Source organism: Scyliorhinus canicula, chromosome 10 (assembly GCF_902713615.1).
Source record: "Scyliorhinus canicula chromosome 10, sScyCan1.1, whole genome shotgun sequence".
Taxonomy (NCBI): domain Eukaryota; kingdom Metazoa; phylum Chordata; class Chondrichthyes; order Carcharhiniformes; family Scyliorhinidae; genus Scyliorhinus; species Scyliorhinus canicula.
This window is the reverse complement of record NC_052155.1, coordinates 95,642,351-96,219,066: the sequence shown is the minus strand read 5'-3', so window position 1 is coordinate 96,219,066 and position 576,716 is coordinate 95,642,351. Positions and strand designations below refer to the sequence as shown.

At 47.9% G+C, this 576,716-nt stretch overlaps 2 protein-coding genes and 1 pseudogene across 2 annotated transcripts in view; 1 reads left to right on the top strand and 2 right to left on the bottom strand.

Annotated features, from left to right (window-relative positions):
* Positions 1-149,115: 149,115 nt before the first annotated feature.
* xkr4 (XK related 4) lies at positions 149,116-509,185 on the bottom strand. The gene is made up of 3 exons (XM_038809374.1): positions 508,417-509,185; positions 259,726-259,925; positions 149,116-151,688 (listed from the first exon to the last, which is right to left on the bottom strand). The coding sequence occupies exons 1-3, from the start codon at positions 509,091-509,093 to the stop codon at positions 150,760-150,762; spliced, it is 1,806 nt and encodes a 601-aa protein (XP_038665302.1). The 5' UTR covers positions 509,094-509,185; the 3' UTR covers positions 149,116-150,759.
* Positions 317,595-317,799, top strand: LOC119972977 (annotated as a pseudogene).
* Positions 509,186-532,506: 23,321 nt separating the features above from the next.
* Positions 532,507-576,716, bottom strand: part of LOC119972132 — a 660,627-nt gene continuing 616,417 nt past the window's right edge. Inside the window, exons 57-61 of the mRNA XM_038808465.1 lie at positions 565,348-565,639; positions 565,170-565,248; positions 564,962-565,037; positions 534,990-535,036; positions 532,507-532,644 (exon numbers count right to left, since the gene is read on the bottom strand). Of these exons, the coding sequence (XP_038664393.1) occupies positions 532,637-532,644; positions 534,990-535,036; positions 564,962-565,037; positions 565,170-565,248; positions 565,348-565,639 (502 nt within the window). The 3' untranslated portion in view covers positions 532,507-532,636. The remainder of the gene's footprint in view (positions 532,645-534,989; positions 535,037-564,961; positions 565,038-565,169; positions 565,249-565,347; positions 565,640-576,716) is intronic.

Below are 576,716 nucleotides of genomic sequence, written 5' to 3'. Positions count from 1 at the left end.
TGCCATGATCATAGAATCACTGAGGAGTAGGAAACTTGTCTCTCCCAAAACCTGCATGACCTGCTGAGATAACCTGGAAAGGTAAGCACCAACTGGTCGACTGCAGAAGCCATCTAGCTGTTAAACTGAACCCTAAGGTGCAATTCCTTCAATGCAGAAAGAAGGAACTCAAGCAATGGGCCCAGAACGATATCTCACAGAGGCTGATTTGGAATTTCATCTTTAAGTTTTTTTAAATTTTTCAACTTTTCATCTTTATACCTATATTTTAGTTAATAACTTTATCCCCTCTATCTGAATAACTTTCAGCATTAGTTTTTGTAATAAACAAATATTTTATCTTGTTTAAGACTAAAGCTTGTCTGAAACAAGCTTGTCTTATTTTCTCATAAATTAAAGGGGAACCACATACACCATCATTGTTTTTGCTCATGAACTACTGTGAGGAAACACCTTTTACGTGGACCTGACACTACTCCATCTACATTGGAGGGGGATTCCTTGGTGATTGACAAGGTGGCACTTTTCAGCAACCCTGGCCAGCCCTCAACAAAGGTTAAGATACTGAACCAGACGTGTAACATTTTAAAGTTTTAAGACAAGGCAGCACTTTCATTTAGGAAGCAATATTTTAAAAAAGTTTTCTCTCTGTGTGGCAGTTTCCATGCCCTGTTCCATGGCTGTTTACATCTTTAAGGTAAAAGCAAATTACTGCGGATGCTGGAATCTGAAACTAAAGACAAAATGCTGGAAAATCTCAGCAGGTCTTGCAGCATCTGTAGGGAGAGAAAAGAGCTAACGTTTCGAGTCCAGATGGCCCTACGACAGGTATTTGCTTGCTCTTGCAGTTTCTTTCATTACCATTTGCTGCCTTGTGAGTGACTCTCTCCCTTGTTGGGGTTGCCCCTCTTCAATCTCAGGAAGATGATTGCTGGTCTGCTGCAGTTCCTTTGCACTCTGATGCTGCATCTTAGCTTTCTTCTGAATCTGCCTTTCCAGGCTTTCTTTCTTTTCTGTGTCATAAGACCATGAGACAAAGAAGCAGAATTAGGCCACTTGGCCCATCGGGTCTGCTCCGCTGTTCTATCATGACTGATATTTTTCTCATCCTCATTCTCCTGCTTTCTCCCTATAACCTCTGATCTCCTTATTTATCAAGAACCTATCTATCTCTGTCTTAAAGAAACTCAGTGATTTTGCCCCCACAGCCTTCTGTGGCAAAGAGTTCCACAGATTCACCACCCTCTAGCTGCAGAAATTCCTCCTCATCTCTGTTTTAACGGATCGTCCCTTTAGTCTAAGATTCTGCCATCTGGTTCTAGTTTTTCCTACAAGTGGAAACATCCTCTCTATATCTACTCCATCCAGGCCTCACGGTATCCTGTAAGTTTCAATAAGAGCCCCGCTCATCCTTCTAAACTCCAACAATTACAGACCCAGAGTTCTCAACCATTCTTCATACGACAATCTCTTCATTCCAGGGATCATTCTTGTGAACCTCCTCTGGATCCTTTCCAAGGCCAGCACATCCTTCCTTAGAAACGGGGCCCAAAACTGCTCACAATACTCCAAATGGGATCTGACCAGAGCCTAATACAGCCTCAGTAGTACATCCCTGCTCTTGTATTCTAGCCCTCTCAACATGAATGCTATCATCATCACTGATACCCCCTGCTTAGCGATGTTCCCATGCCAGGTGCTTCTTAGGCTTTTTTCCTTCATTAACTTTGTCAAGGCGTTCTGTTTTGCATTTACTTATATCAGCCATACCTGTGCTGTTGTTAGTGGATAGATATCGCATGGGTGTTGTTTAATGGAAACAGCATTTCCAATAGCTACATCTTGCTAAATTACTTTTGGGCATCGCAAGTTATCCCCTCACTCAGCTCTATGTGACTGTATTGACTCTTTCATGTCATTTTGATTTTCCTCTGGAAGATAACTCAATGAATTATCCCAATTTGTGAATAGTTCTTCATTGCACAATTTAATTTGAGGAATCTCAAATTCAGAATTATCTGAATTTATCTCTTCTCCCTGAGTTACAACATCCAACACTTCCTCCTTATTCTCCATCAAAATTATATTTTAGCTTTTTAACCTGGCACACTCTGAGTGTCTTTCTTCTGCCTGGCATTCTTATCAAATGATTTGCTTCACTCAATTTCCCTCTGTTCCAGTAAACCCACTAAATTGTGCTTTTAATGGTTCCTCAAATGTGGAAATGGGTATTTTCTTTTATTTTTTTAAATAAATTTAGATTAGCCAATTATTTTTTCCAATTAAGGGGCAATTTAGCGTGGCCAATCCACCTACTCTGCACATTTTTGGGTTGTGGGGGCGAAACCCATGCAGACACGGGGAGAACGTGCAAACTCCACACGGACAGTGACCCAGAGCCGGGATCGAACCTGGGATCTCAGCGCCGTGAGGCGGTTGTGCTAACCACTAGGCCACCGTGCTGCCCTAGGAAATGGGTATTAAAGGTGCTGGTTGGATTACCGCTTGAGGTTTCCCGATTACCTGACATGTATGGCAAAATTCAACTACATCCTGACGCAGTCCAGGCCAATAAACATTTCTTTGCCTTTTTGCTTGAACCTTCCTAAATGAACCCCTACTGGAATCTCGTGCACTACCCGCAAAACCTCCTTTCTAATACCGCTTGATGAACCTCTGCCCCTTTCTCCTCTGCTTGAATAGTTAAAGGTCTCCATTTTCTCATTACTACATTATTTCTCCTCTAATACAATTCTGGTATACATTCAGATTCAATTTCTGGATTGCTTTCCAGTATAACTTCTTTATCTCTTAATCTTTTTGTTGTAATTCAGCCAACTTGCCTGAACTGCAGACATCAGCTTCTTTCACCACCTGCTCTGGTGCTGCATTAACCATTTAATCAAGTATGGTTCCTAATAATTCATCCACCACCTGCTCTTTTGTCTTGGCTAACTATCTGAGCAAACAGGGTTCCTGACAATTCACTCTCAGCCTCCCTATCAGCACTCGTAAAGTTCTCTTCCTCCTGTCTCAGCCTATTATGTCTTTGTGATCGGGTTACCCCAAAATCAGGAATATATTTCTTGCAACATCTCTGTTGTTTGACTTTCCACTGGCTGTTCAACTACAGTAGGTTGCACTCCCACCTGTGATCCAGCTATATCATTACCCAGGATAAATTGAACCCCTAAAATGGTATATGTTCTATTGTTCCTACTAACACTTATCACTTCTCATTGGACTCTCTAACCTTATCTTAGTGGCACACAGTGGCACACTGAGGCTCTCACCAGTAATGGGACACATTACCACCATTTCTAGCAACACTTCTTCCAAACTGCATATCTTCTTATCTCTCAACATTAAAGATTAACTTTTTTCCTATCCCTTAAGATCTTAATTGCCTTACCTACTTCATTTTATACACACGAGTAAACTTTGCCCTCACAAAAGATCTGGCATCTGCATATCCCCCAGCCTCTGAGCTGGTTGTACATTCTGTGGCATCCCTTCCACTGAGGCAATGGTTTGCTCTGCCGCTTTAATAAACCCTACTGGCTTATCCATCAGCTTCTGAACAGTTTGTACACTCTGTGGCACCTCTTCCACTGGGAAACTTCCACTTTACTAAACCCTACTGGCTCATCCTGTTTTGCCGAGTCTGTCTTCCCAGCCCTTTTCGCAAGCCACCAACACTGCGACTACTTACATCCAGCTTTATTACAATGAATTTTAGTTTTCTTGTCCCTCTACCACTATGATTGGTTCCCCTTTTACTCGGAGGGACATCAACAATTACCACCTCCTCTGCATGGACCCTCTGTGAACTCCTTGTGTCCCCAGTTTGCATGGTAGCAGAGTGGTTAGCACTGTCGCTTCACAGCGCAGAAGGGGACCCGGGTTCGCAGCGCCACGGACCCGGTTTGGGTCCGTCTGTGCGGAGTCTGCACGTTTTCCCCTGTGTCTGCATGGGTTCCTCCGGGCGCTCCGGTTTCCTCTCACAAGTCCTGAAAGACGTGCTTGTAAGGTGAATTGGACATTCTGAATTCTCCCTCGGTGAACCCGAACAGGCGAAGGAGGGTGGCGATTGGGGAATTTTCACAGTAACGTCATTGTAGTGTTAATGTAAGCCTACTTGTGACAATAATAAAGATGATCATTATTCTATCCTTCGCAGTTTAAATTGATGTCGGACATTAAAATTTGCTTTATGAACAAATTCAAAATTGTCAGGCATGTCTGCGGCCGGTTCAGCTATTTTAACTCTCTGCCCTTCCACATGAGTTCTCACTACTGCGTGAAGTGAATCTTTGAATTCCTCCAAAATAATGATTTCCCTACTAAGCTTTTGATTAGCAAGCATTTCTTCTTCCTCTGGAACTTCCTCAACTCCGGCCTTTAACTTCAACCTTTTAAGTTATTGTTCTCTTTGCCGTGCCCGTTTCCGAAGTTCAAATTCTTTATTTTTTCCTTTGCTTCTGCCAATGCCAATTTCCTCTTCTGTCTCTTCTGCTAATTTTTTCTTTCCACCTCAAACTTCCCATTTCCCTGGAAAACCCCTCTCTCTTTCTTTTCTCTCCTGCTATTTTTTCCTTTCCATTTCTCTTGCCATTTCCATTTTCCTCAGTTTTTGCTGCATTTCCAATTCTCTATTTATAATTGCATTCAAACAATTTCTAATGGGTGAGATTGTGCTACTGGTAAGTTTACATATTCAGCTACGGCTTGTATTATCTCTGCTTTCTTTGCCCCATTTGGCTTGGCTAACTGCAGTTTCTCTACCAAACCCAAAGCCTTTTCTTTAGATTCCATTTTTAGATCCTCCCAAGTGATTTCCTCCAACCCCAGAACATCTGCTAAAATTGTAAGGGCACTGTCCATGTGGAGTTTGCACATTCTCTCCATGTCTGCCTGGATCTCACCTGCATAAACCCAAAGATGTGCCTGGTAGGCAGACTGGCCACACTAAAATTGCCCCTTAATTGGAAAAGATAATTGGATACTCTAATTTTTTTTTTAAACTGTAAGGGCCATTTCTAGTCACTCCCAATGAAATATTTTAAACCTGGAAAGAATGCAATCAATCCACACACACTCCCTGACTTTAAATTCAAAGATCCCAGGTGAGCCCCCAATTTGTTACGGACGTCTAGTCAGCCCTCAACAAAGGTTAAGATACTGAACCAGATGCGGAACATTGTCAAGTTTTAAGACTGTGCAGAAACGTTGGATTTGTTCCAGGTGTGATAAGAAATTGTTGTTGTTATTTTATAAACAAAACTTTATTTAAAAAAATGGAAAGAAAACAATATTTATAATTTCAAACTTCACAGGTTGAACACTAACCGATTATATGCAGTTTATTAACTTTAACACACACGGTTCTATTAAACAACACTTGGCATTAAAATGCAGCTCTCATTCCACTTACACATCCAGGCAAAGGCAGCACTTTCATTTTGGAAGCAATCTTTCATCTGTTAAGACATCTCTTTCCAAATCCTTTTTCAAAGCTTCCTCTCTCTCTGCAAGTTTTCATAACCTGTTCCATGGCTGCTTACATCGTTAAGCTAGCAGGCTTCATGACCTGATTGGCTGCTCCCCACAGCCTTCCGCTTCCAGGTTTCCTGACCTGTCTTCTTGGTTGCCCATCTGTTTCTGCCTTTGTTCCAAAAGGATTTCTCTCTCTCAGCTCCTCCTAGCCCTTCAAACAAATATTCTGCCTCGAGGTGGTCAAATGTGAATCTATTCTCATTATTTGGATGATCGCCCATTCTCATTTGCACAAATGGCCAGAGCTATGCCATTCATATGCAACTACCTTCCACCGATAGACCATTGGGTCATCAGACTCTGTTCTTGGGATAATGGTTGATCATATAGGAGTGTCCCGAAAGACAATGGGTAATGAGATTTCTCTCTCTTTCTCTAAGCTCAGCCCAGCCCTTCAAACAAAGCTTCTCCCTCGAGGTGGTCAATCGTCCATCTGTTCTTGTCATTTGGTTGATTCCTCATTCCCATTTACACAAAAGGCCAGAGCTATGCCATTCATATGCTACTACCTTCCATTGTTAGACCATTAGGTCATCAGACTCTGTTAAGCGGATAATGGCTGTTCATGCACGAGTGTCCCAAAAAATAATGGGTCTTTGGTGAATCACATAATGTATTCACTATTGAGTTTAAGTCTGAATGGGAGCACGTGACCCAGCCAAGTATGAGCATATCCCTTTGAATCAGGGCTAACAGCATTTTCCTTCAAACTGTTTAAAACTTTAAATTGTCTGCTTCATTTTTGGACCCCACTTCTGAACCCAAATTTGTAATATCTCCCTATCATGATAGGCACACACAATATACATCAGCAATGCAGAGATGCAGAGACCTGGTGATAGCATTAGAGAATACACTGTCACTCAGTACTTAACAGTCACTCAATGATTTGATGTCACAACTAACTGAAATGTCATGATACGCTTTATGTTGAGTTGGTACACTTTCCCATATCAGCACTAATTTGTATCTTTGAAATTTCACAAATCCTTCAAGTGTGAGGGAACAGCCGATGAAGGATTGGGCCAAGGAATCCTCAAAAAAGGGTAAGCAAACCAACTGCGGCAGCAATTTGGCCTGACCAAAATGTCGGACTGCAACAACCGTAGGTTCACACCAGCACTGACTGATGCCACCTTCAAAAGGTGGAGGCAGGACGGAGGGACACTGACAGTCAGGGACCTATACACGGACGGCAGGATCGCAACACTGGACGCACTGACAGAGAAATTTCGGCTAGCCAGGGGGAACAAGCTACGGTATCTGCAGCTTAAAAACTTCTTATGAAAGGAGACAAGGACGTACCCACAACCGCCACGACAGACACTGCTGGAAGACCTACTGGACGCAAGCATCCTAGATAAAGGGAACTGTAGCGACATGTATGACCGACTGGTAGAAAGGGCCGACACCGTACTGGACGCAACAAGAAGGAAATGGGAGGATGACCTGGGGATTGAGATAGGGTGGGGACTCTGGAGCGAAGCACTGCATAGGGTCAACTCCACCTCCACTTGCGCAAGGCTCAACCTGACGCAACTAAAAGTGGTACATAGAGCCCACTTAACAAGAACCCGTATGAGTAAGTTCTTCCTGGAGGTGGAGGACAGATGTGAACGGTGCCAAAGAGGCCCAGCCAACCACGCCCACATGTTGTGGTTTTGCCCCAGACTTGTGGAGTACTGGACAGCCTTCTTCGAGGCTATGTCCAAAGTGATGGGGGTGAGGGTGGAGCCATGCCCGATAGTGGCGGTCTTCAGGGTTTCAGACCAGCCAGATCTATTCCTGGGGAGGAGGGCGGACGCCCTTGCCTTTGCCTCCCTGATCGCCCGCCGTAGAATCCTGTTTGGCTGGCGGTCAGCGGCACCGCCCAGAGCTGCAGACTGGCTGTCCGACCTCTCGGAATCTCTCCAAATGGAGAAAATCAAATTCGCCATCCGAGTGTCAGACGACGGCTTCCACAGAACGTGGGAGCCATTCATGCAACTGTTGCGGGACCTGTTTGTGGCCAACGAACAAGTGGAAGAATAGCCAGGTGGCCAAGGATCAGGGGAAAATGGTCGGGAGTAGGGGGAAGGTAGCCGGGGAATGGAGGGGTGAGATAGAGTGGGAGGGAGGCGGGGGGGGGGGGGAATGGCCAAACCTGAGGAGGGAGGGGCGAACCACAGGGGGGGGGGGGCAGGGAAGCGGGAGCCGGAGGGAGGACACAGGATGCCAAAACGTGCGTGACATCTCCAGGAGCGGGGAACGAGGAAACTGGATATGGAGGACGGGAGGAGCGGCAGAAGTGGGGGTGAGCATGGGACGACAGTGAGACCCGTCCGGGAAGGGCGGGTGACAGCAACTCACAGCACAGCCAAATATCGCACACTGTGATTTTCTCCCCGGCACCCAAAGGTGTGCTTGCCCCCCCAGTCCCCCCCCCCCCCCCGCAGGCAGTCGCCTACTTATGTGGGGTGGGTAATTTTGCCAGATGTACAGAGATGCCGCTGTCGAGCTGGTGCACAATACCCCACCAGTTATTCCATTTCATATGTTAATGTATTTTTTTTAATGTTGGGTGTGACCTTCTCCTCTAAATGTGTGTATATATATATATATATATATACGTGTTTCTTATTCTGTGTACATAACAGTAATTATACCTTGTTCAAAAAAAAACAATAAAAACATTTATTAAAAAAAAGGGTAAGCACTCTAAAGATACACTGTTGCATGACTCATGCACACCCTCCACCAGCGCAGCTACATATACCTCAGTCGTGCGGTAGAGAGAGCTAGGGTTGTCACATGGTGAGGCGCACATCACATAAGAACAAGAGAAACAAGGACATTATTGGAGATTCCCTATCTAAGGGTGAAGGATACTCTGAGCTATGCTCTGCTTAATGTAGATGCTGAGCCTTGGGGGTTAGCCATGAAAAGGGAACTTGTGATGCAGTGATGGGAAATGTGTGTATGTGTCTGTTGGCATTTCCAGATAATGCACTTTCTTCGAGAGACATGAGAGGAGTTCATTCTCCAGCATGAATGCCATGATGTCTCAGATATTTAAGCTGTTGTCCAACTCCATGGACAGAGTGGCAGCTGCATGCAGAATTAGATATGGTTATCAACAAGTGCATGCTGACCTAAACCAATACAGAATGGAGTAATGCCTAACCTTACTGGAGCAACACCACATCGACATGCAGCCAAGTACTCTCAATTCACAGGAAAGTACAGCTGTGGCCCTCACAGGGTCCAAAGCCCAGAAGATATCTGGCACAGGCATGTCATCTGTCAAAGCACAGAAATGAGCAGCATGTCTCCAGCTCCACCGAAGATGCGATGTTCACACAAGGTAAGATTGAGAAGAAGTGGATGAGAAAAATTTAAATTACGCAAGGATGTTGTAGTCTCAATGTTCGGCAAAGAGAAAAAGTATGGAGGTGCCACGCACTTATGTTTCTTGCAAACACGATGCAAGGTTTATTCAGGAGATGTCGCTCATACAATACTAATATGGAGAACTAAAGCCTGTGCAACCACTCTGCTGATGTTACTACAGATTAGGTGACATTCCATCAGCAGGGATGTATTGCTTAAAGACCTAACAAAGGGGGATTCAATTGGCTATGTATAATAATGTAGTGATGTTATGCTGATATTTATTTTAATTAATAAAATATTTTGGGTGGAATCTAATGGACGCAAAGGGGGACCTTGACCCTGGCATGACCCATGCATTGCCTCTTTTGATAGGCCAATGGTGGGCCTTCCACTCTTGGGGTTCTTCATCCCTGTGAAGTCCCAATCGCCTGAGAGCTACTGGCCAATCAGAGGACAATAGCTTTTCTGTACTTGGTAGCGCTACCCACCTGAAGCCTTAATCGAGGAGGGGTCCATGTGCAGGTGAATGATGGTTGGTGGTTGGTAGGGGTGGGGGGGTCACAGGGTGGGGTCTGCAGGTGAGAGGAGGCACTAGCAGGGGCAGGTGTATGATATAGCAAATGGCTATGATAGAAACAAAGATTACCAGACTTTCATTGTGTTCTTGATTCAATACCTTAGTACTGGCTTGTTTTAAGTTTTGTGCAGGTTAGTTACACTTGTCATTCTCTAAACAATTGCTTTCATGCGTGTAAATTATCTTGGCATTTTCAGAAAAGGTCAAAGAATGAATAGCATTTAATAGTGGTGAGGCCAAACTGACCCATGAAATGATCAAATAAATCTCTGACCAAAAATGCAAGACAAAGTAGATGAACAAGTCAGAATCGGGGACAGTTTATTTTTCTGTTTTCTTGTTTAATGAGGAAGTATTGGCCTGAGCTTTGCACTCAACAGCGAATGATCAGCACTCGCTATTGCTCACATATTTTCTGTGGGCTTTAAACAGCAACATAGTATAATTGGAGAGGCAGTTCAGTGCGTCACTCTCGACAGGGAACAGCGTAGGTCATTTGGCTCTTCGGGTCTGTCTACCCACCATTCACTGACATTAAGGCTGGTCTGTCATCTAAATCCATATAATTGCCTTTACCCCATACTCCTTAATACTTTGTGCTAAAAAAAATCTATTAATCGCACATTCAAAATGAACAATTAATCTATCATTACTGCCATTTGCAGATCCAGGGCCAAAGAACATAAGCCACATCTTGTCACTTCAACCAATCCGATTGAAAAATTGTTTTTGAGACAGAATGCATGTAATTCCTTTGCGTTGCACCACTTCTAGTAATACTACAGAGGCCTACTGGAATACACTATGTGCACGGTCCCCTACTGTCTGTTTCCTGTGTGTCTCGCCGAGCGTTAACAAGGTGCAGGTGCATCCCCAGCTTTAATGGATGCTGTCCTGAGATTAGTAACATTTAAAAAAAAAAATTTTGAGTATCCAATTCTTTTTTTCCAATTAAGGGGCAATTTAGCGTGGCCAATCAATCTACCCTGCACATCTTTGCACATCACAGGGGTTGGTTTAGCACAGTGGGCTAAACAGCTGGCTTGTAATGCAGAACAAGGCCAGCAGTGCGGGCTCAATTCCCGTACCGGCCTCCTCGAACAGGCGCCGGAATGTGGCGACTAGAGGCTTTTCACAGTACCTTTATTGAAGCCTACTGTTGACAATGTGGTAGCCTGTGTAGAAGTATTATGGTACCTAGTAATGCTGGAACACCATTGGTAGATAATGGATGTTTGGTAGCTGTATGGTAGCTCCGCCCTGCAAGGCGGGGTATAAGAGCCCGTGCTGCCCCAGCAGCTTCCGTTCTGTACCTGAGCTGCTGGGAGAAACATCTAGCTTATTAAAGCCTTCAGTTATACTACAACCTCGCTTTAGTAGTCATTGATTGTGTATCAGACAATAAGCGATTATTATTTGGGTTTGTGGGGGTGCAACCCACACAGACACGGGAGAATGTGCAAACTCCATTGAGGTTGGCAACTTGAACAGGCTGTTGCAATGTCAGGATATCAATGTTTGTCCATGCATGTGAAGGCAGCAACTTTGTCAATCAGTCTTGAAAACACAAGTGGCTATGAAGGAAAATGAGCCCTGTCCTGGGACTATTTAAGCAGTGGTTGAACTCTTATTGAGTGGTTATATTTTAAACTGTTTCCTTTAATTCAAGGTAAAATGGAATAGTTTGGAGAGAGGGATGTGAGGGCCCAAGAAATCGATTTGGTAAAGTAGACCCACAACTGGTACTTCTATGCCAGGCAGAAGGGGCTATTGTGGGGTTAACCAACAAGCAGAGTGCTGGCGAGGATGCATTCTGGTTTGAATAACCAAGATTTGCGCAGCATAGTTGCCAGATATTGGATTGTAACGGGAATTCTATTTAGTTATGTTCAGAAGACTGAGTGAAGGAATATTCTTTTCAAGGACATTGAAAGATTCACCCTTTTTGGGCAGGAAGAAGAGATCCCTGGGTTAAAGCCAGAAGGAGTTTGCGATTTTAAGCACACGACTACGGGCGGGATTCTCCGCAATTGGCGTGATGGACCAACGCCGGCGCCAAGAACGGCGCGAACCACTCTGATGTCGGGCTACCCGGAACATAAGGAAACCTCCGACCCGGAAGGGCTAGCAGCGGCATGACGCCAATTGTGATGGCGTCACCCGCTACAGACCCGCGCGTCGTCGCAGCACAAAAGACACCACCGGCGGAGACCCAGCAAAATGGCCGCCCACAGGGCAACGGCGAGGTTCCAGGAGTGGGATATCGAGGCACTCCTGGATGCAGTGGAGCAGAGGAGGGAGGCCCGGACACGGCCGCACCACACGTCAGCCGGCGCCTATGGCAGAGGCCGTCAGCGCCGTGGCCAGTAACAGCCAGGACAGGCACACAGTGCCACAAGATGGTCAATGATCTAATCAGGGCAGCAGGGTGAATACCCTCCCACCCCCATTCTCTCTCCCCTCCCCCCTCCCCGCCCCCCCAACCAGGATGGGCAGCACAGCTGTAGCTGAAACCAACATAGCTGCATCCACCCATGCAGGCTGCATTGGCAGAGTGAGTGTGAACCTATGCCAATATACACACAACCGCTGGTCCATATGTCCGCCTAACACTGTTGCCCTTTATCTCTGTCACCCTCACCCTCCCCACAGGAGAAGTGCACTCATAACAACCGGGAGCGTGAGAGGACCGGAGGGGGTCCACCTGAATTGCGCCCCCTCACCGTTCATGAGGAGAGGGCCCTGGACCTTGCAGAGGGACCCGAGGACCGGGAGGTTGCGGAAGCAGAGGTCGGTGGCGCAGCACCAAGTGAAACCCCCCATTGCCTTCCCCCCTTTCCCCCATCCCCCTTCCCCCCATCCCCCCACCCCCCGTACCGTCAGGTATATGATACCTCCACCCAATGCCAGGGCACCCAAGAGCCAGGGATAGACCCGGAGTATCAGGCGTACCCCGCCCCCATCTAGTGCCAGTGCAGCGACGTCGGAGGGCCACACCCAGCGACAGGGAGGGCAGCCACACCAACAGTCGACCCAGGCCACTGACACACAGGACACAAGCACCCAGGAGACCTACATATAGGACACACCCACCCAGAACACTGACAAACAGGACACTGACACACAGGACACAGACAAACAGGACACTGACACACAGGACACTGACAAACAGGACACTGACACACAGGACACTGACAAACAGGACACTGACACACAGGACACTGACACACAGGACACCCACACACAGGACACCCACACGCAGGACACCCACACACAAGGGACGGACGGACAGGAAACACCACTCCAGGGGACCCCAGACTTCGGATCAGATGAGGAGCATGACACTACGCCACTGCTATCTCCCACACCCTCCACCATCGCAGAGACTCTCACCTCGGTTAGGCACTTTAGCCATCGCTACATGGTACATTCATTGGTGCGTACCACACTGTTGTACAGGTACAACAGGTGTAGGGAGGAGCAACCATGGGGCCGGAGAGTCGGAGGGCAGCCCGGTCCCAGCAACCATCTGCCGCCCATACGGGTCCTGGGTTCCTGGAGTTACCACACCCACACATAGACCCGACACAGTCACGGACTCAGGGACGAAGGAAGAGGGTGATGGCTGGCTTGCAGCAGCTGCAGACGCAGGTGGAGGCGTCCACCCGTGTCCAGGAGCAGGAAGTGGTGCCGGTCATGCATGCCACCCAGGCTGACACCACACAGGTGGCTTCCATGGTGGAGGCAATGGGTGCGACGGTGTCAGACATGGGGAGCAGTTTGCAAGGCCTGGGGCTTTCCGTGCAGGCGGCGTCTGTGGCCCTGAACATGGCTGCCCTCTCACAGGAAGCCATGAGCCAGAGCCAGCGGCAGATCGCAGAATCGCTCAATGCCGTGGCCCAGTCTCAGCAGGCCATGGCGCAGTCCCAGCAGGCCATGGCCCAGTCTCAACAGGCCATGGCCCAGTCTCAGCAGGCCATGGCGCAGTCTCAACAGGCCATGGCCCAGTCTCAACAGGCCATGGCCCAGTCTCAGCAGGCCATGGCCCAGTCTCAGCAGGCCATGACCCAGTCTCAGCAGGCAATGGCCCAGTCTCAACAGGCCATGGCCCAGTCTCAGCAGGCAATGGCCCAGTCTCAACAGGCCATAGCCCAGTCTCAGCAGGCCATGGCCCAGTCTCAGCAGGTAATGGCCCAGTCTCAGCAGGCCATGGCCCAGTCTCAACAGGCCATGGCCCAGTCTCAGCAGGCCATGACCCAGTCTCAGCAGGCAATGGCCCAGTCTCAACAGGCCATGGCCCAGTCTCAGCAGGCCATGACCCAGTCTCAACAGGCCGTGGCCCAGTCTCAACAGGCCATGGCCCAGTCTCAACAGGCCATGGCCCAGTCTCAGCAGGCCATGACCCAGTCTCAGCAGGCAATGGCCCAGTCTCAACAGGCCATGGCCCAGTCTCAGCAGGCAATGGCCCAGTCTCAACAGGCCATGGCCCAGTCTCAGCAGGCAATGGCCCAGTCTCAACAGGCCATCGCTGAGAGCATTGGCGCCATCGCCCAGCTGCTGGCTGGCGTCGCCCAGACACAGACAGGGATGGCCAACTCCCTGGAGCTCCATAGCAGCAAATCTGCAGACCCTTGTTGATACCAGGACAGGCCTCCGGGACTGGCAGTGCCAGGTGCCGGGGGGGTGTTGGGTGCTGGGTCCATTCGCACCCCCGACCCATGGAGCGACTCGGGGGCCATCGGGCACTCCGAGGGAGGAGGAGGTGCTGGGGCCCGTTCCCGGTCCCCCTGCAGGGGTGGTCCCAGAACACCACAACACCTCGGACACCAACCCCCCCCCTTCCGTTACAGGTGCATCTGGTGGGCAAAGAGCAGGACAGGCTGGCAGCCCACCATCCCAGTCACCTGAGCCGCAGCCTGGCCCATCCAGGCTGGGCCGCCCCACGTAACAGCCGCCAAAGAGATCCCTAGTCACAGGGCAGGCATCACAGGAGTCCACCTCCAGTTCTGCTGTACCGTCTGGGGAACCACCTTGATGTAGTCATGGGGCCCGTAAGGCCAAAAAATTAAACACTGAGTAAATTGGCACGGGTGCAGGGCACAGACTAGTTATAGGGGCTAGGGTAAATGTATGAACTGTTTGTCATTAAAATCACTTTCACACCTACAGAAGCTGCCTCTGTGCTCTGTCCGATGTGTGCGGGGGTGAAGTGTGAGGTGAGCGCCAGTGTGTGTGTGAGGGGTGATAGGACATCGCGGTCAGGTGAGTGCCCCCCCCCCCCCCATGGGTCGCCCTCGTCACCCCCCCCCCCCCCCCCCTCAGGCAGTCGACGGGACCGTGCGCTGTAGAGTCAAGGCTGCATGCAGGGACGGTCCAGGTGGAGGGTGTTACTATGGCCATGAGTCAGACATTGTCTAATGATGTAGAGCCCGGAGCTCATCACAGAGCGGGTTGTCATCATCCTCCATGACATGCAATAGACCCTCTTTCACTGGCATGCGTGTGAGCCCTGCCCCTCGTACCGCAGGTGGATGTGCAATGGAGGGGTGGTGTGCATACGGGTGATGCGGTGGTGGGTGGGGTGAGGGCGGTTGGAGGTGGGTGGGTGAGGGTGGTAGGCTGGTGCCATACTGTGCTACCGTGCCCATACTCGGCGATTCCTACACCCCCTAGTCTGTGAACCATGCGGCTCGCAACCTGTCCCGTGCCTGCTGGCCCGGCCGGTAACGGTGAGCAGCCTCCCATCCATGTCCAGCCCGTCTGTCCTGTACATTGCCCCCATCCTCCTCATCTGGGGAGCCCTGCCCTTCATCGTGTTGCTCCTCCCCCTCCCCTTCCTCTGCCTCCAGCACATCGCCGCTCTGCTGGGCTATGTTGTGCAGGACAGAGCAGACCACAACAATGCGGCTGACCCTCTCCGATGGGTACTGGAGGTCCAGGCACCTGAAGCGAATCTTCAGGAGCCCAAAGAACCTCTAGATCACACCGCTGGTCGTTGCATGGGCATCATTGTAGCGATTCTCCGCGTTGGTCTGTGGCCTCCGTATAGGCGTCATCAGCCACGACCGCAGCGGGTAACCTTGTCACCCAGCAACCAGATCCTCAGCTGGGGGAGGGGGTGCCCTCGAACATGGCGGGGATGAAGGATTGGGCCAATACGAACGAGTCATGCACACTACCCGGTTCTGGGCGCAGACGTGCAGGATCCTCATGCGATGGTCACAGACCACCTCAATGTTCATGGATTAGGTCCCCTTCCTGGTCGTGGTGGTCACATGGCGACGTGAATGCCATCGATAGCCCCCTATATCATAGGCATCCTGGCCACAGCAGCAAAGCCCGCTGCCCGGGCATCCTGGTGGGTGCGGTCCGCAGGGAACTGGATGTAGCGGTCCGCAATGTCATACAGGGCGTCTGTCACTGCACGGATGCATCGGTGCACCGATGCCTGGGAGATGCCGGACAGGTCCCCACTCGATGACTGGAACGACCCCATGGCGTAAACGTTCAGGGCCACCATAACCTTGACGGCCACCAGGAGAGGGTGTCCTCCCCCAATCCCACGCGGTGCCAGGTGTGCCATCAGGTGACAGATATAGGAGACGGTTTCCCGACTCATACTGAGTCTCCTCCTGCATGTCCGGTCTGTGAGATCCTGGTACGACAAGCGGTGCTGGTACACACGGGGCCTCATCATGCATCTCCGTCGCTATGGCACCATCACCTCCTCCTCCTCCTCTTCCTCCTCGTCCTGTCGGGCGGGCGGCCCTCCAGCCTGGGTCCCTCTGCGGCACGCTCCTCTACGGCAGCCTCCACCGCCTCCTGGGACGCTCCTCCTCCTGCTCCCCTCGGGGAAACATGTAGAAGAGCGGCTCACGCCACGGCGGCCAACATTGCTGGGTGGTGCCCAAACATAACGGTCTGTAGGGAGACTTCGGCCCATTCGGGCCGGAGATTTGGAGCAGCCCCGGGGCTCATTGCGTTGCTCCGAGTCTCGCCATTCTCCACGCCCTCCCCGGCACCACCCCTCCCCGGCAGCCCCCCTCCCCGGCATCCCCCTCCCCGGCATCTCCCTCCCCGGCACACCCTCCCCACCACCCCCCTCCCCGGCACCACCCCTCCCCGGCACCCCCCTCCCCGGCACTCCCTTCCCCGGCACTCCCCTCCCCGGCACCCCCCTCCCCGGCAATCCCTTCCACGGCAATCCCCTCCCCAGCACGCCCCCTCCCCGGCACTCCGATCCCTGGCATCCCGAGCCACGGCATCCCCCCCATCCCCTCCCCACCCCAATCCCAGCCCCCCCCCAACCCCGGCACCGACCCCGATCACCGGCACGTACCCTCCTATGGCCGTGCTGTCTCCTCTCTGGCGGCCGCCCCACGCCGCCCCCTACCTCTGCGCTCGCCGGCGTCAGCCAGCACGACTGGTTGACGCCGTTAAAAAGCTTGTTTGATTTACACCGGCGTGACCCCATTCGGGCCGGAGATTTGGAGCAGCCCATTGCGTTGCTCCGAGTCTCGCCATTCTGTGAGGCGCGTGGCGCGATTCCCATCAGCGCAATTTTTCGTCTGCCAGTGAATATGGCGGCCGGCGGGGGGTCGGAGAATCCCGCCCTACATTTCAGCTGAGAATGTGGTGTAATGTATAAAAGTGCAGTGGGGATTTTGGTTGTGTTGCGAAGTTAACATGAATAATTTTTCTGTAGTTTAGTGTATTAGTTGTCTACTGAGTAATGTTTAGTCGCTGTTGATTTTAGCTTATTTGTTACAATAAAAGTCTCAAAGTGTGAAATCGTGTCGTGCCCTTCTTTGTATTAGTCTCTGGGAAATTCAGATCTTTCTAAAAGTTATCAGTCTCTACAGGGATTGTAACAGTCCTACTCAACAAATTTCAGCTGAGATGTTTTTGACTAACTTTTGCTGAAGCAACAGTTTGTAGAAGCAGTGTGGTGAGTTGCTGGAGAAAGTCAGGAAAGAACAGTGACTTAGTGTATGGGGGCGGATGTTGCAGTAACAATTGCTCTGCAACATTAACAAAATATGAGAGAAGGATTCAGAGAGGGGAACCTCAGAGGAGGGAGGAGAAGGAGAGCTCTCCAGAGAAGGCCTGCCCTCAAAGGGTCTTCTGGGAGCAACATTCTAAGCCAGCAGTAGTGCTGAATGAGACTCCTTCTTCACACTGATTTCTTGTTAACATATCTTCTTTCCTTAATGTTGATGTGGGCGTGAAGCTCCAGTTTTAAAACTGAGTGATCCCACCAGCCGAGAATTGGGATTGTGTCCTGTTGGCATTCACCAAGATGGAATTCTCATACCTTTACTATGCTAAATTATGTATAGCGGAGAGCACGATGGCTCCTTGCTCATATTGGTCTCGGGCCACCATTTGAACAGGTGTCCTGATCCCAATGTCCAAAGACAGCCTCCCCCCCCCCACCCCTCCCCACAAGGCAAATGTTGATGCCCCCCATGCTGAAAAGGGGAACATCCTGAGAGGCATCCTTCCTGCACCACAGTAATAATGGGCCACTCCTCACATCACGCACGTATGAGGGTGACCCGACATCCCCCACCTGCAGCCCGGCCCCCTAAGTCATCTTCCCTTAGCCACCCGGCCATGCCCCTTCAGCCACCATCGTTCTCAAGGCCCCGTCCCTGGCATTGCCAACAGTGCACTGCACCCAGCACCATGGCACTGATACCCTGGAAGTCACACCTTATATTGACCTGTTGGACCATGATGGAGTCAACGAGTTAAATCCATTGCTTATGTGCTTCTGTCAGACTGCAGAGGGTGGGTACCCAATTGTCCAGGATGTTTTGGGGGGGGTTCCATGTCTGAACTGGCCATTCTAGCCATGGACGACCTGAAGATCACCCATAGGCAAGGTGATGTAATTTTTCTTTGTTCTTTGCGACAGTTTTAGATAGAGGATCTGGATCAGCGCAGACTTAGAGGGCCGAAGGGCCTGGTCCTGTGCTGTAATTTTTCTTTGTTCTTTGATCTCAGGTAACCCTCTGTTCAAAATTAGCAGCCTTGCTCCTGAACTGTTTAAACTTTGAAGTGGCCTTCTCACTTTGAACTGCTCTGCCTGACAGCCGATGAGCAGATTGACAATTCAATGAACATTCATAGAACATAGAACATTACAGCGCAGTACAGGCCCTTCGGCCCATGATGTTGCACCGTCCTGTGAAACCCTTCTAAAGTCCCTCTACACTATTCCCTTATCGTCCATATGCCTATCCAATGACCATTTGAATGCGTTTAGTGTTGGCGAGTCCACTACTGTTGCAGGCAGGGCGTTCCACGCCCTTACTACTCTCTGAGTAAAGAACCTACCTCTGACATCTGTCCTATATCTATCTCCCCTCAATTTAAAGCTATGTCCCCTCGTGCTGGACATCACCATCCGAGGAAAAAGGCTCTCGATGTCCACCCTATCTAATCTTCTGATCATCTTGTATGCCTCAATTTTTTTTTTTTTAAATAATTTTTATTGAAAGAGTTTTTCCATACAGACATTTACCCCTACTAATTTTTAACTTATTTACAACACAATCCCTCTAGGCAAATGTCCCTCCCTCGCCCGCCCTCTCGCGCGCACCAGCCCTCCCCCCCCCCCCCCCCAGGCCACCTTAACAAACAAGGCAGCCTACAGTTTCAGACATGAGCAGCGAGCAGACTTGCCCGCGTTACAGTCGTGCATGTCCCCCCACGACCCTTGCTGCCCCCCCCCTCCCCCCCCCCCCCCCCCCCCCCCCCCGGGTTGCTGCTGCCACGACCCCGAACGTCTATCTCTGATCTAAAAAGTCAAGGAAAGGTTGCCACCGCCTGGCGAATCCCTGTACCGACCCTCTCAGGGCAAATTTGATCCTTTCTAGCTGAATATAGCTAGCCATATCGTTAATCCAAGTTTCAACGCTTGGAGGCCTCGCGTCCTTCCATTGAATTAATATCCTTCGTCGAGCCACTAGGGACGCAAAGGCCAGTATTCCGGCCTCCCTAGCCTCCTGTACCCCCGGTTCTACCCCGACCCCAAAGATCGCAAGCCCCCATCCTGGTTTGACCCTGGACCCCACCACCTTCGACACCGTCCTTGCCACCCCCTTCCAGAACCCTTCCAGCACCGGACATGCCCAGAACATATGCACATGGTTCGCTGGGCTTCCCAGACATCTGACACACCTGTCCTCACCCCCAAAGAACCGGCTCATCCTTGTCCCCGTCATGTGAGCTCTATGCAGCACCTTAAATTGAATGAGGCTCAGTCTCGCACACGAGGAGGAAGAGTTGACCTTCTCCAGTGCATCCGCCCACGTCCCGTCTTCTATCTGCTCTCCCAGCTCCCCTTCCCACTTGGCTTTCAGCTCCTCCCCTGATGCTGCTTCCGCCTCCTGCATTATCTTGTAGATGTCTGATATCTTCCCCCCTCCGACCCAGACCCCCGAGAGCACCCTATCACTCGCCCCCTTACTGGGGAGCAGGGGAAACCCCTCCACCTGCCGCCTAGCAAATGCCTTCACTTGTAAATATCTGAACATGTTTCCCGGGGGGAGCTCAAACTTCTCCTCCAGCCCTCCCAGGCTCGCAAACCTCCCCTCTATAAACAGGTCCTTCAGCTGCCGTATGCCCACCCTATACCAGCTCTGAAATCCCCCGTCGATGTTCCCCGGGATGAATCTATGGTTCCCTCTTATTGGCGCCGCCAACAGACCTCCCATTTCCCCCCTATGTCGCCTCCACTGCCCCCATATCTTGAGGGTGGCCGCCACCACCGGGCTCGTGGTGTACCTCGTGGGGGGGAGCGGCCATGGTGCCGTTACTAGGGCCCCCAGGCTTGTGTTGCCACAGGACGCCCTCTCCATTCGTTTCCAAGCTGCCCCCTCCCCTTCCATCATCCACTTGCGCACCATTGACACATTTGCCGCCCAGTAGTACCCCGAGAGATTGGGCAGTGCCAGCCCTCCACTGTCCCTACTCCGCTCCAAAAAGACCCTCCTCACCCTTGGGGTGCCATGCGCCCACACGTAGCTCATGATGCTACTCGTCACCTTTTTGAAGAAGGCCCTAGGGAGGAAGATGGGCAAGCACTGAAATAAAAACAAGAACCTTGGGAGGACCGTCATTTTGATTGACTGCACCCTCCCCGCCAGCGACAGCGGTACCATGTCCCACCTCTTAAATTCCTCCTCCATCTGTTCCACCAGCCTGGAAAAGTTCAACTTGTGGAGGGTCCCCCAGTTCCTTGCCACCTGCACCCCTAAGTACCTAAAGCTCTTTCCTGCTCGCTTGAAGGGGAGTCTCCCAATACCCTCTCCCTGGTCCCCCGGGTGTATCACAAAAACCTCGCTTTTGCCCAAATTTAGTTTGTACCCCGAAAAGTCCCCAAACTCTGCTAATAGTTCCATTATCTCCGGCATTCCCCCTTCTGGGTCTGCCACGTACAGCAGTAGATCATCCGCATACAGCGATACTCGATGTTCCTCCCCTCCCCTAGTCAGTCCTCTCCACCCCCCTGAACCCCTCAGTGCCATCGCCAACGGTTCAATCGCCAGTGCGAAAAGTAGGGGGGATAGGGGACATCCCTGCCTGGTCCCTCGGTGGAGCCCGAAATACTCCGACCTCCTCCCGTTTGTCACTACACTCGCCGTCGGGGCCGAGTAGAGCAACTTCACCCACTTAATAAACCCTTCCCCAAACCCAAACCGTTCCAACGTCTCCCACAGGTACTCCCACTCCACCCTATCGAATGCCTTCTCCGCGTCCAGCGCTACCACTATCTCAGCCTCCCCCTCCACTGCCGGCATCATAATTACATTCAGCAATCTCCGCACGTTCGTGTTGAGCTGCCGCCCCTTCACGAACCCCGTCTGGTCCTCATGGATTACCCCTGGCACACAATCCTCTATTCTAGCTGCCAGGATCTTTGCCAGCAACTTGGCATCCACGTTCAGAAGCGAGATAGGCCTGTAGGACCCGCACTGCACGGGGTCTTTATCCCGCTTCAATATCAGGGAGATCAGAGCCTGCGACATTGTCGGGGGCAGAACCCCCCCCTCTCGCGCCTCATTAAAGGCTCGTACCAGTACCGGTCCCACCAAGTCCACATTTTTCTTATAGAATTCCACCGGGAACCCATCTGGCCCCGGCGCCTTCCCCGCTTGCATCTGACCTATTCCCTTGACTAGCTCCTCTAGCCCTATTGGCGCCCCCAGCCCTTCTACCAGCCCCTCCTGGACCCTTGGGAACCTCAATTTGTTTAGGAAGTCCTCCATTCCCCCTCTCCTCGTCGGCGGCTCAGACCGATACAACTCCTTGTAAAAATCCCTGAAGACCCCGTTCACTTCCTGCCCCTTCTGCACTACCTTCCCGCCCCTCTCCTTCACTCCCCCAATCTCCCTAGCCGCATCTCGTTTGCGAAGCTGGTGTGCCAGCATCCTGCTCGCCTTTTCCCCATACTCATAGACCGCGCCCTGTGCCCTTCTCCACTGCATCTCTGCCTTCCTGGTGGTCAGCAGGTCGAACTTGACCTGCAGGCTGCGCCGTTCTCCCAGCAGCCCCTCCTCTGGTGCCTCCGCATATCTCCTATCCACTTCCAATAGCTCCCCCACCAGCCTCTCCCTCTCCTGCCTCTCCTTTCTTTCTCTGTGCGCCCTTATGGAGATCAGCTCTCCCCTGATCACTGCCTTCAGGGCCTCCCAGACCATCCCCACCTGCACCTCACCCGTGTCATTCAAGTCCAGATAGCTCTCAATGCTCTTCCGGACCCTTTTACACACCTCGTCGTCCGCTAACAGCCCCACATCCAACCGCCACAGCGGGCGCTGGTCCCGCGCCTCCCCCATTTCCACATCCACCCAATGCGGTGCATGATCAGAGATCGCAATGGCCGAGTACTCAGCTTCCCGTACCCTCGGGATCAGCCCCCTGCTCAACACGAAGAAATCGATTCTGGAGTACACTCTATGGACGTGGGAGAAAAAGGAATACTCCCTCGCCCTCGGCCTACCAAACCTCCATGGGTCTACTCCTCCCATCTGCTCCATGTACCCCCTCAGCACTTCTGCCGCTGCCGGCCTCCTATTGGTCCTTGAGCTCGATCTGTCTAGCCCGTGGTCCAGCACTGTGTTAAAGTCCCCCCCCATGATCAAGCCCCCTGCCTCCAGTCCCGGAATGAGGCCCAATAGGCGCCTCATAAAACCCGCGTCATCCCAGTTCGGGGCATATACGTTGACCATCACCACTTTCTCCCCCTGCAGCTTACCCTTCACCATCACATACCTACCCTCCTTATCCGCCACCACCTCCTCCGCCACGAACGACACCCTCTTTCCCACCAGAATCGCCACCCCCCCGGTTCTTTGCGTCCAATCCAGAGTGGAACACCTGTCCCACCCACCCCCTTCTCAGGCGAACCTGGTCCACTACCTTCAAATGGGTCTCCTGTAACATTGCTACATCAGCCTTCAGTCCCTTCAGGTGTGAGAATACATTTGATCTCTTGACCGGCCCATTCAACCCCCTCACGTTCCAAGTGATCAGCCGGGTCGCGGGACGACCCGCCCCCTTCCCCTGCCGATTAGCCATGTCCTGTTCCCTGCTCGCCCCGGGTCGACCCTCCCCTTCTGACCCGCTCCCCATGGCGATGCCCCCCTCCCCCCACCTCTCCAGTCCTCCACTTCCCGTTTCTGGTCTTTTCAGCAGCAACCCGGTGTCCCTCCCTAACCCCCCTCCCCCCCCCCCCCCCCAGGCTAGGACCCCTCCTAGCCGCGATGTACCCTCCATCGTACTCCCGTAAGTCAGCTGGTTCACGCTGACCCGGCTGCTCCTGCCACACTCCGACTCCCCCCGGCTCGGGGGGGGGGGCCTCCCCCCCCTTGCCACTCCTCCCTGGCCCCGCTCCAGCGCGGGAAAGGTCGCCATTGCTAGCCACGCCCCGCACTCCTCCCCTCCCCCCTCCTCTGCCCCGCGCGCGGGAAAACAGAGGAAAGCCCGCGCTTTCGCCCTGCCACACCCCACCCCGCCATCTTCAGTTCCACCCCCGTCCCCGTCCATGCCTGTAAGAGAACCCCCCCTAGGGGCCCATATCCCCGATCTGCTCTCCCCCCCGTCCCACCTCCCCAACTTAACATTATAAATAACAGATAAATAACAAATAACAATGTACTTAACAGTCGCCCTCTACCAAACAGCATAAATAACCATAAATAACCATGAATAACCACAATAACAATAACTAAGGGAAGTTGGCAAAGGGGGAAAAACCATCAGAAGAAAAACCACAGCAAGAGTTCAAAATCCAAACAAAGAATTCAGCTGAAAGTACCCGAGCGGCTACGGCCGCCAACTATCCCCTGGGTCTAATTCGAGTCCAGTTTCTCTTCCTGTACAAAGGCCCACGCCTCCTCTGGGGACTCAAAATAGTGGTGTTGGTTCCTGTAGGTGACCCACAAGCGCGCTGGCTGCAGCATTCCGAACCTGATCTGTTTTGCATGTAGCACCGCCTTCGTCCGGTTGTACCGGGCCCGCCGCTTTGCCACCTCCGCACTCCAGTCCTGGTAGACCCTCACCGTCGAATTCTCCCACTTGCTGCTCCTTTCCCTCTTGGCCCACTCCAGCACTCTCTCACGGTCGCTGAGTCGCTGGAACCGCACCAGCACCGCCCTCGGGGGCTCATTTGCTCTTGGCCTCCTAGCCATGACCCTGTAGGCCTCTTCCAGCTCCAGGGGCGAAGGGACGGCCCCTGCCCCCATCAGGGAGCTCAGCATTTCTGCTACATATCCCGGGAGGTCTGACCCCTCCAGGCCTTCTGCCAGGCCCAAGATCCTCGGGTTCTTCCGCCTCATTCGGGTATCCAGCTCCTCAAAACGGCTCTGCCATTTCAGGTGGAGTGCCTCGTGCACCTCTACCTTTCCCACGAGGACCGTGGCCTCCTCCTCCCTCACAGTCATCTCCTGTTGCAGCTCCCGAATCGACGCCTCTTGGGTCGCCTGGGCTCCCATCAGCCTGGTGGTCGTCGCATTCATTGACTCCAAGAGCTCCATTTTCAGCTCCGTAAAGAAGCGCAGGAGAGCGGCCTGCTGCTCCTCCGCCCATTTCCTCCATTCCTCGGGTGCGCCACCGGCCGCCATTTTGGTCTTCTTCCCCCGCTTTTTTTTGGGAGCTGCTGTTGCTTTCTTTACCACCCCACTCCGGGTACCGACCATAAAGTTGGTCTGGTTCTCTTCAGGGAGCCTTCCCCCACCGGGATTTGTCCTTACAGCGCCGTTGGGGCCCTCCAATCGGCCCGAAAACACCTTTGTAGCAGGAGCAGCCAAACGTGCGACTTAGCTGGTCATAGCCGCAACCGGAAGTCGTATGCCTCAATTAAGTCACCTCTTAGCCTTCTTCTCTCTAACGAAAACAGCCTCAAGTCCTTCAGCCTTTCCTCATATGATTTTCCCTCCATACCAGGCAACATTCTTGTAAATCTCCTCTGTCCCCTTTCCAATGCTTCCACATCCTTCCTATAATGTGGCGACCAGAACTGCACACAATACTCCAAATGCGGCCGCACCAGAGTTTTGTACAACTGCACCATGACCTCATGGCTCCGAAACTCACTTCCTCTACCAATAAAAGCTAACACACCGTACGCCTTCTTAACAACCCTCTCAACCTGGGTGCAACTTTCAGGGATCTATGGAGATGGACACCGAGATCTCTCTGCTCGTCCACACTACCAAGAATCTTACCATTAGCCCAGTACTCTGCCTTCCTGTTATTCCTTCCAAAATGAATCACCTCACACTTTTCTGCATTAAACTCCATTTGCCACCTGTCAGCACAGCTCTGCAGCTTATCTATGTCCCTCTGTAACTTGTCCTTCTGCACTGTCCACAACTCCACCGACTTTAGTGTCATCTGCAAATTTACTCACCCATCCTTCTACGCCCTCCTCCAGGTCATTTATAAAAATGACAAACAGCAACGGTCCCAAAACAGATCCTTGTGGCACACCACTAGTAACTGGACACCAGTCAGAGCATTTCCCATCAACCACCACTCTTTGTTTTCTATCAGCTAGCCAATTTCTGATCCAAACTGCTAAATCACCCTGAATCCCATGCCTCTGTATTTTCTGCAATAGCCTACCATGGGGAACCTTATCAAACGCTTTACTGAAATCCATATACACCACATCAACTGCTTTACCCTCATCCACCTGTTTGGTCACCTTCTCGAAGAACTCAATGAGGTTTGTGAGGCACGACCTACCCTTCACAAAACCATGTTGACCATCTCTAATCAAATTATTTCTTTCCAGATGATTATACATCCTATCTCTTATAAACTTTTCAAGACTTTGCCCACAACAGAAGTAAGGCTCACTGGTCTATAGTTACCGGGGTTATCTCTACCCCCTTCTTGTACAAGGGGATAACATTTGCTATTCTTCAGTCCTCTGGCACTATTCCTGTAGACAACGATGACTTAAAGATCAAAGCCAAAGGCTCAGCAATCTCCTCCCTAGCTTCCCAGAGAATCCTGGGATAATCCCATCCGGCCCAGGGGACTTATCTATTTTCACATTTTCCAGAATCGCTAACACCTCCTCCTTATGAACCTCAAGCCCTTCTAATCTAGTAGCCTGTATCTCAGTATTCTCTTCGACAACTTTGTCTTTTTCCTCTGTGAATACTGACGAAAAATACTCATTTAGTACCTCTCCTATCTCCTCGGACTCAACGCACAACTTTCCACTACTGTCCTTGACTGGCCCGACTCTTACCTTAGTCATTCTTTTATTCCTGACATACCTATAGAAAGCTTTAGGGTTATCCTTGCTCCTACCTGCCAAAGGCTTCTCATGTCCTCGCTTGGCTCTTCTTAGATCTCTCTTTAGAGCCTTCCTAGCTAACTTGTAACTCTCAAGCGACCCAACTGAACCATCATGCCTCATCTTCACATAAGCCTCCTTCTTCCTCTTGACAGGTGTTTCAACTGCTTTAGTAACCCATGGTTCCCTCACTCGACCACTTCCTCCCTGTCTAACAGGTACATACTTATCAAGGACACGCAGTAGCTGTTCCTTGAACATGCTCCACATTTCCATTGTGTCCATCCCCTGCAGTTTTCCTCTCCAGGCGATGCATCCTAAGTCTTGCCTCATCGCATCATAATTGCCTTTCCCCCAGCAATAACTCTTGCCCTGCGGTTTATACCTATCCCTTTCCATCGCTAAAGTAAACGTAATCGAATTGTGGTCACTATCACCAAAATGCTCACCTACCTCCAAATCTAACACCTGTCCTGGTTCATTACCGAGTACCAAATCCAATACGGCCTCGCCTCTTGTTGGCCTATCTACATACTGCATCAGGAAACCCTCCTGCACACATTGGACAAAAACGGATCCATCTAAAGTACTCGAACTATAGTGTTTCCAGTCAATATTTGGAAAGTTAAAGCCCCCCATAACAACTACCCTGTTATTTTCGCTCCTATCCAGAATAATCTTTGCAAACCAGGAAGTCACAAGGACTGTCCTTTTCCTCACATCTGCTCCTTCAGCCCTATGCTTTTAAAACTGCTGCTTCTGACTTGCCTGAATCTTCCTATAAAGTCCCCAACTCTTGAAAAGCTTGGCAAATGACTGAGATACTTTGAAATGCTTTGTATTCATTCAATTTCATGAACAGTACCTTTAACTAGCCTTTGATTGGCAGCTGAATAACAATCTTTATTGCCATAAACAGGCTTACATTAACACTGTAATGAAGTTACTGTAAAAAGCCCCTAGTCGCCACATTCCGGTGCCAGTTGGGGTACACAGTGCGAGAATTCAGAAAGTCCCAATTACCAAAAAGCACCTCTTTCGGGACTTGTGGGAGGAAACCGGAACACCCGTTTAATGGTTTAAACACAGCAGGCGGGAGGTTTGTTTATTTATCTTTCCTTTCTATCTTGAATTCATCTGAAGTACCCTCAACTGATTGTAACCATAATGTTTATAACCACCCTTTTCCTGATTGACAGCTGCTAGCCACTTCAAAAACACCAAGTGCTTTCACTTCCTCTTTTCCGACCTCAGAAAGCACTTAGCATTGTTGAAATGGCCAATTGCTGCCAATCAGAACAAGGATGGTTATAAACATTGCAGGATCCCAATTGGGATTCCTAATTTTAGTGGACAGGGACAGAGTTCTGCACACAGTTCTGCAAAATATTTGAATCTTATGATGGTGTTCAATGCATATGTGTGTCATGACAGTTGGGGCTGTGGTAACTTTTTCTCTTTGATTGGTTAACCACTGGTATATCTGAGTACTAATTGACCTGATTCATTAAGTTGAGACATTGTGAAGGATTGCTAGTGCTTTCACTACCTAGTAAACCTAATGAGGCAAAAGCTTTTTATCCTCCAGCATGAGTGCAGTAATCCCTTTAGTGGAAGGACATCCACTAAGTGTAATTTGTGAGGTTGCCATAATTTGAAATTACTTTCATGCACTGCTACCTGAGCACTAAGTGTTGGGCAGATTCATTGGCACCAGACTACTCCTGGTTGCATGTGTGTCATCGATAATAGAATCTTTGTAAAATGGTATCAACTCACAAAGCACGCAACATGTTGTGAAGCCTTTCTTGATTTTGTGCAATCTTTTTATTGCCATTTCTCCATATTTATAAACAATTGTTTATATACATCACATTTTTCTTACTTTACTATATTGTACAGAGAGGTTCTGTATGACATTGTGTCTATCATACTGTAGCCACCGAAGCTGGCCATTCCCTCAATACAAAATGGAGGAACGCAAAGCTTGCAGGTTAAAATGGACAATGTTTACAGCACAAGCAGGCTGCACCAAACCAATGTGTATCCTGTCTGCTAAGAGAGCAGACAGCACCGAAACGAACATTCCGCATACTAATGAGGCTATCTCCGGGACAGTTAACATGGTAATGGAACGATCCCAGGGACAATGGACACAAATAGGGAAGTTGCAACATTGTATAGGATACCAGACACCCCGGCACCAGCGGGGTTCGAAGACAAAGCACCCGAAGGCCCGCCCAGTAGCCGAGGGACAGCCTCAGTATTGGGGGGATTCAAACAAGTCAATTGGGAAGAGACCCAATCGATCCCCAGCAGATCGAGGGTCCGCCCAAAAGGGCGCGAAGCCCTAGGACCTATAAAAGACAGGTCCCAAACTTAGTTTGTTCTTCTTGACCAGCCCTCCTCTCTTGACCAGCCCTCTCGACCAGCTTTTACCAAAGAAGACCTTGACCGAGAGAGAGGAGAGGTTTGGGACAGCAGCCACCAGCAAGTAAGTGTCTCACAACAATCGCTACCAGAGATAGACACTCCTGACCCCTTTTTAACCCGTACCAACCTGAAGTCTGCGGACTCCGTACAGAGCAAGAGGCCTTGTCCCCTGATCCGGCAGTTTATTTTAAGATAAGTATTGGTTTATCTAGTGGTAGGAATAGTTTAGTCATCTTAGCGTGTGCATGAGTAGATTATAATTGTATTATAATAAACTCATTTGTTTGAACTTACTAATTGGTGTATGGTTTTATTGCTTTGAACTTGACCTTGAAACTTGTGGCGGTATCTTAATGATACCTGGCGACTCCAGAGCTAAGTAACGAAACAGAGACAAATCGAGTGTTAAGCACACTCACCCAGAACGAGCAACAATATACATTTATACATTTTGCTGTCCTCTGGATCGGCCTATGGTCCCTCCCCACTCCCGCCCCCATTACTCCTCCCCTTTCTTCCTCTCCCGCCTCCCCACCCCCCTCCCCGCTTTGGCTTCAGCTGTGTTTTGCTTGTATTTTCAGGTAAAGAAAAGGGGGTTACCCCTCACACTCCTCCTGTCTTCTGTTGTGGTTTCCCCACCTTCTTTCTGTCCAGTACGGACAACGCCAGTGTCAACCGGCCTCCAGGCCCACGCATTCACCCCTTCCTCGGGGGCTAGAATGGCGGTGGAGTGCTGTGCACTGCTCCAGCGCCGAAAGCCAGCCCGCTACGGCCGGCGCAGGTCCGCACATGCACGCCACGGCTCGCACTGGTCTGCACATGCGCGCCACTGCTGTCTTCGCGCCAGCCCCCGGGAAATATGGCAGAGCCCTACAGGGGCCCGGAATCGAGGAATATAGCCACCCCCCCGGAATGAGCCCACCTGCCAATCGGTTGCCCCCGATCGCGGGCCTGGCCAGCGTAGAGAACCCCCTGGAGTCAACTCCCCACGCCCCCCCCCACCAGGACAGCCCCTCCAGCAAGAACGCCAAGGTCCCGCCAGGTAGGACCATACACAAACGACAATGGCGGGACTTGGTGGGCACTCGGCCTGCCGAGCACGGAGAATCGGCGAGGGGGGGGGTGTGCTTTCAACGGCCCCCAACTGGTGCCACGGCGACCTTGTCGGCGCGATTGGCACCGATTCTCTGGTCGCCGGAGATTCAACGGCCCGGCATCAGAGTAGCGTGACGGGATCCCCCCCCCGCCTCACCCCCCCCCCCCCCCCCCCCCCCCCCCACCCCCACCGATTCTCTGGCCCGGCGCAGGATCAGAGAATCCTGGCCTTTAAATTGATGTATAATCAAGAGTGCCTAACTTTTGGTTTGAAACATATATTACGGAGCTGAGCATAAAGTCTTGCCTGACACTTCCGGAAAGTATGGGGAAAATCCTGTCTGTTATGCTTGTTGTGGGTCTAAGTCCTTGGTTAGGATCATAGAATGCAGTAGTGCAGAAGGAGGCCATTCAGCCCATCGAGTCTGCACAGACCCTCTGAAAGAGCACCTTACCTAGGCCCACTCCCCTGCCTTATCCTCGTAACCTGATTACTCCACAAAACCTGCACATCTTTGGACGCTAAGGGGCAATTTTTAGCATGGCTAATCCACCTGACCTGCAAATCTTTGGATTGTTGGAGGAAACTGGAGCACCTGGAGGAAACCCATACAGACATGGGGAGAAACTGCAAACTCCACACAGACAGTCACCCAAGGTTGGTATTGAACCCAGGTCCCTGGCACTGTGAACCAGCAGTGATAACCACTGCGCCATCGTGCTGATTGATAGAAACTGGTGGAGACAAGGCTGTTGACAAACTTTAACCTTTATGTGTTCTAAAGAAAAATAATCATTTATGGGATGTGGGCATCGCCGAATATGCCAGCATTTCTTGCCCATCCCTAGTGACGTTCAGAAAGTGGTGATGAGTTGCCTTCTTGAACTGCTGCAATACCTGAGGTATAGGTACACCCTCAGTGCTGTTAGGGAAGAAGTTCCAGGATTTTGCCCCAGCGACAGTGAAGGAACAGCGATATATTTCCAAGTCCGGTTGGTGAGTGACTTGGAGGGGAATTTCCAGGTGGTGGGGTTCCCAAGTATCTGCTGCTCTTGCCCTTCTAGATAGTAATGATCATGGGTTTGGAAAGTGCTGCCTAAGCAACTTTGATGAGTTACTGCAGTGCAACTTGTAGATTGTATATGTGGCTGCCACTGTTCGTTGTTGGTGGAGGGCTTGAATGTTTGTGGAAGGGACAGCAATCAAGCAGGCTGCTTTGTCCTGGATGGTATTGAACTTGTTGAGTGTTGTTGAAGCTGCATTCATCCAGTCAAGTGGAGAGTATTTAATTACTTATGCCTTGTAGGTGGTGGACAGGCTTTGAGGGTCAGGAGGTGAGTTAATCACCGTAGGATTCGCGAATGGTGCTGAACATCGTGCAGTCATCTGTGAATATCCCCACTTCTGACCTTATGATGGGAGGTCATTGATGAAGCAGCTGAAGAAGATTGGGCCTAGGACACTACCCTGAGGAACTCCTGCAGTCATGTCCTGGAGTGGGGATGATTAACTGCCAACCATCACAACCATCTTCGTTTGTGCCAGGTATGAGTTCAACCAGCAGAGTTTTCTCCCTGATTCCTATTTCCTCCAGTTTAGGTAGGGCTCTTTGATGCCATACTCAGTCAAATGCTGCCTTGATGTCAAGAGCAGTCACTCTCACGTCAACTCAGGCATTCAGCTCTTTTGTCCATGTTTGAATCAAGGCTGTAATGAAGTCAGGAGTTGAGTGACCCTAGCGGAACCCAAACTGAGTATCCGTGAGTAGGTTATTGTTAAGTAAGTGATGCTTGATAGCACTGTTGATGGCTCCTTCCATCACTTTGCTGTTGGAGAATAGACTGATAGCGTGGTAATTGGATGGGTTGGATTTGTCCTATTTCTTGTGTAGAGGACAGATCTGGAAAAATTTCCACATTGCTGGGTAGATGTCAGTGTTGTAGCTGTATTGGAACAGCTTGGCTAAGGGTTTGGCAAGCGCTGGAACACAAGTCTTCAATACTGTTGCCGGAATATTGTCAGGGCCCATAGCCTTTGCAGAATCCAGTGCCTTCAGCCCTTTCTTGATATCATGTGGAGTGAATCATATTGGCTGAAGACTGACATCTATGGGGACCTCTGGAGGAGACGGAGATGGATTATCCACTCAGCACTTCAGGCTGAAGATTATTGCGAATGCCTCAGCCTTGTCTTTCGCACAAATGTGCTGTGCTCCTCCATCATTGAGGAGGGGGATATTTGTGGAGCATCCTCCTCCAGTGAGTTGTTTAATTGTCCACCACGATTCACGGCTGAATGGGGCAGGACTGCAGAGCTTAGATCTGACGCGTGACATTTTTTGGTATGCTTGATTTTTCTTCTGGCATGCTCTCCTGCCCTCTACATTGAACCCGGGTTAATCCCCTGGCTTGATGGTAATGGTAGAGTGGGGGAAATGAGGTTGCAGATTGTGGTTGAATACAATTCTGCTGTTGCTGATGGCCGACAGCGCCTCATGGATGCCCAGCCTTGAGCTGCTAGATCTGTTCAAAGCCCATTTAGTACATTGGTAGTGCCACACAACATGATGGAGGGAATTCTCAATGTGAAGACGAGAATTGTGTGGTGGTCACTTCTGCTAATACTGCCATGGACAGATGCATCTGCAGCAGGTAGGTTGGTCAGGATGTTTTTCCTTCTTGTTGGCTCTCTCACCACTTGCTGGAGTCCCAGCCCAGCATGTATGTCCTTTAGGACCCGGCCAGCTCAGTCTGTTGGTGGTTCTACCAAGCTACACTTGGTGATACACATTGAAGTCCCCCACCCAGATCATGTTCTGTGCCCTTGCCACCCTCTCAGTGCTTCCTCCGAGTTGTGTTCAACATGGAGGAGTATGGATTCATCAGCTGAAGGTGGCCGGTACGTGGTAATTAGCAGGAGGTTTCCTTGCCCATGTTAAACCTGAAGCCATGAAACAGGACATACTCTGGAATGGTGACAGTGGTGACTGGCATATTGTTGTAAGGTATGATTGAGTACAACTGAGTGGCTTGCTGGGCCATTTCAGAGGGCATTTAAGAGTCAACATATTGCTATGGGCCTGGAGCCACATGTAGGTCAGACAAGGTAAGGGTGGCCAATTTCCTTCCCTAAAAGACATTACTGAACCAAATAGGTTCTTACAACAATCAATAATAGTTTCATGGTCATCATTGGACTTTTAATTCCAGATATATTATTGAGTTTAAATCCCACCACCTGCCATGGAGGGATTCGAACCAGGTCCCCAGATCATTATCCTGCGTCTCTGGATTACTAGACCGGCGACAATACCACTATGCCACCGCTTCACTCTCACGAAGAGGCTTGGCTTGAGGCTTCATATGGTACTCTCTCTCAGCATTTTCTGTTTTCATGTGATGTTACGTCACTGATGATGTAGTCTGTCCATTAATATTAACCCTTTGCACTCCATGCTGCACTGCCTTTTTCAGATGAGATGTTAAACAGAGGCCCAGTCTGTCATCTCAGCTGCGCAGAAAATTACGTATGGCAATTTTCAAAGAAGAGCAGGGAATTCCCCAGATTTTCTGGTTATCATCGCATCTCTACGTGAGCTTGCTGTGCACAAATTGACTGTTGTGTTTTTCACATTAGGGGGGGGTGATTCTCCGAGCCCTGCGCCAGGCCGGAGAATCGCTGCAACCGCCCCACGAGCCCTGACGCCAGCGGGCGACTCGCTGAGGTGCGGAGAATCGGCGCAATTTGCACTGGCGCGTTTGGCGCAGCGCCGGCCACGGGCCGCTGGAATTGGCAGGGCCGCCGATTCTCTGGCCCGTATGGGCCGAGCGGCTTCCCCGATACAACAGATTCCCGCCGGCGCTGTTCACCCCTGGCAGGATGGCGCGGCCCAGCTGCGCATGCACAGGATTGAGCTGGGGCGCCGCGTAAGGAGGCTGGAGCAGCGTGAACTGCTCCAGCATTGTGCTGGCCCCCTGTAGGGCCAGAATAGGTCATGCCCGGGCCCTGTTCGCGCCGTCGTGAAACGTGACAACAGCGCAAACACTTGGCCTCAATATCGGAGAATCGCCCCCTATAACTGTGAATACACTTCAATAGGACTGAATTACCTGTATAGCGCTTTGGGTCAAGCTGAGTAAATGAAAATTGCTTATTAATGCAAGTCTTCATTTTATTTTTTGTTCATTTTATGAGCAATACCCTGCATATCGAAATCAAGACGAGTGCGACATAAAGTCCAGACAGTGAAGTCAACATTTCCTGGATTGTGTAACTGGTTTACTTCGAAATAGGAAGTGTTTGGTGTAGGTGGGCTGATGATGACACAATGTCCTGAAGCTTGTCTTGAATGTATCTTAAAAAATATAATCAGTAGAAAGCAAAACCATGGGAAAGCAAAAGGCTAAAAGTTGTGACTATCCATATCAAACAAGGCAGTCTGCCAGAAACTAAAAAAGCGTAGGACATCAAGGCTACAGGCATTTGGTAGTAAAAAAAAGTATAAAAGAGCCTATTGTTAAGAGATTGAAGGTCAAGGGAGTGAAATTGCTACTTGGTATGTCTGGGTACTGATGCATGGTTATCCGAAGATCATTAAGGTAGAGAGAAAACAAATGGAGGTTTGGTTGTGTGAGGTGATTTATACCAGAAAGCAATGAACTCCCCCAAGACATGCCACTCTGATTGATTGTGCATTTCAGTTGTGGAGGTTTCTTTGAAAATCAAGTGTACATATAAGGGTTGAGTTCTGGCTTTAATTCACATAATTTCAGTCTTTATCAAGTGTATATAAGTAAGAGATTTCTGTAAAAGTCAATAAGTCCTTCACAAACAGAGAGAAAGAGCAGAAGATTACAGCTGCACCTATATGTTTATTGAGCCAAATATAGGCAGCATTTACTCTAAGACATAAGCTGGCAGCGAATTCTCCGTTATAAGTGTTGACGCCGGGGTAGGATTCGTAGAACTCCACAACAGTAAAACTGCCGCTGCACCTGGACCGATTCATTGACTGTTAAGTGGCTGGCACTGGCGCCATGTGTAACACAATTGGTTAGAATGAGAAATGGTGCAGGATTCGTCAGGTTTGCGATTGATACTCAGGATGCTGACAAGCTGCAGCCACATATACACACTTCACACCCCACTCACACTCATCCCAGCCAACAAGGTGGCAGCAAGATGCACAGCCCCACGTTTTACGGATGCCAAGCTTGAGACCCTCCTGGATGCCATGGAGAGAGGCATGCCATCCTGTACCCCATTGATGCACGATCAATTACACAAAGACAAGAACAGAGAGTACTGTATTTAGCTTTCAAATTTATAGTAGAAATCTAGTGCAAGGAAACATATAGTTAACAGTCATTTAAAAAAAAAAATTTTTTTTAAATGTAATTCACAAATTAATTAACGCAATGTCAATTAGAGGGGTGCAGTGCTCTGACTGTGAGATGTGGAGGTCCGGGAGGCTTCCAGCATTCCGGATGGCTTCATCTGCAGAAAGTGCACCCAACTGGAGCTCCTCACAGACCGCATGGTTCGGTTGGAGCAGCAGTTGGATGCACTTAGGAGCATGCAGGTGGTGGAAAGCGTAATAGATAGCAGTTATATAAATGTGGTCACACCCAAAGTGCAGGCAGAGAAATGGGTGACCACCAGAAGGGGCAGGCAGTCAGTGCAGGAATCCCCTGTGGTTGTCCCTCTCTCGAACATTGTACCCTTTGGATACTGTCGGGGGGAATAGCCTATCAGGAGAAAACAGCAGCAGCCAGAGCAGTGGCACCACAGCTGGCTCTGATGTTCAGCAGGGAGGGTCAAAGTGCAGAAGCGCAATAGTCATAGGGGATTCTATAGTCAGGGGCACAGATATGCGCTTCTGTGGACGTGAAAGAGACTCCAGGATGGTATGTTGCCTCCCTGGTGCCAGGGTCCAGGATTTCTCCGAACAGGTAGCCGGCATCCTGAAGGGGGAGGGCAAACAGGCAGAGGTCGTTGTACATATTGGTACTAACGACATAGGCAGGAAGGGGCATGAGGTCCTGCAGCAGGAGTTCAGGGAGCTAGGCAGAAAGTTAATAGGACCTCTAGGGTTGTAATCTTGGGATTACTCCCTGTGCCACGTGCCAGTGAGGCTAGAAATAGGAAGATAGAGCAGCTAAACACGTGGCTAAACAGCTGGTGTAGGAGGGAGGGTTTCCATTATCTGGACCACTGGGAGCTCTTCGGGGTAGGTGTGAGCTGTATAAGAAGGATGGGTTGCATCTAAACTGGAGAGGCATAAATATCCTGGCCGCGAGGTTTGCTAGTATCACACGGGAGGGTTTAAGCTAGTATGGCAGGGGGGTGGGTACCGGAGCAATAGGTCAGAAGGTGAAAGCATTGAGGGAGAACTAGGGAATAGGGCCAGTATGGCTCTGAGGAAGAGCAGACAGGGAGATGTTGCTGAAAACAGCGGGTCTGGTGACCTGAAGTGCATATGTTTTAATGCAAGAAGTATTACGGGTAAGGCAGATGAACTTAGAGCTTGGATTAGTACTTGGAACTACGATGTTGTTGCCATTACAGAGACCCGGTTGAGGGAAGGACAGGATTGGCAGCTAAACGTTCCAGGATTTAGATGTTTCAGACAGGATAGAGGGGGAGGTAAAAGGGGTGGCGGAGTTGTGCTACTGGTTAGGGAGAATATCACAGTTGTACAACGGGAGGATACCTCAGAGGACAGCGAGGCTATATGGGTAGAGATCAGGAATAAGAAGGGTGCAGTCACATGTTGGGGATTTACTACAGTCCTCCCAACAGCCAGCGGGAGATAGAGGAGTAGATGGGTAGACAGATTTTGGAAACAAGTAAAAATAACAGGGTTGTTGTGATGGGAGACTTCAGCTTCCCCAATATTGACTGGGACTCACTTAGTGCTAGGGGCTGAGACGGGGCGGAGTTTGTAAGGAGCATCCAGGAGGGCTTCTTAAAACAATATGTAGACAGTCCAACTAGGGAAGGGGCTGTACTAGACCTGGTATTAGGGAATGAGCCTGGCCAGGTGGCAGACGTTTCAGTAGGGGAGCATTTCGGGAACAGTGACCACAATTCAGAAAGTTTTAAAGTGCTGGTGGACAAGGATAAGAGTGGTCCTAGGGTGAATGTGCTAAATTGGGGGAAGGCTAATTATAACAATATTAGATGGGAACTGAAGAACATAGATCGGGGGCGGATGTTTGAGCACAAATCAACATCTGACATGTGGGAGGCTTTCAACTGTCAGTTGAAAGGAATTAAGGACCGGCATGTTCCTGTGCGGAAGAAGGATAAATACGGCAAATTTCGGGAACCTTGGATAACAAGAGATATTGTAGGCCTTGTCAAAATAAAAAAGGAGGCATTTGTCAGGGCTAGAAGACTGGGAACAGACGTAGCCTGTGTGGAATATAAGGAAAGTAGGAAGGAACTTAAGCAAGGAGTCAGGAGGGCTTGAAGGGGTCCCAAAAAGTCATTGGCAAATAGGGTTGCAGCACCAGGTTAAAGTCCAACAGGTTTGTTTCAAACACGAGCTTTCGGAGCACTGCTCCTGAAGGTGCAGTGCTCCAAAAGCTCGTGTTTGAAACAAACCTGTTGGACTTTAACCTGATGTTGCAAGACTTCTCACTGTGCTCACCGCAGTCCAACGCCGGCAACTCCACACCATTGGCAAATAGGGTTAAGGAAAATCCCAAGGCTTTTTACACGCACATAAAAAGCAAGAGTGTAGCCATGGAAAAGGTTGGCCCACTGAAGGATAGGCAAGGAAATCTCTGTGTGGAGCCTGAGGAAATGGGTAAGGTACTAAATGAATACTTTGCATCAGTATTCACCAAAGGAAAGGAATTGGTGAATGTTGAGTCTGCAGAAGGGTGTGTAGATGGCCTGGGACACATTGAGATCCAAAACGACGAGGTGTTGGGTGTCTTGAAAAATATTAAGGTAGATAAGTCCCCAGGGCCTGATGGGATCTACCCCAGAATACTGAAGGAGGCTAGAGAGGAAATTGCTGAGGCCTTGACAGAAATCTTTGGATCCTCACTGTCTTCAGGTTATGTTCTGGAGGACTGGAGAATAGCCAATGTTGTTCCTTTGTTTAAGAAGGGTAGCAAAGATAATTCAGGGAACTACAGGCCGATGAGCCTTACGTCAGTGGTAGGGAAATTACTGGAGAGAATTCTTTGAGACAGGATCTACTCCCATTTGGAAGCAAATGGACGTATTAGTGAGAGGCAGCATGGTTTTGTGAACGGGAGGTCATGTCTCACTGACTTGATAGAGCTTTTCGAAGAGGTCACAAAGATGATTGATGCAGGTAGGGCAGTGGGTGTTGTCTATATGGACTTCAGTAAGGCCTTTGACAAGGTCACTCATGGTAAACTGGTACAAAAGGTGAAGTCACACGGGATCAGGGGTGAGCTGGCAAGATGGATACAGAACTGGCTAGGTCATAGAAGGCAGAGAGTAGCAATGGAAGGGTGCTTTTCTAATTGGAGGGCTGTGACTAGTGGTGTTCCGCAGCGATCAGTGCTGGGACTTTGCTGCTCGTAGTATATATAAATGATTTGGAGGAAAATGTAACTGGTCTGATTAGTAAGTTTGCAGACAACACAGAGGTTGGTGGAATTGTGGATAGCGATGAGGACTGTCAGAGGATACAGCAGGATTTAAATTGTTTGGAGACTTTGGCGGAGAGATGGCAGATGGAGTTTAATCCGGACAAATGTGAGGTGATGCATTTTGGAAGGTCTAATGCAGGTAGGGAATATACAATGAATGGTAGAACCCTCAGGAGTAATGAAAGTCAGAGAGATCCAAGTGTACAGGTTCACAGGTCACTGAAAGGGGCAACACAGGTGGAGAAGGTAGTCAAGAAGGCATACGGCATGCTTGCCTTCATTGGTTGGGGCATTGAGTGTAAGAATTGGCAAGTCATGTTGCAGCTGTATAGAACCTTTGTTAGACCACACTTGGAGTATAGTGTTCAATTCTGGTCGCCACACTACCAGAAGGATGTGGGTGCTTTAGTGGGGGTGCAGAAGAGATTTACCAGGATGTTGCCTGGGATGGAGGGCATTAGCTATGAGGAGCGGTTGAGTAAACTCGGTTTGTTCTTGCTGGAACTACGGAGGTTGAGGGGGGACCTGATAGAGATCTACAAAATTATGAGGTGCATAGGCAGAATGGCTATTCAGAGACTTTTCCCCAGGGTAGAAGGGTCAACTACGAGGGGACATAGGTTTAAGGTGAGAGGGGCAATGTTTAGTGGAGATGTACGAGGCAGGTTTTTTACACAGAGAGTAGTGGGTGCCTGGAACTCGCTGCCGGAGGAGGTGGTGGAAGCAGGGACGATAGTGACATTTAAGGTGCATCTTGACAAATACATGAATAGGATGGGAATAGAGGGATATGGACCCAGGAAGTGTAGAAAATTTTAGTTTCGATGGGCAGCATGGTCGGCACAGGCTTGGAGGGCCAAAGGGCCTGTTCCTGTGCTGTACTTTTCTTTGTTCTTTGTTCTTTGAGTGTTGGATGTAATCGAGGCTTTATTACACTAAGATGTTTGGCCTCCTACAGCAGCTGGCGAAATGGCTGCTGTATGGGGAGCACACATATTTCTACTCCGCCTACTGGGCGGAGCCAGCAGGCAAGGAACTACCCCCGTACCTGTAGTACAGGGCCTTACCATAAAGCACCTACATCAACATCCTCTATATACATCAGTGGTGACTACCATATTCACCCCCTGTTAAAAAATTGAGTCCGGCGGGGGTGGTGGAGAACTATATACAGAAAGATGTGTTTTAAAAGTTCAGGTAATATTACAAATTCAGGCGGTCCGGAGCCTTGATCTGTTGTTGAGAGCGCCCCAGTGTTGGCGGCGTCTCCGGCGTCGGTTTGGGTTTCGGTGACTCCGGGAGCATATCGAAATCCTCTTCATCCCTGGGTGTGAGCGGGTGGGGGGGGATTGTCCTGGAGCGGGGGCTGTGGTGGGGTGCGCCAGGGGAGGGGAGGGTGGCGCTGGGTCGGGGGTATATGTGTGTGTGTGGAACCAGCTGGTGCCAGGTCCCTGAGGGAGACTGTGTCTTGGCGGCCGTCGGGGCGTACTGTAGGTTGGCGTGAAGTAGCTGTACCCTCTCAACCAATGGGTCCGCCTTGTGGAGTCGAACGTGTCCACGGAGGAGAATGGGTCCTGGAGCTGCCAGCCATGTCGGGAGCGAAACTCCGGAGGTGGACTTCCTGGGGAAGGCAAAGAGACATTCATGGTGTGTTTCATTAGTCGCGGTGCACAGGAATGACCGAATGGAGTGAAGGGCGTCGGGGAGGACCTCCTGCCAGTGGGAGGCCGGAGATTTCTGGACCGTCGGGCCAGTTGAACGGCCTTCCAGACTGTCCCATACTCCCGCTCCACCTGCCGTTTCTCCGGTGGTTGTAGCTGGTCGTCCTGCTCGAGGCAATGCCCCTGTTGAGCAGGAACTGGCGCAGCTCATCGCTCATGAACGAGGATCCCCTGTCGCTGTGGACGTAGGCGGGGAAGCCGAACAGAGCGAAGATGGTGTTGAGGGCTTTGATGACGATGGCAGACGTCAAATCGGGGCATGGGATGGCGAAGGGGAATCTGGAGTATTCATCGACCACACTGAAAAAATACATGTTACGGTCAGTGGAAGGGAGGGGCCCTTTGAAATCCACGCTGAGGAGTTCAAAGGAGCGGGAGGCCTTCACCAGGTGCGCACGGTCCGGCCGGTAGAAGTGCGGCTTACACTCCGTGCAGACCTGGCAGTCTCTGGTGATTGCCCTGACTTCCTCGATGGAGTAGGGCAGGTTGCGGGCCTTGATGAAATGGTAAAAACATGTGACCCCCGGGTGACAGAGGTTGTTGTGCAGTGTCCGGAGTAGGTCCACCTGTGCGCTGGCACAGGCATCTCGGGATAGGGCATCAGGGGGCTCTTTGAGCTTACCGGGGCGATACAAAAATCTCATAATTGTAGGTGGAGAGCTCGATCCTCCACCTCACAATTTTATCATTTTTGATCTTGCCCCGCTGTGTGTTATTAAACATGAAGGCAACCGACCATTGGTTAGTGAGGAGAGTGAATCTCCTGCCTCCCAGGTAATGCCTCCAATGCCGCATAGCTTCAACGATGGCTTGGGCCTCTTTTCCGACTGAGAAATGCCGAATTTCGGAGGCATGCAGGCTGCGTGAAAAGAATGCCACGGGCCTGCCTGCCTGGTTGAGGGTGAAATGAAATGAAATGAAAATCGCTTATTGTCACGAGTAGGCTTCAATGAAGTTACTGTGAAAAGCCCCTAGTCGCCACATTCCGGCGCCTGTCCGGGGAGGCTGGTACGGGAATCGAACCGTGCTGCTGGCCTGCTTGGTCTGCTTTAAAAGCCAGCGATTTAGCCTGGTGAGCTAAACCAGCCCCTGGCGTCCAGAGCGACGTCTGATGCATCACTCTTGACTTGGAATGGTAACGTCTCGTCGACAGCGTGCATCGCGGCCGTGGCGATGTTGGACTTGATGTGGTTGAAGGCCTGGTGAGCCTCGGCCGTCAGGGGAAAAACAGTGGATCGAATGAGTGGGCGGGCCTTGTCCGCGTAGTTTGGGACCCACTGGGCGTAATAAGAAAAGAACCCCAGGCATCGTTTGAGGGCCTTGGGACAGTGGGGAAGGGGGAGTTCCATAAGGGGGCGTATGCGGCCGGGATCGGGCCCCAGAACTCCGTTCTGGACCACATAGCCGAGGATGGCTAAGCGGTTCATGCTGAACACGCACTTCTCCTTGTTGTCAGGTTGAGGAGAGTGGCGGTGTGGAGAAATTTGGCAAGGTTGGCGTCATGGTCCTGCTGATCGTGGCCACAGATGGTGACATTGTCCAGGTACGGGAAGGTGGCCCGCACTCCGTACCGATCAACCATTCAGTTCATCTCTCGTTGGAAGACCGAGATCCCGGTGGTGACGCCAAAGGGAACCCTAAGAAAGTGGTAAAGGCGGCCGTCTGCTTCGAACACAGTGTATGGGCTGTCAGCCTTGTGGATGGGGAGCTGGTGGTAGGCAGATTTCAGGTCCACAGTTGAGAAGACCTGGTACTGTACAATCTGATTGGCCATATCAGATATGCGTAGGAGGCGGTACGCGTCGAGCGCCATGTACCAATTGATGGTCTGACTGTAGTCAACGACCATCCTGTGTTTCTTCCCAGTTTTCACAACTACTACTTGGGCTCTCCAGGGGCTGTTGCTGGCCTCGTTGGTGCCTTCCCAAAGCTATCGCTGGACTTCGGACCTGATGAAGGACCTGTCCTGGGCGCTGTACCGTCTGCTCCTGGCGGCAACGGGTTTGCAATCCAGGGTTAGGTTTGCAAAAAGGGAAGGTTGGTCGACCTTTAGGGTTGCGAGGCCGCACACAGTAAGGGGTGATAGGTGTCATAATATCCACTCATGTGTATCAGGAGATGCAGACAGGCAGTGATTGACACACAGGATAACCAATGAACACACAACACAGAATAACCAGTCACCAGACAGGACACCAGCATTATAAAGCCCACAGGACATTAAGGCTCTCCCTCTCTCACAGGACATGGCTAGGGAGAAAGTTGCAGTGCACAGGCCAATGAACATCATCACCATGTGATAGAGAGCTAGTCTGGTCAAGCCAGTAGGAGGTTACCAGTTAGGTTAATAGAGTGTCAACCCACAGCAGATTATGTACAGCAATCAACAGGTTAAATAAAACAGTGTTGGACCATCTCCTGTGTCGGAAGCCTGTTTCTCGTTTTACTGCATCCAGTTGCAGTCGATATTAGACCAACACAGATAACACATCATGGTACCAGAGAGCTATTGACTCTAACGAACCTACCACGAATGAATCTGCAACGACCAGCACATAGCCTTCCAGCGGCATGGAAAAGATCCAACCTCCTCCACAACTCCGGATCTCTGGCAACCTCGTCGCCAATTGGAAAGTCTTCAAACAGAAGTTCCTCCTGTGTATCGAGGCTTCCGACCTCGAGGCAGCAGCGGATGCCCGAAAGATCGCGCTGTTCCTGTCGACTGCGGGGGACCACGCCATCCACATCTATAACTCGCTCACATTAGCTGATGGCAAACACAAGATGAAGTTCAAGACGGTTCTGCTGAAATTCGACAACCACTGCGACATTGAGGTGAATGAGAGCTTTGAACGGTACATCTTCCAACGGAGGCTTTAGGGTAAGGATGAACATTTTCAGTCCTTCTGGACCCATCTTTGCATTCTAGTTCAGTCATGTAATGATGACTCGACGGCTGATTCCATGATCCGGGATCAGATCGTTTTCGGGGTCCAGTCCGACTCCCTGCGGGAGTAGTTCCTCAAAATCAAACAGTTTACCCTTTCCGTCGGCATCGAAACGTGCGTTGACCATGAGCATGCCAGGAATCGTTACTCCCGCATCAGGGCGGCAGAAAATACAAAACTGGCCTCCCACGAGGCAGAAAGGGTGCAGGCCATAGCAGAAATGCAAGGCCTGAGCATCGAGGAGAGTGGCCGTTTCACGCTTTTTCCGGGTCCCTCCGCATGCGCGCGACGAGCGGATGGACGACGAGGCCGAAGACCCCGATGCCCATGTGCGAAGGTTGGCCGACTGCACTGCACATGTGCGATAGCACACGGAACGCGCTGACGTCAGCGTCATGACGTGTCAAAATTGTGGCTCCGCCCATTTAAAGCGGCAATGTCCAGCCAAAGGAAGGCGATGTCTACAGTGTGGAAAGCCTGGGCATTACGCGGCCTTATGCAGGTCCACTCCACCGACCAACAGCCAGCGATCCCAGCTGCAGCGCAGAAGTGTCCGCTCGGTACAACAAGACATGAAGGATTCGGATCCCGACAGCCCAACGGACCCCGATGCTGACTGCCTCGAGTCTCCACACCGGGTGGGCATAATCACCATGCGTGAGCTGGCCTCCACCGTGCCTGCAAACCGCCTTTCAATCCTGAGTGTGGATCCTGACGACGAGTGGTGTGCTGTCGTCATGGTCAACCAGTCTCGCATCCGAATTAAATTGGACACTGGCGCATCGGCAAACCTCATATCACAGTCGGACCTTGAAAGCATCCGAGACCAAGCTAGCATTCTTTCACCAGCCTGCCAGCTCCTTGACTACAATGGCAATGCCATAGCTGCCAGTGGATCGTGTCAGCTAGGTGTATCGCACAAGGCTATCAAAGCTACGTTACGATTCGAGATTGTCCGGCCTGACAAGGCATCCCTGCTCGGTGCTCGCGCATGCAAACTCCTAAACCTGGTCCAGCGGGTGCATGCCATGTCCTCGACACCGGCGACTGCCTTGCCCAATGTAAATCTGGAGATAGACGACATTCTCACGCAATACCACAATGTGTTTGATGGAATGGGCACGCTCCCATATCGTTACAAGATATTGCTCAAACCGAATGCCATCCCAGTCATCCATGCACCGCGCCGGGTGCCAGCTCCTCTCAAGGATCGTCTGAAAACACCGCTACGAGAGCTCCAAGACCAGGGTATCATCTCAAAGGTAACGGAACCAACAGACTGGGTCAGCTCTATGGTCTGCGTCAAGAAGCCCTCTGGTGAACTCCGCATTTGCATTGATCCCAAAGACCTGAATCGCAACATCATGCGTGAGGACTACCCAATCCCAAAGCATGAAGAGTTAACCTGTGAGAAGGCTCATGCCAAATTCTTTACCAAGCTGGACACCTCCCGTGGGTTCTGGCAGATACAGCTGGACAAGTCCAGTCGGAAGCTGTGCATGTTTAACACTACATTCGGCAGGTATTGCGACAACCGCCTGCCTTTTGGTATCATATCAGCTTCCAAAGTATTTCATCGCATTATGGAGTAAATGATGGAGGGCATCGAGGGGTTGCTAGTCTATCTGGACGACGGGATCATCTGGTCTACTACACCCGAGGATCACATCGCTCGCCTCGAACAAGTTTTCCAGAGGATACATGAAAACGGCCGCTAGCTCAACAGGGCAAAAGGTTCATTTGGTAGGTCCGCTATCAGGTTTCTGGGTGACCACATTTCACAGCAGGGTGTACAACCTGACGCTGACAAGGTGCTGGCAATCAATGTCATGAAGACCCCAGAGGATAAAAAGGCGGTCTTCCATTTCCTCGGTATGGTGAATTTTCTCGGGAAATTCATTCCCAACATGGCATCCCACACCACAGCCCTCAGGCATCTCGTAATAATGTCGACAGTGTTCCAGTGGCTTCCTGCCCATCAAGCGGAGTGGCTTGAGCTGAAGGCAAAGCTCACCACAGCCCCAGAACTGGCATTCTTTGACCCAACCAAGGATACCAAGATATCCACAGACGCAAGCCAGGACGACATTGGGGCGGTGCTCCTCCAGCGAGACGACTCCTCGTCCTGGGCTCCAGTGGCATATGGATCCAGGGCCATGACTCCGACCGAACTACGGTGTGCCCAGATCGAAAAGGAGTGCTTGGGTCTCCTGACAGGAATAGTCAAGTTTCATGACTACGTATACGGCCTGCCAAAGTTCACGGTGGAAACAGTCCACAGGCCTTTAGTCCACATAATCCAAAAGGATTTAAATGACATGACACCTCGGGTGCGGCAAATTCTTCTTCAGCTCCACCGATATGACTTCGAACTCATCTACACACCGGGTAAGGAGCTGATCGTTGCGGACGCCCTATCCCGATCCGTCACCATGCCATGTGAACAGGGCGACTTCATTCGCCACATTGAAGCACAGGGGAAGCTATGTGCCAGCAACCTCCCAGCCACTGATGAATGAGTTGTACAAATACGCGAAGAAACTGCCAAAGATCCCCTACTGCAGCACGTGATGAAGAACCTCATCCATGGCTGGCAAAAGGGGCAGTGCCCCCAGTTCTTCAACATTAAGGACGAGCTGACGGTTGTTGAGGGGATCCTTCTTAAACTAGATAGAATCGTCATTCCCCAAAGCATGCAAACCATGGTGCTCAGATAGATCCATGAGGGTCACCTGGGGGTCGAGAAATGTCGACGCAGAGCTCGGCAGGCAGTTTACTGACCTGGTATCAGCCAGGACATTGCCAACACATTCCTCAACTGCAGCGCCGGCCCTAGGGTTGCTGGCGCCCCGGGCAGGCTGAACTTCGGCGCCCTTGGGGGGGGGGGGGGGGCCGAGGGGGGGGGGGGGGGGGGGGCGGGGCGGAGGGGGGCGGGGCCGGGGGGGGGGCGAGGGGGGGGGCGGGGGGGGGCGGAACCGAGGGGGGGCGGGGCCGGGGGGGGCGGACCCGAGGGGGGGGGCCGGGGGGCGGACCCGAGGGGGGGGCGGACCCGAGGGGGGGGCGGACCCGAGGAGTGGGCGGGGAGGGCGGACCCGAGGGGGCGGGGCCGAGGGGGGGTGGGGGGGCGGACCCGAGGGGGGGGGGGCGGACCCGAGGAGGGGGCGGGGGGGGCGGACCCGAGGAAGGGGCGGGGGGGCGGACCCGAGGAGGGGGTGGGGGGGGCGGACCCGAGGAGGGGGCGGGGGGGGCGGACCCGAGGAGGGGGGGGGGCGGACCCGAGGAGGGGGCGGGGGCGACCGAGGGGGGGGGCGGGGGGAGCGGACCAAGCGGGGAGGCGGGGCCGCCCTGGGGAGGGCGGCAACCGCGCATGCGCTGGTTGGCACCGGCCCAACTGCGCATGCGCGGGACCCGAGTCTGGCGCCCCCTAGCACATGGCGCCCCGGGCGACTGCCCGAGTTGCCGGTGCCTTGAGCCGGCCCTGCTCAACTGCACAACATGCCAGACGTTTCAACCAGCTCAGCAACAGCACGAGATTGTAACCTTTCCGTGGTCCAAGGTGAGGATAGACCTCTTTCACGCCAATGGGCGTGATTATGTGCTCCTGGTTGACTACTTCTCCAGCTACCCGGAAGTGGTGAAATTGTCGGACCTCACGTCAAAGTCTGTCATCAAAGCTTGCAATGAGACGTTTGCTAGGCATGGGATACCACTCACGGTAATGAGTGACAATGGTCCATGTTTCTACAGCCAAGAGTGGTCCGACTTTGCATGATCCTACCATTTTGTCACATCACATCCAGTCCCCATTACCCGCAATCAAACGGGAAGGCTGAGAAAGGGGTCCACATTGTCAAGCGGTTGCTGTGCAAGGCTGCAGACTCAGCCTCGGATTTCAACCTGCCGCTATTGGCATACAGGGCAACCCCTCTGCCGACTGGTTTGTCTCCGGAGCAGTTGCTCATGAACCACAACCTGAGGACGACTGTTCCAGCCATCCATAGAACATAGAACAGTACAGCCCCTTCGGCCCTCGATGTTGTGCCGAGCAAATGATCACCCTACTCAAACCCACGTACCCACCCTATACCATCCCCCCCCCCCCCCCCTCCCCCTCCACCTTACTTTTTAGGACACTACGGGCAATTTAGCATGGCCAATCCACCTAACCCGCACATCTTTGGACTGTGGGAGGAAACCGGAGTACCCGGAGGAAACGCACGCACACACCGGGAGGACGTGCAGACTCCGCACAGACAGTGACCCAGCCGGGAACCGAACCTGGGACCCTGGAGCTGTGAAGCATTTATGCTAACCACCATGCTACCGATGTTCCAGACCGTGACCACCTCACGGTGCTGCAGAAGGTGCAGCGATCCAGGGGCCAGCAGAAGATCACGTATGATGCTCATGCCACGGATCTGCCTGCGCTGGCTCCAGACGATGTTGTTCGCGTTCAGCTGCCTAAGGGTGGTTGGTCAGCCCCAGCTGTTGTCGTTAGACAGGCTGCTCCCAGGTCTTTCGTTGTCCAAATGGCTGATGGCTCCATTTTATGGCGCAACAGGAGGGCGATGCATAAAGTTCCCTGCCCATCACCCAACCCCACTTTTCCGCATGTCATCATGCCTCCTCCAGACGTCTTGCACCACGAGGCCACCGATCTGGCAGCGGTCCCACCTGTCCACAAGGCCACCAAGATGGCAGCCATCCCGCCTGTCCAGGTGCTGGCGTCCCCCCTCCACCTCTGCGGCGATCGACAAGAATTCGTCGCCCACCACAAAGACTGAATCTATAGACTTAAATCTTGTAAATTTTGTTCAGTTTGCTCTGTATCTGCATGATAGACACCTTCCCATGTACATATGTTCATTCATTCCCACTTGTACATAGTTATGCATGCATATACAGCCATGTTTCAACATTTATTTTAAAAGGGGGAGATGTCATAATATCCACTCATGTATATCATGAGATGCAGACAGGCAGTGATTGACACACAGGATAACCAATGAACACACACAACACAGAACAACCAATAACCAGAAAGGACACCACCACTATAAAGCCCACAGGGCATTAAGTGCTCTCTTTCTCTCACAGGACACGGCCAGGGAGATAGTCGCAGTGCACAGGCCAATGAACATCATCACCATGTGATAGAGAGAGCTAGTCTGGTCAAGCCAGTCGAAGGTTATCAGTTAGGTTAATAGAGTGTCAAGCCACAGCAGATTATGTACAGCAATCAACAGGTTAAATAAAACAGTGTTGGACCATCTCCTGTGTCGGAAGCCTGTTTCTTGTTTTACTGCATCCAGTTGCAGTCGATGTCAGACCAACACAAATAACACATCATTAGGGGCCTGCCGAATTTCAATGTTCGGCTCTGGAGATTGCACTGGAAGTTCAGGCCGAGTAGCAGGGCAGCTCAGAGGTTGGGAAGGACGTAGAGGTGGAAGCCGCTGAACTCCATGCCTCGGACAGTGAAAGTGGCGATGCAATACCCCTGGATCGCTACGGAGTGGGACCCGGACGCCAGGGAGATTCTCTGGTTAGCGGGGTGTACTGCGAGGGAGCAGTGCCTTACCGTATCAGGGTTAATGAAGCACTCGGTGCTCCCGGAGTCCAGCAGGCAGGAGATCTCGTGCCCATCAACCTTCACGTTGGTAGAAGCAATTGCAAGGTTGTGTGGACATGACTGGTCAATCGTGACCGAGGCGAGACACGGCTGGTCATCGGCGGTTGCAGGTGACGAGCGGCCGGGTGAGGTGCCCAGGGGGCATGGGTCCTCGGTTGGGTAAGGTGGCGGCGCCCACTGGCCGCACGTGTCGTGGGGAAAATGAGATGGCAGTGCCCATTGGTCCTGGGGGGAACAAGATAGCGGCGCCCATGGGCCACACGCGTTGCGAGTCGAGCAAGATGGCAGTGCCCACTGGCCGTGCATGTGAGGTGCCGGAACAATAGCGGCGACTGAGCGGGCCTGGCACACCGCAGCGAAGTGTACCTTCTTGCCACAGGCCTTTCAGAGGGCGCTCCAGGCTGGGCAGCGCTGTCAGGGCTGTTTGGTCTACCCACAGAAGTAACATTTGGGTCCCCTGGGGTTGGTTGGCTGCCGCGCGGCACAGGCGTGGGGCTGGCTGAGGGCGGTCGCTGATTGGGTCCACGATGGGGAGGCCGTCTGCGGAGTCCACGATGCACAGGGGGGGTTGGGCCACGCGGTTGGGGGCGTAGGCCTGGATGTTGCTTGAAGCGACCGTAAGTGAGAGTGTTAGCTTTTTGGCTTCCGCAAGGTCGAGCGTGGCCCCTTCTCAGAGGCGCTGGCGGATGTAATCGTACCCTATGCCCGTAACAAATGCGTCTCTCATGAGCAAATTCGAGTGTTCCGTGGCTGAAACGGCCTGACAGTCACAGTCTCTAACTAAGGGAACCAGGGCATGCCAGAAATCTTCCACTGACTCACCAGGAAGTTGACGACGTGTGGAGAGGAGGTGCCTGGCATAGAGTATGTTAGTCCGCTGAGCGTAGTTTTCCTTCAGTAGCGTCATGGATTCTGCGTAGGTTGGAGCATCCTGCATAAGTGGAAAGACGTTGGAGCTCAGCCGTGTGTAAAGGATCTGGAGCTTCTGTGCTTCTGCCGCAGTCTGGCGCAGATCCGATGTGCGCTTCGAAACAGGATAGCCAATGTTCAAAGTCCTTTTTGGCGTTGTCTGCTTGAGGATGCAGCTGCAGCCGATCAGGCTCGATGCGGAGGTCCATCTCTGAAAACTCAGTGTAATAAATTGATGCATTATCAATTACACAGGGGCTGTTTAGCTCACTGGGCTAAATCGCTGGCTTTGAAAGCAGACCAAGGCAAGCCAGCAGCAGGGTTCGATTCCCGTAACAGCCCCCCCCCCCCGAACAGGCACCGGAATGTGGCGACTAGGGGCTTTTCACAGTAACTTCATTGAAGCCTACTCGTGATAATAAGTGACTTTCTTCTTTTCTTTCTTTCTTACACAAAGATGAGAGTAGGATGTAATCAAGGCTTTATTACACTAAGATGTGTGGCCTCCTACAGCAGCTGGTGAAATGGCTGCTGAATGGGGAGCATACAGGCAGGGAACTACCCCCGTACCTGTAGTACAGGGCCTCACCATAAAGCACCGACATCGACATCCTCTATATACAATATATACATCAGTAGTGACTACCACACCCGGCCTGGGAAGAAGGCTGTCAGCCATCACCATTCGCTGTGCCTGGGCGCAGGTGGCGGAGGCAGTGAGCACCATCCAGACTGGCATGCAGAGCAGGAAAAAAATGCACGACCTCCTCAGGGGGGCCAGGGTGAGTAGGCAGCACTGTGGCCTGGCACCAACCCCCATCCCACACACCCGTAAACCCCTCATCCCTCCGCTAAACCCCACCCTGCACCACTTGCAGGCACCCACACCGGCCACCATGGCCACTGAAGCCACCAGACACTCCATGCATCGGACTGTGCATTTTCTGTATCCTCGCCCATGAGAAGGCCACCCATAACCGCCAGGAGCGGGAGAAAACTGGAGAGGGACCGGCGGACCTGCAAAGCCCCACTGTGGCAGAGCAACGGGCCCTGGATGTTGTAGGTGGGCCAGAGGAAAGGGAAGTCTCCAAGGTGGAGATCAGCCCCTTGGTTGCAGTTCCCGGTACCACGTGTGTCAACCACCACCCTCACCACCCCAAACACCCCCACCACCCTCACCACCACCCCTAACGTCACCCCCACCCCTAACGTCACCCCCACACCACCCTCACCTACAAAACCCAGCCCCCAGGCCGCAGTCTAATCAAGCATCTTTTCTTGTGTCTTGCCGGATCTGCTATTGATGGGGCGGATCCATCTGGTGTGCCCCAGCCGCAGCCAGTACCACAACCAGAACCCGCCGTGTACCAAGCAGTGACGATGACACCGACATGGTGTTGACTCAAATGCCAGAAACCCAGGACTCCCCGAAGCTCAATTCCGATGTTGACACCAACATCCCGTCACAGCTGTCACGGGCGAAGATTTTGGCTATGGTTCCGTTCCCATCTCCACCACCCCCGGGATTCGATGGGGCCGTGTGATGGAATGACCAGCTCACATGCAAGAATCACCCAAATGGATGGTGGGAAGTGATACCTTGGGCAGGAGTCAGATGTTGTCATACGATGCGGAGCGCCGGAGCTCACCACAGAGTGGGTTGTCACCATCCTCCACCCCATGGACCAGACCTGCTGTAACTGCCAACCAACCCGTAGTGCGGCAGGTATGTATTATGGCTGGGGTTGCAGGCTGTGGTGGGTGGCCGGGGTGGGGGGGGGGTTACAGGTGGTATGGTGGAGTGGGGTGTCTGTGCCCCTGGCCAGTTCCCCCCTAATCGGTGAACCTGGAGGCAATCAGAGCGTCCTGTGCGTGTTGGCTCTGCCGCACACGTTGTGCGGACTCCCATGCCTGCCTGAGCCCCTTGTCCTGCCATATTTGCTATCTTCCGCAGCCTCCTCATCGGAGAAGGCAAGGCATTCATCCTCCTTCTCCAGCACGTGATGTTGTGGAGGATGCAGCAGCAGGTCCCCACGATGCAGGCGACCCTTTCAGCCCCATATTGGAGGACACTTCGAGTCTCAAGCTTGAGTCCCAGGTTAGCCACATGGACCCTGCTGACTATGGCAAGGTCTGCAAGACATAACGGGCTACAAGATGAAGGCATGTAAAATCGCCGGCTCTAACGCACCCCTCCCTGATGAGCTCAACGCATTCTATGCCTGCTTTGAGCAAGAGGTCAGCAAGAGTGCGCCCTCCACCCTGGAAGCCTCGGATGAACTTTATCTGAGGTCACCATTGCAGATGTCAGAGCAACCTTCTCGAAGGTCAACCCACGGAAAGCCACTGGCCCGGATGGGGTTCCCGGACGAGCACTCGGGTCTTGCGCGGATCAGCTGGCAGAGGTATTCGCAGACATCTTCAGCCTCTCTTTACAACAATATGAGGTCTGTTTCAAGAAGACGACCACCATTCCTGTACCAAAGAAAAGCCAAGCAGCATGCCTCAATGACTATCGTCCAGTGGTTCTGACATCCATCATCATGAAGTGCTTCGAAAGGTTACTCATGGCACAAATCAACTCAGCCTCCCGGATTGCCTTGATCCACTACAGTTCGCCTACCGCTGCAACAGGTCCACAGCAGACGCCATCTCCATGGCCCTGCACTCAACACTGGAACACCTCAATAACAAAGATACCTGTGTCAGACTCCTATTTATTGACTACCGCTCAGCTCCTAATACCATTATTCCTACAAAACGCATCTCCAAACTCCGAAGCCTGGGCCTCGGCTCCTCCCTCTGCGACTGGATCCTGAACTTCCTAACCCACAGACTACAATCAGTAAGGGTCGGCAACAACACCTCCTCCACAATCATCCTCAACACTGGTGCCCCACAAGGCTGTGTCTTCAGCCCCCTACTATACTCCTTATACACCTCTGACTGCGTGGCTAAATCCCCCTTCAACCCGATTTTCAAATTTGCTGATGACACCATTAGTGGGTCGGATTTCAAACAATGACAAAACTGAGTACAGGAATGAGATAGAGAATCTGGTGAACTGGTGCAACGACAATAATCTCTCCCTCAATGTCAACAAAACAAAGAGATTGTCATCGACTTCATGAAGCGTAGAGGAGAACATCTGTCTACATCAATGGGAACAAAGTAGAAAGTGCCGAGAGCTTCAAGTCTTTAGGTGTCCAGATTACCAACAACCTGTCCTGGTGCCCCCATGCTGACACTATCGTTAAGAAAGCCCACCAAACGACTCTACTTCCCCAGAAGACTAAGGAAATTTGGCACATCAGCTGCGACTCTCAGCAAGTTTTACAGATGCACCATAGAAAGTAATCTTTCTGGTTGTATCACAGCTTGGTATGGAGCCTGCTCTGCCCAAAACCACAGGAAACTACAAAAGATCGTGAATCACACAAACCAGCCGCCCATCTATTGACTCTGTCTACAATTCCCGCTGCCTCGGAAAGGTAACCAGCATAATTAAGGACCCTACGCACCCCGGACATACTCTCTTCCATCTTCTTCCGTCAGGAAAAAGATGCGAAGGTCACGTAACAACCGACTCAAGAACAGCTTCTTCCCTGTTGCCATCAGACTTTTGAATGGACCTACCTCGTATTAAGTTGATCTTTTCTCTACACCCTAGCTATGACTGTAACATTACATTCTGTAGTCTCTCCTTCCTTCCCTATGGACGGTATAGCATGCAAGAAACAATAGTTTTCACTGTATATTAATACATGCAACAATAATAAATCAAATCAAAAACCTCCAGAGCAGTCCAGGCACATGAAGCGCATCTTTAGGATGCCAAAGCACTGCTTGATCACTCCAATGGTTGCTGCATGGACGCTGCATGGACGTCGTTGTAGTGGGTCTCAGCATTGGTCTGCGGCCTCCAGATAGGCGTCATCAGACTGCAGCGGATAACTCCTGCCACCCTGGAGCCCACGCTCCAGCCGGGGGCGGCGGCGTCTCAAAGAAGCCGTGAATCATCTAGTGTGCCAGGATGAAGGCGTCATGCACAGTGCCCGGGTATTGGACACAGATGTGCATGATGCACAGTTGATGGTCACTTACCAGCTGCACGTTCATCGAGTGGAACTCCTTTCGGTTTGTGTAGAGCGGCCTGTCATCTGCAGGTGCTCATAGGGCAACATGCATCCCATCAATCACCTCCTGGACTAAGGGTATCTCGGCAATGGCAGTGGATCCTGCTGCTTGGGCATCCTCGTGGGCTCGGTCCAGATTGAAGTGGATGTATTGTGCCGACTGGGTATATATGACCTCCATGATGGTGCGGATGCACCTGTGCAGCGAGGTCTGTGAGGTCACGGACAGGTCCACACTCAACACCTGGAAGGACCCCGTGCTGTAAACATTCAGGGCAACCGTCACCTTGATGGCCGTCGGGAGCTCCCCTGAGGCTCCAGCTGCGCTATGATCTGGCAGATATGTCGCACTGTTCCCCTGCTCAGCCAGAGTCTTCGATGGCATGCCTGGTCTGGCACGTCATCAAATAACAGGCACTGCCAGTACATGCAAGGCCCCATGCGGCGCCTCCTTTGCACCTCCTCCTCCTCGGCCTGTTGGGTAGCCGGCTCTCCACCCTGGGTGGCTGCCTCCTGTTCCTCTGGGCAGGCTCCACTGTTGCAACTTCCTCCTCCTCCTCGAGCAGCGCCAGCTCATACAACTGTAGGGCATCTCCCAGGGCTGAGGCGACTAGGAGGAATGCAACCATTGCTGGTTGAATCCCACTATCCATTGTCTGTAGGGGGTGAATCGCCGACCTGTTAAGATGGTTGTATCTCCCCCTGTGCCTAACGAGGTCCAACGGGCTACACAGTGGCCCAGGTTGACACTGCGGGCTCTGCATCCCACATGCCCCAGACTCCTGGCCCCGTCGGTGCCCTGCACCCTGGGGGCCTCTGGCCATGGCACTCATCCCTGATACCAGGGGTACCGTCGGCTGGCACTGCTCTTGCCAGCGGTACGCTCCACGAACCCTGCCCGGCACCCCCGCAGTGGCTACAGTGGCTGTTGCCCTTGAGTGTGCCGCGTGATGGCCTACAGGCAGTTGGCGGCCATTTGGGTGGTAGGGGGTGTGGTGGAGGATGCGGTGCGGGGGTGGAAACTGGGGTGCGGTGGTGTCAGTGAGGGCCAGTGTCACTCTGCAGAACCAGGGGCCAAGATGGGTGGTCAGTGGGATGCGCAGGTAGCTGGCTGCCTTACAGGCCTTGGAAATGGCAGTCTATCGCCCCAGTCCCGTGGGGGGTCACCCCGGCCTGTTTCCCCATCAGCCCCACCCCACAAGACCTGGCAGGTTCCCCCCCCACCACCCCAGCCAGCCAGCCCAGCCAGTGTCCGACCCAGCAGCCCAGTCACGCCTCTCCGTGTCCCTCATGAGCCACGGTGGCGGTTTCACGATTTTTAAAAGCAAAAGTGAATTGTGCGTCAGGAATTCGGCCCATCGGAGGCAGAGAATCACACGGCCTTAGAGAATACTGGGTCAAACCCCCTAATGACATGCAAACGATATTTACTGTACGAGCGATCCAGAACACATTGGCGCCGGTGTTGAGGTGATGGAGAATTGCAATTTGGCATCAAATCGGCTCCGGGCATAAATGTAAAGTTAAAAGCTATATATGACATGCAGATCATTTATCAATATTGAACTATACAACTACAGTGAATAAAATTGAACATGATAAATTCTCTTGATAATATTTTTTTCCTTCAATTAGCTCTCAAGGGAAATCAGCTGTCCAGAACCTTTGAATCATTGTTTTTATTCCTTGCTCTCAATCACTGCCAAAAACAATTTCCTATCTGTCTGTCCTAGAAAAGTGGCCTCAACTCTTTGAATACAATTTGAAAAATGGAGGATCCACCTATTTAAAATAAAATTGTCATCATTTTACAAACCTGTTTGCTGCAGGTTACAGGTCCTCATATTTTAAACATTTTTTGAAGTAGTTGATGTTTCACAACAGAGAAAGTTGAGTTGCAAGAGTGAATCGGTAAAAGACATTAGAGGGCCAACAGTCTTTGGAACACTCTTCCCCAGAGAACGGTAGAGGCAGGGTCATGGAATATTTTTAAGGCAGAGGTAGATAGATTCTTGACTGACAAGGGATGCAAAGGTCATCAGGGTAGGTAAGAATGTAGAGCTAGGGCCACAATCAGATCAACCATAATCTTGTTGAATGGCAGAGCAGCCTCGATGGACCGCATGGCCTACTTCTGTTCCTAATTTATATGTGTATTCATAATAGAAATTGGTGTGTAACTTTTGGTTTCCATGTTACGTTTTAAGTTAGAATTTAGCATTTCCCTCTGGCGCTTACTTGAAGGACAGTTCAAACTATCGTTTGGGTTCATTTTCAAATTAGCTTCCAAACATGCTGTTAAGGTAACTTGAGTTTTATGAAAGGTGAAAATGGGACTGTACCTTCCACTAACTTTCTACCATTTTTAGGAGTCAGTAGTTTTACTACCTCAGGCTCCGAGGCATGCCTGTTGTTTTACTCTACAATTTAAATGGCACGATAAAATTCAGTTACAGAACTGGGGTTTGTGTTTGGCAATTATAGAAATAGATGTCAGGTGGACAGACAGGCCTGTCCATGAGATGTTTCCAGGGGGCAGCTGATGTGGCAAACAAAAATATAGTGGCCTCTGTGTTGCCTGTCAAACACATGAAAAAAACAGATTAAAGAGAATCTTGCACTCGCCTGAGGAGGCTCTGAGGAGGTCTGCATTCTTAGAGAACCTTCATAGGTAAGATCCAGTATCCTCCACTGCTGACTTCTGGTTGCCACAGCTCGACAGAAGGCTTTGCACCCATTGTTCTCACAACATCCAACTCAGAAAACAGTCAAAAAGCTGTTTCCCTCATTTGATTAGAATGCACCATTTGGGCGACAGTATACATGCACAGTATTTTGGGGGACAGTAGGGTCACGGAGAGGCAACAACAGAGTCCAGCACGTCCCCGATTTCTTCTCTACTTACAGCCATCCCAGATTCAACCACAACAATCATGCCAGTGGAAAGCATGAGCAATTAAATTTTATATGAGAAATTCCAATTATTTCCAAATCTTGTTATTTGTTTCCCGATCACAATATCTTGAAAGGTTCCTTGATGTTGGGCACCATCCAAATTGAACAGTTGGAGGAAAGACAAGCTAAGTGGAATGACAATAATGAAGGACAGAAACTTTGAGGGCTTGATTTTCATCATGGAGGTGGGTCTCGGGAGTTGAGAATTTTCCCGATCCTGCGATCCTTTCTCTGTTGGTCAGATGCATTGCCTGGAGATGGGCCTGCTGCCTCTGGAGATAGGCCTGAGGCACCAATGGAAGTAGGTGGATTGCAAGGTCACCAATTTCAAAGGCCTGCCTTCATTTACTGGGACGTTGGTCAAGTGGTATTCATGGATGTATTGGTAGAGCCTGCAACCCTCATACCATCCTCATCTCCCCACTCCCCTGCATTCCCCCTCATATCTCCTAAACCTCCTCCATGCCAATTCACTAAGTGTGCACTCGGTAGGTAATCAATGAGCTATATAATAATACTGGGAACTATTTGAGATGCTCATGAAATTAAATTAAACATCCGAAAATAACTTTGAAAACACCCTATCCCTGGACGGCACGGTGGCGCAGTGGTTAGGACTGCTGCCTCATGGTGCTGAGGATCCGCGGTTCGAACCCGGCCCCGGGTCACTGTCCGTGTTGAGTTTGCACATTCTCCCTGTGTCTGCGTGGGTCTCAGCACCACAACCCAAAGATGTGCCTTGTAGGTGAATTGGCAAAAAAAAAAGAATTGGGTACTCTAGATTAAAGAAAAAGAAGAAAAAAAATCACTGCCACTCTTACCTATTCATAAAGTTGTCAATCAAACAGAGGCAATGAATGTTCCATTTAAGAAACCTTTTGTTCTGTTTGGTGTACGAAGTCGAGCAAGGAATCCACAGAACAGCTTGTGACTTGTCCAAACCAAGACCTTCATTAAATCACACATGCTAAGATAACAATCTGATACAGTAAGAAGTCTTACAATACCAGGTTAAAGTCAACAGGTTAATTTGGAATCACTAGCTTTCGGAGCGTAGCTCCTTCATCACTCACCTGATGAATGTTTTATTTGTCAGTGGGATGAGCTGGGGCTCCCAGTCTTCTCTGTTTCCTCCTTGTTTTGATAATTGGTTTGCAAATTCTTTTGTGTTGGTGTTTAATCTTGGCGGCCCCTGGTTCGGTGCTGATCTGCACCCTGTGCTTGCAGGTCTACGGAGTCTCAGGTGGATTCTGTGGCACTGATGCGTCATTACTGGATTGTGGGACCACGCCCACTTCTGCAGCCTCAACTGCATGTTGGAGCGTCTCACGTTCTGGTGCATGGGTGGAGGTTAGATCTATGACAACAGGTGCTGCCCTTTGTTGGCTCACTGGAGCAAAGCTCACTGGCTCCTTATCACTGGAAATAACAATGCTGGCACTCTCTGGTCTTGACGATTCAGGCGTTGGGTCTTCATGGCCTTATTCGAGAATATATGAGTGATCTGTTGAGCTGCATAGCGAGAGAGTCATCAGCTCCTCCGCTGTCAAGCTCTTCAACATCAGAATTGCTATCATTGTATTCATGGTCAATGTCTTCCCACTCATCCTCAGTATCCTCGAGGATCATGGAGTTGACTACAGGATATTTTGTGGACTCAGCTCCACTTTTCCGCTCGAGCACCATACCCCTTTATTCCTTTATTCTTCAAAAAACTATCAATCTTTTTCTTGAAAATATTTAATGAAGGAACCTCAATTGCTTCACTGGGAGTGAATTCCATAGATTCACAGCCCTTCGGGTGACGAAGTTCCTCCTAAGGTCAGTCCTAAATCTACTTCCCCTTATTTTAAGGCTATGCCCCCTAGTTCTCCTTTCACCCGCCAGTGGAAACAACCTCCCCACATCTATCCTATCTATTCCCTTCATAATTTTATATGTTTCTATAAGATCCCCCCCGCATCCTTCTAAATTCCAACGAGTACAGTCTCAGTCTACTCAACCTCTCCTCGTCATCCAACCCGCTCAACTCTGGTATTAACCTAGTGAATCTCCTCTGCACACCCTCCAGCGCCAGTACATCCTTTCTCAGGTAAGGAGACCAAAACTGAACACAATACTCCAGGTGTGGCCTCACTAACACCTTATACAGTTGCAGCTTAACCTCCCTAGTATTAAACTCCATCCCTCTAGCAATGAAGGACAAAACTCCATTTGCCTTCTTAATCAGCTGTTGCACCTGTAAACCAACTTTTTGCGACTCATGCACATTCACCCAAAGTCTCTTTCTTTTTTGTTCCATATTACACCGGCAGTCCTGGCTGATCAGCGACTTTCAGCTGCACGTTCATCTTGTGCAAAGCAGACCGACTGAGGAGGTTGGCTCTTGTTTTAATGTCAAAGTCACATCATAATAATGGGTTATTTAGGAACACCATTGATTTACATCTGGTTTTGGTGGTTTCCGGAGAGTTCTAACTAGCTTCTTTTTCTTTTTTGAAATTGTGTAATCAGCTTTTTTGGTTTGACTCTTCTGTTCTTGGCTGTGATGAGATCTGATGAAGAACTGTTCGTCGGTATGTATCTCATCAACCACATTTACTGATCTTTTATGGACCATTGTAGTACGCGCAAAACATTGTTTTGCAAAATGCCCAATATGGCTGCACCTGGGACAGACTTTTCCAAAGGCCAGACATTGCCATGTGCCATGTCGAGTGCACTTTTGGCACCAGATGGTGGCTCCTGTCGGCCCATTAAAATGATTGCCTACACTGAGACAACATTTCTTCATGACATGTATCACAGCACTAATGGTGCTGGTGTCTTCCTCTGAGTTGGCGCCAAAATGCTTCAAGCAGAGTGTGCTGATTTGCTGTGCAGCTACCTCGCTCGCCTGGAAAATCTTTATTGCTTGTTCCAGTACCAAATCATCTTCCCGCTGCAACCGCTCATGAAGCTTATCATTTGATACACCAAAGGCAATTTGGTGAAAAGCAAATTACTGCGGATGCTGGAATCTGAAACGAAAGGAAAAATGCTGAAAATCTCAGCAAGTCTGGCAGCATCTGTAGGGAGAGAAAAGAGCTAACGTTTCGAGTCTGATTACTCTTTTCGTTAGCTCTTTTCCCTCCCTACAGATGCTGCCAGACTTGCTGAGATTTTCCAGCATTTTCCCTTTCGTTTCAGAATCCAGCATCCGCAGTAATTTGTTTTTATCGAGTGTTTAACTCACTGCCACCTCTCTTCCAGGAATGCCTACCCTGAAGAAGTACTGCTCTTCTCTCCGGCAGGATTTCCGTAAGTCCCTCCCTCACTATCCTACTTCTTTCCATTTCTCTCTTAGTGTTGGACAAGGTATTTACCAAGACTCGCTTCCACAGCCATATTTCCTTCCTCAGTGACTGCCACATCTTTTGTCCTCTCTGGGAACTGCCATTACTCTTTCCACTTGGTATCTGTGGCCATTAGCACCCGGTTTCCCTGGGTTTCTGTGGCTATGACTCATCTTTCATTCTCACTCCACAGTATAAATATTTCCCACTTTCTCTGTCTGTTAGGTTTGACAAAGAGTCATCGGACTCGAAACGTTAGCTCTTTTCTCTCCCTACAGATACTGCCAGATTTGCTGAGATTTTCCAGCATTTTCTCAAAGGCAATTTGGTCGCGGATCAGAGAGGATTTCAGGCGACTAAAGTTGCATGACTGGGCCTTCAGCCTCAAGTCAGTGACAAAACTGTCGAACGATTCACCAGGTTTATAGGTACGTGTACTGAACATGTATCTCTCAAATGTCACATTCTTTTTGGGGAAGCAATGTCGATCAAACTACCCATTGACTTCATTGTATCTCTTGCTATCTTCCTCATTGTCAAAAGCAAAAGTATTATATTTAGTTCAATTTCTTGTGGACCTGCTAGCATTAGCAACAACGCTATTCGCCTTTCGTCAGGCTGTGCCTGCAGGCTTAGGGTCGAAACATAGAGTTTGAACCGCGACTTGAAGAACCATCAGTTTTTGTCTCCATTACTGGATACTTGAAGCTGGTGGGGTGTTTTCAGTTCTTCCATCTTGCGCTTCAGCGTCTTCTAGTGCATTGAGTCGCCAAAGGCTGCAGTTCACCAGGCTGACCCTGCTGCCGAATTCATAACTTTGTCACCGCCCACATTATCTTCAAATCTTCAGCACTCTGGTACCACGTTGTGTTCAGTGTTCGATGTGTAGCAAGGAATCCATACAACAATTTGTGACTTGTCCAAACCAGGATCTTTATTAAACCACACATGGTAAGATAATGATCAGCCACAGAGCAAGTTATCTTGGAGTTTCTTTGCACTCCCCTGGAACTGCTCCTATGCACGACTATCCTCATGTATGTCTTATAACCATCTGCGGATCACCGGATCTGCCCACACTTATATCTGAGTGCCTTGTCACATGACAATTGTCTCATGATTGCATGGTGGGTCTGTACCACCACCTGCTGGTTGGAGGGTGCAACACCAGCTAACTACAACATTGCTTACATGCATATCACCACACCTTTAGCCCACTTCTCATCTCTTAATCTTGTCTAAAGAAACATACAGGCATTTTAAAAATACCTCAAAGAAAGATCAAGTCATTACAAGGTAATAACACTGTCAATCAAACTAAGTAAGAAGTCCCTTTGCAGTATATAACAAACCCTGCTGGGCTCATTCCATTAGTCATTCTTGGCGCTCAGTTGAGCATTTATAAGGAAGTCACTTGGCAACTGTATCAAAAAATGAATGTTGATCAGATAGCCAGGCATCCAAATGATTGTTGAATACCTGATTGTTTTTTTGGTTCCTAAATCCAAATGCGAGATCCCCTATGGCTCACGATTCCTCTGAGGAGCTGTGAACCATGTCTTGTGCAAAACCCAACCTGACACCACAAGTGGCTCGCATGGTCAGGAGTTGTGTATTCAGGCTTGCTACCAGCACCATTCGCCTGCATCATCAAAAATTACCAGCAAAGGTAATGGGGGTGGGAATCCTGGAATCGTGCCCTTCCCACCATTTGTAAAACCCTTCATCTCTGTTCCAGAGGCTTAAAAATCTGTCCAAAGGGAAATAAGGCATTTCCACAGTTCAGAGGTGTTGGAAATGAATGTCTGAACAGCATTAATATTCAGCATCAAAATATGTTTTGCACAATCACAATTGATGGCAAACGTAAACAAAAATGAAGAAAAGTTAAAATAAGTGAGAAAGCTCTATTGCAGCTTTAATATGTGTGTGATCACAGATCAACCATGATTGTATTGAATGGCGGAGCAGGCATGGTAGGTCATATGGTCTACTCCTATTGCTTGTGTTCTTCTGTTCTTCTGAGTAATTACTTAGTGTGCGTTCATGTGAACATACAAATATATGAATTAGAAGCAGGAGCAGGCCATTCAGACTCCCCTCTGCTCCACCATTTGATAAGACCATGGCTCATCTGACTGCTGTGTCACCTGTACTTTCCTGTTTAGCCCCATAATCTTGGACTCTCATGTAAATTGCTCCCTTCATTGCTCATCTTATCCAATGAATCCAACATTCCAGAATTCATTCATGCCAGAGAAAATACTCCTTTAAATGGATTGCAAGATTTGATTTGAGTGCCACAGATACCCGAGGTAGGCAGTCAACTGATCATAACTAATTTTAAGATAATTTATTAAGGTTATTAAGAAGCAACAGTTTAGATATGATGCATGAATTTATTAGACCGAAAAGGCATACAAACTATGACAGCTGTGTGTTGTTTACTGATCCCAGAGGACAAATGGACAGTTGGAGAATGATCTCTGTAGCTTGTGATAGCAGCATTCTGCTTATCTCCAGTTAGGGAACTGTTCCCTTGGTCCTCCTCCTCCTTTGACAAATGTCATGGGAATGTCCCTTTAAGAAAGGTTTTTGTCTTATCACATGGCTTCAGTGATGTCATTGTGTGGGTGGAGCTGAGCTGTGGCTGTGAGTTTTTCTTAGTTTTGCTTTCACATTTGACTGCTGTGGACTCAGGGTGAAGTACTGTTTTGTTCATGACTTTCATTATTTTCATTGACGTTGTTCCAGAAAAAACAAACATTGATTATAGCCAGCTGCTTGGTAATTTAAAAGATATAGTTTACTTTCCGGCTTAAACCTGCTGGTGAGACTGGGTCAGAATCCCAGGAAAAGCCAGTCTTATTCAAATGAGAATGCAGAGTGCTAGGCCATGTCCTTGAAAAGGGGTTTTTGGTTTAAGGGATTTTGTTTTTGAACTGGAACAGTTAAGGGGGAATTCATTAAGTGTTATACACAGATTACTGTAGCTGTGTGGTGCTCTTTGTAATTGATAATAATTCTTGCTGTGTGTTTATATAAATGTTAACTAAGTTCTTAGAATAATACTTATTTCCATTAAATTGTCTAGGAAGACTGTTGAATCACACTGAAGGGAAGGCTCTTGTGCTCATCCTAGCCAAATTCAACATAAAGGTTGTAAGTCAGGTGGACTTCATAATATACTTTGGAGTTTCTAAGCCCTGGCCCATAACAAAATTGAGGGTTCATGGGATAAAAGTCTATCATGATTGGGGTTGGCTTAGTGAATTTATAGACAGCGGGGGGTGAGCATATTTGTGTTTGCTTTTCAGATGTTATATTCGAGTTTAAAAAGGGAGTGTGTTGTGGACAATGGCTCTTTCAGAGGCTCCGCAGTTTTTGGGGTTGGAGAAGGTCACACGCTTTACCTTACAACAGAGACTAAAAAAGGCTTTTAGATTTGGCAACAACATTGCAGTTAATATTGCCTGACAAAATACGGAAAGAAGGGGTAACTGCGGAGCTAGCTGAGCATTTAAAATTGCCTGAGACACGATTAGAAGAATTGGAAATGGCAAGCGTTCAATTACAGATAAAGCGGCTTGAGCATGAAAAAGAATTAAAGCAGCTTGAATGCGAAATGAGGGAAAAAGAACGAATAGCCCTAGCAGAACAAAATGCAAGAGAAAGGGAGGTACAGATCAGGAAAAAAGAGAGAGGAGAAAGAGAGAGACTTTGAACTTCAGAAACTGGCCATGAAACGTGAATGCAGAGGTAAAGAGAAACATACAGTCTGAGGATAGTGATGAGGATAGTGAGAAAGAGCAAGAGCGTCATAGTCTCCTACCGTTCTTCACCCTACTTGAGATCAGCTTTTCAGCTTACATCTTGCTGAGGATAATTTCCTGGCCCTCTCTAAACACTTGCATAATTAAGTGGAACACAAGACGCCATCCTACCAGCTTATGAATGTCAATACGGAAGCCAAAACAAATGGCCGTGATATTTCCAGGGACTGCTGTGAATTGTTGCCTGGTTAGAAATTGCCTTTCCGGAGAGTGAAAATCAATTCTGTGTTAGCTAATCTCATGAGTGCTCTATACTGTACAGAAAACACTAGTTTATTAAAGGGCCTAATTTCTTACAGATATAATCAATACATTTCTCAACCCTTTGTTGCTCAAACATTTGAAATAGCATCTTTTACATCTTTCAGGATGTAAATGCAAATGGGACACATGAAAGGCCTATGGGTGCAATCTGATGTTATATTTTCAAATTAGCAAAATTAATATAATTTAATTAAGACATTAATTTAACACCCGATACAGGGTAGTCAAATGTTAAGATTTAAGCAAATCTCAAACCTGACCCCCAACGTGCGCAGAGGCAGAAAGGACAGTGGTGGAACAAGGTAGGGTGATCTAACCTGCTGCCAGAAGGGGCAAGGGGTGGGGGAGATGACATTCTAAGTATTTTAATGAGGCTCACACTCTCCTATTTAACTGCTAGGTTTCTCTGGCCTCAGGAAATCCAACAGCTGAAGGCAGGCGACGACATATTCCGAAAGTAAGTGAAAGGGATTCTCCGTCCAGCGACGCCAGAATTGCGATTAGTTGGAGAATCGAATGTCAGCCAAAGGTCGTGGCCAGTGCTGGGTACCCAAATGAATGCCATGATCCGATGCCTCAACAGCGGTGTGAATGCATTCCACGCCACAGGCTGCGAATTGTACAGTAAAGGCCATTGGCATATCAGTAACGGGCCCAACCCGGTATTCTCCAGGCCTCCTGTGAGGCTCCGCCTCCACCAGGCAGAAGTAGAGACGTGAGGTTCACTTGTGATATTTAAAATCAGGAACCAGGAGCCATGGCTGCAGAGGGTGAGAGAGCAGGTAAGACATGTTTTGGGGCCTCACGGTAGCATGGTGGTTAGCATCAATGCTTCACAGCTCCAGGGTCCCAGGTTCGATTCCCGGCTGGGTCACTGTCTGTGTGGAGTCTGCACGTCCTCCCTGTGTGTGCGTGGGTTTCCTCCGGGTGCTCCGGTTTCCTCCCACAGTCCAAAGATGTGCGGGTTAGGTGGATTGGCCACGCTAAATTGCCCGTAGTGTAAGGTTAATGGGGGGATTGTTGGGTTACGGGTATACAGGTTACGTGGGTTTAAGTAGGGTGATCATTGCTCGGCACAACATCGAGGGCCGAAGGGCCTGTTCTGTGCTGTACTGTTCTATGTTCTATGTTCTATGTTCCCAAAGGTGCTGTGGACTGTCCATCCTTTCACTGGGTGGGAGGGAATGGATCACCATTGCCGCGGCCGACAAGACAGCACCCCACTGACTGCTCACAGTGGCCCGTGGTTGCAAAGAGCATCACCGGTCATCCCCCTGTCCCCACAACTGGGCGCAACCCTGCTGCTGAGGCATCGCCTGGCCCACCCAAGGTGGACACCCAGAGTAGACCCCACAGGAATGCGGAGGACAGGGGTTGCAGAGTGCACCGCTGGCATGGGTTGCGCCAACCACGGGTGCCAGAGGCCCCCCCTGTTTCCAGGCGCCGAAGGGGTCATGGGTATGGTGCAGTGCAGAGGGAAAAGCGTCAGGGGAATGGCCAGGGGTGGGGCTGGAAATGGCGGGGGGGGGGGGGGGGGGGGGGGTGAAATGCAGGGACAGGAGCTGCAGTGCAGGCCGGGGCCACCATGTAGCATCTGCAGTGCAGGACCTGGTTGGGCACGGAGTACCCGCCATGCTAACATATCGCCTTTCACCCCCTGCAGAAAATGAATGTGCTATTCATCAGGAATGGTTGGAATCTGCCTCACCACCACAGTCCTGGTGGGCACAATGAGGCCATACGACTGGAGCTGCTTGGGGAGACCAGGCAGCAGTGAAGCCTGTCCCAGAGGAACAGAAGCCATCTGGTGAGGATGAATAGCCGGCTGCACAACAGGCCAAGGAAGAGGTGGGAAGGCGGCACTGCATCAGGTCTTGTGTGAACTGGCAGCGCCTGTCATTTGAGGACCTGCTGGATCGGGCGTGTTGTCAAAGACTCCAGCCGACCTGGAAGACCATACGGCATATCTGGTGCACCTGAAACCGCATGGGTATTGGGGAGGACACCCGTACCCAGTAGTCATCAAGATGATTGATGCCCTGAAATTGTATACCACGGGTCCTTCCAGGCATCGAGTAGGGACCTCTTTGGGATCTCATTGTCCTCGGTGCACAGGTGCATCAGTGTCGTAACAGCGGCCCTATATGCCCCGGCGGCACAATATATCAACCTGAATATGGACTGAGCTCACCAGGTTGCCCTGGCCGCGGGGTTCGCCACCATCACCGGGTTACCCCAGGTGCAGGAGGTGATTGATGGGACGCAAGTCCCTCAATGAGCACTGTGGCATGAGGCGGTCTACTTCATGAACCACAAGGGTTTCTACTTCATGAATGTGCAATTGGTCTGGGCCACGAGATGCACATCTTGCACTTCTGCGCTCGATGTCCAGGCAGCGTGCACAACACCTTCATTCTGGCACACCTTTGAAACGCTCTCCTGGGCGAGGGGTTGGCTCCTGAGCGACAGCAGTTATCCCGATGCAGTCCTGGCTGATTACGCCTACCCAGGGACCACAGACTAATGCAGAAACTTGCTACAGTAACACCCATGCCGTGACCAGGAGTGTAATCAAGCGGTGTATTCAGCTGCCTGAACTGCTCTGGCGGGGCCCTCCAGTATAGCTCAGGAGGGTCTCCATGATAGTCCTCTATACCAGGGCCCCACAAGGCTGCTTACTTAGCCTCCTACTATACTCCCTATACACACATGACTGTGTGGCAAAATCTGGCTCCAACTCCATCTACAAGTTTCCTAACGCTCTCTCTCGGTGAGTCCCCAGGCAGAAGTGGAGGTAGCCTGATGTGATCCCCACCCTGTGACCTGTAATCTCTTTGGCGGCCATCCATTCAAGCGACCGGGCCGATCTAACAATGTGGCAGGTGGTGTGGTGCCACCCTGTGCTGCCCGGTGTCCATCGGATGTGCCAGGGACAGGTTGGGGGGGGGGGGGGTTCCGAGGCACTGAAGTGTTCCAGCACCTCCCTGGGGGTGTTACCAGCAGGGTTGCCATTACCTTCTCCTCTCTTAGGGTGCCCGATGGCCCCACCATCTGCGACGCTGCCATTTCTAGAGGCCCGACCAGTGTCTCCATGTTCGTGGACATGGAGCACAAGGACGGGGCCATGTCCCTCACTCAGTGACTGTGCCAGGTACTCCTGTGTCTGGTTCAGGTCAGCCAGCACCAGGCCATTGCTCTTGATACTGTTATGGGAGCGGCTTTTTCAGAACCCCAAAATGTATCATGGAGTTCAACCAGCCTCTCCCTTTAATGTATTGTTGCTTTTGAAGCACACGACTTGGTCTCCAGGTGTGGTATTACAATTATGGACATGTGGGTTTTTAAACACAAAACAATGTTTATTCCATGAATTCAACTTAACCGTTTTAAATAAACATTAGGTCATTTACCACCCCTTACTTCAAAGATAACTCTGAACATAATACAACACTAAATAATCCCTCAAAATGTTCCTTCAAACCTCCAAAAGACTTAACACCTTCAAACAGAAACATATCAGGTTAAAGCCATTACTATTATGAGCTTAAATCACCCAAATTATTCAGAGATAGTCTTTCCTGGCAGAGATCACAGCAGATCCAGCTCACTGCAAACACAGACACACCCAAGCTTTTTTCCTCAAAACTGGCTTTTCCTTTCAAACAACTCATAGCAAACAAGCCAGGCACTTTTCAGCTGCTCTCTCTCAAACTGAAACTAAAAGCAGAAGTGAGCTCAGCACCCCCCACCCTCTGACATCACTTCAGTAATATGAGCTGCTCCATTTCTTAAAGGTACACTGCTTAAACATCCATTTCTTAAAGGTACTCTCACATGACACCTCTCCCCAAGAAAAAAAAATAAATCATCAACTTCAAGATGATTTTTCACTTTTGCACCATCCACTAAGAAATGTACACAATAAATATACCTTTTCGTTTAAAAAAAAAACAACACCCGCAAACAGGTATAATATAGTCCATTTTTCTTTGTTCTTCCTCCAACCGAAAACCGTCATGACTGATAGTCTCTTTGAACAACAAAGTCTCTGCACGATCCATCCATTCCTCTACTCCTCGCCATTTCTCTTTAGAAACAGATACTTTAGTTCAATCTGACCACAGAGTCCCTTGCAATTCTCCAATACGGGAGCATCGGTTATCACAGCTTTCAGGCAGTCACATGCCTGTTGAAAGTCCGCTGTCCATTGAAATTTTTAACGTATCTTTTGCAAGCCCATCAGTGGACTAATCAAGCCACAAAACTTTTGCACAAAGGTTCAATCAAATCCATTCATGCTAAGAAATCGCGTTATTTCCCTTCATCTTGAGGGTATCGGAAACTCCTCAAGGAAAGTGATTTGGGCTTCTCCAAATTCACTTTCGCCTAGGTTCATCACCAAACCCGCCTCCTGAAGTCGATCAAATAACTCCATACGATGTTTTAAATGTTCTTTCCACGTCTGGAAGTTGGAAATAAAAGCAGATTGTCCCACTTGCTCAATGCCATCCTTCAAACGTGGGATAGGGTAAGAGTCCGTTCTTGTAACTGCATTCACCTTTCGATAGTCCACACACAGCCATTGGGTACCGTCTGGTTTAGGTACCATCACTATGGATGAGCTCCATTGGCTGTAACCCACTTCAATTATGCTATTTTTTTTTTAGCATACTCTCAATCTCTCTGCTAACCTGTGCCAATTTTAAAGGATTAAGTCTATATGGATGTTGTTTGATAGGAACAGCATTTCCCACATCTACATCAGGTATAGCCATTTTAGTAGTTCCCAATTTATCTCTACAAACTTGCCCATGTGATATCAATAACTCTTTCAGGTCAGTTCGTTTTTCCTCTGGAAGGTAACTTAACAATTCATCCCAATTTTTAAGAACATCCTCATTTTCCAATTTAATTTGAGGTATGTCAAATTCACAGTCATCTGGATTTGGTTTGTCACTTTGAGTTAGAATCATTAAAACTTCCTTTTTCTCTCCTTCCCTTTCAAAGTACCTTTTAAGCATATTCACATGACACACTTGGTGAGTCTTCCTTCTATCTGGTGTTTTTACCACATAATTCGCCTCACTTAATTTCCTTTCAATCTGATACGGTCCACAAAACCTAGCCTTTAAAAGGCTCACCTTCCACTGGTAACAACACTAAAACTTTATCCCCACTGACAAAACTACGAACTTTGGATTTCTTGTCCGCTACCCGTTCATTCACATTTTGTGCAACTTTCAAATGTTGTCTAGCCAATTCACCTGCTCTATTTAATCATTCCCTAAAATTTGACACGTAATCCAATAGTGTAATTTCCGATTTCTCACCCACCAATTTTTCCTTAACCAATTTAAGTGGTCCTCTTACCTCATGACCAAAACTTAGTTCAAAAGGACTAAATTTGGTAGACTCATTTGGTGCATCCCTAATTGCAAACAGTACGAATGGAATTCCTTTATCCCAATCCTCTGGATAATCTTGACAATACACCCTCAACATTGTCTTTAATGTCTGATGCCACCTTTCTAACTCTCCCTGCAATTCTGGATGGTACGCAGTTGATTTAAACTGTTTTATTCCTAAGCTATCCATAACTTCTTTGAATAACTTTGAGGTAAAATTTGATCCTTGATCCGATTGAATTTCTGTGGACAGTCTATATCTAGTAAAGAATTTAAGTAACTCCTCCACAATCCTTTTAGCTGTAATATTATGTACTGGAATGGCCTCTGGAAACCTAGTAGACACATGGGCAGCACGGTAGCATTGTGGGCAGCACGGTAGCATTGTGGGCAGCACGGTAGCATTGTGGATAACGCAATTGCTTCACAGCTCCAGGGTCCCAGGTTTGATTCTGGCTTGGGTCACTGTCTGTGTGGAGTCTGCACGTTCTCCACGTGTCTGCGCGGGTTTCCTCCGGGTGCTCTGGTTTCCTCCCACAGTCCAAAGATGTGCAGGTTAGATGGATTGGCTGTGCTAAATTGCCCTTAGTGTCCAAAATTGCTCTTAGTGTTGGGTCGGATTACTGGGTTATGGGGATAGGGTTGTTGACCTTGGGTAGGGTGCTCTTTCCAAGGGCTGGTGCAGACTCGATGGGCCGAATGGCCTCCTTCTGCACTGTAAATTCTATGATAACTCTATGATAACATCCATTATAGTCAAAAGATATTGATTCACACTTTTTGTTTTAGGAAGCGGTCCTACACAATCAATTAGGACCCTCGTAAAAGGTTCCTCAAATTCTGGAATGGGTATTAAGGCCGCTGGTTTTATCACTGCTTGAGGTTTCCCTATCACTTGACATGTGTGACATGATTTAACTGTATCTTTATGTAGTCCAGGCCAATAAAAATGTTTCTGAATTTTAGCTTGGGTTTTCCTTATTCCCAAATGACCTCCCACTGGTATCTCATGTGCAACTCACAACATCTCCTTTCTATACCCTACCTACAATACTACTTGATGAACTTCTGCCCACTTTTCATCCACCTGCATAGCAACAGATCTCCATTTTTTCATCAAGACATCACTTTTACGGTAATAACACTCTGGTATACTCTCAGATTCCTCTTCCGTATATGCTTTCTGATATATCCGTTTTATTTCTACATCTTTCTGTTGTAACTCCGCCAATTTTCCTGAACTAAAAATATCCTCCAGTTGTTCTTGTTCTTTTCAACCATCTGATCAAAAATCGTTTCTGATAATTGCACTTCAGCTTCATCTTCACTCTTTGATTTCTCCTCTTGTCTTAACCTGTGACTTTGCGACCAGGTTACTACACAATCCGGAAAAATCCCAGGATATTGGTCCATCAACCCTTCAGTTGTCTGATTTTCCACTGGCTTATCAACCACAGTAGGCATCAGTCCCACCTGTGATACCAGCTATATCATTACCCAAGATAAACTATTCCTGGACAAGATAGTTGATCTATTACTCCTACTACCACTTCACCACTCTTCACTGGACTTTCCAACCTTACCTTATATAATGGAATAGAACATAGAACATTACAGCGCAGTACAGGCCCTTCGGCCCACGATGCTGCGCCGTCCTGTGAAACCCCTCTAAAGTCCCTCTACACTATTCCCTTATCGTCCATATGCCTATCCAATGACCATTTGAATGCGTTTAGTGTTGGCGAGTCCACTACTGTTGCAGGCAGGACATTCCACGCCCTTACTACTCTCTGAGTAAAGAACCCACCTCTGACATCTGTCCTATATCTATCTCCCCTCAATTTAAAGCTATGTCCCCTCGTGCTGGACATCACCATCCGAGGAAAAAGGCTCTCACTGTCCACCCTATCTAATCCTCTGATTATCTTGTATGCCTCAATTAAGTCACCTCTTGACCTTATTCTCTCTAACGAAAACAGCCTCAAGTCCTTCAGCCTTTCCTCATCTGATCATCCCTCCATACCAGGCAACATTCTTGTCAATCTCCTCTGTACCCTTTCCAATGCTTCCACATCCTTCCTATAATGTGGCGACCAGAACTGCACACAATACTCCAAATGTGGCCGCACCAGAGTTTTGTACAATGCAACATGACCTCGTGGCTCCGAAACTCAATTCCTCTACCAATAAAAGCTAACACACCGTACGCCTTCTTAACAACCCTCTCAACCTGGGTGGCAATTTTCAGGGATCTATGGACATGGACACCGAGATCTCTCTGATCGTCCACACTATCAAGAATCTTACCATTAGCCCAGTACTCTGCCTTTCTGTTATTCCTTCCAAAATGAATCACCTCACACTTTTCTGCATTAAACTCCATTTGCCACCTGTCAGCCCAGCTCTGCAGCTTATCTATGTCCCTCTGTAACTTGTAACATCCTTCTGCACTGTCCACAACTCCACCGACTTTAGTGTCATCTGCAAATTTACTCACCCATCCTTCTACGCCCTCCTCCAGGTCATTTATAAAAATGACAAACAGCAATGGCCCCAAAACAGATCCTTGTGGCACACCACTAGTAACTGGACACCAGTCAGAGCATTTCCCATCAACCACTACTCTTTGTCTTCTATCAACTAGCCAATTTCTGATCCAAACTGCTAAATCACCCTGAATCCCATGCCTCTGTATTTTCTGCAATAGCCTACCGTGGGGAATGTTATCAAACGCTTTACTGAAATCCATATACACCACATCAACTGCTTTACCCTCATCCACCTGTTTGGTCACCTTCTCGAAGAACTCAATGAGGTTTGTGAGGCACGACCTACCCTTCACAAAACCATGTTGACTATTTCTAATCAAATTATCCAGATGATTATACATCCTATCTCTTATAAACCTTTCCAAGACTTTTCCCACAACAGAAGTAAGGCTCACTGGCCTATAGTTACCGGGGTTATCTCTACTCCCCTTCTTGTACAAGGGGACAACATTTGCTATCCTTCAGTCCTCTGGCACTATTCCTGTAGACAAAGATGATTTAAAGATCAAAGCCAAAGGCTCAGCAATCTCCTCCCTAGCTTCCCAGAGAATCCTAGGATAAATCCCATCCGGCCCAGGGGACTTATCTATTTTCACATTTTCCAGAATCGCTAACACCTCCTCCTTATGAACCTCAAGCCCTTCTAATCTAGTAGCCTGTATCTCAGTATTCTCCTCGACAACTTTGTCTTTTTCCTGTGTGAATACTGACGAAAAATACTCATTTAGCCCCTCTCCTATCTCCTCGGACTCTACGCACAACTTCCCACTACTGTCCTTGACTGGCCGTACTCTTACCTTAGTCATTCTTTTATTCCTGACATACCTATAGAAAGCTTTAGGGTTATCCTTGATCCTACCTGCCAAAGACCTCTCATGTCCTCACTTGGCTCTTCTTAGCTCTCTCTTTAGAGACTTCCTAGCTAACTTGTAACTCTCAAGCGACCCAACTGAACCATCACGTCTCATCTTCACATAAGCCTCCTTCTTTCTCTTGACAAGTGATTCAACTGCTTTAGTAACCCATGGTTCCCTCACTCGACCACTTCCTCCCTGCCTATCAGGTACATACTTATCAAGGACACGCAGTAGCTGTTCCTTGAGCATGCTCCACATTTCCATTGTGTCCATCCCCTGCAGTTTTCCTCTCCAGGCGATGCATCCTAAGTCTTGCCTCATCGCATCTTAATTGCCTTTCCCCCAGCAATAACCCTTGCCCTGCGGTTTATACCTATCCCTTTCCATCGCTAAAGTAAACGTAATCGAATTGTGGTCACTATCACCAAAATGCTCACCTACCTCCAAATCTAACACCCTGAATTCCACATATCACCACCTTTTCTGGCAACATTCTTCCCAATCTACATAAGTCCTCATCTCTTACCATTAAAGATTGACGAGCCCCTGTATCTCTTAAAATTATGACTTCTTTACCTACTCCTCCTGATACACATGAGTAAACTTTACCCACACAAGTGAATTCTTTAAAACATCTGGCACCTTTTTAACAATTACTTCTTGAACAGGCTGTCCAATTGTTTGCACCTCCTTCGCTTGCCTTGGACTTTCCTTTACCACTCTAACAAATCCCACTGTCTTATCCTGTTTTACCACATCAGCCTTCCCAGTGCTTTTCTTCAACCACCAACACTGTGACTTTACATGGCCCAGTTTATTACAGTGAAAACATTTGAAAATTTTCATTTCTTTTCCACTCTCCTGGATTTATTTTTTAATCTGAGGTACACCCTCTTTATTGTCTCCCACGAGATCACCTTTACCTTTACCACTTGAGTATTTCTCATGTCCCCATTTTCTATCCCTCACCGGCTGAAACTGATGTCGGAAACCAATCTTTGATTTATGAACTAATTCATAATCATCTGCCATTTCTGCTGCTAATCTCGCAGTTTTAACCCTCTGTTCTCCCACATGAGTTCTCACTACATCAGGAATTGAATTTTTAAACTCCTCCAAAAGTATAATTTCTCTGAGAGCTTCTTACGTTTGTTCTATTTTCAAAGCCCTTATCCACCTATCAAAATTACTCTGTTTGAGCCTTTCAAACTCCATGTATGTTTGACCAACTTCTTTCCTTAAATTTCTAAACCTTTGTCTGTAAGCTTCAGGCACTAGCTCATATGCACTTAAGATGGATTTCTTCACCTCCTCATACGTTCCAGATACCTCCTCTGGTAGTGATGCAAACACTTCACAGGCTCTACCTACCAGCTTTGTTTGAATCAGTAATACCCACATGTCCTGTGCTACCTTCATAAATGAAATGAAAAAGGCTTCCACTTCCTTATCATCAAACTTTGGCAATGCTTGGACATATTTAAATAGATTCCCATCAAGCCTTCGACTATGACGCTCTTTCTCACTATCCTCATCACTATCATCCAACTGTACATTTCCCTTTATGTCTGCCAATTTTAATTGACTTTCATGTTTCATGGCCATTTTCTGAAGTTCAAACTCCCTCACTTTATCTTTTTCCCTGATCTGTATCTCCCTTTCTTTTTCTTTTTGTTCTTCTAGGGCTATTCTTTATTTTCTCCATTCTTCTCTCTCCTTTTCTTTTTCCTCTCCCTCTCTCTCTCTTTCTTTTTCCTCTCTCTCCCTTTCGTATTCAAGCCGCTTTAATTCTTTCTCATGTTCCATTTGTTTAATTGCAATTTAATTTTTGCCATTTCCAATGAGTCGGACTCTATCTCAGGCAACTTTAAATGCTTAAACACCACCATAATTACCTCATCTTTTCGCATTTTTTCAGGTAATGTTAACTGCAACGTTTTTGCCAAATCTAACAATCTGCTTTTCGTCTCCGTCTGTAAGGTACTGTGTGTGAACCCCCAAAAACTTCTGAGCCTCTGAAAGTGCCATTGTTCACAACACTATCCCCACTTAAACTAAAATACCACACCGGAAAAGCAACAATCCTTCACTGTCTTTAAGTTCACAAAAGCCAATCCAATAGATAGACTTTTATCCCCCTCGAGACTCCAATTGTTATGGGAGCGGCGTTTTCAGAAGCCCAAAATACATCATGGAGATCAACCAACCTCTCCCTTAATGTATTGTTGCTTTTGAAGCACACGGCTTGGTCTCCAGGTGTGGTATTACAATTAGGGACACATGGGTTTTTAAACACAAAACAATGTTTATTCCATGAATTCAACTTAACCGTTTTAAATAAACATTAGGTCATTTACCCCTTACTTCAAAGATAACTCTGAACATAATACAACACTAAATAATCCCTCAGAATGTTCCTTCAAACCTCCATAAGACTTAACACCTTTAAACAGAAACACATCAGTTTGAAGACATTACTATATGAGTTTAAATCACCCAAATGGTTCAGAGATAGTCTTTCCTGGCAGAGATCACTGGAGATCTAGCTCACTGCAAACACAGTCACACCCAAGCTCTTTTCCTCAAAACTGACTTTTCCTTTCAAATAGCTCACAGCAAACCAGCCAGGCACTTTTCAGCTGCTCTCTCTCAAACTGAAACTAAAAGCAGAAGTGAGCTCAGCTCCCCCCACCCTCTGACATCACTTCAGTAGTATGAGCTGCTCCATTTCTTAAAGGTACACTGCTTAAACATCCATTTCTTAAAGGTACTCTCACATGACAATACTTGCACCCATGGCCTATTGTGATTGTACCACGCTCTGCCGTGCCGCAGCAGTGTCTATGTAGCCCCGCTATTGCCAACACGGGTTGCGGCATCCTCTGGTACACCTGTTTGCAGACATGGGTGGTGAGAATAGAGGCTGCCCACAACATAGGCCCTGGTGCGAATCACTGATGGCGACAGGGATGCACCATCTCGAATGTCCTTGGGGGGTGGGGGCACATGTTGAGGGTGGTGCAGTAGTACAGTGACCATGTAAACTGATCGCATTTGATGGTCAAGGAAATCCTCATCTTGCTGACATTCTCTGTCTTTTCCCCTCCACCTGAAGAAACATGGATTTCAGGCTATCCAGAAAAGCTAGCTATCTACCTGGCTGCTGTTGCCCTTGAAGATGCATGCCGACGAGAGTGGCAGGACCAGCCCAGGGAGGACTCTGCATGAGTGGAGTTTTCCTCAGAAGAGTAAGGGTGAGGCTTTAGTGTCTTCCATTAGGCTGAGGAGGAGGTGCAAAGGAGGTGAGGTGCCGCATCAGGCCACATTTATATTGTTGCCGCCTGCCTTTGAGGAGCTGCAGGACTGTGTGTGCCATCGATGACTCTAGACTCACCAGTGAGACCGTGTGCCACCTTGAGGGGGCATGGAGGAAAACACCCACTCTCAATTTCGGTCAAGGTGACGGTCGTCCTGAACCTTTATGCCTCTCGCTCGTACCAGGGCTCACGCAGCGACCTGTGTGGGATCCCACAAACGCACACACACTGGTGCATCCAAGCTGTCACAGATTCCCTATGTGCCTTCAACCTGGGCTGAACAGGATGCTGGCGTGCTTCAGGTCCAAGGGACTATAGGTGCCACGCATGTCACCCTCAGAGCATTGGTTCAGCAAGGGCTGCCCTTCATCATTAGGAAATGCTTCCATTCCATGAATGTGCAGTTGGTGTGTGACCACCAGATACACATCCTGCACATCTGCGCTTGATATCCAGGAAGCGTGCACGCGCTTACATCCGCGGCGCACTTTTTCCCGACATCTTCGAGGCACTCCCTCAGGCTGGGGAGGGTTTGCTCATGGCGCCTGTGCAGAGGCCCCAGACTGAAGCAGAGAACCATTATAATGGTGCTCACTCTGCAACCAATAGTGTCATCGAGCAATGCATCGGTGAGCTCAAGTTATGCTTTCGATACCTGGACCGTTCTGGTGGCGATCTCCAATATAGTCCCCAGAGGGTTTCAAGAATCTTGGTGGCCTGTTGCATCCTTCATAACATTGCGCAACAGCAGGGTGGCGGTGCTGGAGGAGGAGGAAGGACAGCACACCTCATCCCACAAGGAGGATGGGGATGATTTTCACGAAGACCCGGGCATGGAGCCAGAGCACGCTCGGCATGCTTCCCAACGTGTGATCCAGGGCCGCCACACATGGGACTACCCAATCGTTCCTGATCTACCAACTAGGTGGCCAGACCACCGGAAGCTCTGCTACCCTGTCCCACCTCTTTCCACCCCCCCCACCCCCCGTTCAACCTACCCACACCCTCACCTACTTCAACCCCCCCTCATCTGAAATCCATCTTCCCCTGAGCCTCTCAATCCTTCCCTCTCCCTTCAGCCTTCACTCCACCTTCCCCCAAGCCTTCCAGTCGTCCCCACTACCACACCTCCCCCCTCCCCCTCCAAGGGTCATCCCAGCATCACTACAGGGTGTTGGCCGTGGGTTGGAGTCAGCAGGTCTTGTCCACGGGGCGGAGGGTGATGCCGACTCTCTGTGAGATGAGCTCTGGTGCTCCTCATTGTCTGATAAATTCTGACTCCTTTCTTTCAGATAACATACCACTGTCGGGCGGGATGATCACTGCATGTTCGTGATTACTTCTCACGGGTAAAAGTACGTTTGGGGTGGTGTTGCAATTGGTGGGACATGGTGAACACTTAGAACAGACGCATGGGGGAATGTCGTACAAGGTGGGCTCACACTGCTGCCCCCATGTCCTGCTACTTCTCGGTAAGGGTGAAACCATGTTGGAAGTTCATCTAACGTGGGTGCTCCCCCCCCCCCCCCCCCCAGCTACTGCATAACATCCAGCTCCAGCCCATCCATCACACCCGTGAGACAGAGGTAAGAGGCAGAATGGACTGCTAGTGCAAAAGTGTTTAGTGGCGACTGTTTACAACATATGTTCCCTTCCCCCTTACCATCTACTCTCGACTACTCCCATGTTAACGGAAGTGTCATCTATCTACCTAATTTTTCGTGGCCTACCGCTTTTTCTGGGTGTGCAACAAGCCAGCACATCAGAAGTGGAGGTCGCCTGCTGCTTGTCTCACCCTTAGCCCAGTGATGAACTTGGTGTTCATCCTCTGGAGGGCCTGGAACTGAATTAGCCTGACTTACATTTGGGTGCGGTGATGCTATGTCAGCATGTTCTGTCCGGTGGGAATGATTTGGAAGCTTGAGGTGTTCCAGCGCCTCCCCTGTGGGAGGCACCTGTATGGATCCCATCCCTTCCTCCTCCTTTGGGTGCTCGCTGGCTCCCGGGTTACTGCATGGGATGGAGGAGATGCCAAAGTGAGCTCCAGAGTTCCCATCATCACCTGGAATTGCCAGTTCTGGAGGCCACCCTCCTCTTAACCATGGTCTCGATGCCCTCAGCCATGGCGCATTGAGACTGGGACATGTCCCTCAGTGACTGATCCATGCCCCTCACTGCTTTGGACATATCCCTCTGCGATTGTGTCATGGCTCTCAGTGCCTCAAACATGTTCCTCTGTGCCTGGTTATGGTCTCTCAGCATCTGGCCAATGCTCTTGATGCCCTCAGCCATGACCCTTTGTGAATGGCCACGCTCCGGAGCATGAAAAAAAATCCTGGAGTGGTGCTTTGGACTGTTCTGAGGGTCTGGATTGGGGACAGAGACCCTGGATGCTCTGGCCTGGTCTGATGGGGATCCTGCTAGACAAAAGACATGAGGTGAGATCTTGGGAAGGACTGGTCTGTGGGAGAGAGGGAATCACTTGCTACAAAGATACCTGTGCTGCATTGGACTCTCACTTATTTGGCGCATGCCAAAATTCCATTGCAGCCACTGCCCTCTCCTTGGCCTCCCGTGTGAGTTGCTGGGCCCTTCCCTCTGAGGAGATGTGGATCCAAGAATCTGGGATGCCCCCTCCTGTCCTCTGGTATTCCTGATGTTTATGGGCCGCTTTATCCTTGGGGACACAGAAGACCATGGCGGAACCTGTGGCAGCTTGAGACCTTCTCCGTGTTGTCAGTAAATGATCAGATGGGCAACATGGTGGCGCAGTGGTTAGCACTGCTGTCTCACGGCACCAAGGTCCCAGGTTCATTCCCGGCTCTGGGTCACTGTCCGTATGGAGCTTGCACATTCTCCCCGTGTTTGCATGGGTTTTGCCCCCACAACCCAAAGATGTGCAGGATAGGTGGATTGGCCATGCTAAATTGCCCCTTAATTGGAAAAAAAATGAATTAGGCACTCTAAATTTATTAAAAAAAAATAAAAGTAAATGATCAGACACTTTGACCAGTATATTAGTAACATGTTTTACCCAGGTGAACAACGGATAAACACAGGTTCACAATTCAACCCAGATTTCTTAATAAACACAATAAAACAGTTATCCTCTCAAAAATACCCCAAATATAGTTTGCCCGAGATTCTAATACTACCCGTGCTGATGAACTGGATCGAGCTGCTGGTCTGATACTCTGGTCCTCAGTTGTCTTAGGGCTCTCGTCTGAAGGTGGGTCTCAAACTCCTCTTCCATCCGTTCTCTGGTCTGCGCTTGAGTCTTCCCCATTGTCTTTGCACCGAGTCTTCATAGGGGAGGATCTTCAGGTGTCCTATTCTTATCCCCCTTTTCACAACTTTCCAGATGTTTCTCTGGCTCTCAGCCAATGAAGTCACTGGGCGGGGGTCGCAACACCCAATGGAGTTGCCGATTACAACTCTGCAGGTATCCAGGAACTTACCCCCCAGGGGTCCATCCTCAGGTGTATGGTCTGCACATAACCTTATCCCATATGAAGTAGGGCAGGAAATCTAGGTACCAGAAAGTCTGGTTTCATCTGGGCAATTCACAATAATCTATCCATTTGAATGGGGCCATTTATCTTCCACTGTCCTGTTTACAGGGCAGGCCCAGACCTGTCCTGGTTGTCTCTGTCCAGTGTATTTGAGCTTGGCTTTTTGACTTCCCATCAGGCCTGTCTGTGGTTCTGACTGTGGTTTTAATTTAAAGTGTCCAATTCTCAATTTAATATGTGCAATTCTGTGTCGGGCCTAAAATTCAGGTCATTGGTCATTTTACCACACCTGGCCCCTGCCGGCGAGGGGCGTGAAACTGATTACCATAAATTTAAATGGAATTAACTGTGCTTAAACAGTTTTAATGCCATTGCTTCCGGGGGCATCAGATGTTCCCCCGCCACCGGCTTTTCAATTATGCCAAAGCTGATGCCTGTATTATTTTAGATTGTTGCCAACAAGACATCAATGTTAACAATGAAAACATACAACATTCATGTAAAAAGTGCTTTCCATGCATATATACACCTAAATGGGCCATTGCAATTGTGATTGACGGCAGTAAATTGGTAAAGGCCAATTGTGGGCCAGTTATCTTGATGACAGCCATTAGGTTTTTCTTGACGACAATGATGAGGTGTGTGTACGTGTGTCTTGCTCTAATACTTGATGAATACTGCTCTCCAGCAGGTCACTCTTGGAGCCATCAGTGATTCAGCTACTGCTACTAAGTGTGTTGGTACCCAACACACATGATGAAAAGTGGAAAAATGATGAGTGATTTGAAGAGTTCTTCGCTAAAGTCACAGATGCCTTTATTTGGACCTAATAATTTGTCATGACTTCCAGAGAAAGACATATTTCATTAAGGACCCTCTAAGGGAAGTAATATTCTGGCCTGAATTTTATGTTGGGGCATGCCCGAAGTTAACATGGGTGGAAACAGATGTCAAATCCACTCCCACCCAAGTTTGTGATGTTACAGCAATAATACGTTGGCTGGGTAATTAGCGGCTATCCACCATGAAACACATTCTGGGAAAGGCTGAGCATTGCTGGATTTGCGGGAGGTGTGCAGTTGCTGAGAAAAGGGAGCGTGCGGGCTGGTTCTTTCAATGTTCTCCCTCAGGGGGACAGCTACTGACCTGTAAATAATAAATATCAGTGTAAAAACTATGCCACTAGTGTCTGGGCAGCACAATTGTACGCGGGCTCCATGCAGATTTGTTAATTTTATTTGAGTCCTGACTTTCATCACGTCCTGGATCAAGTTTCCAGCTAAAAAGTAAAGGCCGCCTTGCCAACCAGCCCACCCACCAACCCTAAAGGCAGACGGGCAATATAAAACCACAGTCGATTGCTGTTTAATTAATTTAAGTTGGCTTCTTGATGTTGATGGGCGTGTTTCCGACTTGTACCCACGCCCGCCGACCAAAATATCACATGAGGGCACAATAACATCGGGACATGAGGCCGATGTCTTCTCACACAATTTTCCACACTCCCGGGTTGGGCGCGCACCTGCCTGAGCAACTCAAAATTCTGGCCCATAACCTGTCCAGATGAAGATGAAGAGTGACAGCTCATTCAACAAGCTGTACAGCAGTTTCCATATTATTAACCACAATATTATTAGCTATATTGTATAACTATTATTGTAAAGAAAACTCACTGAACCAATTTGTATATTTTTCCTTTTTCAGAATAAGGCAGCATTTAGTAAAAAGTGCTGCAGGCAACTGGAAGTAAAGTAACCACATAAGCATGCTAACCATGCTTGAAGAGGCAATTGTCAATGTATTAGTTTCGATGATCTCAGCATCCTTCCTGCTTTACAAAGCAGACCAGCAATCAGACAGCTGCATTGCCATAAAACTCAGTTGTTTGCTCTCTTTCTCATCCATGCTTCATATACCATCTTGTGACTACTTTAGATCATTGAATTTCTTTGTGAATGTGGCTGGGATGATTCTTCAGTTGGATACATTGTGTGCCCTGTGTGGAGGAGGCTATGGCTCCCTGCCTTCTGATACCACTGGAAAAAGAAAGAATTAATTTTATGAGTTCACATGCCCTGAAAGGCTTAAGGATTGAGTGTGTTGGCAGCTGTGGGATGCCGCAGTTACCATTTAAGTGCTACCAAAGGGCCTTCCCAGCAGATTCAGACTATTACACCTGCCTCAGCTTCAGTCATATCCTCTGAGGTCTTTGAAACAAATACATTGACAATTACCCTTTCAAGCATGGTTAGCATGCTTATCTGGTTATTTTATTGCCAGTTGCCTGCAGCTTTGTTTTACTAGATGCTACCTTATTCTGAAAAAGGAAAAAATATAGAAATTGGTTCAGTGAGTTCTCTTCACAATAATATTTGCACAATGTGGCGAATAATATTGTGGTTAATAATATGGAAACTGCTGCAGTGCTAGTTGAATGAGCTGTCACTCTTCATCAGGACAAGTTATGGTGCTACTTCCTATCAAGGAATCTTTATGAAGTATGTCTTTCATGGAAATCATGACAAACCATTAGGTCCAAATAAGGGAAACTGTGACCTCAGCTAAGAACACCCAATTTGTATCGCTCTTCAGGTCGTTCATCCTGTTTTGCACTTTCCTTCAAGTGTGTTGGGTAGCAGACATTGCACCCACCATGTCAGTTATATGTTGCTATGCCTTCATGAATTTTATGAGTTGGTATACTCTCGAACAGTATTGCCTCACAATAGCTCTTCCACGAAAATAAGGAGGCCAACATTAGGGAATCTATCATTAAGGAGCTTCCATACTCACTGAAGTCACACACTGGGCGGGGTGCGGCGCGCCCCCGGGATTCACCGTCTCGCCTACCAGCCAATGGGGTTTTCCATTGTGGGCAGCCCCACGACTTCGGGAAATCCCCGGGCTGCCAGCGCAATGGAGAATCCCGACAGCGGAGCAGATCAATAACAATTACAGGTAGAATTTCCTCCTCCCAATTCTAGTTTAGGTCAAATAATGTGTTGTTGAAAACTACCCAATTAGTAGGTACACAGAGCACAGGTCCAGATAGTAATGAGAATTTAGAATCCCTACTACAAAATCCCTAAACGTGGTCGCCCACCATTCTGAAGCTGAAAGCCTCCATAGCTGCAGTCTGAACATTAATTGAGAGCTTCCCAAACGGGTTCAAGACCTCTGGCAATATGGGCTCTGCCACATGTTTTCTTCGATTTGCTGTACATTGCACCGAGGTCAGCGGAGCAATTATTCACCCACAGCTTCACAGATTCTGCTGGTGGACTCCCCCGTACTCCTAGCGAGATTTCACAGGTTGTTTGAACCCCGGTGACTCCTGCAGATGATTCTGCTCAGCCAGCAATTTCCTTTTACAGGCAGGTCATCTGAAGCTGGAATCTCCGGATACTGTAGCAAAGGCATGAAATATCAGCCACATAAAGCAAACTGCAACTGTTGTTGCAGTGCCAGTTTTAAGAGGCACATTAAAAGCAAGCTGATTTCTCTGGCAAAATGTAATGAATGTAAGTTAATTATAAAGTAAATTGATTATTTCTCCAGCAAACTGTAATGAGGATGAGGATAGTTAAGTGATTTGACATGACACTGGTATCGACCTTGAATAAAGATTATCAGTTGGACTTCAGCAAATGATTTTCATGTGCTTGGCTCATTTCAAGGCAGCAGTAATATGGTAGAGAAGTGCCCGACTGCTATGTCTCTGGAGTGCCTAGATTCTCAGTTCAAACTGAGTAGACTTCAACTCTTACCTCAGTGGTAACAGGGTGAGTTTGCCAAAATCATATGGATAAATCACAGGTTTGATTTTTTAGCTAAATTTTTAACAGGAGCACCTTGTGATCTATTTATTTTCAGATAATGTACTCATGGTATATAACTGGAGAGGTAAACTTACTGGTATTTACAGTTGATCTGAAGATAAATATTTTGTCCTTTCATTCTTAGTAAGTAAACAGTAATTGTTTCACGACATACGCCAATGATAGGCTTTAGAATTGGGTATGCATCGAGCACAGCTTAATTAAACACACATCCAACACTTTGCAGCAGAAATTTTAAGCAATGTTTTTTTCATAGGCAAATGTTCAGCCAAACATTCTCGTCCCCCTGGGCTCACAGCACTTTGGGCGCGATTCTCCGCACCCGCGGAAAATCGCAAAGTCGGCCGTGAAAATGGCCGACTTTTGCGACGGCCCGACACGGCCCAGTTCCCGACGTATTCACGTCCGGGAAATGGGCTAGGAACGGGTCCGCGTCAATCAAGTGCGCGATGACGCCGGAACGCGACAACGACACGAACACGCCCACGTGACGCCACCCGACGCCGTAAAAAGGCTCGGGCGAGCACAGAAACTGTAGGCCAGGATGTTGGAGCTCAGGAGAGCAGCCCCGCGATTCTTGGAGGCTGACGTGGAGACGCTGCTCGAATCAATCAAGCAGAGGAGGGGCATCATCTGCCTGCGTAGAAGGCATCGCCACCCTGCCAGCGCGGAGCGCCAGGCCTGGCGTGAGGTGGCTGCTGCCGTCAGTGGGTGGGCAGACCCCTCGCTCTGCAGAGCAATGTCGGAAAAAGATGCACAACCTCACCAGGGCTACCAGGGTAAGTGCCAATAGGGTGCCCCCGGGTCACAACCATCCCTCTCCCCTTTACTTAATCACCCACCTTCCCCCCCCCCCCCCCCCCCCCCCCGGCACGGGGGGTGGAGGGGAATTGGGGCAGAGTGAGTTGAGGGTGGTTCACAAAGTAGTCACAGACCCTGCGCTCTGGCCCCCGTGGAGAGATGCAATGGTCTTATTACAACTTGACCCCCAAACTGTGCCAGTATCTGAACGGACTGCTGATACCTGCCGTATTGTAATGATCTACCTATGCCCCCTCCCCCAACAGGACAAGACCGCTCACAACACCCGTGAGCGGAACAAGACTGGAGGGGGTTCGCCCATCCTGCACCCCCTCACCACGTTTGAGCAGAGGGCACTGGACCTTGTTGGGGGATCTGCCACCCGGGAGATCGCGCAATGCGAGGTTGGCGGAGCTGCAACAAGTGAGACAACCCTGCATGACAAACACACCCCCTCCCCCATCCTCTGTCCCTTCACACACCCTGCCCACTGGGACACCTCCCCCATCCTCTGTCCCTTCACACACCCTGCCCACTGGAACACCTCCCCCATCCTCTGTCCCTTCACACACCCTGCCCACTGGAACACCTCCCCCATCCTCTGTCCCTTCACACACCCTGCCCACTGGAACACCTCCCCCATCCTCTGTCCCTTCACACACCCTGCCCACTGGAACACCTCCCCCATCCTCTGTATCCTTCACACACCCTGCCCACTGGAACACCTCCCCCATCCTCTGTCCCTTCACACCCTGCCCACTGGGACCGTCCAGCGCCCGGCCGAGCGTCTCTAAATAACCCGTTTCATTCTCTTCCCTAGGACGTGATGCCGAACGACCAGGGCCGTCTGCCTCCAGGCGGACACAGGCATCTGCCCCCACCTCACCCAGGGCCGCACGACAGAGGGTGCCCGATCAGCGGGGAGTCCCATCCTCCCCAACCGAATCTGTGGAGCAGGACGCCCAGAGTGCGGCGAGAGAGCAAGAGAGAGAAATGGCCCGCGAACGCCCTGGGGCCTGTCAGCGGGCCGATGACATAGAGGAGGCGTCAACCCAAGCCGACCTCGAGCTTGCGGCACAGCTATCTCCCACACCATCCACAATCCCAGAGACACTCACCCCGGTTGGCCTATTTAGTGATGAGGCTCCTGGGTCACAGTCTGGGTCGCACATTGTAGCTGAGCAGGTACAGCAGGTGGAGGTCGGAGCAGCCGAGAGCCCGGACTGGCGGAGGCCAGGCCAGGCCCAGCATCCAGCTGGCTCCCAGACGATTTCCGAGTTCCTGGAGTTTCTCAACCCACCCGCACAGCCGATGCATCAAGAAACCCAGGGACACAATGACGGGATGAGGGCTGTCTTCCAGACTCTGCAGACGCTGTTAGAGGAGTCGAACCGCGTCCACGAGCAGGGAGTGGTGCCGCTCATGGCAGCAACCCAGGCCGACACCGCACGGGTGGCATCCGCGGTTTCGGCCATGGGTCAGGTTATGCAAGGCGTTGGGCTTAATGTGCACGCGTCATCCTCGGCCCTGGACAGGGTTGCCCTCTCACAGGCAGCAATGCGCCAGAGCCAACACGACATTGCCGGCGCGCTGCGGGCCTTGGCCGAGTCTCAGCAGGTCATGGCCCAGTCGCAGCACGCCATGGCACAGCCACAGCAGTCGATGGCACAGTCCCAGCAGTCAGTCACGGAGAGCATCAACCGCCTGACACATGTGCTGGATGGTGTCGTGCACTCACAGGTTGAGATCGCACAGTCCCTGGCGGGAATGTCTAACTCCCTGGACTCCGTGTCTGCAAACCTTTGGATCCTGGTCGATACCGTTGCAGGCCTCCAGGACTGGCAGCGCCAGGTGTCGGTGGCGCGACGGGGCACCTCCCCGCTCGCACCTCTATCCCAAAGTGAGGCCCGGGACGTCCCGGAATTCTCTGGTGCATCAGGTGGGCAGCAGGCAGAGCAGGGTGGCACAATGTCACCCGAGACGCCCACAGAGCAGCCTGGCCCATCAAGGCCGGGTCGCCCCAGGAAACGCTTGCCAAAGGAGAAACGAGTCGAAGGGGGCGATTCTCAGCAGTCCTCCTCCACTCCTGCTGTATCATCTGGAGAATCACTCAGACGTAGTGGTAGGGCCCGTAAGGCAACAAAGAGAGACACTGAGTAAGTTGGCATGGGTGAAGGGCACAGTTTAGTTGTAGGGGCTAGGGCACCTGTAAATAATTGTTAATATTAAACGCACTGTTCCACCTTACTTGTAATACCGTGTGATTGTTCCACAGCCACAGGAATCGTGATGGTGGCCGAGTGTCGCTGGTGTTGACGAGTGGTGAAACTTCGGTGCCGGGTGTGCAGTCCCTGCCCCTCCCCGCACCCCCTCCCACAGCTAGCCCATGCGGGCACGTGATGGAGTGTCCGTGACGAACTCAGCGGCCACCAAGGTGGATGGTTCAGCTATTGCCATGGGTCAGACTCTCTCTAACGATTCTGAGCTCACAGCTCATCGCAGAGCGGGCTGTCATCATTCCACATGGTACTGATCACACCCGCTGACACAGCCATCAATGTTGTGCCGTACCGTCTGGACCCAGTGGTAAGGGTGATGTCGAAGTGGAGCAGTGTACACTGAGAGGGGGTGGGGGGGGGGGGATTGTGGTGGTGGCAGTTGTGTGTTGACCCTCTGAACGACTAGCGATGCAGGTGGTGGTTTGGTGTTCAGCGGGGACGTCGCATGCGACGCGTGAACCGTGCTGCCACCAAGGCGTCGCGTGCCCGCCGTCCTCGCCGGGTCCGTCGTGCCGCCTCCTGGACATCACCAGCACCTGGGTCGTGTCTGCGTGCTGCGCCCGCCACTCCGCCAGCCTCCTCCTCCTCCTCCCTCTTCTCCTCCTTCTCTGTGCTGGCACCACTGCCACTGGCTTCTCCCTCCGCCTCCTGCAGCAGGTCATCTCCCCTCTGCATCGCGATGTTGCGCAGCGCACTGTAGACCACAACAATGCGAGCGACCCTGTCGGGCTGGTACTGCAGGGCCCCTCCGGAGCGGTCCAGGCACCTGAATCTCATCTTCAGGAGGCCAAGGCAGCGCTCCACCACACCCCTGGTTGCTGCATGGGCCTTGTTGTATCGTGTTTCCGCATTGGTCTGAGGCCTCCGTATAGGTGTCATCAGCCAAGACCTCAGCGGATAACCCCTGTCGCCTAGCAACCAGCCCATCAGCCGGGGAGGACGTCCCTCAAACATCGCAGGGATGTACGACTGCGCCAGTATGTAGGAGTCATGCACACTCCCTGGGAACCTTGCACAGACGTTCATGAACGTCATGTGGGGTCGCATACCACCTGGATATTCATGGAGTATGTCCCCCTCCTGTTTGTGAACACCTCCCTGTCCCCTGCAGGCGGGCGCATGGGGACGTGAACACAATCGATTGCCCCCTGCGCCATCGGTATCCCGGCCACGCTGGCAAATCCACGAGCTTGTGAGTCTTGAGTTGCTCGGTCCTCAGGAAAGGTGATGTAGCGGTCCGCGATGGCATAGAGGGCATCGGTCACATCCCGGATGCACCTGTGGACCGATGACTGGGAGATCCCGGAGAGGTCCCCGCTCGGAGACTGGAAGGAGCCGGTCGCATAGAAGTTAAGAGCGACCGTCACCTTGATGGCAACCGGGATCGCATGTCCTCCCCCCGTTCCACGTGGGGCGAGGTGCGCCACGAAGTGACAGATATGTATCACTGTCTGCCTACTCAGCCGGAGTCTCCTCCTGCAGGTGATGTCCGTCACTGTTAGGAAAGAGATCCGGACACGGTACACCCTCGGCCTTGGTCGTCGCCTCTGGTGCTGTGGCTGCACCCTCACTCTCTCCTCCTCCCCCTCCTCCTCCTCCCCCCCCATGCTGCTCGACGACTGGCAACTCCTCGGCCCTTCCCTCTGCTGCTGCAGCTGTCCCTGCATCCACTGCGGGTTGTGGCTGTGGATGCTGCTGCATCTCCAAATGCAGTGCAGCGGCCCCAACCACTGCACAGAACATAGCCGTTCTGTTCGCAGACATCGTGCTAACCTACAGAAGGGTGGTAGGGGGCAGAGAAACGGGACATGTTAGACGGAGGTTAGTCGACACCTCGGCAGCCGCCTGCCACGGGATACCTGTGTGTCCCGGTGGCCTGGTCGCGCTGCTGACACGCGGGCAGCCTAACCCCTGGTCACTTTCTGCATCTAACGGGCAGTTAACTACGTCCTCTTCACCGGTGCATCAGTGGCCTGTGGCCGTAAGCCACAGGGCAACCAGCGGCCGTGTCCTCGTGACCGGCACGCCATGGCATGGTGGCAGACACTTTGTAACCGGGGTTGGACGAGTCACTCGCTCACTCTCTACCTAACCCCCCCCCACTCCCTCTCCCCCACTCCCCCCTCCGTCTCCCCCACTCCCCTCTCCGTCTCCCCCACTCCCCCCTCAGTCTCCCCCACTCCCCCCCTCAGTCTCCCCCACTCCCCCCTCCGTCTCCCCCACTTCCCCCTCCGTCTCCCACACTCCCCCCTCCGTCTCCCACCCCCCCCCCCCACCCCCGCTCTGGAACCCCTCCCGTTCTCGGGGATGCCTTCCCCGTTGTGGCCAGACTCCAGCAGTGCGCTGAGCGGTGCGCTGAACGGTGCGCTTACCTACTCGGAGCTCTCGTCAGCCAGCACGACTGGTTGACGAACTTGAAAAGCAGGTGTGTTGGCCGGCGTGAAAACATGGCGTGATGACGTCGGGACTTCGGCCCATCCGGGCCGGAGAATAGCAGGGGGCCAATAATTCGGGCTTCTGGTCGTGTTGGGGGTTCTTTCGAGGCCTTTGCCGGGAATGCCGACATGTAGTTTGTGCGGGGTTCGGAGAATAGCGGGAGGGTGTCGGACCGGCGTCGCCATGAAAATATGCGCGGCCCGCTATTCTCTGAACCGGCGTGAGAGCGGAGAATCGCGCCCTTTGTTCCTCCCTTCCAGGTAGAGTGATAAATATGACGTGTTTTGCTAAGTTAAACCTTGCTCTATCAAAGAAGTGAAGGCACTTCATATTTCATGCTTACTGTTGTTTTTGAGGATATTTTTCTGTGTGTTTTCCCTTCAATTTTGTGGTGTGCTAACTCCTTGTGGTGTGTGATTCGACAAGTGCTGTAGCACACACATGCCTTTGCCACCCTTTCATATATAAGCCTGGACAGTGAATATATTTGACAGGGAAGGGCATCACACCTGAGCATTTTAGCCAACATCTGCAAACAGTGCACATTCCAATGTACACAAGAAAGCTATCAGCAATGGGAACTTGGCTACCGTTTTTTTCCTTTGCTGACCTGAGGTGCAGAGATCAAATTTAATGCCGCAATTGCTGTACTATCTGAGATTAGCTAACTCAGCACAGGCTGGAAATCAAACCTGAACCTTTTGGCCTGGATAGTTTAGTGCGATGTAGAGTGGTTTCATATGTACTATGCTATTAGTGTGATCTTTATAGTATTTCTTGTGTTATTATAATGATCACAGCTGAATTACCGTTCCACTATCATCTTTTTACCTATCTATCAAGGTAAGTGTTAGGCCGCTCCAAGCTGCTATCGTAAATGTGCTGTCGACTGTAATTACTACAGAAAAGGAGTTTGTGATCTCTGCAGGGCTATTGGGGGAGGAGGGAAGGGAAACACAGGAAAAAGAAGAAAACCATTTTGTGAGCTGACCTGTGTTATTTTCACATTTTCAGCAGTCTGCTGAGCAGTGATATCGGTGAAAATGATCTCCACTTGATGGGGGAATTGTGTGTGGTGTGCGCAGTAGGATTTAAAAGCTGGGGAGAAGAAAACTGTGCACGTTCAAAATTAGTTATGCATTTTAACATCAAATCTTCATGGCCATTGACAAGAAAGTGATAAAAGAAAACAATGAGCCGTTGTAATTAATTAGAAATAGACTCCAATTTCTGACAATAAATCATTGCCCTCTTCATTATCGGGCACGATTCTTTCAAAAGGTTTCTCAGTATATGTCTCAAGCTTCCTGGCGCTCGGCTCAGCGAGACCGTCACCGCATAAAATGTCAACAGGTCCACTTAAGGAGGCCTCACGGGCTTAATGCCACAAATGACGGTATGGTAAAAACGTATGGTGGCACGTGGTTAGCACTGTTGCTTCACTGCGCAGGGACTTGGGTTAGATTCCCGGCTTGGGTCACTGTGCGGAGTCTGCACATTCTCCCCGTGTCTGCGTGGATTTCCTCCGGGTGCTCCAGTTTCTTCCCACAAAGTCCCGAAGGTCATGCTTGTTAGGTGATTTGGACATTCTGAATTCTCCCTCAGAGTCCTCGAACAGGCGGCAGAATGTGGAGGCCGGGGGTTTTCACAGTAACACTGCAGTGTTAATGTAAGCCTACTTGTGACAATAAAGATTATTATTATAAATGAAGGCTCGCTAGTCGATCCTCCGGGAGCACGCTCACCAGCTCCCCGCTAACAAAGTAGAGCGTAAACTGCTCTTGCACAGCCAACCTCACTCAGCTCGCAGCCATGGCGCCGAGACAACAGGCCCCACGATTCTGTGATTCAGATCTGGAGAGGCTTCTAGAGGTGGTCGAGGCAGGAGGGATGTCCTTTTCCATTGAGGGTCCCAGAAAGTCACCCACAGGGCAGTCAGTGCCACCTGAGAGGAAGTGGCAGCAGCTGCCAGCCCGGGCAGCATCCCTTGGAGGACCTGCAAAAAGGTCACCCATGCAGCCCACGCCACCACGTCCCCAAACCCCTCCCTGAAAACTTTCCCCCCCCCCCACCTCAAGCCCCCTTCCCAAACACCCGCCCCTCACAGAACCTTCCCCCCTCCCCCCATGCGCTGAACCATGCATGCGGCTAATGATGCCCTCTCTGTGTCCACGCAGGAGAAGTTGTCACACAACTGTCAGGAGAGGGCACAGACTGCCGGCGCAGTACTGGACATTAGAACCTCGCCCCCTTCGAGGAAAGGGCCCTGGAGGTTACGGGAATGGCCAAGGACAGAGCAGTCACCAATGGGGAGTTTGGCGCATGGTGCAGAGGTGAGGATCCACTGGGCCCCACCCCGATGTACTGTCACACGTGAGTTATTGCCAGACAGAATGACCCATCCCTCCCACATATCCATTCTACATAGCACCTCCAGCGCATGGAGCCAACCCATCCGGTGTAGCCCCCCCCACCTCCAATGAGAACCCCTCGGAGGAGAGCTCAAGGATATCACCATCGATGCATAACAGCTTTTATTTCTCCCCTCCCCAGTACAGAGACATGTACCTTGGTGGGCAACGTTAGTGGTCAGGCTTCTGAGACACATTCTGGTGAGCACCACACAGTTACAGATGCACATCAGTTGAAGGCAGGAACGCCCAAGTGAAACAACAGTTGGAGGTCTGCTGGATCCCAGGACTCAGCTGGGTCCCAGTCAGATGTTGAACCACTGGAACAGGTTTACCTGAAGCTGTTGCAGACGTTAGAGTGCGGCTGTGAAATTCAGAGGGAGATGTCAGCAACACTCCAGCAAGGCCCATAGCCAATTGGGGAAGTCCCAGATGCTACGGCCGCAGAGGATGGCACCGGAAATGAGTGGCACTGAGACCAATACTGCTAGGGTGGCATCCGCCGTGGAGAGCCTGGCGCACAACGTCAGCAGCATGAGTGGAGGTGTCAAAGGCATGGTGCAGTTGGAGACGGCCATGGCTGAGGGCCTTGGTAGACTGTCTGACTCGCTGGGGGACGTGACCAGTACCAGGTAGGCCTTGATGAGGTGCTGTGGAACATGTCCCAGTCTCAGATGGGTATAGCCGGAGGGGGGGGGGGGGGGGGGGGGGGGGGGGTCGTTGCAGAACTTGTCCCTGTCTCAGGTGGGCATTGCTGAGGCGCTACAGAGCATATCCCAGTCACTGAGGAGCATCGCTAAGGGTGTCGACACCATGGCACAGACATTCAGGAGCCATTAAGGCAGGGCCAGATGATGCAGGGGCAACCGGGGCTTAATCCACCTGCCCTTCCATCCGAGGTGAACCCCAAGGCCCTATGGGCACTGACCATGAGGAGGGGGTACTGGGTGCCAACCCGGACCAGTCCCATGGAGTTGTGAAGTGGTCATCAGCTCCCCCGACATACAGCCCACTGACAATGCCGCATCTTACAGTCAGCATCTGGGACAGGGCGTCACGGCTGTGCATGTGTTGCCGACAAGTGCACCAGGGCCCTCCGGCCCCAGAGGATATCCACCAGGGGCATCGAAGGCCACGGGCCATGGTAAGCAGCATGCTGCCTCCACTTCTGATGTGCATCCTAGAGAAACATCTAGATGCAACACTAGAGCAAGAGAGGCCAAACACATCAAGGATCACTGAGAGGGCACTGGGGTAGGGGGGGGAGGGGGTAGGTAGGGGGTAAGTGGGGGAGTGTGCCTTGGGGAGAGGGGGTGAGGGGGTGGTGGGGAGAGTGGGGTAGTGGTGGACACTTGTTTACATATATTTATTAAAATTTTCCAATTTTAACAAGTTAACAATTAGACATAAAAACACATAAATTTTACAGAGTGAAACATTTCTTATGTACAATTGACATGTACCCCTTCCATCGGCCCTCCCCCTTTCCATGCTCCCCCTCCCCTCTCTCCCCTCCCCGCTCGTTGATAGTCGGGCTCCATCTTGGTTCCATTTTTCGCCACAGGTGTTGCATTTTATATTGTTTCTTTCATTTTGTGGCTGTTGCTGTTACCCCTATGGCTTAGCTGGAGGGGGCTCCCTGCCTCTCCCCACCCCTCGCTCCTTTCCCTTGTCCCTTCCTGATACTTCCATGAGTTCCTGCCTTGCCGCCCCCCCCTCCCCCCTTGTTCCTATCTGTTCTGTGTAATCTTGTCTGTCTTCATTGATACCCCCACCCCCCTAATCACTATTGGCTTCAAACAGGTCTTGGAACAGGCTGATGAATGGCCTCCACACTTTGTGGAAGCCCTCGGATGGTGTATTTGATCTTCTCCAGGTGGAGAAATTTCGACAGGTCTGTCAGCCAGTCCGCAGCTGTGGGTGGTGCTGTTGATTGCCAACCGAGCAGGATTCTCTGGCGAGCGATTAAGGAAGATAAAGCCAGGTCATTGACCCTCTTCCCATATGAAGTTCTGGCTGGTCCGATACCCCGAAGACTGCCACTTTCGGGCAGGGCTCCACCCTCACCCCCACAACCTTGGATCACCTCGAAGAAGACTGTTCAGAACCCGATAAGTCTGGGGCAGGCCCAGAACATGTGGGCGTGGCTGACCGGGCCTCCCTGGCACCGTTCGCAATTATCCCCCAACTCCGGGAAGAACCTGGTCAGGTGTGCTCTGTGCACCACTTTGAACTGCATTAGGCTAAGCCTTGCGCAGGAGGAGCTGGAGTTGGTCCTACTCAGTGCTTCGCTCCATAGTCTCCAAACCACTTCTTCTGCCCCCAGTTCGTCATCCCATTTTCATCCGGCTTCGTCCAGCGATGGTGGTGGACACTTATGTGTGATACATTAAAAATACTTCTCCACAACCGCGCCTCTTTCACTTTCCTCCACAATGCGGACTGACCGTAAAACCCTTGCCCCATCTCCCCCACCATGGGGGTGCTGGACCCCCCCCCTCTCCCTGGGCACACTGCGTGCAGGTAATGGGTGTGACCGAGCACTCAGCAGACGGGCAGGGGTCAGACTATCGCATAGATTGAGGAGCACCAGGGCTCACCTCTCTGCAGGTTATCATCACCCCCCTGCCCTCGACAGTGACCCGCTGACTGTGCCAACAGAGTCCCAGCACCCTGGAGTGATGTAACAGACCCTCAGAGAGTGGCATGTGGGCCGCTACCTTGAGCTACTGCTGCCATCTCCAGCGCCTGGCCGCCCGGACTGCCAGCAGCACCACTCGGGCTAATTCCGCGGTGTCCAAAATATCATCCATGTCGTTCACTATCTGTAAGGAATTGGGAGAGGGTGTAAGACTGACAAACAGCGATGTATTCCTCCCGGGATCCTCCATGCCCCATTGATCCACCCCTCTCCCACACACAGGTCGTCCTGCCCAGGCACACCTGGCTGGAGCGGGGGCTTGCTCACCGGACCCTGGACTCTGTACCCCTGTCACCCACACATAACGTTACCTGGATTGGACCCTGGTCCCCTCCCCGTTGCACTCACCCATCCTCCAGCTGTGAAAATGTCGCCGGGCCCCCTTCTGTGTGTTCAGATGTTAGCTGCTGCGTCCATGGTGTTGCCTCCTACAGTGTTCAGCCCCAGTGTCCAGGTATCACAGTCTCATTGGGATGCTAGCTAATGACTCCCACATGCTAAATGGCACGCCCACCCACAGGAATCCATTTGGGATGTTTGAAGTGCTCATTTAATATTGATTGACAATTCCCTATTACCAATAGCTTCAGATGCATGGCCAGAGGCTTCCGCAGTCAGTGGGGTTTATGGGTGGTCGATGGGGTAGAGGCAGGAACTCAGCTTGCCAACGGAACAGAGCATTTACCCCCACTCCCCACCCCGCAGCTCCGATTTCTCTCCCCCACCCTCCATGGCGGACCACCTCAGCCGAGGGTGACGCCCCCTCTCCCCTCGAGCACAGGGCAGCAATCCCGGTGACCCCAGGCTTATGGGCGGCACAGTTGCACAGTTGTTAGCACTGTTGCTTCACAGCGTCAGGGTCCCAGGTTTGAATTACTGCTCATGCGAAGTCTGTACGTTTTCGCTGTGTCTGCGTGGGTTTCCACCGGGTGCTCTGGTTTCGTCCCAGAAATCCTAAATGACGTGCTTGTTAGGTGAATTGGACATTCTGAATTCTCCCTCAGTTTTCCTGAACAGGCGCCGGAACATTAACTTCATTGCAGTGTTAATGTAAGCCTACTTGTGACACAAATAAAAAGATTCTTATTATTAAATGTATGAGTCTGGAAATCGCTGCCCGAGTTGGTGGTGGAGGCAGACATCTTAAACCCTTTTAAAAAGTACCTGGATGTGCACCTTAAATGCTGTAAGATACATTGTGTGTGGATCGGGTGCAGGAAGGTGGGATTAGAAGGTGTACCTGGGTGTCCTATGGGCTGGCATGTACAAGATGGGCTGACTGGCCTCTTTCTGTGCTGTAACTTTTCTATGATTCTAAGTAAGCCCCAACATTTAAATGTAATAGACTCCAAGCTGCTTTAGTTGCATACATCCTATTTTCTAGTTAAACCTTAATTTTCCCAGAATTACATATTGGGTGGGGTTCTTTGTTGCCCGACGCCAATATCGTAATCAGCGTTCAGGCGAAGAATCCACTCTAATGCCCAAATCGGGGCCGGCTCCGGTCAGCCATGCTCTGCCCCATGGGAAGTGGTGTATTCACTTTGCGCACCACACGCCATTGCAACGGTGTTGGTGCGTCATCGGCAGGCCCTTCTACGATGCTCGGCCCCCGATGGTCCGAGTTCCCGACTGCACATTTGACGTGTGGTCTGAGCGCTCAGGAACCTGGCGTGACGGCTGCGGAACGTGTCCAGTGATGCCTCACCCGGCCGGTATCCATGCTGCTGACCAGGGGAGCTCCTGAAATGAAAATGAAATGAAAATCGCTTATTGTCATGAGTAGGCTTCAATGAAGTTACTGTGAAAAGCCCCTAGTCGCCACATTCCGGCGCCTGTCCGGGGAGGCTGGTACGGGAATCGAACCGTGCTGCTGGCCTGCTTGGTCTGCTTTAAAAGCCAGCGATTTAGCCTTGTGAGCTAAACCAGCCCCCTGCGAGGGCTGGGGGGACTGGTGGAGGGTGGCCAGGGGTTAGCCTTGGGGTCGTGGATGTTGTACGGCGCAACCGCTGCAGGTCTTCGCCGTGCGCAGCTAGGGATCCGGCCGTTTTTGGCACGGGAGTTTCACCCGGCACCACTGCTAGCCCCTCACCGGAATTGGTGAAGATTCGTTGCCGATTTTGGTGTGGTAAACGCCCGTGAATTCTCCGTTTGAGCCGGCACATAGCCGCTGAAATGGAGAATCCAGCCTTTTACCTCTTTGGGCTGCCTGGTAGCACAGTGGTTAGCACTGTTGCTGCACAGTGCTAGGTTCGATTCGCGGCTGGGTCACTGTCTGTGCGGAGTGTCTGTGTGGGTTTCCTGCGGGTGCTCCAGTTTCCTCTCACAAGTCCCAAAAGACGTAATGTTAGGTAATTTGGACATTCTGAATTCTCTCTCTGCGTACCCGGACAGACACCAGAATGTGGCGGCCAGGGGATTTTTGTTTCACAGTAACTTCATTGCAGTGTTAATGTAAGCCTACTTGTGACAATAATGATTATTATTATTATAACCGTGATGAGAGAATAAATTACATTTTGAAGAGTTTCAAAATGAATTTAGGCAGCACGGTAGCATTGTGGATAGCACAATCGCTTCACAGCTCCAGGGTCCCAGGCTCGATTCCGGCTTTGTTCACTGTCTGTGTGGAGTCTGCACATCCTCCCCGTGTGTGCGTGGGTTTCCTCCGGGTGCTCCGGTTTCCTCCCACAGTCCAAAGATGTGCAGGTTAGGGGGATTGGCCATGATAAATTGCCCTTAGTGTGTAAAATTGCCCTTAGTGTTGGGTGGGATTACTGGGTTATGGGGATAGGGTGGAGATGTTGACCTTGGGTAGGGTGCTCTTTCCAAGAGCCGGTGCAGACTCGATGGGCCGAATGGCCTCCTTCTGCACTGTAAATTCTATGAGTTTTGCTGTCCTTGCCACCTGCTAGAGGGTGGGAGTCGCCACACTAGAAAGAAATGCTAGTGAACAGAAGTGAAGTAGGGCGGGGAAGGTTGCAGGATTGGTGAGGGGCTCCAGTGGTTAGCCGCATGTTAACCAGGATGGAGGGAGGTGTCGGAGAGGGCGGCTGGAAGGGGGGGGGGGGGGGAGGGGGGAAGCGGGGTAGTAGTTGCGGAGGGTGAGTTTGGTCATGTATGGGGTGGGGGGCCATCTTGAATGGAGATGGATGGGCGGAGCCTAAGGGTGATGATGGTGGACTCTCATGGGGTGGGGAGGCAGAAGCCTCTGGTGAGAATCATGACACCCGGTCGCCCCAGACGACAGCTGCCAACGGGACCCAGGTAGCAGGGCAGGAATCACAGCAGGCCACCTCCACTCCTGATGTACCATCTGGGGATCCACGGATTCGTAACTTAGGGCTCATAAGGCCAGAAAGTTAGACATCAGTCAAGTTGGCACAGGCGGAGGGCTCAGTTTAGTGATAGGCGCTAGGGTATGTATCTGTAAATATGTTGTCACATTAAACACCTGTTCACACTGTTGCAACCTGCCTTGGTGCTCTGTCAGATGAGTGGGCTGGTCTGGTCAGAGAGGGGTCGTGTGGGTGGGATGCTGTGTCCATGCCCCTGGCCATTTCCCCCCCCCCCCCCCCCCCCCCCCAAAGTTGGTGAACCTGGAGAGGATCAGAGCGTCCCATGCCATTGGCCCAGGTGCACATGTCCTGTCCAACCTCACCCTCCGGCGCATCCTCCTCGTTGGTCGAGACCTGGTGTTCATCCTCCTCCTTCAGCATGTCACCCCTCTGCTGCGCGATGTTGTGGAGGACGCAGCAGGCCATCACGATGCTTGCGAGCCTCTCAGCATCATACTGGAGGGCCCCTCCAGAGCGGTCCAGGCACCTGAACTGCATCTTCAGGAGGCCGAAGCACGCTCGATCACACTCCTGGCCGTGACATGGGCGTCATTGTGCTGGTCTGTGGTCTCTGGATAAGCATCATCAGCCCCAACCGCAGAAAATACACCCCTGCCACCCGGGAGTCAACCCCCCAGCGGCCATGTCAGGAATCGTCTAGTGTGCGAGGGTGAAGGCGACATGTACACTGCCCGGATATTGGGCGCAGATCTGCATGATGTGCAGCTGATGGTCACATATCAGCTGCATGTTCAACGATTTGTGTAGAGCGGCCTGTCACCTGCAGGTCGTAGGGTGATATGCATCCTGTCGATCACCACCTGGACCCTAGGCAAATCGACAATGGTGGCAAACCCAATTGCTTGGGCATCCTGGTGGGCTCAGTCCACATTGAAACGGATGTATTGTGCCAACTGGGCATATAGGACCTCCATGATGGCGCAGATGCACCTGTGCACTGAGGTCTGAGAGATTCCAGACAGGTCCCCACTCGGCGCCTGGAAGGACCCCGCCATGTAAATGTCCAGGGTGCAGTCACCTTGACGGCCACCGGGAGCGGGTATCCTTCCCCATATCCCCAGGGTGCCAGGTGCGCCATGACCTGGCAGATATGTCACACTGTCTCCCTGAGTAGCCGGAGTCTTCGACGGCATGGCAGGTCCACGAATGACTGACGGTGCCGGTACACACGAGGCCTCTTGCGGCGCCTCTTTGCACCTCCTCCACCTCCTCAGCCTATTGGGCAGCCAGCTCTTCATCCTCAGCGGCTGCCTCCCGTTCCTCTGAGGCTGGCTCTGTTGCTCCTCCTCGAGCAATTCCAGCTCGTACAGTCACAGGGCATCCCCTAGGGCTGAGGTGACTAGCAGGAAGGCCACCATTGCTGGTTGGATTCCAATGTCCATTGTCCGCAGGGGGTGAAAGGCCGACATGTTAGCATGGTGCGCACTCCCCTTGCCCAACCAAGTCAACTGGGCTACATGGTGGCTCCAGTTGGCACTGCGGGCTCTGCACCCGTATGTCCCCCTCCACCCCCAGTGCCCGGTACCATGGGGGCCTCTGGCCCTGTCTCCCATCCCTGATGCCAGGGGTACCATCGGCTGGCACTGCACTTGCATTGGAATGGAAGCTGAGACATTGGCCAGCAGATGTTGTAACACAGTGTTCTTCAAAACTTTTTGCCTATGATCCATTTTTACCTACCAGCCGACCCACGCCGGCTAACCTTCGCGACCGACCATTTTCGCTTACCTCTAATGTGACAGGTGAGCCTGCTTGTTCCTCACAATCTCACTTGCTTTGTTATTCAAAGTTACATTTCTGACAATGACTTTAGCTGATGATTTAAGTTCTCACTACATCCTTTGAAAAAAATCAAGATGTTTGTCCGTGAACTTGCCATGCCTAATCTTCAAATGTCTTTGAAGGTTTGAGGGCTTTAAACTTTCATTTGCCAGTACTTACCTCATATAACACACAGAGGATTGCATCCTGATTTGCACTGGCACAATTAATAAAGCCATACCTCAAGAAATCATCTTTATACAGTTTTGTTCACAATTCCAGCTTCTTCGTAATGGTTTGTTAATCAGAGAACTTGGAGCTCACACCAGCACTGCTTTGTCCTGCCATGGAGTCTCTCGAGGAGCTCTCTCCAGCAGATTCAGTACTGTCGCTAGTCCTCTTTTCCTTATTGCAAACTAATCCATCTTCAGTTCTTCACACACTGGTGTTACTTGCTTGCTGGTAGCTACAACATGAAGGAAGCTTTCCTCCATGATTTTGCGGTCAAAGCACGGATCGCGTGATGTCAGTGTACGTACTTGCCATGTGGCCTGCTCTCTTCCCCATTTCTGGTGGGAAGATTCTGTCGTTTTTAAAAATAAATTTTGTCCTGGGACAGTGCGCTGATGTCAGTTGGAGATGGTACTGGGACAGCGCGCTGACATCAGAGTGTGCAGTCTGCCCAGTCTGGGCACCGGGCCTGTGCACTACTGGATCTGCCTGAGGGGACATGCATGCGGACGGCATTCTCTTCTTTTTTAAACAGCACATGGACTCCTACGTGTTTTATTTGTGAAGACTGATAACTTAGAACACACCATTATAGTGGCACGATTCCAGAGGTTTCAAACATTCACACAGATTTCACATGCTGGTGTTTAAATTCCACTTACCCTGCCCCAGAGGAGAACCACACATCATTCATTTTCTGTGACTGCTGCTAGTGTCTTGTTCTTGGATCTCAATTTGAAGAACAAATTGCTGCAATCCCTGTATATGTAGCTATCACATACTTCCTCCTCCCTGTGAGGGTGTAGGTATTGAAGTACTTGTGCAAATCAGTGAACTGGTGCTGACTGCCAGCATTGTGAGCCGCCATTCTCGCCCCTCACACAAACATCATTCGGCTGCTCACTGTGTCCTTCACAGGCCCCAAGCTCCAAAATTCCCCCCGCCGGAAGTACCGCCATCGGCTTCTCCTATTGGTCAGCGGAACACTGAGGCGCCAGATGTGACATTAGGAAAGCTAATCACCCATTGAATAATCTGGGTGCCAATCATATAGAGCAAGGCAAAATGCTCCTTGACCCTCCCGACATCTGCCCGCGACCCACGCGTGGGTCGTGACCCTGAGTTTGAAAAACCATGGTGTAACATGTTGGTTCCGCAAGTTAGTTAACGGTCTTTGTCATAACTTGCGTGCTGGAAATGGCAGGCTCCAAAATGTAAAACACACCCTGTCAAGATGAAGCTGCTTAGCTTGACAATGAGGGTTGGCTTTCTGACATGCCTGCCACTGTACCAAGCGTTTCATTTTGCTTGTGCATTCGGCCTTTCCCTGTATACCATCCCATCAAAGCTCTCATCTGAACTCTCTACAATAGAACCTGTGTACGAGCTCGCTGTCACCACACTATCCTTCCCCCTCTGCTCTGTCTGCTCTTGTGTCTGGTCACTCACTGCATGCACATCCAGCAATATATGCTAGTTTCTGAGCTGGTGGCCGCAAACAAGAGATTGAGTCAGTTTCTTCTTTAGCAGTTTCTTCTTTCTCTTGGGCGTTCTTGACCAAGTTCTAATTCTTGGGAATCTGAAAGGATAAAAGCACAAGGATAAGGTTGGAGTAAGGGAAGGGAATGGGAGGGAAAACAAGATTGGTGTGCTTCCAACTTCTGCAGTTTTAAATCAGAGGACATGCGATCAAGGGAAACTGGGATGTGGGAACGCAGAGTATGTGAGGACGTATGTTGATCCTCTGCCAGTGGCTATGGCCTCAGTTGTGGCTGCACCAATGATTGCCAGCACGACTCACTCTTCGGGGCGAGTGCATGCAATTGCCCTCGCCAGTTCGGTGTTGATGTCGCCAATTATTTGTCATATTGTCGTTCAAGAGAGAAGGAATTTGGGCAGCATGGTAGCACAGGGGTTAGCACTGTGGCTTCACAGCACCAGGGCCCCAGGTTCGAATCCCCGCTGGGTCACTGTCTGGGCGCAGTCTGCACGTTCTCCCCTGTCTGCGTGGGTTTCCTCCAGGTGCTCCGGTTTCCTCCCACAGTCCAAAGACGTGCAAGTTAGGGGATTGGACATGCTAAATTGCCCTTTGTGTCCAAAAAGGTTAGGAGGGGTTATTGGGTTACGGGGGTAGGGTGGGAGTAAAGGCTTAAAGGGGGTCGGTGCAGATTGATGGGCCGAATGGCCTCCTTCTGCACTGTATGTTCTATGTTGTATGAATGTGCCAGTTAATGCGATGTAATACGTTATGGTGATGTGCCAGCCATGGCTGAATAGCTGGCAGTGTGTACAAGCTGTGAATAAGAGGCTAGCAACAGTCCTACATATCTTTCTAATCTTGATTATTGTCACAACTAGGCTTACATTAACACTACAATGACAATCCCCTCGTCGCCACACTCCGGCCCCTGTTCGGGTACACTGAGGGAGAATTCAGAATGTCCAAATTATCTAACAGCACATCTTTCGGGACTTGTGGGAGGAAACCGGAGGAAACCCACGTAGACAGGGGAGAACGTGCAGATTCCGCACAGACGGTGACCCAAGTTAGGAATCGAACCCGGGTCCCTGTGCTACGAAGCAACAGTGCTAACCACTGTGCTACCATGTCGTCCTCATGAGGATTACGGGAGGCGATGAATGTTGGACATAGATTATGCTGAATTGAGATTGTTGGCAGATGAATGAAGGTGAAGGGGTGGTGAATAGAGCAGTAAATGCTTCATTTGTTAGAATATAGCAAGGAGATACATTAATAATTTTTTTTAAAAAGCAGATTTATTAAGATTTTACATTTTAACAAAATAATTCAACAAAGCCACGAGAATGATACAGCAAGCAAAAAAAGGCTCAGCATACATGGATACAGGTGGGACCATAACACCATAAGATATAGGAGCAGAATTAGGCCGTTTGGCCCATCGAGTCTGCTCGATCATGGCTGATATGTTACTCATCCCCATTCTCCTGCCTCCTCCCCATAACCCTTGATCTCCATATTAATCAAGAAATTTCCTTATTAATCAAGAACATCAGATTTGTGCTTGAGATGGTGTTATCTACATGGCTACAGATCAAGAGCTGGATGGTGAAATCAGACAGAATAGTTCTTTCTTAGAACATTAAAACGAAGGGCAGCATGGTAACACAGTGGATAGCACATTTGCTTCACAACTCCCTGGTCCCAGGTTCGATTCCCTGCTTGTGCCACTGTCTGTGTGGAGTCTGCACCGTCTCCCTTTGTCTGCCTGGGTTTCCTCTGGGTGCTCCGGTTTCCTTTCACAAGTCCCGCAAGACGGGCTGGATTCTCCGAGGCATTGCGCCAAAATTGCGCAACACAATTACAATCGGCTCCCACGCCGAAATTGGGTTTGACGCCGGTTTTGCACCCATTCCGGATTCTCCGGACCCCCCAACCCGACGAAATTGTGGCGCCTGCCGGGCGCCCCAGAGAATCGCTTCAAGTACCCTGATGACCGATTCTCTGGGGCCTCAGCGATTCTGCGGCCCTGTTGGGCTGGTATCCTGATGGCGTGGTTCTAGAAAAAAAATCATAATACCGGCGTGTTGGTTGAGACGGCTGCGAGAAGAGGTAGGAGTTGGCGTGTGTGTGGGGTGGGGGGAGGGTGGGGGGGAACTGCAGGCTCCCGTAATGGACATTGGCTGTGCTTTCGGGGGGGGGGGGGGACAGGCCGAGCAGTCGGGGCGCCCCCGACATGACACAGCGGTGCCCACGCAACGAGCGCCATTGCGGCAGCCATCTTGTTGGCCACCCACCCTGGCCGCTGGGTGAATGCAGGGTTAACGGCAGTATGGTGGGTGCTGCCCTCCTCCCCGGCCACCCCACTCAACTGGCAACACCCACCGGGGGAAACACCCAGGGCCACATGGACAGCAGCTCCCAGTGATGGCAGTGCCAAGAAACGGTGGCCCTGGCAGCAGGGACGGGTGACAGGAGTGGGGGCACCGATTGGGCGGGGGTAGGGAGCATGCGTGGCTGAGGCGCGTGGTGCCAACCAGGATGGCCATGTAGCTCATGGTACCTGGTTGTGCACGGGTGTATGTGCCATGGTGACATGTTTTTCCCTCAACCCCTGCAGATTATCACGTTTGGCCACCAACAAGTGATGTTAGCAACCGTGGCGTGTTAGCCCTGTCCGGCCCTGCATGCCGCCCTGTGGTAGTGTTGGAGGCGGTGCAGAGAGGAGACGGAGGCTGCAGCAGAGGTGTAGACCGCAGAGGGGCAGGTGGGCAATGGCGCCAACGCTCTCAGCAATGGCCTGCTGTGACTGGGCCACACTGAGGAACGACGTTGCAATCTGCAACTGCCTCTGGCACATGGTTGCCTGTGAGTGGGCAGCCCTGTCCTGGGCCACGGCCATCGTCTGCATGGAATGCCCCAGGCCTTGCAAAACCTGACCCCTGTCCGACACCGTCACCCCCGTTGCCTCCACCGCAGATGCAATCCATGATGACAGTGATGATTATACAATACCAATTAATATCCAAAGTTCATGAATTTATATGGTCAGGGCAGCACGGTGGCCTAGTGGTTAGCACAGGGGACATACGCACAGGGGACAGGCACACAGGGGATGAACACACAGGGGATGAACACACAGGGGATGAACACACAGGGGATGAACACACAGGGGACGAACACACAGGGGACGAACACACAGGGGACGAACACACAGGGGATGAGACGGATTTGCAGGTATCAATTATTGTTTATTTTAACCAGCTAGCTGGGTGACTCACTCTATTGGGAGAGCAGAGACTGACAGGATTGCTGGTAGGTTGGTGGCCTCATGATAGGGCACTTCCGGAGGAAGCATTGTGGGTGGCGGGGCATCACGGTCAGGTGGCGGGCGTGGAACTCTGCGCAGCGCCCGTCCGTTGCGTCATAGGAAGGAGCCATCAGCCATGCGGACACGGAATGATCTCGGGGCCACTTGCTTGACCACCACAGCTGTGGCTGACCAGCTGCCATCAGGCAACTGCACACGAACACGGTCAGTTAGGACCAGCTCGGGGAGATCCGTGGCATGAGTGTTGTATGCTGATTTCTGTCGGGCCCGAGACTGCTGCATCTTTTGTATGACCGTGAGGTGGTCAAGGTCTGGAACATGGATGGCTGGAACCATGGTTCGCAGAGTGCGATTCATGAGCATCTGCGCTGCAGACAACCCAGTGGACAGCGGGGTTGCCCTGTATGCCAGCAGCGCCAGGTTGAAGTAGAGCCTGAGTCTGCAGCCTTGCATAGTAATCTCTTGATGATATGGACCCCTTTTTCGGCCTTCCTGTTTGACTGCGGGTAGTGGGGGCTGGAGGTTACTTGACGGAAGTTGTAGGACTGTGCAAAATCAGACCATTCCTGGCTGTAAAAACAGGGACCGTTGTCACTCATCACCGTGAGTGGTATCCCATGCCTGGCAAACGTTTCGTTAATCATTGCCTTCGACGTGAGGTCAGACAGTTTTACCACTTCTGAGTAACTGGAGGACATAGTCACGCCCCTTGGCATGGGAAAGGTCGACACCGACTTTGGACCATGGGGAGGTCGCTATCTCATGTTGCTGCAGAGTTTCTTTAGGTTGAGCTGGCTGAAATGTCTGACATGTAGGGCAGTTGAGGACTGTATTGGCAACATCCTGGCTGATGCCCGGCCAATAGACTGCCTCCCGAGCTCTGTGTCGACATTTCTTGACCCCCAGGTGACCCTCATGGAGTTGGCCGAGCACCATAGCTCGCATGCTCTGCGGAATCACAATCCTATCGAGCTTCATGAGGATGCCGTCCACCACCGTCAGGCAGCGCCGGCCCTAGGGTTGCTGGCGCCCCGGGCAAGCTGAACTTCGGCGCCCTTGGGGGGGGGGGGGGGGCGAGAGGGGGGGCGGGGCAGGGGGGGCGGGGCGGACCCGAGGGGGGGGCTGGGCGGACCCGAGGGGGGGGGCGGGGCGGGCGGACCCGAGGGGGGGGGCGGCGGACCCGAGGGGGGGGCGGGGCGGGCGGACCCGGGAGGGGGCGGGGAGGGCGGACCCGAGGGGGGGGCGGGGCGGGCGGACCCGAGGGGGGGCGGGGCGGGCGGACCCGAGGGGGGGGGGGGCGGGGCGGGCGGACCCGGGGGGGGGCGGGGCGGGCGGACCCGAGGCGGGGGCGGGGCGGGCGGACCCGAGGGGGGGGGGGCGGGGGGACGGACCCGAGGCGGGGGGGTGAGCGGACCGAGCGGGCGAGCGGGGGGAGCGGACCGAGCGGGCGGACGGACCGAGGGGACGGACCGGGGGGGCGGACCGAGGGGACGGACCGGGGGGGGCCGCCCTGGGGGAGTGCGGCCACACTGGGGGAGTGCGGCCACCGCGCATGCGCTGGTTGGCGCCGGCCCAACTGCGCATGCGCGGGACCCGAGTCTGGCGCCCCCTAGCACATGGCGCCCCGGGCGACAGCCCGAGTTGCCGGTGCCTTGAGCCGGCCCTGCCGTCAGGTCATCCTTGACGTTGTAAAACTGGGACACTGTCCCTTCTGCCAGCCATTCGTAAGGTGCTGCATCACTCGCTGTAGCAGAGGATCCTTGGCCGTTTCCTCACGAATTTGGATGCCCCTCTCATCTGAGGCTGGAAGGTTGGAAGCACCTGCGCGTCGATTTGGCAGACAAAGTCAGTTTATTCACACGGTGTGGTGTTAGACCTGGAAAGGGCATCTGCAACAATGAGTTATTTGTCTGGCGTGTAGACAAGTTCAAAGTCATAGCGGCGTAGCTTGAGAAGGATTCGCTGTAACCGAGGCGTCATGTCATTTAAATCCTTCTGGATGATTTGGACTAGTGGCCTGTGGTCCGTCTCAACCGTGAATTTTGGCAGGCCATAGACATAGTTGTGAAACTTGTCGATTCCCATTAGGAGTCCCAGGCATTCCTTCTCAATCTGAGCATACTGTTGCTCAGTGGGCGTCATGGTTCTGGAGGCATACGCCACTGGAGCTCAGGACGAGGAGTCATCCCGTTGGAGCAGCACCGCCCCAATGCCATCCTGGCTTGCGTCAGTGGATATCTTTGTCTCCTTGGTTGGGTCGAAGAACGCCAGAACCGGGGTTGTGGTGAGCTTCGCCCTCAGCTCAAGCCATTCCTTTTCATGCGCGGGCAGCCACTGGAATTCCGTCGACTTTTTGATGAGATGGCAGAGGGCTGTGGTGTGGGACACCATGTTGGGAATGAACTTCCCGAGGAAGTTGACCATCCCTAGAAAGTGAAGGATCGCCTTCTTGTCTTCTGGGGTCTTCATGCATTGATCGCCGAAACCTTGTCAGCATCTGGCCACACGCCTTGCTGCAAAATGTGAATTTGATTTCTGATTGACCGAACGAGCACTTGGCCCTGTTGAGTTGGAGACCATGCTCTTGGATTCTGTGGAATACCTGCTTGAGGCGATCAATGTGTTCTTGAGGAATTGTGGACCACATTATGACATCGTCAACATACACTCGCACCCCCTCGATTCCCTCCATCATCTGTTCCATGATGCGGTGAAATACCTCTGAGGCAGAGATGATGCCAAAAGGCATCCGGTTGTAGCAGTAGCGACCGAACGGGGTATTGAATGTGCACAGCTTGCGACTGGATGCGTCCAGCTGTATTTGCCAGAACCCCTTGGATGCGTACAGCTTCGTAAAGAATTTGGCATGAGCCATCTCACTGGTAACTCTTCTCATTTTGGTATCGGGTAATGTACCCTCATGATGTTGCGGTTTAGATCCTTGGGGTCGATGCAGATTCGAAGCTCCCCTGATGGCTTCTTGACGCAGACCATGGAGCTGACCCAGTCCGTGGGTTCCGTGACCTTTGATATGATGCCCTAGTCCTGGAGGTCCTGTAATTGCTGCTTGAGGCGGTCTTTGAGGGGTGCCGGCACCCGACATGGTGCGTGAATTACAGGGGTGGCGTTTGGTTTGAGCAGGATTTTGTATTGGTATGGGAGAGTGCCCATTCCGTCGAACACGCTGTGGTACTGCGTGATGATGTCATCAATTTCAGCCTGGAAGTTTTCATCAGGTGAGGCTGTCGCCTACGACGATGACATGGTGTGGACTCGCTGAACCAGGTTCAGGAGTTTGCAGGCCCGAGCACCGAGCAGGGATGCTCTGTCAGGTCCTACGATCTCGAACCGCAGCATTGCTTTAATTGACTTATTGGACACTCCGAGTTGGCACGAGCCACTGGCAGCTATGGCATTGCCATTGTAGTTAAGGAGCTGGCAGGCCGGTGGAAGAATACTTGGTCTGACGCGGATGGTGTCGAGATCGGATTTCGAGATGAGGTTCGCCGAAGCGCCGGTGTCCAGTTTGAACCGGATGCGAGCCTTGTTAACTGTGAGGACAGCACACCACTCGTCATCGGGATCCATGCTGAGGATCAGGAGGTGCTTCACTATCTTGGAGAAAGGCAGCGCATACTTCATAATGATGCCCACCCGGTATGGGGATTTAAGGCACTCAGCATCAGGATCTGTTGGGCTGTCGGGATCGGAATCTGGCATGCCTTGCTGTATTGAACGGATGCTTCTGCGCCGTGGCTGGAATCGCTGGCTGCTGGGCAGTGGAACAGATTTACAAAGGGCTGCCTGGTGGCCAAGCTTGCCACACTGTAGACACCGTCGTGATTTTGCCGGACATTGCCGCTTTAAATGGGCGGAGCCACAATTCGGACACGTCATGACGCCAACTTCAGCGCGTTCCGTGCGCCATCGCGCATGTGCAGTGCGGTCGAACAACGTACACACCTACGCAGTTGGTCGTCGGTCGCGCCGTCCCCTCAGTCGTGGCACGCAGGCGCAGGGGCCCGGGAAAAGCGCGCAAAATGGCCACTCTCGACAATACTCAGGCCCTGCATTTGTGCGGTAGCCTGCACCCGTTTCGCCTCGTGGGAGGCTAGCTTTGCCGTTTCTGTCGCCCTGATGTGGGAGTACTGATTGTTAGCATGTTCGTGGAGAACGCACGTTTCGATGGTGATGGTGAGGGTCAGCTGCATGACTTTCAGGAGCTGCTGGTGAAGGGAGTCGGAGTGGACCCCGAAAACGATCTGATCCTGGATCATGGAATCAGTTGTCAAGTCATAGTTACATGACTGCGCGAGGATGCAGAGATGGGTCAAAAACGATTGAAAAGGTCCAGTCGGGGAACACTTCAGCAGTCAAGGGCATTCAGCCTCTGATCTCCGGGTAAGCGTTCTTCAAGACAGCCTTCAGGACACGCGACAACGCAGAATTGCCGAGCAAAAACTTATAGCTAAGTTCCGCACGCATGAGTGCGGCCTCAACCCGGGATCTTGGATTCATGTCGCATTACATCCACTCCCCACCATCCCGCCTGGACTTGCAAAATCCTACCAACTGTTCTGGCTTGAGACAATTCACACCTCTTTACCTTGTGATTATCCCTCTCTCTGGATCTGTAATGATTTGATTACCTGCAAATTCTCGCATTCCAAGCATTGTCCGGCATCGCTGACTTTGTCTATATAAATGTTTCTGGATCATACCTCTCCAGTCACCTGAAGAAGGAGCTGCGCTCCGAAAGCTCGTGTTTAAAACGCACCTGTTGGACTGTAACCTGGTGTTGTAAGACTTCTTACTGTGCTCACCCCAGTGCAACGCCGGCATCTCCACATCACAACTGTGGGTTGACACTGTACTGACTTGACTGGAGACCTGGTACTAGCCTAACCAGGCTTACTAGCTACCGCATGGTGTTTGCACTGGCTAGTTCATGAACTCTGACTGTCTCAGAGGCAGGATCCCGAGAGAGCAGGAAAACTGGTGCCCTCTGGATTTATAGTGGTAGTGTCCTGTCTGGTGATTGGCTGCTCTGTTCTGTGTGCTTACTGGTCATCCTGTGTGTCAATCACTGCCTGTCTGCACTCCATTATATACATAGATGCATATTATGACACGTCTGTCCCCTGTGCGTCTGTCCCTTGCGTGTCTGTTCCCTGGGTCGTGGTCTCCTGTGTGTTCGTCCCCTGAATGTTCGTCCCCTTGGTTTCTGTCCCCTGTGCGTCTGTCCCCTGTGTCAGTCCCCTGTGTGTCTATCCCGTGTCTGTCCCCTGTGTGTCTGTCCCCTGTGTGTCTGTCCCCTGTGCGTCTGTCCCGTGTCTGTCCACTGTGTCTGTCCCCTGTGCGTCTGTCCCTTGTGTGTCTGTCCCCTGTGTCTGTCCCCTGTGCGTCTGTCCCCTGTGTGTCTGTCCCCTGTGTCTGTCCCCTGTGTGTCTGTCCCCTGTGTGTCTGTCCCCAGTGTGTCTGTCCCCTGTACATCTATCCCCAGTGCGCCTGTCCCCAGTGTTTCTGTCTCCGTGTGTCTGTCCTGTGTGTCTGTCCTCTGCGTGTCTGCCCCCCGTGTGTCTGACCCCTGTGATTCTGTCCCCTGTCCGTCTGTCCCCTGTGTGGTCGTCCCCTGTCCGTTTGTCCCCTGTGTGGTCATCCCCTGTGTGGCCGTCCTCTGTTTGGTCATCCCCTGTGTCATGGTCTCCTGGCTCGTCTCGGGCAGAGGGCTGGTGTTCCGGCTGCTCTGCCCGTCGGTGCAATAGGTCATGGGGGCACTGGCTCTGGCAATGGCTGGGGCCCCGGATGGGCAGGATCCATCGCTGGCTGGTCGTGTAAGACACAAGACAGCATGTATGGTTAGACAGGCGGACGGGGGTGAGGCGTGAGGTGGTGAGGGCTGTTGGTGTGAGGGGTGTTAGGCTTGGGGGTGAGGGGAGGAGGGGTGAAGACCCGCAACCAGGCAGGGGGTCTCACTTGGTGGCACGCCTCCGACATCCGCCTCGGCGACCTCCCTGTCCTCCGGCCCACCGACAATCTCGAGTGCCCTCTGCTCAGGCACAGTGAGGGGATGCAGGTCTTTCGGTCTCCCAACGGTCTTCTCCCGCTCCTGCCGCTTATGTGTGGACTTGTCCTGGGGGGGGGGGTAAACACAAACAGCAACAGTGCTAGCCGGCCCGGTGCATGCAGCACAGGGGTTGGGTCTCTGATGACATTAGTGCACAGGGCATTCGGTCATTGCGACTGGCTTGGTTGGGTGCAGCATGTGGGTCAGGGTGGGGGTCCGACCGTCCCCCTGGGGGTGGGGGGTGTCATAATATACACACAAGTATATGATGGTGCACAGACAGGCATTGATTGACACACAGGATGACCAATGAACACATAGAACACAGCAGCCAATCACCAGACAGGACACGACCACTATAAAGCCAGAGGGCACTAGTTTTCCTGCTCTTTTGGGATGCAGCCTCTGAGACAGTCAGAGCCTGTGAGCAACAACTAGAACATACACCATGTGTTAGTAAGATAGTCTGGCCAGGTTAGCATCAGGTCTCCAGTCAAGTCAGCATAGTGTCAACCCACAGTTAAAGTATGTATGATAGTTAAGAGTTCAATAAAATCGAGTTGCATTTCTTCAAGTGTTGGAAGCCTGTCTCGCTCACTGCTGCAGTAAACGCAGTCCTCGCAGACCCAGCTTGCCCAACACATCACACACTTCCTGCTTTGCTACGAAGGGACAAGGGTTAATTGTGCAGTGCAATCCCTGTGCCAAATTATCAGCCTACATCCAATTTTACCCCCATGGTTACATTTCATGCTTTTCATGGACTTAATATAAAAATCAGCTGCCATAGGCGAGCTCCCTCGCTCCCTACAAACTGAAGCATGACCTGGTGCACAAAGTATTATAATGTCGCATTCCCGGACAAACAATGCACTCATTTATCATTATTTTCTCTGGATTTATGCTTGGTTTTCAACTGTATATCCACATCACTTCACAAGATGATTAATATCAGTCATGCCAGGCACTTTTATATTAAATTGAATTACTGAACACATTTCTTCACCGATAGACTTTTATCCAGAAGCAATAAATACAGCCAGTTTGTCAAAGTCAGCTCAAAGAGCATGGTAGATATGAACCAGTGCATTACAGACTGGTACAATATTGAAATGTTTAGGTGAGCAGAGAGACCATGGTGTCCATACACACAAATCCTTTAATATAGCAGGGTAAGCTGATAAAGTGCTTAAAAAAGCAAATGGGTTACTTGGGTTTATAAGCAAAGAGATCATGCCAGAATTTATTTATAAATCACTGGTTGGGCTCAGCTCGAGTATGTGGACAATTCTGAGCATTACACTTCATTATGACCTTCAGAAATGGTACAGAACTGCACAAGGCTCAGCCTCATGCAGTTCAAAGTGGTGCGCAGAGCATACCTGACCAGAACCCGAATGAGTAGGTTCTTCCAGATGGTGGAGGAGAGATGTGAATGGTGCCAGAGGGGCCCGGCCAATGACACCCACATGTTTTGGGCATGTCCCAAACTTGCCAAGTTCTGGACAGCCTTCTCAGAGGCAATGTCCAAGGTTGTGGGGGTGAGAGTGAAGCCATGCCCAAATGTGGCAACCTTCAGGGTATCCGACCAGCCAGAGCTACTCATGGGGAAGAGAGCCGACGCCCTAACTTTCGCTTCCCTAATCGCACTCCGGCTGGCAGTCAGCAGCACTTCCCACAGCTACAGACTGGCTCGCTGACCTTTTGGAATTTCTCCATCTGGAGAAGATAAAATACGCCATCCGAGGGTCGGAGGAAGGCTTCCTTACTGCATGGGGGCAGTTTGTCGGCCTGTTCCACCTCCGATAGGCCGGGTTCCCGACGGCGTGGGTTACTTAAACTTTTTTAAATTGTGAAACCGACGAGGCTCCTGCTGAGGGAGAGAGAGGGGGTACGGCCATAGTTTGCTGACAGTTGTGCCACTGGTCAGGGGGCTTCTGCCAGGGCCGGGGGGAATTGTGGGGGGGTGGCCAGGAGGTGGGCTGTGGGATCGGGGTGGGCAAGCACGAAACACCATTGCTGCAAGCGGCAAGGCAGCCATGCAGCTGCGCACACCACTAACAGCCCATTTTGAACCTAATGCCACGGGTCGTGTGGGTGACCCCTCAGGGTATCACCCTGCATGTCCTCTGGCCGGAGTTGACTATCAGCTCTTTGGGCATGCTCCAGCATAACCAGTGCCATTTTGTTGGCTGAGATGAGTGTGTGTTGGGAGTGTAATGTGTATGCTTGGCTGCAGCATGTCAGCCTCTCGAGTGTCGATCACGGGCTCGGTGAATCCCGCACCGTTTTCCATTGGAATCCATTGTGTTCCATGCGGCACCAGTGCCAGTCCCTCAATAGTAGCAGAATCGGTCCAGTTGCGGTACCCGTTTTTCTGTCATAAAAGTCCACGGATTCTGCGCTGGCGTCAACACCTAGTCAAAGAAACAGAGAATGCCGCCCCTGGTATAGTTGGGATGAATAGGTATCTTTCAGAAAGCTGGATGGAGAAATAGAAGCAAATGAAAATGAGGACAGTTTCAGGCAAGATGTGGTGGGGCTGACAAAGGATGCAATTGTAGGAGGTTCACAGGAATTGCCTGGATAGAGGGGTTAAAAATCTTCTTTATTTCATGGTTCTTAATGGTTTATGCGAAAATTTTTTATTCAGTTTCCAATTAACCCACAGTACAAAAATGGTCAAATTTTCTATAGTTCCTGAATAATGGCTCAGACATTCCAGGCAGTGTCGATGCTGCATGCATTGACACTGCCTATGAACATTTCTGTGACCTCATCTATTAGAAAATTTTCAGCTGGGAATTTTGATCCCGAGTGGCAGGTGGGTGTGAGTGGATGGGTGTGAGTGAGTGGGTGGGTGTGAGTGGATGGGTGTGAGTGGGTGGGTGTGAGTGGGTGGGTGTGAGTGGGTGGGTGTGAGTGGGTGGGTGTGAGTGGGTGGGTGTGAGTGGGTGGGTGTGTGAGTGGGTGGGTGTGAGTGGGTGTGTGTGGGTGGGTGGGTGGGTGTGAGTGGGTGTGTGTGGGTGGGTGTGAGTGGGTGGGTGTGAGTGAGTGGGTGGGTGTGAGTGGGTGGGTGGGTGTGAGTGGGTGGGTGGGTGTGAGTGAGTGGGTGGGTGTGATGAGTGGGTGGGTGTGATGAGTGGGTGGGTGTGAGTGGGTGAGTGTGAGTGAGTGGGTGGGTGTGAGTGTGTGTGTGTGGGTGGGTGGGTGTGAGTGGGTGGGTGGGTGTGATGAGTGGGTGGGTGTGATGAGTGGGTGGGTGTGATGAGTGGGTGGGTGTGAGTGGGTGGGTGGGTGTGATGAGTGGGTGGGTGTGATGAGTGGGTGGGTGTGAGTGGGTGAGTGTGAGTGAGTGGGTGGGTGTGAGTGTGTGTGTGTGGGTGGGTGGGTGTGAGTGGGTGGGTGGGTGTGAGTGAGTGGGTGGGTGTGATGAGTGGGTGGGTGTGAGTGGGTGTGTGTGCATGGGTGTGAGTGGGTGGGTGTGAGTGAGTGGGTGTGAGTGGGTGGGTAGGTGTGATGAGTGGGTGGGTGTGATGAGTGGGTGGGTGTGATGAGTGGGTGGGTGTGAGTGGGTGAGTGTGAGTGAGTGGGTGGGTGTGAGTGTGTGTGTGGGTGGGTGGGTGTGAGTGTGTGTGTGTGCATGGGTGTGAGTGGGTGGGTGTGATGAGTGGGTGGGTGTGATGAGTGGGTGGGTGTGAGTGGGTGGGTGTGAGTGAGTGGGTGGGTGTGAGTGTGTGTGTGTGGGTGGGTGGGTGTGAGTGGGTGGGTGTGAGTGGGTGGGTGGTTGTGTGTGCGTGGATGGATGTGAAGGTTATTTGCTGGGATGGTAGTCGGTTTGGATCAGGCTAGCCATTGAGGTTGTAGTCAGGTTGGGTTTGGGGGGAGCATAGTTGGGTGGGGGGCTTAGATAGGTCAGGTCGGAGGTGTAGTCAGGTCAGGTCGTGGTTCAGGTGGGAGGGTTGATTGTGGGGTAGTCAGGTACAGTGGGTTCTCCCTATGACTCCGTAGGTTTCCTTCTGGTGCTCCAGTTTCCTCCCATAGTCCAAAGATGTGCAGGTTAGGTGGATTAGCCTTGATCAATATGTGGGATTACAGGGATAGGAAGGGGATGGGCCAAGGTAGGGTGCTCTTTCAGAAGGTCAGTGCAGACAGAATGGGCCGAGTGACCTCCTTCTGCACTGGAGGGACTCCATGGATTCGAGAAGCAGAAAGCTCATGTCTTAAACTGGGTAACATCTGCAGTCTGTATATCCTTAAATAGTTATGTTTATACCATCAACTAATTCTTGTTCAGATATATCTATGTGTCTGCAATTGTTCCTTAGCCACTCTGAACCTACATATAACATGGGGTGGGATTCTCCCCTACCTGGCGGGGCGGGGGCTCCCGGTGCCGAGGAGTGGCTGCACCTTCAGGGGCTAGGCCCGCCCTGGAGTGGTTTGCGCCCTATCGGCCGGCAGGGAAGTGGCTTGGCGCCACGCCAACCGGCGCCGAAGGGCCTCCGCTGGCCGGCGCGAGTTGGCGCATGCACGGGAGCGCCAGCATGTGCTGGCGTCATCCCGGCGCATGTGCAGAGGGCTTCGTCTCCGTATCGGCCATGGCGGAGGACCACAGCAGCCGATGCGAAGGAATAGAGTGCCCCCACGGCACAGGCCCGCCCGCGGATTGGTGGGCCCCGATCGTGGGCCAGACCACTGTGGGGGCACCTCTCGGGGCCAGATTCCCCCATGTCACACCGAGAAACCCGGAGGCCGCCCGTGCCACCAGGTCCCGCCGGTCAGGACCCACTCACATTTACGCCGGCGGGATTGGCAAAAAACGGGTGGTCACTCGGCCCATCGCGGGCCGGAGAATCGCCGGTAGGGTTGTTGCCAGCGGCTGCTGACCGGCGCGGCACGATTCCCACCCCGCCAAATCTCAGACGCAGGAGAATTCGGCAGCCGGCGGGGGCGGGATTCAGGCCACCCCCTGGCAATTCTCCGACCCAGCGAAGGGTCGGAGAATCCTGGCCCTGAAGGCTGAGAGGCAGAGAAAAAAATCAACTGTTCAGCTCACTAGCACATGGTGGTCTGTGAAATCCCCGATCCAGCAGCAGCGTGACAGAACCTAGCAATATTTGAGGGAGCAGGACTAAACCTTGAAAAAAGCTCAGAATCTTCAAATGAACAGTGCAGTAGGCAAACAGCACTGGGAAAATTATATTTCTAGCGACCAAGAGTTTCCATACGTCCTACAGCCTGGGTTCAAGATTCGCACCATTACATGTGTCAACTGCGAGGCAACAATTAAAAAAAATTGCTTAACCACGATTACCCAATGGGAGGAAAGCAGTAAACTGAGCTTTATGGTAACTTCCAGCAGTTAGTCTAAAGGTTCTGCAAAGACTGAAAACTGAATACAGTATAATGCTGAGGAAAGACGCTAAACTTGTGTGTCTTTTCATACCGAGGTAGATACCATACCCACTCATGAAACAGATACAACTGCAACTTGACCTCCCCGTCAATAAGGTAGCAGGATGGTGCTCAGGAATGGTCCGAGATCTTAAATCAAATGGGTCCCTTCACATCTGTCTCCACCTGGCCCAACTCAAATCCCTATCAGACCATGGGAATTGTTGAATGGATATTATTATGTACTACCAAAAGTCCCTTTGGCTGCTTTTAATACAGTGCTAAGTTACAAATCGGGAATGTTGATTCACAGTGAGGAAATCAAATTGAAACGAAAAGTATAATGTATATAACAAAATGGATGCATTCAAAATGTTGAAAAAGGTGCAATTTATTTGATGCTTTTATAATGATTTTTCTACTTTTGTCATCTCCTAACTATTGTTCCACTGGTGCCAACATTTTAATGGTCAACTGCTTTCATATTGTAAGATGTGGACAATATATTAATTTAGAATTGTATACTAATTAGCACTAACATTTTGGGATCTCATACTCACCACACTTTAAATTGACTAGCTGAAGCTCTTGCCTGCTGAGAGAAAGGTAATTAAACAGTTAAAGACTATGCTGCTAGCAATTGCAGCTGTGAGACAGTTTAAAAACAATTCAAGACTATCAGTGTTGTGAAGAACTGTCTTGCTGATAAGAGTTAGCTTGTTTAGAATGTTCACAGCACCCCTTTGTTTTACAGACACAATCAAGGTCTCATAATAAATCTCAGCATGAATCCCTCCCTGTGGTTGTAAAGGTTAGTTCCAACACATAGATATTTCAATTAGAATGGTTCCCTAACTTTTTTTGTTTTTAATTTAATTATTTTCACAGAGTTATGAAGCAAATGTGCAAAGCGGACAGGGCAAGCCCTTAACCGATCTCGTTCCTTGTTCAAAAAACAATTCAAATTGCCATTGAATTTATGGTCCCCACGAAAGAGACATACGTGATCCAAGCTGACAACAACAGGCATTACAGCTGGGGCGAGATTCTCCCATCCCGCGGCAGTGTCCACACCGTCGTAAATGTCGTCGCGTTTTATGACGGCGTGAACGGGCCGCTGTCATAAGTAATTCTGGCCCCTAGTGGGGACCAACACAGCGCTGGAGTGGTTAACGCCGGAACTGTGCGCCACGGGATCCGTGCATGCACAGTGGCCTCCTTCAAAGCGCCGGCCCCGCGCAACATGGCGCAGGGCTACAGGGGCCGGCGCATAGGAAAGGAGACCCCAGCCAGAGAGGCTGGCCTGCTGAACGGTGGTCCCCGATTGCGGGCCAAGCCACACGGATGCCCGCCCACGGGGTCGTACCCCCACTACCTCCCCACAGGCCACCACCCGACCCTTCAATGGCGACATCCCACCGGCTCAGAGCAGGTTAGAACGGTGCCGGCAGGACTCAGTTCTTTTCTTACGGCCGCTCGGCCCATGCGGGCCGGAGAATCGGCAGGCCGGCCACGTAGACCGGCCCTCAAATGGCGCCACGCTAACCACGCCGACGCCAATGGCACTGCGGAGAATCGCGTGCCGGCGTCAGGGTGGCGTGGCCTGGTCACGGGGATTCTGCGGCATGGCCCAGGGCTGGGAGTGATGTGTTGGGTAAGCTGGGTCTACGTGGACTGTGTTTGATGCAGTGTAGAGAGAGACAGGCTTCCAACACTTGAAGAAATGCAACACAATTTTATTGAACAACTAACTATAATACATGCTTAACTGTGGGTTGACACTATGCTGACTTGACTGAAGACCTGAGGATAACCTGACCAGACTATTTTACTACCACATGGTGGATGTTCTAGTTGTTTCTCACAGGCTCTGACTGTCTCAGAGGCTGGATCCCAAGAGAGAGGGCAAACTGGTGCCCTCTGGCTTTATAGTGGTCGTGTCCTGTCTGGTGATTGGCTGCTGTGTTCTGTGTGCTCACTGGTCATCCTGTGTGTCAATCACTGCCTGTCTGCACACCATCATATACCTGGATGTATATTATGACAGGGAGAATTCTGCCTCTGGTTTTAAAGTGTAAAACATTGAAGACGTTGGACAGTTTCTCTGTCCCGGGACGCCCAGATCGCGTTCACCGATGGGACAATGCTCTGACTGGTGGCAGGAATGAAGTCCACATCACACGCCAATGGGAGCATGTAAATAAATGCAAATGGATCATAATGAGGAAGCCCCTATGTTCCAGCCCTCCCTGATTCTCTGGTCCCTGCGGTTGGCAATCACATGGGTGTGGATCACTTGGGGTCTCTACCAGCGTGGCCCTGGCATGGTGGACTTTGAGGGGGCACCCCTGCACTGCCTGCCCACACCCTCTCTACCAAGCACCCCCCACCACACACCCCCAGGCCCTTCCACATGAACCACTGTAATAGGGGACCCGTCTCCCAGGGACCCCTGCAATAGGGCCGATTTGCAGTTCGGAGATGGTTGATCAGCCGCAGGACCAAGTTGGCAGCTCGATATCGGGATTCCTTGGGAATCCCTCGTATTACATGACATGCAAATGTGCATGGCATGGAGTACTGAACTGCTTGTCAGTTTGTGCTCCCAGGGGGATCGTAAGCTGTTTGCAATTCAACTCCGGCGGGAATACATAGCCAACCCTAAACAAAATTCCATTAGCCAGCTATCTGTAAACAAGTAAATGGTTCTCAAGATCTATTAGCTGAATACTTCACTTTTAAAACAATGATTACCCTGCTTTAATGACACATTAATCACCATTCTAGTAGTCATACTGACTGTATGCATCTTAACCCACATTTTAATAACATTGCTGCAAAAAAGATATAAAATATGACAATTTCTTATATTCATCACTGACAGTATCAAACTTTAAAAAAAGCATATGAGTACTGGTCAGTAGAATATAAAGAACAGCAAAGAATGACAAAAAGTTAATAAAGAGGGAAAAATTCGGGAGGGAGTATGGAGGAAAGCTAGTGAGTGAAATAAAATAAGTGAGAAGGACAGTAAGAGATTCTATTGTTAACAAAGTGAACATTTGTCCTACAGAAAGTGTGTCTTGGGAATTGATAAAGTAGGGAGATGGCAGATGAATTAAACAAGTATTTAGCATTGGTCTTCTCCATAGAGAACACAAGTAACATTCCAGATATAGCTGTAAATCAGGAAATGGAGGGGAGGGAGGAACACATGAAAATTACAATCACTATGGAAGTAGCATTGAGCAAATTGTTGGGGTGGATGGCTGACAAATCTCTGGGTCAGGATGGGCTTCACCCTGAAGTCTTAAAAGAGATGGCTAGTGAGATAGTTGATGCATTGGTTTTAATTTTCATAAGATTCCCTAGATTCGGGGAAGGTTCCATTAGATTGGAAATAACAAAAGGGAGGGAGAAAGGAAGCAGGAAAGCAGGAAACTACAAACCAGTTAACTTCACATCTTTCATAGGGAATAAAATAATGTAGAAGGTAACATATTGGCATGGGTAGAATCACAGAATCACACAGTACAGTGCAGAAGAGGCCCTTTGGCCCATCAAGTCTGCACGGACATGTGAAAAAACATCTGACCTATCTATCGAATCGCATTTGCCAGCACTTGTTCTACAGCCTTGAATGTTATGACATGCTGAGTGCACATCTAGGTACATTTTAAAGGATGTGAGGCAACATCCAGGTAGTGCATTCCAGACATCACCACCCACTGGATGGAAATGTTTTTCCTCACATTCCCCCTAAACCTCCTGCCCCACAATGTGAGCTAGTGTCTCCTCGCGACTGACACTTCAACTAAGGGAATAGTTGGTCTCTATCCATCCTGTCTCTTCATAATCTGGTACACCTCGATCAGGTGACCCCTCAGTCTTCTCTACTCCAGTGAAAACAACCCAAGCCTATCCAACCTTTCCTCATAACTTAACTCTTCCATGCCAGGCAACATCCTGCGGAATCTACTCTGCACCCCCGCCAGTGCAGTGAAATATCTATCATTAGGACTCATTTGACCAAGGGCAGCATGGTAGCACAGTGGTTAGCATAGTTTTTTCATAGCGCCAGGGTCCCAGGTTTGATTCCCGGCTTGGGTCACTGTCTGTGTGGAGTCTGCACGTTCTCCCCATGTGTGTGTGGGTTTCCTCTGAGTGCTCCGGTTTCCTCCCACAAGTTCAAAGATGTGTGGGTTAGGTGGATTGGCCATGCTAAATTGCCCATCGTGTCCAAAAAGGTTAATTGTGGATACTGGGTTAACGGGATGGGGTGGAGGAGGCATGGGCTTGATCAAGCCTGATCGCCTGCAGCTGCACCCTCAAGCAGACAACGCCAAGTTGGCCTTCACACATTGTCTAGTTTGCTTTGAAGCCTACATCGGATCTGCGACAAAACCACCCTCAGAGGCACAGAAGCTCCAGATCCTGTATATGCAGCTGAGCTCCGATATCTTTCCCCTCATCCGGGACGCGCCTACCTACGTTGAGGCCATGGCGCTACTGAAGGAGAACTACACTCAGCAGACCAACAAACTCTATGCCAGGCATCTCCTGTCCACGTGGCATCAACCTCCCAGTGAGTCTGTGGAAGATTTCTGGCATGCCCTGTACGCCCTGGCGAGGGACTGCGATTGCCAGGCTGTTTTGGCCGTTGAACATTCTGAACTCCTAATTAGGGATGCTTTCGTTACGGGCATAGGGTTGGCGTACATCCGTTAGCGCCTCTCAGAAGGGGCTACCCTCGACCTTGTGGCGACCAAGAAACCCGCGATCTCACTAACAGTCGCCTCCCATAATGTACAAGCGTAGTCCCCAGACCGCATGGTGCCCCCCCCTTCCTGGACATCATGGATCCCACCAGCGAACACCCCATCGTGGACCCCACCAGCGACCGCTCCAGCCAACCCCAAGCCTGCGCCACGTGGCAGCCAGCCAACCCCGGGGGACCCAATTGCTACTTCTGCCGACAGACAAAGCACCCGCGGCAGCGCTGCCCGGCGCGGAGTGCACTCTGCAAGGCCTGCGGGAAGAAAGGACATTTCACTGCTGTGTGCCAGGCCCGCTTGATCACCGCTGTAACCAGGCCCATTGTTCCTGCATCCCCCACATGCGACCCATGGGCGCCGCCATTTTCGCCCATGCAACCCACGTGCGGCCCGTGGGCACCGCCATCTTCCTCGCCTCCGACCACGTGCAGCCATGGGCGCCGCCATCGTCCCTGCCTCAGGTCCCCTGCTCTTCGGGCACCTCATCGGGCCCCTCATCGCCTGCCAACCAGCCAGGGGCCTTCCAACACCAGCAACAGCTCGCCTCCATCACGATCGACCAGTCCCGGCCGCACAACCTCGCAACCGTGTCGACAACAGTAAAGGTCGATGGGCACAAGACATCATGCCTTCTTGACTCCGGGAGAACAGAGAGCTTCATCCACCCCAATACGGTAAGGCGCTGCTCCCTCGCGGTACACCCCAGTAACCAGAGAATCTCCCTGGCCTCCGGATCCCACTCCGTGGAGATCTGGGGGTACTGCACCGCCACCCTCACCATCCAGGGCGTAGAGTTCAGCGACTTCCGGCTCTACATCTTCCCCAACCTCTGCGCTGCCTTGCTACTCGGCCTGGACTTCCAGTGCAACCTCCAAAGTCTAACCCTGAAATTCGGCCGGCCCCTACCACCCCTTACTGTCTGCGGTCTCACGACCCTTAAGGTCGACCCGCCTTCTCTGTTTGCAAACCTCACCCCGGATTGCAAACCTGTCGCAACCATGAGCAGACGGTACAGCGCCCAGGTCCAGCGGCTGCTAAAGGAAGGCATTATCAAGGCCAGCAACAGCCCCTGGAGAGACCAAGTGGTAGTTGTGAAAACTGGGGAGTAAAACAGGATGGTCATTGACTACAGTCAGACCATCAATCGGTACAAGCAGCTCGACACGTACCTCTCCCACGCATATCTGACATGGTCAATCAGATTGCACAGTACCTGGTCTTCTCGACAGTGGACCTGAAATCTGCCTACACCAGCTCCCCATTCGCAAGGCGGACCGGCCGTAAACCGCATTTGGAGCAAACAGCCACCTTCACCATTTCCTTAGGGTTATCTTCAGCGTCACTAAGGGGGTCTCGGTCTTCCAACGGAAGATGGACCGAATGGTTGACTGGTATGGACTGCGGGCCACCTTCCCGTACCTGGACAACATCACCATCTGCGGCCACGACCAGCAGGACTACGACGCTAACCTTTCCAAATTCCTCCACGCCGCCAAACTCCTCAACCTAACTGACAACAAGGTGAAGTGCGTGTTCAGCACCAACCGCTTAGCCATCCTCGGCTATGTGGCGCAAAATGGAGTTCTAGGGCCCAACCCCGATCGCATGCGCCCCCTCATGGAACTCCCCCTCCCCCACTGCCCCAAGGCCTGGGATTATTCTCATACGACACGAGTGGGTCCCTAACTATGCGGACAAGGCCCGCCCACTCATTCACTCCACTGTCTTCCCTTTGATGGGCGACGCACACCAGGCCTTCAGCCATATCAAGGCCAACATCACCAAGGCCGCGATGCACAAGGTCGTCGAGATGCTCCCCTTCCAAGCTGAGAGCGATGCATCAGACGTCGCTCTGCCCGCCACTCTCTTTTCACGCACCCTACATCCCTCCGGAATTGGGCATTCTTCCATTGAAAAAGAGGCCCAAGCCATCGTTGAAGCTGAGCGGCATTGGAGGCATTACCTGGCCGGCAGGAGATTCACTCTTCTCACTGACCAGCGGTCGCTGGCCTTCATGTTCAATAACACACAGCGGGGCAAGATCAAAAACGACAAGGTCTTGAGGTGGAAGATCGAGCCCTCCACCTACAATTACAAGATTTTGTATCGCCCTGGTAAGCTCAACGAGCCTCCCGATGCCCTATCCCGAGGTACATGTGCCAGCGCACAAGTGGACCGACTCTCGACCCGACACAACGCTCTCTGTCACCCAGGGGTCACCCGGTTCTTTCACTTCATAAAGGCCCGCAATCTGCCCTACTCCGTCGAAGAAGTCAGGGTTATCACCAGAGACTGCCAGGTATGCGCGGAGTGCAAACCGCACTTCTACCGGCCAGACCGAGCGCTCCTAGTGAAGGTCTCCTGCCCCTTTGAACGCCTCAGCGTGAATTTTTGAAAGGGCTCCTCCCCTCCACCGACTGAAACACGTATTTTCTTAATGTGGTCGACGAATACTCCAGATTCCCCTTCACTGTCCCATGCCCCAATATGACATCAGCCACCGTCATCAAAGCCCTCAACACCATCTTCGCCCTGTTCGTTTTCTCCGCCTACATCCACAGCGACTGGGGATCCTCATTTATGAGCGATGAGCTGCGCCCGTACCTACTCAGCAAGGGCATCGCCTCGAGCAGGACGACCAGCTACAACCCCCGGGGAAACGGGCAGGTGGAGCGGGAGAATGGGACGGTCTGCAAGGCCGTCCAGCTGGCCCTACGGTCCAGGAATCTCCCGGCCTCCCGCTGGCAAGATGTCCTCCCTGACGCCCTTCACTCCTTTCAATCGCTACTTTGCACTGTGACTAATGAAACCCCCCATGAACGTCTCTTTGCCTTCCCCAGGAAGTCCACCTCTGGGGTTTCGCTCCCAACGTGGCTAGCAGCTCCAGGGTCCATTCTCCTCCACAAGCTCATGCGGCTCCACAAGGCGGACCCTTTGGTCGAGAGGGTACAGCTATTCCATGCAAACCCACAGTATGTCTATGTGGCATACCCCGACAGCCGCCAGGACACAGTCTCCCTCAGGGACCTGCCACCAGTTGGGTCCCCACTCCCCCACCCCTCCACGCCCCGGCGCCACCCTTCCTCCCCCCCAGCGCGGGATATGGGAGAGGGGGGGACATGGGGGAAGGGGGTATAGGGGGAAGGGGGATATGGGGGAAGGGGAATATTCGGGAAGAGGGGATATGGGGAAGGGGGGTATGGGGGGGGAATGGGGGAAGGGATATGGGGGTTGGGGGATATGGGGGAATGGGGAAGGGGATATGGGGGAATGGGGATATGGGGGAAATGGGAGATGGGGATATGGGGGAAGGGGGATATGGGGATATTGGGGAAGAGAGGATATGGGGAAGGGGATTTGGAGGAGGGGGGATATGGGGAAGGGGATATGGAGGAGGGGGGATATGGGGGGATGGGAGATATGGGGGAAGGGGATATGGGGAAGAGGGATATGGGGTAAGGGGGATAGGGGAAGGGGATATATGGGGGAAGGGGATATCGGGGAAGGGAGGATATGGGAGAAGGGGGGACATGTGGGAAGGGTGTATAGGGGAAGGGGATATGGGGAAGGGGGGATATGGGGGAAGGAGGGATATGGGGGACGGGGATATATGGGGGAAGAGGGATATCGGGGAAGGGGGGATATGGGGTGAGGGGGACATGGGGAAATGGGGGAAGAGGATATTGGGGTAGGGGGATATGGGGAAGGGGGATATGGGGGAAGGGGAGATATTGGGGAAGGGGGATATGGGAGAAGGGGGTATAGAAGAAGGGGGGAAATGGGGGAAGGGGAATATGGGGAAAGGAGATATGGGGAAGGGGTTATGGGGGAAGGGGTATAGGGGGAAGGGGATATGGGGAAGGGGATATGGGGGAAGGGGGATATGGGGGAAAGGGAATATGGGGGAAGGGGGTTATGGGGAAGGGGAATATGTGGGAAGGGGGAAATGGGGAAGGGGGTTATGGGGGAAGGGGGGTTATGGGGGAAGAAGGGATATGGGGGAAGGGGATATATGGGGGAAGGGGGATATCGGGGAAGGGGGGATATGGGGGAAATGGGGGAAAAGAGATATGGGAAAGGGGATATGGGGGAAGGGGGATATGGGGGAAGGAGGTTATGGGGGAAGGGGTATATGGGGGAAGGGGAATATGGGGAAGGGGAATATGGGGGAAGGGGAATATGGGGGAAGGGGGATATGGGGAAGGAGGTTATGGGGAAGGGGGTTATGGGGGAAGGGGAATATTGGGAAGGGGATATGGGGGAAGGGGGATATGGGGAAGGGGACATGGGGGAAGGGGAGATATGGGGGAAGGGGAGATATGGGGGAAGGGGAGATATGGGGAAGGGGGATATGAGGGAACGAGGTATGGGGAAGGGGGGATATGGGGAAGGGGGAAGGGGGAAAGGGGGGCAGGCAGTGGGGGGTCTCACAGGGCACTGCGCGGCGGGCTGCCATTTTGCTGGGTCTCCGGGGGGGGGGACCTTTTGTTCAGTTACACCGCGCGGCGTCACTGACGGTGCTCGCGTCTGTGACGGGTGATGCCGTTGCAAATGGTGTCACGTCGCTACTAGCCCATTTCCAGGTGGAGAATTCACAATGTTTCGGGGGGCCCGACGCCGGAGTGATTCGTGCCATTTTTGGCGCCAGGTTCGGGCCATCGCACCGATTCACGGAGACTCCCACCCCTCATATCCCCAGAGGCACCCAACACGAAAACCTTTGACCAGATAGTGAAGTTGGTTAAAGAACATTACAACCCCAGGCCCTCGATTATCCTCCAATGTTATATGTTTAACTCTGCAATGAGGGAACATGAAAGTCTGTCTCAGCCTTCATAGCCAGGCTTTGTCAGCTTGCTGGGCACTGTGAGTTTGGGACCAAACTCAGCGACATGTTGTTCGACTGGCTAGTTTGTGGTATTCAAACCTTAATATCGAGAAGAACCTTTTGGCGGAGACCTCAATCATATTGGAAAATGCAATTGAGATAGCTCAGACAATGGAGTGTGCTGAAAAAGGTGCCACTGAACTGCAAAGCATGGCTGAAGGGGAAGCTTCACCAAGTATGAGGTGGAATAGCCGCGAGGTCAGCGGCAGGAGCAACATGCACAGCTCAGAGCCAGAACTGGTCCTCGGGACGGGCTTTGACAAAGCGTCATCAGACTCGAAACGCTAGCTCTTTTCTCACCCTACAGATGCTGCCAGACTTGCTGAGATTTTCCAGCATTTTCTCTTTCCTTTCAGATTCCAGCATCCACAGTAGTTTGCGTTTATCCTGCTCCTAATTAGTATTTTTGTATAATATAACCATTATCTTCAACCTTAATTGAGTTGCTCTTTTCATGAAAACTAACCATTGCATTCCCTCTCATGCTAACATTCCCTTGTGCTGAATAATGTAAAAGCATCTCCTCACTCATTAGCACCATGTTAAAGTGCCTTTACAAATACCTTTATCAGCTACTACGAGTAATTTTCACCCTGACAGCCACCGGGTGGAAAAACTGACCATCTCCAACACATTCCTCATTGTTCGAAGCCACGAAGACCCACTCCCCTTCTAGACCCTTTCTGGGCATTCTACGTCGCCTTCACCTCCAAATAAAACATATCGGGCTTGATTCAACCGACTGGGAACAAAGCCCCATTGCAAGTGTGTTTAGCCGCGCGTTTCTCGGCATTCGCAGTGCAGAGAAACGCTTAACTATTCAACTATTGTATAAGGGGCCTCAACAGGGAACATGCGGCCTCGGCCACACATAGCCCGTTTTGTACAGTGGGGAGCTCTGCTCGCCGGAAGACCCCAGTGTAGCGAGAAATCGGTTCAAAATGCCATCCCGATCTCCGAGTCCCCAAAGCCGGCTCATTTAAATATATGTTCAACAGATTCACCCGCTACCCGGGACTCACCAGCCATGCCTGGGAAACCTAGTCAGGGTGCACCAGTCATAATGGCACCGGGATGGGGTGGTCTCCTAGGCCATTAGACACCCCTGGGCGGTTCGGCACAAGGCAGAGTGGCACCCTGGATCTCCCTCTGACACTTTGGCACTGCCAGTCTTGCATCAAATGTCACCTGGCACTGCCAGAAATTGGTCTGGGGGGCCTTACCAGGTTTGGGGGGGGGGGGGGGGGGGGGGGGGTCGGGGCCTCTGGGTTGGCGGGTGAGGGGTGCTGAAAAACCAGGGGAGGGCAGGGGAAAAGATCAGGTCAGCCTTCCAAAACGGTGCTCTTATCTGCGAGGAGCCTTTCCTGCTGCCGAGCCAGTAGGAAATCCCGCTATATGTGGCCTCGGTGGAGAGAATCTCCCTGAGGCCAGAAGAAACGGCAAAGTTTCGTTGAATAGCGGGATGTGTCTCGATACCCAAATCGCACACAGTAACTCTGTTTCTCTCTCCACAGATGTTGCCAGCCCTGCTGAAGTATTCCAGCACTTTCTGTTTTTATAAACTAATGTTAGTCTAATAAATGTTGTTGCTTGGGAGAAATCTTGTATGTATGGTTTTCGGGCGGGGCAGGGATTGCGCCGCGCCGGCCGGGGGCCATTGGCAGCGGCCCTCCCCCTGACAATTCTCTGGGCCCCGATGGGCCGAGCGGCCACTCGTCCCTGGCCAGTCCCGCCAGCGTGAATGGATATGGCCTATCCCGGTGGGACCTGGCTTGTCAGCCGTCTAGTGGGGTCCTCGGGGGGGCGCGGAGGGAGTTGGCCCCAGGGGGGGCCCCCTCGGTGGCCTGGCCCATGATCAGGGGCCCACCGATCAGCTGGCGGGTCTGCGCCTTGGGGGTACTCTTTCCCTCCACACCGGTCTCTGTAAGGCTCTGCCATGGCCGGCGTAGAGACGAAACTCCCTGCGCACGCACAGTAAATACACCAGCGGTTCTGCAGATGCGCCAGAACACGCTGGCGGTCCTGCGCATGCGCCAACTCATGCCGGCCAGCAGAGGCCCTTCGGCGCTGGTTGGTGCGCACCAACCTCTCCAGCGCCGGCCTAGCGCCTTGAAGTGAGGAGGATTCCGCAACTTCCGGGCGACCCGACGCCGGAGTGGTTGACGCCGGTATGGGCCACCCCGCCAATTCCGGGAGAAACCCGGCCATGAAGTAGGAGCTGAAGTAGGTCACTTGGACTCTTTGGCCTGCTCCGCCATTCAATGAGATCATAGCTGATCCATTTGTGTTCTTAATTCCACATTCCCATCTACTCCCAATAACCTTTGATTCTCTTGCCTAACAAGAATCTATCTACTTTCGCTTTAAAAATACTCAATGACCCCGCTTCCCTGACTTTTGCTGCAGAGAGTCCCAAAGTCGCAATATCCCCTGAGAGAAACAAAATCCTCCTCACCTCTGTCCTAAAAGGGTGACTTCTAATTTCAAAACAGTGCCCCTTAGTTCTGGACTGTCTCACAGAGGAAACATCCTTTCCACATCCGCCTTGTCAAGACCATTCAGGATCTTATTTACTTCAAGTTCCCCTTCACTCTTCTAAACTCCAGTGAAAACAAGCCAGTCTGTCCAACCTTTCCTCATAAGACAACCCACTCCTTCCGAGTATCAATTAGGTATGTGTACCTCTCTGCTGTGTACAGCTACAGGAGAACATTCAAGCCAGGAAGGCAGTGGCATAGTGGTATTGTCACTGGACTAGTAAACCAGAGACCCAGAGTAATGCACGCATGTTGTTCTCTGGGGAACCAGGTTCTAATCCCGCCACTGCAGATGGTGAAATTTGACTTTAATAAAAATCTGGAATTAAAAAGATGACCATGAAATCATTGTCAATTGTCGTAAAAACCCATCTGGTTCTTTAGGGAATCTTCCATCCTTGGTCTGGCCTACATGTGACTCCAGACCACAGTAATATGGTTGACTCTTAACTGCCCCCTCAAGGGCAATTAGGGATAAGCCTGCGACATCAACGTCCTATGAGCGAAAATGGTAGTGGCATGTGCTAGATTTCCCACCATAGGTCCAGCATTCAGATTTGAACCATCAATAGTACCTCTATGGGCTTCTGCTGAACAACTCTTCTTTCCAGCGTGTAGTAGGTTGGGGCCTCTTTCTAAACCATATTCTGGTCCCCATTTGTCCCCCAGCTCAATCCCATGCCAATTTTTATATCCCTCTTTGTAGTTTCAGATAGGTTCCTGTAGCCAATTGGATACAATATTTCTCACCACGTCTGGAACTCCTCCATCAGAATCTGGAGGTGTTGGTTGCTAAAGTGGGGCACAGTCCCTTCCAATCTTTCTCCACCCTCTCCTTGGTGAGACATTCCGGCATGGGAAATGTAAAATGGTCCGGCTGCCAATGCTCTCGCACATATATGTCCACTTACACACACGCACCATGTTCTCTATCCCACCAGTGACTAATGTTGCAGGATTGGAGAACTTGGATGAGTGTATGGTAGCCTAGATTTCCCAGGTGGCAAAGCTCCTGACTACTAATTTCCTTGCTGGCCGCTCTCTTTGAGTCACACTGGACTGCCATGACAGTGTACAGTTGTGAGGCATCTGGTCAAGGTTCAATTGAATGGTTTAGAACGTTTAGAAAGAAGGTAGATGGATGAATCATAGAATTTACAGTGCAGAAGGAGACCATTCGGTCCATCGAGTCTGCACTGGCCCTTGGAAAGAGCACCCTACCTCAGCTCATATCGCCACCCTATCCCCGTAACCCAGTAATCCCACCTAATTTTTTTTTGGACACTAAGGGCAATTTATCATGGCCAATCCACCTAAGCTGCACATCTTTGGACTGTGGGAAGAAACCGGAGCACCCGGAGGAAACCCACGCAGACACAGGGCGAACGTGCAGACTCCGCACAGGGAGGGACCCAAGGCGGAAATCTAACCTGGACCCTGGAGCTGTGAAGCAACTGTGCTAACCACTGTGCTACTGTGCAGACCGTGTTATGAGAAATTGTAGAATTGCCATCTGCAATGGCTGTCAAAAAGAACACAAACTCCCAAATTCAGCTGCTAAAATGACCACAGTGTATTTATTCAATGATTTTGGTACCTTTGTGCTGCAGTAAAATAAAAAGTGTACAAAAACTTTGAGATACAATATACAAAACTTCAAGTATTCCAATTCTTTGCTTTAACAAGAAAAAAGTGAACGAATATTTATTTGAAATATTACCTTAAACTTCCATCACTGTAATTATGAACTCACTTCACAATTAAGATAGCAAATACACAATGCATTTTCTGATACTTTTGTGTTCACTACAGCTTGTTCTATTACCGAAAAGCATTACATTAGCAGTCACTACCCAATACATCTTTGCAATCTGTATTATTAATGGAATGTTTGACAGAAAGGGATCATGTTATATTCAATCAGATTTTGATTATCCACAGTAAGATCTTTTCTTCCCATATTATTCCAGGTATATTATAAGAGATTACTAAAAGCACATTTGTTTTTCTACTGCATGTTTCACTGCTGTACTTGAACTAATCTAAATGTTCATCCTATTATTGGCTAACCAGAAGCATATTTTTAAAAATTTTATCACCAGGTATTTTAGATTGATCAGCTGATATATTACCTGAAAAATGGAAAAAGCACTTTCAGAATCAAGTATTGTAAGCACACTTTAGACCAATAAAGAACTCACTGAGATCAGACCGTTAATATTTGGCAAGTGACACAACATATTTTGAGTTCTAAACCCCTTCCATACAGTTGATATTATTACGATTTGACGAGTGTATATTTAGACATTAAAGGAAACGTTAGTTACATGTATATGAGTAAGGACTGTAATGTTTGATGAAATATATAAAGATAGAATCTTCATATAATGGCACATATATGCAACATTACATCTATTGATTTCTACTTCCGATGTGAACCTAATTAAAATTGTGAAAGGGAACACGTTGGTATAAATTTATAGGAGGTTCTAAAACTGACATTGTGAATCAGTTACCCATTATAGGAACTGCCCACTTTCTAATCAGCAATTTTCTATAATGGTTGGCTAATCCCTAATGCTAGCTTCATTTTAGGGCAGAAAATTGGAAATCTATCCCATTGACATGTATCGACACACCACTCAATGATGCATAAAAGAAGATGCTCAAATTAAAAGTCTCAGCAATACAGACAAATAAATTATCAGGAATTGATACCATTATTAGATGAATTACGACAAAATTAATCTCCAAATGTATGCATAAATCACAATTGAGGTAGTTACAATGTACAATATATTACAAAAAATCATTCGCTGCAACACCAAAAACAACGGAACATAACTGGCACATTCACCTTGAGTTTAGTTTACATGGCAAGTAACATATTAATTTGGATTTATTATTTACCGTTTTAAGAGTCAAAATTTGTTCTTGACCTGTGCCTTTAGATATAACACATAAACTCTGAAGTAAAAATTGCAGCTTCCCTTTTGATTGGCATAATCCTATGAATACTGTATATTTTACATGAGTATTCCTCAATCTCCTGTGACACTGTGCATGGGGAGTTAAGAACAAGTGTAGCCTTCAGGTGCATTGGGGTTGTCAGCCACGGGAACAATTGGATCAGGAACCATTGATGCAATTCAATCCACATTTTAAAGCCATGCATTTTGTCATTACTTTGATACTTCCCTGTGGCCAGATTTACAATGGAGTCTGCTGCAAGTATCACTGCTGGTGAAGGGTGCAATCACATTGTGACAACTTTAAGTAGGCGAGTTCTCCCATTTTATATGGACATCAGAAGTTATAATGGAAATATAAAGATAAGGATGGAACATATGACTTTAAAATAAGGACTGAATTACATTGGAGTGCAGGCAACAAAGAAGGAAAGCAAGGGTTGAAATCTATGGGGTGTGAGGTGCTACCAGTGCACATAGGGCACCCTCCCAGTTGAGGTTCCCCCCTTCCTTCTTGCCATTTTTAATCTAGGCCACACAAAAAACGCCTTCTCACTCTCACCTGTCTGCCCATGTCAATTGCATTATGATGTAGGCTGCATAATGCCAACAAGTCTAATTGACTTTTAATCGCTCATTTAAATATGTCAGATGAGCTGCTTTCATACCTGGTCACCAAAAGTATTATGGGGTCAGCTTGAGGGTGGGTGGGAAGGTGTTGGGCGAGCCACTCTTTTTATACCCTCTCCCCCACCCCCACCTCAAACATGGCCAGTTGTGGAGTCATAAAATCCAGTCCTTGGTCTTGGCTTCACGTATGAAAGCTCTTGGGAGATCAACAATTGTGTATTTATATAAATGTTTGTGTCTGTGTGCATGCAGGTGGAACGATATATAAAATTATATTCAATCTCCTTTCAGTGCGAACATTTACAGGCTTTTAGAACCCAAAACACGGAAACCACCTAATCATCTCTTCTAGCTTTTGCATCATTGGTGCTAACCCGCTTTATGAGCCTTGTCTTGATTTTAAACACAACTAATTGAATTCAGCATTTTTTTTGCATTTCCTTCCTTCCTCTGCATTTTCCTCATTTTATGCTTCCTCAATTCTGCTTTTAATGACCCATGTTTCGTGGCATTTTAGCAGAACAAAAACGTACATTTTATATGGATTTTCCACCAAGTTCTACATTTTTTATTTTAGAGTCAAATAATTGCATCACTATAATCAGTATTAGTGTAGGTTCATAGCTTAAGGCACATGAAAAAATGTTTGGTAAGCCTTGTGTTTTGCTTAGTTTGGGAAAAATTAGGCAGCATTTTATGAATTTTGAATTATCAAACATATGAGGAAAGGATTTACCAAACAGTTTTTCAAATAGATATTGCCCTTTATAAATATTGGAAAGGATGGGACTTAGCACTGGAACTTATAATAATATCTAAAAAGATTGTTGAAAACTGAACTATCTAACAAATGTATTTGATTCCAACCCCTCCTCCCGCCAAAGTGAACAGGGCTTTGAATGGATCGCTGCATCTGCTACAGAGGAACTCGCCCGGGTAGGGAGCGAGGGTGCTGGAAAATCCCGGTCATTATAACAGAATTAGAAAACAATGATTTTAACTTCATTTCTGAGATGATTATGAGATTTAAGATTACATTGTTAATGATGCATATTGATGATATTCCATACTAATTGCAATTTGAGAAAGATAAAGAACAGCTATTGTAACTAACAATACAATGCAAATCGCAACAATATCTCTAACATTATGGGCAGGATTCTCTGCCGGCGGGATACTCCATTTTGCCGGCGCCCAAGGGTTTCCCAACGGTGTGGGGTTGCCCCACATTGGGAAACCCCATTGACTGGCTGGCGTAAGGAAGAATCCGCCGGCGGGTCGAGGCAGAAATGTGGTGCGGCGGGGCGGAGAATCCAGCCCATTATTTTTAATCCTAATCTGACCTGGGAATAAACATGACCGGGAATTATTTAAGGCTTGAAGGTTTCCAAAATAATTTGATAGCCGCAACATGGGAAGAAAAATAAATGTTCCTCAGAAGACGAAAATTCTGAGGAGATGTACTCAAAGTAATGGAGATTTGAGTTTTTGATTTTCATCAATGAACACCATACTTCTAAAGATGCTGTTCAATTAAAAATTCTGCTTGCATAGCAGTACATGGTAAAATGATGCAGGGTCAGCAGTACTGAACTGTAGTTCAAACTCTGCAGCTCTCCCTTCCCTTAAAATCAAAATTCTGTTGATGAATATGTATGTGCAGAATTTCATTCACATCCAAATATTAGTTCAATTTCAATGTTAGTGTAGAGCTAATAGAATAGTTATCAAATAGTTGCTTGGTAGTACAGAACTTGTGTATTGTTGAAAAAAGACATGCTGTTGAAACTTTTCATCTTGCACTCATCATGACTGAAATACATGGATACCCAATCTCAGAGTGAACAACAATTTATATGAGTAAAGACTGCTAATAACTTGGTAAGTCGGCTCTGAATATGGCATATGAATTTCAGTATTGGTGTGATGCCAGGTATGTAGGCGGTGCATCCCAACAACTGGCTGATCATATCAGACAGCATGTCCCATCGACTGTTCACAATAGGTAATTAACAAGCCTGTACTTACAAAACTCAAAACATAGGGTTAAATTGTCCTCTTCCGCCCACCGTGGGCATCGTAGCAGGTGGGATGGAAATTTGGCAGACCATATAAAGGTCCGTTGACCTCGTGCATGAATTTACGGCCTTGGGACGGGCCTGACCAGAAAATCAAGACCACAATGTATAACATTAGATGTGAATCCGCGATGGACAGCATTTGTTGAATAATCCCAAGTGTGATAAAAATGACACTAACAGCCAATTTATGATTATCAATCAGGCTTGCAATGTAGCTCACATATGCTTGCTAGAAGCTACAAATATTCCTACACAAGTACCTGTTTTCTGCAGGCAAAAGGAATGTACCAAAGCATTGTGCTTTAAAAAAAAATTAAACAAAAGCATGGGGGACAATAGTTCCGTAGTGCATTCTTCATAGTAACACCTCAAACAATCAGGTGCCAGCCAATTAGCATCCTTTTCTCTTGCAGTATCAATTGTTGCTCCTTTTGAAATTTGGAATTCTTGCATCTGCCCTGATGAGTGCAAGATGAAAAGCTTTGACAGCATATCTCTTTTTAGAGCAATAAAATAGTCATCTTTCTGCGAACATTAAAAAGGTAAAAAATGATGGTTAATGTTCACTGAATGGCAAAATTGGCTTGAGGGATTAAATGCCCTACTTCTGTTCTTATGTTCCGATGTAAAATGTACACTTTGACTCACCTAAGTAACACAACATGCGCTGTACGTTTCACATCAGAGTGAGTGTACATTACTCAGCATGAATTGACTGCTTTTTCCTCGGAAGAATAGTCAAATTCGACTCAAAACATTAACTCTGTTTCTCTCTCCACAGATGGTGTCAGACCTGCTGAGTATTTCCTGTACTGTCTGTTTTTTTTAAATTCATTGTCAGGAGGGACTTCTGATGCGTTAAATTAAAAAGGCCTCCCACTTGCAATTAGTTACAAATTTTGAAGACTGATTTGATTAGAATTTAGAATAATTGAGATGGGGAAGGCCATGCAAGTTCAACTTCTTGATTTGCGAACATGCAATCAGATTCATATATAGGGAAAATCTTCAAAGTGAACTAATCTACACAGCTGCAATAAAAATATACCCAAAGCAAATGTTTCGCCAGCAGCACAAATCACTAAAATATAACCGCACAGGTTAATGCGTTTGATTGCTGAATGCCCTTTAAAAGTTGCATATCAAACTGCCAAAATTGTTTTTACTTCACTTTGTATAATATATTTAATTTTCTTATGTTATGCATTTATACTTATACGGTTGTAACATTACAAAAGAAGGGCCTGTAATATGGAGGGAAAATCTTTGACAATAAAATAAAAAAATAAGCATATTTGTACAACAGCAGTTGGGTCAATAAAAAGGGAAATCACATCTAGAAACCCATCAGTTTTACTGGATTCCAGTTTTGCATAGCTGATTATGGAATTAACATTTCAAGGTGAAAAATGCATGGGCTGGATTCTCTGGTTCCCTAGCCGCGAATTTCTCAGCACTGCACCGTTCGCTGACAGTGGAATTCTCTATGCCCGCCGCTTGTCAATGGGATTTCCCATTGCAACCACACCACGCCACCGGGAAACCCACGGGCGGGGGTGCGCTGTTTGCGGGAAAAGAGAATCCCAATGCCCGGAGAATTCAGGCCCATATTTACAGAAAACTATAAATCCGAAAAATCAAAGATGCATATTTACAAGTGATGTACAAAGCATTACGAAAAATGATTCACAAATGAAACAAAATAACATGACTCAATCTGTTACTAAAGATATCATACGTATTTTTAAGTGCTTACATTTACATTCACAGCACAAAATGGACCACCATTTAAGTAGACAATATAGAGATTAATTTGAAGTGCAACCATGGACATAATTAGTTACCATTACAACCATGTCAAAACTCTTGAATATCACAAAATTCCTAATGAATATTTTTACATGAAAAGCATTTCACACGAAAAACAATGACAGTACACAATTATTTATTTTGACTGTGCCCGTTATAGCATTATTTCTGTTGGTTAAAACTTCATTGCTTATAATGCAAGTAGTTTTAATGGTGACCACGCCACTGTTGTATCTGGCTATGATAATGCAAATCATGATTTGTCTTTTGTTGAAACAATGTACTAATAGAACAGAATGTAAATGTCTGTACAAATGCTTTGTGGAACAGCATAAACTGTCACATTAGAAGCACTTTTTCATTTTTTGTGTGCAATTTTAAAACATTTGCGTTTTCAATCTTTCCTCATGTCTCCTGAACTGCTGACCTCTGCTGGGCCAGGGGTCTCCAATAGTGGCAACCTTTTGGTAACTTGTTCAAGTGACCATTTTTTCCCATGAGTCAATTTGTACAGTGAATGTCAGCAGTGAACTGTGGAAGCATCACAGCTGAGCCTGATCCCATTCTTACCTCATGTCCAACCATGTGCACTTTGTGATAAATGCCATGGAACGTCAAGCAGAGTGGGAATTCTGTGTGATTTTATTTCTTCCTGAGCCCATTGATACTGAGGTCAAGGATAACTCCCCTGCTGCTTATCTGTGGTTTTGTTTTTAGATATGCTCCAGACTCGTTTTAAAACCATGTTTTGGCAGTGGTTAAATCGGCTCAGCGATTTTAAAAAAAGGACAGTGGTTTGTGATTTAAAATGACCTCACTTTAAATGCATTTTATGAGTTATTCCATAGTAGAACAAGTAAAGTGGGATGAAATTGGGGATAACATTAATAACCCATGCTACAGATGGAGAACCATGCCCATGGTGTCACATATTGGAAATTTGGGAGTCAAAATGTTTGATGAGCTCGGACAGTATCCTAGACAACCCAAATTTCAATATGGATTTCTGGTAGATGAAGCTCTTGTTGACATTGTGGATCCCAAATTTTTCCGTATCCTTTTTTGTTATTTTTTAATGTCATCACATGATTTTAAAATAATAGCTTCACTGATTTAGTAGCTATTTCTGGGTAGGCGCAATTAAATATTGGAAACATTTGAATTATGTTTGGTCACATTGACCTGGAAGAGAGGACAAATCTAGAAGCAAAAATCTCGAAGACTAACCACTATTTACAATTAGAATGGAAAAATAAATGTATTATGGTTGTATGACTAAGAAGTCATGTGCTTCATAATTTCTACTATAGCAGCCTTCTGGTAGACATTAAAAACAATCATGCAAATTTTAAACAATAGTCTTTCAATTGACTAAACTAGATTTATTAAAATTCTATAAATGAGCTGCAGTAAAAAGATTACAGTACAATTTACAAAGAGAACAAAATTGCTGATACAATAGAGCTAAAGTACAAATTAACTGTGATTCACTGCAGCTCCTAATGTTTTCATATATTTTTTAACTTAAATGCTGTTATTAAATTTAAAAATTGTAAACTAAAGTCAGTATGTAAGGTTTGATTCTACATGGCACAAAGCATTTCACATTCATCAGACTATGTTACGACTGGACACTTTACATTATGGTAGGTTTGATTATGTTCAATTGTGTCTCTGGTTTTGCATTGGTGATGGGTCAAAATTCTGGAACTCATTACATAGCAGCATTCTGCCAGCAGCTTCATCATATGGACTGCATTTGCTCAAGTAGTTAGCCCACAACCACCTACTCAGGTGGGCATTAATGTTGATCTTCATGCGCATATCCCAAAAATGAGGATAAATAAAAAAGTACATTTTGACACAAATATATTTTATTTCTTTGAGTTGTGCAAAACTGACCCTTCCACTTGATGCAATAGAATAATGGACTTTGTTCCGATACTGTTGTATAGCTTCTTTCTGTCTTTCTGAAACAACTATGGATTATGACATATGGATAATCATTTGGAAACTTGAAGGGAAATGGTTTGAGAGGGCAAATATTATAATGGTGCACTGAGTTATGGGCTATGTTAAGCCGCACAAGAATTTGTATTGCACTTTATCATTAAGTGACTGTTTGATCGATTTTAATGAAAATAAATCAAAAATACTGTGCAATATCAAATGAGCATAATTAATAACCAAATTAGTGCCCACACTGGATCCTGGAAGTAAATAATGGTTGAGTGACAATTTTCCAATGTACTTCTAACAATTGCCACTCACATACCAATAGCACACATTAAAATTTGGGCATGTCCAATGCATGATTTTTTTGATCATTTAAACTAATGGCCAGAGAATTACTTGCAGCTGCTGTTATTTTTCAATTTGTGTTCTTTGGCATGCAAAGTCAGAGAATTACATCTATTATTCTTCTGTGCTAATTTATTGTGAGACAGATTTGAATACAAATATTAGGAGCTTCTGATATGCCTAAACCATAATTTTACTATGACAGCAAGAGAGAAACTATGTGCTGAATGTTACTGCCCCCCAGGTGGCAGGAACAGAGGGATGGGGCCAGTATAATAGCATAGAGCTGCATCTGCATGGCTCCCAGTCACCGGTCCATCACTACAGCATGTTTCCAGCAGTGGGCAGGAGATGGGCAGTGAGTTGGGTCAGCTACCCACGGAACAGAAGTGAGCAGCTGACTGGCATAATTAGACGTCTAATAAAGGGCATTTCATGGGTATCCAGCATTTTCTCAATAGCAGAGTGACCCCACTCCTCCGGAGCTGCCAGTTTCAAGGTGACATCCCCGCTGCAGGCCAAGGGTGCTCTAGGGATTCAAGACAGCCCATGTGGCCTCCCTAAATTTTAATTATTCCTCTAGTAGTCCAGGTGTGACTATAGTTTGCAGCATCCTGCTGGCCCTGTCTACCTCCGCAGCACCCACCTCTCCTCGTAGGTGACTTGGCTGGCAGCAGCAGGAGCCCAGCAATCGTCCATAGTTAGATGGCAAGCTCATAGGCAGACAATTAGGAGACTACCTGTGGTAAAATTGCCAAACTGGTCCCACTGCCTGCAAGTGTGGACTTGGCACCTGCTTTTCAAGCTCATGTTGGGGTCCTGAAGCCTGTTGTAGCATTCCGTCTAATAAGCTAGTAGGGAGACCATTGCATCCCAATATTTTTAGTCTTATTATATAAACAGGACAAATGTCAGAAATATACTTTTTATTTTGGGGGCATGAGTTCTTCATTAATGGAGCATATCCAAAGCCACACTAATAACTTGCATTTATATACCGCCTTTAATATGGAAATAATTTTCAGAGATGTATAATGAAAACAATTGACATTGAGCCAAAAACGTGAAACACCAGGAGGGATGACCAAGGTAGGAATTCTCTGGTGGCCAGGATTTACTTTTCTTATGGGCAGTGCACCCCCGCCAGCAGGATTTGTGGTGGCGTGGGATGGGTTAAATGGGAAATCCTATTGACAAGCGGCAGGAAGACAGAATCTTGCTGCCAGCGAATGGTGCGCAGCTGAGAAAGACGCGGCTGGGGAACCGGAGAATCCAGTCCCAAATGCTTGGTCAGAAATGCTTTACAAGGAAGGCTTTAATGAGGGAGATGGAGGGGGTTAGGGAAGGAATATTAGTAAAGTGAAATAGGTGCAATTAGAAACATAAATCATCCTTATGCTTATCATTGGAACCCTTGTCTATTGATTCTGAGGGATGCCAGTCTTTTCCCAAACTGTAGGAATGGGACGATTAGAATATTTGAGGTGAATGCATGAGAAGTGTACGTTAGGACAGATCTGGAATGTTACACTGTCAGTGTGCTGTTCCCCTCCAGAACTGATTACATTTTTCTTCAGGCACTTTGTGTCATTTGGCAGGCTCATACAGAACCTACAGGCATGGGATTCACTGGACAAATCAGATGATGCACTGGGAAGTCTTCCCTGAAGAAGCCCAAAACTTTCCAAGCCCCCCTATTGTGGAAGGGATGAGCAGAAAACCTTCTTGTCTTTCCCCACCACTGGAATTTTCCAGCCTTGTTTCCACAGGGCAGAATCCTAAATGGGTGAAGTCAATTTGGCAGTTACATCAGCAATGAACCCTGGATTCTCAGCAATGAACCCAGGATTCAGGTGGAATTTTGGGCCCAAGATTTCTACTTTTCCAGAACCAAATTTAGATATAAATCTAAGGAAAATTACATTATGGGCGGGATTCTCCCAGCCCTGCGCTGAGCTGGAGAATCCCCGTGAATGGGCCACGTTGCCCCGACACCGGCATGCGATTCTCCGCAGTGCAGAGAATCGGCGCCAATGGCGCCGGCATGGTTGGTGCGGCTGGCTGGCCGATTCTCCGGCCCGGATGTGCCGAGCGGACGAAGGAAAATAGCTGAGTCCTGCCGGCACCGTTCTAACCTGCTCTGGGCCGGCAGGACCTCAGCGCATAAGGGTCGGGTGGCGGCCTGTTTGGGGGGGGGGGTCCAACCCGGGGTGCGGGGGGGGCCTCAGATGTGGCCTGGCCCGCGATCGGAACCCACTGATCAGCGGGCCGGCCTCTGTGGCTGGGGGCCTTCTTTCCTACGCGCCGGCCCCTGTAGCCATGCGCCATGTTGTCTCGGGGCCGGCACATTGAAGGAGGCCACTGCGCAAGCATGAGCTGGCGCCGGCACCACCGCGCAGGTCCTCGTTGGTGCCGGTGCAACTGCGCATGCAGGAATCCCGCGGAGCGCAGTTAACGCCGGGATCTGCAGCTGGAGCGGCGCGATCCGTTCCAGCGCCGTACTGGGCCCCTGTAGGGGCCAGAATTAGACGTGGGATCGACCTGATCATGCCGTCATAAAACGCGACGGCGTTTACGACGGCACACTCTGCCGCGGGATTGGAGAATCCCGCCCTATATCTCCAACTGAATCTTTAATTATGTACATTGAAAGTCGAGGCTAATGTCAAATTCACAATACTTTTCACTATCCCACCTCACATGGACAAATTTTCATTCTTAACATTGATCTAAAAAGTATTTTTCTCTCCAGTTGTTATTCAGTAAATAATCACTGTATTATTTTCTGTACGTTCAACTTACTTTTGCTTCAGATAGCTGAATATTATTTGGTCACTGAAACACGTTACAATTTTGCTTTCATGAAAATAATACAGCATTTAATTTTCTTCATTTTCGATTACACACAAACTCTGGGTGCGATTCAGCAACCTCGTTGCACCCGGACCCGCATTGGGCGCAATGGACAAATTGCCTGAGAGCACCAAATCGGGCTCTGCGCTACACGAATCGTGAGTCACCCAACTTTCTCTACCCGGGCGCAATCTGGACCACACCCTCGCTACGAGATCCAGATCTGCATGTTTAAATGAGCCAAAAGGCTTATTTAAATACCGGAACATCGGATTCACCTGGCGCCCCGGACTAAATGGCAGTGCCTGCGAGACCTCACCAGGGTGCCGTTTAGTAGTGGCCCACACAAATGTGGACCAGGCGGAATGACACCTTGTGTTGGAGGGGGGTCTCACATGCCACTGGAGACTCCAAGGTGGTCAAGGACAGGGCAGGATGGTACCCTAGCCCTCCCCTGGCACCTCAGCACTACCAGCCTGCATCCAACACTGCCAGGAAGCCCAGGTACACTACCAGGATGCCAGGCTGGCAGTGCCAAGGTTCCCGGGTGCTAATGGTTGGGCCTGGTGGAGCCTCGTCAATTGGACCGGGAGTAAGGCGGGGTCCCCAGGGATTTCAACAAATTTAGGGAGATGAGGGTGGGAGAGTGATAAAGCAAAGCGGGGGGTGGGGGCCGGGGGGGGGGGGGGGGGGGGGGGGAGAGAGAGAGATCAGGGTTCTGTGAAATCCCTCTAAGTATGGCCTTGGCAGGGTGAAAATACCTGAGGCCATAAAAACGACAAAGTGCCGTTGAATAGCGGGGTGTTTCTTCGCGCTGCAGCCAATGGCAAACACCCCACTAAATATGCCCAAAAACAGACTTTAACATTTGTCTGCTGAATCGCAACCTATATCTTGGTGTAGCTTTATATGCATCTGACAGTAAGCACAAGCTGTGGCATACAGGCCTTATTGGTGAATCTGTACTGTTGCCCCTGAGTTGTTACCATTGGGTTGTTTCTTTCCTTGTAAGACAATGTGGGAAGCTTTTTTGTTCAGAAACCAATTGAACAGCCAAAAGCAAGGGTGAAAATATCCAAAAGGAAATCAGGGTAAATCAAATCCTATTGATTCATCAATGGCCTGAATTTTTTGAATAGTGGCGGCTTCGTGGGGAGTCGGTGGAGAGGTGTTCCCGACAACCCTCCTGCCATTTTGCACTTTAACAAGCGTTGACTGACAAGAGATGGGACTTCAGCTTCTCACTCAGGAGAAAGTCCCGCCTTGGAGAGTTGCCATCAAATCAGATTGGTTGGCAGCTCCCCAGTTCCCTCCAGCAACATAAGAGGCACTGTACAGAGTTGCCTGAGACTGGGAAAATGGTAAGTGTCAGGAGTCCCAGGGGAGCAAGGGTAGAGAAGGTCTAGAAATCACCAGGGAGGGTGATTAAGAACTCGGGGGAAAGACCAGGGGTGGGAGGGGTTCCAGAGGTCACTGTATCTTCAGGGGAGGATTCCCCCAGTCAGACTCAATGGGCCGGATGGCCTCGTTCTGTACCGCAGGCATTACAAAAGGAAAGGGGTTTCTGAAGGAGGCGCTCCCCCTCACTACTGATATCGAACTTTCTTCACTTCCAGGTTTCCTCCCCTGAGCTTTCATCCACTTACCAGCCTTCGAAATTGAGGCTGAGCAGGAAACAGCCCTTAAGTGGCCATTAATTGGTTACTTAAGGGCTTCAAATGGGGCAAGGTGGGCTTCCTACTTGAGGACCTGCCAGCGTAGAATTACTGCATGGTTTGGGCAGGTGGCAGCCCAGAGGGAATCCCTTCCATGCAATTTCACCCCCCCCCCCACCTCCCCCCCCCCCCACCCCCCCCCCCCCCACACGCACAAACCTCCAGCTTCAAAACACGCCAAATTGGAGTGTAAATTTCTGGCCAATGATGACAAGTTTGGGTTTTAAGCTGTAGGAGTGAGGGAAAAGGGAGGTCAGGAAGTTCACACTTTTGAGGACCTGGCAAAGAATATGTTTGGATTGAATAGAGGAAAAGAACCAGTTGTGATGGAGAGAAGAAAATTAGAGATCGGAAGTGAGTGAGCAATCTCCAATCGGAAGACCAACACTCTGAAGTCCTGGAGTAATATAGAAGTTCCAGTGAGAGACCAAGGGATTCTGTAATATGTGCTGAGATCTGGTCGGGAAGTGTTTCAGAAGAACCTTCCTTATGAACTACATACACCAAGTGAGCACTTCTGCAGTTTACACTATCTGGAGCCTCACAGACAAGTTGAGAGCTGCCATGAATCCAACTGAGGTCTAAAGAGGCTACACACCAGAGAAAGGTGATCATTCCCAGCACAGCTTGCCATTCTGGTGGGAACAAGAGACCTATTTAAGACCTTCCATAAAGCTCACCTCTGACGCAGTTTTTGTTCACCCTCCTGGATAGTCTCCCGGAGTCTCCCTCTCAGCTGTTGGAGCTGTACAACTTTACCCTGACATTCTGGTTGGTAGTTTTGATCAACTTCTATTAATGCCATGGAAATGATGCCTTTGCCAAGGTTTTGGATGCAATCCCTGACTGCAGGCAAGGGTGAGCAGAGGTTCTGCCTGTTGCTCATGTATCAGTTGAATGGCTCCAAGAGAATTTGGAGCCAAGGTTCTTTTTGTACCCTGTCAAGCAATATTGGAGAGCTGGCAGAGGAGCATCCACAAATTGTTAGAAATTCCTTCATGGGGATGTGGACATTGTTGACTAGGCCAGCATTTATTGCCCATTCTAACTGCCCATGAGAAGGAGGTGGTGAGATTTTTGAACCGTTGCACCCACAGTTCTGTTAGGGATAGAGTTCCAGGATTTTGGCCCAGCGACAGAGAAGGAATGGCGATATATTTCCAAGTCAGGGTGGTACGTGGCTTGGAGGGGTACTTCCAGGTAGTGATGTCCCCATGTGACTGCTTCCCTTGTCCTTCAAGATGGTAGTGATCGTGGTCTTGGAAACTGCTGTGTAAGGAGCCTTGGTGAATTGCTGCAGTACATATTGTAGATGGTACACACTGTTGCCACTGTGCATCAGTGGGGGAGAGTGAATATTTGTGGATAGGATGCCAATCAAGCGGGCTGCTTTGTCCTGGATGGTGTCAAGCTCCTTGAGTGTTGTTGGAGCTGCACTCATCCAGGCAAATGGAGAGTATTCCATCGCACTCCTGACTTGTATCTTCTAGATTGTAAACCAGCTTTGGGAAGTCAGGAAGTGAGTTATTCACTGCAGGATTCCTCGACCCTGACCTGCTCTTGTAACCAAAGAATGTATATGGTTAGACCAGATAAGTTTCTGAAATATTCAGAACAGAACTTCAGTTTATGAAATAGATATGGGAACAGTAATCAATCCACGTTGAAGGAAAAATAAAGGGGGGGGGGATTTTCTGGCTGTTCTCGGCAGCGGGATCTTCTTGGGTTTCCTGGTGGCATGGGGGTGGATTCAATGGGAAATCACATTGACAGAAGTGGAACCAGATAATCCCGCTGCCGTCCAACATGCCGCGCGGGACCATGGGAAATTCCCCTCAGATTCTCGGCAAAGGTGAAGAAGCAACAATTTACACATTTTAATGTAACTTGTACAGTGAGAAACTGATGGGATCAGTGGGATCACCATTTTAAAATCCTCCAAAATGACTTTTCACTGAAATAAGACGCCAATTTGAAGGTTCCAGTTTCCCAATGGGTAAAATAGGCAAAACTACCTGTATAGGTTTGGCAATAGTGAAGAAATGGGAGCTCCATTTGAGGTCAGTATTGAAGTGAAACTCGCAGCGCTGGTACACAAATGTGTCAGAGTGGAGCAAACACAGGCAGGTGGTGGTAAACACTGACAAAGCCTGCAGGAAACATCCAGGAAGTATTCCTCAGATTTTGAGGCGGGGTCAGAATCACCAATATAAGTGTAGCGAGCCAGGAATGTCACCCACCCAACATCATTGGTACTGGTGACATAATTTCTGAGTACAATTAGAATAATTCTGATAAACTCCATGCATTGTAAGTGCTGGCTAGGAAACACAAAATAGTATGTTGCTGCAGGGTTTAAAGGCCTTTAATAGTTTAAACATAGAACATACATACAGTGCAGAAGGAGGCCATTTGGCCCATCTAGTCTGCACTGACCCACTTAAGCCCTCACTTCCACCCTATCCCCGTAACTCAATAACCTCTCCTAACCCTTTTTGGTCACTAAGGGCAATTTATCATGGCCAATCCACCTAACCTGCACGTCTTTGGACTGTGGGAGGAAACCGGAGCACCCGGAGGAAACCCACGCAGACATGGGGAAAACGTGCAGACTCCTTACAGACAGTGACCGAGCAGGGAATTGAACCTGGGACCCTGGCATTGTGAAGCCACAGTGCTAATCACTTGTGCTACCGTGTTGCCCAAAGCATCACGTATCCTCAAAATCATTTTGGCTGCAAGACAGTTTCTGACTGGTATTCAAGTGTTGGAGAGATCACTTGCAGGGCATGAGCCTCCCCACCATGCCCCCTTTCCCCTCATCAGCTGTGCAGATTCTGATACTTAAGGAGGTTTGGCTGGAAAGTTCCTCTTAGAACCAACAACATTATGGCTTCAAGGAGAAGTGCAACAGGTCTTTTATGGAGATGACCAGAGTTTTAAATGCCAATTAAACCACCCCATACATGGAATCTCAGTGTCAGCCCCACCAATGGTTGCAAATGTTGCAGAAAGGAGACAGTGTAAAGATATAACAGCATGAGAGAGGCAGCATTAAGCGGGCCTGTTTTAAGATTTGGTCAATATTGACACATGCTTGCTACCCACTACATATGCTTCTGCCACTTCGGTAGTGCCTAGGAGAAGCAGTCAGTTAATGTTAGGAATTCAGAATTCACACACTGGGGAAGCAATGTCACAAAAATACTAGACATTCCCACACAGCGTGTTGGAAGTAAATTTATGATGATACTAAAGTTAACGTGGGCAGGATTTGTTTTTGAGAGTCATGAAACTTGCTTTTCATTAGTTAGCTAATTGAAAGCTAAATGGGTTATTGAGCAGTGTGAGCTGTAGCGTAGAAGGGACTGTTAATACAATGATCAGACATGGAAGCCAAGAGATGCCCTGTATGAAATTCGTACCACTTTCCATTGTTGTTAGTTTGGGGTTTTCTTCTGATATCTCTTAAGATTTCTGTTGTTCCAATTCATTTGCTTGGGTCCCTTCTTCTTATTTAGCCTCAATTATGGATGGGGAGGGCAGATAGTGGTCCGATTGTCGCAAATGACATAAAGGCAGGTGGTAAGGTAGCTGGAAAAAATAATACAGGGGAAAGAAGCAATAAAATTGATTCAGAATTTTTTTTTACAGGACTTCTCTGAGCTTTCCACAGATGTTCCACCACAGTTGCAAACCCAGGTTTTTGGAAATCCTACCAATTTAGCTACTGGCTCCTGAACTTAACTCCTGCCTTTTCTCTTGTGTCTTGAGACCTTGGACATGCATTTTATACAGATATAAAATATGCAACTTATGACATTATCACATCATTACTGTCTCACTTGAACACACATTGATGCTTCCTTGGCCAATGGAAATGATATTTGAAAGTACGGTAGGTGCAAAATATTCCAATTGGATATTCCAACTGTGCGGAGCTAATGTCTATTCTAATCAAACAGCTACCCAATTTATCCTATTGAATTGGATGGCTCTTTTGCTTGTTGGCAGCTATGATTGAAGGTAGCATTATCTACGCCCAAATATGATGATATTTAGATGGATTTCTTGTGCTATTAGCATTACTTGACCAGCTGACACCCCTGCTTTGTTTGGTAGCTTCTACAATAAAACAAAGATATCAGGGGAAGAGGTGAAAAGAATAAGGGGCACGATTCAGCCACCACGTTGAGGGGCGCAGAGCCGGGTGCAACGGGTAAATCCCGCAAGAGCCCCAAATCAGGCTTTGTGTCAGGCGCTGGACCAATTGTGAGTCACCTGACTCACTCCGCTGGGCATGATCCAGATCAGCATATTTTAATGACCCATTAGGCACGGTGGCACAATGGTTAGCACTGCTGTTACAGCACCAGGGACCCGGGTTCAATCCTAGCCTTGGGTCTCTGTCTGTGTGGACGTTGCACGCATGTCTGTGTGGGTTTCCTCTGGGTGCTCTGGTTTCCTCCCACAGTTCAAAGAAGTGCAGGTTAGGTGGAGTGGCCATGATAAATTGCCCTTAGTGTCCAAGGACATGTAGGTTAGGCGGGATTACGGGGATAGGGTGGGGGAGTGGATCTACATAGAGTGTTCCTTCAGAAGGTCGATGCAGACTCAATGGACCTCCTCCTGCACTATAGGAGTTCTATGATTTTAAATACTTGGATGCTGCATTCACTTGGCCCACGGGATTCAATGGTTGTGCCTGTGAGACTTCAACCGGGCACCGTTTGCACTGGTTTCCACAAACGTGGACCAGGTGTGATGGCATCTCGGGGGGGGGGGTTCACGGGCCATTAGAGATCCCAGGTGATCGGGGACAAGGCAAGGTAGTACCTTGGCACTCCCTGGTACCTGGGGACCTTGGCACTTCCAGGGTGCCAAAGGCACTACCATGGTGCCAGGCTGGAATGCCAAGGTGCCAGACTGACACTGCTAGGGAAGGTTGGGGATGAAGGGGGGTCCAGAAAGAGGGGAGGGCAGAAATCGAGGCTGCCGGTCAAAATGGTGCCCCGATTTGCGGAGACACGTTCCTGCTTGCGAGCTCACCTCGCCTGTGCTAAAAATCAACTAAAGCATGTCCTCAGCAGGGAGAAACTCCCCTAGGCCCAAAAATCTGGCAAAGTGCCAGTGAATAGTGGAGTGAATCTTAGCGCTGCCGCCACTGAGAAACACCCAGCCTAATGCGCCTGAAAGCAGACTTAATTTCATGTCCACTGAATCATGCCCAAAGTATCCATTGATAATGGAAAAGAGCATAGTGTATTAATTCAGCCTCTGCATCAAGAGAACTTGATGTAACAAAAAATGAAGGTGTGTCATCTGAAGGATGTTAGGGAACATTGCGGAACATTATTAGCAAAAGTGTGGTCAGGGCTGGATAGTGACAGAGGACGACCCAGGAACCGAGACCTAGCCCTCAATTAATGAAGAAAGAACCACAAATAAGCTATTAGCCAAGCACTTACAGAGCATGTTGAGTGGAAATCTGCTAATTATGAACCAGTTTTGGTGTGATTCCACATGACAGTAGCTTTTTCAGAAGTTGTCAGTCTTAATGAATATTGAAAGCAATGATGGATGTTTCACTGCAGTGTTCAAGACCTAAATTTCCAGAAGTGCGGAACTGCTATCACTGGGAAAAATGATGATTGAATGGGAATATTTGCTGGGCAGTGGGGAAGAGCAGGGGAGAGACAATTGAAACTTTTACAGCTGCCATAGGTGCAATGACCTCCTTCTGATTCTACCCTTTTTCGCTTGTCTATTTATTTAATTTTCTTTTCAAAGCATCTAAGTTACTTGCATCAGCCATTTCCTGTCCCAGCAAGTTGCCTTTTGAAAGTTGCGAAAGGATCAGAGTTTTGGCAATCAGAATGTTTATAGAAACGCTCAGCTGTAAAAGTTCAATATAGCTAAAAATTTAAATGACAAGGTTTCACTTCCAGCTATGATGACCTGACAAGGGAAGAGTGATGACCTGAGTTGTTAAACTTTGTTGGTCTTTTACTAGTATTTGGCATTCATGTAAAATGTTCCCCCCTTAAGACATGACTTTGATGCAAAATTCCTCGAGGGAGTTGGTTAATTAAGTCAGAGATTGAGGCCACAGTCCAGTGAAATACCATTTGTTGTCACAATCTAAGGCCATCTTAAGCAGAACATCAGTGTGTATTTACAAGTGAATGTAAACCTTCCCCAGTGACATAACAGAATGCTTCTAAATTACATTCTATGTAAATTAAAATCAAACAAACATTTAGTTGCTAATTCATAGCTTTATGCATTATTTATATATGTATTTATGGACAAAGAATAAATGCCATATGATTTTTTACTGCAATTTATATAATTGTGTAAAGATTGCTAAACTACTCAAATTAGTCAAAATGTCAGAAATATATTTGATTTATGAAAATATCAAATCATCAAATGGTGCAATATGAACCAATTTATTCCCCTAATCTAAAATCTCTGCTCTGGAAATCATACTCCATGGATTTCTGATAATTGTCAATCTGCCTTTAGTAAGCTGTGTATTTGAAATATTGGCCAACATTTCAGCTTCAACACTTCAACAGAGATCTAGAAACACAGGATTGACAATAACCTATTTGGCATCGAGCTCATTTAATATCTGCACATTAGGTTATCCATGGCTGACATACTGTACAACTGAAACATTGATACAAATTATGGAAAATGGGAGGAATTGTATGTTACACTGAATTAATAGATGTAAAACATCTTTAACATGTAAAATATACATTGTAACAGGGTAATCAAAAAAGCAAAATCCCGAAACAAGTTTTTTTTCCCTTTAAAAAAAGTCTTCTTATTCTTAATAACAACAGAAATATTCTTTTTTGAAAAGACAAAGCAACTTCTCTAAAACTATTCTTTGCATATTTCCTTTGAATTTAGATTCTTCGGAAAAGCACTTGTATCGGTAAACTATTAACGAAAACTTAAGTATAGTACAATAAGTAAAAACAGCTTCCACTGACAAGTAAGATCAACCTTGTCCAATGCAATGCATTTCAAAACTCTTCCCTACCACAGTGGCATCCAATTGTTCATCACTGGATTATATAATTATATTGCCACAGAATGCAATGCCATTGTACATGCAAAGTAGGAATAATTTTGCATTTATTTCCGGCAACAGTCTGCAAAAAGTTAGAAAATTAGGCTTACTGGATCCCTCACTATCCTTTCCATAGAGTGCACACTCTGAATGCACGAGCTGTGACTACAGGGTGGAATTGTAGCCTAAACAGAACTTAGAATACTGAGGGAGGTATTACAGTTAGTAAAACTGGCTTCAACTAGAGCTCTGTCCAATAGCTGACAATCTGTTTGGCAGTCTGCGTTTATTTTCGATGTCGGTAAGTATCACCCACTGTACTAATAATGTGTGCCTGAATTTGCAGAGGTTGAAACTAAATTAGATTTTGACTGTCTTAGTAAATTCACAACCGTTCCTTGGCTTCCATATTAAGATCTTCACAACCCTATTTAATATCCAAAATCCAGGATTATACGCTTCATCAAATTACTCAACAGCCACAGAATGCACACTTTTGTTTTGGTGCAGATACCTTAAGCTTTATACATCTACATTGGTGCAGACACCTTAAGCTTTATACATCTACATAGATAATTTTATTTCCGTTCTCACCATGATACACTCCAGAATGGAAAGCTGCCAAGATTGTTTTCAACATCTGCATAAAATTTAGTTCACAATATCACGTTTATCCATTTAAAAAGTTACCTTCTACTATAGTTCACAATATATATATAAAAAAACAAAATCACATTTTAACTCTTGATTACATAAATCAGAAACACATTTTGTAAATGGTGTTCATTTTTAGATACTAGAAAATGTGCATATTCATACTGCCAGTAAATAATGCATTTGAATTCTTGACAGCTTAGAGAAGCCCAATTTTGGTAAATTATGTTGGCAGATGAATTAGCACCATATTATTAAAGTTATAAGAAAATGATAATCATTTGTCTGCCTCACCAAGTTCATAAACATTGATGTTCATGATGACACATACATTAAAGTAATGTGTGCATCAAAATCATAAACTGATTTATAAAGAACATGTTTACAATCTCACTGGAGGCAGCAGACAGTGGAAATCTTCCACCCATTGCTAGTACCACAACCCTACTTGCAACCTCTGGTTTGGCAACTGGTTTTATTGACAAAACAACTGGTTAACTTATCACAGAGTTGTTTCATACTCCAGACGTTCTTCAATGAGGGCTTCATCCTTGTATTGGAGTTGGGGTGGTGAGGATGCACATTCAAAAGCAAGGATAGCCTTTCGTAGACTTCTGTCCAAAACATGTCTGTCCCATGCTGGATACTTGTTTCTTAAAAGGTCAATTTTGATCACAGTTTCTTCTATCCGGGGAGTGCGAGAAGATGGTGTGGACGGTGCAGTAGGTCTGACCTGAAAAACAGGCATGCAACCATCCCTTTCTGTGAATTTCTGTTCCCTGCTTTGGGACACAGCCCTTAAAGCATTTGCTGCTGCCTCTGCAGGCAAATTGAAAGTGGCCACAGGCTCTTTGCAAGCACAGCTTGGTGACTGGCCAAACCTTGGTCCATTTGGATGAAAAAAGGCGTAGTACATCAACATAAAAACGATTCCAGTCAAGAAACTACTAAACACAACACAAAGCGCCGGTATGGCGAACGCATCTGTTATTTGAGGTGCTCGGTACAAGTACCACAGTGCACTCAAGGCAGTGTTTTCCAAAAGGATTACAAAGTAGTAGATGAATAGCCGACACCGAGTTCTTCCTTCTTTGACATTGAACCAACTGAAAATGTAGATTATTCCCACAACCATATCAAATACAATCTCCTCCCACTTGGTAATGCAGAACTCTGTTTCACAATGAACAATCCAGAAAGTCATAATGCACCAATGTAAGACAATGAAGATCCCAAAGTAGAGCTGGAAAACTGATGCAAACAAGGCAAACGTGATGACTCTGGCTGCAATTGTGAAGAAATGCCAACAGAACTGAATTATAACAGCCATGTAGCTGATGGGCTTCTTATCATTTCTAGAGTCACGAAGTGCCTTCTGGTAGGAAGCCAGAGCCCAGGCCAGGGATACAAGGGATGCTGCAGCTGTAAGGCCTGTAGAAAAGATAAAAGTGCACAAACAGTAAGTGAGTTTAGATCATCAATGTCAGACCAGAACCATTGAACAGTATTCCTGTAAAGTAAGACGTGACAAATTCAAGTTGAAACCTTTCCTGAAAGACCTTTCCAAAATGTACCTCATCAATTCCATAACATCAATTTAGAAAATAATTCCTCCCATATATATGTTTATTCAAATACATTTCACAAAATGTGATTGGTCTTAAATTAATGCTAACCTGTATTATATTGCTGGTGTCCACCGGTGTTGCAAAACTGGATGAAAATATTTGTGCCCTGATTTTAAACACTAGAGTGTACATGGCCACAAAGGGCCTCACGGTAGCATGGTGGTTATCATCAATGCTTCACAGCTCCAGGGTCCCAGGTTCGATTCCTGGCTGGGTCACTGTCTGTGTGGAGTCTGCACGTCCTCCCCGTGTGTGCGTGGGTTTCCTCCGGGTGCTCCGGTTTCCTCCCACAGTCCAAAGATGTGCAGGTTAGGTGGATTGGCCATGCTAAATTGCCCGTAGTGTAAGGTTAATGGGGGGATTGTTGGGTTACGGGTATACGGGTTACGTGGGTTTAAGTTGGGTGATCATTGCTCGGCACAACATCGCGGGCCGAAGGGCCTGTTCTGTGCTGTACTGTTCTATAAAGGAGACTACAAACATTCTGGAGACGTGGGTGTTTCCCACCCGATTTTAACTGATTCCATAAACTTCCATGCTGATCTGCTAAAACCTGGCAGGCAAGAGTGGGAATTTAAAAAAAAATTATTTCATGGGATGTGCGCGTTGGAGGCTAGGTCAGCATTTATTGCTCATCCTTGCAGATGAAGCTGCAGCCCAGGAGATGGAGAATTTGAGAAAGCAATTCCAGCAGAAAGATCAGGAGATAGATGGTTTAGAGAGGCAGGTTCAGACTTTAGGGTTAGCGACTGAGCACTCAGCTGCAATATCACAACAGCAGAGAATATCCAGTTTGTATGCAGGAGCTGCCTTGGTTGAGGCAAGAGCTCACAGAAAGTAACAAGAGAAATGAGAGTCGCTCAAAGGATCTGTGTGATGCCAGGGAACCTTTGAGGGAAGCAGTTAAGCAGCCTCACAGAGAAGCTGATTACTGCCGTTGTAAGTTTCGGATAGTGGAGTTAAAAGAGGAATTGGGAAAACAGGAACCATTAGCAGTGGCAGATACAGGAAGCAAGTTCTCTTTTCAGCGAGATGACGCGCCAGCGGCCTGAACAAAGCATAAGAAAATCTGTTTCTCTAAATCCCACCTAGTCCCAAGTAAGGTTAAGATAATTAGGAGAAAGTAAGAAATTAAGTTCATAGTCCACAGTATAGTTCAGATGCTGCGCGAAAAGGCAACACAAAGGAAGAAATAACTTGTGAAGATCTGTGCATTTTGATGATAAATAAATCCTTTTCCTGTCTGAATGAGATTCCTTGTTTAAGTGCTGTTTTGGGTCAGCGAATTAATAGCTTGTTAGCCCCCTGCCTTGTATGTTTTTTTGGAAGCTTCTTTTCCTTGCTTGATTAATGTGTGTATTTCATATTTCTAGGGTGCATGGAAATATGAAAGTGCGAATATGACTGTTGAGTGTGCCTAAATTTTTAGTTAGGGAATGTGAGTTTATATCTATAACTGCGAGAGAATGCTGAGGATTAACAGTTTAAAATTTACAGCTGTAAGAATCTTTTGTTTTACATGAATGTTCATAGGTTTGTTTTATTATTTATTATATGTTAAGGTTTTATTATTTGTCTTGAGTTTTAATTACAGGCATTTAAGAAGTTTAGTGTAAACACCCCACAAGAGTGCTGACCTACTTCATTTTGGTTATTATTTTAAAGAAGGTGCTATGTTTCTCGGTTTGCGTGTGGATAATGTTTGTGCTTCCAGCTTTAATGTTTTTCTGTTGGACATTGTGATTTTGTGACTGTAGGTTCAGTGAATTAAGTCAAAAATCTGACAAAAGGGAAGTGTAATTACTAACGTTTCTTATTCAGGTTATGGCCAGAATCATAATTACAGAATCTTTTTGATAAACATGTGGAAATTTTAACTTGGATACAAATTCACGCACATAAGAATGAGATAGCTTTAATTTGATAGTGTCTTCCGCAAGGAACAGGCCTGATTTAAGAATGTTATAGTCAAGATATCTGTCAATCCGTATTGGATGCCAACGTTCTTCAGAGCCAGACCAGTGCCACATGTATTGCATCAGAAGGTTGATGCACAGCTAAAGAGATTGGAAGAGCTGGGTATAATCAAGTCAATATAATCAAGCCGGTGGACAGTGCCGATAGTCCACGTCCTTAAACCTGATCTTTAATCAGGATTTGTGGGGACTATAAACTGACCATAAATCAGGTTGCCCAGGTCAATCGGTATCCAAGTCCCCAAATCGAGGACCTATATGCCATGCTTACCTTACATATTCATAATTGGACTTCACTCACGTTTACCTGCAACTAGAGCTGCATGAGGAGTCTCAGACGTTTGCTACAATCAATACCCACAAAGGATTCTTCCATAAACCAGCCTGCCATTCAACATCACTTCAGCCTACGCTAACTTCCAGCGCATGGCTTTCCAAACTCAGGTCGCCACCTGCGGGTGGGTGGCAGGAGGGTCATGGAGCGATCGATTGTGGTGTTCCCGATCGCGGGAAGAAGTCCCCAACGGCCATGACCAGCTTTTAAGAATGCCAGCTGTGGGCAGTCCCTGATTGGTTGTGGCATTTGAGGGGGCAGGGCGGCGCAAGGCTGGGCTGTGTGCTGGTCATCACGTACGCGCGGGAGAGTGCCTTCGACCAACCTTCACTTTTGGGAATGATCAGGTAGCCTACGGACTAGGGTGCACGTTGCCTATGCTGGTTGGTTCAGGGCAAGATGTTTTTCGTATTGGTGGATGCCCACACTAAGTGACTGTCAGTTCAAGAGATGTGGACCACTACCTTGGCAGCCATAGTAAATGCCTTGTGCCGAGTGTTTGTCATCATGGGCTTCCCAAGTCAATTCTTTTGTACAATGACACTCCCTTTATCAAAGCTGATTTCTAGGTTTCCGTGTGAGTAAATGGTATACGGCTCACAAGGCCAACACCCTGCCACCCAGCGTCAAATGGTCTGTTTCAGTGGGCTACTCAAACTTTCAAGAATGCCATGAAAAAGCAATCTGAAAAATCACTTCACCAGCGGTTGCTAATTTTTTATTGTACAATTTAACTCCTCATTCAAACAGGGGTGTCATGCCAGCTGAGCTGCTCTTGGGCCATTGGTTGAGAACACAATTGGATTTTTGTTTCCAAATTTGGAGGGTTGGGTGGCCTCCCAGGGAGCCAGCGGTCAGAGCAGAATGTACCACAAGAACTTAATGATGGAACGTATCAGGGTGGGGATAAGTCTGAATTCCTGGGAGTGGAAGGGAATTGGTGGATGTGCCAGGTAAGATCCTGGCTGCTGTTCTGAATCCCATCATTACATCATCTAACCCTGCAATATCCTGAAAGCCATCAGTAACAACTCTGCAATTGTGTTGTTGGCTAACCCCCTGAAGGGACCTTCGAGGCAGTCCAAACCTCCCTTACGCAGTGCTACTTTCTGCCGGACAGGACAAGATTTCAATATGGAGGCTCAGTGTTTGAGAATAACCACCCTATCTGTTCACAGATCACTGATTTCTTTGCGGTGGAGGATTTGCATCTCGCAGACCTCCAGGTCAAATAGCTCGGGTAGCAGAAGAAAGGGCCCTGACCACTACCAGGTGGTTTTCAGAACAAAGCCATCAGCAGTCATGAAGGGAAGGGTGCAGGTGACTCTGGCCATGGGAGAGGCTGGCAGGTTGGAGAACTCGACCAATAATCAGGCTTAAATGGCAAGAATGCAGTACAACTGGTGGGAAAAAGGGAGAGTAGCAGCAGCCATTGCATCTTTTGCCATCTTAATAGTTAGTCTCTGTATTTGTTGTTATAAGAGACTAAAGGTATCCCAAGCATCACAGATGGCATTGTTGACCAATAGGGGGTGGCACGGTAGCATAGTGGTTAGCACTGTTGCTTCACAGCGCCAGGGACCCAGGTTCGATTCCCGGCTTAGGCCACTGTCTGTGCGGAGTCTGCATGTTTTCCCCGTGTCTGCGTGGGTTCCTCCGGGTGCTCAGATTTTCTCCCACAGTCCAAAGATGTGCAGGCTAGGTGGATTGCTCACATTAAATTGCCCCATAGTGTCCAAACATTAGGTGGGGTTGCTGGGTTACGGGGGTAGGGTGGAGGTGTGGGCTTAGATAGGGAGTTCTTTCAGGGGCCCGTGTAGACTCGATGGGCCGAATGGCCTCCTTCTGCTGTGTAAAAATTCTATGCCTCGGTATTCACTACTCCTGACACTTCCCTCCCAGAAAATACAAAGCTGGGAACATTGATCAAGGTTTTGCAAATTAAGGCGGCACAGTGGTTAGCACTGCTGCCCCACAGTGCCAGAGATCTGGGTTCGATTCCAGCCTGGGGTGACTGTGCGGAGTCTGCACGTTCTCCCCGCATCTGTGTGGGTTTCCTCCAGGTGCTCCGGTTTCCTCCCACACTCCAAAAATGTGCAGGTTAGCTGGATTGGCCATGCTTATTTGTCTCTTAGTGTCCAGGGATGTGCATGTTAGGTTACCGAGTTACGGGAATAGGGTGCGTGGACTGGAGATTGGACCTGGGAAGAGTGCTCTTTCGAAGGGTCAATGCAAGATCACTGGGCTGAATGGCCTCCTTCTGCACTGTAAGGATTAGTGGGGATTCTATGAAACGCTAGTTCCAGGCCTCCATTAGGTCAATAGGACTTCGGCAATGCCATAAGAGAATGATAGGGTATCAGATTTGAAGCAGGATCACTCGAATTTCTAGTGAGCAGAAGACCTTGGGAATGGCCCACCTGGTCAGGTAAGGCCTGACCATGGGTCCAAAAGGAGGGACTGAAGTAGGGTAATTGAAATAACTCAATAATGAAACTCATATTAAGATGTACATTTACAGGTTTCAAAATACCCGAATGTAATTTGAATATTAGCACTTTTAAAGTCAGCTTTGGGAGCCTTTCAGGCATGATGGGAAAGCTAGCTAAAACAAGACATTAAGGATATAGTAAAACAGCCAGGGAGTGATCCCTGCTGTGAGTCAGAAAGGCCACACTATGGAGTTAAGATGTCACCTGTGTACATTCTGTAACTTATTTATTGATGTGCGTGAGACCTCCAGTTTATCTATAACCAAAAGATCTAACTATGTTACACAGCCTTGGAACCAGTCAGACATTTTTGTCGGAGCAGGGCTATGTCTCACAGATATGTTTCTGAATAAAGTCTCAGTTACTGCAACTTACAGATTTGAGTGGTTTCAATTATCTTTCACCACAACCAACATGGAATGCCCAAGGTGGCCTAGTAAAGCTGGGCAGAACACTCCTACTACTCTAGCACACAAGGAAGTCTAAAATTAAATGTGACCACTCAGCTACCTTGGATAGACATCTTCTGACTCATAATCGTGACAGGTTTGACCTTTTGGAAAATCTGCCGCTGCTCTCTGCCTCCAACTAATTTTTTTTTTCTATTTAAAAAAAAAATTTAGAGTACCCAATTATTTTTTTCCAATTAAGGGGCAATTTAGCGTGACCAATCCACCTAACCTGCACATCTTTGGGTTGTGGGGGTGAAACCCACGCAGGCAAGGGGAGAATGTGCAAACTCCACACGGACAGTGACCCAGAGCCGGGATTCGAACCCGGGTCCTCAGCGCCGTAGGCAGCAATGCTAACCACTGTGCCACCGTGCTGCCCCGCCTCCAACTAATTTGACGATTGGAGCCCATTGACTAATGGAGCTCGATCTGCATGCTTTAAGATAGACCCCTGTTCTTTCCTCTGGGTGTCCTGCTTGCCTGCTCAAAAGAACAGGTTAGCATCAGACAAAGAAAAGAAGGCAACAGGAATAAAGGAGGTAAGTAACTTCCCTCATTTTAAATACCTCCTCCACCAACTGGGTTTCTGCCATGTCCTGGGAGAAGGGGCGTTCTACTGAAACAATTCCTGAAGGCAGGTGTACAGATGATCAATTCTGAATTCCATGTTTTTTCACAGAAGTGTGTTCCTGCTTTACATTGACTGTCTAAATTTATGCAGCCCCTTCTGCTTTGGCATGATATTCACAAATATCAACTCTTGTCAACAGTATTTGTTTTGTTTCATAAACTGAAAAATGGACATGCCTTTCAAGATGCCAGTTAAGATGCTCTGATTATTTATTCATTTTTCAATAAAATGTTTTTACTCTCTTTTTTCACATTTTCTCCCAAATTTACACCCACCAACAATAAACAATAAGTAGTAACGAATACAATGTCAATCCTCATTTCAACAGCAACAATCCCATCCTCTCACTAAACCCCTAAACAGCAGCCCACATGTGAATATAAACAAATAACAAAAAGGAATCAGGAATCACCCATAGTCACCATTAATACATACAGTCCTCCTCCCCACAACCCTCCCAACCCCCCCCCCCCCCAAGTTCAATGTTATCCAATTCATGAAAGTGCATAATAAATAACGCCCATAAATTGGAGAACCCCTCCATCCTTCCCCTCAGTTCAAACCTAAACTTCTCAAGAGTTAAGAATTCCGACAAGTCCCCCTGCCACACCAGGACATGGGTGGAGAGGTTGCCCTCCATCCCAACAGGATCCGCCTTTGGGCGATCAACGAGGCAAAGGCTACAACATCTGCCTCCCCACCCATTTCCAATTGGCTGGTCCGACACCCGAATATGGCCTCCCGATGACCTGAGTCCAGTTTCACGTGCACCACTTTAGAGATTACCTTAAAAACCTCCTTCCAGTAATCCTCCAACTTTGGACAGGACTAAAAGATGTGAGCGTGATTCGTGCCTCCCCCCCGCAATGTTCACACACATCCACTACCCCATCAAAGAGCAGGCTCATCCTCGCCCTTGTGAGGTGTGCTCTATATACCACCTTCAGCTGTTTCAGTCCGACCCTCGTGCACTCTCCGGAGCACCTCACACCAGAACCACTCCTCCATACCCTCGCCCAACTCTTCCTTTTACTTTGTTTAGATCCCTTCCAGTGGTGCCTTCTCCTCTTCCAAAATTGTCCCGTAAACCGCCAACACTACCCCCTTCTCCAGGCGTCCCCCTGTCGTCAGCACCACCTCCAGTAATGTGGAGGCTGGCTCCACCGGGAAGCTCTGTATCTCCTTCCCGGCAAAATCTTGAACTTGCATGTATCTAAACATTTCCCCCTGATCCAGCCCATACTTCGCTCCCAGCTCCTTCAATCCTGTAAACCGACCCCCAAGAAACAAATCTTTTCATGTCTTAATCCCCTTCTCCTCCCATTTCCGAAAATTTCCGTCCCACTTCCCTGGCTCAAATCTGTGGTTCTCCCGAATCGGCATTTCCCTTGTCCCTGCCCCCAACCCGAAGGGTTGGCGAAACTGCCTCCAAATTCTCAATGAAGCTATTATTACCGGACTCCCTGAGTATTTTCCCAGGGCCATTGGGAGCGGCACTGTTACTAGCATCTTCAATCCCAACCCCCTCCACAAAGTCTCCTCCATTCTGACCCACTGGGAATCAACCCCTCTGACCCAGCTCCGTGCCTTCTCCACATTCACTGCCTAGTAATAGTACATCAGGTTCAGAAGATCCAAACCCCCTGCCTGCCTTCCCCTCTGCAGCAGCACCTTTCTAACTCTGGCCACCTTCCCTCCCCATATGAACGAGGTGCTTTGATTATTTTTGATTCACCATAATACCGTGACCTATTATTATATTTTTTATTCGTTCATGGGACATGTTGTGCCAGCATTTATTGCCCATTCCTAGTTGCCCTTGAGGGGGCAGTTAAGAGTCAACTACATTGCTGTGGGCCTGGAGTCACATGGAGGCCAGACCAGGTAAGGATGGCATTAGTGAACCAAATGGATTTTTCTGAAAATTGACAATGGTTTCATGGTCATCAGTGGACAATTTTAGTTCCAGATTTTTATTGAATTCAAATTTCACCATCTGCAGTGGTGGGATTTGCACCTGGGTCCCCAGAGCATTGCTCTGGATTGCTGGTTAACCAGTCCAGTGACAATACTCCGACACCACCGCCTCCCCATATAATATGCTTGGTTAATACGGTTGCATCAGATTCTCGTGTATACTATTTTAATAAAGTTATTGATTGCTTTTGTAGAAAGAGCACATTTGGGAATTTGAAGCAAACATGTCAATCAGTACTTTTGAAAGAAAATTCCAATTTAGGGGCAACTTAGTGTGGCCAATCCATTTATGCAGCACATCTTTGGGTTGTGGGGGTGAGACCTACGCAACATGGGGAGAATGTTCAAACACGGACGTGACCCGGGTCCTCAGTGCTATGAGGCAGGAGTGTCAACCACTGCGCCACTGTGCCATCCTGTCAATCAGTATTTTAAAAATAGTACAAAGATTAATTTTGAATTAATAGTTTTCAAACTAGTCAATCATTGTGATGACATTATTATTGTAATTGACTTCTCAGAATGCATTACTTGTACCTCATAATATGCAATAATTTCACCTCTCAAAAAACTTCTATTTGGAGATAGACTATGTTCTAAAAAATTGGACCATCTTACTCCTCGTTTGTGCACACACCCAGATCTGAGTATTTAAAGACAACACTTCCTATTCATTACCCTGCTTATTGGTTTTGTTCAGAGTTTAAACAGGAAGAGCTGAACCCAGGTCACTGTTTTGAGGGTAAAAGTGGACGTTGAAAATCTCATGGTGCTATTTCACGAAGAGTAGTCTCCCTAACATTTTGGCTGAAAAAATAAAATAGCCATTCACCTTGTTGCTATGTGTGGGACACTGCTAATGCTGAATGACAGTTGTGTTTTCCTTCATGAATAATGAATTCTACGACAAAAATAATTAAGCCATGAAACACTTTGAAACAATCAACATAAATGCAAGTTTAATAAAGGTGCAAGAACTTTGCTAACTGCAAACATTTGTTTGGATAACCCCTTTTCTGTGTGACCATGACCATCTTTAAAGATAACACAGAAAGTGAAGAAGATATTGGGGTAGAGTTGGGAGTGTGTGGGTGGAATTTTCCCCGGCCCTTGGAGGCAGTTTTGAAGGTGGGGAGGCTGAGAAAATTAGAAAAGAATTATGTTGGACAGGAATGTTGAGCAGCAACTGGAAGATAATTGAGCTTGTTATTGAATCAGTTAACAGCCATTTGCCAGGGAAAATGTGCGCAACCAGCAGCACATGGGACTACTGCAGTATCGACAGTCCCATCAACTCACAGGAGGCAGGCAGCATGGTGGCACAGTGGTTAGCACTACTCCCTCACAGCGCCAGGGATCCGGGCTCAATTCCTGGGTGACTGACTGTGTAGAGTTTGCACTTTCTCCCCGTGTCTTCCTCTGAGTGCTCCAGTTTCCTCCAGAGCTGGTTTAGCACAATGGGATAAACAGCTGGCTTGTAATGCAGATCAATTCCCGTACCGGCCTCCCCCGAACAGATGCTGGAATGTGGCAACTAGTGGCTTTTCACAGTAACGTCATTAAAGCCCACTTGTGACAATAAGTGATTATTATTATATTATTACAGCCCAAAGATGTGTAGATTAGGTGGATTGCCGTGCTAAATTACCCCAAAAGAAAACTCACAGGAGGCAAGTGCACAGCGAGAAGTCAGAGAGGCATGAAAATGATATGCAACCTGGATATCAACAGTGAAAAGCCTGAGGTTGTCCTTACACAGAGAGGCAAGATTATCTCCTGGAGACTGTTGTCACGGACAGTGCTCAGGGTGCAGAGGTGCCTGACGGTTACTCAACCGTCTCTCATATCCTCAATCCACCCAGCATTCCTCATTAGGTAGAAATCCTGAAGATGGATTCTTAATTGGACCAGATAAACCACACTACCTGGCACATTTTTCTACATTACAACAATGATTACACCTCAGCAATATTTCATTGGCTGTAACCCGCCCTAAGATGTCCAGAGATCATGAAAGGCACAATGCAAATAGTTATTTTTCTTGGAAGTTGGTTATTTCGGATTGCAAAAATGTTTCAGGTGGCTTCGAGATACAGTTCAAAAAAACTACTGAATTTTCTTTTTGAAAGAAAGAAAAATATTTGCATTTATATAGCTTCTTTCATGGGGTGAATTTTATGGTGGGGAGCACATTGCTTGCTACTGGAATCCTCACCTATCTATCCGAGTGCATTTTGAAGTGAGTGGGAGATTTGGAATGAGCTGTAGGGTCAGCAATTTAAATATATTTAGCAAAATGTGGTTTTAACCCAGGATTCTTTCTGGCTTTAACAACCAGTGCAAGAGTTATCTGAGCTGCATGGAACTTTGTAGGGACAACAATAAGTGCACAGTAGTGAGTCAATGATCGGTGGAGCTGATGGGCTGGGATGTCTTAACTGAGTGAAGTCTCATGGTTGCTGCCTTGGCTGTGTGAAAGGCTTGTGCTCATAGCACTTGGTCTGAGCGTCAGATTTCACTGCTTCAAAGGTTGATTTCCAACATTTTTGAAGTAATCTTATCTTTGTATACCTTGATTTCAACTTCCTTGCTATCAGCCTTTATTGCAGCTTATACAATTATATAGCATTGACCTCTGATGAGAAACAAGAGAGGCAGCACCAGAAACACCAGCCCCAGCAACAATATCCACAGCAGCTGTTTTCTCTGGAGCTATGGACAGTCAGGATGGACACAGCTGCAGCTCAAAGGATTGCACAACATTTGCTAAACAATCCTGAATGTGCTAGAAATTACATTGACGACCAAGTTAAGACCATCAGTTAATCTCGCAGTGTGGTGCAATGACATGATGTGGAGATGCCGGCGTTGGTCTGGGGTGAGCACAGTAAGAAGTTTTACAACACCAGGTTAAAGTCCAACATGTTTGTTTCAAACACTAGCTTTCAGAGCACTGCTCATTCCTCAGGTGAATGAAGAGGTATGTTCCAGAAACATATATATATAGACAAATTCAAAGATGCCAGACAATGCTTAGAATGCGAGCATTTACAGGTAATTAAGTCTTTACGGATTCAGAAATAGTGGTAACCCCAGGTTTAAGAGGTGTGAATTGTCTCAAGCCAGGACAGTTGGTACGATTTCACAAGCCCAGGCCAGATGGTGGGGGATGAATGTAATGCAACATGAATCCCAGGTCCTAGTTGAGGCCGCACTCATGTGTGCGGAACTTGACTATAAGTTTCTGCTCGGCGATTCTGCGTTGTTGCGCATCCTGAAGGCCGCCTTGGAGAGCGCTTACCCGGAGATCAGAGGCTGAATGCCCTTGACTGCTGAAGTGTTCCCCGACTGGAAGGGAACATTCCTGCCTGGTGATTGTCGCGTGATTACCGTTCATTCGTTGTCGCAGCTTCTGTATGGTCTCGCCAATGTACCACGCTTCGGGACATCCTTTCCTGCAGTGTATGAGGTAGACTCGGCCAACATTGTCTACATTACATTCATCCCCCACCATCTGGTCTGGGCTTGTGAAATCATATTAGTAAAGAACAGGGCCATGCGTATTGTCTGGCATCTTTGAATTTGTCGATATATATGTTTCTGGAACATATCTCTTCATTCACCTGAGGAAGGAGAAGTGCTCTGAAAGCTAGTGTTTGAAACAAACATGTTGGACTTTAACCTGGTGTTGTAATTGACTGTGCAATTACATGTGCTAGAACAGGGGTGGGCAAACTACGGCCTGCGGGCCGCATGCGGCCCACCAAAGGTCTTTATGCGGCCCACCAAGTCATTAAAAAAAAATTTAAAAAAAAAAATTTTTTTTTTAAAGGTTAATGGGGGGGCTGTTGGGTTACTTACTGGTATAGGGTGGATACGTTGACTTGAGTAGGGTGATCATTGCTCGGCACAACATCGAGGGCCGAAGGGCCTGTTCTGTGCTGTACTGTTCTATGTTCTATATGCGGCGCCCAGAATCATAACCGGGTGAAGTAATTATTTTACTTAATATACTATGCGGCCCTTTAAAATTGTGAATTTCTGAATGTGGCCCTTGCATGGAAAAGTTTGCCCACCCCTGTGCTAGAAGATACATATCTAAATATACATGGCCCTGTTCTTTACTAATAGAAAGAACATGTACACACTTTGTGGTCTTTCAACTAAACAGAATAGGTGACAGGCATTCGCTTGTTGATTACACAGGGCAATGTAAACTGTCTGTTATCAGTTAACTGGTGCGTTCTCCATGGCAACATCATGGAGTCTACTTGTCAACCGATCAGCACTCTTTTCTCATGCAGTATAAATTGTTGTTCCCTTCATGATTTGGTATTCTTGTAAATTGTACTGATAAGTGCATGACGAAAAGCTTCAACAACATGCCTTTTTCAGCACCATTCACATTCTGTACTACCAAACAACTATTTTCCCATCTGCTTCCAATTATACCCAGGTAGGTTCCAAAGATGCAGAAGTAGGCTGTTTGTTCCCTGCTTTGACAGATAAGATGCTATGGAAGTTGTCTAGCTGTATTTTGGAGCCCATGAGGGGTGGATTTTACAGCCTCCTGCTATTGGATTTTCAGGCAGGGGAAAGTGTTGGGAGTGTAAAACTCCCCGGGTGGCCTGCCTGTCCCCAACCAGACCTCAATTCTACATGAGTGATTGTGTTCTAGGCAGCCCACCAACCTGCCCACACCCCTGTCGAGCTCTTTAAGTGTCAAATGAATGATCATCGAAGGGTCGCTTCTTGCCCACCCTCATTTTTGAGACAAGGAGAAGGTGAGGGATGAGCAAAAGATGAGCAGGCAAGACTTTAAAAATGCCACAACCAAAACTGACCTTGGGATGTTGCCCACTTTTTGACCCACGCAAGCCTGCTTTGGTCAGAAAGTGGGCAACGGCCTAAGATCATTCCCCCTCCCTGGGTGTTTCTGAACACTATCTTCTCCATCAAGACTCTCCTGGCTGCCCGCCCCCCACCCCCAAACCTCCCCTCCCACCCTTGCTGCAAGACTCTCACACTTGCCTCCATCCTGACTCCAGGACTGAGAATGTTGGGACTGCTTGTAGTACCAGCAGTGGCCACTATTCCCAATGGCCCTGCTGGGATTACCTCGCCAATCAGATTGGCATGCAGATATCTGGGGTAAGGCTGCTTTCTGTGTGTTTTGAAGAAGTGTTGCATCTAGTCAATTAACACTCAGAGCATTTTGTCAGTGGGGATGTGTTTGCCACAGTCTTCTGCCTCCTAACCCCAGGCTCTCCCTGCTGGTTTGAAATTGCAGAAAACTCAACAAAATAAGTTACAAAGGAAGCAGATGATGCACGTCAGTCTATAAACATTCAAAAAGATGAAAACTCATAAAAATAAATAACAGTTCCCCTTAATGAAGGCCCCTGGCCAAGGCTACTGCTTCAAGGCTACCAAATTAGTTACATTTCTTCGTTCCTAATTTGTATTTCATACACTGGGCGGGATTTACCGAGCAACCCAACCTGTGTTTTTGGATGGTGGAGGTGGCCTGCCAGTGGAAGTTTCTGGTCCCGCCATTGTCAATGGAATTTCCTGTTGAACGCACCGCAGGCAGAGGTGTGACATTGGTGGGACTGGAATATCCTGCCGGCATGAACAGCTGGTAAATCCCACCCTTTCTATTTGTGTTTTACGATCACAATTCAGTTTACTTTTCTCGGATATCTGAAACCAGGTAGCCTTATGTATGTGATACAAATAAGTAGTCGGACATTAACATGTCATGACTGAAGCTACAGTAATGCTCTATATTCCATCAGTTGCATTTTAGAGGAAAAACCCTCAAGTACACAAAAGCGCAATATTGGTAGTGGCATTTTTAAAGGGAAAATGTGTTCTCATGATACCAAATGTTTTTTCCAGGGCAGTTGGGGCATGACACTGCCATAAAATTAGATTTTTGATATTTTTGGAACCAGTTTGAAATGCTCTGTGTTGCTTTTTCTTACCTGCTTTCCAGTTCTTTTGTTGTGCTTTTTTTTGCAATATAAATTTTTGATTTATTTTTTGTCCTTATGTTAAATTTAAGCCAATCATGCATTTTTATCAGGTTGTGCATGTTGACCCATGAACAAGGTCATGAAACTTCATCCAAATAACCTTGACTTTCAACTGAAGCCAAAATCTGGTTCCAACCGCACCCTCAGCTCTGCCATTTCAAGGCTGTGCCCTGTGCAAAAATGCCCTGTTCCAAAAACACAGTCCAAGACTTAGGGACTGGTTTAGCTCACTGGGCTAACTCGCTGGCTTTTAAAGCAGACCAAGCAGGCCAGCAGCACGGTTCAATTCCCGTACCAGCCTCCCCGGACAGGCGCCGGAATGTGGTGACTAGGGGCTTTTCACAGTAACTTCATTGAAGCCTACTCGTGACAATAAGCGATTTTCATTCATTTCATTTCAAATGCATCTTACATACAGGTCTGGAGGGTGCAAATTACCATAATTGCAATTATTCAATGTCACATGAACCCTAAAAACAGGTTACCCAGTTTTAAAATGTTTGACCGATTTGCAAGGGCAAAGCAAAGTTTAATTGACATTATTTGGACTTCTGTTTGTGGCTATGTGGTGAGCAGGTGCACATATGGTGGATCCCGGCAGGTTACTTTGTTTATGGCCTTTTTGCCCAGTTTGTGGGTGATTATTTGGAGTAGATTGGTGTAGTTTGATAGGGAATAAGATCCCCTCATACAGTTCGGGCAAGGCTTGTTGTCAGACTCAGATGTTCCTTGAGCCTCAGGAGAGGAGAACATGCTGGAGGCTTCTGTTGTGCCGTTTACCCCTCAGTGGTTGACTGAGACATTGGTCAGCTTCTTGACTGTCAAATTTAAGAAGCAGGTGGTCGATGAGGATCTGGAGAAGGCAATGGAGGGGACTTTGGCCCCAGTTTGGGCGCCCATCATCTGATAATGATCAGATTGTCTCCCTGGAGGCAAAGATGGCATTGTTGGTTGAGGAGCATAGTGCTAAAGGCCAAGGTTGATGGTCTGGAGAACCGTTCCAAATGCCAATACTTAAGAATCGTTGGGCTGCCGAAGGGCTTGGAGGGCTCAAACTCCATGGACTATATGTCAAAGATATTCAAAACGTTGGTGGGGGAGTAGGTCTATCTGAATCGAACTGGACCCATCGATCGCTGAGGCAGAAGCCCAGATCTGAAGAACCACCATGGGCTGCAATACCTGAATAAGCAGTGTGCGCTGAGGTGGGTGAAGGACCATCGAGACTGTAGATGGAAGGGCCATGCCTACAGAATATACCAAGATGTTGGGTCAGAGCTGGTGAGAAGGTGTGCGGCATTTAATAAGAACAAGGACCCGCTGTACAAGGGCAACATGAGGTTCGGTGTGGTGTACCCAACTCGTCTTCAGGTGAGTTTCAAGGACAGAGACTATTCTCTGTACTGGAGGGTGTGGCTGAGTTTGCCAAGAAGCGCAGACTAGAGGTGAACTAAAGTGCTTAAGGACAATAGAGTTTGTTGTTTGTTCATTGTGAAGTTCTTCTAGATTTGTATTTCTTGTGGGATATTGTAATCTGAGAGAAGGCTTGGAGTTGTAACTGGACTTGTTGGTGGGTGTTTTTTCTGTGCGAAGTTGGAGTTTTTATATTGTATTGTTGGAGTTCTTGGGGGTAACGGTTGAGTGCTGATTTTCCTCTATTGTTCTGCATTAAAGTTTGGTACGGGTGGGGGTGGCTGATCGTTGATATACTGTTTGTATATTGATTTCTACCCTGTGCGGGGGACACCCTGCTGCAGTATAGCTAGTTAACGGGAGCGGAGTAGGGGAGGTTTCTGCAACTTGTTGCCATTGGGGTGTTTTTTGATGTTCGTTTTAAGATGATGAACTTCAGCTTTTTGTTTCTGTTCTGTTTAGGTTTGGGCACAGGCAAAAGGGGAGGGGGGCTTTTGTTGGGTGTTTGGTTTTCAGGGTGGGGTGGGGTTGGGAGGGGGGGGGAAAGGGGGGAGAGGTACACAGCTGACAGTGATGTTTCTTTTGTTTTTGACTGACTTGATGGGGGAAGTAGTGGCCACTTGGTTAGGCTTGGAGCCGATACAGGTTGGGACACAGTTGGATTGCCTCACAAGGTGGTTGTAGCTGACCCTGAGCCGGGAAAGGTGGGGGGGGGGGGGGGGGGGGGGGTGGTGGAATAAATTGGAATGTGAGGGGGTTAAATGGCCCAGTAAGAAGGAATTAGATATATGTCTTGGGGCTGAACGGATCAAGAGTTATGGGGGAGGAAGGCAGGATTGGGGTATTGAGCTTGATGATCAGCCATGATCATAATGAATGGCGGAGAAGGCTCGAAGGTGCAGAATAGCCTCCTCCTGCTTCTATTTTTGTCCCAGGTGTTTTTGGCATGAGAGAAGTTTGAAGGCGGATGTGGTTTTCTTACAGGAGACCTACTTTTGTGATCGTGTATCCTCTACCATTGGGGAGTAGATTGAGTTCAACAGGAATGAGGCGGTCTCGCCACACTCTGGGAAGCCCTGAAGGCGGTTATTAGGGGAGGAAATAATCTCTCATAAGGTGCATAGGAATAAACCTGGGTTAGTGGAGAAGCAGAGGTTGGTGGACTTCATTCTCAAGGTAGACGGCCAGTACACAATTGCCCCGACACTGGAGTTATTGGCGGAAATAAATAAATTGCAAATGGATTTCTAAACGGGTAAGGTGGTGAGCCAGCTGCGAAGCCCCGGGGGCGGGGGGGAAGCGACTTTTTATGAATATGGGAAGAAGGACAGTGTCTACTGGCTCACAGGCTGAGATGGCAGGCTGTCTCCCGGGAGATAGTGCAGGTTAGGAACTCGGTTAAAGTTTGGTTTCTGCCCCAGAGAAGGTTTAGGAGGTGTTTGAGGCCTTCTAACGTGGGTTGAATGAGTTAGAGTCCCTGGAGAAGGGTTCATCAATGAAGCAATTTTTGGATGGGTTGATCTTTCCGGAGGTGGAACAGGAGAGAAGGCAGAGTTTGAGACGCCAATAGGGCTGGAGAAGATTATGAGTTGTATTTGGTTAATGCAGACGGGCAAAACACAGGGTCCGGATGGGTTACCCATTGAATTTTATAAAATGTGCTGGTCAGTAGATCCCACTTCTGATGGATATGTTTAATGATCCCGTGTCTCGGGGGATGCTGCCAGCCACGCTGGCGCAGGGTCGATTTCCTTGATCCTGAATAAGGATAACGATCCCAGGAAATAAGGGTCGTATCGGCCTATTTTGTTTTTAAATGCTGACGCTAAGTTGTTAGCTAAGGTGTTGGCAATGCGTTTGGAGCTCTGCCTCCCTGGTGTGATTTCGAAGGAGCAGACTGGATTTGTTAAGGGTCAGCAGTTGTCGCCCAATATCAGGAGATGGTTAAATGTTGTGTTGTCGCCCTCCTTAGGGGCCAAGCCAGAGGTGATCATTTCGATGGACGCAGAGAAGGCATTCAATAGGGTTGAGATTCTGGGACGGTGTGGCTTCAAACCAAAATGTATTCAATGGATTAGGCTTTTGTACAGAGCCCCCACCGCGAATGTGTGTACTAATGCCCTAAACTCGGATTATTTCCAACTAAACAGGGCTACAAGGCAGTGGTGTCCGTTGTCTCCACTTTTGTTAACAATACAGATACATAGCAGATAGGGGAGGCCTTTTGGCTCTTTGAGCCTGCTCTGCTATTTATCACGATCATGGCTGATCATCCAACTCAATAGCCCAATCCTGCTTTCTCCCCATAACCTTTGATCCCATTCGCCCCAAGTGCTATTTCTTGCCGCCTCTTGAATATATTCAAAGTTTTAGCATCAACTACTTCCTGTGGTAATGAATTCCACAGGCTCATCACTCTTTGTGTGAAGAAATGTCTCCTCATCTCTGTCCGATATGGTTTATCCTGAATCCAGTAGCAATAGACATAGCAATCGGGCTGCTGGCCATTGCATTGAGGAGATCGCTGGAAGGGGATAGAGCATGGGGGGAGGAAGCATAGGGTTTCCTTATATGTGGATACTTTTTTTTACTATATATCACGTGCACCCTCTCCAATGTGGGGGAGATAATGGAGTTGCTCAGGAGGTTTGGCTCGTTTTCGGGGTACAAGCTCAATCTGGGCAAGTGTGAATATTTTCTGGTGAACCCGGTGAAGCGGAGGATAGGTGTGAGCTATGCTCTAGGGGTCTGGCGAATCACACCCACGTGTTTTGATCTTACCCCAGGTTGTTAGTTTCTGGGTTTCCTTTTCTGATATAATGTCATGGATTTTGGCTGTTCAGCTGGAGCCGTACCCGTTGGTGTATTGGATTTGCCGGTGCTGCAGGCGGGGATAAGGGCAGATGTCCTAGCCTTCACCTCACTAATAGCCCAGTGGCGAGTTCTGCTTGGGTGAAGGTTGCCGGTGCCACTTAAGGCCTTGGCTTGGCTGGGGGACGATGGAAATTTTGCACCTTGAGAAGATCAAGTATGAGGGGATAGGTGGGAGGGCTCTCCTAAAGTTGACAGTCCTTTATCGGCTTTTTCAGGGAACTGATTACCGTCAACTGTTGGGGGAATGGGGTTGTCTATTTTTTATTAAGGTTCTGTTTTCTCTATGGGTGGGGGGTGAGGGGGACTGGAAAGAGGGACTGGGGATTGGGTGGGTGTACTTTTGGTATGACACAGGGTTGGGATTTTGTATTTATTTTGTTACAATGAAAATCTTGTTTGAATAAAAATATATATTTTTAAATTGTACATTATTGTACGTATATAGTTACTTGGTAGCACTGAACTTGAGTACAGCTGAAAATAGGGATGTGTCATCCAAGATTTTCATCTTGCACTCATCCTGCCAGATTTACAAGAATTCCAAATCTTAAAGGGCAACCACAATTTATACTCCATGAGAAGAGAATGCTAACCAATCAGCACCCTCTTTTCATGTAGTGTAAGTTGCTGTTCCCCGTTGGGATTTGGGCAGGAATTCTCTGGCCTTTGCAATTTACATTTCCCTCCAGCAGCGCACCCCCACCCCCCACGGGTATCTCTCTGGTGCGAGGTGGCTTCAATGGGAAATCCCATTGACAAACGGCAGGAGTGTAGAGTCACGTTGCCAGCAAATGGCACGCTGCCAATGAGCTGGGGAACCGGAGAATCCTTGGTTGTCTTGTGAATCTGTCCTGATGAATGTAAGACAAAAAGTTTCAATAGCATGTCTCTTTTTTCAGCAGTAGAATGCATGTACTGTAAATTACAAATGTCACAGCCCAGCGTAGCCACCATAATACCTCAGTACAGTTCTTTTGATAAAGCAATGTAATATATGACTGGGGATAAATCGTGACATTGTGTGATACAATAAAATGGCTCATAACAAATCAACAGCTTGTTTACATTTCTCTCACATTTTATTACCATGACTTCAATAAAAATTGGGACAGCTATAAAACGGGTTGCCAATTTGCTATCACATTTTATTTACAAAGTCAAGACCTACCCTCTTTTGTTCAAAGTAAATCACGTAATCAATTATAAAAATGAAATAATGATACATGTCAAACTGTACAATACATTTTCATGGTTCACTACTCCAATGTGCTGCCAATACGGCTGACATTTGCTTCAGATATTTACGAACTGTAGCAAAGTAACAGTTCATCTGTTACACACCAGCTTCTTCCATTATAGTGTGCACAGGACCTGCACATGTCCATCTTTACCCAGGATCTGTTACATTCTCTATTAGTTGTCTTAATCCCACTGTGTATATTAATGCATGAATTGCTTCGTTTTTTTTGATTTGCTTCAGGAGTAAACTAGTTGAATTAGATGTGCTTTAAACATAAACAAAGCTACGTAAGAGCTCGTCTCTATAACAAACCATTTGATTTGAAGTTCTTCTCCATCTTCTTGCTAATTTGGGTTAATAGTTAAACAGAGATTGAAAGATAAACAGCTGCAATGCAAAAATATTGCTCAGCAACTGATGAAACTACTGGTGGGCAATTGGCTTGCACTAGTTTCAATTCAAACCAACTGTGAAGTCAGTTTTGGTGCAGCTCTTTTGCTCATTGCACTCTGTAGTACTTTCAATCACTCTTTGCTGTTTGATGCAGATGAAATGTTGCTGAGATTCATTTTGATATTTGGTTGGTGTTATTTGACTTAGTACTTGCTGCTAACATTCACCATGATTGCCAGTAATAAGATATAAAAGAGACAATATAATAATGTGTGGTTCATGATGACTTAATTATCTCAATTAGATGACAGTGGCATAATTCTCTCCCAGTTATATATTGTTTGAAGAAATTGGATTGCAGATTGCATTGACTAGTCTGATTAATGCTTTTTTAAACATAGGAGAAGGTAGGTGAATGGCCTAAATATTTGTCAGTGTTGTTTTATTGATCTATGCCGGGGCTCTCAGATGGCAAGTTCTGACGCCGGCATCAAAATCGGAGCGAACGACTCCGGCGTTGAACCGAGCAAAAGTGCGCTAATTCTGCGCCACAGAAGGGGCCAACACGGGCGTCATGGGAAGTGCGGCGGTGCGACCCGGAACGGCGTCACAGATGCATGCGCCGTAATTAACGGCGCTCGGCATCGTTCTTAAATGGACGCCATCGGCAGAGAAACAGTGCAATGCGGGAAGATGGCCACCCGCCGCGCAGCGCCGAGATTCCAGGACCAGGACATCGAAGCACTCCTGGATGCCTTGGAGCGGAGGAAGGAGGCCCTGTACCAGGGACACGGCCGTAGGGTCACAGCCAACACCAGCCAGCGCCTGTGGAGGGAGGTGGGAGAAGCTGCCAGCACCGTGGGGATAACCCCCAGGACAGGCAGCCACAAAAATTCCAGCCACAAGAAGGTCAATTACTAAGTCAGGGCAGCTAGGGTAAGTACCCCCCACTGTGCCCATGGCACTAACCCCGCCACACATGTGGCACTGCCCCCCCTCCCCTCTCCGCACGTTGGGCAGTACATCCCCAGCTGAGACACACAGAGCTGCACCCACCCATGCAAGCTGCATTGGCAGGATGACCTCTGAACTTACACCCAATGTACACCCAACCGCTGAGCTGCACGTATATGTCTGTCTAACAATGATCTTTCTCTCTTCTCCTCTCCCCCCTGCAGCTGCCCAGGAGAAGTACGCCTATAACAACCTGAAGCGTGCCAGGACTGGAGGGGGTCCACCTGAATTGCGGCCCCTCACCGTTCATGAAGAGAGGGCCCTGGACCTCGCAGGCGGACCCGAGGATCTGGGGGTTGCGGAGGTAGTGATCGGGGGTGCACCACCAAGTGAGACCCCCGCTGCCTGCCCCCCCACCCCTACCCCCTCCTCTCATCCCCTTCCCCCTCCCCTCATCCCCCCTTCCCCCTCCCCTCATCCCCCTTCCCCCATCCCACCTTCCGCCCTCCCCTCATCCCCCTTCCCCTCATCCCCCCTTCCCCCAACCCCTCATCCCCCCTTCCACCCTCATCTCCTCCCCTCATCCCCCCTTCTACCCTCCCCTTATTCCCCCTTCCCCCTTCCCACCACTCCCTCAGCCCCGCCTGCTTATCTAACCATGCATGCCGTATTGTGTTTTGCAGGACCACACGGCGATCCACCCATCCCTGTGGATGCCGACCACCCCCAGGACGTGCCAGGATGACCACAAGCCAGGGACCCACCCGGGCCATCCGCCAGCGGCTGCCCCCAGGCCGTGCCAGGGCGACCAAGAGCCATGGATCAACCCAGGCCATCAGGTGCAGGCCGCCCCCATCCAGTTCCGGGGCAGGCACGACGTAGAGGCTCATCCAGCAACGGGGAGGGCAGTCACACCAACAGCCTCTCGTCCCAGTCGACCCAAGACACCATGACACAGGGCACCCACACTGATGACACCAACACGCAAGACACAATCACCCAGGACACCCAGGAAACACACACCTGAGGGAGGAGAATGTGCTGGAGCCGATCCGGGTCCCCCTGCAGTGAAGGTCCCAGAAGACCGCAACACCTCGGACTCTCCCCTTCCCTTCCAGGTGCATCTGGTGGACATTGGGCAGAACAGGCTAGCAGCACGCCATCCCCCTCACCCGAGGCGCAGCCTCGCACATCCAGGACGGGCTGGCCAAGGAAACGGCCGCCAAAGGGGACCCTAGTCACAGGGCAAGAATCACAGGAGTCCACCTCCAGTTCTGCTGTACCGTCTGGGGAACCACCTAGGTGTAGTCAAAGGGCCCGTAAGGCCAAACAATTTGACACTGAGTAAGTTGGCACGGGTGCAGGGCACAGATAGGGGCTAGGGCATGTGTATGAACTGTTTGTAATTAAAATCCCTTTCACACCTACATAAGCTGCCTCTGTGCTCTGTCCGATGCATGTCGGGGTGGGGTGGGAAGTTGGCACCAGTGTGTGAGGGGTGATAGGAGGTCGAGCTCAGGTGAGTGTGGAGTGCGCCCCCCGGGGTCGCCCTCTCCATCCCGCCTCCGGGCAGATGACGGGTCCGTGCGCCGAATGTCCAGACCGCATGCAGGGACTACCCAGGTGGAGCGTGTTACTGTGGCCATGAGTCAGACATTGTCTGACAATGTAAAGCCTGGAGCTCATTGCAGAGTGGATTGTCATCATCCTCCATACCATGCAATAGACCCACGTTCACTGGCATGCGTGTGAGCCCTGCCCCTCGTGCCGCAGGTGGATGTGTGATGGAGGGCTGATGTGCATGCGGGTAGTTTGTGGTGGGCGGAGTGAGGGTGGTGGGGGGCTGAGGGTGGTGGGGTGGTGCTGCCCATGCCCATGCTCAGCAATTTCTCCCCCCCCCATTCTGTGAACCGTGCGTTTATCAACTGCTCCCGTGCCCGCTGGCCTATCTGGTATCGGTGGGCAGCCTCACGTCCTCATCCAGCCCGTATGTCCCGTGCATTCCCACCCCCCTCCACATCGCCCTCATCTGGGAGGCGTGCCCATCGTCGTGTTCCCCCTCCTCCTCCTCTGCCTTCAGCACATCGCCCCTCTGCTGGGCTATATTGTGCAGGACGGAGCAGACCATAATGATGTGGCCGACACGCTCCGCCAGGTACTGGAGGGCCCCTCCAGAGCGGTCCAGGCACCTGAAGCAGCCTAAAGCACCTCTCGACCACACCCATGGTCGCTGCATGGGCATCATTGTTGCGGTTCTCCGCATCGGTCTGTAGCCTCCGTATAGGCGTCATCAGCCATGACCGCAACGGGTAACCCCTGTCGCCCAGCAACCATGGTGGGGATGAACGATTGTGCCATTATGAACGAGTCACGCACACTACCCGGGTAACGGGCGCAGATGTGCAGGATCCTCATCTGGTGGCCGCATGGCGACGTGCACCCCATCAATCGCCCCCTGGACATGGGTATCCTGGCTGGGGCAGCGAAGCCCACTAGCCCATCCTAGTGGGCGCAGTCCAGAGCAAACTGGATGTACCGGTCCGCGATGTCATACAGGGCGTCCGTCACTGCACGGATGCATCAGTGCACCGATGTCTGGGAGATGCCATACAGGTCCCCACTCGGCACTGGAACAACCCCGTGACGTAGAAGTTGAGGGCGACCGTCACCTTGACGGCCACCGGGAGAGGATGTGCACCCTCAGTCCCACACGGTGCTAGGTGTGCCATCAGGTAGCAAATATGGGTGACAGTTTCCAGCCTTATCCGGAGTCTCCTCCTGCATGCCCTGTCCGGCACGTCCTCGAAGAACATGCAGCGCAGGTACACACGGGGCCTCATTGGGCGCCTCTGTCGCCGTGGCACCACCTCCACCTTCTCCTCCTCATCCTGTCGGGCGGGTGGCCCTCCAGCCTGTTCGGCTGCCACCTGCCCTTCTGCGGCACGCTCCTCTGCGGCAGCTTCCACCGCCTCCGTGGCACACCCCTGCTCCAGCTCCCATAGGGCTACATGCAGGGCAGCGGCCCCCGCCACGGCGGCTAACATTGCTGGGTGATTGCCAAACATAAAGGTCTGCAGGTGGTGGGGGTCGACGACAGATCATCATTGCACATACCCACCTCTGCAACCTGGTGCCATGGGTTGCATGGTCGCCACTGTCGACAGGTGGCACTTAGCCATGCAAACCCGCCCCCCTCATCCCCGGCGCTCCCCACCCCACCCCCATATGCCGCAAATACCAACCCCGGCACTCTCACCTCACCCCCACCCTCCATAGACACTAACCCCGACACTCCCCACCCCACCCCCAACCTCCCCAGACCCACGCCTGACACTCCCCACTCTACCCCCACCCTCCCCAGACCCCAATCCCAACACTCCCCACCCCACCCTCCTCAGCCACCGACCCGACACTCCCCACCCCACCCTCACCCTCCCTAGACACCAACCCTGACATTCCCCACCCCACCCCCACCAGACATCAACTCCGACACTCCCCACCCAACCCTCCCCACATACCAACCCCGACACTCCCCACCCCACCCTCCATAGACACCAACCCCGACACTCCCCACCCCACCCCCACCCTCCCCAGACCCCAATCCCAACACTCCCCACCCCACCCTCCTCAGCCACCAACCCGACACTCCCCACCTCACCCCCACCCTCCCCAGACCCCAATCCCAACACTCCCCACCCCACCCTCCTCAGCCACCAACCCGACACTCCCAACCCCACCCTCACCCTCCCTAGACACCAACCCTGACATTCCCCATCCCACCCCCACCAGATACCAACTCCGACACCCCCCACCCAACCCTCCCCACATACCAACCCCGACATTCCCCACCCCACCCTCCATAGACACCAACCCCGACACTCCCCACCCCACCTCCACCCTCCTCAGACACCAACCCCGACAAGAACCGGCATCCCTGGCCCTGGGCGGCCTCCGCCCCACCAAATGCCCCCCCCCCCCCCCTCAGCCACGGCCCAGCCGTCTCGACATGTGGCGGCCCTCCCACACCGACCTCCTTCTTCGTCGGTGTCAGCCAGCACAACTGGTTGACGCCGTTAAATACCATATTTGATTTACACCAGCGTGAGCTGCAGTCACGTTGGCGGGACTTCTGGGCAGGAGACTTGCAGCAGGCCCAGGGACCAGCACGTCGCGCCAATTCTGGTGATTCTGCGGGCCGCACGGTACAATCCCCGTTGGTGAGCTTTTTCCTGGCCGGAGCATCGCAGTCCCGGCGTTGGAGCGGGGTGGCGGTATTCGCGCACCCCCCCGCCCATTCTCCGACCTGGCACGTCATCGGAGAATCTCAGCCCTCATATAACAGAGGCAGATATAAGGGCCGGGATTCTCCAAGCTAGTGTGGGCTCAGAGAATTGGCGTTCATGCCGAGACGGCCCGAGATGCCAGTCTGACGCAAGGATGCGAACCTCCAGCGACCAGGAAATCACTGGCAGTCGCATGCGGCCGCCGTGGCGCTGGTCGGGGGCCTTTGAAAGAGGCCCCCACGGCAATTCTGCGCCAGCAGCTGGCCGAGTTCCTGCCGGTGTGATTCTAACATGGTTCCACCCGGCGGGCATTCGGAGTTGCGGCTGCAGTAGCCGCCCTGGTGGGGAGTGGGGGGGGGATCCGTCACCGGGGGCAGGGGGTTTCTCCAGGACTGCCAGGATCGTGATCAGGGGCCACTAATAGGCTGGCACGCGTGGCCAGGGGTGGGGGGGGGGGGGGGGGGGGGAATGCCTATTTCTTCAGCGCTGGCCTGCTGCGTGGGTCTGCCATGTTGCGCGGGGCCGCCGGTGCATGCATGGCCCCGCGGCCAGCCGTGCAGGGCCATGTATTAGCAGCCGGAGCTGCGTGGAGCGCTCTGCCGCCGTGCTGGCCCCCTGTGGGCCACGGAATCGCTGGGCCAAGATGCCCGTTGACGCCGGCGTGAAAGACTCTGGTGTTTACGCCGGCGTCAACACTTAGCCACCGTTTTGAAGAATCCCAGCCAAGAATTCTCATACTCAACTCACCAATGATTCTCTTATTTGGACATGAGACCCTGGCAAATAATGAAATAGCCTTATACTCCTTGGTGAATTGTTCTTTCTGTGCATGGGCTAAAAGTGTTCACGTGCTCAGAGGAGCACGATCAACAACAAGGCAGTTGCAGTGGCATTTAAAATGTCAGAGGATCAGAGGGTTTTTGAGGCTTGGGCAAATAATGTGAATGGAGGTCAGAAACATCTACAGGCCACAGGACGAATTAGGGGAGGGAAAATGCATGGACATATACGGACGACTGCTGCAGGAGGTAAGGGCCCCACTGGAGGAAGCGAGAGAGAGGTGGGAGGAAGAACTGAGCATCGAGATAGGGGGATAGGTCTGCGGTGGGATAATACGCAGGTTCCCGTACCAGCCTCCCCGGACGGGCGCCGGAATGTGGCGACTAAGGGCTTTTCACAGTAACTTCATTGAAGCCTACTCGTGACAATAAGCGATTTAAATTTTCATTTCATTTTCAGGTTGAACTCCACCTCGTGCGAGACGCTGAGCCTGGCAAACCTGACCAGGACACGCATGAACGGGTTCTTCCTGAAGGTGGAAGACAGATGTGAATGATGTCAGGGGGGGCCATTTTCTGGTCTGCCTAAGGTTGATTAGGTTCTGGACCACCTTCTTCGAGGCCATATTCGAGGTCATGGGGGTTAGGGTGGAGCTACGCCCATTAGTGGCGGTCTTCGAGGTGTCAGAAGAACCAGGACTCGTCGAGGGGAGGGGGGTCTGACGCCTTGGGCTTGACGTCCCTGATAGCCTGGTGACGACTCTTACTCAGATGGAGATCGGCAACGGGCCGGTAAAGAGGGCAGTGTGTTCGGTTATCTGAGGGTGCTGAAGGCGGACGTAATTATGCTGCAGGCGACTCATCTGAAAGTAGCTGACCAGGTCAGATCAAGGAAGGGCTGGATTAGCCAGGTCTTCCACTCGGGGCTGGATACTAAGACCAGAGGGGTCGCGATTTTAGTTAACAAACGGACGCAATTCGAGGTGGGTAGCACAACTTCGGATGGGGAAGGTAGATTTGTCACGCTGAGTGGCAAGCTTGAGGGGATGAGGGTAGTTTTGGTCAATGTATATGCCCCAAATTGGGACGATGTGGATTTTATTCAGAGACTGCTGGGGAAGATACCTGACCTGGACTCACACAGGCTGATTATGGGAGGTGATTTTAACACAGTCGTTGACTCCCGCCTGGACTGGTTATGTTCAAAAATGGGTAGGGTGCAGGCAATGGAAAAGGAACCGAGGGGGTTCATGGAGCAAATGGGGGGGGGGGGGTGGGTTGACCCATGGAGGGCGAGTCGGCCGACGGGGAAGGAGTTTTTGTTCTATTCACACATTCATAAGGTGTATTCCCGAATTGATGTTTTCATCATGTTGTTGGCGGGGGTGACAGACGTAGAGTACTTGGTGATTGCTTTTTTGGACCATGCTCCACATTGGGTTGATCTGCAGGTCTGTAAGGAAAGCTCTCAGCACCCTCAATGGAGACTAGAGGTTGGTTTGTTGGCGGACGAAGTGGTGTGTGAGAGGCTGAGGAAATTCTGCAAAACTACCTGCAGGTCAATGATGTCATAATATGCACCCATGCACATTATGAGGTAAAAGCAGGCAGTGACAGATACCCAGGTGAGCCAATCAACAAACAGAACAGAACACAACCAATCACCAGACAGACCACCAGAGGGGGGCTTCCAGCTATAAAACACACGAGGCATCAGCACTCCGCCTCTTTCCACTGGTGACAACTGTAGTGACAGTCAGGGTGTACGAATCATTCAACACCTTCTACATGTGGATCAGAGCTAGCCTGGTCGAGATAGTTAATGTTAGTTTTCTTAGAGTAGTAGAGAGTCAACCCACAGGCAGTTGTGTGCTTCGTTACTGAAGTTCAATAAATCTTATTGAACTGACGCCTACGTTTGGTGTATGCTTGATCATTTCACTGCATCGTGTTGCAGTCCGTGTTACTCCAGGGTGAATAACACGAGAAATGACACTGGAGAAGTCTCAGTCGCGGTGCTTTGGGAGGCGCTGAAGGCAGTGGTGAGAGGGGAGCTGATCTCAATTCGAGCACATAGGGACAGGGCGGACAGGGGAGAAACGGACCGCCTGTTAAAGGAGATCATACAGACAGACAGAAGATATGCGGAGACCCTGAGGGCAGAGCTGTTAAAGGAACGACGAAGGATACAGTCGGAGTTTGGGGTGTTGTCCACATGTAAGGTGGTGGAGTATATTAGGAAGGTGAGGGGCGCGATCTACGAGTATGGCGAGAAAGCCAGTAGAATGCTGGCACAGCAACTGAGGAAGATGGAGGCGGCTTGGGAAATAGGGAAGGTAGTCAACGGGGGGGGGGGGGGGGGGGGGGGGGGGGGGACTTGGTAGGGGATCCGGCAGGGCTGAACAAGGTGTTCAGGGACTTCTATAGTAAGCTTTATACCTCGGAACCCCCAGCGGGGCCGGAGGGGATGATGCGCTTCTTGGACAGACTGACCTTCCCAAAAGTGGGTAAGGGGTTGGTAGACGGGCTAGGGGCCCCGATTAGGGCAGAAGAAATATTGGAGGGCGCGAGGACCATGAAATTGGGTAAAGCCCCGGGGCCAGATGGCTATCCGGTGGAGTTCTATAAAAAATTCTCTGAGATAGCGGGGCCGGTGCTGGTTAGAGTTTTTAATGAGGCAAGAGACAGAGGGGTTTTACCCGCAACGATGTTGCAGGCCACCATCTCCCTTATACTGAAACGGGACAAAGGCCCGGAGTCATGTGGATCCTATAGGCCGATCTCTCTGCTCAATGTAAATGCAAAATTACTGGCCAAGCTCTTGGCTGCTAGGATTGAGGACTGTGTGCCAGATGTCATTATGGAAGACTAAACCAGATTCGTCAAGGGCAGGCAGCTGGTGGCCAACCTAAGAAGGTTGCTGAATGTGATCATGATGCCCCCGGAGAGTAGGGAGGTAGAGGTAGTCTTGACAATGGATGCCTAGAAGGCCTTTGACTGGGTTGAGTGGGACAATTTATGGGAGGTGTTGGGACGATTTGGGTTCGGTGAGGGCTTTATTGGCTGGGTTAGGCTGCTGTACCAGGCTTCGGAGGCTAGTGTAAGGATGAATAGGATGACGTCTGACTATTTTAGACTGCACTGGGGGACAAGGCAGGGGTGCCCCCTCTGCCCACTGCTGTTTGCGCTAGCAATAGAGCCGCTGGCAATTTCCCTGAGAGCTTCTAGGGTTTGGAAGGGGCTTGTACGAGGCGGGGGGGGGGGGGGGGGGGGGAACACAGAGTCTCGTTCTATGCCGACGACCTGCTCTTATACATCACGGATCCAAAGGCTACGATGGATGAAATCTTGGGAATCTTGAGGGAATTTGGTTGGTTCTCTCCAGTGCTTTGCTTTTGGTGGGATTAAAGATCAGTTGCCAGATTCTCCATTCCTGAGTGTTGACCCTGGGGCAGCATTCATGGAGTTCCACGACAGCAAAACTGGTACTGCTGCTGGACCGATTCAATGACCATTAAGGGCTAGCACCGGTGCCACATGGAACACAATCAATTCCAATGGGAAATGGTGCCGAATTTGCCGGGTCTGGGATTGGCACTCAGGAGGCTGACAAGCTGCAGCCGCATATACACACTGCACTCCCCACACACACCATCCCAACCAACAAGATGGCAGCAAGACGCGCGGCCCCTAAATTCACCGACGTGGAACTGGAGACCCTCTTGGATGCCATGGAGGAGAGGCGGCGCGGGGTGGGAAGGAGGCTGTCAGCACTGCCATGTGCCAGGCTTGGGTGCAGGTGGCAGGGGTGGTCAGCGCCGTGGGCAATGCATCCAGACTGGCCAGTAGTGCCGGAAAAAATTGCACCACCTCCTCAGGGTGGCCAGGGTGAGTAGGCAGCACTATGCCGTTGGCACCAACCCATACACCTGTAAACCGACCCCCCCCCTCACTCGGGGGTAGGCCAAACCCCCATCCTGCACCACATGCCGGTACCCATACCGGCCCCCATGGCTGGGTGCCCTGGCCACTGAAGCCACCAGCTACTCTCTCCTGGGTTGCATGCGTTGGACTGTCTAACACTATGCGCTTTCTGTTGTCGAGAAGGCCGTGCACAACCACCAGAAACAGGAGAAGACTGAAGGGCAACCACTGGATCTGCGTTCCCCCCACCTCGAAACAGAGGATGAGCACTGGAGTGATCGGTGGGCCTGAAGAAAGGGCTGTCCCCGGGGCTGAGGTCAGCTTTGGGAAAGGAACTGAGTTCCCACTGAGTTGCGGTTCCCCATGCCACATGTGTTCTCACCCCCACCACCACACCCACCAACACACCCACACCCACCACCACCCCTACACCAGCCCCACCCCCACGCCTCCGGGATTATCTTGGCCATGGTGGCAAACCCCGCTACCCAGGCACCCTGGTGGGCTCGGTCCACATTGAAATGGATGTGTTGTGCCGACCAGTCATATAGGGTCTCTGTGACAGTACGGATGTACCTGTGCACCGAGCTCTGTGAGATCCGTGACAGGTCCCCACTCGGTGCAAGGAAGGACCCCATGGTGTAGATGTGGTTGGACCAGAACAGATTGATAAGGCCAACAGTCTCATTAAAGCTATGGTAACAATAAACAAACAATATAAATAATGTAACAAGGACCCATTTTGAACTGAAAACTTGTGGCACCTGCATTGAACAAGTCCTGCTTACTCACACTGAGTGTACCTATGTCCTCTAAAGACATGCTGCAGACTGCTCAGAAAAGGACAGCATTCGATTTTGTGAAGCATCTTTCCAGGGATAGGTGATTATAATCCTTCGAGCCTCTGTCCAACATTCTTCTGTTGTCTCTCCTCTTCGCCCATGCCCCCATTGGTGCGTCTTGTTTTTATAAGGGGTTTCTGCCAGCTCTGCTCTGCAGGTGCGGCACTGGATCCCCCCCCCCCCCCCCCCCCCACCTCTGTACCCCCATCAGTGAATTGTGAACCAATGTTGGAATGACACAGGCAGCTTCCCAGAACTCTGGCAGTAGGAAGGTGGTTTTCTTCTGAAGTCCATTCCACATATGGATCATTTTTAATGCAAAGTGAAACCTTTTGACATCAATCATAAATTTATCTTTCACCAGTTTGAAGTCCTGCCTCAAAACTTGACTATCATATTGTAAGTTGAAATCATGCACCATTTTTCCCTTTTCTGTATAATTTTCTCTCTTGTTTGAGGTAAATCTCTATTATTTACTTCAACAAAGTCTCTATTTAGTGATTGTCAAGTTTCTCCAATCTTTCCCAATAACTCAGTCATGGGGCACAAGGGATCAGCTGTGAGCCTCTTTTTCACGTTGCCTCAAGGCTGGAATGTTTCTCTTGCAAAGAAAGAAAGACTTGGATCTATGAAGCAACTTTCACAACCACCCGATGTTGCAGAGCACTTTAGATCAATCAAATACTTTTGAAGAATATTCACTGTCATAGTGTAGGGAACGCAACCCTCAATTGGTACAGAGCAAGCTGATAATGACCAACTCATCTGTTCTCGGTGGTGTGGGTTGAAGAATAAATATTGAATAAGGCACCAGAGATAGCTACCCTGTTCTTCTTCAAAATAGTGCACATGCACCCTTGTGACAGAGCAACATTCACCTGAAAGGATAAACAGGGCCTCAGTTTAACATCTCACCTGACAAGACACCTCTTACAATGCAGCACTGCCTCAGTATTACACTGGTGAGCCAGAATTGATTTTTGTGGTCAAGATTGGGATTTGAACTCACAACCTTCTGATACAGAGGAAAGAGTGCTCGTAATTAAGCCACAACGTTTGGGTGATCCAATCCGGACATTGTACTCAAATTGGGGTCTAACAAACAACCTATTCAATTTAGGCATATCTTCCTCTGACTACAACTAGGTGTTTTGCCTAAATAGTTCAGCTTTCTGTTTAGTTTGATGATTTATGCTCTAGTTTCAACTTCACTCTTGGTAAGGTTAGCTTGGCTCAATGATAATTCCTTTCACCTCTGAGTATTGGATATCTTTTCTCCCTGTGTATAATATTTTATTGTATAGAATTTTATATTTCACTGATGAAAGGGGGCAGCACGGTAGCATTGTGGATAGCACAATCGCTTCACAGCTCCAGGGTCCCAGGTTCGATTCTGGCTTGGGTCACTGTCTGTGCGGAGTCTGCACATCCTCCCCGTGTGTGCGTGGGTTTCCTCCGGGTGCTCCGGTTTCCTCCCACAGTCCAAAGATGTGCAGGTTAGGTGGATTGGCCATGATAAATTGCCCTTAGTGTCCAAAATTGCCCTTAGTGTTGGGTGGGGTTACTGAGTTATGGGGATAGGGTGGAGGTGTTGACCTTGGGTCGGGGGTAGGGTGCTCTTTCCAAGAGGCGGTGCAGACTTGATGGGCCGAATGGCCTCCTTCTGCACTGTAAATTCTATGAAAAATAACTGTAAATTCTATGAAATATACCTTATCTCATATAATTTCCTCTCTTGTTAAGACTGTCCACTGCCAATTAGGTATTGTCTGCAATTCCATTTAGTTTGTGTTGGGTTGTTGAATCCAGGGGGTGAATTTTGTAACATGGTTGAAGATTCCAACATTGGCCATTAAACAGCCAGCCACATGCCATCCTATGGCCGCCAATTAGCTCTGGGGTAGCCTGGAGGCTCTTCAATTGCACTGCCGGTGCAGGAAGTGAGGTGGTGGAAGTGGTATTAGGTGACATCATGGCAAGTGCTGGCACCATATGGAAAAGAACAGCTAGCCTTGCATTCACTGCTGACTAGCTTCAAGGAGCACCAGCTTGCCTGCCTGCCTTAAAGGAGCTTGATGGCAGCCTGAAGCCACAATGTCACACAGAAGATCCCAGATGGCCCTACATTTCAGCAATGCCCCCTTACAGATTCTCCTTCAGGTTGCAAGGGTAATGTGGGGAGTCCCCATCTGGATGGGTTTGCTTAGTGAAGAGGGAGTGACCACCCGATGGCGGCAATGGTGGTCAGGCAGCAAGCAGCCTATTTTCCCAGAGGCCTGCCTGTATCTCAGTGAGAGGTGCCTGTCTATCATTGCTGAGTCCCACCAGGTGTCTCAAGAATTGATGCATTTAGGAGACATTTGTGTGGCCCTATCATCGACCGTTGGGCTGCTACTAGCATAGGCATTGCACTTATCTCCGTAGGAAAACTAATAGTGTCCTTTTTTGTGCTTGCAGGGGGAGACAACATAAAACTAAAAAAAAAAGCAAAGATCAGCAGAGGGGTTTCTGTGTCTGTAAATCCCGACCCTCATGGAGGAGATCTTGAAATTTGCTGAGCATTAATGTTAGTGTGGCTGCTCCATCACCAATGGTGAATCAGGAGTGTAATTGGAAGAGGATGGGTGGCTGTGTACAGGGGCACATGGCGCATTTGGCGCACATGAGACATTGTTCTCATGTATCCACCACATGGAACATTCAGAGTAATTAGGATGATGCAATAGGAAGACCCTAAATCTATCTGTTTGCTAAAGTGTGGACAGCTGGAGAGACCAGGAACCAGCCATCAGCACCAAGGAAGAGGAGTGATCCTCAGAAAGTGAACCGTCATTTCACTCATCCACAACTTCCACCAACACAAACACTCTCACATTGGTGACTATCCATTTGTACTTCGATTCGAGCACACAGCGTGAGCACATTACAAATATGCCCAAGCAGCTGATGGAGGCTGTGACATCTCTTGCCATTGACAGTCGGTGGACAGTGCGAAGCCAATCCCTCACCGAGCCCCAAGCTGATGATGTGGCTCTGGAGTTTTGGCAACATAGAAAATGCAGCCACTGCAGAGTTCCACGAGGGAACATCTGACAACTTCTGGAGACTCGGTACACACATGTATGGAAGAGTCCATCCTGACCATTAGTGATGACATGTCTCTGGCGTGTGCATGCTTATCTTCTTCTATGGAGAGGTTGGTGATCCTCATGGGGGGGCAGATCCAGCAGACCAGTCAGTGGATGTGTGCCGACCTACATACCATTGTCTCATCCATGAGCTCAATGCAGCAGTGACAAAGCGAGATGGGGACAAGATGCCTGGAGTCTTCACCAGTTCCTTGCACTTCTCTGGTCAATAGGGAGGTACCATTGAGTTTCAAAAGGGAGGAGGATTGGCTGAACTCTGCCTCTAGGGGCTCCTGTTAGTGTGCTCCAGGTGTGGACAACGGCTCCTCATCCCTTCTATCAGTGACACTCAAATGGCTTTGGAGAAGGGTCCTAACCCTGTGCAGGAGTCCCACGGCATGACGGGGCATTCCAGGTATCAGGCAGCTGCCAAAGTCATCCCAGGCCACTGGGCAACACAATCAGCAGCCTGGCTTCACCTTAGCTGCAAGGATGGGGTATGGGGGGTTGCATCTCGCAAGACACACAAGACATTTAAGAAGAGCACCTAGTTACACTTAGAGTTAAGAGGTGAAACAGTATGTAGATTTTAAGCCTTTTGTTTTTTGTGCCATTCAACTAAAGGATCATGTAATGCTAATGTTACTTCCTCCAATTCTTGCGGCTCATTGGGATCACATGGACAGCCTGAATGCCTCAATGCACTGGACATTATTGACTAAGCTTTGTTTGATCAAGACCTCAGTCTGAAAAATGTACAATGTGCACCTTGGCACTAGCAACAGGCTGCAAAACAAAGGAGGTAATAGTAGGGCTGAGTAAAGATAAAGTTTTTTTGGAATGTTTCTAAAAGGGTAAAAAGGGTCATAAAAACATCTATGCATTAACACCTCCTAAGCATCCCTTGCTTGCATTGCATTATGTGTTGTGTGGTCCCTTTGCAGTGTATTGCCTGGTCAGCAGTCTCCTCCACATCCACATTGTGTGAAGAAACAACGGGCTGGATTCGCCGATTTTGAGGCTATGTCCAGAGCATGTGTCTAGTCTTACAACCAAAAAGTCGGCGCCACCCCCGCCCTGATGCTCTGCTGGTGGGGGGCTTTCAGCTGCACCACATAAAGCCCTCAGCTTTCCCTGCAGATATGGTCGTAGAACTGCTGTGTCTGTGCCCGTGGCCCCGCCGTATAACATGGCATCGGCTGCGCACGGACCCGGCCTGCCAGATAGTGTGCCCCTGTAACCCCTTTCACTATCCATGGACAACCTGGGACCAGTTGCCAGCCCCCGCCGAAGCCCCCCTGGCCAGCGGAACGGCTCTTCCGCCCAACTGTGGCGCTGCTGGACACAGTCCACAGCCGCCAAGCGAGGTTGATGAAATCTCAGACCACAAGTGATCCATGCCGTTGGGAAATCAGCCTATTGGGGGCGGATCTTCAGATGACATCCTGAGGTCGTCCCAATGGCATGAGGCATACTCAGTGATGATGCCATTTTGGAGAGGGTGGAGCATCTGAAAAACTGAGCTGCCCCCGATTTCGGCGTCAAAACGGATTCTCCGGCCAATCGCTGAATGCAATTTCAGCGTCGGCAATCGGAGAATCCAACCCAACATGTTTGATGAAGTCCTTTTTGTTTAATGCCTCCTCCCTCTGCAACACCAAGTTATGCAGGGCACAGCAGATCATCACAATACACAAAGTATACTAAAGGGTTCAAGTGGATCAATCTGGGCACCAGAATTGCATCTTTGGAAGGCCTATGGTTCATTCTATGATCATTCATGTTGTCAAGTGGCAGCTGTTGTACCTTTCCACTGGATTCATGCCCGTGATCCTCACAGGTGTGAGTTGCCTTTCTTTGCTCGGTAGTCCATATCTCCCAAGATCCATTCCTGAAAATGCAAAATAGGGCAGAAAAGTTGTAGGAGCTGGGACAACGAAAGTGTGTAGGTGTTGTGGCTGCTTCCCAAGAACTAGTCATTAGCCTGAAGGATCTGCTTTTGGTGGGCGAGAATGATTGAATATTGAGTGGACAGCGTTCTAACTGTTGCACTGTGGGAGTTTTAATGTCCACATGTGTGTAGTTGATGATGTCCTGGGGGAATCCAATGATGACTCCAAATCCAATGGATCTATCTGTAATATTGTGGTTTTAACACTTCAGAATTACTCATCCATGAAGGGAGATGAAATTAATGGCTTGCAACTAAAGGATCTGATGGATTTAAACACAGGTCACTGTTTTTTTCTTTCCAGGAATGGACACATGTTGCGGGATTCTCCATCTGCGCGCAGCAGGATTCTCCATATCGCCGGCCTGCTAATGGGATTTCCCATTGTGGGCATCCCCACGCCGTCGGGAAATCCCCGGGTGTCGGTGCGCTGCCGATGCAACGGAGAAACCCCACAGCGGAAAATCCAGTCCATAGTGCTTATTCTGTCTGAGCCAGCAGGTGTATGCCCAGGTGAGTTTTATAACAGTAATTTGTTTCACTGCCCCTGTCTGGACTGCTCTCCTTTCTGAGGTCTGTGGGGGCTCCTTTTGTTAGGAGGCCTCTGTGGAGGGGGGGTTCCTTTAGTCAGAGGGTCTCGACAAGGGTCCCTTTAGTTAAGGACTCTGGGGGGGGGGTTCCCTTTATTTAGGGGTCTCTGTAGGGGTCGCTTTAGTTAGGGGGTCTTATTAAGGGGGTCTCTGTGGGGGTCCCTCTATCCAGGGGGTCTTGGGGGGTCTCCCATATTAATGTGGTCTCAGGGGGACGGACCCCAATTCTGGAGGTCTCGGTGGAGGGGGGGGGGGGAAGTGTGTGTCTGGTCACCCCCGTAACTGGGGGGGGGGGCCCCAGAATATGCAGGTGTGAGGGGCAGAATCGTGATGCCAGGGTATGTGTGGGGGGGAGGGGGGAGGGGGGGGGGGGGGGGGGGGCGGAGAGTGGATCTGCGAATGCGGGGGATGGGGGCTGCTTTGCCATCCAGGGTGACGGAGCCATGGGACCTCGGTATTGAGCCCCCCCATTCAAAATGGCAACCCGATAATGGGATTCCCTCGGGAATCCCTCATATTTTCTGCAATGCATAAATTTGCATGTCGAGGGATAGAGAATTGCTTCCTGATGTGCGTTCCTCAGTTCCAATTCAACTCTGGAGGTTGAACGAGGACTAGGCTCTCTGGTTCCTTAGTCACATTTCTCTTGGAGGTGCACCATTCGCTGGCGGCAGGATTCTCTATTCCCGCCACTTGCCAATGGGATTTCCCATTGTAGCCATCCCACGTCACCGGGAAATACAAGGGTGGGGGTGTGCTGTCGAAGGGAACAGAGCATTCCAATGGTGGAAAATCCCGGCATTGGCCTCCCAAATGGAGAATCCCAGCTTGTGTGTTTTCAAGAAGCAGTTAGATATAGCACTTGGGTCGAAAGGGATCAAATGACATGGGGGAAAGACGGGTTTAGGCTATTGAGTTGAATGATCAGCCATGATCAGAATGAATAGCGAAGCAGGCTCGAAGAGCTGAATGGCTTCCTCCTGCTCCTATTTTATACATTTCTTTGTTTGATGAACCCTCCATAGCCTTTACCAGGTTAACTGGAAGTCTTCTTTAACTACTGGGACTATTTATAAATATACAGTGATGGGTACAAGCTAGGAGCTGTTTCCATGTTTAGGTGTGCATGCATATCTTGTGTTGTGGAGGAAGATTTAATGGCACGCTCACCTCATAGCCGACAATGCTTTTCATTGTCGGCTATGAAATGGCTGCTGCCAGGTTTCAGCATCTCTTGTGGCTTTTACAAGCTGCCAGGGCTGAAGGTGTGTTATATACTCTGGGATAACACATGCTGCAACTCGATGCAGCTTTGACGAAAAGATACTCCAGACTTTGAGGTAAGTTCAACTTACCTTTATTGAGCCATTAGCACAGTTCTCTATGAGTTCTACTCTCCTGCTAATCTTGCTATAGTAACTCAGTTTAACTAACCAGTCTGCTCTAAGCCACGTGGTGGGTGTGATGCTTCTGATCTGCCCCTGTCCTACTCTGTAAGTGTCACCTATGGAAAGAGACAGAGCATGTGTGCCCTGTCCTTATATATGGGTTGCGTAATGCCCCCTTGTGGTAGTGTCACCTCAGGGTGTCTTGACTGCCCATTGGTCGTGTCCTATTCTATGTGTTCATTAGCTGTATGTCTGGATGTCATGACGTCTCCGGTGCTCCCTCTAGTGTTTACTTAGTCATAGTATATTTACGTTAACCCCCTGTGTATTTACAGTGATGCATATCACCACATCCCCCCTTTTTTGTGTTACATATTTTCTGTACAGTGTTAAAGAAAAATTGAACAAAAACAGATAAATAAGTGTTGATATGTACAAGTTATGATGACTATACAAGATCAAAGAATAGTTACGATGACATTGAGGATTATACAATACCGAATAATAGTTATGAGTCCAAAGTTCATGATTTTACACGGTCGAATGGCTTTCTTGTGCTGTTATGGAAGTGTTGATGTTGTCATTCCCTTGTGAACGCCGTCAGTTTCCTGGTGTTTACATAACCAAGAAGTCATCAGGAGGTGTTCAAATGGTCAAATCACTTCATTGTCTGAGGTGGACTCTTTTTTTTATGCTTGTGGTAGCAATTCTTGATGACATCTTTCCTGAAAGCTGGTTTGATTGTCCGTAGTGTAGCAAATGTGAATTGGTAAGATGCGTTGACATGGCATGGTATGTTTGTACTCTCGCCATTGTTCTGAGCTGAGCAGTAACATTGTCCTTCATGGGCAGAGTTGTACCATGTCGTACCAGTTGTTGTTCTATTGTTGTTGCCATTGTTGTTATTGACATGCTTGTTGTTGTGTTTGTTGCCTCTGGTACGCTTCTTGTTGTTGTCTTTGTTGTTGTTTTTGTAGGTTTTGTTGTTGTGTTTGTTGCGCTCAATGACCACACTGAGTGGAGAATTCGAGTCCTTCACAAAGTTACTTGTGTCAGTGTCCTTTGTGGCATCTGCTGTTTCATTGAATGCGCCGTCTCTGATTCCTCGGCGCTCCTTGTCTGGAGTCATGTCCGCTTCACTTGAATCATCTTTGGCTTGTTGATGCTCCCCATCTAGAGCTCTTTCTGGTTCAACTGAATCATTTTGGTTTCTTGATGCTCCCCGTCTGGAGTCGTTTCAGTTTCTTGTGGAGAGGCTCGAGTAGACGAGGTTTAAATTAACGTGGTGTCACTGGAGTCATCAGTCGCCTCACTTTGATTGTCGAGTGTCTCTGTACATACTAGCTGAGATCTGTCAGTCTCGCTGAGATGTCGCACATCTTGTATGGGAATTGTGAAGCCTTGGTCACTTGTTGCACATACACTGGGTAGGCCTTCAGTGTCTTCTTATCGGTTAGATGAGCTGGGTAGACTGTCAGAGTCTTCTGGTGGCTCAAATAATCTGGGTAGACTGTCATTGTCTTTTTGTTGTTCACTTGAGCGTGGTAGACTGTTATAGTCGTCTTGCTGTGCACTTGAGCGTGGCAGATTTGCACGTCTGCTGCTGGTTGCTCAGATAAGGTTGCTAGACCTGCATGTTCTTGTTCATGCAAGCACTGCACTCTGGAGTCTTGCGTTGCTTCCATAGTGGAGTCTGTCAACGAGCTCGCTGTGGAGGCTTGTATCGCTCTCTCTGTGGAGTCTGGCATTGTTCCCTGCGTGGAGTCATGCAGTGGTCTCGCTGTGGAGTCGATCTGTGCGCTCTCAACGGAGTTGTGCAGTGGTCTCGCTGTGGAGTCTTTCTGTGTTCTCTGTGTGGAGAAGTGTAATGGTCTCGCTGTGGAGTCTGTCATCGCTTTCTGTGTGGAGTCGGGGACTGTTAGTGGTGCGTGGACCACTCTCTGTATGGAGTCGGGGACTCTTTGTGGTGCGTGGACCACTCTCTTGGCGTCAGGCCGCTCTCTGTGGGCTTGTACCGCTCTCTGTCTCTTGGCGTCAGGCCGCAGCAGAATCCTGTACTCATGGGTCGGGATGTCGTCTATGCTGGGCTGGGGATCCTCAAATCCCAAGAACCCGTCCATGACTGTGTCGGATGCTTCAATGTACAACACATCGCATTGCGGTTTGGATTTGGTACTGAGGTCGCCACGTCCAATGATGAAATCATCGTCTGAGTCATAGTCGTCAAGGACTAAATCATCTCTTAGTGCTAACTGCTTGTTGCAGGGTTCTGCGGAGGTTACTTTCAGCTACAGGTCGAAGTTCAGGCATTGTGCTGTCATTCCAGGTGAAATAATTGTGTTTTCTGGCTTTAAAATTTTTTTCACTATTTTCGGACATTTCCCCTTTAAGCGGGCGTGGTCCGGGGCCTCTGACATCATGACACTTGTGACGTAAAGCGTAGGAATGGATTGCGCATGCGCAGATCACTTTTCCTTTACGGTGCGCTCTTTGCGCAACTGCGCATGCACCACTTCTCGCGCATGTGCAAAACACTGTTTCGCCAGATCCCGTCTTCACGGGAACTGCGCACGTGCGGCTCCTTGCGCAAGATGGCTGCCAATTTGCTTCTGTTGCAAGCCTACCTTTGCCTCGTGGTGAGTATAGGCACCAGTTTTACCGATTTCTCCTGTGTTCACCTCGCAGTAGTTTTCAAACTTGTCCAGGACTGTCTGGAAGTCTCTCTTGCCCTGCCCTTTGGATTACTTGAAGGAGTTGATGATTTCTGTTGCACTTTCACCTGCAATGGTGAGTAGAAGATCTATCTTCTCAGCATCGACCACGCCATCTAGGTCAGATACTATCATGTAAATCTTAAATCTCTGCTTGAATGCACACCAGTTGGCACTGAGATTGCCGTGGTACCTGAGCTGCTGAGGAACCGGAATCTCGATCATCTTGCCTGGGTCCTGTTGCTGGTAGTCACGGATCTTGCTGAGTTGAACTCTATAGTTTCAACAGGCACTACTGGTACCATGTTGTGTTATGTACTCTGGGATAACACAGGCTGCAACTCGATGCAGCTTTGACCGAAAGATACTCCAGACTTTGAAGTAAGTTCAATGTGATTTATTGAACCATTAGCACAGTTCTCTATGAGTTCGACTCTCCTGCTAATCTTGCTATAGTAACTCAGTCTAACTAACCAGTCTGCTCTAAGCCATGTGGTGGGTATGATGCTTCTGATCTGCCCCTGTCCTACTCTGTAAGTGTCGCCTGTGGAAAGAGACAGAGCATGTGTGCCCTGTCCTTTTATATGGGTTGCCCCTTGTGGTAGTGTCACCTCTGGGTGTCTTGACCCAGTGGTCATGTCCTATTCTATGTGTTCATTAGCTGTATGTCTGGATGTCATGACGTCTCTGGCGCTCCCTCTAGTGTTTACTTAGTTATATTAGTGTATTTACATTAACCCCTTGTGTATTTACAGTGATGCATATCACCACAGGAGGTAGAGGCTTCTCGGATTGTTGATCACTCTCTTTTACCTGTTCCATTGGAGGCATTACCTCCTGGGTGGTTGCCTGGTCTGACCATTGAGGATTTTCCAACATCAGGAATAAGAATGAACAAACCTACTCCGCAGAGTGTGGAGGCAGTTCAGAGCTGAAGCCGTAGTCAGGATACTCTCCTTTTGTTTGAGTACTCGGGAATATGCATTTCTGATTGGTTAATGAGAGTGGTTGTCTTGACATCTTCTACCATTTTGAGGATGTCCAAAGCAATACAGGCATCAGGAAAGAGAAAGGCTGGTTACGGATGATGGGCATCAGCTCAAAGATAGTTTGCTGCCATACCCCAGTGGTCTGGAATCATACCAACGACTGAAAGCCGGATTCCTCCTTGGCCATAAAATGGTGTGTCCGTTGTTCAAAGCCAGGGGTCATTCAGTCACTGAATTGTTACACTGGATTGCTACACTATCTCCTTTATTTAGTTTAAGATTTGTTCGAGGGTCATTGACAGAAATTCCCATAACTCAAAATCTGAAACCAAGGTCTTTGACCTCACCCAAGAAGCATGGCTGTGAGTCTGCTGTGCAGTCTCAACCTTGTGGATAATCTTTCTGTGCATTTCAGAGGTTTTGCCTTTCATAGTTTGTCACAGTGTCCAATCTTGTTGCATTGGATGCATGGGGTTGAATGAATTCACAGGGCATTGATCTCAAATGTCAACCTAGTATAAATACTTAGAAACGTTGGGTTGAAACTATTCCCCCTCCCAGGAATTGGCTGGTAGGCAGGGGTTGGGGTGGGGGTGGTGGGGGAAATAAAAACTGATCTCATGGTGTGTGGTGCTGTGCCCATTGTCTGCGCACTTCCACTATTAGTGATAGGGGAAGGCGTTGGATGGCTTGTCCACCGTTAAGTTAATTGAGACCCTTATGGAGCAACCAAATGCAACCAAAAATTTAATTAATTAGTTTTTACATCAGCTTCACTCATAGAACAAATACAGAACTAACATGTTCACAGACTTGTTTTACACTATGTTGGCAACGCACATTCACGGCAACTTTGATACGGTAACAGGCTAAGCTAATTGACCTAGGGTCGCATTTAACACCTGTGAGCTGCAGCAGGAAGGAGGCAGGACTTTGGGAGTGGTGGACTTGATTTAAAGGCTGGGTGGCAGCCATTGCTGAAGTTGCTGCTTGCCCAAGGGATGGAGGACAGGACTGATTACCACCGAGTTGAAGTAACCCTAGATCTAGTGATTTCCAGTAATCTTATGATTATCATCTGAGGCAACTTAGTCAACTAACTGGGCAATCTCACCTGGTTTCTCTTTTTGATGCTTTTGCAGATCAATTGTTCTCACCAGTGCCAGATGATTGCAGCATACCGTGATTATCATTGAAATTCTAGAAATGGGGACTTCAAAGTTCCTCCTGACAATCCAGACAGGGGAGGTACACGGCTGGATTTATATATATCCGTGGGGTGAGGGAGGTGGAAGGAAAATGTAGTGGTCCTCTCAGTCCTGCCCCACCACTGTCAATGGTGGGTCAGAAGCCAAGTAGAGGTGCAAAGGGAGGCTCCGTGCCCAATTAAGCCACATGCGGCAGAGGGGTAATGCGGCACACAGGAAGTTGGTCATAGCTTTAGGTTTAAAGGCTCCCTGTTCTCTGAATCTTCATTTTTTTTTCAAAGCCCAAAAGAGCCAAGAAATTAGTTTTAAAAAAAACATGCAGATGCTGCCACCTCTACAGTAGATTCTGCTGCTACATTCAACCATAAGCCTCTTCTTCCAACTTTGTGGCGCCTCATCATAGCTGCCCTGAAACACTCCCAAATGCTTTCACATCCAAAACCTGCAGTACGCAAAGAACAATTACAGACAACTGGGTCATTAACAAGCTCAATGGTGCCCACTCGCCTCCATGATCCGGAAGACTGACGGGATGACATTATAGTGTTAACCTGAAGTCATCACACCTTATTTTGCATCCATGAGGAAAGGCAGTCCACCGATTTGCAGCCGTAAAATTCAACTCATGGTTTCATAATTCTTAAAGCGCACACTCAGTGGTGTCTCTGAATACTAAATTAGACATTTACATAGCATTTACAGTGCAGAAGGAGGCCATTCAGCCCATCGAGTCTGCACCGGCTCCTGGAAAGAGCACCCTACCCAAGGTTAACACCTCCACCCTATCCCCATAACCCAGTAACCCCACCCAACACTAAGGGCAATTTTGGACACTAAGGGCAATTTATCATGGCCAATCCACCTAACCTGCACATCTTTGGACTGTGGGAGGAAACCGGAGCACCCGGAGGAAACCCATGCACACATGGGGAGGATGTGCAGACTCCGCACAGACAGTGACCCAAGTCGGAATCGAACCTGGGACCCTGGAGCTGTGAAGCGATTGTGCTAACCACAATGCTACCGTGCTGCCCCTGTTGCTGTTATTTTCAGTATTGCCCTCGGAAAACACATAGGAGTTATGAACCATGGCTGGAGAGCTGGCTTAGGTCTACCAAAAAGCAGCCATATGTACAGTCAGTACTCTGAAATAGAACTGCTACATGCAACTGCCTTAGAATAAAAGGGTTATTAGAGCTATTAGGTTAAAGGACATTGACACTATTCACGGCCATCGACAATTGGAACATTCTATTCATATAACCACAGAAATGAAAAGAGCTCTTGTACTAACATGTGTTCCAAAAATGGAAAAGCCAGCCATCCTGTACAGCTAACAGTCCTTTGATCTCAGTTCATTGACATTATAATGCAATTTGCTGCTCTTTCAAATAACACGTTGGTTACACTCCTTATGCACTTTTGTCCTGCTGATCTGGGTACACTGCTAAGATCTGCACTTGTAGTTTGAAATAATTCAAATGCATAAAAAGTATGGGTTATTGTGATCTTCACTTCAACTAAGAGGGCAGTTAGATCCCTTGTGATACAGGTTCCCATTTCAAGCATGTCACAAAAATCATAAATAACTTCCTACGGATTCTCAGCTTTCAAATGTTGCTTTTTTCTGTAGTTTTTTTTCAATATTTCCTTGGTCTCCGTGTAGGGAGAGAGAGGCACATGGGCCACCGATTTGTCCTCTGCAAGTTCATCCTTAACCTGCTCTTTCCCTGATTCTGCTTATCCTAGTTTTCTATGCAACCAGAAACAATGGGAATCCCAGTAAACTTGGAGCTGACTGATTTTCTTGGTATTTCCTACCATGGGGTGGTAGGAATTAGGGGTGATACAGGCAGGGGAAATGAAATGAAATGAAATGAAAATCGCTTATTGTCACAAGTAGGCTTCAAATGAAGTTACTGTGAAAAGCCCCTAGTCGCCATATTCCGGCGCCTGTTCGGGGAGGCTGGTACGGGAAATGAGAACTGTAGCTTGGATGTTGAGATTCCAAAAGAATATCCTAAACATAACTAAGCTTGATGCACTAATAACATTAAGAAAAAAATGATAAAGGACCAACAAGAGACACATTGAAAGTATAGTTTCACATATTACCCAGTATCAATAAGAACCGAAAAATTCTTGTAACTGGTCAATGAACAGTTCCCACTGTTAGTTCAATTTAGTCTAGCATATTTAATCCAAATGATATCGTGCCCTACATTCTATTGGAAGTGAAAGATGGAAACTGCATGGTGCCCTCTACAGGGCATCGGTTCTGAGCAAACAAAGCAAGAAATATGGGCCAGGGTTTCCTGCTCCTGTTCCATCAGTCGGGTTCAGCAACAGGAGCGGAAAATGTCATGGAGTGTCGAAATCACACTTCACGCCAACATAAAAACGGGAAGCAATTGCCCCCTCGCTCTGTTAGGGATGTAGGGTATTTCCCAACGTTCAACTTTGGGAACATCAATGACATAATAGCATATAATTATCAGACTGCTACGCATAAATAGTCCCAATCCCCGGTAAGAAAATCCATTCACGGGACTTTGGGTGTGAGCGGTCACACATTTGGTAGCTTCTGCTCATGGCAATGTTTCTGGACCTTTTCCCCGGTTAACGGGCAGACGTTTTAATGGAAAAAGGTGCAGGAATGGTGGAGAAAGAGTTTGTTCCGTGGGGGATGGATTTGTGGACCAGAAGTGGTTTTAGGCGAAAGGACCTGTTGGAGTGAGAAACTTTCCTTGCGACATAGGGGAAGATGGTGGAGGTTAAGGAACTGGCCCTACCATCTCAGTGGTCTATGGAGCAGCTGGTGGACTTCTTGAACGAGAAGTTTTCCCAGCAGAGGGAAGGAGTCTCTGGAAGACCTGGTGAGGGTGGTGGACCCGATTAAGGCGGGGACCGACCGCGTGGAGATGAGGTTGGAGTCTCAAAGCCAGGCGGTCCAGAGGGTGGAGGAGACGGCGGGGGAGCATGAGGAGCAAGCTTACTTCGTTGGCAGTTGAGGTGGGGGTAACACGTGATATCCAGAAGGTGGAGGATCTGGAGAACCGCTCTTGGAGATAGAACCTGAGGATCGTGGGGTTTCCAGAGGGCATTGAGGGAGCGGATGCTGGCTCGTATGTGGCCAAGATGTTTGAGATGTTGCTGGGAAAGTGGGGTCTTCAAACAGCCCCTGGGGTTGGACCAGGCACACAGGGGGCTGATGAAGCCGCAGGATATCGAGCTGCCAAGGGCAATGGTGGTGCAGTTGCACCAGTTTCTGGACAAGGAGAGGATCCTGAAGTGGGCCAGGCAGACGAGGTGGTGCACCTGGGAGGCGGCCCCCAATCAGGCTGGTCACATGGAACTTCGGAGGGCTGAATGGGCCGGTCAAGAGGGCTCACGTGTTCATGCATCTGAGGAGCTAAAAGGCGGATGTGGCATTCTTACAGGAAACACACCTTAAGATTTGGGACCAAACTAGGCTTAGGAAAGGGTGCGTAGGACAGGTATTTCACTCAGGATTGGATTTGAAGATGTGGGGGGGGCAGTCTTGATAAATAAACGGGTAGCTTTTGAAGCGGGGAACACAGTGGCAGACTCCAGGGAGCAGTTCAGTTAATTTAGACGGTTGTCAGTGGTGTTGGTGAATGTTTATTCCCCAAACTGGGATGATGTAGAGTTTATGAGGCAGATATTGGGGAAGATCCCGAACATGGACTCGCACTGGTTCATAATGGGGGGAAAGAGAGGATTTTAACACAGTTTTGGAGCCGAAATTGGATTGGTGGCGAGGTAACTGAGGAGGTTTATGGAATGTATGGGGGGAGGGGTTTGAACATGTAGAGGTTTTGTCGGCCGAGGGCGAAGGAATTCTTGTTTTTCTCCCATGTGCAAAGGGTGTATTCCCGGATCGATTATTCTGTGTTGGGCAGGACGTTGTTGGCGGGGGTGGTCAGTGCAGAGTATTCGGCAATTGTGGTTTCGGACCATGCGCTGCATTAGTGGACTAGCAGGTGAATCGGGGCAGGAGGGGGGGCAGTAGTAAAGGGTGAGTTTATTTCAATACGGGCACACAGAGACATGATGGAGCGGGTGGAGATGGCAAGGTGAATGGATGAGATTTTGCACGTGGATAGGAGGTATTTGGAGACCCCGGAGAAGGGGTTGTTGAGGAAGTGGCAGAAACTGCAGATGGAGTTTGGGCTGATAGTCACGGCAAGGCAGTAGGGCAGTTGAGGAGGGCTAAGGGGGGTGTCTATGATTACGGAGAAAAGGCAAGTTGGATGCTGGCACATCAATTAAGGAAGCAGTAGGCAGCGCGGGAGATCGGAAAGTTGAAGGATAGGGTGGGGGGAAGGCGAAGGGTGTGTTTGGGAATTTTGTATCAGAGATTGTATGAGTCGGAGCCCCAAGCTGGGGTGGAGGAAATGAGGCAGCTTTTGAAAGGATTAGAATTCCCTGGGATGGAGGAGGACCTGGTGGAGGTATTTCACTCAGGATTGGCTTTGAAGATGAGTGGGGGGGGGGGGGCAGTCTTGATAAATAAACAGGTAGCCTTTTAAGTGGGGAGCACTGTGGCAGACTCCAGGGGAGTCCATTGGGCTGGTGGAGGTGGTGGAGGGTAAGGGGGCGATGAGAGCAACTTGCATTGAAAAATGGGCCTGAATAGGGAACGCAAGGCCGAGGCCGCACGTAGCCGCGTTTTTTACAGTGGGGTGCTCCGCTTGCGGAATTCCCCAGTGTAGCGAGAGATGGGGATGCCATTTAAAAATGGTGTCCCATTTCCGAGGCCCCCGAAGAAATCCCCGACTTCCCCACGCCCCCCAGCAAACGCACTAGGGGAGACTCCCCACCCCAGCCAAGACCCATGCCGTGCACCCCCGGCCCAATAGTGCATGAACAAAATGCCAGCTTGGCACCCTGGCAGTGCGCATGCCAGAGGGCTATGCCACCTGGGCACCTTGGTAGTGCATACCAGGCTGGTGCTGCCACTGCTGGCATGCCCAGAATGTACTAGCAGTGACAGGGCATCACCCTGCCCATAGGGTATTCACCTGGGACCTGCAAACCCTGGGAGACCCCCACAAGTTGCGTTTCATATGGTCCCCCTTTGTGAGGACCAGTGCTGAGTGGCGCTCACCCGAGGTCTCCAAGGTGAACGGATTGAATCTGAAAGCCTCCGGTACCTTGGGAATCTGCACATTAGAGTGAGGCTTACTGCCTCGCTCTTATATGTAGATTTGCCAAAAATTGTGGGCAGGATTTAAATTGCAACATCCCGCGAGCTTGTGTTGGACCTCGTGGGGCATGGCGAGCCGGGTAGTTCCCGGGAGCGCAGTCTCCCGATTTTAATCGTCCTCGCTGCGCTGCAGCGTGCTACTTTTCCGACTCAGAATGGCCATTGGATCACTCCCTAAGTGCTGACGCTGGGACTGAATCGCGAGTTTTCTACATGCACGATAGCGGTTCCAGTCCTGGAGCAATTCAGGACATCCTAATGGGCTAGCAGCAACGCCACATGGAACAAGTGCTTCCAATGCATGCCAGACATGTGATTTGATGGGGTTGGGATCAGCACCCACGAGCCTGACAAGCAGGAGTTGCATAAAGGGACTCCACTCCACACACCCTCATCCCAGCCAAGAAGATGGCACTGGAGCATGCCCATCCCATTGATGGGTCGGTTGGGGCTAAAGGGTACCTAAGGGGGTGGCCCGGGGAGGCACTCATACAGCCCGTTACGCTCGGCCCGCAGTGGGCAGTCAGCGCATGCGCAGCTGCACAGCTGCCTTGCAGGCTGCAACAATGTTAGTCTCTGCCCGTCCATCCCAACCCCACAGCTTACGTCCTGGTCGCCCGCTACTCCCCGCAGGCCTGGCAGACGCCCCTGGCCAGCGGCACAACTGTCAGCACACTATAGCAACGATGGACACTTTTCGTACCTCTCTCTTTCCCTCAGCAGCCAAGCCACCTGTTTCCCGATTTTAAATACCACAAGTGAACCTTGCCATCTGTAATTCCTCCTGGTAGAGGCGGAGCATCGTGGGGTGCTTGGAAATTATTGAGTCGGGCCATTAATGTTATGCCAACGGCGTTTACTGTACAATTTGCATGCCCACACCAGCATGCGGCGTGGAACGCATTCACATTGCTGTAGAGGCACTGGAGCAAGGCATTCTATTGAGCTTCTGGCGTGGCCTCGATTTTGACTGACGCATGATTCTCCGCCCGATCATGTTTTTCGATTCCAGCGTCACTGGATGGAGAATCCAGGCCACTGTTTTAGTGATCAATGCATCTCCAACACAAACTTGTCAGTTTTTGATTTTAATTGTGTATTTCCCTTATTTGGGTTTGCTATGAGACTTGCACTTAAATAGCAATGAGTGTGATTAACCTTGCCATCATTGTGCACTACTTCCAGGCAGTGTTTTGGGGAGACTTTTCTATTCAGGTAACTTTTCCAATTGACACCCAAAATGGTGAACGGATGGATGTCAGAATGAATCATTAGGATGAAAGGACCTCAGTTAGATCCCTGGCCCAGAACCTCTATGGAGTGCCAATCAGAGTTGGTTTGCCACTCTTCTCCTTTTCACTTACATTTAAATGCAGCTGCACCTTTCTCGCCATCCTGCCAACTCGGGCTATCCCGGGAAAGTGCAGTGCAGCAGGTTCCCGAGGCCTTCAGTTGAGTGCAACAGAGTTGATGGAAAGGAAAGGAAGCACCCCTTTCTACAACACTAGCTGCCATAAAACAGGGGACTTTAAAGGACCCAGCCACTTTTGGAAGCCAGGGAGAAGGTAAATGTGTAAGGAAAATGGGTAGGATGAGGGAAGGTCAGATTGTCAGTGGCGCGATTGTGGGGGGGAGGTTTCAGTTGGCTGATCAGGTGACCAGAGGGGGGCATCAGGTGGTTGGTGTGGGGGCATTGGATGTTCAGTTGTGGTGGTTTGTTGGTCAGTGGGCGGGGCGGGGGGGGGGGGGGGTGTTGTTGTGTGGTCAGTAAGGGGAGTTTGGTGGTCAGATGATCAGTGCAGGGGTGGGTTGGGTGGCCAGTCGGGGTGGTGGGGTGGTGAGTGGGGTTGGAGTTTGGCTGGTCAGTGGTGGGGGAGTCAGGTGGTCAGTGAATGAGAGCGGGTAGTCAATGGGGTGGTCACATGGTCTTTAGGAGGTTGGTAGTCAGTAGAATGGTGACAATCAGTGGGTTAGGTGATCAGTTGAACAGGGTCTGACGGTCAATGTGGGGAGGGGATGATCAGTGGGGCTGGATCTGGTGGTCTGTAGGAGGGTGGTCAGTGAGAAGGTTGGATGCTCAGTGGGGGGGGGTTAATCAGTGGGAAGTGGGCAGTAGGCATGGTGGGGGGTGTTGAGCGGTCCCTGAATGGTCAGGTAATCAGCGGAAGGGGTTGGGTGGCCAGTGGAGGGATGGTGATGGTTGGGGGGAATTGGTCAGTGGGATGTGATCAGGGAGGGGTGTTGGGTGGTTGATGGGGGTTTGGATGGTCAGTTGGGTTGGGTGGGGGGAGTTTATTCGGGGAGTGAGAGGGATAGCCAAGAGGGTTGAGAGGGTTTTCAGGGGTTGGGGTGGTGTTAGCCCGGGAGCTGAGAAGGTAATCGGGGTTGCGGGTGTCTTTGGGGGTCAGGATGGTAGGTGGGGTGTTGGCAGGGTAGGTGGGAAGTGAGGGTAGTCAGGAGGTGCATTGTGTAATTTAGGAGGTGTTAGAAGGGTCACTGTGGGCTGGATGGTAGTTGGCGGGTTTGGGGGGGGGGGGGGGGGGGGCTCCAGCAGGTGAAGTGTGTGGAAATTCAGTATAATAGTTACTCCGGAGTTAGATGTTGCTTTACTTATGACTTTTCCTGGATAACTATTCTGGTACGATAATCCAAACCATCTGAAGACTGCGATTAAAAGTGGAGTATTCAATGGTTCCCAGTTCACCGTAATTGCATAATTGAAGTTTGAACTCCTGGCCTATTGCTGTGCAATCCTTATATGGGCACGTATGAGGGGGGCAGTGTGGCGGGTGTCTCCCAGTGCACCTGTGGGTTACCTCCTGCCTACCACTCTCTGGAGATCAGAAGTTAAGATCTCCTGTGTTTTCTTTTGGTGGGAGGATGCTTCTTTAGAAGAGCAAAACAGAAGCCAGAGAAATACAAGACTTTTCTGCGTGTGATTCGCTGGTGCTGTAAGATCCTTTACTGATCTCTACACCTTCCTGCTTCACTCCTTCCTTATATAGGTAAGTCCAACCTAAATGCAGCATAATAAACCCTTAAAAGGACAGTCACAACGTTAACCATGCTAACAGAATAAAATTCAAATATTTATTCGCAGGTACATTTGCTTCACCTTCAGATCTATCTAAGATTCCTTGCTTTTTTGGAGCTATTTTGATTTATAGCACTGCATCATCAACCTGAGTTGACCTGACATTGCTGACCTGCTAGAGGATCCAGTTCATGTTTAGCTGATGTCAGATCCTGGCTCAATGAGTGAGTGGTTGCATTGATTCAGTGGAGAATGTCATTCAAATCTATTTTAGATGCTGATGCAATTAAGCCTTCCATCATTAAGTAACTTCACAACCATGAAAAAATGCAGCTGGAGCTTCGAAAAAGGCATTAACTTCATACTGAAAGTAATTCCCCATAGAGCATTTTCTTTCGCCTTGAAAACCATTTACTGTCATTACTTGTAGGTCCACTGTCATTAGATTCAAGTAGTTAAATTGCCTTTAATTTAAAAGAACTTGTCTGATATTTTATATAGGAAAAATAATATTACAGCATAGATCTTAATTTTCATTTAACTATCATTACATTCATTCCTGTGACAACCATTTCTGTTAAATGCTGCTGGTGGCACCTGATTATTTTGCAATCATGATTTCATTAAAGACACGAGGGCTGAAATATTATAGAAATTGGAAAGTAAAGCTTTACTGGAAAATGAACTAATGAAACTGTTCAATTTCCCATGGAGGATATCCTATGGATGATATCAATGAATTAAGGCTAAATCAATGCAGAAAGCACACAAGGTGATAACTGTCCCCAACCAGTGACGACTGGCCATCACAGCCATTGAGTAAACATATTTTAGTTATCTATTTTTCAAACTGTTGAAATAGATACATAGAATATGTTGCAGAGAGAATTCTGGTACTTGTTGCAAATGTCAGTACATATTCTACATAAGGGCGTGTAGTGTCTGCTCAGCCATGTAGAAAGTGGATGCCTAGAAGGATGGAGCCCCCACTCACCCCACATTTTCCCTGCGTTGCAACAAATCTTTAGCTTGGATAAATATTGTTTGACTTCCGGATGAATGTTATAAACAATTTGGCTTTTTTGTATTGCCATGAGACTTAAAGGTCCTGCAACAGTTTAAAGGGCAGAATGGAAAGGAAGGCAAGGCCCATAGGGCTGACTGCCACATGACATCATTCAGACTGAGATTCCTCTTTTCCCTGCCAGGCACTCAGGAGATTGCACAGGCTGTTGCAACAAGAAGAACTGGGTGGGTGTGGAAGAGGAAATCTCTGGCATTCCTGCATGGAGAGGGGTCAGGGAACACCCTGAAGAGCCTGTGACCCATAATCTCTTGAGCCTTGCTTGAAAAGGATTTTTTCCTTTATTCTTTCATGGGATGTCGGTGTCGCTGGCTTATTCCTAATTGCTCTTGAACTGAGTGACTTGCTTGACCATTTCGGAGAGAGTTAATAGTCAACCATATTACTGTGGTCTCAAGCCACATGTTGGCCAGACCCAATAAGGACAGCAGATTTCCTTCCCTAAAGGATATCAGTGAACCAGATGAGTCTTTGCCACAATTGACAATGGTTTCACGGTCAGCTTTTTAATTCCAGGTTTTTATTGAATTCAAATTCCACTATCTGCCGTGGTGGGATTTGAACACAGGTCCACAGAGTGTTACCCTAGGTTTCTGGATTACTAGTCCAGTGACAATACTACTAAGCCACCTTGCAAAAAAGCAGGAACTTGCATACATATATAATATATATATAGAACCTTTCAAAACATAGTTACTGCCAAGTAAAAAAACATGACAAGCAATTTGTTTACAGCCCGGCCGCACAAATAACAATGAGAAACGTGACCTGATAGTCCGTTATTCGTAGTATTAGTTAAGGGATAGATTTTGAATAGGTCATCTGGAAAACTCCCCAGCGGCAGGATTTGAATGGCCCTCCTGCCAGTGGGATTTTCTAGTTCTGCCAAAGTCAATGGACTTGTTAACGTCACTGCATCTTCCGAGCACACCATTACAGAGCCATAAAACTCCACACCAAATTTCCTTTGAATAGTGGCATGTGGTCATGACAGCACACCCTGAGACCAAACCTTGGCTTAATGTCTCACCTCAAAGATAGTCTTTCTGATATTGCAACACAGATGTCTCAAACTAGATGAAGTGCTGAGGTACTTGGAGTAGGCTTGAACCCATAATTCTCTGATTCAGAAGTGAGAGTGCAACCAGTGAGCTATGGCTGACACCTTAATAGAGCACCACACTCATGTGTCAGCATTGAGGACAGCCAGGCACCTCACATATCTGCATATGAGACAAGTAAGGTGCCAATATGTCAGACTGACAGCAATCAATACGGTGGATAGACCACAAGCTGGTACTTTTTGAGTCATAGGTGCTAGATAGTGGCCACCTTAATGCAAAGAGGCTCACCCATTCAGCAGTCAGGCATTTCACATGCTCTCGTCTCTAACATTGAATTTAGAAAAAACACTGGATTAGGCACAATAGAACATCACATATTGGCATCAAAGTCAAACAGGGTGGTGATCAGGTATGAAAACTGACACTAATAGTGACGGCACAAAGAAAATATTTGGGAATTTGTAATGTTCATGATGTCAAATTTCTGTGGGAGAACTTTTGGGCATGGATCTGGAATGGGGCAGAAAATCCATTCACCCATTAATTGTGCCCTAGACTCATTATATCTTTCTGGCCCCTGGGCATTTGCATGCATTGAACAGATGCCCATGGCATGAGCCTCTGGAATCTCACTAACTGACCTGGTCACAGGGCAACAGTATTGGCCTAAAGACCTTTAGATGTCTTTTCGTATTAAAATGGTTCTGCTCCCCGAGCAACCCTGATGCCTCTGTGACTCACGTAACTAAGGGTCTAAAACCTGAAAATAACATCAGATGGCCCTGTGTACTTATTTACATGCACTGACACTTTTCTGGATGTGACTACCCTCAAATGGAGCAGAAAATAAGAGGCACAGTCAAAGCAGCAAAGAACTGGCACCGCCAATTTCTGCCCTGAATATGGTGATTTGCTTCTGGATCACTGACTCTGCTCAAAGCAGAAATGTTTGGCCATTGTCTGATATTTTTAATTGAAACACACTGTTTGACTCTAAATATGATGGGGTACTCTGCACACCCTCACCAATTATTTCCATCTACTAGCCAAGTTTCTGAAAACCCTTGTTGGACGTAACTCTCAAGTGATCAATTTGATCACTCAAAAATTAAATAAATTAATTTTTACATCAGCTTCACTCATAGAAAGAATACTGGACCAACATGTTCATAGATTTTTAAATGTCTTGTTTCACACCGCGTTGGCAACGCACATTTGCTGCAACTTTGATGTGCTAACAAGCTATTAGCCTAAAGTCGCATTCACCATCCAATGAGCTGCAGCAGGAAGGAGGCAGGACTTTGGGAGTGGTGGACTTGATTTAAAGGCTGGGTGGCAGCCATTGCTGAAGTTGCTGCTTACCCAAGGGATGGAGGACTGAGCTGGGCAACAGGCAGTGAATGCCAGTGAGAGTGAGAGGTCACACCTGGACAGCGGGCTGATGCACTTTGAGGAGCTGACCTTTGGTGTGGAAACAGTGTCACACATTAGGCATGCAGGGGACAGAGAAATGGGGTTAGCCGCAGATAGAATGAAAGCAACTCAACATTTCCAGATTAAGGAGATGCAACACAATGCTCCTTGTGCAATGAGCTGTCAAAACCTGTCATTTTTAGCACCGTGACTATGATTGACTGTTCCATTCTTTCATCTTCATCTTCTCACATGTCTCTCATAGGACCAGCTGTACCACGCCAACGGGTTCCCAAGGAACCAGAGGAGAAAGACACCTCGCCCATTCCATTTTTCCTGCATGCACCACACAAGCACTCACACTTCAAGTCTTTTGGAAATAGTGGCACAGAATTAAGTGGACATCGCCTCAGAGCAGGGGAAGAGGGGGACACAGTTGGATGAGGCCAGTTTTTCTCAGAGGGGGAGAACATGCAGCCCTGCTCAGCAGAGTCAAAAGGGTCATGAAACTTGTGGCTTCATGTGGTAAACAACCTCAGACATGCCCACATGTCAGAGTTACCTAAGGCTCTATGGCCTAAGTCATGGGGTGAGAGTTGAAGAGTCCATTAATCTCATGTGCTCCACAATGTCTCAGTAAGTGAGCTCTGACATTGAGAGTGCAGCAAACCTCATAGACAGCCTTTTGCGAGATCAATTCAAATGGATGCCAGAACAGCATATTGATCTCCATGTCACAGTCTGTCAACTTGAACAATCAGTTTCACAAATGGCACAATTAAGAATGGACTGGATACCAGCTGTGCCCAGCTGGTGGTTCCCTTCAGTGATCAAGGGCGCTATGAAAGGGCTGAGGTACCGACAGAGGGTGATATGGGAACCAGCATTCACAGGGCATATCGAGTCACATATTGCGATAGAGGCTGCACCCACAGTGATGCCAATGCAGCATCCTTTGCAGTTACTCCACTGGTTGCAAGCAACTGCCACGAGCATCTTGGGCCCAGAAAGGTACTTGTGATAAGTCTGCGTTCACTTCATCCTCAAGCACAGGGGAGTCAGCTCGAAGGAGTAGCTGTGAGCACAAACCATTGATGGAGCCACTTATTGTCCCATGCACCCTCGCTGTTATGGATTGAACCCTGCATTAACTCCATGCCTCCGAACAGAAATTCAAGACTGTCCCCTAACAAGTTAACAACAAGCTTGTAAAGTGGCTTAACTGGCTATTTAAAAAGATCTGGTGGGGTGGCTCTTCTGGCTCTCGGCAAAGGCTTTCAAATTTGGATAATGAGGTTCCACTCTGGAAAATTGGCTGCTGATGTGAGGAGCAGGTTAAGGATCTGTCCCCCCACCACCTGCCCCCTATACACCTTGAGGTCATAAAAATCAGGAGCGGCAGTAATACATTTGGTCCGTCGAGCCTTGCTCCACCATTCAATGGGATCATAGCTGACTTGATGGTGGTCTGAACCCCATTTTCCTGTCCACGCCTCCAAGACATGACTGAAGCATTTGCAATAACCTTCAGCTAGAAGTGCCGAGTGGATGATCCATCTTGGTCTCCTCCCCAGCATCACAGATGTCAGTCTTCAGCCAATACAATTCACTCCACGTGATATCAATAAACGGCTGAAGGCATTGGATACTGCAAAGGCTATGGACCCTGACAGTATCCCGGCAATAGTACTGAAGACATGTGCTCGAGAACTTGCCACACCCCCTAACCAAGCTGTTCCAGTACAGCCACAACACCGGCCTACCCAGCTATGTGGAAAATTACCCAGGTGTATTTTGTACACAAGAAATAGGACAAATCCAACCCAGCCAATTACAGCCCTATCAGTCTACTCTCCATCATCGGCAAAGTGGTGAAAGGAGTCATCAACAATACTATCAAGCAGCACTTACTCAGTAAGAACCTGCTCATGGACACTCAGTTTGGGTTCCGCCAGGGTCACTCAGCTTCTGACCTCATTACAGCTTTGGTTCAAACATGGACAAAAGAGCAGAATGGCAGAGGTGAGCAGAGAGTGACTGCCCTTGACATTAAGGCAACATTTGACCGAGTATGGCAGCAAAGAGCCTGAGCTAAATTGGGGTTAATGGGAATCAGGGAGGAAAACTCTTTGCTGGTTGGAATCATACCTGGCACAAAGGAAGATGGTTGTGGTGGTTGGGGGTCAACCATTTCAGCTCCAGGACATCACTGCAGGAGTTCCTCAGGATAGTGTCCTAGGCCCAACCATCTTCAGCTCCTTCCATCATAAGGTCAGAAGTGGGGATGTTTGCAGATGACTGCAAAATGTTCAGCACCATTCACGCCTCCTCAGATAATGAAGCAGTCCATGTCCAAATGCAGCAAGACCTGGATAATATCCACGCTTGAACTGACAAGCGGTAAATTACATTTATGCCACACAAATGTCAGGCAATGACCATCTCCTGCAAGAGAGGATATAACCATTGCCCTTGACATTCAATGGCGTGACCATCTCTCACAACCAACATCCTGAGGAATATCATTGATCAAAAACTGAACTGACTCGCCATAATAATAATGTGGCTACAATGCAGGTCAAAGGCTAGGGATCCCACAGCGAGTGACTCACCTGCTGACCCTCAAAGCCTGTCCACCTTCTACAAGGTAGAAGTCAGGAGTGTAATGGAATACTTTCCACTTGCCTGAATGAGTGCAGCTCCAACAGCACTCAAGAAGCTCGACACTATCCAGGACAAAGCAGCCCGCTTGATTGCTACGCCTGCCACAAACATTCAATCTCTTAATCACCGATGAACAGTGGCAGCCTTGTGTACCATGTACAAAATGCACAGCAGGAACTCACCAAGGTGCCTCAGATGGCACCTTTCAAACCCACCGTCACTACCATCTAGAAGGACATGAGCAGCAGATACCTGGGGATCCCACATCCTAGTGGTTCCCCTCCAAGTCACTCACCATCCCAACTTGGAAATATGCCATGGTCACTGGGACAAAATCCTGAAACTCTCTTCCTAACATCACAGTGGGTGTACCCACACCTCAAGGACTGCAGCAGTTCAAGATGGCAACTCACCACCACCTTCTGAAGGACAACTTGGGATGGGCAAAAAATGCTGCCTAACCAGCAACATCCACATTCCATAAATGAATTTCTAATGAATCATTGTGGATCAAAGGTTTGCTGAACTCAGCCTTGAATATATTCAATGAACCAGGGCCACTGCTTTCTGGGTTCCATAATTTCAAAGACTTACAACTCTCTGAGGAGAAATTCCTCTTCATCCCAGTTTTAAACGGGGGGCCCATTATTTTAAACAGCGCACCCTGGGTCTAGATGCCCCCATGAGGGTTACATCCTCTCAGCAACTATCCTCTACATTCCAGTGAGTCAAGGCCCAACCTATGCAACCGTTCCTCATACCATAACCCCTTCATCCCAGGAATCAAACTGGTGAATCTTTTCTGAACTGCTTCCAATGGAAGTATATCTTTGTCCCAGTAAGCAGACCAAAACTGTACATGTTACTCGAGAGATTTGTCTCACTAATGCCCTGTACAATTGTAGTGAGACTTCTGTGCTTTCGTACTCCACCCCCCCTTTACAATAACGGCCAACATTCCATTTTGCATTCCCAATTACTTACAGTACCTCCATGCTAACATTTTATGATTCATGTGCAAGGACAATCCAATCCCACTGTACTGCAGTATTCTGCATTGTCTCTCCATTTAAGTAATATTCTGCTTTTCTATTCTTTCTTGCCAAAGTGGAAAACCATAGTTTTTTCCACATTATGCACCATAAGCCAAATTATCGCCGGCTTACTTAACTGTTTGCAGACTTTTTGTATCCTCCTCACAACCTGCTGTCCCACCTGTCTTTGTCTCATCTGTCCATTTGGCTACAAAACAGTTGGTCTCTACATCCAAGTCATTAATGTGATCATAAATATTTGAGGCCCCAGCGCTGGTCCCTGTGGCGCTACACTAGTTCACAGTTTGCCAAGGAACTCTAACAAATTTGTCAAACATGATTTCCCTTTCACAAAGCCATATTGATGCTGCCTGATTGCATTATGATTCTCTAAATTATAGAATCATAGAACTTCAAAAGTGCAGAAGAAGACCATTCGGCCCATCATGTGTGCACAGCTCTCTGAATGAGCAATTCATTTAGGGCCGTTCTGCTGCCTTCTCCCTGTAACTCTGCATGATCTTCCTTTTCAGGTAACAGTCTTTTGCCAAATATTTTAAATCTATGCCCTCTTGATCTCGATCCTTTCACAAGTGGGAATAGTTTCTCCCTATACTCTATGAGCTTCATGAGTTTGAAATGTCCTCATTGATAATGGATTGTAGCATTTTCCCTAGGCCAGAAGTTAGACGAACTGGCCTATAGTTTCATGGCATTAAGGGTAAAGTAGTAGCATGGATAGAGGATTGGTTAATTAATAGAGAGCAAAGAGTGGGGATTAATGGGTGTTTCTCTGGTTGGCAATCAGTAGCTAGTGGTGGCACTCAGGGATCAGTGTGGGGCCCACAATTGTTCACAATTTACATAGATGATTTGGAGTTGGGGACCAAGTGCAATGTCTCCAAGTTTGCAGACGACACGAAGATGAGTGGTAAAGCAAAAAGTTCAGAGAATACCAGAAGTCTGTAGAGGGATTTGGATAGGTTAACTGAATGGGCTAGGGTCTGGCAGATGGAATACAACGTTGACAAATGTGAGGTTATCCATTTTGGTAGGAATAACAGCAAAAGGGATTATTATTTAAATGATAAAATATTAAAACATGCTGCTGTGCAGAGAGACCTGGGTGTGCTCGTGCATGAGTCACAAAAAGTTGGTTTCCAGGTGCAACAGGTGATTAAGAAGGCAAATGGAATTTTGTCCTTCATTGCTAGGGGGATGGAGTTTAAGACTAGGGAGGTTATGCTGCAATTGTATAAGGTGTTAGTGAGGCCACACCTGGAGTATTGTGTTCAGTTTTGGTCTCCTTACCTGAGAAAGGACGTACTGGTGCTGGAGGGTGTGCAGAGGAGATTCACTAGGTTAATCCCAGAGCTGAATGGGTTGGATTATAAAGAGAGGTTGAGTAGACTGGGACTGTACTCGTTGGAATTTAAAAGGATGAGGGGGGATATTATAGAAACATAAAATTATGAAGGGAATAGATAGGATAGATGCGGGCAGGTTGTTTCCACTGGCGGGTGAAAGCAGAACTAGGGGGCATAGCCTCAAAATAAGGGGAAGTAGATTTAGGACTGAGTTTAGGAGGAACTTCTTCACCCAAAGGGTTGTGAATCTATGGAATTCCTTGCCCAGTGAAGCAGTTGAGGCTCCTTCATTAAATGTTTTTAAGATAGGGATAGATAGTTTTTTGAAGAATAAAAGGATTAAGGGTTATGGTGTTCGAGCCGGAAAGTGGAGCTGAGTCCACAAAAGATCAGCTATGATCTCATTAAATGGCGGAGCAGGCTCGAGGGGCCAGATGGCCTACTCCTGCTCCTAGTTCTTATTATGTTTATTATGTTTCTTGTCTACCTTCTTCCTTGAATGATGATGTTACATTTGTGGTTTTCCTATCTGTTGGGACCTTTCTAGAATCTAAGCTATTTTGGTAGATTAAACCAATCCATCCACTATCTCTGCAGCAACTTTGATCCTAGGCCACTGGGTCCAGGGAACTTGTCAGATTTAGTCCCATTGGTTTTCCTGGTAGATTTCCTTTCCTGATGTGAACATTTTAAATTCCTCTTCCACTTTTACCCCTGATTTTCTCCTACTATTGGGATGCTTTTTGTGACTCCTATTGTGAAGACCGATACAGCAGACTTGTTCAAATAGGGAGGAAAATGAACTCTCCCCAAACGACAATGCGACAATAGTAACTATCTTCAATAAGGGCCATAAATCATGCTGTCCTTAGCATGACCCTCTGAAAGCACCCAACCTAGGCCCACATCACCCCAACTGATCTTTGGACACACAGGGTCAATTTAGTAATCCACCTGACCTGACCATCTTTGGACTGTGGGAGGAAACCAGTGCACCCGGAGGAAACCCACGCAGGCGCAGGGAGAATGTATGTACAAACTTCACACAGGCAGTCACCTAAGGCTGGAATCCAAGAAACTTCATCACAATCCTACAATTGTTTCATTATGTTATGGCTACAATTGCCTTGATTTGAAACAGATGCCTTCAAAATCCGAATGGAGGTCAGTCAATGTTGTGTGATAGCCCCATGCCTTTCTCTGTCAGTATTAAATACAGTAAGAAGTCTTACAACACCAGGTTAAAGTCCAACAGGTTTGTTTCAAACACGAGCTTTCGGAGCACGGCTCCTTCTTCAGGTGAATGGAAAGGCTTGTTCCAGAAATGTTTATATAGACACAGTCAGAGATGCCCCGGAATGCGAGCACCTGCAGGCAATCAAATCATCAAAGATGCAGAGAGAGAGGTAACTCCAGGTTAAAGAGGTGTGAATTGTCCCAAGCCAGTTCAGTCGGTAGGCCTCTGCAAGTCCAGGCTTGTTGGTGGGGGCCGAATGTAATGCGACATGAATCCCAGATCCCGGTTGAGTCCGCATTCATGCGTGCAGAACTTAGCTATAAGTTTTTGCTCAGCAATTTTGCGTTGTCGCGTCTCCTGAAGGCCTCCTTGTAGAATGCTGACCCGGAGATCAGAGGCTGAATGTCCTTGACTGCTGAAGTGTTCCCCAACTGGAAGGGAACAGTCCTGCCTGTTGATAGTCGCACGATGCCCGTTTATTCGTTGTCGCAGTGTCTGCATGGTCTCGCCAATGTACCACGCTTCGGGACATCCTTTCCTGCAGCGTATGAGGTAGACTACATTGGTCGAGTCGCACGAGTATGCGCCGCGTACCTGGTGGGTGGTGTTTCCACGTGTAATGGTGGTGTCCATGTCGATGATCTGGCATGTCTTGCAGAGATTACCCTGGCAGGGTTTTGTGGTGTTGTGGTTGCTGTTCTGAAGGCTGGGTAATTTGCTGCAAACAATGGTTTGTTTGAGGTTGCGCGGACTCAACCGGGATCTGGGATTCATGTCGCATTACATTCGGCCCCCACCAACAAGCCTGGACTTGCAGAGGCCTACCGACTGAACTGGCTTGGGACAATTCACACCTCTTTAACCTGGAGTTACCTCTCTCTCTGCATCTTTGATGATTTGATTGCCTGCAGGTGCTCGCATTCCGGGGCATCTCTGACTGTGTCTATATAAACATTTCTGGAACAAGCCTTTCCATTCACCTGAAGAAGGAGCCGTGCTCCGAAAGCTCGTGTTTGAAACAAACCTGTTGGACTTTAACCTGGTGTTGTAAGACTTCTTACTGTGCTCACCCCAGTCCAACGCCGGCATCTCCACATCATGGCTAGTATTAAATACTGCATGGGTGGTAAACTCTTTAACCTCTGAGTGAAAACTATACCGACCACCATAGATCGACATGGTCTACAATATGTGGACGACTGTGCCATTGCCCACTCTGAACCACATTTACAAGTCACCCGCGATCACTTCATGGGAAGACAAATGAACAAATGTCCATGTCCTCTTGAAGTCAGCTCCATAAATATTCAGGCAATACTCCTGAAAAATCAGCTTCATTGGACAGGGCACTGTCGAATGGGCAAAAAGCTTCGCCCCATCAGGTCCTGTTTTCTCAACTCTCAAATGGCCAACATTCCAGGGCACAACAAAGAAAATGTTTCACAGACACTCTTGATATTAATTAGTGGAAGGAACTTGGTACCAATCATTCAAAATAGAGACAATTTGTCCATCAAGCTGCATTACACTTTGAGTATAATGTCTTAATGATGAGACAGAGCCCGCAGTAGAGAAGGAAAGAAAAGAAAGCAAATTCAGCACATTGGATCCCTTGGGATATTCCGCCCCACATACCCAAAGACCTGTGGGTCAAGAATTGGCCTGTTCAGTCACATGAAGTTCCCTGGCAGAAACCCACAACCGTGAGTAGACGTCACCATCAAATTGAGGGACAGCCGCTGACGCTGACTTATTAAGTCACTGCCATTAATTTGTTGCCAATTATTGTTCCTCAGTCTCACTCTCTGAGGGACCAACGCCCACTTTAGCAACTCTTTTCTTTTTGGACCATGACCAGACCACTGAACATCAAACCATTATCTCCAACACCGTTAGTGACCTCATTTCCTCCGGATGCCTTCCCCCTACGGCTTCCAACCTCATAGTCTCCCATCCCCGGACAGCCCGCTTTTACCTACTTCCCAAAATCCACAAAAAGGACTGTCCCGGCAGGCCCATTGTGTCAGCATGCTCCTGCCCACCGAACTTATTTCCTCTTATCCTGACTCCATCCTCACTCCTCTGGTCCATTCCCTCCCCACTTACATCCGGGATTCCTCTGATGCCCTGCGTCATATTGACAGCTTCCAGTTAGTGGGCCCTAACCGCATTCTATTCACCATGGATTTGCAATCCCTCTACACCTCCATCCCACACGAGGATGGCCTGAGAGCTCTTCGCTTCTTTCTCGAAAAGAGACCCGGACAATTCCCATCCACCAACACTCTCCTCCGGCTGGCTGAACTCGTTCTATCTCTCAACAACTTCTCCTTTAACTCATCTCACTTTCCCCAAATCAAAGGTGTAGCAATGGGTACCCGCATGGGTCCTAGCTACGCTCGCCTTTTTATGGGGTATGTGAAACATTCCTTGTCCAGGTCTATCCGGGCCCCCTGCCACAACTCCTTTACCGATACATTGATGACTATTTTGGTGCCGCGTCATGCTCTCGCCCGGACCTGTAAAAATTCATCAACTTTGCTTCTAGTTTCCTCCCCTTCATCACTTTCACCTGGACAATCTCAGACACTTCTCTTCCCTTCCTTGATCTTTCTTTCTCCATTTCCGGCAATAGACTATCCACTAATATCCACTACAAGCCCACTGACTCCCACAGCTATCTGGACTACAGCTCTTTGCACCGTACACCCTGTAAGGACTCCATCCTCTCTCAACTCCTTCGCCTCTGTCGCATTTGTTCCGAAGATGCCACTTTCCAAAATGGTGCTTCGAAAATGTGTTCCTTCTTCCTCGACCGTAATTTCCCACCCACAGTTGTGGACAGGGCCCTCAACAGTGTGCGGTCCATCTCCCGCGCCACTACCCTCGCCCCCTCCACTCCCTCCCAGAACAAGGATAGAGTCCCCCTTGTTCTCACATTTCATCCCACCAGCCTCCGTATGCAAAGCATAATCCTCCACCATTTTCGCCAACTCCAGAGTGATGCCACCACCACGGTCCGCAGAGACCGTTCCCTCCGAGACAATCTAGTCCATTCCTCCACCATACCCAGTACCTCTCCCATCAACCATGGCGCCTTCCCATGCAATCGCAGAAGGTGTAATACCTGCCCCTTTACCTCTTCCATGCTTAACATTCCAGGCCCAAAACACTCATTCCAGGTTAAGCAGCGTTTCACTTGCACCTCTTTCAATCTGGTCTATTGCATTCGCTGCTCCCAATATGGTCTCCTCTATATCGGAGAGACCAAACGCAGACTGGGTGATCGCTTTGCTGAGCATCTTCGTTCTGTGCGCATTCAGGACCCTGACCTTCCTGTTGCTTGCCATTTTAACAAAAGACCCTGCTCCCATGCCCACATGTCTGTTCTTGGCCTGCTGCAATGTTCCAGTGAAGCGCAACGCAAACTGAAGGAACAACATCTCACCTTCCGGTTGGGCACGCTACAGCCTTCCGGCCTGAACATCGAATTCAACAACTTCAGGTGATCAGCCCCACCTCGACCCATTTGTTTTCATTTTATTTTAACTGTCTTTTACCATTTCTTTCTTTCCTGCACCTTTCTCCTCTTTGCTTCCCCCTTCCCCTACACTTCATCCTCTGATGTTAGTTTGCCTGCTGTTTGACCTTTCACATCTTGTGTCCTCTCTGGGGACTGCCATTAGCACTCTTTCCCCTTGGTTTCTGTGGCCATTAGCGCCCAGTTTCCCTGGGTTTCTGTGGCTATGACTCATCTTTCATTCTCACTCAACAGTATAAATATTCCCACTCTCTCTGTCTGTTTTTGGTTTTGACAAAGAGTCATCGGACTCGAAACGTTAGCTCTTTTCTCTCCCTACAGATGCTGCCAGACTTGCTGAGATTTTCCAGCATTTTCCCTTTCGTTTCAGATTCCAGCATCCGCAGTAATTTGCTTTTATCTTTTCTTTTTTGTATACTTGTGGAAGCTTTTACTGTCTGTTTTTATATTACTTGCTTTGCCAAAAGCCTCACCCATTCTTTTGATTATTGTCTATCAAGGACAGTGAATTTTGTTGACCTGAGACTTGACTGAGATAACCCAGTCACCCTTTCATTATGTATTACCTTTATAGTTATTTTCTCAACATTTTAATAGTACTGTAACACATACCTCAAATGTTTTACATGTGAAATCATACATTCACTTAGTCCCAGACCAGAACTAATTAGATACATTGTATATTTTACATCAAATAGCAATTAAACTACTCCAAACATGTTGGCCCAAAAGCACTTTCACCAACTTGCATTCTGATAGAGCCTTTAATGTAATAAATTATACTTTTTGGGGTGTTATTCAACTAAATCTGACATGAAGAGCTGCATATTATGAGGGTTGCGGCAAGCCCTCTGTTTTCCACCCCCCCCCCCCCCCCACTCCCACCCCTCCAAACACAGGAAGGAAAGTTGGCCGGAAGATAACTTGTTGCACGCCAGCCCACTCAGCAGCCATAACATGTTGCAGGCAGGCTAAATTGTTGGAGAGTAAGACTTCTGCCCCTCATTCCAGCAGTCTCAACGGTCCCAAGATCCCATTAGTGGGCACTGCAGGGACTGCAACCAATCCCCAGAAGAAGGCCCAATGGATCCAGGAGTAATGTACATATGAGGCATGGGGCAGGAAGAGTTTGGCCAGCTTAGGGAGAAGGATGGGGGTGGTGGATTTTAGAGAACAGGTGGGCAGGAATAAAGGAGGAGTGGTGTACTATCCTGGAGGGACTGGCCCCTCAATATGCAAAGGGTAACCTCAAAAATAGTAACCTCGCCTTCCTTCCTGTCCTTTTAAAACCTTTCTTTTTACCAAAAACAGGCTGTCCACCCCCGCCCATGACAAATGCATTGTGGCACTGGTAGTGTATTATCGGCGTCAATTGGCTTATTAATGAGCTCAATTGACCCTGAATACTTTATTCAAATTTGGCAGACATGCTGTTGATTTTGCTGGTTAGTCACTTACCATGTTTTGCGGGTGAACTCAGAGGGTGTACAAGAAGGTGGTGGGCTGGGCACCTGTCCTATTTTACATGTTACCGACCCCCTCCCCACCACCTCCCTGCTGGAAACACACCTGATGGGGGAAAGTAAAATCCAGTCCGAAGTCACAGAAGCAGATATTAGAGCAGGTGACCAAAAGCTTGGCCTAAGAGGTAGGCTTCATCTAAAAGGAGGAAAGATGTTTAGAGAAGCTGATACATTTAGGGAGGGTATTCCAGACCTTAAGGCCGAGGCAGCTTAATGCATTTGGCTGCCAATAGTGCCGTGATTAAATTCAGTGATGCTCAAGAAGCCAGAGTTGGATGAGCATAAAGCTCTTGTAGAGGTGTAGAACTGGAGGGTACTACAGATAGATACGTGAGGGATTTGAAAATAAAGTTAGTATTTAACGGGAAATGACAGGGGTTTGCGCCCGTCGGCTGAAGGCTGGCAACACCACTGAGGGAGACGTGGCTCCTGCCAGCATGTCGCCCACCCGACGCACATTGTTGTTGCTGGATTTCAGGCCACAGGTAAGTGATAGAGGGGTTTGTGGGTGACGAGGCGAAATAGGTCAGCAGCAAGTGCAGGGGATTGCGTTCAGTGGGTCCCCCACCTTCCCCAATACTCGGCCCCTCAATCAGGCACTGAGTGCATTGAAGAGGGAACCCCACCCCCTCTACCTCCCACTGGGGATGCTGCACAGGTTTGTTGTGCTTCCTGAATGGTCAACTTCTCGCCCACTGGATTAACATCAGTAGCAATGAGCATTCATTTCTCATTTAAGATTGGCAACAGGGCGAAAAGTGAACATATATATGTGTTCAAATTGATTTTTGGTCTATTGTACCCTGATTTTTGACTGTAGGTTTCACTGTTAAAATGTTCCTGATGATTTTAGCTGTTCCCTTTCTCTGTTTATAGCATATATACATTGCATTATATCATGGAAAACTTCAAAACATAAGTTTTTTTACATATGGTGACTGAATCTCTTAAAATTAGATAACTTTAAAAGGCTATGTTTTATTCAATGGAAATGCAGCCCAATGTCTCAATTCTATTTATCATATTTTAATAGTTGGGGTCATTATAGTCACTGTTATCAGCGTCAAACATGTGGCTGAGAGAATCAGTGCATTTAATTTCTTCCTGACCATTCTTGGAAATATATTTGACTTTCTTAAGTCTTAAAGGATAGATAAGTTCATTACATAAAGTAAAACTATACAGAACTCATTCGCAACTCTTTAGGTCTAGTCACTCTTTTCTATGAAAATTTTGAACAGTTTCACACATCGACAATTTAACAACTTATCAGTCCATAATTTTATACTTTCTTGAATAAAATGGGGTAGCATGGTAGCATGGTGGTTAGCATCAATGCTTCACAGCCCAGGGTCCCAGGTTCGGTTCCCGGCTGGGTCACTGTCTGTGCGGAGTCTGCACGTCCTCCCCGTGTGTGTGTGGGTTTCCTCCGGGTGCTCCGGTTTCCTCCCACAGTCCAAAGATGTGCGGGTTAGGTGGATTGGCCATGCTAAATTGTCCGTAGTGTCCTAAAAAAAAAGTAAGGTTAAGGGGGAGTTGTTGGGTTACGGGTATAGGGTGGATACGTGAGTTTGAGTAGGGTGATCATTGCTCGGCACAACATCGAGGGCCGAAGGGCCTGTTCTGTGCAGTACTGTTCTATGTTCTAAATCTAAAAATACATAAATCAACAGAATTACCGTTCTGATGCAGTGTTTGTTCAATAAAGTGACACCTAACATATTGAAAAGTTATTTTATTTGTACTTGAGATGTGGGTGACACTGAGGTGGACACATTTATTGTCCATTAATAATTGCTCTGAGAAAGTGATTATGGGTCTTCTCTTTGAACCGTTATCATCCCTATGGTTCCCATGATAGTATTCGGTAGGAATTCCAGAATTTTGACTCCGTGACAATGAATGAACAATATATCTCCAAGATAGAACATTGTATGTTAGCTTTCGCACAACATTGCTGTTATTATTCTTTTCAGCGGTATACATTGCAGGAAGCAGTGATGCTATTGTTTAATTTCTGCAGTTCATTTTACAGATTGTGGCTGGATTCTCCGCCCTGCGACGCTGGCAATGCGGATACGGTCAGGCAGTGGGTTTGGCGTCCAGCCGAAATCAAGGTTTGCACCGGGAGCTGAACCAACCGTTATGCTCCGGGTCTTAATGACCCATTATCACCCACTTAGTGGGCCTGACAATAGTGTCCCTGGGCACTCATGATTCTCCGATCCTCTGGACTGAGAATCACGTGGGTGGGATTCAAAACAAGTATGACCAAAGGTGTACCTGACATGGTGGACCTCACCATGGAACAAGGACGTAACCCTTTAAGGGAGTTGCCTCCAAACCTGAGGATCACCCTCCCCCCAATATGAATGGCCTGCCCACCCCTCCATTACCAGATCCCCCACTGCAACCTCCCACGCAAGGTAAGGGATACTGAATTGCTTCTGTTAGGAGCGCAAATCAGTTCCAATTTGCCTCCCGTGGGGGAACATAGGGCTGAATTCTCCACCGTCGGGATTCTCCATTTTGCTGGCAGCCCGGGGATTTCCCCATGGCGTGAGGCTGCCCCACAATGGGAAACCCCATTGACCAGCTGGCGTAACGGAGAATCCCGATGGCATGCTGGTGCGGTGGGATGGAGAAACCCGCCCATAATCTCCCAAACAGATAATTTTGGCATAAATATGCTGCAGCCACAGCCGGGTGGCACGGTCATGGTGGATATTAAATCTAATGAAAGGGGTGTCAATCAAGTGAATGAGTGTTGAGCTTCTTCAGCAGTGCTGCAGGTTCACTTATCCAAGGGCATGATGTGTATTGGAGACTTATAGATGGTTGTGAGACTTTAAAGATAAACCACTTAACAGAGAATGCCCAGCCTCTTTCACTTTCTTGTTGTCATATTGATATGGCTGGTCCAGTTAAGGTTCTGGTCAAAGATAACACCAAAGATTTTTTTTAAATTTCTTGGGATGTGGGCATGGCTGGCTGGGCCAGCATTTGTTGCCCATCCCTAGTTGCTCTTGATCTGAATGGCTTATTAGGTCATTTCAGTGGGAGGGGTAGTTAATAGTCACATGTAGGTCAGACCTGAAGGACATTAGACAAGTAGATGGATTTTTATGACAATCGGCAATGTTTTTTTATGGTCATCATTAAACTTGTAATTCCACATTTTTTACTGAATTCAAATTCCACCATCTGGCATGGTGGGATTCGAACCCACGACCGCAGAGCATTAGTCTGGGTCTCTGGATTACTAGTCCATTGGCAATACCACTACACCAACACCTCCCCCAGATGCTGCTGGTGGAGGAAATCCACAATGGTCACTTTGTTGAAGCTCAAATTTTTATGGATGGCCTACATCTCTGAGGTGCTTATTACCTGAAACCTATGTGGTACAGAAGTTACCTACTACTTAGTTTCAATTTGATACTATATTCTTCTTCAGCAAACAGCTGCATAAAATGCTGCATGAAAATGTAAGACATCTGCTTTATGGAGGACACCATTTAGATGTAGAAATAATGGAAGTCCAAAGAGGAAGACAATGCTTTTTATTTACCTTGGCTATAAAGTTCTCAATTTTATAGGCAAAATAGCAAGGCAGGAGATAGTGGGCAAATTTAATGCTTTCAGCACTGTGGCCTCTCCTCTTTGTGTGTTGTATTAACTATCATTAGCATGTTCTATCAGCTCCAACCCATGCAAGGATCTATCTTCTCTCCCATGGCTATCCATGTCCTCCACTGCACATTCTCAACCATCATCCATTCCCATCATCCCTTCAGCGAGTTCATGCTCAGGACAGGTTGCTGACATTCATTCCATGGCCTTCAGCCTTTTCATACATTTGCGTTATTGCAACGCAGATGGAGCCCATCTCCACATCAGCGCTAGGCAGATTCCATGCGCATATTATCACTTTCTCTATCCCTGCTTCTTCTTTTGTAGAAGGAAACCCGCAGCCTCTGGGGATTCAGCTTCCTTTCATGAACTCTCCCTATTTGTAAATTCAGGGCCAGTAGCTTTAGAATTAAATTGGCGATGGTGAAGCCGGGCAAGGCTCATTCAACAATTCTTCCTTCACAGACCATCCTCGGTCATCCCAAGAGACAGAACCTGACATGTATTTGCAGTGCCAGGCCAGTTGCATGACAAGAGCAGCTCCGCACTAAGTTGTTCTGAGTCCTTTCTCTTATGTGGCACCTGTTTCTGTTTTTACAGGTACGACAGAAGAAGTTGCAGTGCAGCCCTCTCCAGATTAGTCACGCAGCACCTCACTGGCACTGTCATTATATCTCATTCTGGTGGGAACCGTCATAAAGCCATCTATCCCAGGGGATTTGATCAAATACTGGGCGGCACAGCGGGTAATGTATCGAGCCAAATTAGGCATAAGTAGTGCAAGAGAAGAAGCAGCAAAGCTTTTTTTCTGGAGAGTGAGGTCTCTTCCCTCCACAGTTGGTGGTGTCAGAAATCTCAATCTCTGAAGTGCAGCACTTAAAAATAGCATCCAAAGCATGCAGTTATCTTTGGAATGAGTAGCAGCCCCTATTGACAGAAAATGCCACGAATGCTCAGGCATCTACCATATAGTCCCTGACATAGAACATACTGTGTAGAAGGAGGCCATTTGGCACATCAAGTCTGCACTGACCCACTTCAAGCCCTCACTTCCGCGACCCCATCAAATCCTTTTTGGATACTAAGGGCAATTTAGCAGGTCCAATCCACCTAACCTGCACATCTTTGGGCTATGGGAGGAAACCGGAGAACCTGGAGGAAACCCACACAGACACAGGGAGAACGTGCAGACTCCACACAGGCAGTGACCCAGCAGGGAATCGAACCAAGGACCCTTGCGCTGTGAAGCCCCAGTGCTAACCACTGTGCTACCATGCCGCCCTGCAATCTCACCTGCTTATTGAACAAGAGAGCGGGAGAAATTGGGCATAAGATGGTTATGGACTTCCACACTGTGATTACTGCAATGGGGTCAGCTTACCCACAGATTGGTGGGCACAATGGCATCCAGCTGGAACTGCGAATGTAATTTTAAATTTTTATGTTTATTCATGTAAAACCTGAGCTGACTAAATGCAGATATAAATAACAAGACCTACTGATATCTTGTGGTATATTCAATCACATCCTGCTAATACCAAGATTGTTCTTGTTCTTAAATCACAATATGAACCGGTGCTGGGATCTGGGTAATAAAATTAAGATTGTCCATTCATCATTTTCACTGATGAGTAAATAGTGTTTGTTAAAAGTTGAGAAGTTAAATTATCTATAATTAACAGTTACTTTGTTCTGGCCTGAAAGTTAAAACAAACTGCTTTTAATTTGAAATTGCTTTCTTTCATCGTGATATCTTGAGGCTATGTTTATGCACTATTATGCCTCTATTAGCGGTTTCACAGTCAGTAATTCTTCCCATAATACATGCTGGAGTCCATCAAGATATTGAGCATTACATAACACACATACTAATGGTAAAATGTAGAGTTTCCTCTTTAACCAAAATCAGTGATTGGAATGTAAATTGTGGCCAAAATGGCACTCGTTTTGAAAAGTGTTTTTCAGAGTTCAGCAATTTTGGATCATAGCCCTCTGCTTCTTTATTTTGGATGGCAGCTATTGATGGTGGTTCTGTTATTTCCATTTACTCTATATGCATATGTACAGATTTTGTTTCTTTACTTGTCCCATTAGGTGGATTGGCCATGCTAAATTGCCCCTTTGTGTCTAAAAGGTTAGGTGGGAATGCTGGGTTACGGGGGTTGGGTAGAAGCATGGGCTTAAGTATGATGCTCTTTCCAAGGGCCGGTGCAGACTCGATGGGTCAAATGGGCTCCTTCTGCACTGTAATTCTATGATCTATGATTACTATTCCTTGTGCCTTGGGCCATTTAATCTATTTTTGCCATCCACACTATCACACCCATTTCCTTTGGTTCTTTCCTCCTGCCCGCTTTTCCCTTCTTTCTACTTGTTTAACTTTTTCCAGCTCTGAGGAAAGGCCACCAAGCTAAATGTTAACTGTGCTGCTTTCTCCACAGATGCTGCCCAATGAGCACAGATCTGCCTAAAGTTAGGTTTTGGAAAGTAGCTAATTCCAATGAAACATAAATGGTAGCATCAATAAATAATTGAAGGTGCAACACCTATGATGCAACTTTGGAAATGTAAGTTTTATTTTTGGGCAAAATAGCAATGCATAATATGTTCAATCATCTTTTTAATTCTCTATTACTAAGTTAATGAGTTTTTCCAGAAACTGGGGGCTATAGGAATGAACAGTTATCATGACTTGTTCAGAACTGTTATGTCTAATATAAAACTGTGGTCACTGCAGACATTGAGCTAATAGAGTTGTAGTTACTGATTGGATTTGTGAAGAGTATTGTAAAATCTTAGTGTAACAATTTCCTGTCCTGAATGAAAGAGAGGCAACCATTAGCAGCAATTTAGGATGGGTTGTGAGAACTATCCATTCTGCCTCACAGATAGGGTGCAATTGATCCGCAGTAATTGATCTGTATCATTTAATAGTTCTGTGGGATGGAATTATTGTTACAAGTAGTTTTTCAAGGAAGTTACTTGGGATTGCATTGGTACAATCCCTGTTGTAAATTAATACTGTTGTGTCTGCGAAACAAAGCCTGTTTAGCCACCTTTTCTTCGGCAGTCAGGGGCAGCCTTGTCTTTTGTGCAAGTTTGGATGAAGGATTATATATGAAATATAAGCTTTTATTTCTTTTTCCACAGATTCTTCCTGACTTGATGAGCATGTCCAACATTTTCTGTTTTCGGTCAATTCTCACGTTGTTCATCTTTTGGAGCACTGTGTCTATTTGCCAGATTTTAAGTCTGACGTGTATAAATTTGGGTGAACACAGGTTCACTAGTGATTGCTATCATGGTTAAATATCACAGAATGACAGAATTGTAAGAGCGCAGAAGGAAGCCATTCAGCCAATTGTGTCCGTACCGGCTCTGCTGATGAATATTTAGCTTCGTGCCATATCCTACCAAAACTGTTTACACTTACACAGAGTGCAGCCACATAGATGAGGTAACAAAACCTGCCAGGAATTCAGGAATCACAAGAATATCTTACAGCATGCAAGACGAATACTGGAATGAAAAGTACAAGTTCAGCAGGAAATGGCTGAAACATTGGACTTGGTTGTGCTCATTTCTCAGATGCTACAAGTGTCCTTGAGTTTCAAAATGGCATTGTAAAATTGTAACATACTGGATCCCACTTTGTGCAGACATTAGCGTGCGGAATGTGGAAATGCACAGAGCAGACAGATCATGACATCAGTCAAGATGCAAGGCCAGTGCTATGGCTTTAGAAATCAAAGCATCAGCTGTGCCGTCTCTTCAGTTTGCACAGCTGAACATGTATTATACAACATGAAAGACCCCATTCAGCACGACCTAAAACGATCATCAACCACTTAAAGGTGAGTTACTCAATTATTTCTTCTGTCTGTTGCTACAATTCTAGATATTTTTGGGTACTTTCTGTGGTTATTTCCATAATCTGCAGAGTGGTTTGACAGGTGCTGAGGTGCATTGTGCTGATTTCAAGAATTATGAAAAGACTAATTGCTCCCAGACATTTGAGAACCAGTAGGCATTCTCCTCGGAATACAGCATGGCCTTTGCTCAGAACAAAATGACCTGCTAGCAGAGGGAGGTGGCGAAGAGGGAAAAAAGCTCGTCAGGAGGAAACTATCTATCCCCATGGCATTCAGGAAACAATTCTCAGTGAGGAAGTGAGTGAAATATCAGTGCACAACTACGGAGGGTGTGAAATTTGCCATCGGCTACAGCCATAACTACAATTTCAGCACAGGGCAAGAACCACATTGTTAGTAGTTGTGAAGGTTGTCATGATATGCACTCATGCACATAATGAGATACAGACAGGCAGTGACAGACACCCAGTACAGGCAATCAACACACAGGACAGAACACAATCAATCACCAGGCAGAACACTAGAGGGTGTTTTCCAACTATAAAACACATGTGGCATCAGCACCCTGCCTTTTTCCACTGGTGACAACTGTAGTGACAGTCAGGGTGTATATATCAGTTAGCACAATCTACACCTGGCTCAGAGCTAGTCTGGTCTAGTTAGTTATAGTTAGCACACTTAGATTAGTAGAGTGTCAACCTACAGCAAGCTGTGTGCACAGCTCAAGAAGTTCAATAAAACGTATTGAACTAACATCAAAGTTGGTGTCTACTTTCCAGTACAACTGCATCCAGTTGCAGTCCGTGTTACCCCAAGGTGAATAACACGACAAAGGTGGCCATAGTGATTAATTTTTATGCATTTTGCTCTCTCCAGGCTGTTGTTGGAGATATGAGCAACATGTCTCTGTTTTACATTTCACTGTTACATTTGGGAGGTCACTGAGGCTCTTTATTCAAAGAATGCTAAATTAGTTTCATCCCCTCTTGCTAGAGACATGGAGGCAAGGTAAACATGAGGGTTTGCTAAGACTGCAGACTTCCCCATGATGCAGAGGGTCATTAACCGCACGAGTATTGCCTTGCAGACACCCAACTCTGCAATTTACCGAAATGGAAAGGGATTCCATTTCCTCAACATACAGCAGCATATGGTGCAGGTCAGTACCCAAAATACTGGCAGCAGCCATGATGCGTACATTTTATGTTGGTTCACTGTGTCAGATGCATTTCAACCCTCAACCGAACTAAGTAGTGATTACAGAGCAGCAAGAACTATCTGCTGACAATGTAGCTCATGACTCAGGATCATAACCCACACACATGCACAGCATGGGCGCGATTCTCCGCAAATGCGGAGAATCGTAAAGGCTGCCGTGAAACTGGCAGCCGTGAAACCGGCAGCCTCCGCGCCCCCTCCCGGGACCCGATTCTCCCCCCCGGTCGGGGCTAGCAGCGGGGCCCCGCGAAGCACGGCATCGCAGGCTTAGCGACCGTCGCTAAGCCCGCGCGCCAAGGGTCACGGCGGCTGACACGCATGATGACGTCAGCCGCGCATGCACGGATTGGACGGCTCCAACCCGCGCATGTGAAGATGACGTCATCACGGATATGCGTCAAACCCGCGCATGCGTGGGCCGTCATGCCCCTCAGCCGCCCCGCGGACTGATCCTGCGGGGCGGCGGAGGAACAAAGAGTGCGCGGATTTCGGACCCGCTGCCCGCGATCGGTGCCCACCGAATGCGGGCCCATGCCACTCTTAGCACGGCCGTGGTGCGGCCGTGCCAATCGGTTCCATGGTTGTCGGGAACGGAACTTTGCGGCCGTTTTCACGAACGGGAGAGCAGGTGTGTTTGCGTTCGTGAAAACGGCCGTAAAGGCCTGGGAACTCGGCCCATCGGCTAGGGGAGAATCGCTGTTCGCCATAAAAAAACGGCGAGCAGCGATTCGTGTCGTGGGGCGGCCGTGGGGGGGGGGGGGGGGGGGGGGGTGAGAATAGCAGGAGGTCGGGAAAAATGTCGGGAAGGCCCTCCTGCTATTCTCCGACCCGTTGTGGGCAGCGGAGAATCGCGCCCCATATCTCTCATTGATAGAAATATGGATTACAAATTAGGAGCAGAAGTAGGCCTCTCAGCCCTTTGACTCGGCCAAGATCATGGTTGATCTGATTTTAACCTCAAACCCACATTTCTATCTACCCAATAACCTTTCACCCCTAGTTCTAGATTTTCCCACAAGAGGAAACATCCTCTCCACACCCACCCTGTCAATACCCCTCAGGGTCTTAAAGGTTTCAATCAAGTCACCTCTTCCTCTTCTAAACACCAGTGGATACACGCCCAACCTGTCCAACCTTTCCTCGTAAAATGACCCTAGTTTTAGTCCAGTAAACCTTCTCCGAACTGCTCCTAATGCATTTACATCTTTCCTTAAATAATGAGCCCAGTACTGTGCACAGTACTCTAGATGTGTGGCTGGATTCTTCGTTTGAGAGATTAAGTGCTGACACCAGGGCTGAATCGCGGGTTTTTTACGGCCCCAATAGCAACAAAAGATCAGCCATGATCTAATCGAATGGCGGAGCAGGCTCGAGGGGCCAGATGGCCTACTCCTGCTCCTAGTTCTTATGTTCTTATTGGTCCCCGAGCAACTCAGGACATGCTAATGGGCCAGAATTGCCGCCATGTGGAGCTATTGCAATTCCAACTAACGCATCGGATTTGCTGCAGTCGGGATTGCCACTGGAGAGCTTGACAAGCTGGAGCTGCATATAAGCACTCCACTCCCCAAACACTCTAATTCCAGCCAAGAAAATGCCACCCTCCCTGTCATGATATGCAAACATGCAGCTAATGAACACATAGAATAGGACACGACCAATGAGCAGTCAGGACACTCAGGGGTGGTATCTCACTATAAAAGTGATGAGGCACTCACACCCGCCTCTTTCCACAGACCAACATCTACAGAGTGAGACAGGGTGTATCCTCAGTATCACACCCCAGCATGTGGCTTAGAGCAAGGCTGGTTCAGTTAGATTGAGTTACTACATTTAGATTAGCAGAGAGTCGAACTCATTGAGAACTGTGCTAATAGCTCAAAAAAACACATTGAACTCACTTTAAAGTCTGGAGCATCTTTTACTCAAAACTACATCAAGTGGCAGCTTGTGTTATTCCAAATTACATAACACAACATGATACCAGGAGTCTGTTCAATCTAGTTAGTTCAACTCAGCAAGATCCGTGATGACCAGCGAATGCATACCGGCACAATGGAAAAGATTCAGGCTCCTCACCAGCTCAGGACCTCCGGCAATCTCAGTGCCAACTGGCGGACATTCAAGCAGAAATTCCAGCTTTATGTCGAAACATCAGACCTCAATGGTGCGTCTGATGCATGGAAGATAGCTATTTTCCTCACCACAGCGGGTTTTCACGCCTTGGAAATATTCAACTCCTTTCACTTCGCCGAAGACCAGGACAAGACAAAGTTTCAGACCATCCTGGACAAGTTTGACAGCCACTGTGAGGTGGACACCAACAAAATCTTCAAGCGCTACATATTCAAGCAGCGTTTGCAAGGTAAAGACGAATCCTTCACCTCATATTTAACTAACCTTAGACTGCTAGCAAAGTCCTGCAAGTTCGGGGATATCACTGACTCCATGAACAGAGACTGAACCATTTTTGGAGTTCACTCTGGTCCTCTGAGAGAGCAGTTACTGCAGATCAAGCATATGACCCTGCCAGTAGTGATGGAAACATGCACAGTGCATGAGCACGCTAAAGATCGCTATTCCCAGTGCAAAACGGCAGAAAATGATAAACTGGCCTCCCATGAGGCGGAGAGTGTGCAAGCCATCTCCCGGATGCAGTGCCTCAACATTGACGAAAGCGGCCATTTCGCGAGCTCTTCCCGGGCCCGACGTATGCGCGATGCGACCAGGATAACGAAGCGGCCGAAACCCGCACTGCGCAAGTGCAGACATCTGAGAACCGCACTGCGCATGTGCAACGACGCACGGACCGTCAGGATGCCGACGTCATGACCTGTTCGAACTGTTTCAGATTCAGCTTCTGCAGGATTCCCAGCACCTGCTCCAGCCACAATGTAATTCCTCTGTAGGCAGTCCAGGCTAACTTGAAGTAGTACTAGCACGTATCAATTTTGGGCTCATGCTGATGTGTGCAACCCATCAACATAGTACTAAGCTCTGGCTACAATCACATAATGAGCAAGAAGGATGAAGATAGCATGCTATTCGTAAAGCATCTAATGGCAGGAGGTTAATACTGCAATTCAACTTTCCCATCTGTTTTAGGGAGCTATCAAATTTAGCCCCCATATAGCCAGTTTATTTAATACATTTGGACTTATCAATCTATCAAAATGTATATCTAACAAACAATGCTGTACCAGCAACATCACAACTGCAGTATTTTACTCCTTGACAGCAGTTAAACTTTCCGCTTTTTGGCTAAATGCTTAAATCTATCAAGACACATGCAGAGGACAGGAGAATGCATTACGTCACTGTTTGATTTCACAGCTCACTGTACACCAAATTTATCTGCATTCAATTTTCCAAACCTCTGCTGAACACACCATGCCCTGAACAAAGATAAATAGATCAAGGACAAACCTGTCACCTCACACCCTGCTGCAATACAATATGAGCGCTAATTAATATACTTTCCAAAACAATTATTTATTCCCCTCATGCTAATTCCCCAGTAAATGAAAAGGGCATGATTTCACCAGCATTTTGTTCACTCAAGTAAAAAGCATCCATGTCTTCATCCTCTATGCAAACAACAAAAAAATGTGACTCTTAAACAGAGCGTGTGGGAGCATCACCATTTACTTTCAACTTCATTAAGATTATTTCTGTGCATACTGGTGAAGTGCTTTTGTAGTGAACATGAGCGATTTGAACGCTGTTGCTAGATATGAACCAGGCACTTTCAGGCATCAGAGGTCAGATTTCCATGCCTCTGTTTAAGTCAGAATAGAGGCGGGAGAATGCAGAAATGGCAGGGCGGGATCTGATTACAGGATTCCCATTTACATTTTTGTCACGTAGAATTTTTATGGCTCTGGGAAAAAGTTGCCGGAAACGAGTGCACACGCAGCAATCCCGCTCTTACTTCCTCCATTGCAGGGGTGGGAGTTTTCATGGGGTTAGACCTATTTTGTGAGGAGAAATCATTCCTCAGAGGAGTCGTGAATCATGGAGGAAGCCTTGTCTGGAGTAGGGAACCTTTAGGTGGAGTTGACGGTAAGGGCCAAAGTGCCTAATATTCATTGACAGAACTGGGCTGATGCCCCAGTGAATGAAGGAGGGCCTTCTAACATGCCTGCTTGGACATTCACCTGACTCTGTTCCCACCTGGGACCTGCTTTGAAATGTAAGCAGCCCAAACTCCAGCATGCCTTACCATCCTGCAATGACAATAACGTGATAAGGCACTGTGGGAAGAAGGTGGGATTGTGACATTGGGAAACGGCCTGACTGTGATTTCCACCTCGAGGCTGAAAATATGGGCCCATGACACAAAGGCGAATACGGCAGACGCTGGAAATCTGAAATAAAAACGGGCGGCACGGTGGCACAGTGGTTAGCACTGCTGCCTCACAGCGCCAGGGTCCCGGGTTCAATTCTAGCCTTGAGTGACTGTCTGTGTGGAGTTTGCATTGGCTATGCTAAATTGGCCCTAGGTGGGCTTACGGAGATGGTGTGGGGTTTGGGCCTAGGTAGGGTGCTCTTTCAGAGGGTCGGTGTTGACCTGATGGGCTGAATGGCCTCTTTCTGCACTGTAGGGATTCTATGATTCCATGAAATGCTGGAAATACTCAACAGGTCAGCAGTATTTGTGGAGAGAGAAAAATTTAACGGGCTATAGATTCTGGGGCAGGATTCTCCGATCCCTGACCCTGAAATCGCGTTCGGTGACAGGGCGGAGAATTCCCGATGACGCGGAAATAGGGGACAGCACCGCTTTCGCGATGATCCGCTCCCTGGAAAGCGGCGTGTGCGCTGTATCCACGGTCTCCGTACGTTGGCTGAGGACCGCCCCGCGATGCTCCTTCCCCGAACGGCCGAGTCCCCGATGGCATGGGACATGTGTGGTTTCACTAGTCAGAAATCAGCGTGGCGACTGCAGACTCAGTCCAGCGCAGCCACAGTGGGTGTAGTGTTGATCCGCGGGCAGGGGTGGACATATTCGGGGTTGGGGGCACTGTGGTGGGGCGGTCCGGGATGCCAGAGCTGGCCGAAGGAGGGCACTATTTCGAGGGCCGGGTCCTCGAGCAGCATCCGCCATGAAGCACGGCGCGGCCGCTGCAGGCAGCCGCTGCGCGTATGCGTGGCCACGGACCCACAATTCACCAGGCCGTATCAGCAGCTGGAGCTGGGTGCTCTACGTAGCTTCCCTGCTAGCCCCCAGAAAAATGGGGAATCGGTGGTCGTTTTGCGACATGTTCCTGGCATAAAACACCACTGTTTTCACGCTGCTGTGGGAACTTAATCTCCAGAAAGGAGAATCCAGCCCCAGAATCACACACCACCCTGACTTGGAATTATATCATGGGCTGGGTTCTCTGCTCCCCGACGCTGAAATTGTGTTTGGCAACAGGGCGGAGAATCCGTTTTGGTACCAAAATCAGGAATGGCATCGGTTTTTAAATTCTCTGGCCCCCGAAAATCGCCATACTCAGCCTAGTATCCACTGCATCAGGCCATTGCCTGAAGCCCCCCCCCAGATGCTCCGTTGTCGACCAGCCGAATTCCCGATGGCGTTGTACTCGTGTGGCCTCACCGTGGCGACTGCGGACTCAGTCCAGGGTCGCCATAGTCGGGGGAAGAAGGCCAATCGGTGCGCAGGGAGGGTCTCCATTCGGGGCTGGGGACAATGTGGGCGGGTGGTCCATTGCGTACGAGCGGCCGATGTGGGGCACTACTCTGCCAGTCCAGGTCCGCAGGCTGAGATCGCCATGGAGCAAGACATGGCCGCTGCAGGCCGCCAACCTGTCCATGCGCAGTCTCTGACCTGGAAGAGCTGGGGGCCGTATCGGCATCGAGAGCTGTGAACTCTACGACGGTTACCTGCTAGCCCCCAGCAAAACGGTGAATCTGTGGTCTTTTGACAGCAGTTTTCCTGGCGTAAAAGACCACAGCTTTCACAACGGCGTGGGGACATGGTCCCAAAAACGGAGAATCCAGCCCGTGATGTTCCGGCTGTAACTTTTTTTTTAGGTGGTAGAAGTGGAGTGTTTGGATGGTGTTGTCGGAGAGATTTAGGTGAGTAGCTGAAAATGAGCAATAATAATGAACTTTATAAAGCAACGATTAACTCCCCTTATCCTACTTTTGCTATTATTTTGTACTATTTTCCTTTTGAAAATTGTCATGGTGCAAAGCATAACAAAGTGTGATGTTGACTTTTAAGTATTAGTGTTAAATAACTTTTAGGTATGTTCTGATCCTAGTTGATGTTATAACTTGATAGGAAGATTCCAGAATGGAACACTGGCTCAAAATGGAATTCTTAAAAAATAAAATGAGGAGGAACAGAGTCACAGGACCGCTAATTAGTTTTAACAAGGAAAAAATATTGATTAAACATGAAACATTTGGATTGTAATACAATGCTCCATTACTACCCCTTAGCTTAACAAGTACACAGATTTAAAGATTAACGTGGATTACAAAGTACATCTTAAGCTACAATGGTCTCATTAACACAAAAGTCCCTTTTAAGCACACAAGATGTCTATGGTCAAATACATGCACTCTGCTCTGAATCCAAGTTAGTGTCTGTGGATTTCTCCTCAGAATCCCCCCCATATGATTGTCACATGAGAGATTCCAAACTTCCTTCTAAAAATCACACTTTAAAACCTTCTCTCATAAGTATACTTTTCCTTGGTGGTTTGCATTCCGAAATCCAGTCCAGGTTTAGCAAATGACTCTTTTAAACAAAGCTTCCAATCCACCTTTAACAATGAATCAAGTCCAGGATTTTAAACCAACCCTTTAGGATTTATTGGTCTTCCTTGCTGTGCAAACTATACACAGTTGCTTTAATTCTCTATTCGCAGACAGTATTAAAATGACATCAAACATTTCATTCACCTCTGAAGTCTGCTGTCCCACATTCAATCTAGTTACTGTGATTGTCTCTTTAACTCAAAATACTTTGTTTACTCTTCCTTGAACTCTTCTGAACAATACCTTGGTCTCTGTTCATTTAGCTCCAGGCTTCTTAGCATGGTAGCACAGTGATTAGCACTGTTGCTTCACAGCGCCAGGGTCCCCGGTTCCATTCCTGCTTGGGTCACTGTCTGTGCGGAGTCTGCATGTTCTCCTCGTGTCTGTGTGGGTTTCCTCCGGGTGCTCCGGTTCCCTCCCATAAGTCCCAAAAGGCGTGCTTGTTAGTGAATTGGACATTCTGAATTCTCACTCAGTGTACCCGAACAGGCGCCGGAATGTGGTGACTAGAGAATTTTCATAGTAATTTCATTGCAGTGTTAAGGTAAGCCTACTTATGACAATAATAAAGATTATTATTATTATTACTTAAACAGTCTTTCTGTCCCCATTAGCTGGTTATCTAGATTGTATCTTGTTCCTTAGGAAGCTTGCACCGTTGCAACTCCTTTGCCTTGTCCAGCTTCTCCTGGCAAAATTGTGAGCTGTCCACTCCTCAGTGACCTGCCTCCAAGTGCTCTGGATTCCAGTTAAAACTAAGATCAAAAGAACGTGGTCTCCTGTTCCTTGCTGCTACTGTTTATTCTTCGCACCGCAGCCCTCTCTAAGCACAGTAGAAACAGAGTTGGAAATTAACCAGCCCCCAGATATACAAACATAGATGATTTGGAGTTGGGGACCAATTGCAATGTGTCCAAGTTTGCAGACGGCACTCAGATGAGTGGTAAAGCAAAAAGTGCAGAGGATACTGGAAGTCTGCAGAGGGATTTGGATAGTTTAAGTGAGTGGGCTAGAGTGTGGCAGATGAATACAATGTTGACAAATGTGAGGTAATCCATTTTGGTAGGAATAACAGCAAACGGGATTATTATTTAAATGATAAAATATTAAAACATGCTGCTGTGAAAAGGGACCTGGGTGTCCTAGTGCATGAGTCGCAAAAAATTGGTTTACAGATGCAACAGTGATTAAGAAGGCAAATGCTGGAGGGATGGAGTTTAAGACTAGGGAGGTTATGCCACAACTGTATCAGACGTTAGTGAGGCCACACCTGGAGTATTGTGTTCAGTTTTGGTCTCCTTACCTGAGAAAGGAAATACTAACGCTGGAGGGTGTGCAGAAGAGATTCACTAGGTTAATCCCAGAAATTAGGGGGTTGGATTATGAGGAGAGGTTGAAGGGAATAGATAGGATAGATGCGGGCAGGTTGTTTCCACTGGCAGGTGAAAACAGAACGAGGGGGCATAGCCTCAAAATAAGTGGAAATAGATTTAGAACTGAGTTTAGGAGGAACTTCTTCACCCAAAGGGTTGTGAATCTATGGAATTCCCTGCCCAGCAAAGCTGTTGAGGCTCCTTCATTATATGTTTTCAAGATGAAGATGGATAGTGTTTTGAAGAATAAAGGAATAAAGCGTTATGGTGTTCAGGCGGGAAAGTGGAGCTGAGTCCACAAAAGATCAGCCATGATCTCATTGAATGTCGGAGCAGGCTTGAAGGGCCAGATGGCCTACTCCTGCTCCTAGTTCTTATGTTCTGATTTAAAAGTCTATATCTAGTTTGAATCTAACTACAAGTTGTACCCTTCCAAACAGAAAAATATTAAATTAAACCCACTTAAAACTATACCTTATTTATAATATTTACCAATGCAAATATAAATCCCTGACAACTACCTTTATTTTCCTAACAGGTATCGTTAAGATATTTTCCATGCATTGAGACTGTGGCACTTCACTGTGCTTAAAGGTTTCAGTATGTCTAATCAATTTTGAAACTTCATTCATTTGTGCAATTTAAATTATTACTGAAAAGCAACTGCTGGGAAATTCTGTAGGGACTCATTTCAAAAAACACACTTTCAACAAAAATATGTTTCAAATTCCTCAAAACGTGAAGTTGAAATTACAGAATAATATTCCTCAAAATTCAATAACATCTAATGACTTGGTAAGAAATATCAATCAATAGGTAGGAAATCTTCACCGATTTTCTCACAAGCAAAAATGTGCTGTACCATCACAATACTTTCCTACCTGGCATGACAATAAATGATTAGTTCCTATTTTAAGAATATGAAACCGGACAGGTTAGAAAGACCAGAGACAATGATGTTAAGACATTTATTTTCAGGAAAAATAAATTAAGTTACTAGCTAAGTAAAAAACGTACATATAAAGGCAAAAATTAAACCACATATTTATTGTGTTAACAAAAGATGAAATTGTTGAAATGTGTAATATTACAGAAGGATAAGTCAAACTGTTTACAATCTTTTCTATGACAACTGTAATGCACCCAGACATACGAAGTTCATTCTACATAGGTAGGAGGTATGTGCCATTGGTTTAACTGTGGCGAGTATAAACAGGAGTAAAGTCATGCACTTTAATCAAGAGGAATCAAACCCTGGGCTGGATTCTCCATTTGGAAGCCCAGAATGCGTTCCCCGATGAGATGGAGAATTGGTGGTTGGGACAAAATCGGGATTGTTTTGGGTGCCGACCCGAATGCCATGCCATGACCCCTCACTGGCGGTGTGAACGAGTTCCACACCGCACAACAACGGAAGTATAGAAATAAATGAAAATGTAATGACCCATTTGCATCAATTTAGTTCCAGGTGCCCTATGCTCCGCTCTCCCATGATTCTCTGGTCCCCGCTGCCGGGAATCATGTGGGCGAAGTGCACTTCTGGTCGCTGCCATCATGAACCTGACATGGTAGACCTCACAGTGGGCCAAGGGGGCAATCGCACGCACAGCAAATCAGCCCCGAACCTCTGATCACCTGGGTGCCCCCCACCTCCAATTAATGGGGTCCCTGACCCGTCCCCAGGGATCCCTGTAGTAGGGAGACCCCTCACAGGGAACCCTGTGATAGGGAGACCCCCACAGAGACCCCTGCAATAGCGGGACCCCCACATGGATCCCCTGTCCAAATGAACCCCCTCCACAGGCCCCCCCCACCCCTCCCCCACACACTGACTGCCCCCTTCACACACACACTCCCCCCCCACACACACAGAATTTCCACACACAGCCCCCCCCCCCCCCCCCGCCCCCCCCAGAAGCTAGAAAACAGTTCAGACAGTGGTTGTGGGAAGCATTATGGCTGTAATAGATCATAGAATTTACAGTGCAGAAAGAGGCCATTTGGCCCATCAGGTCTGCACCGGCTCTTGGAAAGAGCACCCCACTCAAGCCTCCACCCTATCCCCGTAAACCAGTAACTTCACCTAACCGAAAGGCAAGTTAACCAATTTGGCTAATCCACCTAACCTGCACATCATTGGACTGTGGAAGGAAACCGGAGCACCCGGAGGAAACCCACGCAAACACGGGGTAAATACTTACCTTGCAACACCACGTGTCCACTCCTCGAAGGAGAGCAGCTGTGCCTGTGTCTGATTCCCATATATCCACTGCTCGCAATCAATTCATGTCTTTCAAGCAGTGGTTTGTGATTGACAGCTCGTAAAAAACATCTGCTACTTTGATCCATTCATAAATCTTCACACTTCAGTGGCCTAAGTGCTGAAACCCCAATGTTTGTAAACATTAGAAGCCTTACATCAGGTTAAAGTCCACAGGTTTATTTGGGATCACTAGCTTTCGGGGTGTCGCTCCATCATCAGATGAGTGACTCATGTGATGAAGGAGCTGTGCTCTTAAAGCTAGTTTTTCCAAATAAACCTGTTGGACTTTAACCTGGTGTTGTACAACTTCTTACTGTGCCCCCCCCCCCCCCCCCCCCCCACCCTCCAGTCCTATGCCGGCATCTCCAAATCATTTGTAAACATTGACCACGTCAAAGAGATGTAAGTGCATTCCAAGCACTAAGTGCTAAAGCAGGAGGACTATTACATAAGACTTACAGTGATAATAACCTTCCTGGGATTAATGTAATGAAGAAAATAAATGTGAAAAATCCTCTGGACATGGGCTGCACCATAATTGCGTCCTTGTAAAATAGCAAACATCCAGATGCATTCACATTCTTCTCTGGGACATTCTTCTCTGTCTTATTAATGCCAAGGTAGTTAAGGCACACCTATTCTTAGTTTATGTTCGCCCATTCAGAAAGTTTATCACAGCAATTACAAATGGAGCTAAACACTGCAATCATCAGTGAATAACCCACCTTCTCATATCATGCTGCAGGGACTGTCTTTAATGAAGAAGCTGAAGTTAGTTGTATGACACCACTTTGAGGAACCTTTGAAGTTATGTTCTGTTGCAGAGATTATTGGTTTCAAACACCATAATCGCTTTGTGCCTGTTATGGCTTGAGCCACCAGTTTTCTCCTTGATCTCCATTGACCTGTTTTACCAGGGCTTTCATCTTGTCTGAAATTCAGCCACTATGTTCATGTTTGGACTAAGGCTGTAATGAGGTTTGGAGCCAAGTGATCCAATACCAAGTGCTTGTAACCAACATATTGGTGAGTGAGGCCACTTGGGTGATCATTTGGAGTGAGCTAATAGGATAATAGTTGTCTGGTTGGTTTATGTTGGCAGGACATACCTCAGCAATTTCACATATTGTCAAGTAGATTTCAGTGTTGTAGCTCGACTGGATGAGATTAGCTCGTCAGAGAAACCAGGCATCTCCCATGATACTCACCTTCGGTTGAACCCAGGAGATGAGGCAGAACAACATTATAAATAAGGCTTTTATTCACCCAGAGGAAACTCACGAAAGAGCTGAGTGGCTATGTGCACTGTTAAATTGGTTGTAGTAAAGTAGAATATTCACTTAATTTGTTTTATTCGGGACGACAGACCAGGAAAGTGAAATTATGCATTTATATTATTTAGAACTACATGGTCATATAAGTCCAAAGCAGTCTATTTAAAATGATACAAATAAGGTTTAATTTATTACAGAAAATATCCTTATTGAATTGTTTTATATACATAAATTAGACTAATGGGAACATAATAAGGCTAATATTACAATTTTGCTCAATGCATAATTTCTCCCATGTGAAAGACAGGCCTAAATTTCTGATAAACGATGTTGGAAGGTGAATGGCTTCACTGGAGCATGTAGTTGGAAAATTACTTTTGTAACTTTCCCCTACTCTTGTTCCACCGAAGAAGACTAGTGTGCTTGCAGCTGGACTCTTTACTTCTAACAGTGAACAACTTTCCCTGATCCTGGTGCTGTCTGACGTCTGTAAGGATTAAAAATGTTCCTCTTCTCCAACAGGGGAAGTTGAAGCCCCATATATGCCTCAGCTTCTACCTACAAGATATGGTCAGAGGCTAAGAATCCTGCAGCGAATAACTCACACCCTGATTCCCCAAAGCCTGTCCACCATCTACAAGGTGCAAGCCAGGAGTGTGATGGAATACTCACCGGCTGCCTGGATGAGTGCAGCTCCAACAACACGCAAGAGTTTCAACACCATCCAGGATAAAGCAGCCCCCTTGATTGCTACCCCTTCCACAAATATTTTTTCCCTCCCTCACCGATGAACAGTTGCAGCAGTGTTTACCATGTACAAGATGCAGTGCAGCAACTCACCAAGGCTCCTTGGATAGTACCTTCCAAATCCATGACCATTACCATCTAGAGGGACAGGTTCAGCAGATACAATGGAACATCACCACCTGGAAGCTCCCTTATAAGCCACTTCCCATCCAGATTTGGAAATATATTGCCATTCCTTTACTGTCGCTGGTTTAAAATCCTGGAACTCCCTCTCTAACAGCACTGGGCGTGTACCTATTCCTTGAGATGGTGGTGGTGAGTTGCATTCTTGAAATGCTACAGTCCATATCACATGGACTGTAGCATTTCAAGAATGCAACTCGCCACCACCATCTCAAGGAATGGGCAATGAATGCTGTCCTAGCCAACAAAGCTCACATAACTTGAATGAATAAAAACAAAATTGAGGTTAGCTCATTCTGTACAGAACAGGAATTGAACCTGCATCCTTCCTAAAGAATATCAGTGCCATTGAACCGCAAAGTGAATAATTACATTGAATGTTTACAATGCTTAATTCTTAAGCTGTTTCCAAGTGTCAGTTGATAAAATGTAACATTAAGTACCATTTTCTAATGGTAATACGATTTCTAAATGTGATTTATTGCTACATTTAAGGGAGAATTCTCTGAATTTCTGCTCCTGATGAAGTGCCTCCCCTGCCCAGGGTGCATATATAAGTCCGCACTCTGCATGGTTTTCCTATCTTTAAGCAATTGGAAAATCATTCAGAGCACGTGATTTTCTAATATGCAGACAAGGCTCCCAACTGTGAGTACAATGTTAAAAAATCACCTCGTTTAACGTACATTAAAATGCAGCAGAATATTGCACATTGAGTACTGAATATTAAGAAATGGACAATAGTAATATAAATTAAAAACACAGTTCAACATTTTCCTGTGTCTGACAATTAAATTGGGCTGTTTGGTTTATAAAAATGTTTTTTAACAACCGTCTCTATTCACAAATATCTATCAGATTTGTTTGGAATGATGGGTCTGAATAATGGCCCTATTTTCACTGAGCCCAAGTCTAGAGGTTCCTATCTACCCCGGGTTAGAGGGGTTTGTCCGATGATTGGAAGCTGAGTAGATTGGGTTTATATTCTTTTGAGTTTAGAAGAATAAGACAAAAGAGGCTGGATTATCCATTTGGGAGACTATGTGCTGACGCCGGCGTGGGAACAGTGACGTTTTACGTCTGACAAATGGCGCAAAAGCTGCACCGATCCTCTGTCTGGTAGGGGGCTAGCAGCCACGCAGTGTAACGCCCTCCCCCGACTCTAGCTGCGGATATGAACATAGAACAATACAGCACAGAACAGGCCCTTCGGACCTCGATGTTGTGCCAAGCATTGTCCGAAACCAAGATCAAGCTATCCCACTCCCTGTCATTCTGGTGTGCTCCATGTGCCTATCCAATAACCGCTTGAAAGTTCCTAAAGTGTCCGACTCCACTATCACAGCAGGCAGTCCATTCCACACCTTAACCACTCTCTGAGTAAAGAAACTACCTCGGGCATCCCTCCTATATCTCCCACCCTGAACCTTATAGTTATGCCCCCTTGTAACAGCTACATCCACCTGAGGAAATAGTCTCTGAATGTCCACTCTATCTATCCCCCTCATCATCTTATAAACCTCTATTAAGTTGCCTCTCATCCTCCTCCGCTCCAAAGAGAAAAGCCCTAGCTCCCTCAACCTTTCCTCATAAGACCTATCCTGCAAACCAGACAGCATCCTGGTAAATCTCCTTTGCACCCTTTCCAATGCTTCCATGTCCTTCCTATAGTGAGGTGACCAGAACTGCACACAATACTCCAAATGTGGTCTCACCACGGTCATGTACAGTTGCAGCATAACCCCGTGGCTCTTAAACTCAAGCCCCATATTAATAAATGCTAACACACTATAGGCCTTCTTCATGGCTCTATCCACTTGAGTGGCAACCTTCAGAGATCTGTGGACATGAACCCCAATATCTCTCTGTTCCTCCACATTCCTCAGAACCGTGTCATTGACCCTGTAATCCGCACTCAAATGTTGTCCACCAAAATGAATCACCTCGCACTTATCAGGGTTAAACTCCATCTGCCATTTTTTGGCCCAGCTCTGCATCCTATCAATGTCTCTTTGCAGCCTACAACAGCCTTCCACCTCATCCACTACTCCACCAATCTTGATGTCATCAGCAAATTTACTGATCCACCCTTCAGCCCCCTCCTCCAAGTCATTGATAAAGTCTTTGATATGGCCGGAAAATTGCCGGGTTCGTGGCCTTGCATGCGCCATGCAACATGACGCCAGCCGCACGCAGACCTGGCCTGCCAAATAGTGTTCCCTTTGGGCAGGCTCGCCACCCCCAGACAACCCCCCACCCCCACCAAAGCTCCCCCTCCTGCGGATCGGTTCCCCTCCTCCCCCGACCGTGTAAGCGCTGGACTCAGTTCGCAGATGCCATGTCGTGTTCCCGAACAAAAATAGCACACGTGCCCCAAGCCATCAGGAACTCAGCCCATTGGGGGCGGAGCATCAGGGGAGGGCCTCAGGTAATGTCCTGCGGCCCTCCCGACGGCATTGTTATGTTACTGGAAAGAATGCTAGAAGTCGTCCAGTAGTTGAAGGAAGGTTTATTGTGCGACACAACTTAAATGATTGCGTGAGCTCTTACTTACAGAACTGCACTTGTAAAGGTTACACTTCTCTATGCTCTGCAACAAGGCCTGACCACACTAGCAGCCCTGAGCTCACTTCCGTCCCTGTTCTCCTCACCGTCTGTTCAGCCAAAGTGAGGGGGAGGGCCTTCGGCATCACTCTTATACGTCCCTGTGCTGCCCCCTGGTGGTATTTCCATTTCCCATCAGCCCCTTCTGTGCACACACAAGTGGGGATCACTACAGGCATGTGCGTTTTGGAGGGGGCGGAGCATTGAAAAGCGGCGCCGCTCCTGGTGTCGGCCTAATGGGAAATTTCCAGTAGATTGCTGAACGTGATTTTGGCGTCGGAAGCCGGAGAATCCCGCCCAAGACTTTGAAGGGACTTGATCGGGTGGACACTGAGTGGCTGATTTGCTGGTTGGGGAAACTAAAACACAGTAGCGGAGGTTTGCGTTTGTGCAATTTCAGGATGACTGGACGATGATTTGCAATTGCGGTGAGGAGACATTTCTTCACTCAAAGGACTGTGAAGATTTGGAATTCTCTAACCTAGAGAGTTGCGGATAGTCTACCATTGAATATATTTTAAGGCTTGGAAAGACAGAATTTTGGTCTCTCGGGGAAATCAAAGGATATTGGGAGTGGGTGGGAAAGTGGAATTGAAGTCTAAGACCACTCATGATCTGACTGAATGGCAGAACATGCACCCATCCTCTACGTGTTCTTTTGGACGAGTTGTACAACTTTTGTTGTAGTGCCAAGTATTCACCAGTAGAGGACCCTACTGAGTTATATAAATAGTACTGTTCACTTCGGTGATAGACATGGATATTGCAGTATTCTGTTAGTATGCTAAAACTTTTTCATAATTTCATTCGGTTTAAAGTATGCACCAATGCAAAAAGGGTAAGTGTACGTTGGAATCTGGGATCTGAGAATGTGAAAACACAAGTTTATAAACCTAAGTAGGTACACATGTAAAATTCCCAATGCAGCATTGCAATTTCTTTCAATTAACACCTAAGGTGGGGAGAATTTTAACCTATCTCCCTGTTGAGATCTGGTGCTAGTTTTACATTGCAACCCAATTTTACTCTCCATTGAAATCAAGTTGAACGGGGTGTAAAACTGGTGTTTCACCCAATCCCAGTCATTTCCTGTCAGGTTGTCTAGTGGATGGCCTGGGCTGCCCTGTACTCAACATGGAACCTTTGTAATGTTTGTAAAAGTTAGACACTCCGCCCTGTCATCACCTAAGATGAGAAGTTAATCCTCTGGGAGAGGAACTCCATGCAAGTATGAAATCACCAAGCTCTCACCTATTGTGGAAAGCATGTGCTGCAGATGCAGCCAGCAGTAAAATATGAGTTTCCGCCAGGCCATGGGCCAGATTGTTTTGACTTCCGGTGGCAATGTGAGTACTGTCAAAGTGAAAAGTCAAAGTAAAAAAATTCCGATTTTTTAATTTCAAATAACAATTTGCGGTGCCTTTCCAACCAGTGCTATTTTCAGGTGGCATTTCTGAGGATCAGGAAAGCCCTGTGTGTGAACCAGATGCCCAGCTCTTCTGAGATCTCACCAGGGTGATAGGTCAAAATTCTCCCGCTTTAGCTTTCAATTGAAAGAAATTGCAGTGCTGCCATTGGGAATTTTATATTGTGAGGATCATAGGAATTTTGAACTTCCTTCCTCAGGCTATTTCCATGGCTTGTGCAGATTTAGAAAGTTCTCAAAAATCTGCCATGTTTGAGAGATCATGAGTACTGGGGGAAGCCTACTGAGGAGACTAGAACATTCTGACAGGTAAGTCAGATGTTTCAACACCATTAAATGCTATATTGTAATGTAAATGTGTTTTTAATGGAGAGATTCTTCACAGGGCTCTGTCCTGCAAAGGCAGAGGACCATTACACTAACCAGCATTGTGTAAGCATTGACATGCATTACAGTATGTTTCCGAATAGAAAAAGTGGCATAGTGCATTCAAAACTATAGAAGAATGTGCTGGGAAAATCTCCAGTCATGGGTTGGACTGGGATTTAAATATCCAGTTATCTACAGCCTTGAAAATATTCCCTAAACACCAGCTCCACTTCAATGATTGATAAGTAATCTGCTTTGAAATGGGATGAACACCTGACTTTAAAAAAAATTCGTAGCAGTTTCAATGGACTGCACTGTTGATATTTCCTTGGGTATATTTTTGTATTTAGGACTACTATGAATGCTTGGCTGAGTTTCAATCGGTCCAGAACCACTTATTGCAGGGAGGTGGGGGTGAGCAATTGACAAATTTGAACTGGTTTTGTGGAGGAGAAATTATTTTCATTATAAAGTGAATTTGAACATAATAGCTCTATCAGATTGTTTAAAGTTTGTTTCTTTATGTCAATTTCAAAGATATCCTGAGATCTGCCTTTAATGCATATGAGGGACTGATATATGCAACCATGGAGAGGCATGGGGATATGAGGGTGAACAGAGTGGCCTGAGGATATTGAGATGGTAGGGGCATAGGGCGGGTGGGGGGGGGGGGGGGGGGGGTGAGAGTTTAGGGTAAGGGAGCATAAAAACCATTTTCTTTTTTTAAAATCCAGTTCTTGAAGTTACAAAGCTAATGCACAGAGTGGAAAGGGCAAACCTTTAATTCACCTCATTGCTGGCTCCAAAAAACAATTCAAATTCAAATTGAAGCCAATTCATGATCTCCCAAAAGAGGCATACAAGATCTATGCTAACAAGAAAAGGCATCGCACCTCACCGAGAAGCGATTGGAACATAAGAACTATGTTAGACAACTGGGCTGGTGTCCTAGAGAATTGAGGCAAGCCTTCTAACTGGTCCATTTTGGCACCCATATTCCTCCAAAGCTTCCTCGGGAGTCAGAAAACCAGAACACTGCCTGCTCACATCTCCAGGAGACAAAAATATGGTGGGTATGGCAGGGTTGATGAGTTCAGATTTCTGAACTTGGGAAATTGCCAACTCATGGTCCTCCAATGAGTAGGGGGATAAAAACATTGGTAGTCTTGCTGGAGATGGTGATTACCTGGTACTTGTGCGACATAAATGTTAATTTCCAGACCCTGTGTTGCCATTTCTGGGTACTGATTGTTAGATTGATATGCACCTCCTTTAAATGTGAGCGAGGGTCTAGACTTTCTCTATGATGTTCCTTCATTGCTCCTCCTCCAATTCTTTCAAAAAGGAAAGGGAAACACACTACCCTAATTATTTGAGTGTGCAGATAAAAAGCAATGTTAAAATACTGGTAATTGGCTAACAAAGCAATGGTGACACAAGGAAAACTATTTGGCTCAGTGAGTGGTTAGAATCTAGAATGCACTGTCAGACAGTGTGGTGGATGCCGATTCAATTCCAACTTTCCAAAAGAAATTGGATCATTATCTGCAGAGAAAACATTTGCAGGGCTACAGGTAAAAAATGGGGAGTAGCAATAGAGGATTGTATTTGTAGAGAACTGGCATAGAGATAATGGGTTGAATAGTTCCCTTCTGTGCTGTAACCATTCTACGAATTAGCAGCCCTATCCAATCAGCTTCCATTTGCTGTATGCTTTTCACCTTACCATCTGCAACATTACCTTGCCCTACTTCCCAGCTGGTGTCCGTCAGTTTCCCCTTCCGGCCCTTTTCTTCCTCCATTCACGATTAGTACCTTTATTTTTCTCAGTTCAAACATTTGGGATTCTTTATGCCACTCTTGATATTTAACAGCCTTTTTAAACCCAATTTCACCCAGCTTTTCAGCCACCTCAACTCGACTCAATGTAAGTTTCTTTCTTCCCCCTATAAAGTACGCTGGTATATTTTTCTGTGTTAATCATAGAATTCCTACAGGAGACCATTCCGCCCATCGAGTCTGCAATGACCCTCTGAAAGGGCCCTCTAGGGCAGCACGGTAGCACTGTGGATAGAACAATTGCTTCACAGCTCCAGGGTCCCAGGTTCGATTCTGGCTTGGGTCACTATCTGTGCGGAGTCTGCACATCCTCCTCGTGTGTGCGTGGGTTTCCTCTGGGTGCTCCGGTTTCCTCCCGCATTCCAAAGATGTGCAGGTTAGGTGGATTGGCCATGATAAATTGTCCTTAGTGTCCAAAATTGCCCTTAGTGTTGGGTGGGGTTACTGGGTTATGGGGATAGGGTGTTGACCTTGGGTAGGGTGCTCTTTCCAAGAGCCGGTGCAGACTCGATGGGCCGAATGGCCTCCTTCCGCACTGTAAATTCTATGAAAGTGCATCCCACCCTTGCCCAGGCCCCCACCCTATCCCTGTAACCGCACCTGATGTTTTGGACACTAAGGGGCAATTTAGCATGGCCAATCCACCTAACCTGTCCATCTCTGGGCTGTGGGAGGAAACCGAAGCACCCGGAGGACCCACACAGACATGAGGAGAAATTGCAAACTCCACACAGTCACACAAGGCCAGAATCGAACCTGAGGCATCTAATTGCATTAAAGATGCCATGTAATTGCAAGCTGTAGTTATTGTTGTCATGGTTATATAAAATTCTAACTGGTCTATTCTTGATGATTCTATGCCAAACATATCCTTTAAAATACTCCTTCATTTGATCTTTCTCCTACTGATGTTATTATGTTGTTTGTCTGTTTTATTTACACCTCCCCCGCTAATTTAATTCCCACCCACTGTCCTATTTACTCACTCTGCAAGAACAATGGTGTCAGGTTGCTTTAAACTCCAGCCCATTTTAGCATCTTTCCTGTACCAGAATGTATCCCAGTTTCCCCAGGAATCTGAAACTCTCCCGCACAGCCAGTTTCTATTCTTCTCATTCCAATTCCAGAAACTTTTCCCTCAGCAATCTAGCAGAAATCATGCGGAATAATCCATAGATTTCTACCTTTGCTCATTCATCAAACACCTCAAATCTCCGCTTCACGAACTCCACCCTATTGTTTCCAATGTCACTTGATCACAAATGAGTTATGACTTCAGTCTGTTTTTCTACACTTTCTGGGCATTTTCCCACCCACTCTGTTATGTCCCCTGTCCTGGCAAATGAAAGGCAATAGATTATTCTATTAGATTACAGGTTATTCCACAACATCTTTGTCAATTTCCACCTATCGCTGATCCTCTATCCAGCCCCACTGCTCCAGAACCACCCCCCACCCCACTGGGCAATAGTATAAATCTGTCCCTATTTCCAGGTCTCTCCAGCTTTGACAAAGAGTCATCCAGACTCAAACGTAAACTCACTTCTCTCTCCACAGATGCTGACAGGACCTCCTGAGATTGTCCAGTATGTTCTGTTTTCGTTTCAGGTTCCAGCATCTGCTTTTATCTATTATATTATTATAATTGATTATCCTTGATTGCCCAATCATTGCATGTCAGGCTGTCAAGTCCTCTAATTCTTACAGATAGGTAAACTGTCCTCTCCAGGGCTAACATCACAGTGTTAAGCTATTGCTCTTGATTACTCGGTCATATCTCTTTCCCGTTATCTTCATCATCAGTATCAGAATTAAACAAATTTGAACCCAGAATATTCTGTACTGAATCCGCATTATCCTCCTGTGTTGCCTGTTGCCAATCACCCACTTGATCCCTGATGATTTTATTGTTATTTCAATACTGGCTGTGGGGCCAGCTTCTAGAAAGTATGGAAACTTTTTCATCTCTCAACTTGACTATTCCTTTCACCTCTGTGCCTACTGAGTTACATTGCTTCTTGGTCTGGAACACCTTGATGTCACACTTCTCACCCTTATTTTAAATTCCTCAAGGCCTCACTCCTCTTTCTCTCTGTAACCTTCTCCAGCCCCTTAACCTTCTGTCATTCTCCAACTTTGGCCTCTTGGGCCTCCCTGATTTTAATCACTCAACTTATAGAGGTCTGAGCCTGGAATTCTCTTCTTTAACCCATCCATCTCCCTGTGTCTCTGTTTTTCATGAAGGTATTTCTTAAAACCTTCCGCTTTGACCTTTCCGCTTTTGGACATCTGCCCTAATATCTCCTTATGTGATCTGATGTCTAATGTTTTCAAAAACTCACCTGATGCACATTGGGATGTTTTACGATGTCAAAATTGCTACATAAATGCCGTCCCAGTCTCTCGGCCCCACCCCCCGACACAACCTCTGAATCCCCACAAGCCCTACCTCATCTATAAGTTGGTCCTCAGCCTCCCTGGACCTGCGTTAGGGCACCCCGGGTCCGATCCCCATTGCATGGAAAATGCCAGCTTGGCAGTGCCCCTGCCAGCTGACAGTAGCGCTGGCAATCACATTGTTAGCTGGCACCCAGAATCTAACGAGATGTCACAATCTGAACCCCGCCCATTGTGTGTGGGATCAAGTATTTGGCAAATCTGCAGACTAGTCTCACTCTAATATTCAGCTTGCATGATCTACCGAGGCCCAAGGATCTAACCCCTTTGCCTTGGCGACCTCAGGTGAGCCCCACTCAGTGCTGGTGCCCACAAAGGTGGATCAGATGGAACGGCGTTTGAGTGGGTCTCCCAGGGAATTGGAGGCCCCCTTGTGTTTGCCCTCTGGGCAGGGTGCCACCCTGATAGTGTCACCTGGATGCCCGCCTGACACTGCCAAGGTGCCCAGGTGGCACTGCCAGTTGTCGCGGCACTGCCAGAGTACAGCCTGGCATTTTCCCCACACCGCTGATTCGGACGGGGGTGCCCTGCCCTTGTGAGGTGGGGGGGTGAGGAGACCGATGACCCTTCTACAGTCAGTTGGGCTTTGGGGGCGCAGAACGGGGGTCGAGAGATTGGGATGCCATTTAAAATGGTGACCCATTCTCCTCCTGAACTGAGGAATTCTGGCAAGCGGAGCTCCTCAGTGCAGGAAACGGGACTAAGTGCATCCTTGGCGAGGTGTTCCCTGCTGAGGGCTCGATTGCAATAATGTCCGGTTAAATAGTGTGGTGTTTCTCGGTACTGCTCGACACGAGACTCCTGTACAGTTGCACAGTGGTTAGCACTGTTGCTTCACAGTGCCAGTGTCCCAGGTTCGATTCCTGGCTTGGGTCACTGTCTGTGTGGAGTCTGCACGTTCTCCCCGTGTCTTTGTGAGTTTCCTCCGGCTGCTCCGGTTTCCTCCCACAGGTCCCGAAAGACGTGCTTGTTAGATGAATTTGACATTCTGAACTCTCCCTCAGTGTACCCGAACAGGCGCCGGAGTGTGGCACCGAGGGGCTTTTCGCAGTAGCTTTATTGCAGTGTTAATATAAGCACATTTGTGACAATAATAAAGATTATTATTATTATAAGATTGGGCCTATTGTCTCCTGAGGGGTCTTGAACTTCGTCTACTAACTTGTAGATGTGCCCAGTGTGCTTGGATGTGTTTATTTTTATACTCCTTTGGTGTTGGTGATGTTTGCTGTGCCGAGCATTCTTTGGCAATAAGACCCTTTTTGCCACTACAATTTTGCACTTATTTTATCTACTTCACCAGTTCCCCGCTGAGTGTTCAGCTTGTGTACGTCGATGTCACTGTTGTACCAAAGAACAAAGAACAAAGAAAAGTACAGCACAGGAACAGGCCCTTCGGCCCTCCAAGCCTGCGCCGACCATGCTGCCCGTCAAAACTAAAATCTTCTACACTTCCTGGGTCCGTATCCCTCTATTCCCATCCTATTCACGTATTTGTCAAGATGCCCCTTAAATGTCACTATCGTCCCTGCTTCCACCACCTCCTCCGGCAGCGGGTTCCAGGCACCCACTACACTCTGTGTGAAAAACCTGCCTCATACATCTCTAAATCTTGCCCCTCGCACCTTAAACCTATGCCCCCTAGTAATTGACCCCTCTACCCTGGAAAAAAGCCTCTGACTAGCCACTCTGTCTATGCACCTCATAATTTTGTAGACCTCTATCAGGTCACCCCTCAACCTCCATCCTTCTAGTGAGAACAAACCAAGTTTATTCAACCGCTCCTCACAGCTAATGCACTCCATACAAAGCAACATCCTGGTAAATCTCTTCTGCACCTTCTCTAAAGCCTCCACATCCTTCTGGTAGTGTGGCAACCAGAATTGAACACTATACTCCAAGTGTGGCCTAACGAAGGTTCTATACAGCTGCAACATGACTTGCCAATTCTTACACTCAATGCCCCAACCAATGAAGGCAAGCAGGCCGTATGCCTTGTTGACTAACTTCTCCACCTGTGTTGCCCCTTTCAGTGACATGTGGACCTGTACACCTAGATCTCTCTGACTTTCAATACTCTTGAAAGTCTACCATTCCGAGTATATTCCCTACCTTCATTAGACCTTCCAAAATGCATTATCTCACATTTGTCCGGATTAAACTCCATCTGCCATCTCTCCGCCCAAGTCACCAAATGATCTAAATCCTGCTGTATCCTCTGACAGTCCTCATTGCTATCCGCAATTCCACCAACCTTTGTGTCGTCTGCAAACTTACTAATCAGACCAGTTACATTTTCCTCCAATCATTTATATATACTACGAACAGCAAAGGTCCCAGCACTGATCCCTGCGGAACATCACTAGTCACAGCCCTCCAATTAGAAAAGCACCCTTCCATTGCTACTCTCTGCTTTCTATGACGTGGCCAGTTCTGTATCCATCTTGCCAGCTCACCCCTGATCCCGTGTGACTTCACCTTTTGTACCAGTCTATCACGAGGGACCTTGTCAAAGGCCTCACTGAAGTCCATATAGACAACATCCACTGCCCTACCTGCATCAATCATCTTTGTGACCTCTTCGAAAAACTCTATCAAGTTAGTGAGACACGACCTGCCCTTCACAAAACCATGCTACCTCTCGCTAATACGTCCAGTGGCTTCCAAATGGCAGTAGATCCTGTCTCAAAGAATTCTCTCCAATAATTTCCCTACCAGTGACGTAAGGCTCACCGGCCTGTAGTTCCCTGGATTATCCTTGCTACCCTTCTTAAACAAACGAACAACATTGGCTATTCTCTGGTCCTCCAGGACATCACCTGAAGACAGTGAGGATCCAAAGATTTCTGTCAAGGCCTCAGCAATTTCCTCTCTAGCCTCCTTCAGTATTCTGGGGTAGATCCCATCAGGCCCTGCGGACTTATCTACCTTAATATTTTTGAAGACGCCCAACACCTCGTCTTTTTGGATCTCAATGTGATCCAGGCGATCTACATGCCCTTCTCCAGACTCAATATCCACCAATTCCTTCTCTTTGGTGAATACTGATGCAAAGTATTTATTTAGTATCTTGCCCATTTCCTCAGGCTCCACACATAGATTCCATTCAGTGGGCCAACCCTTTCCCTGGCTACCCTCTCGATTTTTATGTACGTGTAAAAAGGCTTGGGGTTTTCCTTAACCCTGATTGCCAATGGTTTTTTTGTGACCCCTTCTAGACCTCCTGACTCCTTGCTTAAGTTCCTTCCTACTTTCCTTATATCCCCCACAGGCTTCGTTTGTTCCCAGACTTCTAGCCCTGACAAATGCCTCCTTTATCTTTTTGACGAGGCCTACAATATCTCTTGTTATCCAAGGTTCCCGAAATTTGCCATATTTATCCTTCTTCCGCACAGGAACATGCCGGTCCTGAATTTCTTTCAACTGACATCTGAAAGCCTCCCACATGTCAGATGTTGATTTTCCCTCAAACATCCGCCCCAATCTAGGTTCTTCAGTTCCCGCCTAATATTGTTATAATTAGCCTTCCCCCAAATTAGCACATTCACCCTAGGACCACTCTTATCCTTGTCCACCAGCACTTTAAAACTTACTGAGTTGTGGTCACTGTTCCCGAAATGCTCCCCTACTGAAACTTCTACCACCTGGCCGGGCTCATTCCCCAATACCTGGTCCAGTACAGCCCCTTCCCTAGTTGGACTGCTCCTCTATCTCCCACTGGCTGTTGGGAGGTCTGTAGTAAACCCCCAACATTGTGACTGCACCCTTCTTATTCCTGATCTTTACCCATATATCCTCGCTGCCCTCTGAGGTGTCCTCCCGTAGTACAGCTGTGATATTCTCCCTAACCAGTAGTGCAACTCCGCCACCCCTTTTACATCCCCCTCGATCCCGCCTGAAACATCTAAATCCTAGAACGTTTAGCTGCCAATCCTGTCCTTCCCTCAACCAGGTCTCTGGCAACAACATCATAGTTCCAAGTATTAATCCAAGCTCTAAGTTCATCTGCCTTCCCCGTAATACTTCTTGCATTAAAACATATGCACTTCAGGCCACCATACCCGCTGTTTTCAGCAACATCTCCCTGTCTGCTCTTCCTCAGAGCCATACTGGCCCTATTCCCTAGTTCTCCCTCAATGCTTTCACCTTCTAATCTATTGCTCCGGTACCCACCCCCCTGCCATACTAGTTTAAACACTCCCGTGTGACACTAGCAAACCTAGCGGCCAGGATATTTATGCCTCTCCAGTTTAGATGCAACCAGTCCTTCTTATACAGGTCACACCTGCCCCGGAAGATCTCCCAGTCGTCCAGATAATGGAAACCCTCCCTCCTACACCAGCTGTTCAGCCATGTGTTTAGCTGCTCTATCTTCCTATTTCTAGCCTCACTGGTACGTGACACAGGGTGCAATCCTGGTGGCCTGAAGTGCATCCTTTTAACTTTCTGCCTAGCTCCCTGAACTCCTGCTGCAGGACCTTATGCCCCTTCCTGCCTATGTCGTTAGTACCAATATGTACAACGACCTCTGCCTGTTTGCCCTCCCTCTTCAGGATGTCCGCTACTTGTTCTGAGACATCCTGGACCCTGGCAGCAGGGAGGCAACATACCATCCTGGAGTCTCTTTCATGTCCACAGAAGTGCCTATCTGTGCCCCTGACTATAGAGTGCCCCATGACTATTGCTCTTCTGCGCTTTGACCCTCCCTTCTGAACATCAGAGCCAGCCGTGGTGCCACTGCTCTGGCTGCTGCTGTTTTCCCCTGATTGGCTATTCCCCCCAACACTATCCAAAGGGGTATACCTGTTCGAGAGGGGGACAACCACAGGGGATTTCTGCTCTGACTGCCTGCTCCTTCTGGTGGTCACCCATTTCTCTGCCTGCACCTTGGGTGTGACCACATTTATATAACTGCTATCTATGACGCTTTCCGCCACCTGCATGCTCCTAAGTGCACCCAACTGCTGCTCCAACCGAGCCATGCGGTCTGTGAGGAGCTCTAGTTGGGTGCACTTTCTGCAGATGAAGCCATCCGGGATGCTGGAAGCCTCCCGGACCTCCACATCTCACAGTCAGAACACTGCACCCCTCTAATTGACATTGCGTTAATTAATTAGTAAATTAAATTTAAAATTTTTTAAAAAGGTTACTGTTAACTATGGGCGGAATTCTCACCCCCCACGCCGGGTGGGAGAATCGCCGGGGCGCTGTGCGAGTCCCGCGAAGCCACCCCGGCACCCGCACGCGATTCTCCCACCCCCCAAACCAGCACGGCAAGAATCACGACTGCCCGCTCGGAGAATCGCCGCTCGCCATTTGCAAAAGGCAGGCGGCAATTCTCCGGCCCGGATGGGCCGAGCAGCTGCCCCAACACGACAGGTTCCCGCCAGCGCCATCCACACCTGGTTTCTGCCAGTGGGAACTGCGCGGGAACGCTGGAAGGGGGGGGGGAGGAGGGTTCCTGCACCGAGGGGGGCCTCCGATGGGGTCTTGCCCGCGTTCGGGGCCCACCGATCGGCGGGCCGACCTCTCTAAAGGAGGACCTCCTTTCCTCCGCCACCCCGCAAGATTCATCCGCCATCTTCTGGCGGGGCGGCCTCAGGGAGGACAGCAACCGCACATGCGTGGGTGACTTCATTTACGTGGCGCCGCTTTTTACACAGCACCATGGCCCAGTGCTTGTACAATACGCGACGCCACTCCTAGCCCCCCGGGGGCGGGAGAATAGGGGGCTGGGAGCAGGCTCCGATGCCGGAGTGAAACGCTCCAGTTTTCACTCCAGCGTCAGGACTTTGTCTCCATTTCGGAGAATTGCACCCTATATGAAATCAAATGAAAATTGCTTATTGTCACGAGTAGGCTTCAATGAAGTTACTGTGAAAATCCCCTAGTCGCCACATTTCATATATTTCCTGGCACTAGATTTCTACTGTAAATGTGAAAGCTAAATACTATACTCTCCGATCTCTGGCTTTGATACCCCTCTAAATTATAATTAAGTAATTATGTTTAATTAGTTCAACAATGTTTAATTTTTAAATTTAGTGTGAATTCCCAACCAGCCAATCAGGTCACAGCTTTACTGTAATGTCACTTCAGTTTCCCCCCCACACAATTTGAAAAGGTAATAAAAATAAAAATAGAAAATAAAAATCACTTACCTTCCCAGGATGCACTCTGGTTATTTCCCTGCAGATTAAAAGTTACAGGCCAGAAGAAAGAGAACAAAACGGTAGGGAAAAAGCACCTTCTCCCACTCTGCACCGAATTACCAAGTTCCAATTCCCACTCTCTGAATGTGTCTCACTCCGGCTGTGTCTCCTTGACCTGCGCAAACTTGCAGACTTCTTTCTGACAGTCTCCATGTGCTCTCCCAGCAGGAACTTATTCTTAAATACATAACAGTTCCCTTTTAAATTTTGGAGTAGGAGGCTTTCCGTTGCCATATACTGCTTTAAAATTACTCCGCCTCCAATAAAAATAACACTCTGCATGTATGACGGGAAAGTCGTCTCACCCATGGGGTTTGTTTACATCCAATGGGAGAACTGGGTAATTGTGGCAACCACCCTTTCCCCATTCTGGGTTTAATTTTTTGTGTGTGTGCTTGTACCTCCATTGTTTACAAACTGGACTGAGTTGAAAGGCGGACTGCACAAAGGTTTGCTAACACCCTGGGTTAAAATTCAGGTCTGCTTCTGAAGTTCAGTCTGTCACGCTAATTAAACTACTTTGGATAATGTTAGCTCTTCTCCGCACTGTACAGTCAGACAACCATCATCAAGGGCACCTACTACAATGCGGTCTCAGGTGACTTCCTTCTTTAGAGCCCCATACGCCCAACTAGCAGCCGAACAATACAAGTCATTCATGAAAAAATCAATACTTCCTCCGGATTTCTGACAGCACATGTTAAACCTCACCCAGTCTATAATAATGCTTTTTGGAAGACTGAAATAGGAATCAAAGGCCTTAATAACCTCTTCATAGGTTGCCATGTCCTCCTTAACACCCTGACTAGAACATTGTCTACATTGCTGCCAATGGAATAGAGGCGTGTGCTGTCCTGTTCTTTATTAGGCTTCTGAGCTAAACATGAAGCAGTCCTATATCTGTTGAATCTGTAACGCCAGTTTTTCCAGAGTGCTGCTTGGTCAGGGCCTTCCACATGCTCAAAGAAGATGGGCAGAGGTAAGCAGTGAAATTCTCCATCGGCAGGTTCCTCTGGACCTCCAGAAGCTCACCCACGTCTGCGGGTTTCTTGACAGCGTGAGGTGGCCACAATGGGAAATCCCATTAACCGGCTGTGAGAATAAAGAATCCCACTGCCGGCAGGGGTACGCTGCGCCGGTAAACGTGGCTGCTGGACCGGAGAATCCCGCCCAGGACCTTTCCCATGGTTTTCCATCTTACTTTAACCAACTGCCTTGGGATTCCATTGGCGCTATTCCTTCTTATTCTTTGACATGGTCATTCCTTGTGGCTTTATTCTTGATGGCTTTCACTTTTCTGCTACTAGCAGTTTCACTGGGGATACTTGCAAATTGGTAAGTTGTCACCATGAAGTATCATCAGAAAGCGTCCCAGAGTGTTTTTACCAGAGACGAGACTACTGGAAACAAGGCAACCAGGAAACTACAAACATTTTAAAACTATATACAAGGTTAGTTAAGTATGAAACTTCTTCCAGAAGCATCTCTCTCTTGAGTTCTAGAGACCCTTGGTCTGACATCACTATTGATGTATATTATCCATTCAAATAATAGTTAATCCTTTATTTCAAACTGCCTACCCTTGGTTGAATACCAGGCATGGTGGGATGAGTGGCGTTAATTATCCACTTAAGGGCTTCAATTAATTTCAGGGCGGGAATGCCATCCCCAACCCTTCCTTCTCCTGACTTAATTGCGCCATGACGGAAAGGTAGTGTGGTTCCCACCAGGCCCATTCTCACTTGATTAAATGCCCACCCCACCTCTAAACCTGTCTCAGGGTGTGGCATTAAATTCCGCCCACTGTGTGTGTCAGTAACTAGGTGAGGAAACAGTAATATAAGGTAGTTGGAGAGAAATCTTGAGAGAGTTAGTGCTCCTCTCCCAAGATCTGGCACAAGTGAAGTTGCTGTGCTGAATCAAACAGGCCACCTAGATTAAGGAGACTAATAAGCCATTGCTGATATTTGCAAATGCCTGACAGATCCACTGGGTAGCTCTGCTTAGCCTGATTGTATATACTTTTGACAAGTTGATATTGGATTAAAGGAGGCACAAGTATCTCAGGTTATGATTTTCTTTACAGCACAATCGTATTCTAGAACAATACCAGTTAAAAATAGTTAATCTGCCTGCCATTATTTATTACTTCCCACATAGAAGAGTAGATTTTAGTTTTATCATTTTCAATCTGACAGTCACAATGCAATAATAACGAGTTTGACTCCAATGCAAGATAATTTTTCTCAAATTTAAAATCAGAATAAAATCACTTTCCAGGTGGGAAGTGAACAATCAACATAGTAATGAGGCCATGCAGGTAACATCTCTGAGACCACATACTGCTGTGAGCAACTGGGAAACAAACTGACACCTATGTTTTCCAATCGTTGGAGTCCAGTGGAGCCCCGGACAGCCGGGGCAGGTTGACTCTTCACGCCGGCAGGAATCTCTGGTTCCGCTGCTGCGGGTTTCATAATGGCGTGGGGTGGCTTCAATAGAATTCCCATTGACAGCAGCAGGGACAATCCCGCCGCCAGTGAACGGCGTGCCGCCTCTCAGCGCTGGGAAACATGTGGCTGGGAGGCCGGAGAATTCTGCCTGAACCGTGGGTGGGTTGCGCTGGGAAACGCGGCGGAACAGCCGGCAGGATTCTCACTTGTTTTCCCACCTGAAATGGCACTTAGTCATTTTTTAGGAGAATCATCCCCCTGGTAATATTTTGGTAGCTCTATTTCAGTTTCTCCAGGTTCCCATTATGTGCCAGGATGAAACACAGCGGCAATATTCTAGATGTGACTGAAACAAGTCTTGACTGAGTAAGTATTGCAATTTTGTTTTTTTTTATAATACTGCCTTAGCTTTACATCCATTATTCACTTTGTCTATAATATTGCAGCATAGGTTATGAACCTTCAGCGTTTCATGAACCACAACCGCCCCAGGTCCCTCTGTTGCTTCACAGCCTTAAGATGGTTACCTTGGGTAGAATGCAATGCCCTCCCCTGATGTGAGTTTGGTGGTATGGGGACATTTAATCACGTGACCGGGTGCCAGTTGATGATCCCGCCTCTGTCCCAATCAAGCCTAGGGTGAGAAGGCTCATGGATGGCTATCCCACCATGCTACTAACTGAGGGCCTTAAATGGGCAATTAATCAAATACTTACTCTTCAATGGCACAAACCACTCCTTCTTACACAGTCCCTGGGGTTGAGGAAGACTTTCTTCTACTACAATTTGTGAGGTTCTGAGATGCTGATAATGTGCAATGTATAGACTCTGCAACATACAGGGGCAGGTGGTTCTTGAAGGATCAGGCAACTGAGTTGTTTGGACGTTTGTGCACTCTCTCCCAAGCCTTGATTTTATTTCTGCATCTTCTGACAAACCTCTCGATGAGTTCAGTGCCTTCCCGAGTAAACGTTCTCCATTTCCAATGCCCTTTAGGGAAGGGGATCTGCTGTTCTTACAGGTCTGACCTACATGTGACTCCAGACTCACAGTCGTTTGACTCTTCACTGCCCTCAGAAATGACCTAATTAGTCATTAGTTGCAGTGTAATTAGGGATGGGTAACAAATGCTGACTTTACCAGCAATAATCACATCCCATTAGAGAATAAACAAATTCTGGTTGGTCACAAGCATCCCCATGAGTCGGTGGGATGTTTGACCTCCTTAACAATTCTTTGAGAAACATGAGTTTGGAACAGAACAGTTACTTGGGGAGTCTGGTGTCAGGCATATGAACGTCATGTCCCGGTCATTTGTGCTGGTTGTGAATGATTAGCACCTTAATGTTGAGAATGTTAGATTGGTAATGGACACTGTTATTGAACCACCTTTCTTGCTACTGGGTTTGCAGAATGTTGCAAAAGAGCTGCTGATGGTACTGCTCCAGTGCTTTGGGGTGTCTGCTGCATGTTGTCCAAGTCTCCGAAGTATATCGGAAGACAGTGATCACTGCTGTCCAGTAAACTATGATCTTAGCCTCAGATTTGAGATTTTGTCCGCAATCTCATGAGTTGGTTAAAACTAGTCCAGGAGATTACATGGACCATGATTTGCCTTTTAGGATACTCATCTCTCATATAAAGTGATCTCCACCCCAAGTGCTTTGTTGTAAGCAGCTGAAGTACATACTAATGTTCCTTATACATCATCTTCTTGGTTTCTCTTTCGGAAAGGACCATATAAAAGGTTCGGAAATGATCTCTAGGTGGGGTCAAAACTGCTCTCATTCTTAATGGCCGTCAAGCATGAGTTTGATGGCTTTTGAAACAGACAGCAGTGTCATTTCAGAAACAGCTACACCTTGATCTGCTATCATAATACATGTTCCAGTCTAATTCTCATTCCAACCATATACTTGTAGTTCGTGATTTATGATTTTAAAATGACTCACTATTGAATTTAAACTGCTTTCATTTGCAGTTTTTCACGCAAAAGGACCAAGTATTTGTCCCTAACATCAATATTTATAAACCCTTAGGATTGAGGAAACAATTATGTGCAATCACATAGTGGATGCAACTGGAGATCTAGGTCAGAAATCTGAAGTGACCCTAACTGCATTGCTTTGATTGAGTTGGATCAAAACCAAGCATTTGCTTTCAAAGCTGAGCACTGCCACTTGAAGATGAAATGTGCTGGTGCTGTGCTATTTTTAGATGCGCAGCTTCTTTCTGGCGATTACATCACCACTAGCTGCACACTGCAGTCACAATACAGAAACAGCACAAAGAGCAAGAGCCACTGGCCATATTTCCCAGTTGCCAGAGCGCTGGAGGTGGTAATGGGGGTTTAGATTTCCCCCGTGCATTACTACAACACAATCCATAAAGACCACAATTGTAGTTTACTGTTTAAAGAAAATCTGCCCATAGGTTACAAGTGCATATTTTGGAGCTAGCCCCTTAGCGTATTGTTATTCCGAATAAACTGCAACATCTTGCTATATTTTCACTTTTGCAGCAAAAGTGCTGGTGCTCTCTCTTACGGACAGAGCAAGGGGAAGAGCAGTAGAACAAAGCCATGAACAACTTTCAGTGCTTCGTCTCATTCAACCAGGTGGAAGTATTGCTAAAAGTCCAAAGCAATTTTGGTGCTTTCTGCGTGAAGATTAGCCACTGCACAAAATTGAAAATCTCTGTGGATCACCCTCCCCCGCCAAAAGTGAATTGTTCCTGCTCGGTTACACTGTACTTAGAGTGTGAAGAACGGATATTTATTTTGATGTGGAATGGACACTCTGTCAGACATGATTGGGAGCTTGTAAAGGGGACAACAACATTTCTGATAAAGTTGATCAATGTGGAAAATTCCCAGGAAGGGCAGCTTTTATTATTTTCATTGTCCTTCCAATAAATTTTGGTGTAAGATTGAAAGGCTTCCATTGATAACACTTCATTTATGCTAAGGCTGTGGAATGCCTGACCAGAGTTAATGATTGAAACAGAGATCATGGCAGGAAATTTCTTTGGCGTTGACCACGTTCAGCGCCATTACTTCACTGGGATGTGGCGGAAACCCCATTTATAAATATAAACTAGGATTCCAGCAGACCGTCTGGGGAGTGGGATTAGTTCTGAGGAAATTCCAGATACATGTCAACATTTAAGGATGGGTTAGACATATAAGTTGCAGGAAAGGGAAATAAAGAGATATTGGAACAGAGTGAGAGCATGTGGGCTTAACACTGCTGATAAACAACACCATGAACTGATTGGATCAAATGGGCTATTTCTGTCTTGTAATTGCAACATAATTCTAGGTACCACAATCATGGTAAAACTCAGGTTGTAATCACTGGTCTTCTGTAAATGGATCATTCCTTACCTTGGAGTGCCTCTAAGCGATGGCTTTGAATTACGATGCACAGCTGCAGCACAAGCTGTGGAGCACTTTCCAAAAATGTCGCCAGCAGATGTAACATACTTACATCTGCATACTCATACACCATTTTCCAGTAAAATCGCCAGCGGTCAAGCTCCCCACTCCGGCGGCTTCGAATACCAAGATATATAGTGCGCAAGTACCTTGAGAGAAAGAGAAAGAGAGTTAAAAATCACCATGGCATAAATTAGACAACGATCTAAAATTCAACTTCATATGTGGGGCGGGAGGAGGGTGATGCTGAAATTTAAAAGGATGCAGCTGATTAAATCTGTATGGCAAAGAGGCAAAAAGCTGGATAGATTTCAAATTTATTTTTGCTTTTTCAAATGTTTTGTCGTGGACAAAAGTTGCTGGTCAAAAACCAGGGGTAGCTAAAATAGATGCAGAAGCGTGAATTGGAGTGCGGCATCTAAACAACCTTTTTGATAGTTGGCAAAAAGGAAAGACTGCTGCATGAGGTGGGTGGGAAAATTGTTTGTGTTTGCATTCCAGGGCATTCTTCATCCAGGACAGCAGTGTAGTGTGCATGGCAGAAGATGCAGAGGGTCAATAATGTCCACATCACTGGCATGACTTTAACACAGATGCAGGAGAAAGTGGCATAACCTAAGGAAATTGTTGCCTATTTACTGCTGAGTCTCACACAAGCTTACAGGTTTCTCTGATTTCAAACAGGCATATGTTCAAGCTGCAGCTAACAATTGAAACAGCAGAGTGGGTTTATCACTACGGGCAGAATGTTTACTGGTAGGACCTGTATGGAATGGGTGGGTCAGAAAGTCATTGGGAACCTGCAATTTGGGATTCCGCCTTGGCTCAACTAGAAGCCCCAAGAAAGAGCCCGAAAGGCTAAGCATTAGTCAGATACTGGGAGCAACATTTTATGTGAACAGTTTCCGATGATCATAGAATCCCTACAGTGCAGAAGGAGGCCATTCGGCCCATGAAGTCTGCACTGACCCTTCAAATGAGCATTCTACATAGGTCCAGCACTCCATTCTATCACCATTACCCCACCTAACATTTGGACGAAAAGACAAAATTTAGCTTGGCCAATCCACCTAACCTGCACATTTTCTGGACTATGGGAGGAAACTAGAGCGCCCGGAGGAAACCCACAGATACGGAGAAAATGTGCAGACTCCACACAGATGGTCACTCAGTGTCAGCATCGAACCTGAGTCCCTGGCGCTGTGGGACAGCAAGTGCTAACCACTGTGCTCCTAAATCTATTCATGCCCACTAGTAGCAATGATTTAAATGTCATTAACATTTTAATATATCTTGAAGTACTGTTACCTGTGAATAAGTCTGTGTTGTTCAGCACCACAAACTGCATTCCTGTTACCTCGTCATCCTCCTTAGAGCGTAGCACTATTATGCCAATCAATAAGCGGAACAGGGGAAAAAGGATGGGTTTGAAGAATGTTGGTGCAAGAGAGAGCATTGACTTGGATGTGAAACTTCCCTTTTACTCCCGTACCAGCCTCCCCGGACAGGCGCCGGAATGTGGCGACTAGGGGCTTTTCACAGTAACTTCATTGAAGCCTACTCGTGACAATAAGCGATTTTCATTTTCAAGTGGTATGGTTGATTCATTAATTGATTGTGCTGTTCTGTGCAGTACTGTTCTATGTTCTATGATTGATTGGGGAAGGAAAAACAGGGATTCTGCCGCTGTGCTGGGACACAGAGTCAATGAGCTAGCTATTTATAGTTATCAGACCTTTTGGCCTGATAGAGACAGGCTAACATAACACTGTTGCATATTTGAACATCACATAAGAACAAGGTGCAAGGGTAGGGAATTCACCCCTTCAAGCCCATTGCACCATTCAATATGATCATGGCAGTTTTCATCTTAGCCTTATCCCCACCTTCCTGCCCATTCCCTGTAGCCTTTTATCTTGCTACAAATTAAAAACCTGTCCATTTCCTCCTTAATTTGTTTTGTGCTCCACTGCATGTTGGGGTAGAGAATTCCACAGATTCATGACCCTTTGAGTGAAATAATTCCTCCTCATTTCTGCTTTAAATTTTCCACCCCTTAGCCTTTCGTTCTAGAATGTCCAACAAGGGGAAATATTTGCTCTATGTCTACCCTGTCAATCCCTTTGATGAGTCGTTGCCATGCATCCTTTAAGACCCTCGGATGTAGGCCATTGTGCCTTGGGGACTTGCCTGCTTTTAACCCAATAGCTTGCTCAGTACTTTTTCTCTGCGGTTCATAATTTGTACATAATATGGTTATAATGCGATAATGCTCCATCCTTATCATTCTCCAATTTATCATAGGTACTCGGCTGGATTATCTGTTCCTGAGATTAAATGTTGAGCCGGGGCAAGATTTCCACGACAGCAAAACTAAGGCCGCACCTGGACTAATTTAACAAGAGTTAAAGGATTAGCACTGGTGCCATGTGGAACACAATAGATTCCAATGAGATACGGTGCCGGATCCGCAGGGCTCGCAATTGACACTCAGGACACTCTCAAGCTGCAGCCGCATTTCCACACTTCACTCCCCACAAACACACCATCCCAGCTAACATGGTGGCACTGGTTCCACTGGAGAATGCCCATAGGGCTGATAGGTTGGCTGGGGTCAGAGGGCAGGTATGGGGGGTGGCCTGTGGTCCTAAGTTCTCAGTGGGCAGTCAGCGGCATGTGCAGCTGCATGGCTGCGGCAATGGTGTTCGTGCCTGTCCACCCCGATACCACAGCCCACCTCCTGGCCATCCCCAGGCTACTCCCTCCAGCTCTGGCAAAAGCCCCCCGGCCAGTGGCACGACTGCCAGCAAATTATGGCGATGTTGGACAATTTCCGTACCCCCTTTCTTTCCTTCAGCAGCCAAGGCACCTCTTTCCCAATTTTTAAAAGCACAAGTGAATTTCGCCGTCAGGAATTTGGTACACTGAAGGCCAAGGCGGAGAATCACGGAGGCCCTGGAGAATACCGGGTCAGGCCTGCTAATGATATGCCAATGGCGTTTACTGTACTTGCATTCTGAACGCATTGATGCCACTGTCGAGGTGCCGGAGAATTGTGATTTGCTGTGAAATCCGCTCATGCCGCGATTTCAGTGTCAGAACCGATTCTCTGCCTAATTGCATCTCCCAATTTTGGCGTCGGCCGACGGGGAATGGCACTGTCTTTGGAAAGTCTTAAGTAATTAAAAATAAATTAAGAGCATGCCAGTGGTTCAGTCGTCAGTTTTCAGGAACACACATATCAAACATGTCCAGAATCTTTTCCTCAGTTCACCAATCTCAATCGAGGGAGTAGAAAGAATATGGCCCCGTGTTGGAAAATAGGCACAACTGCACAAAACTAGGTTCATTGTGAGATCCTTAGCATCAAACAGCCTGCTGACTATCTAAGCACATACATCAGAAATGGGGACACTGCGCGTGGTGCTGCAGGACTGGGAATGGCTCAGGGGTTGTACTCCAGCTCCTACAAAGCAATTGCTGCACTCAAAAATTACTCATTCTGCAAAATGTTTTGAAATGTTTCAATTATGGTAAGGTACGATACAAATAGAAGTACTGTTTTATATACGATTATGGCTTTCAGTAGGAAAGGAATGAGGGAGGTAATTAAAAATTAAATGATAAAATTAGCTAACATCTTTGACTGTAATTAGTTTAAGGATAGCCCACGGGCATGAACCCTGGTCCTCCTACTGTGACATACTTTGTTAGATCTTTAACACGTATATCACAAGTAATTGCACATTTAACACCTGGTAATCCACTGCTATATCAGATTAATAGCTTTCCTCAAACTATAGCTTCAGGATAGTAACCTGTTCCAAGAAAATCAAACTATAGAAAACAGACAAAAGGTGCGTATTTTGTCTGCCTTGTGCGTCTCTAGATGCGGGAAGTCTTCCAAGTCTAAATAAACATTTTCAGGATTTTGGTCGTGGTCTGATTCAAATGCTGATTGGTATAAAAAATCTAAAAGGTGTTTAAAACGCTTTTGCCTGGCTTTTTGTTCATTAATCCTCTTCCAAGTAACTGTAGCAATCTGAACAAAGGAAAATAGCAGCCATCTGGTGCATTGCCGGTATGTCCACATCTAATGCCTGGTTCTGAATAGATTCCGTGCTAATCTCAGCGCCTAAATCCCTAATATGTGTTCCCAGTGGTGTGAAGATGTGCGGCAGATACGATAATGTATAAAATTCATGCCTATGTGATATAGCTTGGGGGCATGCATCCTCAACCAGATTGGTGTTAGCAATTATAATGTACACTAATTTTCGCAATTCCACATTGAACAACGTTAACTATGCTCAGAAATGATGGTAAATAGTGAGGGGGGATAGAGGGATAAAGACAGGGGGATAAAGACAGGCTGGTCAGATGGGCAGAACATTGGCAAACGGAATTTAACCCTGAAAAGTGTGAGGTGATGCACTTTGGGAGGACTAACCAGGCAAGGGTATGCACAATGAACGGGTGGAGTCTAGGAAGTACAGAGGGCCAATGGGACCTTGGGGTGGATGTCCAAAGATCCCTGAAGGCAGCAGGACAGGTCGATATGGCCTATTAAGAAGGCACGTGGGATACTTGCCTTTATCAGCTGAAGCATATAATAGCAGGAATGTTTTGATGAAACTGTATAAAATGCTTGTTAGGCCACAGCTAGAGTACTGTGTGCAGTTCTGGCCACCACACTATTGAGGAAGCATGTATTTGCAGTAGAAAGGATGCAGAGGAGATTCACCAGGATGCTGCCTGGGCTGGTGCATTGCAACTATGAAGAGAGACTGGATGGGCTGGGTTATTTTCCTTAGAGCAGACAAGGCTGAAGGAGGACCTCATTTGAGGTGTACAAAATCATGAGGGGTATGGATAGGATATAAAGGAAGAAACTTTTCCCCTCACCTTAAGGAGCAGGAGATTCAGAGGATATTTGAGGAACAGAAATTGCACCTAAAGGGTGGTGTGAATCTGGAATGGTGGCAGAGGCAGGAACCCTCTCACATTTAAGAAGCATTTGGAATACATGGCTATACAACGTGACTCGCATCGGCTTCTGCGAATAACACGTGGCCGAGATCGCACACAGTCCAGTTCGCCTGAACTCCCAGTACAGCATGTGTTCGGGACGCCATTTTAAAATGGCATCCCAATCGGCAAGGCACCCGAAGCAACCCCCAACCCTCCCTCAGCTCAAATGTACTGTGTGAGGGTCTGGGCACCCCCACAGCACGCCCCCCCCCCCCCCCCCACTAAACACCCCACACGGCATCCCCAGCCCAATCATGTGTGCTCAGAAAATGCCAGCTTGGCACCTTGGCAGTGCCAACCTGGCATCGACCATGCCAGCTGGAAACAGCAGCACCAGGCGCCATGCTGCCCAGAGGGCATGCAGCTTGGGGCTTCTGATCCCAGGGAGACCCCCAGGAGTGCAATTCCGTCCGGTTTGTGGAAACCAGTACCAAATGGCACTCGCCCACGGTCTCTGTGGCAAAGGGGATGAATCTCAAAGCCTCAGGTACCTCCGGTATCTGCCAAAAAAGTGATCCCGCCCACAGTGGGCGAGATTTACTTTGCAATGTCTTGCGAGACCACGTTGGATCTCGCAAGGCATTGTGAGCCAGGTAGATCCTGAGAGTAGGGTCGCCCAGCTTTTATCAGTCACGCTGCACCACAGCGACCTGCTTTTGTGCGCAGCATGGCCAATAGATAATGCCCTGTGACTCAACTTTAGTAGAAGGTGCTATTCTAAATATTGGGAAGACATAAGCCATTGGAGAGATTTTCTGTCGGCTGATGTCGGAATCGGGAAACACGGTTGGGAAGAGAATCGGTTTTGACAGCAAAATTGTGGCGAGTGCTGGTTTCACGTCAAATCGCAATTTTCCGGCGCCTGGACTGCCGCCAGGAAACCTGCGGGCATGGGTATTCTCCAGCGCAATGAAGAATCCTGTCGGCGGAGAATCCCGCAGCCAATTCTGGTTTCTTCAAAATCTCTGATTTTAATCATGCTCCATAGACAGCCATGTCTTCAGCTGCCTAGATCTGAGCTCTGGAATTCCTTCCCAAAACCTTTCTGACTTTCAACCTTGCTTTCCTCCTCTAAGCTGCTCCTGAAGGTGGCACGGTAGCACAGTGATTAGCACTGTTGCTTCACAGCTCCAGGGTCCCAGGTTCGATTCCCGGCTTGGGTCACTGTCTGCGTGGAGTCTGCACGTTCTTCCCGTGTCTGCGTGGGTTTTCTCCGGGTGCTCCTGTTTCCTCCCACAGCCCAAAGATGTGCAGGTTAGGTGGATCGGCCATGATAAATTGCCCTTATGTCCAAAAAGGTTTGTTAGGGTTACTGGGTTATGGGGATAGGGTGGAGGTGCGGGCTTGGATAGGGTGCTCTTTCCAAAGGCAGGTGCAGACGTCTTGTGCCGAATGGCCTCCTTCTGCACTGTAAATTCTATGATATACCCCGTTGACAAGCTTTAGGTTGTTTGCCTGAATATGTTCTTATGTCATCACATTTTGTTTGAGATACTCCCGATAAGCATCCTGGAAGGTTTTACTATGTCAAAGGCTATGCCGGGTCGGAGAATCCGCAGCCCCGCCGCTGGCATCCCTATACTCCGGCGCAGTTTTTCGGTCGGAGACCGTTAACAGCCCCCCCCCCCCCCCCATCCTACCAACCCCCCCTCCCCGTGCGATTCTCCGGACCCGATGGGCTGAGTGGTCGACGGGTTTGGCCCAGTCCTGCCTGTGTGGATTACTCACCTCCCACACTGCGGGACCTGGAAGGTAAGTGTGCGGGGGCCATCCTGGAGGGGGGGGGGGGGGGGATATCCGACCCCAGGGCTGCCCCCACGGTGGCCTGGCCCGTGATCAGGGCCTACTGTTCAGCGTGCAGGCTAGTTCCGTAGGGGCCTACTTTACTCCGCGCCGGGTCTCTGTAGGACTCCGCCTTATTGCCCGGGGACCGACCTGGAGAACATGGCGCTGAAATACGCAGGCCGTTCCACACAAGTGCGGGAATATGCCAGCTGTTCCGCGCATGCGTGGACTTGTGCGGGCTGTTCTCCGCCGGCTGGAGATGCGAGGACGACTCCGACGGCAACCTAGCCCCCTAGAAAGGTGAAAATTCCTCACTTCTGGGGGCCGTTGACGCCGGAGTCGTTGGCGCTGGTTTTCACGCCGGCATGGGGACATAGCCCCATTTTTAGAGAATCCTGCCCATTATATTTACAAGTTCTAAGGTTGAGGTTGAAGCATGATGTTAGAGTAGAGATAATGGTACTTTACTTTGTGCTGTAGTAAACTGGTTTGTTCACTGCTGATACTGGATGTCAAGAAAGGAGAACCAATCCACACCCCTGTTCTGACATCCTTCATCCAGTGGGGAATGCTTTGATTTGAAATGAATTTCTACTGTCCTATCTATCTGAGTTGTTCTACTTGAATTATGCCTGCATAGGTTGTATGTGAGAAGTTTCACAGTTTGTTTCCTTGTTATTCTATGTTGCTCAGGTACATTAAGTAGCTTTTTCTGTACCTGCTGTTCGCTGCTTATGTAGATCTCAGCTGTGTTCAGTTTCTTGAACTTGCTGCATATGTTGACACTTGTCACCCACCTATGCACCTATACTTCTGAAGATAACTCACTGGAAACTTGGAAGTGAGACAGAACAAACTACTGAAAAATGCGAGGCCACTTTCCAAGGTGAAGGTGAAAAACAAACAGACCGTCAGACAACCATCAAAACTCATCATCATCTAAGGAACAGACATTAACATGGACACATATTGAAACAATGGCTGTCCCAGACAGACCCACCCAAAACTATTGGAAGCGCACAATGGGTGAAGAAGAACAGTCCAGCTGCAGCCAAGGCAGAGAGATTGCAAGCAACACAGGGAATGTTAAGAATGTTATCGTCCAACAGGTTTGTTTCAAACACGAGCTTTCGGAGCGCAGCTCCTTCCTCAGGTGAATGGCGAGGTTCACCTGAGGAATGGCCATTCACCTGAGGAAGGAGCTGCGCTCCGAAAGCTCGTGTTTGAAACAAACCTGTTGGACTTTAACCTGGTGTTGTAAGACTTCTTTCTGAGCTCACCCCAGTCCAACGCCGGCATCTCCACATCAAGAATGTTATCAGCAGAGGAAACAAGCTGAAACACTGCGCTCTCTCCCTCATTCTCTTTTGGAACAAGTATATTAACTGGATTGGAATTCAACTTTACTAGAAATCTACCAATGAGCCAAGATCTCCTAATTATTGCAGCATCTTCTACATCGGACTGCATTCACGAAACCAACTAGTTCACATCAGCTGCAATATTTAACAATCTGTGCCTCAAGGATAAGCAAAGGATACTTAACTGTCTATTCTTTTAATTTTCTGATTGGTCTCTAACTTCTCTTATTTCAGACACCTGCATACATGTGATGTTGTGTTTTTATCATTTTTTTTGTGTTTAGTGGTTTACAAATTAGCTTTTTTTTTAAACTTGAAAAGACCTTGTTTGATTGGCCTTTTATTACTTACGGCATATATAGGTAAATGCATTCTGATTTGGAAAAAGCATATCTTCATGAAAAAAAAAGTAAAACCTTTGTTGTTCACTGCTGATTTAAAATGATTTTCTACTGTCCTAGCTATTATGCCTGCATAGGTTGCATGTGAGAAGTTCCACAGTTTGTTTCCTTGTTATTCTATGTTGCTCAGGTATATTTAGTAGCTTTTTCTGTACCTGCGGTTAGCTTCTTATGTAGATCTCAGCTATGTTCAGTTTCTGGAACTTGCTGCATAAGTTGACACGTACCACCGCCTATGCCCCTTTATTTCTGGGTGGGATTCTGCATCGGCTGACAGCGGAATTGGGAAACATGTTTGGGCGAAGAATCGTTTTTGGCGCTGAAATCGTGATGGGCATCGGCTTTGCGGCAAATTGCAATTGTCCAGTGCCTTGATAGCGGCGTCAATGCATTCCAGAAATGCCGTTGGTATATCATTAACGGGCCTGACTGGGATTCTCTGGGGCCTCCGTGATGCTCTGTCTCCACTAGGATGAATTCCCAACGGCGAGGTTCACTTGTGCTTTTAAAAATCGTGAAACAGGCGCCATGGCAGCTGAGGGAGAGAGAGGGGGTACGGAAAGTGTCCAACATCGCCGTAGTTTGCTGACTGTCGTGCCGTTGGCCAGGGGTCTTCTGCCAGGGCCGGGGGGAGAAGCGGATGTGGCCAGGAGGTGGACTGTGGGGTCGGGGAGGACGGGATGGAGCACCTTTGTTGCGGCCTGCAAGGCAGCCATTGAGCTGCGCATGCCATTGACTGTCCACCGCGAACTTAGGGCCACAGGTCGTATGGGTGTCTTCCCATGGCACCCTCCTAGGTGCCCTCTGGCCCTAGCCGACCCATCAACAGGATGGGCACACTCCAGCGCAACCTTGTTGGCTGCAGCTTGTCAGCCTCCTGAGTGTCAATCACGGACCCGGCGAATCCCGCACCATTTCTCATTGGAATCAATTGTGTTCCACATGGCGCTGGTGCTAGCCCCTCAATGGTCGCTCAATCGGTCCAGGTGTGGTGCCAGTTTTTATGGCATGTAAGTCCATGAATCCTGCCCGATGTCAACACTCGGGTGTCTCAGGAATGAGAATCCTGCCGACGATTTTTTCAACTTCCAACTGACTGGAAATTTTGCAAGTTGAAATGAGACAGAACAAAGTTAGGAGGTTGAACAGAGGGGAGCCAGTACAGTTCTTTTCTTCAGCTCATAACATATTTCTGAATAGGAATGATTTCAAACTGATACTAATTCTGAGGTGACATAGTTCTTTTTTTTTTAAAGTAATTTTTATTGATATTTTTACAAAATATAAACATCTTAACTCTAGGAACAAAACAACCGCGGTAACACCCCAAGAACAGTACCCCCTCAACTTCAAAAGCAACTACTAACAAAATGACAAAAAAACAAAAAAAACAAAAGAGCACTCAAACAACAAAGGGGAAAGAGATAGCACCCGCCACATCCCACAAACCCATGTACGCAGTTCTCCCCCCCCCCCCCCCCCCCCCCCCCCCCCCGGGTTGCTGCTGCTGTCGGCCTATTTCCCTACCGTTCCGCCAGGAAGTCCAGAAAGGGCTGCCACCGCCTGAAAAACCCTTGTACTGATCCCCTCAGGGTAAATTTCACCCTCTCCAATTTAATGAACCCCGCCATATCATTGATCCAGGCCTCCACGCTTGGGGGCCTCGCATCTTTCCATTGGAGCAAGATCCTCCGCCGGACTACTAGGGACGCAAGGGCCAGAACACCGGCCTCTTTCGCCTCCTGCACTCCCGGCTCCACTGCAACTCCAAAAATTGCGAGTCCCCAGCCTGGCTTGACCCTGGATCCCGCCACCCTCGACACCGTCCTTGCTACCCCCTTCCAAAACTCCCCCAGCGCTGGGCACGCCCAAAACATATGGGCATGTTTCGCTGGACTCCCCGAGCACCTAGCACACCTGTCCTCGCCCCCGAAAAGCCTACTCATCCTCGTCCCAGTCATGTGGGCCCTATGCAGTACCTTGAACTGTATGAGGCTAATCCTCGCACAGGAAGAGGAGGAATTCACTCTCTCCAGGGCATCCGCCCACATCCCCTCCTCGATCTCCTCACCCAGCTCCTCTTCTCATTTACCCTTCAGTTCCTCCACCGAGGCCTCGTCTACCTCCTGCATTACCCGGTATATGTCCGAAATCCTCCCTCCTCCAACCCACACCCCCGAGAGCAACCGATCCCGCACCCCTCGTGGGGGCAGCAAGGGGAACCCCTCCACCTGCTGCCTGGCAAACGCCCTCACCTGCATGTACCTAAACATGTTCCCCGGGGGAGCCCAAACTTCCCCTCTAACTCCGCCAAGCTCGCGAACCTCCCCTCCACAAACAGGTCCCTCAACCTCCTAACCCCTGCCCTGTGCCAGCCCAGAAATCCGCCATCAATGCTCCCTGGGATGAATCGATGGTTCCCCCGTATCGGGGCCTCCATCGATCCCCCCACTTCTCCCCTGTGCCATCTCCATTGCCCCCAAATTTTGAGGGTAGCCGCCACCACCGGGCTCGTGGTATACCTCGTTGGAGGGAGCGGCAACGGCGCCGTTACCAGCGCCTCCAGGCTCGTGCCCACACAAGACGCCGCCTCCATCCTCTTCCATGCTGCCCCTTCCTCGTCCATTACCCATTTACGCACCATCGCTGCGTTGGCAGCCCAATAGTACCCACAGAGGTTGGGCAACGCCAGCCCCCCCTATCCTTGCCTCGTTCCAGGAACACTCTTCTTACCCTCGGCGTCCCAAGCGCCCACACAAATCCTGTGATACTCCTGTTTACCCTCCTAAAAAAGGCCTTTGGGATAAGGATGGGAAGGCACTGGAACAGGAACAAAAACTTCGGGAGCACCGTCATCTTAACGGACTGGAGGTGACATAGTTCTGTTGCATTTGCAGCACAGGAACAGGTCATTGCGACCCAACAACTTCAATGCCAGTGTTTATGCTGTACACATGTCTTCTCCCGCCCTTCTTCATTGAACTCCTTTCAATCCTCCTTTCCCTCATGTCTTTGCCTTGTAATCACAGAATTTTCAATGCAGGAGGAGGCCATTCGGCCCATCGAGTCTGCACCAGCCCTTGGAAAGAGCACCCTACTTAAGCCCAGACCTCCACCCTATCCCCGTAACCCAGCAAACCCACCTAATGTTTGGACACTACGGGGCAATTTAAGGTGACCAATCCACCTAACCTGCACACCTTTGGGCTGTGGGAGGAAACTGGAGCACCCGGAGGAAACCCACGCAGACACGGGGAGAATGTGCAGACTTCGCACAGACAGTGATCCTAGCCGGGAATCGAACCTGGGACCCTGGAGCTGTGAAGTGACAGTGCTAACCACTGTGTTACCATGCCGCCCACAAACGATGAGCCCTTGCTGTAGTTGCATTAAAATAGATTCTTTAAAATAATTCAGGGAATCACTGGGTGAAATATTTACACCTTGGTCCTTTTGGAATAGCAGGACCAGTTTAAGGTCAGGAACCCGTCTCAGTGAGCATCCAGAGAGCAAACTAATTATCTGCCCACATTCACAAACCCCACCAATCAGGGAGTGTGGCCGGGATTTTCCGTGCAACCTGCCGCTGTGAGGTGCCCCCCCCCAATTGGCCGGCGGTGGGATCTTCTGGTCCTGCAGTTGTCAATGGGGTTTCCCATTGAATGCACCTTTTTGCTGCTGGGAAACCCGCAGTGAGTGTCTGCCATTGGCGGGACTGGAAGATCCCATTGCCTTGAACGGCAGGGACATTCTGCCTGTGTGTGGGTTTGTGCACCTAAAGCAGTGATTAATGATCTCCATTTATCGGGAGTACGGCATAAACAGCAATGATTACAGAATTCAGTCCAGTGTGAAGGAGCAGGCAGTGGAGTGGTATTGTCACTGGAGTAGTAATTCAGAGACCTAGGGGTGATGATTTGGGGACTCGGTTTCGAATCCCACCACGGCAGGTGGTAGAATTTAAACCCAATAAAATGTCCGGAATGAAAAAGTCTAATGATGACCATGTGACGAGTGTCATAAAAGCCCATCTGGCTCACTATTGTCCTTTAAGGAAGGGAAATCTGTCATGCTTACCTGGTCTGGCCTAAATTTGACTCCAGACCCAAAGCAATGCGGTTGACTCTTAAATGCCCTCTGAAATGGGCTAGAAACCCACTTAGTTGTATTCAACCACTACAAAAACACAAAAAAAGGAATGAAACTGGATGGACCATCGATCCAAGCACCAAAAACATCAATGGCAAACCCAGCCATGCCGACCCTGCACAGTCCTCCTTGCTAAAATCTGGGGGCTTGTGCCAATGTTGGGAGAGCTATCTCACAGACTAGTCAAACAACAGCCCAACTTGGTCATTTTCAATGCCCCAGACACCGCTATCATCATTCCTGTGTATGTCCTACTTCACCGGCAAGACAGACCCAGCAGGGATGGCGGCACAGTGGTAAACAGTCGGGAGGGAGTTGCTCTGGGAGTCCACAACATCGACGTTGGACTCCTTCAGGTGTCATAGCTTCAGGTTAAAAATGGGAAATGAAGCCTCCTATTGATTACCATGTACCATCCACCAACAGCTGACGAATCAATACTCCTCCATGTCGAACATTACTTGGAGGAAGCACTCAGGGTAACAAGGGCGTAGAATACACTCTGTGTGGGCGACTTCAATGTCCATCACCAAGAGTGGTTCGGTAGTACCACCACAGTCTGAGCTGGCCAGGTCCTAAAGTACATAGCTGCTAGATTGGGACTGCAGCAGGTGCTGAGGGAATCAACAAGAGTGAATAACATACTTGACCTCATCCTCACCAATCTACCTGCTGCAGATGCATCTGTCCATAACAATTATTGGTAGAAGTGACCAGCGCACAGTCATTGTGGAGAGAAATGCCCATCTTCACATTAACAGTACCCTCCATCGTGTTGTGTGGCATTACCACCGTGCTAAATCGGAAACAATAAGAAGTCTCACAACACCAGGTTAAAATCCAACAGGTTTATTTGGAATCACTAGCTTTCGGAGCACAGCTCCTTCATCGGTTGAGTGAAGAGGTGGGTTCCACAAACACATATATAGACAAAGTCAATGATACAAGATGATACTTTGAATGCGAGTCTTTGCAGGTAATTAAGTCTTTACAGGTCCAGATGGTGCGACTGGAGAGAGGGATAATCATAGGTTAAAGAGGTGTGAATTGTCTCAAGCCAGGACAGTTGGTAGGATTGTGAAAGCCCAGGCCAGATGGGGGGTGGGGGGGAGTGAATGTAGTGAGACATGAATCCAAGGTGCCGGATCAGGCCATAGTCATGCGTGTGGGACTTGGGTATCAGTTTCTGCTCCGCGATGCTGCGTTGTCTGCGTCCTGAAGGCCTCATTGGAGAATGCTTAATTTTGTCCCAAGATAAGACAATAGAACTGGTTCCTGGGGTTGTGCTTCTTTCAAGGTGCAGCCTGCTGTCCATGCCTTATTTATGCAGCTTCATGTGACTGACGTGAAGGCAGCTGCTGCTGGTGCTGCTGCTGGAGTTGCTGCCCTTTCTCCCAGTGGCTGCTGAGCAGGAGAAAGCTGCATCTTCTCTTTGGAAGCCCAACTAACTTCAGAATATGTAGACCCAATGGCACAGGGAAGTTGCTCATGCTGTAAAGTTAGGTTAACCGTTGACATATCCAAGGTACTTACAATAAGTTGTACAAAGTTGCTATCCCCAACAAGTTCAGTGAGTTTAGGCTGAAAGAACTGCTCGTGTCAGCACAAGCCTTTCATTGTAGCTGACCACAGGCTTGTCAGTTTCTTTTGGGACCCACACCGACCTTCGCAATCCTTGCCGGCCGTCCTTCGCGGCCAAGCCGGCCGACCTTTGTGACTTAGGCTGGCCAACCTTAGTGACCCACACGACCGACCTTCACGACACACGCCACGTTCACTGACATTTAATGCTAAAGACAGCTTGCTTGGTCCTCACAATCTCACTCTAATCAGGTTCACAGGAGGACAGGGCAATGCGCATACCAGGTGGAAACTTCAGTCAGTTCGTTCATGCCATCTTCATCTTTGTGTGAACGGAAAATCGAATCTCGCACATGTAGGTTGTCGTGAAGGGAAATGGCACTGGAAAGTCCTGGGGGATCCTACTCCAGAATGCTAGCAGCTTCATGGGCTTTTGCTGTGTTTTTAATGTGCTGTCACAGGCAAGATACAGCAGTGTAGTCTTTTCATTTGGAGTTAACAGTAAGTTAATAACTGACTCTGGGGTCTCAACCTGGAAAGGAATTTTTCACACACCACTTCCCTTTCAAAATCTGAGTTCTCCTCTCATTTGCCAATACTTCTCAGCATATAACATATGGGGCAGAATTCTCCGACCCCCCGCCGGGCCGATGAATCGCCGGGGGGCGGCATGAATCCCGCCCCGCCGCAGGCTGGCGAATTCTCCGGCGCCATTTTTTTGGCGGGGGCGGGAATCGCGTCACGCCTGTCGGGGGCCGTTGGCAGCGGCCCCTCCGGCGATTCTCCGCTCCGTGATGGGCCGAGCGGCCGCCCATTTTCGGCCTGTCCCGCCAGTGTAAATTACACGAGGTTTGTATCAGCGGGATCTGGTTCTGTGGGCAGCCTGTGGAGTCCTTGTGGGGGCGCGGGGGAATCTGGCCCTGGGAGGGCCCCAACGGTGGCCTGGCCTGCGATCAGGGCCCACTGATCTGCGGGCGATCCTGTGCCATGGGGGCACTCTTTCTCTCCGCGCCGGCCACTGTACAGCTCTTCCATGGCTGGTGCGGAGAAGAAACCTCCTGCACATGTGCAGGATTCACGCCAGTGGTTCTGGGAACGCGCTGACGCTCCTGTGCATGCACCAACTTTCGCCGGCCGGCGGAGGCCATTCTGCGCCAGTTGGCGCGGTGCCAATCACTCCAGCGCCAGCCTAGCCCCCGAAGGTGCAGAGGATTCCGCATCTTCCAGGCGGCCCAATGCCGGAGTGGTTCACGCCACCCTTTGCAGCCGGTATTGCCCGCCCGCCGGATACTGGAGAATCCCACCCATGGGCTTTGCATCCTTATTTTCACAGCCTCAATTGACAAAACGATACCTCAAGAAATCTTCTTTAAATTGCTTTGTCCCTGAGTTTTTTTTTTAAATTTAGATTACCCAATTATTTTTTCCAATTAAGGGGCAATTTAGAGTGGCCAATCCACCTACTCTGCACATTTTTGGGTTGTGGGGGCGAAACCCACGCAGACACGGGGAGAATGTGCAAACTCCACACGGACAGTGACCCAGAGCCGGGATCGAACCTGGGACCTCAGCACCGTGAGGCGGTTGTGCTAACCACTAGGCCACCGTGCTGCCCTTTGTCCCTGAGTTAAGTTTCTTCTTTGTCAGCTATTAACCAGAGGCCCTGGAGCTCTTTACAGAGCTAACACTAGCTCTGTTCTGTCCTGCCCTGGACTCTACTGAGCAGCTCTGTGCAGCAGATTCAGATGTGAGGTCCTGGCCAATAAGTATACTGCCTATTTGTGTCCCTGGCCATCTTTCTTGTAAGAAAATAATTCATCTGCACAGTCTTTTGCCTTGCTTGCTAACAGTTAGAAAATGGAAGAAGCTCTCCTCCGTGATTTGGCGTCAAGTGTACGTGCCGGGTGCATGACCTGCCTACTGCTGCCGCTTCTAACCTGAAGACTGCATACAGCCTCCTCTACTTCTCATGTAAAAGGTCACCATGGACTATTCTCCAAATTCTGTTGCATTCTTGGACACACTCATCTCCATCAAGGACGGTCACCTCAGCACTTCGCTTTACCGCAAGCCCACAGACAACCTCACGATGCTCCACTTCTCCAGCTCTCACCCAAAACACATTAAAGAAGCCATCCCATATGGACAAGCCCTCCGTATACACAGGATCTGCTCAGACGAGGAGGAGCGTAACAGACACCTACAGATGCTGAAAGTTGCCCTCGTACGAACGGGATATGGCGCTCGACTCATCGATCGACAGTTCCAACGCGCCACAGCAAAAAACTGCACCGACCTTCTCAGAAGACAAACACAGGACACCACTGACAGAGTACCCTTCGTCGTCCAGTACTTTCCTGGGGCGAAGAAACTACGACATCTTCTTCGCAGCCTTCAACACATCATCAATGAAGATGAACATCTTGCCAAGGTCATCCCCACACCCCCACTACTGGCCTTCAAGCAACCGTGCAACCTCAAACAAACCATTGTTTGCAGCAAATTACCCAGCCTTCAGAACAGCGACCACGACACCACACAACCCTGCCAGGGCAATCTCTGCAAGACATGCCAGATCATCGACTTGGATACCACCATTACACGTGGAAACACCACCCACCAGGTACGTGGCACATATTCGTGCGACTCGACTAATGTAGTCTACCTCATACGCTGCAGGAAAGGATGCCCCGAAGCGTGGTACATTGGCGAGACCATGCAGACACTGCGACAATGAATGAACGGGAATCATGCAACAATCACCAGGCAGGAATGTTCCCTTCCAGTCGGGGAACACTTCAGCAGTCAAGGGCATTCAGCCTCTGATCTCCGGGTAAGCGTTCTCCAAGGCGGTCTTCAGGACACGCGACAACGCAGAATTGCCGAGCAAACACTTATAGCTAAGGTCCGCACGCATGAGTGCGGCCTCAACCGGGATCTTGGATTCATGTCGCATTATATCCACCCTCCACCATCTGGCCTGGACTTGCAAAATCCTACCAACTGTTCTAGCTTGAGACAATTCACACCTCATTAACCTGTGATTATCCCTCTTTCTGGATCTGTAATGATTTGATTACCTGCAAATTCTCGCATTCCAAGCATTCTCCGGCATCGCTGACTCTGTCTATATAAATGTTTCTGGAACATACCTCTCCAGTCACCTGAAGAAGGAGCTGCGCTCCAAAAGCTCGTGTTTGAAACAAACCTGTTGGACTTTAACCTGGTGTTTTAAGACTTCTTACTGTGCTCACCCCAGTCCAACGCCGGCATCTCCACATCATGTAAAAGGTGGCAGCGGCCGCCATTCTCAATAAAAATGCCGGTAGAGGCCATTGAGAGCTCCTCCAATGATTGGGACCACCCTCCGAACACCACCACTGATCACTCCGTGAACCTCCCAACACCCGCCCGCAACCCAACTGCGGGTCACGACTTGCACTTTGAAAACCGCTGCTGTAGTGCACTCGCCTTCCCCATTCCTGGTGAGTTGCAGACACTGTGGAAAAAGGAACTCCATGCCTGAGAAGGCTCTTGATCACATTTTTAAGAACCTCAGTTTATTTTCTGCCCGGAAAGCGGAATGAGTGTTGAATTTCATCGGAAACCCAACCTGACGTCCTTTTTGGGAACTTTTCCAGCCTGAGTGCTCCCATACCAGCTTCCACCGCGCTGCGAAAATCTTTCCCACTCAGCGGAACCAGAGATTAAACTGATTCTGTGATTTGCACTCTGTTGCTCCTTGTAGCTAAACTAAATGCTTGCATTTTCTTAATAAGAGCAATGTGATTTCACAGCAATTAAATCTTTATTCACCATATGCAGAGTTTATTTCCACCCAGGCTCACTATGATAATGGTATACTTAAAACAATTAAAATGTTGTTTCTTTGTTTAGTGGGGAAATACTCAAAGCTATTGAGCATGTTGACTAAAAAATGTTGAGTTTGATTTCTTATTCCTGATTTCTATCCAATTGGGTGTAGATGTGGTCAGATTGTGCTATGAAATGTTGCACAGTTGAATAACATGCCAGCATTTCAGTTCTTGGCTTGTACGTAAAGAATGCACTACTACTGCCAGCATCTATGAATACGACCTCCTCAGCATGACTCAGGGGAAGAAGAAACAACAGGGAAGAAAGTTACAATAAGAAAATAAATAATGGTTTGATGCCTCAGCAAGTAGGTTTCTTTAATTCTGTATAGACGTTTCAAAGGACCTAAAAAAATGACATTTCAACATTTGTTTCACAATAAATCACAAACCAACTGACTGAACTTCAATATCTAAAACAATGACATTCAAGTTTATGACCAGTCAATGTTTCTCCTGGTGCGTTTCAAGCACAGCATGGGAAATATTCTTAAAGAAGCTGGCTCTGGCACTGTATTTTTGTAGCTGAAGATGTTGCCTTATCCGTAATCCATTTATTACTGGAACTTGTAGTCTGTCAAAAAGTGGCAACTACATTAGATTATCTTCCTTCAGTGTCACAATCCATACCTGCTGTTCTGGTGATAACAATGACTGGACTCCAACACATTGCATCAAGATATTTGTATGCTTGTCAGTCAATACCTCGAGGCTACACCTCTGCAGCCTAGTCACAGCAAAATCATCACCACCCTGCTTTAGCACATTTCATATTTATTACCAAACCAAATTTTTAAAAATAAATATTTTTATTGAATTTTACATTGGTACACTGAACATGCTGTTCCTGTTTTGGCATCTCTACCCCCCCCCCCCCCCCCCCGTTCCCCCTCTCCCCTTCCTGCTTTTTTCGGGACCCGTCTCAGGGCCTTTCCTCTGCAGTAGATGGATTATTTATTGCTCATTATGCTTTGTGGGATGACCCTCTGACCCCCCTCGTCAATTTCTTCCTGGGTACCCTCCTGTCATTTCCTCGGATCTCTCCCCCGTTGCCCTCCCTCCCTCCCCGTTCCTGTCTGCTTTATGTGACCCTGGTGGTTACTATACGCCCTCCCTTTCCATCCATTATTAGCTTCAAACAGCTTTTGGAACAGGCTGACGAATAGCCCCACGTTTTGTAGAAGCCCTCGTCCGACCTTTGGATGGTGTATTTGAAATTCCGACAGGTCTGCCAGCCAGTCTGCAGCTGTGAGTGGTGCTGCTGATTGCCAGCTGAGCAGAGTTCACTGGTGGGCGATTAGTGTTTTTAGATATATTGCTGAAAAAAGAAACATGCCGAAGCTTTTCATTTTGCACTCATCAGGTCATATTGCAAAAATACTAGTATAAGGAAAAAAACAACAATTTATGGTGTTTGAAAAGAGAATGTTGATTGGTTGGCAAGTGGATTCTGATTGATAAAGGTATTACTATGAAGAATGCATCAGTTGATGGTGACTGACAGATAACTGCCAAGCATTTTAAAAAATTTAAATAAGACAAGCACCTGTAATTCCAGGTATATCTGTGGTCTCACTGAGGCTGGGTTGATAGGACTCAGTGAGAGGAGTATACAGCTGGGCTCAAAGGGACAGTGGAGCGGGGGGTAGAAATACCTTGTCATTATTTGCCACTCTGTCACAAATAGAATTGTGGGAGGAGTCTCTCAAGTTACTATTAATTGGTCCATGGGTGAATGGGTCGCCGAATACCTCTCCTGCTTTGGGTAACATATTGACAAGGGTAGGGGCGGGTGGAAAGGCAATAGGCACAATGCCACTAACAGAGCACCAAATTCTACCCCCCTACCTGACAACTCATCCTCGGGGAGCATACAATTCTGGCCATTTCGTCTGTATCCACTCTATCAAAATCTTTCAGACTTTTAACTACCTCTATTAGGTTACCTCTCAGTCTTTTTGTTTCAACAATGTACGAACCAGACTGTCAATCCTATCCTGACATGTATATCCATGCATTTCTGGTATCATTCCTCCAAATCTTCTCTGCACCGTCTCCAGTACTTCAATATCCTATTTATAGGGTGGCGACCAGAACTACATGCAGCATTCCAAGGTTCAAAACAGATTTGAAAAAGCTTTTCTATTTTTTAGTTCTTTCCCTCCAGCAATAAAACATAATGCTCACTTTGCTTTTTTTCATTGCCCTGCTTACATAGTACCACTTTTAAGGAATGAGAGGCATCAGATGTAAGCAGAAAGGAAAAAGGAGCCTGGATGTTAGGCACATTTCACTTCCTGGGGTCAGAGTCATCAGAGATTTGAATTGTTTTGAAGGGATTTATTGTTGTACTGTGATATATCACAAATATTTTGCAACATTCCTCACATTCTAGAACAATCTTTTTGCTCAAAGTGCATATTTTCATTATGCTGGAGCCTATATCAGAACAAAGCTGACTTAATTAATACTTGTACAGCTATTATCAAGCATGAAGTGCTCATTTATCAATGAGAATATGAACAACAGCTTCATTTACTGTTAATGAAACCATTGAAATGATCCAGTTTAAGAGCTCCTCTCAATCATTAAGCAACTAGGATTATTCTTTACCTATGAAGGATGAAACTACAGCAAAAGTAGCAAGTGGTGCATAACTCTCCATACATGGGAAGGCTTGAATTCTCCGACCTCGATCGCAGCTGGGATGCTCAGGTCCCACTGCAGTGAATGGCATTTGGGCTGAGCGGTACATTCGGAGGTCTCACTGGCAGTGGTGGAGGGGCGAGCTCGGATCGGAGAATCCCAGCCTCTGTCTACCAAGCTGGAGTCTATTGTTATGATCCGGCAGGTGGTAAGTGCCGTGTGATCTAAATCCCAAAAAGGGAAACTTAACAGGCGATCATAACTGTTTTTTATTTGTATTTTACCACAAGAAATTACATATACGGAAGTGAGGAGTCACAAATTCTAGTAACACTTTTGGAGATTTTAAATATTAAAATTAAAACATTTATTGAGAGAAGAAAATTTAAATGCACAAGATTACATTGACACAGTTAAAGTTAGTCTGACCGAACAATTTCCAAAAATATTCTTTCTTGGTTATATTCAAAACAAACACCCTTTGCCATAATTAATCCATAAAATTCCAGTTATATTACCACAAGGCACAACCCATTGTTGCTGCCGGGAAGATATTTCCTCGGACTACTCTCTCTCTCTCCCGCTTGGCTGTGGAATTCAAGTCTTTAAACCAAAACTTTGCTTTCTGGAATATTCAGACATTTCTCTGGAGCAGCTGTAGGCTGCTCACTTCACTTATTCCCAGTTCTCTGTCACTACAGAGCATTCTCTTCAGGAGATCTTACTTGGCCACTCCTCTTAAAGTTGTGACAACTTCTCTTTAAATATGTTTTTCCTCTTTCATCCTTCCCCATTATCCTTGTCAGTTATGTGTTGTAAATCAATGAATCTCTGTGTAGTGTGTCACTGATTACATGGTTACATTATCAGGGGCATTTGGGAGATTTCACTCCCTTCCCCCTTAGACTATGAACCAGCAACACCTCTCTAATAAAGTCTGACGATTTGGTTAAGTAACCTATCGTGTGGCAAACTTTTCATCCTTTGTATCTACGTGAAGAAAGAGTAGAACAGCTAAAACAATTGAAGCATAACTGTAAAGAGAAAGCTGGCTACAAGGATCGTTTTCCAGGAAAAATAGTCAGAAGAAACAATTCAGACTTGGACCTCGAGTCAAGGATCGGTTTTCAGGAGACCACTCCACCATCGATTAAAGTGTGGCAAATCTGGCTATTGAAAATTGGTTTTATCCTTTGCTAAGGGTGTGCATTAATTTTCTTTTATTTGATTGCGACTCTTGGATCGCTCGGAGAATCGAAGGTGGGGAAAGATAAAAAATAGTTTTTCAGCCAGCGTGTTGATGGCAATACTAGTCGCTTCAATCAATTGGAGGCCTCAAAACCTCTTATAAAACGAGCAAAGAAAGAAAATAAGGGGGTAGGATGTGCAACGACTGAAGTGGGGAAGTCTGTTCCTGCTAAACGCCTTCCCACATGTGGGTTGCTGCATCAGATCCTCGATCTCAGTGAGATCGTTGCTTTAGGAAAAACACGAGCTTGAAAATAAGAATAATGCGATAATAACCAAGATTAAGGTGGATTAAACATGATCAGCGGGATTCTCCGTTGCCCGACGTCGATATCGTAATCTGCGATCGGGCGGAGAATCGACTCAGACGCCCAAATCGGGGCCGCCGCCAGTTTGACGCTGGTCAGCAATGCTCCGCCCCATTGGAAGTGGCATAATCATGTCCGTGCACTGCACACCGTTGCAACTGCGTTGGCGCGTCATCGGCCGGCCCTCCTGTGAAGCTCCGCCCCCAATGGGCCGAGTTCGCGACCGCACTCAGTGTGGTCTCAGCAATCGGGCACCCGGTGTGGCGGCTGCGGACTGTGTCCAGCGCTACCAGACTCGGCCAGGATCCATGCCGCTGGCTGGGCAGGGGGCTTTGGCGAGGGCTGGGGGTGGCCAGGGTGTGGCCCGTGGAGCCGCGGATGGCGGACAGGTATGCGCACGGCCAGCATCATGTTGCATGGCGTGACCGCTGCAGGACATCAGACATGCACATACACGGCCCGGGACCTGGCCATTCTCCGGCCGTTTTTGGCACGGGAGCATGGAGTTTCACCTGGCGCTGCTGCTAGCTCCTCACTTGTCCCGGAATCGGTGAAGGGTCGGCACCGATTCTTTCACCGCAAACCTCCCGCGAATTCCCTGTTCGAGCTGGCACTTAGCCGCTAAAATGGACAATTCAGCCCAAAATTTTTTGATTTTAAAACAGAAGCTTCCCAAATCGGAGTTAGTGCCAAAATAAATAAAAAGAACATTGAGAAAAGAAGGTCAGTCAACACACAAGCATGCCATAGATGTGCCCAGGTAAGATTCTCCACAGAAATGTTGCCATTGGGAAAACAAATGTCATAATTGTGGTAAGAAAGGTCACATAAAAAAGGCATGCTGGGAAGTCAGAATCCTTAAACCTCGAAGATGGGTAAATGCAAGAACACACCCAAATCCTCAAGTCAATAGAATGACAAAGATAGTGAAAGTTCCCAGAAAGACACGATGTCTAGTGAGGTCAAGAAACCCAACCTCGGTGTGTTATTGATACATGGTGGTACACTGAGATTTTGGGTCCATCCAAAATTGAATGGGAACAAAATTAAAATGTAAGTAGATATCAAGCCGCTGAATCCCTCACCTTTGAAAATTTATATAAACGAAAGCTAAAAAATATACCATTAAAGACATCTGATGTAACCTTGAGAACGTACAAGGAAGAGGTAGTTCCAGTGAAGGGGTCTATTGTGATGTAAGTTGAAGTAAATGGTCAACCTACAAAATGGCATTGCCTTTGGAGAAAGGAATGTTTTCCAAACTTATCGGAAGAGCGTGGTTAAACAAAATCAAACAAAATTAGCAAGCTGTGAACCACTTGGTTGAAGGTGTTTGAAAACACTTTGGGGGAAATGACCGGGGTCGAAGTAAGACTTCAGATAAAACCTGATAGTGCCCTAAAGCCTAAAGACAAGAAATGTGCCAGATGCGATCACACCAAAAGTTGAAGTGGAATATGGAAAATTGATCATAGGTGGATTGATTGAGTCTGTGACGATGAGCGATTGGGTAACCCCAATTGTCACAGTTATCAAGTCAGATGGCTCAGTAAGAATCTGTGGTGACTTTAAAATAACGATCAACCCAGTTTTGTGTGCTGACCATTATCCTTTACCATTAATAGAAGATCTATTTGCTAGATAGTCAAGTGGATAAAAGTTCAGTAAGATAGATTTGTCCCAAACATACCTCCAGGCGAAGGTCAAATCTGAGTTGCGTTCTCTTCTAATAATTGTAACGTGCAAAGGACTGTTTGGTACATGCTCCTACTGTTCGGAATAACATCAGGAGTGCCCCTATTCCAAAGGTCTCAACCATGTTCAATGTTATTTGGACAATATTTTAGTAACAGGCAGGACTGAACAGGAGCCCTAAGGAATTCAGAAGACACATTGGATAATCTTGAAAGACAATCTTCACGTCAAGAGAGAGAAATGTGAAGTTTTCCAGTCATCAATAATCTATCTTGGCTTTGTAGTTGATAAGGACAGGCTCCACAAGAAACCTAAGAAAATGACTGTGATTTTAGCTGTGCCTGGACCGTAGAATGTATCGCAACTGAGATCTTTTTAGGACTCATTAGTTACTCTGGAAAATTTATTACAAACCTTGCTACCATATTAAAACCACTTCATACATTATTATGTGCAAACAAAGAAAGTGCTTAAACAATAGACTGTGAAGAGGGATAAAATAAATTGTGCAGAAGAAATTGGAAGTCAGTCCATTTCGACCCTAATTTAAAAATACATCTCGCATGTGACATATTGTCCTATGGGGTGCGTGTAGTTATAAAGCCAAATGGAGATGAAAGACTAAAGCTTTTGCTTCAAGAATGTTGATGAATGTTGAACAGAATTATGCTCAATTGGAAAAAGAAGCCTTCGGTATAATTTTTGGAATCAAACAATTTCATCACAACCTGTATGGAAGATCTTTTACAGACCACAGCCCTTTAACAATGATCGTTGGTCCATGCAAGGGAATACTGTCTCGAGCTGCGAGTCATTTGCACAGATGGCCCCTCATCTTAGCAGCGCATAATTCTGAGACTAAATACAGAAGATCTGAGCAACATGCGAATGCTGATATTCTGTCACGTCGACCAATGTGGGACAAAGCTGAATCACAGGAGAACTATGTGAACTGTGTGTATTTTTCCTAGGTTGATAGTGTACCTATTACATCCTTTTAAGTGAAAGACACACGAGGTGAGATAATAATAATATTTAGTAGTGTCACAATTAGGCTTACATTAACACTGCAATATTGCCACTCCGGTGTGTGTTTGAGTGCACGGAGGGAGAATTCAGAATGTCCAATTCACCTCACAAGCACACTTTCAGGACTTGTGGGAGGAAACCAGAGCACCCGGAGGAAACCCACGCAGACACGAGAAGAACGTGCAGACTCCGCACAGACAGTGACCCAAGCTGAGAATTAAACCCAGGTCCCTGGTGATGTGAAGCAACAGTGCTAATGACTGTGCTATCATGTCACTCAGAACTGCAAGGTCGTGGATGCGGTTTTGAAAGGTATACCACTGGATAAACAAAGAACGCATCCGGAATTCAAGCTGTACTGAACCAAGGAGCTTGAATTAACGGGACAAAAAGGAGTAATTCTGTGAGGGACCAGGGTTATATTTCCTGCCAAGAGAGTGAAAGCATAGACTCCTGAACAACGGATTCTGTGTTAACGGAACCGACGTCCACCTAAAAGACTCTTGGACTGATGGTATATATACAAAAATTGTATATAATGATATTTGGTAAAATCATTATTGCAATTCCAATTGCCTTCTTAATCACTTATTGCACCTGTAAACCAACTTTTTGTAACTCATACACTAGCACACCCAGGTCTCTCTGCACAGCAGCATGTTTTAATATTTTATCATTTAAATAATAATCCCATTTGCTGTTATTCCTACCAAAATGGATAACCTCACATTTGTCAACATTGTATTCCATCTGCCAGACCCTAGCCCATTCACTTAATCTATCCAAATCCCTCTGCAGACTTCCAGTATCCTCTGCACTTTTCGCTTTACCACTCATCTTAGTGTCGTCTGCAAACTTGGACACATTGCCTTTGGTCCCCAACTCCAAATCATCTATGTAAATTGTGAACAATTGTGGGCCCAACACTGATCCCTGAGGGACACCACTAGCTACTGATTGCCAACCAGAGAAACACCCATTAATCCTCACTCTTTGCTTTCTATTAATTAACCAATCCTGTATCCATTCTACTACTTAACGCTTAATGCTATGCATCTTTATGTTATGCAGCAACCTTTTGTGTGGCACCTTGTCAAAGGCTTTCTGGAAATCCAGATATAACACATCCATCGGCTCCCCGTTATCTACTGCACTGGTAAAGTCCTCAGAAAATTCCACTAAATTAGTTAGGCATGACCTGCCTTTTATGAACCCATGCTGCGTCTGCCCAATGGGACAATTTCCATCCAGATGCCTCGCTATTTCTTCCTTGATGATAGATTCCAGCATCTTCCCTTCTATCGAAGTTAAGCTCACTGGCCTATAATTACTCGCTCTCTGCCTACCTCCTTTTTTAAACAGTGGTGTCATGTTTCCTAATTTCCAATCTGCCAGGACCACCCCAGAGTCTAGTGAATTTTGGTAAATTATCACTAGTGTATTTGCAATTTCCCTAGCCATCTCTTTTAGCACTCTGGGATGCATTCCATCAGGGCCAGGAGATTGTCTATCTTTAGCCCCATTAGCTTGCCCATCACTACCTCCTTAGTGATAACAATCCTCTAAAGGTCCTCACCTGTCATAGCCTCATTTCTATCAGTGACTGGCATGTTATTTGTGTCTTCCACTGTGAAGACCGACCCAACAATCCTGTTCAGTTCCTCAGCCATTTCCTCATCTCCCATTATTAAAACTCCTTTCTCATCCTCTAAAGGACCAATATTTACCTTAGCCACTCTTTTTTATTTTATATACATAGAACATACAGTGCAGAAAGAGGCCATTTGGCCCATCGAGTCTGCACCGACCCACTTAAGCCCTCACTTCCACCCTATCCCCATAACCCAATAACCCCATCTAAACTTTTTTTAGCCATCACGGGCAATTTATCATGGCCAATCCACCTAACCTGCATGTCTTTAGACTGTGGGAAGAAACTGGAGCACCCGGAGGAAACCCACGCAGACACGGGGAGAACGTGCAGACTCCGCACAGACAGTGACCCAGCAGGGAATCGAACTTGGGACCCTGGCGCTATGAAACCACAGTGCTAATCACTTAAGAGTTAAAATTCATGATAGTTGTCGTACTACTGAAGTAAAAAGGGAGGGATGTTACGTATTGTTAGCCAATGCATCTCTGAGTAGTGTGACACAGGATTACGTGATGACATCACCAGAGATATTTGGGAGATTTCCCTCCCTTGCACTTACGACTGTGAGAAGGCAACACCTCTCTAATGAACTCTGACGATCTGTTTAAGTAACCTGCAGTTTGGCAAACCATTATCCTTTGTTTCTCCTGTTAAAAAAAGAGATCAACTAAAACATGACATTACCCTTCTTTTAAAACTTATCTCTCCCAGAATATAAAAATCATTTATGCTTTCCTTATATTGCTTTCCACCAAATTTGGGTAAAATAAAATGGAATACTTTTGCCTTACTTAGTTATGAAACTTTCTATGTTGTCCTTCTCTCTTACCCCTTTGAAATTCAACAGCTAAAAACCAAAATCCTCACTTATCTCATCATGCAAATCTCTACACTCGTTTTGTTTACTTGTATAACTTCTAACTTGGCCCTACTCACCTGAAATGCTTGCTTTCACCTTGCCCCTTTGATTTTCCCGACTTTGTAGACACTCAGTTCCCAACTTAATTAAATTAGTCATACCCATACACGTACACTCCTTCTGCACTGAGGAGCTCTGGCGAGCGGAGCTCCAGATTCTCGTACCAGCCTCCCGTACGAGCTTCCCCTACCAGCCTCCCCGGACAGGCGCCGGAATGTGGTGACTAGGGGCTTTTCACAGTAACTTCATTGAAGCCTACTCGTGACAATAAGCGATTTTCATTTCATTTCATTTTCAGATTGCATCCCGTTCAATAGCGTGGTCTTTCTCGGCACTGCAAGCACGGGGAAAAATCCGGCTAAACATGCTCAACATGGGCCTCTGTTGCAATTCGGTTAGATCGCGCCCAAAGTCTTACTCGCAGGCTTCTACCTCCTTTCCAAAACCTAATGCCCATTATCCTGGGCATACTGTCACCTTTCACATGACAGCCCAGGGAAATGAGTCATGGATTCACATACATTCTAACACCAGCATGTACATGTGGTGGGTGGGACATGAAGGTCTGTGGCAGTGCCAATGGAGGAAGAAGGAAATCATGGTTAGAAAGAAGATCGTAATCCCAGATTTTGCTTCATTCCCAAACCAGTTTGAGTGGGTTTGCAAAAGAGGATCCAGACAATTATTTTGCTGTCCAGATTCTTGTTTTGACATTAAATCCATAATCTGAATACCTTAAATGATAGGCATTGGATATATTGCAGGAACCCTCACTATGCCCATCGCTACACACACAAAATTGTGAAAAAATATATTTGTTTCACAACAGCTTGTGGAGAATCAGTATCAGCGTATTCGCTCTCTGCAATGTGTGTTCATTAACTCAGCTGTTCAGGGTCAGTTTGTCCCGAAGATTTATTGCAGATAACATCATGAAACGATCTGCAGAATATGCATTATATGTTGCATTAGTTATCGCATCGTTCACTGCTTGATAGAAGGACAGACTGTCAGGAGACTATTTGATAATGACCGTCACTGACGAAACAATAAGCTAGGTTTTGCTGTAGAAATCACCATTGTTAATGTGAAAATCAGTCAGAAACCTACAGCAAGGATGAGATATGCTGTTGCTGGCCAAGTTACAGCATTCTGCCAATGGCTTCGCAAAAATAATATGCGCGATTTAACAGCCGTGTTGCACCTGGCATGGATCTGGTCACGCTGGTTAAATCGTGGGAGAGGCTAAAATCGTTTTCCATGCTGGGTGTGAATCAGTTTGTGATCTAACCACCCAGACATGGGGAGTCACCAATTGAGACCAATTAAGGGCAATCTTCATCTCATTAACTAGGTGGAGACCCAAATCTAATGGCCTGGAACTAACCACCTTCCCAGTGAGAGGTTGCATGGGTGCCGTTTAGCGCTCCTATTTAAAAATGGGAAGCTAGCGCACTGGCTGCTGAGGGGAGCATAGAGAGGTGATAGCCATTTCCAATCCCCGGCATGTAGCCCAGAGACACTGGAGCTGTTCCCCTGGCCGGGGTGGCGGGGTTGGGGGCTGGGAGATGAGGGATGGGCCTGGGCGCCATAAACCGGGGATTGCCCCTGGGCTAGTGAGGGTGAGGGGCTCGGCGTCTGTGGGGCCTACAGACCATACTTAAATATTCTGCATACCCATAACTATGGTAACTACAACTGCGGTCTGTCTGTCCTACCAAACACTATCAGGACAGGGCCCTGTTCGTGGTTATTTGCTGAAGGTCACAGTAACTCCCTTTGGCTGTGAAAAGCTTCTGGATGCACAGCTGAAGGCTATTGCTAATAAAGAGTTGGCATTGTTAGTTATGTGAGCACTTCATAGCTCTCAAGTGGTGCTTCAGGGTGTTTTTGCTGCTGCTTTTGGCTGCAAATGCCTGGAGGCTGCTGTTGCTGTTTCCTTTTTCTGTTGCCTGGAGTAAGGAAAGACAGGATGGAGGAGGACCTGCTGCTTGGGCTGGAGAAGGGGAAGGGGAGTTCTTTCTCCCTTTCAGCATGCCCTGGGTTGGTGTGACTTTTCCACTCCCGAGGAGTCTCCCGCTGGGAGCTGCAAGAAAGAGAGAGAGGCAGATTGATCTGAATGAGCAGTGTCTGCTTGCCTGGAAGCTGTGTGTTTTTTGCTGCCCCCTCTTTGCTTTTGTGACCTGGAGTAAGGGAAGGGTGGATGATAAGATAAACTGCTGCCTGGGCTGGAGAAAGGGAAGGGGTGCTCTTGCTCTCTTCTGGCGTGCTCTGCTTCTTGTGGTTTTCCACAGGAGTCTACTGTTGGGTGCTGCAGGAGGGTGAGAGAGTGGTGGATTGATCCAAATGAGCAACTTGATCAAGGTTTTGAAGAAACGCTTTTGCAGATTGCTGGTGATTTGATTGTAAATGTGGTGAGTGCTGCATGTCTACTGGCATGTCGCTGCAAGTCAAAAACGCTGGACGTCGAGGCTGGTTTACTGCACCTTGAACGCCAGTGGAACATGAGGATACTGAGCTTTGGTTCTGATGAAATTAGGCTGCATGGGAAGGCCGGTACAACAGAGGCTCTTGGACAGAGAACAACCGAACGGCAAGAATCCTCCATTTTGTTGAGGACCTGTGGAGGATGATAGTGTGTTTGGTTTTCTCTGTACAAGTGAACTGTTGTAGTTCTGTGTTTGCAACAATATTCTGTCGAAAAAACATACTTTAAACAATTTTCTTTTTATTGATTTTCATATTTTTATGGTAGGTAGTCCAGCAACCACTGAAAGATAAATGCTTTCATATTTACAGAGCTCCTTCGGAGAGACATTCAAAACAGAAAGAGAAAATATGCATATTCAACCAAGGAACTTTATGACTATTTACATGTCTCCACCTCCCCCCCCCCCAACTGTGGCTGTGGGCCCAATCTGGCTGTTCCACCTTGGTTGGGCTCCTGATGTTAGCCCTGGTGCGAATTGCCCAGAATGCTGATGTTGTCCTTGTTTCTCCCTTTTGTCCTTGGGCCCATCCTTCCATGCCATGCCGCCTGTATCCCATGGTTCCCCCTGTGGGTTTTTTTGCCTCACCCCTCCCCCTCTCGCTCCCTTTCACCTTCCCCTTTCCCCTCCCTCCCCATCCCTTTTCTTTGGCTCTTGTGGCTCGCCTGTGCCTCCCCCCCATCTCCACCTGCTCTATTGGTTGTTGGCTACAGACAGGTCTTGGAACAAGTTGGTGAATGGTTTCCACATCTTGTGGGAGCACTCTTCTGACCCCCGGATGGTGAATTTTATTTCCTCCAGTTGGAAGAATTCCAACATATCGGATAGCCAGTCTGCAGCTTTGGGTGGTGCTACCGATCGCCAGCCAAGCAAGATCTTTGGTGGGCAATTAGGAAGGCAAAGGCTACGGCTTGGGCCCTCCACTCCATGACGAGTTCTGGCTGTTCTGAGAGCCTGAGACCGCCACCGTTGGGTATGGCTCCACCCTCACCCCCACAACCTTGGACATTGCCTCAAAAAAGGTTGTCTAGAATCTTGTTTGTGGATGTGGTTGGCTGGGCCTCCCTGGCACCATTAATATTTGTCCTCCACCTTCAGGAAGAACCTGCTCATTCGGGTTCTGGTCAGGTGCGCTCTGGGTACCATCTTTAGTTGCATCATGCTCAGACCTGTGCATGTGGAGGTGGAGTTTGCCCTGTTTAGTGCTTCAATCAAGAGACGCTCCTGACCCCTACTTCTATGTCTGGTTCTTCATCCCATTTTTCTATTGTCTCGTCCGGGGGGAGTGTGCCTCATCCAACAGTCGTCCACATAGGTCCTCATAGTTCCCTTTCTCCAAGTCGCCTGCGTTCAACAATTCCTCTACCACTGAGTGTCTCGGCGTCCTTGGGCACGTTTCTGATTTGTATGTACCTTAATTCTCTCCCTTTGGGCAGCTGGAACCTCTCCGTCAGTTCCTCCAATGTAGCTAGTCTGTTGTCTGTGTATATGTCGCTAACTGTCAGTGTCCCCTCATCCTGTCTCCATCTTTTGAAGGTGGCGTCCATTGTTGCTGGCTTGAACCTGTGTTTCTTACAGATGGGGGCCATGGTGGACATGTCAGTCAGGCTAAAGTCTTGCCTCAACTGCTACCATGTTTAGAGCGTGGCTACTACCACTGGGCTTTTTGAGTGTTTGGTTGGCGGGGATGGGAGTGCTGTCGTAACTAGGGCCCAGAGGGATGTCCCGATACAGGAACTCTCCTCCACCATCACCCATTCTGCTCCCAGTTTCTTCACCCATCCCCTTACTCTTACTGGCCGTCTAGTGGTAAAATTAAAGGTTTGGAAGATCCAGGCCTCCCATATTTATTTTCCTTTGTAGAATACTTTTTGGATTCATCCCCCCTCACACAAATGCCATGATTAGTTTATCCACCGTGCTGAACAAGGCCTTGGGGATGTAGATTGGTAGGGATCTGAACAGGAACAGGAATCTGTGCAGTATGTTCATCTTGATTGTCTGCGCTCTGGATGCCCACTTGTGCAGGCCCCTTTTTACTTCCTTCACTAGACTTGCCAGGTTCCATTGGTGGATCCGTGTCCAGTCATGGGCGAGGAAACATACTTGTTTGTGTTTAGCACAGTGCCTATGCCTTGTTGATTAATGTTAGTGTGATGTATGGACTGTTAAGTAGTTGGTTTTCATCTCTTTGTATATAGATACTGTTGACTGTTTACTAAACAAAATATTCCCAAGTGCATTCTCGTGGGTACACGTGCCACGTCTCAGGCGTGTCTTTGCCTTGCATTCCAATCAAACTGTGAGGCCTGGGCTCTTCACCTGAACACGAGGTGTCAGCGCCAAAGAGGCAGCAGCCAACAATCAAACACTCCAGAGCTGGGTTCAGCACTGGGGATATGCCCGCAACCAGGGCGGCACAGTGCACAGTGGTTAGCACTGCTGCCTCGCAGCGCCAGGGGCCCGGGTTCAATTCCATCCTCGGGTGACTGTCTGTGTGGAGTTTGTATGTTCTCCCCATGTCTGCGTGAGTTTCCTCCGGGTGCTCCGGTTTCCTCCCAAAGTCCAAAGATGTGCAGGTTAGGTGGGTTGGCCATGCTAAATTTCCCATTTGGGTCCCAAGGTTAAATGGGGTTTCAGGGTCATGGGGATTGGGTGGGGGAGTGGGCCGAGGTAGGGTGCTCTTTCAGAGAGTCGATGGAGAATCAATGGGCCGAATGGCCTCCTTCTGAACTGTAAGGATTTTATGAACCAGAAGGTGCCTGCATGAATCAGGGGAGGGCACCTGAGCATGGTTTCCCTCATGTAACCAGCACGGATCTGGGGTCTAGGAGCTCCTGCTGTGGTCGGGGTGAATGCGCAGTGCGGGGTCCTCCAGTACCACTGGCTTGGTGGATGGCACTCTGAGAGAAGGCAGAACATGTAAGGGTGGGGGAGGATGTGAGGGTCCCAGGGTGGAATCTCTAACTGACTGTCGGTCTCTCACCTCCATTTCCTCACAGCACCCAGGATGGATGGTGTTGTTGACCCCTCAATGGAAACCCTCACGGTGCTGGTGGCAGCCCAGACGTCCAGACGCAGGCTGGATATGGCACCCCGTGTGCTGCACACCCTGCAGACCTAGTTGCCCATCGGGCCGAAAGGGGGACCCAGAAGGGGACGCCGGTGATGGCCCTAGGTGTACAGGCACCATTGGCCATTCGAGGAGATGATGGACAGCTTGTGCTGCTGGAAGCTCGTCTCAACAAGGAAACGGCGCAGCCCTAGTGCCATGTCCTTGCAGACTTGGTACCCTGTGAGGGGCAGGACATATCGCTCCCAGTGGCCTCCAGGGGCCTGTGTCAGCAGGTCACTATACAAGGCATGAGAGTGATGATAACCCGCTGTGATGTAAGCTCTGGTGCTCCTCAGTTTATACCAAAGTCTGACTCCTCTAGGGGGTCCTCTGGGGGGGCCAGGAGCCAGAGGGCCCCACCGACTTACAGGTGTCACTGGTATCGTTATTCCACCCTCTTCTACTCGCTGACCTTGAGATGCGCTAGTGTTGGGGGGGGGGGATTCGGGTGAGGTGGAGTCTGCCGTTGTCTCCCTGGTGGCAGGCCCTGGGTCGGCCTCCAGCACTACTTCCTCCCGGATTGTGGCTTTAGGGCCCTGGGGCTCTCCATGGGATGGACAGGCAGCTGGAGTGAGTTCCAGAGACGTCTGCATCACCAGCTTAACCGGTCCTGGTGCGAGCAACCCGGAGCAGTGGAACCTCACCTCTGCGGTACAAGCCAAGCTCGTTGTCAGTGACCGCTCTCTCTTCGGGCAACCGTGGGATCTCCAGGGCCGGTTCTTCATAGTGGGTGAGGACTTTGATGCCCATAACCCCGTTGCCCGTATCGGTCCTTTCCCTCCTATTATGGGCCAACCTCTCCTCCGGGGGGATGGGGGTGGGTGGGGGCAGAGAGGGGGCATCGTGAGCAGCATGCTTGATGCATCAGGGGGGTCTATGGCAACTGTGGGCACCACTCTGGGCATGGAAGATTTGTGCTGTTGGGTGCCATGCTATGCTGGGGCACAAGTATGGTGAAATACTGTGGGGAGTGGTAGGGGGTGTGCGAGGTTCCAGCTGCTGACTTGTTGGTGGCGGGGGTTGGGGGGAAGCATCCAGGAAGTCGCCCTGATATGACACTTTGAACTTTTCCTGTTAAATCATGCCCAATACTTCATGTTGAATCTGCCATACCCTGGTCTATCCCCCAGTCACCGCTAAAGCTCTTTCCTACATCGCCATTCCATACAAGTGCAGGAGATGCAATGCCTGCCCATCTACCACTTCCCTTCTGACCATCCAAGACTCCAAACAATTTATTTGTACTTATTTCGATGAGTATATTGTCTTTGCTTCACATGATATGGGTTCTATTATACTGGAGCAATAAAACGCAATCTGGGTAACTGCATTGTGGGACAGTTGTTGGCTACAAGCCTAACCATGAGTTTCCAGTTGTCTGACATTTTAAATTTCCACCTTGCACCCACTTTGACCTTTCGGTGCTCAGCCTGCTAAAGTATTCAATGAAGCTCAAAGCAAACTTGAGGAACAGTGTCTTATCTTTCGGTTAGGTACTTTACAGCCTTCTGAGATCAACATTGAGTTCAATCATTTTCGATCATAATCGTCGCATTCATTTTGTTTGGTTTTAGTTTTGTTTTGTTTTGTCGCTGCATTATTTTCTTCAGTTTGCTTTTGACTGGTGGCGAATCAGCATCCTATCATTTACACCTCCTTGAGCCACGCCTTCGGTTTCTTTGTTTGGCTCATTATCACTCCTTTGTGGCTTGTGCCATGAAACCTTCATTTAATCTCTCTGGCCTTCCAGCCTGCCATAGGGTTTCCCTCTTGTACTTCCTTCCCCTTTCACGACTCAAAACTTATGTTTCTAACCTTGCCCAACTCTAATGAAAGATCGCAGGTATGAAACATGAACTCTGGGCGAACCTTTCCGGCTGTTCACGCTGGTGGGATATTCCAGCCCCACGCACCCCTGCCATGGGTTTCCCAGCGGCGAGCGGTGCATTCAACACAAGAAACACTGTTGGCAACTTCGGGTACAGAAGATCCCGTCGTCAGCCACAGCAGGCCGCCTCCCACCACTGCAAAACACGCAGAAGGTTGCTCGCTAAATCCTGCCCTCCATTTCCCTTTCTGCTGCCAAGCCTGATACATATTTCCAGCATATTCTATCTTTATTTCAAATTTCCAGCATCTGCAGTATTTTACCTACATAATAGGTAATGATGGTAAGACAGCACATAGCAAACATGACAATCAAATTGTTAAAGTTCATTCCTTATGATTAATTTGAATTAATTAGAAAAGCTCAGACTCTGTGTAGTGAATAAATGTAAAACAAAGTACCTTTTGTACCTCAAGTCTTGATGTGTTTTGTGACGAGTGCTCTGATGAACAGAATATGCTAGATTAAGGGCTGAATAGTGGTCATGTAAGCGATGATGACACACAGGACAGCTATCACATTCAAAGGCCAATTATCCAGAATGGGTACCTTGTGACTAATATTCCAGAGGGGTCTAGTAAATGGAGAGATGCAAACAATTATGGGATATGCAGTAAAAACTACCAGCAAGTTTCAATATTGTTTGAATGTTGGGGATCAAGGCCAAGAAGCAAAGTCCACGGACTGGAAGAATGTCGTAAAAAGAGTGGAGAGTAAGAAAGTGCTGTGCAAGCTCTGATAGGGGGTCCAGGATTGACTCTTGCATCACAAAATGGTTACTTAATGGAAACAAATCCTCCAATGCAAGAAGTGATCTCAGAGTACAGGTCCTGACAGACATAAAAGTGCATTTAATGTCTGTAGCTTGAATAGATCACACATTGAAATAAAGGCTACAGGACAGCCTTGGCACGGAAGTAGGAGCATAATCCCTCATGATTGTGAGGTTTCGGTGGTTGCCAATAAATTTCAGGAATTATTTTGCTGAAAGCAGGTTGTGTTCAACTAAAAGCAGATCCAGCAATATTTTTTTCGTATCATAAAGGTAAACTTACAAGCTTCTTCATGATGCATGGTGATGATTTCTTATGGGGAATTTGAGAAGTGTGTTATTAATAAGGTAGAATTTTGACATTATTAGTCAGGTTTCTAGAGCTTTTAAATGTATTGACTTAAGCAGAGCAGGTCTGGAATAACTCCAATTTAGCCATCCTACTTAGAGAGTGTTACTCCAATCCTGGTAAATTGGCAGGTGATGGAATGAGAAATTGGCACCAATATATTTAAATAAATATATCTTTTAAATTGATGGACATACACTTTGGCCAAATTGAATGAATTATAAATTAGTTAAAGCTAATCAGAGGTGTAAAGAAGGCAAGACCTTAAGATAATCTCCTTAAGAATCACTTGCCGGGATGGAAAAATTCATTCTGGAATCAATCTATTTTTAAAAAAAAATCTATTTCCTTGCTGCTTTTGCTAAATCACCATTTTTCTTTTGTTTAAATCACTCAGTCATTTTATACTGTGTATTATGATTTGAAGAATTATCACGATCTGTATTTTAAAACTGAACCACTGCATTCGCTGAAGACAATCAATCTGACTAGCTTGCTAAGGGGCTAGTCAGAATTCTCTTAATGTTGTACTGAAAATAAAGTTATTAGTGGGCACTACAGCTGACTAATTAAGTTCAAGTGGACTTTGCCAAAAGGCACAGACCTGACCTCTGTTATTTGGGAACTGAGAAAAGATAACGGATATCCAGGGTTCTGAATGGACACAGAGATCCATCAGAGAGGTTTTGAGTATAGAAGCAGGGATGTGCTGCTGCAATTACACATGACCTTGGTGAGGCCACACCTGGAGCATTGTGTGCAGTTTTGGTCTCCTTCTCTGAGGAAGGATGTTCTTGCTCTCGAGGGAGTGCAGCGAAGGTTTACCAGACTGATTCCAAGGATTGCTGGACTGCCATATGAAGAGAGATTGACTAGGTTGGGATTGTTCTCGCTGGAGTTCAGAAGAATGAGGGGGATCTCATAGACTTATAAAATTTTTACGGGACTAGACAGTGTAGATGCAGAGAAGATGTTCCCAATGATGGGTGTGTCCAGAACCAGGGGTCACAGTCTGAGGATTCAGGGTAAACCATTTCAGACAGAGATAAGGAGACGTTTCTTCACACAAAGAGTGGTGAGCCTGTGGAATTCATTACCACAGGAAGTAGTTGATGCTAAAACATTGAATATATTCAAGAGGTGGCTGGATTTGGCACTTGGGGAGAATGGGATCAAAGGCTATGGGGAGAAAGCAGGATTCGGCTATTGAGTTGGATGGTCAGCCATGATCGCGATGAATGGCAGAGCAGGCTCGAAGGGCCAAAAGGCCTCCTCCTGCTCCTAACGTCTATGTAATTAACAGGAGGAGGAAGAGATTCCTCAAACATTCTCATCCTTAATAATGGGGAGACCAGCGCATTAGTGTAAAAGACAAGCCGAGTGGGTTATCCATCTAAGCCTCCTCCAGAGGACCCCACATTCACAGATGTCAGTCTTCAGCCAACTGATTAATTGCATGTGATAGCAAGAAAGCGGCATAGTGGCACAGTGATTAGTACTGCTGTCTCACAGCACGAGGGACCTGGGTTTGATTCTCCCCTTGGGTGCCTGTCTGTGTGGAGTTTTATGTGGGATTCCTCTGGGTGCTCGGGTTTCCTCCTGTCATGTTCTGTGTTGTGGCCATGGTCAAGATGCACACAGAACATCTAGTTCTTTGACTAGTAAGATAGTTTATTAATAAAATGAACATGTGAAAAGATAACTAACAAACTATTAATACAAACGGTAACGAATAATTGAATTTTCCTGGAGCTACTTCTAATGCGACTGTCCTCTAGTATGACTTTCTACCAACTGCCGGTTCGAGGGAGTCAAATGGTGGATCACTGTCCCCACCTGCTGGTTGGAGGTCATATATCTAACTATGCATTACTATGCATATGCATATCACCACACCTCCCACAGTCCAAAAATGCGGATATTATGTGGATTGGCCATGCTAAATTGCGCTTTAGTGCCCAAAAGGCGTGTAGGTAGCTGGATTAGCCATGATCAATGTTCAGGGTTATGGGGGAGAGGGCCTCAGTAAAGTGTTCCTTCAGAGCTTTGGTGCACAGCCGAAATGGCCTACTTTCGCATTGTAGGGATTCTGTGGATTATATGGACCTGAAGGCACTCATCATCAAATCCAGGCAGTGACAGAAGGAGGCCATTCGGCCCATTGTGTCTGCACCGACCCTCCGAAAGAGCACCGTACCTACTTACACTCCCCCGTCCTATCCTGGTAATTCCTTTTGACACTAAGGGGCAATTTATCATGGCCAATCCACCTAACAAGCACATCTTTGGACTGTGGGAGGAAACCAGAGCACCTAGAAGAAACCTACGCAGACACAGGGAGAACATGCAGAATCCGCACAGACAGTGAGCCAAGCTGGGATTCGAACCTGGGACCCTGGAGCTGTGAAGTAACAGTGCTAACCACTGTGCTACTGTGCCACCCACTGCAGTACTGTCTAGTAGTGACAATGGGAACTAGTCCAGTGTTTCCGCTGGAAACGGGAGATTCGCTGGAGGCTGGAATTCTCCATGCAGGCAGGATTCTCTGGTTTTGCCAACAATGTACACCCTGCCGCTGGTTTCTCGGTGATATGGGGTGGCTTCAATGGCAATTCCGATTGACAGCGGTGGGATCAGAGAATCCTGCCCCCAGCGAACGCCGAGCCTCTCTTCTGTCGGAGAGTCCTTGCCTATATGTTTTATATAGACCCATTCTACTCCATCATTCATCAAAGGACAGGCCTCTCATACCTTGAATCAATCTAGTGAATCAATACCTCAGGCGGAATTCTCCGCTCCCGGGAAAAATCGGGAGGGCCGTCGTGAACTCGGCCGAGTTTCACGACGGCCTCAGAGGCCGCTCCTCACCCCCTATTCTCCCCTCCCGGCGGGGCTAGGAACGGCGCTAAGTAAATCTCAGCCGCAGGGGCGTCGCACCGAGAATGACGCGGCCGGCGTGCCTAATGACGTCAGCCGCTCATGCGCAGGTTGGCCGGCTCCAACCTGCGCATGCGCGGCTGACGTCACGACACTGACAGCTCGAACCCGCGCTTGCGCAGTGGCTGTCTTTCCCCTCAGCTGCCCCGCAAGACGTGGCGGCTTGATCTTACGGGGCGGCGGAGGGGAAATAGTGCGTCTGATTGAGATGCCGGCCCGACGATCGGTGGGCACCGATCGCGGGCCTGTCCCCACCCGAGCACAGTCGCGGGCTTCTCACTCCCGTTTCACGACGGCAGCAACCAGGTGTGTTTGCCGCCGTCGTGAAACGGCTGCGAACGGCAGGCCGCTCGGCCCATCCGGGTCGGAGAATCGCCGTTTGCCGTGAAAAATGGCGAACGGCGATTCTTCCGAGCAGGGGGTGGGGGGGAGAATCGCGGGGGGCGTGAGAGGGGCGTAAATTTTGTTGGGGGGCCCTCCTGCGATTCTCCCACGCCGCGTGGGGAGCGGAGAATCGCGCCCATCTTTCCTCAGGTAACGGGACCAAAACTGTAGACAGTACTTCAGGGGGTGGCACGGTAGCACAGTGGTTAGCATTGTTGTTTCACAGCTCTCGGGTCCGAGGTTTTATTCCCAGCTTGGGTCACTGTCTGTGTGGAGTCTGCACGTTCTCCCCGTGTTGCATGGCTTTCCTCCGGGTGCTCCGGTTTCCACCCAAGTCCAAAGATGTGCAGGTTAGGAGGATTGGCCATGCTAAATTGTCCTTTGTGTCCAGAAAAAAAACATTCGGTGGAATGCCCCACTCAGCAAAATCTGGGTGAATATTTATCATTTTAAGCAGTGTCTTAGCCCCAAAATTCTTCCAAAATTTTTGTTAATTCACCATTATCCACAAGTTCATGAATTAATTGCTCTGAAGCCTAATTAAGATTGGTCAATTGATGTCCCTCATTTATCTCTTATGGATGAAACCATTCATATTTAGCTTTCACACTATTTTGGGATAAATTGATTTAAATGTATACACTTTTTAATGCTCTATTATTGGAAAATGAAAGATTTTGGTGCAGAGCTGTGATCAACAAATAATTACACCTTTTGAAGCTCATATTTTTTTGATTAAACTCTCATTCAGCACAATGAGAAAATATGTTCCCTAAAATTAGTATGAATATTGCACAGGGATCCCAAAGCTGCGGAGATAAATCCTACTGCAGCAGTGCTTCCCACTGATACAGTATTTGGATGCTAAGCGTGTAAATTTGTATTCAACATTTGTTGATACCTGACTAAGGTTGGCATCCTTTGGAAATAAATCTTAATCCTGTAAAATATTGGCCATGAAATTAATAATGTCTTATGTTCTTGTAGCTGGAGTTATTCATTTTAAAATATTCTGCTCAGTTATTTAATTTATTGATTTTATTGTGAATAAAATATTATTTTACACCATTTGTCCGTTTCTTTTTTACATGTACTTCAGTATAGTTTAAAGCTGTGTAGGTCAAGAATAGTGGAGATAGATCATAAAATTCCCTACAGTGCAGAAGGAGGCCATTCAGCCCAAGTCAGCACCGACCCTCTGAAAGAGCATTCTACCTCGGCCCAATTCCCTGCCCTATCCCCGTAACCACACCTAACCTTTGGACACATGACCAATCCACCTAACCTACACATCTTTGGACTGTTGGAGGAAGTGAGAACACTCAATGGAACCCCATGCACACATGGGAAGAATGTCCAAACTCCACACAGACAATAATCAGAGGTTGGAATCAAACCCAGGTCCCTGATGCTGTGAGGCAGCAGTGCTAAGCATTATGCCACCATGCCACCTTGCGGCAGAGGAGTTTCCAATACTGACCCTAACCCTACTGACCCTAATAGATTCAGCTGAGGAAGGAGCAGTGCTCCGAAAGCAGCACGGTAGCATTGTGGATAGCACAATCGCTTCACAGCTCCAGCTTCCCAGGTTCGATTCCGGCTTGGGTCACTGTCTGTGCACATCCTCCCCGTGTGTGCGTGGGTTTTCTCCGGGTGCTCCGGTTTCCTCCCACAGTCCAAAGATGTGCGGGTTAGGTGGATATGCCATGATAAATTGCCCTCAGTGTCCAAAAATTGCCCTTAGTGTTGGGTGGGGTTACTGGGTTATGGGGATAGGGTGGAGGTGTTGACCTTGGGTAGGGTGCTCTTTCCAAGAACCGATGCAGACTCGATGGGCCGAATGGCCTCCTTCTGCACTGTAAATTCTATGAACCTATGAAAGCTAGTGTTTGAAACAAATATGTTGGACTTTAACCTGGGGTTGTAAGACTTCTTACTGTGCTCACCCCAGTCCAACTCCGGAATCTCCACATCATGCCTAACTAATCTACAGTGGCGACGAGCACAGGAGTCAAAGTTGAAATGCTTTCAGGTATTCTCAGAGTGCCAAGTGGGCAATCCAATTTGTTCTCCTTCTATCCTTCATGCCAGTATTCAGTCAATTCAGTTTACGCAACAAGACATGAAGCAATTGTGGAATGCATCGGACACAGCAAAAGCTATGAACCCGGAAAACATTCCAGCTATAGCATTGAAGACCAATGGAGCAGAACTAGCTGCTTCCCTATCCTAGCTATAGTGCAGCTGTGACATAGGTAACTGTACAAAATGTGAAAAATTGCCCTATGTTCAATTCACAATATTAACAAGGCTAACCTGATCAATTACTGACTACCAGAGTTTTTATTATTCAGTCAAGAGATGTGGGCGCCACTGGCTGGGCCAGCATTCATCGTGCATCCCTAATTGCCCTTGTGAAGGTGCTGCCTTTATGAACCACTGCAGTGTGGTATAGGCGCACCCATAGTGCTGTTAGAGAGGGTATTGCAGGGTTTTGACCCAGTGACAGTGAGAGGAGTCCTCCCCACTATTGGCAAAGTGATAGAAGGGATCACAATTACTAGCATCAAATGACTGCTACTCACGACTAACCCGCTCGCTGATGTTCAGTTTAGGTTCCACGATGACCACTCAACTCCAGACAATTTCACAGGCATGGAACAATTTTACAGGTATGGAACAAGAAATGAATGCTCAAGGAATGCTAAATGTAACAGAATTTAGAATTTAACTGGATCCAAGCAACAAAAACAAAACTGAGAACAATAAGAGTCAAGAGGAAAATTGTTTAGGACATGACTGCAGGAGATCCTCCGTCCAACCATCACTAGATGCTTAATCAATGACGTTCTCTCCTTTAAAAGGTCAATGGTGGTGCTGTCTATTGATGATTCCATGCTGTTTAGCTCTATTTACAATTAAAACAATCCATGCTAGCTGTGGTGGCTTGAGACGTACACTTAAGGCTTTCAGTAGTAAACAAAAGGGGTTTATTGACAGAAGGCAAATTATGCAGTTGGAAAACAGGTACGGGTCACTATACAACGGGTCTTTACTCTTCAGCTCGCTGCTCCATAATGCTCGGGGTCCTGCACAAACTCCCCACTGGCCAGGGTTCACGGGCTCCTGCTCGATTGGCTCTGATCTGGTCAGGTGGCCAGTGGAGCACGCCCCCTAAAGGGGCTACACTACCACATCTCTCCCCTCTTAAGTTCCCATATCTATGTACAAAAGTCACAATTGTTACCAGGGGCAACAGAAGAAAATCAATCGTTCCAGAGTCCTCTGGGTCCTCTGGAACTCCAAAGCTCAGCATCAGGCTAGTCTCTCATTTGTGCGATTGGATGGTCCACAGTCAATGCCACCTCTGGCAGAGCCACTTCCACAATAGGTGAACTAGCCGACCACCCTCGACAGACGCAGTTGGTTGAACAGAAGTGGGACCCCTGGCTCCCTTTGGCTGGAATAGGTTACAGGAGTATTCATGGTGCATGTAGAACTCGTCAACTCCACGTTGGGGTTCACCACCCCTTGATCTGTCAGGTGGTCGATGTGCTTCTTAATGGCCTTCTGAATGGACCTCCCACCTAAGACAGCGGGACCGACTGGGCCACAACCCATCCTTCTAACCACAGAGAATCTGCTCTGAAATTATGGACCAAAATTGGGTCTCCCACTCGGAACGTACTGTCCTCTCTCTGCTCTGACTGCTGATTCTTCTGGAGTGGACTTGCCTCCACCGTCCCTGCCAAATTAAAAAATACAAGGACCCATGAGCAACTCAGCTGGTGTGACCTCTGCGGATGAATGAGGGGTTGAGTTGCATAACAGCAAAAAATTAGCCAACCCCTGGTGAAGTGGCACATCTGAATGCTATTTTATGGCGTTCTTGAAGGTTTGAATGGCTCGCTCAGCCAGACTGTTCGATGCCTATTCTCGTGTGCAAAATGGTCTCACAAAACATTGGAACTCATCGCCTATGAAGGGGGTGGCATTGTCTGAAACAATTGCCTCCGGAAGCCTATGAGTGACAAACACATGGCGCAAAACCTCGAATGTGACTTCCGAGATAGTGGTCTCCTCTCCTGGACCGATAAACATTTTGAGTGGACATCTGGTAGCACCAACAACATCTTGACCAAAAATGGGCCCACATAATCAATTTGGACCTTGGTCCATGAGTGACTTATCCATTATCAAGCGCGAAGTGTGCAGAAGGCGACAAAAATTGCTGCATTTGATAAGGGTGACACTGCTGTATGTGCTCTTTAAGGCTATTCCTGGCTACCACACATAGCTGCACGCACACATCTTCATCTTTGTCTGCCCTAGGTGGGCGCTGTATAACTCTTGAAGGAGGCCCCCCTAGCCTGAAGCCGGTTGACCACCTGTGACCCCCATAGAATCTCGTTGTCTTCACATGTCAACTCATCTTGATTAGGGGAGTTAACTGGGTCTCAGCTGTTCAGACTTCTCTTAACGGCAGCCAGATTATCATTTGTTTAACTTTTGAAAGAAATAGGGTTTCTTTTAGTCCAGCTACGGATCTGCCTGTGGATACTGGCAGAATGTCTAGCAAATTTAGGGCTAGAATGATCTCCTGGGGTACGGTAGTGGCAGAATACTCTTAGGTGGGGTCGGCAACTTAACACAACTAAATTCTCAACAAGGCACGTTTAGCACAGTGGGCTAAACAGCTGGCTTGTAATGCAGAACGAGGCCAGCAGCGCGGGTTCAATTCCTGTACCGGCCTCCCCGAACAGGTGCCGGAATGTGTCGACTGGGGGCTTTTCACAGTAACTTCATTGAAGCCTACTTGTGACAATAAGCGATTATTATTATTTGTACCGGGTTGGTGCTAAGAAACATAGTTGTATGTCACCAACAGCAGGGCCCAACACTGCACTCTCATCGAGACTATGGGAAGTATGGACCTGTCTTCCCTTAACAGGCCCAGTAATAGCTTGTGGTCAGTTACTATGTTGAACTGTCGACCGTACACATGCTGGTGGAATATAACCGCAAAGCCCTCTTCTTCAATCTGGGTGCAGTTTTTTTCTGCTTCAGAAAGGGTCCTTGAGGCAAAGGCGATAGGGTGTTCTGAGCCAACTCCCATTTTGAGGGGTTAAACAGCCCCGATACTGTCAGGGGATGCATCACATGTCAGCATGATTGGTTTCTCCAGGTCTTAATGCACCAAGAGGTTTGAAGACTGCAATTCTTGCTTCACGACTTGGGCTTCTTTTTGAGGTTCTTTCATTGCCACTGATGATTCTTCCTTAAAAGTAGATGCAATGATGCCAATGATGCTAATGGCTAGATTTGAAATAAACTTTGTAATTTAATTGACCATACCAAGAAAGGACTTAAGCTCGCTTATATTTTTGGGTGCAGGGACATCTCGTAGGGCCTTGACCTTTTCTTCCAAAGGTGCGCATCAATTCAAAATCCTAGGTACATCAGTTCAGAGCCTGGATGGTACATTTTTTGTGCTTTAGGCAGAATCCAGAATCACAAAGCCTCTTTGGTACTTCCTCTAGGCTGGCCACATGTTCTTATGGTGTAGTGTCAGCCACTCGCAAGTCGTAAACCACCACCTTGGGAATCCCATGGAGGAGATTTTCCGTTGTGCATGGAAGATAGCGCAGGCTGAAGAGATGCCGTACGGCAGTCTGGTAAATGGAAGAGGCCATTGTTTGGTATTGTTTGCAGCAAACCTCTGAGACTTCTTATCCAGTTCTAGCTGCAGGTAGGCGTGACTGAGGTTCAACTTTGAATAGGTGAAGCCTCCTGCCAGCTTAGCATAGAGGTCTTTAATACAGGGAATTGGATACTGATTGACCTGGGCAATCTGGTTCATGGTCATCTTATAGCCCACACAAATCCTTATTGACCGATCTGGTTTAAGGACAGGGACTATCGGCGCTGCCCACTCTGAAAACTGAACCAACTTAATTCCAATTTCTTTAGTCGACTGCTACCTTCTAATGCAATGCGTATGGCACTGGCCTGGCTCTGAAGAACTTGGTACAGAATCCGGATTGGCATATATTTGAGCTTTTACGCCCTTAATTTGATTTAATTCTTTAGGCGTCTTCGTACTTCCTCAAGGCATTTTGGAGGATGCTGCCCGATATTTTGAAGCTCTCCAGCCAGTTGAACCTAATCTTCTGCAACGAGTCTCTTCCCAACAGACTGGGTCTATGTCCTTGCATGACAACCAAAGACATTGGCATCCTGCTGTCTGCAGGCCACTGGAGTATCGGTTTGGCTGTTCTGAGGATCTTCAAAATCTCTCTGGTGTATGTCGAAGGTTTGGCTTTAGTATTCTTTAAGCTTAAAGACTGTATTATTGCCTTCCTTGGAAGGTCTGTTCACCCACTATGGTCACCGAAGCCCCAGTGTCGACTTCTATTTAAGGAGACCTACCATTCACCCTGAAGACAATTTCGATCAGAGCTGTTTTATTCAATTGAATTGCATTCAATCGATGAATCAAATTCTCTTCTCCAGGACTCTTCTCCACTATATCCAGTGACAGTGGGCTGCTGCTGCCATTTCATTTTTGCAATGGTGTGCTTTGCCCCCCATTGTAGCTTATGTAAATGTGCAATGAAGGTACACAAACTCTTGGGGATTGTCACCCTGTAACGATAGCAGTCCACCTCAGATTTGGTTTGATGCCCCGATTCCTCCCCGCTCTTTGGGTTCTGTTATGGTCCCAAGGACCGTGGCTGATTGTGTATTGCCTGCTGATCCCGCCACAGACCTTGCAGCCTTACGGCCCCATACTTGGGTTACCTCTCCTTCAGCCATGCTTTCAAGCTCAGTGCCACCTTTTTTGACACACTCAGTCGCCTGAGCTATCTTGATTACTTTTTCTTATGTAATTGTGGTCTCCATCAGAAGCTTCTTCTTGAATTAGAGGTTACAGATCCCACAAACCAGCCGGTCAAGCAACATGACGCTGAGTGAAAATGAAATGAAATGAAAATCGCTTATTGTCACGAGTAGGCTTTAATAAAATTACTGTGAAAAGCCCCTAGTCGCCACATGCCAGCGCCTGTTCAGGGAGGCTGGTACGGGAAGTGGGGTCCCCAACTCACAATACCCAAGTTGGTTAAACCTGGCTATGAAGGCTGAGACAGATCCTTCATTGTCTCTCACTGCACAGTTTAAAAAAAAATTTAGAGTACCCAATTATTTTTTCCAATTAAGGGGCAATTTAGCTTGGCCAATCCACCTAGCCTGCACATCTTTTGGGTTGTGGGGGCGAAACCCATGCAAACACGGGGAGAATGTGCAAACTCCACACGGACAGTGACCCAGGGCCAGGATTCGAACCCGGGTCCTCAGCGCCGCAGGCAACAATGCTAACCACTGTGCCACCGTGCTGCCCTCTCACTGCACAGTTGAACTTATAATGTTGGAGTATAATCGAGGTCCTTGATTTTAAATATTTTTTAGCCAATTTCACTATATAATCAAAGGTCTTTGATTTGGGTGCCTCCAGGAATATGACGTTCCTGATCAAATTGTAGGTCTGGGGCCTGCAAACTGTCAGAAGAATCACCTGCTTGTCCTCACCTGTGATCTTGTTAGCGATAAAGAAAAAACTAAGTCATTCAATGTACTGACTCCATGACTCAACCCCTTGGCCAAATGGGTCTAGTTTGCCAATGATAGGCATTTTCACTCACGGTTTAAATGATTTAAACTCTTGCTGGAGCTTCTCTCTTTTCTCAACTGTTCCTTCCCCCAGCCCCCTCGATTCATGATGATTGTCGGCTATGATCAAAATGTTTTTCCTCGTCGGCAATGTGGTGGCTTGAGGCATACACTGCAGCTTCCAGTAGTAAACGATAGGACTTTTTGGTGAAAGGCAAAAGAAGATAGATAACAGGCACAGAACAGTATGCACAGGTTTCACTCTTCAGCTCCCTGGCCACACTGCCTGTGGTCCTGTGCCCTGGGCACCGTGCAAATTCTCCATTGGTCGCGGTCCATGCACCCCCGCGCGATTGACCCTGAGCTGGGCATGTGATCAGTTTAGCTTGCCCCCTTAAAGGGGCCAAGCTCCCACACTAACCTTTACTTTATGATGTGAAATTCCCTAAGGTGCCCTCTACTGACAATTAAACTTCCATAGCATCACCATTAGTGATAAACATTGTGCAGGTCATGATCACTTAAAGCTTACAGCAAGTCAACAGCATGGCTGCAAGAGAGAGGCAGAGCCAACTGCTCTGTGACAAATGTCTCTTCTCGTTATCCATGGTCTCTGTCACTTGTTGAATACTGGACCTCACAGCTCCTTGACTGATGCTAGAGAGGTCTTGAATGCCTAAATAATGGAAATCAGAGATGTAGAAATGCAGGGCCATTTTCATCTTCATTCTCATAAACAAGTCCATGCGGAAGATTGGTTAGCTTCAGGTCTTCATGGAGTATTTTGCAACGGTGACCAATTGGTTCCGAGATGAAGCTATTTTGAGTGTCTCATATGACATTCACTCCCTTTACACTCTTCTCTAGAAGTAGGTTGTAGCAAGGTCGATTCAGTTTGTGGTCATGGTTCAATTCCTCATCCCTCTGCTTCCACTCAGGCCATCCATTTTAATCAAGACCAGGGACACGCCCAGTGCAATTGGAATGCGATCACCTTATTAATATGCAGAAAGAGAGGAGTCCTCATATTAATTGCCTCAGGCATTAGCAGGCCTCCAGATGGCAAAACTAGTGAGAATTAGCTGCAAAAACTGAGAGAACGAAATCTCACAATAATTTACAGACTGCAGGGGTCATGCTCGACAGATTTAATGCTCCCTTTCTAGATCTCCCAGGCTGATAATCAGGTAATAGACATGCCTTCTGCCAATAGCAGGTCATCCATGGCACATTTCTCAGCCTGAGTGACTGGGTACAAAAATGGGTGTGAATCCAGTAAATGTCTGACTGTGTTAGGCTGTGGGGCGGAGAGAACTGATTACTGGGAACAAAATTTTCCCAGTTGAAATGAAATGAAATGAAATGAAAATCGCTTATTGTCACTAGTAGGCTTCAATGAAGTCACTGTGAAAAGTCCCTAGTCGCCACATTCCGGCGCCTGTCCGGGGAGGCTGGTACGGGAATCGAACCATGCTGCTGGTCTGCTTTAAAAGCCAGCGATTTAGCCGAGTGAGCTAAACCAGCCCCTGTTTAAGTGAGGATATCAGGTGAATGTAACAAATGTTCCAGCAAACGACGGTCCAATACATCTAATAATGCAACTAATTTATTCTATTATTTTGCATTCAAAATTCAATAATTGCATCATTGTTTTGTGTAAATTCAGGTCCATATTTAGTATCACTGATTCCAGTTATAATTGTTCATTTTATAATTTTTTAAATCATATTTTGTTTTGTAATGGCTCTGTGAAGCACCTTGGGAGGTTTTAATATGCTAATGATGCTACATAAATAGAAGTTGTTGTTGTCATTGATTTTGACAATCAGATTATAGCATCATAAAGCTATATTTAATACAGTATTGGTAAGATTTTTTTAGCTGTTGGGCAAAACTCTTATTTTGCTCAATGGCTGCACTCACAAATAACCTGTTCAGAGGCCACGTCTCACAGCCAATCGAATCACCAGTGAAGCAAGGTGTTTCTCCACAGGGGTAAATGGGAAATCGGAAGACGAGCTCTGCCTGCATAACTTCATTTAAAAGATGGCCAGTCAGCCACCTTACCAAAGCTATAATAAGCTCTATTTTTGGAAACCAGTGAGACAGTGACAAGGAGCAAGCATGGTTACTTCATAGTCCGATTTACGTCCTACTCAAGGTTAATATCTAAATTTATACACGCATATGTGTGCAATCCTAATTTCACTGATCCATTACAATTTTTGTCATTTTGTGTGCAGTGTTGGTTTCTGGAAATCCTGGATATGTGCAACATTTTCCCCTCAACTGAGCCGGTCAGGATTATATTTGCTGGAGTTCAGAAGAATGAGGGGGGATCGCATAGAAACCTAAAAAATTCTAACAGGACTAGACAGGATGGATGCAAGAATGATGTTCCCGATGGTGGAGCTGTCCAGAACCAGGGGTCACAGCCTGAGGATATGGGATAGACCATTTCAGACAAAGATAAGGAGACATTTCTTCACCCATAGAGTGGTCAGCCTATGAAATTTGTTACCACAGGAAGTACTGGAGGCCAAAATATTGGGTTGGATTCTCTACCTTGCGCCTGTAGAGGATTCCCGGTGGGGTGGAGAATCCTGCATTAGTGAAGAAAACGGGATCATCGCCGGGAACCAACCCCTATTAGGGGTCCCCTTATTTAGTGGGTTTCTGAGGGGGGGTTAACTTTATGTAGGGGGTCTCTGGTGGGTACTTTTATTTGGGGTGTCTCTGTGGGGGGTGGTTTGGGTCAACCCTACCTGTGGGAAGGGGAAGGACCCAGAAAATCCAGGGTGCAGAGCTCAATTATGATGTGGGGAGGGGTACTGAATTGCAATGCGGGTGCGGAGGTGGGTGACCAGCCGGGGGACCTGGCTATTGGGCCACACAAGCAAAATGGCAGCCCGATAGCCGGGATTCCCTCGGGAAATGCGTGCAATTCTTGCCATTCAGAAATTTGTGTGCCGAAGGATTGGGAATGGCTTCCTGGTCTTCAAATGCAATTCAACTCATAGGGATGGTTTCTCCATTTCAGCGACTAAGTGTTGACGCCTATGAAGCATGTATGGTCTTTTACGACCAAAAAGTCTGCGTGACCCTCACCGCATCCGTGACCGGTGAGGTGCGAGCAGCGGCGCCGGGTGAAACCCTTGGCTCCCACGCCGAAAACGGCCGGAGAATAACTGGGTCCCTGGCCACACATGCGCACGGCTGACGACCTGCAGCAGTTGCGCCATACAACATGCGCCGGCCATTTGGGGACCTGACCCACCATCCATGACCCCACAGGCTACCCCTGGCCACCCCCCACCAGTCGCCCCAGCCCTTACGGAAGTGCCTCTGGTCAGCGGCATGGAACCCGGCTGAGTGCGGCGGCGCTGGACACAGTCCGCAGCCGCCACGTCGGGTTCCCGTCCGCTGAGACCACACGTGTCCCGCCCCATCGGGAACTCAGCCCATCAGGAACGGAGCGTGGGTGGGCGCCCGATGATGCGCCAACAGCGTTACAATGGTGCGCGATGCAATGACGCCATTTCCGAGGGGGCAGAGCATAGCTGACCGGCGTCGGCCCAGATTTGGGCGTTGGTGTCAATTCTCCGCCCGATCGCCGATTACGATATCAGCATCGGGCAACGGGGAATCGCGCCCATAGTTTCCGAATAGAGAATCTTACCCATTTCATGTTTTCAAGAAACAGTTAGATATAGCACTTGGAACGAAGGGCATCAAATGATATGGAGGGAGGGCGGGATTCGGCTATTGAGTTGGATGATCAGCCATCATCATAATGAATGCCGAAGCAGGCTTAAAAAGCTGAATGGCACTCTTTGCACCTACTATCTATGTTTCTATTAATGAGCTCCAGGTACTCTTTGGCTAGGTAAAGGCTGGTATTCTCTGTTGCGGTCTGCCCCGCTATCGCTGCTAGCGAAGGTGGACTAATTTGGCACTCAGCCAAATCTCCCATTCACTGCATTGGGACTGGAGAATGCCACCGCCCGAAATGGGAGGTATTATACATACATATTATGCAACAGTTAAGTGCGCTCATTTCAAAGGTTTTCCTTCAGATGTGTTTCTTATATACACAGTGACATAAACTGTGCAAAGAACTCTTAGGGCTAAAAATGGACATATGCCATTAATTGAGTCTGGAAGTCACAATTTCTGATTAGTCTGTACTGGTTCTGCTTAAGGTGGGAAGCATGCTACATTTATGCTACATCATCAATATGGTGACTGGCTGGCTGAGCACACAATGGCGGAGCCAAAGAGCATGCAAAACCAGCACAAGTTCCAGCAAGTCTTCAGCTCTTAAAGGCAGTCTGTCCGTCTTAAAGAGAAGTTGTGCTAGAATACTCAAGTCTGAAAAGAAGTGGAACAGAGCCATTAAACGTGATGGAAAAAGGAGCACCAGCCCAGATACTGGCTCTGAGATTCACCGAAGCTGCTCTGGAAGCACTGTTGATAGAAGTCGATAGAAAGATAGAGGCCATTTTTCCTCACGAGGTGGGGGAATGAGGGGGGCAGGTGCAGGAAGCCCTAAAACATGTCTTCATAAAGGAACGGGAACATGGGGCGACATGGTGGCACAGTGGTCAGCACTGCTGCCTCACAGCACCAGGGACTCGGGTTCAATTCTAGCCTTGGGTCATTGTCTGTGTGTAGTTTTCACATTCTCCCCGTTTCTGTGTGGGTTTCCCCGGGGTGCTCCGGTTTCCTCCCACAGTCCAAAGATGTGTAACTTAGGTGGATTGCCGATGTTGAATTGCCCCTTAATAAACAAAAAAGATGTGTAGGTTAGGTGAACAGGTTATTGGGATAGGGCTGGGAGGGGGCCTGGGTAGGGTGCTCGTTCAGAGGGTCGGTGCAAACTCGATGGGCCAAAAGCCTCCGTCTGCACTGCAGGGGTTCCATGATTCTCTGACATGGCCTGGGAGGTAAATGCCTGGAGTCTGTTCCTGAGGAATTGGCAGCAGTGCAGAAAGAAGCTTAATTACATCAAATGTGTGGTCAAGATCAGTGAATTCACCTGCCCATTGCTTCTCATATCTACCAAGCACCAACTTGTCATGCTGACCAAAGCAATGTACCTTAGTCACACCCCTAGCTGTTGTCCCTAGCGATCAGGATTCCAGTTTAAAATTCAGATACTCCACCTCATGCATAAACATTATTCAATGCTGTCAGCCTCTGAAATGGTGCTCTAAATCAGGGGCTGGAAACAATAGAGGTAATGGCTTCTGGTAGTAGCAAAAATAGCAACGATAACAGTGAGTTGCAACATCTTAGAGATAATGAATATATGGCCTCTGTCATTTCCTTGATACTGTGACAACCAGCGAATAGGGAAGTGTGGGCAATGTTTCCCAAACCTGCCTGCAAAGACCCAGAGATGTGAAGGTTGAGGGTGACTGTGACCTTCACAGCCACTGGCAGGTTTGTCCTCCCATAATTACGAAGCATCAGGTTAGGTTGCAGGAGATGACATAGGTTGATGGCCACCCCCTTGCTAAAGCTGAGTCACCTCAGGCATTGCTCCTGGATGAGATGAAGGTTGGAGAACTGCTATCTAAAAAGCCTTGGTGGGTAGCGCTTTCTGTAAAGAGCCCCCTCCTTCTCCATTTTTGCAGAGCTTCCTCTCTCTTCACCCTGTGCTCCATTTCCTGATCATTTTGCAGACTAAAAGGCACTGTCACCACACTCCCATACCTGGCTCAGGTATTCTTCTGTCCTTCATGACTGTTCCAGTTGCCAAAGACACCTAGAGCACAGCATAGTACCTACGCAAGCAACCTCAGTAAATGTAAAAGCTGCTCATCTCACATGTTGACCGGCCCTATGAACAGTAATACCGCAGACCCCATCTTGTAGCTGAATGTTTGACCTTTGTGAAGTGATGTGAAAATTCATCCAGTGGATCTACGAGGTCTAAGGCAGATGGACATCACATCAGCTGGTAGAGTTGTCAGGGTAGTGCTGGATCAGTCACTTGTCAGTGGAGGACAACCACATGAGTGGCTTCCTTAGGTGGTGTGCTGCGCAGGACACGCCTAAATCAGCTGTGGCACAGAATGTAGTAGCAAAAGCGCACCTAGCTTCTGTAGCACCATTGCAAAGTTGTGAAAAATGAAAGTCTTTATTTCTTTTGCCGACTAATGTTCAATAGTTTCTAATTAATATCACCAGTAACAGAGCAAAAGCGTCAACATAATGTTGGTATAAATAAACAAGTTTAAACTGCATAAAATTGTGGCAACATTTGTAAAAATCCTTTTTATCCAGCAGTCACAAAGAACCTATACTTGCTCTATGATATGTATGGATAATCTGCAGCCTACATTGAGGGTGGCAGAAGCTAGATTCGGCTGGAGAAAAGAGGAATTTTCTTTTAACAGTCCGAAATCAATGTAAAAGAAAAATCACGCATTGTTCTTCGCGTGACCAGTTCATCAAATGGGGCACCTTTTATCACTTGAAACAAACAATTCATAAACCTGCTGCACACCTTGAAACCTTAATTTATTTATGCACTCGAGGTCCCAACTGCAGCGAGAATAAATGTTAAGTGCATTGGAGCTGATAATGTTTCACGATACGACTGTCACAGTCATGAAACAATTCAAATTTCAATTCTTCCTTATTTTATAAGTTACATTTTATTTTTCCTCACATCCTACTCCCAGTTGACATTGAAACAACATTCCACAACCAAGAGGAAGCACATATTGCACTTTTCTGCATCTTGTCGCCAATCTGCTCCAACTAGATGCAATCTGCAAAAAGGCAGTGAAAGAACATAGGAGGTTGACTTGCAAACTAGTTTCCACCTCAGCTCAGTGCCGACCCAAATAAATATGCTGCATGAAACATGTTATTATCTCGTGTGGCATTACTCGTGGTGAGTCAGAGAATACCCTCTTTATAATATTTGCAGCATTTATGCCATAACAGTCATAATAACTGACTAAGTCAACTCTGTTTTTATTAATAATCATCAGTCCAAAGATGTGTGGGTTAGGTGGATTGGCCATGCTAAATTGCCCATAGTGTCCTAAAAAGTAAGGTTAAGGGGGGGGGGGTTGTTGGGTTACGGGTATAGGGTGGATACGTGGGTTTGAGTAGGGTGATCATGGCTTGGCCCAACATCGAGGGCCGAAGGGCCTGTTCTGTGCTGTACTGTTCTATGTTCTATGTGCAGGTTAGGTGGATTGGCCATGCTAAATTGCCCTTATTGTCCAAAAAGGTTAGATGGGATTACTGGGTTAAGGGGCTAGGGTGGTGTGGGCTTAGGTAGGGCGCCCTTTCCAAGGGCTGGTGCAGACTCGATGGGCCGAATGGCCTCTTTCTGCACTGTAAATTCTATGATTCTATGATTATTGTCACAAGTTGGCTTACATTAACATTGTAATGACGTTACTGCGAAAATCCCCTAGTCGCCACACTCCGGAACCTATACGGGTACACAGAGGGAGAATTCAGAATGTCCAATTCACCTAACAGCACATCTTTTGGGACTTGTGGGAGGAAACCGGAGCACCCGGAGGAAGCCCACGCTGACACCGGGAGAGCGTGCAGACTCCGCACAGACAGTGATCCAAGCCGGCAATCGAACCTGGGACCCTGGCACTGTGAAGCAACAGTGCTAACCACTGTGCTACTGTGTCGCCATACCCTACCGTTCCATAACATCCCGGAATTTTTACTAATGCTTTGGAAATAAAATTCAAATCTGAAAATTGTTCGGCGTCTGAGCGGCGGGGTGGGATTCACACCGCCCTCCCCCCCCGGCGGTTCTTGGTAGTTTCTTGTTAGTTAGTGGTATCAAGGGACATGAAGCTAAAGATATGAGGTATAAGTAAGCCATACCTTAATTGAATGGTGGAGCAGGTTTAAGAGGCTGAATGATTCTCCTGTACTTCCATTTTCCTATGGTTTACTGGCGCTTCCATTTTCCTGTTTACTATCTCGACTCTCGCTGCTTGATATGCTTTCTTAGGTTAGTGGGATGTTTACAATTCAACCACAAATTAAAGATGCAACAATTATGTAATCAGTCAAGTCTTACATTCAAAATTAATCTTTTTCTCTTTTAGAAAGTTTCCGTGATGTTAAAACAAGCATTCAATTTATCTGAATAAATATTTTACAATATGACTTCTTAATTTTATAGAATATAGAACAGTACAGCACAGAACAGGCCCTTCGGCCCTCGATGTTGTGCCTAGCCTTGTCCGAAACCAAGATCACGCTATCCCACTCCCTGTCATTCTGGTGTGCTCCATGTGCCTATCCAATAACCGCTTGAAAGTTCCTAAAGTGTCCGACTCCACTATCACAGTAGGCAGTCCATTCCACACCCTAACCACTCTCTGAGTAAAGAACCTACCTCTTCAAATAATTTTATAAAATGACTAAAAGTTTCTGGTCCTGAAATTCTGTGAAACATTTACCAGTCTTGTGTCCTAACTGATATGGAGAAATTGTATAAATGGACACTGTTACCTTTTATTACTAGTCACAGATCTCCCTGTTCTGCAATGGGTAACAGGAAGAACTTTGGTTGGAATTCTCTGGTCCTTTAGATTTTCTTTTCCTGCCAGTAGTGCACCCCCACCCACGGGTTTCCCAGTGGTATGGGGTGGCTTCAATGGGAAATCCCAAGGTGCCAGGCTAGCTGTGCCAGGCTGCCTGGGTGCCAGGTTGGCACTGCCGGAGGTTGCACCCGGGGGGGGGGGCATTCCGCATGAAAGGGTGGGTGAAGGGGACTCCTGCGGCCTTGACAAGGTTGGGCAGGGGTTGGTCAATAAAGCGGGGGGGGGGGGGGGGCCTGAAGGCGGGGGGGGGGGGGGGGGGGTGAACTTCGGGGCCGCTGTTTAAAATGGCACCCGATCTGCAAGGAGCTATGTTGCAAGCAAGAAACTGACTAAAGTGTGGCCTCGACAGGGAGAAACTCCCCAAGGCAAATAGTGGGGTGAATATTGTGATGCACAATCAATGGACACGAAACGTAGGTGAAGTCTGAAACGAAAGGCTTTAATCAGCAAGAAGTGAGCCCGGCAGCAGACGTACAGAAATGGCCTGGCTGCTGGGGCACACGGGTTCTTATACCCCGCCTCGTAGGCGGAGCTACCTTCTTCTTAGCTAATAGGAATACAGAGAACACGATACTTGGGCCAATAGGCAGTGAGTCCTCTGCACCAATGGCAGCTCACACTCCCAGGTACCGTAATATCCCTAGTCATACTACCACATATCGATGGCGCAGCCACTGAGAAACACCCCACCAAATGCATCCAAAGGCAGATTTTTACTTTTGTCCACTGAATCACGCCCAATGTAACAAGTGTGAGAAAGGGAAATAGGGAATAGGTGCCACACACAACATTTTTAACATATTACCATTAGATATCTCATGATATAGCTGACAGGGGGCTGGAATCTCGGTTCAGGAGACTATGTGCTCCTGCCAGCAGAGTCTCATTTCCGGTCTCTGCTGGCACTAGGAGCGGTGCCCAGGTGCAATTGCCTCTCCTTTTCAGTGCAGATTTATGCACAGAGAGCTCGCAGAATTGTCGGAATCCCGGTATCAGGACGCATTTTGAAATCGGGGGCTGCTGCCCCTCTCGCCCCCACAACGCAAATCCTGCTCTCCCCCTATCATCCCCGCTGACAAGTAGGGATATCCTTTCCCCCCCCCAATCACAATGAGAACAATGGGCCATCCCCCCACAGCACGCATCCATGACTCCACAATCAGACCCCTCCTTCAGACCTCCCTGTCAGACCCCCAAGAGAGCCCTCGACAGAGACGCCTTCAGAGGCACCTGCCTGAAAGCTGAAAAGCAGTCCAGACACAAAGGTGAACAATCACTGCATTATCATATAACCTTTCTTAACATCTGCTACCTCAGAAAAAACTGTTTAAAGAAGCTACTGTTACAAATTTCAGTAGTTTCTTCAAAAGCCCAGTACACTTTAAAGAGCTTGAGATCCCTTGATAGCCTTTGAAATGCAAATCTTCCATTCAATTTCAGACAATAATACATTGCATTATCCAGTGAATTGGCAGCTTTATAACTCTAGAGACAGCTTCTTGGTGGATTGCTGATCTATTTTCCCTTCACTCCTGATTGCATCTCCATTTCCCTGCTTTGATGCTAAACGCTATGTTTAGAAACAGTCTTGCTATGATTGACAGGTCCTCACCACATCAAAAGGAGCTAAATGCTTTCTGCTGTGAAAAAGAGGAAGATGGGGGTGCCTGTCAGAGGGTGTTGGGGGGAGGGTGGGCGGGGGGGGGGGGGGGGGGGTAGGATTTGTGTTGAGAGGGAAGGGGACCTTCCGATGGACTTTGGGGGGCACCTCCATTATGCATGGACCCCCTTGGCTCCTATGGAGTTCCTTGGGTCAGGGCTCCACTTGAAAATATCGGCACCAATTCAGGCCCTTGTAATCCCTGCTGAGAGGAGCAGCACATGGGGCTGGAGAATTGGGCTTCCAGCCCGTTAATTAGATGCAAATGCCAATCGCTTCTCAGCCTTTTGGTTAAGATCAAGTGTAGTATCTGCTCGGCCTTTTGGCTCAGATCTGGTATGTCTCTCTTGTGGGGACCATGAATTGGATTCAATTTGAATTGAATTGTTTTTTGGAGCAAGCAAGCAGCTGGCTTAGGGGTTCACCCCTGTCCACACTCTGGGCCATGGCTTTCTAACTCTGAAAGAGTAATAAACAAAAATGGGTGCAAATGACTCATTTGCATCTTTCCGCCAGCACCGGGTCAGAGGCACGCTGCTGCCGCTGATGCGGGACCAGAGCATTGGAATGGGACAGGAGCACGGCAACAATCCCATTTTTCATCCTGTGCTTAATTCTCCGCCGGATCTAGATACGGGCGGCGAGCTTCAGAGAATCCTCGCATGGAAGTCAAGACCAAGCAGCACTGACGAAGGGAGAAAAGTGGACGAGGGTGCACACACAATTAAGTCCCAATTTTAAAGTTGTTTTTTCTGTTTATATAATACTCCAGGAAGCAGACATATAGAGCTGGTTAGAACACATGATGTTTCTCAACCTAGTCCTAGGAATGTTAAATCACCACTCCCAGTTGGAGAGCCTATTTATAGTCTGTATATCAACCTCCAATTCTTTTTGTTTTGTTCTTTGTTCTCTTCTATGTCTTTCTGCCTTTTCTTCTTTCCTTTTAGGTGGAAGCGACGATGGCATGTTGCACAAGAAATGTAACACCAATGACAGCATTCAGGAATCTGAGAAACTGTGTCCGTCAGTACTTTTATTCCAATTCTCTCCTCAATCACTCATGTTTCCTTCACATCGCATGGTTCTATCATATCTCCTATCCATTGCCCTTCCCATGACAATCTTCTGATTTTACAGCCCCTCTATTCGCATTGCTAACAGTGCCTCTCCTACTTTGAATTATTCACTCAGCACCTGTCCTTCCTCACACTCTTGCTCCATTTTATTCAGCTCACCCTTAACCTCCTATCCATTCCACTTTCTGGAGGAGAATAGGATGTAAGGATGTGGTGTCAAAGATAGACCTTTGTTCCTGGGAAGAGAAGACGTGCTGAGTCTCTCGCAGGAAACTCTATCTGCATCTCCTATGATACAGGCTGTGGTGGTTCTCCTCCTCCATGATAATTGGATACAAAACAATACTTGCAGAATGCTACATATGATCATGAGAAGTTTTGACAGTCAGTAGGAGTTTTGGGGGCGGAGTGGGGAGGATGTGGGGGTGCAGAGAGATCGAAAAATCTGTCTGTGCTTTTCCTTGATGTAATAGTGAAAAGCAAGTCCAGGGACTGGGTTTTATGAGCGCTGCTGTCCGCACTCCCCCTCCCATCTCCCATGGACAGCTAAAATGTTGGGCGAAGCTTTCCCAGGATTCCAATGGCATCCTGCAGCAATTTAACACTGACAGCAGTGTTAAATGCTTTAAAATGACACATCCATAAAGTGAGCCTAACTGCTCACTTGAATATGCAAATCTGGTTCATGCTCAGTTTGGGCGAGATCTCGTCAGCCGAGGTGGAGATATGGGGATAGGGTGGGGGATTGGGCCTGGGTGGGGTGATCTTTTGGCGGGTCAGTGCAGACTTGATGGGCTGAATGGCCTGCTTCTGCACTGCAGGGATTCTATGATTCAAAATCTTGGGCTATAAATTTTTAAAAATCAGCAAGCTGTGAATTTCACATAGTGTTTATACTTTGTAACCACCCTGTGGCTGTGGAATAGTAAAATTAATATCTTGAATTAATATTAAATAATGAAATGTGACTGTGTCAGTTTAAAGTGACCTTAAATGTAATTAAAAATAAAATCCTGTACAATAAAGCAAATTTTATTATTAGGAATGCCAATGCAAGCGGATAACAAATAAATTAAGCCATCTATATTATCTTAATACATCTTGTGTATAATAACCTGCACAGAACACAGGGCGCTGGGCTGATGGTTTTCCCCATGTGGTTCGAGGATTATGAGTTCCCTGGCCAACTATGGGGCTGATATCATCTTGTACATAAGGTTGGCCAGATAGGAACTGACTGAGAGAGAGCGAGGACCCGGTGAGATTCAACCGGGTCCCATTGTAAATAGTACGTATTATAAATAAATGTCTTCTTTTATGTTACTTGTCTGACTCCCTTCGCCTTTAATGAACTGTCGACGAAGATAAACTAGAACTGTTGACGTGTTACTCTGCTGTCTATGCCAACAGCATAACCGAAAATGAGCGCCAGACTGTGATCCTATTGACACCTTCAGCTTAATTAGGGGCATAATTAGGGGCATAATTAGGGGCCTCCTGTTTTCGGCAACGCCAGACACGGTAGCATTCGACCAGCTCATCACGCTGGTGGAGAATCGCTTCAACCCGACACCGTCCTTCAGTGTGCAAAGGTGTAGATTCAGTACGGTACAAAGGTTGGAAGGTTGTCGAGTATGATTCCTGGTTGCGGAAAATCGCAGAGTATTGCGAATATGGTGCTGTGCTTTGTGACTGCGTGGTTTGTGGTATTAACAACCTCGACTTCGAAAAAGGTTCCCTAACATTCCATCAGGCTTTGAAGATTTCTCGTTCACAGGAGAGAGCCGCTCAGGGCATACAGGAGCTTCAAGGATAAATGTTGTTTGCCGCCATGCCCACTCGCTGATGCACTATCAATTATGACGAGACGAGAGTAGAATGTAATCGAGGCTTTATTACAGAGATGTGTGGCCTCCTACAGCAGCTGGCGAAATGGCTGCAGCTCGGAGAGCACACACATATATACTCCGCCTACTGGGCGGAGCCAGCAGGCAGGGATCTACCCCGGTACCTGTAGTACAGGGGCCTTACCTTGATCTTCAAATCTTCATATATACAATAGAATACAACAGTGGTGACTACCACATTCACCCCCTGTTAAAAATGAGTCCAGCGGGGGTGGTGGAAAACTCTATACATACAGATTGCTTTTAAAAATTACAGAGAAGGTTACAAATTTAGACGATCGGGCGCCTTGATCTGTCGTTGAGAGCGCCGCAGTGCTGGTGGCGACTGAGGCATCGGCTTGGTCTTTGGTAACTCTGGGAGTGTGTCTAAGTCCTCTTCATCCCCGGGTGGGAGCAAGGGGAGAACGGATTGTCCTGGAGCGGAGGCTGCAGTGGTGTGCGCCGGGGGAAGGGAGGGTGGTGCCAGGGCAGAGGGGGGGGGGATGTGTGGGGACCCAGCTGGTGCCAGGTCCCTGAGGGAGACTGTCTTGGCAGCCGTCAGGGTACGCTACGTAGGCGTACTGCGGGTTTGTGTGGAGTAGCTGTACCCTCTCAACCAACGGGTCCACCTTGTGGAGTCGCACGTGCTTGCGGAGGAGAACGGGTCCTGGAGCTGCGAGCCACGTTGGGAGTGAAACCCCGGAGGTGGACTTCCTGGGGAAGGCAAAGAGACGTTCATGGGGGGTTTCGTTAGTCGTGGTGCACAGGAGCGACCGAATGGAGTGAAGTGCGTCGGAGAGAACCGCCTGCCAGCGGGAGGCTGGGAGATTTCTGGACCGTAGGGCCAGCTGGACGGCCCTCCAGACCGTCCCATTCTCCCGCTCCACCTGCCCGTTTCCCCTGGGGTTGTAGCTGGTCGTCCTGCTCGAGGCAATGCCCCTGTTGGGCAGGTGCTGGCACAGCTCATCGCTCATGAATAAGGATCCACGGTCGCTGTGGACGTAGGCGGGGAAACCGAACAGAGCGAAGATGGTGTTGAGGGCTTTGATAACGGTGGCAGATGTCATATCGGGGCATGGGACGGCGAAGGGGAATCGGGAATACTTGTCGACCACATTAAGAAAGTACGTGTTGCAGTCGGTGGAGGGGAAGGGCCCTTTGAAGTCCTTGCTGAGGCGTTCAAAGGGGCGGGAGGCCTTCACCAGGCGCACACGGTCTGGCTGGTAGAAGTGCGGTTCACACTCCGCGCAGAACTGGCAGTCTCCGGTGATAGCCCTGACTTCCTCGATGGAGTAGGGCAGATTGCAGGCCTTTATGAAGTGGTAAAAGTGGGTGACTCCTGGGTGACAGAGATTGACGTGCAGGGTCCGGAGTCGGTCCACTTATATGCTGGCACATATACCTTGGGACAGGGTATCGGGGGGCTCGTTGAGCTTACCGGGGCGATACAAAATCTCATAATTGTAGGTGGAGAGTTCGATCCTCCACCTCAAGATTTTATCATTTTTGATCTTACCCCGCTGTGTGTTGTTAAACATGAAGGCCGTTGGTCAGTGAGGAGAGTGAATCTCCTGCCGGCCAGATAATGCCTCCAATGTGGCACAGTTTCAACGATGGCTTGGGCCTCCTTTTCGACGGAGGAGTGCCAAATTTCAGAGGTATAGTGAGTGCGGGAAAAGAATGCCACGGGCCTGCCTGCCTGGTTGAGGGTGGCGGCCAGAGCGACGTCTAATGCATCGCTCTCGACTTGGAAGGGAAGCGTCTTGTTGACTGCATGCATCGCTGCCTTGACGATGTCGGCCTTGATATGGTTGAAAGCCTGGTGAGCCTCGGCCGTCAGTGGGAAAGCAGTGGATTGAATGAGTGGGTGGGCCTTGTCCGCATAGTTTGGGACCCACTGGGTGCAATACGAAAAGAACCCCAGGCATCGTTTGAGGGCCTTGGGGCAGTGGGGGAGGGGGAGTTCCATGAGGGGGCGCATGCGATCGGGGCCGGGCCCCAGAACTCCGTTCTGGACCACATAGCCGAGGATGGCTAATCGGTTGGTGCTGAACACGTGCTTCTCCTTGTTGTAAGTTAGGTTGAGGAAGTGGCGGTGTGGAGAAATTTGGAAATGTTAGCGTCGTGGTCCTGCTGGTCGTGGCCGCAGATGGTGACGTTGTCCAGGTATGGGAAAGTGGCCCGCAGTCTGTACCGGTCAACCATTCGGTCCATCTCCTGTTGGAAGACCAAGATTGGTGACGCCGAAGGGAACCCTAAGAAAATGGTAAAGGCGGCCGTCTGCTTCAAACGCAGCGTATGGGTGGTCCGCCTTACGGATGGGGAGCTGCTGGTAGGCAAATTTCAGGTCCACTGTCGAGAAGACCCGGTACTGTGCAATCTGATTGACTATATCAGATATGCGAGGGAGGGAGTACGCGTCGAGCTGCGTGTATCAGTTGATGATCTGACTGTAGTCAACGACCATCCTGTTTTTCTCCCCGGTTTTCACCACTATCACTTGGGCTCTCCAGGGGCTGTTGCTGGCAGGAGCTGCTGGACCTGATTAAGGTCCTGTCCTGGGCACTGTTCCGCCTGCTCCTGGTGGCGACAGGTTTGCAATCGGGGGTTAGGTTTGCAAAAAGGGATGGTGCATCGCCTTAAGGATCATGAGGCCGCAAACAGTAACCGGTGGTAGGGGCCCGCCAAATTTCAGGGTTAGGCCCTGGAGGTTGCACTGGAAGTCCAGGCCGAGTAGCAAGGCAGCGCAGAGGTTGGGGAGGACATAGAGCCGGAACCACTGAACTCTACACCTGGACGGTGAGGGTGGCGATGCAGTAGCCCCGGATCGCCATGGAGTGGGATATGTAGGCCAGGGAGATTCTTTGGTTAGCAGGGTGTACCACGAGGGCACAGCGCCTTATCGTATCGGGGTGGATGAAGATCACAGTGCTCCCAGAGTCCAGAAGGCAGGATATCTCATGCCCGTCGACCTTCACCTTTGTCGAAGTGGTCGCGAGGTTGTGCGGTCGAGACTGGCCGATCGTGACCGAGGCGAGACGCGGCTGGTCGTCGGCGGTTGCAGACGATGAGCAGCCCGATGGGCTGGGGTCCTGAGGCGGGTAAGACGCACGTGTCCTTGGGCAGGCAAGATGGCAGCGCCCATTGGTTCTGAGGCAAGCAAGATGGCAGCGCCCACGGGCAACACGTGTTGTGAGTGGAGCATGATGGCGGCGCCCATGAGCCGCATGTGGTCTGAGGAGAGGAAATGGCGGCATTCACTGGTCGCACCTGGGGGGTGCCGGGACAATAGCGGTGATTCAGCAGGCCTGGCACACTGCAGCGAAATGTCCCTTCTTGACACAGGCCTTGCAGAGAGCGCTCCGCGCCGGGCAGCACTGCCGGGGTGTTTTGTCTGTCCACAGAAGTAGCATTTTGGTCCCCCGGGGTTGGTTGGCTGCCGTGCGGCGCAGGCGTGGGGTTGGCTGAGGGCGGTCGTTGATGAGGTCCATGATGGGGTGGCCGCCGGCAGGATCCATGATACACAGGGGGGGTGAGCCACGCGGTCGGGGGCATAAGCCTGTACATTGCTTGAGGCAACCGTGAGCAAGAGCGCTAGTTTCCTGGTCGCTACGAGGTCAAGCGTGGCCCCTTCTAAGAGGTGCTGGCGGATGTAGTCAGACCCTATGCCCGTAACGAACGCGTCTCTCATTACCAGGTTCGAATGTTCAGTGGCTGAAACACCCTGGCGGTCACAGTCTCTCACCAGGGCGAGCGGGCACGCCAGAAATCTTCCACAGACTCAACGGGAAGTTGGTGCCGCATGGACAGGAAGTGCCTGCAGTAGATCTTGTTGGTCCGCTGAGCGTAATTCTCCTTCAGTAGTGCCATTGCCTCTTCGTAGCTCGGCGCGTCCTGGACGAGGGGAAAGACGTTGGAGCTCAGCCGCGTATACAGAATCTGAAGCTTCTGTGCTTCTGGATTTGGGTCTGGCGCAGACCCGATGTATGCTTCAAAGCAAGCTAGCCCATGTTCGAAGTCTTTTTTGGCGTTGTCTGCTTGAGGATGCAGCTGCAGGAGATCTGGCTTGATGCGGAGGTCCATCTCTGAAAAATCTCTGTGTAATAAATTGATGCACTATCAATTACGACGAGACGAGAGTAGAATGTAATCGAGGCTTTATTACACAGAGATGTTTCGCCTCCTACAGCAGCTGACGAAAAGGCTGCTTATCGGAGAACACACACATTTATACTCCATCTACTGGGCGGAGCCAGCAGGCAGGGATCTACCCCGTACCTGTAGTACAGGGGCCTTACCGTAAAACCCATATATACAATAGAATACAACAGTGGTGACTACCACACTCGTTTCCTTTCAGCAAGTAGAACGGGTCGCTGCAATACAGTCGGCCCAAGGTCTCGAGGCCCTAGGAAGCCTACTCCCCCTTCTGTGAGTGTGTGGGGGTCGAAGTCGCAGAAACCACCTGCATTGTGAGGGACAGCGCCTTGACCGCCAGTGGCGAGGTAGGCATTCTCATTTATCTTTGGCGGCAGCTTATGAAGACAAAGGGAGTCAGACAAGTTAGGGCCCAAGGTTTGGCCTACACTGAAGAAGGTGGGGACGAGTCAGAAATGCAGATGTACTGTGTAGCTGCGCCGTGAGTGGCCCCTATTCGCATCCTGGTATGGATTAACTGGCACTTAATTCAGATGGAATTGGATACAGATGCTGCTGTCTCAGTGGTGCCCCGCCACATGTTCACCCAGATCCAACAGTGGGTGTGTTGGCAATATGTTAATCACAGGGGTGGCGCAATCTGAACACCGTAAAAACCTTGAAGCAGTGCTGCAGCGGTTTTCAGAGTATGGCGTCCGTCTGCGTAACGCAAAGTGCGTCTTCAATGCGAGGGAGGTAATATATTTAGGCTACTGGGTGGACCGGGATGGCATACAACCAGTCGCCGACAAAGTACTTACAAATCTCTAACATATCCTGTGCATGTGAACCTTATTTCCTTAATTACCATCTTTGAATTTAATGAGTTAATTCCGCAATGGGACATTACCAACAAAACGCAGTCCTTCATTTTCTCTACATTTAAAGATCTGCAAGCTTGCAGTGTCCAAACATACTTCCTGCAAATTCTGTTACATCTTTATGTGTCAACATCAGAACTGAAAATATGTGATGTATCAATCAAAAGATTGTAAGGGCAGGATTTTCTCAGGACATTGGCGGTGGGTTTGGAAGTGAATGGGATGAGAAGGTCCAGTAAATTGATAGTGGGTGTGAATCCAGACATGATCCTGTCCTTTCCTGGCGTTGAAGCATTAAAGATGAGCAGGGATCTGTCACGGAGCAATTAAAAAGATCCTGAGGTTTTAAGTTGTCTATTATGAATTTCTTTAATCCTGGATTTCTCAGCTTGGAACCTGCTTCCTGACCTGTCAGCAACTTAACAGGATCACAGAGGGCAGGTGCACAACTGAAACAGCTTCTTCAGTGAAACTGACAAAGTGGGAAGCCTTTGATCAGGGACACTCCAAACATGCCTCCTTTGAGAGCCCTGTTTAAAGTGCTTCCCCACTCAGAGTGCTTTTGCTGCTTGACAGGTGAGTGCTGTAGAGTAAAGCATAAACATCAGAAGCTCAGGATTCTTTTCCTTTCAATCTTTTTATTGGCATTTCTCATATTTATAAACAATTGTATATATACATCACATTTTTCTTACCCGCGTTAATTTACTTTATTGTACAGAAAGGTTTATTTCTTCTTTCTTGTAGTTGGTCTGTTGCCAATCGGCACCGGAGACGCCAATAATGTTGCTCTTTTTAATGAGTGGAACACTTTCCCACCAGAGTCGCCAATAATGTTGCCAATTTAACTAGATATGGCAGTTATTAATGATAATATTCCTTTTCAGAGTTGCCAGGTATCAAATGATACCACCACAAGGCTTTACCAGAGTATCGATCAAAGACCAAACAACCAGTTTGTCAGTTCAAGTTCAAAGATGGTTTATTTAACAAAGAACAAAGAAACGTACAGCACAGGAACAGGCCCTTCGGCCTCCAAGCCCGTGCAGACCATGCTGCCCGTCTAAACTAAAATCTTCTACACTTCCTGGGTCCGTATCCCTCTATTCCCATACTATTCATGTATTTGTCAAGATGCCCCTTAAATGTCACTATCGTCCCTGCTTCCACCACCTCCTCCGGCAGCGAGTTCCAGGCACCCACTACCCTCTGTGTAAAAAACTTGGCTCGTACTTCTCATCTAAACCTTGCCCCTCGCTCCTTAAACCTATGCCCCCTGAGTAATTGACCCCTCTACCCTGGGAAAAAGCCTCTGACTACCCACTCTGTCTATGCCCCTCATAATTCTGTAGATCTCTATCAGGTCACCCCTCAACCTCCGTTGTTCCAGTGAGAACAAACCGAGTTTATTCAACCCGTCCTCCTAGCTAATGCCCTCCATACCAGGCAATATGGTAAATCTCTTCTGCACCCTCTCTAAAGCCTCCACATCCTTCTGGTAGTGTGGCGACCAGAATTGAACACTATACTCCAAGTGTGGCCTAACTAAGGTCCTATACAGCTGCAACATGACTTGCCAATTCATATACGCAATGCCCCGGCCAATGAAGGCAAGTACGTCGTATGCCTTCTTAAACCCCTTCTCCACCTGAGTGGCCCCTTTCAGTGACCTGTGGATCTATACACCTTGATTTCTCTGACTTTCAATACTCTTGAGGGTCTACCATTCCCTATATATTCCCTATATAAACCCAAGGGTTTAAGACATGGCAGGAGATCCCAGACCCGTGTCATGCTCCTCGTGTGCGATGTGGGAGCTCAGGGACACGTCCACTGTCCCTGGCTCCTTCACGTGCAAGAAGTGTGTTCAGTTGCAGCTCCTGTTAGACCGCTTGACGGCTCTGGAGCTGCGGATGGACTCACTTTGGAGCATCCGCGATGCTGAGGAGGTCGTGGATAGCACCTTTAGCGAGTTGGTCACACCGCAGGTGAAGGTTACTGAGGGAGATAGAAAATGGGTGACCAAAAGAAAGAGCAAGAGTAGGAAGGCAGTGCAGGTGTCCCCTGCGGTCATCTCCCTGCAAAACAGATATACCGCTTTGGATACTGTTGAGGGAGATGGCTCACCAGGGGAAGGCAGCAGCAGCCAGGTTCATGGCACCGTGGCTGGCTCTGCTGCACAGCAGGGCAGGAAGAAAAATGGCAGGGCTATAGTGATAGGGGACTCGATCGTAAGGGGAATAGACAGGCGGTTCTGTGGACGTAATCAAGACTCCAGGATGGTATGTTGCCTCCCTGGTGCAAGGGTCAAGGATGTCTCGGAGCGGCTGCAGGACATTCTAGGGGGGAGGGTGAACAGCCAGCTGTCGTGGTGCACATAGGCACCAACGATATAGGTAAAAAACGGGATGAGGTCCTACAAGCGGAATTCAGGGAGTTAGGAGTTAAACTAAAAAGTAGGACCTCAAAGGTAATAATCTCAGGATTGCTACCAGTGCCACGAGCTAGTCAGAGTAGGAATGTCAGGATAGATAGGATGAATGCGTGGCTCGAGAGATGGTGCAAGAGGGAGGGATTCAAATTCCTGGGGCATTGGGACCGGTTCTGGGGGAGGTGGGACCAGTACAAACCGGACGGTCTGCACTTGGGCAGGACTGGAACCGATGTCCTAGGGGGGGTGTTTTCTAGAGCTGTTGGGGAGGGTTTAAACTAATGTGGCAGGGGGATGGGAACCAATGCTGGAAGTTGGAAGGTAGTAAAACAGGGACAGAAACAAAAGGAAGTAAGGGGAAAAGTGCAAGGCAGAGAAGACATAGTCAGAAATCCATAAGGGCGACAGTACAAGGTACAGTGACTGAGGGGAGCACAGTGAATAGGCCCAGTAATAACAAAAGGAATAAAACTGGAGATGTTAAGATTCAAAACAGAGGTAAAAAAACCAACATAAGTGTACTTTACCTGAATGCTCGTAGTATTCGGAATAAAGTAAATGAGTTGGTGGCACAAATCATCGTGAAGGACTATGATTTAGTGGCCATTACTGAAACATGGTTAAAGGATGGTCACGACTGGGAGTTAAATATCCGAGGGTATCAAACTATTCGGAAGGACAGAGTGGATGGTAAGGGAGGTGGTGTTGCTCTGTTATTTAAGGATGACATCCGGGCAATAGTAAGGGATGACATCGGTGCTATGGAGGATAAGGTTGAATCCATTTGGGTGGAAATCAGGAATAGTAAGGCGAAAAAGTCACTGATAGGAGTAGTCTATCAGCCACCAAATAGTAACGAGATGGTGGGGCAGGCAATAAACAAAGAAATAACTGATGCATGTAGAAATGGTACAGCAGTTATCATGGGGGATTTTAATCTACATGTCGATTGGTTTAACCAGGTCGGTCAAGGCAACCGTGAGGAGGAGTTTATAGAATGTATCCGCGATAGTTTCCTAGAACAGTATGTAATGGAACCTACGAGGGAACAAGCGGTCCTAGATCTTGTCCTGTGTAATGAGACAGGATTGATTCATGATCTCATAGTTAGGGATCCTCTCGGAAGGAGCGATCACAATATGGTGGAATTTAAAATACAGATGGAGGGTGAGAAAGTAAAATCAAATACTAGTGTTTTGTGTTTAAACAAAGGAGATTACAAGGGGATGAGAGAAGAACTAGCTAAGGTAGACTGGGAGCTAAGACTTTATGGTGGAACAGTTGAGGAACAGTGGAGAACCTTCCAAGCGATTTTTCACAGTGCTCAGCAAAGGTTTATACCAACAAAAAGGAAGGATGGAAGAAAGAGGGAAAATCGACCGTGGATATCTAAGGAAATAAGGGAGAGTATCAAATTGAAGGAAAAAGCATATAAAGTGGCAAAGATTGCTGGGAGATTAGAGGACTGGGAAATCTTTAGGGGGCAACAGAAAGCTACTAAAAAAGCTATAAAGAAGAGTAAGATAGAGTATGAGAGTAAACTTGCTCAGAATATAAAAACAGACAGTAAATGTTTTTACAAATATATAAGACAAAAAAGAGTGGCTAAGGTAAATATTGGTCCTTTAGAGGATGAGAAGGGAGTTTTAATAATGGGAAATGAGGAAATGGCTGAGGAACTGAACAGGTTTTTTGGGTCGGTCTTCACAGTGGAAGACACAAATAACATGCCAGTGACTGATAGAAATGAGGCTATGACAGGTGAGGACCTTGAGATGATTGTTATCACTAAGGAGGGAGTGATGGGCAAGCTAATGGGGCTAAAGGTAGACAAGTCTCCTGGCCCTGATGGAATGCATCCCAGAGTGCTAAAAGAGATGGCTAGGGAAATTGCAGATGCACTAGTGATAATTTACCGAAATTCACTAGACTCTGGGGTGGTCCCGGTGGATTGGAAATTAGCAAACGTGACGCCACTGTTTAAAAAAGGAGGTAGGTAGAAAGCAGGAAATTATAGGCCAGTGAGTTTAACTTCGGTAATAGGGAAGATGCTGGAATCTATCATCAAGGAAGAAATTGCGAGGCATCTGGATAGAAATTGTCCCATTGGGCAGACGCAGCATGGGTTCGTAAAAGGCAGGTCGTGCCTAACTAATTTAGTGAAATTTTTTGAGGACATTACCAGTGCAGTAGATAATGGGGAGCCGATGGATGTGGTATATCTGGATTTCCAGAAAGCCTTTGACAAGGTGCCACACAAAAGGTTGCTGCATAAGATAAAGATGCATGGCATTAAGGGTAAAGTAGTAGCATGGATAGAGGATTGGTTAATTAATAGAAAGCAAAGAGTTGGGATAAATGGGTGTTTCTCTGGTTGGCAATCAGTAGCTAGTGGTGTCCCTCAGGGATCCGTGTTGGGCCCACAATTGTTCACAATTTACATTGATGATTTGGAGTTGGGGACCAAGGGCAATGTGTCCAAGTTTGCAGATGACACTAAGATGAGTGGTAAAGCGAAAAGTGCAGAGGATACTGGAAGTCTGCAGAGGGATTTGGATAGGTTAAGTGAATGGGCTCGGGTCTGGCAGATGGAATACAATGTTGACAAATGTGAGGTTATCCATTTTGGTAGGAATAACAGCAAACGGGATTATTATTTAAACGATAAATTATTAAAGCATGCCGCTGTTCAGAGAGACTTGGGTGTGCTAGTGCATGAGTCACAGAAGGTTGGTTTACAAGTGCAACAGGTGATTAAGAAGGCAAATGGAATTTTGTCCTTCATTGCTAGAGGGATGGAGTTTAAGACTAGGGAGGTTATGTTGCAATTGTATAAGGTGTTAGTGCGGCCACACCTGGAGTATTGTGTTCAGTTTTGGTCTCCTTACTTGAGAAAGGACGTACTGGCGCTGGAGGGTGTGCAGAGGAGATTCACTAGGTTAATCCCAGAGCTGAAGGGGTTGGATTATGAGGAGAGGTTGAGTAGACTGGGACTGTACTCGTTGGAATTTAGAAGGATGAGGGGGGATCTTATAGAAACATTTAAAATTATGAAGGGAATAGATAGGATAGATGCGGGCAGGTTGTTTCCACTGGCGGGTGACAGCAGAACTAGGGGGCATAGCCTCAAAATAAGGGGAAGTAGATTTAGAACTGAGTTTAGGAGGAACTTCTTCACCCAAAGGGTTGTGAATCTATGGAATTCCTTGCCCAGTGAAGCAGTTGAGGCTCCTTCATTACATGTTTTTAAGGTAAAGATAGATAGTTTTTTGAAGAATAAAGGGATTAAGGGTTATGGTGTTCGGGCCGGAAAGTGGAGCTGAGTCCACAAAAGATCAGCCATGATCTCATTGAATGGCGGAGCAGGCTCGAGGGGCCAGATGGCCTACTCCTGCTCCTAGTTCTTATGTTCTTATGTTCTTATCTGCATTAGACCTTCCAAAATGCATTACCTCACATTTGTCTGGATTAAACGCCATCTGCCATCTCTCCGCCCAAGTCTCCAAATGATCTAAATCCTGCTGTATCCTCTGACAGTCCTCATCGCTATCCGCAATTCTACCTACCTTTGTGTCGTCTGCAAACTTACTAATCAGACCAGTTACATTTTCCTCCAAAACATTTATATATACTACGAACAGCAAAGGTCCCAGCACTGATCCCTGCGGAACACCACTAGTCACAGCCCTCCAATTAGAAAAGCACCCTTCCATTGCTACTCTCTGCCTTCTATGACCAAAGCAGTTCTGTATCCACCTTGCCAGTTCATCCCTGATCCCGTGTGACTTCACCTTTTGTACTAGTCTGCCATGAAGGACATTGTCAAAGGCCTTACTGAAGACAACAGCCACTGCCCTACCTGCATCAATCATCTTTGTGACCTCTTCGAAAAACTCTATCAAGTTAGTGAGACACAACCTCCCCTTGACAAAACCATGCTGCCTCTCACTAATACGTCCATTTGCTTTCAAATGGGAGTAGATCCTGTCTCGAAGAATTCTCTCCAGTAATTTCCCTACCACTGACATAAGGCTCACTGGCCTGAAGTTCCCTGAATTATCCTTGCTACCCTTCTTAAACAAAGGAACAACATTGGCTATTCTCCATTGATACACAAGGATTACTTCGACATGCAACATAAAACACTACAAGTTAAACAACACCTAACAACTACAATAACCTATACTTAACCTCAGGGCAACCGGCTCTTTGCAGATGAAAAGGCCTTTTTCCGGATCTTGCATGGATGGGTCGAAGAAGTGGCTCCGTTTCTGCTGGGCTCATCCGTCTGGTAGCGATTGTTGGTCTTGAACTTGTCTTCTGGTCGTAATGCTACACTTGGTTTTAGGCATAGGCCGGGGCCAAGAGAGACCGAACACATGGCTGTGTCTCTTTATATCCCTCTGGGATTTTGCGCTCTTTGGGGTGGTCCTTAGCTATGGACCCAATAATTTGACAGGCTTCGATCGCAGCCTTTGATTTTGGCCAATAAAGGGGCGGGTGCCTTGATGGCTGGGCGTGTCCTGAGCGGTCATTGATCTTGGCTGTTTGGACTTTCTTAGCAAAGGGAGTGGCGCTGGTTAGTCTGCATCTATATCGGTTACCTGAGTACAGTCCTTTTATTCTGGAGAAATGGGCCATTAGAATGCAAACGAGCGGGAGTTTCGATCGCGTCTAGCTATCTGGGTTGCAAATACACACACATGCTCTGAGTGTGTCTGAATCCTGGGTTAGCCATAATTCCCATGGTCCTTTGCAGGTGGCCATCTGAGATGGCTACAGGTCCTACATACATTATGCCACCCTCTTGATCGGTCTATAGTCCCTCTCCCTCCCACACTGCCATGTGTGCTCCCCCTGTTGCTTCCCCCCTCCCCCCTTCTCCCCAGAAGCACAGGGTTCTGACGTCATGCCGTGCAGCATCACACATTTGAGTAACAGAAATCTGGAAGGAACAAAGGTCCCAAATTTGTGCAGGGGTCCCAATATGTGTATAGTAGCTATAAATAAAAGACATGATCGAACAGCCTCGTTGCGCTCGACTCGGTGACTCGATAAGGCCGTCTCTCACAACATTTGCGATTTTCTGAACATCTCGCGAGATCTAACAAAATCTAGCCCTCGCTGGGAGATTTCCAGATTCACATTTTTCAGTGAGCAGTTAGGTTAAATTATATATGTCAGTGTACGATGCTCCCAAGGCCTGGCAATGAAAGCCCGTGCCTGGGAGAACTCATTAATTGTGCCGTTTTGCATTGTACCACATAAACGTGGACCAGGTATAACAGCATCTAGGGGGGTCTCCCAGGCCATTGGAGGATGGTCGGGTTCTGGGCAGGGTGATACCCTGGTACTCTCACTGCCACCCATTAGCCTTGATACTGCCAGCCTGACACTTGGCACTGCCATCCAGATGCCCTTGCTGTGCCACCCTGGCACTGCCAGAGTGCCCAAGTAGCACTTCCAGGGTACCTGGTTGGCAGTTCCAAGGTACCCAGGTGCTAGGTTTCTCATGCCAGGGACTGGGACCTGGGATGCCCTGCCCTCATGAGGTGGGGTGAGCGGGTGCTCGAGGATACCCCAATATGTAAGTTGGGGCATTGGGGGCGGAGGCCACGGTGGGGTGTCCAAGAGGGGTCGCAAGCTCAGGGCGGCATTTAAAGAGAGTGCCCCCCTAAGATTTCACTGACCAGGGTAAGTGCAGCCTCAGTGGGGCATTCCTCGTAAAGGCCAAAACAAAAGTGTCCTGTTTGATAGCCGGGTCGTTCTTGGTGCTGCAGGTGCCAAGAAAGACCCCACTATATGCACCCAAAACGGCACTTTGTTTCTTGGGCGTTAAATCGTGCCCACAGAGTAATAGCTTCCTTTGGGAGAATAAGCAAGCCCCAAAGAACCACATCTAGATCCCAAACACAATAAAACATGGTTGCAACGGACAGCGAGCAAAAGACACATAAAACTCCAGGAAGCAGCTGGAGAGCGGACAGGTCACGAGACCCTTGAAGGAAGAATGAAAGGAACCGCTTCAAAACGCAGCAACCATTCGGAGAATCGCAGGTGCAGTAGCTGTACGTTGAGACCGACCCGAAATTTGGACAGCAGTGAACACAGACCCAAAGAAACAAGCAATTCCTGTGAAGCTACAGCAATTCCAAGGCTCAGTAGAAGCATGAAATCCATCCTACTCTTCCCAGAATCATTCCAAACGCTGAAGACTGACAACAGGCTCCACGATGGGACAGCCAGAGAAAAAGGTTTTCCAGGTTTGGAACTCTTTTGGTTTGCACAAAGCGGAACAAAAGGACCAGGTCAGTACATTACTGTATGTAGTTAGAGCGACTGGCAGTGCTATAATTGCAAAGCAGGGAATTGACAAGACGTTTACTCCTCACGAAGACGATCTGTAAGCATTTGATTCATACTTCAGCATTCGCAAAAATTTAATTACAAATAGAGCAAAATTTATTTACCGAAAACAAAGATCAACAAATACATGGATTTTTTTCATCAACAATCTATACAAACTGGCAGAACCTGCGACCAAGGAGTATTGAGGGATGAATTGATTCCTGATCAAATAGCAGTTGGGGTCTTAATTCTACTATATCAGATCTCTTGGAGGCAAGGGAGGACTTAACTCTAGTCAAGGCAGTACAAATTGTAAGACAAACTGAGCTCAGAATAAAAAAGTAGAACTTTTGCTTGCAGAGGAAATAAGGTTGCATGGAAACGAACGAGTGAGGTCATTCAGGTATATACTCCATTAGAGGGAAGGTACACCAAAGAAATTGCAGGTGAAAGCAACGAAAAGCACGCCAACCACCATCTTGAAGTGCTCTCTGGTGGTGGGATAGACATGCACAAGCAGGAGGAATGTGGCAGGGTAAGCAGAGTGCCATAACAGTGGAAAAATAAGAAAGTTTAAAGAAGGCTGCCCATCTAAAATACAACTTGCAAAAAGAAGGAAAAAACATAAAAACCAAACCACATACAAGAAATGGAAGAACCGCAAAGAAAGGAAATCACTTTCCTTGGGGAAGTAAATTGAATGGAAAATACAATGGGCGGGATCCAGATTTACATATTTAAGGATGCAGTTAGGTTCACTTAAATATGTTCATGCTGGAGTTACCCAAGGCACGGGACCTAACGGCCTCACCTCAGACGTAGACCAGATGACCAGGTGTCCCAGGTGATCGGGGTCCCCGGGTAGTCACACTCTGGATACTGTAGTACCTGGCACCCCTGATATCAACAGGGCATTGTGCTAACCAGGCACCCTGACAATGCCACCCGGGTGCCACCCTGGCAGGGTGTGGGTGCCCAGGTGGCACTTCCAGGGTGCCAGGCTAACAGTGCCAAGGTGCAAAGGTGGCATCTTGCCTGTGTCGGGGATTGGACCCGGGGGTGCCCTGCCCTTTTTGTGGGGTGCGGAGGAGCTTGAAGACATTGGGGGAGTCTGGAGACCGCGACTGGGGGGGTGGTGTCCAGAGATCCGGACGCCATTTCTAAATGGCGTTCGATCTCTCCCTGCACTGGAAAGCTGTGTGTCAAGTGTGGCCTCAGAGGGACGTTTCTCGCTGAGGCCCAAAAATGAAGCAGAGTTCCAGTTTAATAGCAGAGTCGTTCTTGGCGCTGTGAGCGCTGGGCAACACCCTACTAAACACGCCCAAAATGTGGCTACATTTCATTTCCTTTAAATCGTGCCCCACATCGATTAATCCTGGCCATGTTCAGTTTGCAGGATTTCCCATGAAGGGTGTGCCCTTTCCTCGTCCCCTATGGATTTGTGAGCTTTGTTGATTTTTATGAAGAAAACTTTGAAATGAAGTGGAGATTGAATCCTCAAAGTTTTATTTCAGGCCAATTTCAGATTTGGAATAGTAGCAACTGCTCCTTTTCCACTTTGAATTGCTTGTGGAAAACAACATCTGTGAGTAACACAACTGTGATTAACAAAGAACAGTACAGCACAGATTCACGCCCTTCGGCCCTCCAAGCCTGCGCCAACCATGCTCCGCATGTAAACTAAAATCTTCTGCACTTCCAGGGTCAGTATCTATTCCGATCCTATCCATGTATTACTCAAGATGTCTCTTAAATGTCACTATTGTACCTGCATCCACCACCTCCACCGGCTGCGGGTTCCAGGCACTCACCATCCTCTGTGTAAAAAGCTTGCCTCGCACTTCTCCTCTAAACTTTCAACCTTGCATCTTAAAATTATGTCCCTTAGTAATTGACTTTTGCAACCTGGGAAAAAGCATCTGACTATCCACTCTGTCCATGCCACTCATAATTTTGTAAATCTCTATCAGGTTGCCTCTCAACGTCTGTCATTCCAGTGAAAACAATTTGAGCTTATCCAACCTCTCTTCATAGCTAATATCCTCCAGACCAAGCAACATCCTGGTAAACCTCTTCTGTACCCTCTCCAAAGTATCCACATCCTTCTGGTAGTGTGGCGACCAGAATTGTACGCAACATTCCAAAGTGCCCTAACTAAGGTTCTGTGCAGCTGCACATGACTTGCCAATTTTTATACTCAATGCCCCGACCGATGAAGGCAAGCATGCCGTATGCCTTCTTGACCATCTTCTCCACCTGCGTTGCCACTTTCAGTGATGTGTGGACCTGTATGCCCAGATCTCTCTGCCTGCCAATACTCTGAAGGGTTCTATCATTTGCTGTATAATTTCCACCTGTATTAGACCTTCCAAAATGCATACCTCATATTTGTCCGGATTAAACTCCATCTGCCATTTCTCTGCCCAAGTCTCCAACCAATCTGTATCCTGCTGTATCCTCTGACAATCCTCTTCATTATCCTCAACTCCAGCAATCTTTGTGTCGCCTGCAAACTTACTAGTCAGACCAGCTACATGTTCCTCCAAATCATTTGTATATACTATGAACAGCAAAGGTCCCTGCGGAACACCACTAGTCACAGCCTTTCCACCACTACCCTCTGTCTTCTATGACTGAGCCAGTTCTGTAGCCATCCTGCCAGCTCATCTCTGATCCCGTGTGACTTTACCTTTTGTACCAGTCTGCATGACCATGTCAAAGGCTTTAATGAAGTCCATGTAGACAACATTCTCTGCCCTTCCTTCATCAATCACCTTCGTCACTTCTTCAAAAAATTCATCAGTTCCTTTGTGACACTAAAACAAATGTAATGTTTCAATATCTAGAAAATGATTCTTTTTCTCAGTCAAAAAGCAGAACATTTCCAGCTTATTTTACTGAATGATTTAAACTCAGTTTCAAGAGGAGCTTGAATTATCTGATAACAGCCCTGTCAGGAGAAATTTATGTCAATCATGTCATTGCCAATTTTTAAACAGTTGGGTTTTCCTGAACAGAATCAGCCTCTGCAGCTGGTGTAAAAACTATCTCTTTTGAAGAGCAAATTTGGTACAAATTAACCATCAGTTTATACAATATCCATCCCGCAGTTTTTACAAACATTTCCCGTGCCTCTCTCTCTCTCTCTTTACCCTTTGAAGATTCTGTGTGTTACTGTGCATGATTCCTGGATTAAAACCACCGCACCCAAGTGACAACAATACCAAGATCGCAGCTTTAACGTAGCAAAGTTTCTCACATTGTTTCACAGGGCTATGGGGACGATCATTGGACAGGCGAACATTGAATCATAGAATCCTTACAGTGCAAAAGGAGGCCATTCGGCCCATCGAGTCTGCAATGACCCTCCGAAATAGCTCTCCCCCCCCCCCCCCCCCCCCCCCCCCCCCCGGTAACCCCACCTAATCTTTGGACGCTAAGGGGCAATTTAGCGTGGCCAATCCATCTAACCTGCACATCTTTGGACTATGGGAGGAAACCGGAGCATCCAAAGGAAACCTCGCAGACACGGGGAGAAAGTGCAAATTCCACAGACAGCCACCCGAGGTCAGAATCGAACCCAGGTCCCTCGCTCTGTGAGGCAGCGGTGCTAACCACTGTGCTACCATGCTGCACCAAAGATTTTGAAAACATGGACGAAAGCACTTACACTTCTTCCACTGTCATATAAAATCAAACTAACAGTCAAAAGTTTGGTTCAGTGCCTAATCCTTCTGCAATTATTTTTGTTCAATCTATTTGCTTTGACATGAACTGTGAAGAACTGCCATCCCTGATTGAAAAATCGATGTTGGATAAAAAATAAAATCAACTGTTCTTCAGTTTTTGATAGATTACTGCACTCTGCATGATCACCTTGAAAAAGCAGGCACAATCAATCAAGTTTATTAGTCAAGGGAGATATGGCCCACCGTGGATTCACATGGTCTGGCTCAATATGTTACCTACTGAGAAGAAAATCTCGTGAAGAAGATTGACCCCAACCTTTTAAATTCTGCATTAACCTCTTAGTCCCTCAGGTCAGCTCAGCTAACAGGTCTGATCTGACCACTATTAAAAACATAGATAAAGTGGACCTAATCACAAGAGAACAATGAGGAGGCTAAATTGGTCAGAGGCCCTCACTTTTGTCAGCACTAGGCGAGCTGTTGATTGGCAGATTTAGCTGAGCAGGGGTTTGAATGTCATGTGGCTCAAGTGTTATTTTAAGGCAGTGAGTACATCAAAGGGAAGATGAACTTTGGCCGCAAGCAACTGGAAGGCAATTCTGAGCATGAAAGACCAAGGAAAAGCTTTGGATAGCACCCCAACCACCCTCCTCCCGCTCCCCCTACCCCCACACCGTTTCTCAGATGCATTCTTGGGGATGCTGATGGAGAAGGTCAGCTTCAGGAGGAAGTGGGAAAAGTATGCCGACAAGCCATTCAGCACCAGTGACCCCGGAGAGCAGATGGGAACGATACCAGGAGCATTGGTCTCAGACACGGCTACAATGTGGTAAAAAGTTAATGATTTGTCCGAGGTTGTTCTGGAAGCTCCGAGCACTTAACTCCGAGCTCACATCAGTCTCTGCATAACTATGTACTGAAGTCCGAGGAACATAGGAACAGGAGTAGGCCTTTCAGACGTTCAAACTTATCCCGCCACTCAATTAAATCTTGGCTGATCTGTGGCCAAACGTTATGTACTTGCCTTTGGCCCATATCCCTTAAGATCTTTGCTTAAAAGAGAATCTATCTATCTCAGATTTAAAATGTACAGCTCTTTAGGCTTCAACTGTTGTTGTTGGGAGGGAGTTCCAAATCTCTACCACCCTTTGCATCCAAGAACCGTTTCCTCTTCTGATTATCAACGTTCTCCTCCATCCATGGCAGCACACTTCATTCTATTCCTTCTGCTCCTACTCCCCTCATAATACAGCCTTCCGATCCTCACACTTCTGTCACATTCACGTACCAGCACTACTAATCTACCTGGACAGGCACTTACCCTCAAAGCATCTCAGCAGACTAAAACAAACAGACCCTCTTCTTTGTTGTAAGGTAAGCTGGTGAAAAATAATCAAGAGAAAATGAGATCAGGCAGGAGGTCCACTCCCCAGTTGAGGAGGATGTAAAGGTCATGTTGGGGCCTGGCAAGTGGTAAAGCTGGAAGATGGATTCCACAGCGTTCTTGTTTATTGAAATCTCACTCTCACACACAATGCATTACAAAGTTCAGCTTAATTCAGCAGCCATACAGCTGTCTGTACACCAAGCAACTTTAAGTCCTCAGTGATTTCACCTCAACTCAACAGACCTTGCATTCCTGCCCTCCATTCCTTTCATAACCTCTTTCTCCATAAATTATCCTAATTGCATTCACAGTCTGGGATCAGGAATGACTGGATATGTAATCGAGAAATATCAGAGCCATGAAAGGCCCCCAACATGTTCTTAACTGTCAGCCTGCACTCTGCTCTCTAACCCATCCCATCCACAGGCCTATTGGCATCCTCTGGCTGCCCAACCACCCCCCCCCCCCACCCCCCCCCGCCCCCCACCTTACCATTAACCAGTTTATGTCATGTACTTGTGCTGAAATATTTATGAATATTTTTTCTGCCTCCGAAACTTAATGGACTTAATGTACTTTTACCGTTGCACACAATTCATCAGTTTGTGGGCTTACATTATATAATAAAAATACTTTACCACAAAATCTACACTTTTTAAAACAGTTTTTGGCATCAATTTTTCTCTTTATATTTAAAACACTGGTCTAAACATTTGTTGTTCTCTCCACATTCTCCCCATTTCTGATCAGTTCAGATAACGGACAATTTGTTCCGAAACATCTATTATAGTTAAGGTTTAATTAGCTTCCACAGAACGAGCATTGTGAATCATAGAACACTACTCACTGACCTTTTTGTCTACGATGCCATTTTCTCTGATCCAGCACATTCTATGTCTGGAGATTCAGAAATGCAAGCAAAGTCTCCTGAAATTCCAAACTGAGCGGGAAGGAAGCAATGACCTTCTCATAGAATGGACACTAAAGGATAATTTAAATTGGCCAATCCACCTAACTTGCACATTTTTGGAAACTCCCCCATTCCCCAGATCTCCTACCAGCCCCCCCTCTCCCCCCCCCCCCCCCCCCCCCCCCCCCCCCCCCCCCCCCCCCCCCCGCCGCACACCAAAGACTCCCCATCATACCCTTTCCTGGTAAGGTGCTGTTCGCACACATGCCTTCTGCTATAAACCCTGCATACCCGCCCACCTTAGGAAAAGATAGCCCACAACAGGAAGGAGCATGAGAAAACAGAGAGGGGGATAACTGAGCTACGCGTCCTCACCCAGGAGGAGGCTCCGGGGGAGCAGTGGCAAATGTCCAGATTTCTATCTCCCTAAGTCTCTCATCTCCCACAGCCTTATAATTCCCAAAAGCTGACCCCATGTCCTTTGTGTTCCAGGGCTTACATCAAATGAAATGAAATGAAAATCACTTATTGTCACAAGTAGGCGTCAAATGAAGTTACTGTGAAAAGCCCCTAGTCATCACATTCTGGCACCTGTTCGGGGAGGCTGGTACGGGCGTCGGGCCATCCGGGGTCCTTGCCCACAGTTCAACTCCTCAGAATATCCTGGAGCGGAGCTCTGGGAAGGATACCAAGTTCCCAGCACTCCTCTCACAAGCACCTTCCACCAATGCAGATGGGACATGTTCGAGGACAGGCGTATGGGGCACTCTCTAGTGAGCACCATGATGCACTATCAATTGCACACAAAGGCTCGAATCGGTACAAGAGAGGCTTTATTACCATGAGATCTTTATCCTTCGACTGCAGCTGGTAGAATGGCAGCTCAGGAGAACTCATGAATATTTATACTGTTCCCTGTGGGCAGAGCTAGCCGACAGGGGCTACCGACAAATCTGTAATACAGGTACTGCTGTACATCCCCTAATACAGGCACACACATATTTACAGTGGTGGATCACCACATTCACCCCCTGTTAAGAATGAGTCCGGCGGAGGTGACGTGGAATTATATACATAATCCGTGATTTATTTACAGAGGGGAGGGAAAAAAAAATTAAGTGTCCAACTTGCAACCTGGTGCCCGTCATAGATTGAGTCTGACCGGTGGTCTGATGGTCCCTGAGCGAGACTGTATCCTGGCGGCCGTCAGGGAACTCCACGTAGGCACACTGGGGATTCGCGTGGAGCAGGCCTACCCTGTCCACCAGTGGGTCCTCCTTGTGGAGTCTGACATGCCTACGCAGTAGGACCGGCCCTGGAGCTGCGAGCCGAGTCGGGAGCGACACCCTGGATGTAGACTTCCTAGAGAAGGTAAAAACACGTTCATGGGGTGTGTTGTTAGTAGCGGTGCACAGCAGTGACCAAATGGAGTGGAGTGCATCAGGGAGGACCTGCTGCCAGTGAGCGGCTGGGAGGTTCCTGGACCGTAGGGCCAGCTGGACGGTCCTCCAAACCATCCCGTTCTCCCTCTCTACCTGCCCATTTCCCCGGGGGTTGTAGCTGGTGGTCCTGCTGGAGACGATACCCCTGCTGAGCAGGAACTGATGCAGCTCATTGCTCCTGAATGAGGATCGAACATGGAATCGAGGGCCTTGATGACGGTGGCAGACGTCATATCCGGGCATGGGATGGCGAAGGGGAACCTGGAGAACTCATCGACCACATTAAGGATATAGGTGTTGCGGTCGGTGACACCTATATCCATGCTGAGACGTTCAAAGGGGCGGGACGCTTTCGCCAAGCGCACGCGGTCTGGCCGGTAGAAGTGCGGCTTGCACTCAGCACAGACCTGGCAGTCTCTGGTGACAGTCCGTACTTCCTCGACGGAGTACGGCAGATTGCGGGCTTTGACTAGGTGGTACACCGAGTGACCTCCGGATGGCAAAGGCTATCGTGCAAGGCACGGAGCTGGTTCACTTGTGCGCTGGCACATGTACCTCGGGAGAGGGCATCTGGAGGTTCATTGAGCTTGCCGGGGCAATACAAGATCTTGTAGTTGAAGGTGGAGAGCTCGATTCTCCACCGCAAGATTTTGTCGTTGTTGATCTTGCCTCAATGTGCGTTGTTAAACATGAAGGCTACCGACCGTTGGTCAGTGAGGAGAGTGAATCTCCTGCCGGCAGGGTAATGTCTCCAGTGCCGCACTGCTTCAACGATTGCCTGGGCCTCCTTTTCAAACTGACGAATGTCGAATTTCGGAGGCATGGAGGGTGCGGGAAAAAATGCCACGGGTCTGCCTGCCTGGCTGGCTTAGAGTGGCGGCAAGGGCGACATCTGAAGCGTCGCTCTCTACTTGGAAGGGCAGTGTCTCGTTTACTGAGTGCATCCCGGCCTCGGCTATGTCTGAGCGAATACGAGTGAAGGCCTTTTGTGCCTCGGCCGTGAGGGGGAATTGCGTGGATTGGATCAGTGAGCGGGCCTTGTCCGCGTATTGTGGGACCCACTGGGCATAGTAAGAAAAGAACCCCAGGCAGCGTTTGAGAGCCTTGGGGCAGTGGGGGAGGGGAAGCTCCATGAGGGGGCGCACGCGGTCGCGATCGGTCCCAGGAGTCCGTTTTGGACTACGTAGCCGAGGATGGCTAAGCGGTCTGTGCTGAATACGCACTTCTCCTTGTTATAAGTGAGGTTGAGGAGAGATGCGGTGTGGAGAAATTTGGAAAGGTTGGCGTCATGGTCCTGCTGGTCGCGGCCGCAGATGGTGACATTGTCTAAGTACGGAAACGTGGCCCGCAGTTCGTACCGGTCAATCATTCAGTCCATCTCTCTTTGAAATACCGAGACCCTGTTAGTGACGCCGAAGGGAACCCTAAGAAATTGATAGAGGCGACCGTCTGCCTCGAAGGCAGTGTAGGGACGGTCCGATTTACAGATGGGGAGCTGGTGGTAGGCGGATTTCAGGTCGATCGTCGAGAAGACCCGGTACTGTGCAATCTGATTGACCATATCAGATATGCGAGGGAGGGGGTACGCGTCGAGCTGCGTGTACCGATTGATGGTCTGGCTGTAGTCTGCAACCATCCTGTGTTTCTTCCCAGTTTTAACCACCACCACTTGGGCTCTCTAGGGACTGTTGCTGGCCTCAATAATACCCTCCCGAAGCAGCCGCTGGATTCGGACCAGATGAAGGTCTTGTCCTGGGTGCTGTACCGTCTGCTCCTGGTGGCGACGGGCTTGCAATCTGCAGTCAGATTGGCAAAGAGGGAGGGAGGGTTAACCTTGAGGGTCGTGAGGCCGCAAACGGTGAGTGGGGGTAGGGGTCCGCCAAATTTGAGGGTGAGGCTCTGGAGGTTACATTGGAAATCCAGGCCCAGTAAAAGTGATGCACAGAGGTTGGGGAGAACGTACAGGCGGAAACAAGCTGAATTCAACGCCTTGTACGGTGAGGTTGACCAGACAGAAACCCCGGATCGGGACAGAGTGGGATCCGGAGGCCAGGGAGATCCGCTGGTTGGCGGGATGGACCGCGAGGGAGCAGCGCCTTACCGTGTCCGGATGGATAAAGCTATCGGTGCTCCCAGAGTCAAGTAGGCAGTAGGTCGCGTGGCCGTTGACGAGCACCGTCGTTGAAGCGGTGGCCAGGTTGTGGGGACGGGATTGGTCGAGCGTCATGGAGACGTGTAGCGGGCGATCGACCGAAGAGTCCGACGAGGAGCGGCAGCGACCCGGATCCCGTGGTCCAGTCCCGAGGGGAGGACAAAATGGTGGCGTCCGAAGTACCTGCGGGGAAGAAGATGACAGCGCCCTTGCAGCGCACGTTGTGGGGGAGGGGCAAGATGGCGGCGACGATGGAGCACAAGTTGCGGGGTCGGGACAAGATGGCGGCACCCACTGGCTGCACGTGGACCTGGGGGAGAAGATGGCGGCGCCCACAGGTCGCACATGGCCCCGGGGCAGCGGATGGCGCCGCCCATTGTGCGATCAGCTGAGTAAAGGGGAGAGGTCGGGCGCGATAGCGGCAACTGCGCGGGCCTGACACACCGCTGCAAAGTGGCCTTTCTTGCCACAGGATTTACTGGTCGCGGCGCGGGCAGTGCTGGCGGGGGTCCTTCTGCTGGCCACAGAAGTAGCAGCGGGGACCCCCAGGGTGCGCGGTGTGGTGGGCAGCGCAGGCATATTGCACGGAAGCGGCCCCAGTCGGGGGGGGGGTCGGTTGCAGGGTCCACGAGGGGTAGGATGGGTGGGCAGCGCAGCAGGCGGGGTAGGATTGTACGTTACGTGAAGCGACCGTCATTGAGAGCGCTAAAGTCTTTGTCGCCGCTAGAATGAGCGCGGCCATTTCCAGCAGTCGTTGCCAGATGGGGTCCGATGCAATCCCCGTCACAAATGCATCTCGCACGAGGAGATTCAAATGTTCCGTGGCCGTGACGGCCTGGCACTCGCAATCCCGTACTAGAGGGATAAGGGCCCGCCCGAAGTCCTCAATCAACTCACCCGGTAGCTGGACGCGAGGGGCGAGTACATGTCCCGCAAACAGAGTGTTCGTCGACTGCACGTAATTTTCTTTGAGAGGTTCCATGGCGCGTTCGTAGTTCGGCGTGTCCTGTATCAGCGGGAACACGTTGGAGCTCAACCTTGAGTAGAGGAGTTGAATTTTCGGAGCTTCCGATGGTGCAGCGTCCGCTGAGTGATGTAGGCCTCAAAGCAAGCCAGCCAGTGATTGAAGTCTTTTCTGGCGTTTGGCGATTGTGGATCCAGCTGCAAGCGATCGGGTTTTATTCTGATGTCCATGATGCGGAAAATCTCACGGTAATAAATTGATGCGCTATCAATTGCACATGAAGACTTGAATCAGTACAAGAGAGGCTTTATTACCGTGAGATCTTTATCCTTCGACTGCAGCTGGTAGAATGGCAGCTCAGGAGAACTCATGAATATTTATACTGCTCCCTGTGGGCAGAGCTAGCCGGCAGGGGCTACCGACAAACCTGTAATACAGGTACTGCTGTACATCCCCTAATACAGGCACACACATATTTACGCAGTAGTGGATCACCACACACCACACAACGTCGGTAGCACGTTAGCATTAGGTGGAGGTAGGAACTTCCGAGTGAGCAGGCAATCAAGTCCAGCTGGCCCCGAGCTAGATACCGGCCACTGAAAAGGTGATCCCATCACAGGTCGAGATGCAAATACACAGCCAGGCTTTACAGGAGGGAGTGTCAGTAACATTCCAGTGAAAGCAAGGCCAACTGAAAGAGCCCGGAAGCTTTATTACATGGGAGATAGTGCTGGCATTGCCTGGCACCCCGGCCAACACTCCATAGGGGGAGGTTCCACAGTGGAAAGCCTTGGGGCAAGATGTCTGAGCCATGCCTGACAATGTCCAAGGCTTGGCTCACTCTGTGATGTCCATGGCTGAGGCTCACGACAGCAGGGCCAGTCAAACATGGGCATGTACCAAGCGCTGATGAACATTTTTGTGGCACTCCAGAGCTTGGCCCAGTCACACAGGACCACTGTCCCTATCATAGTTCCCTGGCTGAGAGCTTTGCCACCATGGGGCCGCCTAGAAGGAACTGGATAGCATGTAAGAGTGAGAAGATAGCAAACCACTGAGTTAGCACGGGCGCAGTCGCACAGAGTTAGCTAGGGGGAGGTGAAATTCAATGTTAATAAACACTATTTAAGAACTTTGTACATCCACTCCGAGGTGCCTCTCACTCTCATTGCTTTCCCACAGGTCATAGTGGGCAGCTTCCATAACAGACCTCTGAACTTACCACACACCCTCCAGCCTCATACAGAAGTGATGGGTTATGAGAGCACCGGTCTGAAACAGCATCCCCAATCTATGAGGCCAAACCTCGCTCCCTCTCCCCCAACCCCTGCACCCCATCCCACCACCTTTACTATAGCCAGAAGAAAGTTCCCCCATTGCACACTTGGAATGAACTGGGGGTCAGTGATCTATCATCAGGGCAAGAGTCAGACTTTCTCAGGTAATGAGCAGCACCAGAGTTGACCTCACAGGTCCATCAACCTGATGTGATATCAAGCTGGGGGGTGGAGGGGGAGCACTGGTTGTAGGGCGGGGTAAAAGGCTGAAGGGAAGTGTGGCACAGTTTGGAGGAAGGGGGGAAGATCCGGTTTCAGGGAAGGGGATCGCAAGGGTGGTGGGAAGGGGGGAACAAGAGTGATGGGAAGGGGGTATGGAGGAATCAGGTAAGGCAAGGTTTGAGGATAAGGGGGTTCATGGGGATAGAGCTGCCGGACAAAGAGTCTTCTCAGTTGGTAAATCTGGAGGACCTTGTAGGACCCTGACTGCAGCCGCCTGTCCAGCATCCTTCCCGGGCTCTTCCTTGACCCTGTTCTGGTACTCTTCTTTCTCTGAGAGGCCCCATGTTCCACCTCCTCCTCCATCATGTTGCCTCGCTGCTGTGCCAGGTTGTGGAGGTCACAGCATGCAACCACGATCCGTGAGGGGCTCTGGGGTCTGTATTGGAGAGCACTACCAGAGCAGGTCGGACAGCAAAACTGCATTTTCAGAAGGCTAATGCATCACCTGATGACATTCTTAGTCGCAGAGTGGGCTTCAGTGTATAGGCTTTGCGCATTGTTTCTGGGACCTCTGTACTGGCGTCATTATCCATGACCTTAGCGGGTAAGCCTTGTCCCCCAGCCGATCGCGACCCCTGAAGATGCTGGACATCCGAGTGTGCCAAGATGTAGACATCGAGTGTGCCAGGATGTAGGCATCGTGCACACTCGCAGAACAGTGTGCACAGATGATGTTCTGTTGGTGGTCACACACTATCTGGGTACTAAAAGAGTGGAATCCCCTCCTATAGATGAAGGACACCACTTGTCGAGACGGCGCTCTAACGGTGAAATGGGTACCACTGATCGCCCCGAACCTGCGGCATCCCACCGATGGCAGCGAATCTGGCTGTTTGGGCATCCAGGTGAATTGTGATTTAGTCTGACGCCCTGGTATATAGGACACCCGTCAAGTCGCGGATGCACCTGCGCCTTGATGTCTTCGATATACCGCACAGAGAGCCACTGAAAAGAACCAGAGGCGAAAAGTTTCAGGGCAACCGTAAGCTTCACAGCCACCAGGAGCAGGTGTCCTCCTCCTCCCCTTGGTGCCAGGTCTGTAAGAACCTGACACAGATGGTGCACTGTCTCCCTGTGAAGCCGGTGTCTTCATAGGCACCTGTTGACTGACAGCTCATTAAAAGACTAGCACCTGCTGTTGACGCATGGCCCATGGTAGCGCTGTCTCAGCCTAATAGGTGGTCGGCACTTGAGCCTCACAGGCAGCCCCCTGATGTTCAGGTGCAGGCCCATGTGGTGCTGGGTAAAGCCGGGCTGGCCCGAGCACTCTATCCACTGTGTTTTTATCTCAGCAACAATCGCCAGGAATAAAACAAGCTGGGCTGACTGCAATCCGATATTCATCTTTAATCTGTGAGACGGTGGAGAAGAAGAGAGTCAGCGAGGCCATGTATCACTTGACCCTCAATTCCCCCCAAATCCCATGGCCGTCCTCTGCATGAAGGCTGACCAACCCTCACCAATTCCCGCTGCCCAGTGCAGCCTCGAGGAACTGCTGGCCACAACAGTTAGCTTTCACATCACAGACACTGCCCATGTCTCCTCATTTTCGTCCATGGTCTCCAGTCCGGTTGACCCCTCCCTTCACTTCTTCAGTAATGGTGCGCATCATGTTCTGGTGATCGTGGATGCCTCTCTGTGGCTCCGTGGCCACGGACCTCAGGTCCTGCCGATGACTGCCTCCTCCCCTGAGCAATACTTGGATATTGAATCTGGGATATAGTTGGTTTACCTTTGGTGATGGACACTTGATAGGAGGCTCAATGTTAGCAGGAATGTGAGACAGCGTGCTCTCGGAGGCAAAGAAAGATGACAGGTGGATGACCAGGATTGAACATCCTGCCGCCTTCTTCCTGGCAAGTAGCCACACTCGAAAGAGCAGGGCAGCCATTGTAGGACCTGGCACTCTAAGAACAAGTGGCAGCCCACTTCCCCATGCCGCAACACCCCATGTGATATCCTTACAAAGTGAAGTTGGTGAAATATGTGTAATATTTTAATATAAACTCCGCATATATAAACTAAGAAGTAAAAATGTATTCTTGAACTTCACTAGAAAGAGTCCATAGCATAGGATGAAAACTCCCCAAACTGCAAATCCATCATTTCCTCAGTTTGATGCCAGAATGCTGAAAATCAATCAATAGAGGTAGATATGGCAGAATTCAAAGCTGCAACCTCGTATTTTGTGAAGAATTTAATGAACATTAAAAATAATTTTGTGAACATGGAAAAGTAACATTTGGTACAAATCCACATTAATATCAGTTCATCTCACACTAATGTTGTACTTCACTGAAAAAAGATCAGTGTAGTAAGCAGCAGCAGCGGCATGATAAACTAATCTTGTAATGCCACAATGTTGGAAAATAAAGCTGGTGAAATGTTTGGATATGTTTCGAGCAGAATTTAAACTTAATCCAGGATTAGAATTCAGCCTTTAAATGTTAATTTCTTGATTCAACAAAATTGTTTATTGAGTCCTCCAATTCAAGACTTCATAACTGAGCAAATAGTCTTGCGCTTTGTGTATCTGAGACAACTAAAAGATCTAGGGTATGGTTCTCCCAAAAGGAAACAAAGTCTCTGAGCGAGCGCATTTGGCCGCGTGTTTCCCAACACTTGCAACGCCAAGAAACACATGGCTATTCAACGTGACTCGCGTTGAATAAGGAGCCTGAATGCAGAATGAGCTGCTGAGGCCCACAGAGCCAGAAGCCCCGGCACTTTCCAATACCCATGCCGGGCAATCCCAGCCTGATCACACGTGCAAAGAAGTGCCAACTTGGCACTGCCAGCCTGGCACCCTAACAGTGCCTCTGCCAGCTGGTAGTGCCGGGTTGGCACCCAGGTGGCACTTCCAGGGTTCCATTGTGGGCATTGAATCACGCGAGGCGTTGCGGACCGGGTAGATCCCAGGTGTGGGGTCACCCAGCTTTCAACAGTCACGTTGCGCCGCGGCGAGCTGCTTTTCGGGCACAGCGTGGCCGTTGGATCGCGACCCTAGTATATCTGCTGTTCCATAATCATCAATATTGCTTCATTATCTATCCCTTACCAAAAATGATTTTGTATTATTGTCTCAAAATCTATGTGGGGCGATCTTTCTTTCAAATAGAATCTCTGAACTGAAATTCTTTGGGCAGAATTTGAATTGCCAAGGAGCGGTGAGTTTGGGTGCAGGGAAGAGGTTGAAGCCCCAAAAGTGGGAACCTGTCATGATCCTGCCCACTTCAGGGTTTAAACCAGGCAGGTTTGCAGGTTTGTCTTGAAGACGTGTTGTTAAGTAATTAAAACATTCAAAGAAATAATTCTCACTGGATCTAATCCAACATTCTGGCTTGAACAGCCATCTTCTGCTTCTGCTTCTCAAGATGACTAAAACTCACCAAGATTCACCAGGTGAGAATGCAGTTTCTTCAGCCCACTGTCTGGGAAGCCTCCTGAGTGAAAGTGAATGGCTGCATCAATGAATGACGTGGTGAAAGGCTGCTCCGTACAGCACTTTGTCTGAGTGTATGCTCTTGCTGCTTAGCAGATGGCTTCCAAACTCCTAGAAATCAATTCATCTGCCTTGGACTTCATTCCCATTGATCTCCGCTTTCCTGCTGTCAGCTATTACTGCAGCATGGGAGCAGCTCTAGCTTGGACTTCTGATGAGGGACAGGAAGCAGCAGTGCCATCATCATCAGCACTAGGAATAACCTCAGCAGCTGCCGTCTCCTCAGCCATATGCTGCTCTACATGACAGAAGGGTTGGACACAGCTTGAAGCAGACTGTGGACGATAACCGAGAGACTACAGAATGAGGACCCTCGACAAGTGTAAACACCATCAGGAGACTTAGGCATTCATGGCACATCATTGCTGACACCTGCAGTCTCCTGGAACAAGGCCTTCTTCCCATTGGACCATGTGGACATGCCTTGCCAGTGTCAGCATTCAAAAAAAATTTCATTGGATCATTTTAATTTGCTGAACGTCAGTACTTCAGAATTGTAGCATAAGTTAACTTTCTTACACCTCTTCATTCCAGTGGAAGTAAGTGTGTGAATAGGCACAAGGGGCGGGATTCTCCCGTACCCGGCGGGGCGGGGGGTCCTGTCGGGCCGCCCCAAAGGTGTGGAATCCGCCGTAACGTCAGGGGCTAGGCCTGCCCCAGAGTGATTGTCGCCCTGCCAGCTGGCGGGATACGGGCTTGGCGCCACGCCAACGGGCGCCGAAGGGCCTCCGCCGGCCGTCGCGAGTCGGCGCATGTGCGGGAGCGCTAGTGCATGCTGGCATCATCCCCGTGCATGCGCAGGAGGGTTTGTTTCCATATCGGCCATCGCGGAGGACCACAGCGGCTGATGCGGAGAAATAAAGTGCCCCCACGGCACAGGCCCGTCCTCGAATCGGTGGGCCCCGACCGTGGGCCAGGCCACCGTGGGGGCACCTCCTGGGCCAGATCCCCCTGCGACCCCCCCAGGAACCCCAGACTCCGCCGCACCGCCAGGTCCCGCCAGTAAGGGACTGACTCTGATTTACGCCGGTGGGACTGGCTACAGACGAGCAGGACTTCGGTCCATTACGGGCCGGAGAATTCGGGTGGCCCCGGTGCCCATTTGAGTCACGCCGGACTCCGCCATTCTCCAAGGCGGGCGGCGTGACTCACGCCGGGCTGGTTTTTTGGGGGGGGCGGGAGAATTGTGGGGACAGCGGGGGCGGGATTCACCGTCAGTGGGTCGGAGAATCCCTCCCGTTATCTCCAAGTTCCAAGGTAAAACTGTTTGCTTTGCACGATTATCAACTAACATTTTGATAATATTGCACACACAGTTATAGGAGTTAAAATAACATTAAAGCAAAGCTTATTTCTGTAACTGATCACAAATCAATAATCTTGTTTAACAGCAACTTGTATTTATATAGGGCCTTTAATACAGTGAACCAGACTTTTCACAGGGCACAATTCTCCCATTTTCAGACAAAGTCACTTGTCGGGGGCAGGAACGTGGAGTGTTTTCTGCTGCAGAGGCTGGCGGGAAAACATGCCAAATCCTCTGGCCCCAACCTCATTAATTAGGTGACCAGGTGTTTTGTGTTGTTTTCTGTGGTGGGGCAGGCCCGGATGGCACATAATCTGCCATCCTATCCAGAAGCCATACTGAAAAGGCGCTCCTAATGTCACTGATACACTACTGAAAAAAGAAGGTGGACTGCTTGAAAATGAAGGTGGATCTCCAGGAATTTTCCGAGGCTGGAAGATGTATCCCTCCAAGACACCAAATCTGGAACGTCCACCTGCAGGTGCTCCCCCCAACCTACTGCTTAGGTGTTCCGGGTTCCAGTGCTGCTGCTGGTATCCATCCTGAACTCTGGAAGCAGTGCCAAGCATTATTGAGGTGAGTCCTGACATCTGCACACCAAATGTGTTTTGCAATGATGTGTTCTCCTGCAGAGAATTGGATGTGGGTGGTTGGACCTTGCAAATACGGTTCACATCAGCTTCCAGCGGGTTTCCAATGGAAGAGCCTGCTGTAAGTTGATGAGAACATTTAACTGATTCTTGGACCTTCCCCTGAATTCCCCGCTCCGCACCCACCAATGAACCAGCCAGCGAGGGCCTAGGAGACGTCTGCGCATAGGAGTGTAACACAAAATATCAGGGCAGTAAAAGCAAAATACTGCTGGTGCTGGAAATCGATTGCTGGAAAACCTCATGAGGTCTGGCAGCATCTGTCGAGAGAGAAACAGAGTCAATATTTTGAGCCTGTATCTCTTCTTAAGAAGAAAGATAGCATATTAGGGCAGGTGACGAAATATTATTCAAAAAGATAGGCTTTAAGGAATATCTCAGAGGAGGGGAGAGAGGTAGAGTGGTGGAGCGACTTAGGAATGAAATTTCTCAGCTTGGGGTCTTAACAGCCGAAGGCATATATGGCAATGATAATGTAATATAAGTGATGAATGCTCAAAAATACAAAGAAATAGAGAAATAGAGTAAATCATTCAGCAAATGAATTAGATCATGGCTGATTTGTTTCTTCATTCCATTTACCCCACTTTGCACTGTGTTCTGATTACCAGGGGCAATAGTATCTCTCGACTCAGCCTATCAGCTCATTTAAACAGCTTACAAATCTCAATTAGATCACCCCATAATCTTCTTTTGAAGGGAACACAAGCCATGCACTCCTAGGGAGCGATTCTCTGGCCTCTTTTGCTCTTGCTTGAGCGAAATGAGGCTGGTGAATAGTGGGAGGGGTCGAAATGAGAACTCTGCCAGGCACCAAACAGTTTGCCATGTAACTGGCCCGCTCCCGTTGGTGAAATCGGGATCTCGCCATAGCGATCATCACCACTTAAGCCTGGACAAGCAGGCCGGGATTCTCCAACCCTGCGCTGGGTCGGCGAATCCCAGGGGGGAGGCGCGAATCCCGCCCCGCCGCCGGCTTCCCTATTCTCCGGTACCGTTGTTCGGGTGCCAGCGGGATTCCTGCCACGCCAGTTGGAGGCCGTTGATAGCGTGGATCACTCATCTCAGATACGCACACGACGGGACCTGGCAGGTAAGTGTGCGGGGGCTGTCCTGGTGGGGGGGGGGGGGGGGGGCAGGATCCGACCATGGGAAGCCCCCCACGGTGGCCTGCCCCGCAATTGGGGCCTCCCGATCTGTGGGCAGGCTGGTTCTGTGGGGGCCTTCTTTCCTCTGCGCCGGGCCCCTGTAGGGCTCCACCATATTTCCCGGGGGCCGGCGCGGAGAAGGGAATAGCCGGCCGTCCTGCACATGCGCGGCAATTCGCCAGCCATTCCGCACACGCACGAGATTACGCCGGCCGTTCTGCGCATGCACAGACTCGCGTGGGCCGTTCCCCGCCCCGCCGGCTGGAGCTTCGGGGACAACACCGGCGGCAACCTAGCCCCCTAGAAAGGTGAGAATTCCTCACTTTCGGGGGCCGTTGACGTCGGAGTCGTTGGCGCCGGTTTTCCAGCCGGCGTGAGGACATAGCCCCATTTTTGGAGAATCCTGCCCCTAGTAGGAGACAGAAGAAAAAAAAATATTTACACCGAGTGAATGGCTCCCACGTTTTGTGGAAGCCTTCCTCCGACCCTAGGTTGGCGAATTTAATTTTCTCCATTTAGAGAAGTTCTGACAGGTCAGACAGCCAGTCTGCAGCCTTGGGTGGTGCTGCTGACCGTCAACCAAGCAGGATTCTCCGGCATGCGATCAGAGAGGCAAAGGCAAGGGTGTTAGCCCTTATCCCCATGAAGAGATCTGGCTGTTCTGATACCCCGTAAACTGCCACTCTTGGGCAAAGCTCCACCCTCATCCCCACCACCTTGGACATTGCCTCGAAGAATGCTGAACTCAGCAAGTCTGAGGCAAGATCAGAATATGTTGGCGTGGTTTGGCCGTGCAGCCTTGGCTCCATCTGCATCTATCCTCCGTCTCCAAAAAGAACCTCATTTGGGTTCTAGTTAAGTGGGCCCTGTGTAACTTATTTAGCTTAGCCTTATGCATGTGGAGATGGAATTTGTAGTGATCACTGTATATCAATATAGCCCCAGCCCCTGGTGATGGAGGGCTTCTCATGCGGTGGGTCGGTCCCTCTGGCACTGGCGAAGCCCGGGTTTCACCATCTCGTGCATCGGCAGGCTCGATCGTTTGCTTGTCCAGGCTCTTCCGCTCCTGGTCTCCACCCGCCCTCCAGATTGGTTGCTGTTTGGCATTTTTCCTTCTGTCATGTTTTGGTAATGGTGTGGGGATGTTTTGTGGTGTTTGTGGGCATTTTTCAGGCACAAATAATCTATTTTTCAGGTTGGTGGGAGGAGAGCCATCTGATGTGCGACTTCTCAGCTCATCCCCATCACCGGAAGCTCAGCAGCCATCTTTCCTCACAGGCAAAGAGCCCGGGGGCACTGGGATTGCCACCCAGAGCTCGGCGGGTGGCTGGGGGACCCTCAGCAGGGGTGGGCCACCATGGGAGAGTGGGGGGAGGCGCTCATTGCACCCCCGTGCCAACTCCTAGATCGTGTGTACCCATTCCGGGGGCAACCTTTGTCCCTGCCCATCTGCCTCAATGGCCACCCATAACCCCATTGACTGCCGAGGCCTCTAGCCTTGCGGCTGAAGGCTATTGCTAATGGGAAATTGGCAATCGGAATACTTCACACAACTCAAGTGGATCCCCGTGGTGGGCGTGCCATGTAGGATGTGGGAGTCATTGCCTAGCATCCAAATCACACTTTGATGCATGGACAGTGCCTGAACACTGCGGGAGGCAACACCACACACACAGCAGCCAACATCCAAACACCCGTAACTACTCTAAAGTGCATAGCATAATGGATTAGGGCATAATACTTTGATTCCCAGACCTGGGGCGAAAATCTCCGCGTACCGACGTGACGCCCATTTCCGGCGGGAAAAAGCGGTGTGCATGACTCCGGCGTCCGGGCCTTCTTTTAAGCTGGCAATCTCCGTTCCCGGAAGGGCCAGCAGCGGACTGACGCGATAGGCGTCAGTTTCTCCAGCTGCGGAAGTGGCGAGTCCCGGCGTTTGTGTGGTGGGGAGAGAGAGAGACCCAGTGGGGTGGGGGGGGAGAAGAGCGACCCGGCATGGGGGGGGGAGGGGAGAAGAGCGACCCGGCATGGGGGGGGGGGGGGGGAGAAGAGCGACCCGGCATGGGGGGGGGGGGAGAAGAGCGACCCGGCATTGGGGGGGGGGGGGGGGGGTAGAAGAGCGACCCGGCATGGGGGGGGGGTTGGGGGCAGCGGCGTGCAGAGAGGGGGGGCGACGATGCCCGGGGCCAACGCACCGTCGCCCCCCACCCTCTGTACGCCGCTACCCCCTACCCCAACCACCCCCCCTCACCACCCCTACCTCCATTCCAACGCCCCTACCCCCCTCCCCACCACCCCTACCCCCCTCCAACGCCGCCCCCCTACCCCCTCCAACGCCGCCCCCCCTACCCCCCTCCAACGCCGCCGCCCCTACCCCCCCCTCCAACGCCGCCCCCCCATCTCTCGCAACGCCGCAACCCCCCCCCTCTCAACGCCGGGTCCCCCCCCCTCAACGCCGGTACCCACACCCCGTCCCCCTCCCTCTGAAGGCTGGTACCCACACACCCCCTCCCTCTGAAGGCCGGTACCCACACACCCCCCCCTCCTTCCTCCTCCACCCTTCCTTCCTCCTCCCCCCCTTCCTTCCTCATTAGTGGGGGGTGGGGGGGTGCGGCGTTGGAGGGGGGTAGGGGTGGTGAAGGGGGGGTTGGGGTAGGGGCAGCGGCAGGGGCAGAGAGGGGGTGCGACGGATGCCCGGGGCCAACGCACCGTCGCCCCCCCTCTGCACGCCGCTGCCCCTACCCCAACCCCCTCCCCTCACCACCCCTACCCCCTTCACCACCCCTACCCCACTCCAACGCCGCACCCCCCTCCCCACTAACGGAGGAAGGAAGGGGGGGGAGGAGGAAGGAAGGGGGGGAGGAGGAGAGAGGGGGGGGTGTGTGGGTACCGGCGTTGAGGGGGGGGACCCGGCGATGAGGGGGGGTTGCGGCGTTGAGGGTGGGGGGTTGCGGCGTTGCGAGAGACGGGAGGGCGGCGTTGGAGGGGGGATGGGGGGCGGCGTTGGAGGGGGGTAGGGGTGGTGGGGAGGGGGGTAGGGGTGGTGTGGAGGGGGGTAGGGGTGGTGGGGAGGGGGGTAGGGGCGTTGGAGGGAGGTAGGGGTGGTGAGGGGGGGGTGGTTGGGGTAGGGGGCAGCGGCGTACAGAGGGGGGGCGACGGTGCGTTGGCGACGGTGCGTTGGCCCCGGGCATCCGTCGCCCCCCCTCTCTGCACGCCCCTGCCCCCAAACCCACCCCGATGCCGCAACCCACCCCCCCGATGCTGCAACACCCCCGATGCCGCAAACCCCCCCCCGATGCCGCAACCCACACCCCCGATGCCGCAACCCCCCCGATGCCGCAAACCCCCCCCATGCCGCAACCCCCCCCATGCCGCAACCCCCCCCGATACCGCAACCCACCCCCCCCCCGATGCCGCAACCCCCCCCCCCCCGACACTGAACAGCGTCAACCATCATCAATGGTTGACGACGTTTTAAAGCAACTGTGATTTTCGCCGACGTGACCCATGGCCACGTCGGCGGGACTTCGGCCCATCCGGGCCGGAGATTTGTGGACACTAAAAAAAAAAATGAAATCCCGCCGGCGCCAGCTGTTTTCAGAGGCTGCCGGCGGGATTTGCACAACGCCAGTTTTTGGCCGGTGGGAGATTTAAAAACCCTGCGGGAGCAGAAATAACGCCGCTGCCCGCCGATTCTCCGACCCTGCGTGGGGTCGGAGAATCCCGCCCCTGGTTTGAATTCAGCTCAGCTTGATTAGATAGAAAATCTTAATTCAAACTGCTGCAAGAGATAAAAATGAAATAGATTTAGACAGTTTGAACCTACTTATCAGAAGATACAGGTCCATAGCATTGGATTACCTATAATTTGGCACTAAATCTCAGGTTCAAGCGTGTCTGGTGCATTCAAGAGAAATTTCATATTGTTCAGTAGAGAATGCCCTACTGAAGTTTGAATTATATAGTTACCTGCAGTTTGCTGAGCACAAAATTCTATCTCTCACCTCTGCCCTAAAATAAACTTTTGTCATTCAATTACTCACATGTACATGTACATCTGTTCCAGAAAGAGATTATTTTAAAATAACCAGCAAAAATTTGAAATAATAACTTCCGGAGTGAGTTGTATTGTGACGTTGGAGGCAGAGATCCTGGGGGATTTGTATAATTCACTGCGGGCGAAGGACCAGGAAAATAGGTCCAAGGCGCACAATCTGCAGATTGCGGGGGGAGTGGAGGGAACGAGTGCAACGAGTGATGTTGCGAGGATGCTGGCCAGCTTGGTGGAGGAGAAGGTTTGGACAAGGCCCTGGAGGTGGATCAGCCGCCATAGGTCCCTGAGGCAGAACCGAGAGCGGGGGTGTTGCCACAGGCATGATTGTGCGGATACATAAATTCCAGGACAAGGAAATGATCTTGAGGTGGGCCAGGGCACAGCGGGACTGTAAATGGGAAGGAAACCGAATTAGGATCGACCAGGACATTTGAGCGGAACTGGCCAGGGGACGGGAAGGATTCAATAAGGCCAAAGCAGCGTTGTATCTAGCGGTGCAAGTTCCAGTTAGGGGTGCTGTGCCCGGCCAGACTGTGGGTAACTTATGAGGATCGGGAATATTATTTCGGGATGCCGGAGGAGTCGAATTACTTTATCAAGGAGCATAAGCTGACGAGCAGCTGAGGGGTGACTTTGGGTAGAGGAGTTATCTCTGCAAAAGTTTGTTTTCTGTTACTGTCTGTGATTAGGAGAAATCGTAACAGGGGTGGTTGCTCCCCTGCCCTCCATCTTTTTCTTTGGGGGGGGGGGTATGAGTTTTGTAATTTTTGCATTTTGGGGATTTTTTCTAGACTTGTTGCTAGTTAGGGGATTTTTTACTGTAGTTTTGTGCTTGTTGCGTGTTGGAATTTGTGTATGGAAATTTAATCGCGGGGTGGAAGGGGAAATGGTGGGTCCTTGGAGGGGGCCTTCGGGTGGGAGTTGTCAAATGAGCAAGAAATGCTAGTGAACGGAAGTGAAGTGGGGGGATGGAGGCTGCGGTGGCTAGCCAGTGTGGCATGGAGGAGTGGGGTTAGGGGTAGGGGAAGGCAGGGTTGGGGGGAGAGGGGGAGGTGACGTGGTAGTTATGGAGGATGAGTTTGGTCATGGACGGGTGGGGATGCATCTTGGTTGGCATGATTTAGAGTGGGGAAGGGAGCGGAGCCTAATGGTGATGAGGGGGGAGGTGAGGCGGAAGCCTCTAGTGAGAATTGTAAGATGGAATGTCCATGGGCTAAATGGGCTGGATAAACAGTCTCAGGTGTTTGCACACCTGAAGAGTTTGAGAGCGGAGGTGATTTTCTTGCAAGAGACACCTGGCCCAACTTATTATAAACCTCACCGATGTACTGGCATATCAGTGAGATATGAATATTTAGTGAGGGGAGATCAATATGCAGGGGACAGGGGAGCACTTTTACATGGAAATGTATTAAAACTTATTAAAATGACAAAGGGAATGAATCTCATGACATCGCTGGCGAGGGGCTGGGAAAATCGGGAAATGCGACCTTTCTGGCGAGAATCGCATTTCCCGATTCTCATGAGATTTTGCGCCATGCCACCCATCTCGTAGGCGGCAAGTGTAGGCTCAAGTTTCTATCCTTAGTCTTTCAGGGAATCAGGCAAATGGAGATTTGAGGCAAAATATGAGCCATGGTGGTACTGAATGGTGGAGCAGGTTCGGGGGGCTGTGTGGTCTACTCCTGCTCCTATTCCTTATATCCTTTACACAAAAAATCACTGCTGACCTCATGAAAAGTTGAGGTCATACTCATTTACTTCATACTAGATAAAGAGATGGAGATCCATAGGGTTCAGGAGTTGGTTCTCATTTTCCACTCCCACCTCATGAAAATGACAGACAGCAGTTAGCCTTTGAAGTCAAGGCACCAAAATTAATTTGATGTCATGCTGGGTAGTACAGACTACTAGATTGAGGACATTACATGTTGAGACAATATTACAGGTGCTGCTTGAGTAACATGAAATGTGCTCTTATCCCAATCCAATTTACAAACCAGCTAGCTTCCACATTCCTTCTCAGTAATTTCCAGAGTAAATTATATGTTATTATCCAGGACAGCAAGGTAGTTTCTGGAAACTGTGCCAGCCTAGCAACATGACCAACCGGGAGACACTATACTCTCATAAAGAATTGTGTGTTACCAAGCCGTTTCGCAAGGATTTGTATTATATTGGTTCCAAACAGCTATGCCATACTTAAGGTATGATCTGGCTAGTCTTTGGCACAGAATTTCCTTCACGACTCAAAAGTGATGGAGGCTCTGTTTCATTAACCTTGGCTACCTTGGAAGCTGCTTGTTAATTTTGTACATTATACTTTCAATTTTTGAATGTGTATTTCTAAGGAATAGCATTCTTTCATAACTTCGTGGAGGGGAACCAGGAATTGTGCATTTGAGTACAAATGGACATCGATGTTTGCTGATTCACAGGATGTTACATTTCTCTAAGTTGAATTTAATTCCCCATATATAGACACATTTGATGAGATTATTTCGATTTTCATGAAGGCTTGCTTGCTGCTTCAGTAATGGCTCTATAGACTAGACAAAGAGTCTAACTTGATATTTAATCCTGAATTTCATTCATAAAGAGAAGAAAAAAGTATAGGCAAAGTGTGATACCTTGGGGCACGCTGCTTAATACTTGTTTCCAATGTGAGGCTTTCCCATTCACTATGACTCTTTGTTGCAGTTTGGTAAGAAATGTTCTTATCCATTGCTTAGTATTTCCTCAGACACCACATAAATGGATTTTTGCAATGACAAAATGCCTCTCTGTCATTGCAAAGATGGCAAAAGAGGCCAAAAATCAGAAGTTCCATCCCTGAACACAGCACCTACCACCTTCGAGGAGGTGGGAATGGGCCTCTTCTAGGAGTTGTGCATGTTAGTTTTGCAGAGACAGCTGGCCATATAAATCAGCAATTGCCTCCACTCATATCAAATTTTGGTAACCCAGTGAGTTGCAACATGACATGCGCAGGTTAAAGCTGGGTCAAGATTATTACTCGCGGGTCAGGTATGCAGAGAGGAGAGAATACCTGGTTCTTCAAACCCGACCATTAAAAATGGCCGCTTCCAGTTCTGATTTTTGTTCCGGAGCTGAGGACTGGTTTAGAAGTCAGGCCTGTCACCCCAAGAATGAGTGCAGGGGCTGCCAGATGTGGAGGCGGGCTAGGTGGAAGGCGTACCTCTGTGCCCTGGCACCATGCCGACCTATGCCACATTATTCCCACATCCAGCCGCATAACCCTTCATACCCTCATGCCAACCAATGTTCCTCTACCCAGCCCCATGGCCACTGATTTCCCATGCCAACCCATGCACCCCGACCCACCTATAGCCCGATGAATCCCACATGGTCCTCATAACCCCTATGCCAACTTAGTGCCATCTCATGTCAATCAATGCCCCCCACACAGCACCCTCTGCTCTTATCCTCTCCCTCCCTCTGATAGGCCTTTAACATCTTTGACAGTTCTTTGACAGCCTTGACAGTTCTTTGACAGCTTTGACACTTGACAGCTTTGAAAGTCCTTTGATGCCGTGACAGGTCTTTGACACATTTGACAGTTCCTATGAGGTCATGCATTTTTGTACACAATCATGCTTACGTTTAACAATCCCAAAGGTTGTCTTACATCTCCAAAAGGATGGGTTGCCTATCCTAAAGAGTGCCATAACTTTCTCAAAGGTGTCCTGGAACCATTTCCAAAGGGGTGCAAATCCACTATGGTCAGATTACCTGGTCTAATCTGCGCATTCCGGTTTCCTGACCTGTCAAAATTCTAATTCTGTGGAGGCAGTTTGTGACCATCGTAAAAACAGGAAATGCACGTTCGGGGTACGACATAGGATTTCCAGGTTCCTCCACCATTTTCACCATGATGGAGAGGCTCTCTATCAGTGTGAAATTCTGAGTCCTAGTAGGAAAGAGCTGAACTTTGTGGACTCTTTAGAAAAGGTGCAGTATCCTTTTGGAGGTGGAAGGTTCCCTTTGGACACAGTCGCAGGACATCTTTGCGTGAGGACAAGTGTCCCTTGGGAGAGGTAAGGTGTCCTTTGGGATTGTTAAATGGAAGCATGAATGTATATTAAAAAATGCATAAACTTAGAAACTGTCAAGTTCATTGCATTTAAAACTCCTGCCCCTTAAATCTTAAAATAAAAGTCTGCAGTGTTTTAAAAAATATTGCATGAGATTTCCCTCTACCTGAACATAAACCTGATACCGGTACTAGATTAATGCTGCATGAATTTTTTACAACTTTCACAGCAGAGTGTCTCCCATTTCAGTTTGATTGACAGCTCCAATTGTTTATAAACTCTTTGAAAGGCGATTATGAATGCCAATGTTTGTTTTTATAAGGGACTGAGCACTTAAATGAAATATTTGTTTTTATAAGGATGTAGTTAAGAACGGGGCAGTAAGGTAGCACAATGGTTAGCACTGCTGCCACACCGGGCCAGAGGCCCTGGTTTGATTCCAACCGTGGGCGACTGTGTCGAGTTTGCAGATTCTCCTCCTGTTTGCGTGGATTTCCTCTGGATGCTCTGGTTTCCTCCCACAGTCCAAAGTTATGCAGGTTACATGGATTTGCCATGCTAAACTATCCCTTAGTGTTGAAAGGTTAGACGGGATTATGGGGTTGGGGTAGGGGAGTGGACCTAGGTTAGGGTGTTCATTCAGAGGTTCAGTGCAGACTCGATCCGCCAAATGACCTCCTTCTGAACTGTAGGAATTCCATGATTCTGTATGATTTTATGTAAATGTACTTGATTTTTTAATGAATGGGATTGTTTTTGGAGTGTTTTTTATTGTGGTCATCAATAGACATAATAGAGATTAATTTAATTTCAACATGGGTTTTGATTTATGTGCATAGTGGATACTGGGTGAGTTGATATGGTAGGTGTAAGAGCAAAGGGTGATATGTGGGTGTGTGGGTTGCCAAGAATTTGGCATGGGGTTATAATGCGGCATGGGGAAGATGGGTATCGTTTGGCATGGATGCTACGAGGGTCCATGGTGGGTAGTTAAAGAGGCATAGGTTGGCATTGAGGTTATGAGGAGCCATGAAGGTGGGTAGCGAGTATGGATGGTATAACATGCCATGGGGAGTGAGTAGAGGGGCCTAGATTAACGTAGTTGGTATAAAGGGCAATGGAGGTGGGTAGAGGGCTTAGGTTGATATGGAGCCATAAGGAGTTATGGAGTGGGTAGAAGACACAAGGTGGTATGGGTTGGCATGGATGGATGGGTATTTGTTGGGCAGTGACAGGATTGGGGGGGGGGGGTGAGGACTGTTTCTTGTTTTATTGCTTGAAAAATAAATCTTAGATGTAGTGCCACAGCACAGAGACCGGCCTTCTGATCAACCCGCCTCTGCACCTGGCAGCCTCCATACTCCTATCAAGGGCAGCAGGCTAACTTCCAGGTAACTTCTTCACCCTGAAACAAAAATCCAACTTCCGGGTCAATTTTTTCCCAGGTCGGGTTTGCGGAGTCAGGAAAGGCTCCAAGATGCACTCCTGACCCAGAAGCGAAAATGCAATCTCTTGCTTGTCCAGTTGCTTTGTGTGTGGTACACTATCAAAGACCTTGAAAATCTAGAATTGCTAGATCTGTCGTGATGTGATTGTCATGGTTAAAGGTTAGATCATGGATTGAAAGGATTGGATCTGGTTTTATGAAGGCCATGCTGTTCATCAATGAGGATATTCTGTTCTTCAAGATATCTCTTCAATGACTATCAATGATGTGTTCGAGTAGAGGGAAACTTGTGAAGCAATCTTGTACTATGGCCCAATGTTAAATTTCAACTTCAGGATTAGTATTTATAAATATAAGCATTAGTGCAGCAAAGTAATAATTTTTGATTATGTAAAATGTAAAACTAAAGTCAAATCTGATGGGGGAGGGGAGGAACTGTGGTGGTGATGGTGTGTGAGGTGAGTGAAGGGAGATTGTTAGTGCAAAATGACAGCATGTTTCACACTGCGTTCCTCTTGTCTTAATAAGATCATTCAAACTTCTGTCACATCTACATTTGAACATTTTATTATTTCAAGTGAGAACGATGGTCTGCACCCTTATCATCTAAGTACTCATTCATTCCCTTAATATATAAGGCAGCTTGTATTATGTCTGCTAAGTTATCAGGGTAGTTGACTAGTGCACTATTCACAAGCACATCTGTGGAACATCGGGCGGAATTCTCCGCTCCCGGGAAAAATCGGGAGGGCCGTCGTGAACTCGGCCGAGTTTAATGACGGCCTCGGAGGCCCCTATTCGCCCCTCCCGGCGGGGCTAGGAGCAGCGTTCCATAACTCTCGGCCGCGGGGGAGTCGCGCCAAAAATGACGCGGCCGGCGCGCCTAATGACGTCAGCCACGCATGTGCAGGTTGGCCGTCTCCAACCCGCGCATGCGCGGCTGACATCATGATGCTGACGGCACGAACCCGCACATGCACGGTGGCCGTCTTTCCCCTCAGCCGCCCCACAAGACGTGGCGGCTTGATCTTGCGAGGCGACGGAGGGGAAATAGTGCGTCCGATTTGGACGCCGGCCCGACGATCGGTGGGCACCGATCGCGGGCCTGTCCCCTCCCGAGCATAGTCGCGGTGCTCTTGCCCCAGACGGCCCCCTAGAAGCCCCAAACGGGCATCTGGCGCCCGTTTCACGACGGCAGCGACCAGGTGTGTTTGCCGCCGTCGTGAAACGGTCGTGAACCGCAGTTCGCCGTGAAAAACGATGAGCGCCGATTCTTCCGAGCGGGGGGGGGGGGGAGAATCGCGGGGGGTGCCTGGGGGGCGTGAAAAATATCAAGGGGCCCTCCCGCGATTCTCCCACGCCGCGTGGGGAGCGGAGAATTCCGCCCCTAGTCTTTTTCAACATGAATAGTTTAATCATTAAATCTTAGTTCTAAACATTTGACAGTCAACAATCATAAAATATATTTGTGATTGTGATTATATGATAGTTGCTGAGTCATTGCTAATGAATTACAACAGTTCTAAAAATAAAGCTTGTGCTGGCGGCTAGTGGAGGAGTTCCAGTACCATGGAGATTTAACTCCAAGATGTGTGTGCTTCATGCTTTTTTTTAAAAATCAGTCAGATTGCTAACTTTGGCTCCCTGTCAAGTGGAAAATGCTGCAGAAGGGGCTGTGGTTCAGGGGCAGGTAAGATTAGTGTTGTTGATGGCAGAGACTATGAGAGGGTGGCTGAGTTAAGCATGGTTTGGAGGGTTGGGGCGAATGTAGGGAGACCGAGGAGACATTGGAGCAAGAGGCAGAGGTCAGATGGGGAAATGGGGGTCAGAGAGCGAGTCAGTGGTGGGGCGGGGTTTTACAGGTTAGCTTGCTTGCCCTAGAGGAAATACTCCTGTTTCTCCTGGACCCTTAGCTGTGCTGTAGAAGTACAGGACGGATACAGCACTTATTGTCTCCTTTTATCTGTTGGGTTCCTCAGAATCCAAAACCTCAGCTGTATTTAAAAACAGGATCACTGTTTATGTTTTCAATGACCGGGATTCCGCCTTAGAACAGATTCATCACCCGCCTCTGTTCAAGCCATTAGTGTGCAGATCCGAGGTGGGTTTGGCCTCTATTTGAGATTTTTTGTGTATTAACTTCCCATCTGACTCAAAGCCAACTTTTTTGTGGGGATAAAATTACCCGATGATGTCTGTGATTGCAATCTAAATTCTGACATTGGTTAATAAACCCATAAATTTCACAAAAACAGTTGTGAGTTCCGTCAACAAATCCATGGAGGAAGGAGATGGTATAGAGCTGCCGGTTTCTAAAAGGCAAATAGGGAGAAACCTTGGGCGAAATTCTCCCCTACCCGGTGGGGCGGGTGGTCCCGGCGTAGCGGAGTGACACCAACCACTCCAGTGTCGGGCCTTCCCAAAGGTGCGGAATTCTCCGCACCTTTAGGGGCTAGGCCCGCGCCTGAGTGGCTCCCGCTCCGCTGACTGGCGCCAACGGGCTTTGGCGCCATGCCAATCGGCGTCGGGGCTGCCCGAAAAGCCTTCGCCAGTCGGCGTGAGTTCGCGCATGCGCCAGAGCGTCAGCTGACGTCACCACCGGCGCATGCGCGGTGGAGGGGGTCTCTTCCGCCTCCGCCATGGTGGAGGCCGTGGTGGCGGCGGACGAAAAAGAGTGCCTCCACAGCACAGGCCCGCCTGCCGACCGGTGGGCCCCGATCGCGGGCCAGGCCACCGTGGGGGCACTCCCCGGGGCCCGCTCACGCCGCCTGCTCCCACCAACAAAGAGGTGGTTTAAACCACGTCGGCGGGAGAGGCCTGACAGCGGCGGGACCTCGGCCCATCGCGGGCCGGAGAATCGCCGCGGGGGGCCCGCCGACCGGCGGGGCGGATTCCCGCCTCCGCCGATTCCCAGGTGGCGGAGAATTCCGGCCACGGCGGGAGCGGGATTTACGAAGGCTCCAGGCGATTCCCCGACCCTGCAGGGGGTCGGAGAATTCGCCCCTATCTACAATTGCAATACTCTAGATAATTTACCTGAGGAAGGAGCAGCGCTCCGAAAGCTCGTGTTTGAAACAAACCTGTTGGACTTTAACCTGGTGTTGTAAGACCACTCAATTAATCAGACTACAGCAGTACTATAATTGCTTGGTATTTTCTACAATGCTGAAGCTACAGGTGCTTGTTATTCAGTGGGGTATGAAAATTATGACATTAGCCATAGGTTTGAGGGAAGGCACCCTGTTTTATTGTTCTTTGTTTCTTCCATAATTTCCCTATGAAATATTTTTCAACATAGTTTGTTTGAATGTGGTAAGAAACCTGTATTTTCTCATTCTATCCAAAGTACAGCTCTGTACACACTCTGTACAAAGGGGCAGCGCTCCAAAAGCTCGTGTTTGAAACAAACCTGTTGGACTTTAACCTGGTGTTGTAAGACTTCTCACTGTGCTCACCCCAGTCCAACGCCGGCATCTCCACATCCTGATTAATTGAGTCAACATCTTGACATTTTTCTTTTTTTCTTTTCACAGAAATGAAGGAACAGATGAACCTTCAGCCAATGCCTCACAGTATCCTGCAGCACAAGCACTGCCTCAAAAAATCACCAGCAGTAGCCAAAGTTCATGCAGATAGTGAAATAGAAAAGGGCGAATAGAAAAAAACAAGGGGCAGGATTCTCCAATAATGGGGCTATGTCCCACACCAGCACCAAATCCCGGGCATTTCACTCTGGACTTTCCTTAAGAAAATCCAGAGTGATTCTCCAACCTGCAGGGGTCTAGCAGGGCCCTGGAGTGCTTCTCGCAGCTCTGGCTGGGGTTAAGAGACCCTGCACTTCTGGTTGGGATTCCACACATGCGCACGGCGGTGGCCTTTGGTGGCCGCGCCATGCGCGATGGCGGACCCGGACCGCGGAGCGGCACCAAAAATGTAGGCCCCCGGAGATCACGTGTGTCCACGGATCGGCGCTGTCCGATCACCGCTCTGGCCGTCTGTGAGCACCCCCCCCCCCCCCCCCCCCGGGGCGGCCGTGGACTAAGCCTGTAGCCGCCACCGGCCGTTCCCGACAGGCAAAATGTGGTTATACCACACCGTCGGGAACTTGGCCAGTTGTTCCCGGAGAGTCGCCACGGGGGCCTCTGTCAATGGCCCCCTACCCGCGCTGCATAGACAGCGCGCGCGCGATTTGTGGAAGACCGGAGAACCGTGGGAGCGGCGTCGCTCCGGATTTTGGCGTCAACGCCCATTCTCCGCCTCTGGTACATGGGGAAACGGAGGACTGGTAGATTAAATGGTGTTGGCTCCAGAAGGCCATGTATCTCTAGAGATGACGTGATTACTGGCTGCCACTGCAAATTGGGATTTGGGCTTCACAAAACTTACAAATGAAAATTGTTTTATGGCTCACCCGACCCTATGAAAAGGACAAGAGATGGGGTATGGGAAGGACCTGTACCCAGATCTGTGCAGCTTTGATAACATAGGAAATTTGGAAGTGGTGCAGGAGTAGGCCATTCAGCTTCTCGACCCTACACCATCATTTAACTTGATCACGGCTGATCTTCTATCTCAACCAAATTTTCTCGCACTATCACTTGATAGCTTTAATATATAGATACTGATGAAATTGGCAATGCACAGCTGGCACCTAATATAGCTAGATATTTTTGTGTTAGTTAGTCATATGACAGCTAGACTTTGATAGAGTAAGAAGTCCTACAGTTCATTATTGAGTATTACATTGTGCACATGGGCTTTTGTGGCAAGAATTCAATGATCCTCGTAAAAAGTACTACCCTATACTGCTGAGACTGTTTGTTTATGTGGAAATCAAAAGAAAATTGTTAGCATCAGATAGATCTGTACATGGCAAAGGCTGAGGTTGCATATTTCACCAGTGGATGCCTGGAACAACCCCAAAGCATAGACATTCAGCCCATGATGGTTATTACTGTTACTGGCATCATTGTACTGATAGTCGGTTTGGCTGGTTTTCATTCAGGGGTTGCACAGCTCTCTCGCAGCCACAGTTTTCTGATGTGCTACATTTCTCTTGAGTCACACCAAGGAGTCCCATTGACTTAGATGGTACAACTAATGCATTACATACTGGTGACTTCACCAGCTGCTTTTTTCTTTACTTCCCAACCTAATCATTGTATAAGTGATGCTGAAACCAATTCTGATGCTCTTCAACATTGGCAAGATTTTGGGCAAGATCTTCCGGACATTTACGGCAGCAGTATCTCTCGGTACCACCGACGATGCACCCCTGCCGTGGGTTTCCCGGCGGCGTGGGATGGATTCAATGGGAAATCCCATTGACAGCCGCAGGACCAGAAAATCTCTCTGTCCGCCAATGGCGGGCTGCCACTCACTGCTGAGAAAGACGCCACGGGGCGGCCATGGAATCTCGTCCTTTGACACTTCTTCCATTAATCAGCTTCAACTGGAGGAACACACCCTGCATCAATGCCAGTTATAAACCAGAATTGTCAACACACTGCATGTGCAAAAGTGAGAACACTGCAAAATTGTGCAAGTTCAACAAGGAAACCACAGGATTAAGCGCTGGCAGCAATTTTACAGCATGTGATCAAATGAGAATGGTGAACCAGAAGGTACTCCTAAAATAACATTATAATTAACATTACTTGCTCCTGGCCCCTCCAAATAGAGGAAATATTTTCCTGACCCACTTTGTGAGTGGCCTCTAGCAGGGCCCTTAAAGATCACTGGTTAGGCGGCTCACTTACCAGTTCAAATGGGCTGGGCTGATGCAGCCCACATTCTCTCCATTTCTTTATCAAATTTATAATCAAGGTCCCATGTACATTATGAGACTCTTATTTTTAAGCAATGTACTGTTTGTGGCAGATTTCTGGGCCACACCTGTGAAGGGCCCAGGAAAATGCTGGCAGAAGGGTTGGGAACAGGAAGAGGGTAATTTAAAAAAAATATTTCATTTGATGTCACAGGCAAGGCTAACATTTGTTGCCCGTTTGTAATTGCCCTTGAGAAGGTGCTGGTGAGATGACTTCTTGAACCACTGCAGTCCATCTGTGTTGGTACACCCACAGTGCTGTTAGAAAGGGAGTTCTGGGGCAGCATGGTGGCGCAGTGGTTAGCACTGCTGCCTCACGGCACTGAGGTCCCAGGGTCAATCCTGGCTCTGGGTCACTGTCCATGTGGAATTTGCACATTCTCCCTGTTTTTGCGTGGGTTTTGCCCCACAACCCAAAGATGTGCAGGGTAGGTGGATTGGCCATGCTAAATTGCCCCTTAATTGGAAAAAAATAATTGGGTACTCTAAATTTATTTTAAAAAAGGAAGGGAGTTCCAGAATTTTGACCCAGTGACAGTGAAGCAATGACGACATAGTTTCAAATCAGGACAAATGAGAAATGATAAACTCAGTTCTGTGATTTTCAAACCACCGTCCTTCTGTTCCTCACACATGGACCAACTGAAAAGTGTCCCATTGTATTTCTCAATTTTCAACGTTCTTGCATAGACATTAAGTGATGACCTACAACACTGTGACTATCTGAAGGTGCATTCATTTCTACATTTTGAAAAAGAATCCCAAAGGTTTTCTATTGAACACAATTATTATCACTATTAGTATAAAAATACTTAACAGAATTGCATATTCTTCCTCTGCTATTTCAATCGGGATGCTAACTCATGCAAATAACATTCATCTGCCCAATAGCACAGACCAAAAAAAAGCCTACTACAAACAAAAGGTAGTACTGAATTTGGGTATTGCTGAAAACAGAAATATGCTGTCCAAGCTTTTTGTTTTGCACTCACTCGGGCAGATTCACACAAATACCAAATTCTTCCCTTTGAGATTTGATGTTGCAAATCTTTTTTGATGAGTGCAAGGTGAAAAGCTTCGACAACATCTCTTTTTCTCAGCAATACAAATCACAGGGTTATCATCAGTTTTAGGAGGCAGAAAAAAGTCTGAGTTTGGCTCCGAAAAATACCAGATAAAGTGATGTTGATACCATCAAAGGTAATTTTAATCTTGTAAAACCTGGTTACACCTCAACAATACGATCTGAATTGCAGTGAGGAAAAGCTGCTCTTTCTGAACTCAGTTCTGTCATGGGCCATGATTGAGTTTTGATATAGCTGGACTGGTTCATGGAGCGTCTTTTTAAAAACACAAATTTAATACTCCTTTATTTAACTTAAGTCTGCATCTCTATGTGTAATACCTTTACCTCAATGTCGTTCCTTCTCCCTAACCCGATATTTGGGCTAGCTTTCCTTGATTCAGTACAGCTTTTAACTTGTTATTCTAGATGTAAAACATTACAACATAATTCGACTGCTCTAGGATTAATGCCACTAAATAATCTGTTCTGCAATAGGAACTAGGCAAATGCTACCGTAGGTTGCTAGGTTATTGCCTAGCAACCATAATAAGACATTAAGAAGCACTCAGACAGCTTCTGTAAAGCGCAATAAAATGATCTTATAGTGATTTCTGCTGCTGAGTGGGGGCAAAGGGTTAATATAGTAGTCAGAACGTATGAGATACTGGACACTGGGATTTCAAACTAATGGGAATTAAGTGAAAAATGTCCCATCTGTGGTGTGGCCTTGACTTGAATACAAAATACATAAATAAATCATTAGTAGGCTGCTCCACTATGTGGATTTAGTATAGATAGAATCTCTACCTAAAAACACTTGGCATGATCTCAAAAGCAAAATACTGCAGGTACAGGATAGTCCTGGTCCACTCACATTGGTGCAACAGTCTAGAAAGCCCAGCATCTCTACTTCCTATGGAAGCTAAAGAAATTTGGCATGTCTGCATCGACTATCACACAATCTTCTACAGATGTGCCATAGAGAGCATCCTATCCGGCTACATCACAGTTTGGTATGGCAACTGCTCAGCCCAAGATCGTACAAGAAAATGCAGAGTGTGGTGAACTCAGCCCAACACATCACACAAGCTTGCCACCCGCACATTAATTCTGTCTACACCTCCTGCTGCCTCAAGAAGGCAGACAGCATTATCAGAGACCCCTCCCACCCAGGCTTTGCCTTCTTCCAGACCCTTCCATCAGGCAGAAGCCACAGAAGTCTGAAGACCCGCACATCCAGATATAGGAACAGCTTCTTCCGCACAGCTACAAGACTCCTCAACGACTCCCCTCGGACTGATCTGTTCCCTGTAAGAACACGATTCACGGCGCCCTATGCTGCTCTTGCTCATGTATTTGCTTTGTTTGGCCCTTGTTTCGCACTGTAACCAATCACTGTTTGTCGATGTACCATTTGTCAATGTACTCTGTTTCTGTTGATTATTCTCTTTGTCTACTATATACGTACTGTGTACGTTCCCTCGGCCGCAGAAAAATGCTTTTGACTGTACTTCGGTACATGTGACAATAAATCAAATCAAATCAAATCTGAAATAAAAACCATAAATGCTGGAGATTCTCAGCAGGTTAGGAAGCATCTACTGAGAGAGAAATTCATTTAAAGTTTCAGATTGACACCGCTGATGGTTAAAGATATAACAGGTGGAATAATATGGGGGTGGGGTAGGGCTAGAGCAGGGGTGGGCAAACTACGGCCCGCGGGCCGCATGCGGCCCGCCAAAGGTCTTTATGCGGCCCACCAAGTCATTTAAAAAAAAAAAAAAATTTTTGTAAAAAAAATTTTTTTTTTTTTTAATTATTATTTTTTTTAAGGTTAATGGGGGGGCTGTTGGGTTACTTACTGGTATAGGGTGGATACGTTGACTTGAGTAGGGTGATCATTGCTCGGCACAACGTCGAGGGCCGAAGGGCCTGTTCTGTGCTGTACTGTTCTATGTTCTATATGAGGCGCCCAGAATCATAACCGGGTGAAGTAATTATTTTACTTAATATACTATGCGGCCCTTTAAAATTGTGAATTTATGAATGTGGCCCTTGCACGGAAAAGTTTGCCCACCCCTGGGCTAGAGCAACCACCCCATCCCCCTCCACCCATGTTATGGCCTGGGCAGCAGATTAACTGGGTCAAATGGCTTGATAACAAGCCTAATTGACCCTTAATTGTTCATTTTAATATGGGGGTGGGCTACGGACGTCTGTGCCTGCCGCCCGTACTGTGGAGTGAGCTGGAAAGGTGGTAGGATGATCGCCCACCCCATTGTACACTCCCCCTCCCCCCCAAATCCTGTGAGAAACACGGCAGACCCAGAATCATGACAGGGAAAGATTGGGGTGTGGGAGAGAGGGTGTTGTGGGGAAGTAAAAAGGCAAGGTCAGTGATAGTGTGGAAGGCAGGGAAGATTAAATGACAAAATTAATGGGTGGGATCTTTGGTTCCGCTGACATCGTCCTCCACCATGGGTTCCCCGGCTGTGGTGGGTGCGAACAATGGGAAACCATGTGGCGGAACCGAAAGATCCCACTGCCAGCCAATGGCAGGTTACCTCTGCAAAACTTGCCATGGGGGGAGCAGAAAATTCCGCCCAATGATTGTGCAAGATGAAACGAGAATGTAATGGGCAAAGTAAAGAAATAAAACATGTGTCTCGGACATATAAAAAATAATAACGGAATCATTACCAATGGAAGCCTTCTGGACTTAAATTAAAACAGAAAGTGCTGGAAATTCTCAACAGGTCTGGTAGCAACCATCATAAGAGAAACAGAGTTAACAGTTCAGGCATGCGTTTTACATCATAACTGAGAAAGGTTAGAAAATTAACAGGTTTTCAAGAAAGTGAAACGTGGAAGGCTGGGATAAAGAAAAAAAGGAAGGTCTGTGGTAGCATGGAACGCAACAAACACTAAATGATGAAAGGCAAGGTGAACCAAAGCCACAGGGGCTGATAATGGGACAAGTACAGAAACAAAAAAACAGGTCCATTAGAGGTGTGAATGGCAGAGTCATGAAAAGCTGACATCTGAATGAAAACAAAGGTCAAAGTCAAGGGAGGAAAACCAACGTTTCAAGTCTAGGACTTTAGCTCTGAAAAAGAGTCATACAAACTCGAGTCATACCCACTCTCTTCTCTTCCATATATGCTGACAGGATTGCTGAGTTTTGGCAGCATTTACTGTTTTTATTTCGGTTTTCCCGCATCTGCAGTATTTTGCTTTTATTATTCGAGAATAACCAAAACTAGCAAAGAAACAGGAAGTAAAATGAGGGCAAATTCTATTATCTGATATTGTTGAACTCAATGTTGATTGCGGAAGGCTGTAAAGAGCCTAATTAACAGGAGAGGTGCTATGATTTAAGCTAACTTTCTCCTTCATTGGGACAATACAGGAGGTGGAGGACAGGGAGGTCAGAATGGGAGCAAGGTGGAGAATTAAAACGACAGGTGACTGGAGGTTTGGGGTCATGCTTTCAGATTGAATCGATGTGTTCCACAGAATGGTCACCCAATTGGTATTTGGTCGGTATTTGTAAAGGAGATCGCATCATGAGCAGTGAATAGAAGGCTCAGTTTTATTGAGGCTGTATTGGAGGTCTTGCCTGCTGGCTGGAGACCTGGACAGAAACTCATGTTGTCGCTGTTCGGGAAGGACCACCGATCCATAAGCTAAAAAGTCAATGGCAAGGCTAATGGCCTGCATTCCCCTGGAATTTAGATCCCAGGGATAGAAGTCTTCCCTATTGAGAGGTACCAGCTGATCAGGGTCAGCAGTTCTTGTGTTCAGCTATGCCATAGGGGAGGCGGTGGCTGCTGCAGGAAAAACACCTCCTCGTCCCAAGGGGAGGCGGGGTGGGGGGGGGGGGGGGGGGGGGTGTGAAGGGGGCGGGGGACTGGGTTCAGTCCTTTTTAAAAAAGGAGAGAGAACTAGGTACGCCAATGGTGGCTTAGCAGAGTGGGGGTCACTGGGAGAAAGATGTATGGAACTGCAGCAAGGGCAGGATGTGTGGCTCTCAGCAGGCCATCCATTACTGATTTCAACTACCTGAATCAGGCACTGAGTGCCTTTGATAAAAAGACAAACCCTCCCCCCCCACCGTCAGAGGTGTAAAGCTGGCTGCACAGTTTTACCTGTCATGCACGTCATATGTTGGCAGGCCCGCCTGCCACTAGGTTAATATCAGTGGTGGTGAGATGAGGCTCTTAACTCGTCATTAATTGGCCACTTAAGGACCTCAATAGGCAGTGTGGCAGGAAATTTGAACAGGTGCCTTCCCTCCCAATTTAATTCTGATGGAGACGGCAAGATGGCGGGGTTCTGGTACACCACCTCATTATATGCACTCAGGCGGCATGGTGGCACAGTAGTTAGCACCGCTGCCTCACAGCGCCAGGAACAGGGTTCAATTCCAGCCTTGGGTTACTGTGTGGAGTCTGCACATTCTCCCAGTGACTGCGTGGGTTTCCTCCGGGTGCTCTGGTTTCCTCCCACAGTCCAAAGTTGTGCAGGTTAGGTGAATTGGTCATGCTATATTACCCCTTAGTGTCCAAAGGATTATTGGGATAGGGCAGGGGAGTGGGATTGGCCTGAATACTGGCAGAACGCCATGGCGCAGGAAGACAATTGAGGCGCCATCCTCCACACCCACCCTCCTAATCGTTCAGCCCCACACCCACATTCCAGCCTGTAAGCCACACAAAATTCAGCCCACAGTAACAGGGCTCTTAAACCCAAAGTTTATATCAACAATTTTAGATCATAATCTCAACCCCCATTCACTGAACAGCCGCTATTGGTCATAAACCTGCTATTCCCACTTACATCTCCGCTAGATCCATCTTTTACTCGTTACTTGTCCCATTACTGTCTTCTTTTGCCTTGCACCAACATCATTTTATAATTTACTCCCTACTGCATTCCATCCTATCACACACCTGCACTTTTACTCTTTCTCCCCACCTTCTTTAGTTGCTTCAACCCTATTACATCCCTAACCGTTTTCATTTCTAATGAAAAGTTATCAACCTGAAATGTTCGCTCTTTTTCTCTCCACAGATGCAGCCATTGGGGGGCCAGATCCCCCCGCGCTCCCCTGAGAACTCCACAGGTCGCCCGCAGAGCCAGGTCCTGTCGTTACGGACCTGGTGTAATATACGCTTGTGGAACTGGCCGAAAACGGGTGGCCACTCGGCCCATCGCTGGGCGGGGAATCGCCCGGGGGGGGGGGGGGGGGGGGGGGGCGCTGCCAATGTCCCCCGACCAGCGCGACGCGATTCCCGGTGTAAAACTGGCGCCGGAGAATCCGGCAGCCAGCGTCGGGGCGGGATTCACGCCGCCCCCTTGCGATTCTCCGGCCCAGCGGGGGGTGGGAGAATCCCGCCCTATGTTTCTGCATATTTGTCCTCTTGGTATTCCCCAAATTAATTTCCCTACCTTTCTTTACGTTTACCTTATATTGCCTGTCCACATTTTATTTGGAATGATTTCTTTGTCTTTTGTAAGCATGGAAAAAATGGGTGTACGCTTACATGTAGTCAGGAGGATCAGGTGGCACAGTGAGTTGAAAAACTGTACTTTTCACCCTTGGGATTGGCTTAAAATCCAGCCGAAGCAGATGGATAACATTTTCCTTAGATTTCAGTCGACAGTTACAGATCTGAAGTTAAATGAGTTCAGGCAGAGTCAGCCCTGCTCCCAGTGGATGTCAGTTCACATTAGAAAAGTGCCTGTAGGTCATCACTAATTGGGCCTTTCAGTCAGAGACCTGCAGGCTGAATGGTGCAATAAATGGAAATGTCAAAACTGATGTAGCATAGAATGCTCTGTTATGGTTGAGGCAAAGGGAATTCACCAAGAAAAGCTCTCAAAATAAAATCCTATTTATGGACCTTCCTACAAATCTATGATGAGAACAAAAATTTGCTTTAGCCCCAATTATCTTATTCATTTGAAGACATTGAGCAACACTTTCAACTTTGGCTGAGCATAAAACAGGCAGGAACAGATTGGCTGTCTGATATCTGTCAATAGAAATTGAAATCGGGTGGGGTATGTAATGGGTAGCCCATCTGTTACTGTTGAAGTTGACAGGACCACCCAGTGGACAGAATTTAATGTGGGCAGTGGAGCTCTTGCCTGCCAGTTGGAGAGCTGAGAGCTCCACATTGCCTAATTTGGGGAAGCCCCATCCAATTGAGTGCAATTGGGCAAAAACTGGCCAGCAGTGGATCTTCCCTGGGATCAAGGACCCTAGTGACAGAAATCCCATGCACGATGATTGATGCGGTGGGCAGGACTATAAAATCTCACCCGATAAAGCTTACTGATTTGCCTCTCTCTAACTCCTTTGTGATGTTCTTATTGCCTCTCCAGCTGAGGCCTGCAAGATCATTGATTCCTTTTACAAATGTTTTAATATGTAAGGCTCGGTTCCTATGGCAGGACGTACATCAACTGAACAATTGAGGGAATTAAAAGTCTAAAGTTAAACCTACTGTTGATGTGTTATTTGTTAATTTTGGAACACATGGCTCACATCATGATGCTTGTGACCACAAGATGCTTCCACAATAATTAATGGAAAGCTGAAGATCTCAACAAAACATTAATTACCTACTTAGCAACTTCAATTGTCCAAATAACCCCCCCCCCCCCCCCCCCACAGATAAAATAATGGCCGGGTTGGGTTTTCAAGTTGGTACCGGGAACAACATCCATGCACCCAACACTTTTCAACTGCCTGCCCCTGGGATTGCCCCAAGTTAAGATTCATCCCAATGCATCTGTAAGGTTGTCGGTGCTCAATCCGTCTACAGGTGCCATACAGCATTTTGCAGCAGTCTTACAAAGCATTAACACTATTATGCAAGAATTGTGCAGATTTCATGAATCATAAGTGTAGCAGTGAGTCAATGACTCTCAGCTGTCCGTCAGTTCCAGTACCAACAACATTTCATTAAAGTTGTACCCTCCCTTCCTAGTGGGAAGTCATTTTATATTACTTGTCCCATGAAAAGTCCAAAAGTACTGTCCACTTGGAAGAAAGCATTTTAGTCCAATAAAATGTGATCATCACTCAAGTTGCTGCACTGCAGCCTCAGCAGTGTGGTGCTTTTGGGATCATGGAGCTTTTGGCCTGAGTCGGTTAACTGTCCACCAACCATTGAATTCCTGTGCGGCAAGCAGCCGGAGTGGGTTGGCCTTGCCCTCGACATTTAGACTGGTGGAGGGACAGTGCTGTGTAAAATGCGGTCCAGTGTTATCAGTCAACGAGATAGTGTGCAGACAGCGGCTTGTGAACAAAGTGATTAAACAAAATAAGATTGAGAATGCACCCAGTATAAAGACAATGGTTGTCAAATGAACAGTAATTTGAAAGTGATTAGGCCCCATGAAGTAAAATCAAATAACTTGCACCACTATGACAAGTGCCCATTCTGATTTCTACCATCTAAAACAATCACAGAAAAACGCTACTTGACTTAATCCTTGAATTAAAAGTGCTATAAATAAACAGCACACTGGATAACTTCTCTGCCCCCCACCACCCTTTTGTAGGTTAGCACAATGTCTGCGAACAGAACGGCTATGTTCTGCGCAGTGGTTGGCGCCGCTGCACTGCATTTGGAGATGGAGCAGCATCCACAGCCACAACCCGCAATAGATGCAGGGCCAGCTGCAGCAGCAGAGGGAAGGGCCGAGGAGTTGCCAGTCGTCGAGCAGCATGGGGGGGAGGAGGAGGAGGGGGAGGAAGAGGAGAGAGTGAGGGTGCAGCCACAGCACCAGGGGCGATGACCAAGGCCGAGGGTGTACCGTGTCCGGATCTCTTTCCTAACAATGACGGACATCACCTGCAGGAGGAGACTCCGGCTGAGTAGGCAGACGGTGATACATATCTGTCACCTCGTGGCGCACCTCGCCCCACGTGGAACTGGGGGAGGACACGCGATCCCGGTTGCCATCAAGGTGACGGTCACTCTTAACTTCTATGCGACCGGCTCCTTCCAGTCTCCGAGCGGGGACCTCTCCGGGATCTCCCAGTCATCGGTCCACAGGTGCATCCGGGATGTGACCGATGCCCTCTATGCCATCGCGGACCGCTACATCACCTTTCCCGAGGACCGAGCAACTCAAGACTCACGAGCTCGTGGATTTGCCAGCGTGGCCGGGATACCGATGGTGCAGGGGGCAATCGATTGTGTTCACGTCCCCATGCGCCCGCCTGCAGGGCACAGGGAGGTGTTCACAAACAGGAGGGGGACATACTCCATGAATATCCAGGTGGTATGCGACCCCCCACATGACATTCATGAACGTCTGTGCAAGGTTCCCAGCGAGTGTGCATGACTCCTACATACTGGCGCAGTCGTACATCCCTGCGATGTTTGAGGGACGTCCCCCCCGGCTGAGGGGCTGGTTGCTAGGCGACAGGGGTTATCCGCTGAGGTCTTGGCTGATGACGCCTATATGGAGGCCTCAGACCAATGCGGAAACACGATACAACGAGACCCATACAGCAACCAGGGGTGTGGTGGAGCGCTGCCTTGGGCTCCTGAAGATGAGATTCAGGTGCCTGGACCGCTCCGGAGGGGCCCTGCAGTACCAGCCCGACAGGGTCGCTCGCATTGTTGTGGTCTGCTGTGCGCTGCACAACATCGCAATGCAGAGGGGAGATGACCTGCTGCAGGAGGCGGAGGGAGAAGCCAGTGGCAGTGGTGCCAGCACAGAGGAGGAGGAGGAGGGGGAGGGGGAGGAGGGTGAGGAGGAGGAGGCTGGCGGAGTGGCGGGCGCAGCACGCAGACACGACCCAGGTGCTGGTGATGTCCAGGAGGCGGCACGACAGACCCGCCTTGGTGGCAGCACGGTTCACGCGTCGCATGCGTCATCCCCGCTGAACACCAAACCACCGCCTGCATCACTAGTCGTGCAGCGGGTCAACACACAACCCCCCCCCCCCCCTCTCAGTGTACACTGCTCCACTTCGACATCACCCTTATCACTGGGTCCAGACGGTATGGCACAACATTGATGGCTGTGTCAGCGGGTGTGATCAGTGCCATGTGGAATGATGACAGCCCACTCTGTGATGAGCTGTGAGCTCAGAATCGTTAGAGAGAGTCTGACCCATGGCAATAGCTGAACCATCCACCTTGGTGGCCGCTGAGATCGTCACTGACACTCCATCACGTGCCCACGTGGGCTAGCTGTGGGAGGGAGTGGGGGGGAAGGGACTGCACACCCGGCATCGCAGTTTCACCGCTCGTCAACCCCAGCGACACCCGGTCACCATCACGATTCCTGTGGCTGTGGAACAATCACACGGTATTACAAGTAAGGTGGAACAGTGCGTTTAATGTTAACAATAATTTACAGGTGCCCTAGCCCCTCCAACTAAACTGTGCCCTTCACCCGTGCCAACTTACTCAGTGTGTCTCTATTTGCCTTACGGGCCCTACCACTACATCTAAGTGATTCCCCAGATGATACAGCAGGAGTGGAGGAGGACTGCTGCGAATCGCCCCCTTCGACTCGTTTCTCCTTCGGCAAGCGTTTCCTGGGGCGACCCGGCCTTGATGGGCCAGGCTGCTCTGCGGGCGTCTCGGGTGACGTTGTGCCACCCTGCTCTGCCTGCTGCCCACCCGATGCACCAGGGATGGGACGGGGGGAGGCCGAGAATTCCGGGACATCCCGTGATGGAGTTAATGGGACAGGTCCCGAAACCTCCTCCTCCCTCTGGGAGCCCGGTGGCCCCCGGGCCTCACTTTGGGACAGAGGTGCGAGCGGGGAGGTGCCCCGTCACGCCACCGACACCTGGCGCTGCCAGTCCTGGAGGTCTGCAACGGTATCCACCAGGATCCGAAGGTTTGCAGAGGTGGAGTCCAGGGAGTTAGACATTCCCGCCAGGGACTGTGCGATCTCAACCTGTGAGTGCACAACGCCATCCAGCACATGTGTCAGGCGGTTGATGCTCTCCGCGACTGACTGCTGGGACTGTGCCATCGACTGCTGTGACTGTGCCATGGCGTGCTGCGACTGGGCCATGACCTGCTGAGACTCGGCCAAGGCCCGCAGCGCGCCGGCAATGTCGTGTTGGCTCTGGCGCATTGCTGCCTGTGCGAGGGCAACCCTGTCCAGGGCCGAGGATGACGTGTGCAAATTAAACCCAAAGCCTTGCATAACCTGACCCATTGCCTCCACCGCGGATGGCACCCGTGCGGTGTTGGCCTGGGTTGCTGCCATGAGCGGCACCACTCCCTGCTTGTGGACTCAGTTCGACTCCTCTAACAGCGTCTGCAGAGTCTGGAAGACAGCCCTCATCCCGTCATTGTGTCCCTGGGTTTCTTGATGCATCGGCTGTGCGGGTGGGTTGAGAAACTCCAGGAACTCGGAAAGCGTCTGGTAGCCAGCTGGATGCTGGGCCTGGCCTGCCCTCCGCCAGTCCGGGCCCTCGGCTGCTCAGACCTCCACCTGCTGTACCTGCTCAGCTACGATGTGCGACCCAGACTGTGACCCAGGAGCCTCATCACTAAATAGGCCAGCCGGGGTGAGTGTCTCTGGGATGGTGGATGGTGTGGGAGATAGCTGTGCCGCAAGCTCGAGGTCGTCTTGGGTGGAAGCCTCCTTTATGTCATCGGCCCGCTGAGAGGCCGCAGGGCGTTCGCGGGCCATTTCTCTCTCTTGCTCTCTCGCCGCCCTCTGGGCGTCCTGCTCCACAGATTCGGTTGGGGAGGATGGGACTCCCCGCTGATCGGGCACCCTCTGACGTGCGTCCCTGGGTGAGGTGGGGGCAGATGCCTGTGTCCGCCTGGAGGCAGACGGCCCTGGTGGTTCGGCATCACGTCCTAGGGAAGAGAATGAAACGGGTTATTTAGAGACGCTCGGCCGGGTGCTGGACGGTCCCAGTGGGCAGGGTGTGAAGGGACAGAGGATGGGGGAGGTGTCCCAGTGGGCAGGGTGTGTGAAGGGACAGAGGATGGGGGAGGTGTCCAAGTGGGCAGGGTGTGTGAAGGGACAGAGGATGGGGGAGGTGTCCAAGTGGGCAGGGTGTGTGAAGGGACAGAGGATGAGGGTTGTGTCCAAGTGGGCAGGGTGTGTGAAGGGACAGAGGATGGAGGAGGTGTCCCAGTGGGCAGGGTGTGTGAAGGGACAGAGGATGGGGGAGGTGTCCAAGTGGGCAGGGTGTGTGAAGGGACAGAGGATGGGGGAGGTGTCCAAGTGGGCAGGGTGTGTGAAGGGACAGAGGATGAGGGATGTGTCCAAGTGGGCAGGGTGTGTGAAGGGACAGAGGTTGGGGGAGGTGTCCAAGTGGGCAGGGTGTGTGAAGGGACAGAGGATGGGGGAGGTGTCCAAGTGGGCAGGGTGTGTGAAGGGACAGAGGATGGGGGAGGTGTTCCAGTGGGCAGGGTGTGTGAAGGGACAGAGGATGGGGGAGGTGTTCCAGTGGGCAGGGTGTGTGAAGGGACAGAGGATGGGGGAGGTGTCCCAGTGGGCAGGTTGTGTGAAGGGACAGAGGATGGGGAGGATGGGTGTTTGTCATGCAGGGTTGTCTCACTTGTTGCAGCTCCGCCAACCTCGCATTGCGCGATCTCCCGGGTGGCAGATCCCCTAACAAGGTCCAGTGCCCTCTGCTCAAACGTGGTGAGGGGGTGCAGGATGGGCGAACCCCCTCCAGTCTTGTTCCGCTCACAGGTGTTGTGAGTGGTCTTGTCCTGTTCGGGGAGGGGGCATAGGTAGATCATTACAATACGGCAGGTATCAGCAGTCCGTTCAGATACTGGCAAAGTTTGGGGGTCAAGTTGTAATAAGACAATTGCATCTCTCCACGGGGGCCAGAGCGCTGGGTCTGTGACTACTTTGTGAACCACCCTCAACTCACTCTGCCCCAATCCCCCTCCACCCCCTGTGCCGGGGGGGGGGGGGGGGGGAGGGATGGTTGTGACCCGGGGACACCCTCTTGGCACTTACCCTGGCAGCCCTGGTGAGGTCGTGCATCTTTTTCCGACATTGCTCTGCAGAGCGAGGGGTCTGCCCCACAGCACTGACGGCAGCAGCCATCTCACGCCAGGCCTGGCGCACCGCGCTGGCAGGGTGGCGATGCCTTCTACGCGGGCTGATGATGCCCCTCCTCTGCTCAATTGATTCGAGCAGCGTCTCCACATCAGCCTCCACGAATCGCGGGGCTGCTCTCCTGAGCTCCGACATCCTGGCCTACAGTTTCTGTGCTCGCCCGCGCCTTTTTACGCCGTCGGGCGGCGTCGCGTGGGCGTGTTCGTGTCATCGTCGCGTTCCGGCGTCATCGCGCACGTGATTGACGCGGCCCCGTTCCTAGCCCATTTCCCGGACATGAATACGTCGGGAACTGGGCCGTGTCGGGCCGTCGCAAAAGTCGGCCGTTCGCGATTTTCCGCGCGTGCGGAGAATCGCGCCCATAATTCTGATGGTGGAAAAAGATAGCGGTATAGAATCATTCGATGAGAATGCAGAAGCTTGGAGCTCCAAAGAAATTAGATTTCAAAATAACCTGTTGCAAACCGAATGTCGGATGAATTTAACGTATTAACTTTCTTGAGTGTCGGAGGATGGAGTACCCTCACCCTATTACAAAGTCTTGTCCATCCTGCCAAGCTTGGTACAAAAACCTACGTGGAATTGACTAAGTCCCTTGACGAGCACTTCTCGCCCAAACCACTGATCATTGCAGAGACATTCAGATTTCATCAACATAGCCGAGAAGAGGCTACTCGACACTTTGTAGCGATACTATTGAAACTGACAAAGAATGTGTTTGGACCGACCCTTGAGGACACGCTGTGAGACAGACTTGTGTGCAGATTGAGAAATGAGGCAATTCAGCAATGGTTGTGAACAGAAATCTTCCGAATACTCAAGCTTGCTGTTGAAATAGTGATGTCTATGGAGTTGGCAGCTAAAGAAGCTTCCCAAATCAGAGCTGGCACCAAAACAAATATGATGAGTATTGAGAAAGAAGGTCTCTCAATACAAAAGCATGCCTTAGTATGTCCAGGTGGGTCATTCTCCACAGGAATGTTGGTGCTGAGAAAACACATGTCGTAAATGTGAAAAGTAAGGTCACATAACAAAGGCATACTGGGCCAGACAGAATTCTCAAACCTCTCAGGTGGGTAAAAGCACAATCACACCCAAATCCACAGAAAAGAATAACCAAAGACATTGCTAATCCCCAGGAAGAAGCAATGGGTGTGTTTAATGGCTCATTGAGCCTGACTTGGTGTCAGGATGAGGCCTCTTGCGAGAGTTGCAATGCTCAAAATGCCTTTTGCGATTTAACAGAGTCTCATGAGACGTTATGATCTGGATCTCCCTCTCGCTAGGCATGATCCAGATCAGCATATTTAAATGAGCCAATAGGCTCATTAAATATGCGTTTACAGGATTCAACCAGAGCTGGGACCTAATGACCGTGCCAGGGAAACCTCGCCTGGGTGCCATTTAGCACTTGTTTCCACAAACGTGGACCAGTCATAATGGCACCTGGGGAAGGGTCCCCCAGGCCTTTGGAGACCGCTGGTGGTCAGGGACATGGCAGGGTGGCGCCATGGCACACCCTCAGGCACGTCAGCACTGCTAGCCAGACACAATGGCAGTGCCACCCAGACACTACCACCCTAGCACTACCAGGGTGCTAGTGTGGCACTGCAAGGGTGGGAATGCCAGGTATTGCGCCCGGGGGGGGCTTCACCAGGTGGAGGGTGGCGTGGGGGTGTTCCCGGGGACCTCCCCAAGGTTAGGGTGGAGGGGGGGGGGAGTCAGAATAGGGGGGGGGGGGCGGGAGATCGGGGTAGCCAGACAAAATGGGCTATTCCAGCCACAGAAGTCCAAAGACACACGAGATAGATCCGGTGATGGGGAAGGTCATGGATGTGGTTTTGAAAGGAAAAACAGAAGGAATCCGGAATTCAAGCTATACTGAACAAGGAAACTTGAATTAATGGTACAAAATGGAGTAGTTCTATGGGGCACCAGGGATTTCATTTCTCTGTTTGCATAGTCATATACTGGATCAGCTCCACGAAGGACATCCAGGAATCATACCTATGAAATAACTCACAAGGAGCTATTTTTGGTGGCCAGGACTAGCCTCACAGATTGAAGAAAGAGCAGGTCAGTGTCAGTCTTGTGCAAGGATACAAAATACTCCACCACTTCACCCTTAGCAATGGCCAAAACAGCTGTGGCAGAGATGACATATCGATTTTGCAGGACCAATTGAAGGATATATGTTTCTCATCCTGATGCACGCACATTCCAAGTGACCCGAAATAATGATAATGAAGTCGACGAAAAGACAATCGAATGACTGGACAAATTATTTGCATGGTTTGGCAAAACAGAATAATTAGTTTGCGACAACGGGACTTGGATCACGTCAAAGAGTTTGTATACTACCTTAGAAACAATAGCATTCAGCATTTAAAAACTGCATCTTATCATCTTTCTATCTACCAATGGTTTGGCATAGAGTTTGATACAGTCATTGAAGAATGCCATTAAAACATCAAAACATGAAGGACTGTTAGCTAAAAGAGTAAACGATGTTCTCATATCCTACAAAACCACTGCCTATGTGACAACCCAAAACTCACCAGCAATATTGTTTTTAAAAAGAGTTGAGAACCAAACTTGATTTGCTCTGACTACCTGACACTTCTACCATTGTACATTGACAACAACAAAACCAAGTTACTCACCGTGACCAAACATCGAAACCAAGAAGTTTTGATCAAGGAGAAACTAATTTTCAAGTGAGAAGTGGGCACCTGCCACAATACTGGCAAAGATGGGGCCTATTTCTTATACGGTGAACACCAATGACAAGAGAGTTCAGAGGAGACTCACAAATCAAATCCCCACTGCATAAAGAGAATTTGCAGAGTTGGTATCCGAAAGGCCAATATCTGACACTCAAGGTTTGGAAATCCCTCAATTTATGATCATGTCTGAGTTAATATATATTGTCTAAGGTTGTGGTCCCAGCACCAACCCCTGAGGTACATCACTAGTCACCGGCTGCCATTTCTTTGTTTCCTATTATTACTTCTCCAGCCATATTCTCCAGTGGTCGAATGTCTATTTTTGCCTCTCTTACCTTTTATATATTGAAAAAAACTCTTCCAATCTTCCTTTATATTACTAGCTAGCTTGCACTCATACTTCATCTTCTCCCCCCTTATTGCTTTTTTAGTTGTCCTCTGCTTGCTTGTACTACAAGCTCTGGCTGTTCACCCACCCCTTCAGGATGTCCTGTGTTCGATTAGAGACATCCTTGACCCTGGCACCAGGCAGGCAACATACCATCCTGGAGTCTCTTTCACGTCCACATAAGTGTCTATCTGATAGCAGAGAAAAGGTAGTGATGTTGGGCTGGATTCTCCATTACTGAGACTATGTCCCAAGCCGAATTCAAAACGGTGGAGTTCTACTCTTGAAATTCCTGCAAAAAAGTTAAACGAATTCCCAGCCCTGCTAGCAAGGACACGGAGTGAATCTTGCAGCTTTTGCTGCAGATTAGGGCCCTCGCACTTCCGGATCAGAGGCTGCACATGCGCATGGCAGCGGTCTCCAGCGACCGCGCCATGCTCCATGGCGGACTCAGACCGCGGAGCCAGACCGACGAAACACCCCAATCGGCCGCGCACCCGAGCCTCAACCCCCGCACATTAATGCCCCGGCTGCCTATAAGGCCCCCCCGGTCTCCAATCCGCCCGCCCCTGACCAGGGCAGCCGTGGATTGAGTCTGCAGCCTCCACGCAAGTATCCCGACCGGCAATAGCAGGTTAGATCCACGCGTCGGGAACTCGGCCGGTCGGGAGCGGAGGATTGCTGAGCGGGCCTCTGGCAATGCCCTCCCGGCGGCGCGGCATACTCCCGTGACGCTGGTTTTCGGTGCCCCCAATCAGCGAACCAGCGCTGGGCCCGATTACGGCATCAAACTGGACTCTCCACCCCGGCACCAGCCGCGATTTCGGTGTCGTGCTGCGGGGAATCCACCCCATTGTATGTGAGATAGGTATTAGCATAGTGTAGATTGTAATTATTGTTTCTAATATTGTTAGCTTTAGAAATAATGTTTGAACTGTATAATAAGTAGTGTAATAAAACTTAGCTTTGCTAATTTAACTTAGTCTTGTGGTCTTTGTGTACACTACGTCCAGAATCCATCCTGAGTATTAGCAACACAAAGAACACCACATGTATAACGATACTTGGTAAAATAATTACTGTTCATAGTTGTGGTGAATGTGATTCACACCGGATTATAATCTGTATATACATGTGTCTGTATTGTATGTGCAGTTGCACTACCTGTCCTCCAGGGGGAGTAGCTCTGGGAATGCTCGAGTTGTTCCCTTGGCTCTGCCCAGGACTCCTCTCCCGGAAGCTGCTGTATAAAGATCAGTGCCACATGGTCAGCCGGCCAGTTCACCGAAAGTTCAATGGCTAATAGGCTGGCTCTGTTGTGAGTATATTAAAACCGCTATTCTAATCCTACAAGCACGTGTCCGTAGAATTGTTGGTTCCAACAATTTAATATACTCAGGAAACAGTCGAAGAAATCATGGAAGCAGCCCTCAAGCCTGGACGCCTAGAACTCGACCCAGAGGATGCAGAGGCTAAGGAAATTTTTTCCCACTGGCTGAGATGTTTTAAAGCCTACCTGGCAGAAGCCAGCACCGTCGGAACAACGGAGGAACAAAAACTCAGCCTACTGCACGCGAGGGTAGCCACAGAATATCCACACAGCTGAATCCAGCCGGTTCTTACACCGCAGCGCTGGCAATATTGGACAAAATGTACGTTAGGCCCATTAACGAGGTTTATGCACGCCACGTGTTTACGACCCGCCGTCAGCGGCCTGCAGAAACGCTAGCCGAGTTTGTAAGGGAATTGAACAATCTTTCCAATGACTGTAATTATCAAGTCATCACCGCGGCTGAACATAGGGAGCTTGCTGTGCGGGACGTTTTCGTGGCGGGCCTTAGGTCTAACTATGTGCGCCAAAGACTGCTAGAAAAGGGGGCCCAGGACTTAGACACTACTGTGGAGGCTGCTACCACTATGGAAGTTTCCTTCCGCAGCCTCACCTCGTTTCCCGCGGACCCCGTGACCTCATCGTGGACCCCCGACCAACAGTCCCCCCCAAGCCTGTGCCGCACGGCCCCCCAGCTACCGCGCTGCCAAAGCCAGTTACTCTGCTGCCCCAGCCAGTTGCTCTGCTGCCCCAGCCAGCTACTCTGCTGCTCCAGCCTGCCATTTCTGTGGCCAAAGCCAGCACCCGCGGCAGCACTGCCCGGCCCGTAACACGACCTGCAGCAGCTGCGGGCGAAAAGGACACTATGCCAGAGTGTGTCTGGCGAAGAAAGCCCCAGCCTCGAACCCTCCCACGGCTCAAAGCACTCGTTCCCTGAATTCACAGGCCTGCAGGCCCCGAAATGCTGCAGCCTGTATGCCGACTCCGCCCCCACCCGACATGTGCGACTCATGGGGGTGGCCATCTTGGCAATCCTCCTCCATGTGGCCGGCCATGTGCGACTCATGGGGGCAGCCATCTTGGCAATCCTCCTCCATGCGGCCGGCCATGTGCGACTCATGGGGGCGGCCATCTTGGGATCCATCCCCTTCAAACTCTGAAACTCACCTCGACGACTACGAACTCAGAGGGCAGTCATCACGGGCCACTCCAGCACAGCTGATCGAGCCGCCGACAACCCGCAACTCAGCGCAGTCACCCTGGATCAATCCTGCCCCAAGCACCTACGAAGTTCGATGGCGGAGGTCCAGATCAACGGATACAGCACGCCATGCCTCTTTGACTCCGGGAGCACCGAGAGCTTTATACATCCAGAGCTGGTAAGACGCTGTTCGCTTTCTATTTTTCCGGTGAGCCAAACTATCGCCCTCGCTTCGGGCTCCCACTCAGTCCAAATCCAAGGACGCACCGTTGCTACGCTCACAATTCGAGGCGCTAGTTATTCTAAATTTAAACTTTATGTCCTGCCCGACCTCTGCGCGCCACTCTTATTAGGCCTGGATTTCCAGTGCAACCTCAAGAGCCTCACCCTCAGCTTCGGCGGGCCTCTGCCCCCCTCACTATCTGCAGCCTAACCACGCTGCGCATCTCCTCCCCTCCGCTCTTCGCCAATCTCACTCCGGATTGCAAGCCAGTAGCTACTCGCAGCAGGCGTTACAGCCTACAGGATAGGGTCTTTATCCGATCGGAGGTCCGACGGCTGCTCAGTGAGGGGATCATAGAGGCCAGTAATAGTCCCTGGAGAGCTCAGGTGGTGGTCGTCAAGACCGGGGAAAAACTTTGCATGGTCGTCGACTATAGCCAGACCATAAATCGCTTTACGCTCCTAGACGCGTATCCCCTCCCCAGAATTGCAGACATGGTTAATCAGATCGCCCAATATCGGCTATTTTCCACGGTGGATCTGAAGTCTGCATACCACCAGCTCCCAATCCGCCCGGAGGACCGCGACTACACGGCATTCGAGGCTGATGGCCGCCTCTTCCATTTCCTCCCGATCCCTTTCGGCGTCACTAACGGGGTTTCGGTGTTCCAACGAGCAATGGACCGAATGGTAGACCAGTACGGGCTGCGGGCCATATCTGATACGTTTCCGTATCTGGACAATGTTACCATCTGCGGCGATAACCAGCAGGACCACGACGCCAACCTCCACCATTTTCTCCAAACGGCACAGAAATTAAATTTCACTTATAACAAGGAGAAATGCGTTTTCCGCACCAACAGACTGGCCATCCTCGGCTACGTCGTGGAGAACGGAGTCCTGGGCCCAGACCCGGACCGCATGCTTAGAACTCCCCCTCCCTCATTGCCCCAAGGCCCTCAAACGGTGCTTGGGGTTCTTGTCATACTACGCCCAGTGGGTCCCTCAATATGCGGACAAAGCCCGCCCACTCTTTAAGGCCACACGATTTCCCCTGTCAGCTGAGGCGCGCCAGGCCTTCAGCTGCATCAGGGACGACATCGCCAAAGCAGCCATGCGGGCGGTGGATGAATCCACTCCCTTTCAGGTTGAGAGCGACGCCTCAGAGGTAGCTCTAGCAACCACTTTAAATCAGGCAGGGAGGCCCGTTGCATTTTTCTCCCGTACCCTATCCACTTCAGAACTCCGACACTCCTCAGTCGGGAAGGAAGCACAAGCCATCGTGGATGCTGTTCGTCACTGGAGGCACTACCTCGCAGGTAGGAGGTTCACCCTCATCACCGACTAATGATCGGTTGCCTATATGTTTGACAACTCGCAAAGGGGCAAAATAAAAAATGATAAAATCCTTCGGTGGAGGATCGAACTCTCCACCTATAGTTACGATATTAAATATCAACCGGGGAAGCTCAACGAGCCCTCGGATGCCCTATCCCGCGGGACATCCAACGAGGAGGTAAAAGCGGTCACCAGGGACTGCCCGATCTGTGCGGAGTGCAAACCACACTTCTATAGACCAGACAGGGTCCACCTGGTCAAGGCTTCTAGGCCCTTTGAACGCCTTGCGATCGATTTACAAGGGCCACTCCCCTCCACTAACAAGAACATTTATTTCCTCAACATCATCGACGAGTTCTCCCGATTCCCTTTTGCCATTCCATGCCCTGATATGACCTCCCACACAGTCATTAGGGCCCTGCATAGTGTCTTCACCCTGTTCAGTTTCCCCAGCTACGTGCACAGCGACCGGGGTTCGTCCTTTATGAGCGACGAGCTGCGTCAGTATCTGCTCGACAAGGGCATCGCCTCGAACAGGACTACCAGTTACAACCCCAGGGGGAACGGGCAGGTGGAGAGGGAGAACGCGATGGTCTGGAAGACCGTCCTACTGACCCTCCGGTCTAGAAAACTCCAAGTCTCCCAATGGCAAGAAGTCCTCCCCGACGCGCTCCACGCGATCAGATCCCTCCTCTGTACAGCTAAAAATCAAACCCCTCACGAGCGACTCTTCATTTTTTCTAGGGGCGCTACCATGGGAGTCTCACTTCCGGCGTGGCTGAGGACACCAGGCCCGGTTCTCCTGAGGAAGCACGTCAGGGGGCACAAAACTGACCCCCTTGTTGAAAAGGTGCGCCTCCTCCATTCCAACCCCCAGTACGCATTCGTGGAGTTCCCAGACGGTCGCCAGGACACAGTATCCCTTCGGGACCTGGCACCCGCTGGATCCAGCCCCCCCCTACCCCCGCAGAGGAACCCCTTACCCCGTTCCCTATGCTGCCGCCCCCTCGCGCCCCCGATTCCGCAAGCTCACCCCACCGGTTCCATGCGCCAGAACCAGCCTGCCCCCAGCGCCCCCAGTCTCCGGTCGAGCCAGAGGTGTATAAAATTCAGACAAGACCTGCCCCGGAGTCTGCCATCGTACCCCAGCTCTCAACACCCACACAGCCACCGCAAGAGGCTGCAACCCCGGTGCTCCGCAGATCGAAAAGAACAATTCATCCACCGGACAGACTAACTCTGTGAGCCACCACCCCTGCTGGACTCGATTTTTTTCACAGGGGTTGAATGTGGTGAATGTGATTCACACCGGAGTATAATCTGTATATTCATGTGTCTGTATTGTAAGTGCAGTTGCACTACCTGTCCTCCAGGGGGAGTAGCTCTGGGAATGCTCGAGTTGTATGGGGCTTCTCCCTTGGCTCTGCCCAGGACTCCTCCCCCGGAAGCTGCTGTATAAAGATCAGTGCCACATGGTCAGCCGGCCAGTTCACCGAAAGTTCAATGGCTAATAGGCTGGCTCTGTTGTGAGTATCTTAAAACCGCTATTCTAATCCTACAAGCACGTGTCCGTAGAATTGTTGGTTCCAACAATAGTGAGTTAAAGTTAATGTTAGTTGCTGTACTACTGACATAAAGGGAAAAAAGTGTACGTATTGTCTGTACACGGTGCACATGATTACGTGGTGACATTATGAGAGGTATTTGAGAGATTTTTCCCTCTCTTCCATCTTAGACTGTGAGGAGGCAACACCTCTCCAATAAAGTCTGGCTAGCCGGCTAAGCAACTGACGGTGTGGCAACCTTTTCATCCTTTGTTTGTACTGTAAAGATGAGTAGAATAACTAAAAATACAACTATCTCTTACTCAGAATATTTTTGTCAAGAAAAGAGAATGAAATGTTAACCTATCATTTGCCTTCAGATGCAGATACATATGTCTGATGTATCTTTGTGGCTCCTTCTATTTTATTTCAGATTTCCAGCTTTTGTCGGTTTTGTGAACACACATTTCTGCCCTCAGCCTGTTACATTATTCCTGTGAAGCTCAAAACAAGCTTGGGGAACAGCACATCATCTTCTGACTAGGCACTTTTACAACCTCTGGGACTCAATATTGAGTTCAACAATTTCAAACTATGATCTCTGTTGCCCATATTGATTCAGATTTTTTTTGCCATGTGTCGGTTTGATTCTTGTTTTTAATGTTTTGCTTTTGGGCTGAGCTGCTCATATTCTGGCATTGACACTTACTCTGGACTTGTACTTTGTCTCTTTACTACAACCATTACCACTCCCTTTGCCTTGTGTTCAGTGTTGTCTTTATCATTTAATCTCCATCCTATCCCACTGCGTTCTTTTTGTTCTTCCTCCCCTCCCTGCTTTCCCTTATCACATTTCTACCTTCCTCCAGTTCTGAAAAAGAGTTGCGGCCGATACAAAAAATTAACTCTGTTTCTTAATTACAAGTGCTGCTAGAACTGCTGAGTATTTCCAGCCCAACTTTAGTTTTTTATTTCAGATTTCCAGCATCCATCGCATTTTGCTTTTATCAACCTATGATTCAGATTGATTCAACTAACAACACCATTGCTTCTGATTTGGGGTTAGCATCACTGCAAAATCTGAATACCATAACTTAGTCGGATACGTCAATGCAGTACTGGGACAGTGCTCCACAATAGATGTACTCTCTTTTAAATATTTAGGTGGGCACAAATGTGGGAACTTGTGTTGTGCAAACTGTTTGCCACGTTTATGTAAACAATAACAGTCTCTGCACTGGATGTGAAGTGACTGAAGTATTTCTGGGAGATGAGTTAAGGTGCTAAAGAGAAAGTTTGCATTTGTATAACCCATTGCCATTGTGCTCTCAGCATTTTATTCAAGTAATTACTTTTGAAATACAATTAATGCTGTTTTATGGGCAAATAAGAGTCTATTTCCACAGAGCAAGGTCAACAAACCTATTTTGTTGGAGACATGAATGTTGGTCTGAACACCAGGAAAGCATCTTGATATTCTTTCAATTGTGAAATGGTGTTTTTCATTTCACTTAAGAAAGCAAACAGGGTCTTGGTTTACAGTTCCAAGCAAAAGCAAGTAAATACTTTTGACAATGTTGCAACTCCCTCAGAACTGCACTATGCTGACCATGGAAATTATGGGTTTAAGTGTGTTGAACCATGATCTTGGGTGCAATTTAATGAGTGTGTCGGGGTCTTGCCCATCAGTTGGAGAACCAGTAGGAACCGTGGGCGCGGTTTTATGGCCACGCTGCACCTGAAAAGCAGCTTGCCGCCTGCAGTGTGGCCGATAGAATCCGGGAGACCCTGGGCGAGATTCTCCCATCGGGAGACTAAGTGCCGACGCCGGAGTGAAAACCGGAGTGTTTCACTCCGGCGTCGGAGGCCACTCCTCGCCCCCTATTCTCCCACCCCCAGGGGGCTAGGAGCGGCGCCACGTCATTTATGCGCGCCGGGCCTTGGCGCCGCGTAAAAGCGGCACCGCGTAAATGACGTCACCCGTGCATGCGCAGGTTAGCCGGCGCCAACCCGCACATGCGTGGTTGCCGTCCTCCCCGCGGGCGCCCCGCAAGAAATGTCAGAGTGATCTTTCAGGGCGGCGGAGAAAAGGAGTGCCTCCTTCAGAGAGGCCGGCCCGCCAATCGGTGGGCGCCGATTGCGGGCCAGACCCCGTTTGAGCGCCCCCCCCCCCCCCCGGTGCTAGATCCCACCCCCCCCCCCAGCGTTCCCACGCTGTTCACGCCCGCAGCGACCAGGTGTGGTCGGCGCCGGTGGGAACACGTTGTATTAGGCAGGCCACTCGGCCCATCTGGGCCGGATATTCGCCGCTCGCCCGTTACAAACGGCGAGCGGCGATTCTCTGAGCAGCCAGCCGTAAATCTCACCGCGCCAGTTTGGGGGGGGGGGGGGTGGGAGAATCGCATGCGGGTGCCGGGGCGGCGTGGCGGGACTCGCTCGGCGCCCCCGTGGTTCTCCCACCCGGCGCAGTTCAACGTGCTTGCAATGGGACTTTGTTCCCATTTAGTTAATTCACGCCCCCTGTGTTCCTTCTGTCCAGGTGACCCGATGTAATTACCAGCAATTAGCCACTTTCCTGACAGAGCTAAAAACGGAAAATACTAGAAAACCCAGCAAGTCTGACAGCATATGTGGAGAGAGAAGCCAAATTGACGTTTCAAGTCTGTATGACTCTCCTTCGGAGCTCTGAATTTCCAGTCGGCTGGAATTACTACTGGCCTCCATGGCTGGAGATGGTGAGTGGATCCTCCGGACCTCCAGCTGCATGTTTTTCGGCAGCACGCTGTTCGCTGTCGGCGGGATTCTCTACTCTCGCTGCTTGTCAATGGGATTTACCATTGAAGGCACCCCATGCCCCATGGAAACCCGTGGGCAGGGGTCCACAGCCGCGGGAACAGTGAATCCCACCAACTAGTGAATTCTGGTCCAGATGTGATAACAGCACCAGGGGTCTCGGATGCCATTGGAGCCCCAAAGCGAACATGGACAGGACAGGGTAGAACCCTAGCTCTGGCCCCTAGCACCCAGACACCCTGACATCCTAGCAGTGCCAAACTGCAGGGCTGGAGCTCTGCCGGTGAGTGGGGCTGGAGCTCTGCCGGTGAGTAGGGCTGGGAACTGTACGGTTGTCTGGAGATTGGGGCGGCGTTTAAAAATGGCACCACAATACCTGAGGAGGCGGTCTTGCCGACGTCTTTACATCCCCACTCTCAAAAAATCCTAAGTATGGGAAAATTCAATGGTAATCTCCCCTAAGCTCCAAGAAAATGGCTACATTTGGGACAATTATAATGGGTATCGCGCCGGCACTTTGTGCTGGTTTTCCAGCCCAAGATGACACATGGGGGAAATATTATCAGAATTTGTCATGTTCCCACAGAAAACTGGCAAGGAACTCTGCAGTTCGGCAGACCAGGGTTTTTTTTTCCTGAATATTGAGCCTCTTTACCAAAGAAAAGAGTGGGCGGTGTGGGGACTCTTCGAGCCGGGAATTGGCTCCACACAAAAGGGCGCCTGACCAGCGCTGCAATGCAACAGTCCCACGGGGGGCTCTCACCCCTCTCCCACCAACATTCATTCCCAGTACCCCCCATCCCGACATTCATTGGTGCCATCCCCACCTCAATCTCTGCTGCTCCTGACACTGCCCCCAGTACTGATTGGTTCTGGCAGTGCCAACCTGTGCCAGGGGGCATTGCCAGGGAAGATTCTTCTCCCTCCCCCAGGGGATATACTTACCACTGCACCCAGGAGGGGTCCCCTCAACTGCCTCACACCTGGCCCAATGTGTAGCAAACCTCGCTGATGTGACATCATGCCAGCGAGGTTTCATTATTCCGTGACCGGGATCATTTGGAGGGGTTGGCAGTGTGGGACACATTGAAATGAATTCAAATTCATTAAAATGAGGTTCACGATCTTTGTGGGTGTGAATCTTGCGACGTCACTGGTGAGGGGCAGATAAAATCTGGAAACATGTGGCGGGATTCTTCCTTCCCACGCCAAAATTGAGGCGTTGCCAGTTTGAAGCTGGTTTTCAAGTCTCCGCCCCCTCCAAAATGGGATCATCGCAGCATGCATGCCGTTGGAACGCCGTTGCCGTGGCACTGGAAGGCCCTCCCCCGATGCTCCGCCCCCAGTGGGCCCAGTTCCCGACCGCACAGTTGACGTGTAGTCTAAGCGGTCAGGAACACAGCGTGGCAGCTGCGGAGTGTGTCCAGCGCCGCCACAGTCGGCCGGGAGCTGTGCCGATGGCCGGGGGGATTCCACAAGGGCCGGGGGGACTGGTGGGGCCGTATTTGGCAGGTCGGGTCCGCACACGGCTGGTGCCATGTTGTACGGCGCAACCACTGTAGGTTATGGATGTGGCCATTCTCCAGCCGTTTTTGACGCGGGAGCCTGGAGTTTTACCCGTCACCGTTGGTAGCCTCTCACCAGTCCTGGAATCAGTGAGGGGTTGGCGCCGATTTGGCGCCGGGTGTCATAAAACGCCCGGGGATTCTCCGTTTCAGCCGGCACTTAACCGCTGAAACGGAGAATCCAGCCCATGACCTCTCCACCGAGAACCATGTTTCCCGATTTGCGTGGATTTTCCACCCGTGCCACCGATCCCACAGGCGGCGAGTGCGTCCTCAAGATTCTGTCCATCATCATTTTTGGGGGGAAATTCCATCCATGATCTGTAGAGAAAACAGGGCCAGGATTCACTGAAACAGCTGTTAAGTGTTGATGTGGCATAAACACTGGAGCATTTCACGCTGGCGTCAACGGGCCCCTTGGCCCAGCGATTCACTTACCTGAAGGGGGCCAGCAGGGCTCAGGAGTGCTTCGCTCAGCTCCGGCTGCCGATACGGGGCCCTGCAGTTCCGACCGCGGGTCCGCCCCGCGCAGTATGGCGGACCGATACAGCAAGCCAGCCCCCACAAAATAGCCCCCCCTCCCTCAGATCGCACGCGTCTGCCAATCGGGGCCCCCCAATCGGAATCTTGGCCGTCCTGGAGGACCTCCCCCCCCCCCCCCCCCCCCGGTGACGGATCCCCCCCACCCCCCAAAGGGCGGCAGCCGCCACTCCAATGCCCACCGGGTGGAACCATGTTAGAATCACGCTGGAGGGAACTCGGCCAGCTGCTGGCCGAGAAACGCCGCGGGGGCCTCTTTCAATGGCCCCCGACTGGTGCCCCGTCGAATCTGCACGTGCGTCTGACAGCGATTCTCCGGTCCAGTCATCTCCTGTATTCCATCATTGATTGGCCATCCTCACACTCTAAGGGCTCACTTTTGTTTTTCTTTTTGGAGAAATCCTTATTCTCTGTTTTTATGTTTTTAGTTAGCTTTTTTCCTCACACCCTAATTTCTCTCTCATTGTTTTCCATTATTTTCTGGTTTCTAAAATCTGTCCAATCTTCTGACCTCCCAATAATCTTCACAGTATTGTACATTTTTTCTTTCAATTGACTAATTTAGCTATCCATGGATGTTGCATCATTATTATAGAATTATTGTTAATGGAATGTATCAGTGCTGGGAGTTATGAAATATCTCCTTAAACGTCTGCTACTACTCTTCTCCTGTCCTCCCTCTTAACTTATTTTCCCAATTCACTTTCACCAACTCTTTCTTCCTACCCTTGTAATTGCCTTTGTTTAAGTTTAAAACAATAGTATTTGACCCACATTCCTTCCCCTCAAAGTGAATGTAACTTTCTACGTGTTATGATCACTACTGCCTTGAGGCTCCTTTACCATTACGTTATTAACCCTGACTCATTGCACATTACCAGGTCTAAAGTAGTCTGCTCTCTGGTTAGCTGCAGAATGCACTGCTCCAAATAATTGCCCTGAATACATTTTATGAACTCATCTTCCAGGCTGCCGTTGCCAATCTCTATGAAAATTAAAATCACCCATGATTATTGCAGTACCTTTTTTTAACAAGCTCCCATTATTTTGTTCTTATACACACTGCCCTATAGTGCAGTTGCTATTAGGCAGCCTATAAACAGCTCCCACAAATGATTTACCTTTTCACTACCCAAACCGTTTCTACATCTTGGTATTCTGAACTGATATCATCCCTCCCTATTGCACTAATGTCACCCTTAATTAACAGAGTTATTCTGCTACCTCATTTTCTACCTTCTGTCCTTCTGCAGACCTTTGGATTATCTTTTATATTAGCCTCCAGTTTCTTCTCATACACTCCCTTTGTGTTTTTTAATTGCTTTTCAAATCCCTTCTGAACCTTCTATATTTGACCTGGTTCTCAATTGTATTATCTAGCTGACATCTGTCATAAGCAAACCTTTTCTGCTTCACCTATATTTCTATTTCTTTCTTCATCCTGGAGCTCTGGAATTGGTTGCCCCACCTTTTCCCTTCATGGGAATATACCTTGACTGTAAAGACAGCCCATTGTGCAGTAGTGTTTGCCTGCTAATCTTTGATTGCAACTTATCTGACAAAAATCCATGCTTACCCCATTGAAATTGGCTCCTTGTCCTTTTCCATAGCCAACCTAAAGGTTATGATACAATGATCACTGCGCCATTAATGTTCTCCAACTGACAGTTGATCCACTTGGCGCTCCTCAATCCCAAGAACCAGATACAGCAGTGTCCCCCTCCTCATTGGACTGGAAAGACACTGCTGAAGAAAAATATATTGAACACATTCAAAGAGCTCTTGTCGCTCTTTGCCCTTTACACTCCAGGTATCCCAGTCTATATTCAGATAATCACAGTCCCCCATTATAACTATTCTAGAATTCTTACGCTTTTTAATTTCCTTGCAAAATTGTTTCTTAATTTTCCTGTTAATTAGTGGCCTTTAGACCAAGCCAAGCAATGTAACTGCACCTTATTTTGTTCCTTAAGCTGTAGCCAAAATTATTCTGTCCTTGGCTCCTCTGGGACCACATCTCCAACAGGACTGCATTGTTCTTTGTGGTAATTGCCGCCACCCTATCTCCTTTCCTTCCTTTTCTATCTTTCCAGAAAACCTTGTATCCAGGAATATTTAATATCTAGTTCCGTCTTATAGCTCAGTGGGCTAGACAGCTGGTTCGTGATGCAGAACAAGGTCAGCAGTGCAGGTTCAATTCCCATACCAGCTTACCCAAACAGGCACCGGAATGTGGCGACTAGGGGCTTTTCACATTAACTTCATAATTGTGACAATAAAAGATTATTATTATTTCAGGCAGGCCTGTTTTCCCCTCATCATTATATTTTGATGTAGCCATCTGCCTCTGCAACTCAACGATCTAATTTACCATATCTCGTGCATTCACATACGTGCACTGTAAACTAATATAGACTTTATTACTTTCCCTCTTTCACTGAAGCCACCTAATTTATTACTTCCTATTCTGATACTATCTGTCTCTCCCAATATTCCATTGACCTTGGTACCTCTTTGGTTTGACCTCCTGGTTCCCACCTCCCTGCCAAATCAGTTCAAATCCTTAGCGCGAGCAAATCACCCCCCCCCCCCCCCCCCCCCCAGGGAATCTCTTGTTGGGTGCAACCTGCCCAGCTTGTATAAGTCCCATCTCTCCCTGAACTGATCCCAATATCACAAGAATCTAGAGCTCTTCCGCTTGAACATCTCTTCAGCCAAGAATTCATCTGCTCTAACCTCTGATTTCTATATTCACCTCTGATTTCTATACTCACTTGCACATGGTACCAGGCGTCATCTGGAGATTACTACCTTTGAGATCCTGCTTGCTAATTTCCGACCTAGCTTCCTAAATTCTGACTGCAGGACCATATTTCTCTTTCTATCAACGTTTTTTATACCAATATGACTGCTGGCTCGTCACCCTCCCCACTCAGGGTGCTCTGCAGCTGTACAGTGACATCCTTGACTCTGGCACCAGGGAGGCAATACACTATCCTTGATTCATATCAATGCCTGTCTGTTCCCCTATTAAATCTTCTATTACTGTTGCTCTTGTCTTCTTGAGCTCAAGTTACTGCAACTGACTAAACATACATCACATATGGTTATCCAGGATATGAGAATCTTCCTGAAGTTCCCACAGATTGGAAGTTGTAAGAGGATGTGCAGTCCAGGAATAGAAGCTAACATCAATAGAAAGGTACATTTTAATTTGTCTGTGGTCCCCACCGAGTCAAGTTTTGTCCATTAGTTATTTTGACATACTGAATGGAAAGTTCAATTTTGTGTTACATGCCACCTCATGCAGGAGAGCTCACTGTTCCATACTGAATTTGATACAATGTTAATATAGCATTGTTTTATTATGCTGTTATTTCTAAGTGTGCACTAACATAATAGACTAAATTTTACATGTTGGAACTGGATTGGATTGGATTGGATTTGTTTATTGTCACGTGTACCGAGGTACAGTGAAAAGTATTTTTCTGCAAGCAGCTCAACAGATCATTCAATACATGGAAGAAAAGGGAATTAAACAAAATTCAAGAAAATACATGAGAATACATAATAGGGCAACACAAGATATACAATGTAACTACATAAGCATTGGCATCGGTTGAAGCATACAGGGTGTAGTGTTAATGAGGTCAGTCAATAAGAGGGTCATTTAGGAGTCTGGTGACAGTGGGGAAGAAGCTGTTTTTGAGTCTGTTCGTGCGTGTTCTCAGACTTCTGTATCGCTGCCCGATGGAAGAAGTTGGAAAAGTGAGTAAGCCGGGTGGGACGGATCCTTGATTATGCTGCCCGCTTTCCCCCGGCAGCGGGAGGTGTAGATGGAGTCCATGGATGGGAGGCAGGTTCGTGTGTTGGACTGGGCGGTATTCACGACTCTCTGAAGTTCTTTGCGGTCCTGGGCCGAGCAGTTGCCATACCAGGCTGTGATGCAGCCCAATAGGATGCTTTCTATAGTGCATCTGTAAAAGTTGCTAAGGGTTAATGTGGACATGCCGAATTTCCTTAGTTTCCTGAGGAAGTATAGGTGCTGTTGTGCTTTCTTGGTGATAGCGTCGACGTGAGTGGACCAGGACAGATTTTTGGTGATGTGCACCCCTAGGAATTTGAAACTGCTAACCATCTCCACCTCGGCCCCGTTGATGCTGACAGGGGTGTGTACAGTACTTTGTGTCCTGAAATCGATTACCAGCTCTTTAGTTTTGCTGGCATTGAGGGAGAGATTGTTGTCGTTACACCACTCCACTAGGTTCTCTATCTCCCTCCTGTATTCGGACTCGTCGTTATTCGAGATCCGGCCCACTATGGTCGTATCGTCAGCAAACTTGTAGATGGGGTTGGAACCAAGTTTTGCCATGCAGTCGTGTGTGTACAAACTGCAACAAATAATCTCAATTGGTGAGAGGTAAAATCAGATAAATGGAGTCTGTCAATTTACATCCCTCCCATTTTCTGGTTGTTAATTTTAATAACAGAAAGGTAGCAACATCAGAATTGATTACAACAACCATTAGTCCAATTGTCCAATCTGCCCTCCTGTTAAGCAATTCTCTCACCATAAGTGTTATCAACGTGCAAAATGGCTCTGTGATAATTTTTTAATTTGCTTTGCAGAACACCAGTAAAATATAATTGGGAACAACTGAGTAGATGATGTGGAGAAAATGCGCATCGTTTGAAAATGCAGGATCTTTTACAGCTTGTTGCTAATCTCGTGGTTGACAGATCAAATCAAAGAACCCCTACAGTGCAAAAGGTGTCCATTCGATCCATCGAGTATGCACCGACTCTCTGTAAGAGCACGCTACTAGGGCCATTCCCATAATCCTGTAATTCCCAACTAACTTTTGGACATTAAGGGGCAACTGTAGAATGGCCAAACCACCTAAACCGCATATCTTTGGGCTGTGGGATGAAACCGGAGCATCCGGAGGAAACATGGGGAGAATGTGCAAACTACACACGGACAGCTACTCAAGGCTGCAATTGAACTTGGACTCTGGCACAGTGAGGCAACAGTGCTAACCACTGTACCGCAGAATTTGTTGTCTTTTTGTTGGTAGGTATATTGTTTTATTAAAAAAGTTGTATCAATAGCATTTCATGAAAGATAGTTTCTCCTGTGAATAGAGAGAAGTAAATATTCCTATCCTACTACTAACATTCACCCCTCAGCTTCATTTATTTCACCTTGTGACTAATGCTAACAACAAGCTGTTCACTTGCAGACATTTTCTTGAGATTAGCGCTTAATCATTTTTTTGATGGATTGCAATTGAAAATATAATGGTGACTCAATCTACGAACATTAGGGGTGTTCCCGATTATTTTGCGACAGTCGTTTTCAAAGAATTGTACCTGTTGCAGGATTAGATTTTTCTATCACCTTGGAAGTTTTTGTTCAACTCCATGCTTATATTTTAAAGAAATATAACATGGAATTTTACCATATTTTTCCAAAGTATCAGACTCAGACTGAAAACTGGGATGTAGCTCTCCATCTGCACAGATATTTATGTCTGATTTCACTGTAGAAGACACAAAGAACAACCCAAGGTAGTTGAAAATCAAGAGATAAAATTGAGGATGGAACTTAAATCAATCAGAATCATGAGGAAAAAGGTACAGGGAAAATTATTAAAACAAAAAGCTGATAAGTTCCCTGGATCTGATGGCTTGCATCCTCGTGTCTTAAAAAAAGTGGCTGTGAAATAGTAATTGCATTGGTTGTGATCTTGCAAAATCTTTCGAACAGATGGTGGCACAATGGTAATCCAGTGGCCCAAGTTAATGCTCTAGGGAAACACAAACAGAAACTACTGGACAATCTCGGCAGGTCTGACAGCATCTGTGGAGATAGAAGGGGGCTAACGTTTAGAGTCTGGACGACTCTTTGTCTCTCGGGACTTGTGTTCAAGTCCTACCATGGCAGCTGGTGGAATTTACATTTGATTAATAAAATCTGTAATTAAAAGCTTAAGTAGTTTATTAATGTCCTTTAGAGAAAGAAATCTGCCGTTCTTACCTGGTTTGACCTACAAGTGACTCAAAGCCCACAGTTATGTGGTTGCCCTCTGAAATGGTCCAGCAAGCCATTCAGTTCAAGGGCAATTAGGAATGAGCAACAAATGCTGGCATTGCCCAGATTCCATGAGGGAATACATTTTTTTTAAATTCCCAAGATGCTCGAAAGCTCCCAGCGGAATAGAAAATTGCAAATATGACACCTCTCTTCAAGAAAGGAGGGAAGAGAGAAATCAGGAAAGTATAGATCAGTTAACCTAACATCTGTCAGGGGAAAATGCTGGAATCAATTATTAAGGAGGTAATAGTAGGTCATTTAGAAAATCGTACAAAAATCAAAGTCAATATGGTTTTATGAAAGGGATATCCTGCTTGACTAGTTTTTTGAGTTTGTAAGAACCAAGCTGGATAAAGGGAATCTACAGATGTAGTGAACTTGAATTTTCAAACGGCATTCAATAACTGCCACATCAAAGTTTGCTGTACAAAATAAGAGCTCATAGGTGTAGGTGTTAACCTATTGGCATGGATTTAAGATTGGTTACAGTTGTACAGGGGCATAGTGAGACTGCATTTGGAGTACCTCTCTCCACAGAGGCTGTCAGACCCGCTGAGATTTTCCAGCATTTTCTTTTTTTGTTTCAGATTCCAGCATCCGCAGTGAACTGCTTTTATCTTTGGCGTGCCGTATACAGTTTTGGTCACCTTAATTAAGAAATGGTATAATTACATTGGAAAAAGTTCAGAGAAGGTTCACTTGGCTAATTTCTGGGATGAAGGGGTTAGTTTCTGAGGAAAGGTTGGGCCTGTATCTATTGGAGTTTCGAAGAAAGATAGGCGATCTTATTCAAACATATAAGAGCCTGAGGGGACTTAATTCAGAGAGGATATTTCCCAATGTGGAGGTGGGGAGGGGTGGGTCTAGAACTTAGGGACACACGTGAAAAATTTGGGGTCTTCCATTTGAGACTGAGTTGACAAGATATTCTCTGTGGAATTCTCTTTCCTAGAAAACAGAGAAACAGAGGAGGCAAGGTCACTGGAAGTATTCAAGGCCGGGTTAGACAGCTTTGTGATTGACGAGGGGGGTCAAGGGTTTGGGGGCAGGCAGGGAAATAGAGTTAAAGCCACAAGCAGACCAGCAATGATCTTATTGAAAGGCAGAGCAGGCTTGATGAGCCTGAGGGAAGTGAAAGGAGAAATTGTAGAGGCATTAACCATCATTTTCCAATCTTTCTTAGATTCAGGGTTGGTTTTAGAGCACTGGAGATTTACAAATGATGCAAGAAAAGGGTGTTAAGGCACAGCCAGCAAGTGGAGGCCAAACAATTTAACCTCGGTTCTGGGGAAACTTTTAGAAACGATAATTCGGGACAAAATAAATAGTCATTCGGAAAAATGTGGGTTAATTAAGCAAATCCAGCATGCGTTTGTTCAGAGAAAATTGTGTTTAATTAACTTCTTTTTAGATGAGGTAACAGAGTGTTGATGCTGTTAATGTGGTGTACATTGACTTTCAAAAACATTTGATAAGGTGCTACACAACAGACTTCTGAGCAAAGTTACAACTCATGAAATAAACGGGATAATAGCAAGATGGATACAAAGTTGGTTAAGTAAGAGGAAAATATCGTGGTGAACTGATGGCTTTCCGATTGGAAGAAGATGTATAGTGGAATTCCGCAGGAATTGACGTTAGGACCCCTGCTCTTCCTAAAATGTATCAATGATCGAAACAAGGGCAAAATTTCAAATTTTGTGGATGATATGAAACATTGTAGTATTGTGAACCTTGAGGAAAATAGTGTAGAACTTTAAAAGGACACAAGTTGTTGAAATGAACAGACAAGATTAAATTTAATGCAGAGAAATGTGATGTGTTTCATTTTGAAGGAATGATGTGGCGATGCCGGCATTGGACTGGGGTGAGCACAGTAAGAAGTCTTACAACACCAGGTTAAAGTCCAACAGGTTTGTTTCAAACACGAGCTTTCGGAGCGCAGCTCCTTCCTCAGGTGAATGAAGAGATATGTTCCAGAAACATTTATATAGACAAAGTCAGAGATGCCAGACAATGCTTGGAATGCGAGCATTTGCGGGTAATCAAATCTTTACAGATCCAGAGATAGGGGTAACCCCAGGTTAAAGAGGTGTGAATTGTCTCAAGTCAGGACAGTTGGTAGGATTTTGCAAGTCCAGGCCAGCTGGTGGGGGGTGAATGTAATGCGACATGAATCCAAGATCCCTGTTGAGGCCGCACTCATGCATGCGGAACTTAGCTATAAGTTTTTGCTCGGCAATTCTGAAGACCGCCTTGGAGAATGCTTACCCAGAGATCAGAGGCTGAATGCCCTTGACTGCTGAAGTGCTCCCCGACTGGAAGGGAACATTCCTGCCTGGTGATTGTCGCACGATGCCCGTTCATTCGTTGTCGCAGTGTCTGCATGGTCTCGCCAATGTACCACGCTTCGGGACATCCTTTCCTGCAGCGTATGAGGTAGACTACATCAGTCGAGTCGCATGAGTATGTGCCGCGTACCTGGTGGGTGGTGTTTCCATGTGTAATGGTGGTATCCATGTTGATGATCTGCATGTCTTGCAGAGATTGCCCTGGCAGGGTTGTGTGGTGTTGTGGTCGCTGTTCTGAAGGCTGGGTAATTTGCTGCAAACAATGGTTTGTTTGAGGTTGCGCAATTGTTGGAAGGCATGTAGTGGGGGTGTGGGGATGACCTTGGCAAGATGTTCATCTTCATTGATGATGTGTTGAAGGCTGCGAAGAAGATGTCGTAGTTTCTCCGCCCCAGGAAAGTACTGGACAACGAAGGGTACTCTGTCAGTTGTGTCCCGTGTTTGTTTTCTGAGGAGATCGGTGCGGTTTTTTGCTGTGGCGCGTTTTGACTGTCGATCGATGAGTCGAGCGCCATATCCCGTTCGTACGAGGGCATCTTTCAGCATCTGTAGGTGCCTGTTACGCTCCTACTCGTCTGAGCAGATCCTGTGTATATGGAGGGCTTGTCCATAGGGGATGGCTTCTTTAATGTGTTCAGGGTGGGAAGCTGGAGAAGTGGAGCATCGTGAGGTTATCTGTGGGCTTGCGGTAAAGCGAAGTGCTGAGGTGACCGTCCTTGATGGAGATGAGTGTGTCCAAGAATGCAACAGAATTTGGAGAATAGTCCATGGTGAGTCTGATGGTGGGATGGAACTTATTGATCTCATCATGTAGTCGTTTCAGTTATTCTTCGCTGTGGGTCCCAAGGAAAAAAATGTCATCGATGTATCTGGTGTATAACATCGGTTGAAGGTCCTGTGCGGTGAGGAAGTCTTGTTCAAACTTGTGCATGAAGATGTTGGCATATTAATGTGCGAATCTGGTCCCCATGGCTGTTCCGTGCATCTGGATGAAGTATTTGTTGTCGAAGGTGAAGACGTTGTGATCTAGAATGAAGCGGATGAGTTGCAGAATTGTGTCTGGAGATTGACAGTTGTCGGTGTTGAGGACTGAGGCTGTTGCAGCAATGCCGTCGTCATGGGGGATGCTGGTGTAGAGTGCCGAGACATCCATTGTGACGAGGAATGTTCCTGGTTCAACTGGTCCATGGGTGTTGAGTTTCTGTAGGAAGTCCTTCGTGTCGCGACAGAAGCTGGATGTACCTTGTATGATGGGTTTCAAGATGCCCTCGATGTGGCCAGAGAGGTTCTCACACAGGGTCCCATTGCCTGAAACGATAGGACGGCCCGGTGTGTTAGCCGTGTGTATTTTCAGGAGGCAGTAGAGATCTCCAATGCGGGGATTGCGTGGGATGTGAGCATGTAGGGTGCTCTGAAGGTCTGGATCCAAGGTCTTGATCAGTCTGTTGAGTTGGCGGATGTGTTCCTTGATTGGATCTGCGGGTAACTGTCGTGTTCCTGGTTGTTGTTTGTCGGTATACTTCTTTGCAGTAGTCCGTTCTGTTCAGGATGACGGTGGCCCCTCCTTTGTCTGCTGGTTTGATGACGATGTTGCGGTTGGTCTTGAGAGCGTAGATGACATTGCGTTTTGCTTGGGTGACGTTCGGGGTTTCTTGTTGATTGCACTGGAAAAGCTACGGCAGGGGTGCACCATAAGAGGGACCAGAAGATACTGCCGGCATGAACAACCGGAGAGTTCTGGCCAATGAAAAGATTCATGTGGATTGTTCTAGTGATGAGGGATTTAAATTACGTAGAATGATTGGAGAATTAGGACTGTCCACCTTGGAGAAGACAAGGTTGAGAGGAGATTTATTACAGGTATCCCAAACCATGAGATGTATGGACAGAGCAGATAGGGAGAAACTATCTGGAAGGGTCAAGGACTAGAGTGGACCAATTTAAGATAATTGGCAAAAGAAGGAATGGTGACATGAGGAAAATCTTTTTCATGCAGCGAATACTTAGGATCATACCTGAGAGTATGAATGAGGCAAGGTCAGTTGAGGCTTTCAGAAGTGAATTGGATCATTATCTGGGAAGGAAACATTTGCAGGGCAACAGTGAAAGGGCAGGGGAATGGCAATATGTGAATAAATGCTGACTTAACCCAAAACATCCACAATCCATGATAGATTAACAAAAATTGCTCTTGAGAAGGCCAGCATGAGACGTGGGCCTAATGGTTCCGTTCTGCATTGTAACAATGCTCTGATTCTATGATTATATTGCAAATTGGTTCTTCCTGTGAAATAGGGCTTGGTTGTTGCTCGACAGTATCAATCACGGCAGATATTGACTGCCTTTAATCCAGGACTATATTCAATTGACAAGTGACTAAACATTCATCTGGGACATATTTTCATGCTGGAGGTGTCCTCTTCACTCACATTCTGTTGGCAACCCTTTACTAAGCAATACATTTGTTTGGCTGATCCTAATATCTGCAGTAACAGAAGGCTTGGGGATTTGTAAAGACCAACATCTGTTTCAGCACAATGAACATCTGCCATGGTAGGCACTATTCATCAGAAATCTTACTACTTAATATTACAACTTTAAGTTTGTTTTTGGAGGGTTCATGGCGTATGTGTGTGACTTTTTTTTAAAAGGGAGCTGATGGAACGGAAATAGCATGGTACATCAGTAGGCTGTACATCATTCAGGGTAAATTTTAAATCTGAGCCAGGTTAGATAAAGGGAGAGAATGAGCAATGGAAAGTATAAACAAGATCAGTGTCGAAGGGCAGAATTTTCTTGGCTTGGGATGATGAGCTTGGAGGCTGGGGGGTGGGGGGAGGGGGCATGGAAAAATAGCGGAAAACTGTATTGGGCCTGGTCCCTGACGCGTTCCCACCATTAGCTACATCTTTTCAGTGCAGGCAGGAATAAAGATCAATTAAATAAATTTAACTAATTAAGGCCCCAATTTGGGACAACCTGTCACCCAGGCAGTGCTCACCTGACACCCTGGCAATGCCAGCCTGGCACCCTGGCAGTACCAAGCTGGCCATGCTAGATTGGCACTGACAGGGTATCAATGGCAAGGGGGCACTGCCCTGCCCTATCCCCGACCACTCGGGGGCTCCACTGGCCTCCAAACGCTCCGGCGTGTTCATCACATCTGGTCTCTCTGTTCATGGAGACCAGTCATGATTCCTGTCATCCTCAGGCTGCTTCGAAGAGGCTGAGCATATTTAAATGAGTTTACCGACTAATTTTAATATGCAACTCTGGTTGACATCCAGCAAGGCTCTCCCGCTATTCTCAGGGAATAGCGGGATGCAACGCTCCCGGGAAATTGCCGAACAGTTACAGAGAGACTGGGAAAGAAAGATTTGAACTCACATTGGGTCTGTTTCCTATCATGAGCACACAGGCCTTGATTGTCTCAGTTTTTGTTTGATGAATGGTATGCTTGCAAAGGCTTACAAAGGCAGTAAGATAAGAATTACACCCTGAAGCAATCCAAGTTTAAGGCAAAGGGTGTGATGAGACCATCAATTCACGCGGCACGTGGTTAGAAGTGAACAGTGGTTTTAATCTTCTTACAACAGAGCAGATGAACTGGCAGACAGGCTCTCAGCATCAACCTTTATACTTCCAGTTGAGGGGAGGAGCCATGGGTGGAGCCATGGGCGGAGCCAAGGGTGGAGCCCAGAACAAGCTCCTCATCTCCCCCTATGGGTAGAGCTGCGCAACTACACGTGATCCAATACAATATATCGCACACGCACAGAGAATTGCGTCCCGGCGCCACGAGTCTGAGACCCCATTCTCCACCCCCGCCGAATGCAATTTTGGCGTGGAGGCTCGGAGAATCATTGCCAAAATTCCTGTCAGTGTGAAGATCATGATAATGGCACTGGGCCAGGGACAGAGGGAATTCCTGTCATATTGGATTCTAGGTAGATGCAGTGTTTTTCTGAGACAGATGTCAGTGTGAAGGGTGAAGGTTGTTTTGCCCCTTCTTCAGAATTGGCCATTGAGTTGAGGGTATGAAGTGTGTCAAGTTTTGTTAATATGTTTTCTTTGTGAAGGGTGAACATGTTGTACAATACAGTGTGGATTATTAGTATTTATAATTCACCACAGGGTGCAATTAGCCAGTACCAATCACATTATGTTTTTGGCAAAACAACTGTATAGATTAGCAGAAATTAACCAAGGGACAAATGAAAATGGGCCACTCATAGTGGGAGCACAACCCAAAAATAACAAAAGTGAAACAGAAACTTAAAAAACATGAAACTAAATTGTGAAAACAAGGGTCGATAAGACAATCCAAACCTTGTGGTGACCAGCGAGCACGGAAGGCCTTGACTGTTCGCGTGGACACCTTATGCTCCCTCTCCAGGGACACCCGGCCGCAAATGAGGCCGCGACAGAGGGACAGAGAGTCCTGTCGGATGACCCCCTCAGTCACCTTCTGTCTGGATCTGTTAATGGCAAGTTTCACCACGCCCAGAAGCAGGTTCACGAGGAGGTCCTCAGCCTTCCCCGCCCCTCTCCGCACCAGGTGCCCGTAGATCAGGAGCATGGGGCACAAGTGTAAACAAAGCTTTAACAACAACGTTGTTAAGAACTGAAAAGGGAGTGCAGCCGAGAACATTCAACGTAGACATGACTCACGGACTCCATAAGACTGTAAAAAAGGCAGGATTCTTGGGCTTCCATGAACAGGTGTAACCGATGATAGCAGGGTACTGCTGCATGCATCACCCTCCACCCCAGGTCCCCAAGTACCAATCACATTAATCCTTACAACAATATTGACCAATCAGCCATTTCTTGAGATGACAGATCTTTTTAGGTATAAAATGGGGTTTGGGAAACCATCATATTGTTTAAATTAAGTGAAGGGAAACTTGTCTGGATGTTCGAGAACAGAGACAATTGGCCGGCATTCTCTGAAAATAGGGCTATGTCCCCATGCCCACCGGAAAAAGGGTGCGAATCACTCCAGACCTTTTTCAAAAAGTTTGGAGTGATTCTCCGGTTTTAAGAGGGATATCAGGGCCTTGGCGTGCGCCGGGTAGCTCCTACTGCCGATATGGGGCCCTGCACTTCCGGCCGCGTGTCCGCACATGCGCGCGGTGGCCATTTTCGTGCTGACCCCGTACAACATGGTGGAGCCACACAGCGGGCCAGCGCTGAAGAAGATCGGCCCCCACGGATCACACGCGCCCGCCGATCGGTAGCCCCCCAATCACGGGCCTGTCCATCGTGGAGGCCCCCCCCACCGCCCCCCGGAGTCTGGCCCTCCGCCCACCCACCGGGACGGCCAGCGCAGCCGCGGGTCCGAGCTCCCGCCGGGTGGTACCAGGTTGAAACCACGACGGCGGAACTCGGCGGGAACTCGCCGGTCGATTGCGGAGAATCGCTGCGGGGGCCTCTTTCAACGGCACCCGACCAGTGCCTCAACGATCGCACACGCACAGAGAATTGCGTCCCGGCGCCACGGGTCTGAGACCCCATTCTCCACCTCGCGCCGAGTGCAATTTCGGCGTGGAGGCTCGGAGAATTATTGCCAAAATTCCTGTCAGTGTGAAGATCATGATAATGGCACTGGGCCAGGGACAGAGGGAATTCCTGTCATATTGGATTCTAGGAAGATGCTGTGTTTTTCTGAGACAGATGTCAGTGTGAAGGGTGAAGGTTGTTTTGCCCCTTCTTCGGAATTGGCCATTGAGTTGAGGGTATGAAGTGTGTCAAGTTTTGTTAATAGGGTTTCTTTTACCTTTGTTTCCTGTATTAGTACAATGTGTTAGTTGATTGATTGTTGAATTTTATTTTGCATATGTCCAAATTATATTGGTGTTTAATTCTTCTTATCAACAAACGTTGACAATATACATAAATTCAGTGCCTGAACCTTTGCCTGATGATTAATATCGCTGTCAAAATCAGAGTTTAAAGGAGTAATTTGGGATCCAATAATTAGGCTGTTAAAAAATATCTGCTTTTTTAAACATAAAAACCTAATTGTTTTTAATATTAACTTTCTATTTGCCTAACGTACCCTAACCTTCCAGTTTACTGGATCTACAGCTTGTTGCCGTTAACTGTGTTCACTGAAACTCACACCTCCCTTTAGCCAGCCATCCTTCTTGCAAAAAACTTTCTCTTCTCACCTCCCACGTTCATCACTTTCCTCTCCTCCCTATGAGTGAGGGATCTGGAGGTGTGTGATGAGCAGCAGGAAGAGCAGCTTCAGTGAGAGTAGGATTGGGTTGTGGAGGTAAACAGTGGGCAGAGTTTAGACCACCCACAGGGGAAAATCCCGTTATGGCACTAAATCTCGGGAGAGGACCAAAACGGGATTGGTGCTGGGTTTGAGGTCTTCCCCACCCCCTCTGGTGATGTATCAAGCTCATGCCCAGAAAGGGTGTGAACCTGATTTCCGTGAATTTTAATAAACTTAAATATACTTTAATGGCTTTACGTCATAGTGTCTGTCCACGCTAGATCCAGTGAAGAGGAAGAGGGGCGATATCAGTGAGGTGGGCGGGGGGTGGGTCATCAAGATGCTTGCATAGTGGGGGTGGTTATCCTTCTACGTGTGGCGGTTGGGGAGTGTTCCCCTTAACTGCCGGGGGTTCCGATCTTTGGGGAGGTGGGGCCACCATCTTGATGGGGCAAGGAAGAGGGCCTTTAATGTAACTTTGAGATCGGGCCGCCCTTTAAATAAGATCTCAGAATGGCGGCATGTTTAGGCGCTCCACCCCCGTGCCAGCATCTGGGTTTCACACGGCTTTTCCCGCCTGATCCAGGATTCTGCAATTTTGATAGAAATCCGCCCACGCCCAGTGAGCAGGAGGGTCAGAAAGTGGGAGGGCAGCTGCAAGTGAGGATCAGTCAGCAGGAGGGTCAGCAAGCAGGAAGGTGAGAGAGTCAGCGGACGGGAATATTGGCAGCGAATTGGAGGGTCAGTGAGTGGGAGACTCGGGGAGCGGGAGAAGTCACGTAATTGGCACCAATCAAGTCACACAACCTCCCAACTGATCTAGCGCGCAAAACAATTTTACAACGAAACTCTCGACATCGAATGCGAATACCCACCCCATTAACCTAACTGGCATTAAAGTGAAACAACTTAAAATCAGGGCAATTTAAAACTGGGACTTGCTGTACAAAAGAAGACAGAAAACAAAGGTTGTAGTCAACAGACGAGGAGCCTGACCATTCCACACCACCCACTGTGCTAATACACTTGACAGACCATATCAACTGAAACAGGAGGAAAGTAATGCATTTATGAAAGAAGAATGAGAGAAGGCAATACAAAATAAATTGTACAGTTTTGAGGAGGGAGGGGGTGCAGGAACAGAGCCCTGAGGGTGTTCGCCTATGTATCTTTGAAGGTATCAGGACAAGTTGACCAGGTCGCTAAAATAGTTTATGGGATCGTTTGCTAAATTAATAGGCTTAGACAGTACAAAAGCAAGGAAGTTGTGCTTAAATATTATAAAATACTTGTTAGAATTCAACAGTCCCAGTGTGTCCATTTCCATACCACATGATAAGACAGCTATCAAAGATATTGACTGGAAAAATACTAGGGGCTTTTGCGGAAAGACTTGGAAACTGGAACAGCTGATCAAACTCAGCAGTTTCTGGCTGGAAAGGTTAGATTAAAATCCCATCCATCCTACAAGTGCCTCTATGCAATGTGTTTGTTGCTTATGTGTACTTTCCACACATGCAGAAACTATATGCATATTTTACAGATGCTCTACATGGACAATAATTGAAACAGAAATAAAATCACTGTGACCCCAAGTCTTATTTTTCTTCGGTCTATATTTCTTGCTATTTTCTTGTGTATCCTTCTGCATTTAATTTACAGGAACTTGCTTAAACTATTCATTATCGTTTGTTTTACTTCTGTGGTGATACTTTCAAATCTTCCTGTTCATTTAAAGCCACTAAAGTATGAAATGAAATAAATTTTGATCATGTAAAATTCTGCATGAGTTACTGATCTTTGTCAACAACAAGCCCTTAACGGGCAAAGAAAGCTGCCTCGCGGGTGCCTTTTGTTAATTTTCTCTCTCACGTGCCCATTTTTTGCAGGGGAGTAATCTCAGCTCTGGTCTAAACAGGCATGCGCACTTGCTATCTGCATTACACTACTATTTAAATACATTGGCCGTTGCCCTTAATGACCAAAGGCAAATCATTTGTGTTTGCTTCCAGCACTCCACAAAGGTGTGCAGAAGAAAAATAAACTGGTTTCTTGTGGGTAAACATTTTAAATCAAAATCGAGAGGCAAAGTCTGAGCATGGGGTCACCTGAAGATATGGTACGAGAGTTTGTTTATTCTCATAATGCATCCTCGATGGTTAGTTACGTGACACTGAGAATGGCCTCCCTTTCACTGAGACGTACCAGCAGGCAAACACCACATAACATGCAGGTGTCACTGCTCCGATTCACATCTTGAAAACGTGGACAATAATTCAACTTTAATTGCCAAATGTAGCAGGATCCGTGGCCAATGAGTTATTCATTTCAAAAATGCCCTCCTTCCTTCAGAAAGCATGACTGCAATCGCTCAGTCAAACGGAGTCAAACAACATAGCAAAGGGAACTAAAAATTATATTGGAAACCACATGATTATCCTTCATGTCTGTCTCCATGACAATAGCTAACAGTACAAGGTTATGGAGATGTACAACGTATCTTGAAGAATAAAATCAGATACCTATACAGCTACTATTTTATTTGCCAATACCTGAAATTTTGTAGGAAATTTAAATCACCAGCTTATAAGCTAACGGTCTCATAATTAAATGTTTATTTTTGCTATATTTTAATGTACTATATTGCCCAGGATGGTTCCGAGAATTGTGAATTAAGGTATGCTGCCACCCTCAAGCTGTAGACAAGGACCTTCGCTCGACATACACCGATCCAACACCTTGGATGTTAAAAAAATAGAGAATTAAATTTCAGAAGCCTGGAAAATAAATTTGTATTCAATTATTGCGCACACTCATCACTAGCAAATATCTCCCACCTTCACAACTCTCCTAAGTTGAAAAAGGGCGTTTAGTGCATAGTGAACTTCATTCTACATGGCCACTATTTTTTTTGGCAGACCTGTTTATGCAGCTCACAATATTGTCTTCAGGTCTTCTTAGGCAGTTTTTCCTGCGCACATGCTGCCAATCAGGCTGTCTCAGCTATTTGGAAGCAAATGCTATTACAGCACTTCAGTATAAAACAAAAGGCTGTGTGGAGGTTAAAATGAAAGTGTTTGCACTCAGGAAGATTGATTCACTAACTCTTAAATTCAGAGAATGAAATCAACAATTGATTTTATTCTTAAGTCTAGTCATTTACAGTACGGTTGAAGAAAATAAATTTGGACCGGGCTGCTGATTTGTCCTGATTAAATTTCAAAGATGCCATGACATAAATGCTTCTACATGATAAAGCAAATTACTTTTGATGTCCAAAATGACAATGTTATCAACGTAAATTAAATTCCTATGACCCAACAGGGAAAATGCAGAAAACATGGAGAGATCGAATCACATGCACACAAAAATAGCATTGATTTCCAATACAAAAGAACTGTGCAACCAATAACAGCAGCAGTAATATTACACGTGAGCTATTTACCTGGTCTAACTATGGAGCTTCATCTTGATTTTGAAATGGTTTCTTGTTTCAGTGATGAGTACATTGGTCCAAACTTTGTTGTGGTAATGACAGTGAAACTGTTAGCGTTCGCTATCATTATTAGAATGAAATTGGATAGAAGCTTTGGGAGTTCAGGTACGTGCAGAATAATGTGGAAAACCAGGAGTTGGTGTCAGCCAATCTTCGAATCAAATTAATCGCCATGGCGAGTTTCTGCTACAGGTAATTGTGCCTATTTGCAGGCCTTCGAAACCTTTGAAAAGTCAGCTTCTTTTTAGCTGCATGGGCAATAAAAGGGATCTTTTTTGTGGGATGAATTAATAAAACTGCACCAGGTTACACATATCAAGGAATATGTTTTCATGTAAAGGAACAAAATAAGTTCCAAAACACTGCCGTTGTGTATTGGTTCATGGAAGATTTTACACTTGTGGTCATACAAAGAAGTATGAACAGAAACTGGAACCAGAATGTCACTCCTGTAAACTAGTCCAATTTATGTTCCAAGTATTGTTTGAGTCCAAAGCAGAAATTCTATCACCTTGGACATTTATCTCATTGTTGTCATGGGGCAGTCTTTGTGTACACAAATTGGCGTTTAAGTTTCCCTGATTACAACAGTGGCTTAATTTTAAAATTTACTGTGAAATGTCTTGAGTTCTTCTGACAATATTCTGGAGTGAGCTACTGGTCTCCTGACTCCTCAAACTCTGTCCACCATGTGCAAGTCAGAAGTGTGATGGAATAATGTAATAGCTTTGGCTTGGCAGCTAGGTATGAAACAACCAATGTTCATTTACAACATACTGGCCTAGATTCTGCATTCTGAAGACTAAGTGACCCCGCCAGCGGAGATTTGCAAATGGTCTCCTCGGGCACTAGGAGCGGCACCCAGGTGCTGGGCCCTCCCCTTTATCATGGTAATTTGTTCATGGGGGAAGAGCTTGCGGATTCCTTTGGAATCCCGGTATCGGGCCACCCACTCAAAATGGTGGCCCGATATCAAGGTCCGCCAATGGGCCCTCCTCCCACCTTACAACATGAATCCTACCCCCCCCCCCCCACATTGATAAGTAGGGCCACCCTCCCCCCACCAGAGGAATAATGGGTCATTCCCCTACAGCACGTATTCATGGGGGTGACCCGACGCCCATCACAGCGTTCTGCTGTGAAAAAGAGCAAGTGAAAACACTTAGCTTTTGATGTGGTGAGGAACTGTCAATCACAACAAAATAGTTTATAAAGACTATGGTTAACATGAAAGCAGGGTAATTGAGATGCATTCAAGTGTGAAGGGGAAAATAGATCAACAATCCACCTAGCACTTGTCTCTAGTAATAAAACTGTCACTCACTGGCGAATGCAATGTATTGCTGTGTGAAAATGAATGGAAGATTTGCATTTCAAAAGGCTGTTCAGAGATTTGATGCCCTTTGAGATGTATTTGGCTTTCAAGAAAGCTCCTGATAGTTCTAACAGCTGCTGCTTTAAATATTTATGTTTGAGGCAACTGATGTTAGGGAAGGATAAGTAAAAATACAGATTTTTAAAATAATAATCTTTATTGACACAAGTAGGCTTACATTAACACTGCAATGAGGTTACTGTGAAAATCCCCTAGTCACCACATTCTGGCGCCTGTTCGGGCACAATGCGGAACACTACAGTGCTGATAAAAGGGGCCAAACATGGAGGGAGAATTCAGAATGTCCAAATTACCTAACAGCATGTCTTTCGGGACTTGTGGGAGGAAACCGGAGCACCTTGAGTAAATCCATGCAGACGCAAGGAGAACGTGCAGCCTCCACACAGACAGTGATCAAAGCCGGGAATCGAACCTGGGACCCTGGTGCTGTGAAGCAACAGTGCTAACCACTGTGCTACAGTGCCGTCCTGATTTTTCACTCTAATACCTGGACCGCTCTTCAGCTTTCAGGCAGGGTTGACTGATGGTGGTCTGTGATAGGGGTCTCTGACAGGGGTGTATGACAGGGGATGCTGGGAGTTTGGTGTGGGATCCCCGTTGGGTATTTCTGTTGGGGGTCTTTAACATATGGGAATTATGTGCTTTCACTTCCTCTTTTTGTCAGCAGAAAGCATTTAATTGCTTTTGAAGTGGTTATGAGCTGTCAAGTATAGCTGGATGTTTATAAGCATTGGGGTTACTTTCACAGCAGGCTACTTGAGATCCATTCAAGCTTGAAGGGAAATAAAAATAATCAATCCAGACATCCAGCTGTTCAGATGCTATCAATTAAAGGCTATTAAAAGCTAATTCTCTTTGAAGTGAATAGAAGCCTTGCCGATCAAAGGAATGGAAAGGGTTTAAAGCCTTGTGATATGGTTTTGGCTTTCTATTAATTTACAGTTCCTGCTTTCTGGACATCTATTTGAGGCAGCAGAAGTACGGTACAGGTGAGTGAAAAAGCTGTGAGTTTTTCCCTGTTTGTACCTGGACTCCTCTTTAACCTCCAAGCAGGGGTGTCTTTTGGGGGTGGGGTTCTCTGCTATTGGGGGTGTGCCTGTTATGTGGGTTTCTCTGGGGGGGTCCTTGATGTGGCATTGGTAGGGGAGTGGTGGGGGGAATTGGGTCATCCTTATGTGTACATTCTGTGGGAGGAAGTGACCCAGCAATTACAGTGGTGGGGTTGGGACGGGGAGGAGAATGGCCTACATGTTGGAAGGGGACAGGACTTGTGTTGTGTAGTGTCACTGTACCTCGTTATTGGGCTGCCAGTTCAAAATGAACGCCCGATAGCAGGATTTGCGACAGAATCCTGCGTCCTGTAATCCCCGTCATGCCATATCTGCCTGGCAAGGGACAATGAACCTTTTCAGGATGCCGCTCCCAGCATCAGCGCGAAATAGAAGCAACTCAGCTCCGGTGAGAGAACAATAGCCTCCCAAACAGAGATTTCTGTCCATTGTTTCTGAACCAAATAGATTCTAAAAGTAAATAAATTACTTTTGTACTCACTAAAAAAGGTTGTGGTCTCATTCTATAAACCTCTAGGTCATTAATTCTTCTGGGATTATCTAGTTGTGAATTCAAAGTTCTGATAGAGGGGATTCCAATAAAATTCACTCTGTTAGAAATATATGCCATATATATCTTCCTGAGATCATTTTGTTTAGTTTAGGAACTCCTGGGAGGAAGACTAATTATCTTGAGGCCCAATTGCTATTCAGCTTGGTGATTAAGATCTTATAACATTTTAGAATTTCTCTTGGTTGAGGTTTTAATGCAGCAATTGGCTCAAAAGGCAGATTTCCCCCTGCAAGGACCAATAAAGGTAACAGAATCCGAACACCATGATCTTGTCCCTTCCTATCTCCGCAGTCTCCTCCACTTGTCTGGGTGAGGTCAGCTCCAATAGAAGCTTGACACCACCCTGGAACTGTCGCCTTGATCAGTGCCCCATCCACCATCATAGACATTCAGTCCATTCACCCATTGGAGACACACAGTAGCAGCAGTGTAGTTGCACTGCACAAACTCACCAAGGCTCCATTAACAGCCCCTTCCAAATATCCGACCTCTACCACCTAGAAGAATAAGGATAGCAGAGGCAGAGGAACATCACCAACTTCAAGTTCCCTCAAAGTTACACACCGTCCTGCCTTGATAGTATGGGTGCGATTTTCCCACCACGTTGTACCTGGCACCATTCCCGTTGTGCCGGGTGCATCGCGGGAGAGGCACAAAACAGGCTTTGCGCTGGGTGCCGAGCCGATCGTGAGTCAAGCGACTCGCTACACCAAGTGCGATCACGGTCATGCCCTTGCTGGGCGTGATCCAGATAATCTTATTTAAATGAGCTGTTAAGTTCATCTAAATATACACAGCCCATTTGAGGCACCTGGTAGTCACCACCCGCACTGGCAAGACCTCACCGGGTGCAGATTAGTACTAGTCTACAGAAGTGGAGGCTGGGGTAATGGCCATGCTGGTGGGCTCGGAGACCACTGGAGCCCTCGGGGTGGTCAGACACAGGGCAGTGCCCTTGCTGTGCAAACTTGCCAACCTAGTCATGCCACCCTGACAGTGCCCAGGTGCCAGGTTGGCATTGCCAGGGTGCCGGGGCACTAACCAGAGGTGGGGCCTGAGGGGGGGCCAAGCCCATGAAATGGGCGTTATGGAGTGTGGGGGATTATGAAGGGGGGGGGCTGAAATTGGTGGGGCCTGAAAAGGGAGGCCCTAAATGTGGAGGGGCCCTCTGCAATCCCATAGCGGAGTATGCTCACTTGGGAGGGGGTGGGGCAATGCCCCACTGCCACGAGGATGGATGAGTGTGAGGCCGGGTCACCCTCCTGCCTGGGTGGTGAGGGAGTGGTTACGCAGACTTGCAGTGATGGAGGGGAAGTTACCCCTTGGGTTCAAGCGTTGGGTGTGTTGCCCATGTCTGCGCGGGGTTGTGATTTCCAAGAGTGGGGGCTATGGGGGATCCTCAACCTCACTTTGAGATTGGAGCACTCTTTTAAAAAGGCACTGTTGTGTTATGCTTCTTCACGTAGCATAAGCTGCTTCCTTGATGTATACTCTGACAAAGGAAGGTTCAGACTTGGAGACAGATTTAACACTTTTATTGAACAGTTAAAAAGTCTCCTACTTGGGTTTGACTCTCCTGCTAATCTAACTATAGTAACTCAATCTAACTAACCAGTCTGCTCTAATCCATGCGGTGGGTTGATGCTTCCCTGAGCTGCCCCTGTCTCTCGGAGTGTCGCTGATGGAAAGAGAAAGAGCACGTGTGCCCTGTCCTTTTATATGGGTAGCTCCCTTGTGGTAGTGTCACCTCTGGGTGTGTCTTGACTGCCCATTGGTCGTGTCCTATCTTACTGACCTAATGGTTGAATGTCTGTGTGTCATGATGTCTCTGCTGCTCTCTCTAGTGTGTATTCAGTCCTAGTGTATCTACATTAACCCCTTGTGTATTTACAGTGATACATATCACCACAGACACCCCGATCTTTGAGGAGCCAGTCTTGCTGAAGAATTTAGTTCCCCAATGCAGAAAGTGTGGGATGACTAAGTGTGGGTAAATGAAGCAGTTCAAGAAGGCATTTCACCACCACCTTCTCGAAGGCAATTCAGAATTGGCAACAAATGATGGCCTTGCTGGTAATGTTCACAACCCATGAATAAAGAAGAAAAAAAGTAAAGGTTCTATCTAAATGCAAGGTCATCCTTCATAGATTTGAATATTTGCTCCGTGACTCAGTAATGAAAATGTTGACACATTCTATGAAATATTGTTGCACCTTTTTAGCAATATGATAATGTAATTTTAACCCTTCCATATTTCTCTGCACTCTATTTAGCAGGTCGAGGGATTTCTTAATGTCTGATACCAGTAAATTAGATTCAAATGAATACCTTGGTAAAGATATGTAGCTTTTGGATAAATAAGTTATGTAATTCCAGCATGCATAGATATTTAATGCTAGCTTTGTTTCCCCACATCCTATGGATGGCTTAACTGCATCGACTATTGAATTGAGTTTGATAATTGCAGAATATAGGTGATTAGCTCCATAATGGCTCCTTATTGTCCATAGGGTACAATATCACAAAGACACTACAGAAATCCTAGAGAGTAAACATATCACCTCGAGTGAGCCACAGCATCATTATCTTAGTAATGGACTGTTTATGCCAGATATTACCACATTGCATACTTCGCTATCGGAAAATTTATAACATCCTGTCAATCTGCTTGTCACCATTTATTGAGACTTCCTAATGTGGTGAGACTAAGACACATTTATTCACGGAAATATTTGATTAATTTGTGATTTTTGGAAATGCAACTATCATGCTTATACAGTAAGGGGCTAAAGCATATACTTGGAATATGTCTGAATCGGTTTTCGTCCATGCCGCAGTAGCCGAAACAGCTCTTCCCAAAGTCACAAATGATGTGCCATTTGACTGTTAGAAAGTTAAACGTTCCCTCCTTATCCTTCTCAAGTTGCCAGCAGCCTTAGGCACAGTTGACAGCACAATCCACCTCCAACAGCTCTCCACTGTGTCAAGCTGGATAGGACTGTTCTCACATGGTTCCATTTCTGTCCATCAAATTGTAATCCAAGAATCACTTGAAGTGGTTTATTCCCCTACTTCCGCATGGTTATAACTCGTGCCTCCCAAGGATCTATTCTCCTTCCTATTTCTCATCAGCACATTGCCCATCAGCGATATCATCCGAAGACACAATGTTACTTTTCACATGTACACTGGTGACATCCAGCTCAACCTCACCATCACTGTCTTGACTCCTCTGCTTTTTGCTAAATTATCAGGCTGCTTATCTGACAGACTACTGGTTGAGCAGAAAATTTCTCCAATTAATTATTAGAAAGACTAGAGCCACTGTTTTTGGTCTCTACTCCAAACTGTGTTTCCAAACTACACACTCCACCCCTCTTAACGGCAACAGTTTGAGACTAAGCAGGTCCATCTGCAACCTGGTGTTGGATTTGATCCCAAGATTAGCTTCCAACTTCATATTCATGCCATCATTAAGATCAGATATTTCCACCTCCATAATATCCCTGAACACTGTCCTTGCCTCAGCTTATCTGCTGCTGGAGCCCTCATTTGTGCCATAATTACGCCTAGACTTAATAATAATAATCTTTATTCGTGTCACAAGTAGGCTTACATTAACACTGCAATGAAGTTACTGTGAAAAGCCCCTAGTCGCCACATTCCGGCGCCTGTTCGGGTACACAGGGAGAATTCAGAATGTCCAATTCACCTACCAAGCACGTCTTTTTGGGACATGTGGGAGGAAACCAGAGCACCCAGAGGAATCTATTGAAATGCATTCCTGCCTATTCTGCCATATTCTACCCGCCATAAACATGAGGTTGTCCAAAATTTTGCCCATGTTTTAACTCACAGACTGTTCCATTCCCCTAAACTCTGCCCATAGAATTCCTACAGTGCATAAGGGGGCCATTCGGCGAATTGAGTCTGTATCAACCCTCCGAAAGAGCACTCTGCCGAGGTCCACTCCCCTGCCCTATCCCCGTTGCCCCGCACATTTATCATGGTCAATTCACCCAACCTGCACATCTTTGGACACTAAGGGGCAATTCAGCATGGCCAATCCACCTAATCTTCACATTTTGGAATGTGGAAAGAAATTTGAGCACCTGGACTAAACCCATGCAGACACGAGGAAAATGTGCAAACTCCACACAGGCAGTTACCCAAGGCAGGAACCGAACCTGGGCCCTGGCTCTGTGAGGCAGCAGTGCTAACCACTGTGCCGCATGCCTTTTCCTCCGGGTGCTCCGGTTCCCTCCCACATGTCCCAAAAAGATGTGCTTGTTCGGTGTATTGGACATTCTCTTGGTTTACAGCGGAGTGTGGCGACCAGGGGCTTTTCACAGTAACATCATTCCTGGAGTGTGTAGTTTGGAAACACATGCAACTGTGTCACATGTTTTAACTTGCAGACTGTTCCGTTCCCCGAAACCCCCTTGCCCTCTTATGAATCTCCAATTTTAATTGTTCCACCATTGTGGCCATGCCTTCAGTTGATGTCGTTCTTGAAGGCACTCTTTAAAACCTACTGCTTCGACCAATCTTTTAGTCACCTGACCTAGTATCTCTTTATGTGGTCCAGTGTTATGCTTTATTCTAAAATTCACCTGTGAAATGCCTTGGGATTTTTCATTATGTTGAAGGCACGGTGTAAATCTAAGTTATTGCTCCTGTCTCCATTTGTCTGCTGCTGAAATTCTCAGTTGCCAGACAGTCTGCCTTAATCTCAACTGTTGCCAGGAAGAGGGATGGCGTAGTTAGGGAATGGAGTCTGGAGTTGGGACAGAAACCAATGTTTCTAGTCTTCCCAACATTTAATTTGGAGGAAATTTCTGCTCAACCAGTACTCAATGTCAGATAAAGTCTGATAATTTAGCAACAGTGGAGTTGCTGAACAAAGGTAGGGAGCATAAGCCTGTATCTGATCTCGGTGTGATGCTTTCTTACAAAGCTATAGTAGAATAGAATCATCAAATATTACAGCAGCGAAGGTGCCCAATCAGCCCATCGTACCTGCATTGGTTCTTTGAAAGACTTTTGCAGCAGTTTCTATTTCCTCACTTTGATTTCTTCAGAATACTGGGTAATGAATTGAGACAATTGTTCAGCTCCATACAACTATATTTACTTGTGTATATTATGTATACTGAATTGGAAAAGTGCAGAATGTTATGTTCACAAATTGTCATACATTGAACATCTTAAAAAGGGTTAAAGGACGGCTGAAAAGGGACTCTTTGAACCATTGATCAATATATGGAACAAAAGAATAGTATGCATTTTAACCAGGCCATACAGACCCAATTGGATGCGAATGACCAAAGAGAATTATGTTGATGTTCAACACCAAGCAGATTGCATCATGCATGTGTTAAAAGATCAGCCTCAATATTTTCCTGTGTGCATTAGTTTTAACAAATTTGTAAATATATTATTTGTGAATACAACTCTGAATTTTTGAAAAGTAATGCACAAGCAACAATATTAAAATAGATGCAATAAAAATGAAATATTTCTAGAATTCAGTTATATTAACTAGCAACCCCTAGTAATGTTAGATTTAAGAGCCTTGGTAAGCATCTAATGTTCTTGTTACAAATCTGAGTGCTCTCCAAATGAGATGTGCAGCTACAGTGCTACAGTGTTGTGCCATCACTTGTTAAAAGGGCCAAATAAACTCTGGAGATCAGATAGTGGAACACAGGAAAGTAAATGATGAGAGACTTTGTCGTCCACTTGGCTAGTTCCAGAACCCTGTTGAGTTTGCAATACAACTTTACTTGCTTTATTTTTAAATAAGGAGTTTTTGCAATTCTGGGTTTCCCAATGTCATATTTACAACATTTTTGTGTCATGGGTTCACACCTATTAGGGGCTAAATTGAGACCCCCCCCCCCCCCCCCCCCCCCCCGGACCCCCAAACTCATTTGATACAGACTTTTAAGCAGCTGTCATATGGAGAAGGCTTCCATCCAATCTGTCTGAGTTCAATTTAAATCAAAATCCCTGGGGAAAAAAGACCTTGCATTGACCAACCACATCATCTAATCAGGATAATGAGTTTGGACTTCAGTTACTGTAATTGTGACTGCAATACCAGTCAACAATTTAATTATGTCCTATTCTGAATAGTGCACTGATCAAAATCCTACAATATTAAATAGAAGTGCCTATAATTTCAAAACCAGATAGTACTTTTCAAAAAATAACCAAAATAAGATTATTTTCAAAATAAATAATAGGTAAAGAGTTTGAGAAAATCATGTATGCCACATTTTACATGTTCTATTGTGAAATATAAATTATTTGCAATGGCATATAAATAGGTTAGGATGAATGCAGGTACTGGCCAGTATGAATAAATTTGTTTTCTGCTATCTGGTATAATTTCAATTTTTTTTTAAAACGTATTGTGTGCAGTTCTGGCCACCTCATTATAGGAAGGATGCGGAAGCATTGGAAAGGGTGCAAAGGAGATTTACCAGGATGCTGCCTGGATTGGAGGGTAGGTCTTATGAGGAAAGGTTGAGGGATCTAGGACTTTTCTCATTGGAGCAAAGGAGGATGAGAGGTGACTTAATTGAGGTGTATATGATGATGAGAGGGATAGATAGAGTGGACGTTCATCGACTTTTTCCTCGGGTGGATGTAGCTGTTACAAGTGGGCATAACTATAAGGTTCATGGTGGAAGATATAGAAGGGATATCAGAGGTAGGTTCTTTACTCAGAGAGTGATTGGGGCGTGGAACGCACTCCCAGCTATGGTAGTGCAGTCGGACACTTTAGGAGCTTTCAAGCGGTTATTCGATAGGCATGTGGGGCGGGATTCTCCGACCCCACGCAGGGTCGGAGAATCGGCGGGCAGCGGCGTTATTTCCGCTCCCGCAGGGTTTTTAAATCTCCCACCGCCCAAAAACCGGCGTTGTGCAAATCCCGCCGGCAGCCTCTGAAAACAGCTGGCGCCGGCGGGATTTCATTTTTCGGCGGGAGGGGGTTCGGGTAGGGGCAGCTGCATGCAGAGGGGGGGCGACGGTGCGTTGGCCCCGGGCATCAGTCGACCCCCTCCTCTGCACGCCGCTGCCCCTACCCCAACCCCCCCCTCACCACCCCTACCCCCTTCACCACCCCTACCCCCCTCCAACGCCGCACCCCCCCACCCCCCACCCCCCACTAACGCCGCGCCCCCCCCCACTAACGGAGGAAGGAAGGGGGGGGGGAGGAAAGAAGTGGGGGGGGGAGGAAGGAAGGGGGGGGAGGAGGAGAGAGTGGGGGTGGTGTGGGTACCGGCCTTCAGAGGGAGGGGGGGTGTGGGTACCGGCGTTGGGGGGGGGTACCGGCGTTGAGGGGGGGGTTGCGGCGTTGCGAGAGATGGGGGGCGGCGTTGGAGGGGGGTAGGAGTGGTGGGGAGGGAGGTAGGGGTGGGGAGGGAGATAGGGGTGGGGAGGGAGGTAGGGGTGGTGAGGGGGGGGGTTGGGGTAGGGGGCAGCGGCGTACAGAGGGGGGGGGCAACGGTGCGTTGGCCCCGGGCATCCGTCGCCCCCCCTCTCTGCACGCCGCTGCCCGCAACCCCCCCCAAATGCCGGAACCCCCCCCCCAATGCCGGAACCCCCTCCCCCCCCCCGCATGCCAAAACCCCCCCCCCGATGCCGGAACCCCCCCCCCCAATGCCGGAACCCCCCCCCCCCCCCCAATGCCGGAACCCCCTCCCCAAATGCCGGGTCTGTCTCTCTCCTCCTCCTCCAAAAAACGCCGGGTCTCACCACTTCCGCAGCTGGTGAAACTGACGCGTATCGCGTCAGTCAGCTGCTGGCCCTTCCGGGAACGGAGATTGCCAGCTTAAAAGAAGGCCCGGACGCCGGAGTCATGCACACCGCTTTTTCCCACCGGAAATGGGCGTCACGTCGGTCCGCGGAGAATTTCGCCCGTGGAGTGCACTAGAATGATTGGGAGTAGGTTGATTTGATCTTAGTTTCAGACTAGTTCGGCACAACATCGTGGGCCGAAGGATCTGTACTGTGCTGTACAGTTCTATTTTATTACAAACATGTATCAAAGCAGGTTACAGCAAGGAAACACCCCGGGAAACATAACTTTCAACAATCTACTATACAATCTGTACAGATTTTTCCCCTTTTTCAACCCCCTCTCCCCATCACCCACGTATAATGTTTAAACAAAATTCTGGTAACACAATACTTATGTTGTGAAGAAAGAGATTTTTGGGACAGATAAACCAAAATGTTAATGACACATCACATGGTATAGTGAAACTCAGCAATATATTCATTTCATTCTAAATGGATATTCAAATGAACACTGGGGTAGGATAAGTGGAAGTGTCGACAATATGCAATAATCTTTAGCAAGGTACTCCACCCTTCAACAAACAGATGTATTTTTTTTACTGTTCTCATGTAGCTCATCTTACATTGGGAATAGAAAGTGATTCTTGGGTATTTAATAAGAAAGTCCCAAATCCACCCCCTTCACTCTCAGCCATTATAAATCTCAGATTTATTTATACCCAAAAAGTAAAAAGATACATATTTAAATGTTTAATGGAAACAAAGGGATCCAAGAAAACTGGTTGGGTTTTCTGGCTCATTGATTTTGTGATTTCAAAGGATAGTAATCCTTAAGAGAATTGCCCAGCAGTCAAAAGTCCTTTTAGACCAATCTCAATTCTCGCCAGATGGCTAAGGGTACAATAAGCCCGGCTAACGATGTTATGCTCACTGTGTCAAGCAGAATCTCCACTGGCTTGACTCAAACCTTTGCCTGTATGTATCTTCAACTTTCTCCCACTATCTAAAAGCAATTCTCCAGCTTATCAACGTTGAGCAATGTTAACAAGTGCCTGAAGACTCTTGATATATTTGGAGGGGGGGAGGGGATATTGTCCTGGTTTCCTGTGCTTCTCCAGGAAATATTTGCCCTCGGGGGGGGGGGGGGGGGGGGGGGGGGGGGGGGGGAACTCGAAGGAAGTTTCCCTCCCAACAAAATACCGTGGCAGGCTGGCACAATTAATTGAAAATGAATATGAAAGTAACTGCACTAATTAAAGTTATCTCATATTGCTCTGTCTCAGAAATCAACACATAATCCCAGACTTCAGATTGGTGTGAACATTTTCAAAAATATGCAAAAATGCAATATGTAAAACAGTAACAGCACATTGATTGTTGTTAATACGATAATATAGTTATTGCAGACACTTAATTACGTGTTGGAAGGTCGAGTTATCTTTTTACATTTGCAAATCCAAATATAAATTCTTGCTTGGATTGGAATGGCCACATTTACAGTACCTCTATTCCTGTACCAACTATGATGGCAAATCCTAGTCTTTGAAATATATTTAAATAGCAAAAGGCTCAAAATGCACCATTATAGCACCCACTCTTCAGGAATAAAGCCAATCAAGTCTTGTATTTGATATTTTGGTATTTAAAAAAAAGTGTTACAAAGGAGTTTAAGGAAACCTGATTGAGGATTGGTAATTTTAAATTCACATGGTACCCTACTTACGATTTCAAAAAGAAATACTAGTTAACATATTTGAAGAATTGAAGTGGGAAATTATAACGGGCTCAAATTAAAACTTCTATTCTGGGTTCCTTGCAATTAGTGATTGCAAATATGTTGCTCGCACGTTGCACCTGATTTCAACGGCAGGCATAAACAAAAAGTGAAGGACTTATGGTGACAGGAACAATTAAAAAGCAACAACCTGCTGAGTATCATCTGTTCTCTCGAAAGTAATTGGCCAACTCAGCTCCGACCTCCCCCAAGGCACTGCTTCACTCAACACTTTTCTCTTTGCACCATCTTTCTGACAGGTCCACCAGCAACACTTGGGAATACGACAAGTGACGCGAATCTTCCTCCCACACACATGTACTTACACCTACGAGTAGTTATGCAAAGGAAGAAAATGTGTATTAACAACTAAGCATCTGGACCCGGTGCACAATATTTGATGGCACGGAAGGCCCTTTACATTGGTAGACCTGCTCCATGTGGAATACGAGTAACTATTTCTATTTTGACCTAGGCCAGGATCAGTGACAAAAAATGCTAGAACTATGTTGAGAACAGGCTTAATTATTTCAGAAACAAAATGTGTTCACTCCCATTTACACTAGCGAGAAGGATTTTTAAAAAACTTTGCTAATGAGGATTTCATTTTCCTTCATAATCAAAACACTTTGGCGGTTTTTGCCCTGCAGGGTCTACTTCATTACTTTGTCAATCAAGTTTAGGTTCCAGTAAAATTTTAGATGCACTGCCACTGGTGTTAACTGGTTTCTCAAAGTGACAAGTTAACTGGGAAAATTAATAATCCCACTGCTCCATTTTTCCCCTCAGACAGAAAGGTAAATATGGGAATTAGCCAAACAAGGTCAGCTCAAGAGCTTTTTAAGAACATATAAGGGGTGGGATTCACCCATCCAATGCCAAGTGTTTCTCGGAGGCATGACGTTCGCTGGCGGCAGGATTCTCTACTCCCGCCACTTGTCAATAGATTTTCCATTGAAGCCACTTCATGGAGAATTCCGGCCAAGCACACACAAGGCTGTGTTTGGAGGCTAAGGGCTGGATTGTCTGCCGCTCACCACAGGTAGCGGAGTTCCTGATGCGGCGGAGAAACCAGCATCTACCAAAAAATTGGATCAGTGCCTTAGCCCCGGTATCAAGCTTCATGCCTAGTGCCAGTGGGAGCATGCAGGTGGGTTCAATTGATGCATTTGCATCCTATGAGCACTATTATGTAGGCTCTACCCTGGGCAGGAGTTAAAATTGTGTGGACTCTACATTTGTCACGTTCTTCATTCTTCATTGGGTGAGCTTTACATTGGATGGGTACTATGCTGGGGGGGGGGGGGGGGGGGGGGGGCGGTGGCTATACATCTGTGGATGCTATATTAAGAGGACTCCATACTGGATAGACTCTATGGTGTGTGGATGATTCACTCGGCAATATTTTTCACCAGACAATGAAGGTGAAAATATATCCTTGATTTTCTATTCAGAAAGCTAGCCATAGCTTAAATGTTGGGCCGGATTCTTCCACCCCACCTGCCATAGGATCGCCACGGGTGGGACGCGAACCATGTAAAGGTCCATTGACCTCAGGTGGGAATTTCCGGTTGCCAAGTAGGTGCAGGCAGAGAATCCTACCCCTTGTGTCTATTTTAATTGGTAAATAGTTAATAACAATTCCGTCTTCTATTTAATTATTTAACATTGCAATAATTCTAAAATTAGAAAATTGGAGACTTTTCCTAAAGTATTAAAGAATGGAAAACTCAGATAATGCATTTCAGAGCCCAGGACTTGCAATCATACAGCACTTACTCAGCAATAACCTGCTCACTGATGGTGAGTTTGGGTTCCACCAGGGTCACTCAGCTCCTGTCAATCTTGATTCAATCCTGGACAAAGGAACTGAAGTCAAGAGGTGAAGTGAGAGTGATTGCCTTTGACAAGGTATCATTTGACTGACTGTGGCATCAAGGAGCCTGGACAAAATTAAAGTCAATGGGATTCGAGGTAATGGTTTTAGGGGAGCGCTGGTTGGAGATTTGGAGGTTAATCATTGCAATCCGAGGATATCACGGTTGAAGTTCCTCAGGGTAGTGTCCAAGACCCACCCATCTTCAACTGTTTCATTAATGACCTTCCCTCCGTCATAGGACCAGAAATGGGGATATTTGCTGATGACTGCAGAGTATTCAATTCCATTTGCAACACCCAGATACAGATGCAGCCAGTGTACATATGCAGCAAGCCATGGGCAACTTCCAGGCTTGAGCTAATAAAGTGGAAAGTAACATTCATACTATGCAAATGCCAGGCAATAACTAGCTCCAACAAGAGCGAAACTAACCATCTCGCTTTGACATTCAATGGCATCTCCATTGCAGAATTCTGCCCTATAAACATAATGGAGGTTACTGTTGACCATAAACTGACTGGACTAGCCACTTAATACTGTGACTACAAGAACAGCTCAGAGGTTGGGGATTCTGTGCTGAGTAACCCACCTCTATGCAACCTCTCTCACTGAGAAGCACAATGGCAACAGATATATGGAAATATGATTATCTGATAGTTCTTCTCCAAACCACACACTATTCTGACTTTGAAATATATCTCTGTTTCTTCACTGTTGCTGGATTAAGATCCCGGAACTCTTTAATTGACAGCATTGTGGGTATACCTACACAACATGGATTAAAGTAGCACATGTTCACCTTCAAATGGGCAACATATGCCCACATTCCATGAAAAAAGACTGCAAAGTGTTGAGCTGCAGTTACTGTTGCAGTGTGGGAAACACGGAACCTAATTTGTGCGTAGTAAATTTCCACAAATGGCAATATGATATTCACCAGATAATCTGTTTCACTTATGTAGGTTGAAGGATAAATATCGATAAGAACGTCAGGGAGAAGATGCTGGATTTTATTTGAAATAGTACCATGGGATATTTTACACCCACCTGAAAAGGCTGACAAAGGCCCAGTTTTCTGGAGTTGTGCAGACTCTGTGCCTAATCCAAAATGGCAGCAGGGCCATGGATCATTTCTGACAGATAATACTTATTTTGGACATGGAGGTGGGGTTGGTCATGGGGGAGGGGCGGGGGAGGGGTAGGGGAGGGTTATTCAGCCACAGGGAAAATACCAATTTGAACTTGGTGCTGAGCTCAAACAGATCCCATTTTTGCTGGGGTAAGGTCCGTCTCCCACAATATGACTTAGTTTTTTCAGGAACAGACATGAATGAGAATAAAAGATGGACAATGTATGTGGAATTGTCAAGCTGTCAAGGTATTTAAGTTACTAGACTTCCCAATTTTGAAAAAAAATGAGCCTGCTCAATTGCTTTGAGTTTAAAAAATTGGGGCTTTAAGTTTCAATGGCAGTTTGTTGACATAAGCCTGAAGACATCATTATAGTATTATTTTTGCTTGAACCTAACATTATCACAGTGTGGGGATTGTACATTCACAATTTGATTCACAGCTACAAGAATTAGCTGATTTGAATGTGTGGTTATGAATGCAGACATGTGTTTTATATAGGATTAAGTACTTGAAGGGATTTAAACACACTCAATAAGCAATTGAGTGTATTTAATACTAAATTTGTCTCCTTTGTACTGGCAGCTGAATGAAAGGTCCACAGAAAATTAAATCAGAAAAATACAGCTCCTCTGTTGGAAATATAAACCTTCCATCAGGTCTTCCACTATGGTCTACTTGCAAATCCCATGATAAGGTAATTTAAATAATATTAGTAATTTCCCACACCTGCAGTGGTGCTACAGTAGTGTCCATCCTGTGGCGGCATTGAAACACAAATCTACACATAGTTTCTCTGAGTGAAGTAGCCAGAGCCTGAATTTCGGAAAGATTAAATACTTCTTTGAAAGACCGTTTTGTCCCTCTGGGATTAATTATTATTGGACTGCACTCTGTCAGAAGATTAGTTTGCTCTCAGATGGTCCTACAAAGGGCAGGGCTGACAGAATTTCCAGGGCAGACAAGGAAGTGACCCTCTGTCCCCACCCTACCCCCAGGCACACTGGCAAATTGGCGGCAGGGCAGACACACCTCCCACTCACAGAGTAAGATTTTCAGTTCAATGTAAACTAGTGTTAAGAATTGGGAAAAATTAAGATTAAAAAATGAAATTGGGATAAAATAAAATAAAAGGGCAATTAATAAGGGCAGCTGTCTGAACAAAGAACAAAGAAAAGTACAGCACAGGAACAGGCCTTTCAGCCCTCCAAGTCTGTGCTGAACATGCTGCCCGTTTAAACTAAAATCTTCTGCACTTCCGGGGTCCGTATCCCTCTATTCCCATCCTAATCATGTATTTGTCAAGATGCCCCTGAAACGTTTTAATATCCAAATTAGCATACCAGTGACAAAAGCAAGTGTTTACCTATGTATGTGTCGAGGGGGAAACAATGGGATGTAGAAGATGTATCTTCAAACTGGAGAGATAAGAGAATTGGCACTTGCATGCCAAAAGTCACATCCACAAGGTGTGTTACATCAAAAGGAAAGAATGATATATCCATAGCACAATAACTGGAAAAAGGAACACACTGGAGGCAGCTACCACCCAGCTGCAGAAAACACTCTCCCCTGAAAGCAAATTATTGCTAAAAGGGCAACCCTTGACGTCCAAAACTCAAATCAAGAAAATTGTGCTTTCGTTGAAACTGAAGGTGATTTTTCCAAAGGTGCACAATTAACCTGTGTGTGGTAATTATCTGCTGGATTTAGCTCATAGATCTATATAATATTGGATGCTGTTTGGGGACAAGGGGTGTCTCAGAGTTCAGGATAGGTAGGTAGTTGGGAAAATAGGGGTAACGTCATATAATACTATGTATGTGTGTGGCCATCAGTGTAGTTAAGTGCACTGTTGTGGTGGTGTCCTTATTTTCATGTGTTTTTCTTTCAAGTTAATAAATATTCTTTCTTACTTGATCAAAAAACTGGACTATTCCTCCTTGGTTTGCATATCATTTTGCACAGTATACCAAATTGATATATACACCACTATGAACCAGTGTTACTAGTAACCATTCGGGGTTTTGGGATACCCGTGTATTTAATATCAGTGGGGTTCTTAATACTGGCTGGAAAACCCCAACTTTACCCCAAATTCAATCGTTTTTCCAAAATCTAAAGGTGTCGATGCAGGGAGGATAAAGAAGGCAATCTTATGGTAGAGAATAAAGATGTGACATTTTACCCATCATTTACAATGGAGGATTAAGCAATAACTGTATGAATGCACAGAAGGAATAGGGCAGCCACCAACTGATGGAAATTTTCAAAGGCAATTGCATCAGGCTGGTTAGTTTAAACTCCACTACAGGGAATTGTGATGAAACAGCAAATGCTACTGCCATTACTTACCAGAATTAGAATTGCACCAAATACTAGATGGTGGTGAATGTTACAAAAAGGAAACAGATAGGCCAATAAGTAGCTCCCCTGCCAGGGTGAAGGCTGGCAGCAGGAAAGTGCAGTTGAAGGTGAGTGAAGTGCTTAGACAGTTGGCAAGCAGTTGCCAATCAGCTGTCATGTAGTGAAACCACTGTCTGAGAGATGAAGTGCTTTACTCAGCAGCCCCTTAATAGACTTGGCTGAAGCTCTTCATTGTAACTGATCAAAGACTTGTTCTCAGCCTGTCAATTTCACCGAAAGAGCTCTTCCCGCTTTGCATGTGCCATGGTGATGCCTGTGAGTTGTTGACAGGTCTGAAACAGCTTCTATGCCTAGAAAATCCAGGATTCAGGGCTAACAGACCTGACTAATCTCAACAACTGCTTAATTACTGACTCAGCCGACCCAAAGGGGTTTCCTGCTCATCTTCACTGCTGCCCCACAGAAAGTCCAAAGAGGCTGGGATGATATCAGGATCTTGACCTGACCAACTTCTGGGACATTCCCATCTGCTTTCCACTGAAGCCATCTCCACCAATCTTGGAAAATTCTGATTTTAAAGGTAGATTTACGGGCAGAAAAAGCCATAAACAGAACAAAAGGAATTTGGGGTTTTAAACAAAGGGTCATGAATTTGTATAAATAATTGATTTAGTCACAGTTGAAATACTGCATGCATTTTTGCCCCCCTAGTGTATTCTTGGCACCCTGGGTGGGATTCTCTGATCCTGAGGCTAAGTGTTGACGCTGTCGTAAACGCCGTCGCGTTTTATGACGGTGTCAATAGACCCCCAGGAGCAGCGATTCTGAGCCCTACAGGAGGCCAGCATACCACTGGAGCAACCCATGCCACTTCAGCTGCCGATACCGGCGGCAAATGGGCTCCGCGGGTCTGCGCATGCATGCTGCGACCTGCACAATTGCGCGCATGCACGGTGGCTTCCTTCTACGCGCCAGCCCCGACGCAACATGGCGTAGAGCTACAGGGGCCGGGGCAGAGCAAAAGAGGCCCCCAGCCCGAGAGGCCGGCCCGCCAAACGGTAGGCCCTGATCTCGGGCCAGGCCACATCGGAGCCCCATCCCCCCACCAGGCTGCCCCCGAAAGTATGTACGACGAGGTCCCGCCGGGTAAAACCACACATGGACGGTGCCGGCGGGACTCGGATTTCTTTTGCGGCCACTTGAGCCATCCCGGGCAGAGAGTCGCCGGGGGTGGGGGGGGGGGGGGGGGGGGGGGGCATGTCGCGTGGCCCCCGACTGCGCGGCGCCAATGATGCCGACTCTCTGCTCGCCGGAGAATCAGTGGATTGGCGTCAGGGCGGTGTTGCACGATTCGCGTCTGGCCCGGCGATTCTCCAACCCGGCGTGGGCTGAGAGAATCCTGCCCCCTATTTTAAGAGGGATATTGCAGCCAATGGAATGGTAGTTTTTTAAAAGAATAATACCATGGTTGAGATATTATAATTATGGATTAGAGTTGTTAAAACTAGAATTGTATTAGTTGTTGAGGGAGAGAACTAAGAGAACTTTTCAAGGTTTTGAAAGGACCAGGGAAGGTAAATACTGAACGATTGCATTCGATTGGTTTGGTTTATTGTCACGTGTACCGAGGTACAGTGAAAAGTATTTTTCTGCGAGCAGCTCAATGGATCATTAAGTACATAAAAAGAAAATAAAACAAAAAGAAAATACACAATAGGGCAACACAAGGTACACAATGTAACCACATAAACACCGGCATTCGGTTAAGCATACAGGGGTGTAGTGTTAATGAAGTCAGTCCATAAGAGGGTCATTTAGGAGTCTGGTAACAGAGGGGAAGAAGCTGGTTGAGTCCGTTCGTGCGTGTTCTCCTGCCCGATGGAAGAAGCTGGAACAGTCAGTAAGCCGGGTGGGAGGGATCTTTGATTATGCTGCCGGCTTCCCCATGCAGCGGGAGGTGTAGATGGAGTTAATGGATGGGAGGCAGGTTTGTGTAATGGACTGGGGTGTGTTCACGACTCTCTGAAGTTTTTTGCGGTCTTGAGCCGAGCAGTTGCCATACCATTTTTTTTAAATTTAGAGTAGCCAATTATTTTTCTTTCCCAATTAATGGGCAATTTAGCGTGGCCAATTCACCTAACCAGCACATCTTTGGGTTGTGGGGGTGAAACCCACGCATAAATGGGGAGAATGTGCAATCTCCAGACGGGCAGTGACCCAGGGCGGGGTTTGAACCCGGGTCCTCAGCGCCGCAGCAGTTGCAATACCAGGCTGTGATGCAGCCAGAAAGGATGCTTTCTATGGCGCATCTGTTAATGTGGACATGCCAAATTTCCTTGGTTTCCTGAGGAAGTATAAGCACTGTTGTGCTTACTTGGTGGTAGCATCAACGTATGTGGACCAGGACAGATTTTTGGTCATGTGTACCCCCAGGGATTTGAAGCTAATAAACATCTCCACCTCAGCCCCGTTGATACTGACAGAGATGTATACAGTACTTTGCTTCCTGAAGTCAATGACCAGCTCTTTAGTTTTGCTGGCATTGAGGGAGAGATTGTTGTCGTTACACCACTCTACTAGGTTCTCTAACTACCTCCTGTATTCTGACTTGTGTATTCGAGATCTGGCCCACTATGGTCGTATCATCAGCAAACTTGTAGATGGAGTTGAAACCAAATTTTTCCACGCAGTTGTGTGTATATAGGGAGTATAGTAGGGGGCAAAGTACGCAGCCTTGCATGGCCCCATATTGAGGACTATTGTGGAGGAGGTGTGGTTTATTCTTACTGATTGTGGTCTGTGGGTCAGAAAGTCGAGGATCCAGTTCCAGAGTGAGGAGCCAAGTCCTAGGTTTTGGAGCTTTGATATGAGCTTGGCAGGGATTATGGTGTTGAAGGCAGATAAATAGGAGTCTGATGTAGGAGTCCTTATTGTTGAGATGCTCTCGGGAAGAGAGTAGGGCCAGAGAGATGGCGTCTGCTGTGGACCGGTTGTGGCGGTATGCAAATTGCAGTGGATCAAGGTGTTCTGGGAGTATGGAGTGTTCTTTTGTCCTTTTTTTATTTTTAGAGTACCCAATTGTTTCCCAATTAAGGGGCAATTTAGCATGGCCAATCCACCAGCCTGCACATCTTTGGGTTGTGAGGGCGAAACCCACGCAAAGGAAGGGGTTCTGATTTTTGGGACATTGGGACCGATTCTGGGGGCGGTGGGACTACTACAAATTGGACGGTCTACACCTGGGCCAGACTGGAACCAATGTCCTTGGGGGTGCTTTTGCTAACGTTGTTGGGGAGGGTTTAAACTAATGTGGCAGGGGGGTGGCAACCAAATGAGGAGGTTAGTGGACAGTAAGGAGGTAGTAACTAAAGCCTGTAAGGAACTAGATCATGAAGTCAGCGTGACTAAGGGGAAGAGTAGGCAGGGAGCAGATGATGAACGCAAAGGGACTGATGGTCTGAGGTGCATTTGTTTTAATTCAAGAAGTGTCGTAGGTAAGGCAGATAAACTTAGGGCTTGGATTAGTACCTGGGAGTATGATGTTATTGCTATTACTGAGACTTGGTTGAGGGAAGGGCATGATTGGCAACTAAATATCCCAGGATATCGATGCTTCAGGGGAGATAGAGAGGGAGATAACAGGGGCGGAGGAGTTGCATTACTGGTCCCAGAGGATATCACAGCTGTGCTGAAGGAGAGCACTATGGAGGACTCGAGCAGTGAGGTGATATGGGCAGAGCTCAGAAATAGGAAGGGTGCAGTAACAATGTTGGGGCTGTACTACAGACCTCCCAACAGCGAGCGTGAGATAGAGGTACAAATATGTAGACAGATTATGGATAGATGTAGGAGAAACAGGGTGGTGGTGATAGGAGATTTTAATTATCCCAACATTGACTGGGATATATTTAATGTCAGAGGTCTAGATGGAGCAGAATTTGTAAGGAGCATCCAGGAGGGTTTTCTAGAGCAGTTTGTAAATAGTCCAACTCGGGAAGGGGCCATACTGAACCTGGTGTTGGGGAATGAGCCCGGCCAGGTGGTTGAAGTTTCAGTCGGGGATTACTTTGGGAATAGTGATCACAATTCCGTAAGTTTTAGAATACTCGTGGACAAAGACAAGAGTGGTCCTGAAGGAAGAGTGCTAAAGTGGGCGAAGGCCAACTGTACCAAAATTCGGCAGGAGCTGGGGAATGTGGATTGGGAGCAGCTGTTTGAAGGTAAATCCACATTTGATATGTGGGAGGCTTTTAAAGAGAGGTTGATTAGAGTGCAGGACAGACATGTCCCTGTGAAAATGAAGGATAGAAATGGCAAGATTAAGGAACCATGGATGACAGGTGAAATTGTGAGACTAGCTAAGAGGAAAAAGGAAGTATACATAAGATCTAGGGACTGAAGACAGACAAAGCTTTGGAAAAGTACCGGGAATGTAGCACCAATCTGAAACAAGGAATCAAGAGGGTTAAAAGGGGTCATGAAATATCTTTAGCAAACAGGGTTAAGGAAAATCCCAAAGCCTTTTATTCATATACAAGGAGCAAGAGGGTAACTAGAGAAAAGGTTTGCCCACTCCAGGACAAAGGAGGAAAGTTATGCGTGGAGTCAGAGAAAATGGGTGAGATTCTTAACGGGTACTTTGCATCAGTGTTCACCGAAGAGAGGGACATGACGGATGTTGAGGTTAGGGGTAGATGTTTGATTACTTTCGGTCAAGTCGGCATAAGGAGGAAGGATGTGTTGGGTATTCTAAAAGGCATTAAGGTGGACAAGTCCCCAGGTCCGGATGGGTTCTATCCCAGGTTACTGAGGGAAATGAGCGAGGAAATAGCTGGGGTCTTAACAGATATCTTTGCAGCATCCTTGAACACGGGTGAGGTACTGGAGGGCTGGAGAATTGCTAATGCTGTCCCCTTGTTTAAGAAGGGTAGCAGGGATAATCCAGGTAATTATAGACTGGTGAGCCTGTCGTCAGTGGTAGGGAAGCTGCTGGAGAAGATACTGAGGGATAGGATCTATTCCCATTTGGAAGACTTTGGAAGGCTTATCAGTGATAGGCAACATGGTTTTGTGCAGGGAAGGTCATGTCTTACCAACTTAATAGAATTCTTTGAGGAAGTGACAAAGTTGATTGATGAGGGAAGGGTTGTAGTTGTCATATACATGGACTTCAGTAAGGCATTTTATAAGGTTCCCCATAGTAGGAGAAAGTGAAGTCTCATGGGGTCCAGGGTGTACTAGCTAGATGGATAAAAAAACTCCTGGGCAACAGGAGACAGAGAGTAGTAGTGGAAGGGAGTTTCTTAAAATGGAGAACTGTGACCAGTGGTGTTCCACAGGGATCCGTGCTGGGACCACTGTTGTTTGTGATATACATAAATAATCTGGAGGAAGGTATAGGTGGTCTGATTAGCAAGTTCACAGATGACACTAAGATTGGTGGAGTAGCAGATAGTGAAGGGGACTGTCAGAGAATATAGCAGAATTTAGATAGATTGGAGAGTTGGGCGGAGAAATGGCACATGGAGTTCAATCCGGGAAAATGCGAGGTGATGCATTTTGGAAGATCCAATTCAAGAGCGAACTATACGGTAAATGAAAAAGCCCTGGGGAAAGTTGATGTACAGAGAGATCTGGGTGTTCAGGTCCATTGTACCTGAAGGTGGCTGCGCAGGTTAATAGAGTGGTCAAGAAGGCATACAGCATGCTTTCCTTCATCGGAAGGGGTATTGAGTACAAGAGTTGGCAAGTCTGTTACAGTTGTATAAGACTTTGGTTCGGCCACATTTGGAATACTGCATACAGTTCTGATCATCACTTTACCAAAAGGATGTGGATGCTTTGGAGAAGGTGCAGAGGAGGTTCACCAGGATGTTGTCTGGTATGGAGGGCGCTAACTATGAAGAGAGGTTGAGTAAATTAGGATTATTTTCATTAGAAAGACGAAGGTTGAGGGGGGCCTCATTGAGGTCTACAAAATCATGAGAGGTATAGACAGGGTGGATAGCAAGAAGCTTTTTCCCAGAGTGGGGGACTCAATTACTAGGGGTCACAAATTCAAGGTGAGAGGGGAAAAGTTTAAGGGAGATATGTGTGGAAAGTTCTTTATGCAGAGGGTGGTGGGTGCCTGGAACGCATTGCCAGCGGAGGTGGTAGAGGTGGGCACTATAGCGTCATTTAAGATGTATCTAGACAGATACATGAATGGGCAGGGAGCAGAGGGATACAGATCCTTAGAAAATAGGCGACAGTTTTAGAAAGAGGATCTGGATCGGCACAGGCTTGGTGTGCCGAAGGGCCTGTTCCTGTGCTGTAATTTTTCTTTGTTCTTTGTTCTTAAACACGGGGAGAATGTGCGAACTCCACACGGACAGTGACCCAGAGCCGGAATCGAACCTGGTACTTCGACGCCGTGAGAGAGCAGGGCTAACCCACTGCGCCACCGTGCTGCCCTGGGAGTTGATGCGCTTCATGAACAACCTCTCGAAGCACTTCATTACGACTGAAGTCAGGGCCACAGCTGGACGATGAATCAGTAACTACATGACATATATTTTGGGTTGATATGAGGAGAATACAATGGAGTTTAACATTTGTTTTCATACAACGTTCTGGAAATTGGAATGCTTTACCAGAAATAGCTATAGAAGTAGCTATAGAAGCCAATCCAATCACTGCATTTAATGTGTGGTTGGGTGAACATTGGAAGAGGAAAGTTTTAAAGGATATAGGGAAAGAGCAGGGAGGTACATTAGGGTAGATGTGGAGCTAACACTGGCATTACTGTGGGGAATGGGGTTGGCTACTTGGATTCCTTGTATGCTTATTAATCTGTATTAAGAAATACAACAATATTGTCACCAAGCTCTTTAAAATAAAAGCTATGTTGGATATTCCTATTAATATCACAGCTAGTGCCAGAGTGCCTCATTGCCCAGTATATCAGTTTGACTCAGTTCTCGCTGAACCTGCCTGACACGAATAGGAGTGGAAAATCCCAAATGTTTGCTAAACTATTCCCACATATTGGAATTTGATGGATTATCCCAGGAAATATGAAATTGTGTCCTGTCTTCCGATTCAAGCAAACCTGATAGATCCCAAGGAATTATTAAGAGGAAGATAGAGGGTCAGTGGAAAAGGTTGGGTGCGACTCTCCGCACCAGCGCCGCATCGGGAGGGCCGTTGTGAACTCGGCTGAGTTTCACGACGGCGTCGGAGGCCGCTCTTCGCACCCTATTCACCCCCCTCCCCCCGCCCCATGGGGCTAGGAGCGGCGTTGTGAGAAACTCGGCCGCCGGACCTTGACGCTTGCCGAAGAATGACGCGACGGCGGCGCCTAAGTGACGTCAGCCGCACATGCGCAGGTTGGCCGGCTCCAACCCGCGCATGCGCGGTTGCCGTCTTCCCCTCCGCTGCCCCGCAAGATGTGGCGGCTTGATCTTGCGGGGTGGCGGAGGGGAAAGAGTGCGTCTCTTGGAGACGCCGGCTCGACGATCGGTGGGCACCGATCACGGGCCAGTCCCCTCCCGAGCACGGCCGTGGTGTTCAATCCCCTCTCCGCCTCCCACAGGCCCCAAACTTATCTTTCGCACTATGTTCACACCAGCAGACCAGGTGTGGTTGCCGCCGGCGTGAACAGGTCGGGAACGTCAGGCCGCTCGGCCCATCCGGGCCGGAGAATCGCCGGTTGGTATGAAAAACGGCGAGCGCCGATTCTCCGAGCGGGGGGTGGGGGAATCACGGGGGGTGCCAGGGCATCGTGATGCGCCCGGCCCTCCCGCGATTCTCCCACCTGTCATGGGGAGCGGAGAATCGCGGCCATTATGTCGATAACATGAATAGAGACATAAACATGGGCGTGAATCAGCTGAGTAATCTGTTACTCGAACAGTTTTACAGCACAGAAAGAGGCCCTTCGGCCTATCGTGTCAATGACGGCCATCAAACTCCTATCTATTCTAATCCCATTTTCCAGCACTTGGCCCATAGCCTTATATTCTATGACGTTTCAACTGCTCATCGAAATGCTTCTTGTTGGAGGGTTCCCGCCTCTACCTCTGTTATAACCCTCATCTGAACTACAGTCGCTTCCCCATAATTCTTGTGGAATACAAACTCCCTGAGGGGCGGAGGCCCATAAGCGAGGTAACTGAATACGGACACAAAAGCCAGCCCAGAAAGGAGCCTGGGCAGAGACGTCCTGGCTAGCACCTGGATTGTGACCTATAAATAGTTTGCTTTGACGTTAAATTAGTTTTGTTATACTCTCGTATCTGACTATTCTGTGGTCACAAAAATCACCCTTTCAGGCAACACATTCCGGAAGCCCATCACCGTCTGGGTGAAAATGTGTCTCTGAAATCCCCTCTAAATCCCCTGCCACCTCTACTAAAGGGAAACGTTTTCTTCCAACCTACTCTATCTATGTCCCTCATAATTTTGTACACCCCAATCAGGTCCCCGCTCAGCCTTCCCTGCTCTTAGGGAAACAACCCCAGCCTAACCAGCCTCTCTTCGTGTAAATTTATTTAAAACTAGTGCAGAATTGTCTTCTTTGACCAGAATAATTATAATGAATTTACTGATTATTTACTGAAGTCTCAATTTTGAATGTTGTTAGGTCAACGGCACAAAATTCCCCCAGTGTGACAATAATTGTTTCAAATTTGGCAATTTGACTCAGAAAAACAGTAAAGATTGCCAGTTTAGGGAGTGGAAAATGAGCCATATGAGGTGACTCTGACAAGATTTTAATATGCTGCTTGTGCATGAATGAGTTAAATATTTTCTCAGTGCATTCAGACACCCAAATTTATTCATAGCACCTTCTTGAAGAGTTACAACGAATGCACAACTGAGCAGACAATCAGGAAAAAAGCTGCAATAATGGTGCTGATAATAAGCACATACGTGCTATAAATAATGTTCAGTGAAGCAATCCAAATGTGGGGTGTGAAAATCAGAGCAATGTTGCAGCGATTAAGGCAGATAAATGATCAAGTCTTTCAGACTATTCCAGTCACCTGGAGAAATGCCCTCGACATTTTTGGAAGGACAGTGTAGGGTCAAGCAGTTGTGGAATATTAGTATCTCATCTGCAATCGGAATGATGTTCAAAAGAAGTTATCTGTCTTGAAAAGGAAGGTGAACGGTGAGGATCACTGCTAATTATGTCAAAACTACTATCTAAACTTGTCATTGCCAATAATCCGATAATGGCAGAAATACCTTTCCAAGGAGGTTGGGTCAGACTTGTTTGCCTGAGTAATTTCACACAAGAGTATTGTTAACTTGAATTATGTCTGTTTCATCTTGCAAGCACAGGAAGAGCTGACGAGAAGAGTTTAGAAAAGGCACATTTCCTTACTCGCAGCTGAAAAGAATTAACCTTGTAGCTAGTCTCGTGAATTGATAAAACTGACTAAATACAAGTCATCACTGCTTTCTGTTCTAATGGCTAGATAATTCAGCTTTCATTGTACTAAATATGGCAATAAATATACATACAATGATGCCGGCTGCTTCTTCCTGCAACATGACATCTCAAACAATAGATAGTGTACTTCACTGTGTAAGATGATGGATGACCTTCAACCATGCCAAAGCTTGTGTTAATATCATATGGATATTACAGGAACAGAGAAACAAAGGCCATTTGGATATTCCATAAGACCATAAGGCACAGGTGAAAAATTAGGCCATTCGGCCCATTGAGTCTGCTCCACCATTCAATTGTGGCTGACACGTTTCTCATCTGCATTCTCCTGCCTTCTTCCCATAACCCCCGATCCCCTTATGAATCAAGAACCTACCTATCTTTGTCTTAAGGACACTCAGTGACTTGGGCTCCACAGCCTTTTCTGCGGTAATGGAACGACTTGTGGCAAGTTCCACAGATTTATCACCCTCTGGCTGAAGAAATTCCTCCTGATCCCTGTTTTAAAGGATCATCCCTTCAGTCTGAGGCTGTGCCCTCGGGTTCTAGTTTCTCCTACTGGTGGAAACATCCTCACCACTTCCACGGCATCTAGGTCTTTCAGTATTCTGTAAGTTTCAATAAGATGGCCCCTCACCCTACTCAGCTCCATTGAGTACAGACTCAGAGTCCTCAATCACTCCTCATATGACAAGTCCTTCATTTCGTGAATCATTCATGTGAAACTCCTCTGGACCCTCTCCAAGGCCACACATCCTTCCTTAGTTACGGGGCCCAAAACTATTCACAATACTCCAAATGGGGTCTGATCAGAGCCCATTTACAGCCTCAGCTATACATCCCTGCTGTTGTATTCTAACCCTCTCGACATGAGTGCTAACATTGCATTGCCCTCCTGACTGCCAACTGAACCTGCATGTTAACTTGAAGAGAATCCTGAACTAAGATTCCAAAGTCTGATGTCCAAAGCCTTTTCCCATTTCCCATCTTTGTCTCTATTCTTCTGACAAAAGTGTCTAACCTCACTTTTTCGCATCGTATTCCATCTGTCACTTCTTTGCCCACTCTTCTAGCTTGTCCACATCCTTCTGCAGCCACCCTGCTTCTTCAACACTACCCATTTCTCTACATATCTTTCCACCATCTGCAAACTTAGCAATAATGCCCTTAGTTACTACTTCCAGATTGTGAATAGTTTTGGTTCCAACATTGACCCCTGCAGAACACCACTAGCCACTGGCTGCCACCCTGAAAAAGACTGCTTATATCCCCACACTCTGCTTTCTGCCAGTGGGGTGGCACAGTGGTTAGCACTACTGCCTCACAGCATCAGGGACCCAGGTTCAATTCCGGCCTCGGGTGATTGTTTGGAGTTTGTACATTCTCCTTGTGTCTATGTGGGTTTCCTCCGGGTGCTCTGGTTTCCTCCTAAGTCCAAAGGATGTGCGGGTTAGATAGATTGGCCATGCTAAATTGCCCCTTAATATCCAGGGATGTGCAGATTAGGTTATGGGATTACGGGGTTAGGTAGGTGTAGACACTTGTAAATGGGCAGAGTGCGCATTTGAAGGGTCAGTGTAGACTCGATAGGCCAAATAGCCTCCTTCTGCACTGTAGGGATTCTATGATATCCAGCCAATCTCTTACCTTTGGTATATCGAAAAAAGCTCTTCCTATCTTCTATTATATTATTCGCTAATTTACACTCATAATTGATCTTCTCCCCCTTTCTTTTGCTTTTATGCTGTCCTTGACTTCCCTTGTCAGTCATGGATGCCTCATCCTCCCCTTAACTTGTTTCCTCTTCCTTGGGATGAATTTTCTGTTGTGCCTCCAGAATAACCCCAAAACAGAGGGTCGAGCATGAAGGAGGAACTGAAGGAAATTCTTATTAGTCAGGAAATTGTATTGGGGAAATTGATGGGGTTAAAACCCGACAAGTCCCCAGGGTTTAATGCTCTGCATCCCAGAGTACTTCAGGAAGTGGCCCTACAAATAGTGGACGCATTGGTGATCGTTTTCCAGCATTCTATAAACTCTGGAAGAGTTCCAATGGATTGGAGGGTAGCTAATGTAACCCTACTTTTTTAAAAAGGAGGGAGAGAGAAAAGGGGGAATTATAGACTGGTTAGCCTGACATCGGTGGTGAAAAAATGCTGGAGTCAATATTAAGAATGAAATAACTGAGTATTTGGAAAGTGGAGGCAGGATCAGTCCAAGTCAGTATGGATTCACTAAAGGGTGAACAAATGCTTGACAAATGTTTGGAATTTTTTTTAGGATGTGACCACTGGAGCGGACAAGGGTGAACCAATGGATGTTGTGTATCTGGACTTTCAAAAGGCTTTTGACAAGGTCCCACACAAGAGATTAGTGAGTAAAAATAAAGCTCATGGTATTGGAGGTAGGTAATGTATTGACGTGGATAGAGAACTTGTTGGTACAGGAAGCAGAGAACGGGAATAAACGGGTCCTTTTCAGAGCGGCAGGCAGTGACTAGTGGGGTACCGCAGGGTTCAGTGCTAGGTCCCCAGCTGTTCACAATATATTTTAATGATTTGGACAAAGGAATTGCATGCATTATCTCCAAATTTGCAGATGATAAAAACTGGGTGGCAGTGTGTGCTGTGAGGAGGATGCAAAGAGGCTACAGGGTGATTTGGACCGGCTGGCTGAGTGGGCAAATACTTGGCAAATGCAATATAATGTGGATAAATGTGAGGTTATCCACTTTGGTGCCAAAAACAGGAAGGCAGATTATTATCTGACTGGTAAGAAGTCTTACAACACCAGGTTAAAGTCCAACAGGTTTGTTTCAAACACGAGCTTTCGGAGCACTGCTACTTCCTCAGGTGAATGGAGTTCACTGATCAAGTCTGCCTCATTACACATCACCAAATCCAGAATGCCCTGTCCCCTATTGGGCTCTGCCACAAGCTGCTCCAAAAAGTCATCATGTAAACATTCCACAAATTCCTTTACTTGGGATCCGCTACCAACCTGATTTGCCCAGTCCACCTACATATTGAAGCCCCCCCCCCCCCATGACTAATGTAATATTGCCTTTCTTAAATGCTTTTACAATCTCCTGATTTATTTTCTACCCCATATCCTGACTACTGCTTGGGGACCTGTACATAACTCCTATCCGGGCCTTTTGTCCTTTGCGAATCCTCCACTCTACAGAGCTCTAAGCAGATTCTAAGCCTCTGATCTTTTCTCTCCTTTTGCTATCGATTTAATTTCATTTCTTCCTAACAACAAAACCCTGTCCCCTCTGCCTTACTACCTGTCCTTTTGAAAGAACACATATATTTGGATATTTAGATCCCAGCCCTGATCCCCTTGCAGCCATGTCTCTGTGAAGCCTACAAGGTCGTACCTGCCAATTTCAATGTGCGCCACAAGCTCATTTACCTTGTTCCATATACTGTGTGCATTTAGATACAACACCCTCAGTCCTGCATTGACCGCTCCCCTTTTCATAGTTGTCCCTTTTTCTGCTGTGCCTTCAGTTAGATTCCTGCCACCTTCTATACTCTCTGCTCTATTACGTGTTCTCGAAACTTTACTAACATCTCCTGAGCCCTCGGCCTTTTTATGATTTTAAAGTTCTCGTCATTAACCTGCACTCCCACCTTCTCCTTTAACTTAATTTTCTAATTTTCCATACAATTGAACCTGCCCCTGCCCAACTGTTCAGTTTAAAGCCCTATTTATATCCCCAGTTATGTGATTCACCAAGATTCTGGTCCCAGCTTGATTTAGGTGAAGACTGCCCCATTGGAATAGCTCCCTCCTTCCCCTGGACTGGTGCCAATATCCCATGAATTCAAACCAATTTCCCCACACCAGCCTTTGAACCACGCATTTACCTCTTTAATCTTATTGATCCTGTGCCAATTAGCTCATGGTTCGGGTAGTAATTTGGAGATTATTACCTTTTTGGTTCTGCTTTTTAATTTAGCCCCTAGCTGCTCATATTCCTTCAACAGAACCTCTATCCTTGCTCTACCTATGTCATTGGTACCTACATGGACCATAACAACTGGACTTTTGCCCTCCCACTGCAAGTTTGTCTGCAGCTCATGAGATATCTCCAACCTGAGCACCAGGCAGGCAGCACAACCTGATCCTGCCAGAGAACACTGTCTATGCCCCTAACTATACTATTCCCGATTACGGCTACATTTCTTTTCCCTCTCCCCCCACTTGAATGACACCTTGTACCATGGTGCTGTGGTCAGTTTTCTCATCCTCCCCACATTCTCTGCTCTCATCCACACTGGGAGGAAGAATCTTCAGCCTGTTGGACAAGGGCTAGGGCTGAGCTCCTGCAACTGTACCTTCTGGATCTCTCTACATACCTCACTCATAGTCACACCCTCCTGTCCTTGATCACTGGCAAAATTCATGGCAGTTAATCTAAGGGGGGATGACTGCCTTCTGAAACACAGCTTCCAGGTAACTCACCCCCTCCCTGCTGTGTCTCCATGTCTGAAGCTCAGAATCCAGCTCATCAACTCTGAGCCGAAATTCCTCAAGCAGCCAACACTGAGGGCAAGGGGCAGCACGGTGGCACAGTGGTTAGCATTGCTGCCTACGGCGCTGAGGACCCGGGTTCGAATCCCGGCCCTGGGTCACTGTCTGTGTGGAGTTTGCACATTCTCCCCGTGTCTGCATGGGTTTCACCCCCACAACCCAAAGATGTGCAGGATAGGTAGATTGGCCACTCTAATTGGAAAAAATAATTGGGTACTCTAAATTTTTAAAAAACACTGAGGGCAACACGTGGCACAATGGATAGCACTGCTGCCTCACAGCGCCGATGTTGCAGGTTCGATCCCGGCTCTGGGTCACCGCCCTGTGGATTTTGTGGTTTCGCCCCCACAACCCAAAGATGTGCAGGGCAGGTGGAGTGGCCTTGCTAAATTGCCCCTTAATTGGATAAAATGAATTGGGTACTCTAAATTTATAAAAAAAAAGCAGCCAACACTTGCTACAGATGTGTTCACTAGGAACCACGATGGGGTCTACCAGCTCCTACATCGTGCAGGTACAACACATCGCCTGACCCTGCATCTCTATTTTATTTAATTAGGCCTGCACCCAGTCGCCTGGTGAGAGCCATCAAAATGGCCCCCGTGCTGCGAGATGCCACCGAGTTTCGCTCTTTTCTTGGACCAGTAAATTATTATTGGCCATTTATTCCAAATCTGGCAACCGTCTTGGCCCCCCTTCACTTGCTTCCCAAGAAACACCACCCATGGGAATGGAGCCAGGCCCATGATGAGGCATTTAAGAAGGTGAAATGGCGGTTGTCCTCTTTGGCGGTATTGATGTATTTCAACCCTCCAAACCAATTGCATGTCACATGCGATGCTTCACGTATGGGATTGGGGAAGTTCTGTGTCATCGGATGAACGATGGCCATGAACGTCTGATTGCCTTTGCCGACTGGACGCTGGCTGTATCTGAGAGAAAATATGCCTGAATAGGAAAAGGTCTGGCGGTCGTATTTGATGTAAAACGGTTTCATCAGTACGTCTACGGCTGCCATTTCTTTATCTTCATGAATCACAAGCCGTTGTTGTGCCTCTTCCATGAAGACAAGATGATCCTGACAATTGCGTCTGCGAGGATTCAGAATTGGGCCTTGTGACTGCCTGCTTACAATACTCTTTTGAGCACCACCCAGGGACCCAGATTGCGCATGCTGATGCGCTGAGCTGTCTTTCTCTGCTGACCGAATCCGCAAACCAGCCTGCGGTGAACAAAGGAGTCACTGTCCTGAATTTTATGGACTCCTTGCCCGTCACTGCATCATGTATTTGTGACTCGTCGCAGACCAGCACCATCCTTGCCAAGGTGTAGCATCTGCAAGTCAGCATTGACCGCCACAAGGAGAGTTGAAAACTTTCTCCTCCAAGCTCTCAGTGCTGACTGCTGGAGTCCATATTCACCCATTGGCAAAAAAAGCTGTTGCTCTGGAGAAGGTCCAGACAATCATTTTAAGGACCTTCACAACTGGCACCTCAGAGTGTCCAAAATGAAGATACTGGTGAGACATTATGTTTGGTGACCAGGTTTGGACATGGATATTGAGACGTTGGTTCACCAGTGCTCCATCTGCCAAGAGCTTACTTGGTTGTCGCGTGCCAACCCCCACATCTGAGATAGCCATCTCCTCCATCCCTCTGGCGAACTCCATTGCCCTCTGCTCAGTGGTGTGAGAGCCCCGAAGTCCTGGATTCCCTCACGGTCTTCTACCGCTCTCTTCTGTTATGGCCTGCCTTTTCCTTGGGGACGGTTAAAGTACATGGTGAGATGCATGGAGGCACTGTACAGGGGGGAGGGGGCAATGGTGGCCTCCTGTCATTCAGCGGCATCCCCAGCAAGTGGTCACACTGGTGCCAATTAGTACTCCTTTTGATAAACGTGAACCCGGCAGGAAGGCTTCTGTGAGGAACTGAGGAGATTAAGTAGCCATTTTTGCTCACAGGCAAAGAGCCTGGGGTGCTGAGCATGCCATGCCAGTGCTTGGTGGGGGCCGCTCAGCTGATGTGGGGGGACCCTCGGCTGGGAGTGGCGGACCCCCTGCAGGGGTGGGCTATCATGGGGGGGGGAAGGCACTGGGGGACAACCGGGAGGGCAGCTGTGTGCAGGGTCACCATGCCAACCCTGGATGGGGTCATATGTACCATTCTGGGGGCACTCTTGTCCCTGGCCGTCTACCCCACCAATCACCCATAGCCCCCACAGACTGCCGAGGCCTCTGGCTGTCCGGCTGAAGGCTATTGCTAATAGGAAATTGGCAATCGTGGTAAAGTGAGCACTTCATACAACCCAAGTGGATTCCTGTGGGAGGATGGGCCATGTAGCATGCGGGAGTCATTGCCTAACATCCCAATCACACCTTGATGCCTGGAAAACTGTGCTTGAACACTGCAAGAGGCAACACCACACACGCAGCAGCCAATATCCGAACACCCATGGGATGGGACACAGCACCGGGGGCATGTCCACGGCCGCAGGGTGGATGAGTGCCACAGGGATGGGGGGGATGCCTGGAGAGATGGGTCAAGGGTTTGGAGGTCGGAACACCGGCCTGTCCCGTATGCTGGCTGTGAGACAAGTCTCATCAGAGGGGTGGAACTTTGGGGAGGTGGTGGCTACCGTCGCCACTCCATGGGACGGGTCCGGGTTGGCACCCGGCGCCCCCTCATCCTGTTCGGTGCCCATAGCGTCCTGGGATTCACCTTGGGACAGAGGGGCAGCTGGTTCGAGCCCTTAGCCCTGGCCGTTCCCCAAGGTCTGCACCATCGTGTCAATGCCCTCTGCGATTTCTCCTCAGTGACTGGCCATGTTCTGCAGCGCCTCGACAATTCCCGCCTGGGACTAGGACAAGCTCTTTAGCGCCTCAGTCATTCCCATCTGAGAACAGGACATGTTCCGCAGAACCTCATCAAGGTCAGCCTGGTACTGCATCACATCCCTCAACGAGTCGGACATTCTGCCAAGACCCTCAGCCACGGCCGTCACTTGAGCATTTATGTCTATTTACTCGTGCTGCCCAGTGTAGGTTATTGAACTTTTTCGTGCACTGGAGGCCAGTTCTTGTGGTCACACTCCCGGTGCGCACAGCTGCTGCCATCTTGTCTATGGCAGCACTGGCTGCCTTCGACCTAACCTGCCTCGACCCTCGGGGGAACAGGACATTCCTCCTGGCCTCCACAGTGTCTAGCAGCCTCCCCAGGGCAGCATCCCTGAATTTTGAGGCCGGTCTCCTGGGTGCCATTGTTGCAAGCTGTCTGGGATTGGCTGAGGAAGTGCTGCTTAAATGCTGCTCAAATTTGTTAGTGGGGGGCTGACGGGCGCGGTGCCGGTGAATCAGGTGACAAGCCTTCAATTGCGGCGAGAAGCCCTTGAGGCCTCGTTAAGTGGACCAATTAACGTTTAATATAATTGCCGGCCTCGCTGGGCTTAGCGCCGGGAAGCTCATGCCAGTTCCCGCTCGCTACAACACTTAGAAATTTCTCCGGAGAATCGCTACCTAGGTTCTTCCGCCGGAGAAGAATTACAACCTGTAATGGGGGTCCTGGGAGAGGGACTGCCTATTACAGGGTCCCTGGGTGGGGAGGGGATTGGTGGGAAGGAGGGAGGGGAGGTGTCTGGTAGAGGAGGGGTGGAAAGGTAGTACATTCTGGGTGGGGAGGATGTTCGGATGGACTTTGGGTCAACTCCCTTTACCTCCTTGGGGTAAACTCTGCGGGGTCCATCACATCAGGCTCACATTTGCTGAGACCATCTGCAATCCCTGCCCTCGTGATTCCCAACCCTGAGGACCAGAGAATCACAGAGGGCCGGAGAATAGGCCCACTTAAAGGATGCAAATGGGTCATTAAGACCCATCTGTATTTATTTACATTCTCCCACAGTCATGCGGTCATGAACCTCGATCCCAGCCAGATTGGGGTAGGGGGGGGGGGGGGGGGGGGGGGGTAGGGTGCCGATCCTGATTTTCCCCGATGCCCAATTCTCCGTGTCCCATCGGAAATGCGCTATGAGGGGACGGAGAATCCAGATCTTAGTCTCCCAAACAGAGTTTTGTCCATTCTTTCTAAACAATTCAAAAATAATAAGTCAAGGATCTTTTAGAGTTACCTGCAGCAAACTTAGTAAATTTGCTCCTGTCATTGATGAAAAGTATTCATATGACAAATATTTCAGAGGTCCTCATTAACCTTGCAGTACAATAAAAGCTTAATTGGTCAGCAAAGTCTTTGTTCCAAGTTAAATATCTCTTTGATTTACCCTGGGACACACAAAATAAAGAGACCTCCTTTTTCTTCCTAGCCTGAACAGAACCAGGAAAGAGGAAATCAGAAAAAGGACCCTGACTTTTCTGCAGGAATTTTCTAATATTGCTGACAAAAGAAAAACTACTGAGACGGATCTGCAGCTGCAGCACTTATTCACCGGAGGATGTGAGAGTATCATACAGAGAAGCACGCACGAAGGTAACTTGTTCTTAGTGATTTTTCTTCCTTTGAGAATGGGCATATTCAAAGTGCATGTGGAATTTAAATGAACGTGGAACAATGTCAACCATTTCAAAGGAATCATAATGTAAGGTCGTTCCCCCATGATAAATTCACAATCCTTCTGAAGTACTCTGCACATTCCTTTATTGTGTTGAGAAAAACAACTGTAATACAGAATAAAGACACGGAGGTTGAAGTCCACAAATTTACTCTCACTTCAAGTGTAAAGCAACATTTCCCTTGGCTAATCCTGAGGATTTACATGGCACCATTCATGTTGAGAGATGCTCCGCTAACAAAGTGCTGCACTCCAAATGGTAATTTATTGCTTTTTGGATCAACCATTATCGGACCACATACAGCCCAACAAAACAGCTGCACTGGGGACAACAGCTGGTGGGATGTCTAGAGGTGCCTAACATCATTCTAGTCCTGTATGAAAAAATTAAGTTAATGATGGGCAGTGAGTAGAGTGGCCCATTCCCCCTTACTTCATCTGAAACCTATGACAAGGCCAGAAATAGCACCCAGTGGAAACTGAACCAGTCCGAAGTTTTCCTCCTAATCTGGAAGACACAAATTTGTTGTCATAAATAGCTCAAAATTCTTCATCAGTAATATTTTCCTTTATCAATGCTCTCACCAGAAATACTTTGTCATTTAAAAAAAATATTAATAAACTTTCTGTCGTCCATAGTAAAATCTCCCCTAGATTCCTGGTGGTACCTTCTGTTATCGATTTGAACACATGGGCAACCGATTAGTGACTTGCTGATTATTTTGTTCGGGCAGTCAGTAAACACCCTGGTAAAGAGGACCGGCCATTAAAATTTGCTTTCCTCTTTGTTGCTGCTTCGTTGGCACCCATTCTGATTTGGTTTTGTAAAATGTAATGGGCACACAGCCGCCATGATCTGGGATGTCTCGGACCCTCCCAGGGAAAAGAGAAAAATAAGTTGCACCAATCAATAGTGCCAAAAAAGACGTGGGCCTCAAGATTGCTAAACAATCTGGTTTGGGCAATCACCACCTAGTCACACCTAAGGTCTCAACACTCCAGGCAGAGAGCATTAGTGCTTCCGCAGTGTGCATCACTGCATCATATCTTTCTCAGTTCGATACAAGTGATACATTCAGATATCTCTGTGTGCTATGTGCCTTGGCATGTAACCTGCAATTGGCTTCATCAAGAGTGCTCTCATTTTAATGTTACATATCATAGCAGGCTTTCATTGGCAAGTTACAATGATTAACGTAGTAACAAGGAATACATGTTTTTCAAGAAATGTATAGATGGTCAATCTCCCCACCCCCTCCCCCCAACAAATAATTACACTATAAAGCTTCTAATAATGTTGTCACAGGCTAACAGCCTGTATTCAAAGTAAAACCTGAGAGGAAAAAATATCTCCATATCTTGAGTTGCTGGAATTATTTTCAAATTGACAGAAAATTCTGTGCAATGCAGTTTCAGCATAAAGGCTAATATTGAGCTATATATATTCGGAAATAATATTCACCTGAAGAAGGAGCAGTGCTTCGAAAGCTAGTGATTTGAAACAAACCTGTTGGACTTTAACATGGTGTTGTAAGACTTCTTACTATTATCAAATAGTGCACAGTGTCAAAATGTAAATGACTCTTCTTTGAGAACGGCAGCAACAGGAATTCTTGGCTTTAGCAATGCAGCTAAATGGTTACCATGGAAAAGCATCAGTCTCTAAGTATTGTATTTCATCACGCACACATCCTGTCTTTCCAAGAAAGGCAAACCCAGATTCAGTATAACTTTAAGAAATTGTACCCTTGAGCACTGATAGTTACAGCATATTTCTATTTTCAGTCATTGGCTCCTGTCAGACTGTTGCACAGATTCACTGGTCTCAGGTCATGTGGAAAGATCAGTATAAATGCCAAATTTGTTTTTCATCTAAATTGTGTATTTAAAATCATTGCACTACCTTGTTACAATTATTTTTTCCGACCATAAAAATGTCACAACGTTCTTCGTCCTAAAACAAATTAAACAAATCACTTTCTTTTGTCCAGGTCACCACTATTCAAATCAACAAAACAGCAGTGTAACATTCTAGAAGTTGTGTTTCTGCTCCATTTTTCGAATATTGCAATGAAAATGCATAAAGGATGTGTACTTGTAAGTTTTTTCAACCGTGAGTCACAGAATAATACTTGAGGGAGTGAACAAAACACATATTGGAAGAACAGTTTAAAAAACTTGCTAATTAAATGACCTGATCTCTGTGCAATATGAACTCAGCCCGAGGGACTGCAGGGCAACCACAACTAGTTCCAGTAACCCGGCCAAGGAAGGGGAGAGTCCTGCTGCTGACTGCTGCCTGATAATTTCCGAAGGACCTCTGTAGGTTTTCGTTAGGGAATAAACAAGTTCTGTTGCAATTTTCACAAAAGACACAAAAGTTGGTTGGTTCGTCACAAATTACAGACTTGCACGAAGCTTAGCCACTTGGCCAAGATACTCCTTATGCTAATGATTTCCGCTCCAGATACAAAGTGTGTTGGCGGCCAGCCCGCCACAATGTGGGTTTCCACACCAGGCCATCCATTTTTCAGTTTATTATATATTCATGATAAGGAAGTACATCGGATCCCATGGCAGGTAAGGCTGCAATTTATTCAAAATCAAGAAGTCAACAGCCCCCAAATTCAGTGACAATGTGCTGCGGGTTCTTCTGGTTATCGTGGAGGAACGCTGGGGTGCCCTGTGATGCGAGAAGGAGCTCCGCCAACCTCATCACTCTGGCGTGGGAGAGGTATCTGGCACAGCCAGCACCAACTCTGCACACAGGAAATCCATCAACCAGTGCAGACAAAGGGTGAATGATCTCATCCATTCCAAGGGAGTAAGCCAACCTTCTCCTCACTCTCGGCTTACAATCTCACAAGCCCATCAGACATTGAGTCCACAGGGATCTCACACACTACCATCACAAGGGACATTACTACTGACTCTCACACGTATCTTGACATCTTCACTTTCACTTACATCCTTTGTAGCCCGCGTCCTTAGGCATTCCACCTGTCTACGTAGCACCCACGCAAGGCAGGTATTCTTTTCATCTGTCTCAGCATCCATCATGTTCACAGTCAGTCCATCTGTCTTCATGCAGGACAAGCTCACCAACAACAAAAGGGAGAGATCCCTGACCGTTGGGGATGTTTGAGGTCAGACCCTCACAGAGTTTGAAGAGCGTGCTGCCGAGATGGCTGCAGAGGACTGAGGCCATGAGTGCAATAACGGTGAGACCTGCAATTCCCAACCAAGTGAGGACCCAGAACCAGCTCAACATTCACCCAAAACAAAGTGAGTGTTTTGTAATGTTATTGTCCATGTAGCCAATCACTGCAAATCTGTTCGCTTTTTGACAGGCGACAGTGAGAAACACAAAAGGCATAGTGGCAGCCAGACCCTCAGGCCCAATCCCTACACTACCTCAGTTGAGGATCATGAGGACCAAATTGATAATGACCCGTTATAGCATTTACGTATACTCTCCATCAATGCAGAAACACAAATCTCAGAAGGATCAGATTTTAGAGCAAGCTCAGTGTCATAATCTGGTGAGAACAACAGCGATTCTGGTCCACAGTAGGTGAAGGCAGGGGTAATAAATGTCTCCAAAACCTGGTGGACTGCTGGAGGCAAGGATTCAACTGAGATCCAATTTGATGACGAACCTCTGAGCTTTCCCGGAACATAGGTGTTGGAGCTGCAAGGACACATATGTGAGTATCAGGTACATACGATGGAGGAGTCTGCCTGCATTTAGTCCGATGTCAGTATGCCAATGCCCCAGGGTCAATAATAGTAGGATGGCGACCATCATGGAGACGTTGATCTAGGACTTGGACCTGATAGGCAGGAGTTGCACTGCATCGCTGTAGGCATAGGTAGCATCCACCAGTGGATAAGCGAGAAAGGGACAGTGCACCACGTCCTCACTTCAGGTGTGCCTTCTCCTCAAAGAGTCAGCCAGGGGCCCTCGAGCACCCAGAGAGATGAGGACCAGCATAAGATCTTAAAGATCAGAAGACATGGGAGCAGAATTAGGCCACCCGGCTCATCGAGTCTGCTCCGCCATTCAATCATGGCTGATATTTTTCTCATCCCCATTCTCCTGCCTTCTCCCCATAACCCCTGTTCCCCTTATTGATCAAAAACCTATCTATCTCTGTCTTACAGATACTCAGTAATTTGGCCTCCACAGCCTTCTGTGGCAACAAGTTCCACACCTCTGGCTGAAGAAATTCCTCCTCATCTCTGTTTTAAAGGATCGCCCCTTTAGTCTAAGATTGTGTCCTCTGCTTCTAGTTTTTCGGACAAGTGGAAACAGCCTCTCCACGTCCACTCTATCCAGGCCTCGCAGTATTCTGTAAGTTTCAAGAAGATCCCCCCTCATCCTTCTCAACTCCAACGAGTACAGACCCAGAGTCCTCAACCGTTCCTCATACGTCAAGCTCTTCATTCCAGGGATCATTCTTGTGAACATCCTCTGGACTCTTTCCAAAGCCAGCACATCCTTCCTTAGATACGGGGCCCAATACTGCTCACAATACTCCAAATGGGGTCTGACCAGAGCCTTATACAGACTCAGAATTACATCCCTGCTCTTGTATTCTAGCCCTCTCGACATGAATGCTATCATTGCATTTGCCTTCCTAACTTGACTGGACCTGCACATTAACCTTAAGTGAATCGGGAACAAGGACTCCTAAATCCCTTTGTGCTTCTGATTTCCTAAGCAGCTGGATACTGCAGGGACAATCACCCAGGTGACCCCAAGAGTGGCCCTGCGATCCATATTCCTCTGCCTGAGGGCACATCAGTTCAGCTCCACAGGCCAAGGGGAGTGCATCTGCTCCACAGTTGGAGACCCAAAGCCGTCCAGGTCTCGTGCCTCCAGAGTACCCCACCAAAGTAATCTCAGACAACAGGGTTTGCAGTAGGCAGGTGCTTCCATCTCAGCTGTGAATGGCAAGGGTGCACCAAAATATAGTCATAGGTTTCGGGAAGATTAAGAAATAACAGAAGCACAAAGATATACCTGGGTAATTTTCCACAGTGTCAGGTGGATGTCAGTGTTATCGTTGTATTGGAACAGCTTGGCTAGAGGCATGGTTAGCTCTGGAGCACAAGTCTTCAGTACTATTTCTGTGTTGTTGTCAAGACCCATAGTCTTTGCAGTATCCAATGCCTTCAGCCATTTCTGGATATTACGTGGAGTGAAGAAAATTGGCTGAAGACTTGCATCTGAAAAGCTGGGAACTTCAGGAGGAGGCCAAGATGGATCATCTGCCTGGCACATCTGGTTGAAGATGACCGCAATTGCTTCAGCCTTATTCTTTGCACTGATGTGCTGTGTTCCCATATTATTGAGGATGGGAATATTTGTGGAGCCTCCTTCTCCACTGAGCTGTTTAATTGTCCACCACCATTCATGACTGGATCTGGCAGGATTGCAGAACTTAGATCTAATCGATTAGTTGCGTGATCGCTTAGCTATATCTAGCACATGTTGCTTTCACTGTCTGCTATGCAAGTAATCCTCTATGGTAGTTTCATCACATTGACACCTCAATTTTAGACATGCCTGGTGCTGTCCCTGTATGCCCTCCTGTACTCTTTATTGAATGAGGGTTGACCCTCAGCTTGATGGTAACGATGACATCTGGACGGAACATTTAATGATGAAATCACATGGAGTTGCGCAAGTGTTGAATAGTTATTGCTAATAAATAAAATGGCTTAATTTATCCAAGGCTGATAGAATTTTGCATCACACATCTTCTCAAGTATATAATAGATCATCCATCCTTTAACTGAACAGTTAAAGTTGTTACATAAAATGTAGAATTTCCTTTGAGGACAAAATTAGAATTATTGTTCTCATTTCTTGGATTTGAGCCTGTAATCATCTTTAACTGATAAATTATACCAGCAGGGGCCAACGGACGGCTGATGAGCAAAAAATAATTTTTAAATGCTCATCTGCCAAAATAAGAAAATAATCATGGGACAGATTGTCAATAAAACTCTCAGCCACAGTCTCTGGGGCAGATAATTAAGTGGTGGGCTTTATGCATTCTCACAGTTAGTCAATTATTAAATAGAGTTTTGGTTATGCTTTCAAACAGATGTCATTTCTTGGCAACAGTAATGCTTGACTCACCGAAAAAAGGGCCACAAAATTCAGCTCCTTAGCTTCCGCTGTTTTAGTGCAATGGGTCTGTTCTGAAATCAAAATGGCATCTGTACTGCATGCATATCCTTCTGACTTATGGTGGCCAGCATTTTGGTGAGAACATTAACGCTGCTTTCAGCAGCACATGTCAAAGTATAAAGAGAAGGCAGTTAGTTATGCCAGTCAGAATCCAACACTGATTTGATGCCAATGCTGCCATGCTCAATCTCCCTAGTCCAGCCCAACTAGTGTCATCTCCTACGTGCATGTAGCAGAAAATGCAGTAAGCAGCGCATTCAGCAGCAGGAAGGAACAACCCCCCAACATACCGACTGGTACTATTTAAGGAAATCATCAACTACTTTCAGGTTAGTTGCTAATTGATTTCTTCTAGTTCTGTTTGCGTTTGTAGAAGTGTTGTGTATTTTCTGGTGCTATTTTAAATTAGTGTAGTTGCTAAGGAGTGGTGTTACATGTGGTGAAAGCCTGGGTTCTGCTTCAAAGGATCTGGTCAGGCTACTTGCTTTCAGTCATGATGTAAGATGTGGGTGTGACGCTTGCAAAAGTGGTCAGTGTGTAAGGATCAGGTGAAGATATGAATGGGAGGTAGGAATTGTGGTTGACGGAGGAAATCGGTTTGTGACTGAAGGTGGGAGATTTGAATTTAGTGGTTTATTTGTATGGATTTGGCATTTGAAGATGCAGTCACTTACCTTGACTACTCATTTAATGCCATTGACTTTCTCGTAATAATACTTTCAGGTCTTTGAAGCTATAATGCTGCGATTGACTATGACTATCTGTTCCCTTGTCTGGTGAGCTTCTTGGTCCCCTATGGGAAGAAGACCTCTCTCCTTCTGTCCACCTCCTGTACGAAAGCATCCAGTACTGAACTGCTGAGCCTTGGGAGTGTGTTTACTGCCCTGCCCGACAATATTCACTCTTGTTGCTCTTCCCCAGTCAGGTCCAGCACATGCTACAGCCAGGATGAACCACCCCTTTAAGAAATGCAGGCTTACTTAAACTGGTGTCAGAATCTTGCATAAACTTGGGTCCCCTGCTGAGATGTGCTATCACGCAACAGCACATTTCGAGCTAGGCTTCACACTGCTATCATTTCAATTGGCAGGCAGCGTGAAATTTGCATGCTGCCGATGTCATAACGAATCGGAATGGGTTCATTGGGCATTGGAATCCCTGTGCCTTTTTTTGTGTCTTATACAATTTTTCCCCAAAGATCTTTTTACACTAAAAGCTCTAATGTAGAAATCCTATCATAATTTGATATTATAAGACAAGGCATACATACATTATGAATGAACTCATGAGGGTTTGTATCTCCTTCATTAAAATTGTATACATTATTACAAATCGAACACTTGTCAATTAATAGTCTATCCAGAAGGTCAAACCAGTAAAAGACTCAGTAAGAATCTATTCTAGGGAGGCACGTGGCGCAGTGGTTAGCACTGGGGTTATGGCGTTGAGGACCCAGGTTTGAATCCGGGCCCTGGGTCACTATCCATGTGGAGTTTGCACATTCTCCCGTGTCTGCGTGGGTTTCACCCCCACAACCCAAATATGTGCAGAGTAGGTGGATTGGCCATGCTAAATTGGCCCTTAATTGGAAAAAAAAATTTGGTACTCTAAATTTATTTAAAAAAAGAATCTGGGCGGGAGAGAGAGAGAAAGAAAGAGAGAGAGAGCTGTTTTCAACAGTTACAACTGAGAAAGGAAGTCATGAAAGTTGCCATCAAGACAGGCTTTGGAAAAAGGTTCTGAACCAATATCCCTAACAGAAGAAACATTGCGTTGTAAATGCAAGTATTGCTTTTGTCTGTCTGTGATAGTGAAATAAGAGCGGCACATTCATGTACAGTGTTGTTTAATGGGAACTCGTGTGTTGAGGTTAAGAAACCACATAGAAATTTAAATATTGTTTTGTTTTCATTTGTTTTAAGAAAATTTGTTTATAAAATAACCAATAACCAAGGCATTGGTGGTGATCTTTCAGGAATCACTGGAGGCAGGGAGGGTCCCAAAGGACTGGAAAGTGGCAAATGTAACACCGCTGTTTGAGAAGGGAGGGAGACAGAAGACGGGAAATTATAGGTTGGTTAGTCTGACTTCGGCCATTGGTAAGATTTTAGAGTCCATTATTAAAGATGAGATTGCGGAGTACTTGGAAGTGCTCAATAAAATCGGATGGCTTCGTCAAGGGGAGGTCGTCTCTGACAAATCTGTTAAGAGTTCTTTGAGGAGGTAACACGGAAGTTAGAACCCGTGGACGTGATTTATTTAGATTTCCAGAAGGCCTTTGACAAGGTTCCGCATCAGAGACTGTTATGAACCCATGGTGTTAAGGGTAAGATCCTGGCATGGATAGATGATTGGCTGACTGGCAGAAGGCAAAGAGTGGGATAAAAGAATCTTTTTCAGAGAGGCAGCCGGTTACTAGTGGTATGCCTCAGAGGTCGGTGCTGGCACTACAACTTTTCACAATATACATTAAGAAGAAATGGAAGAAAGAACTGAAGGCACTGTTGCTACGTTTGCAGATTATACAACGGTAAGTAGAGGGACAGGTAGTATTGAGGAAGCAGGGAGTCTGCAGAAGGACTTGGGCAGACTAGGAGAGTGGGCAAAGACGTGGCAGATGGAATACAATGTGGAAAAGTGTGAGGTTATGCACTTTGGAAAGAGGAATGGAGGCATAGATGATTTTCTAAATGGGGAAATGCTTACGAAATCAGAAGCACAAAGGGACATAGGAGTCCTTGTTCCCGATTCACTTAAGGTTGCAGGTTAAGTCAGCAGTTTGGAAGGCAAATGCAATGTTAGCATTCATGTCGAGAGGGCTAGAATACAAGAGCAGGGATGCAATTCTGAGGCAATATAAGGCTCTGGTCAGACCCATTTGGAGTATTGTGAGCAGTTTGGGGCCCTATATCTAAGGAAGGATGTGCTGGCCTTGGAAAGGGTCCAGAGGAGGTTCACAAGAATGATCCCTGGAATGAAGAGTTTGTCGTATGAGGAACGATTGAGGACTCTGGGTCTGTACGCATTGGAGTTGAGAAGGATGAGGTGGGATCTTCTTGAAACTTACAGGATACTGCAAGGCCTGGATAGAGTGGACGTGGAGAGGATGTTTCCACTGTGGGCAAAAAAAACTAGAACCAGAAGACACCATCTCAGACTAAAGGGACGATCCTTTAAAACAGAGATGAGGAGGAATTTGTTCAGCCAGAGGGTGGTGAATCTGTGGAACTCTTTGCTGCAGAAAGCTGTGGAGGCCAAATCACTGGGTGTCTTTAAGACAGAGATAGATAGGTTCTTGATTAATAAGGGAATCAGGGGTTATGGGGAGAAGGCAGGAGAATGGGGATGAGAAAAATATCAGCCATGATTGCATGCCAGAGCAGACTCGATGGACTGAGTGGCCTAATTCTGCTTCTAAGTCTTATGGACATGTGGTCTTATAGTATCTTGTTATGACAGACAGAAAACTGTAAAGTGGGATGTGAACTATTTCGATTGAAAATACTTACCAATAAAAGTTTTTGAATAAATACATTCAGCATTTCTTTCACTACCTGTTTAGATAAAATCTTAATTTAAGTAAATTGCTGACCCTATTCCCGGTTATCTAATCGCATGTTGCAGGAGACAGAGACCATTATGAGGTATATCCCCCCCGGCGTTTTGGCTAAGATCAAGCATCAAATCAGGTGTAAGAGCTTGTTCTTGTCAGCTTGATCTAGTATGTCTCTTCTGTGGGAACCATTAATTGGATTCAATTTGAATTGTTTTTTTACAGTAAGCAATTAGGGGCTTGTTCTGGCCACTCTGCAGATTGGCTTTGTAACATTTTTGATGAATTGTCGCCGTGCATTTTGTCGATGGTAGAATACTGAACTATTAAGCTCAGGTTCATATACTATAATATTGTGTTAAGCAGAATGAATTGTTAATTTCTTTTATTGGCAAAGTTAAAAAGCAGAATCCTCCAGAGATAGTCACTAACCTGGACTGTCGTACATTACAGTACTCAGCTGGTGTTTTAAGGCTTTCCAATGAGTGCATTCACAGTCATCCTACTCCTTTGAGGAACAAAGTCCCTAATGACAATATCATCACACTGAGCTGCCACTTATAAAACAATACTGAAAAAAATTAAATAACAAATTAAACAAATCATGGGAAAAATTGAATTATTTGTTTCTAGACATATAGAAAGAGTTTAAGTTTAAATAAGGGTGCATTGTTAAATATTAAAGATAAACTATTTATTGATCTGTAAAGGTTTTGTGAATAGGCTCTTTCACCCACGTCTGCAGTCAGCGACAATGGTGATGCAGGCGCAAAATCCCACGAGAATCAGGAAATGAGATTCTCACCGGCAAGATCTTGTTTCCTGATTTTCCACACCCCTTGCCAGTAATATCATCAGGTTCACGCCCACAAAGGGCAAGAAACTCATTTTAATAGATTTACATAGTTTAATGTCATCACTCAGCCACCCTGCCACATGGTTTTGCCCCCTCATTGAATATTCAAACCTCTCCGACTCAATGTCACATTGGCGAGGTTTACAACAGGTTTGGAAATATGTGAATCAGTTGAGGGGATCCCTCGGGGCACAAACATAAATATAGTCCCGGAGGAAAGGGACATGCCTGGGCAGTGCCCTGGCACCTACCTCTGGCATCGCCCCCAGCAGAGATTGACACTCTGCCAGGGCGCAGTGCCGGGATGCACCCTCTGGGGTGCTCCTTTGGGGGTGGGGTTCGGGTTATGTTTGTTGGGGGGGGGGGGGGTGGTGGAGCCCCCGATGCTGAGGTGGCGCGGGGGATGGAGCAATGGTGATAGCCCCAATCCTGATCCATGTGGTGGGTTGGAGTGAGTGGCGATGAGAGCCCCGATGCTGATGGTGATGGTGGTCAGGGGGGAGCTCATTGAGGGAGTCTCCCGCATCCATGATAGTCTATTTTCTGTGCTGATCGGGCTCCAATTTTAAAGGGTGTTTTGATCTCTGTAACGTTGGTCTTGCCAGCTCTATCAGGCTCCACGCCACCACGGTGATGGCGTAAACCATGCCTCCTGAATTTCTTTTAGAAAAGTTAAAAATCTGGACTAAAAGCTTGGCTGAGCAGCTGGATATACCAAGTAGATTCCATTTGTCAGAAGCCTTCTCATAAACAATCAAGAAATCCCAGAATGGGACTTTCCTTGTTTCCTTAGGGATGTGATCATCAACATAGGGATTCTGACTAGTTTTCTACCAGTCTCACAGTCTCTAAGTCTGAGGGAGATATTTTAAACAGCCTTAAAACAAAAATGTTATAAATTCTGCTTTGACTCAACAATTTTAAGTGAAAGCCTTGGGGTTTGTTTAGATGTGTTGCTCGATAGATTCTCGAATCCAGTGGTAAAAATATGTTGTTCTTTATGGTTGATATAGTATACTCTCTATTGATAACACTTGAGGTGCAGAAATAAAAAAATATTCTCACAGTGATAATACCACAAAGAAGCAGGGATAGCACCACATGCTAAATTAATACAGAGCACACACGGCTTATTTATTCATTTATTCTTCCTCCAAATCTCTCCCTCCCTTTATCTGAGGTTCGATGATAAACTATCAACAGAAAATACTGGATAAACTCAGCAGGTCTGGCAGCATCTGAGGAGAAAGAAATAAAGTCAACATCTTGAGTTGATATGACCCTTCGACAGAACAGTTCTATAGAAGGATCATTTGGACTTGAAACATTGGGTGCAATCTCCGGTTCGCGTTGTGCCCAAAAGGTGGTATGGCCAGTAGGTGCCGGGAGATCTCTCTTCCAGGATCGACCTGGCTCGCCATGCCTCGCGATATCTAAAGTAATCTTGCGAGACGTCACAATCCGAGTCCTGCACATGGTGGGCGGGAGCACTATATGCCAAATCTGTATATCAGAGTGAAACAGTGGTCTCACTCTAATATACACGCAGCCGATCCACTGAGGCCCTGGAATCTAACCACTTTGCCTCGGAAACCTTGGGCGAATGCCGTTCAGTGTTGGTCCCCACAAACAGTAACCAGACAGAGCGGTACTTGAAGGTGTCTGCCAAGTGGGAGGCCCGCAGGTGCTTGCCTTCTGGGCAGGGTGGCACCCGGGCACTGCTGGTGCCACCTGTGCACCTTAACACTGCCATCCTGGCACACTGACACTGCCATCCTTGCACTCTGGCAGTGTCACCTGAGTGCCAACCTGGCAGTGTCAAGGTGCCAGGCTGGCATTTTTCCTGTGCTGGGGATTGGGCCTGGGGGTGCCCCATTGACAATGGCGGAACCAGAAGATTCCCCCACCAACCAGTGGTGGGCCGCCTCCTGCCGCCATAAAACATGCAGTTGTTTGCTTGGTAAATCCCACCGATCTTCTCAGTATCCTCTGTCAAGTCCCATCTGGGTCTTAGATGTTTCAATAAAATCATCTCCCATTCTTCTACATTCCAATGGATACAGGCACAGCCTGTCCAAACTTTCTTCACAAGATAACTCCTTCATCCCAGAATCAGCCGAGCTAACCTCTCTCTGAACTGCTTCTAATGCAATTATGTTCTTTCTTAAATAAGGAGAACAAAACTGCACGTGGTATTCTAAACGTGGTCTCGCCAATGCCCTATACAACTGCAACAAAACAGTTCTACTTTTATATTCTATTCTCATTGCAACAAATAACAACATTCCATTTGCTTTCCTGTTCACTTGCTGTAACTACATAACCTTTTGATTCATGTACCAGGGCACCCAAAGTGGGACAAGTTTACATCTTCCCACTTTATACTTCCTCTGCCAATTTTTCTCCAACCCGTCTGACGTATCTCTATCCCTTTGCACACTCCTTATGTTAATTTCACAGTTACTTTCCTGACTATCTGTGTGTCATCAGCAAATTTAGCAAACTATAGATTAGGTCCCTTGATCCTAATCATTCATATAGATTGTAAATGATTGAGGCTCTGACACTAATCCCTGTGACACTTCACTAATTACATCCTGACAACCCAAAAATGGCTCATGTATCCCTCCTTCCTGCTGCCTGTTTGCTAATCAATCCTCCATACATGCTAATATGTTACTCCATACAGCATGAGCTCTTATTTTGAGTAGTAACCTTTGATTGACTGGAGGTCACCATCATAACAGTCTGTCCTGGACCACTCACATTGATGCAACAGCCAAGAAAGCCCAAAAACGTCTCTACTTCCTACGCAGACAGCCTTATCAGAGAACCCTCCCACCCAGGCATTGACTTCTTCCAGACCTTTCCATCAGGCAGAAGGTACAGAAGTCTGAAGACCCGCACATCCAGACATAGGAATAGCTTCTTCCCCATAGCTACAAGACTCGTCAATGACTCCCCCTCGGACTGATCTGGGGCGGGATTCTCCGAGCCCCCGCCGGGTTGGAGAATCGCCGGAGGTCGTCGTGAATCCCGCCCCCGCTGTCCTCCGAATTCTCCGGCCCCCCAAACATCGGCCCGGCGTGAATCGCACCGCCTGCCTCGGAGAATGGCGGGGACCAGCACGACTCAATGGGCCCCGGGACCGTCCGAAATCTCCGGCCCGTGATGGGTCGAAGTCTCGCACGTTTTTTGCCAGTCCCACCGGCGTAAATTGGAGTAGGTCCTTACCGGTGAGACCTGGCGGCGTGGGTGGCCTCTGGGGTTTTCGGGGGGCGCAGGGGGATCTGACTCTGGGAGATAACCCCGCGGTGGCCTAGCCCGTGATCGGGGCCCACAGATCCATGGGAGGGTCTGTGCTGTGGGGGCCCTCTATTCCTCCACATCAGCCGATGTGGTCCTCCGCGATGGCTGATGCGGATACGAACCCTCCCACGTATGCGCCGGGATGACACCAGCACACGCTGGCGCTCCCGCGCATGCGCCGACTCGCTCTGGCCGGCGGAGGCCCTTCAGCGGCAGTTGGCATGGCGCCAAGCCCCTTCCCCGCCGGGCGGCGTAGCGCAAACCACTCTCGGGTGGGCCTAGCCCCTGAAGGTGCGGAAGGTTCCGGAGTTGCCCGCCCCACCGATTACGGCACAATCCTGCCCCTGTTCCCTGTAAGAACACTATTCACGATGACCTATGCTGCTCCTGCTCATGTATTTGCTTTGTTTGACCCCTTGTTCCGCATTGTAACCAATCACTGTTTGTCAATGTACCATTTGTCAATGTTCTCTGTTGATTATTCTTTTTGTCGACAATGTACGTACTGTGTACGTTCCCTTGGTTGCAGAAAAATACTTTTCACTGTAGTTCGGTACATGTGACAATAAAGCAAATCAAATCAACTCAACTCAAAATGTGGCACCTTGTCAAATGTTTCTGGTAATATTCAGTTTTTTACTTCCACCATAACTGTTCAGGGGTCAGCTCACTTGTCAAAATAAAATTAATACTGATTCTCAGTAGCCTCTACACATCTGGATCATTAGGGTTCACATTTGAAATTGTCTTGAGTGTTTGTGTATTTATAGCATATCACCCATCACTTTATATCACTCTTTTCATTTCCTATCAGTGTCATTCTGGAGGAAATTCTATCAGAAAATGGCAGGCTAATTTGATGATATATTGGTCAGCCATAGAATACAATTTAAAGCTTGTGACTACTGACACATCAAGTCGATATTGTGTGTCAAACTGCCAATAACTGGTTATTGCTAGATGCGAGGTGGCTTCCCACAGATAGTGAAGAAAGGAAACAGCACATAATTAAATCACAAAGCACTCTCGTATCACTTTAAACAAGCCACCAGTATCAGAGTTGTACAGACAAAGGCTATGGCAGAGAGTAAAATAAGGTATAAGGCTACCCTGTGTTGTGTATTCATTGTGTTCTTAGTATTTCCTCACAAGATGCCTTACAGCTGAACAGGGGCACTTTAAGAGAATGATTGTATCATCTGCTATTTGCACGACTGTCTTCAACTGTGAGCTGGGAAACATGAACGATATCTCAGTAAAGTTGAAGATCAAGGAAGAAAGTCAGGCGAGATGTTTAAAGGCTAGGTCAGTTCCATAGCAATCAGACCCAAGATAGAGGCAGAATTAGAATGGCTGGTCAGAATGGGTGTCCACAAACCCATTAACGTGAGTTATTGGGCTACACCGATTGTACCAATGATGAAAAGAAATGGATCTATTCGCATTTGTGGTGATTTTAAAGTCATTATTAATCCTGTACTGTGTGCAAAGCTGTACCCTCTGCCCCTTAATTGATGACCTATTCAGTGGTTTGGCTGGAGGCCAACGCTTCAGTAAAATCGGCCTTAGTCAAGCATATCTTCAAATTAATGTAGATCAGGATTTACCAGTTATTGACGATTGTGACACACAAAGGGTTATTTCGCTACAAAAGATTACCATTTAGCATCACTTCAACGCCAACTTTGTTCCAATGAGTTATGGTACAAATCATAAGGGGAATAGAGTCCAGTGTTACCTGGATGACATCTTGGTTACTGGGAAGAATGAAGAAGAACATCACCACAACCTAGATATAACACTCCAGCGATTGGAAATTATAGATTAAGGGCAGTAGTCTTCCCCCCCCATGTCGGGTGGGAGAATCGCCGGGGCGTCTCGCGAATCATCATGCCACCTCGGCCCCCGCACGTGATTCTCCCCCACCCCCCCCCCCCGAAACCAGCGCCGCGAGAATCACGCCACGCTGCTCGGAGAATCGCCACAAATGGCGAGCAGTGATTCTCCAGCCCAGATGGGCCGAGCGGCCAACGAAAGAAATGACAGTCCCGCCGGCGCAAGCACACATGGTCGCTGCCGGCGGGTACTCATCTCGAAGGCTTGGGGGTGGCCTGTTGGGGGGGAGGGGGGTGGGTGGGGTAGGGAGGGAGGCTCCTTCACGTGGAGGGGGGGGTCTCTGAAGAGGTCTGGCCCGCGATCAGGGCCCACCGATCGGCAGGCCGGCATCTTCTCCCCCCCCCCCCTCCCAACCGGGCCTGCATTCCGCCGCGGCCGGCCCCTGAACACCAACCTCATATTGGGTCGGGGCCGGCGTGCGTAAGAAGTTCACCACGCATGCGCAGGATGGCGCGGCCCAACTGCGCATGCGTAGCATTGAGCTGGCCCAACTGCACATGGCGCAGTGGTAAGGAGGCTGGAGCGGTATGAACCGCTCCAGCGCCATGCTGGTCCCCTGTGGGGGGTAGAATAGGCCGTGCCCGGGCCCTGCGCGCCATCGTGAAACGCGACGGCGTTCACGATGGCGCGAACACTTGGCCATAATATCGGAGAATCGCCCCCCAAGAGTACGAAATACAAATGTGAATTTTTCCAGTCGTCAATCGAATATCTGGGACTGCATATGTCGCCTTCAAATGTCAAAGCCATTCCCAAGGCAGCCACACCTCAAATGTCAACTAACTTTGCTCTTCCTTAGGCTTAATAAATTACTATGGAAGGTTTATCCCTAATCCGTGACTATTCTAAAACTATTGTACAAGCTGCTATGTGAAAATAAAAACAGGAAATAGGGGGATCAAGGTGAGAGAGTATTCGTGCAAGCCAACGAAGTGCTACTGAAGTCAGAGGTCCTGACACATGTTGATCCGAATTTACCCCAGCAACAGGCATGTGACACATCAGCTTCTGGGGTTGGGGCGGTGGTTTCCCACAAAATGCCCACAGGTGAAGAGAAGCCGACAGCCTTTGAATTGAGGTACTTGAAAAAAGCCGAAAGCTGTGCAGATAGAGAAAGAAGCCCTCAGAAACATTCTTAGAATAAAATGATTCGACAAATTCCTGTGAGGGAAGAAATTCACTTTATTGATGAGCCATCACAAAAACAACTATTTTAGACTTCATACTTGGATTCTATCACTGGCAGTTTCAGAATGCAGAGGGTTGCTCTTGTAAGCACATACGCGATCAAGTACCATCAGTCAAACCTCCATGGGAATGCTAATGGACTCTCCTGACTACCCTTACCAAATAGTTCCTCAATAAGCAGTTCGTGTGGGGACATTTCTACTTTGAGCAAGTAGATAACGCTCCTGTGACTACAGGACAGGTGAAGAAGCTTACCAGAAGTGATCCAGTTCTGTCAGAGGTTATGGACATGGTGTTTTGAGGCAAGACTTCAGGCCCAAACCCTGAGTTAAAGTTGTATTCCAGCTGAAGAGCCATCATTCCAACATTATTAAGAAAATATGTATTAAACAAATTGCCCAAAGGCCACTGTGGTATTGTAATGTTGAAGGTAGCCAGGGGCTATTTTTGGTGGCCTGGGCAAGATGCCAATTTGAGGAGAATGTGGGATTATGTTTGTCTTGCGCAAAAATGTGGAACCTGCCACCATGAGCCCAGTGGAAATGGCCAGAAGGGCAGTACGGTGGCACGGTGGTTAGTGCTGCTGCCTCTCGGCGCCAAAGTCCCAGGTTCAATCCCAGCTCTGGGTCACTGTCGGTGTGGAACTTGTACATTCTCCCCGTGTTTTTTGTGGGTTTCGTCTCCACAACTTAAAAGATGTGCCGGGTAGGTGGATTGGCCACACTAAATTGCCTCTTAATTGGAAAAAAATGAATTGGATACTCTAAATTTATTTTAAAAAAGGAAATGGTCAGAAGAGGCCTGGATATGGGTACATCTTGTTTATGCTGAGCGTTTGAAAGGCACTTATTTCTCATTCTAGTTGATGCTCACTTGAAATCGCCTGATGTTGCCATCATGAAGTCAACGTCACCAGAGAAAACAATTAAGAGACTGGGTGAAATCTTCAGTAGATTCGGTTACCCTGAACAACATACGATTGTTAATGGATCACAGTTAATCTCGTAAGAGTTCATTAACTACTTGAAGGAGAACAGAATTCAACACATCCGGTCCGTTCCTTATTACCCTGCCACAAACGGGCTGGCAGAACCTTTTATACAGGCAAATAAACATTTATTAAAGGTAACTAGACAACAAGGTTCATTGTCTAAACATCTGAGTCAATTCCTGCTCGAATACAGGAATACAGCGCACTCAACAACCCAACTTTCTCCGGTGTCACTAATGGTTAAATGTTAACTATGCACAGCATTCGATCTTCCAAAACCACCCAAGACAAAATACATAACTGAGAAACAGTTGTAACATCTGGTCATAAGGTGTGAGAACAGGGCAAATTGTTGTGTTTTCACCAAGGTCAAGAAATTCTGGCAAAAAATTATATCACATGTGAAAAGTGGATTCCTGTCACCATCTTAGCACACACAGGGTTTGTCTCCTACACCATAAAAAACCCGAGACGATGTAATACGGAGAAGGCATGCGGATCAACTTTTGGCAACAAGAACCAATCCACCAGAGGCAGAACAGACAGCGGGTCCAAATCCAGCTGTGCCAAGTGACGACCTGGACCTTACTGCGAACCTGACTCTAAACGAACCAATTGAGGAAAGCAGCACCTCAATTACAAATCAAACACCGAGTTAACCTCAGGTCACTATGTTGACTCTAGTTTGGATAACCACCGACGACGCTTACACTAAACCAAAGACACCAGAGGTTACAGCAAGTACTAAAAAGCCTCTACCCGAGGTTCTCTGCCAACCACACAGACGACGACGATCTCCAAAATGCCTGACACTTTGACTGTAGTTGTTGATTGATTGATCCGGTCGCTCATTAAATGTTGGTGTTATGCTGTTTATAGTGTCAGGGGTCTTTGATTTAAAGGGGGAGGAAATGTTGTGTATTCATAGTGTTTTAGTATACGGGACTTGAAAATGATTCCCCTACCTCAACTTTCAGCTGGCATGTAACTATAGGCAGGAAATCATGCAGAAAATTCCCTAGTATTCTGGCATCAGTCATGATGCATTCATTTGTGGCAGTCTGTAGTGCCAACTGCATTTGATCCACTATGGCAAGTGAAAGGTGGCTATGAGGTGCCAAGAGCTGTCCACTGATGGCATGGCTGTTGACACTTGAGTGCAATCCTCGACCACATGCACACATAGATCAAGGTTTGTTTCAACATGAAATAAGGTAGAGCGGAACAATGGCATGTTGAAACAACGCTTCCACTTCCTGGACTGATCTGAAGGAGCACTGCAGTACATAACCGAGAGTGTGTGTCAGATTTATGGATATTTGCTGCATGCTGCACAACCACACTATGATCAGGGGAGAACCCTTGCTACCCACTAAATGGTGATCGTCTAAGGATTCAGCTGGAGTGTGGTACCAGTGACAATGATCCCAATCTCCCCTTCCTCCATACCTTAACTTCCCTCCGTCACTGACCAACACATCACCATCTTGGCCACAACGCAAAAATAAAAGCCACCACAAGATAAACATTCCAAACAAAACTTATAAATGAAATTATTCCATGTTGTGTATATTGTGTACTAAAACAAAAAAATCATCCTTGTGTATTTCATTGGTCCTTGTCATCGGTGTGCCTTTGCCAGTGGCTGTGAAGGTGACTGTGGCGATAAATGCTCATGTCTTTGGATTCTATCCAAGTTACAGCTGGAGTTATTCAGTTTGCCTTCCACTGTTGTGTAAGGGAGGTCACTGAGGCTCTCTATTCAACTGAGCTGTATTGGATCTCTGTTCTCGTGCTGCTAAACATTGCAACCCCATTGACTGTAATATGGCGGGTGGAAGGCTGCTGACTGTCAGTGAGGAAGACAGTTGAAGGCTTCAAGGGTGATCTTGAGCAGCTTTGGCCCTTGCAAGCCTGGCTCTAGACCCCAACATCTTGGCATGGGGAGGCCTGATGCCGGAGTGGTTGGCGCCACTCCGCTACGCTGGGACACCCTGCTAGGTAGGGGAGAATCCCGGCCCAGGTCCCTGGAGTTGTGAGGCAGCAGTGTTAACCACTGTGCCACCGTGAAGAGATTGGTGATTCTACAGTGAACACGGGGTATGAATTTGGCATTACAGCAGGTGGAAATGAAAATGAGAAGATTCTATGAAGAGTGTCAGTTTGGCAGGTTGAATTACTATTTCTCATTCTCACCTTCCAATATTTAAAATATCTACAAATCAGCAGTATGAGGGAGCAGCTCATGAATTACCTCTTTGAAACTAATTATGATCAGATTTCATTTGTAAAACCAGTGAATTTTACATCGGATGTCACAGTACAATAAGAAATTTGCATTTCCTTATTGACAACAGGATGAGTAGCTCAGGACTACATGGCTAGTGACTAATGAGGCCATCCTAAATGAGTTGGTGCTGTAGTCCATTGGACATTCTCCTCGACTAGGAGTTAGTTAGCTGGCAGGTAAAAGATAGGCCATTTGTGCCAGGGATGAGAAGACAGTTGCTGTCTGAGAGAGTTGATTTGTACTCAGCAGAGTCACTGTGACACGAACCACTCTAATGTATGTGCGAGGGTATCCTCAATTGAAACACAAATTCCTGGGGGTGTATAGTTCTGTTTTTGGAATGGTGTGAAAAGTCACGTGAAACCCTGGTGAGAATAAGCAGCAAATTCATAATGTAACAATTATTAAAGACTATTTATTAAAGTAAAGACAAATACACAAGAACATTGCTGCAATAAGACAATTAAGTATATGAATCACTCTAAACACTCGCACAGTTTATGTAGAATGTAATCCTCGTTTAAAATATATCTTTGCATCCTGAAGTCCTTAAGACTTCCCCTTTCCCCACACAACGTCCAAATTAAATAAACCTATCAGTCAAATTCAGCTTTTAGTTACCACACAATACAGGGCTGATAATCAAGTCTGGGAAATATATTTTCCTGGTCAAGCGAAGATCTTTAAACTGCATTTATGAAGATTACTGTATAGCTTTGGCTCTAAGACTTAGATGTGGTCCCAGCCTCCTGGTTGTGAGTTGTGGACTGACCTATCAGGCTGTTAGATGCAAACTAGCCTGTCTGCTTCTGAGGGTACTGGCAATGAAACAATTTTCCCCTTTGATTCTTCATTTTGTGCATTTGACTATATGCCTCTCTCAAATTCCATGATCCTAGAAATTAACGTGTGCGTACATGTGTATACCTCCACTGATCTCTCAGTCATCTAGGTAAGGGGGTGGAATTCTCCAACCCTCTGCTGGGTCGGAGAACAGGCGCGGTGCGTATCGCGCCATGCCGCCCCGACGCCGGATGTAATTCTCCTCAGTGTGCAGTATCGTAGCCATCAGCGCCGGTGTGGTCGGCGCAGAGCCGGTCAGGGTATGCGCCACCTCTACGGCCCGGGCCGGCGCGCTAATTCTCCGGCCCGTATGGGCCGAGTGGCCGTCATCAAAAGCTGAGTCCTGCCGGCGGCGTTCTAACATCCCCTGAGCCGGCGGGACCTCGGCATTGAAGGGTCCGGGGGAAGAGCCTGTGGGGGGGGGTCTGACCCCGGGGGGAACCTCCGTAGTGGCCTGGCCCACGATTGGGGCCCACCTCTCTGACCCCCAGCCTCCTTTCCTCCGCACCGGCTCCTGTAGCCCTGCACCATTTGGTGTCAGGGCCAGTGCAGGGAAGAAGGCCACTGCGCATGCGCTAGTTGGCGCCGGCCCAACTGCACATGCGCAGACCCTGTGGCGCCGGGTTCAGGCCGGGATCGGAGCTGGAGTGGTAGGATGCTCCACCACCATTCTAGCCCCCTGTGGGCCGCAGAATGCGGTCCCAGAATGGGCGCCGACGCCGTTCTTACTCCAGCGTCGGCACTTAGCCGCCCGATGGGAGAATCCCACCCGTGGTTTCTCCTAATAGGGTGATTTACACCTGATTCTGTCGAGGTGCCTGATGATCTTGTTACTGGGAAAGTCATATCTCATCATGTCTTTTGATTGCTGGCGACTGCTGTCACTAGGCAGATTTCTGCTGGGCCGATCACTTCCTGTCATGACTTGTTAAATTTATTTTACTGCTATTACTAGGCAGATCCATGACACACTGTCACTCCCTCAGAGACGACAGACCACTGTGACATCGTACAAGCTCCTTTGTGCACTGAAATCCATAACCATAAAGGCAGCAGTGTGAGCTGGCATGGCAATGAATTGACCTCGCATGAGGTCTGACAATGCTTGAAAGGCCTCCTAGACTCTAAAGATGCAGGGGGCGGGATTCTCCTTAGCGCGATGCTGAAATTGAGAATGGCGATCGGGCGGTGAATGGCTCCTAATGCCAAAATTGGGGCAGGCGGCGATTGCTAATTCTCCGCCCCCTCCAAATTGGCATCATCAGGACACGGGACGCAGGAAGTCACAACGCTGTTGGCACATCATCAGCCAGCCCACCCGTGATGCTCCACCTCCAATGGGCCGCGTTCCCAACAGTGAAGGCCATGTGTGGTTCCAGCAGTTGGGAGCCTGGTGTGACAGCTGGAGAGTGTCCAGCGCTGCCATACTTGGGCCAGATCCGATGCACTGGCCAGGGAGCTACTACTAGGGCTGGGGAGAGTGGTGGGAGGTGACCAGCAAGTGGGCGGTATGCAGTCCAGCATGGCCGGTGCCATGTTTTCCAGCGTGATAGGTGCGGGTGTAGGCGTGCATGGCTGCAGCTTGTCAGCCCGGCACATGTGTGGCCCGGGAACCGCCGATTCTCCGTTTGTTTCCTGCGTGTTGCATGTGGCGCCGATGCTGGCCCTTCGTTGGTACCGGAATTGGTGAGGGTTCACTCCGATTTTCCAGTCGTAAAATACCACGGATTCTCCCTTGGCGCCGGCACTTAGCCTCAGAAATGAAGAATCCAGCCCAGGATATCTCTCTTCCTTTTCATTACGTCCATCAAAGCATCAAGTGAACTGGGTGAAAACTTTGGAGCCTTTTTTCTCCAATGTTATGTCATTATTCATGCTATGCAGGTCAGATTAACCTCCTGCATGACTATCAGCCCCTTCTGCAGTCACGAAGCACCTTGTATTTAAGCATCAGGTTAGCTTTATGCAATGCAGACTGTCCTTAAGTGGCACTAACCAGTCATAATACAGGGCCCTGCTTATCATACTGGCCCGTGTCCAGCCAATCAATGATCCAATCAGTGCTAGCTGGTTATTTAAATCATTTAAAACAACAGGCACCATGAAGTTGGTGGAGCAGTTGTGGGTTAATCGTGCATCACAATCCTTGCACCCATTATCAGGGGAATCTGAATGTGACCCTTCTGTTTCAGGATGCTGATCTTTCTTTAATGAACTAGTGTTGTCAATACTTCATAAAAAGACAATTTTCACAACACACTGTGCTGGAAGATGATGTATACTTCAAGCCAGTCATAAACCCACCCTGTCATGTCACTATGGAGGCGCTGTGCATGGAACAGGTATTTCTGTAAGGGGGGGGGAGGGGGAGGGGGGGGGAGGGGGAGGGGGGGAGGGGGAGGGGGAGGGGGGGAGGGGGAGGGGGGGGAGGGGGGGGAGGGGGAGGGGGAGGGGGGGGAGGGGGGGGAGGGGGAGGGGGGGGAGGGGGGGGAGGGGGAGGGGGGGGAGGGGGGGGAGGGGGAGGGGGGGGAGGGGGGGGAGGGGGAGGGGGGGGAGGGGGGGGGGGAGGGGGAGGGGGAGGGGGGGAGGGGGAGGGGGAGGGGGAGGGGGAGGGGGAGGGGGGGGAGTTTGCTCGTTGTTTCATGAGGCCCAATCTGGTTAATCATTGACTAGGCCAACTGGAGGCCTGGGAGCAGGCCACGTGGTAGCCTTCCTGGCTGGATATACTTTAAGGCACCAAATGCATGGCAAGTTGTGAATATGATTGCCTTTTTTTGAACTCAGAATGTGGACATTGTTTTATTCAAAGTCAATGTTTATTTGTCCAATGTTAGTTACTCGCCAAAGTGGTGGGAGGACTCTTTCTTGAACTGCCACAGTCCATGTGGTAAAAGTGATCCCACAATGCTGCTACGTTCTAGCAGTTTGATACAAATTAAGCAAAAATTAATTTGGATGGCGATTGGAATCGCATAAAGGTAAGGCCATGACGAATGGTAGGTTTCCTTCCCTAATGGACCTTCAGCAACTAGTTGATCTTTTTTTTGCCGCAATTCGACAGCTTCACATCCGCTTTTAATTTCCAGGTTTCTTTCCAAGCTGAATTTAAATTCCCAAAATGTTGAAGTGGGATTTGAGCTGAAAATGAGATCCATCAGTTTAACATTACAATTTCTATATCTCCCAAAACTGAACCTAAGATTTCCAGCAATCAAACTTCTTCTTAGTCAGGTCTAGCATATGGTGCAGGCCCCCAAAATAATGAGCTTGACGAATTAAACAGAACTGCTTTTCTAAGTTTTTAATTTGGACCTTATGTGATACAAATTAGATTTGTTAAAAAGGTAGAATACAAGGGACCTGCCAAAACTAAAATATAGTTGGAGCTGTTCCTGATAAATGGCCTCGCATAGGTCCCTGACAGGTCACGGAAATGTATATCAAACGCTGAGCATTGTGCTGTACTCTTTTCACATCAGTCCGTTCAAATTAGGAAAACAGGAGCTGTCATAATTAAATAAAGATGAAAATGACAAGAAATCATATTTTTTTTAAATTTGTGCCTTGAAATGCATTGTGTAAACCTGTCACAAACGAATAGCTTTTCTTCTTCCATTAAGCTGCATGTCAAACTGTGAATATAAGATACTTCTACTAATTTAAAGAAAAATCACATTATAATGCTGTCATTTATATATATATATATAGATATTTAATATTTTAGGCTTGTATATTAATATATTTTATGTGTCTATATATACATATATATAATACAAAATACTATATACTTTGCATTGGAAAAATCCTCAGTTTACACACGAGAGAACAACACAGTTAAGAAAAATATAAGGGGGTGGTTCTCCATTCCCTGCCACCAGAAGCAAGTTTTCCGATCCCGCGGAAAATGGAGCATCGGCTGCAAAATGGGATCGGCGTCAGTTCTAGCCTTCTCAGCCGGGATTCATGCGGGTGTGCATTGCCAAGTATTTTCAAACGTGGCCCTGATGCAGTATTGACTCAAGGGGGTCAGTGCATCATCGGAAGGCTCCCCAGTCCCCCAGAACGCAAATCCAGCCTCCCCCGCCTGACCAACCCCCCCCCATCAAATCCCCATCAGACAACCCCAACAGAGAGACCCCCCGACATAGAGACCCCTAACTGAGACCCCCCAACATAGAGATCCCCCAACAGAGAGACCACCAACAGAGACCCCCTAACATAGAGGCCCTCAACAAAGACTCCCAAACATAGAGATTCCCAGCAGAGAGACCCCCTAACATAGAGATCCCCCAACAGAGAGACCCCCAACAGAGAGACCCCTAACTGAGACCCCCCAACATAGAGACCCCCAACAGAGACCCCCAACATAGAGACCCCCAACAGAGACCCCCCAACAGAGACTCCCAAATATAGAGATCTCCAACAGAGAGACCCCCCAACAGAGACCCCCCACGTAGAGATCCCTCAACAGAGAGACCCCCCAACAGAGACCCCCCCGTAGAGATCCCCCAACAGAGAGACCCAAATATAGAGATCTCCAACAGAGAGACCCCCCAACAGAGACCCCCCCCGTAGAGATCCCTCAACAGAGAGACCCCCCAACAGAGACCCCCCGTAGAGATCCCCCAACAGAGAGACCCCCAACAGAGAGACCTCCCAACATACAGACCCCTAACAGTGACCCCCCCAACAGAGAGACCTCCCCCCAACAGAGAGACCTCTAACAGAGAGACCCCGAACTGAGAGACCCCCAACATGGACCCCTAGTAGAGACCCACAGCAAAGACGCTTAACAGAGACCCTCATCAGAGACCCTCATCAGAGCCCCCCATCAGATTGCCAATCAGAGACCTCCATCAGAAATCTCCAAAATATCCCCAAAAGAGACACCTCAGAAACCCCAAACAGACACCCCCATCATAGACCCCAACAGTCACCCCTGCCTGAAAGCTGAAGAGCAGTCCAGGCAGTGGAGTGAAAAATCACTGCATTTTCAATACCCTTCTCTAATATCTTCTGCCTCAGACACAAGTATTTAAAGCAGCAGCTGTTACAAGTGTCAGAGGCTTTCCCCAAAGCCAATTGACAGCCTTTGAAATCCAAATCATCCATTCAATTTCACACAGCAATTCATTGCGTTAGCCATTGATTGAGTTTTATTACTCTGGAGACAGTTGCTTGATGGATTGTTGATCCACATTTCCCTTCACGCTTGAATGCATCTCCGTTACCTGGCTTTGATGCTAACCACAATGTTTATAAACATTCGTGCCATCATCGACAGCTGCTCACCATATCAACAATAATAATAATAATAATAATACCTTATTGTCACAAGTAGGCTTCAATGAAGTTACTGTGAAAAGCCCCTAGTCGCCACATTCCGGCTCCTGTTCGGGGAGGCTGGTACGGGAATTGAATCCGCGCTGCTGGCCTTGTTCTGCATTACAAGCCAGCTGTTTAGCCCACTGTGCTAAACCAGCCCCAAAGCACCTAAGTGCTTTCTGCTGTGAAAAAGATAAAGTCAAAGCACTTAGCTGCTTTTAAACTGAAGGGCGGAGGTCTGATGGGGGAATGTGGGCTCATTTTGGGAGGGGAGGGTCAAACTTATGCATGCGTGGGGGGGGCGGTTGACCTGTTATCCTTGTGGTGGGTGGAGGGAGGATGTCCCTAGTTGTCAATGGAGGTGGGGTGGCAGGATTTGCGCTGTGGAGGGGAGAGGGGCCCGCCACCTAACCTCGGTATCGGGCTGCTCGCTCAACATTGCGGGCCGATACCAGGATGGCGATGGAGTCCTGCAGGTTCTCTACCAGGCATAAATTAGAATGGTGCAGGAGAGTGAATCACACCTGAGCACCACTCCCAGCGCTGGAGACTCCAGCTCATGATTCATTCACTTCCTTATTTTGTTTGAAAATGTCATTAATTTAGTTTACAGGAGATATCCTAAGATATTGCTCTTGCTGTGAGAGAATATACAGGGCGCGATTCTCCGGAAAGATTTCTAAATGTGGTAGTGAGCGTAGATTGCCGTGAGCTTCGCGGCAATCCACCCGGTCAGGCTTGCAATGCAATACAAGGTTAAATTGGTTTACTTAAAAAGGCCCCATGGGCTTTATGCTGCAAATGAAGGCTCGCCAGTCAATTCACCGGGAGCACACTCACCAGCCCCTCGCTAACAAAGACGAGAAGCGTTTAAACAGGACTTACACAGCCAACCCCACTCAGCCCGCAGGCATGGCGCCGAGATGACTGGCCCTAAGGTTTGGAGACGCGGACTTGGGGGAGACTCCTAGATGCGGTTGAGGCCAGGAGGGATCTCTTGTTACCTCGAGGGTGCCTGAGGGTGAACCACAGGGCAGCCAATGCCGCCTGAGGTGAAGTAGCAGCAGCCGTGGGTTCGGGAAGCATGACCAGGAGGACTGGCCTCCAGTGCCGCAAGAAGGTCAGCGCCCTACACCAGGCTGCACGTGTGAGTTGACACCCCCCAAGAAAACTTCCCACCCTCACGCAACCAGCCCCCCCAACCCTCCATTTTGCCCCCAACCTACCCTTCCCCCCTTCACCCCCAACACTCCCTTCACCCCATCTCCCTTCACCCCGACCTCAAGCCTTCCTTCACAACACCAACGCCCCCCCCAACCACCACTGTAAACCACATGTGCGGTATGATGATGCTTTCTCTGTCTTTGCAGGAGAAGCTGCCCCACATTTGCCGGGCGAGGGCCTAGACTGGCAGAGGGATGCCGGGCAAGGGAACCCTCACAAAATTCGAGGGACGGGACCTGGAGGTTATGGGGGTGGCCGAGGACAGAACGGTCACCAATGCAGTCAGCGCATATCGCAGAGGCAAAGATCCACTGGGTCCCACCTGGAGGACCTGTCAAACGTAAGTTGTTATTGCCATGCAGACTGACCCATCTGTCTCACTGACCACATGTTAATTCTCCCGTGGATCCTCCAACTGATGGCGCTGGCCCATCCAGGGTTTCCCCCTCCCCTATCTCCCATGAAATGACCTCGAAGGAGACCTCCATGGATACCACAATTGTTGCGGCACAGCTGTCATCCCCACCCTCCACCAGCGCAGAGACACACATATCGGTGGGCAGCGTTAGTGGATCAGCTTCTGGAGCACAATCTGGTGAGCACCACATTACTGCTTATGTACATCAGGTAAAGGCACGAAAGCCCAGGTGAGACAGCAGTCGGAGGGCTGCTGGAAACCCTTGACCAGCTGGCTCCCAGCCAGATGCTGAGCCTGTGGAATATGCTACTCCGGAACTGATGGAGACGTTAGGGAGTGGCCAGGACAAATAGAGGGTGATGTCAGCCACACTCCAGTAGGTCCACAGCCGGTTGGATGTGTTCCAGAGGCTATGGACGCAGGAGTCTGACGTAGGAGTCGTTGTTGTCAAGATGCTCCAGGGATGAGTGTAGGGCCAGGTAGATAGCGGCTGCTGTGGACCAGTTGAGGCGCTATGCGAATAGAAGTGGATCAAGGCATTCTGGGAGTATGGCCCTGACGCACACGTCGTGTGGCCTCCCGTGCCTGCCTGGGGCTCATATCCTCATCATACTCCCCCTCCCCCACATTTCCTCGTCAGATAGGCCTGGTATTCATCCTCCTCCGCCAGCACGTCACCCCTCTGCTGCGCAATGTTGTGGAGGATGCAGCAGGCCGCCACGATGTGGACGGCCCTCTCAGCACCAGACTGGAAGGCCCCTCCAGATCTGTCCAGGAATCCTGAACCGCATCTCCAGGATGCTGAAGCACTACTCGATCACGCCCTTGGTCGCTGCCTGAGCGTCATTGTAGCGTGTCTTGGCTGTGGTGATCCTCGCCTGAGGGTGAACAGAAGGGACTGGTGGGACATGGAAGTACCACCAGGGGGCAGTGCGGGGACACACATAAAAGGAACGCCGAAGGCCCGCCTTGGGCACTTGAACCGGAGGGTTGAAGAGGCAAGGTGTGGAAGTTACTCTGGGCTGCTAGTCTGTTTTGGGCCTAGTTGCAGAACATTGAAGAGCAGCATTTTCTCAAGTGCAATTCTGTAATTTATTGTGGGGCACAATAAATCATCCTTTAACCTAAAGACGACTTCGAGCATTCTTTCACGAAGCATAACATGGTACAGGAGTGGCTTCTCTGAACAGAAGGAACCAGCGCTACCAGCAAGACAAAGAAAATAAAAAATCAAAAAGAAGCAACAGCAACAGGAGGAACAGTTGGACTGGGTTCCAGTGGCTTACGCTTCACGAGCGATGACTGCCACAGAGTGCAGGTATGCACAGATAGAAAAGGAGTGCCTAGGGCTAATCACAGGGGTGACCAAATTCCACCACTATGTGTACGGTCTTCCCACTTTCATCGTGGAAACGGATCATAGGCCGCTGGTCAATATCATCGACAAGGACCTCAATGATATGACACCGCGCCTACAACGCATGATGATGAAGTTGCGCAGGTACGACTTCACGCTGGTCTACACCCCTGGCAAGGACCTTGTGATAGCTGACACGTTATCACGAGCCATGGACGCTGACAACCCGCCACTGGCTTCCATCAATGATGTGGAAGCTCATGCACAGTGGTGCAAGGAGACGCTCCCGGCAACGGACGAGAGGCTGCAGCAAATTCGTCAGGCGACACAGGAGGACGCCACCCTCCTTCAAGTCCTACACAACCTTCAACATGGCTGGCCAAAGGGGCGGCGCCCACAGTTCCAAAACATCAAGACTGAACTATCCGTGGTCGATGGCATTATACTGCGAAACGACAGAATCGTCATCCCAATGGCGCTCTTGGCGGACATCCTCCACAGGATTCACGAGGGGCACCTTGGTGCCGAAAAGTGCAAGAGGAGAGCGCGACAATCTGTTTACTGGCCAGGGATTAACGAGGACATTACAAACATGGTGCTCACTTGTGACACGTGCCAAAGACATCGACCGGCACAATGCAAGGAGCCACTGCAGCAGCATGAGATGGCCACGTCACCATGGGACAAAGTGGGCATTGACCTGTTTCACTCCATGGGCCGCAACTATGTTCTGATTATTGACTACTACTCCAACTTTCCGGAAGTCCTGCAACTCCCGGATCTCACAGCCGCAGCCGTCATCAAGGCCTGCAAAGAAACTTTCTCCAGACATGGCATCCCACGGACGGTCATGTCCGACAATGGTCCTTGTTTTGCCAGCTGGGAGTGGACGGACTTCGCCAAGCATTACAATTTCCAGCATACAACGTCGAGTCCTCACTTTCCGCAATCAAATGGCAGGGTGGAGAAAGGTGTCCACATAATTAAACAACTCATCAGCAAGGCTGCGGACTCAAAATCCGACATACACTTGGCCCTCTTGTCGTACCGTTCGTCACCTTTGAGCTCGGGACTATCACCAGCTCAGATGCTTTTCAACAGGGATGTGCGGACAACATTACCGGCACTACAATTCACCAATCCCGATCACTCGCCTGTCCTGGATAAAATGCGTCACCAACGGCAAGTGCAAAAGCAGCACTATGACAAGCAGGCCAAGGTACTGCCACCGTTGGCCATCGGCGACACAGTGAGGCTGCGAAACCCGGCTGGGGGCTGGTCCAAAATGGCCGTGGTCCTTCGCCAAACATCGCCGCGGTCCTACATCGTGCGGTCGGACGATGGAACAATGGTTCGACGAAATCGGAGAGACCTTCTGAAAGTCACACCTCGTCCACGGGTCTTTCCCTCACTCGATCTGCAGGACACACTGGATCCACAGGACGCTGTCATACATCATCCTGACACCCCAGCAGCAGATGTCCACACGGACACAGACGACCCTGGATCTCCATGCCCACTCAGGAGGTCTTCACGGATCAGACGTGCACCTGACCGTCTGAACCTGTGAACATGGACTGACGAATGCATTACCCTGCCCTGTTGTGTATATATATATAAACCTAACTGTTTACATTTGTGTTTTGTTACAGCTCTGCAACTACGAAAAAAAAAAGTGAGAAAGGGGGATGTGGTGATCCTCGCCTGAGGGTGAACAGAAGGGACTGGTGGGACATGGAAGTACCACCAGGGGGCAGTGCGGGGACACACATAAAAGGAACGCCGAAGGCCCGCCTTGGGCACTTGAACCGGAGGGTTGAAGAGGCAAGGTATGGAAGTTACTCTGGGCTGCTAGTCTGTTTTGGGCCTAGTTGCAGAACATTGAAGAGCAGCATTTTCTCAAGTGCAATTCTGTAATTTATTGTGGGGCACAATAAATCATCCTTTAACCTAAAGACGACTTTGAGCATTCTTTCACGAAGCATAACATTGGCGTCAGTCTCTGGCCTCCTGATAGGCATTATTAACCACTACTGCAGTGGATAACCCGTCACCCGAGGAGAGTGGGGGGGGGGGGGGATGTCAGGTGTCAAGTGTGCCAGGATGAAGGTGTCGTGCCCGGGTATTGGGCGCAGACGTGCATGATGCACATCTGATGGCCACATTCAGCTGCAGGTTCATCGAGTGGTATCCCTTTTGGATTGTGTAGAACGGCCTGTCACCTACAGATACTCGTAGGGGGACATGCATCCAGTCGATCACCCCCTGGACCCGGGGAATGGCGGCGATGGCGGCGAACCTGGCTGCTCACGCATCCTGGTGGGCTCGGTCCACATTGACGTGGATGTATTGTGCCAACTGGGCATATAGAGCCTCTGTGATGGTGCGGACGTACCTGTGCACCGGAATCTGTGAGATCCGGGACAGGTCCCCACTCGGTGCCTGGAAGGACCCCGTGGCATAAGGTTTCAGGACGAACATCACCTTGACAACTACCGGGAGAGGGTGTCCTCCCCCATTCCCTCGCAGTGCCAGGTATGCCATGATCTGGCAGATATGTTGCATTGTCTCTCTGCTCAGCTGGACTCGTCGACGGCATGCCTGGTCCAGCAGGTCCTTGAATAACAGGAGCTGCTAGTACTCACGAGGCCTCATGCGGCGCCTTCTTGGCAACTCCTCGGTCTGATGGATGGCCGGTCTCCATCCTGTATGGCTGCCACCTGTTCCTCTGGCGTGTTTCGCTGCTGCAGTGTCCTCCTCCTTGAGCACCTCCAGCTTGTACAGCCACAGGGCATTCCCAAGGGTTGTGCCAACTAGGCAGAAGGCTGCAATTGCTGGTTGAATTCAAATATCCATTGTCTACTGAGGGTGAAAGGCCGACATACTAGCGTGGTGCGTTCCGCCGTGTCCAATCAGATCCACCGAGCTACACTGTGCCCCCGATTGGCACTGTGGGCTCTGTCTCTATATGTCCCCCCTCCCCCATCCTGGGCCCCGTCGGTGCCCTAACCCTAATTTGGCCCTGTCCCATCTGCCACGGGTACTGTTGGCTGGCACCGTCCTTGCCAACGTTATGCTCCGTGGCCCTGCCCGGCACCCCTGAAGGTGCTACTTTAGGTGTTGCCCTTGGGTGGGCTGCGCGATGCCCCACCAGTGAGTGGCGGCCGTGGGGGTGGTATAGTGGAGGGAGGGGGCTGAGGTGCGGAGGTTGTGGGGTAGGGCACCTATACAGCTGGCAAAACCAGGGGCCAAGGTGGATGGTCAATGGTGTGCGCAGCAAGATGGCTGCCTTGCAGGCTGTGACAAATGCGGTTTGTGCCTGAACACCACCCCAATTCCGTGTGGGGGGGGTGGGGGGTCACCCTGGCCAGTTTTCCTCACCCCAGCCAGTGTCCGGACCGACAGCACACAGTTGCGCATCTCTGTGTCCTATTTCCTCTCTCTCCCTTATCAGCCACGATGCCAGTTTCACTGGCATTTTTAAATACACAAGTGAACCTCACCAATGGGAATGTGGCCGATTGGAGGCGGAGAATCACAGAGGCCCTGGAGTATACCGAGTCGGGCCCGTTAATGATATGCAAACGGTGTTTACTGTACGTGCATTCTGGAATGCATTGACAGCGCTGACGAGGCAATGGAGAATTCCGATTTTGTGTGAATTCTTTGCCCACTGTGATTTTGAAGTTAGAACCAACTCTCCGCCAAATCTCGTTTCCCGATTCTGCCGTCTGCCGATGGAGATTCCTGCCTACCATGTTTTTGATTCAATATTTGATAAATTCAAGTTGCATTTTTAGTCATTGCAACTTCAATGTTCAGCAAATTAAAAATACTTCTCTATTATGCCCTAGACAGGTAGCTTTGCTGATGTCCTTTGCACAAAAGCAGACCAAAGATTTGAAGCACAGTACTTTAATTTGAATATACTTTGATTTTTTATAAATACTACAAAATATACAGCCTGGGCCCATTGAAGAACTATACTCATGAATTAGTAAAATACTTTAGGTATTGCTGTATTTCATTCTGAATGTTAAATTCCATAAGGTAAGGACAGGATTTCTGGAATAAACACAATACAAAGATATTTATGCAAAATTTAATATGGCGTATCTACAGCAATTCAAGCCCCATTTTTCTAATTAGTGCAATTCTCGTTAAACAAGGATAAGAGAAGCAAAATGTTCTCTAATTTCTGCAGAGAAGTCAAGCAAATCTTTAGAAATGCTCGTGGATCTCCTGTGGCATTGCCCATAATGAATCATGATGAATTAAAACGTTTTGTAACATAAACCCACCAACCTCTGATGGCACTTGTTCCTATGACTAGTAGAGCCAAAGGTCACTGAAGTGAACGTTATTAACAGAAAACACTCAAGTCAGAAAAGGTTATTGACAGAAAAAGCTGATGTGGCAGTTGAGAGTGAAACAAACAGATAATGTTACTTGAGAAACCTGCCAGCAAGGACAGATAATCTGCTGGTCAGAAGCATAATAAATAAAGCAGGAGCACATTCAGCTCTCTCAGTATGATTTAAAGCTTCAGTGGTGTTATACACTGCGGCTGCTGCTGGAGGCCATTGTGGGAAATGAAAGCTGAGGTCTGACCAAGCCAAAGGAAACCAGATTTATTTCAGCAGATGCGATTGGTTAATTGTTAACCAGTCAGAAGAAATAATACCACTGAACGTAGCAAATGCATTACCCAAAATGGATAGATCTCCTGTATATCTACAGTAAATGTGACTTTATTGGCATCAGTATAACACTGACAATAAGCCTCGAGTTAACGCCAGCATTGCAAAAAAAGCTTAAAGCTGAAAATCTTAGGCATGGTATTGAAGAAGATTCTAAATTTTATAATTCTTCATATAGATGAGATCAAGACGTGGCCCAAATGATTTCCCCAGATCTCATTGTGCACCATAATGCTGCAGCCAACGGCATCAGTGGGCCATCCCTGAAGTTCTTCACCAATGCATTTTTAAATTGACTACAATGGGCATTTACAAGGAACGGTTCTCTCTCCCTGTCAGAAGGAAAACAGAAAGAGCCCATTTACACATGCTCAGTAGCACTTTTAGTTACGTTTAGTTTTGGTGTGATAGGCCATCTCTAGTCTACACATTATGATTGAAAATCTCACACCTAGTATTTATCCAATGTTGACAGCTCTCAAAGCCATATGTCAGACAAATAACAGACTGATTTTTCAGGGGTTAGGAGATTGGTGGTGCAGGATCTGCAGGCCATCTTTCACCTTGGGGCCCAGGTTCCAATTTAGGCCGAAGTTACTAGGAACATAGGAATTGCTGGACTCAAAACGGCTGTTTAGTTAACCTTCCATCATAGAGTCATAGAAGAATCATAGAATCCCTACAGTGCAGAAGGAGACCATTCAGCCCATCACGTCTGTAGTGACCTTCCAAAAGAGTTCCCTATCTAGGCCCACTCCCCCGGCCTATCCCTGTAACCCCGTAATCCCATCCAACACTTTAGACACAATGGGCAATTAAGCATGGCCAAACCTACACATCTTTGGACTGTGAGAGGAAACCGGAGCACCCAGAGGAAACCCGAGCAAACTCCATACAGACAGTCACCTGAGTTTGTAATTGAAATTGGGTCCCTGCCACAGTCAGGCAGCAGTGCTAACCACTGTGCCACCATGCCACCCTATCATTGTGATAATCATATGATACATCATTTACACAACGATTGACTAATCATTGAAATGAATCTCGAATAGGATTGCGTCTCATTCTATTGGATGTAGCATTCTATATTGAATGAGTTATAAAAATCTAAATTTAGTTTCAAGTTGATGTGTACTCAAAGCAACAAAAGGAAATAAATGTTGACTAAACTGGCACAAAATTTTCAATTTTGCTTAATGAGACCACAGAATGATTGATGTGGTCAGTCAAAAATTTCACATTGATACAGTAGGGTTCTTCTCCTGAGTGTAGGTTAGAATATTTAATTGATGTAAAATGGAGAATGTTTTACTCCATCTAAATGATGTTTGACTTGACTGAGGAATGCACAATGCCAACATTCATTGACCTAGAAATGCACCAGACCAATACCAGTTGACTAAGGAATGCATCATGCCAATACTGGGTAAACCTCGGAAATGCATCATGCCAATACCAGTAGACACTAGGATTGCATCATGCCAACACCGGTACACCTAACAATACATCATGCCAAGCACCAGTAGACCTAAGGGATGCATCATGCCAACACCGGTGACCTAGGAAAATCAGCATGCCAACAACCGGTAGACCTAGGAATGCAAACATGCCAACCCCAGTAGACCTAGGAATGCATCATGCCAACACCGGTAGACCTAGGAATGCATCATGCCAACACCAGTAGACCTAGGAATGCATCATGCCAACGCCGGTAGACCTAGGAATGCATCATGCCAACGCCGGTAGACCTAGGAATGCATCATGCCAACGCGGTAGACCTAGGAATGCACCATGCCAATACAAGTAGACCTAGGAATTGCATCATGCCAACTCCGGTAGACCTAGGACTGCATCATGCCAACACCGGCAGACCGAGGAATGCACCATGTCAACACCGGTAGACCTAGGAATGCATCATGCCAGCACCAGTAGACCTAGGAATGTATCATGCCAACACCGGTAGACCGAGGAATGCACCATGCCAACACCGGTAGACCAAGGAATGCATCATTCCAATACCGGTAGACCTAGAATGCATAATGCCAACACCGGTAGACCTAGGAATGCATCATGCAACACTGGTAGACCTAATAATGCACCATGCCAACACCGGTGACCTAGGAAATCAGCATGCCAACACCGGTAGACCTAGGAATGCAACATGCCAACACCAGTAGACCTAGGAATGCATCATGCCAACACCGGTAGACCTAGGAATGCACCATGCCAATACAAGTAGACCTAGGAATGCATCATGCCAACACCGGTAGACCTAGGAATGCATCATGCCAACACCGGTGACCTAGGAAATCAGCATGCCAACACCGGTAGACCTAGGAATGCAACATGCCAACACCAGTAGACCTAGGAATGCATCATGCCAACACCGGTAGACCTAGGAATACATCATGCCAACACCGGTAGACCTAGGAATGCATCATTCCAATACCGGTAGACCTAGAATGCATCATGCCAACACCGGTAGACCTAGGAATGCATCATGCCAACACTGGTAGACCTAATAATGCACCATGCCAACACCGGTGACCTAGGAAATCAGCATGCCAACACCGGTAGACCTAGGAATGCAACATGCCAACACCAGTAGACCTAGGAATGCATCATGCCAACACCGGTAGACCTAGGAATGCATCATGCCAACACCGGTAGACCTAGGAATGCATCATGCCAACACCGGTAGACCTAGGAATGCATCATGCCAACACTGGTAGACCTAATAATGCACCATGCCAACACCAGTGACCTAGGAAATCAGCATGCCAACACCGGTAGACCTAGGAATGCAACATGCCAACACCAGTAGACCTAGGAATGCAACATGCCAACACCAGTCGACCTAGGAATGCATCATGCCAACACCGGTAGACCTAGGAATGCATCATGCCAACACTGGTAGACCTAGGAATGCACCATGCCAACACCGGTAGACCTAGGAATGCATCATGCCAACGCCGGTAGACCTAGGAATGCACCATGCCAATACAAGTAGACCTAGGATTGCATCATGCCAACACCGGTAGACCTAGGAATGCACCATGCCAACACCGGTAGACCTAGGAAGCATCATGCCAACGCCGGTAGACCTAGGAATGCACCATGCCAATACAAGTAGACCTAGGATTGCATCATGCCAACTCCGGTAGACCTAGGACTGCATCATGCCAACACCGGCAGACCGAGGAATGCACCATGTCAACACCGGTAGACAAGGAATGCCTCCTTCCAATACCGGTAAGGACCTAGGGATGCATCATGCAACACCGGTAGACTAGGAATGCATCATGCCAACACTGGTAGACCTAATAATGCACCATGCCAACACCGGTGACCTAGGAAATCAGCATGCCACCACCGGTAGACCTAGGAATGCATCATGCCAACACCGGTAGACCTAGGAATGCATCATGCCAACACCGGTAGACCTAGGAATGCATCATTCCAATACCGGTAGACCTAGGAATGCATCATGCCAACACCGGTAGACCTAGGAATGCATCATGCCAACACTGGTAGACCTAATAATGCACCATGCCAACACCGGTGACCTAGGAAATCAGCATGCCAACACCGGTAGACCTAGGAATGCAACATGCCAACACCAGTAGACCTAGGAATGCAACATGCCAACACCAGTAGACCTAGGAATGCAACATGCCAACACCAGTCGACCTAGGAATGCAACATGCCAACACTGGTAGACCTAGGAATGCATCATGCCAACACCGGTAGACCTAGGAATGCACCATGCCAACACCGGTAGACCTAGGAATACATCATGCCAACACTGGTAGACCTAGGGATGCACCATGTCCACACTGGTTGATCGAGGAATGCACCATGTCTACATTGGTTAACCGAGGAATGCATCATATCTACATTGGTTGACCTAGGAATGCGCCATGTCTACACTGGTTGACCGAGGAATGCACCATATCTACACTGATTGACTGAGGAATGCACCATGCCTACACCGGTACACCTAGGAATGCACCATGTCTACACTGGTTGACCTAGGAATGCACCATGCCTACACCGGTACACCTAGGAATACATCATGCCAACACCAGTAGACCAAGGAATGCATCATGCCAACACCGGTAGACCTAGGAATGCACCATGCCAATACCAGTAGACCTAGGATTGCATCATGCCAACTCCGGTAGACCTAGGAATGCAACATGCCAACACCGGCAGACCGAGGAATGCATCATGCCAACACCGGTAGACCTAGGAATGTATCATGCCAACACCGGTAGACCTAGGAATGCGGCATTCCAATACTGGTAGACGTAAGGATGCACCATGTCCACACTGGTTGATCGAGGAATGCACCATGTCTACACTGGTTAACCGAGGAATGCATCATGTCTACACTGGTTGACCTAGGAATGCACCATGTCTACACTGGTTAACCGAGGAATGCATCATGTCTACATTGGTTGACCTAGGAATGCGCCATGTCTACACTGGTTGACCTAGGAATGCACCATGTCTACACTGGTTGACCTAGGAATGCACCATGTCTACACTGGTTGACCAAGGAATGCACCATGTCTACACTGATTGACTGAGGAGTGCATCATGTCTACATTGGTTGACCTAGGAATGCACCATGTCTACACTGGTTGATCGAGGAATGCACCATGTCTTCACTGGTTGATCGAGGAATACACCAGGCTAACACCAGCTGATGAAGGAATGCACCATGCCAACACTGGTTGTGGGAAATGATTTATTTCCCAGAATCAACATCCATAACAATAAGGGTATAATGCTAAAACTTACAAATTTAAAAACAAAGTTGCATAAATAGTTAGGAATGCAGAGAATTGATAATAATTTTCAACGTATCCATTCTGAAAACTGAAAGATTGAACACAATGTTAGTTCAGATTAATTTTTGTGAAATGTGTGCTTTTCAGTAATGCTTCTAGGCAATCAGTATTCACAGAGTCCAGCAACCCAGAAAGTACTCACCCTGCCCATCATGATTTTTCTGTCTTTCAAAGAACTAGATGGAGGCTAAGGGGAGACCTGATCGAGGTCTACAAAATTATGAGAGGCACAGGCAGGGTGGAGAGTCAGAGGCTTTTCCAAGGGTGGAAGTGTTAATTACAAGGTGGCACAGGTTCAAGGTGAGACGAGGAAAGTTTAAGGGAGGTGTACGGGGTAGGTTTTTCACACAGAGAGTGGTGAGTGCCTGGAACCCGCAGCCAGAGAATGTGGTGGAATCAGGCACATTAGCAACATTTAAGAGGCATCTGGATGGGTACATAAATAGGGAGGAATTAGATGTTGAGAGAACACCAAAGTATATCATGGAGTTCACCTGACCCACAACGTTTAATAGATTTTGGTTATAGAGAGCAGAAGGGCCAACTTTGCAGATGTGATGCAACAGAGATCTAAAGTATGTTTAAACAAAAACAATGTTTATTCTATGAATCCAGATAACATTTTATAAACACACAGTAAACATCTTATCAACTACCAACACTGATAATCCCCACAGATACAATACTCTATAGGTAACCCTTAATAACTTTCCTAAAAACACCCATAAGTCAAAACCCCTTTTTAATGAAGACAACAGGTTTGCATTCCTTACAGAAACAGGTATCACTTTGAAATCAAGTGATCTGGATACATTCTTTTGTAGGCAGAGAAAGAGTGAGAACACCTCCTTGGTTGAATGCAGTTCCCCAACTAAAAAAGAAACCAAGACACAAAGCACCTTCCAGCTCAAAACAAAAGTAAAAAGACAGAATCACATTCCAACTCCACCCACACAATGACTTCACTGCAGCTATTTGATAACCACACATTTTTAATGGGACCCGCATATGACATTCAGGCATCATGATCGGCACAGGCTTGGAGAGCGAAAACCTGTTCCTGTGCTGTACTTTTCTTGTTCTTTGTTAATTATCCAATTAATCACCTGCCCCTGCTCTTACCCATTAATTTTCCTAACAACATCCATAAGCCAAAACACCTTTTAACAAAGACAGTAGTTTTGAATTCTCTACAGAGAACAGTTATCACTTTTAAATTATCAAGTGATCTAAACACTTTATTTAACATACAGAGAGACCAGTATACATCTTCTTCATTTGAACGCAGCTCTCTAACTGAAAGCGAAACTAAAACACTGAGCCAAAAAGAGCGTCCAGCTCAAAACAAAAGCAAAAAGCAGAATCACATTCCAGCTCCCCCCGCAAAATGACATCACTGCAGCCATTTGATAAAACACACTTTTCTTAAAGGGACTCTCACATGACACATCCCCTCCCCTCAAGAAAAAAAATAAACCATCACCTTCAAGATGGTTTCATTTTTCACCATTTCACTTTTCTTTAAGAAATATTGACAATAAATATACTTTTTTTAAACAAAACGAAACACGCAAACATTTATAATAACATAGTCCATTTTAGTTCTTCTTCCTCCAACTATAATTCCTCTTGATTGATGGTCTCTTTGGACAAGAAGGTATCTGTACGATCCATCCATTTCTCTACGCCTCGGCATTTCTCTTTAAGGTCAGATACTTTCGTTCAATCCGATCACAGAGCCTCTTGTAATTCTCCAACACAGGAGCATTGGTCAACAAAGCCTTCAGGCAGTCAAATGCCTGTTGACACTCCGCTGTCCACTGAAATTTGCTACGCTTCTTTAGTAAATCTGTCAGTGGAGCGACCACACTTCTAAAGTTCGGCACACATTTCCGGTAAAATCCACTCATGCCAAGAAATCGCATTATTTCCCTTCATGTCGAAGGTATTGTAACCTTTAAGTAAATCCAGTTTGGAAATAAAAGCTGATTGTCCCACCTTCTCAATGCAATCCTCCAAACGTGGGATAGGACAAGAGTCCGTTCTTGTAACTGCATTAATCTTTCTATAGTCCACACACAACCTTTGGGTACCACCCAGTTTCGGTACCACCACTATGGGTGAATCCATTGGCTGCAACCCACTTAAATTATGCCATTTGTAAGCATACTTTCAATTTCCTTATTAACCTGTGCCAATTTTAAAGGGTTAAGTCTATATGGATGTTGTTTAATTGGAACAGCATTTCCCACATCTACATCATGTATAGCCATTTTAGTACTTCCCAACTTATCTCCACAGACTTGCCCATGTGATATCAATAACTCTTTCAGGTCAGTTTGTTTTCCTCTGGAAGGGAACTCAACAATTTATCCCAATTTTAAGAACATCCTCGTTTTCCAATTTAATTTGAGGAATGTCAAATTCAACGTCACCTGGATTCAGCTCTTCACTTTGAGTTAGAATCATTAAAACCGCCTCCTTTTTCTCCCCTTCCCTTTCAAAGTACCTTTTAAGCATATTCACATGACACACTCGGTGAATTTTCCTTCCATCTGCCGTTCTTACCACATAGTTCAACTCACTTAATTTACTTTCAATCTGATAACGTCCACAAAACCTTGCTTTAAAATGTTCACCTACCACTGGTAACAATACTAAAACTTTATCTCCACTGGCAAAACTACAAACTTTGGATTTATTGTCCGCTACCCATTTCATCACATGTTGTGCAACCTTAAATGTCGAGCCAGTTCCCCGCTCTATTTAATCATTCCCTAAATTTGACACTTAATCCAATAATGTAAGTCTGATTTCTCACTCACCAATTTTTCCTTATCAATAAGTGGTGTTCTTATCTATGACCAAAAATTAGTTCAAAAAGGACTGAATTTGGTTGACTCATTAGGTACATCCTAATTACAAACAGTACGAATGGAATTCCTTTATCCCAATCCTCTAGATAATCTTGACAATAAACCCTCAACATTGTCTTTAATGTCAGATGCCACCTTGTAATGCTCCCTGCGATTCTGGATGGTATGCAGTTGATTTAAATTGTTTATTCGAAGCTGTCCATAACTTCTTTGATAACCTTGAAGTAAAAATTGATCCTTGATCTGATTGTATTTCTGTGGGTAGTCTATATCTGGTAAAGAACGTAAGTAAAATCTCCACAATCTTCCTAGCTATAATACTGTGCACTGGAATGGCTTCTGCACACCTAGTAGACACATCCATTATAGTCAAAAGATATTGATTCCCACTTATTGTTTTACCAAGCAGTCCTACGCAATCAACTAAGACCCTTGTAAAAGGTTCCTCAAGTGCTCGAATGGGTATTAAGGCTGCTGGTTTTATCACTGCTTGAAATTTCCCTATCACTTGACATGTGTGACATGATCGACAAAATTGAATTACATCTTTAAGTAATCCAGGCCAATAAAAATGTTTTTGTATTTTAGCTTGAGTTTTCCCTACTCCCAAATGACCTCCCACTGGTACCTGTGCTACTCGCAACACCTCCTTTCTATACCCTACCGACAATACTACTTGATGAACGTCTGCCCACTTTTCATCCGCCTGCATATGTAAAGGTCTCCATTTTCTCATCAAGGCATCATTTTTACGGTAATAACATTCTGGTATACACTCAGATTCTTCTTCTGTGTATGCTTTCTGATACATCCGTTTTGTTGATATATCTTTCTGTTATAACTCCGCCAATTTTCCTCAACTAAAAATATCCGCCTCATCCTCCACCTATTCTTGTTCTTTTCCAATCATCTGATCAAAAATCGTTTCTGCTAATTGAACTTCAACTTTATCTTCATTCTTTGGTTTCTCCTCTTGTCTTAACCTGTGACTTTGTGACCTTGTTACTACACAATCCGGAAAAATCTCAGGATATTTGTCCTGCAACACTTCAGTTGTCTGATTTTCCACTGTCTTATAAACCACAGTAGGCATCACTCCCACATGCGATCCAGTTATATCATTACCCAGGATAAACTATATTCCTGGACAAGATAGTTTCTCTATTACTCATACTACCACTTCACCACTCTTCACTGGACTTTCCAACCTTACCTTACATAATGGAACACTACTCTTCTCACCCTGAATTCCACACATTACCACCTTTTCTGGCAATATTCCTCCCAAACTACATAACTCCTCATCTCTTACTATCAAAGATTAGCTAATTCCCATATCTCTTAAAATTGTGACTTCTTTACCTCCTCCTTCTGGTACACGAGTAAACTTTACCCACACAAATAAATTATTGTCTGGCACCCTCTTATCAATCACCTCTTGATCAGGCTGTATGATCTTTTGCATTTCCTTTGCTTCACTTGGGCTTTCCTTTACCACTTTAATAAACCCCAATGACTAATCCTGTTTTATAACATCAGCCTTCCCAGTGCTTTTCTTCAACTACCAACACTGTGACTTTGCATGGCCTAGTATATTACAGTGAAAACATTTGAAGCTTTTAATTTCTTTTCCACCCTCCTGGATTTCTATTTTAATCCAAGGTACACTCTCCTTCTTATCTCCCATCAGATCTCCTTTACCGCTACCACTTGAGTATTTCTCTTTTCCCCAGTTTTTAGCCCTCGCAAGCTGAAACTGATGTCGGAAACCAAGCTTTGATTAGTAAAACTAATTCATAATCATCTGCCATTTCTGCTGCCAATCTTGCAGTTTTAACCCTCTGCTCTTCCACACGCGTTCTCATTACATCAGGAATTGAATTTTGAAACTCCTCCAAAAGTATAATTTCTCTGAGAGCTTCATACGTTTGGGGCGCGATTCTCCGCAAATGCGGAAAGTCGTGAAGGCTGCCGTGAAACTGGTCGTGTTTCACGGCACCCTCCGCGCCCCATCCCGGGACCCGATTCTGCTCCCCGGTCGGGGCTAGCAGCGGGGCCCCGTGAACCACGGCATCGCAGGCTTAGTGAACTTCGCTAAGCCCGCACGCCAAGGGTAACGGCGGCTTATGCGCACCCACGCTCCAACCCACGCATGCGCGGATGACGTCATCATGCATATGCGTGAAACCCGCGCATGCACGGGCCGTCATGCCCCTCAGCCGCCCCGCGGACTGATCCAGCGGGGCGGCAGAGGAACAAAGAGTGCGCGGGGTTCGGACCCGCTGCCCGCGATCGGTGGGACCGATCGCGGGCCCATGCCAATCGGTGCCATGGTTCTCCAGAACGGCACTTTACAGCCGTTGTCACGAACGGTAAGAGCAGGTGTGTTGGAGTTTATGAAAACGGCCGTAAAGGCCTGGGAAATCGGCCCATCGGATAGGGGAGAATCGCTGTTCGCCGTAAAAAAACGGAGAGCAGCAATTTGTGTCGTGGGGCGGCCGTGGGGGGTGGGGGGGGGGGGAATAGCGGGAGGTCGGGAAAAATGTCGGGAAGGCCCTCCCGCTATTCTCCGACCCGTCGTGGGGGGCGGAGAATCGCGCCCTTGGTCTATTTTCAAAGCCCTTATCCATCTATCAAAATTACTCTGTTTAATCCTTTCAAACTCCATGTATGTTTGACCAGGCTCTTTCCTTAAATTTCTAAACCTTTGTCTGTAGGCTTCAGGCACTAGTTCATATGCATCTAAGATGAATTTTGCACCTCCTCATATGTCCCAATACCTCCAAGTTCAAACTCTCTCTCTTTTTCCCTTTCCTCTCTCTGTCTTTCTCCCTCTTTTTCTTTTTCCTCTCTATCTCTTTCTCTTTTTCTTTTTCCCTGATCTGTACCTCCTTTTCTTTCTTGTTCTGCTCGGGCTATTCTTTCTTTTTTTCTTTCTTCTCTCTCGTTTTCTTGTTCCCTCATTGCGTATTGAAGCTGCTTTAATTCTTTTTCATGTTCAAGTTGTTTAATCTGTAACTGGATTTTTGCCATTTTTAATGCATCAGACTGTATCTCAGGCAACTTTAAATGCTCAGCTACCGCCGTAAGTACCTCTTCTTTACGTGTGCTGTCAGGTAACGTTAGCTGCAATGTTTTTGCCAAATCTAAAAGCCTTTTTTAGTCTCTGTATGTAAGGTATTGTGTGTGACCTTCTCCATCCCCAAAAACTTTCAAGCCTCTGAAAGGGCACAACACACTCCCTACTTAAACTGGAATACCACACTTGAAAAACAAACACAAATATGCTCACCCCTCACTGTCTTTAAGTTCACTAAGCCAACCCAATCACGAAAGATAGACTTTTATCCCAGACGAGCCCCCAATTTATTATGGGCCAGGGTTGAGAGAACACCAAAGTATATCATGCAGTTCACCTGACCCACATCTATAAATAGATTTTGGTTATGGGGAGCACAAGGGCCCACTTTACAGGTGTGATGCAACAGAGATCTAAAGTATGTTTAAACAAAAACAATGTTTATTCTATGGATCCAGATAACATTTTATAAACACACAGTAAACATCTTATCAACTACTAACACTGATAATCCCCACAGATACAATACTCTATAGGTAACCCGTAATAACGTTCCTAAAAACATCCATAAGTCAAAAAATATTTTTCACAGAGACAGCATGTTTGCATTCCTTGCAGAAACAGATATGACTTTGAAATCATCAAGTGATCTGGATACATTCTTTGGTAGGCCGAGAGAGAGAATGAGAACACCTCCTTGGTTTGAATGCAGTTCCCCAACTAAAAACGAAACCAAGACACAAAGCAGCTTCCAGCTCATAACAAAAGTAAAAGACAGAATCACGTTCCAGCTCCACCCACACAATTACATCACTGTAGCTATTTGATAAACACCCATTTCTTAAAGGGACCCGCGCATGACATTAGAGCATCATGATCGGCGCAGGCTTGGAGGGCCGAAGGGCCTGTCCCTGTTCTGCACTTTTCTTTGTTCTTTATTAACTATCCAATTAATCATATGCCCCTGCTCATACCCCAAAGCACTGCAAATTTCTCCTTTTCAAGTAGGCATCCAATTCTCTTTTGAAAGTTACTATTGAATCTGCTTTAAACACCCGTTCAGGCAATGTACAACAAATTGTAATAAGACACCAGATAAAGAATATTGTCCTCAATCCTCCTTGGATTATTTTGCCAAGATCCTTACATCAGTGTCTTCTTGTTACCAACAGATCTGTCTGTAGAACCAGTTTCTCCTTATCTACTCTCTCAAAACACATCATAATTTTGAACATCTCCATTAATTTCCCCCTTAATATTCTTTGCTTTAAGGAAGGAGTTTAATTAGAGTCAGATGTATTAATTGTGTATTCATGGCTAGTAATTCATTTAATAGGCACTAACTTTGACCACACTACAGAGAGTGAATATTTCTAATACACATTAATCCAGACACAGAGTTAACATTTTTTCACTAAATTTATCAAACAGCAATTAATGTGCAAATTTACTTGCAACGTGCAAATTTAATCAATCAGTTCTTTTTTCCTTATTTAAATCTAGCAGGATAAGGATAAGCAGGGTGATTGGATAAGCTTTTGATTGACTCCATAGCATAGGCATTGCCCTATCAACCATCACCATGTATTTTCGAGCGAGAAGAGCTGCAAACTGCTGGACACCAAGACCAGGGAACTTTGAGTTGGAATCAGTCTCAGCGGAAGTAAAACTGCACTCATCATCTATGTTGCTGAATGCTTTCGAGCACCAACAGGAGACATCGCAGAGATAAGCCAGTTCAATGCTGCATCACTGATGTAACAAAGGCATCAAATTGGGTACAGCAATTACCACCAGCTGGATTTATAAACTACGGACAGGATTTTTTGCAGAATCGAGGAAAAGGCAGATGGGATCCAGATGTTGCAGACACCTCCCCCACATTTCTGACAGTTCAAAATTTTGCTGGCAGAATAAAAGGGGGTGAGGCGTGATTCACACAGGTGGGAAATCGAAACCCAGAGGGGCCACTTGAACTTGGAGCTGAGTTCACGCAGACACCATTGTGGCTGCTCCAAGGGCCTTGAAGAAGTCCTAGAGAACCGAGGTGGGCCTTCTAACCAGCCCGTCTTGGCACTCACTTGCCCTCATGGCCACTTATGATCAGCTTCAGGGGACAGTGGGAATAATTTAGCTTTATTAACTATCCAAATAATCACATGCCCCTGCTCTTACCCCAAAGCCCTGCAAATTTATCCCTTTCGAGTAGGCATCCAATTCTCTTTTGAAAGTTACTACTGAATCTGCTTCAAACACCCTTTCAGGCAATGTACAAACAGTACATTGTTTGTACCAAACTTCTATGGGCAACACAATGAGGATGCCAATCACTTGGCACCCATGCCAATATCAAAATACAAAAGACAATACAATAAGGACACCAATCACTTGGCACCTAGAACACACTCACCTCCCCCCCAACCCACCCCCACCGCCATCCCCATGACCCATATCAGCAGAAAGGCTGACCAGCCCAGCTCACCGGAAAAGGCCGCTCCAACATGGAGCACGGCGGTGGAAAGAAAGAAAACCAATTCCCCTCCTCCCAAGAGGGTCACAATTCAGTCCAGAACAGGTCCTTCACGTTTGAAACAAAACCAAACACAGAGCAACAACTGAAGGAAGACACAAAACAGACAAGGCGACAATGATAACACCAGCCATACACCAAGGACAAAAGCCAAAACAAAGAACAAATGAACAACACCACCAGCTGCTGGGGCAGCACATGATTTCCCCCCCCCCCCCCGCCTCAGACCTACATCGCCATGGGTGGGGGGCTGACTGTACCCCGCCCCCACCTCTCCAGATCAAGAATTGAGTCTAATGAGGCCCTTTAAATCATGAAGCGTCTGCCGAGGCGGGAAATTTCTCAACTCACGCAACCCGCCTCAGTACTGAACATGTGTGGAGACATACTCCCATTGTAAAGTGGCACTGATTATACTTGTATACCCGAGCTAGTACTCCCTTTTATCAATAAGGATTACTGCTACCTCAAATCTCAAAAACTGTTTGGAAGATTTTGCAGGTTAATGTTTGTGTTTCACTAAGCAGGAGTTCCTCAGGGAAGTGCCCTGGGCCGAACCATCTTCAGCTGCTTCATCAATGACCTCCCTTCCATCATAAGGTCTGAAGTGGGAATGTTCGCAGATGACTGAACAATGATCAGCACCATCGTCAGGGATCGGGGTTTAATTCTGGCCTTGGGTGACTGTCCGTGTGGAGTTTGCACTTTCTCCCTGTGTCTGCGTGGGTTTCCTCTGAGTGCTCCGTTTTCCTCCTATTGTCCAAGGATGTGCAGGTTAGGTGGATTGGCCATGCTAAATTGCCCCTTAGTGTCCAAAGGGTGGGTGGCGTTATTGGGATAGGGTGGAGGCGTGGACTTAAGTAGAGTGCTTTTTCCAAGGGCCGGCGCAAACTCGATGGGTTAAATGTCCTCCTTCTACACTGTAAATTCTATGATACTATGATTCAATGGCATTACCATCGCTGAATCCCTCAGAATCAACATCCCGAGGGTTACCATTGATCTGAAACTGAAACCGGGCTAGCCATATTAATACTGTGGCTACCAGAGCAGGTCAAACACTAGGAATACGATGGTGAGTAACTCACCTCCTGACTCCCCAAAGCCTGTCCACCATCTATAAGGCACAAGTCAGGAGTGTAATGGAATACTCTCCACTTGCCTGGATAAGTGCAGCTCCAACAACACTCAAGAAGCTTGACACCATCCAGGACAAAGCAGCCGCTTGTTTGACACTCCATCCACAAACATTCAAACCCTCCACCAATGGCAAACAGTGTACCATCTACAAGATGCACTGCAGTAACTCACCATGGCTCCTTAGACAACACCTTCCAAACCCACAACCACTACCATCAAGAAGGGCAAGAGCAGCAGGCACATGGGAACACCACCACCTGGAGGTTCCCCTCCAAGTCACTCACCACACAGACTTGAAAATACATCGCCGTTCCTTCACTGTCACTGGGTTAAAATCCTGGAACTCCTACCCTAACAGCACTGTGGGTGTACACACACCTTAAGGACTGCAGCGGTTCAAGAAGCAACTCATCGCCACCTTGTGAAGGGCAACTAGGGATGGGTAATAAATGCTGGCCTAACGAGCGACGCCCTCATCCCGTAAATTATTTTTTTTAAAGTGCTGACACGATGTACAATTTTGGGGAAATCAAGAGTTCCGTTTGAAAATACAGATACACAGGAGTGAATTTTACCAGCCTGGGTGGTGGGTTTGGGGGAGGAGTGAGGGTACAATAGGGGAACCATATTGGTAGGATCCCCGATACATTCCTGCTGCTGGCGAACCTTCTCACGGACAGGCAGGAAAGTGGATTGGAGGCTGGTACCATGAAGGCAGGCAGCCAATTTGCATAATTAAGGCCACAGTTAGGGACAATTTTATCAACTCGCCAGCATTTTGCTGGTGGCAGAGCAACCCCTTGCTGTGTGCAGAGCTGAATGGAGTTAGCTTCCCCACAAGCAGACTGCACTGTCCTGATGTCACACAGTCCAATCAGCTGATGTGGCACCAGGATACCTCATTTCACGCAGGTTTAGACAATTAATTTCCATGTCACTCTGCAAACAACACTGAGCTGAAAATGGGGCCCAGAACTGTGTTTAGTGGGCCAGGCAGCCAAATTGAGGGTAAAGTAATTTTTGAAGTACTTTTGCTATTGCATTGGGAGGTCTCAGGATGTTTTTTGAGTTCCTGGATTTGTCAGGGAGCTGATCCTCACAAGGAGGGTGAAACAAATATTTGGGCAGCAGTGGTTGTACGTCCATCTGCAGCATGACAGGGGTAGGAAGCTTTGACTGTGGACAGTGGGAGCTCTGTACAATCCCCTCTGCTTACTTGCAGCCAGACTTCCATGTTCATTGAAAGCATCAGGAGACTTGTCTGGAAGGCCAGTCAATTCCATGTCTTATGGTGATGCAGCATCATTATTACAGTTGTTTAATGATTTGTTCCTCTGTTGTACTTACTTTCTAAGACAGCTGAGTTCTAAATATAAGCGATGAATCTATCTTTCGACTGCAGTGAGTGCACAACATAAATGGGAGGAAAAAGTATCAAATGAAATCTATTCATGATCCAGCATGGGTGCCATGAATACTGCTTTTGGTTCAATTATTAGAAGCAATATGGTAGTTCTGTAGCTTTCTCCATTTAGCCTAGCAGTTTAGAGCTATTGTGACCAATGTCATGGTGCCTGTGTGCAAAGGTCAGCTGCAGCTGGAATTTGAAACAATCTTTCACTTCAGGTGAAACACTGCACCCAACATTATCCGTTTTGTCAGCTCTGACATTTAGCTGTCAAAGCTTTCTTTTGTGTTAACATAAATATTTATAGTGGCGTAATTCATCCAAAGGAACATTATTACATTGTGAAAATATCATTGCATGTTATATTCACAATATCAAACATCCTCCCTATCAATGTGATTAATGTTATTTTTTGAACCAAACGCTTCTACTTCTTTCACCTCTCTTTGTCATGGCAAGTGATCCATCTTTCCGATCAACTGAGAACTGATGCAATATATTAACAAATGAGCATATTTGGTACTTGTTCTTCACCATTTTGTGAAAATGTGATTTCCAAATCTCATTTACACATTTACTCAAATACTTTATTCGGTTCTAATTCTAAATTTGGAGTACATTTTGGTGATCAGCAAAGGATCATTTTAATTAAAAGATAAATAACTGCCTACTGGAGCAGTTTAATTTATAATACAAGGAGCAGAAAATCAATTATTCTTGACATATCTATTAACCTATGTACAATATTATACAATCTTAACCTTTTTATTATAAGATATACAATTCATTATTTACAAACCAGATCCATCCTTTGCATACCGCAACAAAAAGTCAACATAGTGAACATTTATACACATATATAATTCATGCTGCATTTAACTATCATACACTTAAGAGCACTGGAGAATGTACAACGCCACAACTTGTTCTTAGTCGCTGGTAATTTGGGACTGGTGTCTCTTTTTACTAATAAGTGCAGTCACATGGATTTTTAATAAAGCCTGTGCTTAAAAAGAAAATTCAATAAATGATTTTATAGTCACCATCTTACTGTGATCTTGTGGAGGTATTTCCCACTGCATTGTTCCATTTATTGTATTGTATTAAACAAATTAAATCTGCTCCAAAGTTACTTCACGTTTTTCTGTCTGACATTTTGCTATAGGCCCCCAATAGCTTCTTCAACAATGTAATGATAGATTCTGCCATCAATCTATGGTTTTGCAACAATGTACATTTTGAACCATCTAGTTTATCCAACTATTTTTTCTCTCCCTCCCTCCATTCTAAGATGTCTATTAATTTTCTTCAACAGAAAATTAAAAGTATAGAATAGAAATAAAATGTTGCAGCTCTGGTTAGTTTATGGGAAGATAGTCATAGATACTTTTATGTTCACTTTATTTGTCCACAAAATGACACAAAAGTCACATTGAAGTACATAATATTGTACAACCACTTTCTTGAAAATTGCTTCAGCTTTTTAGACAGAGCAGATTTATTTTTTCTCCCAGTGAAAAATATATGTATCCTTTAAAAAATGGAAGCAGTTAATGCAAAATATAGGGCAAATCCATCACTGTCACAGCAGCAACCTCAACCCAACCTACTCACAAGAAAGAGTGAACTTAGTGAGGAAAAAAGTACCTCTAGTGGCAAAAATGAAGTTATACATCAACACAAGTCAAACACTTCCAACTCATCCTCTGAAAACTTATTCACACTTAAACTTTGATTTATCACATGTAAAATGGCTGATTTTAAATTGCCAGTCCTTTTTAAAATCAAGCCACCAACCATTGTTCATGTCTTCTAGAAAATTGCTCTCAGCCATGCAGCCATCAAGCTCCAAATAAGGTCATGTAGAGTTTAAACCTGAAAACCTAAGTACAAAATCCCAAAATAAGCAGCATTTGTCAACTGAATCTCTGCAGCATAGCTCCCACAAATATGTTCACCTAAAATCAAACCAGAATTTTCTGAAAAAACACAGTTGGTTAGTGACCTGAGACATTGGCCTGGATTTTAGCTTGATGACAGAATGGGAGTGGAAAATTTGTCCGGTAGCACAGCGGAAGCCTGGAGGTAAGGGCAGTGTATGTCAGTGGAGTTTTAAAACAGACACTGCAATACCATATCATTGTCAGGTTTATAATAATAATATTTATAAGTGTCACAAGTAGGCTTACTATTAACACTGCAGTGAAGCTACAGTGAAAATCCCTTGGTTGCCACACTCCGTCCACTGCCTGTTCGGATACACTGAGGGAGAATTAAGAATATCCAATTCACCTAACAAGCACGTCTTTTGGGACTTGTGGGAGGAAACTGGAGCACCCAGAGGAAACATGGGGGGAATGTGCAGACTCCGCACCGACAGTGACCCAAGCCGCAAATTGAACCCGGATCCCCGGCGCTGTGAAGCTACAATGCTAACCACTGTGGTTCATGACCAATTGATATGAACAGGAGTGATGATGACTCGTAAAAGGTGATTCCGATTCCAACTCCAGTGTTTAAAGGAACACTCTTAACATGCAATTATGGAACTTTGAGTTGGAAGCAGAATCAAAGGAGTTAGCACCATATTAAGAGGTTGCACCTCATTTAGGTCTGGATCCCAGGATATCCATGAGGCTGTTAAGGGCCTGCAGGGAGATATTCTTTTCTACTGACAGGAGGAAGAAGCCTGCAGATGAAACCAAAAACTCATGGCAGCGGGTTGCATATAAGGTCAGGAACAGGTGCCATGCTCTTGGGTTCAATGCAAAAGCAATGTAATGACTTTTACAGGACAGGAAAGCTGAGCACAATGACACTTACACCTACATTCTAGCATTCATATAATCCCAACCCCCTACACTGCCTTCTGAAGTCTACTGTAGCAAATCACTCCTCTTGCCAATTTACCTAGCAGGTATACAGATCTATCGCTCTCTGTCTAAGTACTTGCCCACATCCTTATCTACCTATTCACCACTGACACACACCTTCTTCCTAAAGCAATGTCATGCCTCATACTCAGTCACCCTCAACAAATACTTTCCATTCATCTGTTTAATAGATGCCATTACTCTCACTTCTCAGCCTATTCTTTCGCTTTTTGCAGGAGGAGTGTAGAAAATGAAGGAGAGGCAGAGAACTGGAGGTGACCCGCCAGCCATTCATTGCACAACTGACAGCTGAAGAGGAGGAAGCGTGCACCTCAGTGGAGTCTTAACATTCTTGATTGAAGCAAGTAGGGAGATGGGAGTCTCCTAGCTACCTGGTAAATATAAGACAGCTACATACATACAGCGTTCACTCAGGTTACTTTAAGGTCAGGAGTGTGTGAGATACAATTATGTGCATAATGATCAATTAAAACATTCTTATATTGACAGTTCTAATCCATGTCTTTAAACTGGACCTTTAAGTATTTCACAAGACAATGACTTCTCGAGGAGGTCAAGGGATCAATGCAGACCATGAACAAGCTCAGAAACTCACTTTGGTGGAACCGGTAAGACAGATTGCTGGGTTTTCACCTGGTGATTCACAGTTCACAAATGAGCAAGAGCAGATGGTAGTGACAGTGACCAATCTGCATCAGAGACATGCAAGATGCTCCAAACTCTGCTGAGCTGCAGTGACTGATCCTCAGGGCTGTTGACAAACTGGATACTTCTGCTGCAGCAACAAAGAACGTGCAATGTCCAGCAGGCATTCCAGCTGCAGTGTGCTTATAGAGAGATTGGAGGTGTCTGCCTCAAGTATAAGGGGCATCGTGTCATAGGCCTTTGTGGTAACGTCTTCATCGTGGGCAGAATGGCCTTCATCATTTAGCAGCAAATGCAGCAGCCATGTGAATGCATGCATCCCTCACTAATGGCTTGCCCATAAGGAACATCACCTTAAATAGGACAAATTATACTCCAGCCTTGGCCGTTTAACATCCCACTGATCAGCAGCAAAGTGCATTCCAGCTCATTGTTAGCAGTAAAGAGTGGGCTGGCCATGAGAGGAATGATGGTGAAATAGAGCACAGAAGTGAGCAATCAGCTCAAAGCACTTCTACTTCTCATCTTTCTCCCCACCCTCAGTCGATACTTCACATGTACCTTGTAGGCCGCTGGGTGAGTGCGACATTGAGCAGGTGCAGGTGATGCACTCTTTTGTTGACCCCGCACAGGCTCCGAAGCTCAGAGAATGTGCATCTCAGCTGACAGTGCGGCCTCCTTCGACCACAGAAATTGTATGATATAAAAGCGCTAGGAAGGCTGAAGATTTTAGATACACAAGAGATTAAATATGATGACTTTTCACTTGCGATAAATGGTAAGAAATGAAATCATACCACAATGGCTAGTGGTGGGGGGGGGGGGGGTCAGGAGGCTGGTGGTTGTTTGTTTGTAGGAGTGTTTAGTGTTATTGTCGTTTCAGGGTTAAATGGATTTTGCATGTGGCTGTATTATAGGTGGACTGGTGAAATTTCAGTTAACCTCACAATAATGAGGGTATACAAGGCTGCATTGTATACTTCTGCTCAGTCTTGGCCCCTATCATTGCTCCTCCTTGGAATCTTTCAAAGACACTCTGTGCTCTGCATCGTGTCTCCCCTGCAGGTCCAAATATTGTTACTGTGCAATGTTATACAGAGCAGGGTCACCAGGCATATTTTAAGTAGGTATCCCTTCTCTGCAAGCAGACAACTGGTAAACATGCTTTGAAATATGGAAACAAATAGGATGGACCACTGGAGGAACAATGCATCATGGTAGCTTACTGCATGTATCTGCATAATCAACTTATTCTGCTTTTGTTCACCTAGTTCTGCTGCCTAAACGTTATGCATGTAAGATGAGAGTTTATGTTACATTTTTTTAAGTGGTCAGGTGTGGCATTGAAAAGAAGTGTTGCAAAATCTCAGTAGGACTGCATTAAGTGTAATAAGCACTTGCACCTTGCTGTATAATTATAGCATAATGGTTATTAGGTATTGTATGGAAGATCCAGAATTTTGTATGGATGAATAGTGATTTGTTTAAAATGTATTCCTCCCAAATTGTTCAAAATTGTTATACCACACCACCGTTGTTCAGTAATTTGAATTGTGAAACATTCACAAAAAATATTTCACGCAAAAATCATTCCATTTTAGGAATATGGTGTCAGTAGATTGACTAGATTCAGTGTCTTAAAATATGGAGCATTAAGCTACATTTTTCCTTGCATTGGGATTTTTACACAAGATAATTGTATTGTCACAGTAGATCTTCATGCCTGGATCATGCATATAGTTATCTGACATAGGCTGCAATTTATGTTACTGGCAACTGGGAATATTTTAAGAATATAGAAATCTAAAGAATATTAAGTTATAGGGCAGGTTTTTCTTTATGTGTATTTTACATATGGGGATCATTTAAGGGATACATAGAAGCATACATTAGAAAATACAAGCAGGAGCCTGCCCTGCCATTCATCATGATCATGGCTGATCAAGTTCAATTCACTGATCCCGCCTTCCTCCCATATCCCTTGATCCCTTTAGCCCCAAGAGCTTTATCTAACTCCTTCAAATTACACAATGTTTTGGCCTTAATTACTTTTTGTTTTAGTGAATTCCACTCTCTGGGTGAAATTTCTCCTCACCTCAGTCCTAAAAGGTTTACCCCTTATCCTTAGACAACGACCCTTTGTTCTGGACCCCCCCCCCCCCCCCCCCCCCCCCCCCCCACATCGGGAAAATTATTTCAGAATCTATCTTGTCTAATCCTGTTAGAATTTTGTAAGTTTCTACGAGATCTCCTCTCACTCTTCTAAACTCCATTTAATATAATCCTAACCAATATTGTCTCTCCTCAAATGACAGTCCCGCCATCCAGGGATCAGCCTGGTAAACCTTCGCTGCACTCTCTCCATAGCAGGAATATCCTGCCTCAGATAAGGATGCCAAAACTGCACACAATACTCCAGGTAATACTCACCAACAATATACAATTGCAATAAAATATCCCTGTCCTTATACTCAAATCCACTCGCTATGAGGGCCAACATACCACTTGCCTTCTTCACTGCCTTGCTGTACCTGCGCGCTTACTATCAGCGACCGATGCACGAGGACACCAAGGTCTCCCTGAGTGTCCACCTCTCTCAATTTACACCCATTCAAATAATAATCTGCTTTCCTGTTTTTGATACCAAAGTGGATGATTCTCACTCGTGAATTAATAAAAATTCTCAATCTGTCAGGAGAACAGTCCCCATTTTTACAGATGGCATTTAATCACAGCACGGCGGCACTTATTCCTGATGAAAATCAAATGAAAGTATAATGATTCACTTGCATTTTTGTGATGTGGCTACACTTTTTAAAATGGATGGAAAAATGGTTTTAAAATTAAAATCTGTTTGTGATTGTGGCCTGGGGTGATGAACAAATTTTACCTCAGAGTTTTGTAATGGTGTATTGCCTGACAAATTGCTGGTCGGGTGATAAATTATGTTGCATTTCTCAACTGATCAACAGTGCCACAGAACTGTGGATCATGTCATAACTGGTAAACAACAATTACATCACACAGTACAATTATAATTTAATGGTGTGTGATGTGAAAAATCACCTTCACACACAACCTGAGTAATTGCCACGGAATAACTGGAGTACAGAACTGAACAGCTGTGGCTTACTAATGTCCTTTCACTTGTGAAATTAGTTCAAGTCACAAAGCAGTTCTGAACTGTGCTGTTGGAAACTTATTAAAGGCCAATAGTGAGGAATTAGTCTACTAATTATATATCCCTATTTCACTCCAGGATTTTCCACTCCGATTGAACCATCTGACTTTTCATTCACTGCCTCTGATGCTCAAGGCACAATTAGATTTACATTTTCAGTTTCTGATGTGTAAGTTTAAAATACATTTTACATCAGTGTGTGATATTTATTCAGGGTCTTGCAATCTATAATAGAAAGTTTGCAGAGGAACAAGAAATCAAGTGTAGAGCAGAAATGTCGAACTTATTATTGCAATGCTGCCTCCTAGAAAATGAATTCAAATCGTTTTCAACATTATTTTTCTGGAAACCAAGATAACATTTCAGATTAATTTTATGCATTTCAGTCTCCAGTCACGTTGCATTCTGTAACTTGACTTAACCTTCTCAAAAAGCTACTATCTGACATGGGGGGGGGGGGGGGGGGGGGGGGAACACAGAAAACATGGTGTCACGGACATCATTCACTTTTTCTAAGAAAATGTTACAAAGCTGCAAAATCCACTCTGAAAAATCACCACTTCGTGGAGGAGTTGATTTGATAGCATTGCTTAGTGCCTCGAGTTCAATCAAACGTATCTTATCTTCAAAGCGGTGTAGTAGACTCTACCACACCATTTACACAGTTGACGATTAGTCTACCTGTCAACATTAGCGATCTTGGAAATGAATGCTATAGCTGCACTCCACATGTATGAACAAAGGCCAACCCTGCTATTCAATAACGTCAACCTCTATATTCTGAAATGTTTGAACTGTCAGATCCCAGCTGATCCACAGACTGTCAACGTTGCAGTAAAGATCATATTTTAAATCACAATCTTCTTTCAGTAACATTCCATTATGTTTATGACTAAAAGGGCCATCGATCATTCCGACTCTCAAATAAATGTTGAATAACAAGCAGCAGGTTTATAAACAGTACCTGTACACACAAAACCCTCGAGTCTTTTATATTCAAGAACTGTGCTGGTTTGTTTTCGCACATGTTCCAGACTCACCAAGTGCAACGCATAATCTAACACCAAACATAATCACAAAATTACTGGTTGCCTGTAAACGAATTGAACTATTCAGCAATAATAAGTAATGAAGCAACGGTGCTGATTAATTATAGGGTAGTTGGTATCACTATAATCTAATCGCTGTCCAAAGACTCCGCAATGAATGCAGACACCATACGCGGGTCCGTTTAAAACCTCAGCACAGTATTCTCAGATTTCAGTCATTTAATACCGGCGTGAAGTTGGCAGCGTGTTCGTGTTTTACAGTGAGCCCGCATGTTAAAGTGTCTTGCAAGACAGCTTTAAGCTTTTCAACTGGACATCACGGTGGACACAGTAAACATATTTTACGGCAGTCATGGTGTATTCTTTAATGCACAATCCATTCAGGCAAATATTTATGACGGATTTGCTGCAATAATAGATATTTGTTATTAATTCTCTAATACTGTGCCGCCGGGACAACGATCAGTAGCAAGACCTGCATCAACAAGAAACGTGCTTCAAGATGCACTACCTGCATATTCCAAATTACATGTGAACACTTCCGGTTTCCCGAAAGGTATGACAACATTCTTCAAATGGTGCAGAATTGAATTCTTACAAAGCATTACAAAGCAACCAGCAGAGAGCTACACCTATCACAAACCTCACTGGCAGCATGATTCCAAATAGCTCTTTTATATACCGGATTTAAACTAAAAATGGTGTTTTAATATGCATTTTGCATCTGAGCATTTCGACATTTGCAACATTTTAAATGTTGCTCCGCACTTTCAGACCTGAACGGAGCAAAGTGGAGGGGGGGGGGGGGGTTTGTACAGGAGTGTTTGAATTGGGTTTGCTGAAGGGACAGCTTATTTGAGCAGATTTGTGTTACAGGATGTGCTGTGTGTGCTTTGCTTTTCCGATAGTTATTGCTACATATTGTGTGCAGGTTACCTCCAGAGCTGCCCGAGCTGAAGGATGTGGATGATTGACTGCAGCAGCCACACACAGAAGGAACACGAAGATGTCTTGTCGCCCTTGCCGGTATTCTTGCTCCTTGTGGTCGAGGGCTGCCGCTGTGGGGAGCGGGCATCCGCCTCGCCGCCTGCCCCGCCGCTGCTCAGCAACTTGCCGTCCACCGGGCTGGCGCTGTGGGCGCCCGCCCCGTCCTGGGCGCCGAAGTCATGGATGAACCACCTGAAACTGAAGACCTGCACGGCCAGGGAGCCCAGCACCACGAAGAAGAGAGTCAAGCCGAACCACCAGTAACGGGAGTGCAGGTAATAGTCCACCGCCAGCCACACGTCCGTGCCCACGTCCGAGAAATAGACGGTGACCGCGGCCACCACCCACAGGCCGTCCCACAGGGTGTAGCGCTGGTGCCGGGCGAAGCGGAGGCAGCGACCCCGGCACAGCCCCGTGCAGCAGCGGGAGGAGCGCTCCGCTGAGCCGGCCGCGGCGCTCACCCTCTCCCGCTCCTGCTCGTCCTCCTCCTCCCCCTGCTGCTGCTGCTGCTGTCCCTGGTCCTGAAGCTGCCCCGAGCACGAGTGCTCCGAATTCTGCAAAGGAGTAAAAGCCACGTCGCTCTTCTTCTTCTTCATCTTTAACAGCCCGTCTGACTTGGCAGCCATCAAACTCCCTGATCCTCTTTCCCTCCTCTTCCACTCTCTCTGTCTCTCTCAGTCTCTTTCCCTCCTTCCCCCTCCCTTTCCCTCTCTTTCTCTCTCTCTCTCCCTCCCTCTGGTGCTGTCAGTGAATAGGGCGACCTCCACTTCCGGTATGTGAGGCTGGTTATGCACCACTAAACTTCCGCTATCTCTCACTGATGGGTGAGAGCTGCCCATTGAAAAGGAGAAAGAGATCTCGCCGAATGGGCAGAGGCAAAAACTTCCGTTCTGAGCAGATCCCTTCTGAGCAGGAGCTGCATTTTCTGTTTCAGACTCATTCCAAACTGCACAGAAAAATGCAACGAAGTAACTCCAAGAACGTGCTCACCTGGAGGCATTTTTTTTTGTTTATTGGGAACATCGGGATAATATCTTACAAATGCATTTGCTGCATTATTTTGATCTCAGTAACTTTCCCTATTATGGACTTTCTCTTCAACACGCCCTGCTTATTAATGCAACGTCGCCAAATAGCAATATAATTGCCAGAGAAAAGAAAACAGTCCCCAGTAGTGCAAACAAAATAATCATTTGGTTTGACAGACAAAATAACACTGCAGAGTAAGTATATATTCAAATTGGGAATCTGGCCATCTCAATAAAAAAAATGAAGCAGTGAAATTCCGCCAATAGATGTCGCTAGCACAAATAAAATGATTATCACGGCAGGTTTGATTCCTTGAGCCCGATTATCGATTGCAAGGAAGTGTTCAAAAACATTTCAGGAGGGGCTAAATAAATAATCATAAGCCAAGATATTGCAGATGCTGAAAATCTGAAACCAGAACAGTTGAGATAATGCTAGAGACACTCAGCAGGGAAGGCATCATCTGTACAGAAAACAGACAAGTTAACAGTTCAAGTCGATACTTTTTGTTAGAACTGAAATATAAATATAAGGGGCAGCAGGGTAGCATGGTGGTTAGCATAAATGCTTCACAGCTCCAGGGTCCCAGGTTCGATTCCCGGCTGGGTCACTGTCTGTGTGGAGTCTGCACGTCCTCCCCCTGTGTGCGTGGGTTTCCTCCGGGTGCTCCGGTTTCCTCCCACAGTCCAAAGATGTGCGGGTTAGGTGGATTGGCCATGCTAAATTGCCCGTAGTGTCCTAAAAAAAGTAAGGTTAATGGGTGGGGGGGTTGTTGGGTTACGGGTATAGGGTGGATACGTGGGTTTGAGTAGGGTGATCATGGCTCGGCACAACATTGAGGGCCGAAGGGCCTGTTCTGTGCTGTACTGTTCTATAAATAAAAAACACTTGAAAAAGGATAAGGAAAAGAGAAAGACATATGCATGCATACAAACAAAGGAAGTTAAATGGGTGATCAGTAAATTACTTAAGTGGAGAAAAGGAGATAGTTAAATTGACATGAGACAATAGGAGACAAAATAAAGTAGGGACTCACCTGGATTATGTGAATATCTCAAATAGGTGAGGGGAGGGGTCAACAAGTAGAAAGGTAAACATGACAAGCAGGCAAAGTGGAGCAATCTGCAGGAGCTTGTTGAAAGAAACAGGTTGACACCATCAGGCATTTTGCCAACATAGTGTTCCAATAGCAGACTCTAGACCCCAGCACCAACCTACTCTGTCCCACCATCAGCAGAAATGGCAACACATGCATTCTATCTTGCTTACACTTTTTGCCAGTGCGAAAATGGGAGCTATGGTTAAACTAATGTTCCTGCTGAGCTGTGCACAGGCATGGTCACATAGCAGCCTGAAAGTTACCGTTAAGTACCATAGGTGTTGTTCTTTAAATCTGCTTTGAGCTCCACTAAAGCAAAATAGAAGGACAAAGAGAAAGTAGAATGGGATTGTAACAGAAAACTAGAGCGATAGGTGATAGGAAGTTCGCAGTTGTAGACCAAATGGAAGTGTTAAAATGCTTTTATGTTTTAATTTTAAATATCAGAGTCGACACACACAGCTGTAGCAACGCCAAACCAGGTCTTTTCTGAGATATCAGCACACTGGGCTAAATCACTGGCTTTGAAAGCAGACCAAGCAGGCCAGCAGCATGGTTCGATTCCCATGCCAGCCTCCCCGGACAGGCGCCGGAATGGGGCGACTAGGGGCTTTTCACAGTAACTTCATTGAAGCCTACTCGCGACAATAAGCGATTTTCATTTCATTGTAGTATGTGTTCTTGGATCTCACACTTCTTGATTCTAATGTGATTGCAACATATGATGGTTCACGTGCAGCTCTTACACTAATTATCTTTTCATCTCTAGATTCTACACACTTGACCACAAAATCACAGTACACCAACAATATACAAAAATGCCATCAGAATAACAACCCAGAGCCAAAAAAATGCGTTTAACTCTTCTCAATTTCTTTTAATCATTTTGTTACCATAGTTTAGCCTCTTCAGCTCCAAGGATATACTGCCCTCACAAACCCTCCCCATCATTTTATCATTATAAACATAAGTGACCTCTCAACATCAAGGATATGAATTGATGAATTTCACGCATTCCATCAGCTTGTTTGTACTGGTGCCTTAGGCCTGCTTACACAATATACCCATGATCATCAGAGAGTTGCTTTAACTCATTGTGTTAATGACAAACAGCCCAAGAGACTGAGTTACAACCATAGTGTGAACTCTCATTCCACATTCAGCCAAGCAGACAATTAATCTGTATTTGGCCTCCTGGATTTAGAGGAACTCCTTTGGGAGCAGCGAGTGCAGTGTGCTAAATTAGGGGAAGTAACATTTTTAAAAATAAATTTAGAGTTCCCAATTATTTTTTCCAATTAAGGGGCAATTTAGCATGGCGAATCGACCTACCCTGCACATCTTTTGGGTTGTGGGGGTGAAACTCACGCAGACACGGGGAGAATGTGAAAACTCCACACGGACAGTGACCCAGGGCCGGGATTCGAACCCGGGTCCTCAGCGCCGTAGGCAGCAATGCTAACCACTGTGTAACCGTGCTGCCCTAGGGGAAGTAACATAACTGCTATGTATTTGGGAGGCAGTGGCCTAGTGGTATTGTTACTGGACTAGTAATCCAGTGACCCAAGCTAATTCTCTGGAAATCCAGATTTGAAACCCACCAGGGCAAATGGTGAGATTTGTAATCAATACATTTTAGGGTGGCAGAGTGGTTAGCACTGCTGCCTCACAGCATCAGGGACCCGAGTTGAATCCCACAGCGTGGGATGGCTTCAATTGACAAACGGTGGGTGCATAGAATCCCACCGCCAGAAAACGGCGCTCCTCTGAGAAACACGTGGCTGGGGGACCGCATAATCCCAACTCTGTCTCTCCACAGATGCTGCCAGACCTGTTGAGTTTTTCCAGCATTTCTGTTTTGATTTCAGCATCACATTATCTTGCTTTTACTTCTCTATAGCTACCTTCTGGGGTGACTTGATTGAATCATTTACGATCCTGAACAGTATTGACAAAGTGGATGTGGGAAGTATGTTTCCTCTTATGTGTAAGTCCAGAACCTGGGGGCACTGTTTTAAAATTAGGTGTCACCCTTTTAAGACAGAGGTGAGGAGAATCTTTTTCTCTCGGAGTGTTATCTGACTTTGGAACTCTCTGCCTTAGAAGGCGGGCTCATTAAATATTTTTAAAACTGAGGTAGCTAGATTCTTGTTCGGCAATGAAACCAAAGGTTATCGGGAGTGGATGAGAATGTGGAATTCAAAACACAAATGGATTAGCCATGATCTTATTGCATGGCGGAGCAGGCTCAATGGGCTGAATGGCTTAATTCAGCTTATATTTCGTATGTAACACACAATTATATATTGACAATGTAAGCTGCAGACCTTAAAGCAAACACTGACATAATTCACTGAAGAATGTGAAGCCTCTATAGTACTGGTTGTGCATTTGGTTGCCTAGTTACCTGGAGATGCCATTTCAGTGTCAAATGAATCAAAATTAAGAGTTGTTTGCCAACCCCAGTTCTGGCAGGAGATTTTGGGATCCTTGCTTGAATTTAGGAAGAACAGATTTGCATGGATACAAAATCATTTTTTGTCCAAAGTAAAATTGTTTCCATATTTTTGAATAAATCCTCTTATCAATGAAAGATATACAAACCAACTTAGTGTATTTAAATTCTTGCAATGGATTAAAAATGATTAGCAAATTTTAAGTTACATTGACATGATTGCAGCCTAGTTTATTACCTAAACTGTATGGTCATTAGAAATCAAAGTAGCTTAAGTGTCCCGAATGATTGATTGCAGCATCTGTATAAGCAGCAAATTAGAAAAAAAAATATCTGTAGGCAACTCAAAGGTAGTTCGTGGAGAAGGTAAGCTTTTCAAGAGTGTTGGTGCTTATTTACATCACCTGGGCACTGAGATGTTGGCTCTGAATGTGCAAGGAACAATTGGGGGCAGTTAAACTAAGTTGACTGAAGCTAATAGAGTTAACTCTGACGGAGCAAATGATTGCTCATTGATAGCCCATTTTGCAATACTGACATCAAATGAAAAAGAAACTGGATGCAGTGTAAAAACAGCTACTAATTTAATATGATGCCAGGTGATTTTGATCCGTGTTGATGCCTGGGTTCAGTGACAGTGTTTTTGCCTTTGAATCTGAAAATTGTGTGGGGCTAAATTGGACTGACCACAAAATGATCCTCTTATTTACTCTTCTTCAACCTGCAACCTTACGTGTGGCTTTCTTCCTTTCAGATACCAAGAAAACTGCCACCTGGCCAGGAAATGGTGGAAGAGCAACACAGTACTATTGATGATGAAATTTGACACTCACAGCCACCAACCCAGATGCTGACGGTGCACCCACATTAGATCAGCACATGAAGAGGCATTGGGTGTGCGTGGCTTGCAGCCAGGGAAGGGGAAAAGAGTGTATGGATGCCAGTTCACCAGAGGACAAGGTCACATTGATGGGTGGGCTACAGACGAAGGCTGCTAGATATGTACAATAAAATATTTGGTAAACTGGCAGGCTGGCCAGAAGATTTCTGTGCAATGTCAAGGAACACAAATTAGTCCAGCACCAACTTTACACAGGTTTTGGTGAAGAGTTTGTAGTTCACTCATCACAGCAAGGGGTGGCAGAGTGGTTAGCACTGCTGCCTCACAGCGCCAGGGACCCTTGTTCAATTCCGGCATTAGGTGACTGTGTGCAGTTTGCACTTTCTCCCCGTGTCTGCGTGGGTTCCCTCTGGGTGCTTTGGTTTGCTCCCACAGTCCAACGAAGGTTAGGTGGATTGGCCATGATAAATTGACCCTTTGTGTCCAACAGTGTGAAGGTTAAGTGGGAAGTGGCCCTGGATGGGATGTTCTTTAAGAAGGTCGCTGCAGACTCAATGGACCAAATGGCCTCCTTCTGCACTGTAAGAATTATATGGTTCTAGTTGCCAACTCCATCAGCACCCTGATGAACCCCGTCATTTTGCAGCATCTGATAGCTAATGCTTCAGATCCAAAAGTCTAAAGTGCTGCAATGGGAACTGAGACTGAAATCATGCAAGGCACGCTGTCTGCGAGTTAAACTTTAGACTGAAATCATGCAAGGCACGCTGTCTGCGAGTTAAACTCAGACTGCTGTCACCTTGGCTGTGGAAGCCAGCATTGAAAGGGGCATGCAGGGTATCACAGCAGCCTGGTAATCTGCCTTTCAACTGATTATTATGATTGCTGCCCGAGGAGAGTGGCAATGGTCCCACTGAGCATGCACTAACCTGGTTTCCTTTCTCAGGATGGTAGAGTTCTTCCTCCCACCCTTGACTGTTTCCTGTCAGCCAACCTAGATGGCTGCTGCTCATGCTAAAATGATGCAGTCTGGAACTAGGACCTAAAGTTGCTCAATGTCCACTTTCGAGGCACCTGCAGTGAAAACTTCCATCAGCTATGCTGTAACCACAGTCCTTTCGAAACTACTCTTCTTGTTTCAATGTCTTCCGATTTTTGTCCCAAAGGCTTTTTTCAAGAAAATGAACACAGCTATACCGGGTTTTGTGTGGGCGGGTAAAACCCCGAGAGTAAAGAAGGCACTCCTGGATCGGGGTCGCGGAGAAGGGGGGCTTGGCCCTCCCAAGCTATATTAACTATTACTGGGCAGCCAACGTATCAATGGTCAGGAAATGGGTAGTGGGGGAGGGGTCGGTTTGGGAGCGCATGGAGCCGGCATCCTTCAAGCATACGAGTTTGGAGGCTTTGCTAATGGCGCCTCTGCCGTTCTCGCCGGCTCGGATCTCTATAAGCTCTGTGGTGGTGGCAGCCCTAAGGGTGTAGGGGCAATGGAGGCAGCACGTGAGATTGGAGGGGGCGTCAGTGTGGTCACCAATTTGTGACAACCACCGGTTTGCCCCGGGGGGGGGGGGGGGGGGGGGGGGCTGGATGGGGGCTTTAAGAGATGGCAGCGGGCAGGAATTGAGAGATTTGGGGACCTATTCATCCAGGAGGGCTTTCCGATCTTGGAGGCACGAAAGGCGGAATTTAAGTTGCCGGATAGGAACGGGATTCGGTACCTTCAGGTGTCGGACCTTGTACGGAGGCAGGTTCCAAGCTTTCCTCGTCTCCCCCTGAGGAGACTAAATGACAAGGTGATGTCAAAAACAGGGCTTGGAGAGGGGAGGGTTTTGGAGATATACGAGGAGTTGCAGGAGTGGGAGGTGGTCCCTATCAGAGAGGTGAAGAGGAAGTGGGAAGAGGAGCTGGGTGGAGAGCTGGAAATTGAACTGTAGGAAAAAGCCTTGAAGAGAGTCAATTCATCCTCGTCATGTGCCAGACTTAGCTTGATCCAGTTCAAGGTGGTCCACAGGGCCCACATGACAGCAGCCTGGATGAGCAAGTTCATTGAGGAGGTGGAGGACATATGTGGGCGATAGGGGGGTAGCCCGGCGAACCATGTACATATGTTTTGAGCATGTCTGAAATTGAGGGGATTCTGGCAGGGATTCGCGGATATTATGTCAGAAGTCCTGGAAGATAGGGTAACTCCAAGTCCAGAACTGGCAATATTTGGGGTATCGGAAGATCTGGGGGCCAAGGGGGGAAGGGAGGCCGATATCCTGGCCTTCTGCTCCCTGGTGGCCCGGAGACGGATTTTGCTGGGATGGAGGGACTCGGAACCCCCAAAGTCAGGAGTTTGGGTTAGTGACATGGCAGGGTTTCTCAGTCTGGAAAAAAAATCAAGTTCGCCTTGATAGAATCAACTCAGGGGTTCACCCGGAGATGGCAACCGTTCATCGATTTCTTCAAGGAAACTTGAACATCAACAGTAAGGGGGGGGGAGGTAAACAGGAGGCATGGCAATGTTCGATAAGGACAGGGAACTTAGTACATGGGTAATTATGAAATAGGGCGGGGGCAGTAGGGGACGTTGTTTTCTGTTTTTTGGTCTTTTAGGTGTTTCGCAGGTGTCGTCCCGCACGGTTGTTCAAGAAATGTTAATGTGTTAAACTTTTACAAATGCTTCAATAAAATATTTTTTTAAAAAAGCTATGCTGTAACCACTGAGGTATAGAATTATAGAATTTACAATGCAGAAGGAGGCCATTCGGCCCATTGGGTCTGCACCATCTCCTGGAAAGAGGACCCTTCCTAAGCCCAAACGTCCACCCTACACCCAAAACCCAGTAATCCTACCTAACGTTTTGGACACAAAGGGCATTTAGCATGGCTAATCCACCTAACCTGCACATCTTTGGACTGTGGGAGGAAACTGGAGCACCCGGATGAAACCCACGCATATACTTGGAGAACATGCAGACTCCGCACACACAGTGACCCAAGCCAAGAATCGAACCTGGGACCCTGGAGCTGTGAAGCTAACCACTGTGCTACTGTGCCGCCCTCCGGCTCACAAATCAAAACATACTTACCACAAACTAAAAAATGATAGAAGCTGGAAACATACCCTTACAAACTGTTTCAAGGAGTAACGTATGAATATGTCACACAAATTTATGGCAATATTTGCTGGGGTTTCAGTAGCTTCTGTAAGCAGAAATTGCCCTTTATCTGTAATTAAAAAACAGCGTAAAAGTTATAACTGAAAGGCCATGCTGAAAGCCTAGCCAGGGATGGAAAAATATATATAATTTGATAAAATGACCTTAATTTGGGGTTTTAAAAGTCAGTAGACTGTAGTAAGAAGAAAAGCCTGAAGGATGTAAGGAATTTCACAGTTCAATCACTGATTATTTTTTTTAAAATTGTCATCTTGCTTCAAGATAGCCCCCAATATTGCTGTAAAATTAAGTTCACATAATCACAGAATTGTTCCAGCACAGGAGGCTGCCATTTGGCCCATTGTGTCTGCTGCACTGGCAAGTGCTGAGTGAGCAATAAACAGGCAAAGATACATGGAAGAAAGGCATGATGGGAATGTAACAACAGTGATTATTTTTAGATGGGGCATGTTTTGATTTACAAATTTGGTTTGAAATGTTTATTTTGTGGTAGCTTTTTATTTGGCAAGGGAATGCAGTAATGATCATTGACAGAGGAAAGTTAAGATGTGGAACTCCTAGTGAGTGGGGAATTAAGGTTGCGTTTACTAATATTTACAGTCGGAAGAGCTGTGCACGGTCTGCCTGGCCAGGAAACGGCCATCTAGTTTACCACTCCCTAACTTCTCCCGCCCATCTTCTGCCCATTGTTTAACTGCTGGAAAGACTGTAGCCTCATGATGATGGGGTTGTGCAAATGCAGTAGAACATGATGATTCTGCCATCTGTCTGCTGTAGTGGTTCTTCACAGCAGTCCAGAGCCTGGAACTGTTCTTTCACTGTGGCAATATTCTTCTCTATTACAATTCATGGGCAACAGAGCCTTCATTGAATGCAGGTTGTCTATGTCGGCATGGGTTGCACATCAGAGCCATGAGCCATGGGTTGTAGTGGCTCAAAAGTAGTTGTCACAATGGACTGGCACAGAATGAAGAAATCATGGCTGCTGCCCGCATATCAAGCATGGACCTGCACAATATTGAGCAGATGGTTACACACCAGCTGGAACTTTGTTTGGCTACACACCTGGCCACTGCATTAACACCCGTGTCTAAACCCATCATAATTATGCCACGTCTGTGCACATAAACTCACGTAGATAGGTCATTCATGCCACCTGATGAAATCAACTTGCAAATTTTACCAATGATATGAATATGTACAATAACTTTAGTGCAATCATAGTTTTAATGAAAACTCTAACCCTAAATAGACAAAATAGACATCCAGCTCAAGATATTGGGAAAGTTACTAAAGCTTCGTTTTAAGGAAGATCGTAAAGGAGGGGAAAACGGTGGAAATGTTTAAGGGGAAAATTTCAGAGGTTAGCGTCGAGGGCAGGATTTTAAACCAAGCTCCCCTCCCCATTCCAGTGGATTCTGAGGCCGGGGAAGGGGGGCTGGAGAATTCGATGAACAGGATTCTCTCCAAGAGCCTGCCCGACATGGTTACAATTTTACGTCGAGGTGGGAAGAGCCTTAGACAGGAAGACCATTCTTGCCCCAATTAAGTCCCTTAAATGGTCACATAATAACCACTTCAGTGCCTTTTCCATAATTTTTAGGATGACAAGTAGATAATAGATAGGGGGTTGGGATAGGCAAACTCAAGATTGAACAAAGTTTGATCTTGGGTGGGAGTGGTGGGGCTGCCTCCATCTGAGGCCACCTTCTGACTAGGAGTGCTCTCCCCTAAGAGCCCAGTGACCATTGGACTTCCCTTCCACCCACTTGACCTATCACTCAAGAAACAAATTTACCCACTCATGACTCCCTTAGGCACTCCCTACCCACGTCCCAAACTAACCTAACCACCCTTGACCTCTGATGCTTACCTGTCCTCCAGTTCCTGGTACGTATTTCTAAGCAGCTGTCTGCAGTGCCTTTTCTGGCTACTGCAATGCTGTTCTTGGAATGACTTCCTCCCAGTGATGGACTGGCACCATCCTGAAAATTGTCCCCAAGTTGATAAAAGGGGTGGGACAAAGTGAGTGGAGAGGATTGTCATGTGAGAGTACCTTTAATAAATGGGTGTTTATTACTGCAGTGATGTCAGAGCTGGGCTGTCTGTCAGCTTTTTACTTTCACTTTAGGCTTTTTGCTGCAGGGTGGGTTTGGTTTCATTTTAGTTTTGGAGAAGCTGCAATCACAGCAGGATGTGTGTGAATCTCTGCAAGCTTATGAATGTCCATTTGCTGATTTCAACGTGGTAACTGTTCTCAGTAGTGAATTTAAACCTGAGGTGCTTCTGTTAAAAGGTTTTGTTTTAAGCCTTATGAATGTGAAAAGGAAAGTAAGAATTACGAAGTGTATTCTTTGGGGATTGTATTTGAATTGATGGTTGCTAAGATGTTCACTGTATGTTGTAAAAAGGTTAACTTGAGTTCATAGAATAAACATTCTTTTGCTTTAAAAAATACTTTTCCATTTCTGCTGTACCACATCTGTAGAGTGGGCCGTGTGCTCCCCATGCCACAGTCTATTAAAAGTTGTGAGTCAGGTGAACTCCATGATGCACTTTGGGGTTCTCCAAACCCTGGCCCATAACAGGATGCATAAGAAAGCAGAGTGAAGGAATCCAAAGTTCTTGGACATTTTTAGGAAGTAACAAAGGTAGACAGGAGTGAGGCCATGGAGGAATTTGAACACAAGGTTGAAAATTTTAAAATAGAGAAATCAATAGACTCAGAGCCAAAGCAAATGAAGAGAACAGGGATGATGGACGAGCAGGACTGGGATGGTCTGGAGGTGATAAAGGTATAGTTCAGGGTTTCAGCAGATGGACTGTGGCAAGGCCATTGATAGCATTGATACTTAGGTAGAATTATTTGGTTCTTGTGATCCAATGGTTGCAGTGTTATAAGCCAAGCTTCCCAAGGTTAGAAATAGTTCAGCTGAGCCTGAGGTAGGCCAGAATTTTACTTCCAAATTTTGAGCATCTGCTCAACCTAGAAATACGTGAAATCACAATCATTTTGGTCGGCAGGCATGCACAAGAGTTGGAAGTATGCCCGTTGACAATCAAGCCAATTTAAATTATCTAAACACTAATTGACTGGGATTTTATTTTGCACATTTACCTTTACAGTAGGCAGGCCGATTGACTTGGCGGCCTTTACATTTAAGCTGCAACCTCAATCCAGGATGGGATGAAAGGTATGGGACTCTGTCTCACAATCACCCTCAACTGAGTTCAAGGCAGCAACTTCACACCCAACACTCATTTTGGGTCTGAGAAAGTGAACCACGTCTCCCCCAGGGAAAGCGACAATTGGGCATGATTCAGCGACCCCATTGTGCCCGGCCCCAAATCAGGAACTGCGCCAGGTGCGGGGCCAAACGTTAGTCATCCGACTCGCTCTGCCCGGCACAATCTGGAGCTCTCCCTCGCTGATCCAGATCTGAATATTTAAATGAACCTAATGGCTCATTTAAATATCCAGATGCTGGATTCACCCGGCATTCGGTACATACCGGCCGCACCTGGAAGACCTTGCCAGAGCGCCATTTAGTACTGCTCCACACAATGTGTAGATGTGTCTCTCCAGGCCCACTGACCACGTCCAGTGCCCTCTGTGAACGGCGGTGGCTGGCAGCCTGTTCCCCACCCAGGGGTACAGGGTCTGCCCCTCCACCATGGTGTCTAGCAGAGTATCCAGTTCAGCATCCATGAAGCAGGGTGCCGTTCTTCTTGCTGCCACCTTGTTGGCTGGGATGTTGGCTGGGATGAGTATGCGTGGGGAGTGCAATGTGCATATAATCTTTATTATTGTCATAAGTAGGCTTACATTAACACTGCAATGAAGATACTGTGAAAATCCCCCAGTCGCCACACTACGGTGCCTGTTTGGGTACACTGAGGGAGAATTCAGAATGTCCAATTCACCGAACAGCACGTCTTTCGGGATTTGTGGGAGGAAACTGGAGCACCCGGAGGAAACCCACACGGGAGAACGTGCAGACTCCGCACAGACAGTGACCCAAGCCGGGAATCAAACCCAGGTCCCTGGCGCTGTGAAGCAACAGTGCTAACCATTGTGCTGCCCATATGTGCGGCTGCAGCTTGTCAGGCCGTCTGAGTGTCAGACCCGAACCTAGCGAATCTGCCACTTCTTCTCATTGAAATTAGTCGTGTCCCACGTGGCACCGATGTTAGCCCCTTAACAGTCGGTGGATTGGTCCAGGTCCGGCGTCAATTTTCCTGTCGTAGAAATCCACTCATCCTGCCCTGGCGTCATCCCATAGTCTCAGAAATGGAGAATTCGGCCCATTGTCTCTGATGTTCTGGAAGGAAATAGGTGGCACAATGGTTAGCACGGCTGCCTCACGGCGCCGAGGAACCGGGTTTGATACTGGCCCCCGTGTCAGCGTGGGTCTCACCACCACAGCCCAATGATGTGCAGAATGGGTGGATTTGTCACCCTAAATTGTCCCTTAATTGGAAAAAGTTTTAAACAGGACAAACCGAGAAAGTCACACTTTTCTAAACCAGGTTCTCAGCATCAATGCGTGTTACAGCATAGAATCACAAAATTTACAGTGCAGAAGGAGGCCATTGGGCCTATCAAGCCTGCACCGCCCCTTGGAAAGAGCACCCCACTTAAGGCCACACCTCCACCCTATCCCCACACCTCCACCCTATCCCCGTAATCCAGTGACCCCACCTAAACTTTTTGGACACTAAGTGCAATTTTATCATGGCCAATCCATCTAACCTGCACATCTTTGGACTGTGGGAGGAAGACGGAGCACCCATAGGAAACCCACGCAGACACGGGGAGAACGTGCAGACTCCGCACAGACAGTGTTTCATTTGCCATATCTTTGCCCACTCACTTAACCTATCAATGTCCTCTTCAAAATTTACTTTCCTGCCTATCTTTGTGTTGTCAGGAAATTTAGGAACAATACCTTCAGTCCCTTCAAACGAGTCATTTATGTAAATTGTAAAATGTTGCGGCCCCAGCACTGATCTCTGTGGCTTCCGTTCATCACATCTTGCCAATCAGAAAAAAAATCTATTTTTACCAACTCTGGGCGGAATTTTACCATATTTTTTCAAAGAGTCAGTTTCAGTGAGAAAACCAGAGAGAATCCAGTCAGTGCTGCCGATGAGACAACTCGCCATATATTCAGGTGCCTTAAGGAAAAACATTATTTTCATGAGTTCCACGCAGCACACGTGGTGGCCTGCGAGTGGTTCACTCGCCCCGCTACAACTTAATCTCTGCAATCAGTGGGGCTCACCATTTAATCATCTTCCCAGAACTCCCCAGCACTTGTTCCAAATCCAATTGCAGGGCTGGCTGCCCGAAAGACTGAACCATGCTTCACTGAGGAAGCCCAGAGCAAGCCACTGGAAGGGGTCGAGCAGAGCCAGGAATCTACCCACGATTGGGGAGACATCAAGCCAGCAAAGTAACCAAACCCACTTGGGAGGCTGTGACCACTATTGTGAGCATCAGTTCACTCTCAATGAGGACAGAGCTGCAGTGTGACCTTCTTTGTGTAGCCAGGGTAAGTCTGTCCCCTCAAGTCTCTCTCAGCACCTTTAAAACTCCTCCCACATCATTATGGCAATCTCACTCCCACCACTGTGCGGGGTCACAGCACTTGCCATGCACCCCCTCTCCATAATCCTCCAATAGCTTCTGTGCTCATCACATGCCCACTCACCTCTCATGCATGCCACACTTCATCCCCATCTGAGCATGACTCTTGCCCGTACTCTCTCCATCTGTCCCATTGCAGGTCAAACTTGAGCACAACAGGCCTGAGCAGGCAATACCGGCCGGAGTGATGCCGGAGCTCAAGACCCTATCCCCATCTGAAGGACAAACTCTTGAGCTTGCTGGCGAGGAACTGGACAACATCTGTGCAGAGGATGACATTAGGGCCCTGATGTACCATCAATTGGACGCGAGGCACGATGAAAGTCCAAACTTAGGCTTTAATCAGCTAGTTGTTAGCCCGGTGGTCGACTACAGCGAAAGGCCGACCGCTGGGAACTCTGGGTACTTATACCCCGCCTCGGAGGCAGGGTCTACTTGCCTCTCGACCAATTGGTGAGCAGTCACATGCCTGGTCCCAGCCAATCAGATGAGAGGCACATGACCAGCCAGAGCCAATAGGAAACCAATGCTCTGCACCAATGGCAGTGCTCACATTCATACCACCACAGGCCTAGGACACAAGTGAGAACCTTCAACACATCCAGCCATGGTGACCTTTCTCCTATTAAGGTTCCCCAGTCCTGCACTAAAGCCATCTCTCTTTCATTGCAGTTAAATCAGCAGGCCAGCTCAGACCATTCTCGTTGCTCCTGGATAACACAGACCCCAGCAGCTCCAAGGAAGACCCCTTGGAGATGAGCAGTGAAGAGGCATCACACGTTACCTGCACCCTCCACCATCTCAGACATTAGCATCTTTGTGGAAATAATTATTAGGCAGGCTTCTGGGTCACTCACTGGTGTGCACCTCACACCTGATGATCCACAGGAGGTAGGGACATCCCAGGGATCTGACACTCGGAGTGATGGAGGAGTGGGAAAATTGCAGAGGCTGGCATTCCTGCCCACATGCTCTTTGGGCCCCTTACATGCCTCAGCTGCAGTCACACTCTCCTGTCCCTGGCCACTTGCCAAACCAAAAGGCCCTACCTAAAGTAGTGTGATCGTCTCCTGTTGCAATGCATCCGGGTAATTCACATCCTCCCTGATGGGCCACAGATCAACCTCCAGCTCAATTACTTTGAGCAGAAGTTGCTCAAGCCACAAACACTTACTGCAGATTTGCTTGCCCTGGATATCAGTGTTATTCAGAAGCTCCCACATGCTGCAGCCATGATACATCTCCTGTAGTGCCATACTTATGAGCTTTAATTAATCATTTAATAATTTTATTTAATTACTTATTTTCTTTTATATATCTATTCATTTTATCACAAATTCTAGTACTATTTTAAACATTGGGATATGGACCATGACCAGTTCCCAAATATTTACCAACAGCTTGTTTCGATCCCTGTAGTAGAGCAAGAACTAATTTTCACAGGGTGAAAAGTTCAGGAAAAGCAAAGAGGCTGGATTCTCTGTTTCAGGGACTATGTCCCCATACTGTCATGAAAATGGTGGCCTTTTATGCCAGAAAAACTGGCATCAAAAGGCCACATATTCGCAGCCCAGCAGGGGGCGAGTAGGGACCTGTCGTGAAACTCGCAGCTCCAGCTGCAGATATGGGCCCCCGCACATCCGGAGCAGAGGCCGTGCTTGCACACGCCGGCGGCCTCCAGAGCCGTGGTGTGCTCCATGATGGACTCAGACTGCGGAGCTGCACCGTGCAATTAGTGCCCTCGATCGGCTGCGGACCCCACCCAGACTGTCTGCCCAAAAATAGTCTGGTCCCATATAAGGCCCCCCGACCTCCGATCGGCCTGCCCCCGACCATGGCAGCCATGGACTGAGGCTGCAGCCGCCACGCGAGTATCCCGAATGGCTGAGACCATGTTAGATCCACGCCGTCGGGCCTTCAGCCGGTCGGGGGAGGAGAATAGTAGGACGGGCCTCTGGCAATGGCCGCAGGTAGGGGATACGCACCGCGGCGTACCCCCGAGTATGCTGCTTTTCGAGGGCCGGAGAATCGAAGAACCGGTGTCAGTCCTGATTCCATGCACAGAAATGAATTCTTCGCCCCGGCATCAGCCACGATTTCAGCGTCAGGGTGTGGAGAATCCAGCTCAAGGAGTACCTCCTTCCCCTTCTCATCAAAGTTCCTTAGCTCACTAAACTTCCACACTCCATGGGGGTCACAATCCAGTCCATTTCTGTTTGGTGGTGCAGGATTTTGGAAGTCCATTAAAAGTAGAACAGGTTTGCGAGCTTGTGAAATGAATGGAAAACCTCCTGGAAAGTTGGAAACATTCTGAAAAGTAAGTGAAAATATTTTGATATCTTCAAATGTCACTATTGCTGCATTGTAATGCAGTGAGTTATCATAAGGATCTGTCCTGCAAAGGGCATTAACCCCTACATTGTGACAGAGTATAGTTTTATTCATAGTTTTATTCATAGCACTATGGCTTCACAGCGCCAGAGTCCCAGGTTTGATTCCCTGCTGGGTCACTGTCTGTCTGTCTGCATGGGTTTCCTCCAGGTGCTCCTGTTTCCTCCCACAGTCCAAAGATGTCCAGGTTAGGTGGATTGGCCATGCTAAATTGCTCTTTGTGTCCAAAAAGGTTAAACGGGATTATTGGGTTATGGGGATAGGGTGGAAGTGAGGGCTGAAGTGCGTCGGTGCAGACTCGATGGGCCAAATGGCCTCCTTCTGCACTGGATGTTCTATGTTCTATATAGTGGCTCGATTAATGCATACAGCTAAGAAGCTAAATTTTAAAAGTGTCTTGACTGTGGGAACTCAGTCATTGTCTCATATAATGAATTAACCATTGTATTCCTGTGTATTCGACACTGAGAATGTATTGTTCTCTGTCTAATGAACTAACCAAGTCAGGTTTCCACCAAACTTTAAAACATAGCAAAGTGTGAGAAAACATATCTAGTAATTTTCGTAAGACTGCACATGCAGACACTAAGCTAGCTTTGATAGGCACCAGTCAATCTTAAGTAATGTTGAATGTTTGATTAACAAATCATCCAAGAGGTAGCAGACATTCATTTGAACAAACCAGGAGGTCTCAGATGAGAATTAGAAGTCACTGAAAGTAAATGAGGGGGTTAAACCAGAGATAAAGGGCTGGGTTCTCCAATTTTGAGGCTAAGTCCCTCCCCGGCATGTGAACGGTGGCATTTTACAACCAAAAATACAGCGTAAAATGGCCTCTGACACTCCGTTTGGCGGGGGGCTAGCATGCAGGCAACGGAGAGCTCCCAGCTCTTGCAGGGGCGGAGAATCACGAAAGTAGTGCCACCCCCAATTTGGTCGTAAAAGGGTATTCTCTAGCCTATCGTCGAACGTGATTTCAGCATCAGCGACCAGGAAATCCTGCCCCAGAACTCCCTTAAAAGTAGGAACTCATAGTTGAGGTCTTTGTTCCTGAATTCTTGAATTATCTATCTGTCTGTTTGTGTTTAAAGTAATTTCTTTTTGTGCTTTTGCCATGCGCTTGACTTTTTTATGTATTGTTTAATTATTTGTTTTGAAGTTTTTATTCAGTTCTTATTCAAGTGTATACCAGTGAGCAATAAGCAATAAAGTCGTATTTTTGGCACATCCCACCAACTGGACTAACAATTCTTATTAGAAGAAAAAATAAGAGTCCCAACACATTGACTAAATGGGTTAATTGTTCATATGCATTACAGTACTTCTCTAACAGAAGGTTATGATGTTAAAAAGTGTCAAAAAAAGAAAACTTCTCAACTACCATGTTTGTGCTAATTTAATTGGACTGGCATAATTTTTAAAAACGTATTCTGGGATAGAAAATATGGTCTGCACCCACTCCTGGATTGATTCACAGGCATTCTGCTTTGAAATGGAAATAGATATCTGTTCTGAAACGTTTTGTTATGACAGCAGCTCCAATATGAATGCTTGGCTGGGCTTCAAAAGCTAAAGCTCATCAAGGGGCAATTTCTAACCAATAACTATTGGAAATTTTACAAGCCTTTAATAGGCTTTGATATGTTTTCTTGTTTGTTTACATACCTAATATGACCTTTTCTATTTCAGAAGCATTGCAACACTTAACGGATTACAATTTATTTTTCCTTTGCATTTTTTTGGTCTAGTATCAATGTTGGGGAATTTGACATCAATCCATAGATTGATAGAGGTTTAATGCTTTTCCCATTAAAGTGATTCCCATTGCTACTGCATGGCTCTTGAGAACTGTACATCGTGCTTACCGGGTGAGTGACTATGGAAGATGTGAGAGGAAAATAGGGTGGCATGGGTAATATGAGAAGGTGTAGGGTGACACGGTGGTTTAGAGGAGTGGGAAATGTGAAGTGGCTTGGAAGAATATGAGAGAGCATGGGGTTCATTGAAGGCTGGAAGTAGTATGGCAGAATGTGAGGTAGCATGAAGTGGCATCAGGGTATGTGAGGTGGCTTGGGTAGAATGTGGTGAGGGGTGAGGTTTATGGGCCTTTAAATGATGTTGGGAGTTGGGCTACTGTATTTAAGAGTCGAGTCTGTACCCACACGTTTCCACACTCCATCACAGGTCACAAAATGCTTTGTAAATTCATCTCCTTTGTGAAGAGCTGAAAAAGCTTCATAAAGTTGCACTTTGGTATGCATCATATGAGCTGCAAAAGTCCACAGGTCAGGTTTCCCCAAACCCAGATGAAAATTTGGTCCACGAAGTTCTGAATCATAGCGGTCTACAACACATAAAAGGCCCTTCAGCCCATCGCATCTGCGCCGGTCAAGAACAACCACCTAAGTATTCTAATCCTATTTTACAGCACTTGGTCCATAGCCTTCGATGCCTTGGCATCGCAAGTGCAGATCTAAATACTTCTTAAATGTTATGAAGATCTCTACCTCCAACACCTTTTGAGACAGTGGGCGAAATTCTCCCCCCCCCCCACGACGGGTGGGAGAATAGCGGGAGGGCCTTCCCGACTTTTTTGACGCCCTCCCGCTATTCTCCCCCCCCCCCCGCCGAAATCCCGACAAGAATCACTGCCGCCGTTTTTTTTCGGCCGGCAGCGATTCTCAGCTGTTAGAAGGGCCGAAGTCCCAGCCCTTTACGACCTTTTTACGAACGGCAAACACACCTGGTCCTGCCGTTCGTAAAAACGTCGTGACAAACTCGCAAAAAATAACCATGGCACCGATTGGCACGGCGGTACCACGGCCGTGCCAAGGGTGCCATGGGCCCGCGATCGGTGGGCACCGATCGCGGGCAGCGGGCCCGATGCCCGCGCACTATTTGTCCTTCCGCCGCCCCGCAGTATCAATACGCGGGGCGGCTGAGGGGCAACCCGGCCCGCGCATGCGCGGATTTCGCGCAAAAACGCGATGACGTCACCCGCGCATGCGCGGGTGGAGTCTTCCCACCTGCGCATGCGCGGCTGACGTCATATGACGCGTCAGCCGGCGCTAACTCCGGCAAGCGGGCTTAACGATTTTCGTTAAGCCCGACTTGTCGGAGCCTCCGACGTCGGGCTGCTAGCCCCGACGGCGGACCAGAATCGGTCCCCCGTCGGGAAGGGGCGCGCTGCCGTAAAACCCGCCCGGGTTTTACAGCAGTTTTACGATTTCTCCCGTTTTGGGAGAATTTCGCCCAGTGAGTTCCAGACTCCCACGACCCTCTGGGTAAAAATGTTTCTCCTCACATCCTCTCTAAACTTCTTGTCCCTTACCTTAAATCTATGCCCCCTGGCCATTGATCCATCCACTGAGGGGAAACATTTCTTCCCATCTATCTATGCCCCTCAAAATATTGTGCATCTCAATCGTGTCCCCCCTAAGTCTCCTCTGCTTCAAAAAAAATAACCCCTGTCTATCCAATCTCACTTCATAACTATAATTCTCAAGCCCAGCCAACATCCTGGTAAATCTCCTCTGCACCTTTTCCAGTGCTATCACATCCCTGCTATAATGTGGATTCCAGAACTGCGCAAAATACTCTAGCTGTGGCCTAACCAACATTTTATATCGTTCCATCATAACCTCTCTGCTCTTAAATTCTATGCATTGGTTAAGAAAGGCAAGTATATCATATGCCTTCTTAACCACTGTTAACTGCTCTACCTGCCCTGCTACCTTAAGGGATCAGAATACATGCTCACCAAAGCCCCTCTGATCCTTGGTGCTTACCAGGCTCCTGCCGTTTATCATGTATTCCCTTGCCTTGTTTGTCCTGCCGAAGTGCATCACCTCACACTTTTCCGGTTGGAATTTCATTTGTCACTGATAACCCATCTGACCAGTCCGTCTATATAGAACCATAGAATCCCCACAGTGCAGAAGGAGCCCCCCCGAGTCTGCACCAACCCTCCGATAAAGCATCCCACCCAGGCCCACTACCCCACCCCATCCCTGCAACCCCACCTAACATATAGGTCAATTTTATCATGGCCAATTCACCTAACCTGCAAGTTTTTGGACAGAGGAGGAACCAGAGCACCCGGAGGAAACCCACGCAGGCACGGGGAGAACGTGCAATCTCCACATAGACAGGCAACCAAGGCCGCAATTGAACCTGGGTCCCTGACGTTGTGAGGCAACAGTGCTAACCAGTGCCCCATAGTGCCACCCTATCCTCCGAATCCTCCTGTATTCTAAGGCTTTCCTCTTCACTATTTACAACCCCACCAATTTTCATGTTATCCGCCCTGCCGCACCTGTTTTTTGGTGCGGCACGCTCCCACCGGCAATGGGATCCTCCCTCCCAGGAGCTGGCTAAAGGGGTTTCCCATTGTGGACACCCCCATGCTGTCTGGAAATCCACGGGCATGAATGCGCTTCCGGCAAAGCCCAGGAACCCAGATGGAGAATCCAGCCCGTTATCTTAGTTATCAGTCTCCCATGTGGGACCTTATCAAAAGTCTGGCTGAAGTCCAAGTAGACAACATTAAATGCCTTTCACTCATCTATATACTCAGTCACCTCTTTGAAAAATTCATTCCTGCCTCTCCAAATGCAGATTAATTCTGTCTCTCAGAATAGCTTCCAATATTTTCCCCACCACTGAGGTTAGACTGACTGGCCTGAAATTTCCTGGTTCGTCCCTTCCTCCCTTCTTGAATAATGATACCACATTGGCTATCCTCCAATCCTTCGGCACCTTTTATGTGTCCAGAGAATAATTTAAATTATTGCCAGCGTTCCTGCTATTTTCTCTCTTGCCTCACTCAACAACCTGGGATACATTTCTTCTGACCCTGGGGATTTGTCTACTTTTAAGCATGGATATGGCAGAAATTAGAGAAATATGTGGTTTTATGGCCATTACAGTGCGGGAGTCAGGGCTTGGTGGGCAATAGGAATAAGTGATATGGCAGAACTAGATGCCCATAAATCAACACATTTTGCGTTGGGATGAGGAGACAGGAGACAAAGTAGCAGTATTAGGAGAAAACAACTTATTCAGAATATTGTTAATTGTATATGAACTGTGTTTAATTGTAGGCAGATGGTGGGCATTAACTGAGAATTCACTTGTACGCCTGCAAATACACACAAGTTCCAACTGTGGCCAGAATAGGAGGTGTTTGTTTATTAACTCAAACTGTGCGAATAAATGTTGATTGAAATGTGCAAAGGTTGGTACCAGTTGCATCCTTCACCAATTGATTTTCTGGAGAATAAGAAATAAAGCAGCTGGAAACAACTGGAAAATCAATACAATTTATTTATTTATTTAAGTAAGGCAACATTTCTCACCAAAATACATTTTAGGCATGAATAATAACACTTGAACTACAATTATCTTTCTTTGATGAATATATTAACACTGAATTGATTTTAACAATTCCAAACCTCATTGCAAGGTCACATTTATATTTAATTATTTCTTTTTAAGTTTTAATTATAAGCACAACAGGGAATTGTAGCAAATACTTTAAATCTGTAAAATTAAAATGTCTACCATTTAAAAGAAAGTTTAAAAACAATTTATGGTTTATTATCAAGCATCATGTTTTCTGTGTCTGTAGCATTGTCTATTTTCTGCTGTGGAACCAATACTTTTCTTTAAATTTAAAAATGCTTTATTTAAAAGTATTCAAAATATATGGTAGAGGTGTGATTCCATGATACAATGAGGAGAGGTTCTCACAGGAAGCAGGGGCAGATTTTCCCTCTAAGCTTCAAGACCATGCTGTTACTCGCAAATGGGGGTCATAGCACTTCACCATGTGGGAAAAAAACTGTGATTTTCCCAGAATTGGTCATTAATAGTCAAAGTGCTGGCTCATCATCCAGTTAAGGTTGGTGGGAAGTCTCTCAAAGCTGGAAGAAAAGTAAGAGGCCATCCAACTTAAAAGTAGCCACAGAAAGGAAGTTGGGGAGTGGGCACACGAGGTTAGAGGTGCCATCACTTCAATGTGTGATCATACGGCCTCATAATTTTCCAACCCGTTGGTGTGTCGAGGCCGTTATATCTCGCGAGAGACCTCTCGCAAGATTTGCGATACATGGGACACCTCGTAAGATCTACTGCGATCTCTTGGGACGTTAAGTTCTGGATCTCACCGTCCTTGGGCGGGATCCATACTTGCATGTTTAAGTAAGCAGTTAGCTTCACTTAAATATGTCTGTCCAGTAGTCTACCAAGGCCCGGGATTGAACGACTGTGCCTGGGAGACCTCGCTGTGGCACCGTTTAGCACAGGCTCCAGTGTGGTCAGGCTCTGGGCAGGGTGGTACCCTGGCATTCCCAATACCACCTTGGCACTGCCAGCCTGGCACCTTGGCACTGCCATTTGTGCACCCTGGAAGTGCCTCCTTGGGCACTGCTAGGCTGGCAGTGCCAAGGAATCTGGGTGGCAGGTTGCCCATGCCAGGGATAGGGCCCAGGGGTACCCTGCCCTTATGAGATGGGGTGAGTTTGTGGACCCCCGATAGGTAAGATGGGGCATTGGCGGGGGGGGGGGGGGGGGGGTGGGGTCTGGAGGTCATGGTTGGGGTTCGAGAGATCGGGACGGCAATTAAAATGGTGCCCCGATCTCTTCCTGCATTGACAACCTCAGCTCGTGAGTAAGTCAGTGTGGCCTCGGTAGGGCATTCCCCGCAAAGCCTCCCCCCCTCTAAAAACAAAGTCCCAATTGGAAGCGGGGTCATTCTTGGCACTGCGGCTCTGAGAAACATTTTCATTAAATCACACCCATAATAGGTCTTTGAAGCTGGGCAACACTGTGGGGCTGGTGAGAATGAACCCCTCCACATGGCTGCCTTCAGCTGCAGCTGAACCCAGGCAAGAAGGAAAACATCTGAGCCTGCCAGTGCGTGGGCTGCTGGTCTGCTGTCAGCAGGCTGGTAAATCCGAGTCAGCCTTCAACAATTGGCTTTGTGGCCAATATCCTCAAATGGAAACTCATCACTTGCGGGTGAGTAATCCTGTTGTTTTCCCATCCCGCCTCCAAGAACATGCCCCAGGGTAGATTGGAGCCAGGAAACTGGAACATTCATTACCCACCACCCCTGTTCCCACGTCTAGAAGGGGCTAAAATCCAGTCCCGGAGCTCAGAAAATCACAGGTAGTGGATATGATTTCCTGAAATTGGATTCTCTGCAATTGCCAATCGACGCTGGGAGTGCCAAACCTCAGAATCACTAATGTGGAATTTTAGTCCGCAGTTTAAGTTTTCTTGCTGATCTTGTATCATCATAATTTAACTTATTTCTAACCAACTACATCTACTGGAATGTACATCAAGAAGGGATTATCATAATAATCAGAACTTAATGATATTTGGATTTCTTTTGCAAGTTTATTTATAAAAGTTCATTGAAAAGTCTTGACACGTAAGTATATCACTTCACTGTTTTGTACTTGATCATCAATGTTTTGTAGATATATCATTATGGTTGTTAGCTGTATAATTTGCAGATCTTTTATTTTGCTGACTAGGTTTCTGGAAAAGAATTTATTAACATAATTTTAATGAACAGTACATTAGATAAACTAATAGCTAACTGCAAAATATATGACTGCAATCTACATGTTGAATAATGTGCAGTCAGTTAATAAAAACATTAATTTAAAGCTAACATTTGCTCAAACTCCCATTTATTCCACGTATGTTGTACTGAAAATCTTATCAAAGCAGGTTTGGTTGACATTATTGTCTATACTCAAATTAATCTATTTTTGAATTAATGTGTGTACTTTTCACAGAAACATAGAAAACATACAGTGCAGAAAAGGCCCTTCGGCCCATCGAGTCTGCATTGCCGCATGATAGGCACCTGATCTGCCAATCCTAATCCCATTTGCCAACACCTTGAAGGTTAAGATGTGCCAATTGCTCATCCAGGTAGTTTTTAAAGGATGTGAGACAACCCGTCACTACTTCTCTGTGTGTTTCACTCCAAAGAAGTAGGTTTCTTGTTAGGGTGTCAGTCAAGCAGCCATTGTCCATTTATAAACTTTGACAGTAAGGACGATGGAAATGAGTAACAGTGCTGTACTCAGGAAGCATTTCAAACCCAATGAAGACCAATAAAGGTATTGCAGCAAATGGACACATGCTAATTGGGTGTGAGTGATATTACAGTCAAGAATTATTCTGTTATCATTAAACATTTAGACAGATGCACTTCCAGCAGAGGCCACTGAATAGTAATCAAGAGTGCTAAACCACCTACTGCTGCCAAACTGAGATCAGCTAACTCAGTCCAAAATAGAGATTGAACTAAGACTTCCTGTATAACACTGAGCTATTCAGTGAATAAACCTGGTGAACTCTTCATTTTCTTCGATGTATGTTTTCTATGTAAATCACTTTTACACAGTTAATCAAACAATTTTCCTGTTTAATTTTTATTGATCTCTCATGTCTGTCACCATTCTCTAAATGGGAACATGGATAGGTAGACATCCTGACTATTTGTATATTAATTTATGTACGTACCTTTGGCAGTCGAGGGCTCTGAGATGTTCTGAGCTTGTGAAAATTGACAGATAAAAGCAAGTACTTCTTTTAATAATGTGCTGTACTAAGTAGAATGGAAGTCCATGACATGAACCTACATATTCTCCAATGATAAAGTGGCTTTCACTCTGGTGGCACACCAAGTTTGGCAAATTACTGCGTGGAACTGCAGGCGTGAAACATATGCTTCTACAATTGGCATGGTGGCTTGGAGTACTAATAGCCAAGTGTTTGGTAAATTTGTAAAACTTGTCATGGAATTTTGAATAACTGGCTGAGTTGCATGTGGACGGAAATTGAGAGTAAGTTAAATAAAAATAGTTGCTTTCGCGCTTAACTAATATGGATCTTCAAAAATGTTCATTTATGCTTTACGGTTTGTGGGCTTCGCTGGCTGGGCCAGCATCTAATGCCCATCCCTAGTTGCATTTAAGAAGGTGGTGGTGAGCTGCCTTCTTAAACTGCTGCAGTCTATGTGGTGCAGGGTGCACCCAACAGCACTGTAAGAGGCCATCCAACTTAAAAGTAGCCACAGCAAGGAAGTTGGGGAGTGGGCACACGAGGTTAGAGGTGCCATCACTTCAATGTGTGATCATACGGCCTCATAATTTTCCAACCCGTTGGTGTGTCGAGGCCGTTATATCTCGCGAGAGACCTCTCGCAAGATTTGCGATACATGGGACACCTCGTAAGATCTACTGCGATCTCTTGGGACGTTAAGTTCTGGATCTCACCGTCCTTGGGCGGGATCCATACTTGCATGTTTAAGTAAGCAGTTAGCTTCACTTAAATATGTCTGTCCAGTAGTCTGTCCAGGGAGTTCCGGGATTTTGACCCAGCCACAGTGAAGAAGCAGTGTTATTGTTCCAAGTCAGGATAATGTATGGCTTGGAGGGAAACTTGCAGGTGCTGGTGTTCCCACTAATTGCTGAATGGATTTGAGGTGATTCACACCAGAGCCAGAGGCAACATGAGTAAACCATTGGCTTCAATGATGGCGGAAGCAAATTCAATGGTAACACTCAAAAAATTGCATTAAAACCCCCCCCCCCCAAAGATTTAAGGAAGAGCAGCGGATTGTAATTGATCAGATATCTCTACCTAAGAACTGACACAGATGGGCTAAACAGTGTTGCACCATTCATTCTACGATTCTATGATTTTAATTGGTGTAAATTCCTGGGCATTTATGGGATGTATTGATTCAGAAATGTGAATGTGTAAATTTATTTATTTTACTTGATGGGGAATGAATAGCTAAACAAACATTTTACTTGCTTCAGAGCTGTTCACATTGACTGATTGTAAATTAAATATATTCAAACCTCTTAAATAAAGCTGTACCACAGTTCCAATATCCAGAGTGAGCCACCTGAAAGAAATTCAAATCAATGAAAAGTGATATTGACTATCAAACAATTTAAAACCTGGACCATATATCGGATGAAATAATTAGACACTACAAGGGTAATTGGTTTAAAGAAATAGCACCCTGTCACGTTCAAGGTAGATCCTTGAGCAGTCTGTGGTCTCACATGTCTTCCTAAGGATATCAACAATCAGTCATATGCCTCAACATATTCATTTTAATGAGTGTGAAATTGTGCTGAGCTTTTCCCTGAATTTATGCTGTGTGTATACCTGATCTGCGATATGTGTTTGGTGTGTTATGGAGAAACTTAAATTTTTTTTTAATGCAGTTTGTAGTTTTGTTGGAGGCATCTCAATCACATATTGAGGTCTTTATTTAGATAGAGGTGATTTTTGTTTGATTTTTGGTTCAGTATCTGCTTCATCAGAACTCTTGGTACTTCTTGGGTCAGACATGATAACCCTGTAGTTTGTCCTCGTTCTTCAACATCATTGGCTCTCTTTCCATATTTCCCCGCCAGTAATTACCTGCTACCCACTAGGCCAGTGGTTCCTCCCCTCCCTTCAACTGATTTTGATTGCATAATTGAGTCAAGGTGTGTTCTATTCTGTCTCTAATAATCACATGTCGTTCTCCTCAGCTTTACGGAAACAAATGACAACTGGGATCATTAGCTCAGATTAAAGAGGGCAATCTTTATCTCAAAGAATAAACCCAATAACCTGCCTTTAGTTTGGCAAAATGCTGGTAGAAATGATGCATCAAGGTACTTCACATTGATTGGCAAGGTTTTATACCTGCGATCGCATACAGAATTGGAATGTTTTCTAATTTTGTTTGGTTGGGAGAGAAGAATTTAGGCAATTGCTTCTTAAGTTTGCATTGGCCTGATTTAAACATTGTATGAGGCAAATGACAGAATGATTGGAGTGAAAATAGGGGCAGAGTTGAAGCTTTGAGGAACATGGAGGTACAGATTCTGCCTGTAACCTGGAAGAAATGTTTACAAAGTGACCACCCAGTTTCCACAAATATAGCAGCTCACATTATGAGTGAAGATTACAGTATGCCAAATCAAAAGAATTACAAGTACACATTAGGAAAACAAAGGTAGTTTTAAGAGATTTTGCATAGGCAAACATTAAAATAAGGCATAGTTTTAAGTGGGTTTAATTTAATGTTTCTGTGAGTGGTTAAGTTCCGACTGTGTTTCTATTGTGCTTAGAGAGGGCTATAGCATGAAGAATAACTAAATGGCATAAGCATGAAGGTGTCATTTAGCAACCTGCAGCTTAAAAGATAGAGAAGCTTTTAAGTTTTAGTTAGCTAATTTGATTTAAGTTGAAGATGGGTCATGAGAAAGAAGGCAGCTCTCACAGCTCTGCCAGAAGCAGGTGGTTTCGAAGGCTATAGAGAGAACATTTCTCTCAGCCATGCTAGGAGAAAAGCCATACTATGGAGTAATGGGTAAAAAAGTAAGTGCAAAGATCTGAAGAGCAGCTGGTTAAGAAAACTAGAGAAATGAAGAGAAGCTTCCAAACAGTCTGAGGTTAAAGGTACTAGAACAGAGCACTACTCAGTAAAAGCACACATCTGAGAAGAAGGCTGAGATGTCAGAAAGATATCTGAAGTGATTTTCATGGTTTGCAAGATTTTATTATAGCCTCTGGAACATGAGTTGAAATAACTGGAAATCAGTGGCTGGATCTCAGAGTTTGTGTAAAAGCATTTAGGGCAAAGTAAATCTTAAAGGGGTGGTGTAAAATCCTGGACTGCATTCACTGTTAAAAGTGGAATAAAACTTGTGTTAGAAGACCTATTTGTAAAACCTAGACTGGAGTTCAGAATGCAAATCACTAAGGTAAAGGATTATCATGAGTGAAGATTTTAAAGCATATCTTTGGGAATGGAGTTTGGAAATTCTCATATGACAATCATCTGGGCAAATTTTGAGGAGATATCCACAGACACTAACTTGGGTTTAGAGGTGAGTGTGTATTTAGCCATAGTCATCTGGTGTGCTTGAAAGGGGCTTTGTGTTAAGGAGGCCATTGTAACTTAAGATGTACTTTGTAATCAATGTTAATCTTTAAATCAGTACAGCACAGAACAGGCCCTTCGGCCCTCAATGTTGTGCCGAGCATTGACCACCCTACTTAAACCCACGTAACCCGTATACCCTTAACCCAACAATCCCCCCATTAACCTTACACTACGGGCAATTTAGCATGGCCAATCCACCTAACCCGCACATCTTTGGACTGTGGGAGGAAACCGGAGCACCCGGAGGAAACCCACGCACACACGGGGAGGACGTGCAGACTCCACACAGACAGCGACCCAGCCGGGAATCGAACCTGGGACCCTGGAGCTGTGAAGCATTGATGCTAACCACCATGCTACCGTGAGGCCCCTTATCTGTGTGTATTTATTAAGCTAAGGAGGGACGGTAAAGGACTATGTATTATAATCCAATTTTTTCATGTTTATTAAATGTTTTTCTCTTGTTGTTAAAACTAATTAGTTGTCCTGTGACTCTGTTCCTCCACATTTTATATTAAAAAAATAAAAGTCACATTTGTTTGTGCCAGGGTTCCATTCTGGGATGTTCCTGCCCAATTATGACATCAATTGGGATCATAACATACATAATCTTGAAGGAAATATTAAGAGATGTGAAACCAAAAGAGAAATTGCTGGAAAATCTCAGCAGGTCTGGCAGCATCTGTAAGGAGAGAAAGAGTTAACGTTTCGAGTCCATATGATGCTTTGTCAAAGCTGGGCAAAAACTTAAGGGAGGTGGCTGCAGAGCATGTCAGTGGACTAGTAATCCTGAGGCCCGCGTTAATACTTTGGGAACACAGATCCAAGTCCCAACATGGCAGCTGAGAAATTTAAATTCAAGTAATAAATCTGTAATATGAAGCTAATCTTAGTGATTAGAGTCAATTGTTGAAAAAAACCATCACGCTCATGAATGTGATTCAGGGAAGGAAATAAGCTGTCCTTCTACCTGATCTGGCTTACATGTCACTTCGGACCGATAACAATGCGGTTGACTTTCAAATGTTCTCTTAAATGGCCTCGCAAGACACTCAGTTGTGTCAAAACCACTATGAAGTCTAAAAGGAATTAAACTGGCTGGACCACCTGGCATTGGTCGAGGCATCTGAAATGGCAAAGCAAAGCCAGCACTGTTGACTCTGCAAAGTCCTCCTTATTAATATCTGGGGCTTATGTCAAAATTGGCAGCGCTGTCCCACACATTAGTCAAGCAACAACCTGACATTTTGTACTCACAATCATTACTTACAGACAGTGTCACTGATGGTGTATTAGGCTATGAGCTGGGCTCACAAGTTTCCTTCCTGGGGTGCGGGTCATCCAACAATAAGCCCCCCCCCCCACCACCGACGAAAATGCAGCCCGTTGTGTGTGTATGTTGAACACCGTGCTTTTGAGTTAAGGCAGCTCAGAGTGGTGGCACTTCTCAGTTTGGAAATGCCTGACACTTACCCTAACAATTTTAGAGAATGGACAACACTAACATGAGGCAAATCTTCGAGAACTTTCAACATTCAGGCATTATCTAATAGATGCTACGTAACATTTACACAACAAGAATGGTAAGCGATTATCATCTCAAACGAAAAAACTACCGCCACCTCCCTTTGATGTTCAATAACATTACCATTGTCAAATCCCCATCATCAATATCCTGGCGGAAAGCATTAACCAGTAACTTAAATGGATCAGTTACATAGATACTGTGGCTACATAACACGCCATGGACTAAATATTCTCTGGTAACGCACTTTGTGACTCCTGAAAGGCTGCCCATCGCCGACAGACACAAGTTAGGAGTGTTATGCAATACTCCCCCTTGATGAGTGCAGCTCCAATAACAGTGGGTGAAGGTTTCTGGGCCCGTATGTCGCGGGCGCAAATCCCGTTATGCCCGCTAACTCTCAGTTTGAGATACATCCCCCCCCCGCAACACCCCCCGGCAAGCGACATAATCAGGTTTACACCCAGTGAGGACGTAAACCATGAATTTAAGTGATTTTAAATATTCATAAATGGCTTAACCCCATAGCTTCTGGGATCGTCAGATGTTCCAACCTGTCGGTGTGAAGTAATGCTGGCAGGGATCCCAACTGGGGGCTCAGTAGGGAGTATAGCCCCTGGATGGTGAGGAAAATGGCCGGGCAGTGCCTAACACAGCCATCTGGCACACTGGCATGCCAACCTAGCCACGTCAGGAGTAGCGCCAGGGGCATGGCCTCCAGGGAATACTATGGGTCGGGGGGTTTCCATTATGTGGGGATGTTGGCGATGATGGGCGGGAGTGGGAGATGATGCTCCAATGCCAGAGATGATGGGGGGAGGATGATGCCCCAATGCCAGAGTGGATGGGATGAGCAAAGGGGGTTCAGGTCATCCGAGAACAAAGAACAAAGAGAAGTACAGCACAGGAACAGGCCCTTCGGCCCTCCCAGCCTGCGCCAATCCAGATCCTTTATCCAAACCTGTAGCCTATTTTCTAAGGATCTACTTCCCTCTGTTCCCCACCCATTCATATATCTGTCTAGATGCATCTTAAATGATGCTATCATGCCTGCCTCTACCACCTCCGCTGGCAAAGTGTTCCAGGCACCCACCACCCTCTGCGTAAAAACCTTTCCACTCACATCTCCCTTAAACTTTCCCCTTCTCACCTTGAAATTGTGACCCCTTGTAATTGACAGCCCCACTCTTGGAAAAAGCTTGTTGCTATCCACCCTGTCCATACTTCTCATAATTTTGTAGACCTCAATCAGGTCCCCCTTCAACCTCTGTCTTTCCAACGAAAACAATCCTAATCTACTCAACCTTTCTTCATAGCTGGCAGCCTCCATACCAGGCAACATCCTGGTGAACCTCCTCTGCATCTTTTCCAAAGCATCCACATCCTTCTGGTAATGTGGCAACCAGAACTGCACGCAGTATTCCAAATGTGGCCTTACCAATATCCTATACAACTGTAAAATGACCTGCCGACTCTCATACTCAATACCCTGTCCGATGAAGGCAAGCATGCTGTATGCCTTCTTGACCACTCTATCGACCTGTGTTGCCACCTTCAGGGTACAATGGACCTGAATTCCCATATCTCTCTGTACATCAATTTTCCCCAGGACTCTTCCATTGACCGTATAGTCCGCTCTTGAATTGGATCTTCCAAAATGCATCACCTCGCATTTGCCTGGATTGAACATCCATCTGCCATTTCTCTGCCCAACTCTCCAATATATCAATATTTTGCTGTATTCTCTGACAGTCCCCCTCTCTATAGGTGACCATAATGTATTCTAACCGAACAGCTATGTTCAGTGCATAATGTATTATAACCGAACAGCTATGTTCAGCGCAGTGGTTGGGGCCGCTGCACTGCAGTTGGACATCTAGCAGCGTCCACAGCGACATCCCACAGTGGATGCAGGGGCAGCTGCAGCAGCAGAGGGAATGGCCGCGGAGTGGCCCGTTGTCGAGCAGCATGGGGGGGGGGGGGGGGGGAGGAGACATTGATGGTGGAGCCTAGGGTGTACCATGGCCGGATCTGTTTCGAGACACTGCCGGACATCACCTGCAGGAGGAGACTCCAGTTCAGCAGAGAGATGGTCGCACATATCTGCCACCCCGTGGCACACCTCGCCCCACGTGGAACGGGAGGAGGACACGCGATACCGGTTGCCATGAAGATGATGGTGGCACTTAACTTTTATGCAACAGGCTCCTTCCAGTCTCCGAGCGGGGACCTATCCGGGATATCGCAGGCATCGGTCCACAGGTGCATCCGGGATGTGACCGACGCCCTGTTTGCCATCGCCGACCGCTACATCACCTTTCCCGAGGACCGAGCAAATCAAGAAGCACGAGCCTGTGCATTTGCCAACGTGGCCGGGATACCGATGGTCCAGGGAGTGATTGATTGTGTTCACGTCCCCATGCTTCCGCCTGCAGGGAAGTGTTCATTAACAGGAGAGGGACATACTCCATGAACATCCAGGTGGTATGCGACCCCCACATGAAGATCATGCACGTGTGCGCAAGGTTCCCTGGGCGTGTGCATGATGCGTACATTCTTGCGCAGTCGTTCATCCATGCTATGTTTGAGGGACGGCCCCACCAGCTGAGGGGCTGGTTGCTGGGCGACAGGGGTTATCCACTGAGGTCTTGGCTGATGACGCCCATACGGAGGCCTCAGACCAACGCGGAGACCCTTTACAATGAGGCCCATGCAGCAACCAGGGGTGTGGTGGAGAGCTATTTTGGTCTTCTGAAAATGAGATTCAGGTGCCTGGGCCGCTCCGGAGGGGCCCTGCAGTACCAGCCTGAGAGGGTCGCTTGCATTGTCGTGGTCAGCTGTGCGCTGCACAACATTGCAATGCAGAGGGGAGATGCCCTGGTGGAGGAGTCGGAGGGAGAAGCCACTGGCAGTGGTGCCAACACGGAGGAGGAGGAGGAGGAGGAGGAGGAGGAGGAGGTGGAGGAGGAGGTGGAGGAGGTTGGTGGTGCGTCGGGCGCAGCACACAGATATGACCAGGGTGCTGGTAATGTCCAGGAGGCTGCACGACGGCACCAGCGAGGACAGCGGGCACGCAACGCGTTGGTGGCTGCAAGATTCACGTGTTGCGTGCGACGGCATCGCTGAACATTACCACTACCACCTGCATCGCCAGTCGTGCAGACGGACAGCACACAACTCCCAGCACCAACCCCCCCCCCCCCCCCCCCCCCCACACCCCCGCTCCGTGTGCAATGCTGCACTTCGAGATCACCCTCACCACTGCGGCAAAACGGTATGGCACAACATTGATGGCTGTGTCAGCGGGTGTGATCAGTGCCATGTTGAATGAAGACAGCCCGCTCTGCGATGAGCTGTGAGCTCCGAATCGTCCGAATCGTTAGACAAAGTCTGACTCATGGCAATAGCTGAACCATCCATCTCGATGGTCACTGAGTTTGTCAGGGACACTCCATCATGTGTATCTGACTGTTGGGGGGGGGGGGGGGGGGCGGGGTGGCGGGAGGAAGGGACTGCACACCCGGCACCGAAGTTTCACTGCTCGTCAACCCCAGCAATACTCGGTCACCATCATGATCCCCGTGGCAATGGAAAAATCACACAGTCTTACAAGTTAGGTGCAACAGTGAGTTTAATGGTAAATATTAAGTACAGATGCCCTAGCCCCTACAACTAAACTGTGCCCTTCACCCATGCCAACTTACTCTGTGTCCTTCTTCATTGCCTTACGGGCCCTACCACTACGTCTAAGTGAATCCCCAGATGGTACAACAGGAGTGGAGGCGGACTGCTGAGAATCACGCCCCGCGACATGTCTCCCCGTTTCCTGGGGCGACCCAGCCTTGATGGCGCAGGCTGCTCCGCGGGTGTTTCGGATGACGTGGTGCCACCCTGCTCTGCCCGCTGCCCACCCAATGCGCCAGGGATGGGACGGGGGGAGGCCGAGCGTTCAGGGACGTCCCGTGATGGAGTTAATGGGACGGTCCCCGGAACCTCCTCCTCCCTCAGGGAGCCTAGTGGCCCCCGGGCCTCACTGTGGGATGGAGATGCGAGTGGGGAGGTGCCCCGTCGCCCCACCGACACCTGGCGCTGCCAGTCCATGGAGGCCTGCAACGGTATTGACCAGGGTCCGAACGTTCGCAGAGACGGAGTCCAGGGAGTGAGACATTCCCGCCAGGGACTGTGCGACTTCAACCTGTGAGTGTGCGACGCCATCCAGCACGTGCGTCAGGCGGTCGATGCTCTCCGCGACTGACTGCTGGGACTGTGCCATGGCCTGCAAGGGCTGTGCCATGGCGTGCTGGGACTGTGCCACGGTGTGCTGGGACTGTGCCATGGCCTGGTGAGACACGGCCAGGGCCCGTAGCGCGCCGGCAATGTCATGTTGGCTCTGGCGCATTGCTGCTTGTGAGAGGGCAGCCGTCTCCAGGGCCATGGATGACGCGTGCACATGAAGCCCAACGCCTTTCAGAACCTGACCCATGGCCGAAACTGTTTCACCTATTGCCTCGACCGCGGACGCCACCCGTGCGGTGTCGGCCTGGGTGTCTGCCATGAGCAGCACCACTCCCTGCTCCTGGACGCGGTTTGACTCCTCTAACTGGGGCAGCACGGTAGCATTGTGGATAGCACAATCGCTTCACAGCTCCAGGGTCCCAGGTTCGATTCTGGCTTGGGTCACTGCCTGTGCGGAGTCTGCACATCCTCCCCGTGTGTGCGTGGGTTTCCTCCGGGTGCTCCGGTTTCCTCCCACAGTCCAATGATGTACGGGTTAGGTGGATTGGCCACGATAAATTGCCCTTAGTGTCCAAAATTGCCCTTAGTGTTGGGTGGGGTTACTGAGTTATGGGGATAGGGTGGAGGTGTTGACCTTGGGTAGGGGGAAGGGTGCTCTTTCCAAGAGCCGGTGCAGACTCGATGGGCCGAATGGCCTCCTTCTGCACTGTAAATTCTATGTAAAACTGCGTCTGCAGCTGCTAGAAGACGCCCCTCATCCCGTCATTGTGTCCCTGGGTTTCAAAATGCATCGGCTGTCCAGGTGGGTCGAGTAAATTCAGGAACCCGGGAAACGTTGGGCGGCAGCTGGATGCTGGGCCTGGGCTGCCCTCCGACTATCCAGCCCCTCGGCTGCTCTGGCCTCCACCTGCTGTACCGGCTCAGTTGCGTGGTGCACACCAGACCATGACCCAGGAGCCTCATCACTTAATTGCCCAACCGGGGTGAGTGTCTCTGGGACGGTGGATAGTGTGGGAGACAGCAGTGCCGCAAGCTCTAGGTCCTCGTCCATCAGAAATTCAGGAGTGTCCTGGTCCCAGTCATGTCCCAGCGCAGGGCACATGCGGCCCATGTATGGTTCAGCGTCAGGTGAGTCCGTTGACTGCGTCGCCATCCTCCGTGCGTCTGGGTCCACTGACCCCGCCCTGTCCTGTCTCTCGGCGCGACCTTCGGGCAACGCACAGCCATGAAAGTCGTCACTGTCCGTCCTCTGTACGTCCTGCTCGAGAGTCCCGGATTTGGAGGATGGCACTCCTGGCCGAGCTCCTGCCACCCTCTGGTGTGCGGCCCTGGGTGCGGTGGTCGTGGCGGATGCGCGCCTGTGTGTGGCAGCAGACGGCCCTGGATGTTCGTTAGCACGCCCTAGGGAACAGAATAATATGGGGTTAGTTAGACACGCTCGGCCGGGCGTAGGATGGTCCAGTGGGTAGAGTGTGAGGGCACAGAGGATGGGGGGTCCAGTGGGTAGAGTGTGAGGGGACAGAGGATGGGCGGGTCCAGTGGGTGGAGTGTGAGGGGACAGAGGATGGGGGGTCCAGTGGGTAGAGTGTGAGGGGACAGAGGATGGGGGGTCCAGTGGGTAGAGTGTAAGGGGACAGAGTGTAAGGGGCTGGGGGGGGGGGGGGGGGGGATTGTCATGCAGGGTTGTCTCACTTGGTTCTGCACCTCCAACCTCGCATTGCGCGACCTCCCGGGTGGCAGATCCCCCAGCAAGGTCCAGTGCCCTTTGCTCGAACACTGTCAGGGGTGCATAATGGGTGAACCTCCTCCGGTTCTGTTGCGCTCCCGGCTGATGTGAGCAGTCTTGTCCTGTTGGGGGGGGGGGGGCATAGATAGATCATGACAATTCGGCAGGTATCATCAGGGCGTTCAGAGATTGGCACAGGTTGGGGGGAAAGTTGCAGCTACACCATGGCATCTCTCCAGGGGGTCGCAGCGCTCATGTGGGTCTGTGACTACTTTGTTAACCACCCTCCACTCACTCTCGCCACCCCCTCCCCCTCCCCCTCGTGCCCGGGGGGGGAGGTGGGTGATGAGGGACATGGGGGGGAGGGAGGGAGGGTTGTGACCCGGGGGCACCCTCGTGACACTTACCCTGGCAGCCCTGGTGAGGTCGTGGAGCTTCTTGCGGCACTGCTCCCCAGACCGAGGGGTCTGCCCCACAGCACTGACTGCCGTGCCCACCTCACACCAGGCCCGTCGCACAATGCTGGAAGGGTGGCGATGCCCTCGTCTTGGGCAGTTGATGCCCCTGCGCTGCTTCACCTCATCGAGGAAGGCATCTAGGTCCGTATCACGGAACCTCGGGGCGGCCCTCCGTGGCTCCGACATTTTCCCCCCCCTCCTTTGTTATCGTAGATCGCGCCATTTTACGATGCGGAGCGGCGTCATTCGGGCGTCGCGCGCTTCCGACGTCACCCCCCCGTGTTTTGCGCGGCCCCGATGATAGCCCATTCCCGGGGCCAGAATAGGTCGCGATCGGGGCCGTTTCGCGCCGTCGTTAAACTCGACCGAGTTCACAACGGCTTTCCCGATGCGGTGCGGCATCGGAGAATCGTGCCTCTCACCTGTGCTCAAGGATGCTGCAAAGATATCTGTTAAGGCCCCAGCTATTTCGTCCCTCGCTTCCCTCAGTAACCTGGGATAGATCCCATCCGGACCTGGGGACTTGTCCACCTTAATGCCTTTTAGAATACCCAAAACTTCCCCCTTCCTTATGCTGACTTGACCTAGAGTATTTAAGCATCCATCCCTAGCCTCAACATCCGTCATGTCCCTCCCCTTGGTGAATACTGATGCAAAGTACTCATTAAGAATCTCACCCATTTCCTCTGACTGCACGCATAAATTCCTCCTTTGTCTTTGAGTGGGCCAATTCTTTCTCTAGTTACCCTCTTGCTCCTTCTATACGAATAAAAGGCTTTGGGATTTTCCTTAACCCTGTTAGCCAAAGATATTTCATGACCCTTTTTAGCCCTCTTTATTCCACGTTTGAGATTTGTTCTACCTTTCCGATATTCCTCCAAAGCTTCATCAGTTTTAAGTCGCCTAGGTCTTATGTATGCTTCTTTTTTCATCTTAGCTAGTCTCACAATTCCACCCGTCATTCATGGTTCCCTAATCTTGCCATTTCTATCCCTCTTTTTCACAGGGACATGTCTGTCCTGCACTCAAATCAACCATTCCTTAAAAGATTCCCACATTTCAAATGTGGATTTACCCTTAAACAGCTCCGCCCAATCCACATTCCCTAGCTCCAAATTTTGTTATACTCTGCCTTTCCCCAATTTAGCACTCTTCCTTTAGGACCACTCTCGTCTTTGTCCATGAGTATTCTAAATCTAACGGAATTGTGATCGCTAGTCCCAAAGTAATCACCGACTGAAACTTCAACCACCTGGCCGGGATCATTCCCCAATACCAGGTCCAGTATGGCCCCATCCCGAGTTGGACTATTTACATACTACTCTAAAAAACTCACCTGGATGCTCCTTACAAACTCTGCTCCATCTACGCCTCCAACCCTACATGAATCCCATTCAATGTTGATGAAGTTAAAATCTCCCATCATGACCACCTTATTGCTCCTTCATTTTTCTGTAATCTATCTACATATTTGTACCTCTCCTTCACGCTCGCTTTTGGGAGGTCTGTAGTAAATTCCTAACAATGTTACTGCACCCTTCTTACTTCTTAGCTCTAACCATATTGCCTCAGTGCTCGAATCCTCCATAGTGCCCTCCTTAATCACAGCTGTGATATCATCTCTGACCAGTAATGCAACTCCTCCACCCCTTCTACCTCCCTCTCTATCCCTCCTGAAGCATCTATACCCTGGGATATTTAGTTGCCAATCTTGCCCTTCCCTCAACCAAATCTCAGTAATACCAATAACATCATATTCCCAGGTATTAATCCAAGCCCTAAGTTCATCTGCCTTACCTGCTACACTTCTTGCATTAAAACAAATGCACCTCAGACCACCTGTCCCTTTGCGTTCATCATCTCTTCCCTGTCTACACTTCCCCTTAGTCACAATGAGTTTATTATCTAGTACCTTACTGGCTTTAGTTGCTGCTTCTTTACTGACCTCTAACTTCCTAACCTGGTTCCCATCCCCCTGCCACATTAGTTTAAAACCTCCCCAACAGTGTGAGCAAAAGCACCCCCAAGGACATTGGTTCCAGTCCTGCCCAGGTGTAGACCATCCGATTTGTAATGGTCCCACTGCCCCCAGAACTGGTCCCAATGTCCCAAAAATCTGAACCCCTCCCTCTTGCACCATCTCTCAAGCCACGTATTCATTCTGACTATTCTTGAATTTCTACTCTGACTGTCTCGTGGCACTGGTAGAAATCCTGAGATTACTACCTTTGAGGTCCTACTTTTTAACTTATCTCCTAACTCCTTAAATTCTGATTGTAGGACCTCATCCCATTTTTTACCTATATCGTTGGCACCATGACAACTGACTGTTCACCTTCCCCCTTCAGTATATCCTGCAGCCGATCTGAGACATCCCTGACTCCTGACGGGAGGCAACATACCATTCGGGAGTCTCGTTTGCGACCACAGAAAAGCCTGTCTACTCCCCTTACGATTGAATCCCCTATGACTATCGCCCTACTAGTCTTTTTCCTGCCCTTCTGTGCAGCAGAGCCTGCCATGGTGCCATGAGCCTGGCTACTACTGCCTTCCCCTGATGAGTCATCTCCTCCAACAGTATCCAAAACGGTATACCTGTTTTGGAGGGAGATGACCGCAGGGGACACCTGCACTGCCTTCCTGCTCTTTCTCTGCCTTTGGGTCACCCATTCCCTTTCTCCCTCACCTATCCTAATCTGTGGTGAGACCAACTCACTGAATGTGGTATCCACAACCTCCTCAGCATCGCGGATGCTCCAAAGTGAGTCCATCCGCAGCTCAAGAGCAGTCATGCGGTCTAACAGGAGCTGCAGCTGGACACACTTCCCGGACATGAAGAAGTCAGGGGCATCAGCCGCATGATGGGGCATGATGCCTGTGTGGTGTTGGGGGTGTGGGGGAGTGCAGCGGAGGTGCTTCAACCATTGAGAAGCATGGGGGAGGTTCGCCCTCTGTGTTGGAAGGTTGGAGGCATTCTCCTTGTCTGCTCGGGGTCCCAATGTCAGCGAAGGGGGAACTTTAACTGCACTGTGAGGGGGGCAACACGGTGGCGCAGAGGGTTAGCCCTGTTGCCTCACGGCACCGAGGTCCCAGGTTCAATCCCGGCTCTGGGTCACTGTCCGTGTGGAGTTTGCACATTGTCCCCGTGTTTGAATGGGTTTCGTCCCCACAACCCAAAGATGTGCAGGCTAGGTGGATTGGCCACGCTAAATTGCCCCTTAATTGGAAAAACTGAATTGGGTACTCTAAATTTATAAAACAATGTATTCAAAAAAACTGCACTGTGAGATAAGATGCTCTTGTGGAGCCAGGCTTGCTGGCTCTAAAAGGCCTCATCCCATCAGAAACTGAGTGCAAAATACACACCCCTGCTATTTTGTGGCAAAGTGTCAGAAGATCTGGAGTGAAAACCTGGCTCTGTTTCTGGGGAGAAACACACTGGTTTTCAGTCAGAACCTGAAACTTTGCCATTTTCTAGGAAAACTCCGCCAAGTGTGTACCACCTTCAAGATGTACTGTAGAAACCCACCTTCCAAAATCCATGACCTTTACCACTATTATGGGCCAGGGTTTAGAGAACACCAAAGTATATCATGGAGTTCACGGGACCCACAACTTTAAATAGATTTTGGTTATGGAGAGCACAAGGGCCCACTTTCCAGATGTGATGCAACAGAGATCTAATGCATGTTTAAACAAAAACAATGTTTATTCTATGAATCCAGATAACATTTTATAAACACACAGTAAATACCAATACCAACACTGATAATCCCCACAGATACAATACTCTATAGGTAACCCTTAATAACTTTCCTAACAACATCCATAAGTCCAAACCCTTTTTAACAAAGACAGCATGTTTGCATTCCTTACAGAAACAGGTGTTACTTTGAAATCATCAAGTAATCTGGAGACATTCTTTAGTTGGCAGAGAGAGTGAGAACACCTCCTTAGTTTGATTGCAGCTCCCCAACTGAAAACTAAACTAAACTCAAAGCCAAAAACAGCTTCTGGCTCAAAGCAAAAGTAAAAAGCAGATCAGAGCCCAACTCCACCCACACAATGACAGCACTGCAGCCACTTGAGAAGACAAACATTTTTTAAACTGACATTCCTATGACAACTACATAGTAGGACAAAGGCAGCAGGCGCATGGGAACACTACCACCAGCAGGTTACGCTCCATGTCGCACACCACCCTGACTTGAAACTTGGGTTTTTAACACTCCTCAAAATACATGATGAATACAAAAATACGTGGCGCACACCACCCTGACTTGAAACTTGGGTTTAAACACTCCTCAAAAATACATGATGTTCAGGTCAATTGAGGGGTGAGAAAAGGGTGAAATTATCCCAGATCTCCCACTGTTGGTAACATCTTCACGATGTTGACATCCACAGAAACAGTTTGGAAAGAAGCAGGGTTATATAGGTTAAAAACCACAATGACCTTCATTGGCTCAGACTGTGTAGTACAAACCGTGGTTTTGGACTTCTATTCTCACTCCAATAGGTGGCGCAGGTAAGAGACTGTCTCACACAATATTCCTCTCTGAGGTTCAGGCATGATGCTATTCTCAGGAATTCCCACATGGAATTGAACCCTGCCTTCTTTCATTCCCTTCTTGCAGGCAATGGTGGGCTTTGCTGCCTTTCTTGCTGCTGCTCCTTGTGAGTTGGGAGCCTCAAGGCTGGGCCCACATTCAACAACTGAGAACACCTAAATCCTGTGAAACAGATCTGAATCGCTCACTCTGCAAACCTATTGGACAGACCAACATGCTAAATGAGCCAAAACCGGAACCAAAAGCAACCTATAATTGTAAAACACCTAACCAGAGACTTACCTTAATGGAGATAAAGATTACCTGGTTGGGCAGATGGGGGAGGGGGGGGGGGGGGGGGGGGGGGCAGGACCTGATTCAGCTCTATGATATTTACTAATAAATTCAAATTATGCTTGCATTTGTTAAAAGCAGACATCAGAGATGTTTATTGAGCATGTTTGAGCCAATATGGTTTCAGGCACCATTCCAATGTGAACATTTTGGCTGCATATTTTCACTTACTGGTGCCCTTCTTTCGATCTAGAAAATGTGTGAATGCCAACTCCACTGAATTAAAAATAACTGCATAATGTCACACTATTTTATTGCTTTAAGAAATTAATTAATTTTGAATTGTCGGAATTACTGAATTTTGTTTTCAGATATCAAGAAATATATTAAGGAAATATATTAACTGAAGTTACTCCCCCAAAAATAGTTCATGTTTTTACATTAAATGAGTAAGTAAGATTTTCTATGTACATTAGATTGATGTAACACTGAAGGAGGACATTCGACGCATCATGCCCTTTGAAAAAGTAGTTCAGGCGGCATGGCGGTACAGTGGTTAGCACTGTTGCTTCACAGCGCTGAGGACCTGGGTTCAATCCTAGCCCTGGGTCACTGTCCATGTGGAGTTTGCACATTCTCACTGTGTCTGCATGGGTCTCACCTCCACAACCCAAAAGATGTGCAGGGTAGGTGGATTGGCCACACTAAATTGCCCTTAATTAATAAAGGAAGAAAAAAGAAAAATAATCCAATATGTCCCGTTCATCTATTCATAGAATCATAGAAACCCTACAATAGAGAAGGAGGACGGTAGGCCCATCAAGTCTGGACCAACCCTCTAAAAGAGCACCCTACCTAGGTCTACCCCCCCCCCCCCACCCCCCCCCCCCCCCACCCCCCCACCTGATGATTTCCTGCAGTGCATCTTGTAGATGGTACAGACTGCTGCTACTGTGGGTCAGCGGTGGAGGGAGTGAATGTTTGTGCAAGTGGTGCTAATCAAGCTGGTTGCTTTGTCCTGGATGGTGTCTTGAGTGTTGTTGGAGCTGCACTCATCCAAACAAGTGGAGAGTATTCCATCACACTCCTGACTTGTGCCTTGTAGATGGGGGCAGACTTTGAGGAGTCAGGAGGTGAGTTAATGTTGCAGGATTTTTAGCCTCTGACCTGCTGTTATAACCATGGTATTGTTATGGCTGGTTCAGTACTGTTTCTGGTGAACGGTAAACCCCTGGATGTTGACTGTTTGGGATTGAGTGATAGTAATGCCATTGAATATCAAAAGGCGTTGGTTAGCTGCTCTATTTTGAAGATGGTCATTGCCTGGCACTTGTGTGGTGTAATTATTACTTACCCTTTGTCCTCGGCCTTTTTCAAATCCTTTGAAAAGTGATCCAATGAGACCCACTTACCTTCTCATCCATAGCCCTGTAAATGTTTCCTTCTCAAAGCTCCCATTGAATTTACTTGTACCCCTCTTACAGGTGCTGTCTTCCAGATAATAACACATCACAGCCTGAGAAAGTTCTTTCCATCTCCTCTCTTGTTCTTTTCACTAATTAGCTTAAATTGTGTCCTGATTCTCCTCCCAGTGAAAACAGCTTCTTTATATCAAAACTCTTCACTATGTTGAACTATTGTATTAGATCTTATCTTAATCTTGTCTGCTTTCAGCAGAGCAATCCCAGCTTCTACAGCCTCTCCACAGACTGAAGAATCTAATCTCTGGTACCATTCCAGTAAATTTCCTCTGCACCTATCCAAAACCTTCTGAAACAGCATTGTCTAGAATTGGACACCAAACACGAGCTAACCATAGCCATAATTTATAAAGGTTCAGGATAACACCCTTCATTATAAACGTTGTGTCTCTATTTTTGCACAATGATCACATATTTTGTTTTTTTAACAACCGTATCAACTTATTCTAAACCTTCAAAGATTTGTGCACATCCACCCCTTAAAAACTGTACCATTTAGTTGATATTTCCTCTCCTCATCCTTCCTTCCAAAATGCATCACCTCACGTTTCCTTTTGCAGTAAACTTTTGTCTTGCCATTTCACTACATATCAAAGTCCCCCTGAAAGCTGCTGCTATCCTCCTCAATCTTCATTTCTAAGTTTTGCGTCACCTACAAACTTTGAAATCATGTACCCTCCCATACAGGGCATGAGAAAATGCAGCCCAGTGTCCCAGATATTACCATCAAAACACCGTGCATGTCCTGTCCCACTGACTTGACAGAACTACCAGGGGTGGCAGCATGGTGGTATACAGTCGGGAGGGAGTAAGCCTGTAAATATTCAACATTCACTCTGAACCTCATGAAGTCTCATGGCATCAGGTCAAACGTGGGTAAGGAAACCTCCTGCTGATTATGATCTTCCACCCCCAATCAGCTGATGAAGCAGTGCTCCACCATGTTCAACAATTGTCCAAACACTGAGGGCAGTGCATTCTGGGATGGAGACTTCCATGTTCACGACCAAGAGTGGAGCTTGGTCTCATTACAATTGATTGTGCTGGCTCGGTCCTGAAGGAAAAAGCTGCTAAGCCGGATTTGTGGCAGGTGGCGAGAGCAGCACCAAAAGGGAAAAACCCCACTTGACCTCATCAACATCAATTTACCTGTTATAAAAACATCTCTCCAGGACAGTATCAGTGGGAGTGAACACCTCGCAGTCCTTTCGGAAACAAAGTCCCACATTCACAATGAGGCTGCCCTCCATTTGTTGTGTGGCACCATGCTGACTGTGACTGACTTCAAATAGAAAACACAAAACTGGGTATCCATGAGGTGCTGTGGACCATCAACAGAATTGTATTTGACCACAATCTGGGACCTCATGTGTATCCTCCACTGTTGGAACACTGCTCCTGAGCAGTGCTCCGAAAGCTAGTGTTTGAAACAAACCTGTTGGCCTTTAACCTGGAGTTATAAGGCTTCTCACTGTGCTCACCTCAGCCCAACGCTGACATCTCCACATGGTGGAAAAGATGAACAAGGTGATGGCTGTGGAACTAGAGAAGCAGTTTGCGAGGCACATGGAGATGCTGAGGAAGCAGATGGCGGTCACACTGAAGTAATTGATGGAGGAGGCAATCACCCTGGTGAGGGTAGTTGTGGCAAAGACATCGGCCAAGGTGAGAGAGCAGGGCAAGACAATGAAGGAAGTGGCGGGGGCCGAGTGGCAGCACAGAAACCAGCTCACCTTGATGGGGGACGAGCTGCAGAGAGTGGTGGAGGTCAACAGATGACTCCGAGCAAAGCTTGAGGACTTGGAGAACCGCTTGAGGCGCCACAATCTGAGAATTGTTGGCTTGCCCGAAGGGGCAGAGGGCTCGAGGCCAACAGAGTACTTCGCTAAGGAAGAGTTGATGGGGGAGGGTGGCGGAGTTGATAGGCTGGACCCCTCCCAGCATGAGCTGGTCCGAGCTCATCAGTCGTTAAGGTCGAAGTCCAAAATAAATGAACCGCCAAGAGCAGTAATTATCTGCTTCCATAAATACCACATGAAGGAGAAGGTGTTAAGGTGGGCGAAGCAGAAGCATGAGGTGCAGTGGGATGGTGCTAGAGTTCAGATTTACCAGGACTTGACGGTGGAGTTGGCAAAGAGATGAGCGGCGTTCAGCCGAGTGAAGGCGGCACTGTACAAGGGGGTGCAATTTGGTATGGTGTACCCGGCAAAGCTGAGGGTGAAGTACAACGCCAAAGATTTCTATTTTGAAACGGTGGAGGCGGCTGAGACATTCATGACAGACGTGAGGAACGGAGCTGGAAGAGAGATCGTGCACTGTGATTGGGGAGCTGGAAAATGTATAAATGTTGGAAATTTCTTTTCACTGACCTGTATTGTAACTTACTTGACTTCACATTGTTATAGAGTTTGAGTTTTTGTTTGGTTTGATTGGCATTTTGGTTCCTTTTTTTTGTTGCAACAGTTATATGTTATTTTATTGAGTTGCATGGGTTAGATTGTTTTCCTTTTTCTTCTGGGACTGGGTGGGAGGGGACAGTACGCCTTTTGGGGGGGGGGGGGTGGAACCACCCATGCTAGCTAACTAAAGTCGGCTAGTTAACGGAGGTGAGATGAGAGGAAGGCTGCGGACTTTGGAGCCTGGTTAGCAGGTTTCAATGGGCCTGCAAGGCGAGCAAGTGGGGGGGGGGGGGGGGGGGGGGGGGGGAGGATCGATACTGGGGGAGATTTTCTCAAGGGGAAGTGCAGGGGGAATTCTGGGAGGGGGAGGTGGTTCGATGTTAATAATGGAAAGGGACGGGTCAGGCTCATGGGGCAGGGCCCGGTGGTATGATGATGGTGGATAAGAAGGTGGGGGGGGGCGGGGTGCATTGAGAGACACACAGTTAGGATAGTCACATGGAATGTGGGAGGGTTGGGAGGCCCAGTTAAGAGGTCAAGGGTGCTTGCGCATCTTAAACGTTTGAAGGTTAATGTAGCAATGCTGCAGGAGACTCATCTGAGGGTGAAGTACCAAGTGAGACTTAAAAAGGGCTGGGTTAGTCAGGTGTTTCACTCTGGATTTGACGGAAGGGCTCGAGGGGTAGTGGTAATGGTCAGCAAAAGGGTACGTTTCCAGATGGAGAAGGTGGTTGCAGATCAGGGGGGTAGATATGTGATTGTGACAGGGGCGCTGGAGAGGAGGCCAGTGGTGCTGGAAAGGAGGCTCGTGGCGCTGCTAAGTATATATGGCCCCAATTGGGGCAATGTGGGATTTGCGAAGAAGGTGTGTGGGGCCACCCTGACTTGGACACACGCAAACTGATAGTGGAGGGGGGGCAGTGAAGCTTGGTGCAGGAGCCAAGATTGGACAGGTCACGGCCGCGCTCGCTGGTCCCGTCAGGGGGGGGGGGGGAGGGGGGCTGGCTGGGCTAATGGTGGAAATGGGAGAGGTAGACCCTGGAGGTTTCTGCATCTGAGGGAGCGGGAGTACTCGTTTTTCTCAGCGGTCCATAAGGTGTACTCGCGGATCGACTTTTTCATGGTGGGGAAGGCGCTGCTAGCTGGGGTTAAAAGGTTGGAGTACTCTGCAATTGCACTATCAGATCATGCTCTGCATTGGGTGGATATGTTACTGGAGAAGGAGGTGGTACAGAGATCAGGGTGGAACTTAGATGTGGCGATTGTTGGAGGTCTGAGTGTTCTGTGAAAAAATTGAAAAAGTAATCGAGGAATATGTAAGTTTTAACTGTACTGGTGAGGTTGTCTGGGAGGTTTTAAGGGCGGTGGTGAGGGGTGGGGTGATCTTGTTCAAGGCTCGGCTAGACAAAGAGGAGAGGTTAGAATGTCAGAGGGTAACAGATGAGATGCTGGAGGTAGACAGGAGGTATGCAGAAGATAGGGACCCAGCGAAGTTGGAAATGAGGAAGGAACTCCAGGCGAGCTTTGACCGACTATCTGCCAGGAAGGTGGTACGTCAATTAAGGCGAGCAAGGGGTGTAGTTTATGAGCATGGAGAGAAGGTGGGGCATATGCTGGCGGGTCAGCTCCGGAGGGAGGCTGCGGCAAGGGAAATTGTCCAGGTGTGGGATAGGGCAGGGAAGTTGGTGGTAGCTCCAGATCAGATTAACAAGGGTCTTTAAGGAATTCTATGAGAGGTTGTACAGGTCAGAGCTACCTGGGGAAGGCTGGGAGATGCAGGAATTTCTAGATGGGCTGGCGTACCCAAAGTTATGGGAGGGGGACAGGGCTACATTAGAGCGGGTGAAAGTGCAGCAGGCGATAAAAGATGCGATTGGGAGGATGCAGTCGGGGAAGGTGGCAGGAACGGATGGGTTTCCGGGGGAATATTATTAAAAATTCAAAAATAAGCTGGTACCACCGATGGTGGGGATGTTTGACGAGGCGGTAGGAAAGGGGGTGTTACACAAACTTTGGGACAGGCATCGATTTCCCTGTTACTTAAGAAAGATAAGGATCCGACGGAGTTTGGTCATACAGGCCCATACCGCTTTTAAAGTGGTAAATTGGTGAAGATGCTGGTGGGTAGGCTAGAGGAGTGCCTCCCAAAGGTGATAGGTGAAGATCTGAAGGGGTTTGTGAGAGGGAGGCAGCTCTTTTTGAACATTAGGAGGGTATTGAACGTGGTTATGGCACCGGCGGAGGGGAAGGAAACAGAGGTGGTTGTGACAATGGATGCCGAGAAAGTGTTTGACCGGATAGAATGGGAGTACTTGAATGCAGTTCTGGAGCGGGTTGGGATTGGATCCAGATTTGTGGACTGGGTAAAGCTACTATATAACGAGCCGAGGGCCAGTGTCTGCACAAATAACATCAGCTCAGAATGCTTTCCTCTCCACCATGGGTCTAGGCAGGGGTGCCCTATCTTCTCCCTGCTATTTGCACTCGCGATTGAACCTTTGGCCATCGCGTTAAGAAGATCAGGGGTATGGAAAAGAATAGTGCAGTGGGGATAGAGCATAGGGGGCCTTATATGCTGATGACTTGTTATTATACGTGTCGGAACCAAGTGTGTCAATAGGGGAAATACTGGGGCTGCTTTGGGTGTTTGGGTCTTTCTCGGGGTACAAATTAAAATGAGACAAGAGTGAATATTTTGTGGTGTCTCAGCCAGGAGTGGGGGCAGGGGTGGTGGAGGGAGGGTGCTGCCATTACGTAGGGCAGGGATTCACTTTCGATACCTGGGGTGCAGGTCGCTTGGGATTGGGGGGGCTCCGTAGGTACAACATTCCTAGTTTGGTGAGGAGGGTGAAAGCTGATTTGGCAAGGTGGATGGTCTCCCTCTGTCACTGGCAGGTCGGGTACAGGCAGTTAAAATGAATGTGCTGCCGCGATTCCTGTTTATTTTCCAATGCCTGCCGGTTTTCCTGCCAAAGGCATTTTTTAGAGAGATTGAAGAGATGATTACCTCGTTCACATGGGGAGGGAAACACTTCGGGTTGGGGCCAGAATTAGAAAGGTGCTACTGCAGAGAAGAAGGCAGGCAGGATGTTTGTTGTCTTCCGAACCTGATGTATTACTATTGGGCGGCAAATGTGGAGAAGGTACGGAGCTGGCTCAGAGGGGTGGACTCCCAATGGATCAGAATGGAGGAGAGTTTGTGTAGGGGGTCAGGATTGAAGGTGCTAGCAACAGCGCCGCTCCCAACAGTGCCACTCCCAACAGCCCCGGGGAGATACTCAGGGAGTCCGATAGTAATAGCTTCGTTGAGAATTTGGAGGCAGTTTCGCCAGCACTTCAGATTGGGGGCAGGGTGAAGGGAAATGCCGATTTGGGGAACCATAGATTTGAGCCAGGGAAGCAGGATGGAAATTTTCCGAGAGGGAGGAGAAAGAAATTTAGGACACTAAAAGATTTGTTTCTTGGGGGTCGGTTTGCAGGATTGAAGGAGCTGGGAGCGAAGTATGGGCAAATATGCAAGTATGCGAAGCAGGGGGAAATATTTAGATGCATGCAGGTTCGAGGCTTTGCCAGAAAGGAAATACAGAGCTTCCCAGTAGAGCCGGCTTCCACATTGCTGGAGGAGGTGCTGGCGACAGGGGGACTGGAGAAGTGGGTAGTGTCTTTGGTTTACGTGGCTATTTTGGAAGAGGAGATGGCGGTGCTAGGAGGGATCAAGGAAAAGTGGGAGGAAAAGTTGGGAGAGGGTATCGAGGAGGGGTTCTGGTGTGAGGTGCTCCGGAGGGTGAAAGTCTCTACCTCGTGTGCGAGGTTGGGGCTGATACAGCTGAAGGTGGTATATAGAACGCACCTTACAAGGCAGAGGATGAGCCGGCTCTTTGAGGGGGGTAGATGATGTGTGTGAACATTGCGGGCGGGGCCCCACAAACCACGTTCATATGATTTGGTCCTGTTCAAAGCTGGAGCGTTACCGGAAGGAGGTTTTTAGGGTAATCTCTGAAGTGGTGCACGTGAAAATGGACCCAGGCACTCGGGAGGCCACATTCGGGGTGACGGACCAGCCAGGGTTGGAAACGGGTGCGGAGGCAGATGTTGTAGCCTTCGCTTCGTTGATCGCCCAAAGGCAGATCCTGTTAGGGTGGAGATCAACCTCTCCACCCTGTGCCCTGGTGTGGCGGGGGGACCTGCTTAAATTCTTGACGCTTGGAAAGGTAAAATTTTAACTGAGGGGAAGGATGGAGGGGTACTACAATTCATGGGCGTTATTCATTATGCACTTTCGAGAATTAAATTACATCGCACGTTGTGGGGGGACTGGGAGGGGTGGGTGGGACCAGGACTGTATGGGTTAATGGTGACTATGAGTGATTCCTGATTCCTTTTTGTCATTTGTTTATGTTAACATGCGGGATAATGTTTGGGGGTTTGGTGGGAGGATGGGATCGTTGTTATTGATATGAGGATTGACATTGCATTCGTTACTGATTGTTGTTTATTGTTGGGAGAAAATGTGAAAAAGGCCGAGAATAAAAAATATTTAAAAAATAAAAGGAGGACAGAGAGATAGTGAGGCAGATAGGCTTAGGGAGGGACTTCCAAAAGTTAGGGCCCAGCAGCTAAAGGCATGGATGCCAATGATGAAGCAATTAAAATTGGCCATGTGCGCAAGTCCAGGATTGGAGGAGTGTAGAAATCTTAGAGGTTAGAGGGCTGGAGGTGATTAGAGAGATAAGTCAGGGTAAAGCCATGGAGGGATTTGTGAACAAAATATATCAATTTTAAACTCAAAGCCCTGTCCTTCTTATTTTTATGGGTAAGAAGAATTAACCACTCCACCAAGAATGTGCTGAACTCAGCATAATTTCAAACTTCCTTTCACTGCGCTGAAGGGTTTCAAATGTTTAGCATTAATGTCCGAGAGGTTCCCTGGGAATTGATCTATACCTGTAACTGTAAGGTACCCTTTCCTTACACACTTATATGTCTTCATCTCAGTAAAAACCTGACATTATATGTAATTGTGTGTTTCTTGCACGTGGCACGATGATTTGTATTGACAGCTGCTGCCACCTGGATTGGAAACATCTCATGGCTGCCAGAGGACCATTATACTGACTGCAATCGTCTTAAAAATAAGACAGCTGATAACACAAAGGAAATGCTATTCAGCGGTAGTGTTTCCCACTCCTGACCAGGCCTTTAACCCTTACAACGATGAAGTGTTGAAGCTGCTGGGGAAGCAGATAGCGCGCCCAAATTTTGGCCCTTTAGTGTCCCATTTTCCCAAACCGCAAATTCAGACTGATAGCGGAGGCTTGCTGGCTGTCATGTTCGAGTAGATCTCAATGTAGTCAGTCTGCGCTTCTTCCAAAAATGGGTCCAGGTTCTGTGATGTACAGTTAAACATTGGGAATAAGTGGCACCCACTGGCCTCAAGTGGAAAGGCGTCACACTGAACGACCCTTGAAGGGAATCACTGGAGGTTGCAGTAAAAGATTTTAAAAATCAATTTGGTAAGGGTTTTCTGACTTCAGCTTGAGCATATTTGGGCCCCTTGAGCCTATCTAAAAATTCTCCCCATGGTAGTACACCTCTTTAAGGAGGCAAGTTCTCGGAGGGTGATGTAAACCAATGGGCCAGTGGAGCAGATTGTGGGGGGGGGGGGGGGGGGGGGGGGGGGTGCCATGGTTTGGTGGGATGCTGGGGTGTGGAGTGCAGGGATGGTGGGGTGGGGCCACTTATATGACCCATGCCATTGTGCGCAACCATACGTCACTGTGGGTGGTCACTGGGTGTGCAGCGAGATGGCTGCCTTGCAGGCTGCAGCAATGGCGGCCCATGCTTGGTCACGCCGATTCCAGGTGTAATGCTGACCCCATGGCCCATCCACAGGTCACCCCGCCTCCGCTGCTCGGCCCAGCCCTGCCAGCGGCAGGTCTGGGAATATGTCCTACCTCCTCTCTGTTCCTCAGCAGCCATGACACCTATCCTGATTTTTAGAACCACAAGTGAAACTCGCTGTCGGTAATTCTTCCTGGGTGGAGGCGGCACATTGCGGGTATTGTGTTATGTAATTTGGAATAACACAAGCTGTCACTTGATGTAGTTTTGAGTAAAAGATGCTCCAGACTTTGAAGTGAGTTCAATGTGTTTTATTGAACTATTAGCATAGTTCTCAATGAGTTCGACTTTCTGCTAATCTAAATGTAGTAATTCAGTCTAACTGAACCAGCCTTGCTCTAAGCTGGGGTGTGATACTGAGGATACACCCTGTCTCACTCTGTAGATGTTGGTCTGTGGAAAGAGGCGGGTGTGAGTGCCTCATCCCTTTTATAGTGAGATACCACCCCTGAGTGTCCTGACTGCTCATTGGTCGTGTCCTATTCTATGTGTTCATTAGCTGCATGTTTGCATATCATGACAGCAGGAACCCCAAAGAATACCTGGTGAGGCCAGGTATTCATCAATTATGTGTTGATTGACAACACATAAAAGAACACTTAAAAGAAGGATGCTTTCAGAACTTAACCATCAGGTGGTGAGGTGGTCTGGTCTCTCAGGATTTTAATGTAGTGGCAGGACAAATGGAGACGTTCACTCTCGTTTTCATTTTCTACCCATTTCCGGTGGCATTACTGCACAGCACACTATCACTGAATGTGTGGCATGTTCAGGCAGTTCATGGTGGACATTCCCATTGTTGATGTGGTCTATATACCCTCAAAGGTTGAGTATGAACTCAATGAAACATATAAAATTCTGAAGGGACTTGACAGGGTAGCCCACGAAAGACGGTTCCCCCTGGCTACACATGTGCACAGTATCAGTGTAGGGGGTCAATCATTTAGGATTGAGATGAGGAGAAATTTCTTCCCTCAAGGGGTTGTGAATCTTTGAAATTCTTTACCCCTAGAGGGTTGTGGATACTCCATCGTTAACTATACTTAAAGTTGAAATCGGCAGATTTTTTTTCAGAGAGTCAAGGGAGTGGAGGAGACAATGACGTTGAAGTGGATAGTCAGCTACGATAGTACTGATAGCAGATCCACATCAATGGGCCGTAAGGTCTACTCTTGTGTGAAACATTTAGATTTATTAATTTTAATTTATCTTAGAATGCCAGTCTGGATCAGCAGCTAGAGTGCTGAAATATACACAGACAATCACAGCTTTACATGAAAGCAGTTGCAGTTAAGAAACAGGAGGCATACAAACAATGTACAAGATAACCTAATCAAGAAATGGGAAAGGCCATTGTCACATTGTCATATGGTCTCAAAGTATATTAATTCACTCCCATAAGCCTGTTATACTGGATATAGACATTCTTTACCATGGGCGCGATCAACCGGCCACATCGCACCCGAACAGGGGCGTGATGAGGTTGGTAGATGCAAGGAGAGTCCTCCTCTGGGCTTGCCCACAGCCATTGCATCTTGCGAGATTTAACCGGATGTCATGAGGCATTGTGATCTGGGCCCTGTCCACAATGGATGGGACACTGTCTCATACAGTGAATCCACTTAACCGCGTTGATTCCGGACCTAACTGGCTCCTTGCATCTATAGGCCTCCCCAGAGAGACCCCAGCGGGGCGCTGATTAGTACGAGCCTATGCAAATGTGGACCTGATGGAAAGGTACCTGGAAGGCTTTCTAGGTTATTGGAGGCACCTGGGTGGTCAGGAACAGAGTAGGGTGGCAGCCTGGCTCTCCCCCTGGTCTCCAGGCACCTTGGCACTGCCAGGCTGGCACCTTGGCACTGTCATCCTGGCACTGCCAATGTGCCGGGGTGGCACTGCCAGGCTAGCAGGAGCACTGCCAGGGTGGCAGTGGGGTTACCCAGTAACTCAGGTACCCGGGTGGCATTGCCAAAAGTCAGGGCCTGTGGAGGACCTTGCCATGAAAAGAGGGATGGAGGGGTATGAAGGTGGGGGGTTGAAGGGCAGGTATGAAGTGGCCTCTGGAAGACAGAGGGATGAAGAGGGTCCTGAAAAGGGGGGGCCTAAAAGGGTGTGTTGGAAGATCTGAAAAGGGGAAGGGTATTCTTACTTGGGGGTGGGGGGAGGGGGAGTTGTGGGGTAAAGCGCATGTGTCTGGGGGTTGAAATTGCCCATGGTTGGGGGTATGGGACAACCCTCAAGCTCACTTAGAGATCGGGGCACTCTTTCAAAAGGAGCAAGTTCAGTTAGCCAGTGATTCAAAAATTTAAAGCATGGGCTGGATCAGGGAGAAACTCCCCAGGGCCCGAAAAAGTGCCTGAGTGTGGTTAGATAGTGGTGGGGGGCTCGCCGTCAGAGCTGGGGAGTAACTCCCAGCCAAACCCACCTCAAATGACAACCGTTTCCATGAGACCATGCTTCGTCTCTGCATGGCAATTACTGTACAGGAACACAATTATCAGTCCACAAGAGGCCATTGTGCTGTGGCCTTTGTATATTTAATACCATTACACAGTAACTGATAATGAAACATATGTAAAGTATACTCATTTGAACCCCAGTAGAGAAGTGCCTGGATGTCCAGGGCTTGCTCCCCACATGTGTAATAAAACCTGCATCTGAACTCAGAGTGTTGGAATTTCTTGGACCTTTCAATTGGCATAGTCAGGAAGATACAACAGACACAGGACACCAATAGGAAACCGGCTGGAGTCACTGTGAGTACATTTCTATTAATACTAAATCTGAGTATTAATACCAGCTCAGGAAGTATCTCCTAAATTCAAAACTTAGATTCCAGGCAATGCTTCAACGGGTGGAGTGGAAATGCTTCTACTGTTCATTGTTATAATTACATTCAATTTTAGTTGCATGTGAGGAGTTTGTCAAGGAGATCCGATAAAACCGTACTGCTAACGACAACTATACCTTGACTGTCTTACCCAGAGATGGCCAGTAGTGAGGAACCTGAATGGGGATCGGAGGGATCCCTGACACCGTATTTGGCCGGCAGAAATAAGAATTCGATAGACAAAATGATCAGGAACAATTGGAAACCAATTGACTCACCCGCTGATCAGGGAAAATGTGGGACATGGGGAAAACAAAACAAAAAATGAAAAAGCCCTCATTCTGAAAACAGGCACTTATTGGGAAGGGGCTAAACAATTGGATTGGATTGGATTGGATTGGATTTGTTTATTGTCACATATACCGAGGTACAGTGAAAAGTATTTTTCTGCAAGCAGCTCCACAGATCATTCAGTACATGGAAGAAAGGGGAATTAAACAAAATTCAAGAAAAGACAAGAAAATACATGAGAATACATAATAGGACAACACAAGATATACAATGTAACTACATAAGCATTGGCATCGGTTGAAGCATACAGGGTGTAGTGTTAATGAGGCCAGTCAATAAGAGGGTCATTTAGGAGTCTGGTGACAGTGGGAAAGAAGCTGTTTTTGAGTCTGTTCGTGCGTGTTCTCAGACTTCTGAATCTCCTGCCCGATGGAAGAAGTTGGAAAAGTGAGTAAGCAGGGTGGGAGGGATCCTTGATTATGCTGCCCGCTTTCCCAAAAAGGAAAGGTATCAGATTGAGAGATAATGCTTAGAGTTAAATTAAATTGGAAGATTCACACTAGGTTTTCAAATGCTGTGTGTTCAGTAACATAATACTTGTGTGTTTGTGAGTGGGTTCAGTTTCTCTTTGTGTTATTAATAGTGTCCTGTTTGATTTTGTATGTCTGTGCTCCTGTGTCTGTCACTGAGTAAATGTTGGCAGTGTTAAACCCAATAGTTCGTACTGTTCTGTTGAGTGAGTTGTCTCTTTGAATTCTCTGTGCTTTTGCAATCCAGTGTCTGTGTCACTTAAAAATTCTTCAATAACTTGTGGTTGGTTTTGTACCTGGTTTTAAAACAGTTGGCTGTTTATTGTGTTTTCGAAAGTTGTATTCTTTTATTAATTGGTGTTAGTGAGAAAGATGTTATGACAACATGGATATTGGACTGTCAAAAAAAAATGTGTTTCTGTTCTGAGGGTGTAAGAGATATGGGCAGTCCTCTTCCATGCTGTGTGACACTGCTGTTGAGTTTAGATTTTGTCTGAAGTTTGCATGTTGTACTTTTAATATTCACTTTTTTTGATTTCCTACTTACAGTTGTTTCAAGAGGTACCTTGAAGAAAGAAGACCTTGAGGTCACGGGCCTTTAAGTTGCTTTTTTGTTTCTTTGTCAACGTGCACTGCATGCCACCCAGGCACTTTGGCACTTCCAGCCTGCCACCCTGGCAGTGCCACTGGTATGCCAGACTGGCATTGCCAAGGTTCCCAGGTGGCACTGCCAGCTGGCAGAGGTGCTACCAAGGTACTAGGCTGGCAGTGACATGGAACTAGGTTGGCATTTTCCCCGCAATGCGGTTAGGGCCCGGGGATTCCCTGTGTGCATGCAGGTGGGTGCGGGGAGGGGTGGGGGTGTCCTGAGGACTTTCCTATATGTGAGTTGGGGCTTTGGTGGGGTTGGCGGTCACATCGGGTGGTCGAGAGAAAAATGGTGTTCAGATCTCATCCTGCACTGAGGAGGTCTGGCGAATGGAGCTCCTCAGTACAGGAGATGGAGCTGAGTGCGGCCTCGGCCTTGTGTTTCCTGCTGAGACCCCAATCTACCCGAATGGCCGTTTGGTGCATGGTGTTTCCCGGCGTTCTGAGCGCCGGAAAACACCTGGCTAATCGTGCGCACAATGGGTCTCTTTTCCCAATTGGGTAGATCGTGCTCTTTGTGCAGATGAGTGTTTTAAATTTCTCCTGAAATTATGATTTTTATAGCAGTAAGTTTTATTATTTTTGAGTTTGAGTAAATTTCACAATGGAAATGGTGATGGGGAAGTGTAATTAAGGATGCAAAATCTTCAAGGTATAGACCTGGAGTCATGATCACTAGCCAGAATCATGATTCCAGGGTATGTGTGTAGAGTTCCCAAGTGTAGTCTGTGCTCCATAGATACTGATGTAGAGGTCAAGGTACCATATTGAGAAGCCTGTTTTTTTTCTGGACTCCAAACTATTGAGCCAATGATCTAAAGTATCACATTGGCTTTTCACAATATAATTTAACTGATTTACCACAGCTAGTCCCTGTAACCAGTGGTATTACAGAAAGGCTGCTATGCTGAATTTTCTCCTGGTTAAAAATAAATTCATATTTTTCCATCAGTCAAAGTTCAACAGGAACCAAAAGTCAAGCAATCTAAAGATATATAGTATTATTAACACACCTGTTACATGGAAAGATAAGGTTTTCTTTGGTGACTGTATTAGTTATCTCAACCTTTTCAAGGAACCACCCACTTCCTGTAAAGAAATATATACATTCAGAAACTTGAGCAAGTAGATTAATGTTGTGAATCATATAACAAATGTAATGGTTCCCATAGGCTTTAGCACACCAATTGGGATTATATTTTTCTTCCATGCTCTACTCACCAGGTATCCCTGCATCGTGACCAATTTCAATTTTATAGAGGCTCCCCAATAGATCTGTTTTAATTTTGAACTTGTCAACCTAAATAATTATCAGAGGAATACATAATGGAAGCTTAAATTAGGACAAAGTAGGAACAGCACATTTTCATTCTTTGACCAGTTTGAGGTGTTTCCCTACCTGTCCTTTTCGAAACGGATTCACATGATCAAGCGTTTCTGTTAAAAGAATCTTGTCTGAATGTGCTTTGTCACCAAATAAGACAATATAAACATTAACATTTGTACTCTCTCCAAACTCGTCTTCAGTGTAAATTTGGACCAAGTATTCATCCAACTCTTTTAGTGCTTCTCTACTATTTGGATCCTTTACTGAGTGCAGAGAATGTGTGCTTTTGCGCTCATGGTTAAGCATGCCAGATAATGGAATTTTCTTTATAATGGGAGGCTTCTTAGAATGAACAGCAATGTTCCTAGAAAACACAAGACACAGTTAAATTAAGTGAGAGTTACATCCTGAACGGAACCTGTGTGCAGATTGTCGGTTGTTTGTCTCCAAAACGATAGTGATTAAACTTCATAAGTAGTTAATTGCCTGTAAAATGGGGAAGAAGTGCTATATAACTCCAGGTCATTCTTTTCTTTTTTTATGAAAATATTTTATTCAAGGCATTTTCATATATCCATACAAAAGCAGAAGAACAACCATGCAACATTATAAGCAACCAACACCATTCCCCCCCTACTCCCCCAATACCTTCTCCCATCCTGCCTTCCCCATTTTAACCCACTTACCTTCCCGTCCCCGCCCCTTGCTGAACCCTCAAACCTCCTAAAAGAAATCAATAAACGGCTTCCAACTCCGAGTGAACCCATTGACCGAACCCGTCAATACGAACTTGACCCTCTCCAGCCTCAGGAATTCCACCAGGTCGCTCACCCGCACTCCCGTTTTGGGTGGCTCAGTGTCCCGTCACCCGAGCAAGATCCGTCTCCGGGCCATCAGGGAGGCAAAGGCCAAAATATCAGCTTCTCTCACCCCCTGGACTCATGGGTCTTCCGATTCCCCGAATATTGCCACCTCTGGACTCGGGCCACAGTCTGTGAAATCCTGCCAGAACCCCTACAGCTTCGGACATGCTCAAAACATGTGGATGTGATTTGTGGGCTTCCCCGCGCACCGCCCACATCTACCCCTCAAAAAAACAACTCATCCTTGCGACTGTCATATGTGCCCTGTGGGCGAATTTAAACTGGATGATACTTAATTTCGCACACGACAAGGATGCATTCGCCCTCATAAGAACATAAGAACTAGGAGCAGGAGCAGGACATCTGGCCCCTCGGGCCTGCTCCGCCATTCAATTAGGTCATAGCTGATCTTTTGTGGACTCAGCTCCACTTTCCGGCCCAAACACCATAACCCTTAATCCCTTTATTCTTCAAAAAATTATCTATCTTTATCTTAAAAACATTTAATGAAGGAGCCTCAACTGCTTCACTAAGCAAGGAATTCCATAGATTCACAACCCTTTGGGTGAAGAAGTTCCTCCTAAACTCAGTCCTAAATCTACTTCCCCTTATTTTGAGGCTAAGCGCCCTAGTTCTGCTTTCACCCGCCAGTGGAAACAACCTGCCCGCATCTATCCTATCCTATCCTATATAATTTTATGTTTCTATATGATCCCCCCATATCCGTCTAAATTCCACCGAGTACAGTCGCAATCTACTCAACCTCTCCTCGTAATCCAACCCCTTCAACTCTGGGATTGACCCAGTGAATCTCCTCTGCACACCCTCCAGCGCCAGTATGTCCTTTCTCAGATAAGTAGACCAAAACTGAACACAATACTCCAGGTGTGGCCTCACTAATACCTTATACAATTGCAGCATAACCTCCCTAGTCTAAAACTCCATCCCTCCAGCAATGAAGGACAAAATTCCATTTGCCTTCTTAATCACCTGTTGCACCTGTAAACCAACTTTTTGCGACTCATGCACCAGCACACCCAGGTCTCTCTGCACAGCAGCATGTTTTAATATTTTATCATTTAAATAATAATCCCTTTTCCTGTTATTTCTACCAAAATGGATAACCTCACATTTGTCAACATTGTATTCCATCTGCCAGACCCTAGCCCATTCACTTAACCTATCCAAATCCCTCTGCAGACTTTTGGTATTCTCTGCACTTTTTGCTTTACCACTCATCTTCGTGTCGTCTGCAAACTTGGAGACATTGCACTTGGTCCCCAACTCCAAATCATCTATGTAAATTGTGAACAATTGTGGGCCCAACACTGATCCCTGAGGGACACCACTAGCTACTGATTGCCAACCAGAGAAACAGCCTTTAATCCCCACTCTTTGCTTTATATTAATTAACCAATCCTCTACTACTTTACCCTTAATGCCATGCATCTTTATCTTAAGCAGCAACCTTTTGTGTGGCACCTTGTCAAAGGCTTTCTGGGAATCCAGATATACCACATCCATTGGCTCCCCATTATATACCGCATTGGTAATGTCTTCAAAAATTCCACTAAATTAGTTAGGCACGACCTGCCCTTTATGAACCCATGCTGCGTCTGCACAATGGGACAATTTCCATCCAGATGCCTTGCTATTTCTTCCTTGATGATAGATTCCAGCATCTTCTCTCCTGCCGAAGTTAAGTTCACTGGCCTATAATTACCCGCTTTCTGCCTACCTCGTTTTTTAAACAGTGGTGTCACGTTTGCCAATTTCCAATCCGCTGGGACCACCCCTGAGTCTAGTGAATTTTGGTAAATTATCACTAGTGCATTTGCAATTTCCCTAGCCATCTCTTTTAGCACTCTGGGATGCATTCCATCAGGGCCAGGAGACTTGTCTACCTTTAGCCCCATTAGCTTGCCCATCACTACCTCCTTAGTGATAGCAATCATCTCAAGGTCCTCACCTGTCATAGCCTCATTTCTATCAGTCACTGGCATTTTATTTGTGTCTTCCACTGTGAAGACCGACACAAAAAACCTGTTCAGTTCCTCAGCCATTTCCTCATCTACCATTATTAAATCTCCCTTCTCATCCTCTAAAGGACCAATATTTACCTTAGCCACTCTTTTTTGTTTTATATATTTGTCGAAACTTTTACTATCTGTTTTTATATTCTGAGCAAGTTTACTCTCATAATCTATCTTACTCTTCTTTATATCTTTTTTAGTAGCTTTCTGTTGCCCCCTAAAGATTTCCCAATCCTCTAGTCTCCCACTAATCTTTGCCACGTTATATGCTTTTTCCTTCAATTTGATACTCTCCCTTATTTCCGGTTGATTTTCCTTCTTTCTACCGTCCTCCTCAGGGACGCTGCCCATGTGCCGGCTTCCACCTCCACTTCCAGCTCCACCTCCCACTTATGCTTTATGGGCCCCACCAGTACCCCTTCCCAATCCATCAACTCCTTGTAGACCTCGGACACCCTCTCCTCCCCTATCTCATCCCTCGAGAGTACCTTGTCCTGCAACCCAGGAAAGGGCGACACCTCTCTCTTTACAAAATCCCAGACCTGCAGGTACCTAAAACCATTTCCCCTGGTAAGCTCATACTCTTCCTCCAGGTCCTCCAACCTTGCAAACTTGCTCCCTATGAACAGGTCACCAAATGGCTCGATCCCCGTTTGCTAGCACTCACGAAACCTCACTACCAACTGCGCTCCCCCAAGCAGAAAATATATAGTCGCAGATCTGTGCCCAACTGAGGCATCCTCCATTCCCAATGCTGCCTCCAATGGCCCCATATCCTTCATAACGATACCAACACAAGGCTCTGGGCTCACCGAGTATCTAGCTGGCGAGAATGCAGAGGCACTGACAACAAAGCCCTTAAACCAGTTCCCTGACATGATGCTGCTTCCATCCGAACCCACACCAACATCCCCCCCACAACCCATTTCCTAACTATGGCGATGTTCGCCACCCAGTAGTAGCTCATCATGTTTGGCAGCGCCAGCACCGCGCCCCCCCCCCTCCCCCCCCCCACCCCATCTCCTCGCTCCTGCTCCAGGAAAACCCTCCTGAGCAGCCCACACAAACCCAGAATATCACCGCATTCACCTTTTTGAAACACAACTTCGGGACTAAGATTGGGAGGTTTTCAAACACAAACAGAAACCTTGGCAGCACAATCATAATGTCCCCGATACTAACCAATGGGTCTGAAATATACAGCAGCAGGTCTTCTGCAGACAGTGAGACCCTGTGCTTGGTGCCCCCCTGCACAATCCCTCTCCAGTCCCTCGACGCCTTAAGCGCCATCGCCAGTGGCTGGTTTAGCACACTGGGCTAAATCGCTGGCTTTTAAAGCAGATCAAAGCAGGCCAGCAGCATGGTTCAATTCCCGTACCAGCCTCCCCGACCAGGCATCGGAATGTGGCGACTAGGGGCTTTTCACAGTAACTTCATTTGAAGCCTACTTATGACAATAAGCGATTTTCATTTTCTTCATTTCATTTCAGTGGCTCTATCACTAAAGCAAGAGCAACGGGGAGAGCGGATACTCGTCTCCTCGGGTGCGTGAACGCACGTGACCATTTGACCGGCCCATTCAGCTTCCTCACATTCCGCCTGACCAGCCTGGTTGGGGGCTCCCCGTTCCCCTCTCCTACCGATCAGCCATGTCCCTTTTTGGGCCAGCCCACCGACCCGCGTCAAGCGGCCCTCCAGGCCCACCCTCGGATGTCCACCATCATCAATCCTTTTCCAACTGTGCCACATCAACCAAACCCTTGTCAGCAATCCTCCCCCTCACTTAAACAAGACATCAGCCCCATTCCCTCCTGCGCCTACCTCCTGACACTCTCTTACTTCACTCCTATTAACTAGCCCGCCCAGCTGGCATGGTGGCCGTGCCCAAGGCCTCTAACTTCCCTGCTGTCCCCAACTCCCCTTTCCCTCATCCATACCCCCCTAAAGAGCAATAAAAGCTACACTCACCCTCGATGTTCCGCCATGAAAAGCCTGCCCTCCAGGAAGCCCGTCATCATAAACTCTGAAGAAAAATCTTTTCAGAAACAAACACAAGCTCAAACTCCTCTAAAGTTCAATGTCATCATTCTCCTCCCAGTCCATTGTCACTCATGAACTCCATCACCTCTTCTGGCATGCCGAAATAGTACTCCCGCATCTGGTAAGTCACCCAGAGTACTCTGAACTTTACCCCGTTTTTAAAGAGGGCAGTCTTGACCCAGTTAAACCCGGCCCTCCTCTTCGTCAGTTCTGCTCCCGGGTCCTCGTACACCCTCAACTCGTTCCTTTCCCACATGTATTTCCTAGTCTGCCTCGTCCATCGGAGACTCTTCCCCTTATCCAGAAAGCGGTGGTACCGCACCACCATCGCCCTGGCAGCATATCCGCCTGCGGTCTCCTCATCAGCACCCTGTGTATTCGGTCGACCTCCAGGGGCCGGTCAAAGGCCCCCTCCCCCCATCAGCTTCTCCAACATTTTGGCCACTTGGGTGCCAACTTGAACCACAACAGTTTGTCTAATTTGTGCACAGCAAGAGCTCGGAAGCCAGCTTTTGGATTTGACCCAGTGACAGTGAATGAACAGTGGTGTAGTTCTAAGTCTGGATGGTGTGTGGCTTGGAAGAGAACTTGCAGGTTTTGGTTTTTCCATATGTTGGCTGCCCTTGACCTTTTTGGTAGCACAAGTCATGGGTTTGGAAGGTGCACTTTAAGGAATCTTGGTGGTTGCTGCATTGCATGTGGCAGAGCAGTGGTTTCCAACCGGCGTGCTGTGTCATACTAGTATGCCATGAAAGTCAAAATGATTAATACATGTATTTTTTGATGAAATCCAATTTACTTTCATCTTCAGCTCCGAAGTCAGCATTTACAAGCCCCGATGAACTTTGGGGCTCCCATGCGTGCACCAGGTAGGAACAGGCTGCAAATGCACGCTTCTATTCTTTTTTTAATATACATTTAGTGTACCCGATTCACTTTTTCCAATTAAGGGGCAATTTATTGTGGCCAATCCACCTACCCTGCACATCTTTGGGTTGTGAGGGCGAAACCCATGCAAACACGGGAAGAATATGCAAACTCCACGGACAGTGCTCCGGAGCCGGGATCGAACATGGGACCTCAGAGCCATGAGGCAGTTGTGCTAACCACTCCGTCACCGTGCTGCCACGCGCTTCTGTTCTTGATGGTTGTCAGGTTAGTATACATGCATGAGAGGCCACAGGTTCATTGGACCTTCGAGATGCCAAGCTCAGAGCTGAAGATAAAGGCTCATGTACCTGTATAAAGAGCAAAATCTCTAAAAGGATGCAAAAATCCAGGGGCAAGCGAAGGGACAGGGTGTGCTGTCAAACATGGAAGAGAGGACCAGGAAAAATAAACTGAAACGAATTGCAATTTTTAACAGGGAAACACTTTCAATTGTGTATACTATCCATAAAAAGACATTTGACAGGCAACTGCTGCTAAGACTTTCGTTGTAAACTGCTTAAGTAATTAAAACTGTATTAGATGGTGGCTTCTTCTATTTTTATGAGGTTTTAGAGATAAATGGCTTTTACTAGAGGGCAGTTCAGTTGGATAAATTAGGAACTGTGCCTCAAAATCTTTTTATTGTATAAAGGTGGGCCATGACATAAAAAAGGTTGAGAACTACATACTGCTGCCACTGTGAGTCAGTGGTGGAATGAGCAAATGTTTAAGGTGGTAGTAGGGGTGTCAATCAAACAAACTGCTATGCCCTGGATGGTGCTGAGCTTCTTGAGTGTTGTTGCAATTCCACATAGCATACCCGAGTAAGTGAAAATTATTCCATCACACTCCTGACATGTGCCTTTTAGATTGTAGGAAGGCCTTGGGGAGTCAGGAGTTGAGTTACTCGCCAAAGAATACCCAGCCTCTGACCTGCCCTTGCAGCCACATGGCTGGATCAGCTAACCTTCTGATCAAGAGCAATCCCCAGTATGTTCATAGTTGGAGATTCAGTGATGAGAATTCTGCTAAATGTCTCGGGGAAATCGTTGGATTCCTGTTGCTTGGTACTTGTGTGACGCAAACATACCTTGTAGCTTATTAGCTCAAGCGTGTGATGATCGGGTGGCATGTGGCACAGTGGTTAGCACTGTAGCCTACGGCGCTGAGGATCCAAGTTTGAATCCCGACCCTGGGTCACTGTCCGTGTGGAGTTTGCACATTCTCCCTGTGTTTGCGTGGGTTTCAACCTCACAACCCAATGATGTGCAGGGAAGGTCCATTGGCCATGCTAAATTGCCCCTTAATTGGAAAAAAAAATTGGGTACTGTAAATTTTTTTTAAAAGCCTGTGATGATTTCCAGGAGTCTTAGTCTGTATTTAGTCTTTTACAGGATGTGAGTGTCACTGGCTGACTCAGAATTTATTGTCCGTCCCTAATTGCTCTTGAGAAGGTGATTGTGAGACACCATCTTGAACAGCTGCAGTCCATGTGGTGTAGGTATACCCACAATGTTGTCAGGAAGGGAGTTCCAGTATTCTGATCCAGCAACACGGAAGGAACAGCAATGTCATTCCAATTCTGGATGGTGGGTGGTTTGGAGGGCAACTTGCAGGTGGTGGTGTTCTCATGTATTTGAAGCCCTTGTCCTTTGCTGGAAGTTGAGGTCCTGGGTTTGGAATGTGCTGTTAAAGGAGCTTTGGTGAATTCTTGTAGTGCATCTTGTAGATGGTACACACTGTGCGTTGGTGGTGGAGAGAGTGAATGTTTGAGCTGATGGATGGTATGCCAATCAAACGGGCTGGTTTGTCCTGGATGGTGCTGAGCTTCTTGAGTGTTGTTGGAGCTGCACTCATCCAGGCAAATGAAGAGTATTCCATTGCACTCCTGACATGTGCGTAGCAGATGATGATCTGGGTTTGGCAAATGCGGAGGGGAGTTACTTAGTGCGTTCCGCTTCTGACCTGCATTTTAGCCACAGTGTTTATATGGCTAGTCCCTTTCAGTTTATGGTCAATGATATCCCCCAGGATGTTGATAGTGTGTGACTCAGCGATGCTAATATCATTGAATGCTACATGGATGTACAATCATGAGTTGGTGGATCGATTCAAAGTCTATCCCAATTAGCACAGTGGGAATACCACACAACACAATGGATTATATCCTCAATATGAAGGTGGAACTTTGTCTCCAAAAGGACTGTACTGATACTGTGTTGGACAGATGTATCTGTGACAAGCACGTTGCTGAGGGTGATTTTTCGCTCATGTTGGTTCCCTCACCACCTGTCGCAGTCCCAGTCTAGCAGGTCTGTCCTTTAGGAATTGTCAAACTCTGTCAGGAGCAGAGCTACTGAGCCACTCTTGCTGATGGACATTGAAGTCCCCCACCCAGAGTACATTCTGCATTTTTGCCATGCTCAGTGTGTGGTGATATGAATCACTGTAAATACACAAGGTGTTAATGTAAATACACATAGACTAGCTAGACACTAGAGGGAGTACCAGAGACATGACACAGACATTCAACCAATAAGTCAGTAAGATAGGACATGACCAATGGGCATTCACGACACACACAGAGGTGACACTACTGATGTACCATCGATTGCACGCGAGGCGAGTGATTTACCAAAGTCTGACTTTAATTGACTAGAACACAGCTCTGCGATCGTCTACAGTGGAAAGGGACGATCGTCAGGCGTCTGAGCATTTATACCTCGTTAATAGAGGCGTGGTTAACTCAGCCTCTCGGCCAATCGGTCGAGAGGCACATGACCGACCAGGGCCAATGGTAAGCCGACGTTCTGGCCCAATGGCAGATGAGTATGCAGATCATATCATCACAACTACCACAGGGGGGCATTACACCAACCCATATAAAAGGACACAGCACACATGATCTTCCTCTTTCCAGTGGAGACACTTAGTGAGAACACAGGGTTGATTTGAAACACATCACACCCACCACGTGGATTGTAGCAGACTGGTTCATCAGTCTGAGTAGCTATAGCAGGATTTACAGGAGACTCGAATCCAAGTGGGAGAATTGTTAACAGTTTGATAAATGTGTTAAAGCTATCTTCAAGTCTGAACCTTCCTTTGTGAGAGTGCACATCAAGGAAGCAGCTTTAGTAACGTCAAGAGCATAACAAAACACAGTGCTTGTGCCAATTATTCAACATCGGGGAGTACTGATTCATCAGCTGAAAGACGCATTAGGTAAGAATTAGCAGCAGGTTTCCTTGCTCATGTTTGATCTGATGCCAAGAGACTACAGAGGGTCCACAGTGGATCATAAGGATTTTCAAGCCAACTTCTGCCCAGCTGTGTACCACTGTGTCGCCAGCTCTGCAGGGTCTGTGCTGCAGATGGGACAGGACAAGCCCAGGGATGGTGATGGTGTTGGCTGGGGCATTAGGTGGAATTGACCATTCTCTGTCACTGGCGTGAGTCATAGCAGGTGGGCGAAGACAATCACTCGTGTTCTGCAAAGTCAGTTTCCCAATGACAGGAATCAACAGTGGGAACAAATGTGGCAGATCACCATTGCTGCCAAAGGCCATCAGGAAGCCCTTCTGCTTTTGCTGAACCCAGTCTAACAGTTATGTTCTTTACGACTCAACCAGCTCAACCAGTAATGGAGCGACTGAATCCCTCTCAGTGATGAACATTGAAGCCCCCTCACCCGGAGTACATTTTGTGGCCATACCATCCTCTGTGTTTCTTCCCAACACGATTCATCAGCTGAGGGGCTGTGGTAGGTGGTAATCAGCTGGAGGTTTCCTTGTCCATGTTTATGTAACCTGATGCCTTGAGATTCATGGAGTCTGGAGTCAGTGTTGAGGACTTACCGGGTAACTTTCTCCTGATTATATATCACTGTGCTGCCACCTCTGATGCATCTGTCATCTCACTGGGGCAGGATATGCACAGAGATGGTGATGGTGGTGTCTGGAACATTGTCTGTGTGATTCTGTGAGAGTGCCTATGTCAGGCTGTTGCTGGACTTGTCTGTGGGACAACTCTACTAATTTTTGCACAATCCTCCAGATCTTAGTAAGGAGGGCTTTGCAGGGTCGACAGTAATTTAACTGTGCCTAGGTCGATGCCAGAAAGTGCATGGTATTAATGAGGCAGTTACAGCATGAATGCAAAAGTGGTTAAAGGCATAAATCAAAGTGTTGTGCTAAATACTAGATCTAATACCACATGGGATTACACAGTGATATTTTGAGGGGTCATTATTAGGACCACTGCTCTTTTTGATGGAATGGAGGGCACAATTTCAAAGTTTGTAGATGACATTAAACTTGGAAGCGCTGTGAAGAGTTAGGAGGATAGCAGCAATCTTCAGGAGTCTTTGGTGTGTGCTGAAATGGTAAAACAAAGATTTAAGGCAAAGAGAAATATGAACTGATGCATTTTGGAAGCAAGGATGAGGAGAGGAAATATAAACTAACAAATCTTTAAAGGTTCAGAATGAGATTTGGTAAAGTTGTTAAAAAGAGAACATATGACCGTTTAAAAAGAAGTATGTTATGCTGAACCTTTATAAATTATTGGTTATGGTTAGCTAGTGTTTGGTGTCCAATTCTAGACAATGCTATTTCAGAAGGTTTTGGATAGGTGCAGAGGGGATTTACTGGAATGGTACCAGAGATTGGGTGCGGGATTCTCTGACCCCGGGCTGGGTTGGAGAATTGGCGGGCCGGGCGTGATTCATGTGGCGCCACCCCTATGCCGGCCCCGGCGATTCTCCGTGCGGCATGGGCCGAGTGGCCGCCGAGATAGGCCGAGTCCCGCCGCCACCATTCACATGTGGTCTTACTCGGCGGGACCTTGCCTTTCATCCTGCGGGGGACGGCCTGGTGGGGGGGGGAGGGGGGGGTCCGAGTCCAGGGCCTACCGATCGGCGGGCCGGCCTCTCCTGGTGGGGGCCTCTTTTTCTCCGCGCTGGGCCCCTGTAGCTCTATGCCATGTTGCATCAGGGCCGGTGCGGAGAAGGAAACTAGCACGCATGCGTGAGCTCGCGCTGGTCGCAGCGCGCATGCACAAATTCGTCTGGCCACAGCGCGCGTACGCAGACCCGCGGCGCCCGTTTGACACCGGTATTGGCAGCTGGGGCTGTGGGAGTTGCTCCAGTGCCGTGCTGGCCCCGAGTAGGGCTCAGGATCGCTGCTCCTGGGGGCCTGTTGACGCCGTTGTAAAACACAACGGCATTTACTAAGGTGTCAACACTTAGCCTCAAGATCTGAGAATCCCGCCCAGGATGCTTCAGTATGTGGAGAGGCTGTAGAAGCTGGGATTGTTCTGTTTAGAGCAGACAAGATTAAGGTGAGATTTAATACAATAGTTCAACATATTGAAGAAGTTTGGTAGAGTAATATGAAGAAGCTGTTTTCACTGGGAGGAGAATCAGGACACAATTTAAGCTAATTGGTGAAAAGAACGAGAGAGGAGATGGAAAGAACTTTCTCAGGCTGTGAGGTGTTATTATCTGGAAGGCAGCACCTGCAAGAGGGGTATAAGCAAATTCAATGGGAGCTTTGAGAAGGAAACATTGACAGGA

Excerpts from the sequence above, each read along its gene's own strand:
- xkr4 (XM_038809374.1), bottom strand. The coding sequence starts at position 509,093 with ATGGCTGCCAAGTCAGACGGGCTGTTAAAGATGAAGAAGAAGAAGAGC. Across the intron at positions 259,926-508,416 it reads CAGCTCGGGCAGCTCTGGAG|GTACTTGCGCACTATATATC; the intron begins GTAACCTGCACA and ends CTTTCTCTCAAG. Across the intron at positions 151,689-259,725 it reads TCGCTTAGAGGCACTCCAAG|GCCTTACAGCTGCAGCATCC; the intron begins GTAAGGAATGAT and ends TCTTTTCTACAG.